Here is a 576716-nt window from a genome sequence, read left to right as displayed (position 1 = left end):
GTGGGGAAGAAACTGTGATCTAATTATGAATGACAGTACAAAATGGCTGTATTCTCAGAGCAGAGTTTTCATTTCTCCCTCCCTTAAAAAATTTTTTTCGACAGTTGAGGAAGATGGCGGAAGAGTAAGACACGGAGATCACCTTCCTCCCCACATATACACCGGAAATACATCTACACGTGGAACAACACCTACAGAACATCTACTGAACGCTGGCAGACCTCAGACCTCCCAAAGGCAAGAAACTCCCCACGTACCTGGGTAGGGCAAAAGAAAAAAGAATAAACAGAGACAAAAGGATAGGGACGGACCCGCACCAGTGGGAGGGAGCTGTGAAGGAGGAAAGGTTGCCACACACTAGAAGCCCCTTCGCGGGCAGAGACTGCGGGTGGCGGAGGCGGCAAGCTTCAGAGCCGCGGAGAAGAGCACAGCAACAGGGGTGGGGAGGGCAAAGTGGGGAGATTCCCGCACAGAGGATCGGTGCCAACCAGCACTCACCAGCCAGAGAGGCTTGTCTGCTCACCCGCCAGGGCGGGCGGGGCTGGGAGCTGAGGCTCGGGCTTCGGTCGAAGCGCAGGGAGAGGACAGGGGTTGGCGGGATGAACACAGCCTTAAGGGGTTAGTGCACCACGGCTGGCCGGGAGGGAGTCTCGGAAAAGTCTGGAGCTGCCGAAGAGGCAAGAGACTTTTTCTTCCCTTTTTCTTTCCTGATTCGCGAGGAGAGGGGATTAAGAGCGCTGCTTAAAGGATATCCAGAGACAGCGCGAGCCACGGATAACAGCGAGGACCCCAGAGACAGGCATGAGACCCTAAGGCTGCTGCTGCCGCCACCAAGAAGCCTGTGTGCAAGCACAGGTCACTATCCACACATCCCCTCCCGGGAGACTGTGCAGCCCGCCACTGCCAGAGTCCCGGGATCCAGGGACAGCTTCCCCGGGAGAACGCATGGACGCCTCAGGCTGGTGGATCACCCCTCACTCCATGCCCCTCCCTCCCCCCCGGCCTGAGTGAGCTGGAGTTCCCGAATCAGCTGCTCCTTTAACCGCGTCCTGTCTGAGAGAGGAACAGACGCCCTCAGGCGACCTACACACAGAGGCGGGGCCAAACCCAAAGCTGAGCCCCTGGGTGCTGTGAGAACAAAGAAGAGAAAGGGAAATCTCTCCCAGCAGCCTCAGGAACAGCGGATTAAAGCTCCACAATCGACTTGATTTACCCTGCATCTGTGGGATACCTGAATAGGCCACGAATTATCCCAAATTGAGAAGGTGGACTTTGAGAGCAAGATATATTATTTTTTCCCCATTTCCTCTTTTTGTGAGTGTGTATGTGTATGCTTCTGTGTGAGATTTTGTCTGTACAGCTTTGCTTTTTCACCATTTGTCCTAGGGTTCTGTCCGTCCTTTTTTTTGTTGTTTTTACTTTTTTAAAAAATTATTTCTTAATATTAATTTTTATTTTAATAACTTTATTTTATTATATCTTACTTTATTTTATTTTATCCTCCTTCCTTCTTTCTTTCTACTTTTTCTCCCTTTTATTCTGAGCTGTGTGGATGAAAGGTTCTTGGTGCTCCAGCCAGGAGTCAGTCCTGTGCCACTAGGTGGGAGAGCCAAGTTCAGGACACTGGTCCACAAGAAACCTCCCTGCTCCACGTAATATCAAACAGTGAAAATCTCCCAGAGATCTCCATCTCAACACCAAAACCCAGCTTCACTCAACAACCAGCAAGCTACAGTGCTGGACACCCTGTGCCAAAAAACTAGCAAGACAGGAACACAACCCTACCCATTATCAGAGACGCTGCCTAAAATCATAATAAGGCCACAGACACCCCAAAACACACCACCAGACGTGGACCTGCCCACCAGAAAGACAAGATCCAGCCTCATCCACCAGAACACAGGCACTAGTCCCCTCCACCAGGAAGCCTACACAACCCACTGAACCAACCTTAGCCACTGGGAGCAGACACCAAAAACAACAGGAACTACGAACCTGCAGCCTGCAAAAAGGAGATCCCAAACACAGTAAGATAAGCAAAATGAGAAGACAGAAAAACACACAGCAGATGAAGGAGCAAGGTAAAAACCCACCAGACCTAACAAATGAAGAGGAAATAGGCAGTCTACCTGAAAAAGAATTCAGAATAATTGATAGTAAAGGTGATCCAAAATCGTGGAAATAGAATAAAGAAAATGCAAAAATCATTTAACGAAGACCTAGAAGACCTAAAGAGGAAACAAGCAACAATGAACAACACAATAAATGAAATTAAAAATACTCTAGAAGGGAAAACTAGCAGAATAAATGAGGCAGAAGAACGGACAAGTGACCTGGAATATAAAATAGTGGAAATAACTACTACAGAGCAGAATAAATAAAAAAGAATGAAAAGAACTGAGGACAGACTCAGAGACCTCTGGGACAACATTAAATGCACCAACATTCGAATTATAGGGGTCCCTGCAGAAGAAGAGAAATAGAAAAGGACTGAGAAAATATTTGAATAGATTATAGCTGAAAACTTCTCTAATATGGGAAAGGAAATAGTTAATCAAGTCCAGGAAGCACAGAGAACCCCATACAGGATAAAACCAAGGAGAAACATGCCAAGACACATATTAATCAAACTATCAAAAATTAAATACAAAGAAAACATATTAAAAGCAGCAAGGGAAAAATAACAAATAACACACAAGGGATTCCCAATAAGGTTAACAGCTGATCTTTCAGCAGAAACTCTGCAAGCCAGAAGGGAGTGGCAGGACATATTTAAAGTGATGAAGGAGAAAAACCTACAACCAAGATTACTCTACCCAACAAGGATCTCATTCAGATTTGATGGAGAAATTAAAACCTTTACAGACAAGCAAAAGCTGAGAGAGTTCAGCACCACCAAACCAGCTTTAAACAAATGCTAAAGGAACTTCTCTAGGCAAGACACACAAGAGAAGGAAAAAACCTACAATAACAAAACCAAAACAATTAAGAAAATGGGAATAGGGACATATATATTGATAATTACCTTAAATGTAAATGGATTAAATGCTCCCACCAAAAGACACAGACTGGCTGAATGGATACAAAAACAAAACCCATATATATGCTGTCTACCAGAGACCCACTTCACTCCTAGGGACACATACAGACTGAAAGTGAGGTGACGGGAAAAGATATTCCATGCAAATGGAAATCAGAAGAGAGTTGGAGTAGCAATTCTCATATCAGACAAAATAGACTTTAAAATAAAGACTATTACAAGAGACAAAGAAGGACACTACATAATGATTGAGGGATCAATCCAAGAAGAAGATATAACAATTGTAAATATTTATGCACCCAACATAGGAGCACCTCAATACATAAGGCAAATACTAACAGCCATTAAAGGGGAAATTGACAGTAACACAATCATAGTAGGGGAATTTAACACCCCACTTTCACCCATGGACAGATCATCCAAAAGGCAAATAAGTAAGGAAACACAAGCTTTAAATGATACATTAAACAAGATGGACTTAATTGATATTTATAGGACATTCCATCCAAAAACAACAGAATGCACATTTTTCTCAAGTGCTCATGGAACATTCTCCAGGATAGATCATATCTTGGGTTACAAATCAAGCCTCGGTAAATTTAAGAAAATTGAAATCGTATCAAATATCTTTTCTGACCACAATGCTATGAGACTAGATATCAATTACAGGAAAAGGTCTGTAAAAAATTCAAACACATGGAGGCTAAAGAGTACACTACTTAAAAACGAAGTGATCACTGAAGATATCAAAGAGGAAATCAAAAAATACATAGAACAAATGAAAATGGAGACACTACGACCTAAAACCTATGAGATGCAGGAAAAGCAGTTCTAAGAGGGAAGTTTATAGCAATACAATCCTACCTTAAGAAACAGGAAACATCTCAAATAAACAACCTAACTTTGCATCTAAAGCAATTAGAGAAAGAAGAACAAAAAACCCCAAACTTAGCAGAAAGAAAGAAATCATAAAGATCAGATCAGAATGAAATGAAGGAAATGATAGCAGAGATCAATAAAACTAAAAGCTGGTTCTTTGAGAAGATAAACAAAATTGATAAACCATTAGTCAGACTCATCGAGAAAGAAAGGGAGAAGACTCAAATCAATAGAGTCTTCTCTAATGAAAAAGGAGAAGTAACAACTGACACTGCAGAAATACAAAAGATCATGAGAGATTACTACAAGCAACTCTATGCCAATAAAATGGACAACCTGGAAGAAATGGTCAAATTCTTAGAAATGCAAAACCTGCCAAGACTGAACCAGGAAGAAACAGAAAATATGAACAGACCAATCACAAGCACTGAAATTGAAACTGTGATTGAAAATCTTCCAACAAACAAAAGCCCAGGAGCAGATGGCTTCACAGGTGAATTCTATCAAACATTTAGAGAAGAGCTAACACCTATCCTTCTCAACCTCTTTCAAAAGATATTAGAGGGAGGAACACTCCCCAACTCATTGTATGAGGTCACCATCACCCTGATACCAAAACCATACAAAGATGTCACAAAGAAAGAAAACTACAGGCCAATATCACTGATGAACATAGATGCAAAAATCCTCAACAAAATACTAGCAAACGGAATCCAACAGCACATTAAAAGGAACATACACCATGATCAAGTGGATTTATTCCAGGAACGCATGGATTCTTCAATATTCGCAAATCAATCAACGTGATACACCATATTAACAAATTGAAGGAGAAAAACCATATGATCATCTTAATCGATGCAGAGAAAGCTTTCTACAAAATTCAACACCCATTTATGATAAAAGCCCTGCAGAAAGTAGGCATAGAGGGAACTTTCCTTAACATAATAAAGGCCATATATGACAAACTCACAGCCAACATCGACCTCAATGGTGAAAAACTGAAACCATTTCTACTAAGATCAGGAACAAGACAAGGTTGCCCACTCTCACCACTCTTATTCAACATAGTTTTGGAAGTTCTAGCCAGAGCAATCAGAGAAGAAAAAGAAATAAAAGGAATCCAATTCAGAAAAGAAGAAGTAAAGCTGTCACTGTTTGCAGATTACATGATACTATACATAGAGAATCCTAAAGATGCTACCAGAAAACCGCTAGAGCTAATCAATGAATTTGGTAAAGTAGCCAGATACAAAATTAATACCCAGAATTCTGTGGTATTTTTATACACTAATGATGAAAAATCTGAAAGTGAAATTAATAAAACACTCCCTTTTACCATTGCAACAAAAAGAATAAAATATCTAGGAATAAACCTACCTAAGGAGACAAAAGACCTGTATGCAGAAAATTATAAGACACTGATGAAAGAAATTAAAGATGATACAAATAGATGGAGAGATATTCCATGTTCTTGGATTGGAAGAATCAACATGTGAAAATGACTCTACTACTCAAAGCAATCTACAGATTCAGTGCAATCCTTATCAAACTACCACTGGCATTTTTCACAGAACTAGAACAAAAAAATTCACAATTTGTATGGAAACACCACAGACCCCAAATAGCCAAAGCAATCTTGAGAACGAAAAATGGAGCTGGAGGAATCAGGCTCCCTGACATCAGACTATATTACACAGTCTACAGTAATCAAGACAGTATGGTACTGGCACAAAAACAGAAATATAGATCAATGGGACAGGATAGAAAGCCCAGAGATAAACCCACGCACATATGGTCACCTTATCTTTGTTAAAGGAGGCAAGAATATACAGTGGAGAAAAGACAGCCACTTTAATAATTGGTGCTGGGAAAACTGGACAAGTACATGTAAAAGTATGAAATTAGAACACTCCCTAACACCATACACAAAAATAAGCTGAAAATGGATTAAAGACCTAAATGTAAGGCCAGAAACTATCAAACTCATAGAGGAAAACATAGGCAGAACACTCTATGACATAAATCACAGCAAGATCCTTTTTGACCCACCTCCTAGATAAATGGAAATAAAAACAAAAATAAACAAATGGGACCTAATGAAACTTAAAAGCTTTTGCACAGCAAAGGAAACCATAAACAAGATGAAAAGACAACCCTCAGAATGGGAGAAAATAGTTGCAAATGAAGCAACTGATGAAGTATTAATCTCCAAAATTTATAATCAGCTCATGCAGCTCAATAACAAAAAACAAACAACCCAATCCAAAAATGGGCAGAAGACCTAAATAGACATTTCTCCAAAGAAGATATACAGACTGCCAACAAACACGTGAAAGAATGCTTAACATCACTAATCATTAGAGAAATGCAAATCAAAACTACAATGAGATATCATCTCACACCAGTCAGAATGGCCATCATCAAAAAATCTAGAAACAATAAATGCTGGAGAGGGTGTGGAGAAAAGGGAACACTCTTGCACTGCTGGGTGGGAATGTGAATGGGTACAGCCACTATGGAGAACAGTATGGAGGTTCCCTATAAAACTACAAATAGAACTACCATATGACCCAGCAATTCCACTACTGGGCATATACCCTGAGAAAACCATAATTCAAAAAGAGTCATGTACCAAAATGTTCATTGCAGCTCTATTTACAATAGCCAGGAGATGGAAGCAACCTAAGTGTACATCATCAGATGAATGGATAAAGAAGATGTGGCACATATATACAATGGAATATTACTGAGCCATAAAAAGAAATGAAATTGAGTTATTTGTAGTGAGGTGGATGGACCTAGAGTCTGTCATACAGAGTGAAGTAAGTCAGAAAGAGAAAGACAAATACTGTATGCTAACACATATATATGGAATTTAAGAAAAAAAAAAACTGTCATGAAGAACCTAAGGGTAAGACAGGAGTAAAGACTGTGTCCTACTAGACCTACTAGAGAATGGACTTCAGGATATGGGGAGGGGGAAGGGCAAGGTGTGACAAAGCAAGAGAGAGGCATGGACATATATACACTACCAAACGTAAGGTAGATAGCTAGTGGGAAGCAACCGCATAGCACAGGGAGATCAGCTCGGTGCTTTGTGACCGCCTGGAAGGGTGGGATAAGGAGGGTGGGAGGGAGGGAGACACAAGAGGGAAGAGATATGGGAGCATATGTATATGTATAACTGATTCACTTTGTTATAAAGCAGAAACTAGCACACCATTGTAAAGCAATTATACTCCAATAAAGATGTTTAAAAAAAAAAAAAAAGAAGCCCAGTCGAATTCACTGGCAATGAAATGGAGTCAGATAGACCTGCAAGCAGAATCATGTCACTCTCTAAATTTCCCTTGCTTTTGTTTTTATTTATTTGTTACTGTTATTTAATTTTAGAATTGTTTTAAACATACAATTTTATTTGACAAATTATAGATGAGAATGTTTTTTAGAAAGCACAGCTTCAGAATAAAAATCAACTGATTACTTCTTTAAATGTAATTTTCCATTATAATAATTAAATGTAATGACTTGTTTGAAGACCTTCAGAGTGCATGATTTAATAAAAGCAGCTGACATCAGTGAGTCTTTACTCCATGCTAGGCAGTGTTTGGAATGTTCATTATTTCTATTTTATGGATGAAAAAACTCTGGCACAGGAGGTAACTGAAATGTGGAAGGCTACCACTTGGTGAGTGGCAGAGCTGAGTGGAAACTCAGGCAGCCTGACAAGTTTCTTTCTCTTCAGCTCCAAGATATCCCACCTACCACTTGGTTGTTTTAGTATCATATAAAGATAAAGCTCTCCAAATCAGTTTTTTTTTAAATTTCCCTAAATATCTAAATAAGGGGTTTAAAAAAATCTATTTAGTTAAGGTATTAAGACCTTGCATGAAAGGCAGAAATAGAGACACAGATGTAGAGAACAAACATATGGACATCAAGTGGGGAAAGTGGTGGTGGTGGGATGAATTGGGAGATTGGGATTGACATATACGCACTAATATGTATAAAATGGATAACTAATAAGAACCTGCTGTATAAAAAAATAAATAAAATTAAATTTAAAAAAAAGAACTCTTACAAGTCAATAATAAAAAAAAATAGAAAAAGACCCTTCATGATTCCCTTTATAGACTTGTCCAACTTGCCTCATCACTAACACCTGTGTGTTGCTTTGGACTCTGCAAACACTGCTGCTTTGTCAACCCAATATCCATCTCCTACTACCTTGTATCTTGTCTCTTGTAGCTATATATGTCACTTCGTAAGTATACTCACTTTTCCACCTTTTTGGCCAGGATTGGCTATGTGCCACCACTCTGGGAAAAGAGACACAGGCACAAGCCAGGTAGGGTAGCTCTGGAGAAGTTTCTGATTTCTTAATAAAAAGAATCAGAGCAGTGATACTGTCTCCTCCTTGCTTTGAATGGATATGGTGGCTAAAGCTGAAACAGCCGTCTTGAAATTGTGAGGATAACAGAATTTCAGATACGTTGGTGATAACATCATTGAACAACTGAACCAATGTCAGCAACCACTTACCTCCTAGCTTTTTCTTGAGACGAATAAAACTCTGTCAAGTAGTTGGATTTTCTGATTTGGTTTTGTTTTTACAAAAAAAGCAATCTTGTTGCAAACTGAACACCCAATCTTCCAATTCTCCTTACCACTCCATTGTAGAATTTTCAGGCAAGAATTTACTTTAGTCCTTTTTGATCTCTTTATTTTCTTTAACTTCAGGCCAAAACTCTTTGCTGAGTTTTAAAACCTAAAATGCAACAGGACCTTGGAGGTGTCCTCCTGAATCGGCATCTCACTGTAACAGGATAAAAGCTAAACTTGTCATCTTCCTCCTTCTGTCCCTCAAATCCAACCCTCCTGTATTCCTTCCTCATTAAATGGCATCACAATCTACCCAGTTGCCCAAGCCAAGATATAGGCATCACTCTTTTTTTTTAACGTCTTTATTAGAGTATAATTGCTTTACAATGGTGTGTTAGTTTCTGCTTTATAACAAAGTGAATCAGTTATACATATACATATACCCCCATATCCTTCCCTCTTGCGTCTCCCTCCCACCCTCCCTATCCCACCCCTCTAGGTGGTCACAAAGCACCAAGCTGATCTCCCTGTGCTATGTGGCTGCTTCCCACTAGCTATCTATTTTACATTTGGTAGTGTATATATGTCCATGCCACTCTCTCACTTTGTCACAGCTTACCCTTCCCCCTCCCCATATCCTCAAGTCCATTCTCTAGTAGGTCTGTGTCTTTATTCCTGTCCTGCCCCTAGGTTCTTCAGAGCCATTTTGTTTGTTTGTTTGTTTTTGTAGATTATATTCTGCCTTCTTGTGGATTGACTTCCTTGATCTCATTCAGTGCCATTTTATCCACACCCACTGCCACTCTCTTAAAAACTACCCTCACGATTCCTTGCCTAGCTTTCTGCAATAACCTCTTATCTAGTCTCCCAGTTTCTAATTTTGCTCACACCAAACCCCATACTTCTGTCAGAGTCATTTTTCCAAGTCACAAATCTAATTGTGTCACTCTCTGATTTAAAAAATGTCAAAGCCTCCTCCTTTCTGCCTTCAGGATAAGATCCAAACTCCTGAAATTGTACCCAAGGGCTTGGTTCCTTTCTCTCTCTCCAGCCTCATTACCTGCCATGATCCCACCTGTCCCAGCCAGAATGAAGACTGAAAATCAGAACGAATCAAGATTGAAATATACATACTGTAGCCCAAATGTTCAAAAACAAAACAAAAGAAGGGATTTTCATTTTTATAGCTGTGGATATGGAGTTTTGGCGCCCCTGCTGTCCGCAAGGGTATAGCCTGGGTCGGGTATTTGAATTTGCTGGTTAAGGTGACTCCAACCTCTTCTGCTTTAGAACACAAGTTTCTAAATAAAAGCTGTATCGTGTGAACAAGTATTTTTATTAAAAAATGATTTTCAACACTCCTCCTTTTTCTTCTCTTTTATTCAGGAGGCAGAAGGGAAAAGGGGAAAGATTTGTATTATACACCACTGGTGGGAGGAGGTTGTCTGGTCTGCATGTGATCTTACTTTACAGGCTCCACTGACCCCAGTCTGTGGTGTAGCTAGTTGCCCTGGGTCTTTGGGCATCAGCCATGCTGCCTACTACCTCTGCTGCTCCAGTAGCCCACATGCCTCCTCTCTTACTTGGGCTTACGTGGTGATTGCCCCAAGGAAGTCTGGTAATCACTCCTGGCTGAGTGACACCCCAACCTGGGCTCTCACCCGGATCCTTCAGTCAGTTCCTAGCTTTGGGCTGCCTGTCCTATGGGATTTGCTTGTCCCAGGAGTTGAAAACTCCCTGCAGACATGCTAATTAATTTTTTCTTATAAATTAATTCTATCATTTTAATGTACATACAGCAAAATGCACCCAGTTAGTAAGTATTGACAAATGTATACACCTGTGCAACAAGTATCCGAATCAAAATGTAGAACATATTCATCACCCCAGAAAGTTCCTTTATGTACCTTTTCAGTCAGTTTCAGTGCCCCCCAGAAGAAACTGCTGTTGTAGTTTCTATTGAGATAGATTAGCGTTGGCTGTTCTTGAACTTTATGTAAATGAAATACATATATACTCTATACTACAGTATGTGTACTTTGTGCCTGACAACTTTTGCTCTTCAAAATGTTTTTGAGATTTATCCACAATATATGTGTATCAGTTATTTGTTCTGTTTTGTATTTTGAGTAGTATTCTACTACACGAATAAACCGTTTATCCATTCTCCTTTGACGGACGTTTAGGGTATTTCTAGTTTGGGGTTACTACAAAGAAAATGGCTTTCTTGTACAAGTCTTCTATGAACATATATTTTAAAGTATTTCTCTTAGATAAACGTATCTAAGATAGAATTTCTGGTTGTAGTTTAGTCCTGAGAACGTTTAGTGTAAGCCCTCCAACTTTGTCTCATTTCTTCCAAAATTGATTGGATTATTTTAGAATCACTGCATTTCCATATGCACTTTGGAATCAGCTTGTCAATTTTGCAAAAAAAAAAAAAAGCCTGTTGGGCTTTTGTTTGGCATTGCATTGAAGTTATAGATGAATTTGGGGGCAAATAGTGATTGTAAGAATATTGAGTCTTTTATTAACACATAAACATTTATTTAGGATTTCAATTAATTTATCTCAACCACATTTTATAGCTTTTTTTTGTTGTTGTTGTTGTTTGCGGTACCCGGGCCTTTCACTGTTGTGGCCTCTCCCTTTGCGGAGCACAGGCTCCGGACGCGCAGGCTCAGCGGCCATGGCTCACGGGCCCAGCCGCTCCGCGGCATGCGGGATCTTCCCGGACCGGGGCACGAACCCGTGTCCCCTGCATCGGCAGGCGGACTCTCAACCACTGCGTCACCAGGGAAGCCCCCACATTTTATAGTTTTAAGTGTAGGGGTCCTTTATATATTTTGTTAAAGTCATTTCTATGTACTTTATACTTTCATGCTTTTGTAGGTGGTATATTTTAATTTAGCTTTTTTATTTGTTTATTGCTAGTATGTAGAAACATATTCATTTTTCTATGTAGCCCTTGTGTCCTGAGATGTGACTAAATCTCCTCGTTATTATCAAGGTTTTTGTTGTTATTATTGACCTGATGTTCTCTAATACATAATCAGGTATGTATCTATAAATAATGACTGTATTATTTCTTTCATTCTACTAAATTTGGGTTTAATTTTTCTCTTCTTTGTCTAGTTTTTTAAGGTAGAAGCTTAGATCATGAATTTTAAACCTTTATTCCTTTCAAATATAAGCACTTAAAACTATACATTTCCCTCTAAGTGTTGTTTTAACTACACAGCATATCATGACATATGTTTTCCTTATTATTCAACTCAAACTAGTTTATAATTTCCTTTGTGGTTTCTTCTTTGATCCATAAATGATTTAGAACTACGTGCTTAATATCAAAATGTTTGTAGGCATATAGATGTCTTATTGTTATTGATTTATAATTTAACTCACTGTGGTCAAGAAGATGCTGTGTATGATTTAAATCCACTGAAATTTGTTGGGATGATTTTATGGCCAAGAATACAGTCTTTCTTAGTGTATCAGTGATCTGTTGCTTCATAACGAGCCACCCCTAGCACTTAGTTGCTTAAAAACAATAAATTATTATTTTTCCTGATTCTGTTGGTTGTCTGGATGATTCTCATGCTAATTTCCCTTGATCTCACTCATGAGACTGCATTCAACTGGAGGGTTAGCTGGGGGCTGGGCCCAGCTGGGACACTGGTTTGGCTGGACCTCTCTTCATGTGATATTTCAGTCTCTTGGAGGTTAGTCTCTGCTTCCTTGCATAGTGGCAGCAACGTTGCAAAAGGGTGGAGATAAAGTGGCAAGGCCTCTGAGGCCTTGACTCATGAGTACTATAGCATCAATTCTACCATATGCCATTGGTCAAAGCAGGTCACAAGACCAGCTCAGATTAAGAAGGTGAGAAAGTAGATTCTACCATTTGACAGGAGGAGGGACAATTAATTGGTGGCCTTTTTTTTTTTAACATCTTTATTGGGGTATAATTGCTTTACAATGGTGTGTTAGTTTCTGCTTTATAACAAACTGAAGCAGTTATACATATACATATGTTCCCATATGTCTTCCCTCTTGCATCTCCCTCCCTCCCACCCTCCCTATCCCACCCCTCCAGGCTGTCACAAAGCACTGAGCCAATATCCCTGTGCCATGCGGCTGCTTCCCACAGCTATCTACCTTACTACGTTTGTTAGTGTGTATATGTCCATGACTCTCTCGCGCCCTGTCACAGCTCACCCTTCCCCCTCCCCATATCCTCAAGTCCGTTCTCCAGAAGGTCTGCATCTTTATTCCTGTCTTACCCCTAGGTTCTTCATGACATTTTTTTTTCTTAAATTCCATATATATGTGTTAGCATATGGTATTTGTCTTTTTCTTTCTGACTTACTTCACTCTGTATGACAGACTCTAGGTCTATCCACCTCATTACAAATAACTCAATTTCGTTTCCTTTTATGGCTGAGTAATATTCCATTGTATATATGTGCCACATCTTCTTTATCCATTCATCCGATGATGGGCACTTAGGTTGTTTCCATCTCCAGGCTATTGTAGATAGAGCTGCAATGAGCATTTTGGTACATGACTCTTTTGAATTATGGTTTTCTCAGGGTATATGCCCAGTAGTGGGATTGCTGGGTCATATGGTAGTTCTATTTGTAGGTTTTTAAGGAACCTCCATACTGTTCTCCATAGTGGCTGAACCACTATGGAGGCTTAAACCCCAGCAGCACCCAAGACTGAGCGGGTATAACTTGCCTTTGGGAATAAGGTTACTCTATTCAGCAAATATTTATCCATTCCCATCACGTGTCAGACACTGCGAACGAGGGTGTGGGGGAGAGGGCTTGGAGAGAAACAGCAAGTGGGAGGTGGAGTCACTACTGTCCTAGGACCTGAGAATAGGGGTCCCTGTCCTGTGTCCCTCATGGTGTATGTGCTGCTCTAGTCTCCTCTAGCTACACTGATTCACATGGCACAAGGGGACGGTAGGCCAAGGGTACCTGCCCACCAGAGTCCATCCAGAGCCCACTTCTACTTCTTTATTTGGACCATGTTCTAAGCATTAGGATCTCAGAATTTTCTACCTAAATGGCTCAAGTCTACTTCCTGAGTCTTCACGAGCCTCTTTCCTCGGTTATTCTCCTGGAACTGACCATCCACCAGGATGAACATCCCTATAGAACTTAGGGCTGTCCAAGAGGCAGCTGATGGGGCAAGAGGATCCATGAATGAAGCTTGGATGTATAGGATGGAGGTTGCACACATGTGACCAAAACCACTGCAGTGAGGTGAGGATCCAGGGGTAGAAAGAGAGAGGGCAGAGCCATGGAGTCCAAAAACTCAAACCTGGCCATTTAGACTTCATGAAGCTATTTGTACAGTTAAGAGGATAAAACGTATTTAACTGTTTTAAACTTCATTTTAAACTTTTAAATGTTAGACATCTTGGGATTTATTTGTACTCCTGCCTTGGACCCTGTAAATGTTAAGAGCTTGTCTGTAAGCATGGAGTTAAGAAATAAAACCAAATTATTGTGAATCATCAGCTGTTATATATGGCTTATCAGGGGCTTATAAAATGTTTTCAGGGACATAGTAATATAATTCTGAAGTCAGACTTCTGGGTTCAAAACCAGATTTTATCTTTTAATCCTTGTGTAATCTTGGAGAAGTTATAGGGGATGTTTACCTAACAGACCCATTAATTGACCTAAGTTCTCCATTCCCTCTGTGAAACATACCAGTGAAACCCAAAGCACTCACTGCAGTTATCCACTGCTGCATAACAAACGGCCCAAACTCTGGCTTAAAATGAATGACTATCTTTTATTTTGCTGACTAACCTGTACTTCGGAAGTGCTCAAAAGGAACAGTTCCTCCCTGCTGCCCATGGTAGAAGGCAGAGTGGTGTGACCGGGCCTGGAGGATCTGCTTTCCAGATCCTTCATTCACATCACTGGCAAGTGGTGCTGGTGTCAGCTGGGAGCTCAGTCAGGGCCGTGGGATAAGGGCCTTGGTTCCTCTCCACGGGGCATCTCTACAGTTTGCTTCGCTTCCTTGCAGCATGTGGCTGGGTTCTAAAAGGCAGTGTTGCAGAAGAACAAGGTGGAAATGTGTGGCATTTTTATGACTTAAGATTGGAAGCCATGGGCTTCCCTGGTGGCACAGTGGTTAAGAATCCACCTGCCAATGCAGGGGACACGGGTTTGAGCCCTGGTCTGGGAAGATCCCACATGCCGCGGAGCAACTAAGCCTGTGCGTCACCACTACTGAGCCTGCGCTCTAGAGCCCGGGAGCCACCACTACTGAGCCCGGGTACCACAACGACTGAAGCCCGTGCACCTAGGGCCCGTGCTCTGCAACAAGAGAAGCCACCGCAATGAAAAGCCCGCACACCGCAAGGAAGAGTAGCCCCCGCTCGCCACAACTAGAGAAAGCCCGTGCGCAGCAATGAAGACCCAACACAGCCAAAAATAAAAATTAATAAAATAACTCATTAAAATCTATTTAAAAAAAAAGATTGGAAGCCACAGAGCCTCATTTTCACCATACTCTGTCGAGGTGGTCACCAAGGCCCCTCCAGCTTCAAGGGGAGATGACGGAGATTCTAGCTGAACTTATGAAATGGTATACATAGTTACAACCACCTTAGAATGTAGAATCCTCTCTGAGTCCCCTACATTTCTGCTCTTACCAGATGAGTTGTCTAAAAGTTAGTTCTTAAATGTTTTAATGCCAGTTGTCATTAGATAATTTAATTAAATATGATAACTAATAATAAAATCTGAGTGTGAGAAAAAGATGCTTTTTTTCCCCCTGTGAAAACTAAGTGAATGCTTTGGAAGGACTGGATAAGAAAAACCATGCAAGTTGGTTGAAAAAATAACTATAAAAGGTTAGAAAAAATTTTAAAGTATCTAGAAGGTTTCCACATCAGATTGCCTCACGCATGCCGCCAGGTTTATTTTGCATCAAAGAAACTGAAACTAGAAATGCTGAGCATATGTCGTGTGTGTAGTTTCTGCCAGAAAAACAGGGCTGAATTCCAATTAGTGGTTTCTACTTAAAGAGAAGGCCTTGTCCAATTGATATACATTCATGTTTTAAAGAAAATGGAATGTTGAAGGTATGCATGAATCCATTTTTAATATTTTCTCATTTCAGTTGGCATTTTCAATTAACTGACTAGTTACTGATACTTAGTGCAATCAGTATGAAGGCTTCCACAGCACTAGACCCCCTTTTTCCTCAGTTAACTCATCTGTAATATGGGTATGGTAATTATGATACTTATTTCAGAGTGTTTTTGCAATAATTAAGTAAAACATTCTACTTAAACATTTAGCATATAGTAAGCATTTGATTATTAGAGTTATTATTATTATAATTACTTTGGGTCACAAGGAGGAGAGAGAGGCTTCAGATAACCTCAGGAGAGGGGAATCGAGCAAGGAACACTTGGGGAAGTGGGAGGGGTCAGGCAGTCTCGCCCATTCTCCCTGTGTCTTGTGACACAGGAGGTGTCACAAGAGATGAAGCATCATTCTGGATCCTCAGGGGCTCTAGTCCCTTCTTGTCCTCTCTGTCAACAGCACCTATTCTAGTGAGTTTGCCCTTTTCACCACCTAACCACTTTTCTAGCTGCTTCTCTCTTTACTCTTGGTTTCTCTCTATGGCTGCCTTGCCTATATTTCTTCCTTCTACTTCTTGTATCACTCTTTCAGTCCCTCCAGAGAAAGGCTCTTTCTGGGTGGGCTGGTCTTCATCCAAAAAGGAGCACACTTATCCAGCACTTGGTCACCTTATAAGCTACTGGGCTACCATATATGTCATGTGGCTTTTAGCTGAGGAGGCAATCTCTAGTTCAAACCATCATGGCCAAGATATCTATGTCTAGTGACCCAGAGCAAGAAAACCCATGTACTTTCACTCTGGCAGTAGGTGTAGCAAGGATGGGGAGTCCTTGGAATATCAGTTCATGGCTGGTGTTTTCTCAATGCATAGTTACAACCATGTTAAAAGTTTACAATGGATGTTAATTCTATTTGAGCAGAGCTGGGGCTGTGCCAGTTGTCTTGACTCTCACCTTTGCATGGTGATTATTTGATGAAAAGCCTTAGGAAACAGGAGCATTGTGCAGTAGGTCATGGGTGGGAATCCAACCCCAGTTTGGTTTTTTTTTTTGTTTGTTTTTTTGTTTTTTGCGGTACGCGGGCCTCTCACTGCTGTGGCCTCTCCCGTTGCGGAGCACAGGCTCCGGACGCGCAGGCTCAGCGGCCATGACTCACGGGCCCAGCCGCTCCGCGGCATGTGGGATCTTCCCGGACCGGGGCATGAACCCGTGTCCCCTGCATCGGCAGGCGGACTCTCAACCACTGCGCCACCAGGGAAGCCCCAACCCCAGTTTTAATCTTGGCTTCTGCACTGGAATTTCTCTCTCTCTCTCTCCCTGTCTTTTTCTATGTGTCTCTCCCTGTCCCTGTTTCCTCTCTTTCTCTCTCTCTCAAACACACACACACAAATACACTTGTCATTACAATTACCCTTAAAACTAATTTGAAATAAAAGTCATTTATTGTTATTGCAAAATATTCTCAAAGTATGCCACTGAGCAGAGATGTGGGCAATTCATCCTACAAATTCATTCTGTGGTCCCTAATTTGCCAGGGTTTCTGTCTCAGATACATCATAGGAACACCAAGAAATAAAGAACTGAAGCCATTTACACAAAGTGACACCTGGATACAGCAGGATTCGCCATCCTAGTTGCTTAATATTTCAGCATCCTTCAATATTTAGTGATTATGTACATTCTATCTTTAGAACTCATTTAGAGAAAACTATTTGAAAAATGATACAAAAAATCCATCTGGTATCAATTGTTTAAAACGTTCAGCAAAGCTCTCCTTCTCTTTGGAACACTCCAATCCCCTAAATAGAATTAAGATTAAAATAACTCTGCCATCTCACTTCTGGCCAGAAAGTTGGGGGAAAAAGATATTCCAACATTATAGAGTAAGAATTCCCACAAAAGATCCCTTTGTATTTTTAACCAGCACTATGTCTAGCTGGTTTCTTCGGGCCATACACCTCCCTACAGCCGCCCCTAGCTTGTATGAGCCTAGTAGTTCATTTCTTTTCTAAATAGATAAAAGGAAGAGTGAGCTCACCCTAAGAAAGAGAAGTTAGCACCAGGAGGTACAAACAAAATGATCAATAATCAAGAGGCCTATCTGGCCATCACATCAACCTCAGCTAACAGTACAGTATCCAGCGCCTTTCTCAACGGTGTGCATTTTATCACTTGAGGCAGAAGGAAAAATATCTTTCCAAACAAGCCAGGAACAGAAGATCCCTTCTTTAACAGGGAGCAAAACCCATTCACTCTTCCCAGCTTGGACCCTTAAAGCCCCTTCAAATTGGGTGTCCTGGAGTGTAGTTTGATCAGAAATATCTGTGGTTCTTACTACATGCAAATATCAGGGCATAAATAATGGACCAGACACTATGTGAAACGGTTTTCCAAAACACTAGGAAAAATTGGTTTCCGCCCATCAAGCGGCTTTTCCTACCCATAATTTCAAGCTTCACATCTCCCAGTGTCTCTTCTTATTCATTCTAATTAGCAATAAGGGAATCCAGTCATGTGCTGTGATCAGCCAACTTACAATTGGATTTTATGTGCACTTCAGACTCAGTGACCTACCGTTATCCAGCTCCAGGCACTGCTTCATCTAGGGTCAAGGGAAGTGTCTGCTTTTGATTTATTTCTACCAGCAATAAAAAGGTTGATTCTGTGTGCATACCCAACACTCTGCTCTTCCCTACTCTTCTTTTTTTTTTTTATAAATGAGAATCTCCTCTTTCCCCCTACTCTTTTTATATATTCTTCATTTTTGAGAAGTTTAAAATGTGACCACGCTGCTTTGCTGGATTTGCCGAGTGGCCATCAGGATTCATTCTGTAAAGAAGGTCTCAAGTAATGACGCAAACGCAAGTGGAATGTCAGGTAACAGAGAAGGACAAGGACGTTATTGACTCAGAATGTGCTTTCCGAGCAAGGATTCGAGCACAGTCTTCTTTGATATAAGCCCACCTTAATGGGACACTACTTGGGAATGTCCTCTGCATCCCTTTTGTCCTGTCCCCCTAACCCATCTTAGTGATTGGCACTTTGCAGTTAGGACACCAATGCTTTTATGAAGAGGAAATAATGATCTCTGCATGTATCATTCAATTCAGGACCAAAAAACCCTCTCAACATCAATGATTTGCTATCCAATTCTCATGGATCATTTTTTATGATATAATACAGACCTTGCTCCCTTTGGGAAACTCTTATTTGTCCTATTCTGGGCTCATGCTGGGCCCTCTGGGATTTCTTAGCTGCCTTCTAGAGTGAGAAGGGACTGCTTAAGAGCCCCAGCATCCCCCATGGGGCAGACCCAAGAGCTGCGAACAGAAAGCTCCGCCAGCCCCTCAGAATGCCACCTCCAGGCTCCCGTTAGCCAGTGTTATACCCATAATTACACGCTTCAAATTTTCCACTGTCTCTTTTTATTCATTCTAATTAGCAATGAGTGAATCCCACTTCGGGTCTCACTCTTGGAAGGAGTCTGGGAGGAGAAGTTTCCCTGTTAATTGGCTAAAATTCGACCTGAAGGTGCAAACTTCTGCTGCACAGCAGAGAGAGCAACCCAGGCAGCTTGAACCAAGTCCATCCGGTTCATCCTTCTGGTGGCCAGTGTGGTCCTCACAGCCCTGAGGAAGGTGTTTCTTACTCTGTCCTAGGTCGCACACGAAAGTCATGACCTGCAGCAGCCTCAGACCAGGACTGGCCAAAGACCCTGCCATCTCCACTGACAGTGTCAGTTAACGCTGACTACTGGTCCCCCACTGACCATGATGACTTACCATCCCCAAATAGCTGCTTTATCAGAGGTCCTGGAGAAGGGCTGCTGGAACCTACCTTGTGCCATACTTTTTATACTGGTCCCTCTAGGGGGAGCACTTTTACAATCCTTCTCTGAAATTTCCCCTGTCAAAAAACAGCGGGATTACCATCCATTACACAATCTAAACTAGTTGTTTCCAAACTCTCCTTACTTGCTAATACCCTCAGGGAGGCGCTAGACGCAGAACTACACATTCATTCACTACATTCACTCCAAAAATGTTTATTGAGCATCTGTTACGGGCAAGACTTGATGGGTCCATTAATTACAATACGTGTCCTCTGCACACTGGTAATGGCCGGTGACGATGACTTCACCTAAGACTCTTCCCTGTCAAGGTGTGTGAGAAGTGTGTGATTGTTCCAGGACATCTAGTCTCCATGGATTCTGCCCTCCCATGCTCTTTCTTCCAAGAACCTACCCCTTACAGACTCTACCCCTACTCACTAGGCAGGTTTCCTGGGTTCCACATAAACAATCATTTTAGTTACCTCCCAGCTACACAGTAAAAACTGAGGTCATGGGTGCATTTAGCAGGGGAGAGGAGGTGTGGGGCTGAGGTGGGGAGGCATTTATTGAAGTCATGATGGAGTTAGGGAGGTTGAAAATGTATAATCAGATTGGAGAAAATATATTCTCTTTGCTCTTCAATTATTATTTGAGCCCAGTTTTAGTATCTGAGTAGGTTTAAATTTGTTCTCTCTTTATTCATGACCTCCATTTTCCTGTGTGATGGCTCATTACTCAGTAACAAGAAAGAAGTATAAATAACCAGGACCTGCAGTGAAAGTTCCTAAGTCCAATCATTTGCAATTACTCAGGCTTTGGATTCAGAGCCATTAAATAGTGACATTTCATGGGGATGTGGGTGAGTCAAGAGCAATAAATACTTCAATTCTATATCTCTTTACCTTCCCATCTCTCTCTCTCTCTCCATCAGTGTATGTATGTATGTATATTTCTCTCTCCATGTCTCTCTACTCATTTGTTCATTTAGCTCTCATTTCTCTATCTATCTATCTATCTATCATCTATCTAGTAGTGTCAACAGACTGAAGAAATGATTACATATATGGAATAAAAAAAAATGGTTCTGATGAACATAGGGGCAGGACAGGAATAAAGACGCAGACGTAGAGAATGGACTTGAGGACGCAGGGAGGGGGAAGAGTAAGCTGGGATGAAGTGAGAGAGTGGCATGGACATATATACACTACCAAATGTAAAATAGGTAGCTAGTGGGAAGCAACTGCATAGCACAGGGAGATCAGCTCGGTGCTTTGTGACCACCTAGAGGGGTGGGATAGGGAGGGTGGAGGGAGACGCAAGAGGGAGGGGATATGGGAATATATGTATACATATAGCTGATTCACTTTGTTATACAGCAGAAACTAACACAACATTGTAAAGCAATTATACTCCAATAAAGATATTAAAAAATAAATTAAAAAAAAGAAATGATTACAAGAGTGTTTCCAAGAGATCTGGACTTTGGGGATCAAGACAGTCATTAGAAATGTATATATTTGGTATAAGTGATGGAAACACCTGAAAGTCCACCCAGACAATAAATTACTAAGCAACTACTCTTTGCCAAGTACTGTCCTGGATGCCTTACATAGATCACCTCATTTCATCCTCACAGCAGTGCTGTGTGGCAGGTCCAAGTCTCTCTAATTCACAAAAGTAGAAATATGAGGCTCAGAGAAATTAAAAACATTTTCCTGTCACGTAGCTAACAAGTAGTAAATTTGTCAATTTAACCTCCTGACACACAGGAAAATGGATTCAGAAGAAAATAATTTTAAAACAATTAAAAAATAAACTAAATAAAAAACAACGCCTAAATGCATGTTTTGGGGACCCAAGTAGTTCTTACAGATGCACATAGCAAATTGGTACCCTAATGTACCCAACAATTAGACATCCCTTAGCCCGTGTCTCTACTTCACTTGTCCTCCTTCTCCTGCTAAGCATCCTTTAACCCACCACTTCTTCCTTGACAAACTTCCTCATCTCTCAAAACAAATCACCTAGGCCTTCAGCCACTCACCTGGCCTGGGGGCCCCAGCCATGCTGACTGTGCAATTGTTCTCAGGCTGTTTGCAGGAATGGACCCTTTCCTGGGGCAGAAGACCCCTCCAAGCTCCTACAATACTCACATCTTATGCTACCTCCATCCCCCCCAAATCCTCACAAATGAATTTGTGAGGATTTTTGATGAGATTTCAGTGAGGTGGGATTTTTTAAAATACTAAATATCAGTATTTCAGGTAATTTTTGTTCATAACAAAAATGTGCCTCCACAAGTACTGCAAAGTCTCTGAGCTAAAAAACTACCAGAGTGCACTTTTAGAAGCTATGGTCAAGTTTATCAACATCCATTGTACTATATTAGAACTGCATCATTGGTGATAAGCCTTTGCCCTGAGGGCAGAAACAAGGTAAGCCAGCAATTTGAAGAAGAGATTGGTGATCCAGTAAAAGGAATATTGGGACATGCACCTGCCACTAACCAGCTTAACTAGCTATGTGACCTTTGTTAAGTCAACTTTATTTCCCATAAGATAAGACTCACGAGGTGCATCTTGCTGGCTCAAGAAGGTGCTGTGTCAATAAAATGAGATAGTGGCTGAGGAGAGTTTTTTTAAATGTATTTTATATAAATATATATATACATATATATATAATATATATGCAAACACATGTATAGTATCATATACACTATAAACACCACTTCCATTAAGCCAGGTGCTGAGTCACTCAGTCTGGTAATGAGCAAATAATGAAGGAGCAAGGTCAGGGGAGAAGCAAACATAATACTGAGCTGAGTCATTCTCCTTGGGCCCTCATTGCACTGTGGCAAGTCAATCAGTGGAGGGTGACACAGTGGAGGGCATGTCAGGTTAGCAGGAGGAAAGGGAAGGGAAGTGGGTCAGGTGCTGGAAGATGAGTGAAAAGGGAGGAAAGGTTTGGCAGCTGACGACACCCTATCAGTGAGCTATTATCTGCCCATTAATTCATTTAATCAGTTGGTCACTCCACTCACAACTATTGAGCACCTACTATGTGCAAGGCAGGGGGCTGGATGCCATAGGGGATTCAGGCTGCATGATACAGTTCTTGCCCCCAGTCATACAAGCAACAAAGTCTAGTGAAGGGCAAGGTGAAGTAAATGTAGTAGGTGAGATACAGTAATCCCTCCCCAGTCACGTCTTATTCTCTGTGAATTCTTTAGGAGCTCAAAACATGACTCCAAGAAAGTATGTAGGACCAGCCCTTCCTATGTGTGGAAGAGTTAGATATTTTCATTCAGGGGCTGGGCACGTGATGAGGGAGGTAGACCAGATGGCTGCCGTGGTAGAGGTTTGGTTGCTTTGAAAGAAACCTTTGAAGGACTTAGGATGCTGAAGAATATGGAATGGTCACCCAATATGGCACAAAATAGCCTTCAGTTTGGCCTAGTGGAAACGAGTCAAGGGACAGTTCTATTCATGCTTCCAGGGCACTGAACTACCTCAGTCCACTTAATCTACCCCTTTGGAGAGCTCTGACAATTAGTATGGTAATAGGTGTAAATCACCAACCAGAGTATTGGACAGATAGGCGTTCATTAGAACTCATGGCTCCTCACGCCAACTTTTCCCCAAGAGTAAATACGGCCTCAGTTATTGTCTTCTGGAGGTTAATGCTGATGAAATAAAAATTCACATTTTAAGGCAAGACAAGAAAAATTTAAATTTAAATTTAAATTTAAACATGCATTTTCTTTTCCTCTTCCTATTTGAGCCTCCTCCCTCCCCTCTAGTGTGCATTGCGCACCTGCATTATGCACTAACCAGACTTCCCCAATGGCAGAAGTACCTGCTCAACCATAAAGATCAATTATTTTCCTTCTGGCCCCAGTTACGTGACTCCTTAGAAGATAACGTCCCCTTATCAATCCTGTAAGGGGTTACAATGACCCACCATTCACCTTGTACGTGCAGATATCTTCGATGAATGTTATGGACAATGTCAATATATCTTTTCCCTTAAAGATGGCAACTGGTACAGAACAGAATGGGTCAGATGACTTGGAGATATACTGGGCTGCACCTAATGGAAGTTCTTAGCTTAAATATTGATACTTACTTATGATCTTCGGAGTCACGGAGGAGAGCGCAGCAACAGGGGTGCAGAGGGCAAAGCGGAGACATTCCCGCACAGAGGATCGGTGCCAAGCAGCACTCACTGGCCTGAGAGGCTTGTCTGCTCACCCACTGGGGCGGATCGGGTCTGGGAGCTGAGGCTTGGGCTTCGGAGATCAGACCCCAGGGAGCGGACTGGGGTTGGCTGCGGGAACAAAGCCTGAACGGGGCTAGTGCGTCACAGCTAGCCGGGAGGGAGTCCGGGAAAAACTCTGCAGCTGCCGAAGAGGCAAGAGGCCATTGTTTCGCGTGAGGAGAGGGGATTCAGGGCGCCACCTAAAGGAGCTCCAGAGACTAGTGCGAGCCGCGGCTATCAGCGCGGACCCCAGAGACGGGCATGAGACCCTAAGGCTGCTACTGCCACCACCAAGAAGCCTGTGTGCAAGCAGAGATCTCTATCCAACCTCCCTGCCTGGGAGCCTGTGCAACCCGCCACTACCAGGGTCCCGTGATCCAGGGACAACTTCCCCGGGGGGAACGCACGGCACGCCTCAGGCTGGTGCAATGTCATGCTGGCCTCTGCTGCCGCAGGCTTGCCCCGCATCCGTACCCCTCCCTCCCCCCGGCCTGAGTGAGCCAGAGCCCCCAAATCAGCTGCTCCTTTAACCCTGTCCTGTCTGAGCGAAGAACAGACGCCCTCAGGTGACCTACACGCAGAGGGGGGTCCAAATCCAAAGCTGAGCCCCGGGAGCTGTGCGAACACAGAAGAGAAAGGGAAATCCCTCCCAGCAGCCTCAGGAGCAGCGGATTAAATCTCCACAGTCAACTAGATGCACCCTGCATCTGTGGAATAAATGAATAGACAACGAATAGATGTGGGGTTGGGTATATGAGACTGACTGTTTTCTGGTTTTATGTTTATCTTAGTTTAGTATTTAGGGTTTATTATCATTGGTAGATTGGTTTATTGATTTGGGTGCTGTCTTCCTTTTTTTTTTTAATATATAGATATATTTTTTTTTCCTTTTTCTCTTTTTGTGAGTGCATATGGTATGCTTCTTTGTGTGATTTTGTCTCTATAGCTCTGCTTTTACCATTTACCCTAGGGTTCTGTCTGTCCAATTTTTGTTTTAATATAGTTTTTAGCACTTGTTATCATTGGTGAATTTGTTTTATGGTTTGGTTGCTCTCTTCTTTCTTTCTTCTTTTTTTTTTTTTTTTTGCGGTACGTGGGCCTCTCACTGTTGTGGCCTCTCCCATTGTGGAGCACAGGCTCCGGAGGTGCAGGCTCAGCGGCCATGGCTCACCAGCCCAGCCACTCCGCGGCATGTGGGATCTTCCTGGACCAGGGCACAAACCCGTGTCTCCTGCATTGGCAGGCGGACTTTCAACCACTGTGCCACCAGGGAAGCCCTTTTTCTTTTTTTAATTACTTTTTAAAATTTTCAATAATTAAAAAAATTTTTTCTTTTAATAACTTTATTTATTTTTATTTTCTTTCTTTCTTTTTTTCTCCCTTTTCTTCTGAGCCATGTAGCTGACAGGGTCTTGATGCTCCGGTCAGGTGTCAGGCCTCTGCCTCTGAGGTGGGAGAGCTGAGTTCAGGACATTGGTCCAACAGACACCTCCCGGCTCCATGTAATATCAAATGGCGAAAGCTCTCCCAGAGATCTCCATCTCAATGCTAAGACCCAGCTCCACTCAACAAGCAGCAAGCTACAGTGCTGGACACCCTATGCCAAACAACCAGCAAGATAGGAACATAACCCCACCCATTAGCAGAGAGGCTGCCTAAAATCATAATAAGGTCACATTCACCCCAAAACACACCACCGGATGTGGACCTGCCCACCAGAAACACAAGATCCAGCCTCATCTACCAGAACACAGGCACTAGTTCCCTCCACCAGGAAGCCTACACAACCCACTGAACAACCTTAGCCACTGGGGGCAGACACCAAAAACAATGGGAACTATGAACCTGCAGCCTGTGAAAAGGAGACCCCAAACACAGTAAGTGAAGCAAAATGAGAAGAGAGAGAAACACACAGCATATGAAGGAGAAAGGTAAAAACCCAGCAGACCAAACAGATGAAGAGGAAATAGGCAGTCTACCTGAAAAAGAATTCAGAGTAATGATAGTAAAGATGATCCAACATCTTGGAAATAGAATGGATAAAATACAAAAAATGTTTAGCAAGACCTAGCAGAACTACAAAGCAAACAAACAATGATGAACAACACAATAAATGAAATTAAAACTTCTCCAGAAGGAATCAATAGCAGAATAACTGAGGCAGAAGAATCGATAAGTAACCTGGAAGATAAAATAGTGGAAATAATGACTGCAGACCAGAATAAAGAGAAAAGAATGAAAAGAGTTGAGGACAGTCTTAGAGCCCTCTGGGACAACATTAAACACACCAACATTTGAATTATAGGGTTCCCAGAAGAAGAGAAAAAGAAAGGGACTGAGGAAATATTTGAAGAGATTATAGTTGAAAACTTCACTAATATGGGAGAGGAAATAGTCAATCAAGTCCAGGAAGTGCAGAGTCCCATACAGGATAAATCCAAGGAGAAACACGCCAAGACACATATTAATCAAACTATCAAAAATTAAATACAAAGAAAACATATTAAAAGCATCAAGGAAGAAACAGCAAATAACATACAAAGGAATCCCCATAAGATTAACAGCTGATCTTTCAGCAGAAACTTTGCAAGCCAGAAGGGAGTAGCAGGACATATTTAAAGTGATGAAAGGGAAAAACCTACAACCAAGATTACTCTACCCCACAAGGATGTCATTCAGATTTAACAGAGAAATCAAAACCTTTACAGACAAGCAGAAGCTAAGAGAACTCAGCACCACCAAACCAGCTTTACAACAAATTCTGAAGGAACTTCTCTAGGCAGGAAACACAAGAGAAGGAAAAGACCTACAATAACAAACCCAAAACAATTAAGAAAATGGTAATAGGAACATACATATTGATAATTACCTTAAATGTACATGGATTAAATGTTCCCACCGAAAGACATAGACTGGCTGAATGGACACAAAAGCAAGACCTGTATATATGCTGTCTACCAGAGACCTACTTCAGACCTAGGGACACATACAGAATGAAAGTGAGGGGATGGAAAAAGATATTCCATGCAAATGGAAATCAACAGAAAGCTGGAGTAGCAATTCTCTTATCAGATGAAATAGACTTTAAATCAAGATTATTACAAGAAACAAAGAAGGACACTACATAATGATTAAAGGATGAATCCAAGAAGAAGATATAACAATTGTAAATATTTATGGACCCAACATAGGAGCACCTCAATACATAAGGTAGATGACAAAAGCCTTTAAAGGGGAAATGGACAGTAACACATCATAGTAGGGGACTTTAACACTCCACTTTCCCTAATGGACAGATCATCGAAAATGAAAATAAATAAGGAAACACAAGCTTTAAAAGATACATTAGGGCTTCCCTGGTGGCGCAGTGGTTGAGAGGCCGCCTGCTGATGCAGGGGATGCAGGTTCGTGCCCCGGTCCAGGAAGATCCCACATGCCGCAGAGCGGCTGGGCCTGTGAGCCATGGCCACTGAGCCTGCGCATCTGGAGCCTGTGCTCCGCAACGGGAGAGGCCACAACAGTGAGAGGCCTGTGTACCGCAAAAAAAAAAAAAAAGATACATTAAACAAGACAGACTTAATTGATATTTATAGGACATTCCATCCAAAAACAACAGAATACACTTTCTTCTCAAGTGCTCATGGAACATTCTCCAGGATAGATCATATCCTGGGTCACAAATCAAGCCTTGGTAAATTTAAGAAAATTGAAATCATATCAAGCATCTTTTCTGACCACAATGCTATGAGACTAGATATCAAATACAGGAAAACAAGTGTAAAAAAATACAAATACATGGAGGTTAAACAATACACTACTTAAAAACCAAGAGATCACTGAAGATATCCAAGAGGAAATCAAAAAATACCTAGAAACCTATGACAATGACAACACGATGACCCAAAACCTATGGGATGCAGCAAAAGCAGTTCTAAGAGGGAAGTTGATAACAATACAATCGTCCCTCAAGAAACATCTCAAATAAACAACCTAACCTTACACTAAAGCAATTAGAGAAAGAAGAACAAAAAAAAAAAAAAACAACCCAGAGTTAACAGAAGGAAAGAAATCATAAAGATCAGATCAGAAATAATTGAAAAAGAAATGAAGGAAACGAGAGAAAAGATCAACAAAAATGAAAGCTGGTTCTTTGAGAAGATAAACAAAATTGATAAACCATTAGCCAGACTCATCAAGAAAAAAAGGGAGAAGACTCAAATCAACAGAATTAGAAATTAAAAAGGAGAAGTAGCAACTGACACTGCAGAAATACAAAGGATCATGAGAGATTAGTACAAGCAACTATATGCCAATAAAATGGACAACCTGGAAGAAATGGACAAATTCTTAGAAAAGCACAACCTGCCGGGACTGAACCAGGAAGAAATAGAAAATATAAACAGACCAATCACAAGCACTGAAATTGAAACTGTGATTAAAAATCTTCCAACAAACAAAAGCCCAGGACCAGATGGCTTCACAGGCGAATTCTATCAAACATTTAGGGAAGAACTAACACCTATCCTTCTCAAACTCTTCCAAAATACAGCAGAGGGAGGAACACTCCCAAACTCATTCTACAAGACCACCATCACCCTGATAACAAAACCAGACAAAGATGTCACAAAGAAAGAAAACTACAGGCCAGTATCACTGATGAACATAGATGCAAAAATCCTCAACAAAATACTAGCAAACAGAATCCAAAACCACATTAAAAGAATCAATCATACACCATGATCAAGTGGGGTTTATGCCAGGAATGCAAGGATTCTTCAATATACGCAAATCAATTAATGTGATACACCATATTAACAAATTTAAGGAGAAAAAACATATGATCATCTCAATAGATGCAGAAAAAGCTTTCAACAAAATTCAACACTGATTTATGATAAATACCCTCCAGAAAGTAGACATAGAGGGAGCTTACCTCAACATAATAAAGGCCATATATGACAAACCCACAGACAACATAGTTCTCAATGGTGAAAATGAAACCATTTCCTCTAAAATCAGGAATAAGACAAGGTTGCCCACTCTCACCACTATTATTCAACATAGTTTTGGAAGTTTTAGTCACAGCAATCAGAGAAGAAAAAGAAATAAAAGGAAACTAATTTGGAAAAGAAGAATTAAAACTATCACTGTTTGCAGATGACATGATACTCTACATAGAAAATCATAAAGATGCTACCAGAAAACTACTAAAGTTAATCAATGAATTTGGTAAAGTAGCAGGATAAAAAATTAATGCACAGAAATCTCTTGCATCCCTATACACTAATGATGAAAAGTGTGAAAGAGAAATTAAGGAAACACTCCTCTTTACCACTGCACCAAAAAGCATAAAATACCTAGGAATAAACCTACCTTAGGAGACAAAAGAGCTGTATGCAGAAAATTATAAAACATTGATCACAAAGATGCTGAATAGCCAAAGCAATCTTGAGAAAAAAAAATGGAGCTGTAGTAATCAGGCTCCCAGACTTCAGACTATACTACAAAGCTACAGTAATCAAGACAGTATGGTACTGGCACAAAAACAGAAATATAGATCAATGGAACGGATAGAAAGCCCAGAAATAAACGCATGCACATATCATAACCTAATTTTTGATAAAGCAGGCAAGAATAGACAATGGAGAAAAGACAGCCTCTTCAATAAGTGGTGCTGGGAAAACTGGACAGCTACATGTAAAAGAATGAAAATAGAACACTCCCTAACACCATACACAAAAAATAAACTCAAAATGGATTCAAGGGCTTCCCTGGTGGCGCAGTGGTTGAGAGTCCGCCTGCCGATGCAGGGGACATGGGTTCGTGCCCCGGTCCGGGAAGATCCCACATGCCACGGAGCGGCTAGGCCCGTGAGCCATGGCTGCTGAGCCTGCGCATCTGGAGCCTGTGCTCCGCAAAGGGAGAGGCCACAACAGTGAGAGGCCCGCGTACAGCAAAAAAAAAAAAAAAGTGGATTCAATACCTAAATGTAAGGCCAGACACTATCAAACTCTTAGAAGAAAACACAGGCAGAACACTCTATGACATAAATCACAGCAAGATCCTTTTTGACCCACCTTCTAGAGAAATGGAAATAAAAACAAAAATAAACAAATGGGACCTAATGAAACTTAAAAGCTTTTGCACAAAAAAGGAAACCATAAACAAGATGAAAAGACAACCCTCAGAGTGGGAGAAAAATATTTGCAAATGAAGCAACCGACAAAGGATTAATCTCCAAAATTTACAAGCAGCTTGTGCAGGTCAATATCAAAGAAGCAAACGACCCAACCCAAAAATGGGCAGAAGACTTAAATAGGCATTTCTCCAAAGAAGATATACAGATTGCCAAGAAACACATGAAAGGATGCTCAACATCACTAATCATTAGAGAAATGCAAATCAAAACTACAATGAGGTATCACCTGACACCATTCAGAATGGCCATCATCAAAAGATCTAAAAACAATAAATGCTGGAGCAGGTGTGGAGAAAAGGGAACCCTCTTGCACTGTTGGTGGGTATGTAAATTGATACAGTCACTATGGAGAACACTACGGAGGTTCCTTAAAAACCTACAAATAGAACTACCATACGACCCAGCATTCCCACTACTCTGCATATACCCTGAGAAAACCATAATTCAAAAAGAGTCATGTTCCACAATGTTCATTGCAGCTCTATTTACAATAGCCAGGACATGGAAGCAACCTAAGTGTCCATCGACAGATGAATGGATAAAGAAGATACTGCATATATATACAATGGAATATTACTATAAAAAGAAATGAAATTGAGTTATTTGTAGTGAGATGGTTGGACCTAGAGACTGTCATATAGAGTGAAGTAAGTCAGAAAGCGAAAAATAAATACCATATGCTAACACATATATATGGAATCAAAAAAAAAAGTGGTTCTGAAGAACCTAGGGGCAGGACAGGAATAAATATGCAGATGTGGAGAATGGACTTGAGGACATGGGGAAAAGGAAGGGAAAGGTGGGACAAAGTGAGAAAGCAGCATGGACATATATACACTATCAAATGTAAAATAGATAGCTAATGGGAAGCAGCCTCATAGCACAGGTAGATCAGCTTGGTGCCTTGTGACCACCTAGAGGGCTGGGATAGGGAGGGTGGGAGGGAGACATAAGAGGAAGGAGCTATGTGGATATATGTCTATGTATAGCTGATTCACTTTGTTATACAGCAGCAACTAACATACCATTGTAAAGAAATTATACTCCAATAAAGATGTTAAAAAAAAAATATATATATATATATATATATCCTTAACATCAAACTCCGCCTCCCCCAGCTTTTCAAATATTCTCCTTACATAGAAAGGACTCCTTCCATGTGATCAATTGTCATTCTTTATGTACATAAAGATGCATAGTAGGTTGCATAGTAGGATGCATAGTAGGTTGGGATGATGAACAGACGACTTGCGCCTTGTTGACTTTGCATTTGCCCAACGGTGGCCATGTTCTCTGGAAATACAATTTTCAAGGGTATTTTGTGACTCCTCACTCAGTCTGTTTTAGGCTGCAGTGGATGGAAATAATTTTACCTGCAATATTTAGAGCTGGAACTAATGAATCTTCATGTCTTTCCAAACTCACCTATTCTTATTTAAATGTGATGAATAGTGACAGTTTGGAAAGATGTACTTGTTCATTGGCGCAATAAAATGTAGATGCAATTGCAGCAAAAAAGTTCTTACTGTCCTTCCCCAAGGTGAAAAAAGATAACTGCTGCAAGAAATTAGAATTTAACTCCTTGCTCTTATTCCTTCAAAAATGTTCACTAACATTTTTACCTTTTCTTAAAACTTTTCCCCCCATAGTTTGCCCAATTCAAGTACATAACATTTTACATTTGCATCAATATTTTCTTATCTATATTTAGTATATTGACAACCAAAGGGATTTTAATTTTTGGATTTTTTTTAATAAAGAACTCAAAGGGCTTGAGAGACTTAAATTCAACATGCAGATTTCAGACTTTGGGAAAGTAGAAAGGGAGTGTCAGGATGTATTGATTCTGACTTTGGCATTTTTGCGAACTAATTATGTCATCTTGAGAATATCATTTAATGTTTTTGGAGCTCAGTTTCCTCATCCATAAGAAGAAAGTGTTCAATTTGGCAGAAAATACCTAGCATGTCTTTCTACCCCAAAGACACTCCCCAATCTTGTCCCAAAACAGACATCAATATCGATCCTGTTATTATTTCCTGTTGAGCCCACTCTTGACCTTGGGACATTTTCAACATCATGCTCTAGGTAGCCACAATTAATTGCTAAGGGTTAACTAAACCCTTTGCCACTCCTGGACTAGAAGATTTCAAAGGTACCATCTAAAATCCTAGGCTTCTCTTCCTTATACAGCCTGCCTAAATTTAATAACAATGATTTAAAACAACTGAACATTTGGAAAGCACCCATAACGCCCTTTGTTAGATGAAAGCCCCAGGGAACACAGCCCCAGACTAACGAAGTACTTAAAATGTCACATACATAGCCCGTGGCAGTGCTAACTGATGGGCTTTTGGAGTCTTGACTCAGGATATAGAGATATAATCTGATTTCTCCTAAACATAAGCTGCACTACGTGATTTTAAAACTATGCCGCAAGCAAAGGAGAAAGAGAACATTTAGCAGTAAGAAGATCCAGATACTGGCAGCAATACACTATTCGATCTCTGTGGAATTTTTGTTGTTGTTTTTGAGATGACATGGCAAAGGCAGATAGCTCTGAGCCCGTTTCTCTTGCCTTCTGGGCCTAACTGGAGAATGACATACATCAGCAGGCTGGGTCCATAGTAAGGAATTACGCATTTGCATACATTACCCAATGCAAGTGACTTACTGAGAGCGTATTGTTTAACGATTGCACTGATTAGGTCCCTATGAACTGATACTGATACATATTGTCCAGGCTTGTTTTTTTCACTCTGGACTCCAAGTTGTTTTGGCCTGGAGAAATCAAGGCATTCATAAAAGAAGCCAGACATGCTGAAATGCACTATTGATTTATATACTTGCAAATGGACAACAGCCTTGGGGAGAACGAGGGCTCCTTTTGTTTTGTGTGCTCTTTTTGGTACGATTTGAAGCTCAATCTCCTTCCAAAATGAGTCCATAAATTGATACCGATGAGGATGCTCTGCTTTCCTCTGTCTACAAGTAACTGTGATGCTTACCAGAGTTTCCTCACTGACTTAAGAAGACAATCTAATGGTACTGCTCTGTTGCCAGAAAGATGGAGCAGCCTGAGGTCCAGAGAGGTCAACTCAAGAGGGAAACTATAACCATGTCCATTCTTCTGTAGTGTCCTGGGTACACATTCATTCTCCCCTCTCTGCCCGTCTCATCTCTGTAAGAGCAAATGTATATTGAGCACTTACATTAGTTTGCTCTGTCTGTGACCACAAAGTATTACAGACTGGGGAGCTTAAACACCAGACATTTATTTTTTCATAGTTCTAGAGGTTGGAAGTGCAAGGAGCCAGTAGGGTTGGTCTCCTCTGATGGTCATAAGGAAAGGACCTGTCCCAGATTTTGCTCCTTGTCTTACAGATGGCCATCTGCTTGTGCACATGCACCCCTGGCATCTCTCTCTGTGTCATAATCTGTTCTCATAAGGACAGTAGTCAGATTGGATTACAGTCCATCCTAACAACCCCATTTTAACTTAATTACCTTTCTAAAGGCCCTGTTTCCAAATACAGTCACATTCTGAGGTATTGAGGTTTCAACCCTGTCCAACTCATAATTGTACTCATTACAATTCAGGTTCAGGCTCTCTCCATCTAAATTCTTTACTTATGTTATCTTACCCAATCCTCACAGCAACCCTAGGAATTAGGTGTGATTATTGCCCCCAATTTACAGGTAAGAAAACTGAGGTCCAAGATCCCAAATATATACAGATTATATTGTTTGACAAAAATTCACTTCATTCTTTGAAGAGTGCTCTAAATAAGCTTTATTATATTTGCTAATATAATAACAGTATCATGTACTTTCGTGTAAACTTTAAGCATTATCCTTTCTCGACATATGTCTACATCAGGATTCCTTATTGTATACAGTGCCTTGCATTCATTAGAGCTCCATATTTCATCATTTGATCTGAAAGTTTTTGAAGGCAGAAAAAGAATATAGAAACTCTTAGAAGAGGTCCGAGTAACAGGACTAACTGGATGGCAGTTTACAGTGATAAGCGCTACATAAACATCAGGACGTGGAAACTGTGATCAATACACAGTTTGACTATATTTTTGAAAGCTTGGTGAATATAAGGAGATGTTGTATTTTCCATATTATTATAGAAAGTATGGATTGGGCATATCAATGACTCTCAAAGAGGCTGAATATACAGTCATAATTTTATAACTTTTCCTAGTTATGTAACTAGCAGAAGAGATGAAGAACAGGGAGGAAAATTATTACTTTCCCAAGGTTATAAAGCAGGTGTGAGGTGGCAGTAGGGCTGACACCCAACAAAGCATAATAGGTAGATACACATTAAAGATTTTTCACTGTGGGGATATTTAGGCTCCAGTATCTCAATTTCTTATGCAGCAACTTTCCACCAATTAAAAAATCTGTCAGAGCAGACAATGTTTCCTGCCACTTGTCCATACATCACTTCTGCCAAAAGGCACATGATAAATCCAGAGAATATTGAATATTTATATAATCAATATGTAGTTGTTTCTTTGTTCAAATTTGAAGTATCCATCAGTTGCACTATCTATTCACACAAAATTCCACAGCAAAATGTTTTTCTCTCTTCATTACCACAGCCAGACAAAAGCCCTTAAGTCCATTTCAAAGATGGAATTTGCTTAGACATAATGGAAGGTTTCCCTTCGTTTCAAACCCACAACCCCTTGGACAGGGAACTCATGGAGTCATTCCTTGGATTTTCTTTGTAATGACCTTGTCTCCCTCTTAATTCCCACCAAGGCACAATGATGAAGACCACCATTACTTTTCATTCAGATTTCTCACCCTCCAGGTTCTTTCTTATTAGAAGAGCAATTCCATCAAAGCTAAAGGCTTAGAGAGTATGGTGGCCACCTCTAGATTTAGAGCTTACTGCAAGGGATAAGAATACAAAACCAAATTGGAGTCTCAAACCCTAGTTTCTGCTTTCAGAACTTCTGCCTGGAGAGATTCAAAGCGACTGGTAATCAAACAACCCAATACAAAGAACCAGATGAGAGAAGGCCCTTGGCATCACATGGGGTGTCTTGTGGCTGGAAGATTTGACATAACCCTGACATTACCCAAACTTTGGGATGTAAGTCAGGCCCTGACTCTATTCTAATGCGGTGTTTGAACCTGAGACTTATACTTACATATTGTATACAGCTGTAGCTACTTGCAAAAGCAAACCTCTGTGATGATTTTGTTTTGGAAAGAAATACTATACTTGTATTCTTCAACAAACCTCTAAACTTTTCCTCTCTATGAAACCAGCAGTTTTATCTGGCCTTTGGTTTCTAATGTACGTCTCTAATTTGGCTTTGATGTGAGAGATATGACTTCTTCAAATGTTATTTCCCTTGAAGTCATCATTTGCCTGATTCCACTGTAAAGAATTGGCTCTATCGGTGCCTATATTATGCTCCAAAATCTATTTGTGGGTCAAAAGCCTGAGTCTATCTGTCTTAAGAACAGGGAATCATGGGGTAACTATTACCAAAATACCTCCTTACGGCTGTGGATGCCCTGAGCTAAATGAGAATATTTCTCAGGGTAATAAGCAGAAAAAGGTGGCTTGTCTATACATCTATGTCACTTTAAGAAACCGAACTGAGAGGCAGGGCTGGGTCACAGTTTTCTTCCAAATATAGAACTTATCAGTCTTAAGGGGTAGCTCTGTCTCTGTTATGTTTCAAGAACCCAAGAGAAGCCAGCAAACAATTAGAACTATTACATTGAAAACTGTAAGTTAGCAGAAAGGGTTTGTAATATCCTTGTATTTCCCCTTTGGATAATTCAGGCTTTTTCCCATTAAGTCTAGGCCAAGAAACTGAGGCTTATTGCTCAGGAGAAAAGGGTGGCTAACCCTTAAAATAATCATGATAATAATAATAATAGCAGTTAATGCTTGTAAGGTGCATATTATTTGCCCTGTGTTGATCTATGCAGTTTGCAGTAGCTCTTTGAATCTAGTTGTATCCCTTACACAAAGCAGGGAAAATTTTTATTCTATAAAATGCCCATTTCTTCACAGAGTGAAGAGCTGGGTATAAATGTATTAGGAGGAAGTATGTGCTTCATGTTCATGTCAGGCCATAGGAAAAACAAAGAGTCCTTCACCCCAGGACTATATCCCTAGTCTGTGCCTTTGCTGCTTCCCAATGGGCAAATTATGTGACCGGCATGACTCAGTCTTGTTTTCCTCTCTACTTGTGTTAGGTCTATGTTCTAAGATACTCCTTTATTACAGGTACATACAAAAATATAATCTTATGGAATATGTATAGCTCAATATTTATATATGAAAATGCATAATTAGTATTATTAAAATTATATTCTGTATGTCTCCCCAGTAAAACAAGAAAAGTAAAGATATATTCACTAAAATTTGGAAGAAGACTCCTGAGAACTTCTAAGATGAGGCTGGGATGTACTATAGAAGTATATTTATTTATTCAAAAAATAAATATTATCTCAGGGGATTGCATAGTGCCAAAACATCTCATTAACTCAATAAAAATTTTCAACCTACTTCCCCCGAGCAAATTTTCCCAAAGCCCCTGTAGATAGTACTCTGGAGAGAGGTGGAGCATGCCCCTGAGTGAGGGTGACCCATGTGCCCTGGAGGTGAGGGTGAGGGTAAGGTGCACAGGTGTAGGTTGGGGTGAGTGCTAGCAACATCTCCAAAGAGCTCTGTCTTCTCTTATCTGTCTCTGTGTTGGAAGTGAGCACTTAACCTCCTGTCCCATCTCTGAGGACGTGTGGGGAGAAAATGGCCATACTGAGACCAGCAGGTGGGAACTAGAGATGGGGTCTCCTTGATATCCCTGTTTCTGTGGGTAGGAAGGGTCAGGGGCTCTGCACTTCCCACTGAGGGCAAACTGCTACTAGAAGCGTTGGAATCCAAATTCCCAGGTGTTAGAGACTTTGCAACTTGAAAGCAATCTTGAGAAGGAACAAAGCCAGAGGCATCACACTTACTGATTTCAAACTATATTACAAAGCTATAGTAACCAAAACAATATGATATTGGCATAAAAACAGACACACAGACCAATGGGACAGAATTAAGAGCCCAGAAAAAAACCTTGCCTACACGTCAACTAATATTTGACAAGGGAGCCAAGAATACTCAATGGGAAAAGGATAGTCTCTTCAATAAATGGTATGAGGAAAACTGAAAATTCACATTCAAAAGAATGAAATTGGACCTCTGTCTTACACTACTCATGAAAATTAACTCAAGATGGATTAAAGAATTAAATGTAAGACCTGAAACCATAAAAATCCTAGAAGAAAATATAAGGGAAAACTCTTTGCCATTGGTCTTGGCAATGACACCAAAAACACAAGCAGCAAAAGCAAAAAAATAATAATAATAATAAGGGACTACATCAAACTAAAAAGCTCTCTGCACCAAAAGAAACCATCAGCAAAATGAAAAGTGGCCTACAGAATGGGAGAAAATATTTGCAAACCACATATCTAATAAGGGGTTAATATCCACTATAGGTACTAATACAACTTAACAGAAAAAAACCTCAAATAATCCAATTAAAATTTAAAATGGACAAAGAGTCCAACCTAGAGATGGAGGAGTTTTCTTTATTTGTTGCTCTGTTTTAAGGAAAAGGAAAAGGATGCAGAGTAGGAAGTAGGTTTTTTTTAAGCCACATTTCATCTACGCTTATACAAAAATCATAATAATAAAAGCTAACTCATATTAGCTTATTATTAATATTATTAGATCCTTATTACTGCCCAGACTCTGTTTTAAGCACTTTACAGATATTAGCAGACTTAACTCTCACAACAGCCCTATGAAACGCTTTCTGGTTTGTTTGTTTTTGTTTTGTTTTGTTTTTTGTTTGCAGTATGTGGGCCTCTCACTGTTGTGGCCTCTCCCGTTGTGGAGCACAGGCTCCAGACGTGCAGGCTCAGAGGCCATGGGTCACGGGCCCAGCCGCTCCACGGCATGTGGGATCTTCCCGGACCAGGGCACGATCCCGTGTCCCCTGCATCGGCAGGCAGACTCTCAACCACTGCGCCACCAGGGAAGCCCTGAAGTGGTTTTTATAGATGAGAAAACTGAGGTACCAAGAGTTTAAGTCCAAGGTCACAGATTAGCAAGTGGCAGTGCCAGGATTTGAACCCAGGATGTGTGGGACCAAAGTTTATGCTTTTAATTTTCATGCTACCTGCCATAATGTAATAGACACGCATCATAATTTCATATGTATGTGTCATCATCAAGCAAAATTTGGAAAATACTTTAAATTTAACTAGTGATAATGATTTTTCTAATGTATGAAATCCATGCCTTCATGTAGGAGATGGTTGTAGGAGAAAACACAAGAAAATTTGCAGATGGTAGAATATGTTCAAACACCACAAACAAGCAGGGTGCCATAATCAAGGGAGAAAAACATTATTCCCTATTAAAAAGCTATAATTTGGGGGATTCTGTGAGAAAAGTACAGACCCCCAACCTCCCTTATAGGAATCACCCATCTTTGGATGTACCTGCAGAGTAGGGCCCCTTGGGCAGCTGGATCAAGCAAATTACGTCTGGAGAACAATGGCCAACATGTGTCAAAGCCACCTTCATATCCATCCAAATTATGACCCTCCACACTTGCCTTCTTTAAAAAGATTCTTGGATGAAGAAGAGAGAAGGGTAGTAAAGATCAGACAGAGAGGTGATCTTCTGCTAAGAAATTTGCCTCACCTATAGAGAACCTTTAAAGCCAAAGTCAGGTGAATTGTTCCAGCCTGGTCTGCAGGCAGTTTCCAGTGGATTCCGCTTCCATGTTTCTGGATTGGGAACCAATACTTGTATATTTAAGAGGCTTTCCCATTGATTTTTTGCTGAGGACATCTAAAGTCTAGGCCAGGAAAATGAGGCTTGGGCTCAAAAGGCTTGGGTTTCCCATTTGCTGTATACATCCAGGCTCAGACTCATGTACAGAACTCCAGGAAATTCAGTGCTTGTGTTCAGTACATTAAAACTCCTAACACATTAACTAAGGCAATGCTTCTATCGAGCGAGCATCTTGCCTAATTTTAACATAGAGATACACTATAGAGCTGACCATTTCCATAAACATACTTGAAAACCATGCAATGTCTCCTTGTCCCACCTCTGACCTTGAGCTCTGTTCATTGACCCTGATTTCTGGCTCTGCTTGTTGAGTGAAGGACCTCTCAGTTCCCACCCAGGGCAAAGGGCTCTGGAGACAAGACCAGAGCAGCAGAGGAGTGTTAATATTTCATTGGTCAATGGTGACTTCATGCTCTAAATATTTGACTCCGGGGTTAAACTAATTGAAACCATGCCTCCCTTCTCCAAACACCACATAACAATGATTGTCTCTTACATCTGTAAAATTTTTCTCCAAGTACAATTGTCAGTGTATCAATGTTTTCCCCAGCATAAGGTTTTATTCTATCCTGTTCATATGCCAGTGCAGCGTCCAGTAACTAAGTGATGTATTCCCATTTTACGCTCCCCAAATGTCCTTAATCTCTATCTGCTGGATATTTCAGGAAAACGTGTGCACAAGTATGAACATGAGCATGTATGTGTGTTACATGTGCATGTGTGCACAAGTTGATGAGTCTATTAGCATACATGTTTCTACTTAGCTACAGAATCAAGAATGAAATGTTGGTGGAACACTTTATTATCGTTCAAAACGATGTGTTATATCACCACATAGCCATTTTGGATTTCACAGGGACTCAGACTTGGAAGAAATATGAAAGATCCTCTAGTTCAAATCTTACACTATGTTTCATGTCACAAAATAAAAAGCAATTTTTACAAACCCCAGATCATAAGTTCACAATATCTTCTTTTGAAAAGAACCTGCACTTTCTTCTAGTACATTGTCTTTTGCTCTCTTTCAATTTTATTCAGCTTTTAAATGCTTATCTGTATGTGTTATATTTTGCATGTCCTTATTTCCTCTGCTTTGACTCTTACTATATCTGACTACAGTTTCTATTTTAAAGGCATCATTCTTCTTGTAGACTTTTATTTTCTACATTTTCTATGTTCTCTTTCCCTTTGGGATTAACATATGCACACTACTATTTATAAAATAGATAACTAATAAGGACCTACTATATAGCAGAGGGAACTCTATTCAATATTCTGTAATAACCTCTATGGGAAAAGAACCTAAAAAAAGAATGGATATATGCGTATGTATAACCGACTCACTTTGCTGTACACCTGAAACTAACACAACATTGTAAATCAACTATACTCCAATAAAAATTTTTAAAAATACTATACCTCCTAAGAGATCTGAATCAGAAGAAAAAAGAATGTGGATTCTGGCCCCCCTCATACCAACAGCTCATTGGTAGAATGTTGAATACCTCCATGACTATTGGAGGGTATAATTAGATAATTAAAATGTCATCTCGCCAGCGGATCATAATGACCACATCAGCTGCAGACACATCACTTTCCCCAAAAGGCTGCACTGTCAAAGGACAGTGGTTTACAAGTGGAAGATAAAATAACACTATAGTTGCTTAGAAGGTTGCCCCCAAACCCCAATGAGAAATGCTTTTAATCCACCTGAGCCATATGGAGAACTTCTAAGGGGGCCTCTTTATCGATAAAGCCCAAACCCAAATCTGTATTTCCAGCAGGTTGTAAGCAAAGGACTATCCAGCGAGCATGAACTAGGGGCCAAGAGGCGTGGACCCTAAATGCAGTCATGAGTGTCCTTGGAAAAGAGAGGTTTGACAGAGAAGAAAATAATGTGACCACTGAAGCAAGATGCTACTGCTGGCTTTGAAGATGGAGCAAGGGGCTGGGAGCCAAGCAATATAAGGGATGCAGCTCTAGAAGTTAGTAAAGTAAAGTTAGTAAATCTAGAGGGCACAGATTTTCCCCTCGAGCCTCTAGAGGGAGTGTGGCCCTGCTAACACCTTGACTTCAGCCCAGTGAAACTGATTTCAGACCTCTGACCTCCAGAATTGTGAGAGAATAAATGTATATTGTTTTAATTTTCAAGTTTGTTACAGTAGCAATGGGAAACTAATACTCTATGTGACCGAGTTTTAGCCAAAGGAAGGTGAGTAGATTGAGCATACTTTCAGGCATGGTCCGTAGTAACTGCCCACGTGGTCTCCTCAAAGCTCTTTTTGACTGGATGGAGCAAAACACGGCGACTATAGAAGCCCCATGTTGACAATGTCAGAGTTTCCTATGCCCTTGAAAAACCGTGTATAGAAGAATAAACCCTGATGATTTGTGACGACTCAGCAAGAAATAAACTTCTGTTGTGTGTAAGCTGTGAGTTCTTTTGGGGTTGATTTGTTACAGTGGTTGGTGTCATCCTAACTAGTGCTGCTGGTGCATGGTTTCGTTTACCCTCAATATCATTCTTTTATCAGTAGATTTATTCTTTTCCTTCCTGGGTAGAGCCAGTCGTGGCCCTTGCTGGATGAAGCTCTCGCAATGTCTGATCATACCAGGCATGCATACAAAATTATGCTTTGTGCTCTTTTCGCCTCTGCTGGTACCGCTTCTGAGAAAATACAAAGGGGACTGATGGTCTGAAGCAGCAGTAGGGTATTAGGGTACCTATAGTTGTCAGCTGAGTGTTTACCATCTGGATTTTCATATTCCTCTCAGAGGGAAAGAGCAAAAAGAGTAAGACTGTTTCCATCTATCTATCATCTATTTACTTATCTATCTATAGCTACTATATAGATACTCATTCAATACTCACAATGGGCAAAAAATAGGTAGCTAGACAAATGGAAAAATAGATAGATGATAGATACATGTATACATACATAGATATATAGGTATATATATATATATATATGTGTGTGTGTGTGTGTGTGTGTGTGTGTGTGTGTGTGTGTGGTGTGTGTGTGGGTATTTTTAGTACGGTACCTAGAACCTGTATAAGTAATTTCCATTATCATGATGAAGACAGAGGAAACATAAGATGCTATGAAATTGCATAGCTGGAGGATCTAATTTTATCCAGTGGATGAAAAATGCCTCACATAGCAAATTATGTTTCAAGCTGATATCTGAAGGCTGGAAGGACCATCAGCAATCAAAAGTGAGGGGAAACAGAACAGGCAACATCACTGAGACAGGAAGGCGGGCACAGTGTTTTAGAACAAAAAGAAGTTCCTTGCAGCTAAAGCAACGTGTGAAGGGAAGAATGAGAGGTGAGAGTTGCAGCTAGAGACGCAAGCAGAGGCCAAGGGTAGAATAAAAACCACATGGTGTTTACTCCTGCTGTTCACGATTGCTAACATTGATGTGCTGTCCAAATGGGATTTTTGTTTGTAAAATAACAGTCATTGATAAACCAATATTTTCAGAATCGTTCTATGGAACAATGTGTATATTATTTTAGAGAAACTTTGATGGGTTCAAATGAACTCAATTTGCCTTTCTGGTTTGTTTCCAACATTTGTGAATTAAACATAATAAACTGTAAGTTACTGAAAAAAAAGAGCAAAACCACCCCCGTCAGGATTTCTCTTCCCCACCACTGCCTGAGGCGAGTGTGAGACACAAGCCCTCCTTGTCTAGAAAGTGAGCTCAGTTGCTGAGGGACCAGCCTGGGCCAGGACACAACTGTGCATGATGTCAACCATGCAAAGAGGAAGCCTCAGCTCACACCAATTTACTGGTCCTCTGCCTTCCCTCTCTTCAGAGAGTCCTGAAGTATCCGTGTCATGGGACATATCTTCTTTCATTGACATGATCTGATCCAAGCTTAGGAACCCAATGCTGTAACGGGCAGAAGTCATTTCACGGCATTTCACTGGTTCTAAAACCCAACTGAGATGCTCTGTGACCTAAGAGGCGGTCTTGTTCAAGTGCTGCTTAGATACAGAAGTAGCAACCGACACCGGATCCCAGACCTTGACTGCTTCCACCCTGGCTTCATGTTTCACGCCAGAGACCCGAAGCATCACGTGTTCACTCAGTGTTGGGAGCACATGCTCTGCCTTAAAAAAAAAGTCAATGCTTTTGATTTTCATAGCAACCCCGTTTTGTCATGTTGTGTGTTCAGTCCCTCATTCTGGGTAGTTTGATTTCTATCAAACATACCTGGAGCTATTTTCCCCTTTTTACTTGGAGAACAGTTGCTGGACTTTTACTGAGACTGTAGAATTTTTTTTCTTTTAAAGAAAAATAATGCAACAAACATTATCAGCTTGGGGTTGGCATTTTGGCTGGATCACGCAACATGAAGGTGGGTTGGAAGATTTAGGTTATTTTTAATAGTTGATGTAAAAACATTTTGTAATTGTCAAAGCGTTTTGCAAGTAGTTGTTATTTCTGTTGCTTTCATTATGGCTATTCATCACTCTGTCCACAGACTGGGGAAGACGCAATTACTGAGATGGGAAATGATTTTAGCTCCTAGTAGCCAACCTTGACTGACCGATGTTGAAGGAAAGAAGGGGGAGGCCTGGCCCTTGAAATGACAGATGTCAGCGGTGAGTCCACAGCTTAAAGGAGTAGTTTTCAAAATCTGAAGGAGGAGAAGATAATTAAAAGTTGAGCTGCCCATTCTGGTTACAGGATAACACCACCCATAAACTTATTCACAGAGGGCCTTTTTGTATAATTACCATGTATCTGTATCGGAGTGACATAGAGAAAACACATCCCATTACTAAATATTAGTTGTCACTGGCGTGGATAGTACCGATCACCTCTGCTGATTTGAATTACTGATAATCAGGCGAATGAGGGAAGAGTTGCAGATGATCAATGAAGCTACCAGTGGATGACATTTTGGCTTTGACAGATGTTAAATAATCTCCTCCTTAGTACAGGGGATCTTTTATTTCTCTTGGGAGTTTTTGTGATATTGATTACAGAATAATTTTGATGATTTTCAAGAGGAACCGAGGCCAAGAGTCAAAATTCATCGTGCACTTAAAATTTGCAATGCAATTATTTCGTCTAATCAGTTATTAAGTTCAGCTGGAAAAGTTGAAGATGAAAGCCTCCATTTCCTGGCATTGCAGCATCTGGACCCTGTGTTTGCCATGTAGGCCCAGAGGCATAGATGTGCTACACATCCAGACACCACACAGAGAGAGGAATTTGTTTTTCGCCTTGGATTTATAACTTGACCTGAGAGCTGACACTGCCTCTCCAAAGTCATTCACCCACTGTTGGTGCCAGGAGGGTCAAAGCAGCACAGTCTCTGCTGCTTGAGCTCAGAGATCTCTGCTCTGCAGCCCTGACCCCCACCTCCCATGAGATCCACCCCCTATGAGATCCTTATCAAGCACGGCGTCTGCTCAAATATTTGGCAGTGGGTTGGTGCTATGGACTGAAGGTTTCTTTTCCCTCAAACTCATATGTTGAAGTTCTAACTCCCAGAGTGATGTTATTAGAAGGGGCCTTGGAGAGGTCATGAGGGTGGAGCCCCCATAATGAGGTGAATGTCCTCATAAGAAGAAGAAACTCGGTGAGACTAGAGTGCCCCCTGCAACTACCATGTGAGGACACAGCAAGAGGGTCCCATCTGCATACCAGGAAGCAGGCTTCCATCACACTCAGAATTGGCTGGTGCTTCAGTCTTGGTCCTCCCAGCCTCCAGGACTGTAAGAAGTAAGTTTGCTGTTTACGTTCCTCAGGATGGTATTGGTTATAGCAGTCTGAACTGATTAAGGTGAGGAAGAATTTTAGCAAGCTTCTGCATACGTCTTTGGAAAAAAAGGGGGCTGGTTAGTAAGCATTTTAGGCTCTGTCTACAGCAAGATATTGACTACAAACCCACCAGAAGGTAGACCCCTAGTGCTGAGGGTGGAGGAGAAATGAGAGGGAAGGAGCCTGGGTATCTAACTGCCCAGAGACTCAAACCTCCCCCCTGCACCACTGTATGTTAGAAAGAAATACACTTCTAGCTTACTTAAGCTGTCGATACTATGAGTTTTAGGCTGCTTGTTGCCAAATCTATTTCTCACTAATACAGGCACCTAAACTGTTACAATATTTTAAGTAAAACTGATCCTATATGCTTTCCTACTTTATTTTTTTCCTTCACACAAGATGGAGAAGAAAAGTAGAGTCAGAATGGTGTTTCTAGGAGAAGGTGGGGAATAGGGCTAGAAGTGACATTAGCACAATAAGAGCGAGATTGGTGCCTGTGTCAGTCACAAAGGGCTGGACGTTATAGGGCAGCAATCCCAGCTCTGCCCAAAGACCATATTGATTGCCTGTCCCCAGTGGGTCACAGTCAGGGTTCTTGGGTACGAGAAACTAAAAAGCAAAACAAAATCAACACAAGAAACAAAACCTCTGGCTACTTTAGGCAGATAAGTATTTTATTGAGAAGACAATGTGTAGCTCTCAGAACAACCAGCACGGCCATAAAAACAGGCTTGCTCAGGAACATGGATGCTGGCAGCAGCTAGGACCATGCCAAACCTTGGGACAAAACCAGCCAGGTGGGGACACCATTGCTGCTTGCAGAACCGAACAAGCATGCCATTCTTGCAGCATCCAGGATCGACTTGCTGAAAACGTTGTTACCACCACCCACGACCAGAATGGAATCTCTCTGCTTCGGTACACCTCAAGCTCCCAATTCAGAATTTGGGACAAGGACATCTGATGCCTATAACCTTGGTCACATGCCCATGCCTTAGCTGCAAGAGAGGCTGGAATGTAAAATCTGGGGTTTTCAGCAACTAGAGTGAGAGTCAAACTTTGCCTCCCATTGATGCACTTGAACTGAGGAACCATCCATTTGTAAAAGGGTTTCAAATGCCCAGTAGCCAGAGCCAGAGTCAGAGCCAGACAGAGACAGAGACAGACAGAGACAGAAAGACTAGACTGCCTACAACAGCCTTCCAGCTGCTCTTCTGCAAACAGAGCAGGTTAAATTAAATGATCTCTGACATTGTTTTAGCTTTTCGGATGTTCTGATTCTAGAGGAGTAATACCTAGATGCTTATGCATATCATAAATATGTTTATTGTCATTTTAAAATACGGGAGGGAGTAGCACATAAAGCATCTGCTTTCCGAGCTGCTTGGACCTGGCTAAGAGTCTTGATGACAAAGAGGTTTCATTTTGTATGCTAATTTCTACTGCTTGATGGTGGTTTCCAAAGCTGTAATTCAGAGAATGACCCTGCAGTCATCAGAGAAGAGAGTTGGGGTCAACTACCAGAAGCATGGAGGATGAAAGTGGGGAAGGGTAGCACCTGTGTGACCTATCTAACAATTCTAGCCTAACTCAGAAATATTAGGGGCCAGAACCTCTCCTTTGCATGCACGATGCCTTTCTCCTCAAAGAGGGAGAAAGGAGAGCTTCAGGTCATGGTTGAAAATAGCCAGGATGTGATGACTAGTTGTACGTGTCAGTTTGACTAGGCCACAGTGTGTCCAGACATTTGGCCAAACATCATTTTGTGTGTGTCTGTGAGGATGTTTTTGGATGAGGTAGCATTTGAATTGGTAGACTGAGTAAAGCAGATTGCCCTCCCTAATGTGTGTGGCCCTCATCCAATCAACTGAAGACCTGAATAAAATCAAAAGCTTGAGTCAGAGGGAACTTATCCTGCCTGACTGTTGAGCTAAGACATTGATCTTCTCTTACCCTTGGACTGGAACTTACAAACTTTGCTCTCCTGGTTCTCAGGCCTTTGGACTCAGACTGTACCTACACTACCTGCCCTCCTGGGTACCCAGCTTGCCAACTGCAGATCTTGGGGCATCTCAGCATACATAATTATGTGAGCCAACTTCCTATAATAAATATTATTTATATACATATATCTCCTATTGATTTTCTTTCTGTGAAGAACCTTAAGACACAGCACTAAGCTCAGTGAGGACAGAGGGCCAATGCTGGAACACTGATTACCCTACACTTCTGCAGCCCGTCTGATGACCAAGGGTCTCGAGATCATTAGTCACAAGTGTAGACACCTGTCTAGACCCTGGTTTGGTGGCCTCACTGTAAATGGTTTAGAAGACCTAGGTGTAATGGTCTAGGCCAGCTCTTCCTGCATATGGGAGTTTCTTTCCCTGGAGCACAGGTCCTGAGGCCTCTCCATGGTGGATTTCAGAACAAAAGTGACTGTGCTGGTGTGGAAGAGTGCTAGAAAAGCAGATCCAAGAAAAGGGCTGAAATTTTTGGCCCGGGAATATCTTCCACGCAAATTCTTTTCTGTTGGTGGATTCTATATTTTCTTTCAATTCATCTGCCTCATTCTCTCCTGTATTTGCCCCTCTTGACTATTACTAACTAGGTTCACCAGAATAGTAGGCACACGAAAGGTAAGGAGGACAGTTGCCTTCTTATTATTTGACACACAGATAGTTTATTCATATTTATCAAAATACCCAGTAGGAATGTGAGTTTGTCCTTTGGTATTTGCTTGCAGTTGGAAAGTGAGACTCTGACCACAGAGGGAGTGGAAGCTTCAACCATGTGCACTCCTCACTTTATGTGGCTGTCTGCTAATGAAGTGTGAGACTTAAATAGACACAGTCCATCTATTAAGGTAGATTAGAAATACTACTATTTGACAGAGTTAAATGAATTCTGTTCCTTTCTCTCTTTTTCCTTCTGGCATTCCTATTATGCACACATTACACCTTTTATAGTGGTCTCACAGTTCTTGGATATTCTGTTCTGTTTTTCTGCAGTCTTTGTTTTCTTTACTTTTCAGTTCTTGAGGATTCTATCGATAGATCTTCTAACTCAGAGAGTCTTTCCTCAGCCATGTCCAGTCTACTAATAAGCCCATCAAAGACATTATTCATTTTTGTCATCATGTCTTTTATCTGTAGCATGTCTCCTTTGTTCTTTCCTAGGACTTCCATCTCTCTGTTTACATTGCCCATCTGGTCTTGCATGCTGTCCACTTTCCCCATTAGAGCCCTTTAGGATCTTAAAGGTCGTTTTAAATTCTCAGTCTGATAATCCCAACGTCCCTTCCATGTCTGGTTCTGATTCTTGCTCTGTGTCTTCAAATTGTGGCAGAGTTTTTTGTTTGTTTTTTGCCTTTTGGTATGTCTTGTAATTTTTTCTTACAGAATTTTTTTCTTTTCTGATAGTTGGATATGTTGTACTAGATAAAAGGAATAGCTATAAATAGGCCTTTAGTAATGTGCTGGTGAGGTGTGGGGTGAGGGGAAGTGTTCTGTGGTCTATGATTGGGTCTCGGTATTTTAGTGAGCCTATGCCTGTGCCCCTGGACTGTGAACTTCACAAGTGTTTCTCAGGTTTTTTCTCCCCCTTTAGGTGAGACAGGATGACTAGAGCCAGTAGGAGTTGGGTATTTCCCTTCCTCACCTCACTGCAGCTCTGATAATACCTCAGCAGGGCAGGCTCTAGTTAACTAGCTTCCCCTGAAGGCAGGCCCTGTTCAGAGAACAAACTACTATGGCCTATTTCAAAATGGTTCTCCATCCCCTCCCCCTGCCAGAAGCCTGAGGGGATTTATTTAGTTTGAGAATCCGCTGAGCTCCTGGAGTTAAATCTCACAATGTTGTGAGGATCTCCTTATGACTTGGTCCCCTTGGAGTTTTTATACTTTCAGAGCTTGCTGCTGAGAACTGAGCCTCCAGCAGTTCTTCAATTATGGCTTAAGTGTTCCTTCCCTGGCACTGGTTCCCATCGTGGTCCACTGCCAAGTCTCTGCTCTGGTAAGCCTCAGCTCTTTATATTCACCTGTCTGTCCCTCCAATCTCAGAGCAGCAGTTTGCCCTGTGTCCTTCCCCCTTTTAAGGATCCAAGAAAAGTTGAACAAGTCTGTTCAGCTTGTTACTCATTGTTAGGACACAGTTGCAGCTTCCAAGGTCCTTATGTTGTCAAACTCAGTTCCGGCTGCTCACCACTCAAAAGCCAATATTTCAGAGGCAAGCGTGGTTAGAAAGGAAAGGTTGCTTTATTCAGCAGGCTGGCAACTGGGGGAGAAGGTGGATTGCTATCCAACAACCAACTCCGAACTGTCAATCAAGGGGCATAGAGCTTTTAAAGGGAAGTTTCAGAGGTGTAGGTGGAGGGAGGGGCTACATGAATAACAGCACAGTCATCTCTGACAATCATCTTGAAATTAGTCATTCAGTGGTCAGCATCATCAGCATCATCTTGATTGTTTTAAGTACAGTTAATCTTCAGTTCCAGGGTCAGTTTGTTCCCATTTCCTTGAGGCCAGTTCTTGGAGTTGTGCAAGATGGAGCAACTTATGTCATGCCTACTGTCTGGTAATTATGTAGTTACCTTCTTCCACCTGGTGGGGGTTTCAGTATCTACAAAACAGCTCAAAGGATGTGGCTCAGAATATGATCTATAGCCCTTGAGGAGGAACTAAATGTCCTTGACTTTGCATAATGACGAAATTTTTATTATTTTGTCCTGTTCGACTGCTTTTCTCTGTTTCTTCATTTCTTTCATTTCTCTGATTAAGTTTAATCTCTGGCTAAAGTTTTTCTACAGTCAAGAGGCAGGCAGAGGACATGCGGGTGGGTCTGTCCCATGAAGGCTCCACAGAGTCCTGCTTCGTTTCACTTACATTGGGAACTTGAAATTGGAAGACTCAAAAGAGACTTCTTTAGCCACTGCCTGTGACTAAATCATGAAATGATGAGGGAGTTAGGAAAACATATTGTGAGGCTCTGAGAAGAGCTGAGAAGAGGTGACTTTGGGGGAAGCTAGATTTCTCTATTTTTTTTAATTCTGAACTTAGTCTTTTTAAAAGAATTTTTATGATGAAATATTTCAGACTCATCACAAAGGACAAAGACCATGGTAAAAAATTGTGTTTCAGCCATCTAAGAAATAAAAGGCAATTTCCACTGCATCTATAACTAAAGCATTACCTATTAGGCCATAAGTAGTCATCTTCATTTCTAATCTATTCGTATGATCTAGAGTCCATGTATGCAAATGTCAGCATTTGAGCCCTATAAGATTCTCTTTCACTGTATAGCCACCTCTCTTCAGTGGCTCTGAATGACTTCTGGTTGTTTCTAAGTCACATCAGCCCTCTAAAGATGACAACTGTCCCTGATAAAGGGATGTCAAGGGAGTACATTACACACTCTGAAGGCTGTTATAGTGATGAAGTACAAAACAGCGTTTTCCCAAAAGCAATATCATCTGGATCAGTGTATAAATTCCCAGGGTGGTAACTCTGAGGTGATGACAGTCACTTGACTGTATAAATTCTTGAAGGTCCAGAGACATCCATCACATAATTTTATAGTCAGGATTATTTTCAAACGTCTTCATGGAAGGAGTTTCCATAAATTTTCACTGTAAGATTTGTAACTCTTTCTTCTGGGAAGCTCCTTTTTATGTCAACCTTAAACCTCTTCTCCTGCAATTCAGGAGATTACATTCTGTTTGACCTTGAGTCGTGTTAACAACAGCTACAGTTTGATCCTCAAAATGGCTCTCTGCCTGTGAGGTGGGTACTTTTATAGCCCTTGTTTACAGATTAATAACGTCAGGTTTAGTGGGATGAAGGACTTTATGCAAAGTCACATAGTTAGGATGGAGGAGAGCTGGGATTCATAGGTACTCAGAATCTGAAACCCTTATCCATTGCTGCCCCACACTAGAGAAAATGTTTTCTTAGATACAGGAGCTAATTTTTCCTAGAGGTAGAAATGGACACAGATTTCCCCAACACATAAAGAGAACACATCTTGGGATAGGTTGCTTTGTTCTGAATTCCCCCAGGTCTTGCAAACCCAATAAAAGTGGCCCAGCACAGAGTTGTATGTAGGATATCTGCCACATACCCATAGTGAACTGTTGTCTCCAAATGAGATTTCCCTAGAGAAGCATTATTAACTCCATTTCCTTGGAAGATGCAGGACCCGTATCCTTTGCATTGGTTGCTATGTGACTCACTGCCCCGGCCAGCCAGGATTATGGATGCAAAGCAGAAATAAGAAAAGGCCAAAAATAGTCCTCTCCTTAAAATCCCATTTTCTGCATGCCCCTGGGCCCTTGGGAGACACTATCACAATAATTTATGCCACTACCATCCAAGAGAAAGAGAAGATTCTCTTTTTTAAATCAGGGGACCATGGCCATGAACTTACATCCAGTTTCTGGGTTTTCTGCATTAGTATTTAGAACCCACCTAGTAAAATACAAACATACATTAATAAATTGCTGGGAAAATCTCAAGGGGCAAACTATATACAAAGGTGAATAACTGATGGAGCCTTGGTTGTTAAGGATCCCACCCACCCAGCATATTAATCTTACAGTATTAATTTCTATCCCCCACCACACCCTAAACGGTCCCTTGTTTCTTGAGAAAATGTAAAGGCCACTCCACACCAGTTTCAGGTCAAAACTACCTTTGCCAAACACCACTCAATGACTTCTCTGGTTTAACAACTTATTTAAATATCTCTTCTTTCTGGGCTGTTGTCCCTTGGGAAAGGTTTTTCTAATAGCCTCCCCACCTCCCAATTATTTTAACTAAACTTCCTCTAGACAACTGATGCTCATCTTCCACCTCAGTTCTACTGGAGAAGTTTAAAATATTGGCTCTAATTTTTCACTATCCTGTAGTATTACATTTAAGATTGGCCACAGCCAACTGATAGGCAGAATGGCCTTTTTGACCCTTGACTTTGGGCTTGGCCACATGACTTTCATCAGCTGTAATATTTTCTATCACTGTCATACCAAATCACAACAAAGATGTTGGCTTTAAAAAACTTCCATTTATTATCTCATAGTTTATGAAGGTCAGAAGTCCAGTGGGCTCAACTGAGTCCTCTGCTTAGGTTCTCACAAGGCCTAACTCAAGGTTACGGCAGGATTGGACTCTTAGATGGAAGTTCTAGGGATGAATTTACTTCCAACCACATCCAAATTGTTAGTCAAATTCAGTTCCTTGTGAATGTATGGCTGAAATCTACCTTTCCTTGTTGACTGTCAGCTGAGGGCCAGTCTTTGCTCCTATGGGCTGTCTGCATTGCTTCTCATGGTTTCCGTGTGATCATCTCCAGCAATGGTGGGTTGAGCTCCTCTCATGCTTCAAATCTCTCCAACTTCCCTTCTGTTGCATTTCTCTCACTCCAGCTGGAGGAAGCTCTCTGCTTTTAAGGACCCATGTGATTAGATTGAGCCCATCCAGATAATCTTGAACAATATCCTTATTTTAAGGTTCATAATCTTAATTACACTGTAAAGTCCCTTTTGCTATGCAACATAACATATTCAGAGGTTTCTGTTAAAAAAAAAAAAACTCCAGCCAAGGACAGAAAATTTGGTCTAGAATTCTGGCGCTACTTTTGACTTACGTGATTTTGGACAAGTCATTTGCTCTCTATATGAATTGAGTTCTTCATATATAAATGAAGAACATAAACCCAAATTCATAGGATTGTAGCAAAACTTAAATAAAATAGTGAATTCCTTCATTCAACCATTCTTTAGTATATTCATCAAGCTAATACATAGTGAATTCCTATTATCAGCCAGACATTAAGTTAAAGACTGAGAAATCAAAGATTAATTAAGACAAATTTCTTATTTTTAAGAAGTCTACATTCCAGTGAGAAAAGTATTTTGTAAATGCTAAAGCAGTCTGCATATCCAAGGCATTATTGTTCTATTTCTTCTTCTAATTTTTCTTATCCCTTCCCATTGGGTATGAACTAACTTTGCATATTTCCTGTCTTATTTTCCTCTAAACTGTCAGTCATTCGTGAGCTTATTATAAAAAGTAACATCCCTCAAATTCTACCTTCACATTCTTTACCTGAAATAAAAGGTGGTTACACTTACTCATTGGAAAGAAATATTCACTTCAGGGAGACCCAAATTTACTAAGCCCTGTAGGCAAACACAGGAGCTTTTCAGTTGAAAAGGATTAACCTTTCTTATATCTATTGAAAATCCTCTTATTTTCTTCACTCATAAAATGCACCTCAGTGTATATATGTCTCAGTACCAAATCCCAAGAACAACACAAATGAGTTACATGCAATTCCAAATAAAAGATTGCAATGGAAATGGACTGTATTTGTTGCTATAATCCTCCAAATTCCCATCTAACTATTCATCTTTTCTTCAGGATGGGAGCATTTCTATAAATGCTTATGGTCCTTAACTGTTCTCTTTTCCAGACATAGTCATTATTCAAAGTGTAACCCAATAGAATATTTTTGGAACGTTGCAGTACTGTCATTCGCTGAGCTATTTCAGTTGTTGGTCTGCTTCCCTGCTTCTCTCCATCTCCTCTTCCCGTTTTACTATGTCCCTGGACCAGAGCAAACGCTCCTTTTGTTGGGCTGCCCCTAACAGTCAAAAATGATGCTAAGTGTGCATAGCTTGTCCTGTTCTGGAACAATTCACCAACTGTCTAAATAACAGAATACTGGCATAGAAACTGGCCTTGGGGACGCATCAACACCCCACAAAAAACTGCCAGGAGGCCTGCTGCACTGTGATAACTTCCCCTTCCCTCCAAGGCCAGAACTGACAATGTCTCCACGGAGCCGTCTTAACTCAACGTTAAGAAGGGCCTCTGGTCCAGGCCCAAAGTTCATTCAAAAGACAATGGGATGCTCACTCATTAGGTTTTCTCACTGCTCTCAAAGATTTTCTTACCTTGAAGATATTTTCACACAGAGCGAATATATTAAATGGTAACAGGCACTCACAACCATCATGCTTTCAAAGGAGACAGCCAACAGGGTAGAATTTGCAGCCACGCCCAGCTAAGGGATAGGTCAGTCACAGTCAATTGCAGTGTGTTTTTGTCGTTCTGGTCATCACTTGTACCAGAATATGATATCAGACATTTGAGCATAAGAGCCAGAGATGGTATGACACATCCAGGGAATGAGGGGGACTGTCTACTAGTGCTCTCCTTGGGGACGAGGCGAGGTGTGTCGGAGAGGCAAATCCATGGAATCAGTGCTAAGGACCCTGAGTCAAGAAAAAGAGACACCCCTGTGTTGGGGGCTGTAGCTGGTGTATTAAATTAAGCACATGCAGATGTTGACTTGCTGAGTAGGGAGCCACAAGCCACCCACAGGGTGTCAGCAGGGAGTTCCCTCAGCATCTGAGCTCCCACTTTGGGGAAGTGAAAACCCTGGGGCCATTTTGACTGACCGTACAGTTTCAGTACACTCACACAAAAGAAGTCAAGTCACAAGATTTATTACTGATGGATCCCAGAAACAGGGCAATGAGCTGGCGGAAAGGCAGTCCTCTGTCCCAGGTCAGGAGGGAGAAGGAGATAGACAGCAGGGTAGCAAGCACCTGCTACTTTTAAGGTGGCTGGGACAGAGGTCCCTAACATTTCACTAGCTCAAATCTAAGTGGTTATTTTTAAAAGTGTCCTGGGAAAAAGCAAAGTGGGAACTTGGGGCAGGGATCCTAAACTCAGGTCCTTATCTAAATGTCCAGCAGGGTTGTCATACTATAAAATAAGCAGGCAGCAACTCGAAAAAGCCATTTCCTCATCACAAACCTATGTGCAAGGTAATGAAAACACAGAATGTCAGAATCTGGAGGGACAGGTAAACAAACAAAAAACCAAAAAGAACAGAAGACAGTGGAAGCCTGCAAGACGTCAGAGGTTAGGGGACAGACACAGGAGAAGCAGAGATGGAATGAGATGTGAGTGTAAAATAAGGTGCTTTAGGGAAACCCTGCGCTGCTACTGCTCCATCCTCCCTGAAGCTTAGTACAGGGTCCTCACTCGGTCAGAAGCAGAGGTCTTGAATTGGCAGGCTGTCAGCATAGTCCACGTCTTAATTCTATAACGTAAAGAAGTAGATTTCATAACAGTAAGTCTCCTTCAGCTACTTCCTCCCCCAAGAGCATGATAAAACTGCAGAGGACTGACTTGTCTGTCAATGCCTTACAGCATTATGGTTAAAAGAGACCTCAGAGGCCGTTTGGATAATTCTCTTGCCCTTAGACAGATTTCTCTAAACCATCCAAGTTACTTTTCATGTTAATATGAAGCTATTATTACACAAGTCAGACCAGAGGAGTTAAGGTCCCAACAGATATATGGTCAAGGGCTTATGTCTTCTTGAGAGGGTCTTGCCGGGAAACCCCTAGGTCTTGTCTATCCAGTTTAATCACATTGACCACATGATAGCCCTTCCATGATGGACAGCATCACGTTTTCTTACCTCTAACCTGCAATGGGTTTTCCAATGCTTGATATGCAGTAGGTGTTTCAGAAATATTTGTGACACGGATAAAAGACTCAGATCCAGATCCTTGGCACTCTCACAGCTGATGAAGTCTGTTAAGAACCATAATAGCTATGAAAATCTTCACCATGCAGGTTCCACTGCTGGAAAATGGAATCCAGTGTGACTCATTAGGAGGGAATGTGGTTTGCATTGCAAAAATATTGCATAGTTATAAGTTGTGATGAATAAGCAGGTGGGAAAGAAAGGACCAAAGGCTTCTGATCAAAGCAAACACATTCTAAAGAATATGACCTCAGAAAATTGTGTCTATGAAAATGTCATAAATAAAAATATTACATGACCATCTCGATGCTGCTCTAGGGCATATTGGAGACTGGCTTTAGGGACTGAGCTAGGTTTCAGATGTCAAGTGGCCTAAAGCTTCAGGTTGGGAGGCAGGAAGCTGTAAGCAGCTGAACTGAGGCTCTTAAAATTTTTAATTTAAAATTTTTTCCAGTTTAACTGAGATATAATTGACATGTAATATTGTATAAGTTTAAGATGTACAATGTAATGATTTGGTATATGTATATGTTGGAAACTGATCGCCACAATAAATTTACTTAACATCCATCACCTCATGTAATTACAAGTTTTTTCTTGTGATGAGAACATTTAAGATCTACTCTCTTGGCAATTTTCAAATACACCGTACAGTATTGATAACAATAGCCACTATGCTGTACATTATATCCCTAGAACTTAAACTGGAAGTTTGTATCTTTTGACCACCTTCACCCATTTGCCCTACCCCACTACCCCTTCCTTTGGCAATCATCAACCTGTTCTTTGTTTCTAGAAGTGCAGTTTTATTTTTAGACTCTACATATCAGTAAGATCATACAGTATTTATCTTTCTCTGTCTGACATTTCACTTAACACAATGTCCTCAAGATTCATCCATGTTGTCACAAATGGCAGGATTCCCTTCTCTTTTATGGCTGACTTTTTATGGCTGGTATATATATATTTCTTTATGTGTGTGTGTGTGTGTGTGTGTGTGTGTGTGTGTGTGTGTGTGTTACATACATATATATTTTTTCTTTTTCCATTTATCTGTTGAAGGTTGTTTCCATGTCTTGACTATTGTGAATTGTGCTATAATGAACGTGCTGGAGAGGGGGGTGGGTACAGGTACAGCCATCTCTTTGAAATAATGATTTTATTTCCTTCCGATGCATACTCAGATGTAGAATTGCTGGATCGTACAATAGTTCTATTTTTAAATTTTTGAGGAAACTCTATGCTGTTTTCCATAGTAGCTGCACCAATTTTCATTCCCACCAAAAGTATACAAGGGTTTTCTTTTCTCGCTAGGACTTCTCTCTTGTCTTTTTGATGGCAGCCATTCTAACAGGTGTGAGGTGATGGCTTATTGCAGTTTGCATTTCCCTGATGAGTAATGATGTTGAACACTTTTTCACACAACTGTTGGCCATTTGTATGTCTTCTTTGGAAAAATGTCTATTCAGGTCCTTTACTCATTTTTAATTAGACTATTTGTGGGGTTTTGCTATTGAGTTGTATGTGTTCCTTATATACTTTGGATATTAACCCTTATAAGGTATGGGGTTTGCAAATATTTTCTCCCATTCTGTAGGTTGCCATTTCATCTTGTTGATTGTTTCTCTTGCTGTGCAGAAGCTTTTTAATTGATGTAGTTCCACTTGTTTATTTCTGCTTTTGTTCCTTGTGCTTTAGGTGTCATATCCATAAAATCATTGCCAAGGCCAATGTCAAGGAGATTTTTTTCCTGTGTTTTCTTCCAGGAGTTTTATGGTACCAGGTTTTACATTTAAGTCTTTAATCCATTTTTGAGTTAATTTGTGAGTGTGTGTTAAAATATTTTTATTGAAATATAGCTGATTTACAGTGTTGCATTAGTTTCAGGTGTACAGCAAAGTGATTCAGTTATATTTGTGAGGAGCTTTTTGATGTTATGACTGGGGGAACTTTCTCCACAGTCAGGGCATTTCTGGTTGCCACGTAGTCCAGGGTGTAGGTGGTCATGTAGTACATTGGCTGGCCCATATACAAACAACTTTGTGCAAATTAGAAAAAGGTACTCACTCCTGGTGGATGCAGTCCTGTGCTAGGGTTTGTGGTCAGCAAGCAAGCCACAAACTGGTGTTCAATCTCCACTGGCCTCTTTGGCCAGCCACACTTGCTCAGGGCCCAGCCTGCATGCCCGAGTGTGGTGGCTGTGATGGTGGGGTTGGTGCTTCCCGAGGTTCATCCTGAGAAGCCAAGGAGGTGGAGAGAGAAGAGGATGCTTTCTGGGCCTCTCATTTCGGTTGCTTCCCTGGATACAAGAGAGGAATTTGGGCTTATTTTATTAAATTAGAAGTACTTAAAATGGGTTCCTTAAGTTCTTAAGACTCCACAGATGGGTTCTTTTAGGGCTTTTCTAAATCTTCCAAAATTTAGATAGGTTTTGTAAGCATGTGAATATAGGAATTTTTCTAGAAAAATATTTCATACCTTTCACCCATCCCAAAGGTATCCATAACCTCAAAACGTTAAAATTACTGATCTAAGTATCTATTGTAATTCAAGGATTAAACCAATAAACAAAAAAGAGAAGAAAAAAGAATCTGACAAGAAATTGTTCTTTATTTCACTTTAATTGTCATAGTCCAATGAGCATAACATGAACATATGATACAAAGTTGGTGAATAGCTACCCATTCGAGGAAACTTGCTCTTCTTACCTGCTTCACACAGCCTGCAGAATAAATCTTGGCCACTTTAATGACCAAGTTATTAATCAATACATCTGAAAATCTTCCAAACCCAGAACAAAACCCTTCAAGTATGCAATCCTTTAGAAAAGTTGGCAAATGACCATGTGGGTAGGCAAAAGGAAGTCCAACTCAGTGGCTAAAGGCTCCTGTTTTGGGGGTCAACTTCAATTCCTGCCCCTGCCATTAAATAACTGGGAGTTCGGGGGTGCTTAGGCAACTTATTTAATTTCTCAAATGCAAAATGGAGCTAAGTAAAGGATCTACCCACCTCACAGAATTGTTTTAAAGGAAAAATGCAATAACACATGGGAAAAATGCAATAACACCATATATTATATGGTACTTAACATATAATAAGAACTCTATAAATGTGCGCTGTTTAATATTTTTATTATTATTGGAAAAGTTGACCTATCAGAAGCAGATTGGGGGCTTTAAAGTTTTTGGTGGCATTTTCTTTTTTCTTTCTGTTGTTTTCCTCAGGGCTAGTCTCATTCAATGTAATTTCAGAAGCAAATCCCCAAATTTCTAACATAAGATATACATCCCCCTTATTATACTTTTGAGATCTGCTAAAATAAATTTAACTTTTAAATAATTTAACAGGTATTAACAATGGGTCAAAAGAATTAGGATGAGTTAGCAGAATATATCCATTTGGTGAAATGATGCACAAAGATTAAAATTTTATTTCCCTTGCATTTAAGTTTAGGGTCAATCTTGAACTCTGTGGGCTTCGGTGATCCTTTAGATTTTAGAAAGGAGCAGTCAGCACATCGAGGTCTAAATGTTCAGCGAACATGATGCCTGGCTCAGTCCTGAAACTTCCTTCAGCTTCCAGCTGACTCCTTTGTGTGGACAGAGTCCTTTCAATGTCCAGAATACACTTAAGCCTGTCTTCCCAGTCATATCCCTGGTGATAGTTAAGGGATTGTGCCTAGGTCCTGCGTACATTTATTTGGAAAGGTTTTAAGATATGATTCAGTTAAACACTGGGGGATAGTTCAGAATTTACAATAATAATTACCCATCTGGGACCAGCAGGCAGTAAGATAGTCTTTCCTAATTCTGGCTACACATCATAACCAATGGTTATATAACCATATTTACAAATAAACATTCATGGGCCTGAACCAACATGAGTCTGTGTAGTAAGTCTGGGGTAAGGCAAACTTTTGGAGAAAATCTCCAAAAGGAACAGAAAAAAATACATATTGCTTTACTAGGGTAATTTAATAAGGTGAAATTTCCATACCTTTCGAAGAATAACAAAATCAATGTGTAGTCACAGGTTTCAGTGGTAACATATGGCTGTTAGTAACAAACAGCATGAACTTGAGAGTACAGGGACATGATCACCTACACTCTGCTAGGACTCAAGATTGGAATAAGGTGATGGAAGGGACTATCTATTCAACAGAAACAGAGATACACAAAGGGAGGAAGAAGAGTATCAGGGTCCCATGGGTCTTCCCAGTGCAATTTCTGTCTATTCTTTTCACTTATTTTAGGAAATCATTTCTTTCTACTCCAACTCTTGAGATCCAAATGGGAGGTACCTCATTTTGTCTCACTGCACAAAGACATTGGTGTAAGCGTGGACACCTACCTCAGGGTGTGACGCCAGGCCATAGTGACTGGTCCAGAGCTTTATTGTCCTATATGGTAGCACTGGGCACCAAGGGCAGTCCAGGCCGTACAATTAGACAGTATTAAAGGTCAATGAGAGTCCTTTTCAGGATTTGTTAAAATAGAGGTGGCAAATAGAAGTCCCTTTCGTCAAAGATGGAAAGGTGGGAAGCTGTTGCAAGTTAGATTCTGAGACAGAGATTAGCTTGCTGTAGCTTTTTCAGGGAGTATTCTTGGGATCAAGAGTGGAAAAAAAAGAAAGGAAGCAGAATCGAGCAGCGGGAAATGTCGAGCTGAATGTACCCTCAGTGAAGGTCTTGGCTGGCCACGTGGAGAGCTCTGAAAGGAGGATTGATCTTCAAAGTTATCCTGAGGTAGGGTGAGAGATCAAGCCTTTATACTACCTCACAGACTAGTCATTGGATGTGGGTTGCCCTGAAAGGTGGGCATGAACTTGTGCTTGGTAACTCTTTCGTCAAGGTAATTCCTGAAGATGGCTGACAGTTAAGGGCAATTGAGGGGATAAGCATTTTAGTCCTGGAAGCAGCATGTCACAGAATTTACTACAGAATCCCAGCACTGCTGAAAGAGGGAGAGGTAAAACCCAAAGAGAGTTCTGATGGCATTTGAACTCATGATTCTATGCATCCTTGCACTTCCTGCGGTTTGTTTACAAACGCCAGTTGGGTTCTTTTTTATATCTAACCTAGTTCAAATTCTACTAAAACAATCATGTCTAAGACAACGAAGAATATATATAACCTGCTTGGAAATCTGTAATACCAAAAAATGGAAGCATGTCAGAAAATGCATGGGGGTGGCTAAAGGGAGAGAGTAATACAATTATTATTGTTTGAGCAAACCATAGGTATCTTGACTAGATGGAGGGAATGGAAGATGTTTCATAGACACAGGTCACTCAACTGGGGCCAGAGGAGGATTCTTTCTGAGAATTCAATCCCAGGACCATCTGCTGGCATATCATTGGGCTGAAAGTAGAATGTCTGATACATTCTTGAGCAACTTTCCTTACAAAAATCTTTGACTTTTCCAAAGAGATGAGAAGCAAATAGGAGAATTGCTCCTAAGGCCTCAACTCTGATGAACAAAGAGAATTTAATTGCAGAGGAAGAAGTCAGAAGAATCATTGAAGAACATGCCTATACTGCTTGGGAAATTTTTTGAACGTTTGGGAAGAAAAGGCTGGCAAGTGTGGGATCTAGATTTAAGGAAGTGGATAAATTCTTGTTATGAGAATTGGATGGGAAAGTGCTCTAGAGGGTTGAGCATCTCCTAAAACTCAAATTCTGAGTATACAGCCCCCAAACAGAAGGAAATGCAGAGCAAGCAAGGTTATATTCCCACAAATTAAGAATTGTGCCAATAAGACTAAAACACTTGCTATAGACTGTGCCTATAGAATGTGCCCCCCGCCCAAATTCCTATGTTGAAATCTAATCCTCGATATGACGGTATTTGGAGGTGGAGCCTTTGGGAGATGATTAGGTCATGAAGGCAGAGCCCTCATGAATGAGACTAATGCCGTTATAAAAGAGGCTCCAGAGAGCTCCCTTGCCCCTTCTGCCATGTGAGGACACAGAGAAAGATGGCTTCTATGAACCTGGAAGTGGGTTCTCACCAGACATCAGATCTGCTGGTATCTTGATCTTGGACTTCCTAGCCTCCAGAACTGTGAGAAATAGATTTCTGTTGTTTAGAAGTCACCCTGTCTATGATATTTTTGTTATACCAGCCTAAATGGGCTAAGTAACCGTGGCTTTCTTAATCGTCTTTAGAAGAGAATAATCATAGAAGGGATGGATTTATAGTTTGAGCATTCTTGGTATAATGGTATTATATTGCTGGGTGGCATAATATAAGTCACAACTCTCAATGGCTATTTTCTTTCCAGTTTACTTGTATTTTAAACATGGAGAACCCTCACTGGTAGGTGGGATTGAAATATAAGATGTATGAGTAAGTGAAAATGAAACTTTGGCTGTTCTGTTTTCTTGGCTTAGACGGCTTCCTTCCAGGGACCAGAAGTAATAATAGCTATGATTTATTGGATTCTTACAAAGTTCTAGGCATTGTGCTAAGTGTTTTATATGAATTATCTCATGTAATCTTTACAGAAGTTCTTTTGGAGTATGTATTCATTAATATCATCACTATACATACAATAGAGGTCAGATTTGAAAAGGTCAGATGACCTGTTCCAAGGGGCAAAAATTAAACTTAAGACAAAGCCAGTGTTCCAGACTGCTATACAGAAAGAGCTTACAAATAAAAATGCTAAATTGTTTTCTGTGATCTTTGCTATCTTTGAGGTATTGTGACGAAAAGGAATGGTGCTCCTTAGGGTGGGGGCAGAGCACAAGGGTAGCAGAAGGAGGGTGTCTAGCAAGGGGTGAAACATAACCAACTCTCTGCTAATGGGCAGGCCATCATTCCTGCAGTGGGACTGTGACAGCCCAGAGGAAGGGGTTCCTCTTTTCTACCTGGTCTACCATGGGGTGTCCATTTTGCAGTTCTTTCGTCTGGAAGTAGAAACATCCTAATTTACAGAGAAGTTGCCTTGTGCTCTAGAGGTCCAAGATTAAAAGTGAAATAAACCAATGATGAATGTGAGAAGATTAAAAAGAGAGAAAATGTTAATGTAATTTGCAACAAGATGAGTAAGGTAGATTTTGACAACTAGCAGCCAGTGAGATTGACTTTCTTCCTGGACAAGATTCCTGGAAAGGCTTATTAAGGGGATAATTTATCTTCTACTGCCCTGCTTGTCTAAAGAGTTTTTTGAGACGTCGAGAGCAGGAATTACATTAGCATATATACCCACCCCTGCAGAGGGAGTTTTATGTGGGCTTAGCATGTATGTTTAAAATATGTACCTGTGTATCTTTGTATTTATTTATTGTAAGGTAACAGGTGCTCAATAAATATGTTTTGAAGAATGAGTAAATGTTTAACATGAGAATATAAGGTCAAAAATGAGTCCACATGTTGATATAGCTGCTTTCAAAATTAATTTGGCTGTAGGATCTATTAATGATGACACATTACGACACAATGACAACAATGATCTCATTCACTTTTCTGGTCTCAGATTCAATGTCCCTTCTTTAGAGAAAATGTTCTTGACTTCAAAATCTAATCTAATCTTGTTATTCTTGTTTAAAGCACCTAATGTCTTTGTCTTCATTTCACTTATATAAAGTAGTAATTTATGTCTATTGGTGTGTATTCATCTAAAGCTGTCTCACTGTCGCAGAGGCTGTAACTTGTAGTTCATTGTTGTACCTCCTACACTCAGCATAGTGTCCAGTACCCAGCAGCTGCCCAGTAAAATTTTGTTGAATTAAAAATATGAATGGTCGGGCTTCCCTGGTGGTGCAGTGGTTGAGAGTCCCCCTGCCGATGCAGGGGACACGGGTTCGTGCCCGGTGCGGGAGGATCCCACGTGCTGCAGAGCGGCTGGGCCTGTGAGCCATGGCTGCTGAGCCTGCATGTCCGGAGCCTGTGCTCCACAATGGGAGAGGCCATAACACTGAGAGGTCCGCGTACTACAAAAAAAGAAAAAAAAAAAAAGAATGGTCATTTTTCACAACGTTGATTCTTCCAATTCAAGAACATGGTATACCTCTCCATCTATTTGTATCATCTTTAGTCTCTTTCATCAGTGTCTTATAGTTTTCTGTATACAGGTCTTTTATCTCCTTAGGTAGGTTTATTCCTAGATATTTTACTCTTTTTCCTGCAATGGTAAATGGGAGTGTTTCTTAATTTCACTTTCAGATTTTTCATCATTAGTGTATAGGAATGCAAGAGATTTCTGTGCATTAACTTTGTATCCTGCTACTTTATCAAATTCATTGATTAGCTCTAGTAGTTTTCTGGTAGCATCTTTAGGATTCTCTATGAACAGTATCATGTAATCTGCAAACAGTGACAGCTTTACTTCTTCTTTTCCAATTTGGATTCCTTTTATTTCTTTTTCTTCTCTGATTGCTGTGGCTAAAACTTCCAAAACTATGTTGAATAAGAGTGGACATCCTTGTCTTGCTCCTGATCTTAGTGGAAATGGTTTCAGTTTTTCACCATTGAGGATGATGTTGGCTGTGGGGTTTGTCATATATGGCCTTTATTATGTTGAGGAAAGTTCCCTCTATGCCTACTTTCTGCAGGGGTTTTATCATAAATGGGTGTTGAATTTTGTCGAAAGCTTTCTCTGCATCGATTAAGCTGATCATATGGTTTTTCTCCTTCAATTTTTTAATATGGTGTATCACATTGATTGATTTGCATATATTGAAGAATCCTTGCACTCCTGGGATAAACTCCACTTGATCACCATGTATGATCCTTTTAATATGCTATTGGATTCTTTTTGCTAGTATTTTGTTGAGGATTTTTGCATCTATGTTCATCAGTGATATTGGCCTGTAGTTTTCTTTCTCTGTGACATTTTGTCTGGTTTTGGTATCAGGGTGATGGTGGCCTCAAAGAATGAGTTTGGGAGAATCAACATTGTGAAATTGACTATACTACCCAAAGCAATCTACAGATTCAATGCAATACCTATCAAACTACCACTGGCATTTTTTCACAGAACTAGAACAAAAAATTTCACATTTTGTATGGAAACACAAAAGACCCCAAATAGCCAAAGCAATCTTGAGAAAGAAAAATGGAGCTGGTGAAATCAGGCTCCCTGACCTCAGTCTATACTACAAAGCTACAGTAATCAAAACAGTATGGTACTGGCACAAGAACAGACATATAGATCAATGGAACAGGAGAGAAAGCCCAGACATAAACCCATGCACATATGGTCACCTTATCTTTGATACAGGAGGCAAGAATATACAATGGAGAAAAGACAGCCTCTTCAATAAGTGGTGCTGGGAAAACTGGACAGCTACATGTAGAAGAATGAAGTTAGAACACTTCTAACACCACACACAAAAATAAGCTCAAAATGGATTCAAGACCTAAATGTAAGGCCAGACACTATCAAGCTCTTAGAGGAAAACATAGGCAGAACACTCTATGACATGAATCACAGCAAGATCCTTTTTGACCCACCTCCTAGAGAAATGGAAATAAAAACAAAAATAAACAAATGGGATCTAATGAAACTTAAAAGCTTTTGCACAGCAAAGGAAACCATAAACAAGACCAAAAGACAACCCTCAGATTGGGAGAAAATAGTTGCAAATGAAGCAACTGACAAAGGATTAATCTCCAAAATTTATAAGCAGCTCATGAGCTCAAAATCAAAAAAACAAACAACCCAATCCAAAAATGGGCAGAAGACCTAAATAGACATTTCTCCAAAGAAGATATACAGATTGCCAACAAACATGTGAAAGAATGCTCAACATGATTAATCATTAGAGAACTGCAAATCAAAACTACAATGAGGTATCATTTCATACTGGTCATCAAAAAATCTAAAAAACAATAAATGCTGGAGAGGGTGTGGAGAAAAGGGAACCTTCTTGCACTGCTTGTGGGAATGTAAATTGATACAGCCACTATGGAGAACAGTACGGAGGTTCCTTAAAAAACTAAAAATAGAACTACCATATGACCCAGCAATCCCACTATTGGGCATATACCCTGAGAAAACCATAATTCAAAAAGAGTCATGTACCAATATGTTCATTGCAGCTCTATTTACAATAGCCAGGACATGGAAGCAACCTAAGTGTCCATCAACAGATGAATGGATAAAGAAGATGTGGCACATATATACAATGGAATATTACTCAGCCATAAAAAGAATCGAAATTGAGTTATTTGTAATGAGGTGGATGGACCTAGAGACTGTCATACAGAGTCTAGTTAAGTCAGAAAGAGTAAAACAAATACCGTATGCTAACCCATATATATGGAATCTAAAAAAAAGAAAGCAGTCATGAAGAACCTAGGGGTCAGATGGGAATAAGGACTCAGACCTACTAGAGAATGGACTTGAGGATATGGGGAGGGGGAAGGGTAAGGTGTGACAAAGCGAGAGAGAGGTATGGACATATATACACTACCAAACTTAAGGTAGATAGCTAGTGGGAAGCAGCCGCATAACACAGGGAGATCATCTCGGTGCTTTGTGACCACCTAGAGGGGTGGCATAGGGAGGGTGGGAGGGAGGGAGACACAAGAGGGAAGAGATATGGAGACATATGTATATGTATAACTGATTCATTTTGTTATAAAGCAGAAACTAATACACCACTGTAAAGCAATTATACTCCAATAAAGATGGTTTTTAAAAAAATGAATGAAAGAAGAAGTAACATCTCTGCTTTGCTAGATCAGAAGCCTGCTGGGCTATTGCTGCTATTATGGATGTCAAACTTTAAATGCATATGGACAAAGACAAGTTATGCTGAGAACACAGGAACCAACGTGTTATCAAAGTTGATCCTAAGCTACAGAGGAGATTTGGTTCTAAGTTATATAAAGAAATGCTGTCACTTAGCCCATTGAAAAAAGTCTCAAGGTAAGGAGTGGGGACATGGACTATGACACTTGCCTATTGTCCAAAGATACTGCAAGGGTTGTCTCCAGAGCAGCGAGTGTTATCACACACACACACACACACGCACACACATGCACACACAAGACACACACACAAAAAACACACGCACACAGACACACACACACAAGACACACGCACGCAGACACACACACAGAGACATACGCACGCACACACATGTGCACACACATGCACACAGACACGCACACACACACAAGACACACACGCGCACGCACAGACACACACAGATACACACGCACACACACAAGACTCATGCACACGCACACACACACAGGCACACACACGCACACAGGCACACGCACGCACACAGACACACGCACACACACACACATGCACACAATTTTTAAATTTGGCCTTGGGGGTAGTCTAGGATCAATGTTGCCTATGAAAATTACTAGAATGTAAATATTTGAGATCAATGTAAAAAAAACAGTGCTTTTAATAGTTCAATCTGTCCCCAAATAGAATGAACAACTTTAGGAGGTCTTCAAATCTTCAGTTAGACAGACTCTTGTTGGATACATTAGAGTTAACATAATTAAGGCACAGCATGGAGTTTGGACCTGCAGAAAATGGTCAGCCCTGGAGACTCTGGCTCCTCATGGCTGCCTTGACCTTGTGAGGGCGGTCAGATGATCCTTGCCTTCTTCTAACCTCAGAGGTCTGCAGAAATGATTGTAAAGCCCATAGTTTCTTAGAACCTTGATCCATCCATGCTGCTATTGAAAGAGGCTGAGTAGAAAATCTGGTCTTCTGGGTTTGAAGTATGCAGGGTATGTCACTGAAACTGTAGTGCTTTATAAATTTGTAACAAATGGGTGATGATTTAATAACCTCCCTTTTCAAATGGAACGTGAGAAATCTAAGCAATTGCCCCAAACTGCCTAACTATTAACCTTGATTTATTGGTAACAAAAGCAATTACATATTCTTAGTAATATAAGCCCAATGTAGATATAATATTAATATTTTTTAAAACACATTTTTTCTGTACCGCAAAAAGAAGTGAACTTGCAAACCAAAATTTAGCAGCATTTGGACTAGCAAATAATATCATTACACACAAATCTGAGTATATAACTCAGACTTTTCATCTTTTGCAAACCCTATAATCCTAGATTTTTGAACTGCTGTATACTGATCTATTAGGAGTAGATGGAGTCCTGGCCAGCTGTTTTCTTCTATTTTGTTCACTATATTTAGATCCTAGAATGAGTGTCCAATATTCTGGAAAGTTTTTGTTCTTGGAACTAAGAAGCTAAAATGTTGCAATATTTTACTTTATTTACATACCACTTATGTTCATTTCCCCCATCATCCCACACTCCTCCAACCATCTCACCCAGTCCTACTTGGGAAGAGAACAACCCAGCACCTTTCACAGTTGATGCTGGCTAGATGTGGCATTATTATTTTCTCTACCTTATATTCTTACAATTACTGAGAATATCATTTTAATATTCACTACTCATCAGATCCATTTGACTAAAAGCAATGATCAGACATCAGATAGTTTGGGGAACATTTGTTTTATAAGTGCACATAGTATTGATATATAAAAGTGCCCTAAATTCGGCAGGGATGCTCTTTTTTCAATGACAATTAATACTGCATGAGCCCTGTTGCCAATTTTTCTCAACTCATTTTTTCCCTTCAAATTTCTGTTTAATCTTGTTTCTTTCCCACAAATTATGAGGCAAACTGGCTGCACCGTGGCAATCTTCATTACCAATAAATCGCATCCCATAACACTGTACAATTTCTTACTGATGGCACTTGAAGAAGAAAGTTATTAAATCATTACTCATTTAATATAAACTTTTAGGATGCGCTAATACTTCTCACTATATTCTTTGCTTAGTACAGTCACAGTGTAGAAATCTAGATATTGTGTAGAAAACCTGGGCAAAATCTTAGTGACTTCCAGGGTTTAATGCTTAGTCTGTTGTTGCTAATGACCAAATAGATGGACAGGTAACTTTCAAGGATGCCTGTTTTTCCTTGAACAGCAACATCCAGGGCCAGATGCCAAAATGGAAAAGTGTTCTGGAGTCAGGGAATGCAGGAACAACACCCTTGCTTGGACATCTCATTGAATGGGACGCTCTCATTTATCTCTGCATTCCCATGCTGTACACTGTAGGTGCTCATTGGTCGATGAGATGAATTTAATGCTGAGTCATTAGAGAGGGGAGGAGAGAGACAAACCCATGTAGATGAAGAGAGATGACTCATGTTTTTAGGCTCATGGGCTTATCCTTGCTTTTCTTGCAGGTAGCATGGCTAGATTAGGGTTCCCTGGAATAGGATAGGTAGGTTCTACAGGTGGTACAAAGATTCCTCTCTGTGGGGCAGGGGTGGGTCTCTCAAAGCACTTGAGGTTATGACAGTCCTGAAGCATGAGGCTTCAATGTTTTATTCATAGTCTGCAATGAGGAGTCCTCAGAGGACAGAAAAGTCTGGCCCAAGGCTGTATTTTTATAAAAATCTGCTCTATCATAAACTCTAGGGGTACATGTGCTTCTCTGTGGACAAACGGAAAATCTCTCAGAAGCTGACCTTTAGTATTTAGTTCTTCAAAACCCCACTTAGTAAACTGAACGGTGACCTGCTGAACAGCACGTGTTGAGTGGAGAATCCAAGAAAACTGAACTCTTTCTCAGCATTGTATTCATACCATGAGGACTTTTACAACTATAATGTCAACTACAGTGGTTTGAACACGAGGGGATAGAGTTTTATTTACTTAATCAGCCACAAGGATAGGTTGAACCCAAAGTATTGATCCCATTTAGGGAGCAGTCCCTAAAACTCTACTGTTACAGATTCATTTCTTTGCCTTGAGTATTGTCCTCTCCCTCTAGTTCCCTTTCTCAAATAGCCCAGATGCAGATTAATGAACCAAGCCATTAACACCTTAGGGTGAAAGAGTTTGACAAATCCATGGGCAATAACAAAAGGTGGGGACATGAGAAGCTTAAAGTAGTGGTAGGGAATATGAAAAGATTTCAATCAAAAATTAATATTTTGCCTGGGGAACCCATCTGTAAGCATAAATTTCACAAATTCTCTTGTTCTCAGGCAGAATTTCTCCACCTTGTTATTAGGGCGGGAAATGTTTTGTTATGGGGGGTGGGTATCCTGTGCATTGCAGAATGTTTAGCAGTATCCCTGCCCTCTAACCACTAGATGCCAGTTGCAACCCCAGTTATGACAACAAAAAATGTCTCCAGTCATTGCCAAAAAAGTCCCCTGGGGGGCAAAATCACCCCCACTTGAAAATCACTGGTCTAGTGTAAATAAATTATAATCTTGGTGATGTTAAGGGTACAATCAATACAACTGATTTCTCCCATAGATGGAGCTCTTGCTCAACAAAGGGTTTCATTAAAAGGGCAACAGGGAGGGAATCAAACCGGAAGGAAAAACACAGATCACAGGGTGCTTAATCAACTGCAGGTTGTCCTTGCTTTTGCCCCTCTTCTGAATCAGCAGGAAATGGACCACGTTGGAAAGTTCCGGTTCCTAATGGCTGACTTGACCCTCTAGGGCTGGCCAGATAGGCTGATTTTTTTTAATGCAAAAATTCACGTTTTATTTTTATTCTTACATTGGTGGGAGCTGATGTCAGGAACTGAAAGGCAAGCAATAACTTTTGTTTCTACCTCTTAGCTGAACGATAATACACACAATGTGGCATTCTCATTAGGCTTCTTTACATTGCTTCTTCCCATTTCACACTAGAATACAACATTACCCTTTTCTTGAATAAAATGACCCAGTTACTAAGGAAACCATCTTTGGAGGGAGTGTTTAATAAGCATATTTTATTCAAATGAATCGTCCAGTAGGAAATGGAGAATTCATTGCCTTTACTTAGACTGTGTAAGTAGTTAGTTATATGTCAAATTTATGTGCGCAGCTCACCAACATTTCCTTATTGGAAACATCAATATATCCACATCACAGCTCCCAAAAAGACTTTAAAATCTCAGAATTCTGTATCTCCTTTGGCTTGCTTCTCTCTTGATTCCACCCAGACTTTATTAATGGTTCGCTTCACATCATCACCTCCATCTTCATAAATTTTCTTTAGAACATTCATTAATCCCTCACTAGGATCTGTTTCAGTGTCGTAGGAGGGCTTTTCTTTCTCTTTGCATTCTTTTTCAACCTGAGTCAGGTAGACCTACGGTGTGTTTTCCGCCTTCTTCCTGCATAAGATAAGAACTGTATCTGTCTTGATCTTTTTTTGACTGCCTTCCACAGAGATGGGTTACAAGAGATTGTTCGTAATCATGGAGTAACTCTTCCCATTTAGATTCTTTACCAAAAGATCAAATGACCTCTCTGTGAAATGCACCTGCACATTCTCAGCGGGGACTTGATGAACTCCAGTTAAGGTCATGTAGATTTTCACAAACTTATCTGACTGATCCCATCCATAATTGCTGATTTTCACTGTCTCTCTGTCGTAATAGAAGCAACCACAGTGGCCGGCTTTTCACTTTCCAGAAGCTCTGCTTTCCTCTGTGACTTCTGCTGCCTCTTGGTCTTGATTTCTGTCTCAATCTTGGATTTTTCAGCTGTCAGGGCATCACGTACTCTTTTTCTAGTGGCTTTTTCCAGCAGCACCTTCACCTCTTCTAGATCTTTCTGTAGCTCCTCCACAGCTGAAGCCATGGTCGGGCTGCGTCAGGCAAGGCCCGAGCTGCAGCGGCGCAGGGGTGAGAACAGGAAACGCCGCACGGACCACGCTCACCCCGAGCGCAGACCACACCGGCACCAGTCAGAGTGGCCACGGTCTTCGGGCACCAGAAAGGCTGATTTTGAAGATGGAAGTTGCTAGCTGTCCAGGTCTCATGCAGAGAGTCTCCTGGACCAGGCTGGGAGAACACCAAGGTCTGCAGAGCATCACCCAAAGCAGCAGGCCACTCATATGCTTTTGATATTGCAAAATTGTTCCTAGTTACTCTGTACATTCTGCCTTTAAATTGCTTTCATTGTTTTGTGTGGTCTGTGGTACACACCTCATTTCTTTCAGCTGCAGTCATCATATTTCCAGCAGTTAGCTCATTCAACAGAAGTTCCTTGCATTTTTATCCAAGGAGTCAACATTATGTTAGGGAGAGGAGGCGAAGGGTTGGAATACATTGCCCTGAGGCGAGAGGCAACTAACCCCATAAAATGTGTTGTTACCCAAAGAGAGAATATTCTTTAATCACCAAAGTGATGCTGAGAAAGTCTCAAAACTCCCTTTGACATTTTGCCGAGATTACATGGGAACTGGTTATGCATTAGACAAATTGCAATTCTCATTTACCAGCTCAGGGCAAGGTCAGACTACCAAAAAGCAACAGTGATGCTTCTTCCCAGGGGAGGTTATGTTGCAACCTTAATCCTTTTCTCTTCCACTTGTGAGGTGAGTGGGTTGACAGGTACAGGATAGAGTTGACACTCAGAGCTGACATTCTCTTACTCTGTCACTAGCAGCAGAGTGTCCAATGTCAGGACCAAGATTCATCATAGCCGGGAGCTGTTGACTGGACTTGTTTATTACCGGTAAACTCTTCGGAACAAATTCCATAAGGACTCCTGTTGCTAGATGAACACCCGAGAGGCAGAGATTCAGGCTCATAGGGAACTTTCTTTAGATTCATTAATTCAACAAGTACTTTTGGAGGATCGACTATGTGTAGATATAAACTTGGTTCCACTGAAGGCAATGACGTCACTCCCAGACACCAGCGCTAAGCGTAGACCCACCAGGAAGCACAGAAGCCCGTCTAGGACACTCTCTTTGCCAAGTCAGCTTGTCAGCACTCCACAGTCTCCTTTTCAGAGCCTCTCTAGGGAGCTTTTTCCTTTGTCTGCAATAGTAGCAACTCCGTGTGATGGGGTGCTCCACCTTTAATGGGGTGTGAGGAGTTCAAGCAAGCAAGTCACACACGATCTGCTCCCATTCATTCTCTCCTCCGTCGCCAGCAGTGACAGAAGTGGAAGCTTTGCAAACCAAGGAACCTGATTTAGGCTGAGCGTGCTACTTGGATTTGTAGTCTTACAAATCTCCTTGCATGTTTCTTCTCTGTGTACTGGCCTAGAACCACTGCTTTGATGCAGAGATTCTTAACCCTGGCTACACATCGTGATCACGGGGGAGAAACTTAAAAAATACTGCTGCCTGGGCCCCTTCCCTTTGATTCTTTCATTAGTCGGGGGCGGGAGGCTGTGCATTTTCCCATGGAAAAGTAATAAAATTTACATCAGTGTTTCTCAGTTCTGGCTGTACATTAATATCAGCTGGAGGGGGAACTCTTTTAGTTTCTTGATATCTGAACCCCATCCCAGACCAATTAAAAATGATTCTCTAGGCTAGAGCCCCAGCATCTGTAGTTTTTAGTTCCCCAGTATATTCTAGTACATATGTCAATATGGGGCCACTGCTGCAAATTCTATTACTTTCATGTGGATTTAGTCTATACCAGCAATCCAAAAGGCAGAAAAGGTCACTAAAAGAAGGGTCAGATTGGGATGGTTCTCTGTGCATAAGGAATCAAAAGCCAAACATTTCTTCTGGAATCCATGAGACTCTGTGTGTGTGTGTGTGTGTGTGTGTGTGTGTGTGTGTGTGTGTTTGTGCATGTATGAACATAGGCAGGACAGGTTTGTAGAGCTGCATGAACAGGAGTAGAATGTTCAATTAATGTTAAAATAATGTATGGTAAAATATGTTAAAATAATGTAGAAAGTTAGAAATAAATCCCATCATGTATATAATGAAAGAAAATTCATACAAAAATTAGTTGAATTTGCTTCACTCAAATGTCATAAATTTTTTAAATTTAATTTAATTTTTTAAAATTGAAAGTATAGTTGATTTACAGTGTTGTGTTAGTTTCAGGTATACATCAAAGTGATTTAGTTTTGTGTGTATATATATTATATATGTCTATGTTCTTTTTCAGATTCTTTTCCCTTAGAGGGTATTACAAAATACTGAGTACAGTTCCCTGTGCTATACAGTAGGTCCCTGTTGGTTATTTATTATATATATATATATATATAGTAGTGTGTATATGTTAATCCCAAAGTCCAAGTGTCATACAATTTTAAATGACTGGCTCTTTGGGCATCTATAGCAAGACCTTCTACAATATAAAGGAAGCTTCCATGTTCATTGGGGCAAAAAATCAAGGTTGGCCAGGATGAGTTCTTGTCTGAAGGCTCCAGTTCTTGTCTGGAGGTCACTTTCAGTCTTATTCCTATTGATGGCCAAATTCAGTACCTGTGGTTGCAGGATTGAGGTCCCTGTTTCCTTGATGGCTATTGGCTGGAGACCACTCTGAGCTCCTAGAGGCTGCCACATTCCTTGCCATGTGGTCCCTTCCATTCCTGAACCAACAGTAGTATATCATATCCTTCTCATGCTTCAAATCACTGACTTCTTTGGCATCTAGACACAGATTTTAAGGACTCATGTGATTAGGTCGGGTGCACCTGGATAATTCATAAATTCAATTGTGCCATGTAAGATGACCTAACCATGGGAAAGAGATCCATCACATTCTCAAATCCTCATGATTATACAGGGTGTGTATGCCAGGAGTTGGGCATTTTGGGAGCCACCTTATATTTCTGCCTACCACAATACTCCTTCAAGAAGCTTGGCTAAGAACAGAAGAATCCTGAGAGGAAGTGGGATTAAATGATTCTTTTTAAAACCATGATCAAGAGCAAGCCTGGAACATATTTACATGCTGAAAAGAAAGGATAAAAAAAGGGATTAAAACTGCAAGAGGGTGAAAATAATCGTAAAGGGAATTGAGGATACGGCTCCTGAATATAAGATTTAACTTAAAGGAAGAACAAGCTCTTCTTGGAAAAGAGACCATGAGGGTGGATGCAGATGTGGGACATTGCATCCACCCTCATGGTCTCTTGAGGATGGATGTGAGACCATGAGGGTGGATGCACATGTGGACATTGTATGTGCAGGAGCAGGAATTTCATGGAATATCTTCACATCACCTCAAGGCGTTCCCTAAGAAGTAGGAGGCCAAGGTAGGCAGAGCTAGGGACCGGGTAGATAGCACTGGAGGATGCTGAGAGAGTGAGTATTAGAAATGGAACTTGAGATGGCTCACTCAGGGCATCCACAAGTGCTTGAAGAATTAATAAATCCATCCAATAAGCACAGAGGATGCCTGAGCTGTGGTGCCCATGTGTGCACCATGGGCATCTCTCCCCAACTCTGAGTTCAGTGACATAGTGTTAGTAGCTTGAAATTGGCCATAGTGGGGATATTTATACCTTGGAAATTTGCTAACACCGCAATTAGAGTTTTTAAACAGAGAGCTAGTTGTTAAATATTTACCAGCCCACAGTCCTGCAGGGATAGCCCTTTGGGTTCCAAAGGCATCAGCCTACATCAAATTGTTTCCGTTCATAAACTGCTAGTTCCACAAAGAGGTCATAGGAGCATCTGGATAAATGGCAAAGTGAGCATAGTTTACAAAAAGGTGCCTGAGGTTGCTAAAATATTTAGCTCTCGTACTAATTTTATGTACATCAATAATAAGGGGTAATACTGCTAAGGGAGGCTTAAGTAGCAGCTTATAAATCTCTTCTCTCCACAGAACAGTTTTTAGTCTCCAAATATGAGGATCAATTGGGATTCATGATACTAGGAGTGTTTTAGGCGTTGAAGTGAATATGGGTAGAAAATAGAAAAATTTCCTTCCTTCCTTCTTTCTTTCTTCCCACCCTCCCTTTCTTCCTTATTTTCTTCCTTTTTTTAAAAACAATATTTGAGTTTTTAAGAGAAACATGTTATTGTAACTTGCCTAAGAAAATTGGGAAAAGGCAAAAGAAAACAATTGAACTGAAATGGAGACGGATGAACAGAAAAGAGAAAAAAAAAGATAAGCAAAAAAGGTATAAAGGAACTATCAGAGATATTAATATAATATCCAAAGAAGAAACACTTTCAATGAGAAAGTTAATTAAACTCTATATTTCTTTTAATAATTTCTAAATTGTCAACAGTCTTACTAAAATCAATAAGGTGAATATACACTTTGCTTCTTTAGTTGAAAGTTATACTCTCAGTACCCCCAAATATTCACAAGGCAATCTGCAGTTTGAACTCTTTCTATTTCAGGAAAAGACATTGAAAAGATCTCTTGATGAGCATCAGGACACTCTTGCCATCCCACCATGTCTTCTGTAATTCATGTTATTATCTAGTTTAAACAGCCCTCAAAGGGGAGAATATTGAGTCCAGGGGAAGCCAAAGCAGGTAAAGCATTGCATAATTTTGACTTTTGTACATTACTTTAGCTCAATGTTATTTGTGATGAAAGAAGGCACTAGAAAGTAGATAAGAAAAATTTGGAATTATGATTAACACTTAAACTATTCAAAAGTTTCAGGGTCTTTATTGTCCTCTTACCTGAGATCATTTAGTGGTTCTTAAAGTCTTGTTGGAGAGGTCAATATGAGAAAAATTATTGTAACACTATAAGGATGGATTTTATGTTTTTATAAGTGTACTTCTTAGGACCAGCCCAAATGTCACTCTTAGTCCAAGCCACCCAGGAGAGTGAGAGGCTAAAGGAAAAGCCTAAATGGCAGCAGGGAAGCTAACTCTTGATTTTCCCCTGTGTCAAAGTAATTGACCTTGGCCTTTCTTGCTCAAGGGACTTTAGGACAGTAACTCAGAAGCACCATGAAGAATAAATTTGGATTCTGGACAGTTCCTTAACACTATCTTGTTGATGAACTATCTTCCTTTAGCTACTTCATCAAATGCTTCACCAGTGTTCTCAAAGGTCGCCATGATTTATCACAGCTCAACAAACGTATCCACATGGGATGTTCCAGTGGTTGTATAAATTAAAGTTAATTCAGGATTCTAGATAAATTAAAATAGACTAAGACTGCCTTTTCTGTAAGGCTGTGGCTCTAACAATGAGCTCTCCATGAGCAACTTATTATGCCAGGCTTATGACATTTTGAAGAAATTCATGTATCCCCAAGAAGGTATTCTACAATTCACTGATTCCTCAATTTGCTTTTCAAAAAATTTAAGTGACTCTCTGAGCCAGAAGATTATTTAACTTCTGACATTTTAAGGTATGAAACAAGTGGAATTTTAAAATTAAGTTTGAATAAACATTGATTAATATATGATACCAAAAGTTCCAAATCAAAACGATTTTAAGACAAGTGTGTGTATAAATACAAATATGTAACATAAATGTGAAAGCAATGTGCTTTACCTAAAGAAATGTTAAAAAGCCAAAACAAAGTAAAACACAATAGTTTTAAAGTCATTCAACAACTATAAAGAAGATAATAAAAATCATTCACAATTCTGCTACCCAGAGATTATTATCACTAAAGTCTTTCTTAAGGTATGTTGTATTAGTCAGTTGTTTCAGTAGTAATACTGCTTGACAAAGAACTACAAAATCTTAGGGGACTACAACAACATTTATTTTTTCTTCATCATGAATGTATAGATTAATAATTTGGCTGGAATTTATCTTTCTGGGCTGAGTCAATTTCACTTGACCTGTCTCTAGGCAAGTAGGTAAGTTCAGGTCTCGTTCTGGGCTCAATGAATACCCAATGCCTCTTCCTCTCTTGGTAATGGCAGAAGGAGAGAAGGTAAGCTAAACCATGCAAGCTTAGTTAAAACTGTCTGCTTGCATCACATCTGGTAGGAGTTCATTAAACTAAAGCTACTTACATGACCAATCAGAGTCAGTGGGGTCAAGGAACGCACTCCCAAGAAGGGGGAACTAGAGCAAGGCAAGGGAGGAAGAAAAAACTGTAAGCAAATCATACACACACACACACACACACACATACAGTTATATATGTACATGCACATATAATGTGTTTATATGTACAATATATATTTATGTATGTAAACATGTATATATATGTATATTTATGTGTGTATATAAGTATATATGCACATTTTCAACACATGCTCACAAATACTATCTACTTCATAGGGTGGTTTGGAGATTTAAATAAATTAATACATGTAAAATTCAAAAAATTATCTCACACCCACTAAATATCCAATAAATGTTCAACATTGTTATGCAATGTTTATGTTCCTTCAAAATTTATATGTTGAAGCCCTAACCCCCAGTGTGATGATATTTGGAGGTGGGATCTTGGGGGTTAGATAACTAGGTTTAGATGAGGTCATGAATGATGGGACTGGTGTCCTTATAAGAAGAGGAAGAGAGATCAGAGCTCTCTCTCTCTCTCTCTCTCACCTTTTCTCTCCATCATGTGAGGACATAGCAAGAAGGTGGCCAGTTGCAAGATTAGAAGAGGGGTCTCACCAGGAACCAAATCAGCCAGCACCTTTATCTTGGACTTCTTATCTCCAGAACTGTGAGAAATAAATGTCTATTGTTTAAGCCACACGGTTTATTGTATTTTCTTATAGCAGCTTGAGCTGACTAAGACAAACATTATCATATGTTTAAGAAAAGAGTATCCTAATCAATCCAGTTATTTGAATGATATTGTATTATGAGTATTTCCCAAATCATTAAAAAGTTACTATTTAATGTCATATATCAGTGTACAGATATGTCAACTTATTTAAGCATTTCCTGTGTTTGCACATTTACATTGTTACCTTTTTTTTTTTTACTAATATAAACAATGCTATGATGAACATCCTCATACTCTCCCACACAAGTCTTTTTTTGTTTGTTTGTTTGTTTGTTTGTTTGTTTTTGCAGTATGCGGGCCTCTCACTGTTGTGGCCTTTCCCATTGTGGAGCACAGGCTCCAGATGCTTAGGCTCAGTGGCCATGGCTCATGGGCCCAGCCGCTCCACGGCATGTGGGATCTTCCCAGACCGGGGCACGAACCCATGTTCCCTGCATTGGCAGGCACACTCTCAACCACTGCGCCACCAGGGAAACCCCCACACAAGTCTTTGAATATCAGATTATCCATTCCTAAAAGAAGTTCCTAATTCAAAGGTTTGAGAAAACTTACCTTGTATCCCAGCAACAACGTAAAATTTGTTTCTGAGATATTTCATTTTATTTTTTTCTGTACCATTCTAATTAATAATCTCTTCTTCTAGTTTCTTATTTTAAGAGTTACATGTGTCATTCTTAAGAAGGTCCCAGGCTGTGCAGGACATGAAGAACCAGGTGTCCTATTTACTGAGGATCTGCCACTGCTAGAGACTTTCCTCATTTGATTCTCAAACATCTGTGGACACCAAGGTTCAGACAGGTTGCAGAGATTGCCTGTATTCAGTAAAAGATGGAGCTGGACTGAGACTCTGGCAGTCTAGCTCCAGGTTCTATCCCTTTCCCACACCACGCAGCTTCCTCAGACATTATCTCTCAACCCTCCACCTTATAAAGTGAGGATATCAGCAGAACTATTTATTTCTCATTCTCTCTTCCCTCTTCTACCTTCCCATTTCTCTAAGCTGTACTTTACCAAGGTCAAGATTGATAAGATTTACATTCTGTTTTGTAAACATTAGTAAGCATTTCATGATTAATTCACAGGTTGTGTCTAAAAACTGAAAATCAATACTTACATTATTTGATGACATTAATATTGCTCACAGTATCATCAAGTCATAGAATTGAAGTTGTAATAATGCAATCTTCAGGGCAATGAAAGAAGCATGTCAAAACAGATTCTGTTTCTTACTCTTTGGAATTGCTCAAAATCATGCAACGTCTTGGTCTACTTTATATATGGTTCATTTCTTTCTTGTACAAGGTATTTGGTTTTGTTTTTAAAATTTTCCCAGGGTACTTTCTTTCTCTGGGAAATGAAAAATATATTCCCTCCTTACCATAGCCCTAGTATGTCCTACCTTTCTACTAAGTACATAAAATCTGTCATATGGAATACATTAAATTTTTTTGGAAAATTACTGACTTTCTATTCTAATCTGTATTTGTTCTACAACTATCTTCCTCCCTGGAGTTTCTCATTACCTTATGTGTTTTAATCTGAACTGATAGCTCTGCATCAGACTGAGACTAAGACTGTTATTCCCTGCTTTTCTGGGTTAGATGAATATTTTCATCCATGTTAACTTCTTCCTTGGTTTATACTGTTCTGCTTGAGTACATTCTGACCCAACTGCTAAGAAAAGTTGTATGGGAGGGAAACTCTGAGCCCATGTATGTCTGAAAATGTTTTATTAGACACTCTGGCAAAGAATTCTAGCTTAAACTTTTTCTTCAATTTTATTTTTATATTATGTATATTCTTATTTCTCTCAGGAAACTTAAGATAATTGTTTTACCCTTGTGGTACAAAGTGGACATTTGTCATTAATTTTTCCAGCACTTGGGAGACCTTTCCAAATGTAAGACACTTGTATCCCTTCATCTTTTGGAATTTAAAACTTTTTCTTTAAAAATCTCTCACCTCTGTTTTCTCCTTCCTCCTCACTTCCCTCTCCTTCCCACTTTACTCATTTTTTTCTATTAGTTGAATGTTGTATCAGATGACATTACTTAGATATTATCTGAATGTTATAAATGAATAATGTTATGTTATTAATGAATAATGAACGATACTATCTTAATGCTTTCTAATTCTATCAGTTAACATTATTTCTGTTTCCAGGTAAACAGAAACCTGCCGAAATGTTTCATTCAATGCTATAAAGACCCAGCGTCATTCTTTTTATTCCTTTTTCCTGGGTCATCATTTTTAGCATGTTCCCTTCACCCTCAACATCCCAAGGTGGCCTCTCCCTCTCCAGGTATCCTTCCTGTGGTCCAGTTGGAAAGTGGAAGGAAGAGTGAAAGGAAAGGGAAAGGCCATCAAGGCCCCACTTTAGACTAGATATTAATAAGAAAGAAATGGAGAATGGATGTTGAGTAGGCAGCTATCATTGTTTGCTAGAGACTTCCTGATGTAGTCTCTATGTCCCTCATCATATCTCCCATAATTATGGTCTTTATATTTTTTGCTCTTGCAGTGAATAACAGAATCCTTTAAATGTATTTTCCAACCATCCTATTAAATTTTTAAAAATCTGAGCAATCATGATTTTAATTTGTTGAAACTTCCCTATTCTTGTTTATGGAGGCAAAAATATTTTTGTAGTTCTCTCAGGGACTAGTGGAAGGATTTTAAAATGTGTCCTTTAGTTACTCGAATCATCTATGGGTCAGAATTTTGTATCTTGATCCTTCTCTTTCATGTTCCAGGTTTCCCCAAATGTCTAGTTATTTTGGTTGTCTCACAGTAAGAATAAGGTTGGGAGCTGTGCGTATAGCTGGGGAATTTCAATCAGCAGGCTACTGTAAATATAAAAAGATATCCCGGCAGTCCACTCCCTATTCCCCCAGCCCATGCGTCCAGCACACCCATTCTTATACACACACACCTGGAGTTCATTCTCTTTTCCTGTATTTGGCATTTACTTCAGTCCAGGGCCAGATGTAGGCAGGATTGGGGAGTGAAGAAAGAATAGATTTAGGAAACCTAATACTAATATATTTGAGATATACTATATTTGATTTCTCTTTCAGAACATAGATTCATATCCTCCTTGATTTTGGGGATCTCTCTTGATCAAACTCTTTCAGAACTAAATTAGAGGTAATTCAACTTAGGAAATCAGCAGCAAATTGAAAAAAAAGTAATAACATTTGCATCCTCCAGTGAAGGCATTTAGGATGACAGCCAAATTCTGGAAGTGCTTGAGCCCCACTTGAAGTTAATTTTGATATAAATTATGGGGTAGCTACCTCAGAGCACCTCTCATCTTCCTAATTTGTACCGTATCAGCACTCAATAGAATTTGTTTTTCTAAAGAAGTAGTAGTGATGGAAAAGCAAACGTAGCAGAATTCAATTAACTCTTTTTCGCAAGTAATACATACCATGCGTAAAATAGATAGCTAGCGGGAACATGCTATAAAGCACAGGAAGCTCAGCTCGGTGCTCTGTGACGACCTACTTGGGTGGGATGGGGCAGGCAGGTGGGACGGAGGTCCAAGAAGGGGGGGATATAGGTATACACATATCTGATTCACTTCATTTTACAGCAGAAACTAACACAACACTGTAAAGCAATTATACACCAATAAAAAAATAAAAAATCTATTTGACATTCAAAATAAAATTAGAGCTTTTCTATAAAAAAGGAAACATCATATTTTACAATTACTTATGATATTTTATCTGGCCATTTATATACTGTGTTCAGTTGCAGCATGCTTATAATAAGCAGGTGAAAACTGGGTTGATTTGTAGTGGTAAAGAATAAAATCTTTGTGTGCTTCTTTTGGTCTACTTGAAGTATCTCATAAAAAGATACTCTGACAACATCATTCTGAATGGACTTCTAAGCTTTTTGCTGGAGGCAGGAAAACATTTTCTATCAAGAGCCAATAACCTAGGGGCTTCCCTGGTGGCGCAGTGTTTGAGAGTCCGCCTGCCGATGTAGGGGACACGGGTTCGTGCTCCGGTCCAGGAAGATCCCACATGCTGTGGAGTGGCTGGGCCCGTGAGCCATGCCCACTGAGCCTGTGAGGAGCCTGTGCATCCAGAGCCTGTGCTCCATGACGAGAGAGGCCACAACAGTGAGAAGCCCGCATACCACAAAAAAAAAAAAAAAAAAAAGAAATTTCATAGTTGACATAAGGTTAGAATTTAAAAAAAGAGCCAATAACCTCACACATGCTATATCAATTTAAGGTTTACATGGAAGAACAATCACCTTAATACGGCTTTAGCTTTTTATTTTGAAAGAGAGAAACTTTTTAAAAGCTTAAGTAGGGAAGCTATAAAACTTGATAATATCAGTTACTTAAAAGTATACTTCACTTCTATACGATGTCTTAATGCAGAAGGCTGGGTGAAGGAAAGGGAAGAGGAAAAAAGCGAGACAGATGGGAAGAGGAGGGAGGGAACAACAGATTTAGAGACCAGTGAGAACAGAGAGGGAGGTCAATGGGTGATGATATGTGGAAGTATTTTGGTTACATGATGCTGTCTCTTTGGGCTGAGTGTGTATTAGCAGCACTTTCTGAAGTTTTCGTTTATTAGCATCTTTTCACACATCCTTATTTATTCTTTATTCCTAAATGCAGTGAATAGTCACTGTAGCCCACCATGGGGGCTATTTTTTAGGACTGCATTATGGTAAGTAGGGGAATTTTATTAAACAGCCAGCACCTGGGCCCTTGTTTTATTTCTTTTTTCTTTTTTTTTTAAACTAAACTAGAGACTTAATTGGATTTCAACAATCTCCCTGTTCATGCTCTTTTCTGGCCCATAACTCAATCCAGGATTCCAGTCTGTGAGGGTTCCTCTCTCTCTGTCTGCCAGGACCTTGGCACTGGTGAAGGATAATAGAGAGATATTTTGTAGAATATCTCACAATTTGGATTAGTTTAATGTTTTTTCATAAATAGGTTAAATTTGTGAATTTTTTGCAAGAGTAGGACAGAGAGGATGAGCCCTCCTTAATGTATTGTACCAGGGGGTACATGTTGTCAATATGTCTTCTTACTGGACGCTGACCTTGGTCACTGGCTAAGGTGTTATCTGCCAGGTTTTCCTGTTTTAAAATTACTATTTTTTCCTTCTGTAACTAATAAAGATTTGGGGGGAAATAATTTGAGACTAGGCAAATACTGTGTTTCTCCACAAAATTTTGCCCATTAATTTTAGCATTCATTGGTAGATCTTGCCTGCAACAGTTTTACTGTGATATATTTCTATTCTCATCATCTCTTCCATATTTCTTAATTGGAAGAGCTGTCCTCTCTCATTTATTTATTTATTCAATTATTGACTTAAGTTATTATGGACTTATGGATGCTTATTTTATTCTGTTGGTTATAATTCAATCCATCATTATTTATTTTGTTACTTAATTTGTCCCAGCTTTAGCTATTGTGAGCTCTTCTCGGTTGGCTCTTATGACCTCTTGACACGCTCCAGTCCTTTTTTGAGCACTTCTTTACTTCTGGACCACAAGATGCTTCACGTTCATCTTATATTTTCCTTGCCCCATCCTTGAAATCAACTACTTCTACAAGAAGTTCTGGTTTTCATCATTAAAAAGTGGCGTTTAGGGCTTCCCTGGTGGCGCAGTGGTGGAGAGTCTGCCTGCCAATGCAGGGGACGCAGGTTCGTGCCCCGGTCCGGGAAGATTCCACATGCCGCGAAGCGGCTGGGCCCGTGAGCCATGGCCGCTGAGCCTGCGTGTCCGGAACCTGTGCTCCGCAACGGCAGAGGTCACAACAGTGGGAGGCCCACGTACCGCAAAAAAAAAAAAAAAAAAAAAAAGTGGCGTTTAGAAACAAAGATCTGGGATCTAGGAGATTTCATTATTACTGGGATGTCATTGATTCTAGACTCCATTAGTGGTCCATGCTTTTACCAATACCATGCTGTCTTGATTAATGTGGCTTAATATTAAGTCTTGAAATTGTATATTGTGTGGGTTCTAACTCTGATCATTTTCAAATTGACTTTGGCTATTCTAGTTCCTTTTTCTTTACATGTAAGTTTTATTTTATTTTTATTTATTAACATCTTTATCGGAGTATAATTGCTTAACAATGGTTTGTTAGTTTCTGCTTTATAACAAAGTGAATCAGTTATACATATACATATGTTCCCATATCTCTTCCTTCTTGCGTCTCCCTCCCTCCCACCCACCCTATCCCACGCCTCGAGGTGGTCACAAAGCACCGAGCTGATCTCCCTGTGCCATGCGGCTGGTTCCCACTAGCTATCTATTTTACATTTGGTAGTGTATATATGTCCATGTCACTCTCTCACTTTGTCACAGCTTACTCTTCCCTCTCCCCACATCCTCAAGTCCATTCTCTAGAAGGTCTGTGCCTTTATTCCTGTCTTACCCCTAGGTTCTTCATGACCTTTTTTTTTTTTCCTTAGATACCATATATATGTGTTAGCATACGGTATTTGTTTTTCTCTTTCTGACTTACTTCACTCTGTAGGACAGGCTCTAAGTCCATCCACCTCACTACAAATAACTCAATTTCATTTCTTTTTATGGCTGAGTAATATTCCATTGTATATATGTGCCACATCTTCTTTATCCATTCATTCAATGATGAACACTTAGGTTTCTTCTATCTCCTGGCTATTGTAAATAGAGCTGTAATGAACATTTTGGTACATGACTCTTTTTGAATTATGGTTTTCTCAGGGTATATGCCCAGTAGTGGGATTGCTGGGTTGTATCGTAGTTCTATTTTTAGTTTTTAAAGGAACCTCCATACTGTTTTCCATAGTGGCTGTATCAATTTACATTCCCACAAGCAGGGCAAGAATGTTCCCTTTTTTCCACACCCTCTTCAGCATTTACTGATTCTAGATTTTTTGATGATGGCCATTCTGACCGGTGTGAGATGATATCTATTGTAGTTTTTATTTGCAGTTCTCTAATGATTAATGATGTTGAGCAATCTTTCATGTGTTTGTTGGCAATCTGTATATCTTCTTTGGAGAAATGTCTATTTAGGTCTTCTGCCCATTTTTGGATTGGGTTGTTTGTTTTTTTGTATTGAGCTGCATGGGCTGCTTGTAAATTTTGGAGATTAATCCTTTGTCAGTTGCTTCATTTGCAACTATTTTCTCCCATTCTGAGGGTTGTCTTTTGGTCTTGTTTATGGTTTCCTTTGCTGTGCAAAAGCTTTGAAGTTTCATTAGGTCCCATTTGATTATTTTTGTTTTTATTTCCATTTCTTTAGGAGGTGGATCAAAAAGGATCTTGCTGTGATTCATGTCATAGAGTGTTCTGCCTATGTTTTCCTCTAAGAGTTGGATAGTTTCTGGCCTTACATTTAGATTTTTTACCCATTTTGACGTTATTTTTGTGTATGGTGTTAGGGAGTGTTCTAATTTCATACTTTTACATGTACCTGTCTAGTTTTCCCAGCACGACTTATTGAAGAGGCTGTCTTTTCTCCACTGTATAGTCTTGCCTCCTTTATCAAAGATAAGGTGACCATATGTGTGTGGGTTTATCTCTAGGCTTTCTTTCCTGTTCCATTGATCTATATTTCTGTTTTTGTGCCAGTACCATACTGTCTTGATTACTGTAGCTTTGTAGTATAGTCTGAAGTCAGGGAGCCTGATTCCTCCAGCTCTGTTTTTCTTTCTCAATATTGCTTTGGCTCTTTGGGGTCTTTTGTGTTTCCATACAAATTGTGAAAGTTTTTGTTCTAGTTCTGTGAAAAATGCCAGTGGTAGTTTGATAGGGATTGCATTGAATCTGTAGATTGCTTTGGGTAGTAGAGTCATTTTCACAATGTTGATTCTTCCAATCCAAGAACATGGTATACCTCTCCATCTCTTTGTATCATCTTTAATTTCTTTCATTAGTGTCTTATAATTTTCTGCCATACAGGTCTTTTGTCTCCTTAGGTAGGTTTATTCCTAGATATTTTATTCTTTTTGTTGCAGTGGTAAATGGGAGTGTTTTCTTGATTTCACTTTCAGATTTTTCATCATGAGTGTATAGGAATGCCAGAGATTTCTGTGCATTAATTTTGTATCGTGCAACTTTACCAAATTCATTGATTAGCTCTAGTAGTTTTCTGGTAGCATCTTTGGGATTCTCCATGTATAGTATCATGTCATCTGCAAACAGTGACAGCTTTACTTCTTCTTTTCTGAATTGGATTCCTTTTATTTCTTTTTCTTCTCTGATTGCTGTGGCTGAAACTTCCAAAACTATGTTAAATAAGAGTGGTGAGAGTGGGCAACTTTGTCTTCTTCCTGATCTTAGTTGAAATGGTTTCGGCTTTTCACCATTGAGGATGATGTTGGCTGTGGGTTTGTCATATATGACCTTAATTATGTTGAGGAAAGTTCCCTCTATGTCTACTTTCTGCAGGGGTTTTTATCATAAATGGGTGTTGAATTTTGTTGAAAGCTTTCTCTGAATGTATTGAGATGATCATATAGTTTTTCTCCTTCAATTTGTTGATAAGGTGTATCATGTTGATTGATTTGCATATATTGAAGAATCCTTGCATTCCTGGGATAAACCTCACTTGATCATGCTATATGATTAATTCTTTTAATGTGTTGTTGGATTCTGTTTGCTAGTATTTTGCTGAGGATTTCTGCGTCTATGTTCATTAGTGATATTGGTCTGTAGTTTTCTTTCTTTTGACATCTTTGTCTGGTTTTGCTATCATGGTGATGGTGGCCTCGTAGAGTGAGTTTGGGAGTGTTCCTCCTGCTGCTGTATTTTGGAAGAGTTTGAGAAGGATAGGTATTAGCTCTTCTCTAAATGTTTGATAGAATTCGCCTGTGAAGCCATCTGGTCCTGGGCTTTTGTTGTTGGAAGATTTTAAATCACAGTCTCAATTTCAGTGCTTGTAATTGGTCTGTTCGTATTTTCTATTTCTTCCTGGTTCAGTCTTGGCAGGTTGTGCATTTCTAAGAATTTATCCATTTCTTCCAGGTTGTTCATTTTATTGGCATAGAGTTGCTTGTAGTAATCTCTCATGATCTTTTGTATTTCTGCAGTGTCAGTTGTTACTTCTCCTTTTTCATTTCTAATTCTATTGATTTGAGTCTTCTCCCTTTTTTTCTTGATGAGTCTGGCTAATGGTTTATCAATTTTGTTTATCTTCTCAAAGAACCAGCTTTTAGTTTTATTGATCTTTGCTATCGTTTCCTTCATTTCTTTTCCATTTATTTCTGATTCGATTTTTATGATTTCTTTCCTTCTGCTAACTTTGGGATATTTTGCTCTTCTTTCTCTAATTGCTTTAGGTGCAAGATTAGGTTGTTTATTTGAGATGTTTCCTGTTTCTTAAGGGAGAATTGTATTGCTGTAAACTTCCCTCTTATAACTGCTTTTCTTGCATCCCATAAGTTTTGGGTCGTCGTGTCTCCATTTTCATTTGTTTCTAGGTATTTTTTGATTTCCTCTTTGATTTCTTCAGTGATCACTTCGTTATTAAGTAGTGTATTGTTTAGCCTCCATGTGTTTGTATTATTTGCAGATCTTTTCCAGTAATTGATATCTAGTCTCGTAGCATTGTGGTTGGAAAAGATACTTGATATGATATTAATTTTCTTAAGTTTACCAAGGCTTGATTTGTGATGCAAGATATGATCTGTCCTGGAGAATATTCCATGAGTGCTTGAGAAAAATGTGTATTCTGTTGCTTTTGGATGGTATGTCCTATAAATATTAAGTCCATCTTGTTTAATGTATCATTTAAAGCTTGTGTTTCCTTATTTATTTTCATTTTGGATGATCTGCCCATTGGGGAAAGTGGGGTGTTAAAGTCCCCTACTATGAATGTGTTACTGTCGTTTTCCCCTTTTATGGCTGTTAGTATTTGCCTTATGTATTGAGGTGCTCCTATTTTGGGTGCATAAATATTTACAATTGTTATATCTTCTTCTTGGATTGATCCCTCAATCATTATGTAGTGTCCTTCTTTGTCTCTTGTCATAGTCTTTATTTTACAGTCTATTGTGTCTGGTATGAGAATTGGTACTCCAGCTTTCTTTTGATTTCCATTTGCATGGAATATCTTTTCCCATCCCCTCACTTTCAGTCTGTATGTGTCCTTAGTTCTGAAGTGGGTCTGTGGTAGACAGCATATATATGGGTCTTGTTTTTGTATCCATTCAGCCAGTCTGTGTCTTTTGGTGGGACCATTTAATCCATTTACATTTAAGGTAATTATCAATATGTACATTCCTATTACCATTTTCTTAATTGTGTTGTGTTTGTTATTGTAGGTCTTTTCCTCCTCTTGTGTTTCTTGCCTAGAGAAGTTCCTTTAGCATTTGTTGTAAAGCTGGTTTGGTGGTGCTGAACTCTCTCAGCTTTTGCTTGTTTGTAAAGGTTTTAATTTCTCCATCAAATCTGAATGAGATCCTTGTTGGGTAGAGTAATCTTGGTTGTAGGTTTTTCTCCTTCATCATTTTAAATATGTCCTGCCACTCCCTTCTGGCTTGCAGAGTTTCTGCTGAAAGATCAGCTGTTAACCTTATGGGAATTGCCTTGTGTGTTATTTGTTGTTTTTCCCTTTCTGCTTTTAATATGTTTTCTTTGTATTTAATTTTTGATAGTTTGATTAATATGTCTCTTGGCGTGTTTCTCCTTGGATTTATCCTGTATGAGACTCTCTGTGCTTCCTGGACTTGATTAACTATTTCCTTTCCCATATTAAGGAAGTTTTCAACTATAATCTATTCAAAGATTTTCTCAGTCCCTTTCTTTTTCTCTTCTTCTGCAGGGACCCCTATAATTCGAATGTTGGTGCATTTAATGTTGTCCCAGAGGTCTCTGAGACTGTCCTCAGTTCTTTTCATTCTTTTTTCTTTATTCTGCTCTGCAGTAGTTATTTCCACTGTTTTATCTTCCAGGTCACTTGTCCGTTCTTCTGCCTCAGTTATTCTGCTATTGATTCCTTCTAGAGAATTTTTAATTTCATTTATTGTGTTGTTCATCGTCACTTGTTTCCTCTTTAGTTCTCTTAGGCCCTTGTTACATGTTTCTTGCATTTTCTCTATTCTATTTCCAAGATTTTGGATCATCTTTACTATCATTATTTTGAATTCTTTTTCAGGTAGACTGCCTATTTCCTCTTTATTTGTTAGGTCTGGTGGGTTTTTATCTTGCTCCTTCAACTGCTGTGTATTTTTCTTTCTTCTCTTTGCTTATCTTACTGTGTTTGGGGTGTCCTTTTTGCAGGCTGCAAGTTCGTAGTTCCCATTGTTTTAGGTGTCTGTCCCCAGTGGCTAAAGTTGGTTCAGTGGGTTGTGTAGGCTTCCTGGTGGAGGGGACTAGTGCCTGTGTTCTGGTGGATGAGGCTGGATCTTGTGTTTCTGGTGGGCTGGTCCACGTGTGGTGATGTGTTTTGGGGTGTCTGTGGCCTTATTATGATTTTAGGCAGCCTCTCTGCTAATGGGTGGGGTTGTGTTTCTGTCTTGCTCGTTGTTTGGCATAGTGTATCCAGCACTGTAGTTTGCTGGTCGTTGAGTGAAGCTGGGTGTTGGTGTTGAGATGGAGATCTCTGGGAGATTGTCGCTGTTTGATATTACGTGGAGGTGGGAGGTGTCTTGTGAATCAGTGTCCTGAAGTTGGCTCTCCCACCTCAGAGGCACAACACTGACTCTTTGCCACAACACCAAGAGCCTTTCATCCACATGGCTGCTAGTGTTGGAGGGTCTCGTGAAGAGGTGGGGGTGGCTGTGGCTCACCATGAAGAAAAGGACTCTGGCAGCAGAAGTTCTGGGAAGTACTCCTTGGCATGAGCCCTCCCAGAGTCCGCCATTAGCTACATGTAAGTTTTAGAATCAGAATTGTCATTATCTGCAAAACAACTTGCTGAGATTTTTATTTGGTTTGCACGGATTAATTTGTAGTGAATTGACATCTTAACAATATTGAGCTTTCCAGATCCTTACTTTTTTAAAAGTCTTATTTCTATATAAGATTCAAGCCAATGCATGGAAACCTATTTAAGGAAGCTGAGGTTCAGAACTGAGTCTATGTACTAAAAATAGACCATAACATTAGGCAATCCAAAAGTTGGGTAGGAAAGAGTTTACAAAGTAATTTTTAATTGATTTTGTCCCTCCCAAGTCAATAATGCATAGTATAAAGGAAAAAAGAAAAAGATTTCCATATGGTAGCAGAGTAAGGGAACTGATAGCAGAATTTATCTGTTTGCTTCTAAAGCCCTTGATAACATCCACGCCAGATGTCCTGCCAAGCCTGAAACACTGTAAAAACATTCTTCATTTACAGAACCATAACATTTCTTTTTTGCTTTGTAAACATTGCAAGTATGCCTCCTGTTTCTTTTTTTTTATATACCCACCCCCATATATTTTTGGATGGAAAAAATCCTAGGCTAAGAAAACAAATGACTGAAATTATTTTTCCATCATAAATTCATCACTTGTGGAACCACCTTGGATTTCATTTGTCACAAGGACTTTGGAGTAATCATTCCCAGTGCATATATTGTGGTTTAGAAACTAAGGAAGACTAGCATATGGTCTTTTAAAGCCTGTTTATGTGTTTGAGATGTTTAAAAATTAATATGTTCACTGACATCTTTTAAATTCATCTCATTATACACAGGTTGGAAGGATGCTTGGTGGGGAGAAAATAAGTAGGGCTCTGTAGTGGTTTAGAAATTAGTCATGTAAGGGCAAAAATGAGTCAGAAAAGCTTTAACTATTAAACACTATTAAGGGATAAACTGATATATTCACTTCTAGAGGCCCATGTTTCCCATGATGGCTTTGTAGAAAAGTTTTTGATGAAGTAAATTATGTTGTTGTGTGGTAGATATGTCCTCATGGTTTCAGCTGCTAGACACTTTGGTCTAGAAAATAAGAGATAGGAATATATATATATATATATATATATATATATATATATATATATATATATAATTAAAGTATACTTGATTTACAATATTGTATTACTTTCTGGTATACAGCAAAGTTATATATATATATATGTGTATATAAATATATATGTGTATATATATATATATTCTTTTTCAGATTCATATATATTCTTTTCCAGATTCTTTCCCACTATAGTTTATTATAAGATATTGAATATAATTTCCTGTTCTTTACATACAGTAGGACCTTGTTATTAATGTATTTTATATATAGTAGTTTGTATCTGCTAATACTAAACTCCTTAATTTATCCCTCCCCCATCCCCTTTCCCCTTTGGTAACCATTAAGTTTGTTTTCTAGTCTGTGGGTCTATTTCTGTTTTGTAAATAAGTTCATTTGTATCATTTCTTTAGATTCCACATATAAGTGATATCATATGATATTTGTCTTTCTCTGACTTACTTCACTTAGTATGACTATCTCTAGGTCCACCCATATTGCTGTAAATGGCATTATTTCATTTGTTTTTATGGCTGAGAAATATTCCATAGTATATATATACCACATCTTCTTTATCCATTCGTCTATCAATGGACATTTAGGTTGCTTCCATGTCTTAGCTATTGTAAAAAGTGCTGCTATGAATATTGAGGTGCATGTATCTTTTTGAAGTAGAGTTTTCTTTGGATATATGACCAGGAGTGGGATTGCTGGATCATATGGTAACTCTATTTTTAGTCTTTTAAGGAACCTCCATACTGTTCTCCATAGTGGCTGCACAAATTTACATTCTCACCAACAATGTAGGAGATTTCCCTTTTCTCCACACCCTCTCCAGCATTTATTATTTGTAGACTTTTTGACGATGGCCATTCTGACTGGTGTGAGGTGATACCTCATTGTAGTTTTGATTTGCATTTCTCTAATAATTAGCAACGTTGAGCATCTTTTCATGTGCCTGTTGGCCATCTAAATGTCTTCTTTGGAGAAATGTCTATTTAGGTCTTCTGCCCATTTTTTAATTGGGTTGTTTGTTTTTGTTAATGAGTTGTATGAGATGTTTGTATACTTTGGAAATAAGCTATTGTTGGTCACATCATTTGCAAATATTTTTTCCCATTGCATAGGTTGTCTTTTCATTTTGGTTATGGTTTCCTTTGCTGTGCAAAAGCTTATAAATTTGATTAGGTGCCATTTATTTTTGCTTTTATTTCTATTGCCTTGGGAGACTGACCTAAGAAAACAGTGCTAAAATTTATGTCAGAGAATGTTTTGCCTATGTTCTTTTCTAAGAGTTTTATGGTATCATGTCTTATATTTAAGTCTTTAAGCCATTTTGTTTATCTTGTGTATGGTGGGAGGGTGTGTTCTAACTTATTGATTTACATGTGCTGTCCAACTTTCCCAACACTACTTGCTGAAGAGACTGTATTTTCTCCATTGTGTATTTTTGCCTCCTTTGTCAAAGATTAATTGTCTGTAGGTGTGTGGGTTTATTTCTGGGCTCTCTATTCTCTTCCATTGATCCATATGCCTATTTTTGTGCCAATACCATGCTGTTTTGATTACTGTAGCTTTGTAGTATTGTCTGAAATATGGGAGGGTTAAGCCTCCAGCTTTGTTCTTTTTTCTGCTTTGGCAATTCTGGGTCTTTTGCTGTTCCATATAAATTTTAGCAGTATTTGTTCTAGTTCTGTGAAAAATGTCATGGGTAATTTGATAGGGATTCCATTAAATCTGTAGACTGCTTTGGGTAGTATGGCCATTTTAACAATATTAATTCTTCCAAACTAAATATAGGATTATATTTTGAAGGAAAGACACTTTTTGATAGTGAACTTTACTATTGGTTCATATTTTGATGGTCTGTTATTAGCTGTGTAAATGTTTATAATTGTTATATCTTCTTCCTGTATTGAAACTTTTATTAATATACAGTGATTTTCTTTGTCTTTTATACATTTTTAAAATTAAAGTCTATTTTGTCTAATAGTATAATCATCTTTATTCTCTTTTGATTTACTACTTGTGTGGAATTTTTTCCCCATCCTTTCACTTTCAACTTATTTGTGTCTTTGAAACTAAAGTGAGTCTATTATAGACAATGTATAATTGGATCATTTTTAAATCCATTCTGCAAATCTCTGTTCTTAGATTGGAGAGTTTAATCTATTTACATTTAAAGTAATTAATGATAAAGTAGGACTTACTTCTGCTATTTTTCTATTTGTTTTCTATTTGTCTTACAGTTTTTTCGTCCCTCATTTCCTATATTACCATCTTCTTTTTATTAGTTGATTTTTTGCAGTGAAATATTTAAATTCCTTACTCATTTTCTTTTTAATATATTGTGTATCTATTTTCTTTGTGGATATCATGTGGGTTATATTTAACATTCTAAAGTTATTATATTCTAATTTGAATTTATACTGTCTTAACTTCAATAACATACAAAAATTCTGGTTCTTTACAGCTCCTTCCCCACTCCTTTAAGCTGTTGTCACAAAATTACCTCTTTATAGATTATGTGTCCAAAACCATAAACTAGTAATTTTTAAATGCATAACTATCTTCAGTTGTGCAGAAAACAAAATGTGGAGTTATAAACCATGGTTACAATAATAATAGTTTTATAGTTGCCCATGTATTTACCTTTATTGACATAATTATGTCTTCATACGCCTTCAAGTTATTGTCTAGTGTCCTTTCATTTCAACTTGCAGGACTACCTTTAGCATTTCTCAAAGAGGAGATCTAATGGTAACTAATTCCCTCAGCTTTTGTTTGTCTTAATTTCTGCCTCACTTTTGAAGGACAGTTTTGTCAGATATAGGACTCCTTGTTGACTGGCTTTTCTGTTTTAGAATTAAGAATATATCAGCCCACGATTTTCTGGCACCCAAAGTTTCTGGTAACAAATCTGCCGATAATCTTTGAGGACCCTTTTTATGTGATGAGTCACTTTTCTCTTGCTACTTTCAAGATTCTCTTTTTGTCTTTGTCTTTAGATGGTTCGATGGTAATGTTTGATGGTCTCTTTCAGTTCATCTTACACAGAGTACATTGAGCTTCTTGGATGTTTATATTCATGTCTTTATCAAATTTTGGAAGCTTTTAGACACTATTTCTTCAAATATTCTCCCTGCCCCTTTCTTTCTCTTCTTCTGGGGCTTCTACAATGTATGTTGGTCCACTTAATGGTGTCCCACAGGTCCCTTAGTCTCTGTTGACTTTTCTGCAATATTTTTCTTTCTATACCTCAGACTCAATAATTTCCAAAAGTCTTTGTCTAGTAGATTCACCAACAGGTCTTTTTCATGCACAGTTTCTCTTGTTGTTGTTTTTTTTTCCTCCCTTTGGATAGCCTTAATTTCCTGTATCTTTGTATATACGGTGATATTTTAATTTAAAATTGGATATTTGGATCTAATAATGTGGTAACTCTGGAAATCAGACAGTTCCCCTTCCCTAGAATTTGCTGGGTTTTGTTTGTCTTTTTTTTTTTTTTTAATTATTATAGACTGCCTCTGTCCTGAGGATCATCATGAGGTGTAAACTTAAAGTCATCTCAGGTGTTCTCAGGATCTGTGCCTTTCCCTGTGTATGCCCAGTGACCTTCTAATTTATCCTATATATTGCTTTTGAATGTTCTTGTCTTTAATGTCTAGCTCCCAAAGGGGAAAAGAGAAATATGAAGGTTAGGGAGAAGATTTTGGTACTTTAACTCCCCTGGAAGTCATTTCAGTGTGAGGGGGAGGGGCTTGAAACAATGGCTGCCCTCTTCTTTCTCTGCACCTGTGTGATTAGAAACAGCAATTGGCACTCAGACACAGATCCCTGATATTTAGAGGACACAGTCTTCTTCGCCCACCCTGGCTCCTGCAAGATGTGTGCAAACTGTTTCAGGAACACATGGGAAGTGGGAGATGGGTGGCTGCTGTGAAGCTAAGAGCTGAGATTGACTGAAATTAACCACAATGTACCATCCAAAACTTTCCCTTGAAATTGCAAACCTTCAATAGACTCCAGAGTTGCAAACAGTTACATCAGGAGACTATGCCAGGTCAATTGCTTTCTAGACAAGGAGACAGATTGCTGGTGTTTCCTACTCTGCCATCTTCCCAGAATCCTCTGGCTTATAGTTTTTGATGCAAAGATAGTATTTTTTAATGGGATATACTTTATATACCATAAAAATCAGCCTGTAGGTGTACAGATCTACAGATTTTCCAAATGCATACAGTCACAAACCACCACCATTAGGATGTGACAGTTCTACCATTCTCAAAGGTTCATTTTGTAATCGACTCCTGCCCATAGAATGGTCAAAGATATTTACAAAGCATACATCTTTTAAGGTCTTATGTCCAGAATATACAAACTCTCAAAATTCAAAAATAAGCTAAAAAATACAAATAAAAAATGGGCAAAAAAGTTTAAAAAACATTTCACCGAAGAAGATATATGGAAGGCAAACAAACATGCTAAATGTCATTTGTCATTAGAGTAATGCAAATTAAAACTATAATAAGAAACCACTACACACACGTTAAAATGGCTAAAATTAAATAGACTGACAATGTTAAGTGTTTGCTAGAATGAGGAGGATCTGGAACCTCTATGTACTGTTGGTGGGAATTTAAAATGCTACAACCACTGTGAAAACATGCACCTACCTTATGTTGCAGTCATTCTATTCCCCTGCATTTACACAAGAGAAAAGAAACTATATGTGCATACAAAGACTTGTACGTAAATGTTCATAGCAGATTTATTTGTTGCCTTTTGAGTTTGACATCTGTTTTTTGGATTCATACAGTGACAGTTTTTTAAGGTACTTTATATTCTATATTTTAATCTGTTTTCTTGCCATTTCTTCTTTATTTTATTTTATTTTTTAATTTTTACTGAGGTATAGTTGACTTACAATGTTGTGTTAGTTTCAGGTGTACAACAAAATGAATCAGTTATACATATACATATATCCACTCTTTCTTTTTTTTTCTTTTTAGATTCTTTTTCCATACAGGCCATCTTGTCATTTCTTTAACATGATCAATAAGTATTTTTGAAGAGTATGTCTTCTGTTCAGATTATGTCCTAAGCAGATGATATGATAGGTGAGATGATGGTTCCTGTCCTCAAAAGAGCTTACAGTCTAGCAGGTATGGGGCCAGTATGCAAATGTTATGACAGACACTAAGAAGTTCAGGTTTCAAGAGGGACCATAACTGGGAAATTAACTCTAATGCAGGATATAATGCTTCTCTGAAAATGAAGCATTTAAAAGTAAGTGTATGACTTTACAATGGTTTTCATATGCTTGTCCATGAATCAGTACTGCTCCATAATAAAGTTTCCCAAGATAAAATGAGGAAAATGTAAGGATGATATTGTGAAGTTATTAGATATATGAGATTTTCCATTTTGCTGAGATTGCATCCCTCCTAATTATTTTGTGTTAAAATTTTCCCTTTGTAGTGATAACTGTTCGCATTTGTGTATGTGTATATATATATAAATTATATATATAAATTATATATTGGTGAATATATATAAATTATATTATATAAATTATATATTGGTGAATATATATAAATTATATATATATAAATTATATATTGGTGAATATATATAAATTATATATATATAAATTATATATTGGTGAATATATATAAATTATATATATATATAAATTATATATTGGTGAATATATATAAATTATATATACATTATATATTGGTGAATATATATAAATTATATATACATATACATTATATATTGGTGAATATATATAAATTATATATTGGTGAATCTGGGTAAAGTATAAATGGGAGTTCCTTGACTTTCTTATAAGTTTTCTGTAAGTTTGATTTTTTCCAAACAAGAGGTTAAAAAGTCCTTTCATTAATGAAAATAAGGGTATAGTAGACGGTAATTATTTTTATTTAAAAAATTAGAAGTTAATAGCATTTTCCATCAATCTTAGAGTTTTGCAGCTGCACAAATTTCCAATGGTGGATATATTAGTTTCCTTCCTCTGTAACTTAAGAAATTACTACAAACTTGATGACTTTAAACATACAGATTTATTAACCTACAATTTTGGAGGTTGGACCTCCAAAATAGGTCTTACCGGGCTTGTTGAGAGAGAGTACCCTTGTTCCTTTGATCGTGGCCTCTTCCTCCATCTTCAAAGCCAGTCCTGCAGCATTTTCAAATCTCTCTAACTCTGACTCTGACTCTCATGCTTCCCCCATTCACTAATAAGAAAGCTTGTGATAGCACTGGACCCACCCAGATAATCCAGGATAATCACCTGCCTGCAGGTCAGCTGATTAGCAACCTTAATTCCATCAGCCACCTTAATTCCACCTTGCCATAGAACGTGACATACACTGAGGTCCTGGGGATTAGGATATGACATTTTTGGGAGATTATTATTTTGCCTACTAAGTAGGGAATATTGGCAGGACATTTCAGGCCACTGGGGAGCAATGAAAAGATAGTGTGTCATGTAGGGAAAGTGGAGGGGTGGGAAGAAGCCAGGTAGTGCAGAAGCTTTACCGGCATGTCAGAGATCTTGGACTCGACCTACTGGGAAACCACAGAAGGGTTTTAAGTCAGGCTGATGCGTTCATATTGTTCATATTTTTATCCTTGGACGTTTACCCTGTCTTCAGTGAAGAAAGTAGGTTGGATAAGAGTGGTTTGCTGAGTAGCAGATCATGAAGCTGTTCTAGTCATTCTGGTGAGAGCTGACAATATTCTGGACTTGGCTAGTGGCAGTGGAAAACACAGAAAAAAATTACCCTCCATTAGCACTGGGAGAAGTGAGAAATTGGAACTGGTTTCCCCAGGTGGCAGTGTCACCTTCAGTGATATTAAGGTACCACTTAGAAGGAAGAATTGCATTGACAGGACTTGGTGAATGCCTGGATGATGAGGATTAAGAGGGAGTATACCTGTCAGGGTTCAACCAGGGAAGCAGAACCAGTAGGATGTATGGTTTTTATATATGGATTGATTATTTGGAATTGCCTTCACAGTTGTGCAGCTGCATTAAGTGAGCCCAAGGACCACAGAAAAGGAAGTCAGGGAGGGAAACTCACTAGCTGGAAGGAACCCCCTGAGCATGGGTTAAAGCTTATTGCTCACAGACAGGCAGTTAAGAGGGAAGATCCAGGGGCTTCCCTGGTGGCGCAGTGGTTGAGAGTCCGCCTGCTGATGCAGGGGACACGGGTTCGTGCCCCGGTCCGGGAAGATCCCACATGCCGCGGAGCGGCTGGACCCGTGAGCCATGGCCGCTGAGCCTGCGTGTCCGGAGCCTGTGCTCCGCAATGGGAGAGGCCACAGCAGTGAGAGGCCCGCGTACCACAAAAAAAAAAAAAAAAAAAAAAAAAAAAGGGAAGATCCAGGAGGAAGGGGAATAATTAATTGCAAACTCTGCTGCTGTTTGGAGTCTCTGGGTTCAGAAAAGGCCTCCAACTGTTTCAGACCCACTCAAGATCATCTCCCTTTTGAGTAACATAAAATCAACCGACTAAGGATATAATTAATAGGTAAAAAATTCCTTCATAGCAGCACCCAGAACAGTGTTTGGTTGAACACCGCAGGGAAGGTGTGTGTATGCTACAGAACGGCTGCTGTCCTTCTTCCATCCTCCAACTCTTATGAGAGCTATCCCTTGAACTCATCCGAGCCACAAACATTCTAGAAAGGGAATTCCAGAGACTGCAGTTCAGCCTACCTAAGCTGATGCATCACAAAGTTATCACAGGAAGGAAGGGGTGAAGGATGATGTAAAGATTCCTCTACAAGCCAGTGGGAGGGGGCTTTGGGAAGACAGTCAACACCTGTGAGGAACAGCATGTCATATAGTAGAGAGATCCTTTTCTATTTTATATCCTTATTTGCTATCATGAGACACACAGAAAAGGTGGGGGTAGGGGAGGGTAAGAGCATAAAAAGTACAGCACTTCAAGGTCAATAAGCCTCTTTCTAGACCTCTCCTGTTTTCCACACTCTGCTGTGACTCAGCCCTATATTTGCAGGAACCCCAGGGAGCTGACAGATGACATGTGACCAATACCTTTAGCTTTCTTCTGGAATTTTACTACCTGGTAGCCATATTCACATCCCTTGAATTCGTGGCCTCCTGGACACTATAAAAATGGCATCTACTCTACTCATCTCTCTGAGGTGTGTTCACAGGAAGCTGGAGCATGCAGTTGAAGAGGGTGTGGGGGGGTGGGTGTCAGGCTGCCATCTTGGCTCCCTGTTGCATTGGAGAAGTCAGGTGGCCACTCCAAGGTGGCCATTGCTCGCTCTTGGCCACAAACATCCCTTGCATTGTGTGAGAGGGCACGGTTGTGCTCTTTGATGTCATCGTTAGAAAGTTAGAAATATACCTACGACAGGCATCCCTTGTTTTCTGGAACACATCCAACTTAATATCTTAGATCCCAGAGTAAAAAGTGCCCCATGATGCTTTTTAATGCACTTACTCCAAGTTATGGAGTTTTGTGATTTTAAAACTTACTTTATTGACTCTGAAATTTAGAAAAATTTCTAAAGCCACCATGCATTGAGCATGAACTGTGTGTGGTAAGGTTTTAACATGTATCTTATTTTTTCTCCACAGCCAGTCCAAAGGATGGGCATTATCATCCACACTTTGCAAATGAGGGTACAGTCCAGGGTCACACTATTAGCAAATGGCAGAGTGAAGTTTTGAAGCCATGTCTGTCTGACTCAGAGGCAATATTTTATCCTCCATGACAAATCCTGTGCATCTAAACCCTCACTGGCAACTCAAAGACTTTACCCCATAACCAGGTAATACTTCTTGACATCAACAGTGTTCTCTCGCAAATGAATAGGAAAGACTATCATCCTCAAGTACTCCATTATTGAAAATGGGCATTAAATATAAGAAAACCATAAACTAATAGGGAAAACATAACATAAATGCTAGAACAGTAATTAAATTGAATTTTGTTAAGCAATGTCAAGGTCCTAAAACCTATTGTTTGATTACTTAGGCATACTTAACCAGACACCTATGATAAATAAAAAGACAATTCTGATACAAATTCTGAGCTAAAGGAGTTTTATGTCTGAGTAGAGAGAGAAGATGTGATATAGATTATTATAACATATGAAAGCAAAGACTGGATACTATAAGGGAAGGACAGACAAGGTTTTTTGGTAAGACAGGGCAGAGATGTATAGAGTATGAACAAAGAGTCATGTTCTTGACACTGTCTCAGTCTACCTCCTACCTTGAATCTCTACATTTGGAAATACAGTCACCCCAAACTGGGCTCACCAAGTATGAGTCTGTTAACACAGTCAAACTGGCTGGCATACAGTGGCACAAGCAGACACAATATAGTAAATCAAAGTGTCATCAGTGGCCTTATAAAGGTAGAGCACTCTCAAATGGCTTTTGTAGGTTGCCAGCACGCAGATTGGCTAATTCCTGGTATGGTCTGTGTTTGTTGAATATCTTATTCTATTCTCAGACTTCTCATGCAAATGATTGCATGTGTCTGAGAGAGACAGAGACCGAGACAGAGAGACAAAAAGCAGAGAGGCAGGGACAGACATAATAGTAGGTCTTAAGGATGAAGGACAGTCAGTATCAACACAAAAGAAATCCAGACTGCTATGCCTCAACTGTAGCTCCTACACCTTATCTGAGTTCCAAATTATACCCATATTTTTAGCCTCTCCCTCTTTCTTTTTTTTTTTTTTTTTTGCGGTACGCAGGCCTCTCACTGTTGTGGCCTCTCCCGTCACGGAGCACAGGCTCTGGATGCGCAGGCTCAGCGGCCATGGCTCATGGGCCCAGCCGCTCCGCGGCATGTGGGATCTTCCCGGACCGAGACACGAACCGGTTTCCCCTGCATCGGCAGGTGGACTCTCAACCGCTGCGCCCCCAGGGAAGCCCCTCCCTCTTTCTTAATTGATCTTTGTAGTCTTCTTGCCTCTGTGATTCTGAGTATGAATTCATGGCCACACAGTCCTAATAATAAACTTGCCTATCAAATGGACATCAGTGCTGTGCTAGCTGGCTTTCACTCCCAAGCCTGCCTCCAGGTGTTACGTCTCTCCCACCAGTTCTAACTTGGTATCTGGCAGCTCAGCCAGGGAAGGATTGTGGACATTCTTCATGATCTGATACTCTGAAGCATGACATCTTCAACCAGGCCTGGGATCTTCCCTAAAAAGAAAATAGTTAAGTGCCTTGAGTTCACTTAGAAGTTCATTTTAAGAGTCAGGAATTCTTCTTCCTTCCTGTTGATAAAGGGAACATTATACAAGTGATTACACTTCCCCGCCTCCCACCCCCAGTAGAGCACATAGGAACAAAGAGAAGCCACAGTATAAGCATAATACTGACCCCACCATCATAAGTGGAAGATTTTTTTTTTCTTCCCCAGGAAAAATTTTGCTTTCCTAAGTTTCAGTCCTGTTCCCAATTCAGCCTTGTAAGGTAAAATATTAACAGTAATGAGCACACAGAGGACTCGAAGAAATATTCCTTCAATTCTTTTAGAGAAAAGCTCAGAATTGGGGCAAACCACCTTAGGCATTTCCTCCCAGGAACAAAATGCAGGATCATTTGAAAAGTCTGTAGGATACTGACAAAGGTTGGGAACCCTGCAGGTAAAAAGAAGAGCGTGTGTGTGTGGACAGAGGGGACAGAGGAAAAGCATGCTGGTTTGTGCGATGTCAACTTGGTTAGGCAAAAACCCATACTTTCCCAGATTTTCATACCCTGCATGGTCTTGAGTTGCACTTGGCCAAAGATGAATTGATGCGAGCTCTGGAGGGCAGTGGTGAAAGCCAGCCATTATGCTCTGAATGTTGTTGTGTCTCCTAAAGTCTTGCCGTGAGCTTCCCCTTTGCAGACCCACACTGGTGGCTAAACACACTTGACCTCACACAGATTCACTGGTTGGTGACTTGACTCACCATGCATCTCCCCTCCTGGACTTTTACTTCCCTGCTTCTCCCATGATTGTATAAGATCAAATTCCTGTAGTTCTGTAACTTGAGTGTTTCTAGCTCCCTGGGATGAGCCGTGACTGACACAAGTGACAAGGGGACTAGATGTGTCACTTCAACTCACCATCATGAGTACTCCCAAGGGAAAGGTCTTGCTTAGCACTTGGAAAAATGAGATATTGCAACTTGTGTTCCCAGGTGGTAGTGGTATTCATTCATTCATTTATTCATTCACCACATATACAGAAAATTCTCAAAATGTGCCAGCTATCCTTGGCAGTGAGGGTACAGTTAAACTAAAATAGGCTTATCACACAATTCATTGTCCAAATCAGATCCGTTTGAGAGTGAAAGGGGCACTGTTAATAAATATACCAGTAAAGCAGGCTTACATTGGTGCTGTGCTAAGCAAATCAGGACACAGATGAAATAGGCTCTGGTTATCTTAGTTATCATGGTACCAACAGTCAAGTCAGAAAGACATAACTTAAAGATAATCTCACAAATAAATGTAGGGGCTTCCCTGGTGGCGCAGTGGTTGAGAGTCCGCCTGCCGATGCAGGGGACACAGGTTCGTGCCCCGGTCCGGGAAGATCCCACATGCCGTGGAGTGGCTGGGCCCGTGAGCCATGGCTGCTGAGCCTGCACGTCCGGAGCCTGTGCTCCGCGACGGGAGAGGCCACAACAGTGAGAGCCCTGTGTACTGCCAAACAAACAAACAAATAAACCAAAAAACCCAAATAAATGTAAACTTACAAAGATGAGAAGGGCTAAGAAGAAGGGGTCCACTGATGGGGTTACACAAACACAGAGAGAAAAGGGGTCAGCTAGGGTCGCCGAGGATTCAGGTCATTCACATGTCCCCATGTGCATGGGTCAGTGTGCAGGTAAAGCCCATATGAAAGTACAATAAGTTAGGTGTTCATGAGTTGGGTTTTGTCTAGGCTGGAAGAGGGCCCTTGGTCTAGAATTTAATCTGTTATAAGTAAAGGATGCTGACCTGGGTAGGAGGGAACCTCTTCCATATATTCCATTTTCATCTTTATTCTTTTACTTTTAGGCCAGAGATTTTGGTCTAAGCGTAGACCTCACTCTTTGCTAGCTGTTGGACAAACTCCCTTTTCCTCCCCTTCAGTCTTAGTGTTCTCATCTGTAAAATGGTTATCATAGTAGCAATCTATCTCATAAGATTGTTTTAGACATAAAATAAGACAAAAAATGTAAATGCTTAGATAGTGCTTGACAATTAATAACATTCATATAAATATTACTTCTTTTTGCTATTATGAGTATGGTTTCTATTATTACTGGGTTACAGAACTCTTCAGGGAAACTCTTTCGTACAGTTATTCCCCAAAGAAAGATAAATCATTATTAAGTGCTTCTCTGTCTCTTTAATTTAATCCCTATGGATCTAAAACATGATTATTTTCAGAATGTCTAAAACATTACAAAAATGAAGAAAATAAATTTCCTTTATTTCTACATCTTAGAGATAAATATTGTTGACATTTTGATTTATTTCCTTTCTATCTTTTGCTGTGAATTTTTAGGTGATTGTGTTAAAGTATATAACATATTGTATATGCTGAATTTTTTGAGCTTATTTTTTCTGACTTAAAATTTATACATGTTTATGGTAGAAAACTTAGAAATGCTTACAGAATGCTGACTCGTAGCATTGAAAATATACAGCTGCTAGTTAATATTGTGGGTGTCTTTTCTTATAGCCTTTTTCTATGTTTTTAAAGACACATAGTTGAAACCATACCATGCACACTGATTTTAAGCACTAACAAGGGGACATTTATAGATCCTATAGGAGACCTTCGTAAAGAATTATTCACCAGCAGCTAATATCAATCCCTGAGTGGATTTATTAGGTTTTCCTAATTAAAAATCGCCAATCACTGCTGTCTTCAACGTGAATTTTAAAGGGGCCAGAAATCATTACTCAAGTACTTGCAATGCAATTGGGCATTATATTTTCTACGCATTTTTAATTTTATGAATAAAGGAAACAAATAAAACTTTAATACTCCTTCTAATTCAGTGTCCCCGATACTTAAGAGTTTAGCCACAGCTGACAAGGGAAGGTACAAGTAAAAACAGTTTTGATCTCAGGTGTCATTAATCATGGCTGTTACCAAGGGAGTTAAACCAAGGGAAGCATTCCAGGGTCAAGTTTCACCCCTGAGGTGCAGAATGGTCTGATAACGTGGGAAAATTCTCAATTCTAGGTCTGGGATGAATGCGAAGGAAGGGAAACCTTAACAGATCTTTTATGCCATTCTCAGTTGTGTAGAAAGGGTGAGGTAAAAAGATGAGTCAGACAGACGTGATCTGGGTGACTTTGTAGAAAGCAATATGGTTATGTTACGTTGTTAGTTATGTTAGCATAAGTTACGCTATGTAGACTATATATATACATATATATGTTAGAATTACATTCCGATTTATCTCTCATCCAACTGAAACTGTTCAAAATCCCAGGGTCATTTTCTGAGTGACTAAAGGTTTAAGTCTTTCTCTTGGCCATCTTGACAAGGTAAAATGCACCGACAACGTATTTTCCTCTGTGCACGTGACTCAGTTGTCTTCTTAGGGTGCAGTCTTCTCAACTGTACTTAGAGGTGCTGGACAACTGCTATTCAACCTATTCCAGTGGCTTATCAAATTTTTCTTTACTTTTGAAATTCAAAACTTCTGCCAGGATGTAGAGAATGATCTCATTCTCCAATGAATTTAAGCATAAAGGTACTATCACATTTTCAAAATCACATGTAGCGCCTCAGTTGGCATTTCCATGCATATGAGACACTGTGGTCCAATCCTCTGATTGGTACCATTCTTATCTTTCTGAGCCAGAAGCAGAAAGTATGCACATTTCCATCAATTTTATAGTCATTGGACATTCCCTCAAATTCTGGAAATAGTTGCCCATCCGTTCTTCTTTTCAGAGCTGTACGCATCATTATTAATTCATTGATTGATTGAAGATGCATGGATTTTTAGCCAGAAAAATCAGAAAGTGAAGCAAAATGTTAGAGGAAGCTGGGCGGGCTCTCTTCAAGGACTGTTAGCCAGATGTCTTTTTAGAATGTGAAGGCTGAACACATCCTGTGTGATAAGGGGATGAGATTCGATTCCATTTATATAAGTTACGTCTGCCTACTAAGTCAGGCCCTTGACTGCATCAAAGAGGGCTTTTGTTGGACGCGCTGGATAATTGCTTCAGTTCTCCAGTTAGGACATATATTTTGCCGAAATGGTGTTCACGGGAGTGGGGGATGGTTGGCCTCGTTGGCGAGTCTGTTTTTATAAGCCGGCTGTTTTCATCTTGCTCTTCTTTGGACATAATGAGGTTTGTAAAGTGATTTTAACTATATGTCTGAACATGTAACCCTCTTCACCTCTGTCTCCTCGTGATTTCATAAGCAGCTGGTGTTGCTGTGGCAGTTTAACAGAATAAACTTGTTCTTTGGGAGACATCTGTATCCAATAGAGACTATCTCTGGCATGTCTGTGTCCCTTCTCCGTGTGTAACATGATGGAAGGCAGGCTCAGAGTTTGGGGTCCTTGAGCTATGTATGTGCTTCTCTGTATCATGAAGTGAACAGCCACTTCCTCTCCAAGTCTCGTAAATGATACGGGGATTTTCATTTTCCATCAAGAGGATGAGATTTTCTTTCTCCCTGTGATCTCAGAAGACCTTGCAGCTTGCACTTTGCAGAAAGTGAAGAAAAGGTCTTTAGGCCCTTGATTGTACCATCTGATCCACAGCCTCATAAATTCCCAACATACAGTGAGACGCAGCTTTTCATTTTGGTTTTGTAAATAAAAACGGTAGACATAAAACAAGCCATAATTGATACTCAAAGTTGAACAAACTTGTGTGATGCCTGTAAATATCAAATTCATATCTGTGTCTTCACTTTGTTTCCTGAATTTCCCATTCAAAGAAAATAACTTATAAAATAGTCTTAGAAAATATAATTTTGCTTATAAATTCTTATAAGTTATGTGAAAAGAACCATAAATAGACTAATGTGCTTTCATCTGATCTTGTCCCAATTAGAATAAAGGAGTTTGCTTAACATAGAGAATATCTAACAAAGTTAATGGTCTATAACAATGGTTCTCACTGTGTGGTCCTCAAATGTGGTCCCCAAATTTCCCTTGAAATTTGTTAGAAATGCAAATTCTCAGGCTCCATCAAAATCAGAAGATCCAGGGATGGGCCTGTGTTCTAACAATCCCTCCAGGTGACTGTGATGCTTTCTAAAGTCCTCAAACCACTGGTCCTTAAAGGGTGATTGGTGAAATAGAGTTGCAAATAAAATTAATATCTCTACAGTGTGTTTATTTAGGTAGTCATGAAGTAACTTTGGGGCCGGGCTACTTTTTCTGTGAGGAATCACTTGAGTGATCTTCTGATCTACCCATATTAATTAATCCTCACAAGGATCCCATGTGGTAGATTCTTTTACTCTTACTTCAAGATGAGGAAACTAAGGTTAACTACTTTGCCCATGTCACCCAGCTTAATCACCAGTGGAGGCCCGATCTTACTTAGGAAATCCGGAACTTAGAAATGGTCACCTCTCCCTGGGTTTGCAGGGATCTGAGGAAGGGGCTGGAGCCTTTACACAGGAAACCCAGGAACCCTCGAGGGGGAGGGTCTGAGGCTGGACCTGCTCCCAGAAGTCCAAAGTTAAGGAAGCTTCTCAGGAAAAGTAGGATACAACTTAATATGGCAAAGAGCTTGTGCTCGCTGATGTCTAAGCATCTTTGTCCCTAGAATCACACTCAGATATAGCATAGAATTGAGTAGGTAAGTCTGTTTCTCAATGTCACACCTCACCCTAATAGAATGACTTCTCATATTTTACTCCTAATGGATACTTTTCACAGATTTCAATGTTCAAGTCCAGTGTTACTGACGCTAGAAAAGTTTGCTTCCCTGTGGAATGAAAATAAAGGTCCTGGTTGATTGGCTCTCCTGGGGATTATTTGAAATGTGCAGGCTAAACCCACTTGTGAGTTTTCAGAGGTGTCTGATTACACTCTTCAGAGTTTACTTTCCTTCTGCTCTGACTGAAACTTGTGTAAGATAGTAAAGTTTCATTTAGCTAGAACGAAAGCAGATGGAATGTTCAAATCTTAAAATTTCTCCTGGATTGTCACCATGAGGCATTACATTGCAATATCATTGGTAAGAGCATTTTGTGGTATTAGTTTGTGTACTAATGGTTTGAGAAAAAATGAATCAGGAAACGTTTAGTGTGGGAAAAGTGTGGAATTATGATATAACGAAGATTTACTCTTTGCTTCCTTCTATTGGTTTACATCCATTACTGGGACAGTTCCTTCTCGGTGCCTAACTCGGAGAGCCCGGGTCACGAATGTTCTTCTAGGCCTTTCAAGGATAGGTGAACAGAACCCACGAGCCCAGAGTCCCCTTTCTAACCGACATCCACGGAGAGAGTGAATGTTCCCCATCTCCCCCACAAGCCCTAGTCCGTTTTTGGTCACCTCTTCCACATCTGGCTGCGGTCTCCTGTGCTCACCTGCTCTCACAGCTGGGGCTGCTCAAGTGTCGGGTGCAGCCGGCTGAGCAGAGACCTTGGGTGTGCCTGGTGGGCCACCTCGCTCCTCATTGATGAACGTGGCCAGAGTCGTTGGCAGTGGTTAGAACCCCTGTCAGAGTTACCTAGACCTCTCAGTCACTGCCACTTCGCTTTCTCCTGGGTTTCCCTGTCACCACCATGGGCTAAGAATGCCACCTGCTGTATCAATAAGCAAAGGATGTTGTGACCATCAAGCCACCAGCAGCCACCCCCAGCAGTGCACCCTGAGGACACTCATGATGAGAAAGCACAGGACACTGGCCCCAGAGAGCTGAGGTGCACATCAAAGGAATGATTTCAGTGAGCCCAGAATTGGCATCTTCCCATACACAGAAAAGCACTAAACTCATTAACTTGAGATGTCTGGTTTTCCTTAATTAACAGTTACCTTTTGATGTTCTGTCTACCTGGTCTTTGTTGCAAAAACTCCTGTATATCCTGGCTCTTCCCTGACCTCTTCAGAGCGGTTTCTCAGAGCTCTCAGAGGTGCTGTGAACCAGGCTTAAATCCTCAGTTTTTTCTGCTGAATAAAACATAACTCTCAACTTATAGGCTGTGCATTTTCTTTTTTTTCAGATGACACCACTATGCCACTGCTGTCTTCCATGATTTTATTTTTGTTTTTGTCATAGGCCAAAACAGAACAGAATTGTTGGAACAGAAAAAGACTTGAGGTACAGTCTTCCAGGGATGAAAACACCAAGGTGCTTGGTGATCAGTCTTTCCATTCTCCCAGTAACATTACTGTGCCTGTTTAAGAGCCAGCTTCTTTGCATAGGAAAGTGATATGTAACCAAATTCAAGACAATTTGGTAGTGTCATAAAATCAATCCCAAAAGGCTAAGTTAACTCTTAAGTTTTCACAACTGCACCAAACCTAGCTAATTGCTTACATAGTAGATGACGAATTACCATTTACCAAACACACATTTAAGCGACAAAGCCCTTCTTGAGCCATAAACGTGTTAAAATTAAACTTAAGGATTTTTTAAAAGAGTACCATCTTGATATTAAGATACAGAACCTAGATTGCTTTAGAATGGGAAAGAAAATTGAAAAAATTCATATAAAATTTTCTAGTCTAATTCTTTTCCTTTGTAGAAGGCTCTCTTGAAAGCCAGAAGCATTATGCTTTTAGGATCTTTTCAGGGAATAGGCTACACTGAGGTTCAGTTTGGATCTTATAAATGAGTGTATTCATTAAGAACTTAATTGTGGTAAGAAAGTAAATAAGTCAATACTCAAATCAAACCTCACCGCTTTTGAATTATAATCAATGTTCTTGAGTTCAGGCATGGCATCTGAGGATAGCTTCAGCAATATTACATGATTAAGAAGCCAGAAATCTATGCAAATCAAAGAGACATGATCAGAGCCTTCCTGGAGATAACCATGAACAGCTTGGTGGAGCAAAGCATGAAAAGATGCAAGATTTTTTTTTACATTTGCACCCTGAAGATGTTGTTGGAAGTGCAAACAAGTTACTTATTACTTACCCTTTTATAGGGCTTCAAAGTTGACCAAGCACTTTCATCTATCATCTCTTACCCTATAACCTAGGGAAGAGGTCTGGGCCAAATTCCCAGATGTGAAAGATGAGGCCATTGGGGAAAGAAAGATTAAGCCACCTGCCAAGGGTCCTATAGCTAACATAGAACGGGTGCTTTTGATGTCAAGACTCTTGGTGTCTCCATGATTCAGGACATGGCAGTGAACCCCACACTGTGGCCATGGCTTCTTTGCTCTAATAAAATGATGAAGGATGCAGTTACAGAAAGCAGCAAGTCATGGTATAGGGGATGAGTGATGACGACAGTGATGGGATTCTCATAGCCACCATTCATACTACCTAGTCCCTCCAGCCAAGACATGGTAGCTGATGAACTACACTTATGAGTCCTGCTATCACCATAGCTGATACCGACAAAGGGACACACCATCCATCAATGCCTCAGATGTATATATGCCCGGCACCTATATACTTGAGTCAGCTGTTAAGCATTCTACTTTCTTCATTGAAAAGCATGTATCCTTCTTGGATAGGTTCAACTTATGTCTCGAAGAAAAATATCATGACGTACATTTAGCAGAGATCAGTAGAAAATGGATATAGGCCCTCATTTATCAAGGTTGACCATTGGCAGAAGAGCATGAAAATATTTGGAATAGCTCTGTCTGCACCACATTCTGAAGGTGATAATAGAATGTCACCAGCAACACCATGCATAAATATTTCTATCTCCTTTCTGAAAAGGAAATACTATAGATTTTTTTATAGATACTATAGATTTTTTTTAAAGGAAGTGGGAAAGAAAAGTAAATATTTGTGTGTCTTTTAGTTTATCTGCAGGGGACAACTTTTCCTGGTTCTGAATTTCCACCCATTACCTCTCCTCAACCTCTCCCTGGCAGTCCTCCCTTTACTAGATCATAAGATCAAATTGGATATGGGAAATGTTATCCACACATGATGTCAGCAGACCTGTACTACTGCAAACATCCTTTGGGACAAGAAGTGCTCCTCTGTCTCTCCTGGGGAAGCAAGAAAGATGTGTCAATGTGATCTTAACATGAATATTGACTTATCATGTCCACATTTCAAGGTCTCTCCCTCAGACCCCAGGAGAAGGTCATATACCCCTTACCATCTGTAGGTTTAAAAAAGCAATTTAATGCATGCAGTGATTTAAAGCAATTTCAAAAGATGAACAGAAGATGACAATTGGTGAGTTGGAGCCATAAAGGACATAGCCAACTAGGGTACTTCAGAGCTGATGGAGAAGTACAAGCTTTGGGTCTTACAGGACACAATCTTCCCTTTGATACCCCTCCCCCATGGTTAGCATTACCTTACCTCAGCAGAGTTCAGATGATGCTTTAGATACTTCCAGAAGTTTACCAGGGATGTAGCTGATAACTGTAAGCAGGATTTCTGCCATTCTATTCCCTGTACTCAGTCTGTACATGATTTCACATCTTCAAACCAAATTGTGGCCAATTATGGTTTGACCCTGATTATGAAAATATTGAAGGCTTCAGTTTTTACTCCTTTGTGGGAGGATATGAGTGTATTTGTTTGTTCTGGCTGCCATAACAAAGTACTACAGACCAGCTGGCTTAAACAACAGAAATTTATTTTCTCACAGTTCTGGAGATTAGAAATTCAAGATCCAGGTGTCCACATCATTGTTTCTTCTGAGAAACAATTTAATAAACTTATTTTAACTTTATTACTCTGTAAAGACCCTATCACCGGGACTTCCCTAGTGGTCCAGTGGTTAAGAATCTGCTTTCCAATGCAGGGGTCGTGGGTTTGATCCCTGGTTGGGGAACTAAGATTCCACATGCCACAGGGCAACTGAGCCTCACAATCTAGAGCCTGTGAGCCACAACTAGAGAGAAGCCCACACACTGCAACAAAGAGCCCGCACACCGCAATGAAAGATACCACATGTCACAGTGAAGACCCCACATGCTGCAACTAAGACCTGACGCAGCCAAAAAATAAATTTAAAATAAATAAATAATGCAATGCCTGAGAGAATACAGGAAAATAAAAAGACTCTATTACTAAATACAGTCACATTCTGAGTTACTGGGGATTAAGACTTCAACATATGAATTTTGCAAAGGGGAGGGACACAATTCAGGACATAACAAATAGTATCCAAGTTGACTCAGAGGAGAGACAAATCTGAATCACCTCCTGTTGGCTCCATGATTTTCAGAAAAGAACACACATAAAAGACAGCTTCTTCCTCAAGATACTGGCGATATCAGCTAAGAGTCCTGCATTTTCAGTGTTGCCACTAGAACTGAGTGACAGTCTTTTGTATATAGACCTCAATTTTGGACCTTGAGTCAAAGATCATTTTCTCTTGGCTGAAGCTGTCATAATTTACTATTTATTTAGACTATAAATCCTGTCTACTGTGAAAGGATTGGAGGTAGTATATAACTTTAAACATAATGAAAAAAAGAGAAAAAGAATAATCATATGAAATTTAGAAAAGGAATAGATGTTACTAATTGCCTAGAAAGAGCTATAGATTATAGTTTGGCCTTAATTATTTTCTAGATTTCCTGGAAATGAAGGAAGACAGAGAATTACACTGAGATATGTTATCTTCATGGACAGTTAAAGAAAGCAGGCAAGCTTGTCTGTAGAGTACACTTTTTTCCTGGAACTAAACCCAAGAAGAAATTTATTGCCTAAGACATTTTGCAGAGATTTGAGTGAATTAAGAGTGTCAGATGTTGAATAAGGGATAGTGGATTATAAAATAGACAGTGTCTTCAAATAGGTTTAATGAAAGTAATTATTTATAATGAAATCTGTCTTATAGCTAACATTTGTGTTATAAGGGGAACATTTGGCATACTTCACATCTTTGGGGAAATAATATCCTTAGAGAACTCCTTTCTCCTTGGAGTGATTACTAGTGGGAGAAAGAAATCTTGAGACACTGAGTAAGCTACCGCATTATAGCACAACCCAACAATGAGTCTTTGGACATGCAATGGCATGTTAGAGATGATCTGGGCTTAGGAGCTGGCAAAACAAAGATTTTTCAAAAGAAAATACAGAACCATACCACCCAGCAATCCCATTACTGGGCACATATCCTGAGAAAACCATAATTCAAAAAGAGTCATGTACCGCAATGTTCATTGCAGCTCTGTTTACAATAGCCAGGAGATGGAAACAACCTAAGTGTCCATCAACAGATGAATGGATAAAGAAGATGTGGCACATATATACAATGGAATATTACTCAGCCATAAAAAGAAACGAAATTGAGTTATTTGTAGTGAGGTGGATGGACCTAGAGTCTGTCATACAGAGTAAAGCAAAGCAGAAAGAGAAAAACAAATACCGTATTCTAACACATATATATGGAATTAAAAAAAAATGGTTATGAAGAGCTTAAAGGCAAGACAGGAATAAAGATGCAGAGATAGAGAATGGACCTGAGGACACAGGGAGGGGAAAGTGTAAGCTGGGACGAAATGAGAGAGTGGCATGGACATATATACACTACCAAATGTAAAACAGATAGCTAGTGGGAAGCAGCCACATAGCACAGGGAGATCAGATTGGTGCTCTGTGACACCTAGAGGGGTGGGATAGGGAGGGTGGGAGGGAGGGAGACGCGAGAGGCAGGAGATATGGGGATATATGTATATGTATAGCTGATTCACTTTATTATTAAGCAGAAACTAACACACCATTGTAAACCAATTATACTCCAATAAAGATGTTAAAAAAAAAGAGATGTGGCACATATATACAATAGAATAGTATTCATCCATAAAAAGAAGCGAAATTGAGTTATTTGTAGTGAGGTGGATGGACCTAGTCTGTCATACAGAGTGAAGTAAGTCAGAAAGAGAAAAACAAATACCGTATGCTAACACATATATATGGAATCTAAAAAAAAAAGAATGGTTATGAAGAACCTAAGGGCAAGACAGGAATAAAGATGCAGAGATAGAGAATGGACCTGAGGACACAGGGAGGGGAAAGTGTAAGCTGGGACGAAACGAGAGAGTGGCATGGACATATATACACTACAAAATGTAAAACCGATAGCTAGTGGGAAGAAGCTGCATAGCACAGGGAGGTCAGCTCGGTGCTTTGTGACCACCTAGAGGGGTGGGATAGGGAGGGTGGGAGGGAGACGCAAGAGGGAGGAGATATGAGGATGTATGTATATGTATAGCTGATTCATTTTGTTATAAAGCAGGAACTAACACACCATTGTAAACCAATTATACTCCAATAAAGATGTTAAAAAAAAAAAAGAAAAGCATGGGATGCTATATGTTTTATGTAGCCAGCTTCCAAGATAGTCCTCCAATGATCCCTGCCTCCTGGAATTCATGGCTTTTGTAGTTCTCTTCCACATTGTATCGGGGTCTGTCTGTGTGACCAATAGGATACAGCAGAAGTGACAGTATGTCATTCCAAGGCAAGGTCATTAAAGGCACGTGGTTTCCCGCTTGCTATCTCTCATCCTCATTCTTGGCTCACTCACTCTGGGGGAAACCAGCTGGCATGTCATGAGCAGCCCCATGGAGAGTCCTATACGGCAGGGCTTCCTGCCAGTAGCCATCAAGTGAGGTTGGAAGTGGATTCTTCAACCTGCCAAGGCTTCAGATGACTACAGCCAAGGATGATGTCGTAACTGAAAGGCCCTGAGGCAGAATCACCCAGTAAACTGCTCCCAAGTTCTGTGAGATACAGAACTTGTGATACAGTTGTAATACGGTTCTGTGACCCACAGAAACTGAGATAATAAATGTCTATTGCTTTAAATTGCCAAATTTGGGGGTATTTTGTAATCTATAATAGGAAACTAATAACAGCACTCAGTTGCAAAACGTTTGCATTGCTGCCATGCAAATGCATTTTCTCTCCTGCTGCAACATCATCTCCTCAGAGAAGCTTTCCCTAACCAAGTCAGCTGTGGATATCTGTCCTTCTGGTGTCACTGAGCTCATACAAACTCTGACCTGAGCAAATTATATATAACAGTCCTTTCCCTCTTCCTGTGCATTACTGCACATTCCCAGATATGCCACTTAAAAAATAAAGTAATAGTAGTGACATAAGACCTGCATAACCAAGTATTTCTTTGACATTTTTAGAATATTTCACGTCTTCAGCCCGACCTTCTATTATGTCTTTCCGTAGTCAGATCTAACTGCCCTGCCCCAAAGAAAACACTAAGAGGCAGCACATACAAAAATGTAGCTGTGTTCTTTGGAAATTGTTTCCCTAGAACGCTGGTTACTTCTGATTATCAATGGTATTCATTCTGCTATATTCTTCCAGAAAAAAATCTGGCTAGGGGATTTTAAAAGTCAGTACAAAAGACACATTTCACTACCACATTGGAAAAAATATTGTGTTTGGCAAAGGGGAGACTTCTGGATGCCATCAGCAAATACCCTCATCTTTAGTCCTAGTAACCAGAGCTGAGAAAAAAAAAATCTAAGCCATGAAGTCCTGTCTGCATCCTAATTCAGATGGGTTATTTATCCCCTTGGCTTTCTCCTATAGGGTTTCAATTTTGTTGGCTGAGTCAAACATCTTTCTTGTCCTTATTCCAGCATCAATAGAATATCTCTATTCTTTTACTCTTCTTAGTTGGACAGATTGGCAAGATTTAGAGTGATTTTGATAAAAATTGAGGGCAGACGCAACACTCAATATTTTTGATAGATGTGGCTCCATTGTTGTTTTGTTCTGAGTCTCAAAAAGCTAAATAAAATACTGAGCAAGTGAGAGTTTCACAAACACCAGAAACTTTTATGAGATGGCATCCGTGCTGGGTACTCCTCGACCAACTATATACATGTTTGTATATGTATACATTATCTATCTATCTATCATCTATCTATCTGTCACCTACCCAACCATCTTTTTACATGAAAACCAGTCTGTCATGTAAAATATGAACAATGGTGATACTTCCCAAAAATTTGACCCCTTAACTCTTGTTGTCATATCTTTTAATATAGAAATTAAACGATTCTTCCAAATATTAACAGAAAATCAGTGGCGGAACCAAGAAGCAAATTCTGGACTCTTAAATTCTAATCTGATAATTAATTAACTTGATCAGATCTGATCATGTTATAAAAAGTTAAAGGCAACTTTTTCTCTTTGTATTTGTAATATGTGCCAGGGGCAGAGTTGGTCAATTATCTCTGTGTTTGCTCTTTTGGAGTCTGTAGGAGGGACCTGATCTTAGCACAAGAGCATATTGAAGTTCTGCTACCACGGACTTCTAATGTCAAGAGGAATGCTGGTGGAGACATTAAGAAATTACTGTAGGGCTTCCCTGGTGGTGCAGTGGTTGAGAATCTGCCTGCTAATGCAGGGGTCACGGGTTCAAGCCCTGGTCTGGGAGGATCCCACATGCCGCGGAGCAACTAGGTCCGTGAGCCACAACTACTGAGCCTGCGCGTCTGGAGCCTGTGCTCCGCAACTAGAGGCCGCGATAGTGAGTGGCCCTCGCTTGCCGCAACTAGAGAAAGCCCTCACACAGAAACGAAGACCCAAGACAGCAAAAATATATAAATTAATTAATAAACTCCTACCCCCAACATCTTCAAAAAAAAAAAAAAAGAAATTACTGTAGAAAGCTTAGAGACATCCCAAATGCTAGACCAAGGTAAATTCAGGGACATTTGGAAATTGTTAATAAAGAAGTAGAGAATAAATGAGCTAAGTGCATTTGGTTTGAGCCCTTTGGCAAGACTCTCTGCTTTCAGATTAGTGGTGGGGAGAGGTTTTAGGAAGGTTGGAAAAAGGGCCTGTAAGAACTTCTACTCTTTGTTCGGATTCTGCTAAAGAAGGATGGTGGTTAAAAGTAGTTTTCTGAAGGATTAGGAGTTCAGATGTGCATAAATCCTACTGAGGCTAACTGCTTGATGCTAAGTTGAAGCAGACTTAAATTTATCTCTATGCTAATGATAACTTGGAATATAATCAATGACACCTAGAGCTCATCTGCTACACAATCCATGTCTATTGCACCTATTACAACCCAAACAAAAAGCAAAGGGTTTTTTTTAGTTACATAAAGGTGTGGGACCAGCAGGTCTTCCTATGACAAAGGTGAAGTGAAATGAGAAATTTCTAGTTGTAATCCTTTCAACAGAAGTTGGAACACATCTAAAATGAAACTTAATCTTTAAAAAGTTCAGTTATTTGTATTTCTAGTCCATTCCTGGACATATAGAAAGGATATGTTTGGGCATTCATTAAAAGCAAGACAAGAGACCTACAAACCATTCGTTCCTGTGATGTTCTACCAGAAACAAAATGTCATAAAGAACCTTGACACTTTTCTCTCAGTGGCTTTTTGAAATTTTTTCAAATTTTTAAGCCCACATCTATTGAGGGCTTACCTGTAGTTTTGTAGCCATTTTCAAGAGACTTGCTGATACTCACTAATCATTTACATGAGGGACCCTGGATTCTAACGGGAGCAAAATTTACCACTGTAAACACTGCACGAGCAGGACCATCCAGGGAAATGAATAGGAAATGATGAATGATGAGGGAACATCTACAAATAGATCATGAAGTTTTGAGTTTGGCAAAAAAAAAAAAAAAAAAAAACCCAAAACAAAAAACCTCCGAATTTGTTAAACTTATAGTTTATAGCTATGGGGTAATGAAGTCTCTGCATGCTGTATGGAATTCAACTTGGAGAAATGGAGTGGAATACCTCTGTGGTCTTCCAGATCAAGCCTCGTTATATTTCCAGGATCATCTCCAAAAATGCTCTGTGGCCTTGACAAATTGCTCCAGTGTCTGACAGTGGTATTTTCTGCTGAACGTTGGGCTACCCATGCTTAGCGGTGTTGTCTGAGAAGGTCTTTGAAATCACCAGAGAATGCACCTCACCCCACCGTCCAACCCAGGGACACATCTTCTGAAAACAGTTTACAACACAAGAGTAGCCAAACCCACCTAGCACAACTAAAAAAAATACAGAAGAATACAAAAGCAAAACAAAACAGGACTTAAACTTGAATTTGTATTTCATCAGTTGCCACAGAGAACTCTATGGGCAGTACTGTGAAAAAGGAGGTTAAGTACATAAAATTTATCTCACTCAAATCAAGACATAGTAACCTTTAAAAAAGTTTAAAAAGTTGCATTAGCTCAGTGTTTCTTAGTTTCAGCCAAATTCTCCCAAGGCCTTTCCTGGATTCCAGCTACTCCCAAGGTTTAACATTGGGTTCCCAAGCCCTGGAGAGGGACTTTGCTGTGGAGCTGCTGATATAATACTTTGCATTGAGTAGAAAATCAGATAAGAAAGGTCACTTTTCTCCGTGACCAGAGCAAGCTATTGACGGTGAAGAACTAGGCGTCGGGGCCCTGAAGCCACAAGGCCAACGAATTTCGGGTGAGGGAAGTTAAAGACACAGAGACAGTACCTGAGAACGTGTGGCTGTTCTTCTTGAAAAGCAAAAGGACTCGTTACATAACATGATCAGCTTTGAGGTTATTTTGCCACGTGCATGTGGGATTAAGCACACGTTTTAAAAGGAAAGGAGACTAATGCCCTCCCGTGGCGGTGTTTGTATTTCCCATCGCTTTCCCGTGTGCACTATTTTTAAAAGAAACATTACACACAGGAGCCCCAAGGTGAGGGTACCAGTGAAACAATGCCAGCTTGCAAATCCGGAGGAGATTTCGGTTTTCATTATGTGAGTTAGAGGTCATTATTTGAAGGGTTCTTTTTTTGTTGTTGTTGTTTTTCTCTCTCTTTTTTAAAAATCCATAGCCTCCTGGTCTCCAAACTTCCAGTGGTCATTATTCTTCGGGTGTTTAAAAATTATGAACATAAAAGAGAGCCAACTGGAGTCTCACAGTCCGAGTAGCTAATGGAAAGCTTGTGCTTCACGAACGTCATTCATACAGATCAACTATGTCATAAATCACATGCTGGCCTGCGTGGATGTAATGAGAACAAGAGATATGGTCTGAATTCTCCCTCTCTGGATCTTCTACTAAGACAAGGCTCTGTTCAGCAAAATGATCTCTTCAGGGGATTTACTAGGTGGCAAGGGAGCATGAAAAAACAATATTTCTCACATTTCTCCATTATTAGGCAGCAGGACTGCAAAATGAGAGACTGCACAGTTTAAAATCTAACGCAGTGCATTCCAGTTATACTGGATGTATAAAAATGTAAAATTATACAAAGGGAATCATGTCTATTTTGGTCTCCATCTCTAAAAGAAAGGCTTTGAGATAAAAATGAAGAAGGATATTTATCAGTTGTGACAGTTTTGTCCCTTTATCTACTTTCTCTTAAATGAAAAAGACCATGATAAGTTTGTTTAAATTCTTAATGTAAACACCCGTGAAGAATACATTCAGGATGTGAAACCCGGATTTTTTTTTTATTTTTTTATACAAGGTGGCTGTGTGTTCATTAGTGGTTGTTGGACGATTAGAGAAAGAGGAAGTACCAATTACTGGTTAATCTTTGTAATTAGAAATCGTCTCCCCTGTATCTTTGTGTGCTTATCTGGAAATGGGCTTAATAAGTCTACTACTCAGACTTTGGGAGACTTTTGGGGCTCTGAAAAACCAGGAGGATTATTGCCTGTGACTGCAGGGGAACAGGGATTAAAAGCTTTCCTATCACTCTTCCACTTTTTAATGGATTTCACTGTTTAGTTGATTATTACTGATAATTTCACATTTGCAACCCTGATAAAATTTGAGCTTTCAAAGAATCCAGCCTCAGTGAATTTACAAGTAAAATCCATTTCTTGGAAATTTTAACAGCTACTTAATCAATCTTACTTGGGCCATCCAGTACTTTTCAGATTATTGACACAGACCAGTTTTTAATAGAGACATGGTACACTGAGAAGCATCACTTATTCTCTCTGACCATTCCCATCATAAGTGCATAATGCTTAGGGTAAAACCAAAGAGCACAATGTTGGCTGAAGAACCCAAGGATTATTGAGGGGGGTACCTGCTATCTCCCTCTCCCCGAGCTAGATTCTGTGGAAATTATTATGGCAGTTTTGCTGGGCTATGGCTGTGTTCGGACTGTTTGTTGTTTCATATGCTGTTTGAAGGATAGTCAAGCTGCTTTGACGTTCTTAGAGTTTGTCCCAGAAATTATGTGTGAATGTTGTTTCTGCAAAATGTTCCCATACTTTAAAAACTATATTATGTGCGTATTGTATGTGTGTGAGAGAGAGCGTGTATGTGTATGTAGGAATTAATCTATGGGATGACCTTAGAATAAAAGAGAACTTTCTATTTCCATATGACTAACTCAAGGCGAAGGCAAGGTTAACCTAGAGTTAGAATAGCTAATATTATGATTATCTTAACCTACAGTAGAGAGAAATTGCTTCATCAACTTTATCAAATATTTTGTCCCTGAGTGAGCTCCACGTTTTGGATGTTCAAGTGCATCATGGCTGTGAAGCTCACCTTGTCTGAGTTATAAAATCCAGCTCAAGGATCTTCTCCCTGAGAGGAGTCCCTAAGCTTTAGCCTTCTCTCCATATAATGATGAAAATGATTTCTTTGGTGAACACCGTCAGGGCAAGACTCTCAGAGCTAGCATGGTGCCTGACACATACTGGGTTCTTAAAAAATACTTATTTGATGAATGAATGAAAAAATGTTGCCACTCTCCTTTGTATGTTCCCTTCTCCACCTTCCAGCTCCTTACATGATATTATTTGATCTGAGATCCTTTAGCGTAAGGATATTGTTTCTTATTCACCCGGAACCTATTACAGTACCTGGTCAATAAACTTCCGTTAAAGGAGTTAAGGGATGCTGAGTACCATCTACTCCTTCAGAAGAAAATGATTGGCACTCCCTGGGGATTCACTGTTCATGAAGAATGGATTGCATCATCCAGTTTCCATCATATGCTGAAAATCACATGGGCCAGGACAGAATTCAGACATACTGATCTCATCAGTATAAAATTCAGTAGCTGAGTGACCGGAGGGAGGAACATTCTACGATATAGAAAAGACCAGATTTGGAAATATTTAGGTCAGGGTTTTCAACTTTATTTTTTAATGATCTTTTAAAGCCATCCTTTGATACCTGGATGATGTTGACTGTTACTTCCTGAGCAACAATTTAGAGCTTAAATGTAGACTTCCTGGATGCTGCACGAGATCAGCATTCCAGCTGTACGTATTTCCTAGGATAGCTCTGCCAAAGATGTCACAGCTGTGCTGTTGACAGGCAGGGATGGTACCATAGCCAGCTCCCAAATGGCCATGTTCTTTCATCTCATGTGGTTTCAAACGCAAGTTGACCTGCTGACTTGAGAAGAAAAAAAAAAAAAAGACTCTACAAAATGGACCTGTGGCTTTAGGAGATAATGATGCACTCAAGGAAAGAAGGAGAAATAATCACTTCTTGAGTGCATTCTTGGTTGGTGTGTCCCCAGTCTGAGTGTCTATGAGGGTATTTCTTCCCTGGAGTGAACAACTTTGCCCACTTGATGGTCATCTTAATGAAACGTGCCTGAGTTGCTCTTTGGACAACTGGAGCTGTGTTTAGGCAAGTCTCAATGATGGCATGAGCATCCTCTGCAGACAGAGGGCGACAGGCACTCCCCTTGCCCTGCACCGCTCCTTCCTGCAACATTAAGAGCCCCTGTTGGTGTATGGAGCAGAAAGAAGGAACCATTTGACCAAGAGCGTGCAAGATGAAAACCAATTTTGTTTCACAGACTGTCTGTGTGAACGTTTTCACGCAATATTTACCCAGTCCCTAAAGAGTCTCTCTCCCTCTTCTACCGTCTATTAACTTCTCCCTGAACTAATCATGATTGCCGGCTATTGAACAAATGCACTACTTTTGGTGACTTTTCTGTGGAAATTTACACACAGTAGGCAATTTTACTGCATTATTTTTCCCTTAAAAATACTCGGTGTTTTTGGTTTCATGTTGCGTGCTCTTGGATGTCAAACTTCTTGAAGCCTTTTTTCTACTTCTCAACAAATGTCAATATAAGAAATCATGGACCACCAGGGCAAATGCATTTTATTGACTGCTAACCTTATTCTGAGATCTGGACAAGAATTGCATGGGTCTGTCTACCTTCGAGTTGAGGTTCCAAAGCAGTTAATAGTCCCATTGGTTTCCGTGAGAGTCATTAAGCAGCTCACATAGGGTGAGAAGAAGGTTGAAGACAACTACATTTAAAATCGATATCTCAAAACCGTTTTACTTGCTGAAGATGGAGTCTGTCATTCATCAATCAGTACTTACTTTCTGCCATGTTGATTTCTCAGATCTGAAGGTTTGGGTGAAGAGATATTTGGCATTCCTCTTTTTCCAACTGACTGATAATTTTTCCTTTTAGATCAAGTTGCCATATTCTTCTCCCAGGTCGTAACGCTCTAAGACTTTTTAAAAAATTTGTAACAACCAATGGTCAACGTAAGTTTGCAAATTTCTCCAGTGTTTGTAACCAGTGCCAGGGGAAGTATATTCAGGGCCACAGTTACTTATTTATAATTCTCAAATCTAGAAAGCTCTGCTAAAATAGCTTTCTTCATTATGCTTTTGCACAACTTAATTTGGTGACAAAACCTGACCTGAACGGATACAAGGCTATTTATAGCCTCTAATCATCTTATGTAGTTGACTATTTACATCCACTGCTGTAGAAATAGTAACACATTTATTAAGAGTGCTGGGCTTCCCTGGTGGCGCAGTGGTTGAGAGTCCGCCTGCCGATGCAGGTGAACGCGGGTTCGTGCCCCGGTCCGGGAAGATCCCACATGCCGCGGAGCGGCTGGGCCCGTGAACCATGGCCGCTGAGCCTGCGCGTCTGGAGCCTGTGCTCCGCAACGGGAGAGGCCACAACAGTGAGAGGCCCGCGTACCACAAAAAAAAAAAAAGAGTGCTGTCCAAGATTCTACCAGGGTGTTACAATATACTCCATAGATAACTTCCTAAAATGTGAAAAATTATAAATTCCGAAACACACCTGCCTCCAAAGGGTTGGTTAGGGAATTGAAGACCTAAATTAAACTGTGAAGGTAATGATTTTTCACTTACCTGCTAAGTTTCAGCGAAAGATAGTGAACTAAGGGGAATGACAGAACCATGGGTGCAACTTTAAAGGGACGACAAATTCAGTGACCCGACCTGCTCTCTACTTGGACATGAGGCAAGTCTCTCCCTCACTCTTGATTGTCACCATCTGAACACCAGGCTCCTTTGGCCAGGGTATTAAATGAGGCTTAACCCAATTACGAACATATTGCTTTATTTCTTGGTGGTAGTAAATTAAGGCTTTTTAGAGTCATACAGCACGCAGTGATTTGAACATTAGAATTAAAAAACAACAACAACAACGAGCATTCAATTTTGCAAAGGCAGGAAGGAAGCAATGTTTAAAAACAGATCAATTTCCTAGTGAGGCTTTTTGCTTGGTCTCTAAAAATCTGCTGAGCTGTTACCCCAGGAACCTGTGTCATAGGTACCTACAACAAGGGGAAGCAGAATGGGTGAAGAGAAGACGGGGGAAAAGGGAGAAACCGGGAAGGACAGTCCATGCTGGGCAATCGGTGTGAAAGTCGGCTTTGTCTCATGTTTGGAAGACGTTTAGGTGCTGTGGTCAGGTGGTGGGGATAAAGGTATTTGGAATGGGATGCCCCTTCTCTGGTTCTGGGAGCCATTTTGGACCTCTCCTCTCATTCCGGGAGAATTAAAGCAGCTCACTTGGAAGATGCCAGTGCCAAGGGTTAGGCACAATCCTTTGTGACTCTCAAATTCTGAAGCTTTAGACAGGGTCACAAGTCATACAGCAGGGAATGCTACCTTCAACCCCTTTCACGGTTCTAAACCTTGTGACCATCACTAGATACTATCCCCGGCCAAACAATTCCTTTTCCCCCATGGCACACAGCCTTGAGCGCACCTCTAAGCTGCTGGCGGTGTTGATTGGAGAGGAGGTCATATTTCATACCCTACCTCCTGCTTCTCAACGTAGGACAAAGCCACGCACGAGTGCAGCTGTCAAGTGGGGCGTAGGCTCGATCTGAAACCCATTCCACATGCTTGACTTGCAGACGCAGAGGTTCTGGGTTTGGGTGGTGGATCCTTTGAGAAAGAAATGGATGAACTGTTTGAACAGTGACGGAGGAGGGCTGTTGCCAAAGAATAATTTAAGAGAGGTCATGGGTTTATTAACAAAAAGCAATTAAATTTCATGAAAACAAGCAGTGGAATTTCTGGCATCCTGACTTCACATGAATGAGGATAGCAAATGGATTTCTATCCAAATAGGACCATTTAAAATGCATACTTGGCAATGACTTTAACGTTGTATTCCAAGGGTCTGGTTGGTGGACCAGCGCCTAAGTCTTACCATTCTGTTCCTTCTTCCGTTTGTGTGGCACTTTTGAGTGGACAGGATTTAAACTACCTGGAAGTCTGCTCTGCATCTTGGACGGAGGACATGCAAACAGTCACAGGGGAAGGCACACAAGGTGGCAATCTGCAAGATTAAACACTTATGACTTAACCCCAACAGGCTTCATGCGATGAAGTCTGGATGCACAAGGAAACAAATAGATGAGAAAAGTAGAAATGTGATCTGAATGACAAAGAACCGAGGCGTCTGTTCCTCCCAGCTGCAGGGCAGATGTGTGCATGCATGCCACGTGTGCAGTGAGAGGGATTTGAAAAACCCTAGAGGACATGTGTTCTCTTGGGCCTCCCTTGTTAATTAAAAATTATGAGTGCCTTTCCTCCTACTTGAAACCACTCAGAAAGATCAACCTGACTGGGGGATGTGGGTTTTGCTGTGATTAGGAATCCCATGGCCTCCATACAATGGTGTGGAGTGGAGTGATGCCGAAAGCATCTGTGTATGGAAACCATCCATCTAGCTGGGCAGGAGAAGATGACCAAGAGACTCGCTCACCAAAACAAACAGGCTGTGAGTGATACTTAGATCGGAGTGAAGGACATACAGGACGCCGGTGGTGGCGTGCCTCCTGAAAGCATTCACAGAATCAACACCCCTGGAAGAGGTAGAGGTCTCCTGTGCTCTATGCCAAGGAGCCTGTGTTTACTGCTGTCTCTATTCCCTCGGCTCTAAAATGGGCATGAAGCTAATCCTCGATCAGATCAGAGAATGTCCTCTCATTCGGTGCTGGAAGCCGAAGCCCAGAGAGGTCAAGTGCCTTGCCCAAGGTCACACAGCTCGTAAGTGGCAGAGCTGGGAGGTGGGGGAACAACGCAGGTCTCTTCCTCCACCGTGCTGCCTGCCACCAATGATTCTTTAAAAAGGTTTAGAAGCGCTTCATATATACCAGGTGCTGTGACGTTTATCTAACAAGAATTTGCTTGGGGGTGGGGCTGAAAAATGTGCTTTAGGCCAATCAAGAAGTTGAAAGAGGAGGCGGTCTGGAGAGCATTATTATTCTGATAATTTGCTGTCAGTGTAGGAGAGGGAGCAGTGGGGTAGGAGGGACCAGGGTGTAGACCTCGGGGCTGTGGCCAGGAGGAAGGAGACAGAGAGAAAAAGGCGCGTTCCTAAACACACTGCAATCCGCTTTCTGAGGTACATCCTTCTGAGACGAGAAACTGCCTACAAATGACCTGACCCCCCAAGAAACCATTGGCTGCGATAGAAATGTGCCCCCCAGCCTCCTTTCCTGGACCTCCGTTGCCCACGAGAAATAAGGAAAAAGAAAAGCCAGATTCCTAAGAACCTTCCTGGAAGAAAGAGCTGTTACGAGTGGGTGTCGGCGCTTACATACGCTGCTTTGAAAAAACATTTTGTTTCGTTCATGTCTGTATGAAGACAGCGACGGCTGGAAGCTGTCCCTTCAGAAGAAGGCAGGGTTGGTGTGCTCGATGACGCAGCGCTTGCAGTGGCGTTTCACGAAGCGCAGGGCCTCCACGGACACCTCGCAATCCTGCACGTTCAGCATCTGCAGGTCGAAGCAGTTGGCCGCCACGATCTGCAAGCCCTGGCCTGTGATGCTCTCGCAAGACTTGAGGCTGAGCCGCTTGAGATTGAAGCAGTTCAGGGCCAGGCACTCCAGGCCCGTGTCGGAGACCAGAGGGCATTTGCCGATGTCCAGAGACTTGAGTTTCGCGCAGTTCTTGGCGAGGTACTCCACGCCGTGGTCCGTGATGCCCTCGCAGCCCCTCGCGTTGAGGTAGCGCAGCTTGCCGCAGTACTTGGCCACGTAGCGGATGCCCACGTCGGTGACGCGGCCGCAGTGGGCGATGCTGAGGTACCGCAGGCGGGACTCCAGCTTGGCGATCTCTCGCAGGCCGAAGTCGCTGACGAAGCGGCAGTCGCTCACGCTCAGCTCCTTGATGGAAGCGCAGTAGATCATCAGGTAGCGGAGGCCCTCGTCCGTGAGGCGGACGCAGCGGCGCAGGTACAGGTGGGTCAGCTGCGTGCAATGCGCCGCGATGGTGTGCAGGCCTTCGTCCTCCAGCACGAAGCAGTCCGTCATGTCCAGGTAGCGGATGGAGATCTGTTTGCCATGCAAGGGGGACAGTTTAATGGAGGCCTCCCGGGTCAAGCTGATGCAGGTCACTTTGGAGCACCCTACACGAAGAGACAGAACACACGCTCAGAGCGACCTCCGAGAATTGGGGGGGGGGGGGCTGCGGGTGCAGTTGCGGGACTCCTTTACGGATTGCTAGCCCTCTCTGGATTCAGGTCCTGAGGTTACCCCTTCCCTTCCCAGCCCCTACGGAGGAGGAACGCCAAGAATGGGCTTTCCATGTTCATTTCATCCCTTAACGACTTTGGGTTTAAGAGGCTTTGGGGCTCTAGAATCAGAAAGATAATGGTTCCAATTCCAGATCCATCACTAGTTGCCTGACGTTGGGCAAATCAATCCTTCTCGGTACTTCCTTTGTCTTAAAATAAGGATGAGCACGTTCCCTGCAAGGTGGCTGTGAAGAGGCAATGAGACCATGTGTGTAAATATCCTGCCCTGGCCCTGGAAAGTTCGGGAAGCTCAGTAAAGGTTAGTTCTCACCCTACAATGGTCTGGTCCAAAGAAGTGAGATATGAGATAGAAGGGTTGGCCATGACCTGGGTGTGGCAGAAAGAGAGCATTGGCTTGGGAATCACAAACCAGTTCAGATCTACTTTTTATGGCCTGAGGCAGGAGGCTTAACTTTCCTGAGTCTCACGACTCTCCTCTGAAATGAGGATGAGTAGCTGGCGTGCCTCCACGGGGTATAATGAGGATGCAACGAGAGATAATGGATACGGACGTACTCTGAAAACTACGGCAAATGTATATACCAACAGTTATTAGTCTAACAAGGTGACCGTCTAGGGATTCAGTTCAACCCTCTTTGGTCAAGGAAGAACAATTGTGTCATCGGGATTATCCCTCTAGCCCCTCAACCAGTTTCCCTGCCCTGCCCTTACAATCTCTACGGTCTATTCTCCTCACAGCAGCCAGAGAGATTCTGGAAAACAGAATTCCATCTATCATGCTCAAAGCCTTCAGATGGTACCATCTCACACCACGTGTAAAATCGAAAGGGGCCTCCAAGGACCTGCACCCCTGTGCCCTTATCTCTTACCCCTCTTCCAACCCTACTGGCCTCCTTGCTGGTTCCCAGATGGCTCAGGTGCCCCCCTGCCTCAGCATGTGTGCACTGGACAGGGTTTCCCTGGATAGCGCCACGGGCCACCTCCACTTTCTTAGGTCTCTGAGCAAATGTCCCTTTACTGGACAATTCTTCCTTCTTCACCCTGTATGAAGTGGTATCCCCATTTATTTTCAGCGCTTGTTATCACCTTGAGGCACTATATATTTATTTATTCACTTACGTATTTGCTGTCCTCACTCTGGAATGTGAGCTCCTAAGAAAAGGGACTCTGCACTGTTCACTGCTGTATCCCTCATACCTGGTTCACAGCTGGTGCTCACTAAGCATCTGTTGAATGAATGAATGATTTATAGAGTGCGTACGGTCTTTTCTAAGAAGACCTGATGGGATAATCCAACTTCCAACATTTAAATGTCCTCGGGACGTTGACCGTGGCTGACGTATATCTACATCAAAAAACTAATTATCTGTTCTATAGTTAATTATAATGCCTCTTATTTATGTTGAATTATGAAGTTTACAAAGTGCTTTCATAAACATTTTCTCACTTGATTCTTAAAAAAATCCATTTTACAGATAAGGAAATTAGTGCTGAGGAAGATATCTTTAGATGCCTCTCGAAACATTGTTTCCAACCTCCCTTCCCCTAAGAATGTCTGTTTGCATATGCATTTTCTATGCATATATTTATACTATATATTATATAATAATATATTTTATATATAATGAATATTACATATATAATATATATATAATATATAATGAATATATAGTTATATATGAAGCCCTCATTTAATTGTGTATTTCAGTTCACTGGTTATTACTCTTTAAAATATGTACAGTATATTTTTCGTATATGATATAATTAATAGCCATAGCTGATACACATTATATACATAAATGCATATGTATACATATATTTCATTCTGCTACACAGACTGCACTGATACACATTATATACATAAATGCATATGTATACATATATTTCATTCTGCTACACAGACTGCATATATACTTTTCATTTTCTCTTTGCTTTCCCCAAATCCCTCTGGCAGCTCTAAAGACAGGTGCCTCAACCCTGGCAGCTCTGTGCCTTGGTTGATGACGTCATCTCCAAGGCTTCTAAACGACCACGCGACAGTGCTAACGGGGACTTTTCCTCCCACTCCTGGCAGGCTGCCCAGGAAACTCCTATAAAATTCAGGTCATGGGAATAATGAGGTTCAGAAGCCATGTGCTACCAAGTCAAAGAATTTCAGGAAGGAGCAAAGCATATACTCCAACACTGGAGAACAAAGCTGCAGCTTGGCGAGGCTGCCCACACTACTCCAGTGGGCTCCGTGGTTTTGCAGAACGTGGTTGGTACCCTTCAACTGTAACTTGGAAATCTCCTTTATTTTGAATTTCTTTTTTATACTGACTGTGATCCTGCTTATGCTGAATTTATATGTTCACAGTAGTGGTTGCCCATCTGTGATGTTTTTCAAGATGATATGACAACCTTTGTTCCTAAACTCTTAGTTCCAGTTTCCTATTAAAAAAAAAAAAACCTAGTAAAATCTGCTGCACTCCAGGGAGGATACTCTATTTGGTCCAGGGAGATACCAATATATGCTTGGTTTTTGAAACTAAGCCCCAAATTTCATGAAATACTAGCTGAGCTCAGTTTTGGTAAAGACACTATTTTGATATGCTTGTATCGTTTTAGATCAATAATTTAAAATTTAAGCTTTAGCCTTAATTCTTACAGATTTGCTAAGTTTGGGTTAAAAAGAAAATAAATTGGTTCATGGCTCAGTAGGTAATATCTGTGGCTAGTGGAGGCATTCATACATAAGAGACATGGAGAGAACCTGAGAAATCATTCAATTTAAACTTCAGTTTTTAAAGATGAGGCATCTCAGATTCAGTGAGATTATAGGACTTGTACAGTCAGACTAGGGAAAAGTTTCCTGATCCAAGGTTTCTAATATAGCAGGGATGGTATATATAGCATGCAACTGATGAATTGCATGAGGGATTTACAGTAGATGTGTCAGCATGAAGTGAATATTTAGACACTGGGGCATCAGAAGTCTTGGGAGTGGTGATACCTATATGGGGATTCTTGGAAGAGAGCAACAATTTTAATACACAGATATGGAGCCCAGGTAGTATAAGGTAATAGTATGAGCAAATTCGAGAGACAAGAAAGCATAGAGGCAGAGGGGGAGTGAGGAGTGTTGATAGGCTAGAACATAGGATTTAATGGCAACTAAGATGGGAATGGTCCATTGGGATCAGATCTTGGGGGCCTGCCTTAACATTCAGGGTAAGGAGTAGGGATATTACACAACAGAGAGTGAACAGTATGGGTTGAATAAATCTGGGGATATCTTCAATGAAATCCAGATTTGGTTCAGCTTTCACAAATATGCTCTTCATTACCACTTCCTCTCATTATTGGGGTAATAATATCTACTTCTCTGGGATACAAAAGGCCTGATGAAGACCAACTACTGTCACTGAAGACCAACCTCTGCCCTGCAAGCATCTTAATAACAATGACAATCCAAAAATGATGATAACAGTTATGATTTATTGAATGCTTACTACATAGTTTTCAGCAGAACACACATGTGAGGACTTATCATGAATTAACTCATTTAATCCTCCCAATGAACTCAATTTTACTGGTGAGGAAGTTTTATTTACTGCACACAGCTTCCTAAATGCTCGTTCAGAGTATTAACCAATGACAACTTTGTTTGAACGCTTCAGAGGTCAAGATGACTGTTTAGGGCTTTGACACCCCTCTGTTCACGTCATTACAATATCGTAAAGTGCAGAGATAAAATATGCCTCATTTTTGCCCATATAAAGCTTGTAATGAATTGAGAGAAAGGAATCTTGAAATATACAAGTATACAGTGGCAAAACCCCGTAACACTCTACCTGCTTATACTCAAAAGGTAGACACCTGGGAGGAAACCTTCAGCTTACCGGGCATCAGGCAGGGAAGGCTTTACTTAAGGGATGCTTGCGCTGGGGCTCCAACAATGAGAAATCTGTTAAGAGGGCTGTTGGGGAGAGGCAGGGGGCAGAGGAGGGAATGGCACGCAGGTCAGAGAGTGCCCATACATCACAGTGTGCACAGGCATGATGTGTTGGGAAATGCAACTGGTTCTATAGAAGGGAGCGCTGAGGTTACATAGGAAAGGCGTGAGGTTTGAACTTGAAAAGGGCAGCTCACAAAGGGCCATATATACTCTGCTGAGGAACTTTTTCCTGTATGTTGTGAGGAGGAATTGGAGATTTTATGTAGGAAAATGAATGGTGAGACTTGCAGTCTGAAGACATCCTTTTGGAGGCTGGCTGTGTGGAGGGCGGGTTGATGAGGTTGAGATGGGTGTAGGGACAATGATGGGGGAAGCACGCATACAGGCTGGCAGGTAGGGGAGAGGGGACGGACTCGAGATTCTGGGGAAGTAGAATCACAGGGACAGGATTCAACTGGTCTGATATAAAAGATTAGGAAGAATAGTAAGGAGGACTCCCAGATCTCCAATTACAGGGGACCCTTTTGAAGCCATTTCACTTGTAATAATCACAAGATTTTATACTTTAAAAATTGGTTAGGGGCTTCCCTGGTGGCGCAGTGGTTGGGAGTCCGCCTGCCGATGCAGGGGACACGGGTTCGTGCCCCGGTGCGGGAAGATCCCACATGCCGCGGAGCGGCTGGGCCCGTGAGCCATGGCCGCTGAGCCTGCGCGTCCGGAGCCTCTGCTCCGCAACGGGAGAGGCCGCGACAGTGGGAGGCCCTCGTACCGCAAAAAAAAAAAAAAAAAAATGGGTTAGTCTTAATATATTCCATTGATGTTTAAAGATGTCATTAATTGTGATATTTAATTTTATGTGTCAGCCTGACTAGGGGACAAAATGCCAAGATATTTGGCTAAACCTTATTTCTGGTGTGCCTGTGAGCGTGTTTCTGGTTAAGATTAACATTTGAACCGGGGAACTCAGTCAAGCAGTCTGCCCTTCTCAGTGCAGAGGGACACCATCCAATCTGTTGAGGGTCCGAATAGAACAAAAGGTGGAGGATGGAGAACTCTCCCTCTGCCTAAACGTTTGAGCTAACACAGTGGTCTCTTCCTGCCTTCGGACCGAGACTTACACCATCAGCAACCCTGGTTCTCAGACTTTTAGACTCAGACTAACTGCATCACTGGTTTTCCTGGGTCTCCAGCTTGCAGACGGCAAACTGTAGGACTTCTCAGATGCCGTTAATTGTGTGAGTCAATTCTTCTTCATAAATCTCTTTATATATATACTATTGGTTCTATTTCTCTGGAGAACCCTGACTAAACTTTAATAAAAGGTAATAAGTGATAATGAAAAAACACTAGAGCTAGTTATAGTAACTTTCAGTGACGTGAAAAGATGACTTTCAAGGTGGGCATGCTAGGGATGGGAGGGGCAGTCTCACGTCCTCTGGGGGAATTAGGCTCTAGACCAGCGATGAGTCTTCCAAAGTCAAGTTTATTGCCATTGAGGAGGTGGTCACTGTCAGAGGCCAGCTGTAAGACCCAAAGGGAATGAGGCATAGGTGAAATCACAATTTCTAGATTCCCTCAGAACTGGAGGGCACAGTTCAGAGGTGGTGATACAAATCCATCCCTATGGCTTGTTGGGTCCTTCAAGTTCATCTACCTGAAAATACCCATCACCACTCCTGCCAATATCTACAATTATGTGCTCTCGGTGAGTCAGAGCTTCCCCTGTGTACACAGTCTTTATATACCCAGATCACAGCGTGTCATCGGAAGACATGTGAAGAAGATACATAAATATTTTAGGTTCTGCAACGGGGCAGGTTGATAAAGACGAAGGGCATCAAGGCTTCCATGATGGTTAGCAAAGGGACCAAGCAGGATCGAAGCCCAGAAATTTCCATTCTCAAATAGCCAAAGTAGTTTCTGCATTTCTGAATTTCAAACGGACTCCAAGGACAGAATACAATTACTTGCAGCCTGTACTGAGGGTGCATGGGCTGCCCCTTTAACTAAGATGAGGATTCCAAAAATGAGTCATTTTCTAATCTGAGAAAATGAGGTGTTTATAAAAGAGGCCCACAAGCTTCAGAATCTTAGCCTGTTAAAGAATCCAATCCCTTAGCCCCCCGTCCCCCCCCTTTTTTTTTAAACGAAGAGGAAACACATCTAGAGAAAGCTGTGAATTGTCCCAAATCACAGAGTTCTGAAACTAGTTTCTACCACATCACAATGCTTTCTTTTTCCAGAAATCCTTGGGGGGAAAATGTAAGAAAACCTTTTAGTTTCCTGCTTCTTTATGCCAACAGCTGCTCATGACGAACTGAACATACAGTTTCTATGGCTTTGTCCTGGAGCCAGCTGAAGGAGGGGGGCAAAGAGCTGCTTTCCAGCAAGGGAAAGAATCTGCGAGAAATAATTGACTGTCATCTGAAATATTTTCAGATGTCGGTTTTCAAAAGAGAGAGCGAGCTCAGAGAGGCGATTTTTACCTCAGCTTTTGCCGGAGGGTATCATTTACCTCAGATGCTTGCAAATCCCCAATTCTGTTTATTCACCCGTCACAGTGGTTTTTACTTCTTGACCCTCTTCCCCAACAATCCCTGAGGTTGTAGCTCACGCTGTTCATTTCTTTAACTCCCTGATGCATCTTACACATTTCAGCCTCTCGAATGTTCGTCTTCTGACTGAGCAGTGGATGAGATAAAGAAAGGCTGTTAGTCCGGCTGGATCCACGTCTGTCTGGCGCCTAAGTATGAGTCTGGGTTTTAATTCTTCCTGCCTGAGAGAGCGTTTCAAGCAAAGCAGCCATGCTGGGATTTCCTTCATTTTTAAAAGGAACTAAAAAGGCTCTCCCTGGTGGGCCCTAACCTTGCACTACTAATTGAGAACTGTGCTTGAGAAAAGGTGCAAAATCAACCCAAGGGTGAGGAGAGTAGGGGTGAAATGTGAAGAGGTGCTTGGCCATGATGGATTTTCCCCAATGTCTGCAAAATGGTGAACAATCACAATCACAGGCCACAACACAGAATCAGCTTAGACACAGCACACAGGCTCCGTGAAACAGTAACCAGTGGACGTCAGGGCACTTTCTAAACTACCTCCGTTTGAGTTAGAGTTGGTTCCTATTTATCTGTGATTAGATGTTTAGTTCCCATTATCTACGGTTGCTCTGAAATTACTTTGAGAATGACGGGGAGGAAAGACACGCTTAAAAGTCACCCCAACTTGAACTGCCGGACAAAAGGTGCTTCTAGTTCCTCTAAGAAGTTGACATCATTTGATGAAAGGCATACCTCTGGCCCCCAGGGTCATGCTTCCGCAAAGACAGTCTTTCAGGAAGAAGAGTCAGCCTCCTGACCCCTGGCTATCACAAGGGGGACCCTTCCCAGGTGGCAGTGTCCTTTACGGGTTCGGGATGGTGCACTGGGAAGGGCCTGCCGATGGCAGGTCAGTGGCCACGTACCTGACACATCCAGATGCTCCAGATTGGGACAGAGGGACACCACATCGAAGACTGCCTCGTTGGAGATATTGTAGCAGCCCGAGACTTCCAGCCGCCGGAGCTCCGGGCAGCGCTGGGCAATGGTGTAAAGACCTCGGTCCGTGAGCCGCCTGCAGCCACTGACACTTACGGTTTCCAGCATGAGACAGACGTTGGGTGTGTCCTGACAGAGCCTGCGGGTCAGCACCTTGAGGGCGCGGTCCACGTTGACGGTCTCGCCCGTCAGGCGGATAGTCCTCCAGAGGCGCGGGTCCCAGGCCAGGTTGTACCAGCGGCGGCACACGCGGGCGCAGCGGCACAGCTGGTTGGTGGGCAGGAAGGAGAAGATCTGCACCATGGCGTGGTCCGGGAGCCGTTCGATGCTGGCCTGCTCCTTCGGGGGCCGGGAGGCGAGCCGGATGAGCGGGTGGGTGAGACGGGTCGGGGGCGGGGAGTGGACCATGGCCACCGTCTCCCCGGTGACGGAGGACGAGGAGGTGGACGAGCCCCTTCCATTCTGAAATCCCGGCAGGTTGGGTGGACATATCAGGGCTGGGCTGGGCGTGCTCAGTGTGCGCATGCTCAGGTCGGAGTCTGGCAAAGGACATAGATAGAGCAAAGGGTTAAGGATGGCCAGAGCGGAGCCCCGGGAAGGAGGCAAGGGAGGTGACACTCAGGCCACCGACATCCTTCCTGGGCCGACCCCTGCTGAATCCGTCACCGGAAGTGGAAGCACATGCACGTTTCACCCATTCCAGAAAAGGGCTAATCCTCCCATATCTACATCAGGGGTGGGCACACTATCTGTGAAAGGCCAGATAAGAAATAGTTGAGGCACTGCAGGCCACATGGGTTCTGTCTCTGTTGCAATTATCCAGCCCTGCTGTTCTAGTGCAAAAGCTGCCATAAACAATTCGTAAACAAGCAGTCGCGGCTATTTTTCCATAAAATTTGTCCTGTAAAAACAGGTCAGCTGATCTGGTCCAAGGGCTAGAGTCTGCTGACCTTTGATCTACGTTAATGGCGATTATCTAAAGGGCACAAGGGCTGTAGTGTGCTGACCTTTGATCCACGTTAATGGCGATTATCTAAAGGGCACAACTTCAAAGTTTCATTATTTCTATACTGGGAAGGAAGCTCATACGTTATGAACACAAACTGATTTACTTTTCTGATTATACTTCAGTTAGGCAGATGGTTACGCTTCACTTACGAATGAGGGGAATGTGTTTCCCAAGAGGGGAAGACTGGCCAGTGGGTATAGAGAACATTTGCTGTCTCTGCCCTCACCTGCCCCCTAGGGTTCAGTCCCCCATCTTTTGATAACCGTACCCCAAACTCTGCGGTCTGAGTTCTGGGGAGCCCCTGCTTCCTTCCTCCATTAGATCTAGCACTTCAGATGGTATTTCCAGGCCTTGAATATCTGTGGCAATACTTATTTTTCCTTCTTAGTAATCATTCCTCCCTTTGCATTTGAATACTGTGACTCATATTCTGTTCCTCAGAACCAGAAAGATCACTTGATGAAGATGCAAGTGGTTTTTGTTTATGAGGGATTGAGAGTTCTTTAGAATACTGCTTTAAGAAGTCTGCTCATTTCATAGCTGCCCCTCTCCCAACCTTGAGAGACATATATACATATATATGGAAGAATTTATTCTCGTGCTATATAAATATATTTATATAATAAATATTTTACATATTTAGATGGATAGATTTATTTAGGAAGACATTTATTCTCTTTGTAAATATGTTTATATATTTCATACAGATGTGTGAATATACATATATATATGTATATATACATACAGATATATATATATATATATAGAGAGAGAGAGAGAGAGAGAGAGAGAGAGAGAGGGAATGAATTTACCTCCAAAATACACATTTCTTTATCTGTGAAATAAGTGAGTTCATCTAGATAATTTCTAAGTCATTTCCAGCTCTAATTATAGCTCTAAAGACTTAAACAAAAATTCTATCCTCGTGTGCTTTTTCACATTTCGTACCTTCAGAATTTTCAAACACTTGTCTTTTCAAAGAACTTCCGGCAATAACGTATAACACAAGAACTTCTGACACAGGACATCTCTGCTGTCTACTTGTAGTTTTCCTATTGATATACTTTTTCTATTTCTATGTTTTCTTTTGAATTTACTTCTCTGTAACCTAACACTGAGACTGTCCTACACATGTCCACCATTATTGCTCCTGGAGCATCCTTAAATTATCTGTCCACCCCTCTCCCACCGACAGACCTATACATACACCTTGTCTGCCTTTTGAAATGCAAACACCTTTTGTGACTGAGTGCAAATGTCACCTCCACTAAGAATACTTCCTTAGTGTCTTTGAGATATAATTAATCCCTTCCCTTTGGAAATTCCCACCCTTTGTTATACAGGCATGTGTGAATTTATCTTTCCCTAATGTGGCTCATTGTATTATTTTTCTCACTTTTGCATTTCTCCCTATATCCCCGTATCCTTTGTCACGTATCTTTGCAGTCTTCCTAGGCAGAGTATATTTCTTCGGTCCAGTGATGTTGGCTTTGGCCTTGTGACTTGCTTTGGCTAGTGAATATCAGGGGATGTGATTTGTCCAAAGCCGGTTGTGTGGTTGGGCTTGCCCACCTGCTTCTGTCATCACCATGGGAAGAACATGGTTGACTGGTCCACTGATCTTAGGATGACGAGAGGCCCATCATCTCATCAGATGAGCAGACAGAACTGGCCCCAACCTGCAGCTCAGGGCCAAGCTCAACCAAGCCTGGCTGGAGTCAATGGATGCCCAGATGAACCACAGACGTGGGAGCTAGAATACTGAGTTTTGGGATGATTTGTACCACAGTATTGCTGCGGCAACAGATGACAGATATGTCTTCTATTACACTAAAAACTCCTTTGAGACAGGATTAAATCCTTTTCTTATTGTGTCCTGGCAGCCCCTGACGTAGGTTTATGGTACATAGTAGGTGCACATAAATGTCTTGAATGGAAAGGAAATATTTATATGTTTAAAAAGGATTAATACCTAGCTTGGCATGTACTTTTCTATCCCAGGTGGTATACATACTGCATTTTAAGTCATTCATAAGAAAAGAAATATGTACTTCTCTCTTTTGTAATCAGCTACAATAAACAGTAAATCTTTAAGGAAAAGCTTAAGTGTAAACCGATTAGGGATTTCAGAACTGCCATCCAAGCTACCACGGTACTAACCATCATGACATGAACTCCAAGAATTGCCTCTGAAGTTACCATTTTTCTTAGGCAGTTGAACAACTTCTTTTGGACCAGGAAGGAGGGGCAATCTTAGGCTTTCAGCTCTGACATTTTAGCAGCTGTGAGGGCTCTCAAGTCTCTCTCCTGCCTGCCTACATTCTGTTCGTCTTGAAAGAGAAGACACTTAATTGTTCTGTGGAGACCTGCACGGCTTGATTTAGGCCCCCGAGGAATGAACTATACTTACGGTGGAGGTGGAGTGGATTCCTAAAACCTGCATCTATAACGGGTTCACTTTTCGTCTCTCTTTCATACTCCCAGCACTGGATTATAGGAATGCATCCAGATTGCCTAGCACTGCTGTGCATTCAGTAACGCTTTTAGTTTTTTCTTTCTTTTCTTTGCCAATAATCATGCCCTGGTATTAAGGGAATTCACACTCAGAAAAAGATGGCAGTCTGGCACCTCCGTCGGGAAAATTCTGCCCTGGGAGACTCAGGAGCACGGTAATGGCTCTCCTCTCTAGTGCTTGGCAACAGGATTCTCATCAGTAATTCACGATGGCTCTGCACTGCTCCCCAAGGTGGGAGTAGAGTAGGGGAGTCTGGGGGATTTCAGCCAGGACACCTGGATGTGTCTTTTTCCAGAGCGTACACCAGGTTTCTCTGAGTTTTTCCTATTTATTCTACAGTAGGTCAAAAACCCTCTGAGAATTTTTGCAAGGATACAGTTTGTCATAATTGAATAAATAGCACCCGATAATTATAAAAATAATGAAGAATGATAAGTAATGCTATGGTCTGAACGTTTCTAGCCCTCTCAAAACCATGCTGAGTGAATCTTAACCCCCAAGTTGATGGTCCTAGGGGTGGGGCCTTTGGGAGGTGATTAAGTCATGAGAGTAGAACCCTCATGAATGGGATTAGTGCCTTTATAAAAGAGACCTCACAGAGCTAGCTCTTACTTCTGCCTCGTGAGGTGACAGTGAGAAGGCAGATGTCTACGAGGAAGTGGGCCCTCACCAAACACCGAGTCTGCCAGCAGCCTCTTGGACTTGCAGCCTCCAGAACTGTGAGAAATACATTTTTGTTGTTTATAAGTCACCCAGTGCCTTTCTGCAATAGTAGCCTGAACAGACTAACACAATAACACCTGGAGATATTTATATCTAGATGTTGTCACAAAGTATCTTTTCTTGATATTTTATATCCAGAAACGTATATATTTGGGGAAATAGAAATACGTAAATATATTTTTTTCGCAGAATACATGCACACACATACACGTAAGCACATATTTTTAATTTGGAAATAAGCGCTATTATGGAAAAAGTATGCATAGCTTGCCACACAGTTTCTTTTACCCTTTGATACTTGGAGCCATTTATTGCCACAAGCGATGACTTATATAAACAGGAAGTACTTTTTCCATATAGAACTATCAAGAGTCCTAGAGTATCAATGTCTATGTGCCAGGAAAAGGTAGTATGGCTTCAAATTCAAAACAAGGACCATTTCCGCTACCAAGTCATGTATTCCATGTGCCCATGGCACTGCAGAAGGACCTAGTGCTCTCTTTGTACATTGTTTTCTCTCCTATGTCCTTTTCAGAGGACTGGCAGCTAAATGGACATTGGCAACAGCTGCTAATTTTTCTGATAGAGCTTAGAAACAAGGATGCTGATGCCCTGATACCTGGACACACACACAGAGAGGAAAGGATCAAAGACAAATATTAAGACGATAGAGTTAGAAGAAACCTGGAACCCTCCTCCTGGCCTTGTGACATTGCAAGACAAACAGAAGCAGAAAGAAAGATGACTTTATATGAACTTAGAATATGACTTCAGAATATTTTGTAGGAATGAACATATTTTCATATCTGAATACCTATTCCAAGTGAATTTCTACCTATCTGATGTCTTGAGGGCAAACTCAACCTGTTTATCTTAGCAGTAGGGTGATACCCATTGGGAGATAACACAGTATAACAATAACTGAGAGGATATTATCACTACTTTTTTTTTTTTTTGCGGTATGCGGGCCTCTCACTGCCGCGGCCTCTCCCGCTGCGGAGCACAGGCTCCGGACGCGCAGGCTCAGCGGCCATGGCTCACGGGCGCAGCCACTCCGCGGCATGTGGGATCTTCCCAGACCGGGGCACGAACCCGCATCCCCTGCATCGGCAGGCGGACTCTCAACCACTGCGCCACCAGGGAAGCCCCCAGGCATTATTTTGAGCAGGGAAAATAGCACTGGCAGAAAGTACCAAGTGAAATATACATCTCCAAAAGCTTCTATGAAGAATCAAATCTACTGATGCTTGCATTAAGTGTCCTTAAATTCTGAGAAGTCCTTTTGATAACTGGAAATGGGGATCACGAAATGGCACAGAGTAGCTTGTTTAAAAGCCCTTCTTCGCTGCTGCTTCTGTGGTATCCACATGGCCATGAGGCGCAGATACCACCCACAGCGTTCTTGGCAAGAATCATTGGAAGGGGGGTATGCAAAAGCCGCTTGGATCACTCCTTTGAAGATCAAATGTCCCCTGAAATATCAGGACAAGGAATGCCCAAACTCTTAGGAGACAAATACATCTTCATCACATATGAAAAATTTCCGGAATGTACAAGGTAGGTGGCTTTTGAAATTTACCAAGACTGCTGTCTACTCTGCAGACAATCTATGAGCAAACCTTTTTCAAAAAGAAATACATGAATTGGTAACGGAATCAGTTAAAGGTACACTCAATGAATTACGTCGTTGTAGGATGGATCAGTGAATGGACGGATGGACAAACAGACAAAGCTATAAAAGGAAAAATGATAAAATCTGCAAAATAGGACATGTTTGGTTAATTTCACATATAAAAATGGAATTGGAGGGCTTCCCTGGTGGCGCAGTGGTTGAGAGTCCGCCTGCCGATGCAGGGGACGCGGATTCGTGCCCCGGTCTGGGAGGATCCCACATGCCGCGGAGCGGCTGGGCCCGTGAGCCATGGCCGCTGAGCCTGCGCGTCCGGAGCCTGTGCTCCGCAACGGGAGAGGCCACAACAGTGAGAGGCCCGCGTACCGGAAAAAAAAAAAAATGGAATTGGGAAAGAGGTTGTCAGTTATGAATGTGTAAGACTCTAAGAAAGATAGAGATGAACACATGTGAATGTCATGAAAGCAGAATGGGAGAATTTAAGGAGAAGTGAACAAACCGTTTTTTGCAATAGTACATGTATTTTGTGGCCTGTGTCTCTTAATGATATCGGGAAGCTGGATATATCCCCCAAACCGAAAAAGAACATAAAAACACACACCACTGATGTCTGCAGGAAAATATACAGAATAAACTGCAAGGAATACATACACAGGGATAGACACTGGGTATGAAAATTCAGTAGGCTGCGCTGCTGCAGATTCTTGGATTACAGATTTATAGGCAGAAAAGAAAGTGACGATTCATTTATTCACTGGATCATTTAACACACATGCTTACTGTTGCCTGAGTGCCCAGTGTGGTCTGGAAAGCAGGAGTTTTTGCACTTGAGTAGATTATAAAGCAAATGTTCCCGACCCACCTCCTTTCTGCACTGCAGCCCCATTCAAGTACATCCACAGCAAAGACTCTGCCCTTTCCAATTGCTTGTAGCCTTTAGGGAGAGAGAAAAAAAGACTCTCTGTTGAGAATGTGCCTGAATCACACAAAATCCAGGATGGAAAAGGATAGAAAAGTACGTCTAAGTCTGAAAACATAGTTTTCAGGAGTCCAAGGTAAGGACAGTGAATATAAAATCTCCTAGTAGTGGAAAACATTTGAATTAAAGAATATTTTTGGTAAACTTTTGGATTTCCTCAACATGAGGCTAATTTTTATTTCATACAATGGAGATTGTAAATCAAATGAATAGAATTATACTTTTTTATACTGATATTTTCATCTGTTTTCTAAAATAAGAGACAGTGGATACTTTAAAATTTAAGAACTCATGGCTCCATTAATAATTTCAAACATTTCCAAGTATGTGAATTATGTGCGAATGATGTGCTTTATGCTGTTAAATTAAATATGTAAAGAATACCAAAAAGTATAGCTGTCTTTTTCTGGAGGGAAAACCCTATGACCTTTTATTCTCATGGTTTCAAAAGTCCTGGAAATTTTACCTCTTCAGTAATTATACTACAGTATCAAAAATATTCAAGGCATCTCACACATACATGCTTATTAGACACATTTTCTTCTAACTAGATAGCTGCCCGTTTTGTACAAGTTTTTATTTTCAAGCCACTGCTGTTTACACTCTAGGAAGTCATATTTACATTGCACTGGCCTTTCAATGTCAAAATTTACAAAGCAACTCTGCATTTTCCCCCTCTGATTACCAAAACTTTTGTGCAAGATGCTTTCCATTGTAAGCTGCCTTTCTACTCAAGAACTCTTGCCATAAAAAGCAAAGTTTCTTTTCTTAGCTTAAACTCAAGCTTAAAAAAATAGATCCACAAAACCTAGCTAGTAAAAAAAAAAATACAATCTAAGAGATCTTTCTCTTCTTGTTTTATTTCAAAATATTTTCTTTTAATGTGGTTCACATCAAAGACACACCCTAGAACTTATTTGAGGTATTGGTTGCTATGAAGTGGAAATTTATACAGACAAGGTTAATCCTGCATTTTACCTGGGAGGGGTTACCTTTAGGACTCAAGGGTTCTTGTTGGGAATGTCCTTCAGAAGGTGGCACCCCCCAGGATCAGATTATGGCTAAGACTTCTGCCCAAGAATAAAAACCCTGCTTTGTCAGTCACCTGGATCAGTCCTATAAAGGTAGAGGTATGGTGATTGGTCCCTGAAATCTTGACGAGGGCGTGAGGGTCCTCTCATATCAGGGGATATAGTCTAGTCCAACGCCTGGCTCTATTTTTATGCTTAACACCAATTCCTCAATTTATCCAGTTTTTGACTCTAAACTGATTTGAGTGTGGAGTCTATTTTGTCCTTTAGCTCCTCTAAAAAAGAACAGTCACACTGCTAAGGAAGCTTTTAACCCACGTTGCCCTAAAAGCCGTAATATTATATAATCAATGAAATGTACAGAATGGCACCTTGGGAATCTATAGTGCAGGATCATTTTGTCTGCAACGCAGAGTATCTAGAAAGGATCTTTTAGACAATTTATTCCCGAGGAAGTATCAAGTGGCCTCAGAAACTATGTAAGAGTCCTGGATTATAATTCACAGCCTCCTTATGGCTTTACTTTGTGTTGAAATGATAACTTCCTAGTACTTTTTAAAAAGTCTGTAAAATGGCAAAGGGAGATGACCTTACACTATTTAGTCTTTAATGGAAAGCAGGATATTTTATCCCTGAGTACCACTGCTATTAGACGCAACCCTTTTCAAAAGGTGAGGAGATATTCTCCTTTGGGTAGAGCATGTTTTTAGAACCACTTTAACCATTTGTTCATCTTCCTTTGTAATAAAAAGAAAGGTTCAGATTCAAAGTCTTTGACAGGCAGCAGTTATTTAGCTAGCATTTAGTAACATTTTAATGTTTTGTAAAAATGATTCTTTATAATTTACTCTTATTTAAAATTCATTTAATTATGACAAACGATACTGGTCTTTCAAGTAAGGTTATGAATATCTGGCTTTTAAATAACTTAAGTTTACTTTTAAAAATATTAAGTGATAATATTTAATAGTACAGGTGTGAAGAGATATGGCAAAGATCATGATGGCATTTGTAAATGTCTCAAGTTTAGGAAACACTGTTAAGGTGAAAAGAACATTGAAGACGGATGAACTTGGATTCCTGCCTCTGTGTTACTATGTGCAACTTGCATCATGTGAGACAAGATGCTGAAACTCCAGGGGCCACCAACCTCCTCTTTCGTAAACTGGAAATAATTCCACCCACTTTACAGAGTAGTTAGGTGGAGTCCATGAAAGGTTAAGATATTGCTATCTGTAGAAGTGTTTGACAAAAATTATAAATCTCTACTGAGGACCTCATGGGAAAGAACTTCTGGGCTCTCCTGCTATGGGGCTGAGTTTTTAGGGGCATACTCTTCTGGATTTCCAGTGAGCAGTCTCTTGGCCATCTTCTCCTGCCCCACTAGATTTCATGTATAGTCCCACCTTCATAAATTTCTTATTGTTGCTGCCACAAACCTTTGAAATGTCTTTCACGTCAATGGGGGGTGATAGGGGGAGAATAAAGATAAATACAATATAGATAAAAATCCATGGTTAGAGCACAATGTACTTTTGGTGAACAAAATATGACCACTGCATTTACTGGCAAAAGAATACTGTAATGGTGAAAGTCTTTTCTCATAGTTTATTATATATTTTTTTTTTTATGTCACGGTGGACTGCTCTCTCCTTGAAATTTCTCTCCTGGTTTTGCAGCACCTTTCTCTCTTCTGCTTTTCCTTTCTCCTTCTCAGGAGCTGTTTTCTCACCCTCTTCCGTGGTGCACCACTTATACACCAGTGTTTCCACAGAGTTTCATCGTTAATTCTTCTGTTAGCAGCTGCCCCCCTCCTCACCGTGGGCTCATGCGCTCACAAGGCTTCAGCAAGTGCCTCTAAGCTAATGACTCCTGAAACTCAAGTTCCAGTCTAGACCATGCTCTTTCTGCATATCTCGCCCAAACATTAAATACATATAGCCAAATACCTGCTAGAACAGTGCTGCCTACTATGGTAGCCACTAGCCATCTAAGGCTACTAGAAATTCAATTTATTAAAATTAACCCAAAAATTCAGCTCCTTGTGTGCACATTTCAGGACTCACTAGCCACATGTAGCCAGCGGCTGTTGTACCAGACAGCACCGATACAGTACAATTCCATCACTGTAGAGAGTTCTACTGGACAGTGCTATCTATACTAACTCTTTCCCACAAGTGTATCTCCAATACAATATGTACAAGACTGAATGCATCAATACCCTTTGGGAAACAACCTTTTCCTGTTACTTTCTGTATTGGTGTTAAGGTATTACTGCTGGTCAAGTCTGCCTCCTAAGCTGGAAATCTGGGAATCACCTTGAATCCTACCTGTATCTAATAAGTTGTCAAGTCCCTCACTTTGATTAGTTTATGGAACTAGGATTCCCCTCCCTTTCTCTGTCTCCACTGCTATCTCCTCAGTTCAAGTTTTCATCATCTCTGTCTTCTCTCAACAACTCCTTGACTGATAGCCCTTACTCTGGCCTTCCTTCCAATTCTCCAGCACTCTAATATAGCCTTGGCACTGCATTTAGAGTCAATTTTCTAAAATATGGTCCAAGTCCCCTGCAACAAAACCTTGAATGGCTCATACCTTTCGTTGGGGTTTGAACTGGGTCCCCTACAAAATTATGCTGAAGTCCTAACCCCTGGTACCTGTGAATGTGGCCTTACTTGGAAAAAGAGTCTTTGAAGACGTAATCAAGTTAAGATGCAGTCATACTCAATTAAGGTGATTCCTAATCTGATATAACTGGTGTCCTTACAAGAAAAGAAAGCAGAGACACAGGGAGAGAAAACACAGAAACAGACACAGAGGTAAGATGGCAGTATAAAGATCGAGGCAGAAACTGGAGTTATGCTGCCATAAACCAAGGAACATCGGGCCACCAGGAGCTGAAAGAGGCAAGAAAGGATCCTTCTCCGTGTCCCTTCCAGCACCTTGATTTTGGACTTCTAGCCTCCAGAACTGTGAAACAAGAAATTCTGTTAAGTTACCTGGTTCGTGTACTTTGTAACGGTAGCCCCGAAAACGAGTACACTTCTTCCCATACTTTTTAACTGAATGATTATTATGTGCCGGACATTGCATTAGGCACTACCTAGGTAACAAAGTCTAATCTTTCTTACAGTGTGTAGGAGACGCTTCCCCCAAGTTCACATCTCAGAGCACGTGCTCATGTTGCTCTCCTGGCCTAGAAGTTCTTTTCCCCCAGACTAACTGGTTGATTCCCAGTCATTGCTCCAGTTCCCAGTAGGAGGTCAGCTTCTCTGTCAAGCCTTTCCAGATCCACCCAGGCTGAATTATTTAACTACTTTTACTGTTGCACAGAATTGTAGCTGTACCATGGCCCTTTTCACACAGTGTCTCTCCACCCACCAGACCGCAAGCACCTTGAGTCCAGGAGCTGTTCTCCTGCATCTCTAAGTCAATCAGGAGTCACAACTGGATTCGGCCACCAAGAAACTGTCTACCTAAAGAGCAAAAGGAAATGTTCTTTGCTTGGCCCTACAACAAACCCCTTTCAGTTTTCTTTTGTCTGGAGTTGGAAATATTTATAGGAAGTCCAGATTTTCTTCCCATTATGAAGGAATTACGTCTGCATAAACCCATCATAAGTTGAAAATATCTTAAGTTGAAAGTGCATTTAATACACCTACCCTACCGCACATCATAACTAGCCAAGCCTACCTTAAACATGCTCAGAACACTTACATGAGAACACAGTTGGGCAACATCATCTAACACAAAGCCTTTTTTTTTTTTTTTCTTTTCGGTACGCGGGCCTCTCACTGTTGTGGCCTCTCCCATTGTGGAGCACAGGCTCCGGACGTGCAGGCTCAGCAGCCATGGCTCACGGGCCCAGTCGCTCCGTGGCATGTGGGATCTTCCCGGACCGGGGCACGAACCCGTGTCCCCTGCATCGGCAGGCGGACTCTCGACCACTGTGCCACCAGGGAAGCCCACACAAAGCCTATTTTATAATAAAGTGTTGAATATCTCATGTAATGTATTGAATACTGTACTGACAGTGAAAAAGAGAATAGTGGTCTGGGTAGTGTTTACCCTCGTGATCATGTGGTTGACTGACAGCTGGCTCATTGCCACTAGCCAGCATCATGAGAGAGCGTGGCACCGCATCATGTCAGGCTGGGAAAAATCAAAGTTCAACATTTGCATATCACTTTTACACCATCATAATGCTGGAAAGTCATAAGTCGGGGACTGCCTGGTACTTGGAGCAACCAGATGGTTCAGACTGAACGAGCTGGAACATCTCTGTCCTTCATCAACATCTCACCTTTGGCCCTCCACTTAATTTAGGCTGAGGTAGCATACACACTTAGTTTAAAAATATTCGTTGGACTTCCCTGGTGGCACATTGGTTAAGAATCCACCTGGCAATGCAGGTGACACGGGTTTGAGCCCTGGTCCGGGAAGATCTCACATGCTGCAGAGCAACTAAGCCTGCAAGCCACAACTACTGAGCCTGTGCTCTAGAGCCCGCGAGCCACAACTACTGAAGCCTGCCTAGAGTCCGTGCTCTGCAACGAGAAGCAACAAGAGAAGCCACCGCAATGAGAAGCCCGCGCACCGCAACGAAGAGTAGCCCGCGCTCGCCGCAACTAAAGAAAGCCCACACGCAGCAATGAAGACCCAACGCAGCCAAAAATAAATAAATAAAATTTTTAAAAAATTCGTCTACTCGGAAAATATTTAAAAAGACACATGCACACACAAAAACAATCTGTTGCAGCTCACATCACCTGAAGTATCTGAGAGCCAAATTCTTAGTGCTTTGTTCACGGTACCTGCTGTTGTACATGAGTCACATCACTGCTCACTTCTAATAACAATGAAACATGAAAACTCACAATAAATGAAAAAAAGAATAACATTTCTACATTGGCCCACAATTTTAAAATGTATTCTGTTTAACTTTAGTTACCTAAAATGGAACAGGAAGTTTTGTATGTGTGTGTGTTTTGTTTTTCCCCCAAATTGATTCATCCATCAATTGTAATAATCGGAACTGGCTTTTCCTTGACAGTGTGGGAGAGACCATAATATTTATTTGTTTTTTCCCAGAGAGCTCATGGATAGCTTTTGCAAAGCTTGGGAAATGAGCCAGTTTTGTCTAGACAAGAAAACACATAGATTTCCATGAAAAGGCTTGCAATCCATAATTTTCCACTTCAAGTTGTACTTTATATGGCTGCCTTAATTGCTTTCTACCTTCAATTGTCAGATAATGCTTTTGCCTTATTTCTCCATGAATAGTTACGAAATTCCAACGTTTGCATCTTTCAAAGTGCAATAGATGGTATAGTATTGAATTTAGATTTTGGTAAAAAGAAACATAAATTTTCAGTTCATAGCAGAAAATAGGCCCTACAGGGAGAAATAGTCTAGCTCACACATTCAGCTCTCAAGTGAGAAAAAACAGAAATCACTAGTAAACTTATGAACATGTAAAATATCAATAATTAATTAGAATTGTTTCCAAAGCAAAGCAAGTTCCTGAATTTCCTTAACCATTTGAAAATATGATCCACCATTGTTTAAATTCTTTACAATTTCTTTTAATATAAAAAATGTATAAAGCATTTATTATATATAAGACCCTGTTCTAAGTACTATATAAATATTGGCTCAAATACAATGTTCCTATTATCATTTTTTTAGTGCTTGGGAAAACCAATGACCCAATGATATAGAGAAATATTTTATTCTCTCCATATTATCAAATAGAGAAGGGACCAATAAAGGAACTTCACACATTTAAATATTGTTTTATTTACCTACTGAGGGTCTCTTTGCAGCCTGGTGGGTGGATGGATACCTTAAGGTGACCTAGGATACACTTGCATGGCGAGTTCTTGCTGTAGCCCAAGTTCATAATCTCTGCTTGAAAAAGTGGGCATAGAGGGAACCTACCTCAAGAAAATAAAAGCCATATGTGACAAACTCACAGCCAACATCATTCTCAATGGTGAAAAACTGGAAGCATTTCTTCTAAGATCAGGAACAAGACAAGGGTACCCACTCTCACCACTATTATTCACTATTATTATTATAGTTTTGGGAGTTTTAGCCATGGCAATCAGAGAAGAAAAGGCAATAAAAGGAATTCAAATTGGAAAAGAAGAAGTAAAGCTGTCACTGTTTGAAGATGACATGATACTATACAGAGAAAATCCTAAAGATGCCACCAGAAAACTACTAGAGCAAATCAGTGAATTTGGTAAAGCTGCAGGATACAAAATTAATGCACAGAAATCTCTTGCACTCCTATACACTAACAACAAAAAATCAGAAAGAGAAATTAAGGAAACACTCCCATTCACCATTGCAACAAAAAGAATAAAATACCTAGGAATAAACCTACCTAAGGAGGCAAAAGACCTATATGCAGAAAACTATAAGACACTGATGAAAGAAATCAAAGACAATACAAACAGATGGAAAGATATACCATGTTCTTGGATTGGAAGAATCAACATTGTGAAAACGACTATACTCCCCAAAGCAATCTACAGATTCAATGCAATCCCTATCAAATTACCAATGGCATTTTTCACAGAACTAGAACAAAATTTTTTACAATTTGTATGGAAACACAAAAGACCCCGAATAGCCAAAGCAATCTTGAGAAAGAAAAACAGAGCTGAAGGAATCAGGCTCCCTGACTTCAGACTATACTATAAAGCTACAGTAATCAAAACAATATGGTATTGGCACAAAAACAGAAATAAGATCAATGGAACAGGATAGAAAGCCCAGAGATAAACCCTCACACATATGGTCACCTTATCTTTGACAAATGAGGCAAGAATATATAATGGAGAAAAGATAGCCTCTTCAATAAGTGGTGCTGGGAAAATTGGACAGCTACATGAAAAAGAATGAAATTAGAACACTTCCTTACACCATACACAAAAATAAACTCAGAATGGATTCAAGACCTAAATGTAAGGCCAGACACTATAAAACTCTTAGAGGAAAACATAGGCAGAACACTCTATGACATAAATCACAGCAAGATCCTTTTTGACCCACCTCCTAGAGGAATGGAAATAAAAAAAAAAATGAACAAATGGGACCTAATGAAACTTAAAAGCTTCTGCACAGCAAAGGAAGCCATAAACAAGACGAAAAGACAACACTCAGAATGGGAGAAAATATTTGCAAACAAAGCAACTGACAAAGGACTAATCTCCAAAATTTGCAAGCAGCTCATGCAGCTCAGTATCAAAAAAGCAAACAACCCAATCCAAAAATGGGCAGAATGGGACTTCCCTGATGGTGCAGTGGTTAAGAACCCGCCTGACAATGCAGGGGACACGGGTTGGAGCCCTGGTCCGGAAAGACCCCACATGCTGCTGAGCAACTAAGCCCATGTGCCATGACTACTGAGCCTGTGCTCTAGAGCCCACAAGCCACAACTACTGAAGCCCGTGCGCCTAGAGCCCGTGCCGGCAATAAAGAGAAACCACCGCAATGAGAAGCCCGTGGACCGTCACGAAGAGTAGCCCCCGCTCGCTGCAGCTAGAGAAAGCCTGTGCGCAGCAAGGAAGACCCAACACAGCCATAAATAAATAATAAATTAATTAATTTAAGAAAAAAGGGTGGAAGACCTAAGTAGACACTTCTCCAAAGTAGACATCCAGATTGCCAACAAACACATGAAAAGATGCTCAACATCACTAATCATTAGAGAAATGCAAATCAAAACAACAATGAGGTATCACCTCACACCGGTCAGAATGGCCATCATTAAAAAATCTACAAACAATAAATGTTGGAGACGGTATGGAGAAAAGGGAACCCTCCTGCACTGTTGGTGGGAATGTAAATTGATACAGCCACCATGGAGAACAGTATGGAGGTTCCTTAAAAAAACAAAAATAGAACTACCATATGACCCAGCAATCTCACTACTGGGCATATACCCTGAGAAAACCATAATTCAAAAAGATACATGTACCACAATGTTCATTGCAGCACTATTTACAATAGTCAGGACTTATTTGGAAGCAACCTAAATGTCCATCGACAGATGAATGGATAAATAAGATGTGGCACATATATACAATGGAATATTACTCAGTCATAAAAGGAACGAAATTGAGTTATTTGTAATGAGGTGGATGGACCTAGAGTCTGTCGTACAGAGTGAAGTAAGTCAGAAAGAGAAAAACAAATACCGGATGCTTACGCACATATATGGAATCTAAAAAAACGGTATTGATGAACCTAGTGGCAGGGTAGGAATAAAGATGCAGACGTAGAGAACGGACTTGAGGACACAGTGGAGTAAGGGGAAGCTGGGACGAAGTGAGAGAGTAGCATTGACATATATACACTAGCAAATGTAAAATGGATGGCTAGTGGGAAGCTGCTGCATAGCACAGGGAGATCAGCTTGGTGCTTTGTGACCATCTAGAGGGGTGGGATAGGGAGGGTGGGAGGGGAGGCTCAAGAGGGAGGGGATATGGGGATACATGTATATGTATAGCTGATTCACTTTATTATGCAGCAGAGACTAACACAACATTGTAAAGCAATTATACTCCAATAAAGATATATATATATATATATGTATAAATCTCTGCTTGAGAGCCTCCAGGGCCTCCCTACAAGGTAGGGTTATTTCAAGGAATAGACCCAATACTCAGTAGCACAAAGACTGGCTTTTCAATGGGCCCCTGGATTTTGGGGGCAGTACTGTACATGGCTGGCTCACATGGGCCCAATTCTGGACTACATTATTAATTCATGCTTGTTTTAGGAAGTCCTCATTTTAAAGGGAAATTAATAACAACCTTAAGGACATTCGGCTGCAGCATAGAACTCAAGCAAACTGAAATACTTCTGGGAAATCCTTCCACACCAACTGCATATTTTTCTGTAGAATTAGGACCTTTTATCAACTTTCCAATTCACCCATATTCCAACCAGTCCATAATTTCTGGGTCATTTTTCTCTTTAGAAAGATATCTAGAAGTGTATACTTATTGAGTATATCTCTTAGCAGCATTTGGGTGACGATTGAAAAAATAAATCTAAACGTAAGTTCCTAATTATAACATGCGGTTCAGCATAATCAGCGCTGAAAGCTCCCGCTTAATCCTGAGATCATTAAAACAAAAATGCTTGGGGTCAGGGCTGGGAACCAGGAGGGGAGGATGTATACATTTGATACGTCGGAGATGATCTCTATTTACAATAGCTTTTTTGGACAACGTGTTCCTTTATTTCTCTTTCAACCAAAATTCAAGATTTAGTCATAGCAAACAAAATGGTAGATTCTGGTTCAACATGTATAATATATGGATATTTCGTATTCTAGGATGTTTCATATTTAGTAGGAAACTTCTAGTTTCCCCAGGAGGCCATGGTTTGACCTTGGAACATGGGTCAGGGTGTAGGTGGTGGCCCATGAGTAGACTGGGAGGTAACTCAGGATTTACCCCCTCTCTCCTGCCCCTGCATTTTTCCCTTTGCCTCCCCTAACCCAAGATATCCAGATGGTTCTCGTGGGTGGACCACTCTGCTTACTTTCATTACTTTAGATCTGAACTTAAAATACTTTATTTTTTACCAGCAAATGGTAACACTTTGACATTTGCCAGGCTGGTGGCTTGGGTTTTCCTCCAGATTTGTTGCTGTTACACTTATTCACTTGGTTTTAAAATCTCTCTCTATTAAATTAATAGGAGCAAAGATTACTTCCAAAGATGATAAAAACATCTTCAGATTTATGCTTCAGAGGTTGAGCAGATAGAAGCCTTGAGGTAGGAATTGTTTCGGCTCATTCAAAGTGAACACCCTTAAAAAAATTCCTCATTCTGGGTCAGATGGTGTGCAGGTTGGCCTCTAAGCATTAAGTTAGTACTTTTTGGTTAAGGAGAAGATCAAATCTCTTAAAACAGTTCAAAACCAGAAAATAAGTTGAAAATGGCAGCTTAATTTTAGATTTTAAGAAATTTCAATGTTTTATTGTTTAAGAGTTAATTTCAGGTTATTCTGAATAACAAAAAAATTCACGGTTGAAAGCTAAAAGATTGGCTCCATGGATCAAGAAAATAAAAAGATGGTTTTTGCATTTTGCAAAATGGTCCATTTGGTTCTTCTAGCCATGTCAAGAACCTTATGAAACAGTACAGTTAAATATTCAGTGATTGACTATTATGATACTTAATTACATCACAGAATGGCACAAGCCACAAAGAAATGGTCAGGTATTTGTACTTTTAATAATCATCTTTGGCCAGTCATGTAATGTAAAGGACACACTTTTCTTCATTATAAAAAAAATAACCTACATAAATACAGTCAAACAGTTATGAAACAGAGATTTCATTTTCTTAGGGAAACATTTAGGACCAAGATTAATGTGCAAGATATCAAGTGTGTGGTTTGTTATTAACATAATTCTTTCTTTTTTTGTATCTTACAGACCTGGAACTCATTTTGAGCTTTGAACAGAGCTGTCCTTTATCCCTGGAAATAGTTTTTCTTCTTATGATTTGAATTCTGTAACGATCACAATAAAATTAGGAGTAACCCATCACAACCATAATTTATCGAATACTTAATCATTGCAAGGAACCTCTGTTTTTGCCACAAAAGCCACAAAGCGTTTATAATTTACCCCTCTTTAGAGTTTGGCATTGTTACCTACTCAAAATAGGGAACAAAGAGCATTGTGTACTCACATCAGGGTTATGAGTTTTGTATGTTTTCGTTGTAAATAAGTACACAAAATGTCAGAAAGGGTCCGTTGCAATTTACATTCGACTAAACAGATAACCTAGTATGAACAAATCTGGCTCAAAACTTAGAAGTCTATCAAAATACAAGAATACATCTTTAAATTAGAGTAAATAATTTTTTACTTTAAATAATGCTTGAAGTAGTCCTATGACTTTAGTGATAAAAATTATAAACACAATAGAAAGCTGTACCTATGAAGATTCAGAGATAATAATATATTGTACCATGAAATGTAGCAACTACCATGGGATGTTCTAAGGGTGCTGTATTTCACAATGTCAACCTTAAGCTTAGGTCCCTAAAATAACCATTATTTCTCCAATTCTTTCCTTCTCTTTCCAGGGGCTATAAAAATGTAGTTTCCAAAAGTTACATAAAGAGAAAGTCAGTGTCCAAGGTTTCGATCCCTAGATTGTGAAAGCGTGGACGACAATACAAGTATTGATATATATTCTATTGCCCCATGTGCTGGACTTTTTTGAAATGAATTAGTGGCACTCTGACCTCTAATCTGTTTTGAAAATTTTGAGTTGCATGAGAAATAGAAAAAAACAAAACAAAACATTAAGGCAGTTACTACGTTGCAAAGTTGTATAATCGCCTTTAAAGGAGATTCCACAAAAATATCTCTTCATGGTTCTATCTTTCAAAATTGAGAACTAAAACCATGTTTAAAAAAAAAAAGTCAAATGTCTGAATAAATTCTGGGTTTTCCTACTTCCTCCCTATTTTTGCACAAAGAAAGGAAAAATTGTTGCTGGTCAAAAAGAGTTTGTTTTCATGTGCATGCAGAGACCAGAGGCCATAAAAAGATAAAGCTATGGCAACTAAGAAGGTGTTGATCTTTCTGGAGAGAAGTGTGACAATACCAAAGGGTGAGGAGAGCCTTCATCAGATTTCGTGATGTTTACATCTAAACCCCCTCCTCCCAACTCCTGTATTTAATAGTCTGCACCCAGTGGGCACAATACTGGAAAGGGCATGGTAAGGGATGGGAATTGACCTCTAGATAGGCACCATTTGTCAGAATCCTTCAACTAAAGAACTGAGAGTCCGATCTTTTAAGAAACTTTTCCTTTCCTAGGTGGGTCCCATTTTCCACTCTTTTATTTCTGAAATGTTGCGCATGGAGTTTAATATATCCTTTTAAATGGACTTTTCTCCTCAGTATACTCATTTGGCTTGCCTGGCCTTCAACCTGCTGAATTTTCTGCAAGTAGCACAGAGGTCATCAGCATGGTGACTGCTGTCTTCCTCTCCCAGCCCTTTTGTGGAAATGCCCTTGGCCTAGACATTTGGCAGGCAAGTTACCAGTCAGTCCTTCAGGGCTTGCTCTGATCTGCTTGCCTAGACCTACCACTTGAAAATGTCACCATCAATATCATCGCACTTCTGTTGAGAGCCTACACCGTGCTCACCAGAGATCAGAGAGGCAGGAACTGAACTGGCCTGGAAGGACTGACAGTGACAACATGGTGTTGGATTTCTGAGGACAGCTCCGTGACTTCTCTCAGTCTAGGGGACTTGGTGAAAGAATTGTACTGAGCCGCTGACTCTTGAGCTGTACAAGCCAACTGGAGACCTATGTGGGACCCCACAAAGAAACCTAGCAAGTTCTCTCCTAAAGAGTAAGCCCTCCACTCAATCATGGGCAAACTGTGAATACCAGCATTACTACTTAAGCCAAAGTACCTCTCATACGGGGAACTGACCAGCTTCCTCAAGTCATCTGGACACTTTTTTCTTTTAATCAAAGCACTGAATTCTTCCTTGTATATTGTTCAGTTGTCTTCAATCAACATAATGGCTGCAAAGAGCGAAAATGTGCTGGCTCAAAACATTCGACCATTTAGACAATCATAATTGTGTAAACAGAGATGCAAAGTTGGGCACTTTGTGCTATGAGGATGTTAAGAGTTCCAGGACTTCGCATACTGGGGCATCTGTGCCTTCTAAGGAAAACAAACTGATAACGCCACAACTTTAAACATTCTGTCTCATCTTAAATATTAAACATATGCTGTAAGGGGAAAAAAAGCACAGCCATGTGAAAGCAAGACAACCAATATAAAACTGTCACTGCGTACTCTGCGGTCACAAAGAGAAGGCCAGGAGCGACAAGATGAGAGGCAGCTGCATGGACGTTCCCCATTTGGAAGACTGGACAGGAAAAGAGAAGCAGGGTTACTGGGAGTAGAAGGCTTTTGGGTCCTAATGAAGTGCAGGTTTCTGGTCATCCTATAATCACATTCCCTTTGACAGTCTGCACAAAGCAAGTTAACTGTTGAAGAATGCAGTTAAATTCCCTTCACACATGCGTTCTAAAATGAACGATATTAACCTGAAAAAATAAACCTGTACAATATAGAGCAAGACACGGCCATCACACCTGCCTAAAAGTCATTAAGAATGCAAAGCCAGCCCATCATCAGATGAATGGATAAAGAAGATGTGGCGCATATATACAATGGAATATTACTCAGCCATAAAAAGAAACGAAACTGAGTTATTTGTAGTGAGGTGGATGGACCTAGAGTCTGTCATACAGAGTGAAGTCAGTCAGAAAGAGAAAAATAAATACTGTATGCTAACACATATATATGGAATTTAAGAAGAAAAAAAAATGTCATGAAGAACCTAGGGGTAAGACAGGAATAAAGACACAGACCTACTGGAGAACGGACCTGAGGATGTGGGGAGGGGGAAGGGTGAACTGTGACAGGGCGAGAGAGAGTCATGGACATATACACACTAACAAACGTAAGGTAGATAGCTAGTGGGAAGCTGCCGCATGGCACAGGGATATTGGCTCAGTGCTTTGTGACCGCCTGGAGGGGTGGGATAGGGAGGGTGGGAGTGAGGGAGACGCAAGAGGGAAGAGATATGGGAACATATGTATATGTATAACTGATTCACTTTGTTATAAAGCAGAAACTAACACACCATTGTAAAGCAATTATACCCCAATAAAGATGTGAAAAAAAAAAAAAAAGGAATGCAAAGCCAATCATTCACGTTCATGGCTGAGTATTTAGTACACTGTGCTGAGTATGATTAAAAAATCCTTCTAGGGCTTCCCTGGGGGCGCAGTGGTTGAGAGTCCGCCTGACCATGCAGGGGACACGGGTTCGTGCCCCGGTCCGGGAAGATCCCACATGCCGCGGAGTGGCTGGGCCCGTGAGCCATGGCCGCTGAGCCTGCGCGTCTGGAGCCTGTGCTCCGCAGCGGGAGAGGCCATAACAGTGAGAGGCCCGCGTACCGCAAAAAAAATAAACAAAAATAAAATAAGAGACAAAGTGCTCGTAGAGTCCACATGGTCCTACGTTTTCTGCCCCTACTTACCTCAGTGACCCAGTTTCCTACAATGTTTCCATTTGCTCACTGAGATCATGTCCTGGAGCCCCTTCCTGTTTCTAGGGTGTGTCAAGCACACCTCCCCCTCCTCAGGACCTTCCTGCTCATCGTGAGGCAGGAGATAGATGGGCCCCAGGCTAAACAGCTAGAGTCTGTCCACTGTGGACAGATACTCCAAGCTGAAGAGGAGAAGAGCTGAGCAACTGCCCAGATAAGAGACCACATATTTCTCATTCTCGAGGTCAAGGAGACCTTCCCGTCTATACATGCACAGAAAAGCTCCTTGGAGGTCAAAAGGGGAGTGATGTCAACCTACCCATAGTCCTCTTTGCTGGAATCCATCTTGGCTAAGAGATGTGCACGCACACATGGGAGGATCCTGAGATATACCAAACACAGACTCAGAACCAGGCAAAGCAAGATGAATGGTCACAGGAAACCCGGAAGAAATGCCCCATATAGGTGATTTAAACTACCACGAGGGTGCGACTCTCTCCCTGAGCCCGCCCGTGTGTCTATGCACGTGTGTGTCTATCCACGCGTACTCTCTCTCGTCCTAATAAACAGTATCCTTGTTTCACTGCTTTCCGTTTCTCTGTGGAAATGCACTTTCTGCAAAGCTGTATGGGCCAGGGCCTTGTCACTGGCCACTGGTCTAGTGTCTAGGATTCGGCGCTCTCACTGCTGCAGCCTGACTTCAATCTCTGGCCAGGGAACCAAAATCCTGCTTCAAGCCGCTGCAGGCTGAGGCCACCCGGGATCCGTTGGAGTGCTGTCCCCAGAACGTGGGATAGCTCACACCATCTGCCCCCTTCCCTTGGTGCTTTCCCTGAGCTCTGCTCCTTGGGCGGCAGGGGCCTGGCCTCTATGCATCGCTTTACCAGGCTCCTTGTTCTGTGGGATGTAGGAAGGGGCGGGGAGAGTCAGTCTTCCACACCCCTCTGTCCCCTTCCTGCTGGGGGCTTGGGCAGTGGCTGCATTCCTTCCCCTCCAGCCCCCTCTGCTGACAAGCAGCCCCTCTCCCTTGGCTACGGTTCTTGCCAAGTTCCAATATCACCACACCTTTCCTCTGCCCCTTCAGGACTGTGCATGGTAACGGCTTCCCTCTGTAGCTAGTCCCTGGGTACTCACCATCCCTTCCCCTTAATCCTACCTGTATCTGTGTAAATAGTATTTTTATTCAACTCCTTCAATTACTCCTTGTGCCATCTGTCGCTGCTCATAGCTTACCTCCTGGGTGAAGTCTTCCACAAGAAGCTCTTTAAAACATAAGTCAGGGGCTTCCCTGGTGGCACAGTGGTTAAGAATCTGCCTGCCAGGGCTTCCCTGGTGGTGCAGTGGTTGAGAGTCTGCCTGCCAATGCAGGGGACACGGGTTCGAGCCCTGATCCAGGAAGATCCCACATGCCGCGGAGCAGCTGGACCCGTGCACCACAACTACTGAGCCCGTGTGCCACAGCTACTGAAGCCCGCATGCCTGGAGCCTGTGCTCTGCACCAAGAGAGGCCACCATAGTGAGAAGCCCGCACACTGCAACGAGGAGTGGCCCCCGCTCGCTGCAACCAGAGAAAGACCGCATGCAGCAACGAAGACCCAACACAGCCAAAAATAAATAATAAATTAAAAAAAAAAAAGAATCTGCCTGCCAATGCAGGGGACATGGGTTCGAGTCCTGGTCTGCGAAGATCCCACATGCCGTGGAGCAGCTAAGCCTGTACACCACAACTACTGAGCCTGTATGCCACAACTACTGAAGCCTGCGCACCTAAAGCCCATGCTCGGCAACAAGAGAAGCCACTGCAGTGAGAAGCCCACGCACCGCAACAAAGAGTAGCCCCTGCTCGCTGCAACTAGAGAAAGCCCGCGTGCAGCAACAAAGACCCAATGCAGCCATAAATAAATAAATTAAAAAACCAAAAACATAAGTCACACTTTATCTCCATGGTACTTACTACCACCTCATATATAATACATTAATTTTTAAAAATTGTGTGCCTCCCTGTATAGATTGTAAGCTCAAACGACTTTGTGTTTGGTTTCCTGATGTGTCTCCAGCTTGCACAAAATATGTGGTTAATAAATACTTGTTTCCTAATTCTAAAATATAGGAAATTATATTTGGGGTTTCTTTTTCCTTCCAAGATTTTAAATGGTAAAGGCAGTGACTTAATGTCAACAGAAACCACTCTGCTCTGGAGAATAGAACTTAAGGAGAGGATGGAATATAAAAATCACAGGAAATCTACTGACCCTAGGTTAGGCTTATAGTAAAAGTAATTAGTATATCCCTGACCTGAGCAAGAACTTGAAGACCCTTAAGAGTCTACTTCCCTACCCTCCTGCACTGCTGGTGCGAATGTAAATTGATACAGCCACTATGGAGAACAGTATGGAGGTTCCTTCAAAAACTAAAAATAGAACTACCATATGACCCAGCAATTCCACTACTGGGCATATACCCTGAGAAAACCATAATTCAAAAAGACACATGCACCCCAATGTTCATTGCAGCTCTATTTACAATATCCAGGACATGAAAGCCACCTAAGTGTCCATTGACAGATGAATAAAGAAGATGTGGCACATATATACAATGGAATATTACTCAGCCGTAAAAAAGAATGAAATTGAGCTATTTGTAATGACGTGGATGGACCTAGAGTCTGTCATACAGAGTGAAGTAAGTCAGAAAGAGAAAATACCCTATGCTAATGCACATATGTGGAATCTAAAAAAATGGTACTCATGAGCCTAGTGGCAGGGCAGGAAAAAAGACTCAGACATAGAGAACAGACTTGACACGGAGGGACGGGGAAACTGGGATGAAGTGAGAGAGTGGTGTGGACATATATACACTACCCAATGTAAAATAGATAGCTAGTGGGAAACAGCCACATAGCACAGGGAGATCAACTCGGTGGTTTGTGACCACCTAGAGGGGTGGGATAGGGAGGGTGGGAGGGAGATGCAAGATGGAGGAGATATGGGGATATATGTATATGTATAGCTTATTCACTTTGCTATACAACAGAAACTAACACACCATTGTAAAGCAATTATACTCCAATAAAGTTATATATATAAAAAAACGATTCTACTTCCCTGACATATGTGAGGGCATACGGTAGAATTAGGAAGTGATGAATTAGGCAGTGTTAATGTTACCTTTTTTTTTTTTTTTTTGCCATACATGGGCCTCTCACTGCTGTGGCCTCTCCTGTTGCGGAGCACAGCCTCTGGACACGCAGGCTCAGCGGCCATGGCTTACGGCACGAACCCGTGCCCCCTGCCTCGGCAGGCAGACTCTCAACCACTGTGCCACCAGGGAAGCCCTAATGTTACCTTTTAAAACTACTTCAACTTAGGGGCTTCCCTGGTGGTGCAGTGGTGAGGAATCCGCCTGCCAATGCAGGGGACACAGGTTCAAGCCCTGGTCTGGGAAGATCCCACATGCCGTGGAGCAACTAAGCCCGTGAGCCACAACTACTGAGACTGCGCTCTAGAGCCCGTGAGCCACAACTACTGAAGCCCATGCGCCTAGAGCCCGTGCTCTGCAACAAGAGAAGCCACCGCAATGAGAAGCCCGCGCACCCCAATTAAGAGTAGCCCCCGCTTGCCACAACTAGAGAAAGCCGCGTGCAGCAACAAAGACCCAATGCAGCCAAAAAGAAATAATAAATAAATAAATAAATAATAAATACTACTTCAACTTAGTTGAAGAATCCAAATGGTAATAAATTATAGCAACAACAGTACAACAATACCAGAGAGAAGTGTAAATGATGTGGCGAAAATACTAAGAATAAGCTGGCTAAAATTAAGCTTGAATTCTCTCTGCACAGATGATAGATTTTAGCATTTTTTTTTAGATTCTTCTAATTGTGTAGATTATTCTGCTTAGTATATCATTATTCAAGTAATTTTAATTCATCTAAAATATCACCAAATTGATCACCAGAAATTAGTTAATAAAGTAATCTTGATCTCCTTCTGGATTTGTTTATAGTATATAGAGTTCACATATTGAAAAGTAAGGCTAGAAAATCAAACTTCTTGTTGGAGTCTCCTATGGATTTCTATTTTCAGACCGTCTTTAGAGGATACCAAGGTTGAGTTCTGTCAGTGTTCTGCTCGTTACTTGAAAAGAGAGCATGAAGCTTGCTATTCCCAAGAATTTTTGTCCCTTATAAAGTCAGCACTATGAGAAACATATCTCAGGTTATGAACGGTCCACTGCTTCCCACCTTGCTTCTTAAATTGGCCTGGGTTATGGCACCTGGCTGATTTTTTGTTTGTTGTTTGATTTCACAAGTCTTTGCCTTGTTTTTTATTCGGGAGTGGCTGCTGAATAATCACATGTTTGTGGAAGGAAAGGATAAATGGACCCTAGAGATAGAAATGCTCCAAGCACAGAGCCCCACTTGCAGACACTCGAAGTGTTCAGTTTAGTGTACTGATTCTCAGCCTTTGCTGAAATTACATGAGGATTTTTAAAGCAGCACTGATGCCTGGATCCAACCTCCTGAGATGCTGATTTAATTAGTATGGGGTACATCATGGGCACTGGAGGTTTTCAAAGCTTCTGTGTGTTCTAACATGGGAGAGAGTTGGAGGACCACTGATTTAGGGAAAATGAATGCCACTGGCATATCTTTATTCACCTGATTCTAGTCACATATAGCTTCTGCTGCTTTAACTCTAAAAACACCGTAGGTGCTCCCGCGTTCCCTCGCTTTGGTTCATTAGGAACAATCTCTGTTGCTCACTGTTTTTCTAAGAAACATGAGCTTTTGCTTTTCGGTGAGGAAGTTCATCAGAAGTCATGTGCAAGCTTCCTGATAAATCACACGAGGAGGGATCTTATCTTCATCTTAGGTAGGGCTGTTTGGGGGAACATCAAGAAGGAAGGATGCTGCTCCTTGAAGAGAAGAAGAAACTCTCGGCTTCTTAATCTGCAACCACTGAACCCCAAAGTGGAGTGTTTTCATTGGCTTGTAGCCGGCTGTTAGTAAATTTCACAGTGCTGAATACCATCCATTTTCTCTGGGAGGGCATTAATATCCTCTTTCCCCACTTTTCTGCTTGTTTGTCCCACTGGCTTTGTCATGGATATCCAAGATACAGAGGGACCAGGCATAAACAAAGAAGAAACTAAATGGGGAAAGGAGCTTTAGCATTGCCTGAACACTGCTATAGGCTTTAGGAAGGTAAAGACCAAATCTGCCATTTTTCATGAAATGGAAATGCACGCACAGGTGGCAGAATGGAGTCAGGCGCAGAAGGTTATTATTTGTCTTGGACTTCATCTCCTTATAAGATTCTTTTCCAAACCTGACCAAGTGATTCTCTTAAGAACTTAATAGCTTTAACAGTCTAAATGTCCATCGACTGAGGAGTGGATAAAGAAGATGTGGTACATATGTATAATGGAATATTACTCAGCCATAAAAAATAACGAAATAATGCCACTTGCAGCAACATGGATGGACCTAGAGATAGTCATACTGAGTGAACTAAGTCAAACAGAGAAAGATAAGTATCATATGATATCACTTATATGTGAAATCCAGAAAAAAGGGTACAAATGAACTTATTTACAAAACAGAAATAGAGTCACAGATGTAGAAAACAAACTTATGGTTACCAGGCGGGGAAGGGGGGAGGGATAAATTGGGAGATTGGGATTGACATATACACACTACTATATATAAAATAGAAAACTAATAAGGACCTACTGTATAGCACAGGGAACTCTACTCAATACTCTGTAATGACCTATATGGGAAAGAATCTAAGAAAGAGTGGATAGGACTTCCCGGGTGGCGCAGTGGTTAAAGAATCCACCTGCCAATGCAGGTTTGAGCCCTGGTCCAGGAAGATCCCATATGCCACGGAGCAACTAAGCCCGTGTGCCACAACTACTGAGCCCACTCACCATAACTACTGAAGCCTGTGCGCATAGAGCCCGTGCTCCGCAACAAGAGAAGCCATCGCAACGAGAAGCCCGTGCACCACAACGAAGAGTAGCCACCCCCCCACCGCAACTAGAGAAAGCCCGGGCGCAGCAACAAAGACCCAACGCAGCCAAAAATAAAATAAATAAATTAAAAAAAAAAAGAGTCGATATATGTATATGTATAACTGATTCATTTTGCTATACACCTGAAACTAATACACTGTAAATCAACTATACTCCAATAAAAATTAAAAAAAAGAACTTAATAGCTTTAAAATGTCACCACACAAAGATAAAAATCATGGGGGAAAAAATTCAGTGGCTTCTGGAAGGCATCTGTATTAACATTTTATGTGGAATTTTCAGGGGGGGGTCACAAGAACCACTTCATCAAGTAAATTAAGAGCTCTTAAGTTCCTGGATGATAATGCAAGATAACTTAGTTTTAGTTGCTAGGGATGCACTTTACAAAATCTCCTTACATTGGCCTCTCAGGTTGTCCGCCCATGGGATTTTCACTGAGGAAAAGAGATCAGGGACCTCTAGAGCCTTTGGCACTGTTATGATGTCAACCGTAAAGAGGCTCAACCCTAGAGCTGGTGTCCAAGGGCTTGGAAGGGCAGGTGGATGGGAGCGGGGGCACTGGGAGACAAAGAATTCCTGAATGAGTTAACTCTGGCATTTTAACATTGGTATTTCCTCCTCTTTCCACTGAAGAAGCACCTATGTATTTAAAATAGTTTCACAGACACTAACACAGAGTTACTCCTCTTGAGTTTACCAAAATAACCACACGCGAGACTTTCTAACTCCTACAAAAGAGCTATTGCATGCATGAAACCGTCATGGGTAGCAGTTAATACCATAATGTGTGTTTAGTGAGCTTATTAGCTCACTCTTTTCAGGGACAACCCTAAACAAAGCCTAGAAGTGCACATGGTCAATATTTATATTCGCTAGACACATTGGGATGGTTTGGAGCCTTTTCCAACAACAGCTGTGCAAATGGTTGATGCTGGGGTCCTTTCTCAGACTTAAATCTCCATTTAGCAATTCCTGCATACGTCCAAACACTGAAAATATTTTCGCCTTTGATATGTAGGAGAATCCAATTTGGTATTTAAATGTCAAGCCAAGAGGGATCACCCATTCTCCTGCCTTCCCTCCCACATGTGGCTTTGTTTCCCTCCCTCGCTCTCTTTCTCCTGTGACAATGCACACTGCCCTGACTTCCCCTTGAGAAATTCCCAGAGCTTGCTCTTCTGTGCTGTCATAAACATAAAGGGTGAAACACTGGCTGGAAATGTAAACTTGGATCAAACTTCCAAAACACAACAGAACAATTGGTGGTCTTGTCAGGTCCAGTCCTTTCATTGGACAAAACCATAGCCTTGACTAGGTTGTACTGTTTATAAGGCCCATCCCCACATATAAACGATTTTTTTAAATTATGGGAGAGCCACGTTTATAAACGCCATGAGTCTGTTTAGAAAAAGCAATTTATCTGTCTCTTGAATGGTTAAGCTTTTTCTCTTTCCTCTTTCCAGCTCCAATGCAAAACAAAGCACAGTGTGGCCTTTTAATTGAACAATGAACTTGTTCCATGCAACAAAATCTTCACGACCCTTTAAATCATTGTGGAGAGAGTGTAACTGTTAGATCAGCCATGTTGCTTTATGAACCACGACTCTTGGAAAATATGTGCTTTGGAGACTTTGGGTCACACAGGCACGTGTACACGCACACACAAAGGCAGACCCACATGCAGCTTCCAAAGTTTTGTCAGATTTTATTAGAAAAGGACCTTCTCCTTGGCTCTGCGTACACTATTGTACCCTGCTAATTAATGAAGTGGAAGATCCTTGGTTTATGGGGTGAAAAGCCTTCCTGGCAGGATGGCCATCCATAAACCAGCATAATAAAGGGGAATGTGGGGATTACTGAAATTTGCCTCCATTTAAAGACAGAATATAACTCGGGAGATGTACTAAGTCATATCCACTGAGATTGCTGTTTGGAGAAAAAAGAAAATAGCATACGTCAGAGAAATGCCTTTTGGAGACAAGGCTAATTAAGGCGGTGGCTAATAACTTGAGAAGTCCCTCTGTCCAGTTTTACCGCCACAGTGAGAAAGGAGCAAGGGAAATATACAAGGCCACCCACTGGGACACGGATCCTTTCCCCTGTGCGTGTTCTCATTGTAAAACTATGTATGCCTACATGCATATGCACACATAGGAACTCACGCATAAGTGCACACACACTCACACAGAGCTCACGATTACTTCCTGATAGTTCTTTCAGCTGATTCGAAGAAACAGAAAGGGGGACACAACATCCAGTCTGCATTTAGTACGGACTGTTCCAGCCCCCCTTCTCCCTTTTTTTTTTTTTTTTTTTTTTTTTGCGGTACGCGGGCCTCTCACTGTTGTGGCCTCTCCTGTTGCGGAGCACAGGCTCCGGACGCGCAGGCTCAGCGGCCATGGCTCACGGGCCCAGCCGCTCCGCGGCATGTGGGATCTTCCCGGACTGGGGCACGAACCCGTGTTCCCTGCATCGGCAGGCGGACTCTCAACCACTGCGCCACCAGGGAAGCCACTCCCTTCTTCTTGCTCTCCTTCTGTAATTTACTCACACACATTTTAAACAAGAAAATGTCATTTTAAAAAGTGAGACTAAATGATAATAGGGATTGCTAACTTGCCCGGTTCTGGCTATACATACGGTCATAGAAACTGAATCAGGTCCTAGAAAGACAATGACTTATAAATTTTTAATATTTTGGAGGGTAGTCATGGTGGGAACTTAGCCATTTCTTTGATCTTCCTCCTTTCATTTCGCAACCATTGAAGCAGAAATCAATATTTGCTTGTGGTAGGTGCTCTCTGACATGGGTCTCAGTGATCTCCCTTGCTGGTATTTACTTCTGTGTGTCATCACCTCCCCTTGAGGGTGGACTGGACCTAGTTACACGCTTCTAAAAAATAAAATTTTTTAGATCAGTTTATAAAGGACTGTGACTTACCTGTCACTTGCCTTCTCTCCTCCTCTCTCTCTTACTTATTCTGATGAAGCCAGATGCCATGTGTGAGCTGCCCTAAGGAGAGGCCCAGGTGGCAAGAAAATAAGGGAGGTCTCTAGCTAACAGCTGGTGAGGAACTGTAGCCCTCAGTTCTGCCAACAACCTGTAAGGGAGCGTGGAGTGGGGTGCTTCCCCAGCAAGACTTGGGACAGCCACAGGTGATACCCAATTGCGATTTATCTGTCTCTACGAAGTGCCAGAGGGCACAGCTAAGCTGTGCCTGATTCCTAACCCACAGATTCTGTGTAATAATAAATGGTGCTGTTCTTAGCCACCAAATTTGGGGTAATTTGTTACCCAGCAATAGGTAGCCAATACACCATTCTAAAAACATTCTCCATCATTAGCTGGTAGACTCTGAATATTTTTCACAATGGTAAACATCCACAATTTATTAAAAGTTCCCTTCTAGTTTTCTGGGGAGGGAGAATGTTTTATTTTGAATCCCACCACTCTTCCATTTCTGAAAGAATCTGTTAGGTTCACTGGAATTCAAACAGTAAAAAATGTTCCCAATAAAATAAGCCTGTTTTTACCTACTGAATTCCTTACTCAGAAAACTGTCTTTTCTCCACTAACATCTTGTATTTGATATTTTTAATTATCTACATTGAATTCATTTGTAAGTAAATTGTGTTTGTCCCTCTTAGCCCAGTTTTGTTTGTTCATTTCAGCATCAAAATAATAGATGATCAAGATAAATGCAGTTAGTTGGCTGTGTGATTACCATTAGTATTATTATTTTTTTGGTAAAAAACTGATTCTATAAGCATTTATTAGGTAGTTAATTATGCTTGAACCTGTACTATACATTTGGGCAGATAGTTTGATATTTATAAACAAATTATCTTTACATGAAATAGTTTCTCAAAAAAAGGTGGATTTTAGGATTTAATTAGATTTAAGGTCCCAGCTACATATTCTTGTCCTCTGCCACCACTGAAATATCATCTCCAGATGTTCAAGGAAACTGAATGACCAACAGAAGTGGTAATTTGGTCAACATTGATCTAAGACTTAAGGGAATAAACCCAAGACCACATCTTGGACTTGCTGACAAAGTCTTTCCAACAAAAAAGATGCTGGTCTTACCACCTGTAAAGTGGTAAGTGAGTTCACAATGCCCAATTGGGGATTATAAAACCCTTTTCTTACAACACTTAAAATTGTTATGCATACAACTTGCTGTGATGAGAAACCAATGTGTGGGAAACCTTGTTTGGTGAAAAATAGCTTTTCTATACAGGGGTTTAGAAACCATTGAGTATCTCATGATGTATTTTCAATAAGAGTGGGGTAAATTGGTAGTACTTTCTCTTCTGGGAAAAACCAAAAAAACAAACAAACAAAACAAAACAAAACAAAAAAGGAAACAAATGAAACCTTAAAACTGCCCTGTCAGGGATAAAGTGCTTGGGAATGTGTATTCTTCTGAATTTCCTGCCCTGTCACAATGCTCTTAGCCAGCATCTATACCCAACACTAAAAATGTAGATAAAAATATCCTCATGTTTCCTATCTTATGGCAAATGTTTGCGCTTTTACAGCCTAACATATGAATGATAAATATGGAAAGGGTAGTTTTAATTACATGGAAGAATTTTTCAACTGTTGTGAGTTGGCCGCCATCTTGAAGATGAGATAATTTATGGTAACGTGTCTGAGACTAGGAGAGAGAAGGCTAGGACTTAGCTTGATTTCTGAAAATGACTGGACTGACATGAGAAAATACACTTAGTTAATAATACATATTTTAATAAAATATGCTGTATCATTTTTTCTACATGAATTTCAGAGATCGAAGCTCTATTTGGCTTCAGAAGAACTGCCTTGCCTGATGATTCCACACTTGAGTTATTTCTACTCTGCAAACTCAGGCATTTCACCTCAGCTTAGCCTTAGGGTTTTGGCCAAGGAGAAGGAACTAGTTCTGTGCCCATACAGCAAGCTTTTCTTCTAAGGGGAATCGACTGAGAAGAGACTGTGCTTATGCAGTAGAGGTCATCTGACTTCATTGCTAATATCCCCTTCCTGGGAGCATTAATGTATTTCCAGTTCTGTCTAGTGACTTCTGCCAGGTCTGAAATGTGGGTTTTATAGCAGTCTTGGCTGTTTATGAAGAACGGGGGTGCTGGTTTCATTCATGGTCCTGGACAGCAGACATTTCCTAAGACCACACCTTAGACAAGTCAGATGCACATAGAAAGCTCTGCACTCTGACGCCAGCCTGGATCAGGTCCTACAAGAGCTCCTTGTGTGTCTCCCGGCCCGGACCCTTCAGGTGCTGGGATCCTTGTCTCTGATAGGTCATGACACCAGAAGCATTAGATGACCTGGAGTGAGTGCTTTCTGTCAGCCTCCTATGGGATCTTATGCTTAGTGGCTCCACTTTCTCTCTCTTTGACGCTGCAAAACACAGACATCCCAGGGATTTGAGTTTCAGCAAAGAGTTACCTGTAATTTGGTAGAGAGTGATACATGGTCACTGTAGAAAAGTGAAAAGATTTTAAAAAATGAACTTGCTCAAATCTGGAAACAAAAGCAACAAATCCAGCAAAACAGTGAAATCATCTATCTCGGGAGTCATTGTTTTTTAAAAATGGTTTTTAGCTTACTCAGAAGAATAGTGAATCTGACCAAAGAATCTGTGCTTTAAAGGCGACTTCTGACAGTAAAGAATACTATTAAGTTACCTCCGGGCTGCCATTATGTAGGGGCTTCCATGCAAGAAGGTAGTGTGGTTTGGTGGGTAAGAGGGAAATTTCTGGAAACAAAATGCTTGGGAAAGTTAATCTCTGTTGATTAGTTTTCTCACCTGCAGAGTGGGAACAGAAATAGTACCAGCCTCACAGGGTGGTAAAGCTTAAATGGGCAGATAGTAGAGATAGGCAGAACGATATGATAAGCATTCAATATATGATTTTTTATTATTAAATGAAAATATAAAACTTTCCCTGGCCTACGTGATTCAGAATTTATTTTACTAAGCATATATTACAAACCACATTATTTATATGGTAAGGCATAGTGCTTCTCAAACTCCCTGTGTTAAGGGACCAACTTTTTGTCTCCAATGTGTCCTTGACCAATACAAAATTAATAAAAATAAATTACTAGAAAAATAAAAATGGAATAAAGATACACAAAACTTAAGCCTAAACTGCTGTATAAAATACTTCTGAAAGCTTCGTTTCATTCCTGTGTTTGTCTCCTTGCCATCTGGTCATGCAATTCACAGATGGGTACGTGTCTGTAGACCCCACCTAGAGCAATACAGTGGCAGAAGACAGTAGCTTTTAGTTAGGACTGTAGTGCACGGGCACATTTTCCTGTGTTGGGCAATTCACCTTCCTCTGAGGTGGCATGCCCACCCCGCTAACCACAGGCACTGAAAAAAAAACTTAGGGCCAGCTAGCTCATGATCTTGGCTTGACCATCAGATACAGTGACGTGGAATGGAAGTTAGGTATGAGAAGAAGCAGAGAGAACAGAGTCATTCCAGTAAACAGTGGAGAAAGCAACAGAGGCACACGCCACCTCCAATAATAACCAGGATTCTAGAAGCAGCCTGGGAGGGGTCTGTGCCCACGTGGGCGTGGTCCTTCACCAGGCCAGTATCCTGCCATGATTATGGCCCAACACCTTTGGAGGGGAGCTCCTGGGCCTCAATTTCAGACTCTCTTGGAAAGTTAACCTACTTGACATTATTTTAATGAGTTCTCTCTTAGCTGGTAGATTTGTATTGCTTGAAATTAAGAATCATTAGTAATTGATATGAATTTAAAAGACAAAAATCAAGAAGATGGGCTGTCCTGGCGTTTGGCATCTCATTGACTCTGGCCAACCTATGGCTGTCTACAAACACTCTGGTATTCCTATGTGTATTATTATCCCATTACTAACCCAGCTCTAACTTCTTTTCCGTCTTGCTCCCTACAGTACCATCATATGTGTAAAGACACTCCAGTTTAGTTCCAGAATCAAGCTGAAAATGGACGAACATTTTGTACTACGTTCTGACAAGTTTAAGTGACATGGGCCAGTTGGCAGGCCGTATGTCACAGTTATGAAGGAAACTGGTCTCCCACGTTGTGCTTTTTTACACTGAGGGGAATTTATCCTGGAATTTATTCATGCTTTTGTGATCTTCAGCAAGAATTTAGCCCCGCAAAGCTGATTTCCCATGTAGGAGGCTGCTCTAGTGAAAGCCTCCTGCCATGTAATGGGTGACAGAGGCAGTTTCCTGCTCAGCCGACAAAGAAAGGTGCACAGTGGTGTGAGCTCACCGCGGGAAGTGTGCCTTCCCCCTCATGCTACAGTGTCTGCAGGGGCTATCCAAGTGTCTTTTAGGAAAGTTTTAGCTTTAGAAAATAAGGGAACTAGGCTTGAGGATTTCTTTCCCCTTCCAAACTCTGAGAACCTGGTTGCTGTCCTTCAAGTTTCTTCTGGCCGTTATAATATGATCTGAACTTACTGTTTGATCAGCTGGCACATTTTGTGTCAAAAGGCAAATATCATATGATATCATTTATATCTGATAAAAAAGACACAAATGAACTTATTTACAAAACAGAAAATAAAAGGCATTTTGTTAAATTAGACCCTCGAATGTGGTGCATATATACAACGGAATATTACTCAGCCATAAAAAAGAAGGAAATAATGCCATGTGCAGCAACATGGATGGACCTAGAGATGATCATACTAAGTGAAGTAAGTCAGACAGAGAAAGACAAATATCATATGGTATCGCTTACATGTGGAATCTAAAAAAAAAAAGATACAAATGAACTTATATACAAAAAAGAAATGGACAGGCAGGCATAGAAAACAAACTTATGGTTACCAAAGGGGAAAGGGAGGTGGGGAGGGATAAATTAGGAGTTTGGATTAACATATACATACTACTGTATATAAAATAGATAATCAACTAGGACCTACTGTATAGCACAGGGAACTCTACTCAATATTTTGTAATAACCTATTAGGGAAAAAATCTGAAAAAGTATATATATAAATATGTATGACCGAATCACTGTGCTCTACATCTGAAACTGACAAAACGTTGTAAATAAACTGCATTTCAATAAAAAAATTAAGTAATGGGGAAAATAAACAGAATAATACAAAGTCAAAAATATTAAAAAAAAAAATTCCTCATGTATGATCTCTGCAAGGAGGTAAAAGGATGAAAAAACCCAAACTACCTGAAATTACAAATCATGAAGATAGGGCTTTGCTGGTTGTATAGGTTCCCTATCATGATGCAAATAATTATTGAGAAAAGAAACAATGAAATCATCACCTATTACTGCTGAATTAGTAGGGATCCGTGTGCCTACTCACTTTGGTCTGAATAGCCAGATAGCTGACAGCAAGTTTGCTTGGGAATGAGAGAGTTCAGGGCAACAGTTTTTGACCTTGGCTACATATGAAAAGCACCCAAGGAGCTAGAAAAATGATCCATGTCTGGTCCTACTTCTAGAGAGTCTGATATTCCAGAGAGTCTCCAGCAGAAGATACCTGAAACGTAAAACTCCATCAATTTCTACACATGAACCTCAAGGTAGGAAACTTCCTTTACTTCTTAAAATAGTAAACTATTACCCTATGTCTGTTTTTGAAAACTTCTGCTTTATAGTCAAGCATATTTTTAGTCTAAATTCCACTTATTTCTGATAAATGGGAGCTTTTATTTCAGTTTCCTTAAAATAAATAATTACAAAATCAAACTCAGGTAACACTTCTTGGAAAACATTTTTCATGACGTGATGCGTCATGCTTTGCCAGAAGCAAACTCATTTATTAGTGTGGGACTCAGAACTCCATCCATAGGAGAGCGTTAATAATTAGTTTGGGAACATTCGAAACCTAAGTTCATCTGGTAAACTTTCATGTCAAAGAGCAAAGATTTTAAGTATTTAATATCTCTGTGCATTTGCTTCTCTAGAGATCAGTTCAACTTCTAAGTTAACTGCATATTTCAACTACCTTTTTTTTACCAGTTCATAAAGGCCAATTGGTTTGTCTCTGATCACATAGTTAGTACCAAAGCCACGTCCAACCCCAGATTATAGCATCTATTCCTACTGAAAAGCTGTCATTGGATTCACATGACACCTGCAACCGTTAACATTTGTAGCGGTTTCTCTTTAGTAACATGTAGACATTTTGCCAAGTAACCAAAAGGTCCCCCACTTACTCCATGATTATATTTTGGTTATGAAAAGAGAATGCAGCCCGTGTAAGGACTTGAATGGGAGACTTTAGCTCAGTCACTTTGCATAGTCTCTACTGACTTTATTATATGATATTCAAAGACAAGTTAGACTCATATGAATAGCAACAGAGAGATTAATTTCCTTTGTGTTGGTTGTTAATTTATGTGAAGGGTTCATTTAATCATATTTAAATTCCATAGAGATGAAAGAGATGCAATTAGCAAAATATGAACAATCTATCTTTGTCATTCTAGTTCCTCACTGTTTAGATCTGTGTACTTGGCAAGGTAAATAACAATGAATAATGAAGTAACTTCAAAATATTACTTGGAGCCATCTCTCAGTACCTAGGAACAGACAGATCCTATAATAGAGGAAATTAACAAGCCAAACAGAGAAAATTAGTAAAACATTAATTTCTAGACTACTATTATTTCTGCATTGCTGAGCCCATCTGCAGCACTGATTTTTCCCTTTAAAATAATTTGTAATTCTTTCTAAACTCCTGCTGGTTTAATCACATGGCTGCAAAAGAAATTGCCGGGGTTTTTTTGTTTTTTGTTTTTAACATCTCTGCAAAAGAGAAGCATTACCCTTATGATGAGTAAACTCTTGGAAGGAATACACTCTTCTACTGCTGTTGCAGTTCATCTTTAATGCTGCATCCTGCTTCATGTCTCTTCACATAGTTTCTTGCATGACCTTTTAGCCTTGCCAGACTTTCAGGCCTGTTCCTTAAAAGACACTGGGTTTCAGCCTTATGTGAGTGTAGCTTGATTCCACAGATGCAGACCAGATCACAGCCCATGGGCTCCCAAAAGTGCTTGATCATGAGGACATGAGTGTGAAAGGACCACACAAATCCTTTAGCTGTCTTCGCAGACAACTCATAGAATACCTCACCATCAATATCAGCCACATCCTTTTGAATAAAATCTGCACAGAAGGTCCAAGGAGCTGGTTTTTAAACAAATGATGGGGGACTTAAGTCACCCACACAATAACCATAATGGAACCTGTTTATGTACATGCCATTACTTCTGTTAATAAAATCCCTATACATTTCTCTAATAATTAGCAATGTTGAGTATCTTTTCATGTGCCTTTTGGCCATCTGTATGTCTTCATAATTCAAAGAGATACATGCACCGCAATATTCATTGCAGAATTATTTACAATAGTCAAGACATGGAAGCAACCTAAACGTCCATCAACAGATGAATGGATAAAGAAGATGTGGTACATATATACAATGGAATATTACTCAGCCATATAAAAGAAGGAAATGATGCCATTTGCAGCAACATGGATGGACCCAGAGATTATTATACTAAGTGAAGTAAGCCAGACAAAGACAAATACCATACAATATCACTTATGAGTGGAATATAAAAAAAAGGATGCAAATGAACTTATATACAAAACAGAAATAGACCCACAGACAGAGAAAACAAACTTATGGTTACCAAAGGGGAAAGGGAGGTGGGGAGGGATAAATTAGGAGTTTGGAATTAACATATAAACATGACTATATATAAAATAACCAACAAGGACCTACTGTAGGGCACAGGGAACTCTACTCAATGTTTTGTAATAACCTATAGGTGAAAGGAGTCTGAAAATTAATGGAGTAAAATAGATAGCTAGTGGGAAGCAGCCACATAGCACAGGGAGATCAGCTCGGTGCTTTGTGACCAGCTAGAAGGGTGGGATAGGGAGGGTGGGAGGGAGGGAGACGCAAGAGGGAGGGGATATGGGTATATATGTATATGTACAGTTGATTCACTTTGTTATAAAGCAGAAACTAACACACCATTGTAAAGCAATTATACTCCAATAAAGATGTTAAAAAAAAAGGAATGGATATACATATAGTGTGTGTGTGTATGTATATATATATATATATATATATATATATATATATATATATATATGTATATGTATATAACTGAATCACTTTGCTGTACACCTGAAACTAACATTGTAAATCAACTATACTTCAATAAAAAGGTAGTTATGCTTAAAATTTTTAAAAATCCCTATACATATAAATATAGCCATATCATAAACTCAAAGTGACATCTTACCAAAAATGTCTATTTGAGTGCCTAACCTACTGCCCACGGATGGCTCCTTTCCTCCCGAATCACCCTCCATGCTCCCCAGCAACTCTGCCTGAAGATGGAAGATTCAACAACCCCATGGGACAGTTTTGGCTCAAAATTTAATCTCCAACCCTGACAACCTGGGAATAACCTTCAAATTATTTATAATTCACTCTCAGATCACGAGCTAGTTTCCACATCTCCAAGTCCTTGAGGAATTCCCTAGAGCTTAGACCACTCATTTCCTGCAGAAAACTCTCTTTCTTCTGGTTGTCTTTGTATCATACTACATGGCCTTCCATCCACCCAAAGTGCAACCCATGCAGCCAACTGAGAGTGTGAGGAAGGGAAGAGAAACTGGAGGGAAGCCAGGCTGAGTTCTTCTGTCCCTCTGTTAAATTTTGGAGGAGGTGAAGTGTGCCTCTCTTTTCATAGATTCCTTTAAGCCAGTGGTGCTCCTATCCATCTCCTCCCTTTGCAAAATGCCCTAGGTACCCTTGATGTCTCCTGGCTGACCAGACCTTGGGCTACACCAATCCCCCAAAGTGAAAGCAGAACCCAGGATCTCCACCAGAAACCAGAAAGCATCAATATTTATAAAAGCTCCCCAGGTGATTCTAATGGGAAGCCAAGACATGGGTTCTGAAGACCCCTGCTTCCTGGTATTGACACCCTTCTGTAATCACCTCCTCTTAAGTATGGGAGATACATAGTGACGGCGTTCTAGAAATAGAATATAGGGAAAGGGATGGGATCATGTCTAAGATTAGGTTATAAAAGGATGTGGCTTCTATCTTGTCAATCTCTCTTGCCTTCTAGGTTTGCTTGCTTTGATGAGAAGTCCATGTGGCATGCAGCTGAGGTCAGCCTCCAGCCGATAGCCAGTGAGGAATGGAGACTCTCAGTCCAACAACCCACAGTGATCTGACTATGGACACCAATCACCTACATCTTCAGCTGAGCCTTTAGATGACCCCAGCCCCAGCTGACACTCTGCAGCCTTGTGAGAGTCCCTGAAGCTTTGAGAACACAGCTAACCTGTGCCCGCACCCCTCACCCAGAGACAGTGAAAAAATAAATGTGTATTGTTTGCTTTCTCCATTTTTATTGAGGTATATTTGATAAGTAAAAACCATATATGCATACTTAAGTGTATAAAATGGTGTTTTGATATATACCCACATTGTGATATATACCCACATTACCACAATCAAGTTAATTAACACATCCATCCCCATGTGTGTGGAAGGAACACTTAAGATCAAATCAATATGGACTGCTTTAAGTCACTACGTTTTGGGATCATTTGTCACATAGCAACAGATAACTGATACACATGGTTACTCTAGTGATAAACGTTATAGGAAAAATAAAGCATGAAATAGTACTAGAAAGTGATGGGACTAGGGGTGAAGGAAGAAGTTGAAATTTTGAATAGTGTCACAAAGGAAGGCCTCATTGAGAAGGTTCCACTGAACAGAAACTTGAGGGAGGTGAGGGAGGGAGTCATGCAGATGCCTGCAGGGACATCCTTCTAGGCTGAGGGTTCACAGATATGCAATGGGGTAGAAGGAAAAATTCTCATGGGCCCACCATATGTTGAGTGCTTTATTTGTATTTTCTCAGGCTCTCCGCACAGAGGCCTAAGAGATGGGCTGAGATTTTATCCATGTACAGATGAGGACCCTCAGGCTCAGCACCCAAGATGACACTACCATAAGCACTGGGGCACCAAACACAGGCCTTCTGAGTCCAAGTCCATGCCAGAGAGCATGTATTAGTTTTCCATTGCTGCTGTAACTAATTACCACAGACTTTGGGGCTTAAATAATGCAAATGTATTATCTTACAGCTTTGTAGGTCAGAAACCTGACATGCTTCCTACTGGGAGAAGATCAAGGTGTCAGTAGGTGTTCACTCCTTTTTGGAGGTTCTAGGGGAAATCCATTTCCTCGCTTATTCAGGTTGTTGGCAGAATTCAGTCCTTCAGGGTTGTAGGACTTTGTAGGTTGGAGGTCCTGGTTGCATTGCTGATTGTCAGCCAGGGCTGTTCCCAGATTCTAAAGGATCCCACATTCCTTGGCTCGTAGCCCCCTTCCTCCATTTTTAAAGCCAACAATAGCAGGTTTGAGTTCCTCTCAGGCTTCAAATCTCTGCTGCCTCTTCTTCTGTGGTTGCACCTCTTCTGTCTCGCTCTTCCACTTTTAAGGACCCATGTGACAAGAATGGTTCTAACTTGATTGTCTAGGTTAACCTCCATATATTAAGTTCCACAACCTTCATTCCATCTGCAAAGTCCCTTTTGCCATGTAATGTAACATATTCACAGGTTCCAAGAATTGGCCTGTGGACATTTTGGGGCAATTTTTCTGCCCATCGCAGAGGGACACTTTAGGGAAATTAACCTCAGAATTACTTAAGATACACAGATGCTCTACTGTAGTTGAACAGCAAGTAAACCAATCACTACTCTGATTGGTTTATGTGATCAGTCTATGTGATAAATGTTATCCATGGGACTAGCCACCATTTTCCTTAGACTGGGGAACTGTCAAGAAAGGCTTTCAGTAGGAAGTGTGCTTGAGTTAAGTCTTGCAGGATATTCAGGAGAAGGGCAGAGTTGATGGGCAGGGTCTTCCAGAAAGAGGCAGCTCTGAACAGTCACTGAGTTGATAAACAGTATGCTGAGTTCAAAGAGCTCCCTGCTAATATCTCACACACATGCTTTTGGGGAAGGGGAGGGAGGGAGTGATTGCAGGGCTGAGAGAGGTAGCTTCAGTGCAAAGTTAGTGTTGAACTTTATCCTGAAATGTATGGATTTGAATTTATGAGTTCTTCAAATTAAGAAAGATTTAAATATTGCAACTTAATGTAAATTGGAAAATTCATACATCTTTATGTCTTACCCACTCCAAATATATTTTCCTACCATTATGCATCTTTCTAATGTTTCTAACATTAGAAACATGTTTCTAAACTTTCAGGTTAGGTATGGGCAAAAATGGCTCGTTCTACCTCATTTCATATAAGTGATGGGCACTAGTCACCAAACAAATTGAAGTTATAAATATAGGAACCGTTTCTCATTGAAATGGCATCCAGAAATTCCTGATCCCATGCTGCTATGTGCATGGATATATGCACGTATGTGTAGACTAGTGTATCAATAAATATGCATTTATAACCTGTAAATGTTTTGTTGAGTCTCATATATTAATGAAATCAGCCCTTTAATTCTACCTGGGGTTGAGGGCGCATCTCGTCTCAGTAGCATTTATTAACTTCACTCACCTAATAATTACTGTTTGGTGGTTCATTGTTGTGACTGCAGAGAACAAATAGAGAATTGAAGCCATTCTCTGCATAATCGAAAGCAAAATCTACATCTGTCCCATTTGTGTGCCACTTCTGTGGAGAGATGACCTTTTCTTCGGTAATGAATTTGGTGTTGTAGATTTTGTCTTAGGAAAAAGAAATCGCACAATTGTTTGTGAGACTTGGCTGGCACTGTGGGCCTTCTGGGCTAAGGGGTCCCATTGTTGGTGTCTTTGCAGATAATGAGACGGGGTAGGAGATCTATTCTTCTGGGAAAACTAGAGAATTACATGTTGTGGTGTCAGGAAGGGAGCAGTCCCTTTATGTGGGCATTTTCCCTGCAGCTGGTATTTATGGGATTGTTTTCTCTGACCCCTGAGGCACTTTTAATTTTCTCAACATGGAAAGGTCAGTATTTCATCTGAGCAACAATTATGGTGAAAACAGCTCTAAGCAAAAGTGGATGGAAAGCAATTGTCCTCCCCAAATGGTACTATTGTATATTGTTTTCAAAGAGCTATTTTAAAGAGAAAGAAGAGGCGGAGGGAGGGAGGGATGGGAGGAGGAAGAGTGAGAGATCCAGAGACGGAGAACAGAGAACAAAATGCTGAGTGAGGCTGTGAAGGGATTAGGGGAGAGGATGTTTGCAGAGTTAGAGACCTGTCATCAATTTTCAGCTCCCTCCATAGACGCGGGCAGTGCTGATGGAGAGGTCAGCTTTGTGCAGTGTAGGAGTGAAGTGGTAGAGTCATCTTTGCTTCTGGATCCTCCTGACAAGTCTAATCCCAATTCAAATATTTCTCCCTTTGGTTTTCTGAGAGCCTGCCCAGCAGTGAATGCCCTCTTCCTACACTCAGGTAAGCTCCCATTTGCTTTCTAAGCCATTTCTCCCCCTGTGGCATCGGGATCTCCTGCAGGTCTGGAGTGGAGAGCTATGGTTCCTATTTGCCTTCCTTTGGGATCTGCCCCTCCTCAACCTCATGGGATTATGATGGAGCTGTCAGTCAAGGGGCTCCATCTCTCCCACAGAAGCTGGACAAATGACGCCTGCTCACCTATTAGGGACATTTGGGATACTGGAATGGATGCTTAGGGCCAAAAATTGCTTCTTTCCTTATGAAATTTTAAGTTTTTAGGACCATCTATGTTTAAAATAGTAATTCTTCCCATTTTGTAAAGAGAATCACTCACTGAATGAAAGCGATACCGCAGAAATCAGAGCTAAGGCTTGGAAGAAGAGTCAGTTCTCTGAGACCATTCATGGAACGCCTGAATTTAGCTAGCCGAAAGCAAGACAATACCAGAACTTTTCAGCTGCACCAGACGATAGATTCTATTTTAGCTTAAGGTTAGATTAAAGTGGGCTCTATTTCTTGTAGTGGGAAAATATCTTAGACAATATAATATTTTCTTTAATACTTTTGAAGTCTGATTGTGATAGAAATCAAAATCTACTGATTCTGCTGAATTTACTGATTTGATTCTACTGAAACCTAAATCATGAGTCTTGGCTACATTTCCACATGAACAGAAATCTGCACTGCTTTTTCGGCTTCTCTCATTAAGTTTCTCCACTTGCTCTGTGAGGCTTGTGTTAAACGATTTCTGCCAAGATTTATTCCTTCCCTCTGGGAGACCTGAGAGCTAATCCTGTATTTTCATTCATTCTCAGCACTTCTTAGTCCTCATCACCCTCTCTCACTCTAGCCAGGAGAGCAGCAGTGATGCACCACCTACCCCAACTCTAGCCTGGGAAGATCAGTGATGGGGCTTCCAGAAACGCAGAAACAGTAAGTTGGACAGTAGAGAGACAATAAGGAAAATTTTGTCATCAAAGTGAGGTCACATCCACCACTCTCTGAGGTTCCCATGTAGATATTTTAAAAACATAGTCCATGTGGATCAAATTCACCTGGTACCTGTCGAATTTCTGCCTTGAATTTTTCTATACTCTCTGGTACAAGAAAAGGCATCAACACTTCTTCTTCTTAAATAAAAATGGGCTCTTAAAAATCAAATGATGACTGCAAAGCACATGGGCCAAGTGGAAAAGATTAATACTGGAAATCCTTAATTATTAAGGATTTTCTCAATCCTTTCACGGCTTCTCTTTCTGGCTTTCCACTCTTGGGTTTTTAACTACAGTACTTATTGGCACTGGTTCCAGAGAGCAGATAAAATAAGAGCTAATTTAGAGTGGATAATCTGTCACCTGGCAGTGCCTTTGAGAAATTTTAGTAGAAAAGGTCATTGTTTAAACTTTTTGCTGTATATAACACGTGGGGATTACCGTTAACCTAGATATCTATGTGCAGAGTGTACACATGCCCATACAGAAGCAAATGCTCCCAACAAACACTGACACGAACATACACGAAAATGCCTGAGTCCCCCAGGGACTTCCTTAGACGAAACGAGCAGCCAGCCTCACATTTTGGATGTGGCAGAGGGTGGAGAGTAGCGGGGAAGATCCTCTTTCTCCCAGGTTAGTCCTTCCCACCATCTAGACTCTGAGGTTCCTTTCTGCTTCCTACCTTGTGTTCCAGCTCAGGGTTGCTCACCTTCTCCTTGCCCATTCCCATCCCATCCAGATGCTATAGAGACACATTCCTGTTCAGCGTGGCAGCTTTTTCCTCCATTGAAGTCACTTAAAGTACAGAAAAGAGTAACATCCAGCTCCCTTCCTGGCTCTCTACTCACTGGCTTTGAGACCTGGGCATGCTGTAGAGCATATCTGAGCCCATTTCTTAATTCAGAAATTGGTAATAATAATGACTAATAACAGGAGTCTTGTGAGGACTCAGGGCCATAAGACACATAAAGTGCCTGGGTTTTGTAGATGTTCTGTAAACATTACCTCTCCATTCTCGTCCTTCCACTCCCAAAGAGAGTCAGTGTTAACTCTATCCATAAGTTTAGTTCGCCATGTTATCTCATGCCAGCTACTACACCTGGCCTGTAGCAGGTGCTCCATAAACATTGTTTAATTAATAAATGAAGTCTGGCAGATCACATATTATCAATTTGTGTTTGTAGAAGGTGAATGCAACCTGGCTTCTTATACAAAGGGCATTGGAACACAGCAGATAATGATAGGGTGGGCATGTGCCGCAGTCTCCAGAAGGGGACACCAAGAATGTGCCACACTGCAGAGGGCAACTCCTACAGAGGGTGGCTGATTTTCCGTGGTCAGCAATCCACCACTTGAGAATGCCAGCAGGGCGAGCAAGGTTAAAAGGACCACAGTACCAGCTCTTTCTCTTCTGTTGACAGCCTTGCCGCTGTGTTCTAGAAAAACATGTGCTTCCCCTTCTGCTTGGTCTTAAAGCAGAGGTTGGAAGGTGTGGGAAATGAGGCTTACTTCCACCCAATCCTCCATGCTCAAGGGCTCCGAGAATCACCAAGTGTTGTGCATTTTCCCACTGAGTCAGGACAGATGAGCTTTGTCTGAGCGTCCGTATGACTGTCACTAACGTGTGGTCCAACACCCAGTACACAAAGACGTACCTTCAAATCTGCAGGTGGTTGAGCAAAAGGCTTTGGTTTGTCAGGAGAACACAGGATTTGCTTTCCTTCTTTAGTCTGAGGGATTGCTGTGGCTCTTTTAAAAGACAACAGAAGTATGGACAAAGCAAACATCTGTCATTCTGGTAAAATTCTTGCATATGTGGTCTGTGAGGCAGCCTACCTTGGGAGCCAGTGACTGTGCCTCATCTATAAGAAGTCTGTGACAGCCAAGGCACTCCCTGCTCAAGTGCTGGAGCAATGGCTCGGTCTCAGTATCACCATGTCACACCAGAACCTAAGAAACGGGGCGTTATCTTGGCAAGGCCGGTGAATAAGCCACAAAAATATGTTAAATATGTTAAAGAACACACAGTGAGCAGAAGTATGCCACTTTGGAATCTACAGTATATTCTGTGGAGTAGAATTCACTACCACCTAGCAAATATTATCTTGAAACACATTCCAGCGAACTCTGTTATTGGAAAGAATTTTGTCAAAAAGTGTAGTGCAGAGAGCCTGGATATGAGAATCAGCAGATAAAGACTGTGGTCTCACTGAGACTGCTAATGGGCTATTCGACCTTGGCCAAGACACTCAATGTTGTTGGATCTTATCGTCTCTAACTATACAAAATAGGAATATGGACTAGACAATGTCTAAGGCTTCTATCAGGGCTAACACCCTATGGGTCATTTGGGTCCAGAGTCTGGTCATTTTCCAAGAGGAGTCCAATGTCAAGAATTGACACTATCCCTAAGTATTTAACTAGTTAAGGAGGGCTTGGATTTGTTGATAGTGACTATGGAAGTAAGAAGCCAGGTTAAGGGAAATTAATATGCTGATGGACCAATATGAGAAGATGAGGGAGGATGGAATAAAATTTTCAAAGATAGGCTCCAAGGACCTACATTTGAATAAAATCATCAGAAAGCGAAATAAACCCAACTTCCCAAAGTGTGAAATGCTGTCACTAAAACTAGGCTCTATCGATATCATATGCAAGGCTCCGTCAAGATCCCTCATTGGTACCCTGGCCACAGGGGACTTCTTTGATGAGAGATAACAAGAAGAAAATGAAGCAAGCCGGATGGCCAGAGATGATATCTCTTGATATTTGTCAAGTAAAAGTGAAAATGTATAAAATAAAATGTTTGATTTGATTTTGATCAAAGTTTGCTACTCTTAATAAATTTTGGCAACTCTAGGCTGTCAAGAAGGAGAATATGTGTCTATGTAAACAGGAGAGCATAAGGAGTGAAATTTCATGACTAATAAATTGGTTGAAAATAGGAATTTACGTGTTGTGGTGTTATTTCCCCAAGTCATTCTAATTGAGCTTTTTTTTTTTTATTATTTCTGATTCCTCAAGAAGAAATGAATTCTAGTGATAAAGAACGTCAGGCCTGAGTTTATGGACCTTTTAGATCCTCAGTTTCCTTATCTGTAAAAAATGGACAGCGTTTCTCAGCCTGATGCTATTGGCATTTTGGGTATGATAATCAGGCAGCAACCCTGGACTCTACCCACCAGATACTGATAGCACCCTTGGAGTTGTGACGATCAGAAATATTTTCAGACACTCCCCAGTATCCCCCTTGGGCAACATCACTCTAGGCTAAGGATCTCTGAATTGGGTACTCATGGTTATCTCATGTGTTACTGGGAGAATGGAATGGAAGAAAGATAAGAAGCTCATGGTGCAGTCTGGGCCCAGCAGTTGTCTGGTGCCTTTTCTCTTGACTCCAGTCTTGGTGGAAATTCTGGGGACCTTCAAAGCCTCCACCTATCAGCTCCTTGAGTCATGTGCCATCTACTCAATTGGTTTCTCTGATCTCTGTTCATCACCTGATCATGATGGCTGGCTTTGAAAACCTAATTGACATAGGTTTAATGTCATTTAAATGACATAGTTGAGGAAGAGGAGAGAGAAGATCCAGGTATGTTTTTTAAATCCCAGTATATTAAAAACATACATTATATATGCAATATTTATTGAGCATGGTAGTAGAAATTTTTCCAGACCGAATTGTCTATTAATCACATTCTAGTTCATAGCTATGAAACTATATTTTATTACATTAAATTTCTGGTGATCCACTGTGTCCCATAAGTACAGTAAAGATGGGTCTATAAAACAATCAACCAGAACTTTAAAAGCAAAAAAAATGGTAAAATCTGAAAAATGGTTCTATGTTGACTTTAACCAAAGAAGCAGAGGCAAACAACTTAAATCAGGTTATAGAATCAAAATAATTTGGCTCTTTTAAAAAGAAAGAGGGGCTTCCCTGGTGGCGCAGTGGTTGAGAATCCACCTGCCAATGCAGGGGACATGGATTCGATCCCTGGTCCAGGAAGATCCCACATGCCACGGAGCAATTAAGCCTGTGCGCCATAACTACTGAGCCTGCGCTCTAGAGACCGCAGGCCACAACTACTGAGCCTGAGTGCCGCAACTACTGAAGCCCACGTGCCTAGAGCCCATGCTCCGCACCAAGAGAAGCCACGGCAATGAGAAGCCCGCGCACCGCAATGAAGAGTAGCCCCCCGCTCACAGCAACTATAGAAAGCCCACGTGCAGCAACGAAGATCCAATGCAGCCAAAACATAAATAAATAAATAAATAAAATATTAAAAAATATTAAAAAATGAAAAGAAAAGCTAAAGCAAAAACGAACATCTGGTCAAGGCAGCTTGCTCCCTTATGAATTCACAGTTGGAAGTTGCTGAAAACAAAGTCTTACAAATGTATACATTAGATAATTCCCACCAAAACACCTCTCTGCAAATGAAGTTACTGTTCATATAAGGGTATTGCCTGTCCTGTATAACCACAGTACTTAACAAATGCCATCAGAGAATTCTACAGTTCTTAGATCCCTTGGAGCTAACTGCCATGGGGCTTAAGCTGCAAAACCACTGCCTTCCTCCTAAAAACCCTACTTTCATCCAGTGAATACCAGAAAGAACACCTTTCCTGACTCAAATACTGGCTGAAGAGTTTAGTGTAGAACAGTCCTTTATCTTTGCTGTCAATGACAATGTGTTATTTATGGTAATTTCTCATAGGATGAATTGTTTGAGTGTTTGACACATCTTAAATAAGTTATATGTGTGTGTGTGTGTGTGTGTGTGTGTGTGTGTGTGTGTGTATGTATACATATATATATTTCCCTCCATTTTTCCATTCTCTAATAGCTGAGAGGTTGAAATTCGCTATGATTCTCTTGGAGTGTTGTAGAATTTTAATGTGAAAAAAGAAATGGAATAAGACTGGAATATGAAGCCATGAACTTGGAAAGAAATCCCAGTTGCCACATTGATGAACACTGCATTTTCTTGAGCCAGTGTGCCTGCTTGGAACAATTGTTTAACTTGTCTGTTTCCATTTCCTCAATTTATGGCTGTTAGGTCCTTGAAACAGAAACATTTCTAACACATGTATCAAATAATTATACACATATACACCCATGTATCAGAAACTGTACTTTATATATTGAAAATCACCCTTTGTAAGTCATCTTTGCGCATATCTGTTAGTAGTTAAAAAGATTCAGGACTTTGTTGTGGGAGAAAGGAAATGTCTATTTCTGCATAATAAATGTGTTTTCTGATCACAATCCAATCTTGTTGGTTTCTCACTTTGCCTAGAATCACAAGAAAACGTTCATTACCTTTACCAACTCACTCCCTTACTAATAAATTTGAATAGTTCCTCTTTCTAGAACAGTGGTTTTCAAACTGTGTTCCTGAGGGCTCCAGGGTTCCACAGATGTGTACCAGGTGTAACAAGGGAGAACAGAGCTGTTTACAGGACTCTTCTCTGCCCTCACGCTTGAGAGCACAGCTTCCATTCAATGTAAATAACATATGGAATATATCTATTCTTAGACTTTCATTTCATGGATGGACCTGCCACTAGAACCAGATGGTACCATAGCTTTCCAAAGATTTGTGGAATGGCAGCCTGGAGAAGAGACTCTGAATTCATTTCACTAAAATCTTCTTCTGCAACCTGGGCCCATATTAGGGCTGCTTTTAGGAAAGGAGGAGAGAAGAGGAAAGGGGGAGGAAGAAAAGAGAAGAGGGGGCAGTTTTAAAGAACAGAACTTGCAATACGTGAGTAGGACGTAGACTTCCTGTGTCATCAGGTTCTGTGGCAAATGACAAGTGAAACCTGGTGGCCCTTTCCCTGGCTAAGGTTTGCAGAGCGTTGGGACTGACAGACACGCCAGGACGCCATGGAATGTTGGAGGAAAATGGTCCTCAGGTGGCAGAGCAGTGGAGATGCCCAGTGTTATTCAGGCAGAGGAAAGGATCCCTGAAGGACTGGGGGCCTGGCTATGGAGTTGAGGAGGGTAGATGGAAGTGAGTTCCGAAGGATGTGCATTTTGCTTAACATCTGGGGGCAGGTATGATGCCCCTTACAGAAGGCAGGCAGATAACGTCTATCCAAGCTCTCAGGCGCCCACTAACCCTAGGTGGGCTTCGAAGGAATGAGATCCCTGTGTGCCCAGAAGAAACAAACACTGAGCTGTGTAACTATTTGAGTGGGAAGTTTCAACTCACTGAGGTATAAACTTGGAACAGATTTCCCTGGTAACTTACTAATTGTGTTCTCTTTACTGAATCATAGGAAACACCTTACTGGATGCCTCATTTTTCAGTCACTTTCAATTGTGAAGGTTTTTCTGGTCCAGGTTATACCCCAGGCTCATATTCAATTCAAAGCCCTCCCTTACCTGCTAGATCTATGGCTCAAGTGGCGAGCAGACAGCAGGGGCTATGGAACTCCCAAGAAGTTCCAGCTACAGTTCTCTTCAGTCAGAACCGATGGCATGTGCTCCTTCACTTGCCCAGAGCTCCATGATCTCCTCTACACACACACACACACACACACACACACACACACACACACACACTCGTGCATGCTTGACTTGCGTTCTTTTTAACTCAAAATCCTTCATCCTGCACTTTCTCTGTATTTGACGCTACATATGGATTTCTTATAACTTCTTAATGGACTTGCTGGGCAACTTGATTCCAGCAACTCTTGGGAACAACTTAATTAGTAGAAAATAAGTATAAAACAGATATACAGTATGCAGGTAAAGAACATGGACTTTTGGACCACATTGCTCAATTCTAACTGTGTTGATCTGGGAAAATGTCACTTAGCCTCTCAGTGCTTCAGTCTCTATATCTGCAATCTCAGGATAGTAATTGCTCCCAGCTGGTAGGGTTTTTGGGAGGATTAGGGGATTTTAACAGTGTTTAGAACAGTGGTTGGCACTCTGAAGTGAAGCTATCATTATTATTCTATTTTATGTATTTGATGCTATAATCTTGGCTGGGTTTGAAGCCACGTCTTACTGTACGTATGATGTAATAGGAAAACCATGAGCATCCCTCAGGCTCAGTGTTTGGTTAGTAAAATGAAAGGGATGAACCGTCTCCTGTACTCCCTTCCTTTGGTTAGGGTGTACAAAGGATGGCTGGGGCAGGAGGACAGGGACGTACTTACATGATGCCACGGGACTAAAAACTGGTAAAATCTTTTTGGAAAGCAACGTTGCAATATTGTTTATAATTTAATGTGTGCATACTTTTAATCTCAGCAACTTTTATTTTTTGTGGCTTATCTTACAAAAGTACTTGCATACATGCCAAAAGATAAATGTATAAGAACATGTATTGAAACATTGTTTATAATGACCCTAAATATGCATTTATTAGGAACTGATTACTTATCATAAATAATGCTACTTTAGTTTATAGCCATTAAAAAGGAGTTTGAGGGCTTCCCTGGTGGCGCAGTAGTTGAGAGTCCGCCTGCCGATGCAGGGGACGCGGGTTCGTGCCCCGGTCCGGGAAGATCCCACATGCCGCGGAGAGGCTGGGCCCGTGAGCCGTGGCCGCTGAGCCTGAGCGTCCGGAGCCTGTGCTCCGCAACGGGAGAGGCCACAGCACTGAGAGGCCCGCGTACCGCAAAAAAAAAAAAAAAAAGGAGTTTGATAGTCATGGAAGTAAACAGCCAAGTGGAAAGAGCACAAGTTGTAAACAGTGTGTATAGCATAATCTCATCAAAAAAAGAAAGAAAAGAAAGAGGGAAAAGGAGAAAATGAATGAAACCAATAACAAATACATGTGTATTTTTGCAGGTACATAAAACACAAATGCAGAAAATATATGCCCGACAATTATCAGTAGTTATTCTGGGGTCGGAATTATGGATATTTTTATTTTTCTATGTTACATATTTCTTTATTCTCTAAGTATTTTAAAGTCTAAGTAAGCACTACTTTGGTAGCTAGGAAACAAAGCTATTCAATTTTTTTTTTAAAGAACAATCATAGACTTTGAATCAAACAAGCTTGAGTTCAAACTGTAACTTTATAACTTTTTAGCAGTGTGACCATGGGAAAACTATTGAAAGCTTCTAAATCTTAGTTCCTTTCGTTGTCAAATGGATAATACTGAATTCTCATTATTGCAAGGTGATTTAAATTCCCTAACGCAAAGCCGTAAATGTTTCATAAATGTTAGTTTTCTTCCCTCTACTTCATGCTAATTACAAAATATCTATATACTATGCTGTTTAACTTAAAAAATAGGAATAATATTTCTTGACAAAGATTTTAATTTAGCTCTAGGAGTGACACAAATTTAATAGACCAAATTTGTGATATCCTTATTTTAACTGTATCATGTTTCCTAAGATCGTTTTTATTTTAGAGGGACCAAGAAACTATGTAACTTAAGTGTGAAAGAAATGGTTAAACCCCTGCAATTTTACAGTAGGTCTATCAGGACAAATATATATGTAATTTTCGTGTCCCAACCCATCTGTAATCCAGTAAATCACTGCAGAGTGAAGTAACAGTTATTTCACTATAAATGTTTATAAATATATGTATTTATGCACATTTATATAAACATGCATATGCAGAAAAAGCTCTTCCGCATGTTAACAGATCTTTAAAACTACAGAAAAATTTCTTTCTTTTGAACTCATTCTACACCTTTAAAACGTTGTAAATGTATATTTCTTTTGAAATAAAAACTACACAGTAAATGTTGCAACATTTTATTTACTTACATCTAAAAATATATAGAAGTAAGCAACAGTGAAAAATAACCAAGGTCTTTGATAATTATTTTGTTTTTATTTTCTGTCAAAATTACCAGGGCAAACCTTCAAGCTACGTGTTTTCCTAATTTGGATGAGGTCAACTAGTAACTCCGTGCAGGAAGTGAGAACAATGGATTTTGACTTGTTTCTAACGTTAGGAAATACACTGGTCTTATCATCACAACAGTGGACTGGTACCCTGGTTTCATTGTAAACAATTAAGCAAAACATTAGTCAAGAAGTTGATCAGTATTATTTAGGGAATAGTATCTGCTTTTTGAGGCTTGCCTGCAACTGTTATAATCAAGTAGTGTAACTTTTCTGTGTGAGTGTTTTTTAACAGAAAGGAGTCAACTGTCACACTGCCCACTCCAAATAGAACTTGACTGAAAAATTCAGGTAAGTTCATGCGGTAGGAAATTGTTGTTAAGTGGCGAGGGCTGTTTGTGGCCAGTTTCAGCCAGAATGACCTACTCCATGTTGAAAGCAAAATAGGAAGCATGCTGGGAGAGCATGTGACAAAAAAATGAAGTCTCACACTCTCGGCATGTGCATATTCAGAGAGGATGAAAAAGAGAGCACCTGATCTGAACCTGAACTTGAACCAGATATCTCACCACAAAGTCTTCCTTATTTCCTTTCCCCCAAGGTGTGCTAATGTAATTAACATTCAGGTAAGCTCACAGGGCAAACAGGCCTAAGATTACTTTGACGGATTCCAAACTCTATGGAAAAATAGGATAGTTCACATGATGGGTAGCAGGATGTGTATAAAAAATGTGTGTGGAATTTGATTCTTTCACGTTTAGGCTGACCTATTAATTACAGTCAATTATTAAACGTACACACTTAGGAGGACAAACGTTTGTTAATGTGGCACGTCCAAATGAACCTAGCATGCTCGGGCCCTCTATAAATATTTGTCAGATCAATTGTTAACAGATGCTTATTTACTACATGGATTCATAACTCCTCTGCCTCTCTCTCTTATTTCTGCTTCATATTCTGGTGCCAGAACCATTTCTCTCTGAAGGCAGAAAGATGAAATCAGAGTAGGGAAACTCTCAAGTGGTCTACTTTATTCTATTGAATGTTTTGGTCCAATGGCTTGGCAGAGAGGCACTTTCTAAACGCTGATGAAAACAACCTGTTACATCTCTGTCACCGTTCCTTAAGGGAGTCGAAAGGATCAAATATCTGTATGTCATTCAAGAAGACAGCCAATGTCCTAGATGTGAAATTTTGAGTCGTATCCGTAACATATTCAAGATCCGTACAGTTGCCACATGTTTTCTAAAACTATCAGTGTAGGGGAAATTTCAAGTCCTGATCGTAAATATCAATAGGAAATCCTTGCAATCGAGCCCCTCGCCATACCCTTAACTTCAAGCCCTGCTCCTTCCTGCCCTGTGCTTAATAATCCAGGGCTCTGAAAGACTTTACTCTCAAGTCAAAGCATCAATGTACCTGAGCATCAGTACGCCTGAATGCGCAGGGCAGGAACGGCTTAAACTTCAGAAAGGCAGTGATGTCCACAAAGTCTCCTCCCAGATCCTACTCCATGTGAAACGTCTGTATCACCATCCTGATTGGTCAGAATTGCGTTTAGGCACTCAGATCCCAGAAATAGACACACGTCTTCCACCTCTCACCACCCTTCCCATCAGGTGAAGTACCACTTCTCAATTCAGGGTCTTTGCTGAGCTATGACCTCTCCTTGGAGGCTCCTCACGTCTCTTCCTTCAACTAGCAACCACTTAATCATCCTTGAAATCTCTGTTCAAGACGGAGCCTCCTTGAAAAAAGACCAGACGCACAGCCGGAGATTCTGCCTTGAGTTCGACCTCCCCAGCCCGCCACGTGCCTGGCCAGGTGGTCCTCCTCTGTGCTCCACGGTACACAGTGGTTCCGTGTTTAACCACTGCATTTGTATCACAGCCTAGTGTTTCTGAACACAGACTTGGGAGCCAGTGCACCTGGGGTTCAAATCCGGGCTCCTTCGCTCGCCAGCAGGGTCAGCTTCCTCATTTGCAAAGTGGACATAATACTAAAATCTACCCTACAGAAAGGAGGGTTCAATAAACCGATATATCTAAAACTTAAAACAGTAATCCTCAACAAGTGTGAGCCACTGACAGCGATTATCGTGTTTGCTCTTCACCCTGGATATCTGGTTTATTTTTTTCAGGAAGAGATGTCTCAGGTATCTGTATACCCCTCACCCCTTACATAGTGCTTGACAACCAGTAAGCGCAATGCACAGACTGAACTTGTAAGAATAATCTCAGAGTCATAGAATCCTAGAACTGGAAGTGTCTAAAAATCAACATTTAGTTCCAAGTTCACAGAGCAAAGAAGCACTCTATGTAGGCACAGAGAGCCATTTTTTTCCCAGGGAGGAAACAACTGAACATTTCAGATTTTACCCTTGACTGTAAACACGGCCTCCTTAAATGGCACAGTCCTCATACAGCTTCTGACAAATACCCAAAGGCTTCGTGTCCATGCAGGGTATCCAATTATAGTTTTCAACAGAAAGTGTAAATTACAGGATGCCTGATAAATTCATCCAGAAATGCTAAGAAAAACAGATGGTATTTTCCAAATCTTATCAAATGATTCCCTTTCTCCTCACTCACCAGCGTAGTTTTGTGCCAAATATGATGGAAAAGTAATTTGCCTGTCCCTGATCATTTACACACTCCAGAGGCAGGGGTTGTCGGACTAAGTAAGATATATTGATTTCCCACACAGTATTCTCTTCCTTCTCTGGGTGGTTAAAACAAAACAAAGTATTTGATTTCCCCCATTTTTCTGCTGATGAAAGATGACAGATCCAATAGTTGAGCTCACAAATAGAAATCTTTATTTTGCATGATTAGAATCTTTCTGTTTCCACTGTAACCAATCCAATAGCAGAGAAAGATATTCCAAAGTCTGCAAGGCCAGTGCTAAGGGAACTACAATCTAGCATGGACTGATGGACTTTTTTTCACCATGGTATCATCTCCCTACACACTCATAGACCTAGACAGTTTGGACCTTGATGAAACTGACAGGGCATGCAGAGGAGAGAGGATGGGTTGTTTGTGCTTAGTGGTTTGTATTCTGGGTTTCTCTTTAGTACCCTTTAGACATACCCTTCACCAATAAAAAGTGAATTCGTTATGTCTTTTCATGAATCGAGAACCTGCCTTAGAAGGAGGCCACTGGAGAACTGCATGTAGGAAACATCTCTGGTTTCTAAGATTATTTATACATTTATTATAGTTTATAGACTCATTTTTTCCATTTTGCTATTTATTTCTATGAATATCTCAATGAACAAGCTCGCATTTACCCTTAGATATGCTTAGCTCCCCCAAACTACATTAACTACCTTGACTATTAGAAAGAATTAGGAGAGAATTGAAACTATAAGTCAACAGACACAGCAGACAAGATTTACGCAATTCCTATGGACTTAGCCTTGAGAATTACTGTACACGAAGAGACTCATGGTGACTAAAACTCTCACTCTCAGGCATAACAAGAGGACAAAAGTGTCCTTATGCTACAGAGTACATATGAAATGATTGGAACAATCCATTAGTTCATTAATTCAAAAGGGGTCTGTTGCTGAGAAAATGAGTTCTAGCCTCTTGGAGGACAGGGAAAGAAGGTCAAGCTCCCGATAGGCTGCTTTCCTAAGCTCAGGTGCTATAGTGACCTCAGCACGTGCTACTGTGTGAGTGATTCTCAGAGAACGTCTGCTTTCCACTTGGACTCCATTTTGCATACAGACTAAAACAGGAAAAGAGGTCATTTATGCATCATTTTCAAATGGAAAGTACTCGACAGATGAAAAATTCTTTGAACCGCGGTAAGACTCTGCAAACAGACAAGGGAATGCCAAAAAAAGGAGTGACTGAACTGGCCTGGCAACATGTGCTTCAGGAAGTGGCTGGGCGTGTGTGTCCTTGCTGATTACACACATAATAGCTCCAATGCCATGTTCTGTACCAAGAAGGGCTGCATTGCAGAGCTATGTTTTCAAAAGAAAAAAGAAACAGCGCTCTAATCGAGCCCTGTTGGAAAGAGGTAGAGCAGCTACAGGGGCAGAGAGATTAGGAGGCCTGTGTGCTGGGGACAGAGGCAAATCGCACAGGAGGAAAAGATGAGTGGGGCTCACAGCACAGTCAGAGGGAAGATCCAGCATTGACAATGCTCCAGGATTTTCTAGAAAAGGATTCAGGAAAACAAAAACTCAAAAGCATGGCTCATATCTCTTTTTTTCATTTTGTGGATGAGAGCCCTGGAGAGGAAATGGTGGGTACAGGTAAGAAGCAAATGGTATATTCAGATTTTAGGTTGTAACTAGAATTATCTGAAGCCTGATGATAAAGGAAATTAGCTGGGTGTAACCCCCAGTTGACTGGGGAGGAAGGTGTGAGAATTGATGAGATAATGCTTGAAAGCACTTGCTACAATGCCCAGCACATAAGTTCTATGAAAAAGTTATAATTCCAAATGATAATATCAATAATTATAACAAATGTCCGTATTTTAAGAGGCCCTTCTATCTCTGTCATCCTGGAGATGACGTGGAGGTGATCTCAGCTTATATGGCTGTGAAAGTGGTTTCCCTGTGAACCCTCCCACCTGAAAATCCAGGACTGATTTACCTGATCTGGGGTGCTTTCAAAGACATGTCCCTGTCTCTACAGAAGCTGTGGTCCAAAGACATCATCGGATAGAAGCTACACTGCAAGGAAGGATATAAGAGAAACTAGAACAAGGGGCTTCACACTTAGAGCCCAACTGAGGAAGAATATTGTACCATTTCTCTTCAAAATTATTGCTTTTCAACCTGGAATCACATGTGTGCATCTCTTGGAATTCATCAATTCAAAGGTTTCAAATACTTTCTTATCATTGCCCATGTTGCTTTAGCTTTTTTTCATACTTTCACTAACCCTCGACATTTCTAAGTTTTCCCATATTAAAAAGTAATCATTACTAATTTAATTTAAAATTGTGTCACAGCTTTAATTGTGATGACACTTTTCCATGATGTTATGGTATGTGGATACCTAGGATATCTAAGCTCTGATGTCCACAGGCAGAATTGCTGATGCTTATGAAGGGAGGTCCTGGAACCAGACTGCTGGGATTCAAATCCTCAGCCCACCTCTACCTAACTAGCTTGTCAGGCAAGATGACTGACCACTCAATACCTCAGTTTTCTCATCTCTATAATGGAGACAGTAACAGTACTTCACTCATGGGAGAACTGAATGAGTTAATACCTATTAAGTTCTGAGAACGGGTAAGGCAGAGCAGAAATATTTTAGTGGACTTCAAGCTTTTATAGGTAAATAGAATTCAGACAATCTGTCTTAATAGTATTAATAGTCTCATTTCAAGAGATTAAAAACAAAATTAACATGTAAAAAGTTTGCATTTTGAATTAGTAGTGATTCGTTTCTTTGAATTCATTCATTCATCTATTCATTTATTCACCAAATATTTACTAGACTTCTAGATGGTCTCTTTAAGATACAATGAAAAGAAGAAAAATTGACACTCAATTTTAATACGCAGGTCAAGAGCGGGATCACACACTGAATTCATTTTACATTTAGGTGGCTTTTTTCCAATACTTAAAGCACAAACCAAAGGATAAAATTTAGGAGTTGGTCAAAGCTATAAAGGGTTTTTAATGCATGGAAGAATTGCCTGCATAAACCATATTTCAGTAGAGTTCATTAAACTGCACATAACTAGAGCAATAATTTATATATTCAGCTTTAAGAATACCCCCCAAAACATACTCAATCTTGGCAACTGCCATCTTGGATTTACTTTTCCAGAACAGAAAATAATTCCAGGCAATAGCATTTGAAAACATTAACCCCTGGTTTTATTTCCTTTTGAATAGCCAGGGAGTCAGTGCTCCCGAAAAATACAGTTTGAAATAACAATAAAACCCCTAGAGTTTCTGGAGAAGCAATAGGGACTCCTTTGTCACAAAACAAATTTTGGGCTCTCAGTCATTACAAAATCCTGCAGTTACTTTCATTGCCTTCGAAAGTTTTACTTTTGACTTAAGGTTCTTTCTCAGTTAAACAATTCCATTAAAACATACATCTGTGCACACACACAAAACCTTCTTGGTTTCAAAGAGTATTGTGCCTTTAAGAATGGAAAAAGGCATTAAGTTTCCTTTAAGAATGGAAAAATGAATTAACTGAGGTGGTCTGATAACATAAAGAGCTGGATAAGACTTCTAAATTTTCAAGAAAGATTAGACTATTATAGATAATTCAAGGATAATTATAGATAATTGTACATACAACACCATAGACTCATCAGAGATTTGTGTCAGATATATCTCTAGAAGCACAATTGCTAGGTGTACTTGTCACCTATTGCTGTGTAACAAATAATCACAAACTTAGCGGCTTTAAACAACACCATTCATGATTTCACAGTTTTAGTGGATCAGGAGTCTGGGTTGGGTGTTTGGCTCAGAGTCTTCCAAGGCTGCGATCAAGGTGTTGGCTAGGCTGTGTCCTTTCTGGAGCTCAGGATTCCCTTCCAAACTGACATGGTTGTTAGAAGAATTCAGTTCCTCGTGGTGGTAGAACCTGTTTTCTTGCTGGCTGCTCACTGGGGGCCACTCTCAGCTCCTACAGGTCACCTGCAGTTCCTTGCCATGTGGCCCCTTACAATATGACAGTTTACTTCTTCAAGGCCATCAAGAATCCCTCTCTTTAGGAAGGTGCCAGTCTCTCCTTTAAGGGCTTTCACCTAATTAGGTCAGGCCCACCTAGGATGAACATTTCAGATTCTACCCTTGACTGTAATTCCCTTTTGATTGAATTAAAAATGAATGATTTAGGATCTTAATTACCTCTGCAAAATCTCTTCATCTTTATTATATGCTGCAACCTAATCAAGAGAGTGAAATCCCATCCTATACATGGGTCCTGCTCACAGTCAGGGAAGGGACATATGCAGAGCTTGTACACAGAGGGCAGGGATCTTGCAGATAGATGATCTTAGAATTCTGCCTAGTGCCCTGGGCTAGAGTACTTACTTTGCCAAGGTATGGAAGCAACCTAAGTGTCCATCAGCATATGAATGAATAAAGAAGATATGATATATAGATATAGATATATATGTACAAAATGGAATCCTACTCAGCCATAAAAAAGAATGAAATAATGTCATTTGCAGCAACATGGATGGACTTGGAGGGCGTTATGCTTAGTGAAATAAGTCAGACAGAGAAAGACAAATACTGTATGTTATCACTTAAACGTGGAATCTGGTAAACAAAACAAAACAAAACAAAACAAAGAAAACTCCCAAATAATAATCTGGTAAATAAAACAAACAAAAATCAAAAACAAAAAAGAAGCGGACTCACATATATAAAAAAAAAACTAGTGGTTACCAGTGGGGAGAGGTAAATGGGGAAGGGCAATATAGGGGTAGAGGGAGAAAAGGGTTATTATGGGATTATATGAAATCATGTGTGTGAAACTTTTGAAAATTGTAATGCACTATAGAATTTAAAGAATCTTTCACTCAATAAAAAAATTAATAAAGTTCTAATTAACAAAACAAAAATATAAATAAATAAATGAAAACAAATAAAAATTTTAAAAAATAAATAAAAAGAGTACATACTTTAAAATTTTGGATCCATACTGCCAAATTGTTCTGCAAAGAGGTCGGGACAATTACAAGTCCACCAGCAGTGTATCAAACTTGCTTGTTCACATTTTAATCAATATTCAAGATGATCAAATCCTTTAATTTTTTTCCAATCTGGCAGGAGAAAAATGTTTTATTGTAGTTTTTTTTTTTTTTTTTTTTTTTTTTTTTTGCGGTACGCGGGCCTCTCACTGCTGTGGCCTCTCCCGCTGCGGAACACAGGCTCCAGACGCGCAGGCCCAGCGGCCATGGCCCACGGGCCCAGCCGCTCCGCTGCATGCGGGACCCTCCCGGACCGGGGCACGAACCGGCTTGCCCTGCATCGGCAGGCGGACTCCCAACCACTGCGCCACCAGGGAAGCCCTATTGTAGTTTTAATTTCTATTTCTTTCAGAAAGAAACTGAGCATAATTTTATGTGCTCACACATCTTCTGTGAATTACCTTTTTCATATCCTTTGCTTTCTTTTTAGATTGGATTGTTTTTAATTTTTCATATTGACTTATAAGAGCTATTTTTGTTTTATGGAACAGAACTTTCTCTATTTTTATGCTTTGCAACTATTTTTTTTCTCTCTCTCTTTTAGCCTTTGAACTTTTTGTTTTTGCCCGTCTTTAGTCATGAAGAAGTTTTTTTTTTTTTTTTTTTTTTTTGCGGTACGCGGGCCTCTCACTGCTGTGGCCTCTCCCGTTGCGGAGCACAGGCTCCGGATGCACAGGCTCAGCGGCTATGGCTCACAGGCCCAGCTGCTCCGCGGCATGTGGGATCTTCCCGGACCGGGACACGAACCCGTGTCCCCTGCATAGGCAGGCGGACTCTCAACCACTGCGCCACCAGGGAAGCCCATGAAGAAGTTTTTAAAACAAATATATAATAGTGGAAAATGAAAATCAAAAACTGTGTCCATCAACTTGTTGGATAAATTGAATAAATTGATGGAATATTCTTAAAACATTAAAAAATGAGTTTGATATTGATGGTTGATATTTATTGAGAGAATTTTTTTTTTTTTTTTTTTTGCGGTACGCAGGCCTCTCACTGTTGTGGCCTCTCCCGTTGCGGAGCACAGGCTCCGGACGCGCAGGCTCAGCGGCCATGGCTCACGGGCCCAGCCGCTCCGCGGCATGTGGGATCTTCCCGGACCGGGGCACGAACCCGTGTCCCCTGAATCGGCAGGCGGACTCTCAACCACTGCGCCACCAGGGAAGCCCGATGGTTGATATTTATCAGATATGGACACAGAAAGGAGACTTCAATATTTCAATGAGTAGGAAAGCAGGTTAGAGAATATAATTGTGATCCCATGCTTGATAAAAAAAATTGTTATATGCCTATTTGAATAATTGTATATTCATAGAAAAATGTCTAGAATAGCACACATCAAGATAATAGCAACACGCCACAGTGGATGTATCTGGAGAATTGGATGAGGCAGTTGCCTGTGGCTTTTTACATTATTCACTTCTATTTATATACTTCCATTTAACATTACAATAAGCAATCTTTGATTTTATATTTGAAAAGAGGGTAAGTAATGAGGTAATAATATTTAATCCACTTTAAATATACATGATGCATTTTACTGTGTTATTGGAATATTCTTAATCATATTTTCCATTTGAGGGATATTCATTTAGCAATATGAGCTTTTTCATTTCTTTACACCTGGTGGGTTAGTCCTAATTTTCCCAGTTGACAAGAGGAGCTAACTGGGTCTCAGTGAGTCTGCTACTTGACTGGTGATCAGAGGGCTGGTTGGTTAGTTGGAAAAGTGAAAACTGTAACCTAGATGCTCAAAATCCTACCAGAATATTGATTCTACACTATCACCCACAAAGTGGAGTTTATTGTGTGCACCTCACATTGGACTGGGCTGGTGTGTGCAGAAAAACCAACTAGAGACTGGATTAATTTACCACATCAGGAGGGCACACAGAAACATCTGCTAAGAACAAAATCATCCAAATATTTTCCGCCCTATTTGAAAGAACCCATTTCTCAGAAGGACTTATTTTCCCATAGTAGGTAAGTCAGAGGAATCAGCACGATTAGCTACCAAGTTGCACAGAAGAGGACGTAGGAAGTGGTCCAGCCAGCCGGTCGGCTTGGTGTCTAGGGGCACAGCACGAGAGCTGGGGGGTAAACTGGAGGTCTGTGTGTCAACCCGAGGGAAGGAGGGAACAAGTTGGATCCTGAGACCAAGGTGGCTTAAGAAAATGGATCTTTTCCTACAGGGTCCCTAGCTATTTGGATTTTCTTGTATTTGTGACTCTTAGTTACTTCCAAAGTCTTTTTTTTTATTTTTTGAGTTAGGGTGGCTCTATGAGTGACTACGGTTTATCCCTTGTGACAAAAATAATGCCTTTTAACTCTGACCAGTGCCAAGCACTGGTCCCCTCTGTGGCACACCCTCTTCTGCTCTCTCCATCTCTCCACATGCCCTGATGTAGGCATCCCTTCCTGGTGCTTGGTTTCTCTCATGCCCGCAGCATCCTGCCCTGGGGTCTGAGTGATGCTGTCTGGAAGGTGGGGACCCTGATGGAGATGGAGGAACCGTTCTTCTTCCCTAGCCCTGCCCATTCCTCCTCATTCAGCTCATTCCTCCTGTACCCTGTGCCCCCAGCTCTCCTCCAGCACGAAGATGGCCTGGACACCCCGCCTGGCTTTCTCTCACTGCTCAAGGGGATCGGTCCCTGGCAGTGCTGGAAGCCGGCCTGACTCCAGAAATGTCCCTGCCTTACTTGGAGTCACTTCAACTCCTCTCACAGTGAACTTTCAGGCCCTAGAAAGAAGGCAAGACTTGCTTCGCAAGTGACAGCTGCTAAGTGAAAGCAGACCTCTGATGTAAATAGTGGAGGTAATACTTCCCATTCCCTGGCACTTGAACGGAAAGGACTGAAGCAAAATTAAAAGGCCAATCTGTACATAATTCAAAGCATCTACTGACAATTACCTTCCCCACCCCCCCACCCCCCGGCGGTTAAAACAATAGAAATTCAAATTTTCCACCTTCTCAGGCTCTCCCCCCTCCAATACTAAACTGTCATAGGTGGGAGTGGTGTCTTTAGCCTTGCTGGCAAGGTTATAACCATCAAAGGAAGGAAGGAGTTTTTAAATGAAAAAAAAATTCTAACGTATGGCATTTCTCCAGAGCAGTAGTTACTATAATTTTTAGCCTAATTTTTGGAAAGTATATATATTTTTACTGTCACTGTGCATTGATTCTTCTTTAAAGATTATTCATATGACACCTTCTTGAGATATCTGATTAACTTTAAGATTTTAAAACTCAGACAAAAGAAGACAATTATTCAGCAATTTGCAATCTTCTGGAATTCTTAGAAAATCTAGAGAGCTCTATAGTTCTCTTTTAACCTTTCATTCATTAGATACAGGAATTTGAGGAGAGCAACGTAAGGATATTCACTTGTCTTCTGAAAACTGTTGTTCTTTGCATTCTTAGGCTACGGGACTTTCTCATATTTTTAACTCTATGACCAATCAACCACATAAAAGGAAATATTCATATGCTTTTATTCATTTATATATTTTCTGAATTCCTACTATGTGGGAAGAATACAGCAGAGGAAAAAAGAGGCAAAATCTCTGACTTTAGGGAAATTTCATTCCAATAAAGACAGACAATCAATAAGCCAATAAACACATAAACGTATGTGCATGAAATGTGTTATGAAGTAAAAAGGAGAGTAATAAGGGCAGATAAAAATGAGAACCTTTATTTTAAATCGTGTATCTTAGAAGAAGAGGGGAATATATTTTTTAACAGAAGCAAAGGCTTATGTGAATCATCATTTTATATGAGAACACACACATTTCTTAGCATTATACAGATGTAGAAAATTTGAGGAAAGTGGGCATAAAAGATGTTTCCTGAAAATTATAAGAAGAATCACCTATAAGAATGAGGTCAAAATAAGGATGTTTCAAAACATATCCTTTTATTCGCAGAGGTACTTTCATAGTCTCTTTTCTCTTTTCAAATCATGGTTAGCAAAATATGGTCCAGCTTAAAGAAGCTGTAGTTGTTTTCTCACTTGTTTCAGTGAAAAGCAATTGTTCATAAAACGCATTTTTCTTTGTCATGATTAAATCATCAATAGATGATATATTTTCCATAAAACGTTTGAAAGAGTTACGGCAACAAAAGCTATTCTCACTGGCTTTCTGAAGCCCCTAGTTAACCCGCACTGTCTGCTCCACTGTAGAAGCTTCCCCTTTCATTCAAACTCCATCTAAACCTCCGTTTGGCAAATTCTTATGATTTCAGCAGGACTAGGACTTCCAGAGAACACTAGCTCCCTGAGATGAAGATAACAACAGATATTTAAAAAAGGATCTGTAATGCATTAGGCTTGGAAATAGAACTTAAGGAACTCTGAGCCTTCACGTATCAATGTGTATCATACATACAGAATTGATGAATATCATGTGATGTATATCATATCACGCATGCATACCATGCAGAATTAATATGCAGAGTTTTTCAAAATTGTTTAAAAACAATCATTTTTTGATACATAATTTAAGAGATGCATAGTCTAACCAATTGAGAAATCATGAATTAACATTAGCCCCACTGAAGATTTCTGACACTTGATTCTTTGGGGGTTTTGTATCCCCCAGAAAAGAGGGCTGGCTTCCTTAAGGAATGTCTGATTGGGAAAAATTTTTGAAATAATTCATTTTTAATCAGGAGGGTTTTCAAATACTTTGTACTTATTCTGAAGTATCTCCTCAAGTTTCAGTTCAGTAAACACTGGGAGACAATAAAAAAACCCCAGAAGCAGAGGACCTAATAGAAAACTGGGTAAAGTATAGGACTAGGCGATTCACAGCAGAGAAAACCTAAGCAGCACAGAAATGCATAAAAAGCTCTTGACCTGCAGAGTACTCAGGGAAAACAAGATTTTTTTTTTAAAAATGAGAAAAATCACAGTGAAGGAAAAACAAAGCAAAAAGAATACATATTAGAAAGTTATGGGTAAAAGCAGTTCATAAAGGGCATGTTGGAAATACAATTATATGGTTCGTAGGGTCTATTTAGCATTTCAAATGTGCAGTCAAGGGAGAAGAGACGCCAGTAAAAGAAGAGGGTTTTGGTTCTGGGAGGAGAGAAAGACCAGGAAACCAAGGGTGAAAAAAGCTTTTCTAGAAGGCGCTGGGGTTATCAGCCAAATGTAGCAGACAAATGTACTGAGATAAAGATACAAATATTTGTAGATTTAAAAAGTTTTAGCATTGAAGATAGTCTCAGTGGATCCACCCACGGTGTGCTTGTCTAATTCCCTAAGGTGGGGACCGAGTGGCCTGGGTGAGTCTGGAGCCATAGCAGGCGAAGCCCACCATATGCCTTTCCCAAACTCCAACACACTGGACTAAACGGTTGTCTTTCTTCACGGCCTTAGACATGCCAAGAGGAATGAGTATATCTGTTTTGTTCCCAAACAAAACTTACTTATCCATTTATCCTCCTTTTACTTTATGCCGAGTGATTAAGTTTCAAAACTTTCTCTTAAAAAAAACTACTGAGGATCTGAGAGCAATGCAAATAACCACTGAGGACAGAGTCTGCGTCCAGGAATCCACAGCCCTGAGAACTGCAGCTGTCAGATGTTGACCTCCGATTCCTGACTCCCTACCAAGTTAGTTTCAAGGAAGATGCACTGTATTCTGGGTCTTTGACCAACCTGACTTCTAGCCATCCTTAGCTCTTATAATATCATTTTTTTTTGTTGTTGTTCATAGTATCTTTATTCATTACAGGTAAAAACTGGAAACAACACAAATGTCCATCAACAAGTGAACGGATACGTGAGTTGTGGTCTGTGTATACAGTGACACGACTCAGCAACAAAATGGTAAAAACTACTCATAGGTGCCCAGCATGACGGAATCTCAAAAACATTATGCTGCAAAGGACTACGTATTGCGGGATCCCATTTATGCGTTCAAGATCAGGCAACACTAACCTATGGTGATAGATTTCAGAGCAGTGGTTACCCGGGAGAGAGAAAAGGAGATGAGACTGGGCACTGTATTTGATACCGACCAGGGTTCTTGGCCTTCCCCAATCAATAGAAATTGACTAGATCTTAACGCTAATCTTTATCATAATAATAACCAAGAAAGGAAGTGATTAGGTAACAGATTATCTACAGAGGGTGGTCTGGCTCTATCTAGAATCTGGCTCACTTTTCCTTTGCTGGATTCAGTCTAAGCATGCTTGTTTTAAATGTCCATTGTAACCAAACATAAATGTCTTGTTAAAACAAGTTTATCTTCACTAAACTTAACTGTAGTCTTTGATTAGCTGTTTCGAACTGAAAGGAAGCATATTTATGGTTGTTTTTCCTTTTGATGGATGTCAGCTACATACAGGCAGAACTGTGTGTCTCAGATCCTTTAAAATGTCCTAGAATTTCTTCTGTGAAGTCTGAAAAGACCAGTATCACACTTAATTTTATCCAACATATGCAGTTAAAAATAAATTGAGGGTTTACTGCTTTATGAAAGGATTCCTTATTAAAGGATTAGCAATAAATTTTAATAAGAAGCAACTGCCTAATTTTATCAAATAATATTATTTGCAGGATTTCAATTCATGTTAAATTTTAAAATTTGAATGTTATGATGGCTTCGGTCCAAGTTGGGCAATAGACTGGATGTTTGTGTCCTCTCCAAATTCATGTACTGAAACCTATTCCCCAATGTGAGGATATTAGAAGGTGATTAGCTTTGGGGAGGTGATTAGGTCATGACGGTGGAGCCCTCATGAATGGGATTAGTGCCCTTATAAAAGAGGTCCTAGAGAGCACCCCAACCCCTTCCTCCATGTGAGGTTACAACAAGAAGACCACCATCTGGGAACCAGGAAGCAGGCTCTCACCAGCAGCTGAATTTGCCAGAGCCTTTATCTTGGAGTTCACAGCCTCCAGAACTGCGAGAAGTAAATTCCTCTGTTAATAAGCCACCCAGTCTATGAATATTTGTTATAGCAGCCCAAACTGACAAAGACAACATGTCAGCAGAATATCAGGGATCTTAGTGTCATAGATTAATGAGTGACAGAATGTTTTGGCTCTAGGCTATCTAATTCTATGTAATTCTGGGTATTTGTCTGCCAGATGTAAGGGAGAGATCTAAAGCTGCAAAGTCTGGATGCCTCAGTGTTTTCTTATAAGTGAAGTAGCAAAAGAAGACAAAACCTCTCAAGATGTCTAACAGAAGGTCCTGCCTGGACAAAGGGTGAAGATACAGTTGACAGCTGACTTACCCCAATTCTCCTGATAAGGTTCCTCTCAAAGTTTCCATCGTAGTGTACAATGAGGATGGTTATGGTGCTTGAATGACAGAAGGCTCAAAGCTGACAGAGGCTAGGTCACATTGTCCTCTGCTCCAAAACGTGCAGGGTGTCTTGGACTAACCGCTGTATGACATGTCACATGATCTGGCCTCTCATTCCTCTCAAACTCAGTTCTCACAATTCTTCCTCTTTTCCATTTAGCTCCAGCACACTGCTCCTCACTGTTCCTTGAACACACGAGGCTTATTCCCACTTACAAGCTTGGCACTGCCTGTTGCCTTTGTTGGAATGCTCTCATCATAAATATCTACATAGCTCATTCCTTGTCTTAGTTCGTTTCAACTGCTATAAGAAAACACCATAGATCAGCTGGCTTATAAAGAATAGAAATTTATTCCTCCCAGTTCTAGAAGTTGGAAGTCCAAGATCAAGGTGCCAGCAGGTTCCATGTCTGGTGAGGACCCACTTCCTGTTTCATAGATGGCCATCGTCTCACTGTAATTCATAGGGAGGAAGAAGCTAGGGAGCTCTCTGGAGTCTGTTTTATAAGGGCACTAACCTTATTCATGAGGGCTCCACCTTCATGACCTAATCACCTCCCAAAGGCCTCCTTCCTAATACCATAATATTGAGGGTGAGGATTTCAACATATGAATTTGGGGGGATATAAACATTCAATCTACAGCACTCCCCACCTCATGCAGGTCTTTGCTCAAATGTCACCTTCTCGATGAGGCTGACCTAGAACATCTTATTTAAAATTGCAACCCACTTGCCTCCCACCTTGATCTTCGCAATCTCTTCATATGATCTGTTTTTTTTTTTTTTTTTTTTTTTTTTTTTTTTTTTTGCGGTACATGGGCCTCTCACTGTTGTGGCCTCTCCCGCTGCGGAGCACAGGCTCCGGACGCGCAGGCTCAGTGGCCATGGCTCATGGGCCCAGCCACTCCGTGGCATGTGGGATCTTCCCGGACCTGGACACGAACCCATGTCCCCTGCATCGGCAGGTGGACTCTCAACCACTGCACCACCAGGGAAGCCCCATACGATCTGTTTTTTCATTTTTCTCCCTTTTCTCTATAGCACTTATCACCTTCCAAAGTACTATATAATATTTCTCATTTATCACGTCCATTGAGTACTGTCTGCCTTCCTTTATTTAAATGCATGTTCCAGAAGAACAGGGATCATTATTTTGTTCACTGGTGCATCTCAAAGCTCTGAAAACAGTTCCTGGCACATAGTAAGTGTGCAATAAATATTTGATAAATGAATAAATGAATGAATGAAGTTGGCAGAATATTGTGCAATGATAAGATATAAGGACCATGAGGGTCAAGATCATCTGGAGTTTTGTCACCACGATATCCTTAGCGCCTAGGACAGTCCCCAGCAGACAGTATTTATTGAATGAGTGAATGAATGTTATTGGGGTGGGGGGAAGAGTTCGTAAAACCCAAATAAGCATAAGTGAAAATGAATACCTTTGGACCAGGACTGGGGTATTTTTGTGTACCAAATCCTGTCCAGAGTTCTTTAGCCGCATGCAGTTCATAAAATTACCCAGAGTGTTGCAAAAAAAAGATTATTCTTTTCAGTTACCTGAGAATTCAAAAGGGCTACAACTACTTAAAAGAAAGTCCTGAAAAAGATGACAGCATCTGATAGACAAAAAGCAAAGTACATGAAGATGGTTTGTCCTGTGACATAACTCTACTGCAGTATGAAACTCTCTTTTCAGTGCTGTTTTCCTGTGCTGTAATCAGAGATCATGGGTTTTGGAGTCAGACAGACTTAACATCAAATATCCTCCCCATCCTGTCCTAGACTGTGTGGCTCTCAAAAACTCATTCACTTTTTCTGGGCCTCCATTTCTTGTATTTTAAAGGGTTTTCTAGCAAAATTCTATGGTGATTACCTCTGGGCAGCAGAATTATGGGTGGTTTTATTTGGGTCTTTGTACTTTTCTCACTTCCTCAATTTTCTCCAGTAAACATGCTTTTAATAAATGTTTTTATTTTAAAAGCCAATAAATAAAATAAAATAAAATAAAATAATACCCCCTCTTTAGGACTCTTGCAAAGCTAAAAAGGATGTGTCAAGTAAAATGCCTAGACGTTCCCCTCAAAATCACAGTGCCCTCTATGTCTTTTCTATGCATGATTCTAATATTTCTATTGCATAATTATGCATAATAATACATTATTACAAATTATAATTCTAAATAAGATTTTGTTTTCTCATCCAAGGTCTAGCCATTAGATCACTTTATTCTTTTATTTCCTTCTTGTATTTTACGCCATAACTGTACAGTAGGAAATGTCACAAGAAAATGGAATTAAAATACAGGCCATTTCATTTCTTTCCTCAGGGCAAATCTAGCCATGAGTGTTTATTAATGCTGGGTTCCTTAAAAATTATAGCATTACATCAGAATATTTACTAAAAGGGCAGATCAATGATTCATATGTTACCCACTATTTACATCTGAAAGAAGCTAATGATGTATATCCCTGATAAGTCATGACTTGATTACCAAGCAAAAGTGACCATTAAAAGATGAAACTGTAGTTTACAATGACTAGCCCAGCTCCGTTACTTGGAAATATTTCTTTTTGAAGTATGATTAACATTTAGCTTCTGAAATTAAAGAATAAGCACATCAGTAGCCAATGAATTTGCTGATTTTTCTATTGCCTACTTAAGTCTTCATAGATGCCACTTGCATAATGTAAATCTTATTGAGAAAGGAGCACTTCTGTAATCTGCATACTTCCAGAAGGCCAAGTTTTCAGCTCCAAGGCTATAAAACACACGCTGTAGAAGAAGACATGGGAACCTTGAAGGATTAAGAACTTTGATAGGTTTGCACAGCTTCTAAGTGGCAGAGCTATGATTTGAACTTCTTGAAAGAGAAGCCAGTTAAAGCCATAGAATTTATAATCAGAGAGCCGTACATTTAAGGTTGTCTGGAGTGCTTTCAGCCATCAGATTCAGAGCAGCAATACTTTTATCAGTTTTATGTATGTGTCTTTTACAGAAGACAAAGATCCTATTAAAAAATCTATATACTACCTGTGTCAGAGTATAATTTTCAAAACCTTAAAAACATGACTTTCATATAAATGCAAAATGAATAAATGTAAACTTTTTTTAAAAACTCTTTAATGAGGGAGCCAGCAACAAGGATTCAAAAGAGAATAAGAATATATAGTCAGAGGAAAAATAAATTTTTAATAAGATTTCTGGATCTGATGCACAACTGATTCCCTACAGGGAAGATATCTTTTCTGCAGACAGAAATAATTTGAACGCTACTGGCTAAAAATCTACATGTTAACATATATAACTTCATAGAATTTAGTCTTTAGTAAATAGTACTCAGCGAGTCAAACACAATTACCTAAACTTGTTCCCTAAAACAAGAATACGATCCTTGGGTGAACATGTTAAGCAATGTTTCTGTATGGCATCAAAATGACATGCTCCCCTAGCTTTGCCTTATTTCCAAGTTTTAGTTAACTTTTCTTAACTCCCAGTAAGTGTCTTCCTGGAAATTGAAAACAGATTAGTAAGTACAATGAAGACAATAATGCTTTATTTACAGGTAGCTCTATAGTTTACCCTTTGATAATTATAAAATTACCTAGAGAGTGAAGATGGCGTCAGGATATTTCTGATGCAAGAGAGCATGGCTATTATTTTCTAAGAGTAGAAACCAGATCTTCCCTATAAATATATGTTACCAAAATATATATTTCGAATGAAAATGATTACTTGTGTCAAAGCAGTTAATAACATCATGAAACTCTTAGACTGTTCATGCACTTCCTCTCAGACAGCACTAAGAAGCAGATGCAAGGGGGGAAAAGTGATGGATTGAAGGTGACATTCCTGACCTGGGATGGGAAGATAAACAAATCTCCTTTCAGTACAACCTCTTCTAGCTTGAGTACGGGTTTCTGTGCATCACAGGGACAGATGACAAAACCTGGCCCAACACAGCTGACAACAAAGCCAAGGGTGGGATTGGAAAGACTTGCCTTGTGTGGCTATTGCTTTGGACAGGGAGTCTGGCTCCATGTTTGCCCAAATTAAATTCAGAGGGGAGATGACAGAGCTGGTCGATTACAGCAAAGCAGACTGGCTAACCCGCACAGGGACTCTCTGAAGTTTTGACTCGATCATCCCAATTTACCAGACACAGGTCTCTGAGGTTTTTTATTGCCTTGGTTCTTCTCTGCATTCGGACCAAGAGAATTCCTACTAACTCAGTGTTGTTATGTCTCGCAAGTGTCTGTATTCTCCTGCCTTGTTCTACTTGCAAAAACATCCTTAATTGAACTAGCGGTTCTGAAGATGGTTAATCTAAAGTGTCCTGTATGAAAAAGGATCATCTGACCCAACGTGGAATCAAATCATGATGTGTTTTCACCATATTTCTGAGAAGTATTCAAAATTCTGTCACTTTTGAATATATAAATTCACATTGAGGAATAACACTGATATTTATTAAGGAACAAATGATTTTTCTTGCTTGATTTATCCCCTAGGAAGTGCTACTTCTAGCATTTGTAAAAACAATCTTTAAACAGATGTAATGAAATCATATTTTATGATATTATAGGACTGCTATTCTCCAAGGTTGCTAGCTCCCATGATCCTTTTCTCCACTATTGAGGTAGCAGAGATAACCTCCTCTAGGAACTGCCCTGAGGGAAAGAGGGAGAGCTCAAAACAGTCTTTTGAAATTCACAGCAGAGGCAACAGTATTCTTGAAAGTAAAAATAATTTAAAGTCACAAGAAAGGCCTGGGCCTTTCCAGTGAGAAAAAGATGTGTGGTTTCCATTAACCAAAGGCTGGAGTACTTAGAGCACAGAGTTCACACCATAAATCTTGAAGCAGGGAGGCCTGCGTTAAGACCGATAGCAGCTTACTTCTTCTGAAGGTCAGGGATTGGGGTGAAAAGAACAGCAGAGGTCCTGCAGAGTGGGAGCTAGAAGAGCAAGGACCATGGGCCACCTCTTTATAGAGAGTGAGTCACAACTTGGGGTTTCCACGTGTACAGACAAATGTCCATTACCTTCTTTCCTAATGAAAGATGTTATGCAGGTCTCTGCATGCCCGCTCCCAGCCCCACATATCCTACCACATCCCCCCTTTCCCCATCCTCAAACAGACGTCTAGACTCAGCCTGCAGATCAGCCTATTAGAGCTTTGACAAGAGTTCTGTGTGGGACAGGAGAACCTCTTGGTGTTTCCCTAGAGTGTCTGCCCATAAAAAGTCCATTAAAACACAGATATCCCTTTCCCTGGAATGCTGACGTCCAGTGAGGCTGTTGTTCCTTGAATCACATTGTGGGGAACACTGGCTCAGCTCCCTGGTTGTAGGATCAGTGTGTCCTAGGGTTGTCTCCTGTTCTAGGTTTTCCCACAATAGGAATAATACCATTTAGTATCATTGACAGTAACAGATGAGTCTGTGTCGTACAAAACCTGCAGAATCTGGACTATGGTAAGGTGCCCTGTGCCTTGTCTTTCCTCCTTTTCCTCATACCCCCCTCCTGAGAACGTTCTGGCTCACATCCCCCCCCCCTCCCATCTACATCCTCCTCAGCATTCAGCTTGAAAAGCCACTATCGCCAGGAAGGGTTCAGATATGCCACCGGCACGCAATCTCCCTTGAGCTTCCAAAGCTTATTATTCACTTGAAGTTAGACGAATCTTAAGGATCTTTAGCAAAACTAGCTACTCTTTTGATTGCATTCTGTCCTAAGTTATTATCTGAGTATTTCTCTCCTCCATAGACAGACGTTTCCTTGAAGACTGAGACTTTAGATGTTTTTCTGAATTTTATGCTTCTAGAAAGAACCTTGACTAGAGTAGGCACCCATTTGATATCTGATGGGTTCAGCAGGTTGCTGGGAGAGAGAAGTGGAGAGCAAAGGGGAACCTTAAACAGTTAAACAGTGTGTCAGTCAAGATGAGCTAGGCTGCACTGCAGTAACAAGTAGCCCAGCATCTAAGTGGTTCATACAGTAAAGATGTATTCCTTATTCATCTACATGAGGGTGAACATCTACGTGGGCATGGTTTTATGCCCATTATTCTCCCTCTGAGATTCAGGATGCTACTTGGAATATGGCTTGTTGATGTGGCAGAGAAAGAGAGAACTCTGGAGGGTATCTCCAACAAAACATCCCACAAATCCCATAGCACCCAGTTAGCCAGTCAGACCAGGGCTGGGCCTGAGCCCAAGGCACCATGTCAGGGTCAGCAGTTCGTGATGGATTCCGGTGATGACTGTGATCACAGTATTTTTATTAGCGGTTTGCAGGCTAAGGTTGTCATTGTGCTTCACGTTCTGTCCTCGGCTCCTGAGAAACAGCCAGAGGCCAAGATGGAGAACTTCCTGTCTGAGTTTCTCCAGTTATAAACGTTGCAGGAAAGTTGGCCCTAAAAGCACAAGGGAAGAGGGGAGAGGAGAGAGGAGACCCAGCCCCAGAAGGGGCCATGCTGGGCTCCAGGGGAGGCTTCTTCTCACCATCCTACTCTCCCTTGGGGAGAGTTGACAGCGACCAAAGCTGGCTCCAAGGCCAACATGTAACAAATAGGCATAACTTAAAAAAATGCTCAACCTCACTTATAATCCTGAATATGTAATTAAAACAATAAGCTCTATCTTGGGAACAGGGCTGGATCCCAGTTTCATGGGCCTGAGGTTTGTGCAATTTGGAGGGAGTCCTCTTTAAACTTGAAGAGGAAAGAGATTGGACTCCTGCCTGATTGCGGCGAAATATCTTCCTTCTGCACAATTTTCTGAAGTCTAAGTGAATCCATTTCTAGATCTTTCCCAGGACCTTGGAAAGACCCAGGCAAGTGTGGATGCTGAAGTGTAAGCCTCACTGGCTTCAGGATTAATCCAGCTTTGCAGGGGAGGGTTTTAAGCAGGGAGAGATGTGGCCAACCCCACATGTCATTCTCTGGGCACATTTCAAGATGCCAATGATTTGAATCTCAGTTTTAATTTAAATTACTGAAATAATCACATTACTAGAAGACGGAAAACCCGCAGAGAACCCCTTTGCAGGATCCTCATACAGGAAATACCCAAGTGCCACATATTATTATTGTGCTAATAAAACAATATTTCAAAAGCAAATCTTGATGTTCAAGTTTTCAATGTTACGGTCCGACAGTAGAATAACATTTCACGTTCATACTTTCAAGAGCAATTCTAGGAAAATACAGATTGAGTGTGGATTGCAAACTTATATGCCGACTGGTGAATTTTAAAGCAAAGAGAGTCAATGTTATTAAGATGAAAATAATTGTATATGATTCAGAATCCTAAATCATTACCATATGTTACTTGGGTGACTCCGAACATTAGGAAAAAATATAAAAGTGAAAAAAAACCCCATGTTTCATTTTAACCATTCATTTCTTGAGATGGTTTTGAAACATGGATTTTAGATATATTTGAATGGCAGCTGCTAGCTTTCCAAAAGTATAAGAAAACTTTTTAAAAAAAGTCTATAAATTTAGTATTTTTGTAGTTACAACTTTCCAGAGATAAATGGCTTAGAAAGCAGAAAAACAAAAAAATTGTAACCAATGAACTGCATTAAAAATCAAAGATGGGACTTCCCTGGTGGGCCAGTGGTTAAGACTTCGCCTTCCAGTGCAGGGGGTGCAGGTTCTGTCCTTGGTCAGTGAGCTAAGATCCCACATGCCTCATGGCCAAAAAGCCAAAGCATTTAAAAAAAAAAAAAAAAGAAGCAATATTGTAACAAATTCAATAAAGACTTTAAAAATGGTCCACATTAAAAAAAAATCAAAGATAATTACTATAGATAACAAGGGTAGAAAGAAAGGCTTAAGATGTCTCTGAAGTTTCAAGGGTTAATTTTGGGTCATTATTAAATAATGATATGAAAATTCACTGTTATTTAATTAGCTGTTTAACACAACTTTATAAAGAAAGCTATATTAAAAACCTAATAATCCAAGGCAGTGGTCCAGGCTTCTGAAGGTCATGAATCACCATTCAAATTAACAGTAAATTACTGGGCCTTCCCTGGTGGTGCAGTGGTTGAGAATCTGCCTGCCAATGTAGGAGACACGGGTTCAAGCCCTGGTCCAGGAAGACCAAATGCCGCAGAGCACCTAAGCCCGCAAGCCACAACTACTGAGCCCGCGTGCCACAACTACTGAAGCCCACGTACCTAGAGCCCATGCTCCACAACAAAAGAGGCCACCACAATGAGAAGCCTGCACACTGCAATGAAGAGCAGCCCCTGCTCACCGCAACCAGGAAAGCCCACATGCAGCAACGAAGACCCAATGCAGCCAAAAATAAAAAAATAAAATAAAAAAATGTTTAAAAAGGGTATATTACTACTATTGATTTTTTCTCACACTTCACCTTTGCTATTTCATTAAAAATTCTAGGAGGAGACCTTCAAGATGGCGGAGGAGTAAGACATGGAGATCACCTTCCTCCCCACAAATACATCAGAAATACATCTACACGTAGAACAACTCCTACAGAACACCTACTGAACGCTGGCAGAAGACGTCAGACTTCTCAAAAGGCAAGACACTCCCCCCGTACCTGGGTAGGGCGAAAGGAATAAGGAAAAACAGAGACAAAAGAATAGGGACGGGACCTGCACCTCTGGGAGGGAGCTGTGAAGGAGGAAAGGCTTCCACACACTAGAAGCCCCTTCGCAGGCGGGGACAGGGGGTGGGCGGTGGGGGGGAAGCTTCGGAGCCACGGAGGAGAGCGCAGCCACAGGGGTGCAGAGGGCAAAGCGGAGAGATCCCCGCACAGAGGATCGGTGCCAACCAGCACTCACCGGCCTGAGAGGATTGTCTGCTCACCCGCCTGGGCAGCTGGGGGCTGGGAGCTGAGGCTCGGGCTTCGGAGTTCAGACCCCAGGGAGAGGACTGGGGTCGGCTGCATGAACGAAACCTGAAGGGGGCTAGTGCACCACAGCTAGCTGGGAGGGAATCCGGGAAAATGTCTGGACCTGCCTAAGAGGCAAGAGACCACTGTTTCGGATGCGCGAGGAGAGGGGATTCAGAGCACTGCCTAAGCAAGCTCCAGAGACAGGCACGAGCCGCGGCTACCAGCGTGGACCCCAGAGACGGGCATGAGACGCTAAGGCTGCTGCTGCCGCCACCAAGAAGCCTGTGTGTGAGCACAGGTCACTATCCACACCTCTCTTCCCAGGAACCTGTGCAGCCCGCCACTGCCAGGGTCCCATGATCCAGGGACACTTCCCCAGGAGAACACATGGTGCACCTCAGGCTGTTGCAAAGTTATGGTGGCCTCTGCTGCCGCAGGCTTGCCCCACATTCCGTACCCCTCCCTCCTCCCGGCCTGAATGAGCCAGAGCCCCCGAATCAGCTGCTCCTTTAACCCTGTCCTCTCTGAGTGAAGAACAGAGGCCCTCAGGCGACCTACACGCAGAGACGAGGCCAAATCCAAAGCTGAACCCCAGGAGCTGTGTGAACAAAGAAGAGAAAGGGAAATCTCTCCTAGCAGTGTTAGGAGCAGCAGATTAAATCTCCACAATCAACTTGATGTACCCTGCGTCTTTGGAATACCTGAATAGACAACAAATCATCCCCAAATCGAGGTGGTGGACTTTGGGAGCAACTGTAGACTTCCGCTTTGCTTTCTGCATCTAATTTGTTTCTAGATTTATGTTTATCTTAGTATAGTATTTAGAGTTGATTATCATTAGGAGATTAGTTTATTGATTTTGTTGCTCTCTTCCTCCTTCTTTAAAAAAAAATAAAAATATATATATATATATATATATATATATATATATATATATATATATATATATATACTTTTTTCCTTTTTCTCTTTTTGTGAGTGTGTAGGTTTATGCTTCTTTGTGTGATTTGTCTATATAGCTTTTCTTTTACCATTTGCCCTAGGGTTCTGTCGGTCTGTTTTTTCTTCTTTCTTTTTTTTTAGCATAGTTTTTAGTGCTTATTATCATTGGTGAATTTGGTTTTTTTTTCTTTTTTGCAGTACGCGGGCCTCTCACTGCCGTGGCCTCTCCTGCTGCAGAGCACAGGCTCCGGACGCACAGGCTCAGCGGCCATGGCTCACGGGCCTAGCCACTCCACAGCATGTGAGATCTTCCCAGACTGGAGCACAAACCCGTGTCCCCTGCATCGACAGGCAGACTCTCAACCACTGCGCCACCAGGGAAGCCATGGATTTGTTTTTTAGTTTGGTTGCTCTCTTCTTTCCTTCTTTCTTTTCTCTTTTATTACTTTAAAATTTCCTTTTTATTTTTAATATTTTTTTTTATTTTAATAATTTCATTTTATCTTATTTTTTTCTTTCTTTTTTTCCCTCCCTTTTCTTCTGAGCTGTGTGGCTGAAAGGATCTTGGTGCTCTGGCCGGGTGTCAGGCCTGTGCCTCTGAGGTGGGAGAGCCGAGTTCAGGACATTGGTCCACTAGAGACCTCCTGGGTCCAGGTAATATCAAACAGCGAAAGCTCTCCCAGAGATCTCCATCTCAACGCTAAGACCCAGCTCCACTCAATGACCAGCAAGCTAAAATGCTGGACACCCTATGCCAAACAACTAGCAAGACAGGAACACAACCCCACCCATTAGCAGAGAGGATGTCTAAAATCATAATAAGGTCACATTCACCCCAAAACACACCACTGGATGCGCTCCTGCCCACCAGAAAGACAAGATCCAGCCTCATCCACCAGAACACAGGCACTAGTCCCCTCCAAGAGGAAGCCTACACAATCCACTGAAGCAACCTTAGCCACTGGGGGTAGACACCAAAAACAACGGGAACTATGAACCTGCAGCCTGCAAAAAGGAGACCCTAAACTCAGCAAGTGAAGCAAAATGAGAAGACAGAGAAACACACAGCAGATGAAGGAGCAAGGTAAAAACCCACCAGAACAAACAAATGAAGAGGAAATAGGTAGTCTACCTGAGAAAGAATTCAGAATAAGGACAGTAAAGATGATCCAAAATCTTGGAAATAGAAGGGAGAAAACACATGAAACTTTTAACAAGGACCTAGAAGAACTAAAGAGCAAACTAACAATGATGAATAACGCAATAAATGAAATTAAAAATTCTCTAGAAGGAATCAATAGCAGAATAACTGAGGCAGAAAAATGGATAAGTGACTTGGAAGATAAAATAGCAGAAATAACAACTGCAGAGCAGAATAAAAAAAAAAGAATGAAAAGAATTGAGGACACTCTCAGAAACCTCTGGGACAACATTAAACGCACCAACATTCAAATTATAGGGGTCTCTGCAGAAGAAGAGAAAAAGAAAGGGACTGAGAAAATATTTGAAGAGATTATAGTTGAAAACTTCCCTAATACGGGAAAGGAAATAATCAAGCCCAGGAAGCGCAGAGAGTCCCATACAGGATAAATCCAAAGAAAAACACACCAAGAAACATATTAATCAAACTATCAAAAATTAAATACAAAGAAAACATATTAAAAGCAGCAAGGGAAAAACAACAAATAACACACAAGGGAATCCTTATAAGGTTAACAGCTGATCTTTCAGCAGAAACTCTGCAAGCCAGAAGGGAGTGGCAGGACATATTTAAAGTGATGAAAGGGAAGAACCTACAATGAAGATCACTCTACCCAGCAACGATCTCATTCAGATTCTATAGAGAAATCAAAACATTTATAGACAAGCAAAATCAAGAAAAAAAGGGAGGAGACTCAAATCATAGAATTAAAAATGAAAAAGGAGAAGTAACAACTGACAATGCAGAAATACAAAGGATCATGAAAGATTACTACAAGCAACTATATGCCAATAAAATGGACAACCTGGAAGAAGTGGACAAATTCTTAGAAAAGCACAACGTAGTGACACTGAACCAGGAAAAAATAGAAAATATATACAGACCAATCAGAAGCACTGAAATTGAAAAACTGCGATTAAAAATTTTCCAACAAACAAAAGGCCAGGACCAAATGGCCTCACATGCAAATTCTATCAAACATATAGAGAAGAGCTAACACCTATCCTTCTCAAACTCTTCCAAAATATAGCAGAGGGAGGAACACTCCCAAACTCAGTCTACGAAGCCACCATCACCCTGATACCAAAACCAGACAAAGGTGTCACAAAAAAAGAAAACTACAGGCCAATATCACTGATGAGCATAGATGCAAAAATCCTCAACAAAATACTAGCAAACAGAATCCAACAGCACATTAAAAGGATCATACACCATGATCAAGTGGGGTTTATTCCAAGAATGCAAAGATTCTTCAATATACGCAAATCAATCAATATGATAAACCATATTAACAAACTGAATGAGAAAAACCATATGATCATCTCAATAGATGCAGAAAAAGCTTTTGACAAAATTCAACACCGATTTATGATAACCCTCTAGAAAGTAGGCATAGAGGGACTTACCTCAACATAATAAAGGCCATGTATAACAAACCCACAGCCAACATCGTTCTCAATGTTGAAAAGCTGCTACCATTTCCACTAAGATCAGGAACAAGACACGGTTGTCCACTCTCAGTACTATTATTCAACATAGTTTGTCAGTTTTTGCCACAGCAATCAGAAAAAAAAAATAAATAAAAGGAATCCAAATCGGAAAAGAAGAAGTAAAGCTGTCACTGTTTGCAGATTGACATACTATACACAGAGAATCCTAAAGATGCTACCAGAAAACTACTAGAGCTAATCAATGAATCTGGTAAAGTAGCAGGATACAAAAGTAATGCACAGAAATCTCTTGCATTCCTATACACCAATGATGAAAAATCTGAAAGAGAAATTAAGGAAACACTCCCATTTACCACTGCAACAAAAAGAATAAAATACCTAGGAATAAACCTACCTAAGGAGAAAAAAGACCTTTATGTAGAAAACTATAAGACACTGATGAAAGAAATTAAAGATGATGCACACAGGTGGAGAGATAAACCATGTTCTTGGATTGGAAGAATCAACATTGTGAAAATAACTATACTCCCCAAAACAATCTACAGATCCAATGCAATCCCTATCAAACTACCAATGGCATTTTTCACAGAACTAGAATAAAACATTTCAGAATTTGTATGGAAACACAAAATACCTCGAATAGCAAAAGCAATCTTAAGAAAGAAAAGCGGAGCTGGAGGAATCTGGCTCCCTGACTTCAGTCTATACTACAAAGCTACAGTAATCAAGACAGTATGGTACTGGCACAAGAACAGACATATAGATCAACGGAACAGGACAGAAAGCCCAGAGATAAACCCACACACATAAGTTCACCTTATTTTTGATAAAGGAGGCAAGAATATACAGTGGAGAAAAGACAGCCGCTTCAATATGTGGTGCTAGGAAAACTGGACAGCTCCATGTAAAAGAATGAAATTAGAACACTTCCTAATGCCATACACAAAAGTAAACTCAAAATGGATCAAAGACCTAAATGTAAGGCCAGACACTATCAAACTTTTAGAGGAAAACATAGGTAGAACACTCTGTGACATAAATCACAGCAAGATGCTTTTTGACCCACCTCCTAGAGAAATGGAAATAAAAACAAAAGCAAACAAATGGGACCTTATGAAACTTAAAAGCTTTTGCACAGCAAAGGAAACCATAAACAAGACGAAAAGACAGCCCTCAGAATGGGAGAAAATATTTGCAAATGAAACAACGGACAAAGGATTAATCTCCAAAATTTACAAGCTGTTCATGCAGCTCAATAACAAAAAGACAAACAACCCAATCCAAAAATGGGCAGAAGACCTAAATAGACATTTCTCCAAAGAAGATATAAAGATTGCCAGCAAACACATGAAAGAATGCTCACCATCACTAATCATTAGAGAAATGCAAATGAAAACTACAATGAGGTATCACCTCACACCAGTCAGAATGGCCATCATCAAAAAATGTACAAACTATAAATGCTGGAAAGGGTGTGGAGAAAAGGGAATCCTCTTGCACTGTTGGTGGGAATGTAAATTGATACAGCCACTATGGATAACAGTATGGAGGTTCCTTAAAAAACTAAAAATAGAACTACCATACGACCCAGCAATCCCACTACTGGGCATATACCCTGAGAAAACCATAATTCACAAAGAGTCATGTACTACAAGGTTCACTGCAGCTCTATTTACAATAGCCAGGACATGGAAGCAACCTAAGTGTCCATTGACAGACGAATGGATAAAGAAGATGTGGCACATATATACAATGGAATATTACTGAGCCATAGAAAGAGACGAAATTGAGTTATTTGTAGTGAGGTGGATGGACCTAGAGTCTGTTATAGAGTGAAGTAAGTCAGAAAGATAAAATCAAATACTGTATGGTAACACATATATATGGACTCCAAAAAAAAAAAAAAGGTTCTGAAGAACCTAGGGGTAGGACAGGAATAAAGACGCAGACGTAGAAAATGGACTCGAGGACATGGGGAGGGGGAAGGCTAAGCTGGGACAAAGTGAGAGAGTGGCAAGGACATATATACACTACCAAATGTAAAATAGATAGCTAGTGGGAAACAGCTGCATAGCAGAGGGAGATCATCTCAGCTCGGTGCTTTGTGACCACCTAGAGGGGTGCGAAAGGGGGGGGTGGGAGGGAGACGCAAGAGGGAGGGGATATGGGAATATATGTATATGTATAGATTCACTCTGTTATAAAGCAGAAACTAACACACCATTAAATCAAGCTGTTAAAAAAATTCTAATAACTCAAAGGCCAGATAACTTCTAAGAAATTGAAAAGTACTCAGCAAGGTAGGAAACCTTACATGGACAGGCTCTGTACGGCATCGGGTGCATTGTCTCCAATCCTTTCTCAGATTCAGAGAAGTTTTTTCCTAGTCAATTGACAAATGATTGGCAACAAATGAATGGCAACATTCTGGATATCACTCTAAGATTTCTGCTACAAATTCTGTTTGGCCTTTCCAAACAGAAATACCACTGCAAGTCAGGGAGAGACCAAATCTAAACTTAAACTTTGGCACTGAAAACCCACAGGGTTCCCCAGAATTTTGAATCTTTGTTTCAACTCACTTTCAGGTGCTTCCTACCTCCTTACCTGAGCTTACAGTGTGACAGATCAAGAAACCATCTCAGAAGGTGTTCCATTATTTACTGAAGGTCCCTGCTGGAGTGGATTTGTACATACTATTCCGCTGATTAAAAACAACCCTTTCAAGCTACATTCCTAAACTCCAGCTAAGGTTTATTCATTCATTCAGCCTATGGTTGCCAGATTAAATACAGGACACCCAGTTTAGACTGAATTTCAGATAGCCCGTGATTTTTTAGCGTGGGTATATCCCAAGTATTGCATGGGACACACTTGTAATAAACAAATTATGTGTTGTTTTAACTGGGTATCCCATATTTTTATTTGGTAAATCTGGCAACCCTAATGCAATCTTACATTAATTACAACCAGCAACACCTACACAGCACTGACTATGCCAGTCACTTAACATGTTTTTATGTGTTTTTAATTCCAGCAATAACCTCATGAGGTAGTTATTATCCCCATTTTACAGGTGTGAAAATGGAAGCACAGAGAATTAAAGTAAACGTTCTCTTATGAAATCAAGTATTTTAAACCTGGACCCTCAAGCTTTAGATGGCTTTCCATCTTGTGGGGATGGAAAGCGCCAAGGTTTTCCAGAGAAAACATTTTCGAGCTGCTTGAGCACAAGGACAAGTGCTTGATCCAGGTCCCTAACACTCTTTGGCATGGAGTATGATATATACTTTTAGTTTGGAAAATATCCACAGCAGGTGTTACCAATTGCCCACTGAAGCCATTAAGACACTCACAGAGTATTGAATTTTAAGCAATGAAATTCTGGGTGAGCTTTCCAAGATAAACTGGCTACAATGCATGCCCCTTAATCTCCAAACGATCTGACCTGCTATTTGTTTGATATAGCTATTTAAAGAGCACCTACAACTGCCAAAATGAAGATTTCTGTTTTAACATAATTCCATTTATTATGTACCTCGTATGTGTCAGATCTAGGAGAAAGACACATACAAAATTTAAATGCAACATGCTGAATGTTAGGGTGGAGATATACACAGTAGCTCTATAAGTGCAGAGCAGAGAAGAGCTATCCAGCTCAAGATTAGGGACTACAAGAAGGTCTTCACGGAAGAGATGTGACTTGAACTAAATCTTAAGGACCAAGGAAGCATTCATAGGGTAGGAAGTTGGGAAGGCTGTTGTAGGTGAAGCTGACGGTGAAATGGAGAGAACCTTGCTTCCCATCATCATCGGGGAGCCAGATCCATCACTGCTTGAGCACATTCTTAGTATGAAAAAATGAAGCAGCCCAGAGGAGAATGCCTGGTTCTCTACAATGTCAAGAGACGAGTATAAGGAACACAGGTACACTCTCTTATTTCAGGCCTCTCTGCTTTTTTTTTAAAATTAATTAATTTATTTTTGGCTGTGTTGGGTCTTCGTTTCTGTGCGAGGGCTTTCTCTAGTTGCGGCAAGCGGGGGCCACTCTTCATCGCCATGCGCGGGCCTCTCACGATCACGGCCTCTCTTGTTGCGGAGCACAGGCTCTAGAGCGCAGGCTCAGTAGTTGTGGCTCACGGGCCTAGCTGCTCCGCGGCATGTGGGATCTTCCCAGACCGGGGCTCGAACCCGTGTCTCCTGCACTGGCAGGAGGATTCTCAACCACTGCGCCACCAGAGAAGCCCCCTCTCTGCTTTTTAATATTATTTTTTTCTTTTGCTGAAACAGACTAGGCATGATATTAGATCTTAGTGTATGATGGACAGAACAAAAAGATCACAGAAAATGTTGGTGCTTTCCTTACTCTGTACTTAAAAGCCTGAATTTTATACCCTCTAATGACTATTTTCTCAAAGTACTAACGTCTTAAAAGCTCATCTACATTTTCTGAGAGTTTGTCAACATTAGACATTTAGTATTAAATGAAGAGTCTTTAAAATATTTTGAAATGTGATTTTTCTCTAATATTTTCAAGTATATTAGTTTATACCTAAGGAGTGGGAAATAGACTTTGCCAAAGAATGAACTGATGCGGATGTTGGTCAGTCATACCCAAAATATCACAAAGCATTGGCTTCAGTACATTTAATTTTGCTCTCGAGAGAAGTCTTACTTTCAACCTGGCCCGTTAACCAGGGAAGAAATGTCAACCGCGTCCTCAAGTTTCCATAATATGTTTCTTGTGATTTTCAGTTCACTAGAAGCTCCATAAGGAGGCTTAGATGATGTACTTTAGGCAGAGTGCAATGAGCACCGGCCTGGGAATCACTGGAACCTAAGTTTGCTCTTGGCTTTGGTTCTTACTTGGTCAAGTCATCCAACTGCTGAGTTTTTCCTTTTCTTCATCTCTCAAGGGATAACTGAGGTTGACAATGGCTCCAGTCCCCTCTGGCTCTAAAGAATTCTGCTTCTATAACTTAAGTTGTTTGATGGAATTACTTTTACCCATTTGCATTTCAAATTTTTTGAATAATAGATTTAGCAAAATTGCAAGAGACCTGGGATAGTATCCAGAAAAAAAAAAAAAAAAAAAAAGGTAATGTCTTCCACTGACCCGAATGCATACAAATTTGGAAATTAGGAAACATCTAAAATAAAATTCTCAGGGCTTTATTTTACAATAGGAATTGGAATAATTTCTACTTCTGATAGAAATATGACAGGTCTACTTCTTTCAAATGCATGTGTGATCTTTTCTTCTTTTGGCTCGAAGCCAGTGAAAACCTCAAACAATCCTAAATAAGTAAATTGCAAAGTTACTTTAGTTAGGAGTTGTAAGCTCTATTCAGTATTTTACAGCAACATATGTAGTGTTTTATTGGATTGAGAACTTATATTCCATATAAAGTCATTTTTTTTCCAAATAAAGATGATTTTACTGGATTCAATTCAGATAATATTAACATTTATGGACCAATTCCAAACTTTCTTTGGTTTCTAGTAATCATATACGAATGAGAATGGCTACAGCAATTCTATTAATATATTTACTTCTGTCAGAAGCTGCATTAGCAAGCATAACAAGAAAACATAAGAAAATAAATGTTGAAAATTGGACTTTTAAGGGACTCTTCATAGCTTATGGATTTTATTAAATAAATGCCAAAATAATTAAATTACTACGAAATTTTAACTAAATGTTTATTATTTATTTTGGCTTAAAATAAAAAACCCAGAAAGTTTATAGTATCTGATGTTCCAAAATTAATATATTTGATTTACTAAAATAAAAACATATCACAATGAATTAGGTTCACATCTGAAACGTGCAGAATGGCTTTGACACTGCTTATGCCTTTTGGAAACTCTTTTAACTCCTCAGAACCTCGGTTTTGCATCTGTAGAAAGACTGGTTGGTAATTTTAAAAGTGCCTTTGAGCTCTGAGAATTTATGATTCCAGATAACAGCTTTCAAAAAGTACTTAGAAGCCCCTGAAACTGTTTCGTTAGATCAATTCCAAAGATCTAATATAAAAAATATATATATCCTGTGTTTCCAACATCAGCCAGTGGTGAAACTGGGTTATTTAGACCAAGCAACACTGGTAAAGGGGGCTTACAGTATTTGTCTACCATGAAGAAGAAAATTATCATTGTTTTAAATCAACAGATGTTATGTTCTCCTTTGAATTGCACTTAGCTTTTTCTTGGAAAATGCAAACATTAAGGACTATGAAGACCAGCAGAGGGCGCCACAATCACAACCAAAACAAACAAAAGAAAAACCTTGTCATCACATCCAGTGCCAGGAAGTCCCGAGCCTGGAATCAGAAAATGAGCCACAGCCAGGTGGGAACAAAGATTTTCAGAATGTATTTGGGAAACTGCCAATGAAAATGGTTTACATTTAATCTCAGCATCCACTTCCAGATCAAGGGCTATGATTCTCTTCTTGGGTATCTTCTGGAATATTTCATTCTCTTTGGGACACCATATAGGAGAGAGAGGACAGTGCCAGGTTAGAGCACGCCCAGGGCAGGCAGGGCAGGAGACAGGAAGACAAGTTTGGTGTATGGGGAGTCACTGATGAGAGGGCAGGCATAGTCTGAAGACTAGAATCCTTGGGTAGAGTCTTTGCACACTTGAGACGGTCTCATGTGAAGCATAAAAAGGACTAGTGTATCGCCAGAGGTCTAGGACAGATGGAGCTCACAGGTGCTCAGGGTTGGGGTAACTGTGGGGAAGAGTTTCTAAACAAGTGGAGCTGCCCACAACTGAGTCAAAGAGCTCGGGAAGTCTCCAAGCCACGGCTGCCCACGCTTCATTCACAGACCTGAGAGATTTATGAATCTGGTGAGAGGCTCGAGTTGATGACTAAGAAACTAGAATTCGAATGCATTAATTACACTTGTCATTATGTCAAATTGTATAGAGTCTGATTTACTTCTAGGAAATAAGTATGAGATTACACATGCTTTTGAAACACAAGCTCATTATTTCCAAATAACAGGTCATAATGACTGTGATGAGCTCAGAGATCTGTTATTAAAACAAACTAATGATTATAATTATTAAAGTAAGTATAAGAATGATTAAAGAATTTGCTAATGGTTATTCTCTGTTGATACAGAATTGGACTCAGTAGAGTGTCTGGTTATTATGTACACGCGTATATTCCTCCACACGTATGCAGACACCCACACAAACGTGCATATTTCTATGCAGAAAAGTGGAAAATGGTTATATGGAAACAGGCATTCTTCTTACAAAGGCATGAGAGTCCTGTCCGGTTATTATGCAAGGTAATGCAAAGGCTTCTGAGACCTGAGTGCCGGCATTCGAATCCAGTCTCTAGTACTTACTGGCTGTGTGGTCCTGGGCAAGTTCCCGCATCTCACTGGCTCTCACGTGGTCCCCGGAATGGCAGCATCAGCATCAGTGTGCCCTGGGAACTTTCTAGAAATGCAAATTCTCAGACCACACCCCAGCCCTCCTGAATCAGAAACTCTGGGGGTAGGGTCCAGCAACCTATTTTAACAAGCCCTCTAGGTGATTTTTGATGCACACTAACATCTGAAAACCCTCGGTCCATGTGCCTCAGTTTCCTAATCTATAAAATGGGAGCAAATAGGGTTATTATGAAAAATAAATGAGTTAATATACACTTATAGTGTTTAGAACAGTATGTGGTACATGCAGTATGCAATATGTACGTGTTTTTAATATTACTATACAAATCTTGATAGCCATTAGAAGAAAAAAATATCATCAACTGGAATGTTAACGTTACGTGGAAGTAGAATCAATGGGAAAACGGTGATTTTGCTGAGTGTAATAATTTAAAAAATGAACCCCACTGAAATATGGGATGGAGAAATATCCAGGCTTCATAAACCAGGATTGACAGGAATTCCTCCAGAGGAAAGGACAGCCAACCTTGCTCATCGGAGAGCAGTCCCATCACCCTTGTTGCTGGGGTCTGCACACTCACCCCGGCGGGCTTTCAGAGGGACATCATTTGGGTTCAGGCTGGCCCACCTCAAACCCCACATAGGATGATTCTCACTGAGGCAGACACGGGAGCTCCATCTAAACTATTATGCCTTCACGTCCATCCCCAAGATCGAGTTAATCGGGGTGCTGAGATTCTTCTTAACTGAGAAATTAGGGATGAGGTCACCCAGGTGCTATGAGGGCAACATGACGACTTTCTCAGGCACTTTCAGTTCACCCCCCCTGAAATCTCAGAAAAGCCACTCCTGACTTTTTGGTGGTTATTAAGTGAGGGCTCTGGAATTTCTCTAATCCTTTAAAGTGTATAAAGTCTTTAATCTTCCATTTCCAAATATGTAAAACAGGGATGGTGGTGGTGATGATGATGTGATGATATTACTTTCCTCATAGGGCTCTGAGGGTCAGTTAAGAGAAAGGGTAAAATGGGACCCACCTAGCAAGTGTCCCATACACATTCCCCATTGCTGAGTTATTCATTTTCATGGCTAAGTAAAATGACGTTCCGAGATCTTAAGTAAATCGCTCACCATCCCACAGCCAGTAAGTGGCAGAGTTGGAATTCCAAGCCCGGTACATTGGACAGGAGGATGAATGGGCTCCTCCCTGTACAACACTTTCCTGAGAGCTGTCATTTTACAGGAACTTTGAGATTGGTCTCCCTCAGGAATTATAGGAGATATTGATTCACACACAACTAAGACATTAGCAAAAAAAAATCTTCACAAGATGAAGACTGATGCTAATAATCTAAAAAACTTTTTTAGGTAAAGACATATCTAGTTGATAATATAAGTAAAATTATGGTTCTAATTAATGAAATTGCCAACGATTTCTTTAGAAATTAATTCACAACAAAGCTATCTAATTTAGAAACGATTTACTGAGGACATACCATGTGTCATGTCCTATTCAGTGGATAGGACAGGGAAGTTGAATAAGAGGTACTCTTGCCATCAGGAAGAAGGCATCCAATAGGACAGTAGCTCACTTCTATTAGAGCACTTACTACTCCAGACAAATTACTTGGGGGTTTCAAGGCAGGAGGGTGGTGGTGGTGTAGGAATCAGTATGTTCTAAAGTCTCTTTAGATAAACATTGAGGTGCAGCCAGGTTTGAGACCATAGGGGAAGGGAGCCGATTTTTTTTGGACCATTGCAACTCCTGGGATTCATTTTTTCTTCACTGGCCCGTGTGGGCTCAGGTGCCCCTTCCTGACCAATCATCATTTCTGATGGGGAAAAATCCATAACTACCACTAGATACTAGGGTGTGGTCAAGTCTTCAAAAAAAAAAGGCCTAAGACTGAGAAAAGAGAATTCAGTTGATAGGAAATGAAATGGGGGACTTCTCTAGTGGTCTAGAGGTTAAGACTCCATGCTTCTACTGCAAGGGGGCACGGGTTCGGTCCTTGGTCGGGGAACTAAGATCCCACATGCCATGCAGTGCGGCCAAAAAAAAGAAAAAAAAAAAAAATGAACTGGGCAAATTGAAATTGGATGCTTATAGAGGAAACCCACAAATGTCCAGGAGACCAGGAGGTCTGAGATCTGGGAGAGGTTTCTCAGGTGGAACTTGGCTCTGAAGGCACGGAGGACAAAATATAGCACTTGAATTGCAGGAGGGAAAGTGGAGGAAGGAAGGGACAGGGATGAGAGAGAAAGAGGGAGGATATAAGATGAGAGAGGTCTGGCTAACTTTTTGTGATTAAATAAAAAACAGGAAAATATAAGCTGAAGGGAAGATAAGGCAAGAGATAACCAATGGAGTCCTCTAAGAGCAGAGAGGAAGGGGTATGATCCAGAATCAGATGCCAAGAGGAGCTTCCCTGGGTGGAAAGATGTCTCTCCTAATGAGGGTACCTGAGAGGAGGTGTGGATGGGTCCACACAAGGACAGGACCAGTGCCTGGGCAGCTCAGTGTGAGTGCAGCCAGGTAAGGTACAGTGCTGGTACCAGCAAGAGACCTGTGCAGTCACTCATCTTTGCTATACTGTAAAATAATAATAAAGGCTCTTCTAACATGAAGTGTGAAGGGCCTCCCAGATGTAGGCTGGAGTTCATTCCACAAACACACCAACAATGACTTCGTGATCTAGCATTTGCAAGGAATACACAACAATCCCAATATTTATTTTTACTAGACTCTGAATAAACAGAGCTGGTCTATTTTCATTCTAGAATTCAATATGGGGCCCAGCTTTGCCTTCCAATAATATTTTGAAAAGGAGAAGCAATCACAAGACTTTTGCATAGGACATATTTCCTCATTCTATCATTTAAGATTACCAGCTCCAACAAAACCCAGGTGGGCATAACCCCGCATCATCCCTTTTCCCGAAGTAACGACCCTCTTGGAAGGTTCTCTTTCCAGCATTAGAACCCAGATAGGGATCAAGTTGGGAAGGATGTGGAGGGTGGTTCCGTGTGTGTTATCCTGGGGTTGGTTATGTCTCCTAACAAAGAATCTTTAATTTGCAAACTGGTTGATATCAAACAAACTCAGTGCTATTGTGGCTTTAATTATGATGGTTTTAAGAGAGTATCTGATATTAAAAAATATACACTGTCTTTTACTGGAAACATTTTTTCCCCTCCATTGGTGTTTGTTTTAAAATATCAAAGTGAAAAGAAAAAAGGTACAATTTCACTCTGTTTCCAGCTCTTTAAAGATGTTGAGATCACTCTTGGAATGAAGTACACAAAGCTTAGTAATAATCATAATGATAACATAATAGGTGTTTTTTAAACTTTGGATTTCCAAACATCCAGATGTTTGGACTTTGCTGAAGGTATCCAGATGACTGATTACATTTTTTCAGTTTTCATACAGCCCCAGGACTTCATGGAGCCACAAACCTTTTACTTGCAACAACGCAATTAGAAATTACAATTATTCTCCTATCATGTAGGACCCCTGTGAACAAACTAAGGTCTGCAGGCCAAACCCAGCCCCCGCCATTTCTTTACGTGTTGTCTCTTGGCGGCTCTCAAGCTACAAGGCAGAGTCTAGTAGTTAGGATGGCCGGCAATGCTGAAAATATTTACTCCTGGCCCTTTGCAGACAAAGTCTGCCAATTCTTTATGGAGATCATCATCTTCTTTCTGTAGCTAACTGGCTTTCTCTGATTGGCTTTAGGAAGTTATCTAAATCAGTAAACTTATTGGCACATGAGTAATAAGCACTTTGAGAAGATGCACTAATGACTTTGGCCCTTGTTCAGTTGTTCAGAGGTGAACTTAATGGAATTGAATGTTTAAGAGGCCACTGGGTTAACTGCTCTTCACCTTGGAAATCATTATGCATTTGGTTAAGAAAAACGCTAACTTCAGATGCATGGGTAAATGAATAGACAGTATGTTCTCAGTTTCCATTTTTATAATTTATCCCACGGGGATTTTAAATGATATAAATTACAAGAAATGATGGAGCACTCAAATTCACCTCAATATAAAGATTTAAGTTTCACCAAATTTTATTATGTAATAATTTCTTCGAATATGCTTATTTAATGATCAGTATTAAATTGACATTTAGACATAGAAAGTTAAGGAATAATGAAAACATTAAAAAATGATAAATTAGGTCACTATTTTTTCTGTATCATTTAAAACTTAAAGTTTTGTAAAATTTACTTTTTAGCCTATTCCTTCATGATTTTCTAAAAGAAAGGGTTAATTTAGCCACCTTAGTACGCAAAAGTCTTAATAAATAAATTCGAATTAATAAATATTTACTGAATAGCTTAGAGATGAGCTTTTCCTGAAGATATATTGGATGAGAAGGAATAATACAATGTTTTCCTTTCTATATCAACGTCTAGCTATGAAAAAATAAATTTAAAACGATCTTTTTCACTGGTTTGAAAAACTGGAAGAAAAGGCCACAGTCTATCTACTGTCTACAGATATTTAGGTTCTCATTTGAACATGATCTGGGACTCTCTCCTAGTATAGCTAGTGCTTTGTCAGATTTTTATCTCTTCATAAATACTACACACATGCTATTTACTATAATAATATATACTACTAGCATTGTATTTATGTGTATATATGTATGCACTGTATTTATGTGTATATATGTATTTATGTGTATATGTGTATTATTATATATGTATATATAATAATGTATACTGTTAGCGTTGTATTTATGTGTATATATTGGTGATGAAGAAGACAGAACGCCTGCCATAGTACCAGCTACTGTCACACAGACCCTCTCTATGTTTCCTGGGTTCCAGTTGGTTCTACGTTGTACAGAATCTCTATAAAGGAAGCACAAACACTTGAAGCTGGATCACAGAGAAACATGCCTTCTTTTGCCATTATTTCCAAGTGGAATCTGCTGGTATCCAGTCTTGAAATGCCAGTCTCTAAATTTTCTCACCCATTTAATCCTCAGTCTTATATGCTAACCCTAAACTTGCCTTATCTATTACAACTTTACCAGCTGACCAGGGATTGCGATCCAGACAAAAATGAAAAAAAAAATTTTTTTAAGTTGGTAAACATCATGCACTCAGGAAAGGAAGTCTCTAATAGCCTCATTTATCAAGAAAAAGCAAACCTGTCTGCTCCCTATGACTGATGTATTCGTCACTGGCAAAGCCTCAGGCACTTCCTCCCACCACCTTTTGACTTGTTATAAGGGATGTCCTTCCCATTTTACAGGTGAGAAAACTGAGGTGCAGTCAGAGTAAGTGACCTGCCCAATGCTTACAGCAGAATCTGGGACCTGATCCCAGGTCTTTGGACTCAAAGCCCAGCAAACTTACCATTACCTCACATTCAACCACAAGCCTCTCATGGACTTAAGGAACAAGAACAACCTACACAGAAATTAGGAGGAGTTTTGTGGTTTAAACTTTGGTTTTTGACAAAGGTTGATTTGTTAGGGAATTGCATTTTATTTTTGGACAAAACCGCCAATGCAATTATTTTGTATGAAAAAAACAAAATAAATACATTTCATAACACCCAGTTTTGAATAGATGATCACCTTTGTGGCCTTCACAATAAAAAAAAAATTAAGTAGCTGCAGCGCAAGATCTTTAAATCAACTTTGAGTTTAAAGGTGACACCTAAAATATATCAAACATCTGAGCCACGATGGTGTGAACAACTGAATGTTTGTTTTTAAAATTTGGGTGTGGATGTGCAAAACAGGGAAGAAAATGAGGGCAGCACTAAGGCAAGGTCTTGGATAATTCCTCATTTTGTAGATGAGGAAAATGTGGTCAGGAAGGGTTAGAACTTCACTCACGGCCCGTTAATATCACATCCAATAGTCTTACTAAATTATGATGCTTTATTGTCATGTTTACATCCAGGTTTGGGTATCAAATTAATTGTGTGTTCAGTGAATTTGAAAAGGCATGACCTTTACGGGTACATAAAACTGAAAAACACTGCCAACATGAGAAGGGCCATCCATCTCCAGAAAGAAAAGAAATCCTGATGGATTTTACCAAACCCACCTACCAGCACGCACTCACGGCTTTCTTCAATTTATAGACAAAAAACTAAGAAATTAAACACCTTTTATTTGCATACCCAGGAACAGAACAGAGTAGTAGATGAGCTAAAAGGGAAGCAAGTTATTTCGGCAATATATTTCTACCAGTTAATTCCTGAATACTTTGTATCAGAGTGATAAGATCAAGTCTAAAGAAATAATACTAATAGTTTTCATTATGATAATTTCTTTTTGAATGTCCAAACATTTCCAAGTACCTAAAAACATTTTAATTATGTGTCTAAATCTTGAGGTAGATGTGGATAATTTGCATCACATTGGTGAGAATCCAAGAGCACTTTTCACATACAAACGTCTTTTCATAGCTCTGTCCATACAGTTTGAAATGAAACATATATTACAAATTAATCTAAAATAAATTACGTTTTCTCAATTGCAGCCATTGGCTGTCACCTTACTAAAAACACCCTTCAGCCAAAACTCAATATATAGCCATTTGATTTAGTGCAGGATACTGAGGTCTGATGAAAGCAAGAAAGTGTGAAAATTTAAAACCCTTAAAGCAAACACAGCCCATTTTATAGGTGATGAAAATAACTGAGTATAAATTCTATATTTTATTTCAATCTCTCACAAAACTGTCCTGCCCTAAATAGTCAAGTGTCTTGACTGAGTAGACTTTAACGTTCCAAAAATAATCTATCAAGGCAGAGTTTTCCCATCCGCAGCATGTGACTCTCATCACCTTCAAATATTTCTCATTAAATAGGGATTAATTCACAAGGCCCCCTACTCCGCTAAGGACCCACTATAAATATGCAATAGTTCAGGGAAAGTTGCTAACATCCTTATCAAAGGCACTAATGTCCTAAAGAGCTTAGCAAGTTTGCTTGTATAATGAGTCCTTAAAGAATTCTGTCTCCATGGAGGCTGGACAGCTATTCTGCATTGAAACCCTATTCAAAGTTGTAAATTTATGTTTCTTTCTCTCCAAGAGGCATTACACTGCATTTGTTCTTTTCTTCATTCCTTTCAAACAATCAGATAATTAGCCGCAAAAATGTTATCGAATGCCAATGCCTATAGAGAAAGATGTCAACAGTACCTTCACTTGGAGCGAGGAAGTATGTGGAAAAATTGGTACCAGTTGGTAGAATGCAAAAACGCAAAGTCATAACTTAAGAAAGAATTATTAAATGTATAAAGAAAAGTCCCGTGTCAAATTCATAATCTGTTGTGGAGACGGTACAGAGTTGGAAACAATTGCTCATGCGACTGGACTCATCACGGGGTTGCTTGGGGTCAGACAGATCAGCAGCCCTCGGTAACAGCACCACTCAGAGGCAGGGCTGCCAACACAGCGCCGGGCCACCACTGTGATTTGCCAAGCAGGTGTTCCAAGGGAAGATCTGGAGTGTTGACAGTGTATGTTATTGGAGTGAGGGAGGGCTTGTTTTTTCCCTGGGCAAAACTAGCATCCTGTAGTTTTCTCTTGGAGGTTCCTAGAGCACGGCAGCATATTAAAAGGATCTGTTAAATCTGGTCTCACCAAAGCATTTCTCAAACCAATCTGATCATGGAAGATTTTCAGGACCACATTGTTATGGTGTGAACTGCATTCCCCCCAAATCCATATGTTGAAGTCCTAACCCTCAGTACAGTACAGTAACTCAGAATGTGACAGCGTTAGGAGATAAGGTCTTTAAAGAGGTGATTGAGTTAGAATGAATTCTTAGTGTGGCCTCTAATCCCATATGACTAGTGTCCTTATAAGAAGATGAGATTAGGACACAGACACACAAAGAGGCAAGACCACTGTGAAGATACAAGGAGAAGGAGGCATTTGCAAGCCAAGGAGAGATGCCTCAAATGGAAACTAGCTCTGCTGACACCTTGATCTTAGACTTCCAGCCTCCAGAACTGTGAGAAAATACATGTCTGTTATTTAAGCTCCCGAGTTTATGGTACTTTTGATGGCAACCAGAGCAAATTAATACACACAACAGAAAGATTTATTGGAGCAGAACACTATCTCACAGCAAAAATATCTCTATAATTAGTGTACAGTGGAGAGCACAAAGCCCGCGGCCTATCCGACCTCTGCATCCCACCATATGAGCAACTACTACTAATAGTGTGGTTAATAATTGTGAGGATCATAGTTTCTTATTTGCCTGAGTTGTAAATTTAGAGATACTTCTACAATTTCTTTTAATTTTGTCCAAGGACCAATTTTTGTGTTTTCTTTTGTTAGGAAAGATGGAAAGGGTAAAAATGCAAGAGTAGCATTTTCGTATCTACATCTTGTTTGATCATTTACTTAAGAGGTATCTGTTAAATGCCTACTATGTACCAAGAACTGTGCTAAATAGTAGACACACACAAAAAGCAAGATAGATCTGCTTCTTGGATTTTAGAGTTGGGAGGAGAGAGAGAAGTATTAAATATCAATACCATTTATTATTTCATTTCAGTTTTAAGTGAAACAAAATTGCTTTTATGTAAGTGATGTAAAAGAAAAATAGTGGCAACTGAACCATAACTAACAATATTACAGCTTTCACTGAACAAATCTAAGGCAGATAAAATAATGATGCAAATAAAATTTGCAGTCATGGTATTCATAGTAATATGGTCAAATCTGTGTCCCATGTTTTACTCTTTTCAATATTAAATAAGGTACGTGATTATTCACCTTCTTAATATCTCTTGTGGTGAGAGAAATCTAGAAAACATTAAGCAATAAGAAATACATTTCAATTTAAAGTATTTCCCCTATTATTTTTTGCATAAAATGAAAACCATGGATCATTATTGTCTGAGCTCTTTACTGATATGTATTTAAATTTTTTAAAATATATTACCCCCAAAAAGACTAGAGTGTTATTTGCTAAACAATCCAACAAAATATTTTGTGTTTCTAAAGAAATTCTGGGAATCCATATTCAATGCTGTACATTCAAATGACGTGTGTCATGTATGACACTAGGGGAAAGTGGAGAATTGCAGCTTTGGCTGTTAAAAGACTGTAACGCTCAGATACTGTGTTTCAAATGGGCATGTCAACATGTCTTCAGTTATGCAAAAGAAACGCCTTTCAAGTCATCTGTTTTCATGTTTTGCCCTTCCATTTCAGCTTCATGCCTCAGCTCTGTTTACTGATTAGTTGAAAAATCCTAGCGTCTCTCCTCTTTTGTTGTATTAGCTCTGTTCTTCTATCAAAAAGTTTAAAGCTATTTTTTCTTTTAAATCATTTGATCTTTCTAGGTGTATCAAGCATTTATAGGCATAAATGATTATTTTAATATAATTAGTTCTTTGAGATTCTAGAGATATTAATATACATGGCTAATAATGACTGAGTGTCCACTCTGTATTAGGCCCTGTGCTAAAATTATTACATACCCTATCAAATTGCATCCACCTAATAGCCCTACGAAGTCGATTCAATTAGTGGTCATCTTCTTTTTTTTTTTCTCAGGGGGAAGTGAATTTTAAGGAAGGGTTAGCAATTAGGATTCTGACCCAGATCAAGCTCTTAGCCACCACAATGATTGCCTGATAAAGTGAGTCAAAAGGTACCCATTGGGCTCCCCTGCTGGCGCAGTGGTTGACAGTCTGCCTGCCAATGCAGGGGACACAGGTTCGTGCCCCGGTCCGGGAAGATCCCACATGCCGCGGAGCGGCTGGGCCCATGAGCCATGGCCACTGAGCCTGCGCGTCCGGAGCCTGTGCTCCGCAATGGGAGAGGCCACAACAGTGAGAGGCCCGCGTACCGTGGAAAAAAAAAAAAAAAAGGTACCCATTGTGGTAGTCCAAGAGCACCGAAGGATGAGCAGTTCCCACAGGAAATTCTGAAGTTCAACATTCAAGTAACCATCTGCATAAACCATCCCCGAAATATGCATACACCATCTGCTTCAGAATATGCAATTACACAGATGTTTGTGATACGGACACACTGATACACATTATCGTTAAATATAGCAACTTCACATGGTGACGATCATGGGTTGCCCACTAGCAAGAAAATATTTCTGCACAGTTACATCCACGATGGCTGTTTAATATTAAGGTAGAGCAATTCCTTCTGCGAGTTCCACTGAAAGAAAATGGCTGGGGTTTGGATGGTTTATTGGGTGAAAATGATAGCCAGCTGTCTTCAGAGATCGAGGATGGGCGAAATAATATAGTCAACGGAGGCAGACTCTCTAAGTTACCCACGTGAATTCTGAAAGGCAGTGGTTAGCAGAACAAAATATCCCTGCACAAACTCACAAATTGTGCTGTATATTAATTCCACACCTTGAGTCCCTACTGTGTGTCAGGAGCTGTGCAAGTGCTGGCAACAGCAGAGTGTAAGAGCACCCAAGTCCTTGCTTGTGTGGGGCATCCAAACTTTCACTTACGAAGGAAACTCAGACAAAGGGGATCACCACTGGGTCACTTGGGACAAATCTCTCTTATATCATAATTTATCAAGCTGTTATTATTTCTTCATGTGTTGAGTCTGACTAGGGAAAGAGAAGGGCCCAAGGCTATGTCATGTCCATCATTATTCTCAGGGCCCAACCTGCCATCTTTCACTCTAATAGTTACTGAAGGTCTGACTACCATATACCAGGGTTATCCTGTGCGAGATGTGCAGCCATGCCCACAGCATCCATTGAATATGGGGGAGGGGCAAGTCCAGGCTGAGCTTCAGGAAGGGGCTCTGGGGAAACTATCACTGACCATCAGAAGTACATGGCTCGATACAGAAGGATTTACAACTGGAAATACATTTTAAATAAATTCAGGAGTTCCCTTTATTCCCCTTACATATAAAGACTTGGTAAACGGAACACTTGACCTGGAGGGTATCTTCAGAATTTGATAGGACACTGAGAAAGACAACGAAGAAAATCTAAAGAAAAATGCCCACTGCGGACTCCACAGGAAGCAGGCGAGGGACTAGATCACTTCCACACACGTATTTCAGCTAATCTGGGGCAAAGGAAAATGATAAATTATCCGGTCCTCGGGACTGTGTGAGTAATTTCCAGCACAGATGTGCCCTCTGCTGCTGACAGACCTGGAACAGCTGTCTTTTCTCAACTGCCAAGTCCTGGGTTGTGGTCACAGGGAGACCTAGCAGATAGTCAGAGCTCCCACAGCAGATACCTCGTCTTCGCTTTCACCCAGACGAGGAGCCCGACAATTTCCAGCTCTGGAGAGCTGTGAATTCAGAGTGGAGTGCGCTGTACCGTGGATTTGCCCAGTCAGGCTCAGGGGTTACTTCCGACCACTGGCAAAGATACCGCCCTGAAGTGCTTTTGGGGGGTGCCTTGCGGCTAGACATCTGTGTATACTGTGATTCAAAGACACAAGTGGGAGTTAGTTCTGGAAGGGATCTTGAGCATTTGGAAGCTCAATTTATGACACCTTCTTGAGAGATGTAAGAGGAAAGCAGGGGTTAGAGGCAAAAGTAAGTCCCTGTCGTGAGGGGAAATTTGATTAAAACCAGTTTGCAATTTAACTCTCTTCCTCAGGAATGGTGACTATTCCGGATTGTCAGAAAACTGCACTGAAATACTCCGACCTACGTTGCATCAGAATGTGCTGAATTGTGCCCACTGGTGACTGCAGCGCTTTTCTCCTCTCCAGACAGTGAGGCTACTTCCTTCCCCTAGCCAGCTCTCCGGGGTGTCTGGGGCACAGTTCTTCTCCCTCTACGGCCCTCTCCTTCCCAGCACACACAGGACCACGCATCTGCTGAAGTGTGTGTTTGGAGGACGTCTAAAGGCAGGGTGGCAGGGTGACCTAACTCCATGTGCCAGAATGTTCACTTTTGTTTCTCAGTATAATACATACATATATTATAATGAGAATATATATTTATTATATATTATATATTTATAAAAATATATATAACATATAATGATAAAAATATATATATATATATATATTTACTGTTTAGAAATGCAATCATGTCATAGCATAGACTTAGAAATGGAAACAGCCTCACAGGACAGGACACATTGGACAACTGAGCAGCTTTGGTCCAGACAGCTGGACTGGGGAAGTCACATAGTAAATCTCTGTCCCCTTGCTTTAGGCTGCTTCTGTCACTTGTCCCAGGAGAGAGCTGTTTCTGGACACAGGTAAGCCTCCACTCTGTTTAGCTGGTGTATTTGTGAGACATACTTACCAATCCACGATTGATCCCATCTGTCTCATAGATCTGGGCAGGGCTAATCTTCCTAAAGAATAGGGTGGCCATGTCTCCAGGGTGCTGGGCAAAGCCCTGTTTTATGCCTGATGTCTCAACCTGATAATTATCAAAACATCTGCCCTCTCAAATGAGCCCCAGTGTGGAAGAGAAATCTGTGGTGTTGTCCTGATGTCACTTCTCCGCTCAAAATCTTAAAACTCCTTCCCATCCGTTGCTAACTCCCTCGTTTCCACACTGTTTTTAAACAATAATTTATTTTTTAAGTTATTCACTCTAATTTTTTCAGGCTATGCCAGAGATTTTATTTTGGTTTTCGTGTTTACATTTGTCAAAGCTAGTTTAAGCTGATACACGGGAAGGTACTTTTGAGATGAATCATCCACAAATCAACACATGAAGTGTGAGCAGGAAGTGAATTTTTCCGCTTTGGCTGAGGAAACAACACCAAAAGCACCAAAGTGACAGACTTTATGTTATTTTAGAGAATAAAAGCAACTCACTTATGTAGCCTATAAACAAGCAAACTGGAGAATGATTGGGACAAATTAAACAAGTTTATTTTTAAGCTTTAAATGTTTCTGTTAAATTATTCAATCTGTAGTTAAGTCCTTTTGGCTTTCCTGGGTCTAGCTACTAAGCCTTTAGGTTATAGGATTAGATCAGATGATCTCGAAGAACTCCATCACTTGTAAAGTTTGATTCTGTGATTGAGATTTTTTTAAAGCAACTTGAGAAATGAACATAAAGGCTGTAGGATAAAAATCCATCTTCACTTTTCTCTTCCTGTTTATTCACAGCCTGAAAAAGGAAGGTGAGTCATTCATGTCCATATTTCATACCCAAATAACTGTCCAATTTAAAATAAATTAATAAAGGCTAAGATATCTATTTTTAATCAATCTCAGAAGCTGAATGATTAAGTAAATCCCATCAAATATTTAAGTTATCATAAAGAACTTAGCTTTCTTTTTAAAATCCTATGATTTAATAACCATTATTTTCCCCCAATGGATTCTTCTCTCCTGGAATTGATTATGGTTGATAGTCAGTAACCTTAAGGGTCAAATAGGGCCTTTGGGGCCCTGCATTGACTATTTAGAAAACTTCTCAATGGCTACGGTGATACAGTTTCACAAAGACCTTTGTAATTAGATGTCATTATATGAATCCCCAGTGAAGACCTGGCCTGTAGATAGATCTTAAGCTAAATCCATAAAAAAACTAAAATCCATAAAAATTAAAAAGTTGTATCTTAATATAATCTTCTACTATATTTAATATGATAGTTTACTATAAATTCAGTGTGTGGAGTATTTATAGTTATCAAATTCAGAGAGCTTTCTATTTGGGAAGAGTGAAATTTCAGGATCTAAAAGAGATATCATCCCTCCTCACTCCTTATAGCTATTAAGTCATGCTAAGGAATTCAGAACAATATCCTTCTCTATGCTAGTGTCTCTATAGTTGTGACCCCACCCCCAGATTCATATACTGAAGTCCTAACCCCCAATACCTCACAATGTGACTGTATTTGGAGATAGAGTCTTTAAAGAGGAAATTATGTAAAAATGAGGTCTTAGGGTGGGCCCTGTAATATGACTGGTGTCCATATGGGGAGAGGAGATTAGGACACAGACACACACACAGGAAAGGCTATGCGAAGGCACAGGAGAAGGTGGTCATCTTTAAGCCAAGGAGAGAGGCCTCAGAAGAAATCAACCCTGTTGTTATCTTGATCTTGGACTTCCAGCCTCCAGAGCTGTGAGAAAGTATATTCTTGTTGGTTAAGTCACCCAGTCTGTGGTACTTTGTTATGGCAGTCTAACAAACTAATACAATAATCAACTTTTACAATTTTATTGTAAATATAGAAAAGTAGAATAAGAATGCTGTAGTACAAATAAGTTGCAAAAATATATTCTGGTGTTAACAAACAATATGGAAGTGTAAAATCAATTATTTTAATATTTGGGTTAGAAGAAACAGTCACAAATAACTACAAGTGATGGTAAGAATCTTGTGATACTTGTTTCAGAAAGAAGAGCTATCACCATTCCACTGAAGTGTCTGATTGTTTCTCTTTTGCGTGACACAAAGATATGTATGGAATGTTCTGGCGGGCTGCTACGGAATGTCCAAGTCCTGTCTCTTAAACATGGGACTCCCATTTGTGTGATTCCCCCCTGCGCAAAGGCTGGAGTGACTGACTTCCCCTTCACACAGGGTCTTTGCACTGGTCGAGGGACGAGTCTGTGGATGCAGATAGTAAGGTGAGATGCAGCAGCAGGTGAAAGAGATGCTATTAAAATTCATCCTCCTTATCTATTTCTAAAGAAAATAAGAAAGCTTTTGGAGAGAGGTAGAGATCATCTAATGAATTTTCCCATTGGGGTTGCATGGAATGGGACAAATTCTGAAACACTGATGGAATTACAGAAAGAAAAAGAAGGCGAAAGAGGGGGAGGGAAAAGAGGGAGGGAGCAAGAGAGAGAGAAGTATGAGAAGCAAAGAATATTTAATTGAGCATAATATGCAATTTCAATTCCCAAATTCAGTATGAAATGTATGGCAAGATAATCTATGCTTGGATTCATGCAAATTGACTCACTTTCCTTCAACCATGCATTTGCTACAGTTTTTCTCTTTTCCTCCTACTACTTCTCCTTCTCCTTCATCTCCTTCTTCTTTTTTTAATGCATGATCAAGATAGTGTTGTATTCAAGAACAGGACAAAGTGATGACGGGAAATGCCAAAGTTGGTTTTATCTGACTCAAACCCATTGTTACACAGATAAGTATCTAAGATATTAGGAGATCAAGGTTATACTTGTGGTATATTTCACGATAGAATGTTGATCAAATATTTTTAAGTGGCTAATTTCCTAAGTCTGAGTATAAAACTGCTAGAAGTCAGCCAGTGCACAGATATTCATCAAAGGTCTACTCTGGCTATAATACAGGTCAAAGCTCTGAGGATACAGTAAGAACCAGATGATGTTTGCATCTTCAAGGGTCTCACTTTCTCCCAAGGAGTGACAGACAGACATGAAATCCACCAACAGATTAACAATATGACTGCAGACATAGGTAATTGCTAATAAGAAAACATAAAGTAATTTGGTGAAGGATGACTTGGCAGTGCTGACAGCAGTGCTGGTTTATCTAGGAGGGCTGAGGAAGCCACTTTGAGGGGCTATTTAAGCCACTTTGAGGGGCTGTTTAAGCCAAAACTGCAAGGAGGGAGCCCAGTAAAACTCTGGAGTAAAAGCATTCAAGAAAAAGCAAGAACCAGTGCAAAATGTCACGTGTGGGAGGCCAAGCTTAGCATGACCAAGGGAGAGAGAGATGAATGACTGGATGGCAGTGAATGAGGGTAACAGTCAGACCTAAGAGTATAGATCTGGACTTAGAAGTGGGTGAGATCGTACAGATCCCCCTGCCTTGTGGAGGAGCATGGATTTTACCTTAATTGCATTCAGTTTTAAGCAGAGACCGACGTGATCTTGCCATTAATGCTTCTAAAACATCACTATGGCTACTGGGTTGAAAGTGGACTGTTTGGGGTCAGAATAAAGGAGGTGAGATCCAAAGAAGGGGTGAGATGAAGGCCTTTTGGAGTGGTTACCATAGAGGAGACGGTGAGAAGTACTCAGATTCAAGGTAGATTCTGGAGGTACATCCAAGTGGACCTGTGGATGAGCACAATGGGAGGAGAAGGTGGGAATTGGGGGAACTTAATCACATGCGTGTGACCTTCAGTCATCTTTGCTCTCTTTTTTTCTGCTGAGGTGAAGAATACTCCATCAGACTAAGCCTTTTAACTTAAAGTCCCTAACATCTCTGAATTTCATGGATAGAATGAAGATAACTATACCTCTCTCAAAAAGTTCAACAAATGCTTCAAATGCATCAACTGTATTAGTAATCAGCTGGCAGACTAGATTCCTGCACAAGTATGGAATGAAGTTATTATGTTCACCATTTTGGCTTCGAATCTTCTGCACGCCCGTCTCTCAATGAATATTTCTTTTTTTTTTTTTTTGCTGTACGCGGGCCTCTCACTGTTGTGGCCTCTCCCGTTGCGGAGCACAGGCTCCAGACGCGCAGGCCCAGGGGCCATGGCTCCCGGGCCCAGCCGCTCCGTGGCACACGGGATCCTCCTGGACCGGGGCACGAACCCGCGTCCCCTGCATCGGCAGGCGGACTCCCAACCACTGCGCCACCAGGGAAGCCCCTCAATGAATATTTCTAATGCCAGGAAAGAATATTTCAAAACCCTGGCGTGGGGGATCCTTTACCTGTTGATAAAAATCTACAGTGAAGAAAATTCTTTACGCTGTTCTAGAAAGGACATGACTTATCTTTTCTTGTCAAAATGAAAGCACCATTTTTTTTGACACTACTTGATTTCAAATGCTGGGAGTGATATTTGGAAAGAGACACTCTGCCCTGGTTAGAGTTGGTCCACTTCCTCATGACGTACCAATGGAACTCCTAGACAGTGTGTTTTGCAGGGAGAATGCAATAGGCATTCTAAGGATATGATGTTAATCTGTGCATTGAACATTTTCCCTCAGCCTTTGAGACACAACACTGTGACCTATTTTTTTCCCCAAGAGGGTATGGGGAGGCGCCTAAAAGACCTTTTACTGCACTTCCAAAGGGAATGAGCCTGGCACAGCCCTTCCTTGATCTGTCTTAGGCGAGGATAGTCTCTCCTTCTCCTGTCCTCACATATAACTCTACCGTTAGTCGTCTCCTGTTCTGTACATTTCACCCATGACAGTGCACTGACGCGGTGTATGTAAATGGCCATCTCCTCAATTACACTGGCTGTACCGGGCACAGTGAAGGTAGAGCTGCCCGGCCAGGGCTCAGCTCGGGTCACTGCTTGTCTTATGAGTGAGTCCCAACTACACTCGATTGTCAGTAAGTAGGAAAATGTATGATTACCTCAATAAACTCTGGCAAAGGGACTGCCTCAAGGCACCATATTGTATCCCAAAAGCGGGTACATTATTACACTTAATTTTCAATCCAGATCAGAATCCTCACTTGCAGACAGGAAATTTCATCTCCCCCAAGATGGACCAGGCAAAGTTACAGATACAAATTTATGTAGAGCTCTGACATAACCGTGTCAACCGCACGCTCTCAGAAGAGTGAATGTCTGCTAGACCTTCAAAATTCTCCTGTGGGAGAGTGCTGATGAAGGATTTGTTCAAGTTGCTGCTATCTTTTGTTTTTGTTTTGATTTTAAAAAAATATTTTAACTTAGCTTTTAAAAATGGGTAATAAATTCACATAGGCCATAAGTGAAAAAAATCCAAGATACACAAAGTCTTCTTCTAACGCCATCTGCAGTCTGTTCAGCAAACTCTTCCTAATGTTACTACCGTTACTAGTTTTAGTGAATCCTAAAGACTTATTTTACATCTGCAAATATTCATTCTTATTCTCCCTTTTTTCACAAAATGATCATTACAAAAAAGTTAATTTATCAGTGCTAAAGGAAGCTCAAAACAATGTGGGGAAACTATCAGGTTCACAAATGGAAGAAATTAAGTTAACCCAAAGAAAAAGGGGAACTGGCAGAAAAGAAAAACATAAAGGGCCAAAGTGGGTTTTATTTGCTGCTCCATCAGCCTTGAGCAAAGGAGAGAGAGTCTTCACTCAGCTGAGTGTGAAGGGTCTTGGCAAGCCTGTGGGTGTCTATGTGCTTCAAGGCAGACTTGTTTGGTCATCAGTCTTTCCAAATAAAAAGCTTAGGTTCTGTCAGGAACACGGAGACAATAGCAGACCAACCGGTCTGTGGTCAGAAGAATTAGATGAAATGGCACCGATGCTCTTAATGAGAAGTCCATCTTGTTTTATTCCTCTATCTCAAAGCTCCCATTTTTCTTTGCTACCTCTTTTCTGTCATCTGGGGTGTATTAATAGAGAAATGGGGAGGAACCATAGCAATTAACTGGAAAATTAAGTGGAAAAAATCCAAAGTACTTTGCCCCAAAAGGTCTGGGCAAACCTAAAAGCCAGTATTTCCTGTGATATAGATGACTCCAAGTTTCAGAATATATAATTTCTTTCAGGAGCTTAAAGTTACATTTTTAAAAACACAGACATCACACATTTCTTGTCTAAATTGTAAGCTGTCATTAAGATCTGTCTTAATTTGTTTTAATACAATTTAATCTTTTCTGTCTATCCAAAATGTAACAGTTCAGGTAGTACTGATTTTAGATCAAGGCTGAAATGCTGCAAGTATTGAACAAGATTCATCCCCATGAACCTAGTTTTACTACCATTACCACTCCGGTGTTGAGCAGGACAGCCACATATGGTTGTGCCCTGTCAGATATTTGGCCAGGGGGGTCTGAGATTTAATCTGCCCCTCAACTAGTTATGCCCTATGGAGGAGGGCTGCACCTATCCAGAGGAAGGGGAGCCTATCTCTAGCGGGCCACAGAAAGCAGTGACTTCTTGTAATTCTCACACAGGCACTGCAAGTTCCAGCTCAGCCCTGAAGCCAAGCACTTTGAAACCACTGGCAGTAACAGGTGCCACCATGATTATGTTTATATGGGAGACCACACATCAGGTTCATATGGGATAGTCCTGCATTATACCTGTTGACCAGCTTAATTATTATTAATGCCACTTCCACTCTTAAGAGTGTTTGGGACTAGATGGCCTTTTATATTGGTCATCCTAGTCTTGTATATTTTGTGCTACCTTTGTAGAACAAAACATACAGGGATATTAATTTACAGGGCTTAACTGAATCCCTTTCAAAGCTACACTCATGAGAATAGCCAAGATGATCTCTTAGCTGTGTTGTATCTCTTTTTGAAATCCACTTTGTAGTGTAGATTCCTCAAATAACTGAATCTTTAAAAATCAGCCCAAAATGTGTACTGTTTCATGCTAATTAGGATAGTTGTGCTCTTTCTTCAACTGTCCCTTATATGCATGAAAAAAAAAGGTGGTAAGGGTAAAACAAGCATTCTGCAGTAACTCTGAGTCTCCCACTGAGGAGTTCCTGATCTTATTATGCACATTCTCAAATCCTTTCTCGGCCACCTTGTCTGTGCCTAATTTTGGCATTGACTTGGGCAACATGATAGCACCTCAGGCAGCTGAGGGAATTCCATAATCCTCACTGGCCTGGCACAGTGAATCCTAGTGAAGTCTGGATCGTGCCAGTTGGAGAAAAAAATATTTACTGCTGAGTTGCTAAAAGCTCTGGATGCTTCCCTCATCTGCAAATCATATAAGAAGTGGATGTCACAGCAGGGTATAAAATCCAACTGCTTTGATGCTTTTTTTCTCATGCAATTACCTGTGTCATTATGTCATTATTTAGGACTCTGTTTCCATTTGAAAGTTTGGGTCAGTAATCAGTGCAGATTCTAAATAGACAAGCTAGCAGAGCAGGGGTTGGCAACTTTTTTTCTGTAAAGAAACAGATATTAAACATTTTATACTTTGCATGCTGAACAGTCTTTGTTATAACTACTCAATTCTGCCTTATAGCACAAAAGCAGCTGTAGGCAATGGGTAATCAAATAAGCATTGCTGTGTTCCAGTAAAACTTTATTTACAAAAGGAGCTGGCAGTCTGGATTTGGCCTGTGGGCCATAGTTTGCTGACCCCTACAGTTAGAGGACTCCCCTCCCCTCTGGTCTTCCCCATTGGCTATCTATTGGAAAATGTGCTCTTATCATCGTCATGATTCATAGCAAAGTCCCCATGTCTCTTTCCTTATCTAACGAGACATTATTGGTTTTTATGGCAGAAAACCATTCAAAGATTTTCAGAGTTGATTTTGAGAATCCTATTACATCTCAAGATTTATTCATGAGTTGACTTATTCTTTGGGCAATCTTCTGGATGGAGAATTAATGGCACTGAAACATTACAATGGATACAATGGATCCATACAATGGCTTGGCTTCAAATGGGATATCACTTTAGTAAGAAAATCTGCCCACTGAATAGGAAAAATACCTGTAATGTCATAAACTAGAAAATTAGATTATAAATTATGACAAAAGCTTTTGAGAGTAAGAAATTTGATAGTTTGGGGCCTGCTGTTATTCTAGTTTTAAAAGGTGCCTCTCTTTTCTTCTCCTCTGTTACACTTACGGTAGTAATTTGATGAGTGTGCCTTTGAAATCAATGAGATGCTCACGCTTACTTGGATCTCTGCATAGGTAAAAACATTAAGATGTGTGCTTACTTCCTTCTAACTTAAAATAAAAATATTATATTCACCCATCCTCTCCACTTAGCCTCCAAAATAAAGAACAATGGAGTTATCCATATTCATCTCTTGAAAAAACTCATGGAGCAAAAACTTGAGCTGATTTTATTGATCAAACACACCATTTGTTTGCAGATAATTTTTGTGACTGAGTCCTCAAGGAAAGTACGTTTTGTTCAAATTAGCAACACTTAAAAGGGCATGGATTTTAAAGTTTCCACCACAGAAAAGGTATTGCGATGATAATGTTAATGTCTGGCCCTTAGGCACATCTTCATTAGAATTCTATACAGTTTAAGGCTTGCAAACTGCATCAAATCTTGATAATTACCTTAGGCTTCCAAAATCGATACACATTTAAAACCCTGGTATGAAAAACTTAACCATCTTTTGACTATATCCCTCTGAACTGCAAACAGTGACATATTTAGAAAAATGTTAGTCAAATTATCATATAAGAAGAAAGGCTTTCTAATTCTGTGTTACTACCTCTTCACCCACAGTCCCCACTCCCATCATTTCTCAGAGGTTTTTTTATCCACTCTTGTCAGAGCCACGGATTCTCCAGTCCCTGAACTGGAGATGGATGGATCCCTGGAGGAAGAGAAGGCTGTAGAAAAACAAAACACACAAACACAAACCAGATTGGGCATGGGGTATAACGAGAGATGAAGAGCCACAGAATCAAATGTAAGGCTTCCTCTGGCAAAGCTGTTAGCCAACAGCCTCAGTCTTAAAATGTCTTTTAAAGTTTCAAGAGCAATTCATGCTAAGGCATCATACTAAGAAACGAAGCTAAAAAAAAGTTGGAAAGTATTTCCCACAGGAAATGCACCCTGCTTGCTCTCTCCGGCCTGTATTGAAGCCAAATTTCTATCTAGAGGAAGGACCTTTGTTTCTCTCCCCCCCCCTCCTCTTACAATATTATTAGGTTGCAAACAATAGCTTTTTTGTTGCAAAGCAGGAATAAAGGAGCCTAAAATCAGCACACAATTGTGTGATCACTGGTTAGCCTTGTATCCCAAAATTGTTAAGGAAAAAAAAAAAAAAAGAGTATTCACAAAGCCAGTCACCCTACTCACACCAAAAGATAAGGGAAGGCCCTGGAATCTGTGAGCAAAAATCCTCACTATGCATTTATAGGGCCCTGGCAATATTTCCCACAAGGGCTTGCCAATTTTAAAGCACTTTTTCTTGCTTTATTTACCCATCTTTAGTCAAGGGAGATATTATTAGTTCTGAGCTTTCCAAGTTTGGTATTCATGGTGCTGAACATGGGGGTAATGAGAATATGAACATATAAACTGCTGATGGCTTTAAAGCAAAACATTTGGTAAAAATCTTTTATTTTGTTTAGATCTTGTCATTTTCTATCACCTCGGAAGAAGTTTATCAGTTAGCTCTCATCTTGGCCAGGAGATGTCGCTGTAGTTGGATTAAATAATTTACAGAGCAATTTGGAATACGCTGGAAACAGTCTGAGTGTTAAAAACTTTCCGTGGGACTGTCACGAATGCATAGAGAGGCATTCTGTAATAAAAGTGGACTCTGTGTACCCAACTCTGCTTTTAGCCAATAGATACATTTATGTTATGCTCCAGATTAAAAGGAAATGCTTATTCCCTCCCACCTTGCTAAAAGTCAAATATACTAGAATAAGATAGCATCATAAACTTAGTGATTTATCCATCTGGGTGAGTAAAGGTTTTAGTGGACATAAGCATGAGGGAGTTTTGTTTCCACTTTTCACAGAAACAGAAAAAACAATCCTAAAATTTGTATAGAACCACTGAAGACTCTAATAGCCAAAGCAATTCTAAGAAAGAAGCACAAAGCTAGAGGCAACAGACTTCCTGATTTTAAACTATACTACACAGCTATAGTAACCAAAACAGTATGGTACTGGCATAAATACAGACACACAGACCAATGGAACAGAATAAAGAGTCCAGCAATAAACCCTTGTATGTATGATCAACTAATATTTGACAAGAGTAAAGGTATACTCAGTGGGGAAAGGATAGTCTCTCCAATAAATGGCATTGGGAAAACTGAATATCCACGTGCAGAAGAATGAATACACGCTAAATCAAACTGAATGGAAAAAGTACAGTGAAAATGCCATAATTACTGCTTTCTCTCATCCCCCACTTCCCCTCCAAGGTGCTTTATGAGCATCATTTATTCGTGGGGTTAAGGACAGCTTGCTTGAACATAAAATGCCTGAGAGCTAAGCCAGCATACGCTGTAATTGCATTTCTCTGTTATTTTACCTAACTTTATGACTATATCAGGTAGGATCTTGCCACTTATTATTATAATATTATAGTTAGCGATTGATAAAGCTCCAGATGACAAAATGATTCTCTCTTTAGGCATTAACCAAAATTACCAATTGTTCTTGCAAAGTAGGTACTAACTGGAGTTTTTTCATGGGACGCTCTTTGGAGTCAGTGTTCTGCATTTGCTCCACCAGATTCACTCTGGAACCTTCCGTACCCTCCTCAGTGACCAGGAGCCAGGCTTCTGAGGGTTACATCTACACAACAAGGATCCTCTGCTGTCCGGCTCCTAGTTGGAATTGACCAGTGGGAAGCCCAGCAAAAACAGAGAGGGCAAAGGAAGGGAGAGGTCATAGCATTCATTATGCAACGTCCTCCCCACTCAGCCTTTTCTTCTCTACCAAAGGCTTCTCCTTGAGACATACCTACAGTTCTCTCCCAGTCCTGGCAAAACCCCCAGGGGTTTGCCTGCCTTTGCCCTCCAAGGCCCAAGAGCTAGCCCAGGGTACTACCCATCTTTTGCAGGTCCCTTTTAACCCTGCCCTCAACTTTGTAAAGTCCTCTCTAGGAAAATCTCTCCAGTTGCCTTCTTTGAGTGTTCTACATACACACATCATTTCTGGATCCTGGCTGGCACCTGAAGCATGAAATAAGCTTTAGTGGAATGTGTACTGTCTACTATTTAAATACATGATTAGGCATACATCCCTTGTAGGTGTCCTAATTTGAGAATAAAATAGTTTTTATTGGACTTACCCAAACCAAGTTTTGGAGAGAAATTCATGGAGAGAAGAAAATGTATAAAGACCACAGAATATTTGAAACAAAGAACCACAGAACTAAACTTGTTAGACCCAGTCATAGGTTTATTTTAAATCCTGATTCCAAGTTATAGTATTAAGTTTAGCGACTGTTTATTGAGAGCCTACTAACAGCTCGACACTGCGCTCAGCATTTTAACATAAGTCATCTGTCATCGGTCTGATAAACTTGCAAGGCAGGTATTATCACCATTTTACAGTTGAGGGTAATGAGACTCAGATAAGTGCAATAACCGACCCTCACATACATGGCTAGTTACGGACTAGCAAGGAATCCAAACACAGCCGCACTCTGTCTACTGGACAGACCACCCCGTCCAGAGGGACACTGGGACCTCATGGACTCCACACGGCTAAAAGGACTTCAAGGAGTCCAGAGCCTTAACATAAGCCTGTTTCATTTTACTTAATCTAATCTTCCCAACAGATGTCCTCACAGAACCATTATCAGAGAAAACTCATTAACATCATGTGTCCATGGATCACAGTTTGGAAAATGGGGGCTGTACCTCTATTTCCTGATTTTCCTCTCTTAGAGCTGAGTCTGATGCCTCTTATTTCTTCTGGGACCAGTGATTACATTTAGGAAAGCCTGCTCCAAAACATCAGATGTACTGGAGTTTCTCAAACACTACCTTGTTATCAAAAGGATGTAGCGTATTTGTGAGACTTTCAAAGCATGTCACAATTTGATCATGATAAGGAAGAGGGAAGAGGAATCTTCGTAACAGGAAGTTTTCTTCAGCACTTAATGATTTGGGCAGAGACCAGGCTAGCAGTCATCTGATAAAATGATTTGCTAAGGAAAATGCCGGTGTGGGTGATTTGAATAATAGCTAACACGTACTTAACACTAAGAATGCGCCAGCCACGACTCTTCAGCCCTTGACAAGAGTTACCTCATTTAAAACTCATGGTACCCCTTTGAGGTAGATATTAGTAGTCTCTAATTTTACAGTTGAGAAACTGAGGCACAGACAGGTCGAAGAGGTTGAAGAAGTTTCAGTGTCAGACAGCCAGTGTAGAGAAAGTGGCATTGAGCTCTAGGTAGTCGGATTCCAGAATCTGCTCAGAGGAAGGGCTTTTCTGCTTAAGAGATGCGAGCTTCCTCCTGTTATGGACCAGCCAGATTTTAATTAAAAAAAAAATCCTGTACAGTGATCTCCACTAAATGCAAGGATGAATCGACTTCCACACATGAAATGTGGTAGGAATAATTTTTAAAATCAAGTCTGATATTAAAAAAATAGTTTCACGAGTTCAAGGAGAATTGTAATTTAGCCTCAGTGGGGAGACGATCTGGAGATTTTAGTTAACGGTAATCTAAATAGGAACAAGCAGTGTTAGAGGGCTGAAAATGGGGTCTTATGCAGCATCAGAGCAAGTTCAAGGCCCCTCACGAATACTCCCAGGCCTGCCGCGTGCACAACAAAAGCATTATTTTATTTTGAGTGCTACCCTTTGGCAGATTCAGAGGCAAGTCATCAGCACAGTGAAACGATTCACAGCCTGGTCTGACGGTCTTCCTGTAGCAGCCCTGGTCTACCCTGCCTGCTATCCCATCTTCCCCAGAGCTGGCCACGAGCCACGGAACCAGAGCCAGGGAGCTGGCTTCAAGCTGAAGCGAAGAGAGGCAGGAGCCACAGAGCTGGGTGATGCTGGGGTCCAGAGAGGGTGGGAGAGACCCACACAGCCAACCCTTTTGTATAGAGCACACAGCAGGGCACCAGGTAGGCTGTGATGCCAAAGCTCATTGGTGACGGAATCAGCACAGACAGCCTGCACACCTGCCAGGGCAGTGGTGGCTAACGGCCTTGAACATCACTCTGTTGTGCTTCACCTTTGTGCTCAGCAGGTACAGGGCAGAGGTGAGCATCAGGTTGCCTTCAAGGACAGGGTATGTTCACTTAAGGACATAGGTGGTCCACTCAGGTGGAAGAAGCCTTAGGGTAGTCATGGTGATAGTCTGACCATATCTGAAGAGCTGTCATGTAGAAGGACCTGAAACACACCCGAGATGCTGGGGATACTTCCTTGAGCGTGTTAGGTAAGCTCTTGTCTCCATGGAGCTCCTGGTCTGATGGAGACGGAGACATTAAACAAATGATTGTATTATTAAAAATATTGTTCCAAACTCTGAGAGCTGCCAATAAAGGAAAGATACCAAGTCGTACAGAGGATCTGGGGAGACGCCACCTTTTTGAAGAAGCGTCATTTAAGCTGAAGAGCTAAGGATAAGGAGTTAGTTGAGTGGAGAGTGGAGAGAGGGATGTTTCGGGTGAAGGGTACAGGACCTGAAGAATCTGGAAGAAGGGTGGTCCAGCACGGAGGAGGAAGGCCAGGGTCAGATCTTAAGAGACCTCATAGACCCTGTACAGATTTTGGATTTACACTTCCAGGCAACACTTGGAAAGCTTCTCTTCTCCCTTCCAATTCCCCTTCTCTTCTCTTGTTTTATAGTCTATGTTTTATTTTCTCGCAATTTCCCATAATTAATGGACATTACAGGTCTACTTCCTTTGTCAGCAAAATATTAATGGTTACCAATTTTACATTCAACACTGGACTAGGCCCTATGGCTTAAAACGTAAATAGGATGTGTACTGGGTTGAAGTATGTTCCCCCCAAAATTTACATCTACTTAGAACCTCAGGATGTGACCTTATTTGGAAATAGGGGCTTTTGTAAGTGTCATTAGTTAAGATGTAATACTGGATTAGGCTGGGCCTTTATAAGAAGAGGAGAGAACTCAGAGGCACAAAGGCGGCCATGTGCAGAGCGAGGCAAAGATTGGAGTGATGTGTCGAATAGTCAAGGAACTCCAAGGGAGTGCCAGGGATCTCCTGCGGCTGGAAGAGACATGGACGGATTCTCTCCTAGAGCCTTCAGAGGCAGCGTGGCCCTGCTGACACCTTGATTTCAGACTTCTGCCTCTAGAGCTGTGAGCCGACACACCCCACTGTTGTAAGCTACACAGTTTGTGGTAATTTGTTACAGCAGCCTAGGAAGCTAATACAGCATGCATCTCCCTACTCAGGCCACAGGGTATGAAGCAATGGTGTAAAAAGAAATTAGTGTAAGTTAAAATACTATAATAAGTGCACATCCAAGGCATTATAGAGCTTTCAGAACATCCCTGAAATTATTTCTTTCCTCTCTGAATTTAATTTTTACCATGCTTCTTCAGAAATCTATGTTTTAAAGTCAATTTAATTTCGATAGAAGGTGGGACGTGTAGGTTTCTCTATAATCTAAGCCAGGCAACAAAGGACCTCTCTGTTTGACCAAATTGAGGCTTTCTGCATTTCTGAACACAAATTCTCATGGCATTAGAAGTTTGGACTACATCATTTCCTTTCTCAGGACCCAACTACGGTACCACGTTTACTCAGATATTTTATCTTCTGAATCCCCCTCTGTCTTAGCTCTGCTTATGTCCTGAAATTTCCTGTCCGCTGATCGAGGCACACCTCTTTCAAAAGGCCTTTCCAGCTGTCTTTATTTGAAATAAGTTCCCTTCTCTCCTATACTGTAATGCCTTTAACATTGCACAGGTATCATATATTACATGTTATAAACTCTTCATTGGGGATTGATTTCTGCTTGTTTTATTAGCCTTCTAGGGCTGCCCTAACAAATTACCACAACCTTCGTGCCTTAAAACAACAGAAATGTATTCTCTCACAGTTCTAGAGACCAGAAGTCTGAAATCAGGGGGTCGGCAGGGCTGCACGCGGTTGGAAAGCTCTAGGGGAGAATCCTTCTGCCCCTTCCAGTTCCTGGTGGCTCCAGGTGTTCCGTGGCTTGTGGCTGCATCACTCCAGTCTCTGCCTCCACTTTCACACGGACTTCTGCTCCGTATCTTTCTCCGCTGTGGGTTTCTTATAAGGATAGATATCATTGGGTTGACGGCCCGCCCAAATAATCCAGGATGATCTCATCTTGAGATTCTTTACTTAATCACATTTGCCACAATCCTTTTTCCAAATAAGGTCATCTTTATAGGATCCGGTGGTTAGCACATCGATGTACCTTTTGGGGGGCTACCACTATACTTCGCATCCACTTGCACCTATAAGTTCTTTATGCGTAATATGCATTTAGTAATCAATTGTTTGATTAAACTGAATCCAATTAAACTTTTGAATCTACAAACTATCCTAATTCACTTTTTACCAAACATATTAAACTCACGCCAAGCCACAAATTCCATTCTGGTGTAAGGTTACATGGCTGCCAGCTGACGTTATTAGATATTGAATGACCCTCCCAGGACGAAAGAGACAGTGGGAGTCGTCACTGTCTATATATTATGCACTGACAGAGTTTTGAATACTGTCAGGACATTTAAAGAACATAATAATCTGACAGGAAACAGAGGGCAATTTAAGAAAATAGGAAATATCAAAAAATATAACCAACAATTATACTTAAAAACTTTGTAAGGGAAATCTAGGCAGTGATAGACCTACTCTGAATTCCAGTTCTACTTACTGGTTGTCCAGTCATGGCGAATTCTATAATATTACACTTCTGTTTTATTCTAAAGGTAAGGAAGAGAAGGAGAGAGAGGAAACAAGAAACCCCAAAACCCTCTAGTACTATCTACCATTAATTTCAGTATTGCTATAGTTATTGAGAATTCTCCTGTGAGAATTCACCTATGGAAAAGTCTAGAACTTGTGAGGACTTTACTTAGTAGCACTTGCACTAGGAGAAGACAAGTTTTAGAAAATCAGGACACAACAGAAGCTATTTCTGCGTGTTGCTTTTTCTGTTCCAGGACTCATTTCATGAAGACAGTCTAGCCCAATTAGTTAGATGAATGGAGTCATTCCAATATTGAATATTGTTTTTATCAAGTATTTTCTGTTTACTGTAAAAACATAGAAGTGTCATTGCTTTACAGATGCCACCCAGAGCCACATGCTACCACAGCCAAAGTTGGGGACTTCGCACTGTTGCAAAGCTAGAGCAAACAGGCCACGATATACACCAGATGCAGCTGAACTGCAATGCCACTTAAAAAGGTTCAATTGAAAATGTCCTGAATCTACTTTGCCCAAGAGTTATCAGTGGGACAGTGTGCTCTTTGACATGATAATACAACAAGCTGCTAGTTCATCTGCTTCCAACGGGGTATTCCACACTGCTCTTCATCTTCTTTCCATCAGTCATGTGACTTTTAATATTAGGAGGGCTCTAGAGTCCATGTATGAGGCTGGTTTGTTTTCCTTTAATTGGGGTAGGGAAGCGGTGATTGGCTTAGACTCCTAGAGGCATGAAGTCACCTTCACCATTCCCATCTACTACTTCTCTTCCTCTGTGTATGACACACTTCAAAGTAACTTGTCTAAGTTTATAACCAACTGGATGCAAAGGTGACCAGGGAGCCTGCCTCGCACTCTGAGACGTTTATAGTGGGCTGTGTGTGTGCTGTATGTGTAAATGAGGACCGTGGTGGAATTCACCTCTGCTGCAGAAGAAGGCTCCACAGCTGGCCTCTACCCCTTCTTCCCATGGTGTTCTGGTGACAGCAGTGCAGAGCGCCCAAATGTCTATATACACGCGGGGATGGGAGGTTAAGAAGTCCAAGCAGTGATTCTTTTTAACCTCATAATTATAAGCTGTTTTTCTGAAATGCCGGTAATTGCATAAATCTCGTGCTGGTGAGACAGAAGCTTCCTTCATCACATCCAAGGCTGTGTTACAGACATGGAAATAGGTACACCCACCCTCAGATGAATGAAAGAAGAAACGAAAAGGAATATAAAAAAACAAAAACAAAATTACAGTGATGACACACACACGTATCATATACATATATATGTGAATATATATTCTTATATATCCTGTCAATCTCTCAGTCACAAACGGCAGCAGAGTACATATGTTAAAAATGGTAGCCCACCAAGGGTGCTTCTTTCTAAGTCTAATATCCTTGAGCATTTCTGTTTGATGATATGGGCCCAAATCTTCAATTTTGAAGTGCTACAGGGACTTCCCTGGCGGTCCGGCGGTTAAGACTCCACGCTCCCAAGGTAGGGGGCCCAGGTTCGATCCCTGGTCAGGGAACTAGATCCGACAGGCCGCAACTAAAGATCCCGCATGTCGCAACTAAGACCCAGTGCAGCCAAATAAATAAATAAATATTTTAAAAAAATAAAGCGCTACAAACATATCTTAATGTATTTCATGCTATAATCACAAAAGTTTAGCCTGAGGAGGGGCTAAACTCATTTTCTTCTTTAACAGGGAATCTGAGACTCACAGAAGTTACATGATTTGCCCAGGTTACCAGGGGAAGTGGTAACAAAGTCACGACTGCCGCTCTCGGTTCTTCCTCTCATGTCCACATAGCATCACACCGTTACATTCTTTAAAGGAAGCTTCCCCAAAGCAATGACAATGACGATTATGGGAGGTGGCGAATTCAGCCACCCAGAACTGCTGTAACAACGTAGGCTGTGGGAGGGACAGTCACTACTGTGCTACCAAGGTAAGAGTTTGGGTCACCATGTTAGAACCGAGCGCCCACTTGCTGAGAAGAAATTCTCCAAACTGATTCACTGTGGCCCACATCCCTGTTTACCTTCGCCCCTGTCCAAAGTTCAAGCTTCCTGTGAAATCTGATAACTCTCATTCCCATTCACACACATCCGGTCACATGACCCCAAACTTCACTCTTCTTTTTCTGGCTAAGCCTTCCCATTGTGACTGCTGGTGCTCTCAATCAATAATCCAGCACAGGGCTTCCCTGGTGGTGCAGTGGTTGAGAGTCCGCCTGCCAATGCAGGGGACACGGGTTCGTGTCCCGGTCCTGGAAGATCCCACATGGCCGCTGAGCCTGCGTGTCCGGAGCCTGTGCTCCGCAACGGGAGAGGCCACAGCAGTGAGAGGCCCGCGTACCGAAGAAAACAAAAAATCCAGCACACATCCTTAACTTCCTAACTTACCTCCTTAACTACTCTGAATGCTCCCTACACCTCTGTATGTTAACTGATACTCGGACGACTCCTTCCTCTGCATCTCTGTCCAGTGAATGATGTCTTTTCTCCAGTATCCCCTGAACCTCAGGGCTTAGAGCTGGGGTAGGTACCCTCCTATTCTCCTTGCTACTCCTTTCAACCAGTTATCATTCTTGTTCTCACAATGTCATGCCCCTCTGAGACTCGTACCAACCAGTCCCACCACCCTTGGACCTCACTGCTTTCATGTTGCTTATCTCATTCTTGGGTGGCTCACAGTGATCATTCTTGGACACTTCAGCATCCAGGATCCTGACTTTTCAGTTCCTTGACCTCTCCTCCAATGGCCTCTTCTTGCAGCCACCTTAGTCACCTACTCCCAACATCATATCCAGGACCTGCTCATCTCTGGGAGCTCTGTCACCTCGTAGTTCTCTACCGCCCCTCATAACCTTCCAGCTCACTTACTGGAAATGATGACAGTCCATGACTCCAATTTCTCATCCTTACTGACCCTCGAATTTACTAACGCTACCACTATTCCTCAGCCATCTTTTGTTTTCACTTCCTCCTTTGCCCAGCCTGGATTCCCTGGCCCATCACCATTGTCACACTCATGTAAAAACTGTCACTCTCTTGCTTCTCTGTGCTGCTGTTGTAATCCCCCGTCAAAATCCCAAATCTAATTGCTCTAACTTTCCACCCTCTCTCTGCCTGCACATTAGCTGATTTATGTTGCTGAGGAATATCATACAGCTATTTGGTTTCACTTTAAATTTATGACTGCAAATGTCAAATAAAGTCTCAGTATTGCCTGGTAACCCTACTACATTTCCTTCCTAAATTCACTTTTCTGCTTTAAGTATCCTTTTTTTCTCAAATATCTCCCAACCCTTGGCCACAACCCCAACCTCTGTCTTAGAATGGAGGAAACACCCCTTATCTTTTCATAGGCAAATGTCTTCATTTTGGCTGTAGGTCTGAGTTATACTTCTTTGATCTTGCTTTGTTTCTCCCGTGTTATCAATCTCTCCATTCCTACTCTTCAATCCTATCAACAAGAAATGCACACTCTAGGGCTTCCCTGGTGGCGCAGTGGTTGAGAGTCCGCCTGCCGATGCAGGGGACACGGGTTTGTGCCCCGGTCCGGGAAGATCCCACATGCCGCGGAGCAGCTGGGCCCATGAGCCATGGCCGCTGAGCCTGCGCGTCCGGAGCCTGTGCTCCGCAACGGGAGAGGCCACAACAGTGAGAGGCCCGCGTACCGCAAAAACAAAAACAAAAACAAACAACAAAAAAAGAAATGCACACTCCAATCTTTCCCCTTAAAGAAAAGGTCATCCCTCAACTCTTCAGATGTCTTTAGCATCTGCCCCATCTCTATGTTCTCCTTTTCAGAAACACTTGTCAGGAGATGTCTACATATATGGTCTCCACTTCCTGGTTTCTCATTTACATTTTAAAAATTTTATTTTTAAAAATCAAAAAATATATATATAGTTTAAAATATACTTGTATATTTAAAATTTTCTCCCCTTAGGCAGTCACTTAAAACTCTCTTAAGTGAATCTCCTGTGATTCACTTTAAAGAACACGTTCACAAAGCACTTCTCTATTTCTCAATTGTGGACACTTATATTGGCTCCCTATTACTGAATATGGCAGTTTATTCTTTTACACAACACCCTACACACACACACACACACACACACACACACACACCACACTTCTCCTTTCCCTATCCTCCCAATGTAGTTATGTCATACTTTTTGGTTAAATCAGTATTCAGTGGTATGGAAATACCATTCATAAACATGATTGTGGTGTACCGTGACTGTATTTTATTTTTTGAACAACTTTTAAATTTTTCTAAAGTTATCAGTTGCTTCAATTTTCTGATTATTCTTCTATTTATCACAAACTCAATCTCCACTAGGGCTGCAGAATTTGTCTTAATATAGTCAAACATAACAGGCATACTATCAGTTCCATTTCTATTGGACAAATCCTTCCTGAAGTCCCCTATCCTCTGACTCAAATTAGACCATGGTGACAAAGGGGGAGAGATATAATAAAAGAGACCCTTGGGAGTCATTGTTATAACTGCATATGCAGCATGTTTTAGAAATAGAGCCTGGCCAAGAAGTTTAAGGAGGGGATAATGAGATCATGAATAGCAACAGTTTCAGGATAAACAGAATCAGAGCACTACTTTTTACAGCCAAAAGGAGCTTTTGCACCAGAGAGAAAGTTGAGAATTTTCCGAACTTTTTGGAGCAGCATGGCAGAGGCAAACTCAGCTTCTGGTGGTGCTCAAAAATCTGACTAATTGACTGCGCTTGTTCATTCATTTGTATACTAAATTTCCAGTTCATCCATTCCTAAATTCTTCAGAATATTAAAACTATATTAATATAGATTCATTGAAGGGCAAAGTTTTATGAAAAATCATTTTCATCTTTCGTGTAATAATTCCAATCACAATTCCTCAAATCTCTACTCCGTCTGCTTTAATAAAACGCATAGAACTCACTGACCTCCTATCTTGGAGGTGCTTATTGAAGAAACAATATGGCCATGTCAACCTTCTAAAACCCATTCCTATTTCTTAGTAACTCTGAAATTGGTTTATGGGGCTAACGGACTTAATTTTTTTTCCTAGAAAATAAAGCAGGTAGGGCTTCCCTGGTGGTGCCGTGGTTGAGAAGCTGCCTGATAATGCAGGGGACACGGGCTCGAGTCCTGGTCCGGGAGGATCCCACATGCCGCGGAGCAACTAGGCCCATGAGCCACAACTACTGAGCCTGTGCGTCTGGAGCCTGTGCTCCACAACAAGAGAGGCGGCGATAGTGAGAGGCCCACGCACAGCGATGACGAGTGACACCCCTTGCCACAACTAGAGAAAGCCCTCGCACAGAAACGAAGACCCAACACAACAAAAATAAAGAAATTAATAAACTCCTACCCCCAATATTTCTTTAAAAAAAATAAAAATAAAAATAAACCAGGTAATCTTTGGGCAATTCCAATTCAAATTATGGTACATTCTGAATTAGTGGCGTTCAAATGATTTGAAATGTTAAAATATATATAAAATAAAATAAATAAAAAATATAAACATATTTTATATCTATCTATCTATATTTTTTCCCTTCACCCCTGGATTCTACCTAAGATTCTTTCCAGTAACACAAATATGGCTTCCTTCAGTTCAGTCAATGTAAACAGGTTACCACAGCTAACCTTTAGCTTTTTACTTTGAATGAGTGATTATACATTGAATATTAACCATTAATCTTGCTGCTTATTTAGTGAAATCAACGATAATTTGATTTATTTTCAACAAAGAAATATAGACACAGCAATGGAGAGTGGAAGCCAGTTACCCCCCAACCCCAAGCTCCTTGGCAAATCCAGGCTTCCTTTGCCCCTCATGTTCCAAAAGACAACTAGCCAGAGAGAAATCATTTATTTAATTTGATACCCACGTGATGTGACAATTAGTTTTCAAATACATTTTTGACAAACACAAGTAGGACATCTGGAATGAGGTAGGGATGATTAGGTTTGGGGAGAGAAGACTAATACATGGAAATTTCAGAAATCTTTACTGAAGAAACAAGTATTCCAAAAGTAAGTGGTTCTGTCTTTAAAATAAAATTGCTTTTTGAAATAAGAAAAATGCTTACTGAGTTCTGCTACAGAATAAATCAATTTTTCATGATGATGCTTACGTAAAAGCCATAAATCAAGTCTTAAGCACTTTTGAAAAAGGCCATGCAGATGTCTATTGTGTAATTTATTATATTGCTATTAATTTGCTGACTGTACCTAAAAGACTTCAAAATGCTCAAAAATACATACTCAAATTTATTTTGTATGAATTATTATTAAAATACTCAAAATCATTTTAATCCATGTAAAATTTTATCTCAGTGCTATAAAGCAGTTTTTTAATGGGCCATGGATAATTTTCCTTAGAACTCAGAATGGCAGAAAACCAACAATTGGAAACCACATTTCCTGAAAAGGCACTTATTGTGACAGACAAGAAGATAATTGCTCTCAAACCACTCTTTTCCATTTTTAATGACACGGCTTTTCTACTCTGTTCTAGATGCAGTAATAAGACCCGCCATAAGTGTACATGTTGTCAACTGCATTGACAATTCTGAATAAATAAGGATTTTACCCACTAGCTAAGAGAAAAACAAAAAGTCCATTGAAAGTAAGCTCTCAGCGTGAACTTCATATCATATATTTAGTAGGAAATAACAAGCATTTGATCTTGAGAAGAAAAGCGCTGCAATTGTAAGACATTATCGTTAGTGAGATCATCCCTTCCTTTCTATCTTAGGGCATGATTAATGTTTATTTCTAGCTAAAATCTCTTCTAGATTCTTGGTCTTTTGGAAGCATGACTTTCTGAAGCTATTTCAGCTGTATTAGAAAGCTGACTGGAGCGTCTGCAGCTATCCCTACATTCTGTGGAGGGGGATGGGGACTCAGGAATTCACACTACCTACAAAGACTCTTGGACTAATCTGGGGAGACATAAAGAACAGAACTGCTTAGCAGGATCAGGAAAGTGAACCACTGGAAAAGAAGACTGATGAAGACGAGAAAGAGAGGTGGTTCAGGGAGCAGTACTCTTGAGAAGGCACCACAGGTGGAGACCTGGTTTTAATAAAGAAGTTTCTTCTCAGTAGAAAAGATTAGGTCAGTGGTTCTCAGTCCAGATTCTTAACTCAATCAGTCTAGAGTCGGTACACAGAAAAGCTCTCCAGGTGATTTTACTGTGCACCCAGGGTAGAGAACCACTGAAAACTGAAGAGAAAGAAAGGCCAAAATACAGCGAGGTGTTGAGAAGGAGAGTAGCTGAGATGGAAAGGGCAGAGACTATTCTCTCAGTAAAGTGACAGATGGAGTTATCTCTTGATACAGGAACTGGGTTGGAGGTTTGAAGAGAATGGGAGTTATATGAAGGGAGGGGAGTAAAAATGCAATAGGACTTTAACCAAAAATATCCTTTGAATGACCTAAAATATATTAGAGTGTGTGAAAGTTATATAATGATCCCTTATTGTTGAGAAAGGATAACTAAATTTGCTAAGCATCTTAGATACTCATACATTTGTCCCATGATTTCTTCATATTAATTAGGTAGAAAATATAGGAAATATTTAAGTTCATTGTTGATTGCACTTACAAATTTTGACTCATCTTGAATATAGTCAAAATACTACAACTTTCTCAAAATATTTTAATGCAGGTTGATTTTGTTTGGTTACTTGTTGGTATGTGTAGGGGGGAGTGAGTTATGTGACTTATTTCCCACACTTCTCCAGCATGGCTGCAGAGAAGATAATTAGCGTTGTTCTAGACTAAATAGTGCTTCTTGCACAGTTGAGCGCTAGGCCGATATAAGAAAAAAGTTACTCAACCTTGTAATTCAACTTTTTCTTTCCTATCTTTTTTCTTTTTCTTTTCTTTTTTTTTTTTTTTTTTTTTTAACGAGAATAGAGGTTTGTACCCTATATATATCCCATTTCCTTAAAAGGGAAATTCTCTTGTGTCTCCTAGGACCCACACTTTCTATGTATCAAGCTTTTAAATTCGGATTCAACTTCTTTCACTGTTCAGAACTGTGCCATGTGTATTGTCATTTTGTGAGTCTCACAATCTCATAATAAGAGGATTTGAACCCAGCAGCTGTTTACTATTTCAGGCTAACTGAATGTGATTCCCATCATCGTTAATTTTACTCTTTTGCCTTCCAATTGACTACCAATAAGAGAAAGACACAGGTAGAATACAGGGAATACATTATCTGTATGTTACTCATTGATGAGTCTCAACTATAAACACTTTTTGGAGGGAAGATTTAAGAACTACATTATTTGATTTACTCAAGGTTGATATCCAAGTGCATTAATTTTAAGTTAGCAGGGAGCCACACTGCAGTGGGAAAATAATGCTAGGTCTTGGGATACAAGGTTGGCATTTGCCCCTAGGTCCACTACTAACTACAAACTGTAATTTGAAGTAAGTCTCTGAAACTTTTATGTGTCACTTTCTTTCCATGCAAAATGGAAATGAAAACATTCTCCCTCACTAGGCTGTTAATAGGATGAATGGAATAATGTGTGTGAAAAATATTTTAATGTGAATTAACTTTGCTTTAATTCTCTATTTTGAGAATGTGTTATATTTACATATTGAGCTTCCAGAAAACAAAGCACAATATTCTACAGAGTGATAAGGAAGCAGAAATTAAGATACATATGTAAATGGAGTGCCATAGGCAAAGAGGGTTAAACGCCAAACGTTCAAATTGGTGGCTTACGTATTTCATTTAAGTTCTATAATGATTACCTTCGTAAACATTAGCATTATACGTAACAAGGTATAATGTTCTGTATAACGTAGGAGTATTTAAAATAGAACTTATGAATACACTTCTGAACTTGGAAAGGAGCTAGCCCACTTACAGGTCTTTTCTTTCTCTCGTGCTGATGTCGGTGCCATGAAGTTGTAAGAAACATATGAGAGAAATTATACTAAAAAATGTGAGAATTTTTTCCTGCCTCGCCATCACATATATTGAGCCCAAGACACAATTAACCTTTTAGAATATATTACAGATGCAGTACTTAGCGAATGGGTGGAAGATGTTTGTTGAGATAGAAACTTGCCGGCCAACGCTAGGGGAAGCTGGCAAAAGCTTTAAGCTTTGCCATGTTTCTCATAGGTTGCCAACCCACATGACTTTTTCCCTGAGAGTACTGGCAGCTGTCTTCCTTCTCTTCAGGGTGCACTTCTAATTGGCTGTTTCCATGGCGACATGGACTTCCTACCACAGTCTTCTTTATTAACTAGCTATAAAATGGAGGTGTGCCCTAAGCAAAATGTGACTTGGGGTGTAACAGCAATTAGGATAAAACCTACCACACTTTTCTGGAAGATGCTAATTATGCAACCAAGAGTCGTGCACGCACAATTTATTAACCCAAGTGTTGGCAGGTACCTACCCTGATTTCTTCCTGTAATGCTTCACTTAACAAAAGGCTCTGGAGGGGCTTCCCTGGTGGTGCAGTGGTTGAGAGTCCGCCTGCCGATGCAGGGGACACGGGTTCGTGCCCCGGTCCGGGAAGATCCCACATGCCGCGGAGCGGCTGGGCCCGTGAGCCACGGCCGCTGAGCCTGCGTGTCCGGAGCCTGTGCTCCGCAACGGGAGAGGCCACAACAGTGAGAGGCCCGCGTACCGCAAAAAAAAAAAAAAAGGCTCTGGAATCAGATTTTTTTTTATTGCCATTAGTATTATTATTATCATTCTTATTATTATTAAATACAAGAACAAAAAACGGTGGCTCACATTTTGCATTAAGGAAACTCACAATATGTTGCAGGTGTCTATGTTAATCCTGAGAAATAATAAAAACTGAAATCTGTTTTAAGCTTTACTCTTTAAAAACCTAGTAGTTTCAGGTGGAAAGTTACATAATCAGAGTATTGTTGCACCTGCATGTCCAGAATCTCTGGTATGTCCAAGTAAATGTCTATGATGAATGGAGTGTGGAAGAACAGTCAGGATGTTTTGATAATGTAGTTGCAATGGGGTTGCTTTGGCCTTATCAACATGTTTAAGACTGCTATTGTTGTTCTTAATCACCACAAATTGTGTGCAGCTGACGTGCCTGAGCCAATTTCCCTTCAGTGCCTCACCGAAGTTCTGAATTAGATGAAGCAAATGTGTAAGCACTGGTTTTGTGAAATCCATAGTTTTTTCCTACAAAATAATGTGAATCACAGACATTCAGCACCCAAAATCTGTTCCTGATTCCCATTCCATCCCAGCCTTAAAGAATGGAGGTTTGAAAGACGGGGAGCCAATGCATAATGAATATCACAGATGAGGTAAAGGGGTCAAAGATATAGTTTGTGTTTGATGGGGGAGGGGTGGAGAGTGAAAGAAATTCATGGAATGACACTGTCCCCTCCACGGTGAGTGATAATGAGTGGGGGAGATGCAGAGTAAATTCCAGAAACATAATAGAGCTGTCAAAATACATGGCATAAAAAATACATTATAGATACGCATTACTATATATGAAATAGATAAGCAACAAAGACCTACTGTATAGCACACAGAACTATATTCAATATCTTGTAATAACCTAAAATGGAAAGAATCTGAAAAAATATATATATGTAACTGAATCACTTTGCTGTACACCTGAAACACTGTAAATCAACTACACTAAAAAGTATGGGTTATAAATTACACAGGGTACTGTTTTCCACCAAATTACAACAAAAAATTTTTTTGAACTTTTTTTTGGCAAATAATCACTACATTTTTACCTTTTTTTTCTTTTTTTGGCCCAAAGGTTGACACGTGCACCCTTTACATTGTTTGAAGCACAAATGTCCTACTCCCCTTTAGTTATTTGATACTTATGTAATGTTTAGTTGTGATATCTTTTCTAGTTGCAATTATTTGAAAATTATCTCAGAAAATGTTTCTCTATTTTCTACCTGGCAACCTGTCAAGGGGTATGCTCTGTCCCTCTTATACTCTCTCTCTAAGCCCCCTTCACAACCCTAACTACTTCTTTCCTCACCTATTTGGAATTTCTGGGAGAAGGAGAGAAACTGGACAGGAGTCCCTCACGTCCCAAGGGTCAAGAGGAAGAACTGAACCCTAGCATGGGGGGTGGTTCAGGACCATGGATAGCAACCGCAGAGGCACCTGCCTTCACCTCCAAACTCAATAGCCAAGACCAGAGAAGGCAAGGAAAAACTGTTGCTTATATTACTTTGTAATTAGTCAGGGATTTATGTTAAATTGTTATTTTTTAATTTTTAGGCTGTCAAAATTCTTCCTACGGCCGGATTTAATGGTTTCATTAAAGTGTCGTCCCCTTAGAAAAATAATGGTCTGGAAAAAGGTATCAGGACAGGCCAGAAATCTGGACTCCCTATTATGGCAGGGGCATGCCAAGCTCAGGGGTCAAATTTACAAAGATGAGAACAGATTTTTAAGTCCAGGGCCGTAGCTAGATAAATTGGGAAAGAGAAACTCACAGAGAAACAGTAAAATCTGAAATAAAAACCTCATCTAGGTCAATATATATGGTAGGCTGAGTGATGGTGCACACAGAAATGTCCAAGTCCCAATATCTGGAACACGGTAAATGGAATGTCCAGATTAAATTAAGGCTATTGAAATGAGGACACTCTCCTGGATTAACTGGGTGAGCCAATATAATGACAAGGGTCCTTATAAGAGGGAGGCAGGAGGGAAGGCGTTAGTTGCAGGAGACGTGATGAAAGAGCAAGGAAGCAAGAATAAGTCAAGAAATGCAGGTGGTATCTAGAAGCTGAAAAAAAATCAAGGAAACACATTCTCCCCTCCAAGCCTCAGGAAGAACGCAGCCCTGCCAACACCTTTATTTAGACTTCTGACCTCCAGATCTGTAAGAGACTAAACTTGCATTTTTAAAAGCCATTAAGTTCATGGTAATTTGCTACAGCGGCAACAAAAAATTAATACAAGATCCACAAGAAGAACCCAAGTGTAAAGAGAAATGAAGGGAATCAAGCAACATGGGAGTATTTATGAGTGGAAGGACTTCCATATCATCACTTTCCTCTGTCCATTTCCTTAAAACGACTGAAACATCCAATAAATGTTTCCATTACTCATCCCCTTTTCCCAAGTAGAATAGATTATATAGAAGCATATAAACCACACACTTCATTTAATGCCCTAACTCTGCTGTATAATAAGCAATGGCAATCAGTATGGAACTCAGCAGACTGTCCTCTAGACCACTGGTAATTTCTTTCATTATTTAAAAATTCTCTAAGTTTTGGAAAACAATGTGCTTAAAGTAAAATATTTAAATTGAGGCCCAGTTCAATAAAGTTGGGTGGAACCAAGTGAATGCAATGCAAATAAAGGAACGTTTTTCATTAATCTGGACTTGCTTTTCTGTTTAAATGTCAGGCATTTTAGACCTTGAAAAAAAAAGGGTCACATGATTTTCATAGGTCCTGGTCGCTACTGAGGTCTTCAGAGAATTGAAGAGGTGCTAAAAGACTATATGTCAAGCTACAGATAGAAAGAACCAATGTGGAAACAAGAAGGGGAATAATGAAGGGTATTTGAGGTGGGAGGGGAGTGGTGAACAGAAGATTGATACAACCTAGCTCTTTCTTCCACTAATTCCAATCATTTATTTTGTCTGGCTAGGTCCTGTCCTAGAATCTATGCCAATATTTTTAAAATTCATACAATCACATCAAGAAGAGGGTATTATTATTCTCATTTTAATACACTTAGAGGTCTAAGTAACTGATCCAAGTTGACATAGCTTGAGTGTCTGAGGAAGGGGGCCTAATTTTAAAATACCTGACGCCAAAGCCATGCTTTTTCAGTCACGCCTTTCAGTGATTCGAGACAGTACAGAAAACTTTTTAGTTTAACTAATTGTTTTTAGTTTGTCTTCCATGTCCTGGAAAGACAGGGTTTCGCTTGTCCCCTTGCCAAGGGAACAGAATTTTCATTGAAATTGAACAGTGATTCAGAAGCCCCCTTTCTCGCTGATACACCAAGTATTCTTCAGCTCAGTTTCCGGAAATACGAAGGATGCTACCACCTGTAAACCTGTGTACATAACATGTTCTTTAGGTTTAACTATCTTGTACCATGAAGTGGAGCAGAAGAGGAAGTGGAAGCTGCTAGAAAAATAGGAGTAAAGTATATGTGCTAATATCACTCTTGTAATTTTCATGCCTAATGCATCAATTTATGAGACTTTTAGTTCATTTATGGATAGTTTCTTTTCTTAATTTAATTTTGATGATCACCTCTCGAATTTCCTATACATATCCTCAGTGTAGCACAGGCTCAGTAAGTATGTACCCAATAAAGTAACATCATACAGGAAGATGCGCTGGACATTAATTTTCTAGTTAAAAAGAAAATGAACTGAAGTCCAACTAAAAATATTCAGAACTGTGTTCCCCCACTGTTTTTTTTTTTTTTTGCGGTACGCGGGCCTCTCACTGTTGTAGCCTCTCCCGTTGCGGAGCACAGGCTCCAGACGTGCAGGCTCAGCGGCCATGGCTCACGGGCCCAGCCGCTCCGTGGCATGTGGTATCTTCCTGGACCGGGGCACGAACCCGTGTCCCCTGCATCGGCAGGCGGACTCTCAACCACTGCGCCACCAGGGAAGCCCTCCTCCACTGTTTTGAGTCACCTGATCTCCATTTCAGGGCAGGCAGGGCTACATTTCGCAGCACAGTGAAGAATGAAAGTGCCGATAAGATGTATTGTTTAGGGAAAAGCTCACAGTGATTAAAGGTGAAAGCAAATGTCATGCATTAGAGCAGACTAGCAAGGTGCCAAGAAGCCAATATCCCTCTCAGGTCCACTGATGACCCTCTATGTGACCTTGGACTGGTCACACCACTTTTGTTGCAGAGAAGACTAAACTATAAATCACAGGGAAGAAAGCTAGTTCTAACTGTCCCACAGGAGTGTGGGATGATAAAATTGTATCAGAGATGTGGAAATTCCTTTGTAAGCCTTACTTGCTTTTGCTGAGCTATACAGAAAGCCAGGCTTTAAGAAGATCTGAAGACTTGCCTTAATACAACCTTCACTACTTGGGTATCTCTGGGCAAGTTTCATAATCTAGAATTTTCACTGCCCCACAGTGTGTACAAATAACCATGGAGAGGCAGTGTGTTGCAGCAGAAAAGGAAGGAGGCTTAGGGCTAGGTACACTTAGAGTCTAATTACTTCCATAAGCCCCAGTTTCTCAATCTGTATAATGGGTAGGATGACAATGCCTATATCAAAGGAATGTTTGTACAGATGAAATGAAATAGTTCATGTAAAACTTTTGGATAAATTAGACATATTTTTCATTTCAAATAACAAAACCCACAATATTGGCTTAAACTAGTAAGTGTTTATTTTCTTCTCATATCAAAAAGTCTAGAGGTAGGGAGGTAGCTGCTGGTTGGTTTATCACCTTGGTGGTGGCATCTCTGTAGTTTTCTTGGGCTCTGCCTCTTGGTCACAAGTTGGCTGCCAGAATTCCATACATCATAGTTGTATTCAAGGTAGGTAAAAACGAGGAGGAAGGGAGGAATCAGATGTGTTTGCTCCTTTTGTCAGCAAAACAGTTTTCCTCAAAGCATTTCCTGCATCCTCTCATTTTATCCTATTGGCCAGAACTGCCTCACATGGTCACCCTAGCTGCAAGGGAGACTGGGAACCCAGAGACGAGGATGACCTATCACCCAGACTGGGCACACGTGGCTCTGAATAAAATCAGGGTTTGGGTGACAAGAAAGAATAGGTCAGAGAATACTAGGAGACAATTAACTGAGTTGGCGACAACCTAGCACCTAGTAACTAATGGTTAAATACTGCTTTTTTCATCCTTCCCCCACCAATAAACTGAATAATCCATCCAGGTTTAATAGCCTGTGATTCCATATGGCCTATTAAATTGCAATTAGAGATCAGTACTGTATAAAAGTTCTCTAAACTGACTTATTTGAAGATGAATAGGACAGTGACAAACCTGATTCATGACTCTTTAGTTTGAGATGATTTTAGATTTACCAAAACAGTTGCAAAAATAGCACAGTAGGGTCTCATACACGCTTCTCACCACTTCCCCAAATGTTAACATATTATATGACCATAGTAAGATCATCAAAACCAGGACAATAACACTGATACCGTGTTATAAACTAACCTGCAAGCCTTTATTCACATTTCATCAACTGCCCTGTCCAGGATCCAATCCAGGATCCCACTGCATTTATTTGTCATGTCTCCTTAGCCTCTTCCAATCTGGATGTGGAATATTTTCACAACTAGAAATTTTTACTATTTTGATGTAGTGACAACAACAGAGCCATTTGTTTTGAAGTCTTTGGAATGTGCTGTATTGAATATGAAAGTTCCATTACCATGTGGTGCCTGGAGGGTTAAAAAGTTGATTTGCTAAATATTCTTTTACATCAAGAATACATGTACATTTCAGAACAAAAAGTACAGATGATCAAGCTACAGATGCGTACAGTATGGATTAATGAGGGAATTTTGCATCGCGTCTGGGTAATGTTAAATTTCTCCTTTGGACCATTTTCTTGCCCATGACATAAGCATCCGTCATATCCACAGAGGGTCGACTTTGAAGGTTCCAGATGGATACATTAAAGATATATGCTCGAATGGTGACAATTAGCTAAATAGGGACAGTATCATTCATTAGAGAATTCCAACACGGAGTGCTGGGCTGTCTCAGGAAGTGCAGCGTCCTTACATTTCCCTGTCAGGAGGCAGCTGGCGGCAGAGGGAGTCGCATGCCAGAGGTCATGTGGCAAAGCAGCAGAGAGTGCGGCCGGGGCTCCCCACGCAGCCTCCTCACCTGGATGCCCTGCTGCCTGCCTGGTCATGGAATTAGAATGATTTATGATCTTGGCAAATGAACTTGAATATTATGCCAATCTTTTGGATCAATACCCGGGAGCGTTTCCCTAAACGAGGCATCTTGACTCTGATCTTTTGATAAACTGAGACTTGACTGCCCTGAGATGGGAGTCGAATGCATCAAAATGTCCACAGTTCTGGGCTTTGATGTATGGTTACGTCTCCATGTCTAGCGCAGATCAGCGTCCTCCAGTTGCTGTCTCATGCACCACTGCAGCCGCGGTGCCCAAGGATGCAGCTCGGAGTGGAGCCTCGCCTGGCACAGCGCGAATGGAGAAACTCCGCACACTCTGAGTACAGCACGATGCCTGTGCTATCACTACTGATGGCACGATCTCAGAAGAGGACAGTTTACCAAGGTCCAAAATTCTAAATGTAGGTGTTCTTCTTTGCTTTCCACTGGTGCTCCACGTTATGTTTCTCTTCTGGGGATTGAGAATGAGCAAACCTGTGACAATGTTACTCCTTAAGCAAATGATGGGTACTTGCTTTTAGAGTTCACACTATCCTTAGAATAAAAGGGTATCAAAGCACATGGAAAAAGGATAACATAATTTAAAGGTATTCATTTCCCTCTACACCAGTAGAAAAACACAACAACAGATTTCTAATTCTGATACTGGTTAAATCGTGTACTTGTTAACCAAAGTAAAGGGACGTATTGCATCTTTGAATATTGTTATTATGATGTTGAAGAGGTCAAAGGGGGATAATTGTTCTTAAGGAAACTTGACAAAAAGTAGTAAAAACGTATGAATGTGACAATTTCTTGCCATATGTACATATATTATTCCTTTCTTAGATTAAAAAATAGTCATGTTATGAACGATCGTACAGTTTAAGTACAATCTGTGTGTATGCTTTCCTAGTGGCATCTGCCTTTGTCATCAAATATTTATCTCTTTGTGCTAGATAATATTGATGCCTCATCATATACATTTAACTAACAGAATAATGTTGAAAATAATGGTGAATTAGCAATGACGAGCAGTAAGAAACGAGAACAGGGCTTCCCTGACGCGGGTTTGTGTCCCGGTCCGGGAAGATTCCACCTGCCGCGGAGCGGCTGGGCCCGTGAGCCATGGCCGCTGAGCCTGCGTGTCCGGAGCCTCTGCTACGAAACGAGAGAGGCCACAACAGTGAGAGGCCCGCGTACCGCAAAAAAAAAAAAAAAAAAAGAAAGAAACGAGAATAGGTCTCCGCGAAATTGGTTGCATTTATTGTATTGTAATGAACCTTCTGCAAACGTTCTTTATATATATGCTTGCTGGGTTTGGTGTCCCAGTTTTTGCTTATTCCTAGAGTAGCTCTATACATTCACAACCAAGTTGTAGGGAAACATATGCTAAACATCCATTGTGGTTCTGCGGTTTAGAAAAACAGTTCCATGTAGCCTTCTGCACACTGAGAAGGCTGCAATTCCTGCGGAAGACACAAACCCCACATCAGCAAATCAGAGCCCAGCCTTAATTTTGGCCTGTGGCATGCTATGGATATCATCCTTAGAGTAAAACAGTGTTAAACTGTTTCCTAGTAGTTTAAGACATTTTTAAATGAAAACTGTAGATTTTGAAAACAGAATTATTTATCATTGGCGTGAGAGAGAAAAGCAAGGATGCTTAGAGGAAAACTGTCCTCTTTTCAGGTTGCCCTGTCCGACACGGTAGACTGTAGCAGGTGCATTTACAGTGGACTGAGTTTCTTCGTTAACATCTGACAATTAGAAAACTTCGGTTTTCTTCCTCCATTTACTTGGTTTGATGAAGGTGGAGAAAAACACAAAAATCAAATATGGGACAGAATAACTTGATAGGAAAGTTATTAATCCCTGTTTTATTTGGGAAGAGGAAATATACTCTAATGAGAGTCAATTTTAAAATAAGAACAGTTTTATTCCAATACAATCATGGATTTATACATAATAATGGAAGTGGAAACTTGAAGGCAGACTTTTAAATATTAGGTTCCTGAATCCTCACTTATATTTGTTTCTTGTTTTTTTTTTGCGGTACGCGGGCCTCTCACTGCTGTGGCCTCTCCCGTTGCGGAGTACAGGCTATGGACGTGCAGGCTCAGCGGCCACGGCTCACAGGCCCAGCCGCTCCACGGCATGTGGGATCCTCCCGGACCGGGGCACGAACCCGCGTCCCCTGCATCGGCAGGCGGACTCTCAACCACTGCGCCACCAGGGAAGCCCTCCTCACTTATATTTGTCCCTCCACTCTGCGGTGATGAAGACAAGATAAAGCCAGTGGCAACAAGCCAGTTCCATATAGCTTAACTAAATGGTAAACGTTCATGGATGCCTACTTCATATAAGACTCCTGTCCAGGGACATGAAAATGAAGACATAGTTGTAGTTCTCAAGCACCTCCGTAAGCAGTGAGGGAGACCGACATATCAAAAGACTATTATAATTCAGTGTAGAAGGGTGCACACATGTTTAAGACCGTGCCTGGAATTTTCGCCATAAGCTTCTTCTGCCATAACCATGTTTGCTGCAAACATTTTTTCTGCATAACTAATTGGCTGTAAGACAATTTCGCCATGAAAAATAAAATAACCGATTGACGGTTTTTTGGTTTGACAGTCTGTCTGAACTGGTTGAAATGTGTTAGCATTTCTTCCAGTTAGCAACATTAGTGATGATGGCTTTATCCAGCTGACAGGTGATGATGATTTGCCCCAAGAGTGGCTCCTTATTTTGAAACACACCACACTGGAGGAAAAATGAGGCCGAGGGCCCCGAAGGTGCGGAGTTGAATCTACGTTTCCCACAGAACTTTGTAACGTCTATCAAGAGCCATGTAATATGAACAGCGGTGCAGAGGCTTCCACAATGCAATACAAAGCTCTGTTACAAACATGCAGCCCAGTGTTTGGAAACTGATACCTCTCTTAATGAAGGAAGAAATTTTAGTGAAAAAGAAAAGGTGTGATGCTGAGTGAGAGGACAAATCAACAAGGAAAAAAAAAAAGTATAAAATACTATGAACGAAAGACTTGGAAGACAAGTGCTTAGGTACAACCAACAAAATAAAATCAATTATTTGTGCAGTGCTGCCATGAATCTACACGCATTTTTATGTATTTAAATATTTTGTATTTCACAATAGAGTCTTTCAAATTTTGTTATTTATTTCTTGTGTTTCACTATGTCCTTTTTAATGGTCCTCTTTTGTTTTTCATTAGTTTGTCTTTTACAGCAAAATTCCTTTACAGCCAATTAGCAATGTGGCAAAAATGTTTGCCGCAAAGATGCTTACGGGAAAAGTACCTAGAACTGCCTTAGTGATTGTTGGGAATACAGGTGTCCCCTGCTTTTCAAAAGTTCACTTTACACCACTTCATTTTTACCAAAGGCCAACATTAGTACCTGTTTTCGATAACCAAAGAAATCCTAAGAGGATTTTTGCTTTTACAATGAAGGTAACTGCTTCTTTGCTTTATGCCATTTCAACTTACAAAAGGCTCCACGGACACCTTTTATTGTGGATCCTCCCCCTCCCCGCCCCCAAGTGTGCTTCTAACCAATAGAATCAGGCAAAGGTGAAGCGACATCACTTCCGTCTTTAGGTTATAAAAGAGTGTGACTTCCGTTTTGTGAGCAGACTCTCCCTCTTGCTGGCTTTGAGGAAGCAAGCTACCATACTGCAGAGGCCCCCCACAGGCAATGAACCCATGACCACATCTGACTAACAGGCAGAGAGGAACTGAGACACTCAGCCCAACAACTTGCGAGAAACTCAATCCTGCCGACAATGACATGAGTTCAGAAGCGACTCTTTCCTGGCCAATCCTTGAGGTGACCACAGCCCCAGACAACACCTCAAGACCTTGAAGCTAAAAGCCCAATTAAACTGTGCCTGGATTCTTTATCCACGGGAACTGTGAGATAGTAAATGTGCATTGCATTAAGCTATTAAGTTTGGGGGTAATTTGTTATGTGGTAATTGATAACACAGTGACGTATTCATGTTGGGAGCCCACATTTGTTAAAGAAAGTTGGAGAACTTTTATTTTAAAAAGTGATTCAAACATATTTTAAGATAATTTCCAACTAGGGTTTGCTTTTAAATGATTTCTAGGAAAAGAAATAAATAATGGTGCTGTTGCAGAAATGAATTCAATGGAATGAGATGAATAAATGAATAAATAAATAAATAAATAAATCTTTTGTTTACAAACTTCACCAAGTTCAAGGTTGTGAAGAACCAGGAATCCCTGTGCCTTAGGCAGATCTCTCTGCAGACCCAGAAGAGCAAAGATGTACAGCCATGAAGCCCTAGGCCCTCCTGATGCACATGAACACCTCTGGGAGCACGCCGTCCCTGTTTAAGGCATTCTCCTACCCGAAAGCTAACTGTGATATTTTTGGCACCAAGTCAGCCATAAACAATTATTTTTAAAGACAGGGAAAAGGAAATTACCTACTTAGAAAATTAATGCTGTAAATTACTCAGAAAGTAACACTGAAGCAATGGAAAGGAAATGGAAGAAACAAATTGCTTCCAATGTCAACATAATTCTACTTCTCAAATACTCCTTCTGTTCGCATGCACGAACACTGTACCTAACCAAGACAATGGACAAAACAGCCAGGAGAGGGAAGTGGTTGTCCAGAAGAAAGATGAATGATATTCACAATTCTTGCCTCTTTCATTTTCCATTCATGTAAGATTCTTGTAACTGTCCATGGTCACTTTGAAACACAAATGTCTGCTTATTTTTCTGCTTTCTTCTCTAGCTGTTTCTAGTTGCTAAAATATTTCTCATTTGACACTTTGCTATGTGGGAGTTAATTTTTTTTTTTTTTTACGGTATGCAGGCCTCTCACTGTTGTGGCCTCTCCCGTTGCGGAGCACAAGCTCTGGACGCGCAGGCTCAGCAGCCATGGCTAACAGGCCCAGCCACTCCACAGCATGTGGGATCTTCCCGGACCGGGGCACGAACCCGTGTCCCCTGCCTTGGCAGGCGGACTCTCAACCACTGCGCCACCAGGGAAGCCCAAGGAGTTAATTATTTTGTTCAATAAACTCATCGATCCAGACAATCTATGACTTAAAAGTAGGTGCAGACCTTGTCAATGTATGTAACTTGGTGTACAACTGTCCAGACGATAAGGAGAGCAGTGACCCCTGCCCCAGCAGGAGGCTAAAGGTGATTCCACTCCTGCCCTACATCTGCTTTGTGACTTTCTTGATCCTAGTTTTTTCTTCATCTTTAAAAAAACAAATGATCGAGGCAAATAATCGCACAGATCTCTCTGGCTCTGCAGTGATGTACGTCTGTGGCAGTCATTGGCTCATTACTGATACTACTTAGTTATGTGCTGAGGACCTTGCTTTACTCACATTCCATTTCCAAGAGACAGGTCTATTCTTCTTGGGCAGTGCATGCCACTGTTGATGCCAAGCTCTACCCTTGGCACTTGTTCCCATAATCTTCCCCATGGGAAATGCCTACATTTCCATCTATGTGATCATGTCCACTACGCAGTCTTCACTCAGGTTTGCTTGCCTTTAGCTGGGTTAGATCTCTCACTGCTGAGCTCTGACAGCACCCTGTACAAACCTCAGTTACAGCTGTTACTAAATTGTACTGAGATATTTTCTTTCATACCTGTCTCCTCCATAACTAGACACAGAACTCCTCATGACCAGACACCACTCTTCAATAGATTTAATCCCCATGAGGGCAGGGATATTGTCTGTTTTGTTCCTTGTCATATTTCCAATGCCATGGCATGTACTAGTGGCTAAATAAATATTTAATGAACAGGAGAATGAGTGAATATATGAATTAATATCTACTGACATCAATGTCACTAGCACCTCCAGGGAATAGCATATTAAACATTCAACAGATGATCAGGGTCATAACAAACCATTTACATTTCCAGGACATATACTACTGAGCTCAGAATGAAAAAAAAAAATATATATATATATATTGATTTCACAAAGCATAATGTCAAAGCATAATTATTATTAGTTTTTTAAAGCATAATTATTTTTTAATAAGTACATGTAAAATGTTCTTTCAAATTTAGAAGCTTGTCAACATCATGTACTAAGTTATTTCAGAGATGGTCAGTGGAAGTCTGGGAAAGATCATACCTAAGAAAAATGAAAAGTAACTTCATTATCACAGCTTCCTTTCAAGTCCATGGTTCAGTTTTAATAAAATCAGTGAGAAAAGTTATTATGAAATCATTTGGTAAGATTGGATTCCATGTTAGTTGTGGATTCCATACTGATTACACTTTATGTTTTCATTTTTAACAGGTTTAAAAATATGGCCTGAAAAAAAAAAAAAAGGGCTTCCCTGGTGGCGCAGTGGTTGAGAGTCCGCCTGCCAATGCAGGGCACACGGGTTCGTGCCCTGGTCCGGGAAGATCCCACATGTCACGGAGCGGCTGGGCCTGTGAGCCATGGCCGCTGAACCTGTGCGTCCAGAGCCTGTGCTCTGCAACGGGAGAGGCCACAACAATGAGAGGCCCACGTACCGCAAAAAAAGAAAAAAAAAAAAAAGGGCCTGCCATTAATACAATTATACTAACATAGGATGATAATAATAGCTTCAGCATTCTGACACAATCTTATTTCAATTCCCTAGGTAGGAAAAGCCTAAGAAAGTAACTATTAGTGTATAAACTGTAAACACCTTTGTAAACACCTTATGGGATGATCAACGATTCATAATGTCTACCTCAAACTTATACGGGGGCTGCAATTATTTTAACAAATGCAAGAAACGATAGTAACTTGTTGGCTAATACATTAGCATATTTCAAATGCATGTACTGTCTATTCTGATAATAAACATACATTTTAAAGATTTAATAAAATTATAGTGGCTGCTTATCATGGGTGCCTTCTCAATCAAGATATACTAAAATGTTAACTCATGTAAAAATCCATCATAGGATTTTATTTTAAAATTTATCAGGGTTTGTTTTATTAATTCTTTTCTTAATATAAAGGCAATTCAAGTTAACCAGGCTAAAGAGATAAGTAAAAAGAACACCTGTGATCAAACCCAACTACATGGAGCCAACCCCTGTAAACACTTGGCTACAGGTATATTTAATTATATTTAATTAAGTCTATGTTTTTAATCAAAGATGGGATCATGCTGCTTTGGGACCGGCTTTAAAAATGTAATATGTTGTGAAAAGGTTTCTATATTAATAGATATATTTCTGTAACATTTTAATTGTTGTGAAACAGTCTGTTACACAGAAACACCATGATATATTTAGCCAGCCCTTTGTTTTGGGGTGTTTTTCACTTTATTAAACATCCATGTACACCAGGATTTTTCACCGTCAACCCTATGAACACTTTAGGCTGGATAATTCTTAGTTTTGTGCTGGTCTGTCCTGCTCATTGCAGGATGTGCCTCTACCCACTGGCTGCAGCAGCAACTGTCCCAAGTTGGGACAACCCAAAATTTCTCCAGACACAGCCAAATATTCCCTGGGGGACAAAATCATTCCCAGTTGGAACCACTCCCATAGACAAATAACTGCATACAAAATGGGTTATCTGCACTGAATGTTTTCCCTGAAGTAGAACTGCTGGACCAAAGGGCGTGACCTATGGAAGGTTTGAACGTGTGTGGCCAAATGGCTGCTGTTGAAGAGAGTCCCTGTCAACTCGCCACCCCAAGAGTACAACTGTGAGATAGTCTGTTTCTCTTTTACTCACCAGCATTGCACAGAACCCTGTTTCTTCTCTTGTTTTAAAAAGTCAACACCGACTTGAGAGTACCTCATTGCTGTTTAAAATGCATTTTTTTAAACAACTGGTGAAGAGAAACATTGTACAGTAGGTTTTTGCAACATTTGTATTTCCCCTTTCTTTGGTGAATAGTCTTTTTTTGACCTCTCCTGTTAAAGGATTTTCTTTCTTTGGTTTTCTGAGCGTTCTTTATAAATTAAGATACTGCCACTATCTTATGTTGCAAATACTTTTTTCCATTTTCTTAGCTACCTTTATTTTCATTTAGTTATCTTTTATGCGCAAGCTTCATAATGTTATATCTATAGCTATGTATTATATAGATATGAAACTATGTATATTATAGTTGCTTTTGTAACCTCTGATCTTGGCAGCATGTTTACAAAGTCCTTTCTCTCCTCAAAACTATATAAATATTAAACTATATTTTCTTATAGTATTTTTATCTTTGTTTCCCCGGAGTTTTTAAATATTTTAAGTAGTTGACGTTTATTTGATTTTGGAGTAATACATAAGGTGATTTTCAAGATATTTTCATGTTAAAGAGAGGGGTCCCTGATACCTGGAGGAATGGGAACCCCACCCTGGCTTATCATATGTTTCACTCTGCCAGCTTTACTTGGCTCTTAGATCCCCTAATTCTTTCCTGCTATTTCTCCCATCATTATCATAATTTGACCATGAAATAGGTGTCAACAAAGCCAAACAGAATGTAAAGGGAAAAGAAAGGAAGAAAAGGAAACCATTTTGACTAATCTGTTAACTTGAAAACAAGAATCAACTAGTTGTGAGTAGAAAATGAATATGTACTATAAAGGGGTTGGTTGAGATGAGTTCATGTTGGCTGAATGAAGTGTTGTCCCCATTTAGCTCAGTCCTTCAGCCCTTTGAGATTCATGGGATGCCTTAAGTGCATGAGGCACGTCCACATATGTAACCTCCTTACATCCTCAAAAGAGCTTTAGTAGAAATTCTAGTCATTCTTAGTTTACTAATGAGAGAACAGCAGTTCAAGGGCTTACCACCATCATGCAGCTACTGGAATAAGGGGAAAATCTTGATTCTTTTGTCTATTACCTCTACATGTATTATAATGTAACAACACAAAGCCTCTGGTCAGGAAGGTTTGTTGTTGTTGAGAAAATAAATCGACATAGGGTTTTGCCAGGAATGCCCTTCAGCTTTCTGTTTGTCACAGTGAATTGATGTCTTCCGGACTCTGTGACTCTACTTGGGATTAGCGTCTGAAGTCTGAGAGCCTCCTAGGAGTATAGGAAGAATTTGAAGCATTCTGCAAAAAATGTAAAGGAATGTAAGCGGCCAGGTCTCAGAGCTGCACAGCTTTAGTCAATTTCCTCCTAATGGCCTCCTTGAACCAAGGCAAAGGCTTCTCTGGTTTTGCGTTATTTCACCATCTCTTCGATAACTTTTCTTAACCACAAAACTTGCCTTTAAAGAAAAAAACACACACTCTTCTAGGAAAGGATTCTGAAGCAGGAGTCAGACTCAGAATTTGAAATGACAAGTCAGCTATTGTTCATTTATTCCTGATTCCTGAACCCTCACCCCGATTTACTTTGTGAGGTTCACAGAAATACCATTTAATCTATTCTCTGCAGGCACTACTGCCATATAAAGGAACACTTCCCACCTCTAACACTCCCCCAGCAAAAGATACCTAGAAACCTTCGTATTTACTCTTCTGCTCAGACTACTGACCCTAATTCTTTGTAAAGAAATAAAAAATTAGGCTGGCAAATATTTTAAGTTTGGTAGATCTTAAAAACATTTTTTTCCCTTTCTTATTATTTGTCCATCAAAGCTATTTCTCATATTAGATAATGCTCAAGAATACACTGAGTTCATTAACACACTTGAGAATTAGGGAAAGATCAGACTGGAAACTGATCTCTTAACGACTTCAACTGCACATTTTACAAGGGGCTGTTGGCAAGTCATTAAAAATGACCCACTCATACAAATGGACACCCTTGTATTGCTGTGGGGACTTGATCTTTGAAGCCCTTCTTTTTCCTGGTTAAGGACAGCATAGCTAGTAAAACTAGGGTCATATGGCTTTAAAGTATCTGCATCCAACGTTGATACCCTAAGAATGATCCATTTGTCTCAACACTTAGTGACTTCATGACTTTTCTTGTGATTTACACTGCACGTCCCTGGCATAAGTCAGAGCAAGACAGAGCTATTTGGATTGAACACTTCAACTCAAATCCATCTTTTTCTTGGGGAGAGGATGGACTGAGAACAATTTGGTTCAATGAATATAAGAAGTAATATCAAGATGCCCTTTTCTTATTTATTTATTTATTTTTTCGGTACGCGGGCCTCTCACTGTTGTGGCCTCTCCCGTTGCGGAGCACAGGCTCCAGACGCGCAGGCTCAGCGGCCATGGCTCACAGGCCCAGCCGCTCCGCGGCATGTGGGATCTTCCCGGACCGGGGCACGAACCCGCGTCCCCTGCATCGGCAGGCGGACTCTCAACCACTGTGCCACCAGGGAAGCCCCTTTTCATTATTTTTAACTCTTTGCTATTGATATTTTTGTCACCTGGAAGCATCATTATTGATTAGACCAAATGTTTCCAAATGGATAGTAACAGATTATGAAACTGAGAAAAAAAATAGAAAGGAGGTAATCTGCTTTCAGCTAACACTGAAATTCTTACAAGGAGGGGAGGAAATAAGATTGAAAATGTATAGGTATGCTATCATAAAACTAAATAAAGTATTTCCCTTTACACGAAGGCAGAAAGAAATACAGAAAATCGAAACATGGAGATGATTTCTCTTTTTTTGCTTCCTCTTGATGTAAGAAATTATTAAATGGTATGTGTGAAGCTTACATTTTTCAAGTGAAATACAGTGGAGTGAAATATTTGAAAACACCATCTAGATTTAATGGAAAAGAATCTGAGCCAGGTCTTGGGAGAATCCTTTAAGATTTCAGAAACATGCAAATCAGTGACTAGATTGGACTGCTTCACAAATAACTCTGGAACTGTGAAAGTTCTCAGTATACTGGAAGTACCAATTTACTTATGCTACGCCAAATTCTCATTAACTAGATGCTTTGAATGCAACCAGTCAGCGGGGGAGTCTGGAAGCCGATCACCTCTTCTCCCCCTGCCCCGACTCCCCCCTCCACTATTACGGAAAATTCTGGAAAACCAGAATGCAGTTGATTCAACAGAAGCAACAAGTATTTTCTGGCCCAGGCATTGGAATGCAACAGATTTCTTCTGTGCCAGCCTTTCTCAGTTTACTCCAGCTGTTGTCTTCAAAACAACCTGTGAACTAGTCGCCATGTTTTATACACTGGTTGATAACATATGTCTGGCTAGTTCTTACTGGCTAGGAATCTGTGTGGGTCGGCTACTGTTGTTGGTTATTTCCAGATATCATGGAGAGTGTTCACCCTGATGGAGGAAGGAAGGCAAGGGGCCAAGGAGATTTCTCCTGGATGCCCTTTGAAAAATTGTCTTTGGTTAAGTCACAAACTGAGGTCACAAACTGAGGTTTCCTAAGCCTGGTTGCCCAGGCAAAGTATAACTATTTGCTGAAAGCTTTATGCTTCTTGGTGTGCAGAAATTGCCCTCCCATGTGATGGGTAGATGATGTAAGTATTTTCTACACAGTAGATCCAGCCAGCCCCTTGGATATCCATCTTTTATGCCTGCCTGATCATTCATATTTTCAATGCCTCCATCCTATTTTTCATTTAGAGATGTTCTTGGATGGGATCTATTGATATTTCTCAATCACATTCTTTTTGCCAGTGCACACAGGACCACTTTTATCTACTAAATTACAAAACTTTCTTCTAAGCTGAGGCTTCCCTAAGATGTACAGAGTTTATATTTACAAACTTGTTTTCAGCCAATAGTCTGGTATGAAAATCTGAGCAACATTATGGGGTTTTGGAAACTGTTTCAGCAAATCAGAAATCTTGAACAACTGGGGCAGATGAAATTTCCTAAATATTCAGAAATAAATTCCAGCCATGCCCCTTTATCTTCCCAAAACAAATTACAGCTATAAATTGTGTTAATCAGTCCCTCTCTCATTTCCTAGTCTGCATCTAAAAGTCAAGTACTTTGGTCCTTGGAGTAAGCAAGAATTTTCCTAATAGCAGGAAGTGAGATGTACTTGAAAACAACTTAATACTATTGTGGGCAAGGTTCGAAAAAGCCAAGGATTTAATGCTTTCCAGAATCACGAATAGAGCCAGTTAGAGTCTAGACAACAAAGAAAAAAGCCAATACTGTTCTTAGTTACTGTTGTTCATGTTTGTGCACATGGATTTATTTCACAGTTGCTGAAGGATAGTGGGGATACAGATATGACCACAGCTTGCTTAATTTAATTTTATTTGCAGAATAGCACACTTTTCTCATTGATAGTAAAAGTTACATTAATGTTAGAAATACGAAGAGTACTGGCAGGGCAGTGACTGTCTTGTGAAATCATATTATTCTTTTCTTCTGTATCCAATGTCCCTAAACTGGCTGAAATACGTCACAACATTTATACGAAACTCATCACCCCAAGTAAATGCCCAGTTCCCTCTAGCCACCGCCACTGTGGTCTTCCTGCTGTGAAACTCCTGTACACCAACTTTTTGGAATCTTTTCACCACTAGTTCAGGGTTACTGTTAATATCTGGGGCCTTCCCACCACTGAATAGGCCCAAATTTCTGTTCTTATTAAGGTCTACTGGTAACACTTCCCCAACTGCACCTTCCACAGCCAATGCATTCAGAAGCTCCAAATAGGCTATTACAGCCACTGGGCATGAAGCCGTCACCCAAAGTTAACGCCGGAAGTAGTCAGAGAAATCAGAAGTAGTCAGAGCACTACCTGGGACCTTGCTAAAAAGGCAAATTCTCAGGCCACCCCCGCTCCACCAAATCGGGAGGTGAGGTCCAGTGATTTCAATGTAACAAGCCCCCTAGTTGGTCCTGTTACACACTCAAGTTTGAGAACCACTGATCTCACCCAACCTATTCATTCAGATAAGAATGCTGAGACTATAGAAGTTAAGTGAGTTTTCCATGGCTTCCCACTTAAGTTCGTGGTGAAGTCGAGGCTAAAACCCACGTCTGATAATCCAGGGCTTTCCGTGTTCCAGAACTGCATTATTATTCATTATGCCATAGTTTGCTGACCCTGTCCCAGACTAATAAACCCAAGCCAGTAAATATAAAGCTTTTATAAATATAAATCTTGGAGGTAGTGAGAATGGAAGGCTGTTGCTCTAAAGCCACGTGCCATTGCTTGATCCCACTCTTTTCACCCTCCCTGCAAACATCTAAATATTCTAGGAAACAGTAAACATATCTATTAGGACAACGAGATCCTTTGACTACGTCTGATTAACAGTGGTCAATAACAACACAAGTAATGAATTTGTACTAATTAAAGTTCTGAAGGGGGAAAAGCAATACAACATAGATTTATGGGTTCCGTCTTTAGAACAAAGGGCCATGAGAATCTCCTGTCCACACCTCCTTATCTGCAGATTTTTAAAAATCACATAGGATTTTGACAGTAACGAGGGCTTTTACAACTTGATTTCTGAGTGCACTTTAGAGCTTTTGATGTACTCTCACAGACTGGGAAGAAAGCAAGCCGGTTGGGATCAACTGCTCTGCCAAGTCACAGATACTAACATTAAAAATGTGGATCATCTAAAGTTGAGGTCAATTACTCCCCTTGATCGTCCTTGAGCTTGTTCAGAGAGCTGATTATTCACTTGCCAAAATGAGCTCTCAATAGCAAAGTGTCTGCTGAAAGAATAAAGTAGCAGATATCCCAGTGCTTAGTGAATTCATCAGTCACAAACACTAGAAGAAATAAAAAAGAGTGTGTCCTAGGGAGCGTGTGTCTGGCGGGCTGTCCAGCCCACGCCTGCTCCCGAGATTCCAGCCCTCTGTGCCGGCAGCGTCGCAGCCCCCGAGTCCACTGCTCAACAGCCAAGTCCTACTTGAATTGAGGTGACAGAAATGTACAAAGGCTTATCACAATAGAAACAACATTGCCCTAAAGCCAACATTTTGCTGAAGAAAAAGATTGATTAAACCGAGGACAAATCCCTGGACACATCACTCTGAAACAAGAATGAAGGACGGTAGTGAAAGTACAGTCGTCCCTGGAGTAGTGTACAGTTCCCCCAGAACTTTCTAGAAGGATAATTCATGGTTGATGAATTTAAGACGTGACTGTAAAAGAAAGACTGGGGGACTGAGGTTGGGGTTGAATTTATACACGTCTCTATGAATAGACATATATTTCCTAAAATGGAGCAATAAAAAGTACAGTCAGTAAACAATACGCTATGAATTTTGATACATCATAAATTAGCAACCATGACACAATCCTATCGAATCCCATTTATCATTCTTTGACTGCATATATTCTTTAAGATCTTCCCCTACAGATTCAGTGAGATGTTTACAAAGTCTTTGGTTGCATATTAAGATGCATATTGTGTCCAGGGTTTTTTTTTTAACATCCAAAAATCTTAGTATTTTGAAATTCTCAATTTTCACATCCTGTTACTTGCCTTGGTACTGGTGGGTTGGAGCAATCCAAGATTTTGAGATTAAAATAAAATGCTTTGGGAAGCTCAGCTCTGTTGATTATTTCTCACACTAGGTCTCCTTTACCTGACACTTTCTGTCCGTGAAAACTTGCTGACAAAGCACAGGCTAGCAGCGCACTCATCCATCTGAGCTCCTTCTGTTGCAACACATGCCTCCGGAGAACACATCTGAGGCACATGCTTCTTTTCATTTTTTTCACAAGATTTTATTTTAGGTTCACTCTCCATGTGGAGTTACTCGCAAACTGTGAGCACTAGAAGCTAAATTCTGAAGATGGATGAGAAATAAAATATTAAAATTTTTGCAAGAGGAGTTTACTCTTTTACTACAAACCTTGTCATTACTTAGCAAGGTAAAACACTTTATTTCCCCATTCCGTGAAGTGCTATTGCATGAGAATGACATTGGGGATTTGCAGCTCTGCCTTATTTTTACTGACTCTGTGGATTATCCAGTTTCCCAACTGCTGAGCAGCTAACTCCTGGGTTGCCCTCCTGCTGCTGCGTAATCGTTATGCATCCAGGGAACACATTCTTAACTTACATATTAATCTGAGAAAAAAAATATTACTTTATATCTAAACCCACTACAAAAGTAATGGGAGCAAATACTCCAAACAGTAGACAAGAATGCATTTTTAAGATGAGCCATTGTCACAGGCCATGCCCACTGCATTCCTCTCTTTGATACATATTGTTAAAAACTGACATTGAGCCCTGAATCTCACCGACTTCTACTTATTGTAATACTGACTCTCTAAAATGATAGGAAAGGCATGCGATTCCATTCAATTTATATAGGAATCCTATGGTCTCAAATACTCTCGAGCTTTACAAATGAGTCTAAACTCATGTAGAAGATATCAAAAATTCTTAGTAGTTTCCAAAATGATCATAGCCAAGGGTTTTCGGAACCAACCCATACCTAGACATGCCTCCCTGTGCAACAGGAAGTCTGGCCTGGCTTCCAAGTCAGAGTTCTAATCCGAACATCAAAGTTCACGTGAGAACCCTCCTTCCAAACTCTATCATGTTACATACATCTTTCCATCTCCTGATGGCCCCCTTTATCACCACCCAAATTCTAGCTACCACCTGGCAATGGACCAAAGAAAAGGTCAAAAGAAAAGTTGTACTGTAGGTAAAAAGAAAAGTTGACCAAAGAAAAGGTCAAAAGAAAAGTTGTACCACAAGGCCAGAGCCTTACGGAAACAAAAGGTAAGTTTTCAAAAACAATGAAGAAACTAGCAGTTGAGCTTGACTGAATATCACGCCAATATCTCCCTGAAAGGACACAATCCCCAGAAGTGACAGTATCTTAGAATCAAAACACAGAAAGAGGAATATGTTTGAATGATGACAAATGACTTCTGTCCTTTGGAAAAAATTAATTCATCTTTCTCTTTCAATGTAATAGACATAATTTGACAAATTTTAGAACAGGAATGACCGAGCTTAGTCATTTATATCATGTCGGTTTGGGCATTGTTTCCTTCCAGATATTAAAGGAAAGACTGAGGGTAACTCACACCCCAGCAAATACACTTCAGGGCTGCATTCCACTCACGTGAGCTGCTCACTGCTGCCTGCTTTATCAGCTGTATTTTTGCTTTTCTGTCCCTTACATGCTTTGCTCTAAGACTACAGTTAAAAGGATGGTGACAGCGACATATAAAACCTGGAGCAAAGCAGCCACTCATGACATTGCCCAACGGCAACCCCCAAACCCCCAGACAGAAAAAACACACAGGAAGGCTTCTGACCAATATGGCCCAAGACAGGTTTTGGGTACCCAAGGGCAAAAGACGCAAAACAAAACCAAAAAGGCAGGAAACGGCTCATAAATTTAGAATGGAGCCCTGAAGTCAAATGTTCAATCAGAGACTTGCCAGGATCCGCAGGTGGGGCTGTTCCGAGTGGTAAGAGCCAGGCAGGGGGTAAAATGCTTTCTTCTTCACCAAGCCAGGCCAGAGCACAGGCTTGAGGGCAGAGAATAGCGTTACAGCAAGTAATGCAAGAAGGAAGCTGCGTTAGACCTCAGGATGAGGTCAGCTGAACATCCTGCTGCAGGAAGAAAGCCCAGTCCAGGGCGCTGGTAAGATTGAAACCAGGCCACTACTCTCTGCATCTAATGATGAAAATCTTCAGCAGTTTATTATCTTTCACCCACAGTATACAGTCATTACTAACTTTACACCACAAACTTAAAACACAAGCTCCATTCGACTGTAAACCGCACCAGAATGTAAGTTCTTCGAGAGTGGGGACCTTTACCTAATTTACCAGCCCACTCAAGTGCCTACAATGGACACACAGCAGGTACTTCACACATATCTGCGCAGTCAATAAAAACCAGAAAGGATCCTCGTCATAAAGACAGTGCTCCGGCAGGGCTGTTGTATAGGTCTGTGCAGGTTGGGTCCCGTACAAAAGCACCTGGCGCCCTGCAAAATGAGGCTGGAAGCCAGCCAGCGTGTACCCATCAAAACCTGACCCTGGCTGGAGAGTGCAAAGCTCAGAAAAGGGTGCCTTTTTGCAATTCATCCATCCATACAGGAAGAGGAGTCCCCAGGGCTTTGCCAAGGCGAGCTTCCTCAGGGAGGTTACTTCGGTGAGTTGGGAAGGTCAAGGCTGGGGGCATTCAGATGTAATGCAATGCATTTCACCAAAACCATTCTACAATTCAGACATTTTGTCAGTTCATTTCATTACTGAGGTTTTCCTCCGTGAATAAGGCTTTGCAGGAAACATAACTGCAAAAAACGACTGAGGACACCCCTTTACCAAATTTGTCACCAAGTTCTTACAGATTTAACTCACAAGCAGAATTGGAAGTTTTGAAATTACGAAGACATGTTAGCCCTACTCCTTATGTAGCTATTAACTAGCCAACATGATGCTCTGAGCATTTGGGTCATCATTTTTTCTTTTGTTATTTCTTAAATATAATTAGTCACTGAAAGTATCTAAGATATTTAAGTGGAGAGAAACATTAGCACGGAGGGTAAATAATGAATGAATCAGTGTCCAGGTACAGGTTGAGGTTCCTTCACTTTGGTTCTATTGGTATTTGAAGCCAGATCATTCTTTGTTGTCACGGGCTGTCCTGTGCATTGTAGGATGTTTAGCAGTGTCTCTGGACTCCACCCACTAAATGCCAGTAGCACTCCACCTCCCGGATGAGTCAAACAAAATGTCTCCAGATGTTTCCAAATGTTCCCTTGGGAGGAAAATCACCCCCAGTTGAGAACCAATGACATAGGTGAAGCTGCCGTACTGGGACTGAAGTAGAGCCAGAAGAGACTCAGATATTCATGGGTAATTAAAAAGAATTACCGCAAAGTACTAGAACGGGTCGAAGCCTTAACATCAAGCTGGAAAACGGTCCAAGTTCAGCTGCCCCAGTTGGGGAACAGAGGATGGTAGGAGAGTGGAGGGATGGGCAGAGAGACAGGCACCAGGCTAAGCAAAAAATATGGGGCAATATTTTTATGTCAGTGAATGAAGTCACAGATGGAAAATCTAGATTGTGCAATTCCCTCTGGGCTCCACATAAGGTAGTAATCTTAGGTTGGATCCACATGTGTGCATTTGAACCAACTAACCATTGTCCATAGATTTTTTTTTTCCCCTTTGCCTGAAAAAACAATCTTTGCTGAGAAATCAAGAGTACCATTACACTGCTGGCCTGATGCAGTGAATGTGTTGGCTGAAATAATACCTACGGCTAGTAGTAAAGAGGGACAACCAAATAAATAGAAATGGTTGGTTTGGTGATGACTTCAATGGCCACGTTGAACCCCTAGGGCCTCCAATTTAAAAGTTAGGTCACTTGGCTTGTGCTTTTAGGGAGGAAGATGGTTAAAACTCTGATCTCACCCTAACCTGGGCGACGGATCCTATTGCTCATTTTCTGAGCGTCTTCATTCGGGCTTGTCCCCAAAGCATCTTAGAACCCTGCAGAGACAAGGCTGAAGCTTGGTAGAACTGCATCGTCTTGAAAGCTTATGGGGAAAGGAACGGGTGAAAGCAAAAGCACATCTTTGCATTCATTCTGGCCTATATGATCATTCTAGTTGATGCCTGGGAACGTCTACTTTGCATACGCTATACATTTGCCTCATTTTTCTTGAAACGCTTTCTTCGTCTGAATTCTAGGAACTATAGTCTCGTGACTTCCCACCTTCCTCCCCATCTTGCTGAGGGCCAACACGGGAGGCCCAAAGCTCCTTCTCTCTCTGCACTCATTCCTGGCTTGTTTGGACACTTCGTTATCAGTTCATGGCAAGGTAAGTAAAAAAACTCAGAGTAAATGTTTAGAAACTTTGACAGCAATTTGACGAAACAATTTCATGTCCGTTAAATGCAATAGCAAAAATAAAATAAAAGTTGGTACTTGCATTTTGTGTTTCTTTCTTTCACTTTTAATTTCATTTTCCCTTTAATTTATTTTTACTGTATTTGACAAAGTATTCATCCACAGTAACTGAGAAAAAAACAAAGGTTCTTTAGCGGAGATCAGAGATACTTTGAGAAGAGCCACCTTCAGATGATCTCATCTAATTCCGTGGTTTTAAATCACCATCTCTATGTCGCTGGCATTCAATTTTACGTCTCCAGCCAGATTCATCAGCCAACTGCCTACTCACCTCTCCACCTGGAAGTCTAAAAACCATCTCAAAGTGACGTATCAGAAATGAAGTCTTGTTTTACGCTAGCCAGTCGTGCTCCGCCCAAGTCTTCCTCAGCTCATTAAACGGCACTATCACCCACCCAATTTTTCAGGCCAAACACTTAGGGATCATTGTTGACTAGTATCTTTCTACCACCCCATACATCCTATGCAGTAGTAATTCCTGGAGGCTCTGGCACTAACAGATATTTCAAATTGGACCACTTCTCACCATCTCACCAAGATATCAGTTCAAACCATCATCTTCTCTCATCTGGAAAAATGAAACAGCCTTCTGCTATTTCTCCCTGCTTCTATACTTGCCCATTATATAGTGTATTATCCCTGGCAGTTACATTGTTTGTTTTAAAGTATAAACCTGATCCAGTTCTCCATGTCCCCAATTCTCCAGTAGATTCCCATCACACTTAGAACAAAGTCCAGAGTATTACCATGGTCTAGGAGACCCTATGCAATCTACCCCACCACCATCCTTACCTCACTTGTGACCATCGTCCTGCTGGCAACTCCTTAGGCACCTTCTTATCTTAGGAGCTTTTGCATCTTGCTTCCCTCTGCCTAAAACACTTTTTTCCCTAGACATTTGCAAGTCTAACTCCCGTGCTTCCCCAAGAACCCATTTCATGTAGCAATACTACGATGCCTCATCACGATCACTCTTACGTCAATGCATCATAACTAAATATTGTAATACGATTTAATTATTTCGAAATTTGTTAAATGCCTCTCCCTGCCCCCAAAATGTAAGCTCCAGGAGGGCAAGTGTTTAGACTTGTTGACTGATATCTCTCCTGTGTCTAGAGAATGCCTGACACAAAACAGAGACCCAAAAATGTGTTCGAATGAATTATTTTATTTGAAACATGTCTATGAATATAGAAAATAGTAAAAACAGTGATTAGCTAACACAAGGGTTTTGCTACTTAGGCTTATTCATTATTCATTCATATTATTCCTTTGACATTTTTGTTGAAAAACTATACACCCTCACAGCCATGGTTGCCAAATAATTAAATATCTATAACTAATATTTAGACTGTTCAGTAATGAGCCACAGAAATGTCAACTGGAGAGAAATACATCAATGCAGACTCATTTTATTCTCATCTTGTGATAACAGTTTGCGTTTTGTTCGGCAAATAATGGAAAGTTCAATGTAATTGTGTATATAAGATTGAAAGGAAAATGCTTTAAAATTTTTCGGAACGCCAACTCTCTAATACCACGGAAGAAGCCATAAAAGTACAAATGATTTCAATGCTAATTACAACGTAGTTTCATCCATTCATCAGCACAGGTTACCCATGGCTCTACTAGACAGCCCTCATTCATTCATTCATTTTGCTACTTAGGCTTATCACTCATTCACTCATGTTACAGATATTTATCAAATATCTACTATGTGTTGGACTCTGTTCCAGAGGGTGGGGAGGGAAGGACACAGTCATCGACAGAGCACACAGAAGACTTTCCCTCACCAAGCTGCCTTTCCAGGACAGTTTTATTAGTTCCGACACCTGTTTGTGACAACAGTGAAACTACTTTTCATCGGCCAAATTCTGTAATTCATTGGTTTGAATGAGTTTAGAGTCCTCTTTTTAGAGATGGGTTTGCTCTTTTCTCCAGTCTCCGTATTTTCAAATGTCTGAATGGCTTCAAAATTAAGATATATTACTCTCCTCCACCACCACAGGGGAAAACATTTAGGAAATGCTTTTCAGATTTTGATTTATTAAAGACAAAACCACTTGTATTTCTCACCAGGGAGTATTTATATATATACCCCCTATACGTAATCTCATCAAGTAGTTTTGGACGAAAAAACCTCTGAAAACAGCAAGTGTCCATGAAGCAGAAATGGACTTAAGAAATCTATGTGCACAATTAATAATTCACTCATTTTCTAAGCTTTGAGTTCGTGCCAGCATGCTGCTCATTTTGGCCTCAGTAAAATCGTTATCTCTGATTTTTATTCAATCCTAACTGCCCAGACCAGGGACTTAGCGTATCTGTCCCCTGACTGTGGCGCCCTAGTGCACTCAATGGATTTGCTTTATATTTGTCAGGTCATCTTATTCCAGCTGGGCTGTTGGTTTGCTCAGGGGCAAAAAGGTTCTTTTTTTCAACCTCTTAAGAATGGTTTCATTTTCTTTATAGAACTTAATTGGACTATACGATATCTTCCTTCTTTCTTTGCCTCCCATCTTGCTTTTTTCATTAAGGCAGCCTCTGAGAACACACACATTAATATTCACTGCACAGAGCCAGATGTTTTTTAAAAATTTGTAATCTCTGACTCTTTTTTACACCCAAGAGTAGCCTTTTCCAGGAAAAGAAGAAAAACAAAGAACAAGGAAGGAGCATTAAATCTCCCACAAAATGAATTCAATGCCAAAGAATGACTTCCTAAATATACAATTTCACCCTGACTGCCAATCCACAACTTTTGGAAAGAAAAATTCTTTTTTTAAGTTGGAAATTCATGTGAGAACTATATGGGAAAGAAGTTGCAAGTATACACACAAACACTCATATCTATCCAATGGGTAAATCACCAACAAAAGTGGGTATTATTACGTTTGACATTAGGCATAACTGTCACCGAAGTTAAAAGTATATATCAAGAGACTCAAAGTGTGTCTGTGTAACTGTGAAGGCCCAATACTAGGCTTGTCTAAAGGAAGACTACCACTTGGCATCATGTTTCTATCTATAAGAATATTTTCTAAATAACTAAGAGTCTTTGGCTTTCTGTTTGCATTGAGGAATGTTACAAGAACGAGCGTGAGGGTTGTGCTCTTTTGTGGGTGATACTGACTTTTAGTCCACCCCCTTGTATAGTATCCCCACCACGGGAACACAGAGGAGACATTCCTCTCTTAGGAAAAATATCTGATTATCTTGAGCAACTACATTCTTCACGTCTTATAAATATATTGAATTGTGAAATTGATTGCCTTTCCCTCTTTGTACAACTAAGGAATTCAGCCAAAATTTGTGACCACCTCTGACAAAATGCACAATGCCAAGCATTTGTGAATATTACCTATTCCCCAGTTGTGTTTTATTCTTCTATCTTTGCTTTCCCTTTGCCCAATTTCCTCTCTGTTGATTTTATTTCCTTCTCTGGGTTAGCCATCTCGAGTCCATCTTATCCAAAAAGTAGGGATGTAAGGAGACAGGGAAACATACAAACGTTTGCCAGCAAACATAATTTCTCATTAGATATATAAACACTCTCACTTGTGACTATTTGCAATAGTCTTTTTTCTCCTGCCGCATCTTCAGAAGCTAGTTGTATCAAACACAGGTCCTTTTAAAGGTGAAATGAAGATGGCAACACATTCAAGTAAAGCCTGAGGAAGTCTGTGCCCAAATAGGGAGCTCTGGCTAGATAGTAAATGGAAGACCCGTGTTTCTGAAGAAATTCGTTCGTAACATGATGTTAAATGGACATTTCAGCTGAGGTCTGATGAAGTGGGGACCCAGCATGTTAGAGTGAAGGGACTGCACCGTGCAGAACTGGTGGAAAAGGAAGTGGGGGAAACCAGAGGAAGAGTCAGTGTTGAATATCTGCTGAGTCCAGACAATGGGGACGGCGATGCCACCCCAACACCCGTCAGCGAGAACCCTCCTGTCCCCTTGCCTTTGCCCCCTCCCCACGCCCATCCTGAAGGTCTCAAAATCCCAGGTTAGAAAACGGGAAGTTGATGGGAGAAGAAACCAAGAACTTCTGCTTCCTGTACCTGTAGCCACGCAGTGGGGGAAGGAGTAACCCAGCTTCCATCAGGTCGGAGCCTTCATTATTATAAGGGCCCCAGACAACTGAGTTACTGAGATAAGGTTGTCTTTGCATCTTATCTAAGAGCGACTGAGAAGTCTGGGTCCCTGTGACCGCTCATCCAGGGAGAGAGAGGCTGGCCCCTGCTGAGTAACGAAGAGACCATGGAAGACAAAAGGACTTTGCTTAACAAGTATATGCCATGAGCCATGCTTGTTGGACATAACGTTTACACATTTTGCCAAGGGTTACATATTTATTTGTCATGGTTAATTTTATGGGTCAACTGACTGGATCTCAGGGGGTCAGATATTTGGCTAAACATTATATCTCGGGGTATCTGTGAAGACGCTTCTGGATGAAAATAGCATTTGCTTTGGTGTATTCAGTAAAGCAGTTTGCCCTCCTCAATGCAGGTGGGCCATCATTTCATCCACTGAGGACCTGAATACAACAAAAAGGCAGAAGAAAGCAGAATTCAGCCCTTCCTGCCTAATTTTTTGAGCTGGGATACGGCCAGCTGCACTACTCGTTCCCAGGGCTTTGGACTTGTACTGACTCGCACCACCAGCTTTCCTGGACGCCAGCTTACAGATGGTAGATGGTGGGACTTCTCAGCCTCCATAACTGAGTCAATTCCTCATAATAAATCTCTTCATATCCCATTGGTTCTGTTTCTCTGGAGCACTCTAATACATTATCATTTCATCCACATCGTGAAGCTGAACATGTCCTAACATGTAAATGACACCCCTTTTCTACGGACCATATCCCAGGTGCTGGTGACTCTGTCATACTGTTTTCGAACATCTGCGGACAAACATCAGCTCTACATGGGGGCCCAGGCGCCCAGTCACACATTAGCTTTCCTTGAGGGAAATCACAGATCTGAAAAGGGCTTTGTTATTTGTCTTATTTCTCTACAGACTATTTGATTCAGACAGTTGTCAAAGTATTAGATAATGACAATGTCATTTATGGAGAAATACACAAAGGGACAATGGAAAATCTCCTTCCTTACCAGATCCGGCGAGGGGTTTCTCAGCTCTATGATGACACTGCACAAAGTAGTCATTAGGCAAAGTGACAACCCTCTTTCCGGAGTAAAAAAGTCACTTTTCTACCTATTCTATTTACTCCTTTTTAAATGTCAAGGAATATCCTCTAAGGTTGGCACTCTGAGGCTCTTAAAGTAAGTCCACTTAAGTGACATTTGAAATGTTATAGATCTCAGGTCATTTGCTCGTTGAAGTATTTGTTGAACATCTATGAGAAGACAGGTTCTGTGGCTGGGTGTGGGGTATAAAGGATGCACATGGCCAAGGAACATATAGACCAATAGGGGAGATGACTAAAAACCACTAGCAGTCACAGTATGTCATAAATGTTGCAGAATAGAGCCAACAAAGAGCGTCAGGTGCCCAGCAGAGGAAGGACCAGGGAGAGGAAGGACTATGGGGGAGGGGTGAAGATGACTCTGGAACTAGGGTGCTGGGGCTCAAACCTGAACTTTGCCCAATTACTAGCTGTGTGACTCTGGACACGTTAGTAACCTCTCTGTGTTGCCACTTCCTCCTCTATGAAAAGAAATGATCGTTGTATCTACCTCGTGGAGTTGTTATGGATATTACAGTTAAACCACAGAAAGCGGATACAATGGTTTTGGGAACACAGTGTGGGTCATATAAGTTTCAGATATGATAATTACTAGGTGCCATTATCTGTGGTAACAAGCAAATATTTGGTGCCTTTTTATCCATAAATAGACAGGAACTCTTGTGTGTATTCCATTGGACAGAAGTGTGTCAAGCGGGCCCCTGTGGCCGTAAGAGAAACTCAGAGTTTGAATATTTCACTTTCTAGCTCTTAAGTTAGAGGAAGGCAAAGGGAATTGTTGCTGAGAAGACCAGACCTTGGGTCGCAGGACTGTCTCCTTAGTGTATAAATTTTCTTAAAACCAGTCAAGTTTAGAGTAAGGGACAAAGATGACAAAGCAAAAACAATCATTAAAAACAAAAAACAAGCAAAAAACAAGCATTAATACATTTGTGCTTAGGAATAATTTGTGTACATGTGCTGTGTTATGTACTTATCAAATTTAAGACTGGGTGATTTATTTAGGTTTGCTCTTTTAATTATAAACTTATAAAAAACGTATAAGAGGGCTTCCCCGGTGGCACAGTGGTTTAGAGTCCGCCTGCCGATGCAGGGGACGCGGGTTCGTGCCCCGGTCCGGGAAGATCCCACATGCCGCAGAGCGGCTGGGCCCGTGAGCCATGGCCGCTGAGCTTGCGCGTCCGGAGCCTGTGCTCTGCAACGGGAGAGGCCACAACAGTGAGAGGTCCGCGTACCACCAAAAAAAAAAAAAAAAAAGTATAAGAAAAAGTCACTACTTTATAAAATAATATTGTAATGTTTATGAGAACTGAAGGGTCAGCATGCTTATAAATTTAATTTACTATATTTATGTAAATTTCTCCAGAACTTGGGACTCTTTGCTATGTTAGACCTTTGAAAAGCTTAAAAAATAGAAATGAATATGTTAAATTTATGAATGCTATTTAAATATTCAGTGAAACTTAACTAAGTTGTGAAGGTCCCCTTGAAAGTGACTGCTGAACTGTACCAGATTTATATACAGAATAATGATGGTTTGAGTTAACTTTAAGAGCTTCAGAAAAACTACGTTTTGGAATTTGCAATTTTAATAGTTTGAATGTTAATTTGAGAAAACAAGAATAGTTACAAATTATTTTTTCTTTGGATGAAACACCTAGAAAGACACCAAATCTTACAGTGAAAACAACTAGTAGGAAACACGTCTTGCTTCAAACCATCAAATCAAATTCTAGGGCTGACTATGAACCACTGTGCTGTACTTTGTTCTACACTGGGTTTGCAAAATATTACCCTATAAAACTGTTTCTTAAAAGTCTCCAGTGACCTCTTGTTAATAAACCCAACAGCTTTTAATCTCCCACCTTCCTGAAAGTCGGTGTATCACCGTATTGGAAACAACCAAGCACACCTTTCTTCTTCTTCTTTTTTTTTTTTTAATCTTTATTGGAGTATAATTGCTTTACAATGGTGTGTTAGTTTCTGCTTTATAACAAAGTGAATCTTTCTTCTTTGAGCACGATCCCGTCCTTCTGAACAGCTCAGTTTCCTGTTCTGATGCCTCTGGATCATCTCTCACCTTTCAAAAACTAGATCTCACTATCCCTAAGATCATCTCATCTCAGACCCTTTCTAGAAGATTCTGACATTTATTAACCTTGGACATTTCTGACAGTCATTTAACCTCTATTCCAAAAGCCATGCAAGTCGCTCTTACACAGCTGTGGAATGTAAGGCTTTTATTTCCCACAACTTTCTAAAGACAACATCCCAAATTTTTAGCGGACACCTCAAGCTTCCTTTGCAAACATGTTTCTCTCCATGTATTTCCTCTCCCTGATCATGTCACTTTTATCCCTCTAGTCACTAAGCTTAAAACCTCAAATATTTTTGCTTCCACCATATGCTTTACTCCTTACATGCAATTAGCTGTGAGTCCTACTGAGAACGCAATTGATTCCTCAACAGCCCTTTCTATTTCGCTTGTCATCATCCTGATTCAGACCCGCTGAAACGGTCTCCCTCACCCACACCCCATTCAGTGAATCAAGAATGCCATTTTCAACATCAACCCCGCTAAAGTATACCTAGGACATGATGAAGAAGAAAAAAAAAAAAAAAAAAAATTTCAAAGGCTCTATACTGCCTACTAGAGTACAAACACTTTAACTAGGATACAAGGTCTCCATGATGGTTCTGGCTTTCTATTCAAAGTCTAGGTGTTCTTTCTTTCCTTTCTACATATTAAGGTCTACTAACTTCAAGACCTACATTAAAGGCTCTCCCCAAATACTTCTCTCATGCCTCCAACTGTCAAATCTCTTTTCTGAACTCCCAGAATACAACATGGTCCCTCTCTTTTGTGGTTCTTATATCTCAAAAATAATGATAATAATAAAGGAAAGGAGGAAGAAAAAGAAGTGGAGCAGAAGACGGACAGCAGACAACAAACAGATAAAGAAAATTGGAAGGAAGGAAGGGAAGGATGCAGAGGTGAGGCTTCCCTGAGACTGGGGTTCTGCTCTGGGACAGGCTCTGCGAGGGTCCTTCTCACTTGTTACCCACTTGACATGGACAACACCAGTCCTACAAAAGCTTATAATAATTTGTAGTTTTCAGAAAAGGATGCAGATCAGAGAAATTAAATGCCTCGCCTGAAGTCTAGCCAGCCAGTAACATCTAGAGCGGGAATTTAAATCCATGACGTGACTGCCAGCCCCAGAGGAGGGGTAGTGTGTGATGAGAGGGGGCTGAGTCAGGAGGGAGTGCATGTCCCACGGAGGTCCCAGGGAGAGGAGACAACGCATAGCATCACGAGCTTTGGGACCACAGCCACGAGGACACCCGAACTGCCACGGCCACGCACTCTCCGTTCAGCGTAGTTGGGGGAAGCTGACAGTCAGCCCAGCCCAAGCGGCAGCAGCCTTTTGGGTGGCAAGAGGAAGGGGCTCGTGTAGCAGGCGGCTGCAGAAAAGGGTGCTCAGCCTCGCTGTGGGCAGCGGGACGAGGGCCTGAGCAGCAGCAAGGACATGCATACACTACTTTATAGGGGAAAAAACCTTATTAAAATAACAAATAATATGCTTGAAAAACACTAACCTGCTACTTACCGCTAAAGCTTTTTTTCTTAATTTGGTAATTGTCTGCTCTTGGAGAGACATGCGGCCTCCACTGCACCCCGCTACCCAGCAAACACTTTAGTTACATCAGATTCACGCCAAACTCCAGTTTCTAGCCTCTGCCCGTTCTATAGACAGATAGGTCATGTCACGACTGCTACGTTGGAATCATCTTTGCAGCACTGACTCTTCCCAGTACAACACTCTTCACGCAGCAAATACTCATCAAACGTTTTGCTAGATTCATGAGTGTGATTTGGAATCCATTAATCTTTTTTTTTTTTTTTTTTTGCGGTACGGGGGCCTCTCACTGCTGTGGCCTCTCCCGTTGCGGAGCACAGGCTCCGGACGCGCAGGCTCAGCGGCCATGGCTCACAGGCCCAGCCACTCTGCAGCATGTGGGATCTTCCCGGACCGGGGCACGAACCCGTGTCCCCTGCATTGGCAGGCGGACTCTCAACCACTGCGCCACCAGGGAAGCCCTCCATTAATCATTTTAGAAAAAAAATGATAATACACTAATTTCACTTTCCTATAATTGTATGCATGTTAAATATAAGTTCTAATGTTTACACTTGGTCCAAGTCAATGAGCACTATCTCAGCACTCACTATCGTGCCTGTCACAACGTGATTATTATTTCTGTAATGTTTGGATAGTTTTACCTCTTTTAAGTATACAGGCAGACCTCATTTTACTGTGCTGTGCCTTATTGTACCTCGCAGATAGTGTGGGTTTTGGTTTTTTTTTTTTACAAATTGAAAATTTGTGGCAAACTTGCATTACCATACTGCGTTATTATGACGGTTAGCATTTTTTAAGCAATAAAGTATTTTTAATTAAGGCATGTACATTTTTCAGACATAATGCTATTGTACTCTTAATGGACTATAATATAGTATAAACATAACTTTTATATACACTGGAAAATAAAAAAAATTTGACTCGCTTTATTGCTGTGGTCTGAAACTGAACTGGCAGTATCTCCTAGGTCTGCCTGTAATTGTTCTGTATGAAACCATTTTACAATACTAAATAGAACAGTCAATCTGAAATCACTTAAGCCCCAAAGAGAGGGAATTCCTGAAGGTGCAAAGCTCCTTTGTCTTTCTGCGTTAAAGTCCAAGGGCAACATCATTACTCTTCTTTTTTTTTATTGCTATTTTTTTTAACATCTTTATTGGAGTATAATTGCTTTACAATGGTGTGTTAGTTTCTGCTGTATAACAAAGTGAATCAGCTGTATGTATACATACATCCCCATATCCCCTCCCTCCTGTGCCTCCCTCCCACCCTCCCTACACTAACATCATTACTCTTGATGGCATTTTGTCTTCTGTATTTGACACTAGGAAGTTGAAGGAGGAAATTGCACCCGAGAGGGACTCCCTTTTTTGGCATTAAGTTGTGGTTCAGAATATGCACGTATTGCAGTTTAGACCGAGTGGAGTTTCCATAGATTGTGATCTTAAAATTTACAAACCACTCGCCTTAATTCTGACCTTAAGCCCCACTTTAAAATGGAGCTCAAAGGGACCTCACACGTGCCTCTGCAAATTAATAAATACAGAAGTCCTGCATCTGACATGTGGGGATTTCTTATTTTACCTAAAAATTAAAACACTGTAGAGTAAATGAAAATATAAATAAAGGAGACAAATAAGAATAAACATTAAAGGCTTCATTTTAATTACTACGAATAGTTTCATTGCTATTGGGTTATTTAGTGCATCAATTAATAAAAATGATAAAACCCCAATACTCCTTGTGTATGAATCTGGCTTCTCCTTCTCTTGCTTTTATTTTGTTGGTTGGTTGGTTGGTTTTAACAAACAAAGTGACCCTTAAATCCTGAAAGAAATGCTAACTCTTGATATGCCCTGTAATTTGAGGAAAGAAAGTATTTCAGACGTGAATAAATAAACACATCTGTGGAATTAACCTAAGAATTACTTGGTCAACTTTGCCAGAACCAACTTTCAAATATTGAATTTTATATCGGGGAAAAAATGTTCAAGTATGGAAAACAAACATACCACGGGCAAAAGAGCTCATAAGATTCACCAGAGGGACATGGAAGAAGCAAATCCGTCCATCTGTTCATACCTTATTTTTGCATCGTATTTGGAAACGTGCTGGACAGAGATAACTTTGTTCAGTCCTGAAGTGCGACTTGACGTGACTGTTGTTTCTGGCGCCTGACGCACCACACAGGACCCTTGAAGTGCGAGGAGCTGGCCAAGAGAAAGGCAGCTGCCAGTGGCTGCGAGGGGATCAGAGCCCCGGATGAGCCTCCCTCTCCCTCTGTGCTCTAAGCACACGCAGGAGTTCAATCTGTCGAGCAAATTCATCATCTCGCCTCACCAACAGGAAACTCTCAGAATGAACAGGGGACCATGTGTTCTGTGACCCACCCCACGTCACAGAGATGATTCAAGAGGGCTGTGGGAAGGCTGATGCTCTGCATTGACTTATCTCGGTCATCTGTGTCCTATGCTCATTAATTTTTTCATCCAGAAGCAGTATTTTCTTTTTCCTTTTTTCCGCTTAAAATCCTTCCTCTTCTCCCCTCCCTGGGATACTGTGGTGTAATTTTCTTTTTTTTCTTTCAACCACTTTCCCTCTTGCAAAGAAGAATGGACTTACCAGGTTGTATCTCAAGGGTCAGTGGTGCCTAGAAAAACCATTCCCTCCTGGCCACACTGATAGAGATGCTCCCCGGCATGACTACCAAGAGAGCTGGGCAACCTCGCTTCAAATACAACCTCTTAACCTCATCTGAACAATCAACATGGGGTTTCTACCTCCAAAGTGTTAGAATAATCAATTCTGATGTCAGTAAAAAGTTATGGGGGTGGGCTTCCCTGGTGGCGCAGTGGTTCAGCATCTGCCTGCCAATGCAGAGGACACGGGTTTGAGCCCTCGTCTGGGAAGATCCCACATGCCCCGGAGCAACTAAGCCCGTGTGCCACAACTACTGAGCCTGCGCATCTGGAGCCTGTGCTCCGCAAGGGGAGAGGCCGCGACAGTGAGAGGCCCGTGCACCGCGATGAAGAGTGGCCCCCACTCGCCGCAACTGGAGAAAGCCCTCGCACAGAAACGAAGACCCAACACAGTCAAAAATAAATAAATAAATAAATTTATTTATTTTTTAAAAAATGCTAACTAGGCTGTACATAGGATTTAAAAAAAAAAAGTTATTGGGGTTAGGTTTGTTACTAGGTCATCCAAGATGACACTATTTTATAAGCAATGAAGTCGTCTGGACAAATTCAAATTTAACATTCATTATCAGGCACCAGAATACTATCTAGTTGGGTCACACACCTAACTGTGAATGGAAAAATGAACTCTAGAAATAGCTTTTCCAAAATAGAACAAAACATTTTTACAGTAGGAACATGAACAAGGTTTCATGTAATAATGTGACTACATCTGCACTCTGTTCCTAAAAGCAAACCAAACCAAACTAACCGTCTCTTGTCATTTAACAGTTAGAAAATCTCAGTGGTCCTGTTTATGACAATTCTATGACTTTAAATAAAACAACATGTTTTTTGAATTTTTATCTTGCATATTTTTGATGTATTTAGTAAACACCTCCATAAGATCTTGAGGTGCCTTGAAGGAATTTTTACAATTCAACAAAATGAAAAGCAAACAGCTCAAGAAAACGGGACCCATGAAAAATGTGGCAGAAAATAATAAAAAGCCAAGATATGATTAATACCGGGAAATCCTTTAATCCTATACAATTTTTACAAGTAGGCTGTACATCTGGTTCTGAACTTCCTAGTAGCCAAAGAAACTAGGCAAACACAACTGGTTAGAAGACTCACAGCACCTATGCAAAAGAAAAATAGACGAAAGTTCAGGAGAAATTTCTTCCAAATTTCTCTGTTGTCAGAAAGTGCAGGCTATGTGAAACAGGAAAAATGTCTTTAAAATGTATTCTATTTCTACATCTTATGTTTCAAGAGAATTCTAAATACAAATATCTTCCTGGCCTCTTAACTTGTTAACATGATAATATGGGACATTAGCAGTTGGGATGCTTTGCAGTTGTTTTGTGAGGCATGTGTTTGTTTGTCATGGAAACTCTGCTTCCCATCCCCTCTCATCATGCATCATACAGCATCACTGCACATGGTTAAGAATGTGGCATCTAGAGCCAGTTTGTTTATTAGTGTGAACTGGCTGAACTGCATCACTTCTTTGGGCATCATTTTTCTCATTTGCAAAATGGTGATAACACTAGTACCAACCTTTTAGGTTTGTTGTGGGAATCAAATTAAATCCCTTATGATACTGCCTGGAGCAGAGTAAGCACTAAAAATGTTAGTTATGACTAAAATTGTCATTAGTATTTAGTAATATTTAAGTCTGTGTGCCACATGTAACTATTTATTACTACTTAACTATTAATGTTTATGTTTATGTATAACATACACCAGTGTACAATCATAATATCAATTCTGCCTTAAAGAAAAGATACATATCATTACTAATAGATTATGCCAACGTATTTTTCCCAAATAAATTTTGTGTGTGAACTTCTATTAAATCAATTTAGTGCTGGTTTGGAATCATGGTATTTTTTTCTTTCTTCCTTATAAGGTAGTCATATTCAAGGAAAGAGGCTAATAACATATTTTACATATCATTATTTGGAACATCAGTCATTTCAAAAAGCCATCATCAAGTGGATGGGCCTCTGGGAAAGAGCACCAGTGAAAGGCCCCTGGAAGTTATTCATGTACAAGTTCTCTGTTGGTGTTAAAAGAAAAAGGGAACACTAAATTATCCAGAACAATGAATTCAGAAACCTAAGAATAAACTTTCAAAAACTGACACCACGTATCTACAGCCCTGGTTGATGTGGAAATAGCCTACTGAAGGAATTGACGCAAACATTTTTGTCATCCTTCCTGGCTTGTTATGTCCAGTGGAGAAACAGATTCTTTAATTATATATGTTCAAGTTCTCATTTAAGTGCATTTCTATCATGCATTAACTCTACAGAGGTTACTTTGTTCATTTCACTAAATTAGATCCATACACACATCATATATTGCAGTCCTCTGTGACACTAATAAATCAGTCATCATCCAATCCTTAATTCTACAACACTGAGCAAATCAGATGATGTAAGAGTCAAATCATTTGGCTGTTTCAGACAGGATTCATGAATGCCTGATCCATGCTGTATTGGAAAAGATTCCAACATGGAAAGTCAGAAAACCTTTGTTTACATCTGAGCTTCACCACCCATGAGCTTGTGACTTTGACCTAGATACTTAAATCTCTTAGGCTCAATGCACTTAACTCTAAAATAGGAAAAATAATTATCACTAATTCAAAGATATATTGTGAGGATAACATGAGATATTTGTAAAAGCCTTTGAAAGTTATAAAATATTATACAGAAGTAAAACCACAGTTCATGATCTGACCCTTACTTAGTTACATTCAGATATATGATCCTAGTGGTTTAAACCAGGATCGAACTCACAGGAGAGTGATTACAAGCTAGAATCTCATTTTTAAAACTTAAATTGCAGGACATAATTGGTCTAGACTTTCTTCGCAGAGTACTGCTTTCTAATGGCCATGTCTTTTTTTTTTGCGGTACGCGGGTCTCTCACTGTTGCAGCCTCTCCCGTTGCAGAGCACAGGCTCCAGACGCGCAGGCTCAGCGGCCATGGCTCACGGTCCCAGCCGCTCTGCGGCATGTGGGATCCTCCCGGACCGGGGCACGAACCCGTGTCCCCTGCATCGGCAGGCGGACTCTCAACCACTGCGCCACCAGGGAAGCCCCCAGCCATGTCTTCTTAAGATACTAAAGTATGCAGCAAAAGTTTGGGATCCTGATCCACCATTATTTCTTTATGCCCGTTAGTTTCTCCAAGCCTGTTTCTTTACATGCAAAGATGAAGGTAATGGTAAAATTTAGTAGAATAGCTGTGAAGGTAGGTGAGATAATCTGTGTCAAGCGCTTAGTGGAGTGCCTGGCATACACTGAGTGCTCAAAGAATACTTGCTCTGATTACCTATTAACAGAGGTCCAATATCCTGTATTATTTAATGAAGAATGATCTTCCATGTGAGAAATATCTACACCTTCATTTAAGTATGTAGTTTAAGAAAGGATACAACATAGAGTGGAGATGGACAAACCAGGTGGAGGAATGATCTACCATCTATAGATCAGTCAACGTATTTATAGGTTAAGTGGAAGAAAAGCATGAGGTCACCATTTCCTTGGCTGTGCTTAAAGTTTTGTTAAAAGTCATCAATAAAACAAACATTCCAAAACTGATCAAGGTGAAAGGCAGAAGTCTCAAACAAAAACATATTGTAAGAAAAAGAGTGATGAAATAAAACAAAGGAGAACTACAAATAAAATAGGTGTAAAATAAATGTTAAAACTTAGATGAAATAGAAAAAAATACCAGAAAATGTAACAACAAAACTGACTCAAGAAGACACAGAAAGTATAAAAAGTCCTAGCATCATAAAAGGTTTTGAATCTGTTTTACTGACAGGAGTCAGCAGACTACAGTCAACAGGCTGGCTGCCTATATTTGTAAATAAAGTTTTATTGAAACACAGCCATGTCTATTTTAATGTTTACACATTATCTATGGCTGCTTTCATACTACAATAGCAGAGTTGAGTAGTTGTGATAGAAATTGTATGGCCCACAAGCTGAAAATGTTTATCATCTGACGCTTTAGGAAAAAGTTTGCCATACCCTGCTTTTTGAAGTCAAGCTCACTTATGAATATAGATGCAAAAAGGATGTTAAAAGACAAAATGTTTATTAATAGTTACAGTAAAAAGCATTCAATAAAATCCAATACCCATAATGATTTTTCAAAACCTTGGCAAACGTAGAATGGAAAGATGTTTCGTAAGCCTAACAAAACCTGTTTATATTACACCCACAGCAATCATTAAACTTAATGGTGAAATATGGAAGAGCATTCCATTTAAGAATAAGAAAAACATGATGAGGCTTACTATTATAACTTCAGTTTAACATTGGATACTCTGGCTAGCATAATAAGACAAGAAAAATAAATAAACAGTATAAGGGCTGGAAAGGAAGAAATCAAAATGTCATCATCTCCAAGTTCTATTATTATTCATATTAAAAAAAACCCAAAATAATCTCGGATAAATTATTGGGTGTAACAAAAGGGTTTAGTAAAATAACTGTAAGATGAATTTTCACAAAACATAGATTTCATTTCCATAAATCAGCAAGTTTATAAACGTTTGGAAAAGAACATTAGACCCAGCAAAAAGAGCCAGACCCCAAAAATGTACATATATACTGTATGATTCCATTTATATGAAATTCAAGAACAGGCAAAGCTAATCTATAGTGACAGAAAATGAATCAGTGGTTTCCTGGGGCTTGGAAGGAAAGGGGGATTTGACTGAAATGAGGCAATAAGGAATATTGTGGGATGACAGGAATGTTTTACATCCTGATTGTGGAGGTGGTTACATGAGTTATACATTTGTCAAAATTCATCAAACTGTGTGTATATGATTTTTCATATGGTTTCACATACTTGGTGCATTTCATCATATGTAAATTATACCTCAATTAAATTGACTTTAAAGGAAAAAAGGAAGATAAAAAAATCTCTGTACCACCAACCAAAAATATAAGGTACTTAAGAATAAATTGTAAAAAAAGTTTTAAACATTTTAAGATTATTTTAAAAACATGAAGAGACCGACAATGGAGAGCTATAAAATATCAGTGAATAAAAAACTCAACATCATAGAAATGTCTGTTCTTACCAAACTGACCTAAGATTCAATGCAATTTCACTCCAAATTCCAAATTTTTGTGAAATTCACAAAATAATTATAAAGTATACATAGCAAGGAAAGTGCCAAGGTAGCCCCCAACAAAAACAGCCAAGATATTCCTGAAGAAAAAAACTGTGAAAGGACTGCCCTTCCAGATACCAGGTTGAATTTTAAACATGAATTAATACAGTGTTTTATCAGAGCAGAAATACACAAACAGGACAATAAAATAGAATGTAAACCCAGAAATGACTGACATAGCCTATTCAGTCAATGGTGTTGGGCAATACTGTACTGGAGCTGGTTTGAACCAATAGCTGATTGTTAAGTTTTAAAAAATTTTTGCAAGCTATTTGTTAATATAACCATTAAAAAGTGAATTGCATAAACTTACAATTAAGTAAATCTTATTAACAACAAAAGAAATAAATACTCAAAATTCATCACTTCTTAATGATCTTACTACATTTTACTAAACACCATGTTCCTGAGGTCATTTATGTCCTTTGATCTGTGTGGTGGAAACACGATGTAATGTGGACCACAGCATGCCCTTTCCCAGTTCTGTGTTCAGCAATGTCATGTCAGTAGCGTGAAATGGGCAATTGTGGAAGTATTTATACCAAGGAAATTTTCAACACTACAAATCAGGGCTTCATTTATTGTTTTGTGTATTGTCTATCCTTAAGAGTGTAATAGAAAAAACTGTTAATTATGCAGATTAGACTTAAAAAGTGTGTCATGCCTATAGTCATTACTTTGTGAATAGCACAAAAAATAAGAAATAGTCCTCTAGTATTCAAATGTTATTATTTGATTTCAAAGAAGTCACTAATGTCACTGACAAATGGTGAATTTCCAAAACACATTTTATTTCACTTTTGTATTACTTGTTAACATAAGCAAAGAAATCACCCAGTAGTCAGTACTATAATCATTCATCAATTGCAACCATAGGTTGGCTACAGATACAATAAAATCAGTAAAAGCATTCTGTGATAATGAGCTGGTTATATAAAATTCACCCATAAATGATATTGTATAAAATATTTATAATATTTGCATACATATGTTCACTGCATTATAGCATTCCATTATGTAACATAAGTTTCCAATGACCTGTCAACCAGTAACTGAGTTGTTTTCAGATTTTTTTTAGCAATGCTATTATGAACATTTCTATGGAAATCTTCTGAGGGCATATATCCAAGAAGTCAGTCAGCCAAGAGAATGTGTCCACCTGATGCCTGCACCTTGTTCTAGCCACACTCAGATATCCTGGACCCTGGAATGCACTGCCCAAGTGGCCACAGCCCAATTCCAGGGACTGTGTCAATCTATTCCCTGGGTCTATCCCTGCAGTAGCAGACTGTGCCATTACTGTGTGTACCCCTAACCTTGATGGAGAGCCAAGGGCAACTCTGTGTGTGGGTTGGGCATGGAGCCCAGACACGCAGGCTGTGCTGTCTAAGTGTATATGTGCAAGCTTCCTGTTGGGAGGATAAAGCAGGGAGCAGGGCAGGGGTGGTGGGGCGGTGATATGAGTATGAATGAGGCACCAAGATCAAATTCAAACCTGGCCTTCCAGGTTGTTATGAAGAAATAATGAATGAAGATTGGGGGATAGTCGACATAAGCCTGACATATATCTGTTAAATATTCATCGGATGGTAGGTAGGCCTCCACTATACTCTTTCAATTGGCTCTGAAAGCCTGCTATTGGAAGTATTGAAATATTTCATAATAAAATATTTCTTAAGAATGAAGAAATATGCTAGGTGCACAATTATGCGCATTCTTAGGCAATACTTGTGATTTTTATAATAGCAAAAATGGTCTGGGTAGCCAAAACATAGTGTTTAACACGATCGTACTTAAAAAGTGTCCTTATCTGGGCTGAAAATATGCCTGGGAAAATATCACTACAATGCTAACACCTAAAAAAAAAAAAGATTTAAAAAACGGGAAGTGGGGAAAAAAGGCAATATGAAAAGAAAATATTTTGAAAAGTTTAACTACAAAGGAGAGCTGAGAATTGGCATAGTTGGGTCTGAGAGTCAAAAAAACGGTTTTCTCTCTCTTTTTTAAGTTGGGGAATATTTATTTTTGTATTATCATGGAAATAAACAGAGAGAGAAGAACTGAAGATAGTGCAGAGGAGAAAGGAGAAGGGAGAAAAAGAGGGAAAAGAGGATATAAATAATTTTATTTGAAATGCAAATAAAAAGGTAGGACCTAAAATGACTAATTTTTCCCGTATGTTCCGATCTTTGTTCGCTATGATTTTAGGCAGAGTATTTGTAGATTTTGTGAGTGACCTTTACTTACAGATCCTGCAGCTCCACAAGCTTTGGAACTCCTATCACTTTAAATATTCACAGGTCTCTTAAAGTCACATGCCTAAAGGAATTTAGAAAGAGACTGTTCTGCTTAACAGTGTAGACTTCACACTACAAAACAGTTCTTTGAAAATCCAAGACATACCTAGTCTCCAAGCAGAAAATGAAATGAAAATTTACCTAGTCCTTATAATAAAATAAAATATTGAGCTTCAAAGATGTGTGTGCCTGAGCATTATACAAACCTCCCTTACCAAACAGTTACAACTTTCATAAGTATTCTATCATAAAAGCAAAATAAATTATACATCTGAAATTTAAGAGGGGATCTTTTTAAACAATAAAATACTCCAGAATTAAAAACAGATATTACTGTTCTGCAGAGAAAGTTGCACCATGAATAAAATTTAACAGAGGAAGAAAAAATACTGTATATAAAATTATTACTTTCAAACATATTTCTCACTTGAGTCATCACTGCCTTTATTTAACAAGCATTCTGCACTGTAAAAACATACAGCTTGTCCCAGAATAAGCTCATTCTCTGAGGCTATTATGTAAGTTTTTAGAATGTTGGCATTTTTCTCCCAGGGGTGTGTGTGTGTGTGTGTGTGTGTGTGTGTGTGTGTGTTTCAGAGAAGCAGGGGTAACTACCAATTTAGGTGGAAAATCTCACATTAAGCTGTGATAAGCACTGCATAATTATATAATATTATACTCTTTCCAATAAATCAGTTTGAAAGGAAACAGCTAAAAACAGATGATAGCTGATGATGCCACTGTTGCCAAAGCTGGTGGCTTAATGTACAAAATGATTTGCCATATTAGAAAAAGTAATTGTTGACCGACATTTCAGATAGTGAGGATTGCTGAATTTACTAAATGGGAGAGAAAAAATAAGCTAGGTACGAAAGCAAAATCAGACTTACAATTTAAAACATGAATTTTTAATGAATTATTAAATGTTTTCCCAATATTAACAACCTACATGCATGCTTGACAGGGTTCACAACAGAGGTGGACCATGTAATCAGGCACAATGTGGTTTTATAACACCATTTTAAGTCTGGAGAAAAGTCAAGTAATTTACTCAGCCACCCAAGGTAAATATAATCAAAGCTTAAAGTTTACAACATGAAAGTTTCTAACTGGATGTCTTCCATATGATTCTTGAAGGTTTTCAGGAAAACTTCCAAAGGAAGTCTTCAAGGAAAATGTCCTGGGGGCATCCACAATGTGGGCTCTTCATTACTAGCATAACTTGGAAGATGATGCTAATTAATAGTCATAATTGCTAATAAATGACTGGTTTAGTACAGGTATTATGCTTTATTGCTAACATCTCACTTTATGCATGGCAATTCAACAGAGATTGAAATTTAGACTTGTAGACAACTGGGTGACTCTTGAATGAGTTCAGTACACAGCCCGATGCCTGGCACAGAACTGGTGATAATGTTTGTTGAACAAACGAGAAGCAGTAGCTACTGATTTTGAATACGCACTCAACTTCTCACCTGCCAAGTACTTCTGAGTCAGTGAGTGGATATCAGTTGATAAGCCTATTACTTCAGATTCTCTCACTGCTGTTCTCTCTCTTTTCCAAAGAGGATTCTGGAGAACTCAGCTGAATTCTCCCATGATCTCTGGCCTCAATCAAGGCAAGCTACCTTGACATTAATCATTCCTGCAGAATGTCTGTTATTTCCTTTAGTTCGTGCTACAGATTTTAATCGACAAATAAATGTCTATCCGCGTTAAGACTCTAGAAAGATAATCACGTTCATAAAAGACCTAACTGACCAGCTGGTGGAGAAAAGAAATAAAATTGCCACCTTAAAAGGATTTGTTTCCATTCATTTGATTGTGTTAAGTGTGCTGTCACAATTTCTAAGTGGATAATGGAATAAAAGAAAATAAATATCCTCCATTTGCAGGAAGCAGTATATTGTAGTGGTAACAGCAAGATTATTACCAGACCAATCACTACCTACTAACTTAGCCGTAAAATTTTCCTTCTCTGTAAAATAATAGTACCTGTCCTACAGGGCTCTTGTGGTGTTGGTATCTCATAACTGTAGGTAATTCAACTAGTGTGGTGTCAGAAAAATCATGGCTACTCAAATAATGATATTCACTATAGTTCTGGATATTTTTTCAGTTAAAGAAAAACATCTTCTTGCTGAAAGATTTATCATGTCAGATTGAGGGAACAAAGACGAAACTTGTTACTATTTTCTCATAAGACAAAAAGTGAGGATGTGAAATCTCACCAAAAAGATGTGTTCAAGTCTTTGGCTGTTCCCTGGAGATATGTGTAAACCCTTTTAGGATACCACACTGTTCAGAACAACACTGGTTTGAGTCAACTCCTAGGAAGTAAGTAATGGCATCGTCTGAGCTTACAGTTCCATCCTGAATTGTATTCAACGGTCAAAATGCAGATTTCAGTAGGAACATAAAGCCAACTTGCTTGGACAAAACTCTGAGCTTCTCCTTGTGTGAAGGCCACAAACAAAAGGGCTTTGGAGCTGTTCAAAATGATGGTGAAGCCCTCTTGTAACTAGTCTTTTTATCACCTCTTAGTCAGTTGAAATTCTGTCTCCCCCAATACACATTCATGAGACTTTTTTGGGTGATCTGAATGTTTAAAGAAAAAAAGGTCATTTATGTTTTCTCAACAGTGCAAAACTGTACTGATGATATTTATTTTAAACATCACATATTTTTCCCTTAGAGGAAAAGCCCGTTATTATTACAGCTGAAAGCAATAACTCTCAAACTGGGAAACATTTCCAAATCAAAAACTTGTGATTATCACAGTGCCTGGATGCTTGGCTGTTATTTTATTTGTTTGTTTATTTAAAGTCATCCCTTAAAGGGTCAAATATATAAAGATATTTATTTAGCTAGTCTTCAACTGGCCTTGTCTGTAAGTACTAAAATATCCAAATATTGCAAAAGATAAGAACGGATTATTTATTTGGGTAGCTTCAGGATTTTCCACTTTCGTTTACCTGAACCTTAACTAATGTCCAAACAAAAGCCTGGGGAAAAGACCCTTTGGGATTCGTTGTCTACTTATCCCCCAATTTTTGTTTTGAAAAATGTCAAACTTATGGAAAAACTTGGAAGAATAGTACAACAAACACCTATATGCCAAGATTTACCAATTGTTAATGTTTACACATTCTCTCTCTCTCTTATATTTACAGATATGAATAATACACAAGTATATGTGTACATATGTGTGTACGTATGTATAGGTGTACACACATAGAAACACTCTCTTTCTCAGAATTACTTGAGAGTTAGTTGCAAATCTTGTGACTCTAAATCTCAAAAATACTTCGGCATATACCCTCTTATGAAATATCCCACATCACATCAATACAATCATCATACACAGAAAATTTAACAATGATTCATATACCCTTATCAATAGAAACTCTATATTTAAATTTTTTCCATTGGCTCAATAATGTCCTGTAAAGCTGGGAAATTTTATTTTATTTTATATTTGAATCTAGGATCTGATCAAGGATCCTTTAATCTAGAACATTCCCCCAGACTTTTCTTTTTTAACATCTTTATTGGAGTATAATTGCTTTACAATGGTGTGTTAGTTTCTGCTGTATAACAAAGTAAATCAGCTATACATATACATATATCCCCATATCTCCTTCCTGTTGCCTCTCACTCCCACCCTCCCTATCCCACCCCTCTAGGTGGTCACAAAGCACCGAGCTGATCTCCCTGTGCTATGCAGCTGCTTCCCACTAGATATGTTTTACATCTGGTAGTGTATATATGTCCATGCCACTCTCTCACTTCATCGTAGCTTCCCCTTTCCCCTCCCCGTGTCCTCAAGCCCATTTTCTATGTCTGCATCTTTATTCCTGTCCTGCCCCTAGGTTCTTCAGAACCTTTTTTTTTTTTTAGATTGCATATATATGTGTTAGCATACGGTATTTGTTTTTCTCTTTCTGACTTCCTTCACTCTGTATGACAGACTCTAGGTCCATCTACCTCACTACAAATAACTCAATTTCATTTCCTTTTATGGCTGAGTAATATTCCATTGTATATATGTGCCACATCTTCTTTATCCATTCATCTGTCGATGGACACTTAGGTTGCTTCCATGTCCTGGCTACTGTAAACAGAGCTGCAATGAACATTGTGGTACATGACTCTTTTTCAATTATGGTTTTCTTAGGGTATATGCCCAGTAGTGGGATTGCTGGATCGTACGGTAGTTCTATTTTTAGTTTTTTAAGGAACCTCCATACTGTTCTCCATAATGGCTGCATCAATATACATTCCCACCAACAGTGCAAAAGGGTTCCCTTTTCTCCACACCCTCTCCAGCATTTACTGTTTGTAGCTTTTTTTGATGATGTCCATTCTGACTGGTGTGAGGTGATACCTCATTGTAGGTTTTTTTTTTTAATTTAATTGTATTTATTTTTGGCTGCATTGGGTCTTTGCTGCTGCACACAGGCCCTCTCCAGTTACAGTGAGTGGGGGCCACTCTTTGCTGTGGCACAAAGGCTTCTCATTGCATGGCCTCCCCCACTGCGGAGCACAGGCTCTAGGTGTGCGGGCTTCAGCAGTTGTGGCTCGCGGGCTCCAGAGCACAGGCTCAGTAGCTGTGGTGCACGGGCTCAGTTGCTCCACGGCATGTGGGATCCTCCCAGACCAGGGCTTGAGCCCGTGTCCCCTGCCATCGGCAGGCAGACTCTTAACCACTGAGCCACCCGGGAAGCCCCGTTGTAGTTTTGATTTGCATTTCTCTTATGATTAGTGATGTTGAGCATCCTTTCATGTATTTGTTGGCAATCTGTGTATCTTCTTTGGAGAAATGTCTATTAGGTCTTCTGCCCATTTTTGGATTGGGTTGTTCGTTTTTTTGATATTGAGCTGCATGTGCTTGTAAATTTTGGAGATGAATCCTTTGTCAGTTGCTTCATTTGCAAATATTTTCTCCCATTCTGAGGGCTGTCTTTTCGTCTTGTTTATGGTTTCCTTTGCTGTGCAAAAGCTTTGAAGTTTCATTAGGTCCCATGTGTTTATCTTTGTTTTTATTTCCATTTCTCTAAGAGGTGGGTCAAAAAGCATCTTGCTGTGATTTATGTCATACAGTGTTCTGCGTATGTTTTCCTCTAAGAGTTTTATAGTGTCTGGCCTTACATTTAGGTCTTTAACCCATTTTGAGTTTATTTTTGTGTACGGTATTAGGGAGTGTTCTAATTTCATTCTTTTACATGTAGCTGCCCAGTTTTCCCAGCACCACTTATTGAAGAGGCTGTCTTTTCTCCATTGTATTCTCTTGCCTCCTTTATCAATGATAAAGTGACCATACGTGCGTGGGTTTATCTCTGGGCTTTCTATCCTGTTCCATTGATCTATATTTCTGTTTTTGTGCCAGTATCATACTGTCTTGATTACTGTAGCTTTGTAGTATAACCCCCAGACTCTTTTGACTTACATGACATTGGCATTTTTTAGAGCCCAGATCAATTATTTTGCATAACATTCCTCCATTTGGAAATGTCTGTTTTCTCACACTTAGATTAAGGTTTCATATCCTGGACGGGTGTATATCAGAAGTGATATTGTGGAGCAATGTCTCATATCTATTTTTATGTAATTATTTGCAGTCAACTTTTCACTCACCTTTTCTCACTCATTCCAAGAGTACAATATGAAAGATGGCAAGCAAGCACTTTTAGTGTAGTTTCTTATTATGTCCTGACCACTGGTCTGCAATACCTCTGGGCATCAGAATGTCTACTTCACTAACAAATCATGATAACTTTTTTCAGTGGAGTAGGTGGTGAGAGAATTTTTTTAAAAAAAAGGATGGTTTCAGTGCTCAGCACTTACGCATTTTAAATGAACATCCTTAGAACAGTCTGTAAAGGAATCTCAGTAGAATTCTACTTTTTATATCTGCTGGGTGGCTTAAAGTATACACTAGGAAACTAGACCAACAACATGGTCATCATCCCTATGAGACAGCAGAATACAAAGACCAGGTGTTGCTGGGAACTGGAAAGAAAATAGAAATGCACTACCAAACATAGCTCTGCATACCAAGTGGCATATTCACTGAGGCCTGGCAAATGTATAGGGCCTTACATGGCAGAATATTTAAACTAAAATCAGTCCATGTCAGGAGACTCTGGACTTTTCTCTCTGTAAGTTTTTGAAGATAATAAAATTTCTTAATTTTCTGGAATAGTTTAGGTAAAGCCATATGCAAATCAAAAATGTTCCTCATTATTCTTTGCTTCCAAGATATTAATTAAATGTTATCATCCAATATGATTTTTAATATAAATGACAGCCACTAAGCAAATCTGGAAATCAGAGTAGACTGCTTTCTCTAAAATATTAAGTGAACACTAGCTGTAACTGAAAAGGTAAAATAAAAATAAAAATTCTGTTGTAAATCACTAGCATATTTCTCAATATAATCCAAAGAAAACCCCTTTCTCGGAAATGAGCAAATATAGTAGGCAGAAAATCAGTAAAGACATAGCTGAACTCAATAACACCATCACTCAACTAGATATAATTAACATCTACAGGCTACTTCATTCAACAGTAGCAGAATACACATTTTTCTCAAGCTCACAGGGAACACTCACCATGATAGACCACATTCTGGGCCATAAAACACACCCTAACAAATGTAAAAGAATAGAAATTATACAATGCCTGCTCTCAGACCACATGGGATTAAACTAGGATTCAAAAACAGAAGTTAACTGGAAAACCACAAAATACATGGAGATTAAACAGCAAACTTCTGAAAAATACATGGGTCAAGGAAGAAATCTCAAGGTGAGTTTAAAAATATTTTGAACTACCTGAAAATGAAAACACAACATATCAAATCTGTGGAATGTAGCAAAAACAGTGTTTAGAGGGAAAATTATGGTATGGAATGCATAGATTAGAAAAGAATAAAGATCTAAAATCAACAATTTAAGTTACCACCTTAGGAAACTAGAAAAAGAAAAGCAAAGTAAATCCAAAGTAAGCAGAAGAAATATTAAGAATTAGGGTAGAAATCAATGAAACAAAAAAGAGGAAATCAATAGAGAAAATCAATGAAGCTAAAAACTGGTTCTTCAAAAAGATCAATAAAATCAATAAGGCTTGGGACTTCCCTGGTGGCTCAGTGGTTAAGAATCCGCCTGCCAATTCAGGGGACACGGGTTCGAGCCCTGGTCTGGGAAGATCCCACATGGCGCGGAACAACTAAGCCTGTGCACCACAACTACTGAGCCTGTGCTCTAGAGCTCATGAGTCGTAAATACTGAGCCTGTGTGCCACAACTACTGAAGCCCACATGCCTAGAGCCCATGCTCCACAACAAGAGAAGCCACCACAATGAGAAGCCTATGCACCACAATGAAGAGTAGCCCGTTTGCCGCAACTAGAGAAAGCCCACACACAGCAATGAAGACACAACACAGCCAATAAATAAATAAATAAATAAATAAATAAATAAATAAATAAATAAAATAAGTCTCTACCCAAGGTAACAAAAAAAAAAAAAAAGAGAGAGAGAGAGGGAGGACATAAATTAGTAACATTGGAAATGAAAGAAGGGACCTCACTACAGATCTTATTGAAAATTAAATGAATAATAAAAGAATACTACGAACAACTCTATGCCCACAATTTGATAAAGTAGATGAAATGGACCAATTTCTTCAAAGACACAATCTGCCAAAACTCACACAAGAAGAAATAAATAATCTGAATAGGCCTATACCATAAGATGTTAAGCAAAAACCTGAACAAACTTTTTGGCCAACCCAATATAAAAGAAATTGAATCAATAATTAATAATCTTCCAAAGAAGAAAGGATTGGACCCACATGGGTTCACTGATGAATTCTACCAAATATTTAAAGAAGAAATTACATCAATTCTACAATCTCTATCAAAGGATAGAAACAAAGGGAATATTTTCTGTGAAGCCAGTATTATCCCAATACCCAAACTAAACAAAGATATTAGTAGAAAAGGAAACTACAGACGAATATCTCTCATGAACATTGATGCAAACATCCTCAACAAAATATTAGCAAATCATATCCAAAAATGCATTAAAAAGAAGTATACACCATGACAAGGTGGAATTTATCCCAGGTATGCAAGGCTGGTTCAGCATTTGAAAATCAATTGATGTAATCTATCACAGACTAAAAAAGGAAAAACAAGTCACAGCAATAGATGCAGAAAAAGTATCTGACAAAATCCAACACCCATTCATAATAAAAACTCTCAGTAAATTAAGAATAAAGCAGAGTTTTCTCAACTTGATAAAGACTATCTACAGGAAACCTATAGCTATCATCATACTTACTGGTGAGAAACTCAAAGCTTTCCCATTAAGATCAAGTACAAAGCAGGGATGTCCTTTCTCACCAGTCCTTTTCAACATCATGGTGGAAGTACTTGCTAATGCAATAACGTAAGAAAAAGAAATAAAAGGTATACAGATTGGGAAGGAAGGTTTAAAACTGTCTTTGCAGATGACATGATCCTCTACGTAGAAAATTTGAAATAATAAACAAAAAACTCCTGGAATTAATAAGTAATTATAGCAAGGTTGAAGGATACAGGTATAACAAAGTCAATTGCTTTCTTATACACCAACAATGTTCAAAGGAAAGTTAAAATTAATAATGCAATGCTATTTACATTAGCACCCCCCCAAAATGAAATACTTAAGCCTAAGTCTACAAAATGTACAAGCTCTGTGTAAGGAAAACTACAAAACTCTGATCAACAAAATTAAAGGAGAACTAAATAAATGGAAAGATATTCTGTATTCACAGATAGAGAAATTCAATATTGCCGAGATGTCAGTTCTTCCCTACTTGATCTGCAGATTCAATGCAATCATGATAAAAAATCCAACAAGCTATTGTATGATATCAACAAACTGATTCTAGAGTTTATATGAAAGGCAAAAGATACAGACCAGCCAACACAATACTGAAGAAGAACAAAGTTGGAACAATGATGCTACCTAACTTCAAGACTTAACATAAAGCTACAGTAATCAAGACACTGTGGTATTGTTGAAAGAATAGACAAATAGATCAATGGAACAGAATAAAGAGCCCAGGAACAGGCCCCCATAAATAGAGTCAACTGATCTTTGACAAAGGAGAAAAGGCAATACAATGGAGCAAAGATAAGTCTCCTCAACAGAAGGTGCAGGAACAACTGGACATCTACATGCAAAAAAAAAGAAATGAATCTAGATACAGACCTTACATGCCTCACAAAAATTAACTCTAAATGGATCACAGACCTAAATCTAAACACAGAAGTATAAAACTCCTAGATGGTAACACTGGAGAAAACCTAGATGACCTTGTATATCAGGGGTCCCCAACCCCCTTTTAGGAACTGGCTGCACAGCAGGAGGCGAGCAGTGGGCAAGCAAAGCTTCATCTCCCACTTCCCATCACTCGCATTACTGCCTGAACCATCCCCCCACCCCATGTTCGTGGAAAAATTGTCTTCCACGAAACCGGTCCCTGGTGCCACAAAGATTGGGGGCCGCTGTTATATATGACAGTGACTTTAAATACAACAGCAAAGACACAATCCAAGAAAGAAATAATTGATAACTAGACCTTGTTAAAATTTTAAACTTCTGCTCTGAAAAAGACATCAAGAAAATGAGAAGACAAGCCACTGACTTAGAGAAAATATTTGCAAAAGGCACATCTGACAAAGGGCTGTTATCCAAAATATACAAAGCACACTTAAAACTCAGTAATAAGAAAATAAACAACCCAATTAAAAATAGACCAAAGACCTTAACAGACACCTCACCAAAAAGATATACAGATGGTTAAAAAGTTATGAAAAGATGCTCCCCATTATATGTCATCAGGGAAACACAAATTAAAATAAAGAGATAGCACTACATGCCAATTAGGATGGCTAAAATCCAGTAAACTGACAACACCAAATGCTGACAAGGATGAGGAGCAACAGGAACTCTCACACACTGCTGGTGGAATGCAAAATGGTACAGCCACTTTGGAAAACAATTCGGCAGTTTCTGCAAAAACTAAACCTACTTTTTTCATATGATCCAGTAATTGTGCTCCTTGGTTATTTCCCCAAAGGAGCTGAAAACTTATGTCCACACGGATGTTTATAGCAGCTTTATCTATAATTGCCCAAACTTGGAAGCAACCAAGATGTCCTTCAATAGGTGAATGGATAAACTGTGGTACACCCAGACAATGGAATATTATTCCATGCTAAAAATAAATGAGCTATCAAGCCATGAAAAGACATGAAGGAATCTTAAATGCATATTACTAAGTGAAAGAAGTCAATCTAACAAGTTACCTGTTATGATTCTAACTATATGACATTCTAGAAAAAGCAAAACTATAGAGACAATTTAAAAAAAAAAAAGAAAACAGTGGCTTCCAGGAGTGTATGTGTGTTAGTGCATGGGTGGAGATGAATAGACAGAGCACAAAGAATTTTTAGGGCAATGAAAATACTCTGTATGATATTATAATGATGGATATATGTCATTATATATTTGTCCACCCACAGAATGCACATACCCAGAGTGAGCCCTAAAGTGAACTATGGACCTTGGGGGATTATGATGTGTCAATGTAGGTTCATCCTTGGTAAAAAAGGTACCATTTTGGTGAGTGGTGTTGATAACAGAGGAGGCTATGCATGTGTAGGGGTAGGAGGTGTATGGGAATTATCTTTCCTTTCAATTTTGTTGTGAACCTAAAAGTATTCTAAAAAATATTTTTTAAAAACCCAAAGAATCAAATTAAGTAAAAAATCTAGCAATCAATAAGCCAGATAATATTTATTTAATATTATACGAAGTATTATGAACTATAAAAAATTATGTTAGTTTCTGAATATGAGCATCTGTAATTTAGTAGCGTGCATGCAAAAATCATGCCAACAGTAAAGCTTCATGTGACATGAATTAACTAATCCACATATAGACCAGAAGAATGTTAGGAGAAGTTGCAAAGGAAGTAGTGATGATGCAGGTCTGACCGTGGAGGGGGTAGGATGGAGTATGAGCCGTTAAGGTTGGAGGTCAGCACGATGAACAAGGAAGAAAGGAGAAGGAAGCCAGCAGGCACGGGAGGTGGGCCAATGTCATGTAATCCTGATATAAACATGATGAAAACAGAACTGTATTTGGCAAGCCAGGTATAAGCAAGCTGTTTTAACTTGCCACATTTACACAGATGTTTGGGGTCAGGTTCACAAAGCAAAGAGAAGTACAACACAAGTCTAATAAGAATCCCCACGTGCAGCAATTTTTTTGGCTAAAAATCACACTGTCTGTACAGTACCTCCTCTGCTGAGGGAACATTTGCCTCAGGAGAGATGTCCCAGGGAGAAATTATAAACAAAAGAGCATTAGCAATCGTGACGTCTGTACACAAAAAACATGGTTTTACAGTTTAGTTTAATCCTCTGTAGACAGTGCTTGATGAAATACATTTTCATGAGATGTGCATATTCTTAGCATTAGAAATTCTAGAGGCTTTGTGAAAATACAGTATGGTCTTCTCACTTGAGCAAATCAAGCCAGAATCATTTAGCACTGCTATTTACACCTCTAGGATACAATCCTTGCAATATGCAAGTACCGAGGAATTAAAGATGACTGTAGAATGTTAATAATAAGCTGCATCTTCACTTAAAAATCTTAATGTTTCTGGTTGGAGAACCAATTTCAGACCATTGTTGAATGTTCTGTTCAGTGGGTCATGTGGCATACATAAACAGGACTGAGATTCCAGAATAAGATGAAGTATAAATTAAAACAATAAACAATTATGAGGCATTGGTTTACACCATGTATCAGCAAGCTACAGCCCATGGGCGAAATCCAGTCTATTGCCTATTTTTGTAAATAAAGTTTTATTGGAACACAGCCACAGCCATTTATTTACATCTTGTCTCTGGCTGCTTTCATGCTATATGGCAGAGCTGAGTAATTGTAACAGAGACCAGATGGCCCACAAAGCCTAAAATATTTACTATATGGTCCTTTACAGCAAAGATTGCCAAACCCTGGTCTCTGCTTTTAATTGTCAGCGCCTTAAAATATGTGTTAGTTTTCTATTGCCACTGTAATAAATTACTGCAAAACTAAGTCACTCAAAACAACACAAATTTATTATCTTATAATTCTGGAGGACAGAAGTCCTAAAATCAAGGTGTCAGCAGGTCTGTATTCTGTCTGGAAGTTCTAAGGGAGAATTCCATTCCTAGCATCTAGAGGCCAACTGCATTCTTTGGCTTATGGCCCCATCCTCCACCTTCAAAGCCAGCATTTCAGTCTCTCTCTGCTTCTGTTGTCATGAAGCCTTCTTTTCTTCTCTGCTTTTGCCATTACATCTTCTTCTTAGAGACTGACTGTCTTGCTTCTGTCTTATAAAGATCCTTGTTATTACACTGGATCCAGCCAGACTAATCCAGAATAATCTCCCCATCTTAAGATCCTGAACTTAATCATACCCGCAAAGTCCCTTTTGCCGCGTAACTTAGCATATCATAGGTTCCAGGAATTATGACGGGGCCATCTTCCAGAGGACATTATTTGGCATACCACAATATGTAAAATAATTCATTTTCCAAAGAGAGTGTAGGTGCTTGAAAAGAGACCCAAAGGTGGCTACATGCAATTTAATATAGACTTTTTTTAAAGATTTTTTTGATGTGGACCATTTTTAGTCTTTTATTGAATCTGTTACAATATTGCTTTTGTTTTATGTTTTTGGTTGCAAGGCATGTGGGATCCTAGCTCCCCCACCAGGGATCAAACCCGCACCCTCTGCCTTGGAAGGCAAAGTCTCAACCACTGCACCGACAGGGAAGTCCCTAACACAGACTTCTTAACATCCACCCAACTTCCTCCACATTTCTTAATTCTTCTTTCTCAAACCCTTCCCTCTGAATCTTGACCTCATTTCATCACTGTGTATTGCTATCTCAGAAAACAACTGAGGAAAGACATGTTCTTACATCTGAAACCTCGCATTCTTTGATTCAGAACAACAAAAGCTTTATTAAAATTTAAATGTACAATCTTCTCACAAGTTTTATCAACCAAAAAATCACGCTACTGGTATGTTTATCATCCTAATTTAGAGGAGACAAAAGCTTCATTCACATATACCTAAAAGACAGGATAGGAAATAATGAATGCCCTCAAAAAGGTAGGGGTAATCTTGCATGCATGCTTTGAAGATGGAGATGTTGGACTTAGGAAGGAAGATGGCAGGAAAGTCTTTATGTAATGGTTTCACTAAAGAAGGGTTGAAAGAAAAGCATAAGACGAGACATGTGTGGGGATGCCCCAAAGGGTACCTATGGGGAGAAGCAAATCCTACAAGTTAGATAGGTCACAGGTTATGTGATAGTGGATGGCAAACAGAATGTGGAAAACCTCAAATTCTAGACTAGAGAATTCAGACAACTTATAGATGCTGAAGGTTTCTGGTCTGAGTAGATGCTGGACCAGAGCTGTATTGATGGGATATTAGTCTGGTCAAATTTTAGAGGAAAAAGGGAGGTGAGATGACATAAAAGGGAATAGTTTTCCTTCCACCTCAAATGAGGAGAGAATGTCATGTGACAACGGGGGTAGGGATTGAAGTGCTGCAGCTGAAGTTGACACCTGAGGCTGCCAGAAGCTGGCAGAGGCAAGTCAAGATTCTCCTCTACAGATTTTAGAGGAAGCATGGCTCTGCAGACACCTTGATTTCAGATTTCTATCCTCCAGAGCTGTGAGACAATAAATGTCTGTGCTTTAAGCAACCTAGTTCGTGATACTTTGTTACAGCAGCCCAAAGAAACTAATACAACACCTCATGCTCAAAATAACAATAATCATTCAATAAATATTTATTGGCCACCTACTGTGTGTCAGGCACCATTCTAGGTGCTAAAGATACGGCAAACAAAACTGGAAAAAAAAAAAAAAAACTAGCTTAGCTCCTACTGGGGAAAAGACAGATAACACACAAACTATTAGGGTTTCATATGGTGGTATCTATATGGAAAAAAGTTAAAGCAAGCAAGAGAGTGTGTGTGGTGCTCACTTTGGTAGCACATATACTAAAATGGGAACACAGAAAATTAGCATGGCCTCTGTGCAAGGATGATGCGCAAATTCAGGAAGCGTTCCGTATTTTTTATAGTATATTAACCCATATATATGGAATCTAGAAAAATGGTATAGGTGATCTTATTTGCAAAGCAGAAACAGAGACACAGACATAGGGAAGAAACGTATGGATACCAAGGGGGAAAGGGATAGTGGTGGGATGAATTGGGAGATTGGGATTGGCATATATACACTACTATGTATAAAACAGGTAACTAACGAGAACCTACTGTATAGCACAGGGAACTCTACTTGGTGCTCCGTGGTGACCTAAATGGGAAGGAAATCCAAAAAAAGAGGGAACATATGTATACGAATGGCTGATTCACTTTGCTGTACAGCAGAAACTGACACAGCAGAGTAAAGCAACTATACTCCAATTAAAAAAAAAAGTGTGTGTGTGGGCACGTGCGCAAATGGGTGCATATGAGAGCCCAGTTTAAGATAACGGGGTCTAAAAAGTCCTCACTGTGAATGAACACCTGAGCATGTGAGGGGTGAATAGTCATCAGGGTATAGAGGATTGCTGGCAGAGGGGTCAGCAAGTGCAAAGGCCCTGAGGTCGCAACATTCCTGGTGTAGTCCAGGAAAAGCAAGGGGGTGAGAGCATGGATGGAGCAGAACATGCAAGAGGAAAACTGGTAAAAGTTGAGAGCAGAGAGTCAAAGAAGGTGTGGGTGGCTGGACTGTGTGTAGACCCTTGTATACTGCAAGAACACTTGTATACTGCAAGAACACTGGCTCTACTCTGAGTGGGTCCAGGAGCTTCGAAGGGCTTTCGACAGAGGACTGACATGATCCAACTCACTCTTTAACTGGATCACCTTGATTGTTTTGTTGAGTGTAGGTTAAACGGGGCCACAGTGGAAGCACAGAGATACCACTTGGGAGATTACAGCAATAATCGGGATGAGAGATGATGGTGGCTTAGAGCAGGGTGGCAGCAATGGACATGATAAGAAATGCCCTGACTCTGTATATTTTGAAGGTAGACGCGAGAATGTTTGCATCTTTAATGATGTCTTTGGGACCACGATGTAATGTCTTAACTTCCCAACTAGATTGTTAAGTTCATTGTGGGCAGGACCCAGGTCTTATGTGTCTCCAGGGACTTCTCCAGTCTTGGCCCTGGCATCTTACAGACAGCAGGTGCTGCATTTAACACACATTCTTGATCTTTCAATAAGAAGGAACTAACTTCTTACTTCCAGAGACCCACCAATGTCACGTGAGTATGATTCCAGAACACTTGCCATTTGAGTCAATGACCAACTATGTGAGAAAATGTTTCCTGGGACAACTCCAACCTTTGTCCTTTGCCAACAACCCTCCAACACATAACTTTACTGCTGTAAATTCAGCTATATTCAAATATTCCAACAGTGTGTTATTAAGCCTTGGGCATTTTTAAATTCCATAAATTTTACTTAAAGTGCTCTTCTGGTCTGAAAACAAAGAAAACCCGAAAGAAAAAGATATAAGTTGGAGGATTCATGTGAATAGAACTGAGAATAAAAGCACATTTGATTATTGGCACAAGTTTCTTGAAGCGAAAGAGGAAAAAAAAGGGACTATTTCCTTCTGAAGATATTGTCTCAGAGATTTATACAAGTGTTCAGGGGATCTGATAACTGGTGGTTCATTCCCTAAAGCAAAAATTAACTGGTAAAGAGAACTCTTCAGCATCGAGATGTCAGGCAATGTGATATTTGGCATCAGAAGCTAAGTGTGGCACTCCCGTTCAGCTCCTTGCAGAGAGCGGTTGTAATTTCTAGCTACAGTAACTGAAAGTTTATTTGGATTGCTACTTTTTCAGGTAAAGGAATGCTGGGGTTGATTAGTAGTGAAAATTAGGTAAGGGCACCCTTCCGCACCTGCTAAGACACGTGACAGAGAGTGGACCCAGTACTCCGGTGGGATTCAGCACATCTGGTTTTCATTGGAAACAAACCTACTTGTTTTACAGGTTTGTGCCTCCGTCCCATTAGCTGAGAAATGGGAACCAGGTGACAGGCTGAACTCTTCCCCATCTCTAGAGATGGGGCCACTTGTATAAGCACCTCGGTAAGCAGACGACACTGGGAAAGGATGGGTATAGCTCTGTGATTTGTCTTCAGATGTCAAACTGATGTTCTGATTCGAAACCAGGGCAGACAGGTATCATTCCTAATCAGACACCTACTCAGCCCCTGGGCATGAAGAAATTTAGAATGGAGAGAGAAACTGCAAGTAGAAAAGCATTTTAGGTCTTTCGGGAAATACATATCCAAAGCTTGGCAGAGAAATAAAAATAGTTGTCGGCCAGTTTAGGAAGACAGCAAGATACAGCAGAAAAACAAAAAGAGAGGAGGTGTTGATACAGAGGTGGGACAGGAAATAAAGGTAAAGGGAGAGAGCTGAAAGAAGAGGAAAGACACAGGGTGGAGAGAGGGAACTTGCGTTGGAGACACATAGAGAAGAATTTCCTGACACCACTCCTGGCTACTTACACAATCCCACAGTGGCTAAAGCAAGCTCTCCCATGAAGACGGAAGGGCATGTAGGTGCTTCAAGAAACTGAAGTGATTTTGGGCACAGGAACTCGCCTGACTCATCCAGCTCAGATGGAAAAACATCCCTGTGGTCTGTAATTTACACTTTTGTCCTCTGTAGAACTTTCAAAGTAGGTGCTCAACAATTATTTGTTGAAGGTGATTGAACAGTAAATACTCCAACACAGTACTTCAAGAGCAAGAGAGACCCCTGGTTTCTCCTTTGGAAATTCTGTACTGGCGGGAAAAGTAGTATAGCCCTTTGAGGAAGGGCAACGCACTGAGGTGAAAATAGTATGAGAAGAAGTCAATATCCAATGGTGGGAATGGTCAGGAAAAATATTTGGGCTAAGAAAGGCTGCATGATCACAGCACTGGATGGTGGATAGGTTGACATATTCTACACCCCTTCCACAAACACACTTTATATGGTTTATAGGCGGATCTAGCAAACAAACAATAAAACCCATTTCTGTAACTGGTTTCTGTCTAACCTTCTGACTCCTACTGCATTATATTCCTGGGGAAAATTTCCTAACAGATCCAACCAGTAGATTTTAACGTTGAAGGTTCTAGAAAGTCACAGGTCAACCCTTCCTTCTCACAACTGCTTAGTCCTTCTTTGTGACAACATTCTTGGAACTCCATTGTCACACGGCAGCCTTCTGGGGCTCTGGGGCTCTTCTGATTCCAAAGTGTTTGGGGAATCACAAAGAGCCTTCCTAATTCCTCATGAAGCTCCTGGCTTCAACCTGGCAAATGCAAAGAGCTGGTCAACCTTCTTTTGCCTTGGATCCCTTTGTACAGAAATAGAGCCAAATGACAACATCCCTGCACAGAGTACGTGTCACGAACAAGCATGTCGTGTGTTCATCCCGAGTACATACAGTTTAAAAACATTAGATTTTTATTCTTTAGATTTTTTTCAAACTGTATAGATTCTTTACTAAAAATGAAAGCTACTTATAGTGAGGTATGCACACAGAGAAACGTTGTTATCCAGGTAGTCTAGAAAGACTATCGTGGTATTACTTTTTTTTAATCTAGCAAAATGTTAACAGATGAAATCCCTGTCCCCATGCTAAATGGATACCTTAAAGTGGAATTCACTCTGAAATTTTACGTGTAGTAAAGAATATTGAAAATCCTTGTACAATTTGCATACACTGGTCTTTTCTGGACCTGAGAGTATGGAAAATATTTGAATAAGATGATTCGCTGATTTTCCTTTCAGGAATGAACACCAGAAGATCTGTAATCAATAATTCAACATGCCTCCAGGAGATGCAAATTATTACTATAAAGTGAGTTCTTTAAAAAACTGCTCATCAACTTTGTATAGTGACACATGGTAACTAGACTTATCACAGTGATCATTTTGTAACGTATAGAAGTATTGAATCACTATGTTGTACACCTGGAACTAACATAGTGTTGTAGGTCAATTATACTTCTATTTAAAACAACTGCTCATCAGATTGGCATGGTAATTTTGGGGGAAAAGTTACAATCTTGGAACCTCTGACGTCAAGGCCCAGTAAAGGGGGGGATGCAGATAAATGGGCAACAGAGATATAGGATTGAGGGTGTAAACAGTTAGAGTGAGTGGTGGCATAAGGTATCGCAGAGTGATACTTCTCAAAACCTTTGGATATATTTACAGAACAAATTGCATTTAATCAGTAACTATTAAGAACTTAAAATATATCAAATACTGTACTACTATGGATATTCATGGTGTTGAGAGGGAATTCAAATGGTAATAGTGAAGCCAGATCCGGTCTCTGTACCCAACCCAACACCGAATTAATTCTTGGAGACAGAGTTTTGGGTGAAGGAGAAGCAAAGGGGGCCACAGCGGGCGAATGCCCTCAAGACTGTGTGTCCCAACTTGGAGCGGGTAGTGAGGAGTTTTATAGTAAAACTATAAAGGAGGGCGTGATCTATAAACTATAAACTAAAAAACTATCAAAGAGGGCGTGATCAGCTCATGGACAATCTTCTGATTGGTTGGTGGGGAGGTAAGTGGGAGTCGGCATCATCAACCTTCTGGTTCCAACCCCTCTGGGGTGTACCTGCTTGTGGGCACCATACCTTTTCAACTTCTCCCACCTGGCAGGGGTTTCAGTATCTGCAAAACAGCTCAAAGATATGTATGTCCCTTGTTGGGGAACCAGGACCCTGGCCCAAGGCTGTACTATTGTTTCTTTTGACTGTTCCTCCCTTATCTCCTGCATCCCCTCCATTCCCTAATTAGCAAGTGTCTGAACCTGCCCACAGGAACTCAGGGAAGGTCACGGAGGCTGAATTAAGCCTATTTCCTATAATCAAGAAATGGGGGACACAAAGGCTTTTGTGCCCAGGAGCCCTACAGGGTCCTGCTCGGTAGTAACAGGAATCTTGATCATCTAGCATCTTATCTTCCTAGTAAAAAAAAATGTTTCTATCTCATGACATTACTTGAAAATTTGAGGGAGATGTCTCATGAAAACAAATTCTATTGCCTGATTCACGTGGAGATTGGAACCTGATCTACAAATGCCCTATAACCAATAATCGCCCCCCATTCCTTTCTTCTTCCTCCTCCTTCTTGTAGGAATGCAGACTCATTTTTACTGATGTACTGATAGATATATAATAATATTGGAAAGGAAGCCACACCTTCAGAGATTTGTAGGACTTAGAATATGGTATGTAGCAGACAGTGAGAGTCTGAAGGTTGAAAAGCAGCTGATGAGAGCGACCAGGTTAGGAGACGGAAAGGAGGGTGGGCTGGAGCAGAAAGGTGGGAGATGGCAGGATAAACTAGGGCAGGTGAGAGAGATAACTAAAGAACTGAGTCAAGGTCAGGAAGAGTGAATGCATGTGGACAGGGGTCCTAGGGCAAGTAGAGAAAGTATAAGCCCAGGTGAAGAGTGAAAGACTGGGTAAAGTAGCGGGGCATGAGAAAAGCGCTTTCCTGGGTTCACTGCCCCAGGTAGATGTTCTGTAAACTAAAGGTTTGAATTTTAATATGCCCAGCTGGTCCTCCATCGCTGTGCCCTCAACATGTCAGAGATTCCCACGTCTATATCATCAGCTCAGAGGCCTCCTCTGAGATCCTCATTCACAATCTAGTTCCATGCTCTGCCCTGACATCTCTGAGTTTATCTGGCAGACGTCTCCAGCTTAACTTGTCCACCACTGAATCCATGCTTCCCCACCCCAGATCTGTCTCCTTGCGCCAGTATTTTCCACCTCAGTAAAGAGCACTATTATCTCCCATGAATTCAACCAGGAGCCCGGGAGAATTCCTCCTTCCTTACTTCTCCCTTAACCCTCTTCTACTTTCTTCCAACAGTAAATTCTTTAATCCTACCTCAAACCTTTCCGTACCTCGTGTTCATCACTGTTGCTACCTGATGAATGGAATACTGCCTGTCATATCAGTAAACAAAAAATGTCACAGTCATCACAGCACAGCCACTGCCAACAGTGAGCTGGTGAGTTCTGTGGGGACTCAGGAAAGAAAAGAACACCTGCCATCTAGCAGCCACCAGACTGCAGCCACTCCCCACAGAGAGCCCTGAGGAAACGCAGAATGTGAAAACAGAACACTGGCCCCAGAGAGCTAAGGTGCATATCAAAGGAACAGTTTCAGGGAGCCCAGACTCTTGCATCTTCCCCTACAGAGAAAAGCGCCAAGTTCCTTAACTTGAGATACCTAGTTTTCCTTAATTAACAATAATCCTTTGATGTTCAGACTAACTGCCCTTTGCTGCAAAACTATATATCCTGGCTCTCCCCCTCACCTCCTTGGAGCAGTTCTCCCAGGGTTACCTGAGATGCTGCCTCCCTGGCTTGAAGTCCTAAAAATTCTCACCAAATAAAACATAACTCTCAACTTTTAGGTTGTGCATATACTGTTTAGTCAACATACCTTAATCAAGTTCACCATCATTCCTTGGATGAACTATTAAACACCCACTTCCAATCTTCTGCACCAGAATCCATTCTCCACTTTTGAGCAAGGGTGAATGTCTTAAAATGTCATTGTATCATGTTCATCGTGGTACATTCATTGACCATGTCCTCCTGTTCAAAATCATTCAGTACCTGCCTCTTTCTTTATTCCCATAGAGAACAGCTCTCTTGGTGACTGAATTCCATGCTGCCTCAGTGCCTTTGCACACATACTTCTGCCTGGGATGTTTTCACAGAACTGACTCCTTCTCACCCTTTAAGTTCAGCTTAAAGGTTCCATTCTTAGAGTTTATCCTTTCTGGAGCAGCTATTCTCTGTTATTCTCTATCACAACGTCCCATTTTTCCCTTCAAAAATTAACATTTTATTTATTACTTTTTTCCCCATTAGATTATGAGTTCAATTTGGGCAAGACCTACAACTCTTTTCTTCACTATTGACTCACCAGCACCGGATATACTGCCTGGAACATAGAGGCACTCAAAGATTTATTCAGTACATAAAGAAATAAAAATAATCCAACAATGTCAAAGTCTTTTGGGGGTAATGCATGTTATATATTATTTTCCGACTTTGAATCTCTAGAACAATTTTTATGTTACCATTTGGACAATTAAAATATGAGTGTCCAGTGATTATTTACCATTGTGGTACCTAATTAGTACCTGCTCTTTAATATTTTGCCAAGCTGCCTCCCAAACAAGACTTGAATGACAAGGACCAAATCCCTAAGTCCATTCATTCACTCAACAAATGAGACACAGACACCGTTCTAGGGGCTGTAGCTACAGAGCCGTACAAAACAGGCATGGTTCTCACCCTCCAGTGGACATGGGCTATCCTCATATTCGTTAATTTAATCTATTAAATTAAATTAAATCGATTAAATTCGTTAATTTAATCTATTAAACAGAGCATCAAGCTCTGTTGACAACAAAAGGTAGATAACAATAAACAAACAGGAATTCCTGCCTTCCTGAGTTCACATTCTTGTGTACATGAGCTTAAATGTGTACATTACAGTACTTAGCCTCTAACGCTGAGATTGTTAATATGTATTTAAGGATTTCATGTCAAAACATGTTAAGTTGGGAAGGAGTTAGATAATTACGTGTTTATGAAAATTCAATGCACTTCTTCAATCACAGAGAAGGCAGCCAAATAAATAAATAAATAAATAAATATTAAATAAATAAATAATTAAAAGAAAATACAAAATCAGAGGTGGGGCAGCCCTGAAGCTCTGATTACCATGATTCTTTTTAACCCATTTAAACCAGGTAAAAATTGCCCACATCATTTTTTTTTTTAACCCAATCCACCCTACCAATCTGAATGAACTGTCTATGCATAGAAATCTGCCTTAAGAGAGAGAGAAAGAATGTCCGGGGCTGAGAAACTAGGTAAGACAAAGGAGACGGACTAAACCCAAGCCTGCCCTTCAAGAGCTCTGGTAACGGACACCACATTTCAGACATGTGATTTCATTCACAAAGCATTTTAAGTAGTTTAATATGGTGCACTGTCAGATGACAAAGAGCATTCTGGATTTAAAAAATAAATAAAAACATGCAGTGTAGTCTCCAGCAGAATTTAACTCCAACGTAAGGGATGAAACAGAAGAAATGCTGTTATGTCTTGACTTGGACATGACTGATGGAGATGGAAAACTGTCAGAGGATTTGAATCTAATTCTTGGATTTGATATCACCACAAGGAGTTCTGCATTATAGCTGTTTTCTGTAATTGTCTTTCAGAATCCCTATGTTGAATGCAAAGATTCTACCTGAATAATCTCAGAAGAAAACTTTTTTACCTCAAAGAATTGTCTTACATTCAAAGGTCAAAATAAATGTTACTGTTTTATAGTTTCTGTAACTAACATACAGAGAAAGAAAGAAAGAAAGAGAGAGAGAGAGAGAGAGAGAGAGAGAGAGAGAGAGAGAGAGAAAGGAAGGAAGAAAGAAAGAAAGAAGGAAGGGAGGAAGGAAAAAAAGAGTTCTGCCATTGAATTACAGAACTTAGAGTCTTTGTTGTTTTTATTTTTAAAGAGATGTGCAACTTATTTATTTTTAAAAAAAAATTATTTATTTTTAATTTTTCGGCCATACCCCAAGGCACGTGGGCTCTTAGTTCCCCAACCAGGGGTCCAACCTCCGACCCCTGCTTTGAAAGGTGGAGTCTTTTTTTTTTTTTTTTTTTGCGCCACGCGGGCCTCTCACTGTTGTGGCCTCTCCCGTTGCGGAGCACAGGCTCCAGATGCGCAGGCTCAGCGGCCATGGCTCACGTGCCCAGCCGCTCTGCGGCATGTGGGATCCTCCCGGACCGGGGCACGAACCCGAGTCCCCTGCATCGGCAGGTGGACTCTCAACCACTGTGCCACCAGGGAAGCCCTGAAAGGTGGAGTCTTAACCACTGGACCACCGAAGAAGTCCTAGAACTTGGGAGTCTTTTCATATCAAAGTTAGAGAAGTCATCATGCCAATTCCTCATTTTATAAATAAGGGAACTGAGATCCCGAGAGACTGAAGGATTTCCCTAAGTCACCAAGTTCATGAACAGCACAAGCAAGATTTAAGTCGGATGACCTGAAGGGTAAATTCTTCACCCTTCCAGAAAGAGCGGCTATCTTCCTCCTCTTCCTCCTCTAGGTTAACCCTTCTCAGTGGACTCCCAGCACATTTTGCCCCTCCACCCTGAAGCAGCAGGAGCAGCAGAAAGAGCAGGAACCCAGGCCACCGAAGGATGAAGAACACAGAGGAGTCAAGTGGCACTGAGATGCCAGCCTACTCCTCAGGGCTGACACTTAGGACCTGCCACGGCCTGAGTGTGACCTTGTTTATCTGCTCTGCTCAATATTAGCTGGTTGTATCCTTGTGTTCTGGGGGAAAATATAATTGCATTTGTTCCTGTGTATCTTTAGTCTATGAATGCTATATACTTTTTGAGTTACAGTGAGGTCACTGACACTTAGGAGACTGAAATGCACATTAAATTTTATTATTTAAAAAATTATATTATTGGGACTTCCCTGGTGGCACAGTGGTTAAGAATCTGCCTGCCAACGCAGGGGACACAGGTTCGACCCCTAGTCCAGGAAGATCCCACATGCCGCAGAGCAACTAAGCCCGTGCGCCACAACTACTGAGCCTGCGCTCTAGAGCCCATGCTCCACAACAAAGAGAAGCCACCGCAAAGAGAAGCCTGCGTACCACAACAAAGAGTAGCCCCCCGCTCGCTGCAACTAGAGAAAAGCCCACCTGCAGCAGTGAAGACCCAACATAGCCAAAAATAAATAAATAAAAGAAATAAATTTTTTTAAAGAAATAAAATATTATATTATTAAAAATAAAATTCCAACACTCCACTTTTGAATCAAATGGGTCACATCCTTCAAAATCAGCACCTATTTTTATCATCTAGTTTCTGGCCTCAGCACTCTACCAAAACTTTTTTGACCTTATGAAATCCATAAGACACACGATCTATTGAAGAAGCATTATAACTGCTATGAAAAGTTAGAAGTTATTTTAGGAAGACTGTGCCTAAAATTGACAAGTTAACATGTGTGGCTGTGCAAGGTGTATCACATTCGTCCATGAACCCTGACTTTTCATTTAGACCATTCAATGCTTTGTTGAATTACTTTTGCTTATTTTCAGTTCCAAGTTGTTTCATGCATATACAAAAAGTGAAGCAATAACTGTCCATATGTTGGATCCATGAGCAGAGGAGAACTTCTCAAAAGTTAAACCATGCAAATTTTGTCAATATCATTTGATACTTCAAATGCAAAATACAGCTAATTCCAATAATAACTTTGTTTTCTTCATCCAGTTCATAGAATCAAAAGTAAATTTTTGGAAATTCATTCTGTTAAAGGTGAAACATCTGACATTACTGTGAATGACCCCTGTAAACTCAATTTAAAAATTCAACACTGTAGGTGAGGGGAAGGGGGAGGGGGAGGGGGCTGGGTGAAATTGGTGAAGGGAATTAAGAGGTAGAAACTTCCAGTTATAAAATACGTAAATCTCGGAGATATAATTTCAGCATAGGGAATATGATCAATAATACTGTAATACCTTTGTATGGTGACAGATGGTTACTGGACTTACTGTGGTGATCATAATGTATGTAAATGTCAAACCACTATGATGGACACCTGAAACTAATATAGTATTGTATGTCGACTACACCGCAATTAAAAAATTTTAATAAAAAAATGTCTATGGGGTTTCCCTGGTGGCGCAATGGTCGGGAGTCCGCCTGCCGATGCGGGGGACGCGGGTTTGTGCCCCGGTCCGGGAGGATCCCGCATGCCGCAGAGCGGCTGGACCCCTGAGCCATGGCCACTGGGCCTGCGCATCCAGAGCCTATGCTCTGCGGCGGGAGAGGCCGCAGTGGTGAGGGGCCCGCGTACCGCAAAAAAAAAAAAAAAAAAAAGTCTATGAAAAAATTAACATTGTAAATAAAATGTGAAAACATTCAGTCTGAAATAGTTATGTATTTAAATACTAAACATTAGAATTAAGAATAAACTCTATTTAGCAGAATTTGCTCCAAACTTAGCAGGTACCTAAGAAACTGTAAAGAGTATTTTCTTGTTTATAAATATTTTGATCTACAGAGAAGACTGAACTGGAAATGTCAATAATTTCCAATTTCTTAATTTGTTAAGCATAAAATGCAACCTTGAAGATGACTGCAGGCAACTTTATTTAAAACAAAAGAAGAAAAAAGACCCTATTGAGAAAAGTATGTTGTTCTATAAAATACCAGTGACTTGGTATTGGAGAAAGTACATGTAGAAAGAAGCAGAATGAGACCACTTAGAGATGGAGAGAGCCAGATGTGGAGTGGCTACTCTTGAGACCAGACACCCTCTGCATTTTGTTTCTCTGAAAATCCCTCATGTCATTCAATGACCCCATTTTTATTTGAGCTCATCTGAGTGGACCTGGTCTTTGCAAACCAAAGACCTGACTTTCTTTACTTCTCAAGAACGACTGCCTCTGTGCTCCACGGCACAGCCCTCCTTTCTCTAAGGTCATATTTTCACAATGCTGTGATTCTTAATCTACTTCACTAACTTCCTTCCAACCTGTGAGTCTTTAAAGCGAAAACCACATTCCATTCATCGTCAGAACAATGTCCGATACATAGAAATCTTCAGTAAATACATGGTGAACGAATAAATATTCTAAAGACCAAGATTATCTTCATTGTAATCGTCCATTTCACGAGGAGTGTCTTACAGCCCATGGATTTCTTCTTTTCTTCCTTATGCATTAATTTTTGCATTTTGCTCTTTTATTGCATTATACTATTTATCATATTTGAAAAATATTTTTACGTTAATTAATTAGTACACCAGTGAAACAACTGAAGCATGACGATGAAGATGAAACCAACACAACATTGTATATCAAATATACTTCAATTTAAAAAATAAATTAATTTTTTAAAATACAGTTTCTAAAGTTAAAAAAAAAAGATGAGCTGCAGCCAAAAGGAAACCATTACAACAAAGTGAGAAAACCCAATGACTCGATGATGAACAGCCGGTTAACTCTGAGACTGAACTATAATATATATGCTACTCTTTGCCTGAAGCTGCTGTTTTCCAGTGAAGGTCTAAATATTTACGTGGAATACCATAGCTGGTCTTTGGACTATTTGGCGTGCGCGTGTTATTCAGCTTAGATTCTCCTGCTTCTCTTTGAGGACTATTGATGCAGAGACACGAAGAATAGTGGGTCTTTCTAGAAAATATGCAACCCTTCTCTAAGACTCTGGAAATCAAGGTTTCAGCCTCAGTGGAGGATAGAACCAAAAAGATACTACGAATAGGAATAGTTTTCCCATTCTATCGCCAACCTGACCCTGAGGAAAGTTCACAGACTCATCTGCATCCTCTCGCACTCTTCCTAAATCTAGATCTATGCATACCGTATACAAACCTGTTTAAAATTTGCTAATTCATACTAAACATGCTTTCTATGAGATAATGATTTAGGCAAAATACTTTATGCACCAGACATGCCAAGAATCATCAAAAATCTGTACCTCACTTTATATGCCACGTCACCAGAGAGGCAAATAGACATACTGGATGGAATTTTGCAAACTAAATACAGATCAGCAACAATAACACTGTTACTGAAAAAAGTCCCTTTGGACCACAAGTATAAGTAAAAAAAAATGAAAGGAAACTATGAACTGAGTACAAATGATTCACATATCAACCACATTTGCTTTTTCAAAATGTGTTATTTGAAACAGCCGACATAATAAAAATTATAAATTCCACTCAACATGCAACTCAGTGATCCTGAGACACACTTGTTAATACTTAAATTGGTGTGACTTCACTTGCCAAAGAAAGGACTAAATACAAAACTCTAGATTGCAAGACACACACATTCACATCCAATTGGTTATACAAGCAACCACTGGCAGACTCCACGTATTATCATACTTAAAGACATGCAATTTGAATTATCTTAGTCTCCAAAACAGAAAATTGGTTCCATGAAGAAGCCTACAATTACTTGGAAATGATCAGGGATTAACAATGTATATATTATTGAGTGTGTCTGCAGCAAAGAGCGCTTTTACCTTCAGTCCATCTATATTCTATCTGTATTCTATCCTGAAAGGAGGATTTTTAAACATGCAATTTTGATCAAATGCATGGCCTCCTGAAATCCTTAAAAGGCCTGGGGGAGCTCATATTTGCATTTTGGTTCCACTTCAAGAAGAGCTTTTGCCACTATTAATGAAAAGAAAACAGTCATCATGGGAGTGAATGACCCAATTTTCCTCATTCCTTTGATAGTTAAAATAGTGGAAAAACAAAAACATCGAAACTTTGCTTAATTTTATAAACAATTGCTGTTAAGAGGAGTCTTAATTTTCTTTAAAAGCATGGGGTGATCAGTTCAGCAAGCATAATCTGTGAACACCACTTACCTGCCTCTGCCGGAATAGAGGAACACATGGTGGCCGTGCACTGTGAAGATATTACACGTGGCTACATGTGCTTATTGCATAAGCTTTATGTGGTCATAACTTATCATTTACCCAGTGCATTCGTCAAACATCAATTTAGTGAATGCTTCTGGTAGGGCTCCTCCACGTGGGTATTTCCTGCAGAGGGGTAATTAATACAGATTCTAAGGCACAATCTCATACTTCCAAAGTCAGACTCTGGAGGTCAGGTTAAAGAAACCTGTAATTTTAGCTTGTTTCTCAAGAGACCTTTAGAGAGTCATGCTGGACCAGTTACTGACTCTGATTTCAGAATCCCTGACCTATTCTAGCCACATCCCCTTCCCCACTCTGTTGTGGGTTAAACTGAGTCTTCCAAAAAGATATACTGAAGTCCTAACTTCCAGCACCTTAGAATGTGACCTGTATTTGGAAAGAGGATTTTTGCAGAGGTAATTAGTTTAGTAAAGATGAGGTCATACTGGAGTAGAAAGGTTCCTTAATCTAATATGACTGGTGTCTTTTAGCAAGAGGAAAGAGACACACAGTGGCAGTGTCATGGGTGACAGAAGCAGAGAATGGGGTGACTGCAGCTACAATCCAAGGATCACCAAGGATTGATGGCCACCACCAGAAGCCAGGAAGGGACAACGATGTTTATTCTCTCCCGGGTGGACTACTACAGTTACCTTTTCATCCAACGATGATCAGAGTGTGCTTTGAGGACACCTACCTTAGAACCAACTTGGGAGTGCTTTATGAAAGAAAAAAACCCATGTTCCTGAGTTCCTCTGACCTAGAGTCTCAGAGCCTCCTGAAGGCAGAGTACAAGAATACACATTGTCTTCAAGTACACACACTACATTCTCCAGGAGAGATCACATGCTGGACCGCAAAGCAAGACTCTGTAAATTTAAGAAAACTGAAATCATATCAAGCATCTTTTCAGACCACAGTGCTATGAGGCTAGAAATCAACTACAAGAAAAAAACTGCAAAAAACACAAACACATGAAACCTAAACAATAAGCTACTAAACAACCATGGATCACTGAAGAAATCAAAGAGGAAATCAAAAAGTACCTAGAGATGAATGAAAGTGAAAACACAATGATCCAAAACCTAAGGGATGCAGCAAAAGCAATTCTAAGAGGGACGTTTATAGTGATTCAATCTTACCTCAGGAAACAAGAAAAAAAATCTCAAATAAACAACCTAACCTTACACCTAAAGCAACTGGAGAAAAGAACAAACAAAACCCAAAGTTAGTAAAAGGAAAGAAATCATAAAGATCAGAGCAGAAAAAAATGAAATAGAGACTATAAAAATAATACAAAAGATCAATGAAACTAAAAGCTGGTTCTTTGAAAAGACAAATGAAATTGACAAACCTTTTGGCCAAACTCATCAAGAAAAAAAAGGAAGAGGGCCCAAATCAATAAAAACAGAGAAAAAAGAGAAGTTAAAACCAACACCACAGAAACGCAAAGGGTCATAAGAGACTACTATGAACAGCTATACACCAATAAAATAGACAACTTAGAAGAAATGGACAAATTCTTAGAAAGGTAAAATCTCCTGACTGAACCAGGAAGAAATAGAAAATATGAGCGAACCAATTACAAGTACTGAAATTGAATCAGTAGTTTAAAAACTCCCCAAAAGCAAAAGTCCAGGACCAGATGGCTTCACTGGTCAATTCTACCAAACATTTCGAGAAGAGTTAACACCAAACCTCTGAAAATATTTCAAAAACTTGCAGAGGAAGGAACACTTCCAATGTCATTCTATGAGATTACCATCACCCTGATACCAAAACCAAACAAGGATATCACAAAAAAAGAAAATTATAGTCCAATATCACTGACGAACACAGATGCAAAAATCCTCAACAAAATACTACCAAACCGAATGCAACAATACATTAAAATGATCATACACCATGATCAAATGGGTTATCCCAGGGATGCAAAGATTTTTCAATATCTGCAAATCAATCGATGTCACATACCACAAGAACAAACTGAAGAATAAAAACCACATGATCATCTCAAAAGATGCAGAAATATCTTTTGATAAAATTCAACATCCATTTATGATAAAAACTCTTCAGAAAGTGGGTATAGAGGGAAGCTACCTCAACATAATAAAGGCCATATATGACAGACCCACAGCTAACATCATACTCAATGGTTAAAAGCTGAAAGCATTTCCTCTAAGATCAGGAACAACACAAGGATGCCCACTCTCACCACTTTTATTCAATATAGTTTTGGAAGTACTAGACACATCAATTAGAGAAGAAAAAAATAAATAAAAGGAATCCAAATTGGAAAAGAAGAAGTAAAACTGTCACTGTTTACAGGTGACATGATACTATACATAGAAAATCCTGAAGACTACCAGAAAACTACTAGAGCTCATCAATGAATTTGGCAAAGTTGCTGGATATGAAATTAATATACAGAAATCTGTTGCATTTCTATACACTGACAACAAAATATCAGAAAGAGAAATTAAGGAAACAATCCCATTTACCACTGCATCAAAAAGAATAAAATACCTAGGAATAAACCTACCTAAGGAGGCAACAGACCTGTACTCTGAAAACTATCAAATGCTGATGAAAGAAATTGAAGACAACACAAGCAGATAGAAAGATATACTGTGTTTTTGGATTGGAAGAATCAATATTTTTAAAATGACCATACTACCCAAGGCAATCTACAGATCCAATGAAATCACTATCAAACTACCAATGACATTTTTCACAGAACTAGAACAAAAAAAATTTTTAATTTTTATGACCCCAACTAGACAAAACAATCTTGAGAAAGAAGAATGGAGCTGGAAGAATCACTTTCCCTGACTTCAGACTATACTACAAAGATACAGTCATCAAAACAGTATGGTGCTGGCACAAAAACAGACCTATAGATCAATGGAATAGATAGAAAGCCTCAAAATAAGCACATGCCCTTATGGTCAACTAATCTACAACAAAGCAAGCAAGAATATACAATGGAGAAAAGACAGTCTCTTCAACAAGTGGTGCTGGGAAAACTGACAGCTACATGTAAAAGAATAAAATTAGAACATTCTCTAACACCATAGACAAAAATAAACTCAAAGTGGATTAAAGACCTAAATGTAAAACTGGATACTACAAAACTCCCAGAGGAAAACATAGGGAGAAGACCCTTTGACATAAATTGTCACAATATTTTTTGGTTTTGTCTCCTAGAGTAAAGGAAATAAAAACAAAAATAAACAAATGGGACCTAATAAATTTAAAAGCTTTCGCACAGCAAAGGAAACCATAAACAAAACTAAAAGACAACCTATGGACTGGGAGAAAATATTTGCAAATGATGCTAGCAACAAGGGATTAATTTCCAAAATATACAAACAGCTCATAAAGCTTAATATCAAAAAACAAAAAAACAACCTAATCAAAAAATGGGCAGAAGACCTTAATAGACATTTCTCCAAAGAAGACATACAGATGGCCAGTAGGCACATGAAAAGATGCTCAATATGGTTAATTATTAGACAAATGCAAATCAAAGCTACCATGAGGTATCACCTCACACCAGTCAGAATGGCCATCATTAAAAGTCTACAAATAATAAATGCTGGAGAGGGTGTGGAGAAAAAGGAACCCTCCTATAAAGTTGGTGAGAATGTAAATTGGTGCAGCTACCATAGAGAACAGTATGGAGATTCTTTAAAAAACTACAGATAGCTACCATATGATCCTGCAATCACAATCCAGGGCATATATATGGAGAAAACTCTAATTTGAAAAGATACATGTATCCCAACGCTCACAGCAGCACTATTTACAATAGCTAAGACATGGAAGCAACCTAAAAGTCCATCAGCAGATGAATGATTAAAGAAGATGTGGTGTGTATATATATATATATATATATATATATATATATATATATATATACACACAATAGAATATTACTCAGCCATAAAAATGAATGAAGTAATGCCATTTGCAGCAACATGAATGGACCTAGAGATTATCACATTTAGTGAAGTAAGTCAGACAGAGAAAGACAAGTATCATGATATCACTTATATGTGGAATCTAAAAAAAATGATACAAATGAACTTATTTACAAAACAGAAATAGAAGGATTTCCCTGGTGGCACAGTGTTAAGAATCTGCCTGCCAAAGCAGAGGACACGGGTTCAAGCCCTGGTCCGGGAAGATCCCACATGCCACGGAACAACTAAGCCCGTGCACCACAACTATTGAGACTGCGCTCTAGAGTCCACGCTCTAGAGCCTGCAAGACACAACTACTGAAGCCTGTGTGCCTAGAGCCCGTGCTCTGCAACAAGAGAAGCCACCGCAATGAGAAGCCTGTGCACCGCAACAAACAGTAGACCCCGCTCGCCGCAACTAAAGAAAGCCTGCGCACAGCAACGAAGACGCAACACAAATAAATAAATAAATAAATAAATAAATAGAAATAGACTCACAGATGTAGAAAATAAACTATGGTTACCAAAGGGGATGGGGGGGAGAGACAAACTAGGAGTTTGAGATTAACATATACACACTACCATATATATAAACTAGGTAAACAACAAAGACCTACTGTATAGCACAGGGAACTATACTCCATATCTTGTAATAGCCTATAATGGAAAAAGGTCTGAAAAAGAAAATGTGTGTGTGTGTCACTGAATCACTTTGCTATACGCTGGGAACTAAACATTGTAAATTAACTATACTTCAATTAAAAAAAAAAGAATCTGAATACTTCAAAGAGAAGTCTGGGCTACTCCAGCAATTATAATTAGTCTTCCTACCCTGTCTAAAAGAATAGAGTTTCCTGATTAACTTGATTTAGAGTTAATCGAGCATTATTCAGCAATCCTTTGACGTCAACATTTGTTTTGGAAAAGTGTTGTACGCTTTCAGTCCAAATTCTTTCTTAAGTAACTGAACTCAGTAATGCTCATTGTGAGTCACTGTAGAGCAAACACATTTGGGCCCCGTGGATCTTAGAGGGAGACTAAGAGAAAAAGAGAATCCTTTCTTAATTAAAGACAACTTAATACTGTCGACTAGAATTTATCGTCACGACTTCACATAAAATCAGGAGTAAAATAGTCTTCTATATTTACAAAAAAATACAGCACACCATCTTTATTTTGCTCATTTCACTTTTGACAAGTAAGGATAAAAGAGATTTTCTTGAGAATCACTACTCAAGCTCTGAAGTTCTTAACTAGCCATTATGACTCCTTGGATAAACTCATAAAATGTCAACATGCTCCCCAAGTGCACATGTGCATATGCAAAATTTGTATGCAACCTGGAAATCAAGGTTGAAGACAGGACTTAAATTTAGGTGGCTACTGGGTTGGAACGTGAATTGACTCTGCCATGTTCTAGAAGTTATCATGTTTTATAATACTCCTTGATAACCATTTGAAGAATAGCCATCAGTTATTTTTTTTTTTCATCAGTTATTTTTTAAGAGATTATAGATGATCTGTTTCTCGGTGTTTATTAAAACACTCCCCCTTCTAGTGCTTTCTGTTTGGCTTCTACTTACACTCCCTGTGTCTCAACTTCTGGAAGACATATTAAAAATCAGGAAGAAACATTTTGATTTCACATTGCAACTTCCCATGTTATTATAAGGGTTCTGAATCATCACCAAATTTCCATCTAAAATATAAATGAGAAGGTAGGTCTCAAGAGAATAGTGCTATTTTACCCGAAAAACAAGTTTGAAGTAATTGGTTAATTTGGGGAAATAGCATTTCTTCATTAGTTCTTTGCTTTAGGGTGCTGGTTAGTTTTAATAAAATCCAAAACCACATTGGCTTTAAAATAGAAAGTTGATTTCTTTGCTCATTTTTAAACACACTATAGGGAAAAGAAAAAGAATTTCACAATTCTGTTTTTCAGGCAAGTTTTTAAGACATATGAGAGAGAGGAAAATGAGTTCCTTTGCTAGCTTAATTAAGCCTTGTACGTACACACGGCGTGCCAACTCTAAGAAAAATGTCTTTGTCACCTCCAGCATCTCTCCCCACTCCCCCCACTCCCAATCTATGTCTCCTTACCTCAAACCTAGAATGTAGAAATAGACTGTTAGGAGACTTCTCTACCCATTCAACTTCTTATTATCCCTGGATAATAGCACTTTTCGAATCTTACCATGGGTTGGCTCAAAAACTTATATTTGCTCTCCGATTGCCTTCAAAATTAAATATAACTCCTTGGTTCAGACATTTAAGACACTTTAAATGTGTCACCAAAATATATCATTCTCTTGCTCTTCCTAGATGAGTTTTTCTCTTTTACTCACCTTCTATTCTTGACTTTGAATTGTGCTTTTAGACTTTCTAGACCTTTCAATTTTGTCATTCCTTGCCCCTGGCATGATTTCTCTGCCAGTCTTCACAACCAGAGAGGATCTATTCCTTATGGCCCAACAAAAATACCAGTTGCTCTAGAAGTCACTCAGGTCCCCATGAGGACAGTATCTCACACTTACATGGACCTTGCTAACATGTACCTACAACTCAGACCTTCCTATAAGGTGTCTGGTGTTGAGTTACAAGCAAACTTCTCTTAAAGGTCCTGCTTTTTTTGTAAAAGCATATGCATTCATTCACTCACTCAACCCATATTTATTCATAACCTACTATGTGCTAGACAATGGGGATATAAAACTTAAGCAAAACTTTCCATGTAAAGGCAAAACTGTCGTGATAAAGGCACACAGGTGCTATGGAAAAGGGGAAGGTGAGGCACTGAAGCCATGTAGGATGTGAGAAACGACCTCCAGAGAAGGGACCCCTAACTAAAATTGGCATTCGTCCCATGAATAACTGTGGGAGAGGATGAGATTCCAGGAAGACAGGATGGTTCCACAGGTTCTCAAGGCCCACATTAGAATTCAGATTGATCTTATTCTGATAGAAATCAGCACTGAAGCCATTTTGAAAAGGGAAAGTCTGCTCTAGTTATACAACCATGTTAAAAAGGTAGACTGGGCATTCGTTTAGTAGAAGGCCCCCTTTAAAACTCCAATAGTGGTAAAACCTGACCACAGGCAGTATCCTGACGAAGCCGGAGCCGGCTGCATGGAGTGGTGATAATATAAAATTAAGTTTGTAAAGCATGGCACACACAGGATTAAGTCCTGATCAGTGATTTAGGTGGAGACTCAACTTATAAGACAAGGAGTAATTGAAAACGAAACCAGGTCATATCATGGTTTTATCTATTTTAAATTCTAGAATGTGTCTGTAAACCCTCCTAATTTGAAATAATCCCTTTCCTCCCTTTCGAGCCCAATGTATAAGGCTATGGAGAGAAAACTGACATTTAGAAAGACAACTACAACTTTAAAGCATGACAATGATCATTTCACATTTAAAAAGTATTAAATTATGTATTCTAGGGCAGTAAAATGTACTAGTGCTTTTTGGAATGATGGAAGAACCTGAAATTACAGTTAACCACACCACAGCATACGTATTCCAATAAAGCAGTGTTTCACTCCCAGACAGCAAGAGCTTGGGGCCAAATACACTCAGGAGAACGAGGATTAGCAAGAGGCACGAAGGACAAGGGGTGGCAAAAAGAAGAAAGGGAACCTCGCGTTTGGCCTGGGGATGCGGTAGGCATGTCTCTCATGCAACGAAACAAACCTTTCAAAGGTTTCTGCCCTGAAATTGCATCAGACTTAAGCAAAGAATGGAAGCAGACCTGGTATTTGCAGGACACAGAAAGCAACTGCAGCTGGAGTTCTACTCTCCAACCCTGGGCCAGTCATTAGCACCATCGCTTTTTTGGAACACAGGTTAGGAGCTTGATTTCCGGATTCAGACAGGCTGGGTTGATCCCAATTCCAACGTTTATAGGCTGTGTAATAATCTCTCTGAATATGACTTCCCCATCTGTAAAATGGAGATAATAAAACCTACTTCAGAGTGTTTGTTGGGAGATACAGAGATTATCCACGTAAAGCACTCTGCATGCTAACACACAGTGAGAAATCCACAGGTCACAGTTGTTGTGACCTAAGAAATCACCCTGGTGCTTGAACTAGATGTGCAAATATTTTAACTAAATATTCATACTCATATTCAGTCAGTGGACCTCTTCAGACTAACTTAGGAGGGCCTCTCGTTCTCAAAAGGACCATCATTTGGAACCAATTTGGCCGCTGGCCAACGACCTTCACAGCAGTGTAGGGCTGCATTGCAGACTTGCTACAGAGCAAATGCAGACAGGCTACAATGAGCACAGGGGCTGAGAGCCTTGCAGATTTAAACACTCTCCCCTCCTGAGGCCCTGAATGCTCCCACCGACTTCTATTTCCTCCCAGCCTGGGCATCCAGAGAGGGTCTAAAATGGGGAGTTGTTCTTTGAGAGGACTCCTATTCATGCCTTAGGACTACGCACACCTCAAATGCCAGAAATGCAGACAAAAGGCAGATTGAAGTCATTTGCAAAGTTCAAGGTCATCTTTCCTTTTTCTTTCCTTTGAATCTAAAAGTTAAGTCATTAATTATACCACAAGTCTAAAAAAGGAATTCTCCCAATCCTGGTCTTTATCGAGTTGGGTTAGACAAGAAGGCAGTAATTTCTGTTTTTGTTTATTTTTGAGTAGGTCTGTTGCCTATGCTTAAATTTCTTGTTAAGTCTCTCTGTTTTATAGCTAATCACATTTTTATAGCAGGCATGAAGCTCTCTACAAGGCCCTTGCTGAGCTGTTCCTGTAAATCAAAACCTTACTCGGCTGTTCTTGTAGCTGGCAGTGGAACAGGGTTAGTTTTACCATTTATGGTTGCAAAGTCCATCCAGATTTTTTTTTTAGTTCCCCTTAGCTTTTTGTTTTTTCTCCACTCAAACCCCCCCTACTCCTGCCTTAAAAATGTATATTCCAGGCTTAGCTAAAACATGTCTGAATAGATTACTTCATTCCTTACCACAGTACATTAATAAAGGTGTCAAAATGACAGAGGATGCTTGGCTTACCTCCCTGTGTCCCAGATCCATTCCTCAAGGGCAGGCTATAGCTATTTGGGAACAGTCGATCTGATCTTTGGGGCTCCTGGAAGCTGACCTCCAAAGTCTATTTAAAGTATTAAACACTTTCTAGTAAAATATAAAGTGGACTGGGCACTTAAACACATCCTGTCTTGTTAGGCTACTCACACCTCAGCCTTGTCTTTGCCGTCATGCCTGTGTCCAGCTGGGGACAGAGGGAGCCCAGGCATTTAACCCTAGATTGCTTCACTACAGGAGCGTCAGTATCTCATCTGTGTTCACACTAGTGTTCCAAATTGTCCCACTATTTTGCTAGTTATGGTGAGATTAAGATAAAAGAAAGGTGTGAAGATGTATGAAAAATAAAAAGATTTTTATTTTTATTTTCTAGTGTATGCAAGGGGGAGATATTTTTAAAGAGCAAGTGAAAGAGCTAGGGAATAAGGGAATGTGGATCCCACCCAAAATTTCCAAAACAAAAGACCCCCACAGGCACCACGGTGGAACCTGTGCCTGTGGGAGTTAAGAGCAGGGGGCAATGACCAGATGGCTTTGGGCTCTCAGCAAATCCCACACCTGGTGGCATCCACTGTCACCTGTTCCAGGTGAATATCCCAGGTGGCTCTACTCACAGGAGACAAGAATTTGCTCTCTGGTCCCAGTAACTGACCAAAGTAAGACCCCAGGAGAAGGGAGTCTCAGCTCTGACATTGGGAGTTCTCCTTCTCCTAGGGACCCAGGCAGTTCCTCTGCCCAAGTCACGTGCTAGGCGAAACCCTGGCATCAAAATGATGAGTAAAACATTGTCACTGCCCTGATGGAGCCCCTGGGCCCTTTTTCTGAGCTCTAGTCTCTAACTGGTTCACAGAACCAAGAGGCAACTTAAGCATGATTAAGCAGGAGGGGATGTATTGACTCCAGGAAGGAAGGGTGGTAGTGACAGAATAGGAGAAGCTGGAGGAAGCAGTGGCTTCCGGGCAGGAGCTGAGCGCTAGCATAGTCAGCTCTCTCTCCCTTTCTTCTTCACCTCTTCCTAAGTCTGCTTCCATTGCTCTTCCTGGTAACAAGAAAGTTGATGCTGGTACCACCAGCTTAGTAACCCCAGCAGAAAGACGGAATCTGTTCAGTCCAGTGTGTGTATAGCAACCACTAGAAGGGCTCTGACCACCGGATATCACGGGCACAACCCTCGAAACATCTTTTTTTGTAGCAGATGAGGCCTCTTGGTCACACCTGGATCAGGTCCCCAATTCTAAGGCCGGGGTAAAAGGGTCTATCATCAGAAGAAAGGGGACTGGAGAGTTAACTCGCTGCCTCTGTTAACTCCAAGGCCAGAAGAAGACAAGGGTCAACAGTACCAGGATATTTACCCAAGAGAGAGGCACCGGGAGGCAAGGAAATATATTAAATGGATGGCTCTTAAATTGGGATTGACATGTACACACAACTACATGTAAAATAGATAACTAATAAGGACCTCCTGTATAGCACAGGAAACTCTACTCAATACTCTGTAATGGCCTATATGGAAAAGAATATAAAAAAAGAGTGGATATATGTATATGTATAACAGACTCACTTTGCTGTACACTTGAAACTAACACAACATTGTAAATCAACTATACCCCAATACAAATTTAAAAAAGAAAAACGGCAGAGAGAAATAAAGGATGGAATAAGGTCCTTTGTAGGTGTTAGTATTTAAGTGAGGAGAAAGGCAGTGGACTTCAGAAAGGCACTCCTTATAACCTGGCCATTTCTTGTCCATAACAAGAGGTAACACTTCTTATTATTAGGCACCAAGCACTCTTCCAAGTACTTTATTTTTTTTTACTTTTTATTTTATTATAGTAGTGTTTTGTTTTGCTTTGGCCGTACCACACGGCTTGTGGGGTCTTAGTTCCCCAACCAGGGATTGAACCCATGCCCCCTGCAGTGGACGCTCAGAGTCCTAACCACTGGACCACCAGGAAGTCCCTTAATTTCTATTTTATATTGGAGTATAGTTGAGCTACAATATTGTGTTAGTTGCAAGTGCACAGCAAAGTGATTCAGCTACATGTATACACACATAATATTCTTTTTCAGATTCTTTACAATTACTTTCAATGTATTAACTCAGTCAATTCTCATCCCTACGGAGTCGGTACTCTTATTATCCCCATTTGACAGATGAGGAAACAGAGACACAGATGTTTAGCTGTTTGGAGGACGTCACACCTATGAAAGGGAAGAAAACCTAGATTCCAGTTCGAGCAGCCTAACCTGAGGGCCCACGCGCTCACTTACACTCTCCTGCCCTGGCCCTTTCCCCACGTGGTCAGCACCATTTCTGCCCACAGCAGTGCAGACACGCCCAGATCACAAGTCCTCCATAATCTCACATCAACCATACCTGATCACGGATGTTCGTCAGAAACCTAAACCCCCCCTCTTTCACTGATCTTTCATTATAATCCAGTCTCAACGGTACGGAGAGTCCCTCTGGATTTACTTCCTCCTCGAGTGACACTGACTCCCAGACTTCCCTCTTCCCAGTCGGTTTCATCCCAGATGAGGATGGAGTGATAAGGTGATGAGGAATGTGTTAGGTTTCCCTGGATCATTCTAAGAGAATTAGGCCAAGCAAACGCCTTTCAGAGACCTTAAAACTAAGGCATAAATCATAACACAGCTAGCCTCAAAGAGCCCATTTCTGCTGCCTGACGGCGACTGAAACTTAAACGTGCTCAAGGGAAGAAAGTGAACAAAAGGAAACCATCATCAGAGGGACACTTTCCCCACTGAATCACAGTCTGAGGCACCTGGGGCTTTGGGGGATGAAGCAACCTCCAAAAGAACAGGAAAATCCACCAGAGGAGACTGAACTCCATCGGCTGCCTACAGCAGGAACAGGACGGCAGAAGGAACAAAACACCAGCAGGCTCACACTTTATAGGAAAGCCTTAGAGAAGCACCTGTAACAAGCACGTTTAGAGCTTTAGGGGTAAAGGTCAGAATATGGAGATTAGTCAGTCCTCACTGTTGGTCCCATTACGTAAAACATCAAGTGGGTGTATGACTTGCCCTTAGAAGCAAATAACGCCACTCGATGATGCTTCTAGGGCATCATCTGCTGTGTGATGTTCTGAAGAAAGGCAGGGGGGAAACCTGACCCGAAAGGGTGATGTGAATTCCCGTGGCTTCAGACAGACACCAGCAGAGGCCAACTGTCTCCCAGACACTGTCCTGGGTGCCCAGTGCAAAATAAGGGTGACGTGATTGGCTAGGAAATCTTGGTGAGAAGGATGAGATGGATGTATCTCCCAGGAAATGTCCCACTTTTAAAAATTAAAATCAAGTATTTTAAATAAACATGAGGAAGTATCCTTTCCCTTAAGTTACAAAAGAGGTGCTCTGATAACACTATGCACAGAAATCCCACTCATTCTCCTCCAAACCTTCATCTCTTCCTACAGTTATAACAGCCTCTAGAGCCCCTGCAGCCTGCATGTTAGAAGACTCCAGTATCTCCTCAAGACTGCCTTCACACTCCCATGGCGTTAACCAGAGAATCTGGAAGAACAAAGTATATTTATTCTACTCACTGACCAGAGGGACAGTGTTCTAGCTGCATATGATTATTTATTTTAGTTGAATTGGGTTTTGATTATACCCGCCAAGCTGATTATTTAAAGTAATGACATAGTTTGAAAGCTTTTGAAAGCAAAAGCTTCTTTTCTAAAGTGAAGAAATGCCTCATCACTTAGCTCATCTGTTTAAAAAAATATAAAAAAGGATTTTCCTTCATGATGCGGAGAGTGAAAAAGGCAGAATACTGCCTTCCACCAGCAGTTCTTAACCAGAGGCAATCTGGTACACAACCGTCATCTACGGGGGTATTTGGCAACATCTGAATACGTTTTTGGTTGTCACAACTTGAGGTATGTAACCAGCATCTAGAGGGTAGAGACCGGGGATCCTGCAAAATGTCCTGCAATGCACAGAACCCTACGAGAAAGAATTATGTAGACCAAAAGGTCAGCAGTGCCACGGTCGACAGACGCTGATTTAGATAACCTGGATTCTAGCCATTATTAGCTGAATGGCTCTTCACGGGCCAGTCACTTAAATTCTGCAAAACTGTGGAAGACAGTTGTGAGCAACTATGACTACTCTTCTTTTACAACCACTTCTATTACCACTAGATCGATTCATTGAGCACTTACTCTGTGTTAGGTATTGTTCTCAGTGTTCTTATTTCGGTGAATCAATACAACTACCTTATGAGGCACTGTTATTTCTCCATTTTACAGATGAGAAACTGAGGCACAAAGGGGGCGAGGATCTTGCCCAAGGCAAGAGCTGGCAGAGGAATGCAGAGCCTAGAAGATACTGTGCACATTATCAGAGGCTGTGTCATGGCTCTTGATCTTAGCTGCTAAATGAAATACTGAGCAGACGATCAAGACGTGCTGATCAAAGGAATCCGTCATCAAGCTCTTTCTATCACACTGGAAAATACTGCCTATGAGTTTTTCTAAGAAATATAATAACTGAAGCATATCAACCTGAAGAGAAGCAATAGTAATTATATTTAGGAGAACAGAGAAAGGAGTAAGAACAATGAAGGAGAGAGAACTGCTGGGCATCAGTGACACACAAGCCAGTCCAGCTCGTAGCAACAGCACTGGGCACGGTGGATGTCAGAGTTCCCTGCAGGAGGCTTGGGAGAGGCAGTGATGGAAGCGATGTCCTCCACGTGAACAACCTTGCTACTCTGGGCGATGGAGGATGAGGCCCAATTCACTAGCTCTGTCCTTGGCAGTTGGGTGTGAAGAGGACCATCCTTTCTGGACCAATTACCCAACGTGGGTTATTCTGGGATGTTCCCCTAGCATCTCTCTGTGTGGTGGTCTTTCTGAGCCTCACCAGCTCCACTTTTACTTCACCAAACAAAACTCCCTGGTGGTCCCTCCATACATAAACATACTCAGTTACAGAAGAAGCCCCACTGTCATCAACTTTGAATGGTATTCATAACGCACACCGAGTGGTCAGGAACCTTTAGCCTCAGGGACACTACTCTGTTCCCCAAGTTCACTGTGCGTTTCCTCAAGTGGGACATTTATGGGGAGGTGCTGGCTGATCTACATAGAGAGCCCTCAGGTACAGACTGGGACGTCTTTATGGGGGACGAGAACGTGGCCTTGCTTTTGGGTGATGACAAGGCAGCAGTAGAGCCTCTGACTGACAGCAAACTGTGGCGTGGTTGTGAGCGTGGTCTGACTTACTGGAGCTACACGAGTTTGTATGCCTGCTCGCAACTACGAGCATGTTAATGACTTTCACTCAGCAAGCCTCAGTCTTCTGATTTGTAAACTAGTAATACTGCCGATAAAGGATAATCGTAGTACCAGAGACATGATAGGCACTAAATCAGTGGTTGCCATGGCCAACACAACCCAACACTCCTGTAATAAATGTTTGATTGTGTCCCCTTTGCTATCCTAAAATGAGATTCATAGATATTGACCTTCATACATAATTTCAAAAGAAATAATATAATGCCCTAACTATATAAACATAGGAGAAATAGAAGAAAAGTAAATACTGATAAAATGCCACGCCTTAAGTATGTAATCTGTCGTGTTCTTCTACCTTCATTGCAACAGCTACAAATGCAGACACAAGTGTGAGGTGCTGGTGCCTGTGGCGCCACAGCAGCACGGCAGCTGTGACGGATGGGACTGTCTGAAAGCATCAGCAACTCCTGGGGAAATTCCGACTCCAAGTCCTACCATCCCTCAAGATACATGGTAGTTTCATTCCTGGAAAATTCAATATATATTCACTCTGCGCAAAAAAACCCAAAAAACAAAAAACTTCACATTTACATAGACATGGGTGTTAAATCCTACACCCAAATAATTATTAACAACATTTTTTAACCTACTTGAATGTCCAGTAAGCTCACAAACATTTCTTCATTGTCTTTGTTATGAAAAACTCTTCTATGCATTGCATTGCAGGCCACTAGCATCCCTTGTCCTTCCCTGAATTCCAGCAGCTCTCCTCCAGTCACTGTGATAACCAAGGGCATACTCACAAGGTTGACCCCCACACTGCTTTCAGAGCAGTGCCGTACCAGCTAAGAACCATCACACCAGACCAGTGGTATCACTATTACAACAAAAACGGGAGGTCCTACAGTTCTACGAAATGATTATCCATTTCTCTTCCCACACTGCATTAAACGCATTTAGAATTGGTACTAATCAGTAAAAACAAGCTCATGCAGGCCTCTCTGATGGAGCGTGGCAGAATGAGAATGAGGGGGGCAGCTTTAAGTGGGAAAGGAGCACAGGCTGCTCACATCGGGGCTTCTGGTCTCTGAATGTCTTTTTCCGCTGCCACAATTTGGATCCACTAAGGTGACACAGGATAGCAAGAGTTAAGCTCAGAAGTCTGAAAAGGAAAAGGCAGTAGTTATAATTAGGGCTTTTGAATTCTAATCAGCCATATGGATTTATTTCTAATGATTTTCCAAATACAGGATTTCCTGTAAAGGGGTTTTGTTATTACTACAGCCACCGATTCTAATCCGGGGTGGCGTTGGATTGTGATTCTCTCTAATGATTTCACTTAGTATGCCTTTAAGGGGGGCAAGAGAGAATTTTACTATGGAAGCAGACAGTATGGTATCCTAATTCATTCAACAAACACGTAAGAGCCACAACCTGCCAGGCCTTGAGTTCAGAGATGAGGACAGCCTCCCCTGGAACACTACATAGAAGCTAAACCCACGTGACTGGTTCTAGAATTTCTCTGTCCCAGATAGAGATTATCTTCGCTTAATTATAACTAGCCTAGGCTTCGAGTCTGACAATCATAACACCATGTCTGAAGCCCCCCAGAGGGTGGTCACCATGCCTCTTGGCTCAACGGTCCAATCCACTAAAAGTTAAGTGGGTCACAATTTCCGAAACTTCTTCCTTCCAAAACTTTACATTTTCAGGCATCACTGCACTTCCAAGCTATTAAAACTCCAGTAACTAAAGATATAGGTCCAAAAAAGTCCATTTTTCCTTCTAAATTATACTGAATCTTATATAATTTGAGGTTTCTTTAATTCTGTGTGTTTAAGTCTTAGATAAAATGCAATGATTAAAATAATATCCCTAGAGGCCAGTATACTTTGCTCATTGCTACACAGGGAGTAGTTGGGAGAGGGAAAAAAAAAAAAAAAAAACAAGCAAATGCAAGTTGAGTAGGAACAAGGCCCCTGCTCAGATAATATGGCTTCTAAACAAGATGGGGGAGTTTAGACAGAGGGACCACAGAGGGGTGCTTGGTTTGATACTAAGTCTATTTACTGCACTGCTAGTAGAGAATTTAAATACTGTCAGATTTATCTAACACAGTTAATTATGTAAATGCATTGGCTCTGTCAGCTAGGGGGCTTTCTAAACCTGAGTGTAATGGACAACATAAGAGAAAGATAAACTTAGTTCTTTATGATCTTAAAGGACCTCAGTGAAGAATCCATCTCACCTGCACATCAAGGGCATGACAGCAAGTGTGAAACTGAGACAGGCTGGGGCCTGGGGCCTGGGACCCTTTGCTGCAATGCTGCAATGCTTGCACCTGGACAAATGTCTCCTCCAGCAACAGCATACAAAGAAACTATAAGGGACTGAAAATAGCTGTGTACATGTGCGGTTGGGGCCAATTCTGGACAATCAGCCAGAAGACCAAAAGGAACCCAACTGTCACTTCTGAAGAGCCGAGAGCAAAAACACAGTGTAGGGATCGAAAGCAGGGGACCGCTCATGCCCCCTGCACTCAAGACAACCAGAGGGGTGGGCAAAACACCTGAGCCACCCCTCCAGCTTGACCCCTGGACGCAGCCCTGCCCTCACCCCATAGAAGGAGCGAGCTCGCTCCCCTCCTCTGGGAGTGAGCAAGGGAAACTCTTACCTGTTCTGGCTCCCCTCTGCTGCCCCAGGGGCCCCAGTAAAGCCTTGCCTGAATTTCCTGTCTGGCCTCTTATCAATTTCCATTGATTGAGGAAGGCCAAGAACTCTGGTCTGTGACAAAATTGCTTACATTCTAAAGTACTTGGAGTGAACAGATAGCCCAGTGAAAAGCCATTCAGAGAGCTAAACTGGATGCATTTGGAACTCGTGTCCAATACCAGTTTTCGTATACAGAGTCCACATGCCCCTTGTAAGGGCATTCCTGAAAAACCACATCTGGTCATTGTTCTGTGACAAAGAGACCAACAGGGACATTGTTCAAAACTTTTTTTTTTTTTCCAGGTATGGTTTTTGTGCATTTGCACATCTGCTCTGCTTTCAGCTGCCTACCTTGACTACCAGGCTGGTGACTGCAGATCTGAGATTAGGTCATAATAACACATAGCAAGGTCAAATGCAGAACACACCATAATAATAACTACATTTATTGAGTGTTTCTTATGTGCCAGGCACAGTGCTAAATTCCCTCCCTATATATTCTTTCATTGAATCCTGGCAACAGCACTGCGAATAAGGTACTTCATCCCGTTTTATAGATGAGGACGCTGAAGCACACAACAGTTAAAAGAAGTGGCCAAGGTCATACATATGGTAAGTAGCAGAGTTGGGATTTGAACTCAGGTAGGACTGTATTAAAAGCCTGCACTTTGTAGCCTTCCAAAACATCCAGTCTACTTTGTCAGCACTGAAGAAATAGATGGAATAGTCTACTATCCCCCGCACGCATTTCTTTCTGACGTGTGCACTATACCAGATACCATCCCTTTCACCTGAAACAGTCATCGCAGCCTTTCAGGTAAAGTTATTCCCGATGTGTGCTTTGAGATGCTGTCTATGATTACCTTCTTCATATCATCTTGAGACCCGCCCCCCTCCATTCAGCTGCAGTACCTCCACTTGCTTCCAAATCCTTTTGTACCTTCCCTGTATGCAAACGCAGAAAGCACATGCGAGATGCATTTGTACCTTTTAGGTACTTAATGTCATGTTCATAGACTTATATTCACACTATGAACATAATTAAGAATTTGAAAAATCATTTCCCCAAATGCATTCATGAATTTTATTATTTGGTTATACTCAAGAGGAAGGCTTTGTTGTTGTTGAAGATACACTTCTGTCTACAACGACACTGCTATCATGTAGTGGTGGGTTAAGGTGTGATCTAAACCACCTACCTCTTCTTTATACTACTTTGCATATATCTTTCTCATAGTATGCATCACTTTATAATATCATTTGCCTCCCTCCCGCACCAGACCAGACCGTAAATTCCCTGGGAGCAGGTACTTAGACTTAGCAGGTACTTATACACCCCCATAAGTTAGCACAGGGACTTTACGAGAACCACATCAGCAATGACTATTTGGGAAATAAATGGATGGATGAAAAGAGAGATGAGTCAGGGGTGGATAGCATGAACTAACGGTAGCATATTACGATTAAAATGTAAACTATATCATATACATATACTGAACCACTATGCTGTACACCTGAAGCTAATATAATGTTATACGTCAATTATATCTCAATTAAAAAAATTAAACTGTATTGAAAATTGTCTACATTATCTCAACCAATGTGGGAAAATTGTTAAAATATTTCATCACTTCAACTTTTAAAAAGGCTTGTGTTCTTAAATTTTACTCTGCACAGAGCCCTTGGGAGGCCCTGTGGGTTCTTCATTTTCCATACAAGAAAACTGCAGTTTAAGGAAGTTAAGTGATCCAAACATGTAGGAGGAAGGTGAAAGAAGTGATGGACTTCAACTTCGTATCCTTAAACTACAAAATAAAATCATTAGGGTGAGGATTTTGGTAAAATCATGTGCTGAACAATTTTTCCTCTAACTTGCATTATTCAAGAGAAGGATCATTCTTCTAGGTCTAAAACAACTTAATTCTTTTAAAAGCCATGCCTCTCACCGCCTGTGCTTTTATGAGGAGAACATTACATTATTACGGCTGCCTTTTTACAGCCATGCTTCCAGGAGGACCTCTGCTCTGCTGTGAAACAAATTTCTTTCATTCTCAGACACATTAAACTTTCCACCCTCTTTATGGTGTCCCAGCATGCATAGTTTATACCTCCTTAAAGAAGGGACTCAACCGTGGGACCTGGGGGTCAGATGCAGTATATCAGAAAGCTTTAGGTGGAAATTCTTGCAGAGTCCCGTCTTGGGGTAACAGGGCATGGCCTAGCAGGGCTACATGGTTCCCAGAAGTTGTTCACCTCTGGTGCTGCCCAGCCTCACTTTCACACACAATTCCTTTTTTTTATTTTATTTTTTTTTTTACAGCAGGTTCTTACTAGTTATCTATTTTATACATATTAGTGGATATATGTCAATCCCAATCTCCTAATTCATCCCACCAAGACCACCCCGCCCCTTTGCCCCTTTGGTGTCCATACGTTTGTTCTCTACACCTGTGTCCCTATTTCTGCCTTGCAAACCGGTTCATCTGTACCATTTTTCTAGATTCCATATACATGTGCTAATATATGATTATTTGGTTTTCTCTTTCTGACTTACTTCACTCTGTGTGACAGTCTCTAGGTCCTTCCATGTCTCTACAAATGACCCAATTTCGTTCCTTTTTACGGCTGAGTAATATTCCATTATATATGTACCACATCTTCTTTATCCATTTGTCTGCTGATGGGCATCTAGGTTGCTTCCGTGACCTGGTTATTGTAAACAGTGCTGCAACGAACACTGTGGTGCATGTGTCATTTCTTTTCTTTTTTTATAATATCGTTATTGGAGTACAACTGCTTTACAATGGTGTGTTAGTTTCTCCTTTATAACAAAGTGAATCAGCTATATATATACATATATCCCCTCTTGCGTCTCCCTCCCACCCCCCCATCTCACGCCTCTAGGTGGTCACAAAGCACCGAGCTGATCTCCCTGTGCTATGCGGCTACTTCCCAATAGCTATCTATTTTACATTTGGTAGTGTGTATATGTCCATGCCACTCCCTCACTTCATCCCAGCTTACCCTTCCCCGCCCCCCATGTCTTCAAGTACATTCTCTATGTCGGCATCTTTATTCCTGTCCTGCCCCTAGGTTCTTAAGAACCCATTTTTTTTTCTTTTTTAGATTGCATATATATGTGTTAGCATATGGTATTTGTTTTTCTCTTTCTGACTTACTTGACTCTGTATGACAGACTTTAGGTCCATCCACCTCACTACAAATAACTCAATTTTGTTTCTTTTTATGTCTGCATAATATTCCATTGTATATATGGGCCACATCTTATTTATCCATTCATCTGTCAATGGACACTTAGGTTACTTCCATGTCCTGGCTATTGTAAATAGAGCTGCAATGAATATTGTGGTACATGACCCTTGAATTATGGTTTTCTCACGGTATATGCCCAGTAGTGGGATTGCTGGGTCATATGGTAATTCTATTTTTAGTTTTTTAAGGAACCTCCATACTGTTCTCCATAGTGGCTGTATCAGTTTACATTCCCACCAACAGTGTAAGAGGGTTCCCTTTTCTCCACACCCTCTCCAGCATTTGTTGTTTGTAGATTTTCTGATGATGCCCATTCTACCTGGTGTGAGGTGATTACATCACTGTAGTCTTAATTAGTGATGTTGAGCAGCTTTTCATGTGCTTCTTGGCCATCTGTATGTCTCCTATGGAGAAATGTATATTTAGGTCTTCTGCCCATTTTTGGATTGGGTTGTTTGTTTTTTTAATATTGAGCTGCATGAGCTGTTTATATATTTTGGAGATTAATCCTCTGTCTGTTGATTCATTTGCAAATATTTCCTCCCATTCTGAGGGTTGTCATTCATCTTGTATATAGTTTCCTTTGTTGTGCAAAAGCTTTTAAGTGTCATTAGGTCCCATTTGTTTATTTTTGTTTTTATTTCCATTACTATAGGAGGTGGATCAAAAAGGATCTTGCTCTGATTTATGTCATAGAGTGTTCTATGTTTTCCTCTATGAGTTTTATAGTGTCTGGCCTTACATTTAGGTCTGTAATCCATTTTCAGTTTATTTTTGTGTATGGTGTTAGGGAGTGTTCTAATTTCATTCTTTTACATATAGCTGTCCAGTTTTCCCAGTATCACTTATTGAAGAGACTGTCTTTTCTCCACTGTATATCCTTGCCTCCTTTGTCATAAATTACCTGACCATAGGTGCATGGATTTATCTCTAGGCTTTCTATCCTGTTCCATTGATCTACATTTCTGTTTTTGTGCCAGTGCCATATTGTCTTGATTACTGTAGCTTTGTAGTAGATTCTGATGTCAGGGAGTCTGATTGCTCCAGCTCTGCTTTTTTCCACAAGGTTGCTTTGGCTATTCGGGGTCTTTCTGTCTCCATACAAATTTTAAGATTTTTTTGTTCTATTTCTGTAAAAAACGCCATTGGTAATTTGATAGGGATTGCAATGAATCTGTAGATTGCTTTGGGTACTATAGTCATTTTCACAATATTGATTCTTCCAATCCATGAACGTGATATATCTCTCCATCTGTTTGTGTCATCTTTGACTTCTTTCACCAGTGTCTTATACTTTACTGAGTACAGGTCTTTTACTTCTTTAGGTAGGTTTATTCCTAGGTATTTCATTCTTTTTGTTGCAATGGTGAATGGGATTGTTTCCTTAATTTCTATTTCTGATCTTTCATTGTTAGTGTCTGGGAATGCAAGATATTTCTGTGCATTAATTTTGTATCCTGCAACTATACCAAATTCACTGATTAGCTCTAGTAGTTTTCCGGTGGAACTTTAGGATTATCTATGTATAGTATCATGTCATGTGCAAACAGTGACAGCTTTACTTCTTTTCCAATTTGTATTCCTTTTATTTCTTTTTCGTCTCTGATTGCCATGGCTAGGACTTCCAAAACTATGTTGAATAATAGTGGTGAGAGTGGGCAACCTTGTCTTGTTCCTCTTCCTGAGGAAATGATTTCAGTTTTTCACCATTGAAAATGATGTTTGCTGTGGGTTTATTGTATATGGCCTTTACTATGTTGAGGTAGGTTCCCTCTAGGCCCACTTTCTGGAGAGTTTTTATCATAAGTGGGTGTTGAATTTTGTCAAAAGCTTTTTCTGCATCTATTGAGAGGATCATATGGTTTTTATTCTTCAATTTGTTAATATGGAGTATCACATTGGTTGACTTGCATATATTGAAGGACCCTTGTATCCCTGGGATAAATCCCTCTTGATCATGGTGTATGTTCCTTTTAATGTGTTGTTGAATTCTGTTTGCTAGAATTTTGTTGAGGAATTTTGCAGCTATATTCATCAGTGATATTGGTCTGTAATTTTCTTTTTCTGTAGTAGCTTTGGTTTTGGTATCAGGGTGATGGTGGCCTCATAGAATTAGTTTGGGAGTGTTCCTTCCTCTACAGTATTTTGGAAGAGTTTGAGGAGGATAGGTGCTAGCTCTTCTCTAAATGTTTGATAAAATTCACCTGTGAAGCCATCTGGTCCTCGACTTTTGTTTGCTGGAAGATTTTCAATCACAGTTTCAATTTCATTACTTGTGATTGGTCTGTTCATATTTTCTATTTCTTCCTGGTGCAGTCTTGGAAGGTTATACCTTTCTAAGAATTTGTCCATTTCTTCCAGCTTGTCCATTTTATTGGCATAGAGCTGCTTGTAGCAGTCTCTCAGGATGCTTTGTATTCCTGAGGTGTCCGCTGTAACTTCTCATTTTTCATTTCTAATTTTATTTATTTTAGTCCTCTCCCTTTTTTTCTTAATGAGTCTGGCTAAAGGTTTATCAATTTTGTTAATCTTCTCAAAGAACCAGCTTTTAGTTTTATTGATTTTGCTATCGTTTTGTTTCTATTTATTTCTGCTCTGATCTTTATGATTTCTTTCCTTCTACTAACTTTGGGTTTTATTTGTTCTTCTTTCTCTAGTTTCTTTAGGTGAAAGGTTAGATTGTTTATTTGAGATTCTTCTTATTTCTTGAGGTAGGATTGTATTGCTATAAACTTCCCTCTTAGAACTGCTTTTGCTGCAGCGCATAAGTTTTGGATCGTCATGTTTTCATTGTTATTTGTCTCTAGGTATTTCTTGATTTCCGCTTTGATTTCTTCACTGACATCTTGGTTATTTAGTAACATATTGTTTAGTCTCCATGTGTTTTGTTTTTTTACGTTTTTTTCCCCTGTAATTTATTTCTAATCTAATAGCATTGTGGTGGGAAAAGATGCTTGATATGATTTCAATTTTCTTAAATTTACTGAGGTTTGCTTTGTGACCCAAGATGTGATCTATCCTGGAGAATGTTCCGTGTGCACTTGAGAAGAAAGTGTAATCATCTGTTTTCAAATGAAATGTCCTATAAACATCAATGAAATCTATCTACTCTACTGTGTCATTTAAAGTTTGTGTTTCCTTATTAATTTTCTGTCTGTATGATCTGGCCATTGGTGTAAGGGAGGTGTTAAAGTCTCCCACTATTACTGTGTTGCTGTCAGTGTCCTCTTTTATAGCTGTTAACATTTGCCTTATGTATTGAGGTACTCCTATGTTGGGTGCATATATATTTATAATTGCTATATCTTCTTCTTGGATTGATCCCTTGACCATTATGTAGTGTCCTTCCTTGTCTCTTGTGACATTCGTTATTTTAAAGTCTATTTTATCAGATATAAGTATCAATACTCCAGCTTTCTTTTGATTTCCATTTGCATGGAATATCTTTTTCTACCCCCTCACTTGCAGTCTGTATGTGTCCCTAGGTCTGAAGTGGGTCTCTTGTAGACAGCATATATATGGGTCTGTGTCTGTTGTTTGGAGCACTTAATCCATTCACATTTAAGGTAATTATCAATATGTATGTTCCTATGACCATTTTCTTAATTGTTTTGGGTTTGTTTTTGTAGGTCCTTTCCTTCTCTTGTGTTTCCCACTTAGAGAAGTTCCTTTAGCATTTGTTGTAGAGCTGGTTTGGTGGTGCTGAATTCTCTTAGCTTTAGCTTGTCTTTAAAGCTTTTGATTTCTCCATCGAATCTGAATGAGACTCTTGCCAGCAAGAGTAATCTTGATTGTAGCTTCTTCCTTTTTGTCACTTTAAATATATCATGCCACTCCCTTCTGGCCTGTAAAGTTTCTGCTGAGAAATCAGCAGTTAACCTTATGGGAGTTCCCTTGTTTGTTATTTGTCATTTTTCCCTTATTGCTTTTAATAATTTTTCTTTATCTTTAATTTTTGTCAGTTAGATTTACTATGTGTCTTAGCATGTTTCTCCTTGGGTTTATCCAGCCTGGGACTCTCTGTGCTTCCTGGACTTGGGTTGCTATTTCCTTTCCATTGTTAGGGAAGTTTTCGACTATAATCTCTTCAAGTATTTTCTTGGGTCCTTTCTCTCTCTCTTCTCCTTCTGAGACCCCTATAAAGTGAATGTTGTTGCATTTAATGTTGTCACAGAGGTCTCTTAGGCTGTCTTCATTTCTTTTCATTCTTTTTTCTTTATTCTGTTCCTCAGCAGTGAATTCCACCATTCTGTCTTGCAGGTCACTTATCCGTTCTTCTGCCTCAGTTATTCCGCTATTGATTCCCTGTAGTATATTTTTCATTTCAGTTATTGTATTGTTTATCTCTGTTTGTTTGCTCCTTAATTCTTCTAGGTGTTTGTTCTTTAATTCTTCTAGGTCTTTGTTAAACATTTCTTGCATCTTCTCAATCTTTGCCTCCATTGTTTTTTCCAAGGTCCTGGATCATCTTCACTATCATTATTCTGAATTCTTTTCCTGGAAGGCTGCTTATCTCCACTTCATTTAATTGTTTTCTGAGGTTTCATCTTGTTCTGTCATCTGGTACATAATCCTTTGCCTTTTCATTTTCTCTGTCTTTCTGTGAATGTGGTTTTCGCTCCACAGGCTGCAGGATTGTAGTTTTTCTTGCTTCTGCTGTCTGCCCTCTGGTGGATGAGGCTATCTAAGAGGATTGTGCAAGCTTACTGATGGGAGGGACTGGTGCTGGGTAGAGCTGGTTGTTGCTCTGGTGGGCAGAGTTCAGTAAAACTTTAATCCACTTGTCTGCTGATAGGTGGGGCTTAGTTCCCTCCCTGTTGGTTGTTTGGCCTGAGGCAACGCAGCACTGGGCTACAGGCTCTTTGGTGGGGCTAATGCTGGACTCCAGGAGGGCTCACTCCAAGAAGTACTTCCCAGAACTTCTGCTGCCAGTGTCCTTGTCCCCATGGTGAGCCACAGCCACTCCTTGTCTCAGCAGGGCACCCACCAACACTAGCAGGTAGGTCTGGTTCAGTCTCCTATGGGGTCACTGCTCCTTCCCCTGGGTCCCGATGCGCACACTACTTTGTGTGTGCCCTCCAAGAGTGGAGCCTCTGTTTCCCCCAGTACTGTCAAAGTCCTGCAATCAAATCCTGCTAGCCTTCAAAGTCTGATTCTCTGGGAATTCCTCCTCCCATTGCCCAACCCCTGGGTTGGGAAGCCTGCCGTGAGGCTCGGAACCTTCACTCCAGTGGGTGGACTTGTGTGGTATAATTTTTCTCCCATCTGTGAGTCACATACCCAGAGGTTATGGGATTTTATTTTATTGCGATTGCACCCCTCCTACCCTCTCATTGCGGCTTTTCCTTTGTCTTTGGATGTGGGGTGTCTTCTTTGGTGAGTTCCAGTGTCTTCCTCTTCAATGACTGTTCAGCAGTTAGTTGTGATTCCAGTGGTCTCACAAGAGGGAGTGAGCACATGTCCTTCTACTCTGCCACGTTGAACCAGTGTATCTCACACACAATTCCTGGTATAAATCTACATGACCCAAAAGTGCCTTGGTATGGTAACAGCATTTGAAAAGACACATTTATAGCTGATTAATTTAAAACAACAATAAACCATTCTTTGTCAATTGAGAGCTTCACGAAAAACAAAAGACAAATTTTAGGTCTCCAATAACTAACTCTCGATGCTCCTGAAGCAGTGGTTTAATTCTACATTTGAAATGGAAACTTCCTATGTTTCAAAAGAATAAGCAATATCAGCAATAATACCTTCACCTTTTACTGTGCTCTCTAATTCTATTTACAGCCTGCCCTTGGTTTCTGTAAACATTACTAAAAGGATAATTAAAGCTACATTTTACTTATTATGACCAGACATCGCCTAAAGCTCTAGATCTGAAATATGGAACCAGGTAATTCCATATGTTCAAAATTTCTTTTACTGCCATCTTCAACAAATAGAATATCTCAGACAGTAAAGTGTTTTTCCAGCATCTGACACAAGCTGAAGAGTTTCCAATCAGACATAAACACTTTGGAAGCCAGCGGTAACAGACTGTATCCATCCGTTAAGTTGTAGCCTGCACAAACATTTCCTCTTAACCAAGTGCCGTTTGGGAGTTCTGTCAGGGGAAATATGTTATCATGTTTTGGGCACCAATGACTCCCTGATAAATAGTTTGGTTTTTTCTCAGCTGGATATAAAAGTTTTAGAACAATGTACTGTAAAAAAAAAAACAAAAAATGGTTTTAGGCAAGTTACTTAGAATAAAATTTAAAAGCAATATTTTACTTATATGCCAAAGTAAAATAGGGTATTGAAATACCATTCTCTATAATTAAAGACAAAATATCCTTTTTATCTGGGTACGATGATATATTAGGTGGATGAGGTAGTGACATGTGTTATATATTCATCCAACCTGTTTTGTTTTACTCCTGGAAACACAGTAAGACTGTAATAGGGAAGAACAAATCTGACTCCATATTAGATCTGTTATTATTTTACTTTAACCTTTGTACTCTGTTGCCTGTGCTTAGTTATGCTGGCTCTGCACCTTCTGTAAGAGAATGTTGCCTATAGCCTGAAATATACAAGATAGCTTATTCTCAGGGCTCTGACCTTTAAGAGGCCATTCATATAAAGATAAAAAGTTGAAGAACAGAGAATAACATTTGTTTTATTAAAGGTTTATATGAACATCGTGACCTGACCTACGTGGACAGCTACAAGAACAAATGATTCCAACACCAAGAAGTTTTTCAACAACTAATCACGATCCTCCCTCACCTTGCCTTTAAAAGTTCTTTGCTGAAACCCTTCAAGGAGTTCAGGATTTTGTGGGCACGAGCCACCCCATCTCCTTGCATGGCCCTGCAATAAACCTTTCTCTGCTCCAGACTCAGACGTTTCAGTATTATTTGGCCTCACTGTGTGTCAGGCACACGAACTTGTGTTCAGTAACAAGGCTACATTTCCCAGCCTCCTTTGCAGTTAAATTTAACTACGGTCATGTGATTGAGTTCTGGCCAATGGGATGTGAACAGAGGTGACTGAGGCCACCTCATGCCTGGCAATAAACTCACTTGCAGGAGCCTGAGATTACCTCTTATTTTGTGGCAACTTTGGCAGCCACATGTTGACCAGGAAGGACAAAGCCTGGGTTCCCAAATGTCTAAATGACACCGGAACAGAGTTTCCCTCCCCCTTCCCTGACTCTGACCATAATGGTCTACGAAGTAATTAAGCAATTAACTTTTATTATATTAAATCACTAATATTTTAGGTGTTGTTTGTTACAATAGTTAGCATATTCTGACTAATGCAGACCTGAGTCATCTGGGTGACTGACACAATGTGTTTACATAAACCTAGTCTGAATGAAACTACATAAACCTAGTCTGAATGAAACAAAGCAGAGATTTCTTATTTCTTGAGAGAAATCATCCTGCTTAGGCAGCATCAGTTATGTTCTACCTTCAGAAAAGTAAAATGCTTTTTTCCTTCTGTTCTTATTCTAGTTATCCCTGTATTTCCTAACAAAGGCAAAAAGAAAATGTAAAACTGAGGTAAACACGAAAAAAAAACCAACATTAACCCATCTTTATATTTGGTTCAAATGTAATCATAGGATAAATGACTATATTAAATCCATATTTTTGAACCATCTTTTTCTGATTATAAAAGCAATATAGTTTATTATAGAAAATAGAAAAAAATCCACAAAAGCAGAAAAAATAAACATCACCCATTATTGCACCACCCATTGGTAACTACTATTCACAGGTTTGCATAAACCATTTTAGTCTTTTCCCTGTGTATGTGTGTGCGTGTACAAATACATATTTAATTTTATAAATTTGTAATCATACATTTTCAATAATGCCCTTTAAATATTTTTCAATATGTGTAGAACATTTTCAAAAGAATCTTTCTTCTACAACATCATTTTTAAAGCTGCATATAAATGCACTTTACAAAATCTCCTATTGATGAATATATTATTTCAGTTGTTAGCAGAACCAATGCTAAAGTGGATCAATCTGTAGAGAATCCTTTGCTACCTCTCTAATTACATCTTTTGGATAAATCCTCACATTGAAGTTGATTATTTTGAGAGTATGCTTTTTTATAAAAGCTTTTGACACAAACTGTAAAATTATCCTCCAGAAAGGTTGTACCAATTTATGTTCCTACCAAGTTAGTAATATTCTTCACATTGATCTCTTGACAGATCTATTCTTAAATGCTATGCATACCCATCTGCCTGTATCTTTTAATAATTACATTTTCCCACCTGATTCTTGCTGGCATATAAAAAAGCTATTAATCTTTTTTTTTTTTTTTCATTTACCTTCTCAGGAATGGCATGGACTTTGGGTTCCACATAGGGTATATCTTTAAGTTTAGATGATGGGAATAACTAAAAGTAAATCCTCATGGAATTATTACAGCCATTCACTAAGATAATATATAGAAAGCATTCAGCACAATAACAAAGTACCTAATAAGCAATTAATAAAATTCAGAAAAATGATGCACTGAGAGAGCATCCTAACACATTTTCAGAAATCCACACGTTTGGATCAATGTCACTGACATAGATTAAAGCTTGCTCACACTCATGATGGCAATGGGCTTGAGCAAACATGTATTCAGCACAAATTACCTGCCTAATTATTTCTGGCTGACATCTCATCTTTACAGCTGTTTTCCTCTATTTTGGATATATTAATCAGAAGTCTACTGAAATCCAAACACAACCAATAAAAGACCATGTGATCTATCTAAGCCTGGTTCTTTCCTCTCTATTTGACTATAGGTTAGGAAGATGAAACTACGAGATTTCTGATTCCTATAGTATTTATCACCTAGAATAGCTAACTGGTACAGTTGTTCAGGTTGTGTATTGCACAAGAGCACCAAATCTAAGGAGTTATGATTCACATCTAAGCCATCTGTTTTTTATTATAACTTCATCACCTCCAGAGATGAGTGTTTATTTATTAAAAAATTTTCCCCCAAAATGGCAGTGACATTTCTTTCTTCTGATGAACTTAATACTTAGAATAATTTTCTGACAACTAGAAATAAAATGTCTCAGGAAGAGTTACCTTCTTAAAACACACATAAAGTCATCATGTAGCAGTAGCCTTGTCCTCAGTTGCTTCTGTAGTTTGCAGAAGTGAATATCCAAAGCATTGGACAAAATTGCATGTAGTTGTGAATGAGGACACTTGTTCCAAAGAGAACAATGTTCAATTAAAACTTGTTTCTATCACCAGCGATATATATATATATTATCTACCCTTCTGCTTCTCCAAGCAATTAATGAGGAGTTTTGACCATATCTTTATTGCACAAAAATAACCTTCTTCCTTTGTCTCTCAATTCCATAAATGGTGCAAATGTATTTTATTCTATTTTCAGTTTTATCACCATCTCATTTTTTTCTCATGATTGAATTGTTATATGTGGTTGATGGACTCTCATTCTATGCAATAGTACACAGTCCTCAAGACTTCATAAAAAAAACAGAAGGCTGTAAGCCGTTACCAACTAAAAATTCATTCAATGCTCATGTTTCCAAGAGATATTGGCACTGCAGTATATATTGTTACTTTTAAGGAAAAAATATAATTTTCTACAACTATATTCAGGAAATATGCTTTAGCTTTCATATTTGAGTGTGAGAGGAACAAAATTCTGAAAAAAAAATATGAAATCAGTGCAGTACCTTATGGGTGCTTTTATTTTCCAAGCTTTTTTTTTTTTTCAGCCACACCGTGTGGCTTGTGGGATCTTAGTTCCCCAACTAGGGATTGAACCCGGGCCACCACAGTGAAAGCGCCGAGTCCTAACCACTGTACCTCAAGGGAATTCCTGTATTTTCCAATCTTAATTAATAGAGAGACAGTCTCCTAGCAAAGTAACCAGAATAATGTGTAACTTATTCAAAAAACAAAGTGGAAAACCATAATTAAAACTGTAATCACATCTAAAATAGAGATGGTAAGAAGCTTTGCCCTGGGCTGGCTAAAGTACAGTCCATAGCCATCCAGTCACTGTTGACTTCGGTTTCAACTCAGAGGGTATTTTATTAGCATTTAGTAAAACAAAATGAAGTTTTTCTTTAATCATGCCTTTCAGTGAGGATCAGTGAAAAAACCACCAAGATTTTCAATTAAGCTGATTCCAAATAACTCAACTTCCATAAACACGTTAGTAGGTAGCTATATTTTTTTCTGTAGCTGCCTGTAAGATGTTGGTCAGAAAACTAAGAGTCCAGAAATTGGTCAAAATTATTTCAGATGGTCAGCTGTATGGTAATAAAGAATCCAAAGAAAAGAAAATTAGAGGGCCCTGCCCCGCACCAATTTTCTCAATTCATAAAAATGAGGACTTAGAACAACTCTAAGTGGAGTATAATCCGTAAAAATATTGAATCACTATGTTGTACACCTGAAGCTAATATAATATTATAAATCAACTATATTTCAATAAAAAATAGAAAAATAGTTCGGGTAGAAGAATTTTTTTTTTTTAAATCTCAGGTTGAAAAGAAATGAGGAGTTAGAAATTCAAGCCATTTGTATCTGCCTGAAATTATGTGATATCCAAATGCCCTTTTGTTCTTTGACATTAATATGCTCAAAGAAAGAGTTTGATTCTTCTCCTCTCAAAACAGAGGCTGGTTTCGCAGGATGACTAACTCACATACCTCATCTTGAAGATGTCTATAAATATCAACTGTTGAGCCATATTTCCTTACATCTATAGACATTAGTAGGGAACCTAGATTTTCTTGGTCTAGTTATATATATCCTTTTTTTCTGGGTTGAAGAATCAGGAATCTGAACACCAGTATCATTAAAAACCAAGCAAAGTCTTTCTGATTTCCAACCTATAAACTCAAGATCAATGCATCCATGCTTTATTTATCCTTGGAGAGGATTAATTTAATTTTTATTTTCTCTCCCTGTGTTTGCTTTGGAGCTTTTCACATATGTTGCTGAAACTGACTAGAATTTGGCAGTGAGAGGCTGTAATGAGATGTATATCCCTTCAGTCTCCCTCGGCCAACTTGGCAAGGCTGTCAGTGCAGGCAGGAGGACAGCTCCATCTCCCATGCAGGAGGTAGAAGATGGATGAGAAACAAAGTCACAGGACCATCTCTGACCAAAGCACTGAAGAGAGGTCGGCACACTTAATGTTCCAGGTGAATGGTGTTCTTCACACTATCATCTTTCTGAGGACGTGAAGCTAAAGAGAAAGGGAGGTTAAGGCAAGAGACCTGGAAGAGGAATAAAAATTCAGGATTTGCTAATGTCCTTTTCTTTCCCCCCTATAAAAAAAAATGGTTGGTCAGAGTGGTAGTTCAGAAACGAAATCCACATGGTGGTCTGAGATATACATGCTGAAACATGCTGTTAAAAACTTTGTTTCTCCCTTTGATGACAGATGACTTTTTTAATAAAGTTCTCCCCAAACTACGTTGTTTCCATATCTTGGCCATCGTGAATGTTACAATGAACATGGGAATGTAAATATCTCCTCAAGATCCTGATTTCAATTCTTTTGGATCAATATTCGAAGTGGGATTGCTGGTATTTCATATGGTAATTCTATGTTAAAATTTTTGAGGGACTTCCATACCGTCTTCCATAGTGGCTGCAACATTTTACATTCTCACCAACAGTGGACAAGGGTTCTAATTTCTCCACATCTTCACCAATACTTTTCTTTTCTAAAATTCTAAAAGGTGCAAAGTGATATCTCATCATGGTTTTAATCTGCCTTTCCTAGATAGATAAAGAAAATGTGCTATATATATATATATATATATATATATATATATATATATATATATATATATACACACACACACACACACACACTATATATACACTGGAATATTATTTAGCCTTAAAAAAGAAGGAAACCCTGTCATATGTGTTAACATGGATGAACCTTAGGACATTATGCTAAATAAAATAAGCCAGCCACAAAAAGATAAATACTATATGATTACACTTAAATGAGGTATTTGTAAGAGTCAAACACATAGAAGGGGAGAGTAGAACGATGGTTACCAAGAGGGGAGGGGAGGGGGAAATGGGGACTTTCTTTTCAAAGGGTATAAAGTTTCAGTTACGTGAGATGGTTAAGTGCTAAAGATCTGCTGTACACCACAGTATCTATAGTTAACAATACTGTCTAGCACACTTCAAAGTTTGTTAAGAGGGTAGATCTCATGTTAAGTATTCTTACCAGAATGAAAAAGAAGTCTCCCCAAACTTAAAAAAGAATTCATTGAGAAACAGACTAGAATTAAAGCTCACATCTTTTAAAATATCTATTACACATTCCGTATCTCTCCTTTCCAGAAATTTCTTGAGGACAGTAATTATATTTCATAATCATTCATCTACCTCGAAAACAATCACATGGTACTGATGAGCTATAAATTTTACTTACTGCTCTGTTGATGATGATAGGGAAATGACGATGATCTAGCCAACATGAGAGAGGTATTTTATATTTTCATTTTCACCACAAGAACTTAATATGGGCATTAAAAAGTGCTGCTTTTAAAGTTAAGGACCATATTTAATGTGTGGCTTTGCAATAGAAGAATATAAAATGGCAGGTGTGGAGTGCTAGACCCGAGACTGCCCAGCTAGTGCACTTAATGACAAGCTGCTTCCACTGCAGTCAGGATTTATCATGTGGAACACTGGCTCGGAGGCCAGTTCGTGAGCCTTCTCCTAGCTGAAAAGCATTCATTTCATCTTCTGTTTCAAATGCTTAAACAAGCGTTGTCCTTGTCCAACCCCTCGTGAAGAGCAGTGCCCTGCAGTGTGGTGACCTATGGTTCTACTTCTGTAACTGGAGTTTAAGCAAGGAGTCTTCTCAACACGCAAATGAGCTCTTTCAGGGCAAACTGCTGAAGATGAAACATGTCACTGAGCAGGAGTGTTTTCACCTTCATAAGAAATACTTTCAGTCAAACTGTCTGAGACAGACGCTAAACACCAGAAAAATCATTGTTTCAAAAACCTTGAGTAAGATTTTACAAAAATACAATAACAAAACCCTTTGCCATATTATTTTCAACACATAACCATATTTTGTGTTTCTCAAATTACAAAGTCTAGTGAAAACACTGGCATCAATATCACGCTGCATTTTATGGATCAAAAAAATGGGGTCAAGAAAGGATTTAGTCCCATCAGATATGAGAGGAGAGAAGTGAGGGAGAAAAATATCTGTCTTCCCCCAGTTCGCTTGCAAACCAACTCATTACTTAAAGAACACCTGCAAAGCTGATTTAGTGTTACAGAAATTGAGAGCTGTGAAGTACCCCCAAGATTGTTTCGGTCTTATATTAAGGATAGGCAACCTTGAGGCTCAATAAAGTTAGACTCCATATTCAAGATTAAGTAGAGAAATGAACGATCTCAGATCTCCTGACTTACTGCCCTCTACACAGTATCAGGTAAAAATACTGACACAGTTAAAAACATAACCTCAACGATCACAGCATAACACACAGACATTCAAGGGCTGTGAATACAGCCATTGCACACTGATTTCCTACTCTGTGCAGGCCACTCTGGTAGGCAGGAGGAAAGCAAATATGAAGAAGAGTTAAGACTGTGACAAGGAAGGGGACCAAGGAAGTAAAGAATGACTAAGCCATGGAAAAAGAACCTGAGAACAGGACTCAAAACTCAAAAATGTTCAGTGAGTGAATACTCCATGCATCAAAGAAGCCCTGAAAATAGTCTGCTGGGTGCTGTTTGGGATTGTCAGAGAAGACTTCTCGGAGGTAGGGATGGATATTCTAGGAAGATGGGAAAATCATGTAGTCGGTCAGCAGGGCGGTATCTTGGGGAAAGGTTAAGTCGGTTGGTATGGCTAATATGTCTTGTCCAAAGGATGAGAATGGTAGAAGGTGAATTTCCTCAGCCAGGCAGTAGCCTTGTATGACATGCAAAGGAATTGCAGCTTTATCTTAGCTCACTGTTTCTCAAAGTGTGTGTCATGAGGTATGTCTGAGAAGTTGCTCTTGTAAAACAAAACAAAACAGAAAACTATCACACACCCCCGAGAAGTCACAGCTCCTACTATTGTATTTATAGTTTCATATATCCAGCCAAAAGAACCATTCTCAACTTTGATTCTGCCCAATATTGAGACAAAGAACTATTTTTGAGTAATATTTACATGCTGAATACGGCTACATGGGACACATTTTGGGAAAGGTTGTTACATGTGATAAGTCAGTGAAGGGTTTTAAGAATCACTGGATAGAATGTGCAGCAAAGAACACGAGATGCATTAAGACTTAAGAATGAGGCCTATGTGGACTCATTTAATTCCAGATGGGAAGGGCAGACCTAGGAAGCCAGAGCAATAGAACATATAGATAATCAATCATATGGAGTATACGATTTATGGAGAAAACGAACAGCCAGCTGGAAACAGTGACAATTTTTACAACGACCCTGTCTCAGTTAGTGTTCCCTCGTGTTCTTTGTCATATGATGCTGCTACCATTCTAGACCCCATTCTAGTGGCCAAGTTCTAGCACCTGAAAGGCATGAAAAATAATAAAGGAATAAATCAGCCGTACACTTCTTCTGTTTGAGGCCAAAAATTTTATCCCAAGGCAGGGAGTGAACATTCACATGATAAAATGAATGGTCATTCAAAGCAATCAAAACACATGCAGGATCTTTCCAGTACTGTCCTTAGTAAGATGACAGACGGCTCAGAACCTACAGAATGAGAATTTTACGGACCTCACGTTAGTAGGTATTTAATCCAGCAAATCTATGAGCAAGAGTGGAAAGGTAAGCCCACTGAGCAGCAGCAGAGTGTACCACAGGCCTAAGCAACTGGCCTATTTCCTCCAAACAGATCGCCTACACAAAACAAGACCTTACGTTTCAGCTCGGTAAGTAAATACGTTTTTTGGAGCACTTACGTGAGCTAACTGAAATGGTGAATGGAAGCAATGACATAAACTTCTCAGGCCTCTACAGGCCAACACTTCGATGCAAAATATCCAGAAAACTGAGATATGAGATCGCTTTCTTTGTTAAAGTTTCCCAGCTAATGAGTTAGACTCTATCTCCCTTTATTTATTTCAGGTGATGCCTAAATTCAGGAGGAAACCTTGCATATATCAATATAACATTTTTTAACAATCAGTGGTTACAAATACGTATCATAAAAAATTCTGGTTCTTAAACTTCAACTGCATCAAAAATGCCTTCAATTAACACGTAAATAATATAAAACTTAACATTTTGAATATAAGGTATATTTTGACTCCATTGTTTTTTCAGGGAGTTAACCTCCCATTCCAGACACTGCAACTGATGCATTATTCATCTGATTGCTAATTTACTGTGTTCCACAATAAATGCAGATAATCTATCTGACCCAGTCTGTTGCCGTTCAAGGGAAAGTCTGCTGATATCAGCTTCATTCACAGAGCAAAGACTGAAAACTGACATGGATGCAGTAATGTGAATTCAAGGGGTCCTTCTAGAGGTCAGTCCTGGAATCGTAATGATCTATCTGAAAGAAATGTGATACTGTCAGAGAAAATGAAAACCTTCCAGTTAGCTAAGGAAACTTAACTCTTTCTGATAATATAGGGCAACACTAAAATCTCCCATACGTGGCAAAACATCAGAATTACCTAATGTAATTATCAAGTGCATTTTTGTGGTCAAGAGAGATTGGGCTAAACTCTAACTTAAAAGTAGGGGAGGGGGAGTTCTTTTATAGCTCTGAGATCTAATAATCGCCCCTTCCTTTTCTTTTTCAGGTAAAACCAACAAACTCTTAAGGTAAACTCAGATTCCGAACTATGTGAGTTGTTGTGGATTGGAGTTCTTCCCTCAAGTGAAGGGACAGTTCATAGTGTGAGTTTCCTTTCCAAACAGAAACCTCAGACCCAGTCTGGTTGGACTTTATACATACAACACAACAATCTCTAAAGATCTTTTCACAAATGGATCATTATTTTAATGTTTTTCCTTCAAAACCTTGATTTCTTTGCAACAGACTTCTAAGAAGTCGACAGCTGGATCTGGTCCTTCTTAAAAACTTGACAAGAAACTTCATCACGTATCTATTTGTTTCATAATGTAACGGTTGATAGCCAATAACACAGCTACACTAACAAGAAGCTACATAAAGCATTCTACGAGCTATGTACAAACATTCCGATAACCCCAACCTCATTTCTGGTACCACTATTGATCCTGGAGTGATCCCAGGCATTGAAGTGGCTCACCGCCAGTGCTTACCCTAAAATATAAGGTTGCTTCTCGCAATGCCACTTCAAAACTGAGGAAATGGTAGTTCAGAAAGACACCTGATAATCACACAGTTAGCAAGTAGTGGAGCTCTTTTTGACTAACCTGCAGGACTCTTTAAAGCCTGTACTTAGCTTTCCCCCTCTGTAACATTATAGTGCAAATGCAATGAGACTGATTTCCCCAACGCACCAGACGTATATCCAAATGCATGTTCTTCCTTGCAAGGTAATTTGCTCAGGGAATTACATGCCTTTTCCAGTATGCTGCCATTGATTCACATAGTTTTTGGACTTCTTCCTTTTGGAATTTCATAGTTTAAAACATTTAGAACACAAATGGCAACGAACCTCTGTTCTTTAGAGATGTGTTTGCTGACTACTACAAAATAAATGAGGAGCCAAGACACAAATAAAATGGCTGATCAGGCTCGGGGTACAATTTGGGGTCAAAAGTGAAATGCGCCTAAAATACAAGGTTCATTTCTTTCTGTGGCGCAGAGACTCTGAAGACAATTCCAAGGATACCCCAAAATTGTTTGAGCAGCGGTAACATGTTGGAATCACTGCACATTCTTACCATGTGACCACTCCAAAGGACAAAACTCAACCTAAAGAATAATGTCTGCTTAAAAATTTGTTTCTATGTTTCATGATCAATGTTTACCATAGGTATAGTCACTAAGATTCATTCCAAAACATTATTCCTGTAACTAAATGAGTAACAGACGAATATACTTCTAAAGTATTGTGAGTTCTGAATGAGAACGAGAGTATTACTTTCAGTCAGATTATTTAGGCTTTTTCTCTAACTTTAATGAATTTTAAAAGTCCAAGGAAACTCTGTTCAATATCCTATCCACATCTCTCTTAAATTGTATTTGGGTCACCTGGAAAATCTGGTAGAACATTCAAAGGAGCCTAAAAATAGCAATCAAATACATTTTCCAAGACAGAAAGAAAAAGGACAGGTGGACAACCGGCAAGAATTAAATTTAAGAAAACAAATTACAAAATCAGTTTTGAATTTACAATTTCAGATTTTAAAGGACCTCCTAGAACATTATTTCCAGCATAAAATCTCTCTATGAAAACAGAATTAGTTTTAGAAACTGAATGAAAACACTGTTAATATATCTAATTTTAAACAGGAGGAAAAAGAAATGTAATACTGGCCAAAAGTGTTTCAACCACATAAAATAAATTCTAAGGATATTTCAAAGAGTTAAAGCTCTTTAAAATAATACCCCCTTTCAAGTAGTTTAAAGGCATTACTTCCTAATGTTCCTGGAAGAAATCCATTTAGAAACATTAAGATGTCTTGAAATATCCCTCTTTGCTGTATTTTTATATGGCCAAGAAATATATATATAAAGATATAGGGACTAAATACTATGGTTTTCTCCTTCCCTAAAAAGTAGGGAAAATAGAGGTCCCTGTCATAGACACAACCCAAAGTTTAGTCATGGCATGAATTCAGGTTTTTTTTTTTCTAAATTCAAGATAATTTGTATAGCAGCTAATACTATTAGCATTAGTAGCTCCCACCAACAGTGATAGTTTCAAACCTCCTATAAACGCTTATGACAAAAGTGACTTTTGTTAATAAGATACCTTGTCGACCCAAAGCACTCAAAAATGCTTTAAAAGGGTTCTATATTTCTCTCTGTGCGTATCACCATTAATAGAGCAGACCAAGCCTTAAATTTGGCACTAGAAATCAAAGTTGGATCTTCATAGTGTTCAATGAACCAAATCATCTAAATAATTTTTTGGTCCCAATTCAACATTAAGCTCTAAAGTGTACCACTGTTGACATAACTCTGGAACTCTTGGCCTTTGCTACACCTGTGGTTGCCACAGGTCACTGAACCTAAAAATGAATCATCCAAGAGCAGAGAAGAGTCAGTTTCATCTCAAACCCAAAGTCAGAGTTAGGAAACTTTTAATCATGAGTCCTAAAAATTAAAAAAAATTCATAAACCCAAGCTGATATTTATTTTTTAAAAAAAGAAAAAAAAACAATTTCTGATGTTACATGGTACTTCTAATACGGCAGAGGATTGACTGAAAAAATATGGGCAAAACTTTCAGAAAAAATCCTTACTGCGGAGTGTGGCATTATTGATTTAATTGGAATTGATTATATCGGAGAAGATGGGATCAGGGTTAGTGGAAATTAAAGAGATTTAGTTAAGGACTTTAGGAAAGAGTGTATGGCTCTAGGAGACCACAGAACCATAGTGAAAAGCAGACCAAAAAAATATAGAGCAGGGAACTATAGAAACTTTACATTCTTTCCACCACAAAAGTGGGGGGAGCAGAGAACACACTTGAAACTGTTGAAATGGAGCAAAGATACAGCTGAAATTGAATAAAACATGCACCACTCTGAGTTACCTTGGCTCTTGGAGGCCCCCCTTATCATGATAATACAGTAATGAAAGAAGATCTATGCAAATGAAGTAGAACAGTAATTAAAGGAGAATGCAAAGTACCACTTTCCACTTAGCTCCACCTTGGAGTAAGGTCAGAGGATGAGTTTGGGGAGCATTACACAGCAGATAAAGGACAAGATAAAAAGGAACAGGGCTGTAAGTGTACAAGGGTGAGGAACTTTTGGGGAACTACAAATGAGTTGTTTATTCCACTGACTTCGACTGTGGTCAGGGTACATAATAAACTAAGGATCTGGACTGTGCACTGAGTCGCCTGACCAGTGGGATGGCTCTGTTCCACTGAAGAAAATCTTAGAAGAAGTAGTCAGGTGATCTAACACCTAGTACAAAAACAAATGTGAGAATATGGAGAAAGACATCTTCATTTTAAGTGAAAGAGATGTACCTCAGACCCATTCATAGAATCAATAATAAAATCAGAAATGTTATCAGTTACTTTTCCTTTCACAGGAAACTTCAACATAAGTTCTTGCCCTGATTCAGATGGAAGGGTCCTGCTTTTAGCTCTTAATGTAGACTCTTCCTGTTATAGCTGACTGCTCTACTAAGTTAAATTCAGCGTATGTATCAGTCTACCTAGGGAAGGTTATGCTGCAGTAACAAACAGTCTCTCAGACAACACAAATAATACAAGCTTACCCCTCACTCATGCTATATGTCCAATGTAGATCACACCCTCATGGCACAGTTTCTATCTGCATGCATTGTGAACTTTGTGGCAGAAGGAGAGTAGAACAAGGCAAACCAAATGATGTCTCTTAAAGGTTCCACCTGGAAGAAACATCACTTCTACTCAAATTTCATTAGCAGGAGAAATGACGTGGCCAAGGGAATTAATGAAAAGGGATGCACAGTCCTTCAACAAGGGGCAACAAATATTTTGAAACAGTAATACAATTTACTACAATATTTAAGTTCATATAAAGAAGCCTCCTTTCTTAATCTAAATGGACACTAATAATGACCATTGTATATGTTAGTTCGGGTCCTCTAAGAAACATACTGTGACAGAATTAGATGTGCAAGTGATTTACTGGGAAAATACCTGTGAGGACGAATGTGTCAGGAGCAGGACGATACAGGGACAGCTGCCAGAACAACATGCCTGATGCTTGTGAAGGAGAGATGGGAAGAAGGAAGGTAGAAAGAGTCTTAAACTGCAGTGTAGTTCTACGAAAGTTCTGGCAAAGCCAAGAGGGAAGAGTTGGAGAGCCAAAGACAAAACAGTCCTGTGTCTCACCCTGTATCCCTGCCATGGTCAGTCATTGGCTGGGAACAGCCATGGGAGGCAAAGCCCTGGGGTAAATGCAGTGATGGATCAGAGCACAGCACTTGGGGCCATCAGTCTATCATGCTTCCCTCAGTAAAACGTCTGAGAATTGCATTTTCCTGGCTAGCAAGTTGTGCTTTAAAATTCTACACTTCAACGCTTCTGACAAGTTTCATTCATTTGTTTTTTTAAACTCATTGATAGAAGGCACTTAGCTAACATCTGCTTACTATGTCAAACCCTGAGCTGGACCATTGGGAGAACACAGACCCGGATTTTGAAGAGGTCATTGCTAATGTATGATACAGAAATGGTAGTGACAGAAAAAGCAGCAACAACAATAAAGCCTATATATTTATCAATCACTCATTCTAAGTAAGATAAGGTCCTAATAAGCATTTTATATGTACTGTCTCACTTGTGGTGACAACCCTCAGACGGAGGCTCTTACTTTCATCCTTCTTTTTTTTTTTTCTTTTTTTTTTCATTCTTCTTTTCCAGATAAGAGAACTGAATGAAGCATAGATATGTCATTTGATAAAAAATATAATTGCAGGATACACAAAAGGTGTTGAGGGCATAGATGAAGAATGACTCTTGACTTTAATCTCTTAGAAATAAGTTCTTCTGCAAATAGCAGAAGTCCCAAAATAACAGTATGATACATTGTTGGGTTTTTAATCTACCAAAAGTCATACTCGTAGGCCAGTACAGATGAGGTTCCAAGTTGCTTCTATCTTTCTGTACTGTCACCTTTCAAATATGACTTTCTACCTCTTGGTCCAAGATGGCTGCTCAGGTTCCAGCCATCAGTCAACATTAAGAAGGAAAGAAGGGAGAAATGGGCATGCTCCTTCCCTTTAATGACATTTTCCGGAAGGCACATACACAATATCCACTTACCTAACACTAGGCGCAGATTAATCACATGGTCATATCTAGCTTCTGGGATATGTATTCTTTATTACAGGAAAACAGGTTCCCCATCAAAACATGGTAAAATTTAGAAGTTCTACCACCAAGGAAGCAGGGGAAATGGATATGGAGAAGCAGCTGAAGATCTTTGACACAATCTTGAGGAAAAACTGTAGGAGTTGGTCAGGTAGAGAAGGTGAATATGGGCTCTTTCAGTTAGCACGGAGAAAGACAGGGACATAAAGAACAGATTATCATATTCAGGGATGTGGCTTTAAAGAGAGTCAAGATTGAGAGGGGCATTTATGGCTCATTCAGAAGTTAGAATTGGCTTTTGTAGCTGATGAGAGCCCCTGCCAGATTTGAAGTAGAGAGAAGACTGGTCAGATTGGATTTGCAGTATTGGTGGGGTCGGGGAGCGGGGGTTGATAATGGCAGGGGCAGTGGTAAGGATACAAATAATGAACATTCATTACTAGACTGGTTACTGTGTTCACTTTGCACTTCCAGCTACCTATGAAATAGGTATTATTACTGTCAACGTTTTTAAGAGGAGGAAACAGAGGCTCAAAGAGGTGATTTATCCCAAGTTACACAAGTTCAGGGCACAGATTTGAACCCAGGTGAAAGGCTCCTACAGGCAAGAGGGACTGAGGGCCCAAACTGAAGGTCTAGTGATTGGAATGAAGGGAAGAAACAGCAGATTGCAGGGCTCTTTGTGAGACTCAACAGGCCTAGATATCATCTGAAGACTGGCACACAGGAAGGAGGAATCAAGACTAAGTGAGATTTTTAAGCTTGAAAGATGGTTTGAATGAAGGTGACTTAACTGGAGAGATGAAATACAGAAGGAAGAAGGCTTAGAGAAGAAAATAATAGATGTGTGTGATGTCAAACCTCAATCAGCAACTACACTGCTGAGACCACCAAAGAGCCATGGTCAACAGAGAACAAACCGGCCAGATGAACGAGGTGGGTGCCCAAATGAAATGCACACTCAACAATTCAATCTCACTCTAACTTCCAGGAAACACGGCTGAAGGTAGCAAGTATAGTCCTCTTTTCTAGGAATAAGAGGTTCAAGTTTTAGTAACTAGTGCCCTGCAGGTAGTACACTAGCCTTTAACGGTGTTTTCTTTCCGGCCATTGTCTACTTACCTCAGACAAAGAAACTTGATTGCATCAGACGGAATTGGTCCAAAGCAAATGGGTTTAAATTAAGTTGGACTGATCAACATTCTGGCAGTTATTGTAACTACAGAAAGGAAAAAAAGAACACACTCCAAATGAGACTGCCTGCTACATCCAGTCTGTATGTGTACTATTAGCCTATGATTGGTGTTTGTATATATTTACTATCCTTTATAGCTAAGCTTCCAATATTATGAACCAGTGACTAGAATTTACTATAGACCATCAATATATCCCCGTAAACTTTCTCTTTTATTTGTTAAAAAATTAGAACGAAGTACCGGAAGTTTCCAATTTTCACCACAGAGTAATCCTACAAACAAAGTCATAATGTAACTTGTGAAAGAGTACTGAGGTTAAAATGAAACACTTGATGTCAAATTAATAAATGATCAACTAAGACCACGGCAGGACTAAAAGCTGTGCTGGGAGCCAAGAGATAATAAGAAATGACAAAGAGAGAGCTCCTACATTATTTTTGTTTTCCCCAACAATGCACGTGAACTACCATTTAAAAATGGTGAACATAAATAGGTAAATATATATGAATCCAAAAAAGAAAAAAGAAACACACAGAGAATAGCTGCTATGTGATGCAAGTGAGTTCTAGTTTTCTGCCTCAGCTTAAAAATGTCCCAGACTACCAACAGAACGTGCACCTAAAATCATTGAACGTGATGTTGGAATAACTGCAGAAAATGATGTCAGAAGAATAAGACAATAAATGGGCAAATGTTATGATTTCAAAAAATGAGCAAGTGCACTCTCCAAACTGTAGCTATTACTATGGATTATTAAGGGATGGTGTGAAACTGGCTATAAGCTGAAGCAGTAATCACTAATAACTAGCATGGCTTTGCCATGTACAACTAACTTCATTTTATTCTTAGACAGGGTTATTACACAAGTAAATATAGTTTGCAAATATAGTGAATAATATATGTGGACTTCTGAGAAAGCCATTCAGAGCTATCATGTAATCAATCATATGACCAAGAACAATAAAGGATAAAAATAAGATTAAGTGGGTTTTATCAAGTTGAATGTAGCAATTCATGAATGGATATCAAATTTGGGAAGAGGTTTCTCTGGCAGATCTCTCTTTGGACGCAGCTGTGACCTATTCAATAGTTTCATTCGTGATTACTGAAGGAACAGCAACTCTGTTGAACGAAAGATCAGGATCTCCCAAATCTGGGCAATCTGAAGAGATTATATGAAATCTCAAACTACAATTTAAAATGACAATTTGTAAAACTTCACTCAAGGGATCAAAAAACCAGTTTAAAGAGCAGGATTGGGAAGAAATGGCTTAGCAATGGCAGGATATATGAAGAAGACTTGGAAGATATTTTGACAGTAAACACATTATGATCCAATGATAGTCATGATGCAGTAAAAGTTGAACTGACACTGACAAGTACACAGCTATGGATATGCCCTACTGTACTCTGTTCACCTGAAGCATTATTTTTATTTTGGGGTAATTTAAGTGGGCTATAAACAAATTGTAATCTGCCCAGAAAAGAGCATCGAGGATGATGAACTGCTTCAAAACTATAGTGAATTAGGGTGCAGAAAGTTGCAAAATAATGTTGTTCCCCCTGTAGCAATGAAAATCAGAAAACGGTGATCCTCATCTGAGAGTTAAGCTCATAAAGCAAACGAAACTGATTCCAAGAAGAGACAGGAGACAGCCTTTGGCAGAGCATGGGAGGAAGAGATGGCCACCATGCAAAGAGCTAAAAAGAAATCAGCTACAAGTGTAATGGATTCTTACAGACCACAGTTGGACTGGGGTGGGGGTGAGGGTGGCCAGTCTACAATAGCTGCAAAGTCCAAGAGAGGGGTAGAGTTTCACTCATTAATCTGCTTTGTCACTGGCTTCCCCCGCCCCACCCCGGTGCTCATGGCAAAAATTGGGGGCAGATTGGGAGAATAGAGAGAGCTGTACTCAGCAACTGCTGGGGGCAGGCATGAAACATTCCCCATCGTCCTGGATCTTACTTTTATTGAAAGTATAATCCTTAAGCCACAGAGGGGAGAAAAGTACCTTAACAAAATGAGAATTAAAGGTAGGAATGACAGCAAACTCCCTGTCAGATGCCACACAAGACAGAAGGAAATAAAGTAACATTCTTAATGTACTAAAGAAAAACAGTCAACCCAGAATCCTATACCCTGTGAAAACATCTTTCAAAATTGAAATCACAGTAAACACTTTATCAGACAAACAAAAGCTGAAAGAATTTATTATCAAAGAGCAAACCAACAACAACAACAAAACATGTTAAAGAAAGTTCTTCAGAAAGAAGACATGGTATCGGATGAAAATTTGAATCTTTAATGTTGAAATCCAGAAAAAATAAAGTGAAGGTGAATATTAAAGACATTTTTCTTATTTTTAATCACTTCCAAAGATAATTGAATGTCTAAGCAACAGAGTTACATCGGTTGGGTTTATAACATATGTAGAGGTAAAATACATGGTCACAATAGCACAAAGGAGGGAGAGAGGAAAGAGATGTAAGGTTCTGTTGTAAGATTCTTACACTATATATAAAATTCTATAGTATTATTTGAATGTAGATGGCAATGAGTTAATTATACATATTGTAAAGCCTAGAGACGTCCCCCAATAAAGAATTAATAAAGAAAGAAAACTAAAAAACAAGAGTAGAGACACGATGGAATCATAACAACACAAAACAATCCAAAAGAAGGCAAGAAAAGAGGAAGAAAGGAAAATAAAACAAAAAGAATGAAAATAAAATGACTAGGAAGATGATAGCTATGAAAGCCAATCACATCAATAATTACATTAAATATAAATAGTATGAACACCCAAATTGGAAAAAAGTAGATTGAAGGGACAATAAATGGACTTTTAAAAGCAAGATCCAACTATATAATATATGTAAGAAATCCACTTAAGTAAAAAGACATAGACAGGTTAAAGAAAATGGATGAAAATACTAATCAAAAGAAAGTTTGAATGGCTATATTATCAGGCAAAGTAGATTTCAGATAAAGAAATATTACCTGAAATAGAGAAGGACGTTTTATAATTATAAAGGGCCAATTCACTAAGAAGGCACCATAATCCTAAGTGTGTATGCATGTAACAACAGAGGTTCAAAATATATGAAGCAAAAGCTAACAGAACAGCAAAGAGAAATAAAGAAATCCATAGTTTAGAGAGACTTCAACACTCCTCGCTCAATAATTGATAAAACAAGTACATAGTAAAACGAGTAAGGATACAGAAGATCTGAACAATACTATTTACCAAGTTGGCCTAATTGACATTTAAAGAACACTCAAACCCAAAATAGCTAAATATATACATTGAAGAGCACAAAAATTTTTGCCAACATAAAACTAGAACATACTCTGTGTCATAAAACAAATCACAACAAATTTAAAATGACTGAAATCATACAAAGTATGTTTCCTAATAACACTGGAATTAAGCCTGAAGTCAATAACTGAAAGAAATCTGGAAAATCCTAATATATTTATAAACAGAAAAAAATTAAGGAAATATTTAGAAATAATAACACATGAGAAGTCACAGCGAAATCAAAAACTATTTGGAATGAATTGAAAATAAAAATACACATATCAAAACTTGTGAGATGCAGCTAAAGCAGTAATTAGGGTTTGTTTATACCATCAAATGCTTATATCAGAAAAGAAGGTCTTAAATCAGTAATCTAAGTATCTACCCTAAGTTACTAGAAAAATAAAAGCAAATTAAACCCCAAGTAAGTAGAAAGAAAAATAATGATGATAAGAGCTGAAGTCAATACAACTGTAGCAGAAAAATAATAAAGTGACAAAATCTGGTCCTTTAAAAAAGATCAAGAAAATTGCTAAACCTTTAGCCAGACTGATATGCAGAGAGGGCGAGAGTAAGAGAAAGAGAAGAAGAAAGAGAAACTCTGAAAGAATTACCAATCTCAGTAATGAAAGAGGACACATCATTACAGATCTTACAGATGTGAAAGAATAGTAAGATAATATTTTGAAAATCTTTGGGCCAATAATTTTGATTAAATGGATGAAACAGAAAAATTCCTTAAGAGACATGAATTACCAAATTTCATTGAAAAAAAAAGAACCTTAATAGCCATTTACCCATTAAACTAAATGTATAGTTAAAAGACATCTCCACAAAGAAAACTTCAGGTCCTGAATGCTTCACCAGTGAAGCCTACCAAACATTTTTTAAAAAGAAGTAATACCAACTCCCCACAAGCTTTCTCAGAAGATATAGGATAAAAGAATACTTCTCAAGACATGTTAGGAGATCAGCAATACCAAAACCAAAGATATTTCAAGATAAGAAGACTGACAGACCAATATCCCTTACAAACACGGATAAAAAATTCTTAACAAAATAGCAAATTAAATCCAGCAATATGTAAAAGGATAACATTATGAGCAAGTGGGTTTTTCCCCCCCAGGAATGGAAAGTTGGTTCAGTATTCAAAAAGTGCTTAATTTAATTCGAAGACTGAAAAATAAAAACCATATGATCATCTCAATAGATGATCAACAGTGACAAAAAAGGCATTTGACAAAATCAAAACATCCATTCACAATAAAAACTCTCAGAAAACTAAGATTAAAAGAAAACTTCTTCAACCTGACAAAGGATGTCTATAAAAAACCTACAACTAACAATATAGTTAATGGTGAAAGACTGAGTGTTTTTTCCCCCTAAGATTGGCAAGAATGTATGTTATCATCACTTCCATTCAGTATTGTACTAGAGTCCCAGCTAATGCAGTAAGTCAAGGCAAACAAAATACACACAAATTAAAAAGAAAGAACTATAATTGCATTTATTGACATATGACACAATCACAATCATCTACATGAAAAATCCCAAAGAACTGAGAAAAAAGGTACTAGAATTAATAAGTAACCTTAGTAAGGTTACAGGATACAAACAATTAATACAAATCAATTGTATTTCTATATACTAGCAATGAATATTTGTAATTTGAAATTACATTTGTGTCATCCTAAGACCAATAGTTAAAAGTGGAAAGAAATGAATGACTTTCTCAACATAAAAGATTGCTTCCTAACAGTCAGATGTAGAAAATTACACAAACTGTCTAGAAACTTCAAGAAACTATAGCTATTCCATCCTGGAATGGCAAATTGCTTGAAAGGAGTTTGAAGTGAGACAAGCAAGATTCTCAGTCTTAGACGGAGCCACACTATGTCATAGGAAATACTGCAAAAATAAAAGAAAATGGAAGCAGAAGCATTTAAAAATTGTTGGGTCACACTCCAAGGTCTACAAAATGGGCATAAATGTGAAGGGCCTTCATGCACTATGAAGTGTACACATAATCCCTAAAACCCAACTAGGCTGTGTCATAAATTTGATCTCAAGCTAATGTGAGGACAGTAATAAACAATAAACTAATAATAACTGTTTGCCTTCTTATAATTTAATGGGAGTTTAGAGAGATGAGCTGAATGGCCGCACATCCCTAAGGAAATCTACAAGGAAGTTTGAGCAGGTGCCTTTTTTTCTCCCAATAAATTCATCAAGACCCAGCATCCAAGTCCTTTCCACTGAACTTTGATCTGTTTCAATGATTGGTAGTCATGGCAATCGTTCAGTTCCTTTGCGAAAACCGAGAAAGCGAAAGAATGAAGAAGTAGAAAATGTGCTCTTCAGAGGGGATGAGATGCATGGAATCAAAGTGTTTCTATGAGAGCTTGGCGTAGGATTGAGAAACCCTGCCTGATGGGGACACTCTTGCTGAGGGCATTGTGGCTCATGGCTCAGGGAGTTAGAGCAGGGAAAGTACAGTGGATGACTGACTACACCTCTCCATTTGACAAACAATGTGCTGTTGGGTGAAACTGTGATGATGGTATAGGGTATTCACTACCGAGCATTTTTCACAATCATTTTGATTATAATAGCAATAGTGGCAAATGCAAACCACACAGAAACATCTAAAGCTTATCGTTTCTCCTTCCCACATCCAACATCTCCTCCACTGTAGTAACAATTTGGTATGTATCTTCTACAATATTAATTTTTTATGAAATATATTTACACATATAATCTTTTATATTGGGATAAGATTGTAATTTGATATGTTCATTTTAAAATATGTCAAGCACAGTCTTCAGGTTGATACAGATAGACCCACTTAAACAGTGCTGAAGAATTCTAGGCTACAGAAATATAACTGTCCTTATACCATCATTCTGATGATCATTTCAGTTGTTTCCTATTCCAAGGAAAGCTGTGATAAACATTCCTGTGTTTGGATTTATGCGTGTTTGTGTTTGCCTATCTTAGAAATTGAATGCTTTTGTTTTTGAATAAATCTCTGTGAATGAAACTACAGACCAATGAGTACCCACATTTTCACTGTATAAAGTATTACCAGGTCACAAGGCCTCAGGCCCATACATTCCTACCAACGGGGTATAAGAGAGTAGTTATTTTCCTACATTCTTACAAGCCCTTAATTCTAACCATATTTTGAGTTTAAACAAATGCGATGGTTGAAACTTGTGATTTTATTGTTGTTTCCCAAATTATCTAGGAGGTTATGCAGCTTTTCATTTGCATTTTTTCTCTAGTGGATTGCCTGTTTATATCATTTGCATATTTTTTCCTCTTTAGTTGTTTTGACCCTTTGTTATTTGGATTGTAATCTTCTTCTCCCGGACTGTCATTTGTTTTTTATCCTTTTAAGGAAGGGACTCTGTCATAATTCTTGGTTGCAAACACAATTCACTCCTACTAGTGTAAGCAGAAAAATAATTTATTGAAGAATATTACAGAGGTCACAGAACTTCCAAGAAGAAACAAACAGTTGATCTCTGAGGCTACAAAGCTAGGGGAAGTGTCCAAATTAAGCTGATGCATTGTTACACCAGATACACTGCTCTCTTCCAACTTCCAATGTGCAGGATGTCACTGCAAACAGCTGGACGTTTCTCTGTCAGTTTCAATATAATTAATTCCATGAGGCACCTTCTTCTTCATTTCACTTTTTCTGAATCAGAAATTACAATGGGCCCATGTGAATCATGAGACCAGTCTCAATACTAGCTGCAAGGGAGCCTGGGAAAGTGGATTTCTGGCTTCTGTTTTAGGAAGGCAGAATTTATAAAGGAGGTAATTCCCCAAACATCTGAATGACATTCAAAAGTTGGTAGCCAGTGAGGAAACATTTAAAATGTCCACTACATGGAGACTTTCCCTCACATATGTTCTTAAATTTCATGAAATCAAGTATGTCGTTTTTTTCTTCATATTCTTATGGTTTTGGTCTTGCTTAAAAAAAAAAAAACCCATCACCACAGGATGATTATATAAATGTTCTCTTATAGTGTCTTCCAAGACTGTTGTGGTCTATTTTGTAGCATTCAGATTTTTTCACTCATCTGTAATTTGTTGTTATGTAATGAAGTATGAAGTTGTAATTTCTCCAAAAGTATGGGCAGTTCTTTCTATTGCATTAATTGAATAATATATAATGTATTCACTGACTTATAATGCCTTCTTTAATTATATGTTAAATGATCTCTAATTGTTCTATAAAACTGTTTATCGCAGGCCAGTACCGCACTGTTTTATTTAAAGCAGCTTTATATTAGGTTTTCATGCCTAGTAGGGCAAGCTTCTTTGCTCTTGTTCCGTTTCAAAATTTCTTGGCAATTTTCACTCATTTATTCTTCTAAACACTTTATTTTTTTAATATCTTTATTGGCGTATCATTGCTTTACAATGGTGTGTTAGTTTCTGCTGTACAACAAAGTGAATCAGCCACATGTATACATATATCCCTATTTAGAATCACTTACGTGTTCCAACAGAGAAAAAAATTCTGATTGAGACTGCATTAAATTTATATGTTAATTTCAAAAGAAGTGACATTTTTATGATATTGACTTTTTATGCAGAACACGGTCTGTCTTTCCACTGATTTGGGTTTTGTTTTATGTCTTTCAATATAATTTTATAGTTCTCTTCATAGTCTTCCTCATTAAATTCATTCCTAGGTATTTCATAGCTTTTTCCCCACATTATTACAAATGGGATCTTTCTCACTTCCACTTTTATAATGTCACTTTAGCCTCTTTTTCTAAATGCATCTAATTCTACAACATATATACTGCATAGTCTACCCTTCATGTAAGTAATTCCCAGAGTGCTCAATATTGATAATTTTATATAAAATGAGTTTGAGGGAATATACGACCACTTCCTAATTAAAACTGATTATCACATACAGTAGACTAATTATTTTCTTCAAATTGACACATCTATTAGATAATCATTGTCTAGACTTCGTAGTTCCATATTTTCTTTACTGTAATAATAACTATACGTGTTATAGTTACATCCTTACTGCTTACCAATGTTATTCTGCAATTTGACATGTGATTCACATAAATCTATGCATTCACAACTTCTCAAAGTTTATATCTAACTAGACCTAAAAATGTAAGTCTTTAGCAAACATTGTGAAATTATCTGTTTCTCTATGTAGAACCTGTAGTTCCAGTTTCTACTGCAAACCAAGAGAAAAATTTCCAAATGATTGTAACTTAGGGATAGGCACATAAACAAAAGACTAATTGTTTCTGTAAAATCTTCATAGTATTTTGAACAAGGTAAGGATTACAAACACACCTTTACACAAAAATGATTCTCAACCATCAAATTTAGGGGCTCCAACAGCACCAAGGTTCTGGTGATGGGAACATGCTTTGTATAGAGCAGAGCACCCAAGATACAGTAATCGTATCACTGGCTGCAGCAATGAACTGGGTCAAATGATCTGAGTTTTCATCAAGGCTTTGTGAGATGCCAGGTTTGTAAGTCATTTACTTTCTCCTCATATCATTCCGACATCTATGAGTGAGTTAGTATAATAGGCATTTAGGTCTCTCTCCGTTATCATGTTCCGAGACTCCAAGTTTCAAAAGTGGGCCCTGTGGCTCCCCCAAGACCATGGGGAATGGTGGACATGTCTGGATCCATGGACACAACTATTTCAGGCACACTGAAACCACAAGTTTCAAGCAAACTGATCAACCATAGTTTGCTAATAAAGAAATTTTACTGTAGCCTGGATCTTTGCTGATGATACTACCACACGTATGGAAGTGCTGATTAACTTAGTCAAAAGGTATATTTCTGTATCAATTCTGATACCACAGAAAGAAATATAGCCTCTGCTTATTTCCACACCTTGGATTGGTTGGCACAGCATGTTCAAATGTAACTTGGACTAAAGTGTGTGCTGACATCAGTAACCATCATAATGTGGTCACACCAGGAACGTGGGTGTTTTCTACACATATGATTGCAAATTAGCCATATACCATCTACCAGCTTATAGTAAGATCCACTTGAGCCACATTCTGAGAAATTATCTGGCATGTAAATAGCATGCAAACATAAAGGTGAATACAAACAATTTTTAATATGTTGTTTATCTTCTAGAGACATAATTACAGAACCCACATGTGTGTGTCTAAATAAAGTAAGGCTTATGGAAGAATCCTATTACATGATTTTTTAAAATCTAAAGTGAAATTTTAAGCCCTAATCTTCTAAAATTTATCTAATACACACAGAGAAAAGCCACAAAAAATCTTGGGCAATATCTCTCATAGTGTTTCAAGGAGCCAAAGCAGGTGTCTGTTTTTCTAATCAGACAGTTTTCTGTCTCAGAGGTTACAGCTTTGGGGAATAGTTGGAGGTTTTGAATCCTTTAAATAACTTTGAATCCTTCAGGTATTAAATTCAAGATAAAAATGAGCCATAAGTAATAGACATGAAGAACATTTCAATAGAGAGATGGCTACCGAATATGCATCAGGCATTCAAACTACAGGAAAGACAGTTTACGGCTAGTAAGTAGACTGCTAAGAACCGTTTTAAGGTTTGTTGCTGTTGTTTTATAAATTTCCCTCATATACAGAATGAAGAGGCAGATGACTCTCTTTTAATTTCATCCTTGCACATATGGATTCCAAGGCTCCTTTCTCAATGATGTACATGAGCCTAATTAAAGACCCTACCATTTACACATCAAGGTAACTATCTCTGAATTGCCAATTTCATCTGGCCTGATTTGGAGAACCGTTCAGGGGTATTACAGGAGTTACAGAACCTTGCCCTGGAGTAAAACTAAACCCTTCCCTAAGAAATAACTGGTTCCACTGTCTGCAGGAATGAAAGCCAGCTTACTTAAGTCTAATTAGTTCACTGCTTGGTGTGTTTCACTCACGTGAAGTACGATGGCCATTTGCATGACCTCATTCCCAGGTGTTGACACGTTCAGTGCGGCTAAATGACGTTTATTGCTTCTTTGCTTCTCCAAGTTTGAGTCAAAGCCATTCATGTTTCAGTAAACGGGCAAGTTTCTGTAAATAAACACCATGCTGAGGAAAAGAAAACTCAGTTTGGTGATGCAAAGTCGGGAGAACTGAAGGTACATGTCATTTCTGGTAGCTTCTGTACAGAACCCCCCAAAGGGAAATGATATCACTGTAGATAAATGCAGTGAGAACAAATGGATAAAACAAGCTTTTTTTATTCCATTAACCTTTTCTACTAAAGGCGATATTCTTGAGAAGTGGAAATTGCTTCATATTTCACCTTTTTTTTTTAATTGGCCAATCGCTTATATAGCACACCTTCTTTAAATTTAATTCTGTTCCTCAATCGCCTAAGTAGTCTTACAATACACTGTACCAGATGGATGAAAAGCAAAGTTACTTGGAAAATTTTTGATAACCTTTCCATCCAGAAATATAATTCCTATAGGGAAATCAGCCCCATGGGTCAGAAGTCCTTTGACAATGGAATCTGAATAAAGGCTATCAGCAATTCCAGATAAACTCGAGTTTGAATGAAATCTTAAGGCATTTCTTTACTGTGGGTAATCGCACAAACTTCCAAATTCAGAATGAGACAGGCTTATAAAATTGTTTATGAATCAGGAGCTGAGATGTTGGCCCAAGACTTGAGTAACATTCTTTATACTCAAGGAAGTATGACAGAAAGGAGGAGAAAAGATGAGCCCAAAGGGAACGTAGAAGCTACTGGAGAGACTTTTGCGTAGACATGGTGTCCAAGTACAGCAGTGTTTATATGACTGGAAAACAGCTGATCAGAGAGTGGAAAAATTCCTTAACTGTCAAGGCAACCACTGCTTCATAGAAACAGTCCTACATTTAGATCATGTAGAAAAATTTGCTAACCTTGAAGTGCATGAGGCAACACTTTTTATCCAGCCATTTGGTGATGCAGGAGCTGCTTCTATCTTAATCAAAGAAATCAGAGAAAATCAGAAGTGAATCAGAGAGAAGAGAGACTCATGAACAAGGAATGAACAAGTGAAAACCGAAACACAGGCACAAGCATGAGTACTGAGGTGGACAGAGCAAGATGTTAAAAGAAAAGAAAGATTTGCAGATAAGTCAGATACGAAAAGAAGATACGTTGGCATTCATATTTCAGATTGATGTAAGAGAAAGAAGAAATGCACACAGATGAGGGAAAATGGAGGCAAACAGAGCTTCTAAATAACAAAGGGAAATAAAGCAAATGCAAAATTTCATTCCCAAGGACGTGTAAAACAAAAATCCAGGTCTGTGTTCGGTCTTGAGCATCAAATATAAAAGAAAATTTAAGCTGTAGAGACTTTAATCTTTCCCTACTTAAAGATTTGCATGGATCTATAACATGCCAGCACAGATTAGCAAAATGGTGCATCATTGCAACATGCTCTGAAAATTTGACCACGCCATGTCATAGACAAGAACTAGTCAGACTTTAGGGGCCAGTATCAGGAAAAGATTTAACAACTGATGAAGGTCAAGTTTGGGGATGGAACACGACGAGGAATTAGAGCATTTTAAGTTCAGCGAGTGAAATAAAATGTGGTACACATTCATGTAGAGAGCGAGGCAAAAGTACACTGTTATTCAGGTGTCATAGCTGATGAGGGCAAGATATGAAACAACCACATAGCCCAAAGGGGAGAGAAAGCACAGCCACAGCAGGGGAGAATCCAGGAGTAGGCAACACTCAAAAATAGGAACAGACAGGTAAGAGCAAAATTGGTAAGAATGTACACATTGCTGTATTTAAAATAGAGAACCAACAAGGACCTACTGGATAGCACACGGAACTCTGCTCAGTATTCTAAGCAGCATCCTAACCTAAATGGGAAAAGAATTTGAAAAACAAAATAGATACATGTACCTGTATAACTGAATCACTTTGCTGTACACCTGAAACTAACACAACATTGTTAATCGGCTATGCTCCAGTATAAAGTAAAATAAAAATTTTTTAGAAAGCATGTATAGACCGTTAAACTGGGGGAGAGGGTGAAGCAGGTCCTGTAGTTACCAGGGGCCAGGCACAATGCTGAGATAGGAGCTTATTAAGTCTTGGCAAACCAATGTCACTACGATTTTCTCCTATGGGCTCTTTTTGTTTGGTCTGTTTGTTGTTGTTAGTCTTAACTCTTACATTTTGGTCTACAATCCATTTTGAGTTATTTTCTGTATATAGTGTGAAGGAAGGATCGGGATTAATTTTGTTGCATATGACTGTCCAATTGTTCCAGCATCATTTGTCATGAAGATTATCCTTTCCCCATTGAATTAACTGGCTTGGCACATTTGTCAAAAATCAATTGTATAAGTCTATTTCTAAACTTCTTTCTGTTCTACTGGTCTATTTGTCTGTATCTGCATTGATACCTTCTGTCTTACTTCCTGTAGCTTTAGAATCTTGGAATCAGGCAGCAGTCCACTTCTAAGGACTGGCTACAAGGTCAGAACCAGATAAAAACAGGTGTCATTGGTAAAGATGAGAATTCTGTTGGAGCTCCTTAAATCTCTCCAGCCAAGGTCAAGATTGGCCATGGAGATCAAGTAAAGCTAACGTTACTGGGAGAGTTACAGCAGTCCCAGCCACAAAGGGGAAGCGCTCAGAAAGGTTACAGAGGGCTACGTAGAGCCCATAACTATCTGACCTCAGACTCCCACACATAGACCGATGTGATATTGGAATAACAAACTAACATCTTTTTTCATGTAGTCCTGCCTAGGTGACACCCCAGCAGTCTGCTGCAGTCATACCTTCGTAAGATAAATATCTAAAAAGCCAAGCTGTGAGAACATCTTTGGATGTCTTCACACTACCAGAAACAAATATACTTACCTAAGGGTATGAACAAGAGAGTTGATACAAGTTTAACCGGTTAACTTACAGTTATCCTGCCAAAATGTGATAGCCTCTTCTCTTCTGTTTTATTCTCGGAACGGACCTCATAACATGAATTTTCCTTTGCTATTTGATTGTTCCCTAGGTACACATAGGTTTTATAACCGTAAGACTTGTCCACCTCAATAACTTGAACCAGTAGTATACTAACTGAGCAACCAATAAGAAAGGCTTGTTAGATTTCCAGTTGCAAGGTATACATGCACTGCAATAAAAAGAAAATAAGTATGTCAAGAAAGGAAATGAAAATATGGCCATTTTCCTAAAAGCATAAGAACAAATCTGGCTCCAAAAAAAGTTGAAATTGACTTGGCTGGGAGTCTGATGAGCACAGTCTGAGACAATAAAACAGTTACAGAGTCTGAGTTCAAGTGGTCATTCCTCCATAGTTTCCAGGGAAGATCATTTCAGCTGGTGTTCATCGTTCAACAGAAGTCTTCAACAGGGTATAAGGCTAAAGGATGGGAGATGTGGAAAATTACTGTGGCTAAGAGAGCCCGAATGGAAAAATAACCTTCACATGAATGCATGTGGAAGTTGGTAACAGAGACCTTATCCTGCAGGAATGTGGGCCCTTCAACTGGCCAGGTTCGAGCCATCTTGGGGCCTGATTCACTTGGCTCTGTGAATACTGAACAGTTAAAACTAGGCTTTAGTTCAGACAGGATAAAAATAATCACCACAGGAATGTTCCAGAAATTTTAAAATGTAGAAGAGAAAACCCTTCATGGAAAGCCCAAAGCCAGAGTCTGGTGCCCTTTCATGTATGTCTAGTTACAGATATCTTCATTTTCTGCATCTCAGAAGGTTTTATACACATCCTTTCACCGGACTTAAAAAACGTAGACTTAGGGCTTCCCTGGTGGTGCCGTGGTTAAGAATCCGCCTGCCAATGCAGGGGACACGGGTTCGAGTCCTAGTCCAGGAAGATCCCACATGCCGCGGAGCAACTAAGCCCGTGCGCCACAGCTATAGAGCCTGCACTCTAGAGCCCGCAAGCCACAACTACTGAGCCCACGAGCCACAACTACTGAGCCCAGGTGCCACAACTACTGAAGCCCACGTGCCTAGAGCCCGTGCTCTGCAACAAGAGAAGCCACCGCAATGAGAAGCCAGCACACCGCGACGAAGAGTAGCCCCCGCTCGCCACAAATAGAGAAAGCCCGCATGCAGTAACGAAGACCCACACAGCCAAAAATAAATAAATAAATAAATTTATTTTTTTTTAATGTACACTTAGTGGCAAGCAGGTGCCTTCATCCCCAATTCAGATATAAAAACAAACAAAAAACAAACAAAAACAAGAACAAGGCACAATGTTTAAGAAGACACCAGACAGGATTCTATAAAACCCATCTCAGTTCTTGGCTGACCTAAATATTAGTGAAAATACAGTTCAATGTATATTACAGTCACATCAGTGGTCGATGTGGTCAAGACAAACTAAATTCAGTAGCAGGTAACAGCAGGAAAAGGAAGTATGCATTCAAAAAGCGGTGATTCACTCTATGCACTTCATGTTCTCCTTTCCTGTATAAAAATTTTCATTAAGAATGTATGCCGGGGCTTCTCTGGTGGTGCAGTGGTTGAGAGTCCGCCTGCCGATGCAGGGGATGCGGGTTCGTGTTCCGGTCCGGGAAGATCCCACATGCCGCGGAGCGGCTGGGCCCGTGAGCCATGGCCGCTGAGCTTGCGCGTCCGGAGCCTGTGCTCCGCAACGGGAGAGGCCACAACAGTGAGAGGCCCGCATACCGCAAAAAAAAAAAAAAAAAAAAAGTATGCTGGTGGCAAGTGTTTATAACATATTTTTGCAGACTGGTGTTTTCAGCACTTACTCTATCCTCCAGGCTGTAGAGAGGCAGCCTTCTGGTTTCAAATTCTGGCACAGAAAGTCTAAGTTGCATGAGCTCAGGCAAAGTACTTCCACCTCTTACTCTAAATTTATTCATCTAAATTTATTCATCATTCACCATTGCCTACTTGGGTTGTGGTAAAGATGAAGAAATGCAACGTTTAGATAGCATTCAGCGAGGTTGCAAAATACTCCAATAAATGGTAATGCTCCTCTATTCCCTCTGACTCTATCATTGGAACAAATTAAATTTGATGAAAAATTCTTTCTGGGACTCTTATTGTTGCCTACTATTTAGTGCTGAGAAAGAATAAGCATGGAAGGGCAAACTATGTAATGAATTCACTACACCCACCGCCAGCTCCACCCATAATACTCCCTTTCAGCACTCCATTTTTCCAGCACTTAGCCTCTTTGCTTTCTGGATTTTAGAATGTTGTGGTCTACCATTTGGATTTGGGAGTAACATATTATATGAGACAGTATGGAAAACTGACAGTTGCCTCTAAGCATTGAGCGATAACAAGAGATAAGAGAGACACTGCATAAGGCAGTAAGAAGGCTTGGTGTCTAAGTCTTGTGTTTAAGTCCCCAGTGGAACACTTACTGGTTTGATAATTTTGCGTCTTACTTCTCACATTGGAAATGTGGCTAATCATGCTTGTCCGATGGAAGTCATAAGAATTTAGGAGGATTAAATACAATTATTTGTGAAATTTCTTTGTAAGTGCTAAATACATCAACGACTGACACTTTTCTTATCATTATAAGGTCAAATCGATAGATTGGAATGCTTTTCTTCACATTGCCTTCATACTCCCATCTTGAAGTTGGTCCAATCAAATTTAGTGTAGGACTTCACAGACACTGAGCTTATCAGAAGCGGCATCAGCTTATCAGAAGCGGCATCAGAGAACTTTAACTGGAATCACTTAAGACCTGAAGACCAGACTAAATCAGGCGTTCTTTTGTGATTTGAGAGGCAGCATTCAATAAACATAGTGAGCGCACACTGCCCAGTGCAGTTCCTCAAAATCTGATCTGAATCTTCAGTGAATTCCAGAATGAACCAGGGCACTCCAGGCTCCTGAGTTTTCTGGGGATCTCACTTGGTCATATACTCCCCAGAGGACGGTCTGCTGGGCTCATCATAACACGATCTACATCTCTGAGACTTTGCATCCATAACATCCGTAAGCCTCAACGTGTGAGGGCAACAGTCCTCCATTTAGTATCACATAGTGACACACCATTAACACAGAAGGAGAATTTTAGGGGACTGCAAAACAACAAATAAGTTAAATTAATAACGTGGTGTTTAAACCTTTCCAGCAATGCCAAGGCTCTGTAACAGCTGAAAATGATTTGAGGAATAAGATTAGCCAAGGAGAATGTTTAATTTCCATTAACGTAGGAGTATCTATTCAGTCCTGCCGTAGCCATAGAGGCAGTACTCGAGACAGTTTTCAATTCTGGTTGCAGCTAAACTTGGTGAAAGTTATTTCTTGGCATTGTTTCAAGTTCTGCATTCTGGAGCCAGACTGCCTGGGTTCAATTCGTAAGGTGACCACTTACTAGCGGTATAAACTTAGGCAAGAACCTTAACCTCTGTCTCAGTTTCTTCATCTGTAAAATGGGGTAATAATAAAGCTACCTCACTCAAGTATTGTAAGAATTAAATTGGAAATAACTAGAATAATTCTAGACACAAAGTAGTTACTTACTATTTATTATTATTACTACCATAATTCAGATGCAAATGCTCAAAAATAGCTTTATACTTGATATTTATAGTGTACCAAAGTGATGCCTTCAATCTGTACGAGATGTGAGGCATTCACTATTATCCTCACTTTATAAATGAAGAGAATGAGTGTCAGACAGATTGAATTCACAATATTACCCAACACCTTGGTGGGTTAATCACGATTTCTAAAACGCTGCCCCTCCTCCCACCTCTATCCACCTGCCTCCAGGAGTTTTAAAGTTTCTTAGAAACACAAATGAATGAAGTAATTGCTGTGAGTGAGTGTTAGAATGGAGAAGAAGCTCTAAGCAAGCCAAAATTCCATGTTTGAAAGGAAGGTGAGGCAATTACATTGTCATTTTCAAGTGAACAATGCAGCCAAGATATTTTGTTACTGGACAGAACTTTCAAACTGTAAAGTCTCATATAGAATTGAAACAAATAAGCCCATTGCAAAGAGTACAAAGAGTTATAAAGAGACCTTTTTTTTTAACATCTTTCTTGGAGTATAATTGCTTTACAATGCTGTATTAGTTTCTGCTGTATAACAAAGTGAATCAGTTATTTGTATACATATATCCCCATATCCCCTCCCTCTTGCATCTCCCTCTCACCCTCCCTATCCCACCCCTCTAGGTGGTCACAAAGCACCGAGCTGACCTCCCTGTGTTGTGTGGCTGCTTCCCACTAGCTATCTATTTTACATTTGATAGTGTATATATGTCAATGCCATTCTCTCACTACGTCCAAGCTTACCCTTTCCCCTCCCCATGTCCTCAAGTCCATTCTCTACATCTGCATCTTTATTCCTGTCCTGCCCCTAGGTTCTTCAGAACCATTTTTTCTTTTTAAGATTACATATATATGTGTTAGCATATGGTATTTGTTTTTCTCTTTCTGACTTACTTGACTCTATATGACAGCCTCTAGGTCCATCCACCCCACTACAAATAACTCAATTTTGTTTCTTTTTATGGCTGAGTAATATTCCATTGTATATATGCGCCAAATCTTCCTTATCCATTCATCTGTCGATGGACACTTAGGTTGCTTCCATGTCCTGGCTACTGTAAATAGTTCTGCAGTGAACATTGTGGTACATGACTCTTTTTGAATTATGGTTTTCTCAGGGTATATGCCCAGTAGTGGGATTGCTGGGTCATATGGTAGTTCTATTTTTAGTTTTTTAGGGAACCTCCATACTGTTCTCCATAGTGGCTGTATCAATTTACATTCCCACCAACAGTGCAAGAGGGTTCCCTTCTCTCCACACCCTCTCCAGCATTTATTGTTTGCAGATTTTTTGACGATGGCCATACTGACCAGTATGAGGTGACACCTCATGGCAGTTTTAATTTGCATTTCTCTAATGATTAGTGATGTTGAGCATCCTTTCATGTGTTTGTTGGCAGTCTGTATATCTTCTTTGGAAAAATGTCTATTTAGGTCTTCTGCCCATTTTTGGATTGGGTTGTTTCTTTTTTTGATATTGAGCTGCATGAGCTGCTTATAAATTTTGGAGATTAATCCTTTGTCAGTTGCTTCATTTGCAGATATTTTCTCCCATTCTGAGGGTTGTCTTTTCATCTTGTTTATGGTCTCCTTTGCTGTGTAAAAGCTTTTAAGTTTCATTAGGTCCCATTTGTTCATTTTTGTTTTTATTCCCATTTCTCTAGGAAGTGGGTCAAAAAGGACCTTGCTGTGATGTATGTCATAGAGTGTTCTGCCTATGTTTTCCTTGAAGAGTTTTATAGTGTCTGGCCTTACATGTACGTCTTTAATCCATTTTGAGTTTATTTTTGTGCATGGTGTTAGAGAGTGTTCTAATTTCATTCTTTCACATGTAGCTGTCCAATAAGCACCATTTATTGAAGAGGCTGTCCTTTCTCCATTGTATATTCTTGCCTCCTTTATCAAAGATAACGTGACCACATGTGCATGGATTTATCTCTGGGCTTTCTATCCTGTTCCATATTTCGGTTTTTGTGCCAGTACCATACTGTCCTTATTACTGTAGCTTTGTAGTATAGTCTGAAGTCAGGGAGCCTGATTCCTCCAGCTCTGTTTTTCTTTCTCAAGAAAAACTTTTTTTTGGTTTTGTTTGTTTCTTTTTAGGGAGCAAAAGCAAACTCTGATGAGGCTCAAATGGAGCCATGAAAGTGGGGATGGAGAGAAAGTCTTTCTTTTTTTAATTTATTTTGTTTTTATTTATTTATTTTTGGCTGTGTTGGGTCTTTGTTGCTGTGCATGGGCTTTCTCTAGTTGCATTGAGCGCGGGCTACTCTTTGTTGCAGATTGTGGGCTTCTCATTGCAGTGGCTTCTCTTGTTGCAGACCATGGGCTCTAGGTGCATGGGCTTCAATAGTAATGGCACCTGGGCTCAGTAGTTGTGGCTCATGGGCTCTAGAGCACAGGCTCAGTAGTTGGGGCACATGGGTTTAGTTGCTCCGCAGCATGTGGGATCTTCCCGTAGCAGGGATCGAACCTGTGTCCCCTGCATTGGCAGGCAGATTCTTAACCACTGTGTCACCAGGGAAGTTTTCAGTTGCTCTCTTCCTTCCAGTGTAGTGAGGGAGGGGTTTTACTTCCTCCCGAGTACACTAGATTCCCTATATTAGAAAAACATTGACTCAGGAGCATCTCAAAGATGCCATTAATTCTGTTATGACAGCATGTCTCATTAAGGCATCAAACTTCTTGCACATTTCTGATGAGCTAAAATGCAGCCTCCTAAAGCAAACCTCAAACCAAAGTCATCTGGAAACTGAGGGTGTGTTTCCTTAAAAATGAAGCATTGCTCGAGTAGCCAAAAGTAATGAATAAGTGCATTCTCTCTCCTCTCTTATTGTTCATTTTCTAATCTTAATATGTTTATCTTTAATCCATGCTCAATAGTGACTTTATATTGTTAATCTATTAGTAAAAATGGATGAACCTATGTTTAGCATATATACAAATCCTGTAGGTATTGCTGCAAGCCCTTAAAGTTTTAGATGTATTTTAGCATAAGAAAAAGAACTGTGGCTACGCTAAATCAGTCCTTTTGGTAGAATAAACTTAATATTTTCTTTTCCCCTAAAAATCTGCAGCTTATATTCCTTTTATATCAATATTTATTTTCTCAAAGCACTTCACGTAAAATCTTGCCTTGTAAAATTCAGCGTATTTTATTTTATTTTTATAAATTTATTTATTTTATTTTTGGCTGCGTTGGGTCCTCGTTGCTGCACGTGGGCTTTCTCTAGTTGTGGTGAGCGGGGGCTACTCTTCGTTGCAGTGTGCAGGCTTCTGATTGCGGTGGCTTCTCTTGTTGCGGAGCACGGGCTCTAGGTGCACAGGCTTCAGCAGTTGTGGCACACATGCTCAGTAGTTGTGGCATGTGGGCTCTAGAGTGCAGGCTCAGTAGTTGTGGCACACAGGCTTAGTTGCTCCTCAGCATGTGGGATCTTCCCGGGCCGTGTCCCCTCCATTGGCAGGCAGACTCTCAACCACTGCACCACCAGGGAAGCACCATAGTTGGCTTAAAAGCAGCCACCAATTAAGAAAGTGTTCAAGCTCAACAATAAGTGTACCTTAATTCCAATATTAAATAAATCAGCTCCTAGTCTTACTACTGGACTAATCTATAAAATTATAGAAGCAATACCGTTAATATGAGTAACAAGAAATATTTCTCCTTGCACAAGTTTACATCAGCAACTAATAAGATACTGATAATTAACAGTAAATAAATATAACGCAACACTAAACTATTTATTAAATACACTGTTAGTCCAACACAGGTGTGCAGCCAAAGAAAGATTAAAATAAGTGAAAGGAACTCGGCAAACACAAACCCCGCCTGTTTACCAAAAACATCACCTCTAGCATTACCAGTATTAGAGGCAACCCCCTGCCCAGTGACAATCGTTAAACGGCCGCAGTATCCTGACCGTGCAAAGGTAGCATAATCATCTGTTCTCATTTAAGGACTTGTATGAATGGCTACACGAGGGTTTTACTGTCTCTTACTTTTAATCAGTGAAAGTGACCTCCCCATGAAGAGGCGGGGAAAACAAAATAAGACCAGAAGACCCTATGGAGCTTCAATTAATCAACCCCAAAAGCCATAATGAAACCACCAAGGGACAATAGAACTTCACGAGTTGACGATTTCCGTTGGGGTGACCTCGGAGCACAAAAAAAACCTGAGTGATTAAAGCCTAGGCCCCCTAGCCAAAGCATGATATCACTTATTGATCCAAAAATTGATCAATGGAATCAGTTACCCTAGGGATCACAGCACAATCCTATTCTAGAGTCCATATCGACAATAGGGTTTATGACCTCGATGTTGGATCAGGACACCCCAATGGCGTAACCGCTATTAAAGGTTCGTTTGTTCAACGATTAAAGTCCTACGTGATCTGAGTTCAGACTGGAGCAATCCAGGTCAGTTTCTAACTGTTATGTATTTCCCCCAGTACGAAAAGACAAGAGAAATGGCCCCCTTTAAACAAGCGCCTTCAAAACAATGAATGACATAATCTCAACTTAATAAGCAAACACAAAATAACCACCCGAGACCAGGGTTTAGTGAGGGTGGCAGAGCCCGGTAACTGTGTAAAACTTAAGCCTTTATACTCCGCGGTTCAAACCCTCTCCCTAACAAAATGTTTATAATCAACATCTTAATGCTTGTTATTCCTGTTCTTTTAGCCGTAGCATTCTTAACATCAGGAGAACGAAAAATCCTAGGCTACACACAACTCTGAAAAGGGCCCAACACTGTAGGACCACACGGCCTACTTCAACCCACTGCCGACACAATCAAACGATTCCCTAAAGAACCACCATGACCAGCTACACCTCCACCTCCATGTTCATCATCTCACCAATTTTAGCTCTAACTCTAGCATTAACAATATGAATCCCCCTACCCATGCCATACGCCCTCATTAATATAAACTTAGGAGTATTATTCATAGTAGAAATATCAAGTCTAGCCGTATGCTCTATCTTATGATCTGGATGAGCCTCCAACCCAAAATATGCACTAACTGGGGCCCTACGAGCAGTAGCACAAACGATCTCATACAAAGTAACACTAGCAATTATTCTCTCATCTGTTCTCCTAATAAACAGGTCTTTGACCCTATCAAACCTCACCACAACACAGGAACAACTATGATTGATCTTCCCATCATGACCCCTAGCCATGATATGATTTATTTCCACCCTAGCAGAAACTAACTGAGCCCCATTCAACTTAACAGAAGGAGAATCCGAACTTGTTTCCGGCTTTAATATAGTATACACAGCAGGCCCCTTCGCCATATTTTTCCTAGCAGAATACGCCCACATCATTAAACTACGGATGAATCGTTCGATACACGCATGCAAACAGAGCTTTCACGTTCTTCATCTGCCTTTACATTCACACAGGACGTGGCCTAGATTATGGATCCTATGCCTTTCAAGAAACACGAAACATCGGGATTATTCTACTGCTTACAGTCACAGCCACTGCATTCATAGGCTATGCACTACCAAGAGGAAAACAGTTTTCACAAACCTCCTCTCAGCAACCCCAAACACCGGCACCACTCTTGTCGAACGGACCTGAGGCGGCTTTTCTGTAGACAAAGCAACACTCACACGATTCTTCGCTTTTCATTTCAGTCTCCGCTTCATCATTACAGCACTAGCAGCCGTCCACCTACTATTCCTCCACGAAACAGTATCCAACAACCCCACGGGAATCCCATCCGACACAGACAGAATCCCATTCCCCCTCTATTACACAATCCAAGATATCCTAGGCGCTCTACTACTAATCCTAGCCTCATCCTAGCCTCACTAATACTAGTCCTTTTCTCACCCGATTTGCTAGGCGACCCCGACAACTACACCCCAGCAAACCCACTCAACACACCACCACACATCAAACCAGAGAGATACTTTCTATTCGCATATGCAATTTTACGATCAATCCCCAACACACTAGGAGGAGTCTTAGTCCTATTACTCTCAGTCCTGATTCTAGCATTCATCCCAATACTCCACACACCCAAACAGCAAAGCATAATATTCCGACCTCTCAGCCAGTTCTTACTTTGAGGGCTAGTGGCAGATCTACTAACACTACCATGGATTGGAGGACAACCAACCCGTGGAACACCCCTTCATCGTTATCAGACAACTCGCATCTATCTTATACTTTTTTTTAATTTTAGTGCCAATGCCAGTAACTAGCGTCATTGAAAACAATTTCCTGAAATGAAGAGTCTTTGTGGTATATCACGTTACCCTGGTCTTGTAAACCAGTAAAGGAGAACGACACACCTCACTAAGACTCAAGGAAGAAGCCCTAAACTTCACCACCAGTACCCAAAGCTGAAATTCTACCTTAAACTATTTCCTGAAATTGTATTATAAGACATTTACAAAATTATTAAGTACTATGTCAGGATCAAAACAGTCCATTTTATCACATACTACCATGTACATCGTGCATATCTGTACTACCACGTTAATAAGTACATATATCTCATACGTACATATTACATTATATGTATAATCGTACATGACACTATTTACCCCATGCTTATAAGCATGTACATCATATTATTAGCATTACATAGTACATACAAATTATTAATCGTACATAGCGCATTGAGTCAAATCAATTCCAGTCAATATGCAAATGCCGTCCATTAGACCGCGAGCTTAATCACCAGGCCGCGTGAAACCATCAACCCGCTCGGCCGGTGTGCCTCTTCTCGCTCTGGGCCCATAACTTGTCGGGTTTTCTATTGATGAACTTTATCAGACATCTGGTTCTTACTTCAAGGCCATCTCACCTAAAATCGCCCACTCTTTCCCCTTAAATAAGACATCTCGATGGACTAATGAGGCCATGCTCACACATAACTGTGATTTCATGCATTGGGTATTTTTTAATTTTTAAGGGAGATGCTTGGACTCAGCTATGACCTTAAAAGGTCTTAACACAGTCAAGCAAATTGTAGCTGGACTTTAATTGAATACTATTTACCAACATCAACAATCCATGGTGTGCAATTCAGTCAGTGGTTACAAGACATAACTATATTATATGTGTACATATGCGCAGTAGACAGAGCATTCCACTCGCCCTCCCCTGTCTAAAATAATATACCCATCAAAACAAATCAGCCTCAGAACACCCCCGTCATACCAATAAACTACTTAAATGCTCACCACCCATACAGACAGACATCCCCCTAGATTCATCAGCTCTTTTATCAAAAATTTAATACTAAATCTGATACAAACCACACAACACAGCCATATAGACATCATCTGTGCACAGCCAAGTTGATGTAGCTTAAACAACCCCTAAAGCAAGGCACTGAAAATGCCTGGATGGGCCTACTAGCCCCATAAACACACAGGTTTGGTCCCAGCCTTGCTGTTAGTTTTTAATAGAATTACACATGCAAGCATCTGCACTGCGGTGAGAATGCCCTCTGAATCACTAAGATTAAAAGGAGCCCGTATCAAGCACACTGCACCAGGAGCTCACAACGCCCTGCTCAACCACTCCCCCAGGGGAGACAGCAGCGATAAGAACTAAGCCATAAACGAAAGTTCGACTCAGCCATATTAATCAGGGTTGGTAAATTTCGTGCCAGCCACCGCGATCATACGATTGACCCAAATGAATAGCAATACGGCATAAAGCGTGATAAAGAATAATACAAAATAAAGTTAAACCTTGATTAAGCTGTAAAGAGCCCTAACCAAAGTAAAAATAGACTACGAAAGTGACTTTAACATACCCTGATTACATGATGGCTAAGACCCAAACTGGGATTAGATACCCCACTATGCTTAGCCCTAAACCCAAATAATCAGAGGAACCAGATTACTCGCCAGAGTACTACCAGCAAGAGCTTAAAACTCAAAGGATTGGTGGTGCTTCACACCCCTCTAGAAGGGCGTGTTCTATAATTGATAAACCCCGATAAACCTCACCAGCCCTGGCTAATTCAGTCTATATACCGCCATCTTCAGCAAACCCTGAAAAGGAGCAAAAGTAAGCACAACTACAACACATAAAAACGTTAGGTCAAGGTGTAAGCCATGGGGTGGGAAGAAATGCGCTACATCTTCTGCACCAAGAATACCCTTTCATCTGTACGAAAGTCTTTATGAAACCTAAAAACCAAAGGAGGATTTAGTAGTAAATCAAGAATAGAGCGCTTAATTGAATAAGGCGATGAAGCATGCGCACACCGCCCCTCACCCTCCTCAAGTACTGACAAAACCACAACTTATTAACATATACTAGTCAATTATAGGAGAGGAGATAAGTCGTAACAAGGTGAGCATACTGGAAGGTGTGCTTGGATAAACCAAAGCATAGCTTAAATAAAGCACCTCATTTACACCTAGAAGATTTCATAGCCTATGAATGCCTTGAACTAAATCTAGCCCACACCCCTCCCATCACACTAGCACGAACCCATCAAATAAAACATTCACCTAACGTCTAAAGTATAGGAGATAGAAATTTAAACACTAATGGCACCATAGAAAAAAACACCTTAAGGGAATGAGGAAAGGAACATTAAAAGTAACAAAAAGCAAAGCTTAGCCCTTGTACCTTTTGCATAATGATTTAATTAGCAATATTTTAACAAAGAGACTTAAGTTAAACTACCCGAAACCAGACGAGCTACTTATGAACAACAGTTACTAGAACAAACTCATCCATGTGGCAAAACAGTGAGAAGATTTATAAAGAAGAGGTGACAGCTGGTTGTCCAGGGAAAGAATTTCAGTTCAACGTTAACTACTGAAAGCCCTTAATATTGAGAGAGAGTAGTTGTGCGCTCTCTCTCTCTGCCTCATATTGAGAGAGTAGTTGCTCTCTCTCTCTCTCTCTCTATCTCTGTTGATGTGTCTGGAAAGCACTCGTTACCATTCTAACATCACTGTTATATCATTTCCCACATAAGGGCAATAATACAACCATTTTTAACTCCCTGCTCCAAATTATCCGTATAAGTAGCAAAATATCAATGAGAATGGATTTGACAAGGACAATTCCAGGAGGGATATTGTGGCCTGACAAGCTCACCATCCCTGTTAATGAATGAAAGTATAAACTGTCAAAATAATGTTTAATTCAAAAATCACTTATTTGGGGGTTTTTTGGGGTTGTTTTTTTTTTGTTTGTTTTTGTTTTGCGTTATGCGGGCCTCTCACTGTTGTGGCCTCTCCCATTGCGGAGCACAGGCTCCGGACGCGCAGGCTCAGCGGCCATGGCTCACGGGCCCAGCCGCTCCGCGGCATGTGGGGTCCTCCCGGACTGGGGGCACAAACCCATATCCCCTGCATCGGCAGGCGGACTCTCAACCACTGTGCCACCAGGTAAGCCCTTATTTTGGTTTTATAATAAAGGAAAACATTGAATCATACACACATCCAAGCGTTCATTTGGACTAAATTCCTCTCATTTGCTAGGTCTTGACATGGCCTCAGATCAAGCCCAAGTAGCCACCTCTACAGGTGAGAAACAGATTATCCTTCCAGAGACAATCACTGCTTCCAATCAAGAGACACGTGAAGCACATCATGTCAACTGAGCATGTGGGGACCACTTCCTCTTCCTCAACCAAACCAGTCTTCATCTCCATCAGCTTTATATTGTGGAGAAGCAAATGCTTCCTTCAAACTCTCTGAGCTCAGCCTTCAATTCTTGCTTGACCCGGGAAGATAAAGCATGGTTCAAGGTTCCATACTTAATTCTTCAAAGAAGTTAGACCCTGCATCCACCCACCTTTCCAACCCTGGCCACAACGCAAGAGATAAAGAAAGTAAAAAGGAGGACAACAAGGGCTTCCCACGTGGTTCCACCCAAGATCAGCTGTTCCACCCAAGATCTTTCTATACATCTGCCTTTCACATGAGGAAGCCAGGGTGAGTTGTTGTTGCGTTTTTTTTTTTGTTTGTTTTTAACAGGCATTACATAGAAGTTCTGACCTACGATTACAAATATGGTACACAGGACAACGTGATTCTTGGCTAAATCTGTTGGCTCCCCAAACTCAAAATTCATGCAAATCTCTAGCTAGATTTAGCTGGTTCCTCTCTCCTAAAATTCTGCAGCAAAGGAAAAAGATGAGATTGGCCAGATCAATCATTCAAACGTATAAAAAGAGAAGCAGCTCCATGAGGAAGCTTGAGGATTGGGACACTTGTCGCTAGAGAGTTCATTTAGGTTTATAAAACTTGAGCTGTTTTTGCATGGTTCGTAAAAAATTACTACATGAAAACTTTGCGTGCTCGCTGCATTATTCATTGCAGACCCTCTTAAACAAATACCTGTTAAACACATAAAAGGGTTTGTGCATGAGGTGGGGAAAAGCAAATGAAATCTGTTAAATAAATTATAACTGAGATGAGTAAAATGGTGCTCTGGTCACAAGAAGACAGGTAGGAAGTCCTCAGAGTTTTGCACTTCATTTATGAAAGAGAGATGCAACGGTTCTCTTTTTCTTTTAAGTAAAATCGCAAAATCAGTTGAATGGGTGGGCAAGTGCACGCCGTGAGACAGAAGAACATTCGAGAATGGGACATGTTAGATGAGCACGAGGGGAAGCTCTGAGAGGGACCCCAGCTCTCCTAAGACTTTCTCGGCCTCTGCTCCCCACACAGAATCCTCTCGAGGTCTGTCTTGTTCTAGGAGCACAAAGGCTCACCCGGTTTGCTCCGTGGCAGTAACTGGGTCTAGAGCCAACCAGATTTCCCTTCACGTAGAAAGGCTGAGAGGTTTTCACCTGAAGGGCTTCGTTAGCTCCCCCACCACTTGAGGGTTTGGGTTTAGGTAAGGAAGAGAAGGTTTCAGAGACCATAAATTGTTACTTTCTAAATAGCCCCAAATTCCTGGTCACGCCAGCCACGCCAAGCTCTTCTGAGTCAGACATCAAGGGCTAGGCAGGACTGTCTGTCTCTAGTTTTGAGCTGAACAGGTGCACGAGCCCTGATATCTGTGACCCTCAGAGGCCAGTCAGCACCAAAACTGGCTGCGTGTCGTACTCTTGAAGGATTACACATCCCTGTCACTTGCAACACGGATTTGAGTGATTTTCTTTTTCTTTTTGCAACAAACAGGAAGCACTGGAGAAACGTAAAAACTCACCCTCATGTTAATTTTTCCATTCACCAGAAGATAAAAGCAGCCTGGAGAAAAGGGAAGCGATCATTGGGCTAGGGTTGGGGTAGAAGGTCTCTAAGTCTCTTCTAAGCTATAAAACGCCCATCGTTTTAACTGCTAAGCTTGTTGAAATCGTGTCAGAATCAATACTCTTTCAAAGTCTCATTGAATCTTCAAACATACGGGAGGTCACATTTACTAATGTATTCAGTCAGGGTTCTCCAGAGAAACACACCCAATAGGAGATTATAAATGTAAACAGATTCATTACGAGGAATTAGCTCAAGTGGTTTTAGAGGCTGTGAGATCCCAAGATCTGCAGTCAGTGAGCTGGGGCCCAGGAGGGCAGATGGTATAGCTCCAGTCTGAGACCGAAGGCCTGAGAACCAAGAGAGCTGATGCTTTAAGTTCTGCTGCAAGTCCGAGTCCGTGTCCAAAGTCAGGAGAAGACTGACATCCCAGCTCCAAGATACTCGGGCAGAGAGAGAAAATCCTTTATTCTCAGGCTTTCTTTCTATTCAGGCCTTTAATGGGTGGGGTGAGGCCCACCCCCATATTGGGGAGGGCAATCTGCTTTACTGAGTCCACCGATTCATATGTTCACCTCATCCAGGAATACCGTCACAGACGCACCCAGAATAACATTTAACCAAACGTCTGGGCCCTCTGTGGCCCAGTCAAGTTGATGTGTGAAGCAAACCATCACATCACTGTTGGAGACCCTTACTCCCCATTCCCCCCGTTCCCCTGGGAAGGAAGGTCCACGCAAGCAAAACCCCCTGCTTCCCTCTGCTGCCTCCCTAATCACACCCAGGGGAGAAGGAGAAGTGAACTAAAGGACTGTAGAGTCTGGGAGAAGGACTCCGGTGTGCAGGACTCCGCCCCCTCTGGGCCTCTGCCTTGAACGCACCTCACAGCAGAGTGAGCATGCGCCATCCTCACGCGCAGCCCCCTGGGACGGTTCTGGAGGGACTGGCTCAATTAAAGGGGTCCTTAAAACATTAATATTTGGTGCATTTTCTGGGAACCTAGAGAAAAAGATTATGGATTTCTGGAAGTAAAATAATCCCTGGAGAGTGTGGAGAATCTTGGGGGGCAGGGGGGTTGCCTTAAGCGGGCTTGAACTCTGGGGGTGTGTTCTCAGGCTCAGGCCACAGGGCCTCAGCAAGTACCAGCTGTGGGAGCCTTTGCAATCCGCCCTGGAACGTTCCAGCTCCAGCGTGTGAGATGCTGCAGCTCCATCGTAAATGGCACAGGCTCCACTTGCCCTGGTGGTCACACTGGGTACAGGGAAGAGAGCAGACTAGCCCCCCTAGACTCTGTTATGGGTTAAATTGTGCCCCCTCAAAAGATCTGTGGAAGTCCTAGGCCCGTTACCTCAGAGTGTGGCCTTATTTGGAGCTGGGGGTCAATGAAGACACAATTAGTTAGGATGAAGTCGTGCTGAAGCACATGGGTGCCTGATTCATACAGAAGAGGAGAAAGAACGCGGAGACACACACGCGGGAAGCAGGCGGGGTGATGACAGAGGCAGAGACTGAGAGCCTGCAGCTGCTGCCCAAGGAACACCCGGCACTGCAAGGAAGGCTTCTTCCCTACAGGCTCCAGAGGGACCATGGCCCGGCCACCACCCTGATTTCAGACGTCGAGCCTCCTGAACTGTGAGACAATATACTTCTGTTGTTTTCAGCCGTTCAGTTTATGGTACTTTGTTCTGGCGGCCCCGGGAAACTACAGAGACTAGTGTAATATCACTCCGACACCAAATCCCAACCTCTAGACAAACACTAAGACATGCACCAAAGTTCCTTATGATGCCCTAAGATGCAATCCAAGGAAACCAGCCTTTTTGTAAATAGCCTAGGTTAATGCCCCTGCCCCAATTAGGGGCAAGGTGTTTCTCTGGTCCTCAGCATTGTAGGTGCAGCAGCAGGGCAGGGCTGGTCAGAGGCAGCAGCAACATCCGAATTCACCAACACAGCACTCACTGTCTCCCCTCCACACCCAGCTCTGGATTGCTACTATTCACTGAGTTAGTCTACTTCAACAGACACGAAATCTGTAAACTATTAAGAATAATGACAATTGTTCATTAAGCATTCTCCTATGCCAGGCAGTCACTTAGCAGTCTTTACATAGAATATATCCTGATGCTTGTAATAACTTGAGAGATGAACATTTTTATCTGCAGTTTCTGGAATGAGAGACTGAGCTTCGTAGGTCCAATAAATCATGGAGCCTGATTTTGAAGCCAGGCCTGTCTGAAATGCCAGCTCAGTCTTCGAGATATTTCTGGACATGAAGAACCAGATGGATTCTGCAATTTGGAAATTTAAGAATAAATCACAGTGCCAGAGAGGAACAAAAAATACAAGTCTTCCTCAATAATTATTCATCAGATTGTTTCTCGAAACATGAGAGGTCCTCAATGATCAAAACACAAAATAGCACTCCTTACTGGGAACTGCCACTAAAGGATCATTTTCTGATTCTGCCTGGGAAACCAGCCTGGGTAGGGAGTCAAACTTTGGTTTCTATGGCTCTGACTGTACGTTAAGGTTCAGAGAAGTGAGAAGGAGAGTGCCAGAGGATTGTTTTTATTCTAAATCTATTTTCTAGTACCACAGATATAATATTACTTTCTACAAACACAGTTGAAACACCGCTTCTGGAACCTATAAACAGGTCAATCAGCAGACTGATGACTGGTAAGGAGCAAGTGTGCAAACTGCTTGCTGAGCTGAGCTGGGATTTTACAACAGGTCGTCATTGCCCTTGAAACACGGTCTGCAGTCAGCCTGACTGGTGAGACAGGCTGTCCATCCCCCCTCAGCACCACCAACACCTACTGTGTGCACTCGATGCTAGAATTACACACTCACTCTACAGCAGTGCTTTCTCGAACTTTAATGTGCGTATCAGTCACCCAGACAGCTTGTTAACATGAAGATGTGGCAGGTGTGGCGGAAGTCTGAACTCTCTGACAAGCCCCCAGGATGCGATGTTGCTGGTTCTGGGTCCCACTTTGAGTAGCCCAGGGCTAGATGACCGATGTTCACAAGCCCCCTGGCAGCTTCACACTTAGCTATCCTCATGGGTGAGTACCATTCATTCTTCCAGTACGCACTGGAGGACCCTTCCTCATCATGCAAGCTTGTATCAAACATCAGGTCCTCTGAAGCTTCTGAAGATCGGCAGGCATGGCCTCTCCCTCCTCTAGGTCCGTTGTGGTTTCTGAGTAACACATTAAAAAGAACTAGAGTTCTACTTAATTTGTTTGTCTTTGTGACAGATTGTGCTTCTGGAGGGCAAGGATGATATCTACTGTGTCTTCTCGTCCTTAATGCTCTGAACAGGGTCTGCAACAGGGTAGCTGGTAAACTGGGTTAGCCAAATAAATACAGCAGACTTAATGGGCTGTGGTTTCAAGAGTTTACACTTTCCTTAATTTTCAAAATCAGATAATTAGTTTTATCTCCAGTTCTTTCAGTCCCTTGTGCTGTGATTTGTTCAGACTTGTTGACTGGTACTCATTTTAAAGATTCTTTTTAAAACATGTCATCACTTTTTGTGAGCTGCAGTTTTAAATCACAGAGGCCTACAACAGAGAATCGAGTCCAGAAAAGGATGCCTTAGTGCAAGGCATTGAGTAGCTGTATCACCCTGAATCCTCTCACTTCTAAAATGGTTTTAATAATGAACAAAGCAGGACCCTCTGGGGCATTCCCCGCTACAGACCGTGTCCCCGCTCCATGTCTCCACCTCTTGTTTGTAAAACAGCTTTAGCCTCTTAGGCCCTCCCTGAGTTTCAAAGAGCAAATTTAATCAGAGAAGTGAGAAAATACAGAAACAAAGGAAAGCAGTCAAGAAAGACAAAGTGATAATATTTAGCCATTAAACAAAGTCAAGGACTTTTAGTTCCTCCTCAAGGGCTGTTGATAATATCTTGAGCCATATTCTTGAGTTGTTTTGCAGGTACTAAACCCCCCCACCAGGTGGAAGAAGTTAACTGCTAACCACCAGCATGTAGACCCCAGACTGGTTGGAACCAGAAGGTTAATGATGTTGACTCCCAAAATACCACCTGGTTACCTCACCTCCAACCAATCAGAAGAATGTTCAGGAGCTGATCAGGCAACCTGAGACACTCTCCTTCACTTTGCCTTTAGAAACCCTTTGCCAAAAGTCACTGGGGAGTTTGGGTCTTTTGACCACGAGCTGCCCGTTCTCCTTGCTTGGCCCTGCAATAAATGCTGTGCTTTCCTTCATCACAACCCAGTGTCAGTAGACTGCCTTTGCTGTGAGTCAGGCGAGTGGACCCAGGCTTGGTTCGGTAACAATAATAGCACCTGCCTCATTGATTCTGGGGGTTAAATAAGATAATATATGTAACACATTTAGAACCATGGTTGGCACAGAGTAAGCACTGTTGGAAAGATTAGCTGTTGCTATCATGTATGCTTTTCAGCGTTTATGAAAACATGCTCCTTGCTACTGAAAGAATTGAAGACCAGCATCTGTGGCTCTGCTTTCCCTCTGTTGCCTGTTAAATGATACTATCTTCTGTCATTGCCTTATGCTTTCTTTGACATGTTTCCCACTTCACCTTCTTACAAACTTCAAACAACATACCATTGTGTAGTTTTCTGCTTTTTCATTCTTGTCTGTCTCAGCTCATTTGGGATGCTCCTCCCACTGACACCATTTCTGAAGCTTTGGTACTACTTTTCCCTTGATTCTGCACCTGTCTTTATCCCTTTTATACGGGCTTTAAAATCTAAGCTCATATGAGATCCATTCACACTGCCTCCAAATTCTGCTCATTGGAAAGGGTTGCAATTATCAGAATTTCATTCTTTACTTTTTTTATTTTATAATCTTCACCATCATTACTTTTCCTAACTTCTGAGGGATAAAACTATCAGCAGAGTGCCTAAATTTATCAGATGCTCTTTATTAGCAGAATGAGAATAAAGCATTTGAGGAGCTCGGTGACCCATCACACCTATCTTTTCTGTCTGCCGAGACAGAAGACTGTGTCATTTATGCATTCAATACGTGCAAAAATGAAACATTTCTGCTTCGTTCTCCTTCTATCATAACTAAAATCCACCATCTCTAGTTTTAAATATGTGGATTTATTATTAATTATATAACATATTTTTAAATTGTACTCCTCCCAAGTCTCTCTATTGGATCCATTACTTTTGAAAAAACAAAAGTATATTTCATCCTACCAAGTTTAAAGACATCAAAACTGAAAATCATAAAGGATATGCTGCTAAATAATCTACGCAAGGAAAAACACTGCAGAAATCCAATCAGCAGTCACATATCCAAAGAGAAGGTTTTGACCTAACTTCAAAAGACTGGAAAACAAATGAATATGTTTTGAGTTAAAAGAAAACATTTCTAGCCTACATATTAATTTTTAAATGATTTCCTGTTTTAATCTATTTTTTTCTAATATTTGCCAACCACAAATTCGCCCCGTCACCATGAGCAAAAAGTCTTGCATGCTTAATGCAACCAGAGAACACTTAATTCTAAAATGCAAATACTAGACATATGACAAATAAATACTGACAAGATTTTATGAAAGAGCACAATATCAGGGGTTTTAACAGACTGTTATATGTGTTAAAGTAAGAGACTGTGTCTTGCGGAGATGCTTCTCAATCTAAGCGTTAGAAAGGACCTTTTTTTCCCACGTTTCCAATTCATAGGAATACTTTGTAAAATGCAACAAAAATGAAGAGAAACACAAAAGTTTTTTTTTTTTTAAAGGCAGATGTACAAATTACAAGCCCATGAGCATCCCTTTGGATGTTGCAGCATATTAAGTCGTTACAAAGGATTCTAATCATTCTTAATTTCTACATCTACTTTGATAGAAGCAAATGTTTCACAGATTATCACTGAGCACACTTGATTATCACTCCTCTGTCATAAGCTACTAGGAAAAAATGTGACTGAAAATGGGTCAGAGCCAGACTAGTCCCAAGTACTGTTATTTCTTACCTGGCCCACAACTGACATCTAATGGGCTTTCCTTACTGCCCACTCCCAGGGTCACACAGCAGCCAGAGCAGGTCTGTCTCTGTTCATGGTCCTCAGGGGCTCCTCCTTGCTCTTAGAATAAATCCATAATCTACACATGGCCTAGAAGGTCCTACAAGAACTGGCCGTGCCCACTTGTCTGATGTCATCCCTTCTCCCCTCTGTCACTGTCTTGCAAATACACATGGGCCATTGCTCAGGGAAGCCCTCAGCTTCCTCTAGGTCCAGGGTCTTTCTACAGGTCGGTCCCTCTTCATGGAATCATGCATCACCACCCATCCATCCTAAAGACTAAAAATGACTGCAGGGACTTCCCTGGTGGCACAGTGGTTAAGAATCCACCTGCCAATGCAGGGGTCACCGGTCCAAGCCCTGGTCTGGGAAGATCCCACATGCTGTGGAGCAACCAAGCCCATGAGCCACAACTACTGAGCCTGTGTGCCACAACTACTGAAGCCTGTGCACCTAGAGCCTGTGCTCTGCAACAAGAGAAACCACCGCAATGAGAAGTCCGCACACCGCAACAAAGAGTAGTCCCCACTCACTGCAACTAGAGAAACCCCGCGTGCAGAAATGAAGACCCAACACAGCCAAAAATAAATAAATAAATAAATTTATATTTTAAAAATACATATATAAATATATATAAATATATATATATATATATATATATATATATATATATATATAAAATGACTGCAAATACATCAACATTCATCCCATGTAGTGGTAGAGTCAATGCCCCTACCTTCAAATCCAGATGACTCTGTGACCACTGTGACTAACAGAATATGGCAGAATAAATGCTGTGTTATTTCTGAGCCCAGAACTTAAACTGGCAGCTTCCACTCCTGTCTCTTGAAAGACTCTGGAACCCTGAACAGCCACATAAGGAGTCTGGTTACCCTGAAACCATCCTGCTAGAGAGGTCAGCTGTAGGCTCTCCAACTGACAGTCTAGCCATCCTAGGCAAAGTTTGGGCACACATTGTTTACCGTCTAGACTAGCCTATTCACCAGCTGAATACCACCAGTGACCTCAGTCCATGCCACATGGAGCAAAACAATTACAGTCGAGCCCTGTCCAAATGTCTGATTGGGGAAAAGAAACCCTGTGAAATAGGGCTTCCCTGGTGGCATAGTGGTTAAGAATCCACCTACCAATGCAGGGGACACAGGTTCGAGCCCTGGTCCAGGAAGATCCCACATGCTGCAGAACAACTACGCTCGTGCACCACAACTACTGAGCCTGCGCTCTAGAGCCCACGAGCCACAACTACTGAAGCCCACGTGCCTAGAGACCCGTGTTCCACAGCAAGAGAAGCCACCACAATGAGAAGCCCGTGCACCGCAACGAAGAGTAGCCCCCGCTCACTGCAACTAGAGAAAGCCTGCACACAGCAACGAAGACCCAACACAGCCAAAAATAAATAAATAAAATAAATAATTTTTTTAAAAACCTCTATATAAAACTGTGAAATACATGACAATGGCTGTTGTTTGAAGTAACTAAATGTAAAAGCAGAGCAATGACTTCCCCAGAGATGTCCACATCCTAATGCCCAGAACCTTGAACATGTTACTTTACATGGTAAAAAGGACTTTGCAGACGTGATTAAGATCTAGAGATGGTACGATTATCCTGGTTTATCCAGGTGGATCCAAAGTCATCACAAAGGTCCTCATAAGAGAGAAGCTGAAGGATCAGAGTCAGAGGGACAGAGAGAGACAGAGGGAAATTTGAAGATGTTATGATGCTGGCTTTGAAGATGAAGGAAGAGGCTATGAACGAAGCTGGAAAAAACATGGAGTGGATTCTCCCCTAGAGATTCTGGAAGAAACACCTCCCTGCCAACACCTTGATTTTAGTCCTCTTGAGACCCAAGTAGGGCTTCTGACCTCCACGACTGTAAGATAATAGGTTTAGTGGTGATTTGTTACAATAGCAACAGGAAATAAATACAGTCAGTGTTAGGGTAGTTTGTTACACGATAATAGACAACCAGAACAACACAACTCTCCCTGCCATCACACCTCCCCGCATACCTATGTTCAAACAAATCTTTACCTTGCTAGTTCCTGTTCATCATTCAGACCCTCAGCTTAAATTTTTACTTATAGGCATGTACTGAAGAATATATTCTCAGCATGTAGCATGTAATTTATTTCTGAGATTATATAATATCTGAGTCCCTACAAGATGAAAAGTTCCAGAAGGTGAGGTCTATTTGGCTCACCAAAGAATCCCCATTTCTGCATGTGCAATACCTGGCATTCTGTAAATATTCGATGTAAATGAATACAGAATGAATTAGAATATAAAAAATGTATTGGAGCAAAGGAAACTATAAGCAAGACAAAAAGACAACCCTCAGAATGGGAGAAAATATTTGCAAATGAATCAATGGACAAAGGATTAATCTCCAAAATAATATATAAACAGCTCATGCAGCTCAATATTAAAAAAACAAACAACCCAATCCAAAAATGGGCAGGAGACCTAGATAGACATTTCTCTAAAGAAGACATACAGATGGCCAAGAAGCACATGAAAAGCTGCTTAACATCACTAATTAATAGAGAAATGCAAATCAAACTACAATGAGGTATCACCTCACACCGGTTAGAATGGGCATCATCAGAAAATCTATAAACAACAAATGCTGGAGAGGGTGTGGAGAAAGGGAAACTTCTTGCACTGCTGGTGGGAATGTAAATTGATACAGCCACTATGGAGAACAGTATGGAGGTTCCTTAAAAAACTAAAAATAGAATTACCATATGACCCAGCAATCCCACTACCAGGCGTATACCCTGAGAAAACCATAATTCAAAAAGACACATGCACCCCAATGTTCATTGCAGCACTGTTTACAATAGCCAGGTCATGGAAGCAACCTAAATGCCCATTGACAGATGAATGGATAAAGAAGATGTGGTACATATATACAATGGAATATTACTCAGCCATAAAAAGGAACGAAATTGGGTCATTTGTAGAGATGTGGATGTACCTAGAGGCTGTCATACAGAGTGAAGTAAATCAGAATGAGAAAAACAAATATCGTATATTAATGCATATATGTGGAATCTAGAGAAATGGTACAGAAGAACCAGTTTGCAGGGCAGAAATAGAGACACAGATGCAGAGAACAAACATATGGACACCAACGGGGGAAAGCGGGGGGGTCGGGGAGGGTGATGAGATGAACTGGGAGATTGGGATTGACATGTATACACGAATATGTTTAAAATAGATAACTAATAAGAACCTGCTGTATAAATAATAAAATAAAATTCAAAACAAACCCTACATTCACACATCATCAAAAAAAATAATGTATTGGAGCCTTAGTTTGTAAATGTAAATAAAGAAGAAAAACTGTTAGAAGTGTGTTCAACTAATGGAAAGAAGTTTTAAGAATAGAAAATTCTTTTAAAACTTATTACAAAATGTCCATGAAAGCAAGTGATGGCTGCCTAGATGGGGGCTGAATGCATATTTGAGCATCAGGGAGGAAAAAAATAGCAAGGTTGACCTTTACCCAAAAATATTAACCAACAGTGAAAAAAATCAAAGAACTGAATTTTTGATCATATTACATTCAGCAAAATTCCAAAACAAGAAAAAACTGACCAAAGCGACATTCACACCCTTACAGAAAAAGAATCAAATTGAATTTTCTATAAATTGCCTCTTTAACGTGGAAAAGTTGGACAATACTGGAAAACACAAAAAAGAAATCTACAGTTGTCCCTCAGTATCTGCAGGAGATTGGTTCCAGGAGTCCCCACATATACCAAAATTTACGGATGCTCAAGTCCCTTACATAAAACGGTATAGTATGTAATCTCTGATTCTCAGTGATAACCCTTGATGGTACCTTGAAATATGTCCCCTCACTCGTTTTCCTTTAAGAATATGATCCTAAGGACAATTGGGATCACATAAGAAATGATGCTTCATAATCTGCATTCTTCATAAATGTTTTCTTACATCATTAAACATTGTTTGCTAACATGTTTTTAATAGCTTAACAGGACTTTTACATACAAATGTCTCAATAAAATATTTTACCAACATGTTTATATTATAAAAGTTAAGAAACTAGAACTACAAATAACACTCAGACTTGTAAGGTAATTTCCTAGTGTGAAATTCCTAGATCAAAGTACGTATACATTTTTTAAGGCTCTCGATTCACGTGTATCAGTGTTTTCTGATTGTGAGGTATAATAAAAGAAGTTCGAGAAATAAAATATGCTACGTGAAGATTAACAACATAGACTAACACATCAAAAGCTCTGAGAAGTCCAGCAATAAAAAAGAAACCTGCGATGAACTTAGCTTAATAGAAAGATAAATATTTTGAACAATATCAAGATATTTTCTACCCCATACGGCATGAACTACCCCATGAATGTGCTGGTGGTCTCCTTTAGCTTTATGACAACTTCTGTTTTTATGCTTTGAAAGGTTCTTCTACCCCAAGATCATAAAAGAAGTCATCTATATATAATTTGAACATTTAAATCTTTCATCCATCAAGAATTTATTTTGGCATCAGGAACAACTTAGGTTCTCCATGTTCCTTTTTTTAAAATGAGAAGCTGATTTTCCTGTTAGGAATACTGACAAGGCTTATCTCTCTTATCCAACTATAATGCCATCTTTATCATATCCTAAATGGCCATAGATAACTCAATCTACCTTAAGCTCTCTGTTCCATTACACCAAGCTCCACCATACCACACTTCGTAAATATCTGTAAATGCAGAATATATTTTCGTGACACTAAGGAAATGGTACTTTCATTACGCGTTTCCAAAATTTTTCTTGGATATTCTCACATGCACATGTATTAATTCAACGAATGAGTTCCACATATAAGTAATTCAACATCCATACTGTGATACATATGTAATTGAACTGAATTCATCATGCACATATGGTTAGGTACGTATAGATGTTGCATTTTTTCTTCTAGGTTAAGAAAGTAGAATTTGGTCAAGTTTCAAAATTAAAATCATATTGGGGGACTTCCCTGGTGGTCCAGTGGTTCCGAACGCAGAGGACGTCGGTTCGATCCCCGGTGGGGCAACTAGGATCCCACATGCCGCGAGGCAACTAAGCCCACGTGCCACAACTAATAAGCTTGCATGTCACAACTGGAGAGAAGCCCGCACACTGAAACAAAGGGCCCGCACACCGCAACGAAAGAGCCCGCATGCCACAACTAAGACCTGATGCAGCCAAAAAATAAATATATATATTTTTTAAATCGTATGGGGATTTTCATAATAATTATGCTGAATTCATTTAGGGGAGACTTTTCCATACTAAGTCCTCCTGTCCCAGAACAAGGTTGGATATGGAACTTACGTAAAGTGACTGTGATTAAGCTGATGAAGCGAAACCAGCTAATATGCAGAGGGACTCACACTGAAAATATTTTTTTTTTTTTTTTTTTTGCAGTACGCGGGCCTCTCACTGTTGTGGCCTCTCCCGTTGTGGAGCACAGGCTCCGGACGCGCAGGCTTAGTGGCCATGGCTCACGGGCCCAGCCGCTCCGCGGCATGCGCGATCTTCCCGGACCGGGGCACGAACCCGTGTCCCCTGCACCGGCAGGCAGACTCTCAACCACTGCGCCACCAGGGAAGCTCATGAATATAATTTTTAAATTCAATCCGCATGACCAACACATGAAGTAGATAATATTATTATTCCTGGTTCACAGAGAAGAAAATTAAAGCTACGTAACTTGGGTCACATATATATGGGGAGTTACAAAATCACAAAATTTTTGTTGTACAGGTTTTTTTCCCCCTCTCATTCAGATTAAATGAAGAGTTCAATCTCCAACTTCATTTTCCACATACATCCATTAACCAGAATTTAGCTCTGTAAATCTCTGCGATTGGATGAATTCACTTCCCAATCTCCATCCTGACCAGTTCCAATCCAGCAAGACAAAACATCTGAACTTTATAGTTTCCTAGTTTCTAGGAAATAGAACATAGCTGGCAAAAGATAATCTGAGGTCAAGGCTGGTTCTAGGATAATTCTTTTAAAAAAAGTAAAGAATAATATTGTTTTCTTTTTTAGGAATGGTTTTTCTAACATTTTCTTCATAACAAGTCAGTGAACCCAGAGAATAAGAGCACGTTTGTTAACTGGCCAATTCAGCCATATTTTGTGCCAATAAAATGAAACTTACTTCTCCAATTTCATCAGTTAAAGAACCACAGCCTCTAATTTGGTACTTTGAGATGTCAGTAAATGAAGAATTGAAACAATTCAATGTACTGAGGTTAAAAGAGATTAAAAAGGGATTTAATAAAATTAAGGTGGTGAGGGGAAAGAACATATTTTCCCCGTCCCTTAAAATTGAGGTTGCAGGGAGGAGTGCTGAATAGCCCTAGAATTCTTAGATTTCTAAGTTTATTTCATTTGCTGATCTAAAATGTTAAAAAACTTTCTGTGAGAAACTGGTTGTTTATAGAGCTTTTGGTTTAAAACAGTAAAGCATATGAAAACATAGAAACTGGACATATTTTCTGTTCTATCTTCCTTTCAACATGCCCATTCTGCTCTAAAAAGTTGTTCGTCGCTTTAACACAAAAGGCAGCTGAAAACACATTGATAGCAAATACTCCCAGGATGTGCCTCAAGTTTCCCTAAGCAATAGCATTACTCTTTTTTCTAAGAAGTAACTATGCTTCTCACATATTACTTTGGTTCTGCACAGCTTTTGTCGCTACGGTCTTTATGACTATAGTTGGAAAGTTAATCAAGAGGTCTACTCCTCCTTAAAATCTTGACTAACAACCCAGTCATTCATTCAATAAACATGTATTAAATGTTTATTACATGTCAAATACTGTGGTAGCCGCAGGGTGTATACAAAGCTGGATAAAACACAGGTCTTTCCTCAAAGAAGTTCAAGCTAGTGCAGGAAGGACACCGTGGAGGTATGAATTGAAGCAATACAAAATTCTTATGCAGTTGACATCTCGATTGAGCTGTAGTTTATTACTCGTCACTGCTACAGTGCATGCATATCTGAGCATATCTGGAGATCTGATGGGGCAGCCCAACAAAGGTGATAGCCTTGGTTGCTGAGTAGTAGAAAAATCTTAGTAGCAAATGAAATTTCATACTATAAGAACATATGTATAGAGCAATGATTTATAATATAAAATACTATAAATTGGTAAAATCAGTGTGTACTGTGATTTTAAGACATACTTTTACCCCTGCTCTAACTTTCCTCAAAGTAAGCCCACAGCAGCAGGAACCCTTTGCTTGATTCCCAGATTTCTGTCTTGAATATATTTCTCCAATAAAAGGCCCCAGACTCGTTGGGGCATGACTTATTCTGTGTCTTGGGCAGAAGAAAAGAAAATAGGATGGACATTCTTTTGTGGCCAGAAAGCAAGGATGGTTTTATAGCCTGAAGGACAGGGCTGCAAGGGCAAAGGAGATGCTTAAAGGTTTTTCACAGAAGTTGTGAAAAGCCAAAGATCAAAAAGAGAATAATACTTATTAATAATCAGAACAAAGTGAGTTTGTAATTAGAGTCAAAAGAGAAAAGGTAATATAAGTTGCATAAGTCACTGTAAGTTATATAAAATACTGTTATATACAACAGAAGATAAACATAATAGAATACTTAAATTTGGACTAATGTTAATGGTAAGGGAGTGTTCGCTGATGGATTCTTTAGAAGTTGGCTTTAGCTGTATCTGTGTAAGGCGAGTGACTACAAAGAAGGCAAGAGAACAGTCTCAAAAGTGAGTCCATCACTGATTTCTATAGGAAATTCCCTCCCTCCAAGAATTTTGTGAGTTTAGTAAAGACTGACTAGCGATTTTCAGGGATTCAGGACAGCGTCACTTTGGGCACCACTAACCCACAAGTTGTTGGAGTATCTCCCCAGTTCCACTATTTCTTCTTCTTCCCATCATCTCCCTCTTCCCTCCCCTGGATTCCCCCTGTGTCTCCTTCCTCTGAAGCTCAGAATCTCTACTGTGCAGAGGAATCTAGCTTTCTAAAGCCCACATCGGGAAACTCACTCAAACACATGCAGTTATTTGGAAGAACAAATGTCCTCACCCCACCCTGGAAGGCAGTAGCGGTTCTAAACAGCTGAAAACTCCCCTGTTATATTTATAATTTTTGACTGTATTACTATCTGCTTCCCGCAGACTGCATCCTTATAACAATTCTTCAATCGCCTCTTAATGATCACAAAGAATTTCTAAATTACTTGTATATTATTCCCTCCATAATGTGAGTTTTCTATATTTTTTTGGAATACATAGAATGTAAAGGAATGTCCTTTACAACTCAAGTGCTTTTCTCTCATTTATTAATCAGCCTAACAGCCTTGGGAAGTCAGGGACTTCCTGAGGAAGTTAGTTTATCCTCAGGAAGTTATTTCCTGGTCAAAGAGGAAGTAAACAGACATGTTAACCCGAGTTTTAAGGTCAGATTCTGTCCATGACTGTAAAGGGCAAATATTTCCAACATCAGGATATTTGTCCTAAAACGTTGGTTCCCAACTTCCTCCATATTCTTTCTTTGCCTGAGATGAGCTCAGAAGTTGGTTACTGAGTGTAAAACCTTCCAAAGAACCCAAAGAAAGATGGTGGGTGTACAGTGTCACAGAACGATAGCCTATTTGTCACTGACAACCCCAATTATATGGGATCCACGGAAAACCTAATACAAAGAATGTGCAGCCACTCCACAACTAAACGTTTTAGTGAAAGAGTGGTGCTCAACGCACTTTTTGACCTTATTCAATGCTGCCCTTCCCCCCATGTAAGCCCAAATGGATTTTTCGTCACAATCTAACATGCCATGCTGTATCACCCTCTCCATCCTCCACCTTCTACCCACACAGCAAAAGCCAAGTCCCGGGCTCCCAGGATGCCTTTCCCAACTCCTCCAGCTATAGCACTTCTTCAGATCACTTGTTGGGACACAATCCCATACTACCCCAAACTACTATTTAACTGTTTCATAGGTGTTTATTTCCCCCAGTAATTGTGAAAGTTCTGGAAGCAGTGGATCTTGTCATAAAATCAAATTCCTCAGGGAACCAAAACAGCGACTAGCAATATTGTGAAGGATGATGGTTTATGGCGTTAGAGGATGACGGAGACTCAAGAGCTGCAGGTTGGATGCCTCACTTAAATCCATTAAACCCAGAGTTAGTTTTGAAACTCCTTCAGGTAGAAGAAGGGTAGGGATCATTCTCTGTGCTACCAGTTGGTGACTAACATACATTTTGTAGCCCCCAATCAGTGCCTAAACAAATGTATTTGAACCTAGATTACATCCTTTTATAAATTTCCATCTAGTGAAATTACTGATATCTTAAGAATGATCCAAGCTTTTATTACAAACACACTTAGCTGTACTTAGATGAATCAGAATGTCTATATTTGAAATATATTGATTATTTGAGTGCTTTTTTACAAGTTACAAGATGTAGGTGAAGGAAATAAACATAGAATTTTGCACATGAGATTAGAATACTGAAGATCTGAGAAACTCTGGCTGTCTCAAGTATTACTTTAAAATGTCCTTAAACACACACACACACACATACACACACACACACCACATATACACACTCACAGAGAAACGTAATTTCCTTCTGAGACTCTTAAATGACATTTTTGCCATTCTGGATAATTCATTTGGGAAGATAACTCCCTCAAGAAATTAAACTTATTTCTTGAGTCTGAGATGGTATTTATCATTTCAATGTACATTTCTAGGCTCACATAACCACTTTCTGGATATTGAGTTGATGAGGTTGCCTCTGCTTAAACTAACCCTCAGAGGCAAATGTGACTTCCTTATTAAATTGGGCACATTGAATCTATAAAATGTTCAAATCGCCAGATGTAATGGGCGCAGCTTTTCAAAAGTCACCTAAGTTACAATTAAGCAGTCGCTTCAACCATAAAGGAAATTTGATCAGGAGGCAGTAAGGTGCTAATTTAATTACCAAAACACATTAAGCTTCAAAGCTAAAGCCTTGCAAAGCATTCCTAAATGATCCTGAAATTTTAGAGATAGTTAAGTTTAAAATTTAATTTTTAAAGGCAAAACAAAGCTCTATAATAATCGGTCATCACCTTCCTCATATACTGAATAAAAGTTCCTAAACACCAGTTTTTGATTTTGGAATCTCTTCCTCCCCATAATGTCCTACACCCTACCTTCCAATTTGGATAAATGTCATTTTATAACTATTTTATTTATTTATTTATTTATTTATTTATTTATCTGTGCCTCACAGCATGTAGATCTTAGTTCCATGTCCAAGGGGCGAACACGCGCCCCCTGCAGTGAAAGCGCGGAGTCAACCATTGGACCACCAGGGAAGTCGTCCCTTTATAACTATTTCAAAAGAGATTTCTTCAGCATCATTTTCTTTCTCCAGTTCTTTATATTCCTCTTCCTATGTTATCTATTTGCTCTTGTGTCATAGATAGAATTTCATTCAACTGTAATAGACTGCTTCAAGGTACATTTCCAGTCTTCCAAGGCACATGGTCTGAGATTGGTATCTACCACTTGTGTGCATTTCCAATTTAAGAATAATTCCATCGCTCAGTTTTAAAGGGAAAACAAGCAAAACAACTATTCAGTACTTTTATATTACATACACTATAGACCCCATATCATGATTAACTGACATATCAGCTTCAAACCCTAACTCTGTCCGGTGCAGTCTGTTAAGGGCACAGTTCTGGTAACCAGAAAACTAAGCCTTCAACAGTGCCGTATAAAAGCAACTTGGAATCTTGACTTTTGCTTTCTATAACTAAGGATTTGAAGTCATTTTCTAGACTATACATGGACACAAAAGTGTTTCCATGCAGAATGTCAGCCATCTAGACATGATTATGAGTTGGCTTTTGAAAAGGTACTTCTCATAAGTACTTTCAAAATATACTTTTTTTTTTTTTTGGCGGTACACGGGCCTCTCACTGTTGTGGCCTCTCCCCTTGCGGAGCACAGGCTCCGGACGCGCAGGCTCAGCGGCCATGGCTCACTGGCCCAGCCGCTCCGTGGCATGTGGGATCTTCCCGGACCGGGGCACGAATCCGCGTCCCCTGCATCGGCAGGCAGACTCTCAACCACTGCGCCACCAGGGAAGCCCTCAAAATATACTTTGATATAAACTTATAACAATGACTAGTGTGAAATTCTCATTATTTTTTGCATGACAATTACAAAACAAGCATTAAGAATAAATCTTAGCATTCAGCACTCAAAGCCTATCTTTGCTACCCAGCAGTTTTACATGACTTTGGGCCACCCTGATTCTTCCCAGTCTCCCTGTTTTCATCTGCCAAATGGAAACATTTATGCCTACGTCACAAGAGAAGTATGACGATGAAACAAAGATGAATGCAATAATGCTCATGAAAGTACTAGCAAGAGCCTGAAATAAGTGTCCGAGAAATGTCTGTTGAATTTGTTGGATAGTCAAAAAGGCTTTTTGGGAAACAGAATCTACCTTGAGTTAAAAGCATCATCTTTCTCTTCCTGAGTGATTCATGTGAATTTTGTCTGAGGAGTACATTCAAGAAGTAAAAAGATAACATAAGACAAAGAGAATAAAAGCAAAGCCAAATGCCTGGACATTTTCAAAATAACTCCATTTGGAATTGGTCGCATTTGGGCACCGAAAACATGAGAACCCAGGACTGTATAAATAAACTGGTGATTGTAGGTTCACGGAAAGAACATCACCGCAAATTCTTCCTAAATAACTCATTTCAGATGAAACATTTTAAAATGAACTTCTTTCAGGGAGTTAACTAAATGGGCGATTTCACAAAGCAACGTTAGGCAAATCTACTAAAAGGCTATTTTATAATCCTGAGCTGACAACGGTAGTGTCTCCATCTCTGGAAGCGAATCTACTCAAGTAGGTTGAGATCCTTTTGCCATTTGAAGCAGCTCCCCTCCTCCCACCGGAAGGACTGATCTATTGGGGCTCAACAATCTTTCTCAAACTCTTCCAAACAGCCTGCTTCAGCTTTGCAACCAGCTCAAAATAGGCAGCAAGAGATCAGGTGCACAAATGAGAGATAAATAGCTTCACGCTCCAAAGGCAAAAGCTTTTTTGAAAGGTTATGCTTTTTTCTTGGGCTTCCCTGGTGGCGCAGTGGTTGAGAGTCCGCGTGCCGATGCAGGGGACACGGGTTCATGCCCCGGTCCGGGAAGATCCCACATGCTGCGGAGCGGCTGGGCCCGTGAGCCATGGCCGCAGGGCCTGCATGTCCGGAGCTTTTTTCTAATTGGACCATCTTTCACCAAAACATTACTGTGTCAGACTCCTGCTTGACAATGTACTAGGTGTGTAATCTTGAGCAAATCTCTTCAGTTCTCTGTGCCACAGGAATTTCTTTGTAGAATGACTGCAGTAGATCAGAAGATTGCCAAGAATTTTTGTAGCTCTAAAAACTCTCGGATTCCACGGCTGTCCGGCTTGATAACCAACATGTATAAACAGCCATCACACCTATAAATTGTGTTGTCCATGAGTTCAGTATCTAAACTTGAATGTGATTAAAGAGCAGCTGAGTGAAGCTGACTCTTCATCAGCCAACTGCATTTGGCCTTTGAACTAACCACTTCATTTTCCCCCAGCTCAAGAGAAGGCTGAGTTGTTGAGATGCCACCCTTAAAGCCACACCCTCATGCCTCACCTCGCCCATTCCACGAAAGAAGCCCAAGCTCAGCTTCTTATTTCTAGGAAGCTTCGTCATGATCTAACCTAATCCAGCCGATTCTGCTCACAGCTGGACATGACTTTCAGAGAGCTGAAGGTCAAAGGCCATTCTTGCCAGTACAAGAGAAAACACCCTGTGGGTGAGAAAGACAGAAAAAAATGGAAGAGAAAGAATAGTAATACAACTGGAAAGAATGAAGCTATGGTGTATGATGTTGGAATGCAGATTTTGTTGGGAGAAAACGGAAAATTCTCCAGCTTTCTACACTTGAACCCAAACCCCCTACAGTATCAGGAAACCAGGAACTTCAACTGTCACAAGAAATATAATGGATCTTAAAGAAAGCCTATATCGTATCAGAGAGAAAGCACTGCAGGCTGCCAATTCCTTGAAAGGGGTGTGGCTTTAGAGTCACAAATTAAGACTCATGAAAGTTTTGCATGAGATTTTGGAACAGAACACTACCATCAGGTAAAAAATGCCATTCTCTTTTGGATTAAAATCAAATTGTATCATCATCTGGGCCCACCATCCTAGGGGAATAGCCTTATGACCCAAAGTGGATCATGGGTGGATCCGCTGCAATTGGGATCGCTGCAATTTGAGATAGACAGCAAAGACATAAGCCCTTAGCAAAGAATCCGACTTGGAGTGATGCTAACATGTTTAAAACCTGAGCTGAGGTTAACAACTATCCAAGAAAAGCTAAAAACTTAATTAATTAATTAAAAGGTTGGGAAATCTGTGGGTCTATAATCTCTCCCGCCTTCCAGAGCTTCATGGGCGAATATGTACATACAATAGGTCAACTCTGACAGGGTACCACACGCTGGGCTATGAACCCTCCTGGTCCAGGGATTTGTAATCATGGCTTTCAGGCCAGTTCTGGCCCCAAGGCCAGAGCATCTCAGGAGAAGCTTCCAGCCTCCAGCCCTGCACTTTGTACTGGCCAAGACTCAGCCTCTCACCTCTCAGAGTTGGGAGGCAGCATATTAAAAGATTGGTTTGTGATGGTTTAGATATAAGTCTGAAGGTCAGGCAGCGGCCCCCCAAAACCCTTTTTCATGTGTAAAATTCAATGAGTTTTAGTAAATTTACTGAGCTGTGTAACTATCACCACAATCCAATTTTAGAACATTGTCATCTCCCCCATAAGACAGCTCATCACCGTTCCTGCTGCCAGCCCCAGGCCAGTGCATGTTGTATGTCCTTCCCTTCCCTCCACTCCCAGGTCCTCAGTTTATTTCCCAGCATACGTTGCATAGAGTGGTTACCCACATGTTTCCCAGTTATAGATGGTGCCTGGGCCATCAGCTACCCTGTGGAGGTTGGACACAAATGCACACATGTGCACACACACAGGCACACACACACACCACCCAGGGAGCTGATACAACACCTCCTCATCCAGCCCATCAGGGAGAAGTCCAACACTGCTCCAAATGCTTCCATCCCAGCTGTTACAGGCATGGTCACGGTTTTCAAAAGCTGCAGGAAAACTGAATATTACCCTCCACAAAAGATACCATGTTTAGAACTCAGTATCACACAGACCCTTAAACTGAGGATCCTCCCTGTGCTTCTTGAAGGCAATACCCAGGAATTCAGAGGCAAAAAATCATAAGAAGATCAAAGAACTGAAGAAAATAACCATAATCATACAGCTTCCAGAAAGTCAGGCACACAACTTACCCAATACGCTTTTTAATAGCAAAGGTTAAATACAGTCCTAGAAAACAGTGGAAAGAGAATCAAAGAAGCATTTTTAAATGTGCTCTTGTTTAGCGTGTGTAAGAAATCTGTGTCCACCTTCTGTTTTCTTTTCTTTTGTCAGTGTGTTGCATACAGTGGTTACCTAGGTGTTTTCCAGTAGGAGGAACCATTAATGTCATCAGGTAAATCCACCTTGTAGAGGTAAGAATATGTGATGTCCTGACTGCTCGTCCTGAGAGGTGGACCTGGGCTCTGTCACCTGTGCACTGAGAAACTGAGCACTGTTTATTAGGCTTCTATCTGGAAAAAACTAGACCCATAATATGAGACCATTCTGTGGCAAACAACCCTGAAACACATTTTAATGTAACTAATACCCACATCAAATTCATTTTTTAATATTTTAAAATTTTCACTGATTGAAAAACAGTGGCAAAATGGATTCATGCAATTAAATAGCCAAACAACACATTCTTTAAAAAATTTTTTAGATAAGCAAAAAATAGATAGCATCTTTCATAACGACGAGATTCTTCCACTTAGGAGTTCGGAAAAAACTCCGCCATCAATTTAGCCCAGTTGCTAAAAATTCTGTTTCATATGAACATCACACATTTTCCCATTTTCCTCTCCTGAAAATGCACTGTGACCAAAATGTATGAAACATTGACAGGGCCTACACCAAAAGGATCTTCCTAAGAAAATGGCAAAACAAAAATGAAAAATTTTTTCATAGTTATATAGTTTTTTTTTGAAGCATAAAAGCAGACTTTTTTTTTTTTTTTTTTTTTTTTTTTTTGCGGTACGTGGGCCTCTCACTGTTCTGGCCTCTCCCGTTGCGGAGCACAGGCTCCAGACGCGCAGGCTCAGAGGCCGTGGCTCAGGGGTCCAGCCGCTCCGTGGCACGTGGGATCTTCCCGGACCGGGGCACGAAGCCGTTTCCCCTGTATCGGCAGGCAGGCTCTCAACCACTGCGCCACCAGGGAAGCCCCAGACATTTTTAAAATGCATGAAATCCCATGGCCCCTTCCCCCAACCTTTGCAACAGAGCTCATATATTTTTGTATCTTCTATTTTTGAAAAGGAGAAAAAATATTAAGAGAACTTAAATCCGGATAGGGAAACCCGGAAGAATTATTTCACATACTTTTAACTTTCTATTTTCACAGCCACTCAAATTAGACAAATTACTGTGACAAGTGTGACTGTAAAATAATGATGGAAAGAAGTGATAATTTTACAAAACATAGACTTCTGATTAGAGCAGATCATAAATCAATTAAATTGAAGTGATTTCCACTCTGGCTTTTAAGAATCAAAGCAAAGGTCTAAAAATCAATTTACCCGATTTGCACATTACCTTAACTGAATTTCAAGAATGATCTAATCCCCATATTTGAATGAACAGGCACAAACTTGACAAAGCTGGATTGCTACCTGATTCTTCACTCCATTAAGGAGAACACCCCCATCTGTTTGCCACAGAATGCCGGTAAAAACAACGCTAAGGCACAAAACACAAGGGAATACAATCCAGTTGTAAAAGCTATTTATCTGTCAGTCTGGGGATAATTAACCCAGAGGAGATAATTCTTATTTGAAACACACCAAGTCAAAGAATACCCAAAGAGAAGATACATACAACAGAAGTAAAGCATCATCATTAATGCATACCCTGTAGTGCAGATCAAGAGCAATCAAACAACTGACATGACCAACACCAGGCTCTGAGTGCGTTTCCCGATATTACAAGCAGCAGAAATTAAGCCTCTGAAACAAAGACTGGAAACGGTGTTTCCACAACACCCTGCACACTAGGAAAGTAGGCTCTATACAGTGTCGTGAGAAAATCGGCTGACACCTCACAAGTCTTTCATGATAAACGGCATTCGCGTCTTCCATGGACCTTCATTCAACAATGCGTTTAGAAAGAACTCTTCTTCAGAAAAGAAGTCATTTAAATGTGTTTCACCTTAAAATAAAAGGAGCCGATTCCATAATTGGGTCAACTTTCCACTAAATAACTACAATAGAAACAATGATTTCCACACTCAAACGAGTAAGTAATAACTGAAAAGCTTCTCAACTATTGGGAAGCAATTAAATTCCAACATGTGCTACTACATATAGTCAAATTCTTTATCAAGAATATCAGTGCAACCAATCTTTGTTCTGACAAGCAGGACTTTTCACTTACTCTTGAAAGAATCAAACAAACCTCTTTTCCTACTCCCCAGGTAGTGGGAATAGTTCAAGTTCTACAAATCCCATGACTATGACCTTCCCGTTATCAAAATCCTGAATTCCAGGTGTGCCTATTTTGAAAGTTCTTGCAGGAACTTTCAACTGCAGCATAAATATTTTACAATCATAATGTTTTTCATACTGAAAAACAAGATATGTCATTCATAAACACTTCCCAAAAGTCAGCCTGTTATATTTTCACAAAATAACAGCATTTACCTTAAACCACATCAAAACAACTTTAGTAGATGGTGACAGCAATGCAACAAAAAAGAAACCTGGGAAAACCTTGGCCTTCTCATATTTAAGAATCTCATATGCTTCCACTCAGTAGAACAAAACTGAAACTCACACCTTTTACGTGTCTTCCAAACACAGCCAGCACTGTGACCAGAGGGCAAGAGATAATGAAGAGCAGATGCCTACCTTCACTGGTAGCCACATTCTTCTGGGCTTGGGTCGGCGTGTGATCTGTACTTGAACTCACGTCGGATGAGATGCTTGAGCTGCCTTTGCCTAGAGAAAACAGGAACGAGCAGCTTTTGAGTTTTGTAATTTCAGCACTGGACCGTGCCTTCCACTCCATCCCTTACCAAGCCATATCACTTGTTTCCAAGAAAGAAGCCATAATACCAAGAAAGGAGTTCATTAGGTTCCTTGCCTTAGGCATTAAATATCTTTTGGGAAATATCTGACCCATGTCATAGTAGAACTAAAGCCCTATTATAATATGGCTTGACTATAAATTCAGACAAGATTATAAAACATAGTCAAATATGATAACGTAATCTTGTTTTGGCATACATGTGGATAAGAAAGTCCATGTGGGAAACACATCTACAGTATTAAGTTTTTCTTTGCAACTATAAACTATACGTTTCCTAATAAAGGCTAAAGACAAATCTAAGAATGAGGCATTAGCCAAGGAGCGAGAGCCTGCTGGCTCCAAACAGCTGCATCACCTTAAAAAACAAATTCCCTGCTTTAATGGGTTCTTCATTAAAACAAACAAAACCAAAAAAAACCCACTTTGTTTTTCTAATGCAGGACTTCTCAAATGGGGGTGCCTCTCCCTCAAGTGGACATCTGGTAATGACTGGTGGTATTTTTAATTGTCACAACTGGGGAAGGTGTGCTACTGGGTTCCAGTGGGTAGAGGCCAGGGATGCTGCTCCACATCTTACAGCATATACAACGGCACCTCACAAGAAAGAATTATGCAGCCCAGAACATCAATTTGCTGAAGTTGAGAAACCCTGGTCTAAATAACCTCACCTCAGCTCACAACTGAGTTTCTACTCTTCTAAATTTTAATTTGAACATATACATTAATATTGCAGACATTCTGCAAATGCACATGAAAGTCTACAAATATGAACCACACTCACTGCCTCAGGAGGGAAGTGCCAATGACCATGGTGGACAGCATTCTAAGATGATCCCCATGGTACCTGCTACAGGCTGAATGTTTATGTTCCCTAAAACTCATATCTTAAAACCTAATCCCCAATGCCATGGTATTAGGAGGTGATTAGCCTTTGGAGGTGATTAGGTCATAAGGGTGGAGCCCTCATCAATGGGATTAGTGCCCTTATTGAAGAGACCCCAGAGAGCTCCCTTGCCCCTTCTACCATGAGGACACAGGGAAAATATGGCCGTCTACGAACCAGGAAGCAGGTCCTCACCAGACACCTTGATCTCAAACTTTTCAGCCTCCAAAACTGTGAGAATGAAATATCTGTTGTTATAAGCCACCTAGTCTATGGTATTTTGTTGTAGCAACCTGGACAGGCTAAGCCAGTGTCCATGCCCTTGGTAACCTGCTCCCCTTGAGTATGGATAGAACTTGCAATTTGCCACTAAGCAACAGGACATGGCAATGGTGAGAGGATTTTGCCAATGTAATTAAGTTTCCTATAGCATTAACTTTAATCAAAAGGGTGATTATCCTGGGTGGGCCTGACCTAAATACATAAGTAAACCCTTTTAAAGAGCCTAGAGGAGAGAGATCCTTCCTACTGGTCTTGAAGAAGCAAACCACCATGAGTTCCACAACTGCAAGGAAATGAATTCTACCAATCCCACATGAGCAGGGAAGAAGACCCCAACCTCACATGAGAAAGCAGCTCTGGTCAACACCTTGCCTGCAGCTTCGCAAGATCCTGAACAAAAGACCCAGCTGATCCAAGCCCAGAATCGCGACCCAAGGAAACAGTGAAATAATAGACATCTTGCGGTAAGCTGCTGCTAAATTCATGGTAATTTGTTACGCAGCAATAGAAAACTAAAACAGTCACCAACCAATTACATTCCAGATGAACTCTTTTCACACCACAAGTTATGATCTAAACTCTTCCATTAAGCTGAGAAACACTATTTTCCAATAGTCTTCCCGGCATAGTGTACACACCCCAGTTAGGTAGAGTGAGTTTATAGTCTATAAAAAGGACAAAGTAGAAAAGCACAAATGGGCTTCAATTGAAAGAGCTTCAGGATTTTGTTTGCTAATGTTGAGAGTAATGGAACAATCCAAGTTCATGGGTGATATCACCAGAGCTGTGAAGTTCAATGGCTGTTGCTTCTCACCACTGCTCATTATAACTTATGGCTCTGAAACAATTCTGTTATTCCCATCATTTCTGCCTATTTCACATCCTCCTCTCTCAGAGTTAGCAGACAGTGCAGAAACTCTCCATCAGTATGTCAGGCCTTCGTGGCGGCATTTATATGAGTCAGGCAGCACCATTTATCTGCCATGGTTCACCCTCGGTGGGGGCTGACATGTTGGACCTGGTACCTAGTTAGAAGTATGTCAACCTGGTCTCTGACCTCAGTCTGCTGCTCCCTTGTTCTCTGACCCTGGACATTCACTTCTCAGTGTCGACATCTGATAGGGGAGATGGCTGGACTAAGGGATTCCCAGCAGCTCAAATAGTCTATGATTCTATGAGTCCATGGTCGTTCCTCAAACCTGAGTCATGCAAATACTACTGTAATGTGGAAAAAAAAAATTATTGTGCACCACTAACTTATAGGAATTATTTTTATTATATTGTTACTTGTGATGCACAAATGGAAAACTAGAAATGACCTCCATCTGCCTTAGATCTGATTCAACAATAAGACAAAAACAAACTAACGAATTGGACATGAAAACAACAAAACCCATAAAATTCAAATGAACAGCATTAATTTAACCTGGCAGATGATGTTATTTTGCTGAGATTACATTGCCCTTGAAAACGTAAATACAGCACTGGCTCCTGAAGCCAATGGGCTCTTGGTTTGGGCATGTCCACACTACCCTGGCCCTCTGGGGACTCGCCCTGCCCACCACTTCCACCCACTTGAACTTGGGGAGTCCTTCCTGCTACAACAGGGTGCACGTCAGTTGGCCCTCACTTGCTCTGACTGTATCATTCACATGCTTTCAGTCTGCTCTTCTTTTATCCCTTACTGGCCTATAACCACTGAAGGAGAGCTCCCTCCTTAAAAGCCAGGTGCAACTTGGGCAATGAAGTCTTGTGGGAGGACTCTGCTACAAAGAGGACCGGTATGCAAGCATCATCTTTAAGATCATCATAAAAATTAAAGCACAAAAGAAAACAACAAATTTCAGGAGAAATTTTCAGACAGATCTGAAAATGTGTGGGCAGATCCCTCAGAAGACCATGATCTGCAGTATAGGAAATGCTGGCCTATGAAGAAAGGGAAGAAGATTGGGGAAACAAATACTATTATTAATGATTTTTCTAATAAATAGCTAACACTGAGCGCATATGCTGTGCTGCATAGTCTAGTAAATACTTTAGATGCTTCATCATATCATTCACTGTGCCCTACAACTGTGTGTCTCAACCTTTGTTTCATGATTGCCCTGCCTCCAAGGAAACTTTTTTAGACATTTTTCCTTATCACCCTCCAACTGAAATTGTAATACCACAGATGTACCGCAGATTTGTCATGTACTGTGTGTGTGTGTGTATATATATATATATATATATATATATATATATATATATATATGCTTTTTATATAAAAAGAATAAGATTTTCACTCCCCTCCACCGCAAGAACCAACTTTTGTCCCCTTGGGGGTGATATCACCTCCATTAAGAATGTATGCCTTTTGATAAGTAAAGCATTCTTAAATGTCTGAGTATTTAATGAATTAACTAATTAAGGAAAGCAAGGTAACAGAGAGATCGATACAGTCCATTCTTGTTAAGTTCCATGAAGTCTCTGTAAACACTGAATTAACGACAGGGAATCCTTGCTCTGAGGGGAAACACAGGATTAGGTGTCTGTGAGCCTCTGATCACATTTTTGTCAACCCATCAATACGTAAACTTGTTTTATGCGTGGTTTTAAACACACCCTGGAGTCTGGGATTGACATGTACACACTGCTATATTTAAATTAGATAACCAACAAGGACCTACTGTATAGCACACGGAACTCTGCTCAGTATTCTGTAATAACCTAAATGGGAAAAGAATGTGAAAAAGAATAGATACATGTATATGTATAACTGAATCAATTTGCTGTACACCTGAAACTAACACAACATTGTTAATCAGCTATGCTCCAATATAAGATAAAAACATTTTAAAAAAAGAAAAGAAAATACAGACACCTTACTTAATATATATTGTTCATACATTAACATTGAACTCAAGGCCGACAGCACTGCGACTCAAGCCTAAAGGAAGCTGACCTAACACAGGTAAAGCCTATCACAGCCTTCCTGCACTTAGGAACTCTAGACACCTAGCTCTTCAGCACTACACATTTCAAATGGTGAATTCACCAATAAAAACATAAAAATGTGAAACACGTGGCGCTGCAGAGACTATAAGGACCATTACTTGCAGCATGAGAGCTGAAACAAGAAGTCAGCCTGGCTCAACCTCAGCTGGGATCCTGCACGCCCGGCCACTCAAATTCTTCACCCTCTGTGCACATCCGAGGATGACCATGAAAGCATCGTGAGTCCCCTTCTGGGGTTACAAATAAATTTCAGCTAGTAGGCAAATCTGCAAATATGGGATCCACAAATAGTGAGGATCAACTACATATAATCTTGTATTAAATCTGGCTTCACAGCTTGTAACCAGCTTTCACGTACACTTAAGTGGGTAGGGTGTAGGATCTAGAGTCAGGAGGCCGGGGTTTATACCTGGATTTGCCACTTACTAGTATTGAGCAAACGATAAAACCCCTCGATGCTTTAGTGTTTTCAGCTATAAACAGGGTGGAGTGAGATTACATAAAATCATGCAGATATATCACTTAGGAGAGTGCATTCAGAAAATACTCAATAAATCTTAGTGTAGTGGGTTTCATATTTTGGATACTATTAATATGCTCGTCTCTTCTGCCTTGCTTCTGGAAGCATAACCATCTCCCCAGTGAGTTCAAGTGGAAAGGGAAAAGGTGTGTGTGTTGTGGGCAGGAGGAGAGGGGGCACTTACAGAAGAACTGTCACAGGAGGACCTCAGAAGGAAAGAACAAGGGGATACTTGGTTTCTAATAGTCAAAAACACATCTGTCGAGTGACAATGTTTCTGTGAGCTAAGTTATTGTCTTAGGAAGGGACTGCCAACATATCTCACCTCCTTTAGCAAACCAAGGGCCAGACCTGTCAGATTCGATCCTGGAGTTTTATATAAGGGAAATCCAGACCAGAGGGAGGTGGTGGGAAGATGGGGCAGGAGGCCCAGCCTAGGGAAATAACTGGAAAGGACCAGGCAAAAGGGAAGCACAGGTAAGACATACCCAGATTGCATCCTGTTTCTCTCTCTGGGCTTCCTCTGAGAGAGGGGGCGGTGTGTTAGATAAAGAGAAGCTCTGGGCACAGAGGGGTGCTGTCACCTCGCTCCCTATAATTAGCACACCGGAGATCATCGCCCTTAGACACCCCAGCACCAACCAGACGCGTGGCCACGTCAGGCTGCAGGGTAATCTGGCTGGACTCAGGGAGCTCCGGAGGTGCGACTTCCTGGAGTCGCCTGGGATCCCTTGTGGCAGCGACAGGACCCCAAGCAGAGGAGCGTCTGCTGGGGACCCGCCTAGGGGAGTCCGCTTAGCGGATGTGATGCTTCCACAGCCAGAACAAGAGCTGATCACCACGGAGGGCTGCAGGGGAAGCACAGCCAGACCTGAGAAAACACTAATACCAGCAAGAACTGAGGTGCGCTGGTTTCAAAATATATCTACAGATTCTGTGACGGCTCCACTACAAACGGCAGAGCTTCATCTCCCCTGCCCTTAAATGGGAAGCGGGGCGGGGGTGGGGGAGGGCCCAGCCACCTGTGTTTCCACATGCCCTCCAGGTGATTCAGACCTGCCATACGGTCTGAGAAGCAGCCAGGAGCTTCTCCTTCTGACCGATGCCTTGACCTCCACAGGAAGCTGTACCAAGAACCCAGGAGGACCAGGCAAAGTGCTCAGCGCGGCGACCGTCACACATACAAGTGATTAACAGACATCAGCCGCCCTGCCCTGTATCCATCACAGCTGCCCACTTCTCATGCAGTTGGAGTGATTTGGGTTCGAGTGTTTCGAGCACTATCTCTGGAGTCTCTGGCCTCAAACCTGAGCTCTACCATCTCCAAGCCACATGCGTATCTATGAGCACGCCTCTCAAACTCTGAATCTTGTTTCATCTCCTGTAATGTGGAGATGGAAACCTCTTTCACTTTTTGCAAATGGGTGTCATGGTGCCCAGGCTTTGATGTCCTTCTCCAGAGAAACAGAACTGATAGGAGATGTGTAAATATCTCCTATCAGGATACATGTAATGACCAGGGAAAATTATGGCATTATTTCTATAAATATATATACATAGGGTTATTCATATATGCATATATGTAAGATATATATATATTATCAACACATATAATATATATAGATACAGAGTCAGAGAGGGATTTAAAGGAATTGGCTCACAGGATAGTTGAAACTGACAAGTTGGAAATCTGTAGGGTAGGCAGGCCAGCAGGATGGAAACTCAGGAAGGAGTTAATGCTGCAGCCTCGAGGCAGAACTCCTTCTTTTCCAGTAAATCTCACATTTTGCTTTTAAGACCTTCAAGTGATTGGATTGAAGGCCCACGGTCCAGTCGACAGTAACCATCAACAGTAGTCTCCTTAATGTCAACTATTGCAGGTGTTCACCACATTCACAAAACACCTTCCCAGCAACACCTAGATTAGCGTCTGAGTCCACAGCTGGGTACTACAGCCTGGCCAAGCTGACACGTACAACTGTCCATCACGACGTCAGACCCACAGGAGTTCAAAATCCATGTTTACCACTTCCATGCACCATGCCCGGGAGAAGATCTCTCAAACTCTCTAAGCTTCACTGCCTTCATCCATAAAACATGGATAAAAACAAACAAACAAACAAAACCAACTACCTATTTTCTCTACTAAGAATAGGGGAACTGTACCGCCACCTTTCAGCGTGGGAGAGGTTGCTCTGAGCTAGAGGCTGTAAAGCATTCAATCACATCCGGTCCCGGCCAGAGTCCACCACGAGTGTTTACTATTGACACATTTATCACAGTTCAATTTGTATCAGGAAACAAGAAATGAAATTTGAAACACTAATTATTATTTTACTATTATATAATAGTAAGTAAATATTACATACGCATATAAATTCTACATGCCTTATAGATCCAGTAAAAAATCCCTCAAGCATAAACAGAGTTGGCAATTCTGCTTTCTATCCAACTGCTACATGAAAGTTTGTTTATTTGACCAATGGCCAAAACCCTCATTAGGAGTTGTTAGCATATCCAAACCGTGCCTGCTGGATTTGGTACAGTAAAATTTGGCTTTTTATTGAATTTCCTCCCAAGTGGAGGCTAGAGGCCCAAATGAGGGCAATTGAACAAACAATTAGGTATCAAATATACAAATACCAAAGCAAGCAAAGACTAATAACGCACTGAAGTTGGTAAGCATTGTCTGTGAACAGGTGAACATACACACGTGTAAACGTGAACCACTGTATGGACAAATTAGTTGGTGGGTCAATCATTTCGGTCACTTGGGGCACACTGTTAACCTGGGAATGTTGGCAGAAGAATGTGATTCCAATCATTGATTCCTTCAGGCTTTCTGTTAGAGGGTGACAGGTTTTCCCAATGTCTGAAGAGGAGAATGTTCATTAAATGGGGACCCTATTAGAATAGGATTTTAAGTCTCTTCTAATATAAAAATCCTCATATATAAAATTGCAACACTAAGTTTCTTCTCTCTTCTCTTTCCCAGTGCCCAGGCTGACTGTGCAAATGCAGACGTTTAAAACAAGACAGTCAGACATTCCGTTGTTATTTATTGATAACATGAGGAAGGTAAAGGGGAAAACAGAAAAGATCAATCAAGACGTAACAAAAAAATGAATCAGTGGGGTCCTATGATTTCTAACACTCTTAAAGAGTCCAAGAAATCCGCTGCAAAATTGATGCCCTTTATCAACTCCAGACTATATGCACTGAACTCATTCCTGCAGATTTCAGCCACAGACCTCGGACAGGAAATCTACAAAGGAGCACGTGGACCCACGTGGTGAGGGCCTTAGCCCCTTATTTCCTGTTTCTCTCCCGCACCTTGTTTCCAAGTGGCTGCCGTGCACCATAATAGTCTGCTTTAATATTAAATGTCCACACCAAAGGAAAGAGAGTTTCTCTTTTTTTTTTTCTGTATCTCAGAATTAGATCACGGGAGCAGTGGGTCATGTTTGTGTGTTGAATTCACTGTTATTTGCCTGATTGTTACCTTGAGATAGTTTCTTATCTTCTTTGATACACAGTTCAAATGTCTGTATATACAGAATAATAATATTAGTTACCTCAAAAAATGATCTGGATTAATCCCTGGCCCAGGTGCATATTAGTTTTTGGAAAGAAACTCAACACATACTGTGAACACGTATTAGCTCTTGCAGGCCAGCGGGGATTTAATAGATGAGTTCTCCAGAGTTGGAGACGCTGAACTAGAGTGAAACGAGGAGGAATCAAGTCCTGAGCCCCTGCCTCACTTTATTGTGAGTGAAGAATAGTAGATGATGTCCTTTGCTTTGCTTCTCCATTTTTTGTTCTTTCCTGGTAAAGATTGGAAATACAGTCTCAGGAGGACAAGAAGAAGAAAGGAAAGGAAAGGAAATAGAGAACTTTCAGTCATGTTTTGTTTTTGTTTTTTTTCCCTTTCAAGCCATTTAATGTCTTAACTGGAACTTTCTTTACTCCAGTTTCCAAAGCACCTAACAAGTGACCTCAGGGCCACTGAGCAGGCCACACATGCTGTAACTGGGGGGCAGTCCAGGCAGAAACAGGAAACAAGACCCGTTAACTGAGCACCTCCTTCACCCTGCCCGTGTGCTGGGCCCTTCCCCTACAAGGCCACAGTTCTCACAGGTTTATGTCCAGCCTGAGAAAAGCCAAGGATGGTTTTCAACATTTAGCTCATTGCTGAGAGATGCAAGATCTGGTTCAGGGTGCTGCATTTTTTTCATTATTTTAAAAACACATATAACATAAAATTTGCCATCTTAACTATTTTTTACGTGTACAATTCAGGGGCATCCATTACATTCAGACTGTTGTACACCCACCACTACTGTTTACAAACTTTTCCATGACCTGACCCAGAAATTCTGTACAATTACCCAGTAACTCCCCATTCCTCTGTCCTCCAGCCCTTGGTAACCTCTAACCTGCTTTCCATCTCTACAAATAAGCTTATTCTAGATATTTCATATAAACGGAATCATACAATCTTCATCCTTTTGTGTCTGGCTTTTTGTACGTATCACGTTTTCAAAGGTTCATCCAGATTGTAGCCTGTATCAGTACTTCATTCCTTTTTATGGGTGAATAGTATTCCATTGTGTGTATGTACCACTTTGGGGGGCATACTGATGGCCATTTGGGGTGTTTCCACCTTGTAGCTACTGGGAATGATGCTGCCATGACAGAGTGCTGGATTCAATACTTGTGGTTTTTAACTTTGAAACTTCTAGAGCTGCTTGTTTCCAGCTGAAATCAGATCCTGAGGGCTGCGGCTGGAGCAGGCGAACAAAGTACACAGAGTTCTTCCAGGAGAGGAACAGGGACAACCCCACGGCTGAGTCAGCAGCTCCTCTGGAGCCATTTACTTACAAGCCTGCAGCAGCTTCCAGGATGGGCTGCCAACCAGCCCACATCACAGACGCTAATGGAGCAGCACAGGGCTCTGAGACCCGAACACACACCTGCTGCACAAAGCTTGGCTCTTCCAAAGCCCGTGGGGCTTTGATTGGAGCTGGACAGCCAGGAGAGGCCTGGGGACGTCCCCTTTGCCCTCTTCCTGGGGATGGTCCACATTCTCTCTAGGAAAGGCAAGAGTTTCGGCCTCAAGGCAGACAGCACGGGAGCGGAATTCCCCGCTCCAACACCACACAAGTGAAACCATGACGTGAAATGCAAGGCTGGGCTTAACCACACACGACCCTGCAGGGTATCTAGTCATTAAGTGACATTAGCTTATAAGCCAAAGGCTAAAGAGAGAAAGAATTAAATAGAAATGATGTAAGTGATCAGCAATCATTCCACATTCTAGTGTCACGCTCTTTTTACCTTGGTGAGGAAAGAAGATTTTCTTAGACAAAAATGTGAATTAAAGCCAATCTTTTCTGCATTACTCCCGGAGTCTGTGATTAGTAAAAAGAAAAAGAAGGAAGGCACATGATTCCGACACAGTCCTCTTAAACGAATCCATGGAAGGCAGCAGGATGCCTGCAAGTGTTTCTAAAGCCGGAGGTGAGGCCCAGGGCGTGGAGCCTGACTGCCCACTGCTTGGACCCACATCTTGGCTTTGCCGCTAACTAGCTGGTTGAGGTGGAGGAAGTTTTTTTACTTTCTGAGACCCTCAGTCTCTCCATCTGTAAAGTGGTGTACTGGGAAATAGAAACTCATAGAAACACCTATGAGAATAAAATGAGGTCAACTCTAGGGCTTCCCTGGTGACGCAGTGGTTGAGAGTCCGCCTGCCGATACAGGGGACACAAGTTCGGGCCCTGGTCCGGGAAGATCCCACATGCCGCGGAGCGGCTGGGCCCGTGAGCCATGGCTGCTGAGCCTGCGCGTCTGGAGCCTGCGCTCCGCAACGGGAGAGGCCACAGCAGGGAGAGACCCACATACTGCAAAAAAAAAAAAAAAAAAAAAAAAGAGGTCAATTCTATAAGGCATATATATAATAGATACTTAATAGATGTTAGCTATTATTAACCATCCTCCCTACTTTTATTCTTAATCAATAATTCAATTTAATTCAGCAACTACATGCTAAACCTACTGCATGTGAAGGATTATGATTAGCAGTAGAAAAACAAGACCGTCTATACTGGGTGAGGATATAAAACACAGACACAGAAATAGAATTGAACATAAATGCAGTAGGTTTAAGTTTTTAAATAGGATCATTAAGTGATATTCCCAAATAATAAATGATTCACAAAATCTCATCGCTTTTTAGCGTGACTTTTTTCTTTTATAATGATGTTAAAAAATATGTAGGTTGATTATGAACAAACTCCTGTCTTTCTCCTCCACTGGATTCTCAACTTCACAAGGGTAGATCCCAAAACTATTTTGTTCACTGCTCTACTCTTCAGAGCAAGCACTGTGCTTGGCATATTATGGTCAATCAGTACATGTGTGTTGAATGAACTGGCATAAGACTGAAGGACTGACTGAGTGAGTAACCTGGAAATTTACTCCTAATGAAATAGCCCTGTTCTCGTACTATTTCCTAAAAAGCACTATCCCTTCCTTACGGGTACCAGTTGTATCTATGTTACTCCCAAAGTTAGTCTTTACATAATGGCCATGTGTTGAGCATGCAAACTGAGCTTAACAAAATTCATACAGATTCCCAGTGGCGACACACTGTATAGTACTCTGTATTAGCTTCCTAGGGCTGCTGTAACAAATTACCACTACCTGGATGGCTTAAAACAAGAGAAGTGTATTGTCTCACAGTCTTGGAAGCTGGAAGTCTGAAATCGAGGTGCCAGCAGGGCCGTGCTCCCTCCGAGGGCTCTAGAGAGAATCTCCTCCATGCCAAGAATCTCTCTCTTGGCTTCTGGCAGTTGTCAGCAATCCTTGGCACTCCTTGGTTTGTGGCAGCGTACCTCCAACCTCTGCCTGTCATCAAATGGCCATCTTCCTTCCATGTGACTCTGTATCCCTTCTTGGAAGGACGCCAGCCTTATGGAATTAAGGGCCCACCCTACTCCAGTGTGCCCTCATCTTAATAATTACACCTGCAACGACCCTATTTCTAAATAACGTCACATTCTGATGTTTCAGGAAGGGAGGGGGAGGACCCAGTAGATTCAACCCAGTAGATTCCCCAACGCCATTTTCTGCAGAATGAAGCAGAAAGCAGAAAATCCTACCCTGAGTCTATCATCTGAGCATTTACTCAAGTCTCACTGCATGGCAGTATTATGAGAGGAGAAGGAAGATTAGCCATAAGGTTTAATGTATCATGGAATGCAGAAGTCCTAAAAGAGTCTTCCAGCACGCGAAAAAGCAAGCACTTGGCACTCCATCACGGGTGGTTTTAAGTTGAAAAGGCCAGGCAGTATTTCACAAAAGGCACCAAGGCGGAGCCTGCTCCCCGCGAGCGTCACACCCACCTAAAACGGCCTTCAGGCAATTCCTCCAGAGTTAACACAGATGTCAGCTGACACTAAGACGGATGCTGCTGCCGCTGCTGACAGATGGTGCTTCACAGCTGGGTTTCTGAGCAGAGTAATGAGAGGATCAGACCATGGACAGGCTAAAGGGTAGTGCGTCAGCACAAGAATTTCCATCATACTGTAAGTCATTCACAAGACAGTTTCATGCTAGTAACACCCTCACTACAATTTGAACCAATGATTTTCCTCCAAAGTTCTGAAGGACTACTATGTCCCAAAGATCATGAGAAGACCGTGTTTGGCTTAATCCAGGTGGGCAAGGAAAGACATGGTTCTTTCTGAAGTTCAAGGCTGTTTCAGCAGGATCTGAGGGCGAATTCAAAGACACATGCTTGTTTCCTGGCATCAGGAGGCTCAAGTGACAAAGTCGTAGGTGCCTCCTCTCGATCCACGCACTCATTCATTCAACATCCCGTGTGCCGGACACCATGTCCAACACAATTCCATCATCAAGCCATCTCGGTGACAGAGGTTACGTTACTGCAGGACATGGAGGACAGGGAAAGAGTGGAGAAAATACCAACTTCACCTTTCAACAGAAAGTGTTGTAAAGGGACAGGCAGCAATATTTTGTGGCTTTAGGTGACCCAAACCCAGACAATTACGGACCTTTGCACCCTATGGCCACTCACTGATTTTAGGGATTTTATACAAAGCATGTTTATTTATGTTTACCTTAATTGTCTGTGATGATCTATCCAAATTTGTGGAAATTCTGAATAATAAATCTTAAAAGGCATTGACTCTCCTCCTTTCACACATAAGCAGTAAGTCTACCAACGGTGAAAGGGGAAAAAAAGGGCTATACATTTCAGATCTTAATCTTATTTAATACAAGACAATCTTAGGATCTTATTATGTTTCCCATCCCACACGGCCCATTTATTAGAAAGTCATGAGCAGAAGTCTATTGTCAAAATTCTGTGAAGGGAATTAAGAGAGATCCAAACAGCCCTGCTTGGCAAAGAAGATTACAACAGCAGGTTTTCCTGCCACAGAGAAGACACAAGGCACTAAATACCGTTAAGAAATCACTTAAGTGAAGAAACCAGAATTCATAGCTCGGATCCACACTTACTCCCTGACTAGCTGGGTGGTCCTGAAGCTACTCAAGACTTTTCAGCAACAATCAGTGCAGCGTATCAGACCGGGGAGAGGAATATCGGAGGAGGTCATCTTCAAGACCCCTTTCGACTCCCACATTCTCTATTCCTCCCTGACTCAAAAAGTTACCAACCCTTAGGGCTTCCCTGATGGCACAGTGGTTGAGAGTCCGCCTGCCGATGCAGGGGATGCGGGTTCGTGCCCCGGTCCGGGAGGATCCCACATGCCGCGGAGCGGCTGGGCCCGTGAGCCATGGCCACTGGGCCTGCGCGTCCGGAGCCTGTGCTCCGCAACGGGAGAGGCCACAACAGTGAGAGGCCAGCGTACAGGAGAAAAAAAAAAAAAAAAAAGTTACCAGCCCTCTAGCAAAACTAAAAACCACTTTACAACCACAAACCAGGACCCTAAAAGTTAAAGGTCAAATGGAAGAGCTAGAGTTGTTAATCAACTTCCTCTTTCCTCAACTGAAAAGAAATTATATATATATATAAAACATATATAAAAATTTCCTGGGTTATTTCACTGCCATGTCTTCCCTTTGGGTGTGCGACTTTTGACCTTGCATGTCCAGTGTGATCTTTCTTTGTGCCCAAATGAAAGACCCAATTTTATTACCTGCCATGCTCCCTAGGAGTGTCATTATTCTCCTCCTACATCTCTTCCACCTTCCTTGGGTTGGGAGAGAAGGTTCCCTTGGAACCACAGTGGGAAGCCACCATTCTATTTGATAGGAGGAGAGGTAACCATTCCTGCCAAGAGGCATCTCTGAGCACAAAGCAACTGAGAAAATATGAATGGCAGCAACAGAGTACTTCACAGATAGCCAGAATCCTTCTAAATCAGAACTGGAAGGGAGGAGAGGCCAAAGCAGTACACTGAGTGCAGTGACTGCCCCCACCCTGAATCCATTCCATCCGCCTGCCTCTGTGTAGCTCTCTCATGATTGGGTGACAGTGAATTCACCTCTGTCTCCAGCAGGGAGCTCTGCCTGTCCTAAGCCAATCAACATGAACCCATCCTCACTGACCAGTGATTGACTAGGCAGATAGAGAGGGGCAGTTAAATGGCCAAAGTTGTCAATGGTGGGGAAATGGTGCTCTCTCTCTCTGGATTATAACCCTAGGAGTTGTTACCAACCATAGTGTATCAAAAAGGAGCATGCACCTTACCATGAAGATGCATGCAGCAAAGCAGAAAGACAGAAAGAAATCAGGTAAGAACATCCCCAAGACATAAACCAGTTCGAATAGGTCCTGACACTCACCCTGCTACTGGATTTCTGTTATGTGAACCAATAAGGAACAAAGGAAGAGTCTGTCTGCTGCACCTGGTGATCAATGTTGGAACTGCAGAAATGTATGCTTACCAAAGATAAAACTTAGAATTCAAGAAAAAAAATTGGGAATTCCCTGCCAGTCCAGTGGTTAGGACTCTGCGTTTTCAGTGCAAGGGCCTGGTTTCTATCCCTGGTCCGGGAACTAGGATCCTGCAGGCCACTTAGTGCAGCCAAAAAAAAAAGAAAGAGTCCTAAAGGTATTTTTTCTACGTGAAAAGACTGACTCTGTGAAAGGTGTAATAGGCATAAAGTAATTTTTTACTGAAGGTATTTTTTCTACGTGAAAAGACTGACTCTGTGAAAGGTGTAATAGGCATAAAGTAATTATTTTAACAGTGATGAACTGTAACTTTTAAAAAAGCACAACCAAGTAAAAATAAGAAGCTGTATATATAGCCACATGATAAATTTGATAAGGCTTCCAGATCCTGTGAAATAGTTTAATTTGCTCTGGGCAATGAACAGATGACTTGGTAGGTCTTTCTTCTTTTAAAAAGTTTAATTCAGCTTCCACCTACAATCTGTGTTGTATTTTTCAAAGCTTTATGCGTTAAAAAAAAATCGCTCTCCCTAAATTCTGCATTTATAGCCCTTTTATCATACAAATTGCGGTCATAACCTTACTTAAGGTTTGCAGGGGCCAGTGAAGGGAAAGGTCTGGCTTCTATAAAATGAGAAACGTTAAGCAAAATAAATCTTGCCTGAAACTGGAATAGTTCTTGAATATAGCAACTTAGGATCTAATCTCTCCTCTCTTTTGAAAATATAACAGCTTTGCCTTTTAGCCAAAGTAGATCAAATACTCCACCAATAGCTGTTGTTCCTTTACTTCATTCTCTTTCTGGATGTACAGATACTTGATTAATAACTGTAAAATTCCCTAGAATTCTCGTCTCAAATTCTTCTAGAACAAAGGCATCGCCTCATCCGTGAAGCTGACAGGGACATTCTGACTCTCCCATTTTGTCTGAAGGAAGGACAGGTGACGGGGATCGGACATTTCAAGCTGTGCGTCAATGTCTTCCGCTACTCCAGGCCCTTCTTCATTCACCTTCTTGTAAAATTATTATACTCATCCTAAAAATCGAATACATTTTGTGGAACCCCAATGGAAATTCTAGGGCATGTTTATGATAGCAGTACGTTCATAAAGACTTTGTTGGAATGCAACTTGCAGGGCCTTCACTTATTTAAATAAAACGTAAACATTTCAGGCATTTGTGATGGTATTGTTTTTCTCAGTGTGATGATAGCTAAGGAAATGTTTTCGGATGTATGGTGTGAGACAGGCAGAATAATCTTGCTTGCCTCCAGATTTCTATCTTTTACAGTCAAGAGATGGAATTAAATATTTTGCCCTGTCTTCCCCCAGCCCTTTTGACCCCTCCTTCCCGATCTTCTTGAGGTGTCATAGACAATGATACGCACATCACCAGATCGTATCACCAGCCCAGTTTAAACCCCTTAGCAGTTTCCCATTGGGTCCTGGCTTAAGCCCAAACTCTCTACTACGGCCCATGAGACTCTGTATGACCGGAGCAACTGCCCTCCTCCCAGAATGTGCCCCGAGGGTTCCCCAGAGAAGGACTCTGTCTGTGGAGATCACTGCTACCCACAGTGCCAGCTGCTTGTAGACCCTCGATACAGACAAGGTATCTTGTCTGTTGAATGAACAAGGTAATAGCTATCAGGTAAACACAGACTTTGCCTTTTTAGTTTATCCAAATTATAAAACTAGCAAGTTTTCAAACTACAAAGAATCAAGTCCAGAAAAATAAATTTAACATAGATCAATATGAGACAATGATTTAGTAAAGAGTCTGAATGTTGAACATTTAAAAGAAATGCCACTTGTACACTTTAAATCCATAGGAAAACTACTTAAATCTGACAGTGGTTAAGAGAAAAACAGACACCTGAGAACAGACCAGAAAATAAAATTATTTGGAGGTAGAGAAAGAGGATGCTTTTTTTTTCTTTTTGAAAAGTCCCCATTTTACTCTTTCCTTTTTATTTTTTTCTTTTTTCTTTCTTTTTTTTTTTATTTTTTTGCGGTACGCGGGCCTCTCACTGTTGTGGCCTCTCCCGTTGCGGGGCACGGGTTCCGGACGCGCAGTCTCAGCCGCCATGGCTCACGGGCCCAGCCGCTCCGCGGCACGCGGGATCCTCCCGGACCGGGGCACGAACCCGCGTCCCCTGCATCGGCAGGCGGACTCTCAACCACTGCGCCACCAGGGAAGCCCTACTCTTTCTTTTGAAGGCTGGCAAGTGTCTGAAGACCACAGAACTTAATCTGAATTCATTAGTCTGTGCTTTGATTGACCACAGTATTTGCCATTAAAAGAAGGTTTCATTTATTTACAGTATTTGACAGGAAGGAAACAATGCTGATTTTTTAAAAATGTTGCTTTGTATATTGCAATATTTTTGAAGGCAAGTTTATTATGCTTTTATTTTACCGTTTGGAAATGGTGAAATATCCAATCATATCCATAAATGGTGTAATAATTAAATGTGTGCAAAATTTGCAAGGATTTTGAAATGGACCAGTCCTATACCATTTATGGCATATAAAGGTACACCAATTAAATCAGAAATACCAGTTGAACAGAATGGAGAGCCCAGAGATAAATTCGTATATAAACAGTGAAGACAGGAAAGTAACCCTGAAAATCTGTGAAGAAGGAAGAAATAATAACTGGTCCTGGGACAACTAGATATCTATTTTTTTAAAAATCATATCCTCATCTTACTCAAAAAAACAAAGTATAAAACTCACAAGATATAAATTCAAAAGAAAACAGAACTAAATATTTATCAAATTTCTAGAAGGTTATAAGTCTATTAACCTAAAACCAACAGAAGAAAGTACAAAGAAAATTATCAGGACATTCAACCACAGAAAAATTTCGAACTTCGTATAAGAAAAATAAACAAATAGCAACAAATGTAATTGAAGCCAAACAACCCTTTGGGGGAAAAAAATCACAAGGGGCAAATGTCTTTATTCTCCAAAGAACTCATAGGAATCACTTGAAAGACACTAAGACTAGCATATAAGCTGGGAAAAGATGACAACAGGCTATTCACCAAAGAAACACAAATGGTGTAACAGAATTTGAAACATAGTCTAACTTGCTCGTAAAGAGACAAAACAAAACAAGAAGATACCACTTATACTCCATGCATTTGCAAAATGGTTTGAGTGAGAATATCCATTGCATGGCTGCAAGAATAAATAGATACAAGTACTTTAAAGTATCTGGCAACATGCACATCAAAAAGCCTTGATACGATTTAAACCTTTTTATCCCAGCAAGTCCACTTCTCCTTAAATTAACAGAAGCAGGCTGCTCCTTTCTTACCTACTGTATCCTTGAACTTGTCTTTGAAAGTAAATATACGAAAGTCAAGGAGCATGTTAGGGGGCAGGACTGGCTGGCTACATAGTCTGTGGGCCCCGGAGCAAACCGAAAATGTAGGGCCCTTATTAAGAAGTGATTGGGAGCTTCCCTGGTGGCGCGGTGGTTGAGAGTCCGCCTGCCGATGCAGGGGACACGGATTCGTGCCCCGGTCCAGGAAGATCCCACATGCCGCGGAGCGGCTGGGCCCGTGAGCCATGGCTGCTGAGCCTGCGCGTCCGGAGCCTGTGCTCCGCAACGGGAGAGGCCACAACAGTGAGAAGCCCGCGTACCGCCAAGAAAAAAAAAAAAAAGAAATGATTGGGACTTCCCTGGCGGTCCAGTGGTTAAGACTCGGAGCTTCCACTGCAGGGGGCGCGGGTTCAATCCCTGGTGGGGAACTAAGATCCCAAAGGCTGTGCGGTGCAGCCAAAAAAAAAAGGATTAGGAATTTCAAGAGGGCAACAGCAGAACAACAAACCAAGCATGGGGCCCTTTTGAACACAGGGCAGAAAACTCAAGGAGCTGGTCCTGTTAGGGGGAAATCTGCACCCACGTTGCTGGGATGGGGGTAGGGGAAGGTCCATGCATGCACTGCCCTTCTGATTCTGCTTAGTGGATGAGAGCCTTGGGATGCAGTAGGAAGAGAGGGTGGGTGCTGAGAGGAAGTGACCCTTTTCTCCCTGAGGAGAGAGTGAGAGTGAGATCCTAGAGAGATGATGCACCTGAGTAGACACTGGTACCAAGGCCTGGGCATTTATCAGGGCAGCCCTTGACCTTCTCATCTCTGCGTGGCACTTAGTCAGCATCTAGAATGGGAGTCTGGTCACTCTCCCTTGCTCCTGTGCTGCAAGGGAAGTCAGATAGCCTCAGCAGCTTTGCCCACCTCCAGCCCAACCCTCTCTTGCCCCTGGATGGGGAGGGTCGCCAGGCCAGCAGAGGGGCTGGCCTTGCCCCTGGAGCCTGATTTCTTGGTGTCTCTGAAATCAAGGAGGGCCATCAAAAAGGGATTTTGAGATAACGGATAATCATCAAGACTGTTTGTATGTTGTTGAATAAATTCAGCATACAAAAGTCGTTTAGGAATAGCAATATATCGTATACACAATGTTGTGAGTATTTGAAAGTTCAATCCATCTTTATTTTAATGTAGGGAAACACATATTTAAAAATACAGAAGTAAAGAATTAGTGACTACTTCTGAATAATTAGTTGCCTATTTAGAAACAAAAAAAACAAGCACTCTGTACACACAAACACACACGTATCTTCCTATTGCACAAAATTAAATGATTTGTTCATCCACAAGCATCAGAATTGACCTTAAAATGTCTTTTTCTTATTATTTCAAAAGCAATCCTCAGCCATTTTGGCCTGACCACACATCCTGATTTAGCAGGGGTTGAGACAAGACCCCTTGTTCTTACAGACAAGAGGGCTCCATTCTAATCCCAACTTTGTACTTGAACAAACAGTTCATATTTGTGAGCTTCCATTGCTCCTTCTATCCTGCAGGAAGATTAGGGCTGAGCACTCCCCACTCTCTCACGGCAGCCAGCCCCTACCGAGCATGTTCTGACATCTCGTTATTCTACTGAATCCTCACGGCCACCCTGTGAGATAGGACCTGTGTCACTATCCCCATAGTCCACACAAGAAAACTAAGGCATAGATTGTGTAACCTTCCCAAAGCTTGCAAATGAAAGCATCAGGCATTAGTGACCTTGGCCACCACACTATATTCCCTTCGATTTTTATTACAGGCTCTTGGGGAAAAGCCCAAAGGCAGGAATCAGTGCACTTGGATAGGAATCCCTTGTCATTTATCACCTCCTTGACTTTGAAAAGATACTTAACTCTGTCTCAGTGGCCTTATTTACCAAATGAGGTCCCAGAGTGGTGAATCAATACCTTCAAAGCACCTAGTTCTATGTTTGGCCCATAGTAAGCGCTCAGTAAATGCTACCCATTAATAATGTTCCAGGAGTGTAAATTGATACTTCAAAATTAAGGTCCTAGATCAGCACTTTGTCCAATTTATTTTGCGGTAATAATCTGTATAAAGAATTCAGACTAGGTCTCTCTAAGTGGTTCTTTTGTCCCTGTATTGGCCAATTCGATCTGCCTGTGACTCCCCAAACTCACTTCATGCCTTGTTTTCATGCTTTTGCTAGCCTAGAATGGTGTCTCTTCCCTTCCGAAACATGACCCTTATCTATTATCAACTCTTCCACAGCAGCCTTCTCCAGGTGTTGGGGACCCCTCCGCACTTGGTACCATTTACAGTCATTTGGCACTTAAAATATAATAATCACAACAGATACTTACAGCCATCACGGGAATATACCAATTTGTTTTTATGTAGACTTTCTCACCGCACTGGAGTTCCTATCTTCTTAACACACCCTGGGATCATAGCCTCTCAGACACTGCAGCTGGCAAAAAGACTACACCCTCAGGAAACGTTTACTGCTTTAGTCTACTTTCTAGGCAATGCTCTAGAAAATGGGAGATGAAAACAAGGAGGTCACAGTGGACTGCTTTGTCACGTGCAGGTTTATTTTTTAAACGTAAAGATTCACCAAGACTCTACATTCGTGTGGGCACATTGGTGCAGGAGAATAACCAAGTAACTAAAGTTAGCGATGCAGATGGACACAGAGAATTAGAGGAGAGACACAGCAGTTCTGTTGCAATCGAGACCTTTTGTAATATGCAAAGAAGAGTCTGGCATTTCTGTCAGCAGCAGCTGGAATACAGTGTGCCACAGTACAGATTATTACGGTTGGTCTAAAATTCTGAAAACCGGAATTCTGGAACATGTCCACGGCCACCCGTGAGTCTCTATTTTGGACCTGCCCCTTCTCAAGCATCAGTCTCTTTGGGTCCCTTAAGCCCATCCTCAGCTTCTTTATCCAAGGCAGAGCCCACAGATGCACTGCACCGTTCCTCTCCATCCCCAGTGTGAGCTGGGAATGGCAATCCACGCTCCTGTTCCTGTCTCTGAATCATATGCATTAGGAATATAGACTGTCTGGTGATGGCCTATGAGCAGTGCCATCCTTCGTGCAAAATCTACCTCCTTCAATGCCAAGGAAGGACTAGAAACACCATTTCAAAGAGTGGATGTTAAGTTTACTGGCTTGACCTCCCAAGATCAGAACCGATACACTTTTAACCTTTTCAACTGTTTACTTTTCAAATGCCTTACGAAATTCTTCACCTCCTTGACCCATAATATGTCCTCCCTTTATATACAACCAAGACACTAAACCTCCAGCTCAGCCTCATGATGTTTTTTTTTCTTTTTTTGTTTTTTCTGTTTTTTTGTTTTTATGTTTTTTGTTTTTTTTTTGCTGTACGCAGGCCTCTCACTGTTGTGGCCTCTCCCGTTGCGGAGCACAGGCTCCGGACACGCAGGCTCAGCGGCCATGGCTCACGGGCCCAGCCGCTCCCCGGCATGTGGGATCTTCCCGGACCGGAGCACGAAGCCACATCCCCTGCATCAGCAGGCGGACTCTCAACCACTGCGCCACCAGGGAAGCCCCCAGCCTCATGATGTTTTATGCTCATTGCATGGTGTAGAGGTGGACGCAAATGCCTTACAACCTACCTAACCAGTCTCACTAAATCAACTCCAGGCCCACTATCCCATCAACAATTAAATATTAAGTGTCTTATGTATATAGAACATATTATGGCATCAGACAACATAATTTAGCTCAAGAAAAAAAAATGAGTAGACTGGATCTTTAATATTGTATAAGTTACAAAAAATCCCACCATTTTTGTAGGGGAAAAAAGAGTCAAAAATCAACCATTTGACATGGTTCGACCTAATTATAAACATTCTTGGGGATTACACTAAAACGTTGGTGATCAGCATGAAGTAACTACATTTCATTGGATGGTGCCCAAGATAGAGTCCCACATACTGAATTCTTCTCTACAGCATATGGTGTCACAGTGAGCTACCAACGAACATGTTTAGAGAAATAACATATATTTAGCCTAAAGAGAGAAAATTCCCAAACCTCCAATAAGCATAAAGCTATTTGTTATACTAATTAAATAAATAACACCAAAAGCTGTACATCTTTATGTCCATCTCCTATGCTATTTAACTTCTTACATAACTCTTGGGAAAATCAGCTTATTAATTTCTAATCTAAATCTTTGTGTCAGAAAACTTAATGAGAATTCCACGCAGAGCACAGAAAGACTAAGGTCTGATTATTTCCAAAGAAGAGGCAAGTGACAGAAGTATTTGGAGGAAGGGGGAGAGAGGAAGGGCCACCACATAAGGGAACACAATGGTAAGCAAATGTTCACCAGCTAGATTCTAGTGCAGCTAACTAGTCTTCAGTCAGTCATTTTTCATTTGAAAGGCTCTAAAATGTCAAATGTTTGCTTGTATTGTTGTCCTATAAGGAGAATGGTTTGCTTATCCTTGAATACTTCCCAGCATTCAAGAAAATTATACTCATGCAGCAGCATAATGTGGAAGACACTTCCCTTGGGTTTGAATATGCGTATTTTATCCTGGAGTCTGTCATTCATCAGCATTTTTTCTTTTTCGTTTTCAAGTACAAAAGAAACTTTTAGCTCTAGGCTGAAATGTGAAGTAAGTACAGCATTCGTTGTAAATTTCTCCAAAAAATAAAATAATCTCTCACTGATAATTTTTTTTCCTTCTATGTGGTTAAGCTGAGCTAAATGTTAGGAGTAGAATTTCAGTTTTTTTTTTAATTATAGTTAATTTACAGTGTGTTAGTTTCAAGTGTACAGCAAAGTGATTCAGTTATACATATATATATATATATATTACTCATATTCCCATATTTTATATATATATATATATATATCCATATTCTTTTCTTTTTCAGGTTCTTTTCCATTATAGGTTATTACACGATACTGAGTATAGGTCCCTGTGCTATACAACAGGTCCTTGTTGTTTATCTATTTTATATACAGTAGCGTATATATTTTAATCCCAAACTCCTAAATTATCCCTTCCCCCCACCTTCCCCTTTGGTAACCATAAGTTTGTTTTCTATGTCTGTGGGTCTGTTTCTGTTGTGTAAATAAGTTCATTTGTATCTTTTTTTTAGATTCCACATATAAGCGATATCATACAATATTTGTCTTTGACTTTCTTCACTTAATAGAATTTCAGTTTTTTAACCTATGTAGAAAGCAAAAATACAAAGACTAAGGGCTTGGACTAGATGGGTAGACAGATGTTCTCTTCCCTCTGATGACTGAGGTCTCCAAATTAGTTACTATAAAACATATGCAGGGGCGAATAATACACCATGACCACAAAGCTTTCAGGGGTAGCCATATTTACATGAGAAGCCTGAAATTAAATGGCTAAATAGTGTGGATTTTAGGCATTCTAAACATAGGAGGAGAGAATATCTGTGATGGTTTCAGGCAGTGTACTAGGGATTTTATATACAAAATCTAATTTAATCTTCACAACAAGCTTATGAACCAAGCCGTATTGTCGTCATTCCCAAGGTAAGAGAATCAGAGCAGAGAAGTTTAGCTTTCCCAGGGTCACAGTGCAATGCCATCCCAGAGCAGAACCAGGTCCACCTTTTCTCTGTAATCCTGTGCCACCATAAATTAAAAGGATAACGATGAAGTTTGGAGGGTGGACTATATCAAATTGGAGGAGAGGACGAACAGAAAGAAGACCTAGAGTCTAGTCCAAGTTCTAGAATTTTCTAGCTAAGCAATTTAGGTTCTCTGAGCCCCAATTTCCTCTGAGCATGGACACAGTAGGCAGTCAATGAGCACCTATTGAGTCCAAATATTTCTATGAATCTCTGAGATGCCTCCAGTGCAGTGGCCTTCAGAGGGCCCTCCTTCCACAGTAGGCAGATGGCTAATTATGGGGCCAATCTCATTTCTCACAAATCTCAAGACTCACATTACAAGGTCTGGGGCAAAGGGGACTGATGTCTTTGAGCTCCTGGACCTGCCAAGTGGAGAGAGAAATGGAAGCTGACACTTCCAGAGTCAACTCTGGTCTACTCCTAAGGCTTCCACTACTCTGAGCTTCCCCCTTTGTCTTAGTCCTAAACAAGGAAATTATTTCCATTTTTTAAGGTGAAACTTGCACTTTAATGGCTTGCCCCATGACCTGTAAAAGTCTCCAGTCTTTTTGTTTGTTTGTCTGTATGTTTGTTTTTTGGCTGTGCCGGGTCTTAGTTGCAGCATGCGGGATCTAGCTCCCTGACCAGGGATCGAACCCACACCCCCTGCATTGGGAGCACACAGTCTTAACCACTGGACTACCAGGGAAGTACCAATTCTCCAGTCTTAACCAAGAGCCATCACAACCTGCTTCTACTTGTGGAAAAAATGGTGTCTCAATCATTGAGGTCAGGGGAGACACTGAGCCTCAGGAAAACCAGATTTGAGTCTTTGACATACTAAGGGAATAAAAAGGGCAAGCTGTGGTCAACGTGGTCCAAAACTTGCTCACACAATTAAAAATCTGCCTTCTTTACAGAATTCTTCATGCTGTAAAGACAAATGGGAAAAAAGGCAGGAAGTAAAACAACAATACAACTGTTAACTAGAAGCATTTCCCCAAACAAAGCTATCTGACTCATTACTTTATACAACAGATATTGACTTGGTCCCTGCTTTAACGACCAGACATTAGGAGCTGGGAACCTAAGAGCAAAAGCCTCTCTGCTCTCAAGACATTTACAGGTCATGAAGGACTAACCCAATAAACATAATCATCTCTACAAATGCCAGGAATAAAGACAAGGTGCTCCGAAGTTCACCGTATGTCCACCTAGTTCAGACTTGGCTGGGGGAATAAGGTGATCTGGAAATTTAGATAATGGTGAGTGCACATCCCAAGCAGAGTGAAGGATCCAGATGCAAAAGAGAACACTGAGCATTCAGGAACCACAGATAATCTAGCGGGGGCCAGAGGAGGTGAAGGAAAGGAAGGAGGTGGGAGATGGTCATCTTGAAATCTCACAGATTCTGGCGGGGAAACTGAACTACATCCAGGGAGCAGTGACGCCCCTTTGAAGGGTTCGAACAAGCAGAGGGGCATATCAGGTGTAGAAAGGTAGACTGAGCTGCCATGTGGAGAATGGACCAAAGAGGGTACAACTGGAGGCAGTGAGACTGCTTAGAGAGATGCTACTGAAAGTAGCAGTGGTGGGTGCAGAGAGATGAATGGATTTGAGGGATGTGAGTCCAGTAGAAACCCCAGGAATTTGTGATTGGACAGTCAGGGTGAGGCAGGTGGAACAGTCACAGATGACACCCCCAGATGATCTTCTCAAGTGCTCAGAAGGGTAAACGCTGCCTAGCCTGCATGTCTCAGCAGTTGAAGACGGAAGGTCCTCTGAATCGTGCCTGCACCAAGAAGCAACCAGAAAGCAGACTCCCGTCCCTGCCATACATATCTGTCTCCCTCTTGGTGCTCTCCCCATGCCTGTGCGATTCTCAAACGCTCTTATTTTTCCTCTTCACCCTAGAGATCAGGTCCATCTGGGACTCAATGGCTTCCCTCCCCTCCACTTGCCTCTTCCATACATGACTATATCCCACTGTTGTCTCTCAAGGTCAAAGACAACTTAAAACGTGTTGTAAAGGAAGATCAATCCTTTAAGAAAAAAACATGGCATGGCCTCAGGATGGTGAATGAAGAACCAATCTTGGTTCCTTTTTTAAACGCAGAGGATCCAGTTTTAGCCAATTCTTCACATTAGCTGTAGAGCAGATGAAGAAGCCACTTGAACACGTGGCTGCAGGGTCCACAGCTGCCATCTGAATCTCTTTAGCGCATCACCACCTCTGAGGACAGCACTGAGGACTCGCTGGCTGCCCTACAGGGATGTTCAGAAAACAAAAACAGCTACTCGGGCCACATGTTGGCCGGACTCTACTACCAGCAGAAGGTACCCTGTCTTCCAGGTTTCTTTAAGGACAGCTTCCAAAGCCATTCCTTCTGATTTAAAGAATTAATAGGGAAATAATGCAACTCATCAAGGCTTTTTAAGTGCAAATACTCAGCATCATGCTCCCCACATGACACGTACTGTGTCCACCAGGAACACAGGTGCAAATGGGCTGCTTACTGATACCCAAGGCTACTGGGTGTCTGCGTCAAGAACATGGGGTTTCCTGCTATTCTTCTGCTTATATATTCATCCTTCTTTCACTGAATATATTTTATAAGTAATTCCATTACTTACAACAAGAAACCTTTTGAAATTTCCGTTAGGAAAGGGGTTTTTGTGATCCACAGTAGTTCAATGATTTCCATATGAAGAATAAAGAGGCAACAGATTAACAATATCAAAAGAAAGAGGAAAAAGGAGCTAATTGAGTTTTAAAAGGAAAGAAATTGAACTAAAATCTTCAAAGTTTAAACAAAGGGAGGTTCTGATGGCACTGGCCTTCAAAAACTCATATTTAAGTAATTATTCCATGGTTTGCATGGAAACATAACAGGGATAGAGGTCAGAGACACATTTTACAACTGGGAGCAAAATCGTATATATATAACTTTATGTGTATATATATATATCCATCTTCGTGCACATAAACCATTACCGAGTTGAGATTATAACACCACTTTTGTCTTGTGCCACAGTTTTTCTGTAATGCCCAGAGTCACAGATTTACACATCAATACTATAAAATGTGTACTAAAATCAGCCTAAAATCTTTTTTAAACTGATAACTTATTTGGGGAATAATAGCATTCACTTGCAAAACTTGACCATGTAGTTCTGACAGTAAATAACTCACATGATAGTCTCTCCACAGCCTATCAACATTGAATAATAAATCTTTGAATTCAGCATTACACCAGACATAACGCTGTAAAGCAGGAGTCTAGTTTTAACTCAGTGACCTCAGTTTTGCCTCTGCTGGACAGTAAATCTGATGCAAAATGAGCAAATATGGGTGACTGAGTTTCAACCTGGCATAACAGTGAGGCTTTGTCAAGGATCCCAGAATTCAGAGAGTTTTTAGGAACCAAAAAAAAGTTTGCAAAACAAAAACATATGCTAAACAGCTGGGGATGAGGGAATGAAAGGATGAGAAAAGCTTTCACCTTAGCTAAGGAAACATGCTATTTAATGACTTTTTCTTTTAGCTGACCCATTCTCAGATTTTCTTTTTTAATCTCTAAAACTATTATCTCTAGAAGGCACATGTTAGATGAATAAAGATACATTCATTCATTCATTCATTCAATTAATGTTCAACAAATTGTGTTTTTATCTCCTACTAGCTCTGGGACTCAGAAGAAATTATTTAACTTCACTGTACCTCAGTTTCGTCATCTGTAAAATGGGACAATGCCTGTACCTAATTTACAAGACACTTAAACCATGGCCATGCATCCTCTGTACCAGACACCATGCCAAAGCTGATATTTACAACAGTGAATAAAACAAACCAGATCCCCACCTCCAGGGAAAAAGAGGACATAATTAGGAAATTAAAAAAAAATACACACAGAATTTGAAAACCAACCAAGTACCTGGAGAAAATGCATAGGGTACTAATGAATAAAAAGGAAGGGGAGCTTCTTAGATAGAGGGATCATAGAAGGCTTTGCTGAGTTGGGAATCTTTGATCTGAAATCTAAAGGTCCCTGGAGTGGGCCATGCAAAGAGAAGAGACTAGCCCACTTCAGGCCAAGTATCTGGGATCCACAAAGAACCTGACCTTGGAATTGGCCAGCTGTGTTCCATGAACTGGGGAAAGATAGGGAAGGGGCAAACCATGCAGTATCCAGAGGCAATAATAAAGAATTTGGCTTTAGTGAGTCTATCTATGTGAATTAGGAAATCACTGGATAGTTTTCCAGTGGGAAAATGACAGATCTTTGTTCTGAAAGATGATTCTAGCTGCTGGATAGTGAATGAACTAGGGAGGTTCAGAATGAAAGCACTGGGGGTCTAGTGAAATTCTAGTGGGAGAAGGTGATCGCTTTGCTTAGGCAGTGACAGGGAAGATGGAGAGAAACAGACAGAACTTATGACACCTCCTGAAATCTCACCAAATGTCTGCCCTGGTATTCTCTTCTCTGGTGCAAACATGCATAAGAGAAATGGCAAAAAAAGAAAACTTAAATAGTCCCTATTTTACTGAAGTTCTTCAGATGGCTCTCTTTGTGAAAGCCAGTGGCCAGAGAAGTTTACAAACTACCAGGAGAGTTTATAGCCATGAATGGATTCGACAGTTCAGGCTGACTGCTTGGTGTGGTTTAGACTGAGAGCCGAAGGACCCCATTACTTAGAAAGTAAAATCAAGATGTATGATGATGCTAAATCTGGGTTGCAGAAAATTCTTTATTGTTTTCACTTTGAATGAAATGGTAAATTGTCTTTTGGAACATGAGCTAGAGGTCTGATGCCAGCCAAGACTAGGAAGGAGAGGTTTCCCCACCATAGCTTCCTGGTAAAGGGCACAAAAGCAATAACTTTGTTTTCAGTTTTCCATCCAAAGGTTAACATAGGGAACGCTTCGTGAAAATTATGGGCTTCCATTCCAACCTATCATGTTGTGCTTTGGGAAAGGAAAGAGAAGAGGAAGAGAGAGATGAAGAAAGAGGGAGGGAGGGAGGCAGGGAGAGAGAGAGAGGATCAATATAATAAAGGAAGGGAACTAAGGCGTGATTTGCCATCGCTCAGAAGTGCGATTGGCTCCAAAGCTCAAGCTCTGGTTCCTTCATCAGTCTTAATACCCCCCAGATTCTGCAGAGAGCAAACGCAGAAAAAGAAAAGTTCTTAGCTAGACTCTAACATGAGACTCTAGCTTGCAAAAATGAGCTTTGCAATGACAGCACATATCTGTAAGGGCTTATTGGGATCTAACTTAGGAGACTGGCTCCCGGCCTCGTAGTTTCACATATTTTCTTGGTTCTTCAGTTAATCCTTTTTACATCATCCACGTTAAAACAAGCCAAAGGGGAGCTTCCTCCAGAACCGCCACTCCTTGGCATTTCACAGTTAAAAACAAGATCACGTTTGGGTGACCAGCCTGGAGCAAGAACTGGATTTAGATTTAATAAGATACACGCTCACGTGTAATGCGTACCACTGAGTCTGACAAGAAATGCTTAACGGGATACAACTCTAGCACAAAACTCCATCAGTTTTAACAGTTCACCAGGATTTATAAGGCACAGCTTAGACACCTCGATGGAGGTATAACGAATGCTATCTGAACCTTCGATGGAAGAAAAGTGAGCGCAAATTTTCCCTCTTCTTATCAACATATCTTAGGCACACGATCCACAGTCTTCTCCACCAATAACACCCAAAGGTCAACGAGGCTTAGAAGTCTAACTTCCTCAGTTATGCTTATAGGATGGTAAATTCGCTAACAAAAACGGTTGATAGTTTTGAAGGGTAACTTTTAAGTGTGAACACTTATCTTCTTTGCTCTGAAAAATATCTCAGAGGGCAAATTGTCCATGTAAACAGGTGGCTTCTATATGCCTGGGGAAATCCCATGAAATAACAATAACCTGGGCTTCTCCAACTTTTCATCATTTCTAAATCTTATCATTTCTATAATTCACTTAACTGGTCTCATCGTCTCCCTCTCTCTCTCTCTCTCTTTCTCTCTCTCTCTCTCTCTCTCTCTCCACGCAAAGACAATGAGTTACCATGTGGTACAAAGAGGTTCATGGTTTGGTCTCATTATACTTTTCAGTCTTTTCATTTATCTAGTAAAAATGACAGACACACTCCCTTCCTTTTGGTATGTTAGAAGTTGTTAAACCTCACAAAGGGCAACCCTTCAACTCCTCAACCCCACTACTAAACACAGATACACATTTTAAATTAAGAAGAAGACGGAGGAATCATAATCTAATTAAGTATAAAACACAGAATCTTTTTAAAGAAATGTATCTGATTGTTTTGGTACCCTACAGTGGTGTGGCTGAAAGGGATTCCACTTGGAAGCTTGGCTACACCTGTGTTCATGAGTGCACAGAACCAACTGGTTTAATAGCATATGACTGTGGGCAAAAGAGGGAGGGAATATGGGGATATCCACATGTATACATATAGCTGATTCACTTTGTTGTACAGCAGAAGCTAACACGACATGGTAAAGCATGTATACTCCGATAAAGATGTGAAAAAAAAAAAAGAAAAGAAAAGAAAAATTTTTCTCATAGGCATTAAACATCCTCCCAGGAGCCTGGATTTTTCAATCAACTGGTTTCAGTGTGTTGCAGTTTGGTCCCAGGATAAAGACAGAATTCTTTGATGATCATTCTTTCTCCCCCAACCCCCAGGAAAACCAGGAGACCAGGAAGTTCACTACTTCTGGCTGAACTCCAGCATCAGCAACCAGTGCATCTATCACGGGATTCATAAGCCTGGACAGAGACCTCAAGAACCAGGCAATCCCAGAGCATCCTGGACCCCAAGAAACCCCATTACCACATCCGGTCCAAGAGGCAGAAAAAGGGCAGGAATTATCTGCCTCTGACTCAGGCTTGAAAATCAAAGGAGACTCAAGACCCAGGCAGACCTGACCACAAATCCCTTTTTCAAAGGTATCCCAGAGATCGACTTTAGCCCAGAACTTCTCATTATGTCTTATATATATACTCGGGCAATAACATCTAATACCCATAGAAGAGTTGCAGAAAGAATGTCTATCCATCCATTCATCTACTCATTTGGCATCCAAGAAATCTCTATTAAATGCAACCATGTGGCTGGCAATGAGGATATAAGTATAAGCAAAATCAGGCAGGGTCCTGACACAGTGAAGTTTCCAGCCCACTGAGGGATGGAGGTACTAATCAAAGCATCACACTTACAGATGTATAGTTTATAACTGAAGACTCTAAAGGAAATGAATATAGTTCTGTGAAAGTGAAATAAAAGACAGAAAAAAACTCAACCTAAGATTGGAAATCAAGGAAGGCCTCCCTTGATAATTAAGAGGTAACTGAAGGTGAAAGAGGAATCTGGGTCCAGAAAATCTCAGACAGAGGGAACAGCCTGTGCAGAGGCCCCAAGAAAAAAGGAGCATAATGTGTTTAGGAGTTTAAAAGGCTCACATGCTAGGACACGTAGCAGGCAGTGACAAGGTGTGGGCAGAAAGAAGACCATGCAAGACTTTCAAAACCCATTAAGGACAGAAGTCTTTGTCCCAAAAGCAATGAGAAATACCCAAGTGTTTCAAAATAAACTCAAAGTTGCGTGGACATTCAGTCCATCGTAAGGGTGGCATTTCAAATCAATAGGAGGAAAGGTGAATGTGTTCTCCAATGCAAGTCCATGTGCCCAACGCACAGTGAGGCCAAACAATACCCAAACGTTGGAGTATGGAACAGAGAAAGGTTTATCGCAGGGCCATGCAAGGAGATGGGTAGCTCACGCCTTAAAAACCCCAAACTCCCCGAGAGCTTTCAGCAACGCTCTTTTATAGGAAAGGTGAGGGAGGGGTGTGATTAGCGGTTGCAGACTTCTTGGAGTCAGATCCTCTGTTCTTGAGGTCAGGTCTCGGTCAGGTCACCATGTTCCCATAAACCTCCACCAAAACAAATGTTACTCTCTGTTCTGACAAGTAAACTGGAGAGAATCATTTGCACAGGATCAATAGGAATACATGTGGTAGCAAATACCCATCAGGTGAATTCCCAGCTCACAGCAATTGCCCTTCTTTGAGAACAGCCCCATCGCAGAGGTGGACCTGAAGTAACGATGTGCAGTGTGCTTGCAACTTAACCCTGACCTCTGGACACCTCCTAGGGATAGACAACTGATGGAAGCTGGACCAATTTTTGAAACTCGAATGGAGAGACTGAAGCTGGTTAAAGCTGTTACCTTAATGGCAGTGTCCATATACTCCAGCTGCTGAGGCCTCCATGGACTCATAGAGACTGCCACTGCCGTTAGGTCGCAGTGGTGAGGATGGGGGAGAGGTTCGCTGCTGCTTCAAGGCCTGGGCTGGTCAGTGGGTGGCCTGGCGAGGGCTCAGAGGCTCTGCAGGACACAGCCCTCAGCCTGTCCCTGGGTCCCCCCAGCTCACCCGCCGGCCCTGATCCACCTCCCACCGCACTCCCTGCCACCACGCGGACCACTGCGAGCTGACTGTTGGCAAAGAGGGACCCCTAGCTGCTGCGCTCAGGGTCTCACAGTAATGGTCTTGCGACAACAGTCACGTGAATGGCTGCACGCACACCCACCCCGTCCCTATTACAAATGCTTCAACAAATATTTTGGGACTACTATTGAACAATTTAGAAAAAAATAATAAGACTAGATCTGACCTCACTCCTTTCACTAAAATATATTTCAGACAAATGAATCATTAAAATGCATAAACTGAAAACTGAAGAGGTGCTTAAAAGAACACAAGTGTAAAGCTTTTCTGCTCTGGATTAGAGAAATCCTAACAGAAATGAGGCATAAGGGAGACCTAATAATAAGGCAGAACTTCTATGTAGCAAAAAGAGGAGAGAGAGAAAATCTCAGAATAAGGCACATGCAAGAAGAAATGAAATAGGAAAAGAAAAAAGAAACAAAAATAAGAAACTCACCCTAAAAATACCATATAGAAAGTTGAAAGACTTTTAAGAAAACTACAAAAAATATGAATAACACATTTTATGGACAAAGAACAGTTACCATGTAATACTAGGGAACAAAAGCTCCAACATAATGATGAGCAAGGGACAAGATTAGGCTATTTAGCAAAGAAAACATACAAGTGGTTAGTGAACATATGAAAATGTTCCATCTCAGTGGTGATAATAAAAATGAAAATGAAAATAAGAAGAAATTGCGTGTGCGTTAGTGAGACCATAAAAGATTTGAAAAGATTGACCAAACCACATGTGTGGAATGAGGCAACAAGGACTCTGCAGCACTCAGTAAGAGGGGAAGCTGGTCACCATGTGTGAGGCCAGTTTGACAACATGTATCAAAATTTAACAGGAGCACAGCCTTTAACCCAAGAAGACTTCTCAGAATTTAGCCTAAGAACTGCACAAATTGAAAACGTTTATTCCTAAGGCTGTGCATCGAATCTTTTCTAACAAAAAGAGAACAATACAGAAATGGTTAAGTAAACCATCACTTACATCCAAAGGAAGATTATACCAACATTAAAATGTGATGTATTTATTGGCATGGAAATCTGTCAATGACACTACTGAATGAAATTAGGTTACAGAATAGCATGTGTGGCATAATTTCACATGTGGGGAGTGATACCCATGTAAGTTACCTTTGTATGAACATAGATTTCTCCTTCCTCTTTTCCTACACAGAAGAACACAGATGGTCAAATTTATTCATCATTTCCTATATGCTTTCAGTATATCCTAATATCATTCAATTAGATTTCAGAGTAGAAAACAATTCATGCTGACATTGTTCTAATACCTCTTCAATTTTCAGTGTATGCATTTCGATCTCTCATCTAGCTGGAATATATTTTAGTGTAAGTGAGACAGGCTGGGACCTGGGACCCTTCACTACAGTGCTGCAGTTCTTGCACCTGAACAAACCTCTCCTTGAGCAACAAAATACAAAGGAACTCTAAGGGACTAAAAATAACAGGCATGCACAGTTGGGGCAATTCTGGACCAAAAAAGACCAACTACCACTTTTTTTTTTTTTTTTTTGCGGTACTTGGGCCTCTCACCGCTGTGGCCTCTCCCGTTGCGGAGCACAGGCTCCGGATGCGCAGGCTCAGCAGCCATGGCTCACGGGCCTAGCCGCTCCGCGGCACGTGGGATCTTCCCGGACCGGGGCACGAACCCGTGTCCCCTGCATCGGCAGGCAGACTCTCAACCACTGTGCCACCAGGGAAGCCCCCAACTGCCGCTTCTGAAGAGCCCCGGAGCAAAAACAGGACACTGTACACACTCCCTGCACACACCACCACCTAAGGGGTGGGCAGACCACCTAAGCCTCACCTAAGCCACCCCTGCAGCGTGACCCCTGGACACATCCCCACCCTCACCCCATGTAAGGAACAAGCTCTTCTTCCCCTCAGGGAGCAAGCAAGCAGTGGAACCTGTTGTTTGTTCTCCCTCCCCCTTGCTGCAGCATGGGCTCCAATAAAGCTTTGCCTGAATTTCTTGTCCGGCCTCTTACCAGTTTCTATTGATTGGGGAAGGCCAGGAACCCCAGTTAGTAACATAAGGAGTGAGCAAGCCTGTGTTAAGAGCGATTATGTCAGCATTGTGAGACGTGGGCTTCAGGGAGGGAGCTGGGTATCTTTCAGAAACAATCTTGTTTTCCCACCCTTCATGCCTTCTTCCCACCCCATAAATTCACACACGGGCGTACTACACCCATAAATGCTCACACAAGCACATAAACAGACACAAGGAGGGAGGGAGGGAAGGAGGAAAGAAGGCAAACAGGCAAAAGAGATTCTATTTATAACACCGAAGTCTGAGAGTCTTCCAGCTGAAAAGGGACAGACTGTTGAGGAGTCTTAAGTGTTTTAATCTGGGAGAAATTTCCACAACAGGGAGATCGGGTCCCATAAAGCTGGTAAAAATGGCTACATTGGTTCCAGACAAGCCCTAGAGGCTGCTTTCTCTAGGTTAATTTGAAATAATAACCAATAGCCAGTGAATGTTTCAGGAGGGAAACTGCTGTGCTGATCATTACGCATGATACTTGATATGCCCAATGTTATACCCAGTATGCATCAAGGTAAAACTGGTCAGTATGTTGAAGTGGGCTCTACTATGACTTTTGAGGATTTTTCAGATATGGTGCCCATTAAAGTGTGCCCTTGGTTACATGCGAGGACACAAGAATGCTGTGCCCATCAGCTAGTGGCATGTGTCCCTGGATGCTGGAACTTTTCAACCATGATTAGGGGTTGGCATAACTTGTAATCTTGAAGAGACCTTTGCTGTGTCACCTTGCCAGCTCAAAGTAGGACTACCACAGGATTCCACCCTGCTGTCTGCCATTTCTCCTTCTAGCCATGTATTTAAATACACTGCTGCATCTGTAAGTGTCGCTGAGACATTCTCGCAGACTCCTGACTGCTCACCTGGACACCCGAGATAGACCATGTGCAGTCAAGAGACTCATCGTGGGCTCGAGACACACACAGGAAGGGCAATTTGTGAGAGTCTTAGGACCATCATTAGCTCCCTTCCCTATTCTGGCACCTCTGACACCCACTGACCCTGAGGTTTATGTTCATGTTGCCTTCAGTATTTTCCCCCAAGTAGGCACGGCCTGGTACTTGCCTATTACAAAAGAAAAGGAGTTAAATATTCCAAGACTTGTTCAAAGATTGTAAAAGCATGGCTTCTCCGTTTGCTTATCCAGGAACAGAGACTAAAACTCTGTTTTTAAGTAATTATAAAGAAAAGTATGGTAGACTGTATTTTTCCAAAAAGGATGACCCATTATATCCACATGCCCTCTAGACCCTATCAAGGGATGGAGTCTAATTCCCCTCCTCTTCAATCCTGGTGGGAAGTGACACTGCATGACCACTGAGAGTAGGTTGTGAAAGGTAACACTGCTTCCACCTCGTTCACTGGAATAAACCACTCTTGAGAACTTTTTCTACCATGTAAGCAGACTGATCGCCCTGAGACTGCCCATGTGGAGATACCACAAGGAGAGGCCCTGACCCTAGGGAGAGACAGACAGAGAGACAGAGAGAAAGAGAGAGGCCAGCCCCATCCAGAACTGCTCTAGCCCTAATGGTCCAGCTTCAGCCACCACTTGGCCCCAGAACCAATCTGCCTAAGCCTTCCCAAATTTCTGACCCACAAAAACTAAAAGAGATCATGAAACGATGTCTGTTGTTTTAAGCCACTAAGTTTTAAGGTGATTTGTTATGCAGCAGCAGTAACTAGAACACACTGTGACATGATAATAAAGAGACTAGAAATGCTTTATTGTGAAATATGATTTCTTGCCCTTTTGTTAAGCAATTTTGGTTAGCTTAGGGAAGCATCTGTGCTTTATAACTTTCATTATTTCCCTTCAGACATGTTGTTTTTCTGGATAAGGAATTACAGGCTATATTCTAAAGCCACATGTTAATGGACAAATTATAGCCTGTGGGAGAAGCAGCATCCTGGAGTCCTACATCCCCCTAGGATACCAGTTATTCACAGAGCCCAACAGTAATATATTCAAATTCCCCTGAAGAAGTCTACTTCCCATACTGCTTATGGCCAAATACTGCTGGCGGGGTTGGGCGGCAGGGAGGAGTCTTAACTTGAATGTGGTTACACATAAGTAATGAGGTATAAAACCTCTTCTGATATCTTTTCATGAAATGAGGAATATCACTGCTTTCCTGTCTCATACTGTAACCCTCCCACATGCAGGTAGGAACCTAGAAGCCTAAAGACATTAAGACCCAGAATCTGAAAAGATGAAGACGCCAAAGAATGTGACACTGTTCAATCTCACCAAACTAATCCACTGCACTTTTTGGCAACAGCTGTATATCTATATGTATCTATTTGATGACAAACATGTAACTCACTTGGAAACAGTGAATGCCTGAAGCAGCTGAGTCATTTATTTTTCCTCAAGATGTTCTATGTCATGGATGACAAAATCATACATAAACATTTAGCCAATTTCAAAACATTCCAAGTTAATTCAACCACCAAACTTAAAAAAGAATTTCAGAGGGGAGTATGATGGGACAAGAAAAGTTGAACATGTTTGTTCTGCAGAATGAGTACACCTGTGTTTGCTTCATATTGGATTGGAATTGTATCAATTTTCCTTCTAAACATATGGTGATTGTGCTACTTCCTGCTTAAATTATGAAAGTACTTTGGATCTCTTGCAGCATCATGAAGGGCATGAAAATCTCATGAGGGGTCTGATGCTGAAAGTACTGTATGATGCATTCAGAGTATTTAGTGCACTCCAGACTTTCCAGAGTTACATCTGAGACCACCGCTATGAGGGTTGGTTTGTTTAGACTTTTCCTAAGAAGATACAGAAGTTCCAAATCCACTGGGCTTTCACAAAACCACCGGAAAGGCTGACCAGTCAGACCAACTGATGTCCTTTTGATATCTGGAATCAGTCTAGAAACAACACTGTTTTTCTTAAGAGATCAAGTCTCTGCCTACTGGAAACCACATCCTAATTATTGCCCAAAGGGGATCTTTTTCAATTCATTGTTGTGTCTTGTCTCAAGAAATTCATTAGTTATTTCAAAACATGACCCATATGCTGTTCTCCACCCCTCTGTTTTATATAACGATTTTCTCTGTTTCTGGCAGAAAGTTCCAGAAATTTCTCTATTCTCACAAGAGTAGTTCTAGGCACTTTCCCAGTATAATAAAGAAGCTTTTATGTTATGGGTGACGGCCAGTGAACATTTGTATATCTTCAGACAAAGTACAGCATTCCTATCAGCCAAGGGAAACACCTGTACAGCCCAAATTACAACCAGGATCACTCATCCCATAAACAGCTTACAGAAATCAAAGGACAAAAGCCACAGGTGCTGCTGAAAAACAGCTCCATAAGCACCAATTCCTTCAAAACAAGATTATAAGGGTATAATTATAGCTAGGAAACATGGACATCAACCCCAATAACCTACCATTATTTTTATAATATATGGGGTTTGGACTAAACATGACCACAGATTAAAGCACTAAGGCAGAGTTCCTTGGAGACACATGGTGGCTGACAAAGACCACACGTTGTGTTTGTAAAATAATTAGCCAGACCTTCCAGCGTCTTTTTTCTTAACAATTTTAAAACAAATTTGAACAAAGGGTATATTTAGACCTCAAGTCCTCTAAACTGTCACATCTTTAAGCCTATAAACACACACACACACACACACACACACACACACACAATGTTTTACATATTAATAATGTTTCATTATTAGAATCAGAGCAAAAACAAAAACAGCTAGAAACCATTTTAATTTATTTGAAAATCATGATGTCGCCCAGAACACATCTTTTTCAGAAGTCTTACAGAACGAAGATGCAATGCAGCTAGCTAATGGAGAGCCAATTACGCTTTATCGTGTAGCAAATAGATATTTTCCATATTGTCTGACTTTCCTTAGAAGATAAGTGATGCCCACGGGAAGCTCACATACTCCAGGGAAAGAAAAGAAATGCCCTCATGCCAGTGAGGACGATGGAAGCCAGTCTTCTGAAGAACCCACATATTATGATATGGAGAATGAATGCCTTGTGAGATGACATCATCAGAAACCACACGAAGCCAGAGCATCTGGGAATGAGAAGAAGCTACTTACTGGAGGGTGAGGCATGAGCGAGTGGGTCACGCTTGTCACAAGTGGCTTCACGGTGGGCAGATTAAAATGAAGCAAGTCTTTTACGGGACACTGTCAACAAGGTGCTTCTCAAAATATTTTACATAAAATCTCATAACTTTGGAGGGTTTGTTTCACAAAGGCTTTATGGCAATAGAATGGATACTGTTTCCTTTCAATTCAATTCAACTTTTTAAAAAATGTTTTAATGTTTGCTGATATGCACACCACTGTGTTAGGAAATGCCCAGGACAGAAAGATGATCAGAAAAAGTCTCCTGCCCTCAAAGTAGTTACAAAATAATAGGAAAGTCAGACAATAGATAATCAGAGTGTCAAAAGTGTAGTGATGACCTACTGTGCTGAGATGCATCCACGCTTGGGAATGATTTTTCTAACTGATGGACCAAACTTCAGACAGCCAACTACCTCATCTAAACTTTATGGTTCCAACAAGTGATTAAGGACAAAAAAAAAAACCAACCTTTTTAAAGGCATGTATCTTAAATGCCAGTGAGCCACACCAGCTGTTAAGTTAAGCAAGGGCTCTACACCAACTTTGCCTGGTGAATGTTGCCATTCACTAAGCACTAACAACATAAATATTATTCTTAATTCCAAAGATATAGCTTCTTGCTTATTTATAAAGTCTAGCTACTGAAATGTTATCATCCTACTATGAAACTTTAACCATGAGATTCCAAAGTCATCATCTTTCATGTTGCTACAAAAGTAGTGAGCTCTAAACCCATTTTAATGCCTAAAAGAAAATATGATATTAAGAATTTCTCTGACAAACATTATTTTTGACATTATTTAATAAACCACTAAACCCAGTTCCCAATTTAAAATATAAATGAAACACAAAACCTTATGGTACAAACTAAAGCAGGGAATTGAGAATGTATCGTCAAAGACCAGGGATGTGAGTTGCCAATAATTTATAGGTTTATAGGTCTCTTGTTGTTCTTTTGTAGAAAACTGCAGCTCTTTGCTCCCTAAACTGGCATGCGATGAGACAGGCATATTGGACGTGCTAAAACAGAAACAAAATAAGTAGCCTGAGATTACACCATATTTCCCAATAGACATAAACAATATTTAATATATTTCATTCAACTTATGTTATTGCATGCCAGCTTGAAAACAACTGAAGTGCAAGACATAAGAAAACGATAGCTATAGTTACCAGCCATTCTTCATAGGAGATGAAATGTTCAGCTAAGCGGTCCAAATACTACGGACAAAGAAACAAAAACTGTATTTTAAAGTACAGCAATACTCAGTTATTATCACAGGCTTAAAATATGAAGCCACCAAGAAAGAAACAGCTAACCTAAAAGAATGAGGCTAACCATAGGTTCCTCTAATGCAAAAGCATATGTCTTTTCTGATCATTCACAACAGAAAGCTGTTATAACTGAAAAGAACCAAGAAAACTCCAAGAAGATAACTGTCTTTCATGTGATGTTTAATCCTCTTGTGGGGATGATCCAAGAATCAAACTCTAGATGTATTTCATATTTCACAGAAAAGGCAAAGTACACACACACAAACGAAAAAAACACATAAATAAGTGCACAACGGGAGGAAATTTATGTGAAAACACATCTCCACGTCCGAATGAGTTAGCCGCAAGCCTGGAATGCTCCATAACTCAGGTTGGAAGAAAGCAGACAAGAGACTTTTTTGAGCCGGCTTTTGCGAATCCAGGGTTTCTCAATCCTGGCACTCAAACATTTTGATTTAAGCCAAATAATTCTTTGTTTTGAGAGCCTGTCCTCTGCATTTAGACAGCCTCCATGGCTTCTACCAACTGGAGGCCAGGAGCACCCTCTCCAAGTTGTGACAACCAAAAATGTCTCCAGAGAGTCGAACGTCACCTAGGGAGCAAAACTGTCCCCACTGAGAACCACTAATCTAACCCAATGACAACAAGGTAAAGCCAAATAGCTTTCAGTGCTGCATGGTCATATAGATGCAATTAGCCTATCTCTGTCCAAGGTGCTCAAATGAGCCCACTGTGTTCTCTGCTCAAGAGGCAGTATTGTCTAGGCCAATGCAAAGGGGGGGAAACTTCAAACCTCACACTGTCCCAAAATGCTTCCAGAGCATTTCCTCTTCTGAGAGTGACATTTTCCATTTATACACTGGGACTTTAGCAGAGCTACCTATATAAGCAAAGTCTATTTAACTTGTCTAGATGATGTAGAAATTTTAGAAACCAACAGAAAGGAAAGGAGAGGGAAAACACTGAACAGTCACCAAAAATAATCAAGAAACTAAAATATATAAGAAATACTGGAAGGTTTACAAGATGCCTCAGATATTGTAAATGATAAATCATCAATTCATTTGATCAATACGCATTGCACACCTATCAGGATTCAAGGCATGAGATAAAAAGATAAGAGAGAACTGGGTCCTGCCATGTTAGGGAGTTTAGGGACCCATTAAGATCTGAGACATATAGACTAGACCTTCTCAAACCTGGCTGTATATTCAAGTCATCTGGCAGAGCTTCTTCAAATTACCAACGGACAGGCTTACATCCAGGTCAGTTACATAAGCATCTGGATCCCTGGAGTTCTTAAAAGCCTTTGAGCTAGACCATGAAGGTTGGTGGGGACTTGGACATAGACAGTGGGCGAGTTGAAATTTCTAGTTGAAATTACAAGAGAAAAAAACCACCATGATGGAAAATCAAGGGCATATAACAACAGAGAATAAAAACAAGTGGCTCAATTCCCTCCGTTCACAGGGTCTGACTAGGGCAGTAAAGGAGAATAAGGTGGATGGAAACCAGACCTTGGAGGGTGTTAAACTGTGTACAAAATGGAGAACCTCTGAACATTTCTGAGAAAAGAGTAAAACTGTAATTCAAAAAATTAATCTTTCAAAAGTTCTTAAAATAAAGGATCCAGGGAAGAGACAAAGGAGGAAGTCGAGTTTCATGTCTAAAGCAAGAAGCCCAAAATAAAACACCAGCTTCCCTTGGTTGCCATAGGAACACTCCTGATTGACTCCCTTTCAGGCTCATCCAGCGCAGGTCGGATTCCCCCAGGGGGCGGGGCACCCTGTAGTCATTTCTTCCATTTATTCTCCCTGGATGTTCTCACGGTGCTCTTTCAGTTCTCATCCGTATGCACGTGGTTTGGAAATTCTCCTCCTGGACGTCGCCTCACACTCAGAGTGGCAGCAGTAACTGCCTAGTTTTTAACCTCCCCCCCTTGGACATGTTGAAGTCGCCTCAAACTCACCACGGCCCGAACTGAACTCACGATATTCCCCACACAGCCTAGTGCTCTCTATGTCCCTTCTCTCTGGAAACGGTACCATGTCCTATCCAGTCACACAGGCCAGATATTTGCATGTCACACTTTCATCCCCCGACCCAACCTACCAGCAGGTCCTGTGGATATGACCTTGCACGCATCTCTCAGATCCCTCCTGTTCTCTGCCCTCTATCTGCACCTCCTTAGCCCAACCTGCCACGTTCCCTTGCTTGACTGTTTCCATAACAGTCTTGACTTAACTGACCCAAATTCATTCTTGCTTCCCTATTGCCAACACCAAGTCATTAGGTCAAATTCCAAACCTAACCACAACACCACTTCACTTAAACTTCTTCAATGGCTTCCCAGTGACCTTATGATATGTACAAAATGCCTCAGCAAGGCCTGACCATCATCAGAAACCAGCCACCAATGACTCAGTCCCGCAAGTTTGCCACGCTCACCCCGCCACGGGGCCACTGTATACACAGTTCCATCCGCCAAGAGCTTGGTCTCCTTATTTGGACTGTTAAACTCTAAGCCACCCTTCAGATCCCAGCAAAGTCATCACTTCCCCCAGGCAGCCTCCCTCATCTCCCTGCCTTATAACAGGCTCTTACAGCACATCTTTCCTTTGAAAGCTCCTGACCTGCATGCAATTCTGCATTTGGTTGACTTACACTTGATGCAAGTATTTGAGTCATACTTGTTCTCCCACCAGTCTTACCACTAAATCATCCCACCATGGGGCTGCAGGGAACAAAAAATATATCGGAAAGACCATTAACGGAGACAGGGAAGAGATTCAAGAGATCTTCCAATTTAGATGTGCTAAATTTAAAGGGAAAAGTTAGAATCAAGGATGACTACACAGATTTCAAGTCTGGATAACTAAGAAATATGAGCAACTAGTTTAGTACTTATCCTGATTCTAGTTGATTTGTTTCATTTTTATGTTGTTTTCCTTTTTTTTAACTTTCCACCATCCCAACTCCTACACCAAAAAGCCCTAGTTTTATTTAAAGCAAATGACCTAAGGCTGGCTGCTACCAGAACATTCCAGCCGAAAGCCCAAGCGCCGTAATTAGTGCAGGCTTAAGAAAAGCCCACCATCAGGCCCGCGCTCTCACTCTCTCCAGCATTAAATATTAAACACCAACAGAGAGTGAAACTTTACCTTAGGGCAAACAGAACTTTCTTCACATGGAAACTTCCAGGGCATGCATGAGTAATGAAGTTACTGGATTACTTCAATCCTTCATCGTTTATGTTTAGTCTTAATCTAATTTCAATAGTCCAGAAATATTAACACATCACAAAACATTTCTTCATAAAATAATGAAAGACATATCCAAAGGCTGCTAAGATTTGAATTTATTTTACCCTAAAAAACACTCTTCTCTTACACTGGTGAATATTGGGTTGAACCTGAATTATTTTATGGACTCTGGTAAGTTCCTGCTCAGTAAGTACTTCTGTTGTTAAACCATATTTTCTCCCTTTGTACTTTTACGCTGGAGGCATTAAAGTTTATTTTTTAAGCCAAAGCTGTTATATAACAAACCACTCTGGAGATGGCACAGTTTCTGCATTCATAAAATATTTCTGAATTTTAAAAGATGTATATTATTACAGAGTTATTGCACCTACAAGACTTGCCAAATATTTGCAATATTTTTGAAATAATAATAAGGACAGGTATAGACAATAAAAAGCTACCAAAGGATTTCTGGGAAAAATAAATTGCCCTCAGAAGTCTTAAAAGAGTTTCCTAGAAGTAAAGAAATTATGGGCTTCATTCTGCCTCAGCAAGATATCCAATGCAGGGGAACACTCAATTCTATATTATCAGCTTTAGGACATGTCTATATGACTCAAAATTTTCCCGCTATATTATTTTTCTTTGGTGGGGGAGTTGATGTAAATGGGACAAATGTTTCTTAATGCTTATCTATATTTATGATAGTACAAATCAAGGACCACATAGTAAACTATCAATTTGAATGGATGACCTTATATTCACGGTCTACAGAGATGTGAGGCATATTGACATTACTCATTAGTGCCGACCAGCCGAAGAAGGGCATCCGATGAGGGGAACAGGGCATCGTCTAGCATCAGAAAGTATCTAGTTTACGTTGACAGAAGCCACTGCTTGCACAAGACCATCTTGATTCTGGGGGAAACAAAGAAAATCCCACAGTGCATCAGTAACACTGCCCTTCTTTGCAGTACTGAGGGATCCCCACTGCAGGATTCTCCCTTCAGCCAACATCACCTTCACTAAAAAAGCCATCACAGCTGCCCTCTTCCCCCTTCTACTAAGAAAATTAAAACTACCATCTCACCGTGACTTTATATAAAAAGGAAGAAAAAATATTTTTCTAGCTAGCCTGATCATCTTATTGGCAGGGCAGTTTCAAGCCTTCCTTGAAACTTTCTGCTGTAGTATTATTCCTTGCCACTCATTCCTGTTCCCTCTCTATTTAGAGTGAATGAGAATGCTTTTCCTTTTGTAAACACATTCTCCAGAGACTTGAAGACATGGTGGGCTCAGAGTCACTCAATGCAATTGAGCAAACATTTATTGAGCTGCTGTATTGCTCATTGGGCCTTAGAGTTAAAAATAAATCACCTTTGAGCAGTGTCCCTTGACAGATTTCACAGTCTATTATAGAAGACAAACATCTGCTATAAACAAAAAAGTGCAATAACAGAGGCGTACCCAGGTTCTATGGGACACAAGCTGGAGGAGGGGAAATGGTCAGTTTTGCCTGATGAACAAAACTGGATCCTGCAGGCTTTTTGCAAGACCTACAGTCAGACAATATTCTCTAGGTCTCTTACTGATCCTTCCGTAACAAACAAAAATTCTATGTTTACCTGGGTTAACTTGAGTTAATATAAATCAAGAGAGTCTGCCTCAAAAATGGAAAAGTATAAAAAGGGGAAAGGGCTATACAAGGGTGGGTCAGGGGGCATAGGGTACACAATGCTTGGCATGGGCATGAAGGGAGAGGTAGAGTGCAGGTTTCCAGAACCTATGCCCCCACCTCACCCTGGCTTTAAGCCATCTACTTTCTGAGTTAAGGTGCAGCCATACCAGCCCGCATGACAGGGGCTCATTTCCAGCCCCTCAAAGCCCCTAACTGCGGCCATCAATTCAAATTCCCGCCCCCAAGGGACATATCTGTCTTTAAGTCAGTTGTCCACAATCTAAATACCATCTTCTTCAAAGTCAAAGAGGACACCATAAACAGAGCTGCTGGTCATTGGCCTCTGTTTGGTATTTCAGCAAAAGAGCTAGGCTGGTTCCTCCTCGTTTCAGCCCCGTTCACCGTTTAGCTAGTGGGATACAGCTGTGAAGCAGCTGCCACAAGCCAGGGCCACTACCGGTGGTTCTGCTGAAGCTATTTGGAACGTTACCACATTTTGTCCTTGCACGTAATAGTCAAAGCCTCTAAAAGACTTTGCAATTACGAAGTGTTTCCATTTTCCCTCTCTGATTTCATCCTCATCATTTTCTAAAGCAAGCATCATTACTTCAACTTTAAAAAGTAAAAACTACACCCCAGAAAGGTTAAATTACGATGGCAAGTTTCTTCCAGTAGTAAATGTTAAAAACATGTGGACAGACCTGGGAACCTGACACCCAGAATCACAAACCAGGGAATCAGAGACATCTTTGATTTGGTCCACGTGGTGTTTTTTTTTTTTTAATTAAAAATTTTTAAATTGGATATTTCACATAAAAATACAGATTTTTTTTTTTTTTTTTAGAATCCCTTGAAAAAATGGGATTCTGAGAAAATGCAACCTGGAAGCTCTGACAATTCTGGGCTAAATCTCTGTGCTAAGACCAGGGTGAAAGACCCCTCCCCCCTCCCTCCCTGCCCCGACCAAATGAAGTAGTCATTCATCTGATCTGCCCAGCCATAAAGGCACCTGCTAAACCCCGTCACAATGGAAGAAAACATTAATGATCAAGAGACAGAGATCTACAGGTGCCAGAGGGAATCTCACCCAAAAGCCTTATTCTCCTTTATGTCACCCAGGTGGTTCCAGGGTGATTCCATGCCCACTCACACGAACTCCATCCAAATGTCATCAGCTCAAAATGCCAAGCTACCACCTCATATGTACGTAAACAGGAACAGGAAAAAAAAAAAGGAAAATACTTCCTCTGAAAAAGTATGTCTATACCGTGGTCAAACAATTTTATTATTATAAACTATTTACATATTTGTAGAGGGGAAAAGTCACTAGACTCAAATCACTGTCTCAAGCCCTATTCCACCTCTCTATTTTAAAGCAAAAACTTTAATCTTCTGGCATGCCACACCTGTTCATTTTCCAATTACTGTGGGGTAGGTCACAGTTTAGAGGTCTTAGAAGATTCCCCAGAAGTCACTTCAATTGCTGCCAGTATAATTTTAAAGAAATGATGGCCAAGCTACAACATTTCTCAGTTTCTACTTTGCTAGTTAAAAGGCATCGTTTGGAAACAGAGAAAAAATGTTAAGCCGCTGCTGATTTAAATAGTAGAATGAAACTCTTGGTTAGGTTTTATGATTTCAGTTCTGTTTTGGGATTTGAATCGCCTGTGGAAAAAAGATGTTTAGCTGCTGGAACAATGACATTTTAAAGTTGTATTTAAAATGTCATTAATAAATGACACTAAATGAAAGCACAGCTATAAACCAGAAGCAGAAGGAACCAGCCCACACAGTTACAGTCAGATGAGGGGCAACTGTCTTCCAAGTTTCAGCTGAGGGGTGTGTGGACAGCAGAAAACACACACACTACAACCTGACACTGGAAGGCATTTTTTGAGAGCTGGCAAGTGCGCAGGGGCTGCCTGGAGTGAGAGGTGGACCATCTCTGGCCTTCCGTAGAGCTGGACAGCCACAGACCCTGGTCACCTCCTTTACCTTGGACGTGCACACTCTGACTCCAGCAGAATAGCATAATTCTGATGACAAGAAAGAAACAGCCTTACGGAAAAGGAAAGGAGCTCTTAATGAAGACCATCTAGACTCCCAAGTAATGGGCGCTGAAGCTGATCTGCAAGCAGGGACAGGCTTACGGAAAAGGAAAGGAGCTCTTAATGAAGACCATCTAGACCCCCAAGTAATGGGCGCTGAAGCTGATCTGCAAGCAGAGACAGGCTTACGGAAAAGGAAAGGAGCTCTTAATGAAGACCATCTAGACCCCCAAGTAATGGGCGCTGAAGCTGATCTGCAAGCAGACACTCACATTTTCTAAATAATTCAATTCAACCAGTATAGTTTTATTGGGAAGAAAAATAAACTTTGGAGATATCTTTTCCTACAAACCAGGAAACATTTTTAGACATATTTCACTTATAGTTGGGCAAACACCTTCATTTTTCATGGCCTCCGTTTCCTGATGTATAAGATGAAAGAATTCAATTCAGTATTCACTAACTTTCCCTCCAATCCAGTTCTGTGACTCTATACATTTCTATTTAGTTCATACATTTTCGCAATACAAAAAATGTTTTTTTTCTTTCTAACTGTAGAGTAGAATATGAAAATTTGGAAATATTTAATATTCTCCTCTATAGTCTGGATGAAAAAGAAGTGAATATTTTTTTTGTATTGACGAAATGTATGAACTAAGTAGAGATCTAAAAGTACAGTAGTCATTAATTATCCATAGAAAAAAAAAAGGTCCCCTAAGTTAGGGGGCAGGAAAGCATGAACAGGTGGAGCACAGAGGATTGTCAGGGCAGCGAAACTACTTTGTATGATACTGTAATTGTGGGTGGATACATGTCATTACACAAACTCACAGAATGTACAACATCTGTGTGAACCCTAATGTCACCTTCGACTCTGGGTGATAATGATGTATCAGTGTGCGCTCATCAATTGGAACTAATGTCCCACTCTGGTGGGGAATGTTGAGAATGGGAAGGCTACGCAGGTATAGGGTCAAAAGATATATGGAAAATTTCTGTACTTGCCATGCAATTTTGATGTGAACTTGAAACCGTTCTAAAAAATAAAGTCTAAAAAAAAAGAAACAAGGGGGAAAAAGTCTTGAAAAGTGATGCTGAGGAGCTGCTGGTGCCCACAGGATGCTACAGGTTTAAAATTTTTGAAAGTGTGGCAGTACAGTAGGAACCAGATCAGCAGTAAACACACATCACTTTGACAAAAATGACTGTTTTCTCAGCTCCGCCACTGGAAGGAGCCTGTGAGACTCAACGTCTATAATTGGGGAGAAAAAGTGGTCCTGCCATAAACTTTTTCTGACAACCTTTCTCTGGTATACATACCACATCTATTTCAGAACTGCCAGTTTCCTGGAGAAAGGACAGTCACTACGGATAGGTCAGGAAAGAGGGAAATACAAAGCAGGACACTGCATTTCACACACCAGTGCTAAGAAGCCCCTGGCATTCAAAACTCTTTCAGAGACTGCAGAAAAGTAGCCATTTGTTTTTTCAAATGCTCGCAATATCTACTCATTTGCAGTAAAATATGTTTCTCAGAAGCCTGCTTCTTGTACAAAACACAGTTTCCAGGGCTGGAACTAGCATCTAGTTCCCGAAGGTCATGTTCACATTTAGAAAGCCAAGGTCCTTTCTGTCCTTGAGTGTTTGCTCCGAGTCACGTCCCAGATAATCACACCCAGCTCAGTGCCGTGCACACGGTGCTTACTCAAGTTCACCAAACTGAATTAAATACTTTATAGGCATCCTTGGGGGAAATTACTCAACTATTGTTTGGTATTCCTAAGTCTGCCGGCCTAAATAAAACAAGAGAAGCCAGTGCTTCTTTGCCAAATGCACTTATAATTGAAATGCTAGCTGTTTATTTTTACTGCTTATGCTCCAAAGTTTTAAAAAGGTCCTGGAGCACAGGTTTTGGGAAACCTGCTCAATCTGAGTCTTATTCCTACCCAAATTCTCTCTCAATGTAACAGTGACCTTGGACCCCACACTCTTCTCTTGCTAAAACATTAAAATGTCTACAGCCTGAAGCATTTTACATCATCGTCAATCTATTTTCAACACAGGACACAGAGGAGATGTGAATTTTCCAGGACAGATTCCTGTAACTGCCTTATTCTCCCATCCTCTGTGATTTTCTCCTCCTATCCTTCAAAAATAACATCTTTTTTTTTTTTTGATGTGGATAATGGTTAATTTTATGTCACTCTGACTGAATGACACAGTGCCCAGGTATTTGGTCTAACATTATTCTTCATGTGTCTGTGACAGTGTGTTGGATGAGGTTAACGTTTGACTGTAAACTGAGAAAAGCAGATTGCCCTCTCTAGTGTAGGTGGGCCTCGTCCAATCAGTTGAAGACGAGAAGAGACCAAAAAGGCCACCCTCCCAGTGAGTAAGAGGGAACTCCTCCTTGCCTGACTGCCTTGAGCAGGGACTTCAGTTTTCTTACTGACTTCAGACCTGAACAGAAAACACTGGCTCTTTCTGGGTGCTGAACCCGCAGGCATTCACTAGAACTGTACGATTGGTTCTCCTGGTTCCAAGGCCTTCAAACTCAGGCTGGAACCACACCACCTGCCCTCCTGGGTCTTCAGCTTACCAACTGAGATCTTGGGACTGTCAGCCTCCGTAATTGTGTGAGCCAATTCCTATGCGTGTGGGCGTGTGGACACACACACACACACACACACACACACACACACACCCTGTTGGTTCTGTTTCTCTAGAGAACCTTGCCTTACACAACACGACATGGAGGGTCTCTAACAAAGACCGCATTTTTCCCTTTTCTACTTTCACAAGTATAATCAAACTGTTTCGTTGAATGAAAATGAAGGTTTCCTTCAGCGTGACTATTACCCTTCCTCAGCTTCACATTTTTGTTGTAAAAATATGGTGTCATGTTAGAAACAGTCTAGGTTTCAATAGATATTTTCTCCATGGAAACTTGACAAATTTTTCTTAAGCACAAGCTAATCATACTTTTATGGCATGGAAAAATCATATCAGAAAGATAGGGAAATGCATCCAACTGCCATTCACTTTAATGGGAAAGATCATGTGCCTCTTCCTCTCTAAAAATAGGGAAATGTACTATTTTTATTACTGTTATTTTAATAGTGACATACTAGAAACATCCATAAATGCTTAGTTTTATTTACTTTTCCAAAGTTGTATCTTTATTTCAAAAGGAAGCCACACACAAATACAATGTAACATCTTTCTTATGTGCTGAAAGACTTGAAATGTTTACTTTTTTTAATAAAGACTACATAACTGTTACCAGGCCTTTTAATATCAGTGCTGTGCACATCAGTACAGGAACCAAAAGAGCAAACCTTATAACTTTTGAATGTATTTCGGGCATATGGTGACTAATACTTTTTTCTATACTGAACGGCAATTCAGGCTTTTTTTAATGCCTTTTTTCATTTCTTGCTCTAACTGATATTGAGAGTGTGTGTCTCTTTTTTATGTATTTATTCAATAAATCTCACAAACACTGGCGTTTACTTTTAACATCTTCTTTGAGAGTAAATTTCACCAAATATGTCATATGCATACACACATACACATGCACACATATACACACACACACACACACACACACACACACACATATCATTGACATCATAACTGACCTATCCACCAGACTGAAGATGAAAATTACTGTTAAAAGCTAGAGCCAGGGGCTTCCCTGGTGGCGCAGTGGTTGAGAGTCCGCCTGCCGATGCAGGGGACATGGGTTCGTGCCCTGGTCCGGGAAGATCCCACATGCCACGGAGCGGCTGGGCCCGTGGGCCATGGCGGCTGAGCCTGCGCGTCCGGAGCCTGTGCTCCGCAACGGGAGAGGCCACAACAGTGAGAGGCCCACGTACTGAAAAAAAAAGCTAGAGTCAAAATTTAAGAATGATCAATTACACTAAAATGAGAAAAAAAGGCCCAACTGTTCTGTTATTTTGCATTAATATGACAAAAATGCACTTTACGACTTTTATTATGATGGAGCAGAGAGAAGTACATAGGAATCTTATAACATATATGCCAAGAACCCTTTGGCAGAAAGAATATTTTACCCCAACTTTTAATAAAGAAAAGTTAGCTGGTAACTAAAGGGTTCAATATATACCGGAAAGAATGAGGACTGTTAAAAAAAAAAAGCACTCCTAATTCATCTGTTAAATATGCTAACCAGGACGAACAGTTTCCAATGATCACGTCTCAAAAGGGCTTCATAAGAAATGAATTTGTTTATATTAAATGCTGAGACTGGACATTTTTTAACATGATGAGACACTCATACACAGAGTGACTGGATATAACCACCCATTTTTATTTTAAATATTTAGAAAGTAAAGACACAACTCTGGGGCTTGACATATTTCAAGGGTATTTCAGTCCAGAACCTCATTTTATGAGGCATCAAGCCTTCCCAAGCCCAAATAATTCCCCAAGTACCTTAGATTTATTTTCCACAAGCAAGCAAAGATCAATTTTAAAGTGTAACATTCTGTTTGCCAAAACATCAGCCAGACAGGAATGTACAAAGGGGAAAGTTCAAGTGGAGACTTGTGATTCCGTACAAGAAGCTAGAGCACTGTCCCCTCAGGCTTCAGAAGCCAGGAGCACAGAGGAAGGGCGGGGAGGGCGTCCCATAAAGAGGACTTGGCTTCTTCAAGGGTTGTTTCAAACAGGAGAGTGAGAGATACTTGCAGTAAACAGCTAGAATCTACTTGCAGTGTTCCCTCATTATTAAAGAGGCTTTAGCAACTCCAACTGTCACAGCCAACATGAACTTGGCAAATGTCGGAAGGCATTCCCTAAGAATAATTGAGCACAGAAGACAAATGGAAGGCCAATTTCTGCTTTCCACTCAAGGTCCAACACCTTGACAGCAGAGCACAATCAACACGGTGAAGGAGATTTTGAATATCAACCCCTGTTGCTCCTGCTCCTGCAATGAAGTTCCACTTAGTCAAGCAAATATTAGCCCAACTCTGTGCCATGCACTATGCTAGCTTCTAAAGATGCAAAGACGAATAAATCATTATCAATGAAAAACCATTTGGCACTTTTAGAAAAGTCAGCAGGCCCACCCCTAGGAATATACACCTGGGAGATAACTCTGTACCTCTGCAGCTGAAGACACACAAAGCAGTGTTCATAATGGCCTCAAAATGAAACAACCGAATGCCATCCGCAGGAAAACAGTTAAATGAGTTGGGCCATATGCCCTAACCATCCCTTTCAATGATTTTCCCTTGAAAATCATCCCTGCATACCAGGCTCCCTAACCTCTGTCATGCTTTAGCTTTCTGTATAACAATGATAAACGTCTAATATACAAATATGGTAACAATTAATTTTGTTTAGTATCTGTGTCCCCACCTGGAATTGAAGCTCCACGAGGGCAAGAATTCTGAGATTGCTTTCTTTACTGCTGTGTCTCTCCACAGAGCCTAGAACAGTGTCTGCCATACGAAAAGAATTCAATAAATCTACGTGGACGAAAGGGAGGGAGGGAAGGAGGGAGAGAGACGGGCAAGAAATTGCTAAAAACAGTGAAAATGGAAGAACTATAGCTACAGGTCCAACATGAGCAAGTCTCATGGTTATAATGCTGATTGAAAAAAACAAGATATAAAAGAATACATATAGTATGTTTCCATTTACAGTAGATTCCAAACATGCAAAATTACTATTATGATACGTACATAAGTAGAAAAACTGGAAAGAGAATAAAAAAGGTGTGGTAAGCACAAAATCGGGGTTGATGACGTGCAGAGGGCAATGGAATTGCAGAAAGCACAGAGAGGACCTGAATGTGCTGGTAACATTCTATTCCTTAAGATGGGCTGTGGGTTTACGTTTCAGTAGTATTCCCATATTTCATACAAGTAGTAAACACGATTATGACTTTCGTAATTAATACAAAAACATCAAGTCACCTAAGGAGCCTACCATCTGGCGAGAAGGTCAAACCTGACAAGAGATGAATCAGCAGACGGGGATGAGGTCTTGGACAAAGGAGCAAGTGTGGGCTATGCAGTGCCCAGTCAGCTGGTCAGACCGGAACCATTTACAGTTTTAAATGTTTCTTTTGACAGTAGTTGAGGGAACTGGTCTCCAACTGTCACTTGATTTCTATATTTTTAAACCTGTAGTTCATTGGCTACTGTCAGTTATCAAGAGAAATGGTTTAAATAATTGTTAACAATGTTGTAAGGAAGAAATCTTACCCAGCTTAAGCAGAATTTGGATGGTTGAAGAAGGAACCAAAGAAAAGATTTTATTAGTATTACTAAGGTCATTTGGGTAGGTGCTATTATGAATCTATTGTCTATACATATAGAAGGCCAAGAGACACATGAAAAGATGCTCAACATTGCTAATTATTAGGGAAATGCAAAGCAAAAATACAATGAGAGGGCTTCCCTGGTGGCGCAGTGGTTGAGAGTCCGCCTGCCGATGTGGGGGACACGGGTTCGTGCCCCGGTCTGGGAGGATCCCACGTGCCGCGGAGCGGCTGGGCCCGTGAGCCATGGCCGCTGAGCCTGCACGTCCGGAGCCTGTGCTCCGCAACGGGAGAGGCCGCAGCAGTGAGAGGCCCGAGTACCGCCAAAAAAAAAAAAAAAAATACAATGATATAACCTCACACTGGTCATGGCCATCACCAAAAAACCTACAAACAATAAATGCTGGAGAGGGTGTGGAGAAAAGGTAACCCTCCTACACTGTTGGTGGAAATGTATTGATAAATAGGTAGAGCCACTATGAAGAACAGTGTGGAAGTTCCTTAAGAAACTAAAACTAGAGCTACTGTATGATCCTACAATCCCACTCCTGGGCATATATCCAGAGAAGACCATGGTTCAAAAGGATACATGCACCCCAATGTTCACTGTAGCACTGTTTACAATAGCCAAGACACGGAAGCAACCTAAATGTCCATCGACAGACGAATGGATAAAGAAGATGTGGTACATATATACAATGGAATATTACTCAGCCATAAAAAGAATGAAATAATGCCATGTGCAGCAACATGGATGGACCTGGAGATTATCATACCAAGTGAACCAAAAGTCAGACAGAGAAAGACAAATATCATATGATATCACTTATATGTGGAAACTAAAAAAAATGATACAAATGAACTTATTTACAAAACAGAAACAGACTCACAGACTTAGAGAACAAACTTATGGTTACCGGGGGGGAAAGGGTAGGGGCGAGAGATAGATTGGGAGTTTGGGATTGACATGTACACACTGCTATATTTAAAATAGATAACCAACAAGGACCTACTGTAGAGCACATGGAACTCTGCTCAATATTCTGTAATAACCTAAATGGGAAAAGAACTTAAAAAAGAATAGATATATGTAAAATTGAATCACTTTGCTGTACACCTGAAACTAACACAACATTGTTAATCAACTATACTCCGATACAAAATAAAAATTAAAAAGAATCTATTGTCTATAATGGCATGAACTACTTGTTCTACTGTATATTCATCCATTATTCATTCAGAAATAATTACTGAGTAGCAGCAAAATGAAAGATATTTGCTAGATAGACAGGAAGGTACAAACATCCGAATGATGTTCTCAATGAGCTTATATGCTAGTGTTACGGCTTACACATAACAATCGTCACCATAGGCACAGGTACCAGGGTTACCCTTGAACAACGAAAGTGACTGTGCATGTCAGGGTCGGTTTCTGCATGAAGTCACAGGAGGGGATGAGCAATTTGTTCTCATGCAAGGAAAAAACCCCACAATGTTCACTGCTGAATGCTGCCTTGCCTTACATTATTCAGTATCGGTTCTAACTCTTAACATCAATGTAAACGGTTATCATTCATACCTCCAGGTGTTTTATTGCCAAAGCAATTACATATATGCTGTAAATCTTTCAAACCTCTGCCCTAACTCCACTAATCTTCCTCTTTTTTTTGGTCAAATACTAGGTACATTCTGACGAATTAGGAACTTGGCAAAATAACCTTTTCATCCCTTGTTCACAAGATGTGTGGAAAACTGTCCATAGAATAATGAAAAGGGCCTTCAATGAGAAATTTCCAGATCACTTTTAAAGTGAATATTACTTAGGGTGAGTCACTTAAGTTCTCAGATGCCATTTTTTATTTACAAATTCAGGAAGTTCAACTACCTAGCCAGGGACCTTTTATTGAACACACACACCCTTTGTATGCGTACAGATGAGAGTTTCTACCACACTGATACTTTCCATTGTTAGCTCCACAACTGCAGTCTTCAAATGGTTATGTTATTCACGACCGTAGCCCTTCTACAATCTCTCTATCTATTCATGTTTACTGAAGTACAGTTGATTTACAATGTTGTGTTAGTTTCAGGTGTACAGCAAAGTGATTCAGATATACATATATATATATATATATTCTTTTTCAGATTCTTTTCCATTATAGGTTATTACAAGGTATTGAATATAGTTCCCTGTGCTATACAGTAGGTCCTCGTTGTTTATCTATTTTGTTTATTTATTTATTTATTTTTGGCTGTGCTGGGTCTTCATTGCTGTGCACGGGCTTTCTCTAGTTGCCGCGAGCGGAGGCTACTCTTCCTTGCGGTATGCATTACCTATTTTATATATAGTAGTTTGTACCTGCTAATCCCAAACTCCTAATGTATCCCTCCCCCGCTTTCCCCTTTGGTAACCATAAGCTGGTTTCTATGTCTGTGAGTCTATTAATGCCACTTGCAGCAACACGGATGGACCTAGAGATCATCATACTAAGTGAAGTAAGTCAGACAAAGACAAATATCATACGATATCATTTATATGTGGAATCTAAAAAATGACAAAAATAAATTTATTTACAAATCTCACCTTAGATTAAACTAAATGGCAACAGGTTGAAGGGTTTCCAGTTGTTTCAGACACATGTCACCTCTCAGCACTTCATGTCTTCCTAACGTGTCCATTTCCACCTGTTATGTTATCTTCCTATGCACTCTCTTTCCCCAAACACCACTTGCTTCTTACATAGCATCCAAAAAAAAACAAACACACGGGGGCTTCCCTGGTGGCGCAGTGGTTGAGAGTCCGCCTGCCGATGCAGGGGACGCGGGTTCGTGCCCCGGTCCGGGAAGATCCCACATGCCGCGGAGCGGCTGGGCCCGTGAGCCATGGCCGCTGAGCCTGCGCGTCCGGAGCCTGTGCTCCGCAACGGGAGACACCACAGCAGTGAGAGGCCCGCGAACCAAAAAAAAAAAAAAAAAAACACACTAGTACTCAGACCACCACTATGACTGCTAATAATAATGGCTCACATCCATTGAGTACTTACTATGGGCCAGGCACCGTCCTGAGCACTTCATCTGTATTAATTCATTTAATTCCTATAACAACCCCCGGGGAGTTAAGTCCCTTGTGGAGATGACACGGCTCCTGCAAGGAGGACCCAGGATTTGAATCTGGACAATCCGGCTCTAGGGTACCTGCTCCTAACCCGCCGTTACAAATGCCAGAACTGTGGATGCTTTCTTACCCGCACTCGCGCGAACACACGCACACGCACACAAACGCACATGCACGCAGACACACACACACACACACGCACAATTTATGTCTAAGACTCTAAAGAATAAAAGAGCAACCTCAGTATAAGAGGAGAAAATAATTCTCTATAAAACGAGTCTGACTTGGAGACCATTCAATGTGGGTTTAATTCCAAGTCCCCAAAAGGCCTCATATGTGGCCTCACCTACAGGGAGGTGCCGTTGCTTGGAACTTGATGAGGGACTCCAGTTTATTTAGGAGTCTTGGGGTTATTTTTGGAATCCAGCTGCAGGAAACGAGCTATTTCCATATTCAGTCCCTTGGGCATAGCACGCTGGGTCCTCAGAAACCACATACGCCAGTTAGAGTCAAACCCAGTCTGGCACCTGTGTGATGCCCTTGGTTGGCTCCCCTTGGCCTGGCAGCAATAAATAACAGGGCAGGAGCCAGAATCTGTGCTCCGCGTTCTGAAGGGACGGGAAGATTCACCCCCTTGGAGAGCCAAGGAAAAACAAGCCCAACCTCGTCAGGATCCTGGAGGGAGTAGCCGAGGCCCTGCGACCTGCCACTGATGCCCTTGCTGAGATCTGCACTGTGCAAAACATCCCACTGCAGGTTCTTTCTTTTCTTTTTTCACTCTTTCAAATATTTTAAATAAAAACTTGCCATTTTAAACATAAGTGGCATTAATGGCATACACAGTGTTGCACCACCGTCACCACTATTTCCTAAATTTGTCATCACCCCAAACAGAAGCTCTGTCCCCATAAAGCAAAAACTCCCCAGGACCCCTTCACCCAGCACCTCTAATCACCAGTCGCCTCTCATCTACTTCCTGTCTCTAGGAAATTACCTGTTCTAGAGGTTTCGTAGAAGTGGAATCATATAACATTTGTCCTTTTGTGTCACCTTATTTTAAGGTTTTATGTTTATCTCTTCATAGCACGACTAACTACAGGCACTAGACACTGGATGGCAGGAGAGTGGGGAGACCTGCGTCCTCCTTAGAGCTCTCCCACTGCTCGTCTCCAAGAAGCCATCTCACCCCCCGAGGTTCCACAGAATTCCAGCGATCCAATGGGAACAGCAGACCCAGATGCCTTCTCCACTTGGCTGAATACAAGACTCTCATGCATCTTTCCTTCAATTACCTCTACGGCTTTCAGGCCCCATAACTTCAGATAAAGCATGCCTGACTCTTGCATCCAAGACACCGACAGAGAAGCTAACACAAAGTAAGGTTCTTTTTTATAAAAGGTGTAAGTGGGGTCATTTTAAGCCTGTCATATGCCTTACGCCTTACTTCTAGAAGGCTTATCCTATAGGATATCAGTTTAAAATGACCCACAGCTCACTTTAAATATAATTATGGATAACTCTGAATCAAACTGCATTATGCTGTTGCTATGATACATTTCAGAGACTCCTAATACGACCTTTACTCATTATAACGTTACGGTCTCATTTCTGTATTTAACGTGTTAGTAGGGCCAATAAATCCTAATAAATGAAAAGTCCCTTACATGAATGACAGAATGGTATATTTCAGGCAGAGTTAAGAATATGTATTCTTTAATGACTTCTCATTTTGGTTACTGGTTATTGCTCTAAAGCGCCACTTCGAAGTTGAGAAGAGATGAGCTCCATGTAACTCAAGCTCCAAACAAAAGAGATGTTGGCAGTTCCTTAATATCATCAAGATTGGGAAAATCCTAAAACTAAGTTTACATATAGACCTTACTTCCTTTCTGATTTGCCACAGTAAAAGAGGTATCAATATCAATATTCTTAGCTCTTAACTTAGCAGGGATTTTTTTTCCATTTGTAAAGCAGAAGATTTCGAGTGCCACATTTTTCATCAAATCACCTACCTTCTCCTGTTCTCAGTTTCCTCATCCAACAAAAGGGGGATAAAAACAGGCTATTATGAAGTTTAATGAGAGGAAGTATAAGCACATTTAAGATACCTGGCAGATACGGAGCACCCACCATTGGTAGATATAATGGTCATACATCAAAGCACACATTTTACTGAGAATTTCAAAGTTCACAAATGAATTTGACAGAGACCGGCTTACTCTGGGGGAACATACAGGAAGCAGGATGCAAAGACCACAGAGTTCGCATTTCCACTCTGCCATCTTTGTGATGGAAGATGCTTTGGACGATGGCTGCTGTCTCCACACATCACCTCTTCCAACCTATTCTGAGGACTGGCACCAGGTGGCCCACCCAGAGGACACTGGATAGGGAGTGGGTCTGGGATGGACACCTAATAGGCAGAAATGATTCGGAAGCAAGACCCAGGCAATCTGATCTCTCTCCCAGGAATTTAATTGGAACATGACAACTTTCCCATGGTTTTCCCTGTGAGTCAGTTGTTCAGTGCCCCCAGACCTTGAACGTGGACGATAATAGGAGCTGTATGGCCATTGCAACCGAGCAGGACAGAGATGAACAGAGAGAAGCAAGGATGAGAACCCCACATGCTGAGGGAGAGAAAGAGCCCGTGAACAGGGGCAGAGGGAAAGGACAGACAGAGACACTGTACCACCCTCCTGGTTGCTGACAGAGTTCTCTTCTTGCTTCAAGTCCTGCACTTGTGTTCTTCAATAATTACCCTGTGTTCTTTTTTCCCCTTTTCTCTGGCTAATTTGTGGGGAATTCTAGAACTTACAACTAAACAGTGCATGTCTAAGAAACTTGAGTAAGCTTTCAATTAACCACTTTAAGCCTCGGTTTCCTCATCTGTAAAATGGGACTCATTTGTTCAATAAATACTTATTTAGTGCCTACTATTTGCCAAACACTAGCTAAGTAGTGGGGAAACAATGGTTAGATATTCCAGAAAGTATCCCCAACTTTGTGGAGTTCACAGTAAAGTAGACGACATAAGCTTGTAAGCCAGTCACGGTACGTGGGTATCACAGAAACAATACAAGCGTCCAATATGGTGATACAGAGTACATCGACATGGAAAGATGTCTCTGACATATCACTGAACAGAACAAGCAGTCTGGCAAACACCACAGAGGATCCCATTTCTCTAAACGTGGACACAATCATTTATATAAACATACGTATGTTTATGTACGTGCAGACTGACTTCTGGAAAGCCACACCAAAACGTTACTATGGGTTATCTCAGGGCAATGAAATACGAGGGGAAACAGTTTTTAGTTCTTTGCTTACTTCTGTATTTAATTTTTTCCAGTACGCCTTTGGTTTTTAAACAAAATCATAACAGTGTTTAAAATAAACGTCCTTCACATATAGATCACCCAAAAGAGAAAAAAAAAAAAAAAGATACAAGCTTTAGTGGATAAATCAATCATAAGAATAAACATAAAATTACAACTGGGGTGAGTGTTACAACTGCAGAAGTACCTGATATGATAAAAATATATTCAAAAGGGGCTGACTTAAGAGGAATTTTGAGAGGGAATCTAAGTAGAGGTTACCAAGGCAAAGAGGGAAGAGAAAAGCATTCTAGGCAAAAGGAGCATCATTTGCAAAGATTCCTAGGAGAGAAGAAGCATGGTAATATGATGGCTGCAAAAAAAAAACAAGTGGGGGGCTTCCCTGGCGGTGCAGTGGTTGAGAGTCCGCCTGCCGATGCAGGGGACATGGGTTCGTGCCCCAGTCCGGGAGGATCCCACATGCCGCGGAGTGCCTGGGCCCGTGAGCCATGGCTGCTGAGCCTGCGCGTCCGGAGCCTGTGCTCCGCAATGGGAGAGGCCACAGCAGTGAGAGGCCCGCATACCGCAAAAAAAAAAAAAAAAAAAAAAAAAAAAACGTGGGAAAGGGGCACTGTAGAAAAAAGAAGGGAAACTGTAATATGAAATGAAGCTGGACAAGAGGGCTGGGGTCAAAATGTCAAGGGCTGCGGGGGCCGTGATGAGTATTTTGATCTTTATTCTACGATACGTATTCCAAGATTAATGAATAGTTTTAGATAAAAAGATGTTAAGTCGGATCTGCCTTTGAAAAGATCACACTGGCCACATCGTGGAGAATGTACTGGATGAGACAGGAGTGGATGTGGGTGGACCAGGTAAGAGGCTGCTTCAAAGGTCCAGGGCAGAGGACCAGAGACAGGGGCAAAAGTCATGAGTTTGACTAAGGATGTGTTGAGTCAAGGTGTCTTTGAAATAACCAAGATGAGACTGACTTTTCATCTCAGAAGGCTACTGTGCCTATGAGTGTAGGACCTGCTGAGAAGGTCTAGACCAGAGATATACATTTGTGAGTCAAGGAGACCAACCGGTAGACCTAACGGAAGACCCGGGCATAGGGGAGTCTGCCAAGGGAGAGACGATGGTGTGAGGAGAGGAGAGGTAGAGGGTGACCAGTGGGTAGTGCCTGGCACAGGGCAGGACGATCCACAGGGGAAGCAGCGGCAAGACCAGGAGACTGATGTGTCATGAGCCAGGGATAAAGGTGTTTCCACGAGGACAGGAGGAAGTGGCCAATAGCGTCCATCAAATGACAGGATGGCTAATGGAATTAAACTGGATAACACACAAAACCTCCAGGACAGTACAGGGCACAGTGAAGTGAGCTCTGAAAATAAAAAGGCAACTACCATCATGAATGGCTCACAGATTTTGTGAGCATCAAACTAGACAATTCATATGTCAGAGCACCTCACAAGCGGAAGGAAGGCTTTCAAAAGATGGAGGTAGCAACCCATTGTCCCCTTTTGAAGATCGGATGAGTTATTTTATGTCTACAAATTCCTCCAAGACTAAGGGGTACCATGACATAGGCAAGATGATATGAAAATGAGATGAACACTGAAGAAACAGGAAGAGATGAGACTCTCTGGCACAAAAGAAACCAGGACTTACAATGGATGTATAAGCCAAGAGTGAAATTGATTTTCAAGTTTCTCCCAGTGCCAGCCGATGAAGGAAGCAGACGTCAGAAGTACTGCATTTCCACACACGTACATAAACACACGTACACAAAACACCACCACCTTTGAATCCAGAAAAATAATGAACAGGCATAAAATAAATTTCTCTGGAAAGATCCTTAAGATGTATTTTTTTTTGGAAATTGCTAAAGACTTACCCCATATCAAAAAAAGTTAAAATTATTTTCATAACCAGATAAAGATCAATAGGAAGCCCAGCCTGGAACACCAGTCACCCTTCTGCCGCTACTTCACACTGTGAGGCTGGGCGATCATTTAACCACGCAGGCAACGGATTACTCTTGCGCTCGCGAAAATCTCCTTCCAAGGCTGAAGGAGTAGAATTCTTGCTCTTGGTCATATGCCACATAACGCATACAGCACAGACCCCTAGCGTGACTACCAGTTGGATAATTATGCAGCAATAAGGCACGGTTCTCGTCCTCTGTAGAGAGAAGCCCGCAGACCACAAAGGCTTTCTGCCTTGAGAGGGAAACTATTCAAATGTTGGTGCCTAACAGCTAAAGACACAGGATTCCATGGTAACACAGATGCTCCCGGGTCAAGTACATGTTCTGAGAAAGCAAGGGACATGCAAATGAACACAAACTAATGGACCAGGGCTTAGCTTACTCTGGTGGGGTTTTCTTTAATCAGGTCCTTGTGCCATGAAGTGACAATTCTGCAGCAGTGCCCAGGACAACAAACATCTAGAGATGAAAGGCAGGGGTTTCCCAATAAGACGTTTTCTGCCTCATTCTCCCAATCTAAAAAAAGTGGATGTTCATTTTACTCAAAATTGGCAGAAAATAAAAACTCCCACCCTGTTTTGTATGGCCCAAAGCCCAGATTTCAATTTTAACATTTGCTCGTAGGCTACTGTTTAAGTCAAGTCTTGAACTGTTTCAGCTGCTCGAAAGCAGAGGGCAGAAATGGTGGATAGACGAGCTCAAGGCCAGGTGGGCGCCCTTAGTCAGGATCCAGGTGAGGTGCAAGGTGACGGCGGTCTCATTACCTGTGGGCAGTCTCTGGAACAGAGGGTGAGGCATTTTTGGTGAAGGGTTCAGAAGAACTGGGGTCCTCACAAAGAGATCTCGACTTGTTTTAAATGTTAAACAAATTTCAGAAACAAAAAGGTTTGAAGCACTTCAGCGACAAAGTGAAGGAGGAGGTTGGCAAGAAGCCTTGCGTCTACCTCGGGGCCACTCACCAGCTTGGACAAGAGGTCATTTGAGATCTCTGAGTCCCCATTTTCACACCTGTGACATGAAAGGGCTGACACAGCCTGAACATCTTCAGGGCTCCTTTCAAGCCTCATACCCTCCAGAATTCCCTCTTTGTTTTTTTTTTTTTTTTTTAATTGGAGTATAGTTGATTTACAATGTTATGTTAGTCTCAGGTGTACAGCAAAGTAAATCACTTATACATATACATATATCCACTCTTTTTTAGATTCTTTTCCCATATAGGCCATTACAGAGTACTGAGTAGAGTTCCCTGTGCTATACAGTAGGTTCTTATCAGTTGTCTATTTTATAAATAGTAGTGTATATATGTCAATCCCAATCTCCCAATTTATTCCTCCCCCTTTTTCCCCCCTGGTAACCATAAGATTGTTTTCTACATCTGTATCTCTATTTCTGTTTTGTAAATAAGTTCATTTGTACCCTTTTTTTTAGATTCCACATACTTTGGTCTATTTTCATTTCATAAAATCAAAATCACTGTGGGCTCCTTGTCACTACATCATACCATCTCCGCTACCAGAGCCCATTAACCATGCCCCAGAAGCCATTTGTTACGCAATTTTTATTCCAGGCACCAGTTATCTCCCAATAGCTCAGTGGTGGAAATGAGTTTTCCAAGCCTCCTTCAAGGGAAAATAAAAATATTAAAGTTGCTTTTGAAAAGTCCTGCCAAGCTTCTAGCCTTACATCTTTAGAGGACCTGTTTTATTTAGAGCACTCCTGAGAGGTGGAAAGAAAAGTGTAATCTGGGAGAATGTTCCTATTTCTACAAATTTAGCCGATGTTCCCTAGCAGAAGCGATCTTCAGAAACATACCCCCCCGAGGCCTTTGCACAGAAGCGCCTGCTGGGCACAGGTTCCGGCCAAAATCTCGGTAGGTACGTCACATGCAACAGCAAGGTGGCCACTCACAGCCCTACTTCTACAAGCACCCTCCTCCCCCCCTCCCCGCCCCAATACCCAGTTTCAGTCCCCTGCACCCTATCTGTAATGACCAGGTCTCCGGTTTTCCAAACGTTCTCCTACAGTGAGCACCCTCGTAGCTAGCAGAAACGAAGGCAGTACGAGAGGTTTGGGTGGCACCCAGCAAACCTTTTCTAGAAAGGGCCAGCAAGGAGTCTTTTAGGCTTTGCAGGTCTAGTGTCAAAATCAAGGTTACTACGCAGATACTTACAAAAGAGAAAACACATTTCCACGTCTTTTATTCATGAAATCCAAAATACAATAATAATGATTGAGTACAATCACTTGTAGAACACAAGTCTACTAATGAGAGATTGTAATTATTTGGGAGGGAGTGGGGATAACGGTTCCCTTAATTTGGGTTCAAAGGTAGTGTTTCCTATGATTAACTCAATTGCAGTGTTCATCCCTGAAAACCATTCTCAGCTTCAGGGCCTTACAGAGGCAGGCAGCAGGGCACGATTGGCCCACATGCTGTAGTTTACTGATTCAAGGAGGTCTACTGTACAGCATGGGGAACTATATTCAATACCCTGAGATAAACCAAAATGGAAAAGAATACAAAAAAGAACACATATGTATGGATAACTGAATCACTTTGCTGTACCACAGAAATTAACACAACATTGTAAATGAACTACATATACTTCAATTAAAATTTTCTTTTTTAGTTTTTTAAAAAGGAGGTTTAGGGAAGAAGCTTGAGATTCTGCCTAGGCTTGGGTTGAATACTGGTTCCACAACTTACTTGCCAGCTTCTGTCTTGACTTCTCCAACACAGAATTTTCTCCACTTTATCTTAGAGGCCAAGAAGATAAGTGTAAGCATTCAGTGCACTAACAGCTAACGTTTGTCAAACTCCTACGTCTCGGAAATTATTCTGTGTGCTCTACGTCCCTTACATGTTAACTCATTTGGTCATCAAAACATTCCTAGAAGGTAGATACAATTCTTACACCCATTTTTTGGGTGAGGAGACTGTGGAACAGAGAGGGTAAGCAAAATGCCCCTGGTTACCCAGCCAGAGAGGGAGGCACTCTTCACCTCCCAGTGCCTGCGAGCTGTGTTTGATGGATGGGAGCTCTTACCACTTTCATTCTTGCTAATGAGGTATGTCAGTGAAGTAATTAGGATGAAGTTGTAACGTACATTCCAGAACACAGGCATCGAAATGAGCTTTATCCTTCAAAGGAGTTCACCTTTGGAGGTTTTCAGTGTTCCGAATAAAGCATCACTCTTCAAACTGTTCTTGGTTTTACCTTTCAAAACCACAGTTTACTAACTTCAAGGGAGCATTCAGACTCACTCCTCCCTTGTAAGCTAACTATCAATTAAAAATATTAGACTGCCTCATCACATGGTCTATTGTTGACTTAGGAAAAGAACTCCCAGCGTCCTTTCTTGGTTAAACAGGAAAGTAAAATGCTAGGCCAGGATGTTTCCCACTTTGTCAGTGTCTGTCATCCTGGTCCCTTTACCAGGATCCCCCCGGATCCCCTAGGAGTCCGGGCCAGGGAACCAGCCCGCAGGGCTTGACAGCACACCCCCTTTACTGCCCATGGGTCCTTCACTCAGCTCTCATGGGTCCCCGGTCTCCCCAGCCTTTGCACAAAGCTGCCAGACCTTCCTCGCCAAGCATCCGTGTAGTCCCCTGCCGGTCCCTAGAAACTAAACTGAAGGGGAACATTTCCCAAGAGCTAGTCAGTTTTCTTCATTTGCTTTAAACATGCATTCCCAGAGGCAAACATCAGAAGCAGAAGAGGAGGCACAGGGCAGCAGATGCAAACCTCCTGGAAGGAGCTCATAAACCGAGCCCCAGAGGTCCACCCCAAGGCCCCCCTCTCCTGTGAAAACCTCAGGTACCTTCCGGAATTTTAAGTGCAAAATCAAGTCTCCAAATCCCTATCTCTGACCCAAATCTCTCCTCCCAGTCAAAAACACATCTAATCTGCCACACCACGCCCAAGGGTAACGTCAACCTGGGCTGCCCACTCTCCCAACAGTGTGTCAACTACAGTGTGCGCAAAAGCTTCTTTCTTCCAGCTCTCAACTCGATCCGTGATCACATCCTCACACCAGAGGACTAGGTCCACCTGCCTCCCCCTTCCCTGACCCTCCACGTCATTCAATTTTCAAAGCCCCTTCCTCTCTATAGATGAATCTATCCAAGATGATGCAAGCCAAGCTGCCAGCCTTCCATGTTATTTTAAATATTCTAAAAGCTGTATTTAAATAGCGAAAAAAGGCAAAACTAATTTTAATACATTTAATGCAATATAGTCATAAGGCTATGACTTCCATATGTAATCAATACAAAATATTAAGGGTATATTTTAAATGTGTTTTCATACTAAGTTTTCAAAATCCAGTGTGCATTTTCCTCTTACAGCAGGTCTTTACTCCAGTTAGCCATACTTCCAGTGCTCAGGAACCACATGTGGCCAGTAGCTACCATCACGGACACTGCAGGGCGAAATTCTACCCAGCACTCAGGACCAGCTGAACTCCTTCCTCCTGCAAGATTCCTCTAGTTCCTGCAGCCCTTTTTCGCTTCTTCTTTGCACTGCCATTATAATGATAACCAACACACGCTGTTGGACACTTTTTTCCACGTACTTTATGACTCTAAGTTCTATCTTCACAACCAAGCTCCAAACATACTAAACATCTGTTTTATCCATAGAGTATCTACCATGATGCCAGACATAGCCATTCAATAAATATGTATTAATTTGTTGACAAGGAACCAACAAATTGTGTGTCTAGTAAATGGAGAAATTGAGGACAGAATCATTAGAAAATTGAAAGCAGCAAAGACACAGTGACATTTGGTTGAAGAAAATGACAATCCTATGAAAATATATTTTTACCCTTGCATAGAGCTATTATTCAATTTAATCTGTATTTTTGTGTAAGTTTCAAATGCTGGCATACTGATACCATGCCTGCAATTCTCACAGAACATGAGGGAACAGCGCCAGAGAAAAACTAGAGATGATAAATTAAAAAGACACATAGCACAGAAGCTCTTTATCACACTGTTTTGGTGGGGAGGGGGTCCCTGATTAGCTGCTAACACCATCAGCAGACTCTAGTGTACAGGACGGGCTGCCTGTCTGTTCATGTTGAATCCCCAGTCCAGGGGCAGTAAGTTCCATTACTCCACTGTTCCTGATGTCCATTTCTAAATTATAAACTATTATACCTGCTAATAAAACATTAGACACCTCATAAGGTAAATCTATTGTAAACGTAGGGTAAAGGAGCCGGTGAAGTGTCTGTTCATGGTACTCAGTAAAGGTTTATTGACTGAACGAGTAACAGATCCGATTGGTACCTGAACCATGATGATGAAAATAAGGATAACGTGCGTGATGGGAAATATGGAACCAGTGTAAGCAGAGAGGACAGCACGCGAGAAATAAACTTGTCTTCCTGATCGTTCTAAGGATGTTCCCGTGTATCACAAACAGTAAAGTGGGGAGATATCACCTCTCTTTACAAAGGCTGTGCAGAATGTGGAGGCTATGTCTCCAGGAAGACCCTTCTCTTTCCTCCTCGGGATGGAGATCATCTCAATAATCCTTCTTAGGGCTTCCCTGGTGGCACAGTGGTTGAGAGTCCGCCTGCCGATGCAGGGGACACGGCTTCGTGCCCCGGTCTGGGAGGATCCCACATGCCGCGGAGCGGCTGGGCCCGTGAGCCATGGCCGCTGAGCCTGCGCGTCCGGAGCCTGTGCTCCGCAACGGGAGAGGCCACAACAGTGAGAGGCCCACGTACAGCAAAAAAAAAAAAAAAAAAAAAGGAATAATCCTTCTTAGTCAAGTGTCGGCAGATCTTACTCGGCACACTAGATACATAATGACCCCCTGAATCAAAAACTGAACAAGTAAGAAATAAGATGGGCTAAAACAAATGAGGTCAGATGAAGGTGAAGTTCACATGCTTCATGTAGGAAGGCATACTGTGCTGAGTAGTTAACAGGACACTCCGCTGTGCTCTGAAGCCATAAAGAGTTTCAAGGCTAGAAGTGACCTCCGGTGGGCTGTTTAATTGCCCCACTCACGAGCAAATTCTGTACCTACACTCTACTCTGAAAGTAAGCATGAACATAAGCCTAGACCCAATCCTTAAAGTAAATTTATCTTTCCTTCTTTGCTACTTATTTTTCGTAGCACTTAAACATGTATGGAAGGATGCGGTGTGTGTGTGTGTCTGTGTGTGTGTGTGTGTGTGTGTGTGTGTGTGTGAGCGCTGCAGACATTGCACCAAAAAATGGGTGAGCTGGCATTATCATGTCTAAATGACAAATTAGATAAGAAACACCTACAAAATCAAACCATACAATGAAAAGAGTAATTGTCAAAAATGGGCTTAGGGAACAATTAATTTTTGCAAGGACGCTCTCTCACATATACCGACTTAAGTGTATTTCCAGTGGGTGCTCATTTGATGTTCCCTTGACCTACTGAAACAGATGAGAAGCATGGATGAATAAGCAAGGGCAGTCTAACTGCTGACAGATGACAGAGCAAATGCAAATCTGGCAGGCCAAGTACATTTCTTTCCTGGGCCTATTTCGTCCTGAGAACCCTTTCAAAACATTTGGAAGACTTTAAAAGAAACAGATATCCCATCTATGGCTCGATAGCCCGATAACCATCACTACCCAACAGCCTTCCCACTGGGCTTGACCCTTCACTTTTCTCCCTTCTGTGCCTGTGACTGATAACCAGACCCTGGCTTGTGAAATCCCCACTGACCACCAGCAGTTCCTCCCTGCATGTTTCCAAAGTCATAAAGTTCCAAATCTGAGAAAAACATTTAGCCCTTGCTAGACCAGTCTTCAGAGTAGGGAGTGTGCTTTATTCATCAGTTTATCCCCAGTGCCTAGCTTGAAGCCTGCTAGATATTAAAAACAGTATAAATAATTGTTGGACGAAACTGGGTTTGCTGATTGTCTTTTGGAAACACTGGATGAAAAAGTCTCTCTTCCAAGGCCAGCTCTCTTCTGTATTACTCACAAACGGTCATCCATTAAACCTATGTTTAGATTTTCACTGCTCAGGAACTTCAAATTTCCCTTCTGCATGGAAAGGGCATCTGGTAGATCACCCCATTCACTGCACTGATCCCCAACCTGTCTCTACTTCAGGAAACCAGTTCTTCTCTATTCTGAAAGCACATCACCTTCCCTGTTTGCATAAAGGGGCATAAAAATCATGGGGACATTAACAGAAAACAGAGTAACCTTGTTCGTGCTTTAGTGTACCTAAATCTATGATTTAAAAAGCAGAAGAGGAATTTGCAGTTTGGAACACTTCAGATTTGTCTCAATCAAAATACGGAAACGGTCTTATGGATTCTGAAGTTGATCTCTCCGCCCCATGTCTGCTAACATCACAAAGGGTCACATGATTTAGGCAATAAAAAATTAGAAGTTTGACATTTCTGGCTCTTCACAAATGTGGAAACCATGCCAAAGGAATAATAATAGTTATAGGTCTAAGTGTATGAAATACATGATCATATGCCCCATGGTAGATAGTTACAGTAATTACATTGGGAAAAAAATTATGGAATGTGCTAAAATTGTGACTAAAAATAGTTTGTCATTGCAGGGTTGTAGAATGTTCATAGGAAGATCTGATGCGTGATGGCAGAAAAGTCTCCTATACCCTCTGGACCTGCATTTATTAGTCAGCTAAATGGGATAACCAATGGGAAAATGCAGATGCATTCACGCACTCTCACTTAATGCCCACAGTTACATGAAAGCAAATAAAAAAATCTACATGAAAGTTATTTGGAAACAGTTAAAGAACCATACTGTTTGGTTATTAACTACAGATAAATATTTAAGAGAATTGCTATTTTTTTTCTTTTAAAAATTTAAATAAAGCAAGGTCACTGGTATAAAGTATAATGACGCATCAATCCTGATGTGTAATTCAATTATATGATGTCTTAAAAGAGTATTACCTTTCAACTAACAAGTCCTCATTTAGAGAAAGATCTCTAGGAACATATAGGGGGTGATATCCAGGAGTATTAAGTTAAAAAAAAAAAAGCTCCATGTAAAATCATGCTGTCTTTTGTGTAAGTAAGAAAGAAGAAAGGACCTCCATGCTCACACACTTATTTGGACAAAAAGAAACAGGAAGGGTAAACTAGAAAGCAATGAAAATGGCTTCCTACAGGGATGAGTGGCAGCAGGGAGAGGGGGTAAGGGATGGAGATGGGAGGAATGCTTCTCCCACTACACCTTTTTATATACATAGAGTTTTGACTTTTGAACCTTTTAACTGTTTCCCATATTAAAAAATATAATTAAATCCCCCCAAATGAAAAGAAAAATAAACTCTACATTTGAATACAAATAGAAAGGGTGGGATATTGGCATTGTGATTATGTAAGAGAAAGGCTTTATTCTTTTCTTATACATATATAAATTTATTTATTTATTTATTTATTTTTGGCTGCGTTGGGTCTTCGTTGCTGTGCGTGGGCTTTCTCTAGTTGCAGCGAGCAGGGGCTACTCTTCGTTGCGGTGCGCGGGCTTCTCATCGCGGTGACTTCTCTTGCTGCGGAGCACGGGCTCTAGGCACGTGGGCTTCACTAGTTGTGGCTCGCGGGCTCTAGAGCGCAGTCTCAGTAGTTGTGGCACACGGGCTTAGTTGCTCTTCAGCATGTGGGATCTTCCCAGACCAGGGCTCGAACCTGCGTCCCCTGCACTGGCAGGTGGATTCTTAACCACTGCACCACCAGGGAAGCCCAATGGCTTTATTCTTAAGAGATTCATGCTGGAGTATTTGGGAGTGAGGTGTTATTACATCTGTATTATATTTGCAAATAGTTCAGACAAATGAAAATGTATATGCAAGTGCATCCTCACATATGAGAACACACACACAGAAAGAGAGAGAGAGAGAGAGAGAGAGAGAGGGAAGGTAGAGAAAGAGAGAGAGATACAGTGAGACAGAATCTTACAACTGGATGAGCCCAGGGGAAGGTTACCAGAAAACATTTTACCTTCATTCTTTTTCTCCTAGCACTGAACAGGATTTTACCCAGAGCCTTCGAACACTGCCAAGGGCTGACTGGCCTCACTGGTAGGGGTTGGAGGGCCAGGGGCTCAGAGAGGCAGGCAGGAGATTACCCCTTGGGAGATGAGATTGGGTCATGGAGACTTTAAACCTACGAAGAAACATCTTAGTCCTATGTGGCTGAAAAGAAACAACGTGGAACAAGTCTTCCTGCAGGTCAGATTCCTTGAGGCAAAATGGCTCAGTAAAAGGTATGCAAATCTATTTCGGTAACCAGAAGTTTGTTTTTGAAATCTGTGAGTCACCAAAGGGGAAACTTGGGGGGGAGGGATAAATTAGGAGTTTGGGATTAACATACACACACTACTATTTATAAAATAGATAACCAACAAGGACCTACTGTAGAGCACAGGGAACTCTGCTCAGTATTCTGTAATAACCTATATGGGAAAAGAATCTGAAAAAGAATGAATATATGTACATGTATAACTGAATTGCTATGCTGTATACCTGAAACTAACACAACACTGTCAATCAAATATACTCTAATAAAATTAATTTTTTAAAAAGATATGCAAATCTAGAATTTTAAGCTACAATAACAAGACGCCCTACAAAAGGACCATATAACCAATCAGTGAAATCTACTTTGGGCATTTTATTTTCTTAAAAAGGTTCCCTTAAGTTAAACAAATACTTGATTAGAAGGGCAAGAAAAGAAAGTTAACATTGATGATGACTCATGACCTTTTTAATGACATCGTCCCTGTCAATTAAGGCAAAGTGCTCCTTTCAGGGCTTTCCATCTCCCTCAAACTGGTTCCTCCATAGTCTACTCCAGTGACCACGGCTAAATCAAGCAGAATGCTTAATTTGCATCTTTACCTGGGAAACATGGATAATAAAGTCATTCTGAAAAAGCTATTATTGTGAAACAATGATAAAGACAACCAAGAAATCAGATTTTCACCCAACTTTGTACTTCCTGAAAACCCATAAACAGAGTAAAATGAAGGATCCTTATTAGGAGTTGTATTAAATATTTTTATTTAAAAAAATTTTTTTATTGAAGTAGAATTGATTTACAACATTATATTAGTTTCAGATGCACAACATAGAGATTTTCTAAAAGATACAACAAACTAGTGAATATAACAAAAAGAAGCAGACTCACAAATATACAGAAAAAAGTAGTGGCTACCAGTGGCCGAAGCGGGGGTGGGGACAATATAGGGGTGGGGGGCGTGAGAGGTACAAACTACTGGGTGTAAGATAGGCCCAAGGATGTACTGTACCACACGGGGAACATAGCTAATCTTTGGTAGTAACTGGAAAGTAATCTTTAAAATTGTATAAAAATAAAAAAAATTTAAACTACTTTTATAGATTATACTCCATTTAAAGTTATTACAAAGCAATGGCTATATTTCCCTGTACAATATATCCTTGTTGCTTTTTTTCTTTTTTTGCAGTACGCAGGCCTCTCACTGTTGTGGCCTCTCCCGTTGCGGAGCACAGGCTCCGGACGCACAGGCTCAGTGGCCATGGCTCACGGGCCCAGCTGCTCTGCGGCACATGGGATCCTCCCGGACCGGGGCACGAACCCATGTCCCCTGCATCAGCAGGCAGTCTCCCAATCACTGCGCCACCAGGGAAGCCCGCTTATTTTTTTTATATATAGTACTTTGTACCTCTTAATCCCCTGCCCCTAAATGTCCCTCCCCACTTCCCTCTCCCCACTGGTAACCACTAGTTTGTTCTCAATATCTGTGAGTCTGTTTCTACTTTGATATATACATTCATTTGCTTTATTTTTTAATATTCCACATATAAGTGATAACATAGAGTATTTGTCTTTCTCTGTCCACCATATTTTATTGAGCATAATACTCTCTAGGTCTATACACATTGTTGCAAATGGCAGGATTCCATTCTTTTTAATGGCTGAGTAATATTCCATTTTATACACATACACACACACACACACACACACACACACACACACACACACACACACATCTTCTTCATCCATTCATCTATTGATGGACACTTAGGTTGCTTCCATATCTTGGCTACTGTAAATAATGCTGCTGCTATGAACAGTGGGGTGCATGTATCTTTTTGGATTAGCGTTTTCGTTTTCTTCGGATATATACCCAGGAGTAGAATTGGTGGATCATATGGTAGTTCTAAGTGTTAACTATTTTTTTAATGAATTTAAAAGAATAATTTGAGTTATATGCAGAATGCCATTATTTTATAAAATAATCAAAATATTATTTACATAGTATTCTTCAATTTGCAAAAGAAAGCCTAAGAGCTGTCTGTTGGAAAAATGGGAAAAATGGCCTCCTTACGAAATTGAGTTATTTGTAGTGAGGTAGATGGACCTAGAGTCTGTCATACAGAGTGAAGTAAGTCAAAAAAAAGAAAAACAAATACCGTATGCTAATGCATATATATGGAATCTAAAAACATGGTACTGATGAACCTAGTGGCAGGGCAGGAATAAAGACGCAGATGTAGAGAATGGACATGAGGACACGGTGTGGGAGGGGAAGCCAGGACAAAGTGAGAGAGTAGCAGTGACATATATACACAACCAAATGTAAAATAGATAGCTAGTGGGAAGCAGCCGCATAGCACAGGGAGATCAGCTCGGTGCTTTGTGACCACCTAGAGGGGTGGGATAGGGAGGGTGGGAGGGAGGCTCAAGAGGGAGGGGATATGGGGATATATGTATACATATAGCTGATTCCCTTTGTTGTACAGCAGAAACTAACACAGCATTGTAAAGCAAATATACTCCAATAAAGATGAAAAAATAAATAAAAAACTGCTACCACTAAAAAAAGAAAAGAAAAATGGCTCCTGTCATGAATGCACCAAGGCAGGGGGACGAACTACAGGAGAGGCATCTGCCCACACCCTCAAAAACATAAATGTACACTGTCCAATAAAATCCCTCTTCTAGGACACCCAGAGTCCCTTGGACACGCCTCATCAACAGAAGCTTTTACTGAAGATACAAAGCATCACAGCCCAACTGGTACATGCACAGATGCCTCACAGTCAACTTAAAAATGGTGGCAAGTAAACAAAGTACCGTGCAGACCAGCAAGAATGACTCTGCTTACAAAAGCTCTTCGGCAAACTCCAAAAAGATTTCCCAACATCCTTGTTCTGAACTTGACGTTTGTGTGTAGGTGAGGAGAAACTTGAAAGCGGAGTACCACTTTAAGAGCTGAGCTATTTTCCTATGGTTCCTTACTTAACAAAGTCACTCATCCAAGTGCCTGGTTAGCCGGGATTGCCATCAGTCTTCAGAGTTCAACCCTACAAAGCAAGCTAAGACGCCGCATAAGTCATTTGCTATTGGGCATAATGAGGTTGTGCTGCTGCATTTTTATTGCCACTAGAATAAATTGTTCACAAAAGAAAGATGCTTCAGCTATTAAAATAACCGAGGGGGAAAAAAGCCCAGGTATATAAGTATGTTTTATGTGAAACGCTCAGCCGAACATCTGCAAATCATTTGCGTTCTGTACGCTAATAAAAAGTGTATGTGCTTTTTCCTCCGAGTTATCCACTAGAATTTTTCCTCTGTCTACCACTCATAAGAATACATTTTTATTTTCTCTTCCATCAACATTTTTTACTGGCTCCTCTAATATACGCTGTCTCTAAATCTGTACAGAAGAATTACCCAAACATGCTTTCTGAGTTTGTGTAAACCCACAAGTAAGCAAACAAACTGATTCCCCCATTTCAGCTGGAATCGAACCAACACAATGTCACTGACCCACCAGCTCCCCACCAGCCCCTCCAAGTGCACACTGGCCTGTGTGGGCCCTTTCATAATCAGAGTCGATGCATTTAAACAGATTTAAAGAGTGGCTCTGCCAGGATACAGGGAAGAGAGAGTATCAGGTTCCCTGAGCACATTTGCCATTAATATTCTGAACTTATGAATGCCAGTAATTTCTTCAAAACTTGACTTTCAATGTCAACTTGAATCTGTTGGTTTCTGTCCTATGATTTAGCAAAAACCAATTATTCTCCCTCCTCCAATCCTATCAATGCAATTATGTTATGTATAAGACACGGGAGGGGTGGCTGCCGTCTTCAGTTTACCCCCTGAAGATACTTTGCCTTCGCTTGAATTTTCTAAGCATAACAAACCCACGGAAAAGCATCATTTGGGGTATTTCCACTCTCTATTAGCAGATGAAGAAGAGCAGGATATTAGTGACTTGCTTCTAAAAGAAAATCACGTTTTCAGAAATTACGAGGATCAAGAACTTTTTCCGAAAGTTAGTTACAACCTTCAAACTGTTTTTCTCATCGTGCTACCCCTTCAGTATGTAACTGCACACTGAGGAAGCAAGACTCACAAGGGATGAATTTCCATTGGTCCCTCCACGACTCCTTTAGAATGTATTCAATAAAGGACAAAAACTTCCCATTGCTCCTGGATAAAAACACAGGGAACGGAGTCCTACAAGGAGGAGAAACAAGGTGAACAGAAGATCTCATTTTACTGGCGCTGAAAAGAACCTGGGTCCGGCTAATGTTTAACACACTTTTCCAGATTCTGGGGGCCACCTCTCCCCACCAGAGCTCAGTGTCTCTCACAGCAGTGCCCCTCCCATGGAAGAAAACTTTCTCTAGCTGGCCGCTTACTCCTTCTACAGCCCGAGGTCTAAGCTCCAGCCTCCCTCTGCTGAGAGCTAGTCAGCCCCAGGGCTGCCTATCTGACAGCATCTAAGTCCTTAGCTCTGGCGCATGTGAGCCTCACCTCCTTGGGAAATACTCCAAGCATCCTTTTCCCTATAAACTCACTTTAGGCACTCAAGCAGCTAGCCAGGAAGATTCTGCAAGTAGAAGAAAGACCCTGGTATCTCTGTCACTCCGCCTACGCTTCAGAGAACACTGCAAGTTGTCTGGTTGAAGCTTTTCAAATGGCCTTGAAGGGAAGGGGAGGCACCCTTCCTGTCCCCTATGGGTTAGGGGAGGAGGCCCACGTAACACTGATAGCTCTCTCTAAAGATATTTGCTTTCATAGCTTCTCTTTTCATCTTCAGTAACCCAACTCTTTTAGACCCTATGCAGTGAGTGATTCAAGCATTACAAAATGCTTTTTGAAATGTCATTAAAAACATTTGTACTTGCTCTGGAGTCTTTGGTGTGTCATATCTACTGTGTTTTCATGCCTCAGTCAAAACCTGCAACTTAACATTTTGTTAAAAATGTTGCTCTCGGGCTTCCCTGGTGGCGCAGTGGTTGAGGGTCCACCTGTCGATGCAGGGGACACGGGTTCGTGCCCCGGTCCGGGAGGATCCCACATGCCGCGGAGCAGCTGTACCCGTGAGCCATGGCCACTGAGTCTGCGTGTCCGGAGACTGTGCTCCGCAACAGGAGAGGCCACTACAGTGAGAGGCCCGCGTACCAAAAAAAAAAAAAATGTTGCTCTCCAAAGAAGATACACAGATGGAAAATAAGGACATAAAAAGATGCTACACATCATATGTCACTAGAGAAACGCAAATTAAAACAACAGTAAGATAGCACTACACAGGTATTAGGATAGCCAAAATCCAGGGCACTGAAAACGCCAAATGCTGGCGAGGGTGCAGAGCAACGGGAAGTCTTATTCACTGCTGGTGGGATGCAAAACGGTACGGCCAGTTGGGAAGACAGTTTAGCAGTTTCTTACAAAACTAAACATACTCTTACCATATGATCCAGCAATCACACTCCTTGGGATTCACCCAAATGAGCTGAAAACTTATGTCCACACAAAAACCCACACATGGATGTTTATAGCAGCTTTATTCCTAACTGTCAAAACTTGGAAGCAACCAAGACGTCCTTCGGTAGATGAATGGATGCACTGTGGTACATCCAGACGACGGAATATTATTCAGTGTTCAAAAGCAATAAGCTATCAATCCATGAAAACACACGGAAGACACTTAAACGCATACTACTAAGTGACAGAAGATGGTCTATTCCTTTCTGATCATACAGTATGATCTTTCAAATCATACTGTGTGATTTCAACCGCTGTATCTCACAGTCTGGAAAAGACAAGACTATGGAGACAGTCAGAAGATCAGCAGTTGCCAGGGGTTAGAGGGGAGCGAGGGACGAACATGGGTGAAGCACAGAGGAGTTTTTAGGGCAATGAAACTATTCTGTAGGATACTGTAATTGTGGGTACATGTCATTATATATTTGCCAAAACCCCTAGAATGTCCAACACCAAGAGTGAACGCTAAAGTTAAGTAAGGACTCCGAGTGATAACGATGTGTCAGTGTAGGCTCACCAACTGTAACAACGCACGTCTCTGGTGGGGATGCCGATAATGAGGGAGGCTGGGAGTGTAGCGGGGCAGGAGGTACATGAGATATCTCTGGACCATCCTCTCAGTTTTGCAGTGAACCTAAAGCTGCTTTAAAACATGCAACCTATTTAAGAGGAAACAGAAAGGGTGGCGGTGGGGCGGGGTTACATTAAGTAGTGATACTTGAATATTCTCAAAAGTACCTTCCTTGTCTCATCTATAGTAAACAAGAGAGTGATATGCTGGCTAAAGAAGTAGACAGATTTTGAAAATGACCCCTAATCCTCCCTACATTCCTTATCCTTCCAAATTATCCACATCTAGAATTAATCATATTTTGGCCTTTGATTCTGCCAAGCCACACAATGAAAACTCCTGGCCCAAATTCCTCCAATATTGTACAATACCAGCACAGGACACAAAAGCAGAGCCCAGAGGAAATGGGATCCCTCGTTGTTTAGGTGATTTTTCTGGTTTTCTGAGTTATTCCGACGTGACCTTTGTTCCCTTTATTTGCCTCCAGGATAACAGGTATTTATTCAACCACTTTCACGACGTTTTGAGAATCGGATAAAAATTATGTCTCCTTTACCCATTTCTGTATATAATTTCCTGTCTCTGTGGGCTTTCTGAAACTCATTCATAAATTCCCTCAGCTCCCTGCACGTAAACAATGCTTAATATCACTCATAACCACACGCCATGCCCCCTTTATCCTACCACAAAAATGTTTTGTCATTTCTTTGGAGCCAAAACGAGAAAACAATTTATCCCCATGAGCCAATGAGTTTTTCATCATTTTCACCAAATGTTTATAGAGCAGCCCCAGTATGCAGAGCATTAAAACAAGAGCACGGCTTGCACTGGACGTACAGTGGGATTCTCTAAGAAATGCTCTCCTTGGCCAACTTCATCCACTCAAGTGATTTCGACGCCAGGATCGTGCTCCAAAATCTCTCTGACCCAGATTCCTTCCCAAGCTTCGAACTTGAAAGTCCACTGGACATGCCCATTTGGGCACCCCATAGTCACCCCAAACTCAACAAATCGAGAAAACACTGTATTGCCCCCAAATCGTGCTCTTCTTGCTGCAATTCCCCTGTCAGTGAATGGCACACCCACGTAACCTTCATCCAAGTCAGAAACGTGGGACACTCTTTCACTCTTCCTCTTCATTCAGATATCCAAACAATCAACGAAGTTCTGCCAATGTTAAGTCCTAAGTGGTTCTTGAATCCACCACTCACCCCATAACCACCGTTCTGGTTGCATCTAATTGATAATGTTGATGTGAAGTGAGTTCTTCTTGAACTCTGACTTTCCCCCTCTAAAGGCATAAGAGCATTAGTTCTCTGGGTAGAGATCTAGAAGATACAACCAAAGGAAATAGAGCCCCATGAGAAAGGACACTGGTCACTGAGATTTTATTTCTGGCAATCAGGCAGTTTTGGTCCCAGGCGGTCAGTAAGATTTTTGAAAGGATGATTTTTATTCACCCTTAATTAAATCCTTTAATTTTCAACTTATCCAAGGAAATATCTGACTGATATAAAGAATAATTTGGACTTCAGAATACATCTTCAAGGAATTATCTTAGAAATATGGCCATTCCTGTGCCTCTGAGGTGGGCGAGCTGAGTTCAGGACATCGGTCCACTAGAGACCTCCCAGCTCCATGAAATATAAAATGGCGAAAGCACTCCTAGAGATCTCCATCTCAATGTTAAGACCCAGCTCCACTCAACGACCAGCAACCTACAGTGCTGGACACCCTACACCAAACAACAAGCAAGACAGGAACAAAACCCCACCCATTAGCACAGAGGCTGCCTAAAATCATAATAAGGTCACAAACACCCCAAAACACACCACAGGATGCGGTCCTGCCCACCAGAAAGAAAAGATCCAGCCTCATCCACCAGAACACAGGCACCAGTACCCTCTACCAAGAAGCCTACACAACCCACTGAACCAACCTTAGCCACTGGGGACAGACACCAAAAACAAAGTGAACTACGAACCTGAAGCCTGCGGAAAGGAAACCCCAAACACAGTAAGTTAAACAAAATGAGAAGACAGAGAAACGCACAGCAGATGAAGGAGAAAGGTAAAAACCAATCAGACTACACAAATGAAGAGGAAATAGGCAGTCTACCTGAAAAAGAATTCACAGTAATGATAGTAAAGATGATCCATAATCTTGGAAAAAGAATAGAGAAAATACAAGAAATGTTTAACAAGGACCTAGAAGAACTAAAGAAGAAACAAACAGTGATGAACAGCACAATAAATGAAATTAAAAATTCTCTAGAAGGAATCAATAGCAGAATAATTGAGGCAAAAGATTGGATAAGTAACCTGGAAGATAAAATAGTGGAAATAACTACTGCTGAGCAGAATAAAGAAAAAAGAATGAAGAGAATTGAGGACAGTCTCAGAGACCTCTGGGACAACATTAAATGCAACAACATTCGAATTATAGGGGCCCCAGAAGAAGAAGAGAAAAAGATAGGGACTGAGGAAATATTTGAAGAGATTATAGTTGAAAACTTCCCTAATATGGGAAAGGAAATAGTCAATCAAGTCCAGGAAGCACAGAGAGTCCAACGAATACAGGATAAATCCAAGGAGAAACACGTGAAGACACATACTAATCAAACTATCAAAAATTAAATACAAAGAAAAAATATTAAAAGCACCAAGGGAAAAACAACAAATAACACACAAGGGAACCCCCATAGGTTAACAGCTGATCTTTCAACAGAAACTCTGCAAACCAGAAGGGAGTGGCAGGACATATTTAAAGTGGTGAAAGGGAAAAACCTACAACCAAGATTACTCTACCCATCAAGGAGCTCATTCAGACCCAACGGAGAAATTTAAACCTTTACAAACGAGCAAGAGCTAAGAGAATTCAGCACCACCAAACCAGCTTTACAATAAATGCTAAAGGAACTTCTCTAGGCAGGAAACACAAGAGAAGGAAAAGACCTACAATAACAAACCCAAAACAATTAACAAAATGGTCATAGGAACATACATATCGATAACTACCTTAAATGTAAAAGGATTAAATGCTCCAACCAAAAGACACAGACTGGCTGAATGGGTACAAAAACAAGACCCATATATATGCTGTCTACAAGAGACTGACTTCAGACCTAGGGACACATACAGACTGAAAATGAGGGGATGGAAAAAGATATTCCATACAAATGGAAATCAAACAAAAGCTGAAGTAGCAACTCTCATATCAGACAAAATAGACTTTAAAATAAAGACTATTACAAGAGACAAAGAAGGATACTACATAATGATCAAGGGATCAATCCAAGAAGAAGATATAACAATTGTAAATATTTACGCACCCAAAAAAGGAGCATCCCAATACATAAGGCAAATGCTAACAGCCATAAAAGGGGAAATCGACAGCAACACAATCATAGTAGGGGACTTTAACACCCTACCTTCACCAATGGACAGATCATGTAGAATGGAAGTAAAGAAAGAAATACAAGCTTTAAATGATACATTAAACAAGATGGACTTAATTGATATTTATAGGACATTCCATCCAAAAACAACAGAATACACTTTCTTCTCAAGTGTTCATGGAACATTCTCCAGGATAGATCATACCCTGGGTCACAAATCAAGCCTTGGTAAATTTAAGAAAATTGAAATCATATCAAGTATCTTTTCCAACCACAACACTATGAGACTAGATACCAATTACAGGAAAAAATCTGTAAAAAATATAAACACATAGAGGCTAAACAATACACTACTAAATAACCAAGAGATCACTGAATAACTCAAAGAGGAAATCAAAAAATACCTAGAAACAAATGCCAATGAAAACATAACGACCCAAAACCTATGGGATACAGCAAAAGCAGTTCTAAGAGGGAAGTTTATAGCAATACAATCCTACCTCAAGAAACATCTCAAGTACACAACCTAACCTTATACCTAAAGCAAATAAAGAAAGAAGAACAAAAAAACCCCAAAGTTAGCAGAAGGAAAGAAATCATTAAGACCAGATCAGAAATAATTGAAAAAGAAATAAAGGAAACAATGGGAAAGATCAATAAAACTAAAAGCTGGTTCTTTGGGAAGATAAACAAAATTGATAAACCATAAGCCAGACTCATCAAGAATAAAAGGGAGGCCTTCCCTGGTAGTGCAGTGGTTGGGAGTCCGCCTGCCAATGCAGGGGACGCGGGTTCGTGCCCCGGTCCGGGAGGATCCCGCGTGCCATGGAGCGGCTGAGCCCGTGAGCCATGGCCGCTGGGCCTGTGCGTCCAGAGCCTGTGCTCCACAGCAGGAGAGGCCACAGCAGTGAGAGGCCCGCGTACTGCAAAAAAATTAAATTAAAGTAAAAAAAATAAATAAAAGGGAGAAGACTCAAATCAACCGAATTAGAAAGGAAAAAGGAGAAGTAACAACTGACACTGCAGAAATACAAAGGATCATGAGAGATTACTACAAGCAACTATATGCCAATAAAATGGACAACCTGAAAGAAATGGACAAATTCTTAGAAAAGCACAACCTTCTGAGATTGAACCAGGAAGAAATAGAAAACATAAACAGACCAATCACAAGCACTGAAAATGAGACTGTGATTAAAAATCTTCCAACAAACAAAAGCCCAGGATCAGATGGCTTCACAGGCGAATTCTATCAAACATTTAGAGAAGAGCTAACACCTATCCTTCTCAAACTCTTCCAAAATATAGCAGAGGGAGGAACACTCCCAAACTCATTCTACGAGGCCACCATCACCCTGATACCAAAACCAGACAAAGATGTCACAAAGAAAGAAAACTACAGGCAAGGATCACTGATGAACATACAGGCAAAAATCCTCAACAAATTACTAGCAAACAGAATCCAACAGCATATTAAAAGGATCATACACCATGATCAAGTGGGGTTTATCTCAGGAATGCAAGGATTTTTCAATATATGCAAATCAATCAATGTGATAAACCGTATTAACAAAATGAAGGAGGAAAACCATAAGATCATCTCAATAGATGCAGAAAAAGCTTTAGACACAACTCAACACCCATTTATGATAAAACCTTCCAGAAAGTAGGCATAGAGGGAACTTACCTCAACATAATAAAGGCTATATATGACAAACACACAGCCAACATCATTCTCAATGGTGAAAAACTGAAACCATTTCCTCTACGATCAGGGAAAAGACAAGGTTGTCTGCTCTCACCACTATTATTTAACACAGTTTTGGAAGTTTTAGCCACAGCAATTAGAGAAGAAAAAGAAATAAAAGGACTCCAAATCGGAAAAGAAGAAGTAAAACTGTCACTGTTTGCAGATGACATGATACTATACATAGAGAATTCTAAAGATGCTACCAGAAAACTACTAGAGCTAATCAATGAATTTGGTAAAGTAGCAGGATACAAAATTAAGTCAGAAAGAGAAAGACAAATACCGTATGCTAACACATATATATGGAATTTAAGAAAAAAAAATGTCATGAAGAACCTAGGGGTAAGACAGGAATAAAGACACAGACCTACTGAAGAACGGACTTGAGGATATGGGGAGGGGGAAGGGTGAGCTGTGACAAAGCGAGAGAAAGGCATGGACATATATACACTACCAAAGGTAAGGTAGATAGCTTATGGGAAGCAGTCACATAGCACAGGGATAGCAGCTCAGTGCTTTGTGACCGCCTGGAGGGGTGGGATAGGGAGGGTGGGAGGGAGGGAGACACAAGAGGGAAGAGATATGGGAACATATGTATATGTATAACTGATTCACTTTGTTATAAAGCAGAAACTAACACGCCATTGTAAAGCAATTATACCCCAATAAAGATGTTAAAAAAAATTAATGCACAAAAGTCTCTTGCATTCCTATACACTAATGATGAAAAATCTGAAAGAGAAGTTAAGGAAACACTCCCCTTCCCCACTGCAGCAAAAAGAATAAAATACCTAGGAATAAACCTACCTAAGGAAACAAAAGACCTGTATGCAGAAAACTATAAGACACTGATGAAAGAAATTAAAGATGATACAAACAGATGGAGAGATATACCATGTTCTTGGATTGGAAGAATCAACATTGTGAAAATGACTCTACTACCCAAAGCAATCGACAGATTCAATGCAATCCCTATCAAACTACCAATGGCATTTCTCACAGAACTAGAACAAAACATTTCACAATTTGTATGGAAACACAAAAGACTCCGAATAGCCAAAGCAATCTTGAGAAAGAAAAACAGAGCTGATGAAATCAGGCTCCCAGGCTTCAGACTATACTACAAACCTACAGTAATCAAGACAGTGTGGTACTGTCAAAAACCCAAAAATACAGATCAGTGGAACAGGATAGAAACCCCAGAGATAAACCCACACACACATGGTCATCTTACCTTTGATAAAGGAGACAAGAATATACAGTGGAGAAAAGACACCTTCTTTAATAAATGGTGCTGGGAAAACTGGAGAGCTGCATGTAAAAGAATGAAATTAGAACACTCCCTAACACCATACACAAAAATAAACTCAAAATGGATTAAAGACCTAAATGGAAGGCCAGACACTATAAAACTCTTAGAGGAAAACATAGGCAGAACACTCTATGACATACATCACAGCAAGATCCTTATGGACACACCTCCTAGAGAAATGGAAATAAAACAAAAATAAACAAATGGGACCTAATGAAACTTAAAAGCTTTTGCACAGCAAAGGAACCATAAACAAGAAGAAAAGACAACCCTCAGAATGGGAGAAAATATCTGCAAATGAAGCAACTGACAAAGGATTAATCTCCAAAATATATAAGCAGCTCATGCAGCTCAATATCAAAAAACCAACAACCCAAACCAAAAATGGGCAGAAGTTCTAAATAGACATTTCACCAAAGAAGATATACAGATTGCCAACAAACACATGAAAGGATGTTCAACATCATTAATCATTAGAGAAATGCAAATCAAAATTACAATGAGGTATCACCTCACACAGGTCAGAATGGCCAGCATTAAAAAGTCTACAAACAGTAAATGCTGGAGAGGGTGTGGAGAAAAGGGAACCCACTTGCACTGTTAGTGGAAATGTACATTGATACAGCCACTATGGAGAACAGTATAGAAGTTCCTTAAAAAACTAAAAACAGAACTACCATATGACCCAGCAATCCCACTACTGGGCATATACCCTGAGAAAACCATAATTCAAAGAGTCATGTACCACAATGTTCATTGCATCTCTATTTACAATAGCCAGGACATGGAAGCAACCTAAGTGTCCATTGACAGATGAATAGATAAAGAAGATGTGGCACATATATACAATAGAATATTACTCAGCCATAAAAAGAAACGAAATTGAGTTATGTGTAGTGAGGCGAATGGACTTAAGAGTCTGTCATGCAGAGTGAAGTAAGTCACAAAGAGAAAAACAAATACCGTATGCTAACACATATATATGGAATCTAAAAAAAAAAAAGTGGTTCTGAAGAACCTAGGGGTAGGACAGGAATAAAGACGCAGACATAGAGAATGGACTTGAGGACACGGGGAGGGGGAAGGGTAAGCTGGGACGAAGTGAGAGAGTGGCATGGACATATATACACTACCAAATGTAAAATAGATAGCTAGTGGGAAGCAGCTGCATAGCACAGGGAGATTAGCTCAGTGCTTTGTGACCACCTAGAGGGGTGGGATAGGGAGGGTGGGAGGGAGACACAGGAGGGAGGAGATATGGGGATATATGTATATGTATAGCTGATTCACTCTGTTATAAAGCAGAAACTAACACGCCACTGTAAAGCATTTATACCCCAATAAAGTTGTTAAAAAAAAAAAAAGGAATATGGCCTTTATCCAAGTACTAAATCCAGAAAAATAGAGGCTGTTGAAGAAGCATCAGTCACAGCTTTTTCTTATCAACAAACTAAAACAATGTCTTGGTCAGATTATTCAAGAAATGTTCACTCTCACTTCAAAATATTTTTTAAACAGTGGAAGGCAATATTAGTAATATTAAAACGGGGAACTGAAATAGAGTCACAGATGCAGAAAACAAACTTCCGGGTACCAGGGGGGAAAAGTGGGGAGGGATAAATTGGGAGATTGGGATTGTCAGGTACACACTACTATATATAAAATAGATAACTAATAAGGACTTACTGTATAGCACAGGGAACTGTAGTCAATATTCTGTAATGGCCTATATGGGAAAAGAATCTGAAAAAAAAAGGAGTGGATATATGTATGTGTATAACTGATTCACTGTGCTGTACACCTGAAACTAACACAACATTGTAAGTCAACTATACTCCAATAAAAACTATTATAAATAAATAAATAAAATGGGGAACTCTATGAACATGCTAAGAACTTTCAGGAAACCAAAGCTCTTCATTCTAGTGTCTACTAGAAGCAGACACTGCAAGAAGACATATCAGACTACACAGTACTGAGCACGTATTCACCAAGTACCTTCAGGCACATTGGCTTAGTTTTAACAACAACCAGGAATAACTTTTACCTAGCTCTCCCTATATACCAATCAATATGTTAACATTTTTTACAGAACATGTCAGCTCACAGAAGCTATGCTATTCTTATTAAAAGCGCCTCCATTTTATGACTGGAAACACCAAGGTCTAGGGAGGTTGGTAATTTACCAGAGATCAAACACTGCTGACCCTAAGCCACACGAGACCAACAAAGGGTTTCTCTGAGTATGACTCCATGTTGTAGAGCAATGGCAAGAAGGGCACGCGTGTAAATTCAATTTGATATAGTTCACGTCCTAAAAACGGTGGGGGGAAGAGACAGCAGGGGGAGAAAAATGGTAGTGTACAAAGATCAATTTAGTGTGAGGTACATAGTAGGCTTCAATAAACTATGACTGGGCTTCCCTGGTGGCGCAGTGGTTGGGAGTCTGCCTCCCGATGCAGGGGACGCAGGTTCGTGTCCCGGTCCGGCAGGATCCCACATGCCGCGGAGCAGCTGGGCCCGTGAGCCTGGCCGCTGAGCCTGCGCGTTCGGAGCCTGTGCTCTGCAACGGCAGAGGCCACAGCAGTGAGAGGCCCGCGTACCGCCAAAATAAATAAATAAATAAATAAATAAATAAATAAACTATGACTGATAAAGCTGAACGTGCAAGTAATTACGGAAAATTGGGTTAGACGGGGTAACATCTTGAGCAGAACTTTGAAAACTGAAATGAAAATTACATTATAACGAACATGCAGAGTAAAGAGCATTTCTGGATACGTGACCACTTGGGCCTCCCACAAGCCCTCATTTGACCCCAGTCAACTTGCCTCCATCCTAGAGCCCGTCCCATGTAACCATCCCAAACCACCAGTACATCCTGAAAATACTCAGTTTGCTCTCCAATAGCAGTTCTATTAGCAAACCTTGACATTACATTTTTAGAGCTGCATTTCATGTTGTCATAAAGTCACCATATCACCCTACATTACATTTAATATTTTTGATTGTAATAATCCTTTATTCTAATGAGAAATTTTGGAAAATTATTAAAAGTATGATTAGGAAAGAATAAATCATGTATCTCACAACTCAGAGATCATAATACTTTCATGCCCTTGCTTTAGGTTCTTTTTCATGTATACTATATATGTTTTATACATTTCCTACTTATCTGTGTCTGCCCCTTGGTTGGCTCCTAGTAGATAAGCTCTGAGCCCTTAGAATATTCTGCCTGATAAGAATGTTTTTGTATGCTGAGACCTTGAGCCATTCCAGACTAAAGTGACCAGATAAATTTATTCTAACAAAGGGATTTATGGTGCATGCCTGTTTTTGCTCCAGGGGGACTGGTATCTGAGCAGCTGACATCAGTCATGGGGGTGCTGTATGCCTACATGACTGAACTCCAATAAAGACCCAGGTTCAGGTGAGCTTTCCCGGTTGGTACCAAGGCTAGAGTCACTTTCCCTGGTTGTCAACACTTTGCATGTGATGTCACACATCACTGCTGGGAGAATTAGGCACCCTATGTGACTCCGCTGCGAGAGGACACTTAGAAGCTTGTGCCTTGCCTCTGGACTTTGCCGCATAAGCCTTTTCTCTTTGTTGATTTTAATCTGTATCCTTTCACTGTGAGAAACCGTAACCATGAGTATAATAGCTTTTCTGGGTCCTGTGAATCATCAAGCCTGAAGGTGGCCTTAGGGGCCGCTGACACAATTTGCTTAGCTGAGAAATCTGTACACTTTAGTTGAACCAAACTCTAATATAACCCAACCAGGTACCTGACTCATTTTAAAAATTCAAAGAGCACACTCTTAGGATCTATTAATGGACACATAAGGTTTATTTAGTAACTCACTCAACAAATATGTATTAAGTCCCATTATGCACCAGACAATAGGAGGTGGTAGTTTTATGATGGTGTCTTATTCTGTGTCTATATTCTAAGAGGGACATCAACAGTGTGGTGTTTGGACGGAGAAGGGTAATCAGGATGGTTGATAGTTTTGTAAAACCATCTGTATCAGTTAGAATACAAGGAAAAACCTCACTAAAAATGGCTTAAACTAGTAAGAGCTCGTTTTTCCTCACATAACACAAAGTATGGTCAGGAATAGCAGCATTAATTCAACTACTCATTGTTTCAATCAGGGAACCAAACTGTTTCTGTCATTCTGTTCTATCTTCCTCAGCACATTGGATCTCATCACCATGAGTATTACCTAAGAGTTGCAAGATAGTTGCCACAGCTCCAGACACTGCAATTTCAGCCAAGCTTTCCCAGAACTCCCAGAGATATCGATTTACATTTCACTGACTACAGCAGCCATAAAGCTACTCCAATCATGAAGGAGTCTAGGGAAACTACTTTATTTGACACACCACCACCCCAGTTTGGGTTTCTACTAGCAAGATGGCTGGGGACATGGATATAGTGTCTATAACACTATCGATGAAAGGGATAATTTATATGCTGGTGCAAATAAGAAAAAGAGAAAACTGAGCATTAAGAAGACAGCTAAGGTGCCTATCAAAGGAATGATTTCAATGAGCCCAGACTCTTGCATCTTCCCACACACAGAAAAGCACTAAATTCATTAACTTGAGTTGTCTGGTTTCCTGTAATTAACAATAATCTTTTGCTGTTCCAACCACCTGGTTTTTTGTTGCAAAAACTCCTATGCATCCTGGCTCCACCCTTACCTCTTCAGACCTTCTTTCAGAGCAATACCAGAGGCCATCTTCCAGGCTTCTTAAGTCCTCAGAAAGTCCACTGAATAAAATATAATTCTCAGCTTCTGGGTTGTGGGTTTTTTTTTCAGTCGACACCCTGCAAGTCTAAGATTCTATGATGTTCTGTTTTAAAATATCCCCAAAACCCTTTTCTGAATAAAGTTTATGAAGTATATAACTGGAAGGAAATGGATTAAAATGTTAACAGTGGTTATCTCTGGGTAGTGAGATTATGGTAATTGTAATTTTATGCTTTTTGCTCAGCTATATCCTCTAAATGTTTTGTAGTAAATATCTGAGAACATTTTAGAGAAACTCCTTTAAGGTAAAAGGAGATATTCTGTCTACATATACTTGGCCAGTTGGCAACAGATAACCACACTAGCTTTCATTTCTTATGAATCGAATTTAAACATCTTCACGGCAGAGTAACATCTGAAGGTAATTTTTGGAAACTGTTAAGTCACAGAGATAAATATTTTATACTTTCTCAAGCTGATAATAAGAAAAAATAGCCATCAGTGATATTTCATTTTCTTCCTCAATGGATTCTTTCAGCTATTGTAAATTAAATTTAGACACTGTGATACTAGAATATAATCACTAAAGGCAGGAAAGCATATAGACCTAAGTTTTATTATACCTTACATTACTGATGAATGCTCATTTTCCAAGAATCTCATCTCACTTTTGAGTTACTTTAAGCTCAAGGCAGTTTAAAGGCAAAAAAGAAAAAAAAAAAACCCTGAAAATGAAAAAATGCAAAACTGTGTATTGTTTTCTATTCTAAGTGTACCCAGTCTGAAAGGGCAATCAGTACTGTAAAGGCCAATAAACCAACTGAAGGCCTGCGATGTGAATGGTAAGCAAGATTTAGCAGGACTCCACCCAACCTTGAGAGAATGGAGATTCTTTCTGAAGTAAACCCAGGAATGAGATTGAGAGCCCCGAGCATTGTCAGCCCTCCAGGAAGCTTACAATAGCTTCAAGTACTTTCTAGGAAGGCTACAATCCTTTCTTGGCATAGACAATCCTCACAGGCACCAGAAAGCAAGTGGTCCAGGACAGTCTAAGTGGAGTATACCCTTTTTTACACCCCTTAACTCTCTTAGTCTAGATTTGATTATGAGCTTTCCCATTCCCTATGATGACATGCTCATATTCTCTTCATTTGCTTATAATCTGATTTTATGCAGGAATGTTCCTCTTCTATTTGTGGATGCAGTGCTTTTTAAGCAGGCTTCCCTCTACTGGAACAGCAAGCTCTTGCCCTGTTCCTTGGAGCGCCCCAGGTCTGTTTTGAATCAAAAGGCTCTAATTGTTTTGAGATTCTGACATGAGATACTCATTGTTTTACACTGATTAAATGGCTTCTTGATCATTCCTCCCAGGACTGGATGTCAACCAAAACTTTAAGGGCAACCAAAAGATGCCTTTGGAATTCTTGTTCCCACAAACAGACATTCTGCTTTTCTCCCTAGACAAGGTGTGAGCGAATGGTCTAGTATAACACAGAAATCGCAGGAGAGATTTTACTAATAAGTAAATTGGGTGATCTATGTGGACTCTTCTTGGGTAACCCTTACCCAGGGTCTCTGCTCCATCCCACTAACCCAGCCTGCCATTCCCTACATGGAACTTACTCCCAAATGCCACCCCCATCACACATTCCGTCCCACCTGTCCTCTCTGCCAAGCCAAAGTCCCTTTGACTTTACACAGCAACTCCAAATCCAGGCACCCCAGCAGGAGTCCCTCCTTCGCCCCGCCCACCGCAGATGATCTCATTCACCTCCCCAGTTTCCTTCATCACTTCCACTTCATTGCCATCAAGCACACAGAACAGTACTTTACTTTTTGATGGGTGACTTCACGCTCAGAACTGATCACCGTGTTTGTGCAAGTGTGGGTGTCCTCTACGAAACCCCAAACCTAAGAATTCCGGCTTCTAAACAGCAGGAGGCATATATGTTCTAATGGTTTTCTTACATTTTAAATGACCTTGTGCAACGCTGTGCGGGGAGGACACTGTTTCCAGAGTTGAGTCAGGGAGCTGCTGACTGGCTAGAATCTTTAATGTGGGATCCAGGTCGGCAAAACTCAAATTGTTCTAAAATCCCTTCTCATCACATTCTGTGGACTCCTCTTATATTGCATGTCATGAATTCTGTCCCCTGTGCCTTCTCTTACACAACAGATCCCTCAGCTACAGATGTATATGTATTTGGATATATGTAGGTATGTAAATACACACACACACACAGACACACACACACACAGACACACACACACACACACAGAGCAATGCAGAGAGGAGAAAGCATTCTTCTATCCAGGAAGCCAGATAACTGGGCTAAGGGACAACTCAACAGCTTAACTCTGTCCGTGTGCACAGGTGACTGCACTTAACCAGCTTCAATGATCCCACTTGCAAAATGGAAAAATATGACTGGAACATTCTAGAGATGGTGGGGTCGCATTCTAAAAGTACCATGATGAAAGGAAGGCAAATGGGGCTTCCCTGGTGGCGCAGTGGTTCAGAGTCTGCCTGCCATTGCAGGGAACACGTGTTCATGCCCCGGTCCGGGAAGATCCCACATGCCGCAGAGCGGCTGGGCCCGTGAGCCATGGCCGCTGAGCCTGCGCGTCCGGAGCCTGTGCTCTGCAACGGGAGTGGCCACAGCAGTGAGAGGCCCGCGTACCGCAAAAAAAAAAAAAAAAAAGGAAGGCATTGCTATGGATTTTTTAAAATGAATCAGGTCAGACTCATTCATTAGTAACTATATGAAAAATAATTTAAAAGTTTGAAGACAGGTACCTTTTCAAGTGTTCCTTTTCCAAGAGAGACAGTTTCGCTACTTTTCTACATAAAGATGTACCGAAGCTGAGTAAATACAGAGAAGAGCCGCCACTTACAGTGGGCTTACAACGTGCCAGGAACTTTCAATTCACTTAGGACTTTTTAACTCATTTAAAAATCTCACAATTGCCCTCTAAGCTAGGTACTGCTATTCTCATTTTAAAGACGGGGAAACTGAGGAACGGGGAGGTTATTTCTCTGGCTGACGGTCATATAGCTCATGAAGTGACAGAGCCAGGATCCAAACTATGAGATGATAAACATATATGCTATAGAAAGAGGCTTCTGCAGAGAGCTAAACAATATCAGAAATTTGAGAAAACACTCTCGAATTCTAAACCCAGTGGAACAGATGATAAACATAACAGGCTCTGGGAAGAGGGGGTCCACCAAACATCTCACCGAGGCATCTTCCCTTTCCACAGGCCTAAGCCACTCCTGTCCCTTCCTCATGGGTTGGGACATAAGTTACAACGTACAATTAGCTGCAGAAAGATTAAAGTAGGCAAGTTCAAGGCTACCTATATTATAACTTAATCTCCTATGATAAATGGATAAAGTAGAATCCAACACACCACCTGAGAAGAGATAAAATTCAACGTTTGGTTATAATAAGAAAAAGAGGAGATTTACTGACCTGCCAAAATTAATGAAAGTGCATGAGTTATTCTTCCAAGCCATAACTGATAATAACACCAATGTTCCAAAGTACATTCTAATAACTTCATAATCCTACCACGTCAGGGTTAAAAGAGAGGAGGGTCACCGGCAGCAAGGAGGAGAGAAATCACATGCAGAGACATACAAATAATTTCCCATTTTCATTCTAAAATAGAAAAGGGAAAGTAAAATATAATTCCACTAATTTGAAAAGAATGTCTCCAGCCTCTCTACAAGAGGCTTATCAGTTCATTATAGACACAAGCCCTTCCATCTCCCACGAAGGAAGCACCATTTACTCACACTAATGGACCATAAAATCCATTCCTTCAAAGTGTACTTCACTGCCTTAGTCAAGCCTTTTGCTTAGAGCAGCAAGAGTGTGCATGTCTTCCAAATCCCCAAATCCACTGAGCACTGAAAGCACACGGGGAGTCACAGGTCTGTGGTTCTTAATGAGAATCCAGACGGAGCCACTCCACACACCAGGTTACGTACTGGACAGTGGAACAAAACCAGCTGGGTAAAACCTTCTGGTTTAGTTTACTGGAATTCTATGCCCATATCTGCTTAAATGACAACATAGTAAACGCTGAGAGCCAGGCACCATCTAAATTAAATCCACATATCGTCTCTCCCAACACCCAAATTAACGATGGCAAATGAACCGTCACCTTAAACGTCATCTCTTTGCGTTGAGCATTAGCTTGTAGGGTAAAAACTGCTGATTCTGTCCCAAAATCCATTCTCTCTTCCACAGCAATAATTTAAAGGCCACAGTTCCGAGCCTCACGGGCAGCAAGGTGTCAATGTGCAGCTGTGCCTGGGTCAACAGGACGCGAACAAAAGTGATGCTACAATGTCTGGTTCCTTTTCTACCTATAAGAAAGCCACTTGCCCTGGAGTTCATTTTGATCTTCCCGTAAATTGGGACACACAGGTGCAGACAATGTCACGAGACTGATGGGTCAAAAAGATGGAAGGAACCATATCCCGGTACGACTTACCATGTGCCATCTTGACTGCTCACGTCTTGAATATTACATAATTTTTAAAAATTCTTTCATTTACTGTATTTTTGTAGTCTCTTATCACAACAGCTTAGTTTTACCCTAACTAATAAACCCAGTGAACTCGATCCGTTAGTCCCACTTACCCTAACTGAAATCCTCTGTAACAGCACAGTCCCATAAGACTTTCTCAATGAATTGTTCTGTATCTGCAAGGCCCAATATGGTAGCCGCATGGGGAGACCAGGCCCTTGTGACGTGGCTAGTGTGCCTCAAGAACTGAATCTATGATTTTATTTAATTGTAGTTAATTAAAAATTTAAAAGCCACATGAGGCCAGTGGCCAGTTACTACTTTATTGGACAATGTAGTATCTGGAACGTGTAAAGTTGTGAAGGCACAACAATTAGGAAGACCCATTATCATCATAGAAAGACCCATATTTTAAAGCTTAGAGCTTTTGCTAGAATGTTACAGAGAACAGAAGGCCTCAAACCACAATTTTCTCAAAGTAGAAGTAGACGCTGGGCTGAGCCTAAAGTATGCAGTGTGTAGGGTTGTCATTTTAAAGCTGACACTGGCTTCTATTTCAACATGAAGAACACTTGGGATTCTTGTACACTACCATCAATACATTTATCTTCCATAAAACTAAACTCAGCAGAAGATTTTTTTGTGGGAGAGACACATGCAAAGCAGTTAGCAACAAGCAAGCTGACCAATAAGTTACTATCTTTATTCCATTACACTGAGACCTGGGATGGTGAAACTTAATTGAGAGATTAAGATTTGGAACGTCTTCTGATTCATTTGGGTACTCATTTTGTAAAACTCCACTTTGGAGAGGTCAAGTTTGCATTTATATTGTCAAACGCTACAAAACTCCCAGAAAATACCTGTGTTAGAAAGGAGACAAATGCCATGGGAAACGTCCATCTGAAACTTGTAGCTGAGGCTCTGAATACAATTATGAGAAACAAATAAACCAAACTGGGCACATTGCCCAGAGACAACAGTCAAATATAAACTTTGGAGAGAGACAGAAATGAAGCGAGGATGCTGAGACAAGAAGGGGGTGGCAGGGGGGGTAAGGGCAAGAGAGAGAAGGGGGAACCACGGGTGAGGGAGAGGGGGGGCAGGGAGGGAGGGGGAGGAAAGATAAGTCGCCTACAGCAGGACAGATAATCAACTAGCAATGAAGGGGCAAAGAGAAGTGACTGGCCCAAAGTCTTAAAGGTATTCACAACAGCCCTCATTTAAAGCACTTTTGAGGAGGATTCACATAGACAAGTATAAAATGGACATGGTTTTTGCCCCCGAGTCAGTTTAGTAGTAACCTGAACGGGACACTCCAGCCTCCATTGTTGGATGAACTTGACCAGGAATGAAAACAGTATTTCTAACTACTGTGAAAAGCTGAATCTGAACCTTCACTCAGTAGGAAGAAATTTATAACTGTTTAAAGATTTAACCTATCCAAATACAAAGCAATAACAAACAGAGAAAGATACACGCAGCTCCATCACCCCTGAGCCTGCAAGCACGTGCAGAGAGAGGACACTCATTCTTACACGGGAATTTGGGTGTTTCTTTACCCTGCTTCTTCTAATAAGTTAGGAGAATCGCACCCAGTTGTCCTTAGGACTTGGAACTACAAAACTTCAGTGCTGCAATAGTTTTAAATCAAATGATATTACCCAAAGTGGAGTAGACTCTGTGTGCTCAGAATAAACAGCTAAAATTTTTATTTCCCAAAGTGGAAGTGTCTAAAACTCTAGTTTATAAACATTGCCCAGACATACAATGTATTGTAGAACAATGGACTAAGGGCTGCACCAGGACATGTAGCTTCCCATTCCAAGTCAGTTAAATAATAATAATGATAATAATAGCAACCTATTTAATTGACTCTAAGTACCTTTTCCCCAACCCTCCCACCACCCATTTAACACCTTCATCTTACAACCAATATTTTCTTCAATCACTTTGGCAAATCATACTGTAATTTCGTGAAAGCTTCCAGTCATATGTTCTGAGTTCGAGAAAGCAGCAGCCTCAAATCATCTTAGATTTGATGAAATGCAGATTAGGATAAATCAGAAAGTAGCATTTGTTACATGCCAAGTACTATCACTTTATATCTACCAATTCAATCCACTCTCTGACAACTCTTGGGAGAGAAGAACTGCTACTAACTCCATTTTCCAGATGCAGAAATTGAGGCACAGAGAGGTTAAGTAACTTGCACAAGATCACACGACTAGTAATTGGCTGAGCCAACTGACACCCAGGAAGTCTGGCACCCAGGTCTGTGCTCTTAGCCACCACGCTCACTGTTGTGCCTCATACAGGACTTCGCCTGTCTTTTCAAGCATTTGGTACCCAAGCTTCTTGTTAATCTCCAAAGGAGTGCACTGGACTAATCATCTCTAGGGTCTAATCCGTCTTTAAAACTCAGGGTGCCCTGACATGAAAGAGAGTACATCACTTCCCTTTGTAGGGCTGATACCATATTATTAAAGAAACAAACGTTACTTTATAATTGATTTCTTAAATTCCTTACAGAAGGATACTGGTTTTCTCTTCACTGACAGAAAACAGAAAATGAAAAAAAGCTTACAGGACAAAACTGAGGCATTTTTGTTCTTGGTTAAATATCAGTAATTTTAAATAAAGCAAATATTACTCTTTAGGAAACCCGACCACTACTTTTGTGCCATCTTCTGTCTAATTCAGCCTTTTCGATTTCTGTAGGATTGGACATTGGTGGACAAACTAAATCATAGCAAATAAATGTGCAAGAATCTGGCACGTAGCATATCATTCAATCTTGTGACTTTTAAAATAGAAACAATAAAGTGCACATATATATACACACCACACACGCACGCGCACATGCACACACACACACACCAACAAATTTGTGTGTGTGAATGGTATTTCACATTGATTGAGGACTCTTGAAACAATGGGATTTTTCCCCCAGGTTTAGAACCATGAAAATGTCCATCACTGTATGAAACAGCATAGAAAACTACAAATCAGAGTGTTACTCCCTGAACTTATTTACAAAACAGAAATAGACTCCCAGACATAGAAAACAAACTTACAGTTACCAAAGGAGACAGCAGGGGTGGGGGAGATAATTAGCAGTTTGGGATTAACATACACCACTACATACAAGATAGGCAAACAACAATGACCTACTGTATAGCACAGGGAACCATATTCAATATCCTGTAATAACCTATAATGGAAAAGAATCTGAATCACTTTGCTGTACACCTGAAACTAACACAACATTGTAAATTAACCATACTTGCATTAAAAAAAAGAATATTACCCCCTATTAATACCAGGTCTACCTTCAAATCACACAAACACTGGGTCGCTCTACTTCACAGCAGTATCCAGCTTTGCCATAATAAAAAAATAGCTCAACTCTTTTTCAAATCCTTCATGCAGTTAGAACTCAAAAATGAAAACTTTACCAAAAAATAAACCACATGCTAGCTTCCCTCCATCAAGTGCTGATCTAAAGGGATCGTCCAAAAGAGGGATAAATAGAGCATAGCTTATGCTGCTCCTGTGACAACTTCTTCCAGATTTAGACAGGAATTTCCTGTTTTAAAAAATGAATTCCAAAAGCAATTTTTTTTTTCAATTTTCTAAGTTTCTGGAAGAATTTATTCAAAGCCAATCCACCAGTTTACTGGGCCAAATGAGAAGTTACAAATAGTGTGAAGTAGCTGTTTGAGGGAGACACCAACTTAGCTCCCTTAAAAATGAGGTCCTGGGCTTCCCTGGTGGCGCAGTGGTTGAGAGTCCGCCTGCCGATGCAGGGGACGCGGGTTCGTGCCCCGGTCCGGGATGATCCCACGTGCTGCGGAGCGGCTGGGCCCGTGAGCCATGGCCGCTGAGCCTGCGCGTCCGGAGCCTGTGCTCCGCAACGGGAGAGGCCGCAACAGTGAGAGGCCGCGTACCGCAAAAAAAAAAAAAAAAAAAATGAGGTCCTAATGAGGTCGCCTGTCTTGCAAGTAGTGGGATCCAGATTCTAACTCGGGCTGTTTGCCTCCAAAGCCGCTTAACCAGTAACCCCCTACTGTATGCGCCGACTTCCTCACCAGACCCCGAGTCTGCAGAGAACAAGCGAATGTTTTATTCACCGCTATATCTCATGGGCAGGCCATGCCCGGGCCTGACAGATGGAGATTAATAAATATCTGCTGGCTAAATGAATTAATAAAGGAACTGAACAATTTAGATGAGCAAATGCCCAAGTGTATCAGTCCCTGAAAAATTCCTTCAGATCCTGGGTGGTGATGACGAGAGGAGAGATCAAAGACCAAATTAACTGTCCTGGCCTCCAGAACCAATTCGGGGAAACTCAGGTCAATCAGAACATAAGGTCTGTGAGCTAATGTGGCCCCCAAGCACCCAAACAGAAGGCGGAGTCTTTCTAGAACCTTCCATCTCATTCATCCCCTTCGGCCAATGAGTCCCCAAGTCCTTCTACCTTCTTTCCACTGCTGAAACCCACACCTTCTTCCTCAGTCATTATGTCCCCGCTATAATTCAAGCTTTCACCTCCCCTCACTTAGCCGTTCTTCCTCCCCGCTACGTATACTACTGTTGGGGTCTGGATGGGGCTCCAGGAATAGCACCCTTCTCTCCGAGTCAGATTCAAAACAAACTGAGGAAATCAGAAAAGAGGAGTGGCAGCGAGAGGAAAATGTCTCCTTTATTTCCAGGAACTCTAGTTCAGAGGTTGTATATAGTTTTAGGTCTACAGCCAAGTGGCTAATACTGAATCCAAGTGTTAGCAAGCATGAGACCAAAGCCGGTCTACTTCTGGGCAGAAGAGCTTCCCCCAAGAGGAAAACAGAATGGAGCTCAGATGTCGACTTTATTCCTTCCAAATTTACCAACCAGGTAAATACTCCAGGCCAGAAATTATATTAATGGCACTCCCTTCACAAGGAGTAGAGAAGAGGAATCTATGTGCCTGGCCAGCGATCTCTCTAAACCTGTCCCAAGCCGGCTGCCTTTGCTAAGCACTGATGCGCCCTCCTGCCATTCACAGGGCTTCACGCTGCCTTCACAGCCACGTGCACCGGCCTACTGCTCCAGGTATGGGGCTGAACTCAGATCATCCTCTCCTCCCCTCGTAGTTGACCCACTGGTTCCCGCCTCCTTGCCTGACCTTCTCTCATTCCCTCCTTAACAGCCTTGCCTGGCAAGCCCTGACTCATTTTTCCAGACCCAGTTCAAGGTCATCTCAGATAAGAAGTCCTTGTGAATATCCCCAGCTAAAGCTCACCACAGCCAGGTCTGTCCCCCATCGCATGCTTTAGTTTCGCCATCCATGGCTCTTTCAGTACTTTATTCCATCTACTAGACTGCAGGCCCCTAAATCAAGAACAATTTCTTATATTTTTTACCCCTCAAAACCGAGCACAGATTCTGGTACATGGATACCTACAAAGATTTACTGGATTAGAGATGCAAGTAGCTAAATGCAAAGTAGGACATAAAAATTCCAGACAAATAAAATGCCACAGTGGATCAGAGGGAAGAAAAAGCAAATCCAGCTGAGAGCACCTGACATAGTCCCTCAAAGTAAGGGGTTAATAAGCATTATGAACAAAGATATGTCTAAGGGAAATCAAAGAAAATTTTATTTTAAGAAGTTAACATTGAATTGGGCCTGAACTGAGCAGGACTTGATTGGTAATCAAATAGAAAGAACAGTCCAAGAAAAACAAAACCCGTGACAAAAGACACAAATCTAGGAAAATAAAAGACATATTTGGGGAACACTGAGGTTTCTAGTTTAGCCAGGGTACGGAGTACATATAGAAGAGCATGCTGAGAGAAAGCCAGAGAGGGAATCTGTCTAAGCACACACAGGGCCTTGAGTACCAAATAAAATAAATTTCTACTTAATTTACAGACGACAGGAGTCGAAGAATATTTTCTAAGAGAGTAGCTGCTTAATTATGCCAAGGAAACTATATAAAATCTGGATCCTTGTAGTAGTGATAATAAAAACTAATAATTTGTTTTTCAATTCCCTCCAAATTTCTCAGGACCACAGTGACTCTGAGCTTACAGTCATTTGATAATCTCAACGGAACATTATTTGAGCATAATAAAAGGACTAATAAACTATTTAGGATGATCAACAGACTAAATATTAATTTGTCATCATTTTTCATTTTGCTTACAATTCTTTCAACCCACCCCTGCATGTTTCATCCACCTAATGAATCCGTACTTGCCACTGGCCTATCATGTAATAAGCCTTGCCAATTTCCCAATTCTCTTAATAGCCAGTATCACAAAACGCTGATTTCAGGCAGTAATAACTATGACCATCTGTTTCTACTTCGCCATTTCTTCTTCACTATTCAATTACCAACTGTGGTGAGCTTCAGAGATCACTCTTCAAAAATAGAACCACGGAGAAATTATTGAGATGTCTGACTTCAGTGCCAGAGTTGAACAAACGGATCAGACAGATAACTGGTCTCTAGACCCATCTGCAGTCAATTCTGAGTTACAGCAGCAAAACAACGCTGAACAAATTCCAATACGGCTCTTCAAAAACAGCACCTGGAACTGTAAGCCTGTTTTTGCTCTTTTGCCAACTAGCTATGTACTTTTGGTCAAGTTACTTTAGTGCATGGGGCTTTATTTCCTAAATCTATACAATGAAAGGATTAGACTAGGTCCCCAAGCAAAAATCCATTCATGTCTCTTAACTGTCAGATGAAGGCTCCCTTTTAAGAACAGCCAGGATTCCCAGAAAGATGATTTTCCCAGCAGTGGCATCCTGCCCTTGACCACTGCCAGAACAGCATCGTATTCAGCTTCTCCGTTGTCTTATACTGGTTTCCCCAGTAAATAGTCTCTGATATGATTTGAAGTACAGGTGCTTTGTTGGGAAGTACCCTTGGCATCACACTTAGGAAAGGCAAGGGAGAAGGCAGGCAGAGACAGAATTTGGTCTGTGATGCAGATGCAATATAGGACTCAGCCAACTGGAGTTCCAGACCAAAGATGGCTCTTCAGAGTGGTCCCAAACTGTACTCCCGCCTCAAAAAGTCATTCGATGGGGGCTGCTCCCTTGCCCTGAGTGACAGTAATTTCCGAGAAGCCCTGAGCCATGCTGGGGGTATGACACAGTCAGTCCCGGAGGGGCTAACTGCACAGAGAAGGAAAACAGCCACTACATTCACCTCAAATCTTCTGAAAGTAAGAAAAAAGGGCATGAAGCATGGTGAGTAAGAAAGAAATGGATTTAAAAGAAACACCTGGACTCTGTATGACCTTAACCAAACTCTCTGATTTCTTTGTGCCTCAGTCTCTTTCACTGTCAGCTGATCTGTGGTCAATTTCACCATGAACACATCCAAGATTCTATTACATGTTTCATTCTTGGTCTACCCTCAAAGCCCTTTTATCACCTACCTCAAGGCTTACAAAGATTGTGAAGGTAAAAACCCCACACATATCCAACCTCTCCAGAAGCATTTTGAGATTCAACTCCATTAACTGTGAAGAGTCGACCAACAGCAGCAAATTCAAATCTACACACCACGGTGGACACACAGCAAACCCACGATTAAATTAGATTTGCAGGCAGCAGCTTGGAGATTTTGATGTTAGACTGAATACATTACTCAGTTAGTTGTAACTTTATTACCCATGCTCCCCCTTGTGAGGCAATTTTCCTTATTGGAAGTAAAGCAACCCCAACCAAAGCATTTAAAAATGATCCTTTTCCTGTTTTTATTAGCCTGTATCAAAGAAAAGACTATTTGAAGCACAACCAAGGGGAGGGAATTGGCTTTTTATTGCTCAGTTCATGTTGTGGCTTCAGGAATGGAAAAAGACTCCCCAAGGAAATACTGTCTCTCAAAACAAGCTCACAGGGTGATCAACAAGAGAGGTCTTTGGGAGAGATGGAAAATAGAGAAAATTATTAAAATATAATTAAGTAGGCAAAGTGGATGCAAGATGAGATGTGAAAAGTAAGCTGTTCAGGACAGAAATGTCATGTCTTGAAATTTATTTTCATAGTAGTCTCCGCAATATACTCTGTCCAAATGGGGCTACATAAATCTTTCCAACCAACGGAGCAACTGTTGATCTTTAAAATCAAAAACCAAAAGACAAAAAAAAACCCAAAAAGACAAAAATGAGGGTATGAATGCTGCCTGTGAATCTGAATTTACGCTCTGGTACTTCAGAACAAACGTCAACCAGGCTCAGTGCCATGCAGAGTACAGTTCTCACCAACAGAGATTATAGCCACTCCTCTGAGCTGAACACATAGTCAGGGAAACCAACAAACTACAACGTACAGTTCCAAGTGGATATCATGTCACAGAACCATTTCAAGTCTGTTCATAAACTACAGACACCTCTATCCCAAGTTCCATCTCAGAAAGCTCGTGTGTTGGACTATTTGATTCTTCTGTAGTTTGATTCTTACGGTGACCCTTTGTCTAAAGCTGTTCCTCTAACAGAAAACATACTATTAAAAAAAAAAAACGGGGCTTCTCTGGTGGCGCAGTGGTTGGGAGTCCGCCTGCCGATGCAGGGGACGCGGGTTCGTGCCCCGGTCCGGGAGGATCCCACATGCCGCGGAGCGGCTGGGCCCGTGAGCCATGGCCACTGGGCCTGCGCGTCCGGAGCCTGTGCTCCGCGGCGGGAGAGGCCACAGCGGTGAGAGGCCCGCGTACCATAAAAAAAAAAAAAAAAAAAAGGCACTTTAATTTTAATTGTATTTTTTAATTCCTTATAGGTTACATATTTCTCTTCATTTACAGAAAAAAACAGATGTGAGGAATAATGGATTTTGCTGAATTTATAGAAAAGGGTTATTTAAATAATGTGTGTATACACATATACACACACTACAGCTCAATAATTTTTTTTTTCCGAAATTGATGATTTCACTTCTGATTTTAGTAAGGAGGGAAGCCAGGAACAGAAGACCTACTAGAAACCATTCCAATCATACCAGACACATCTAATAACTTTTATAGTTTGCATAATAAAAAGGAGAAAAATAAAGATGCAGAGCCCCCAGCATGAAGTAGATGAATATATAAATTTAAAAGGATTCATAAAGCTATAACCTTTTAATCCAGAGAAGAGAACAGAGCCAAAGGAGTAATTTATTAGAGATCAATTTTTAAATGCTTTCTAGATTGATTTACTTAAATTGTCACGTAAGCTCAATTTCCAAAGCAGCTGAAACAAATATTACCAAACAATACAATCTGCAATAAAAAATAGACAGCAGCATTCTACTCAATACCCATTGAAAATAGTTAAGTCCACAATACTGTAAATCAGTGAAGTTGAAATGTCTTCTGCAATTGTTTTCAGCAATGCTGAAAAATACATATTTCATTTTCCTCATTGAAAAGAATTAAGTCCACAATACTGTAAATCAGTGAAGTTGAAACGTCTTCTGCAATTGTTTTCAGCAATGCTAAAAACTACATATTTCATTTTTCCTTAAGTACACAAGCTATTTTCATCCATAAGATAGATCCACATTGTTCAAAATAAAAGTCCAAGTTAGAATATCCTCAGAAGAAAACATGCCCAGAAAAACTTTCTTTTAAGAGTAAAATGTCCAAGTCTAAGAAAAGTTCACTGAAAATATGATAGGGTTTTCATAGGCTTTTTTAGATCCAATAAAGATCATGGCTACAGATTCATCCTCATGTATTTGTTTAACAAAAATATATTAAGGACCTAACACGTGAACAGGGTTAGAGTCACGTCGCGTAAGCATGTGGTCGGATGAGCAATAAATAAATACAAAGGAACAAGAAACAGAAAAAAACAAAAAAGCAGACAGTAAACCAGAGGACAATGAATGGAAAGTAAAGCAGTTAAAGGCTAAATGACAGTGTGGATTTCCATCACAACAACATCAGAACCTCAGTGACCTCTGATAGCAACTCATCCTAAAGGGCTTGTCCAGGACCTAAACACTTCCAAAGACCTCTGAACAATGCGGTTCTTCAACAGCAAAGGAAACCAGAAGACTGAAAACAATGACTCCAGCGATGCTGATTGGCCCCAGTTTTAGAGTTGATTCTCTGATGCTCCCAAAAGTAAAGCAACTTTCTCTACGCATCTAGAGCAGAAGCTTTCAGAAGGAAACACCCCTCACAGCCCCAGCTGAGTTTTATCAGCTAGCAAGTGACACCCTAACAAACAAGGCCATCTTGTCCTGAATATTTATCTAACAATTCACTCTGCATTCTCATTATCATAATCTTACCACTGCAAGGCTGCTCCCCTGAGCAGTGGCACAGCTCTGTGGCCTGAGACGACCAAGGGGGAGCAGGCTTCTCTACTTCTATCAATACTAGAGCTCCAAAAGCAATTAAAGGACAGGATGGATGCTTGCAGACCCCCACTTTCATCCTTGGGTGCAAGCAATTTAAAATACTGTCACAGATGCCTGGTGATAATACCCTAGCATGATTATATTATTTTATCTTGTGGCATTTTAAGGGAAGCCATATTATGATAGAAAGTGTACTAAATTTAGAATCGGAATGACCCCATCTAGTCTCAACTGTAAAATCAAGGCAAATCATTTCACCTGCCAAGGCCTCAGTTTCCTCATCTACAAACTGGGGATCATGGCAGACACCCCTCCCACAGTCCCTGTGATGATAAATGAAGATTAATTTCTGAAACGCTTTATAGTTTCCAAAGCAATTTCCTAGACATACGCATGGAGAAGTCTCCCAGGGGCTAGCAAAGATAAAGGCAAATACAAATACCTATTGGAATAATTCCCCACATTAATAGCTGTTTCAAATCCATACTTTTGAAACCAGAGGAAAATACAAGATATAACTTATAAACTACTTAGGAAGGAAAATGTGAACACCTCTTTCAGTCCTCCGTTAGCTTTTGTTTGTGAGCAGGTGGCCGTCCCAGGTCAAAAGCTATCCCGGCACCAAGATAATTTGCTAACACTCTGGGGCGAAGTGGGACAGCCTCCCAGCTCTACTAGGCGCTCTGAAGACTCTAGAATATGCTAATTATTTTACAGGCTGCCATTCTCAGAGACACTAGTCAGCCTGCCAATTTGTCAGCAGATTGGTGCCTAATGAGTAGTTAATTGGCCCTTGGGAGAGCCAGGTAAAGTGAGTTGAAAGTCTCCTTCCAAAGATGTCTTTCATTTTTGCTCACCTCATCCACACATAAAACTGTCACTTTCATTTTTAAGGGGCTACTTCGCAGTCACTGAAATCCTTTGAAACACACAAACAAAACAAAGATCAGGAAAGACGCTGGCTGCCACTGACATGCCCAGGCAGGAGGGGGTCAGGGGCACAGCGGAGAGGGGCACAAAAGCTAGCACAGCCACAGGGATTTCAGACCGGACTGGACCACTCACCAGCTCTGTGCCCTGGGCAGTCAGTCCGCCTTGCCTCGAAGCTCCTGTGTTGGCAACTGCAAAATGGGATGATCTGTGCCCGCATCCCTGGCTGTCTTGAACTACAGGAATGAGTGTGTGTAACATGCTCGGAGAGGGAAGTAGCATCTACTAAGTGCTCAGTAATTGTTACTATTACTGAAATGACCGAAAATACAGTAAACTTGGCAACATCCAAGCCTACCGAGTAACTATTAGTAATTGTTTTTGTTCCTTGAGCTAAGATTTTTGTTTTTGTTTTTTTTTGCGGTACGCGGGCCTCTCACTGTTGTGGCCTCTCCCGTTGCGGAGCACAGGCTCCGGACGCGCAGGCTCAGCGGCCATGGCTCACGGGCGCAGCCGCTCCGCGGCATGTGGTATCTTCCCGGACCGGGGCACGAACCCGTGTTCCCTGCATCGGCAGGCGGACTCTCAACCACTGCGTCACCAGGGAAGCCCGAGCTAAGATATTTGTAAGAAAAGAGCACTGAGTAGAACAGTGATTCCATTCTTTACGGTAGAGGGCAATCAGTGCCCTAACACCAGTTCTCTCTGAATTTCTCCTCTTCTTCCCTCTCCTCTTATTTATGTTTCTTCCGCTCCACCCTCAGTCTCATACATGTTCTTCCTCTCCCTGGGGTCTGAGCCACCTCCGACAGCTGCACCGTGGAAGACCTGGCCTTAGACTTGGACCTAACCCAGAGGCTCCTGAGATTCAATTCGAGTACTCCATCGGGTCAAAGGTTCAACTGCACATACAAGGAGCCTTTTCCTGACTTCTCCGCCTTGCCAAAAAGTGGGTGACTCGCAGCCAGAAGGTCAATCTGTGAGCAGAAGAAAAATTCCTGAAATTTTTCTCTAGAAATTCTGATTCTCTTTCCACTGCTACATCTGCTTGGAAAATGCAGCACAGGAATTTACCACAGAAAGGGTAGCAAACAAAAAAAAAGTTTTAATAACATTTCTACACGTTGCTCAAGGCTTCTAAAGTTACAATTATGAGTTTGTGCGGTGTTAACAACTGTTTTTCATTTTGTTACTGGTTTAGAAGTTAAATAGGGATTGATAGAGTGGGCATATCTACTGCACAACCGAATAAAGATTTACGGCTCCAGACAAAGTTGACACTCCTTCACCCAGGGAATGGGGAGAATGGTGACCACGTGTTTAGATTTCATTACTCAGGAAAATTCAGAGATGGTTCATAATCAGTCATGTCAGAAGTCTGAAAGTTGTACGTCTCTGGGGTATGAACTAGCACGCTTAAGAAGCATCTGCCTGCAGGCTCCCATTCCCCTTGGTTACAGGGTACAGGTGTGGCGAGGACCTAGGCTGGTCAGGTCCTGCCCCTCCAGTGAAGCCTTCCAAGGTCCTCGCTTACAGGTCCCACAAGAACCACTTCCCATGGAATAAACGATATCCGAAATGGAACATGAAGATTTTCGGGAACAATTAGGGAAAGACTCCTAACAAAAGATTTAGTTTCTCCCAAGAGTGTAAGCGACTCCCCCTCCAATTTACCTGTTTTCTTTTTTTAATTGAAGTATAGCTGATGTATAATATCGTGTTAGTTTCAGGCATACAGCACTGTGATTCAGTTATTTATATATATATATATATATAATTTATATGCATATAATTATATAATGTATATATATATATATATATTCTTCTTCAGATTCTCTTCCCTTATAGGTTATTACAAAATATTGAGTATAGTTCCCTGTGCTATATATAGGAGGTCCTTGTTGGTTATCTATTTTATGTATAGTGGTGTGTATATGTTGTTATTGTTGTCATTGTTTTAGAAAATATGTGCATCCTTTAGATGTTTGGGGTGTTGCAGATATGGTCCAGTGCTGTCATTATTTAGAGCTGCTCTAGTCTTATGCCCACTTCCCACTTATCACTTACATTCACACTTAGCACATCGGAAAAGTAGGGTCCCTCTGTGAATCAGCATTTATCATCTTGTTCTGAAATCACTGGCCTCCCTGCCTAGCTTTTCAGTTAGATACTGAACTTCCTTAAAGCAAAAGTCTTATTCTATCTAGAGATTTAACGCAGTGAGTAGATGGAAGAAGAGGTCTAAATTTCTGTAACCAAAACCCAAAAAAAGCTACATTCTGGGAAAGTTCAGCAGATATGGACTTTATCACCCCGTGGCAGAACTGCCTGTCTAGCTCATGCACCAAAGACATGGTGCTGAACAAAAAGGAGTCAGGGCTCCTTGAGAAAGATGCTGTCTTTGTGAGGTTCTAGTCAATTTGTAGCTTCTGATCAGATGTCACTAACCAATGATGCCAATTAAGTCTTATCAACAAAGTTAAAACATTAATTCAAGATAGTCAACACGAGCACAATTCAGGGTCTTGCTTCAACTTCAGGAGATCTACATGTTTTAGGGTCATAATAAAAGGCACAGTAGGTAGAGTCCGTATCCATTACTGCACTGAAAATAGGACATGTCATTTATCAAACCCCATTTTTGGTTCAGGAGATTACGTACCACCGAAGGCAGGGAAACAAATTAAATCAGTTGATTTTCCAATTAATATCTAAATATATCTAAAAAGACATAAACACATACATGTAACAGAGAGAGAAAATTAACCTAGAGGAAGTGGGGATAGTACTTTTCAACAACCACAAGGATAGAAACGTATTAAGGGGGGGAAGTAGCAATATGAGTTCAAATCAAACAATAACACTTCATCAAACATAACTGCAACCCACAGACACAGAAAACAAATTTATGGTCACCAAATGGGAAAGGGGGGAGGGATAAATTAGGAATTGGGGATTAACATATACACACTACTCTATATAAAATAGATAACCAACAAGGACCTACCGCAGAGCACAGGGAACTGTTTTGTAGAGCACAGGGAACTATTCTGTAATAACCTATAATGGAAAAGAATCTGAAAAAAATAGATATGTATATATGTATAACTGAATCACTTTTCTGTACACCTGAAACTAACACAACATTGTAAATCAATCATACTTCAATTAAAAAAATAAATAAATAACTGCACATGGCAAATTGTTTGCTAGGGATCTTGCTGTAGGATCCTATAGTAGACCCCTTAGCTGATGCAGAAATCTCGAGCACAACAATCTTTCCTGTGATCCCCCTTCCCATGTGCGAGGACTCACTTCCTCATTAGGCAGCCAGTCTCAGATGTGGGCAGCTCTCATCATTAGCTCTTCCTCAGACTGAGTCAAATCTACCTACGTGCTAGTAACTTACATATCTTGGTCTTTGCTCAGCACTCTGAAATTTAACCTTCATCATGACAGCTCTTCAAATATTAGTTTTTAAGGTATTAAGTTTCTAAACTTCATTTATCCCCTTCTTCATTATTCAGAGAATTAATTCACTCTAGATTTTACTCAAGATACTGTCACGTGCTTTACTACATTCCAAATGCCATGGTGCGTGATATCTAGGAGTTTCCCTCAATCAAAGAGCTAAGCCAAGTAGTCTAATCAACTTCCAGACACACCACTCAATAAGGGCTAAGGGTAAAAGTGATTAGCAATTACTCAATCTACCCAGAATTCATTCTGTTTCAAAGGGCAGAGAGAGCTGACACAAAGTTGAGGTGAGTTGATTCTTAAGGAGAACTAAAAGTTACCTCTCTTCTCTTTCTCTGTTTTAAATATGCAAAAAGATTCCTCAAATCTCTGAAAACACTGTCAGACCAAAAATGGTACTGATAGCTTCACTAATGCTTTGATTTGTGCCAAACAGTGGAATCACTATCATATATCTTCTGATTTTCATCAGAATGAATTTATTTACTGGAGGCAAAAGATAAAGAGCTACATCCATCTAAGAATTACAGAGACCTTTGGAGAGATCTTCGGGTGAGCAGTCACACATCCAGGAAGTCAGGCAACATCTACTGGTTGCAGAATGAAGGGCATTTCCTAGGCTCCCCCTCCCCTCCCTGCAAAAGCAGTCACAAACCATCTGCTAAAATACCATTGGATAAAACACATTTGTAAAGACTCTAGGCAAAAAATATGCCCAGTAGCCAGACTGACTCTGTTCCACTCTAGCTGACTACTTACAGAGGACTGATGATGTTACACTTTTACACTTGCATAAAATGATGATGCAAGCCCTCCAGCATAAAGAGTATTCACTTTGGTAGAACACAGCGGTTGAAAGGAACAGTCAACATGCTACATGGATCCTCAGGGCTTAGTCCCTCACTTCTTTTAAGTTTCAGTCTAAATGCCAATTTTTCCGTAAGGCCCACAGTGACTACTCTAATTAAAATTGCCACACCCTTCTCTTCCCAACTCCCATCAGTCTTTCTTTTTTTTTAAGTTTTTTTAGATGTGGACCATTTTTTTAAAGTCTTTATTGAACTTGTTACAATATTGCTTCTGTTTTTTATGTTTTAGTTTTTTGGGCCAGGAGGCATATGGGATCTTAGCTCCCCAACAAGGAATGAAACCGGCACCCCCTGCGTTGGAAGGCAAAGTCTTAACCACTGGACCACCAGGGAAGTCCCCCCATCAGTCTTAATTTGACAATTTTCTTTATGCAGAGCCTTGGCCCCTTAGAACTTACCATGTGGTTTACTAAATGACTGTGCCTGTGTGCACACGTGTTAACTGTTCCATTTCACCTCCCTCCCAACACACATGGGCACATGCACACAGATGAAGGTAAGATTGACCAGGACAGGATCTTTATCTGTTTACTGTTGTATTCCAAGAATCTAGAGGAGTTCCTGGTACATGGTAGGAAATAAGAAGTCAACGTATATTGGTTGAATGAAAGAATGAATAAGTAACTCTGGGCTTAGACAGACTTGGCCCTGAGTCCCAATTCCACCTACGCTACCTGTAGGATCTTGGGAAAATGATCATCCTCTCTGCACCTCTGTTTCCTCATCAGTAAAATGGAGACATAGGAACACCTGCCCCATAGGATCAGGATTGTCATGAGAATGACATTGTAACAGGGAAGAACAAAATCTGACACCATGTTGGATCTGTTTCTTTTACTTTAACCTTTGCTCTCCAGTTGCTTTTTGTTACTATAATCACTAAAGAGATGTTGTCTATAGCTATTGGCATACCTAATGGCCTCCCTCAGGGAAGCCTGCCCCTCTGCCTAAATGTTAAACTAAAGTGCCTTTTTTCAGTTCCCAGGGAAACATTCTGCCCACCTGTGGATTGCTGCAAGAAAGAAGAAAGTAACACATCCCCTCCCTGAGGCTGGCCACACCAGGAGGTGGTTTGCAAGACTTACGGCCTTTTTATTTTACTTCCTCACCTCCTCCCCTTCTCTGTTCTATAAAAGAAACTAGCACACAGACCCCATAAGATGGTACTCTGGGACCCTAGTCTGCCATCTTCTTGGACGCCCGGCTTTCCGAATAACGTTGCCATTCCTTGCCTCAATACCTCGTCTCCCGATTTACTGGCCTGTCGTGCAGCGAGCAGAGTGAGCTTGGACTCAGTAACAACAAGAGTCAGCGTCCAGGAAGGGCTCAGGATCAGGCTTGGACAAAGTAAGCATTCAATAAATGTAACTTGCCATCGTTATTATTCTTTCAAGATACGCTTCCCGAAGTGGTGATGGATTGGTGATGATTTATGCTCCCAGGCAACGTATCTGAGAAGCACAGATCTGAGATGGTGAAAAGGGACTCGGGGCGTTGATAGAGCAGCAGAGCTACCAAGGTCAAGCCCCATCACAAGGCCTCAGCAGCTCCAATTCAACGACAGGCAGGATTTTACAAAGGAGCTGTTAACAGTGTAAGGACGACAGACTCAGCCCTGCTGGAGTAGAATAAACATAACAACGAAACCACTGAGTAAGTGAGGGTGAGGCTGGAAACCTTAAAAGGCAGGAAAAGCAGCTCCTCTCTCACTACTTGAACAGAGAGATTTGTTTATTTAGTTTAACTGGAGTCAAAGCTAATGGTTCTAATGGCTTTGAATCACCTCAGCTTATTCTCCAGATTTCTACACATGGGCTGTAACTTAAATTTTATGAAAGAAGACAAAGAGAAAAAATCAGTCCTCCATAATAAGAGTTTACCGGAACATACTAATCATACAGACATGCTTATATTTCTAGAAAGCTGAACATGGGCAGTGGTGTGGCAACTTTTTCCTGGAGCAAAATCCAAATCTGCCTAAAGGCTGAGAACTAAACCATTAACCTGAACGTTCACTAAGTATTTAGGAAAACAAAACACTGGAAACACCCAATATTGATAAACACACAACTTTAATCTCAGCAGAGACTGATTGAGTTAAGAGAGGAAGTGGGAATAAGTAAGGAAGATAGAGATGAGGCTAAAGGGGATAACAAAGGGATTGGGGCATCTACTGATTTCAGGGCAGTAATAGCCTTAACTTCCCTATTTATTATAACATGTCTTCCCAAGGCGAATCTCTGTTAAGTGGTCCATTCAGGCATTATAAGAGCAAACTAAAATGAAGGACTGCATGCACAAGGATGGGCATGACAAATAAAGCCAATAAAAAAAAAATTCTCTCCTCACTCTATAGAAGAAAGACCTTAAGATTTGGGGACAACTGAGCAAGGTCACAGTAGCTAAGTTGAAGCTGGAATCAAATTTCTAGACTCTCAAATCAGTGCTTTGCATCCCATATCAGAACTGCCTGGAGCTTTTAACACGCATGTGATAAGTAGTTCAGATTCAGTTTCTGACAAGCTCCCAGGTGATACTGCTGCTGCGGGGCCTGGAATGATGCAGAAGTAGGAAGCCTCTGTCCCATTGCACCTGCTAAGGTAAGTCTTGGGAATTTTTTTTTTTAATAAAAAAGATATTTTCCAGGAGCAGGAGAAGTGAGATTACAGATGAAATACTGAAGTTTTGAAAGTTCTAATAATTTATAACAATATCTGTAAAATTTCAGGGCCATTTACATGGTGTCAGCTCCACTAGTAAGTAAAATATACTGAAGTTACAGTTTTTTTAAGCATACACAAACACCAGTGTTTTATAGTTGGGGGATCTCTCACTGAGCCATTCTGTGGCTATGCATTTGTTGATAATTTGAAATACACCACACCTAAGTTGCTCTAAATCTATGAAACTCTCTTAATTCTCAGTCTGCTTTGATAATAGAAATACGATGTCTAGGGGTTGCTTTCACTTTCTTTGAAAGTTGACATCTTAGATAAGAAAGATTTAGATAAGGATTTGGTGTGGCACTAACACACCAAATTCCAAAAGGCTTATCTGCATAGATTTTACCATCCAATAGCACCATGTAATAAGGCTGACCATACGCAACTACATATATTATAACCATATAATACATTACATATATTATAATGACATATATTAGGAGAGGCCCGGTGTAACTGGGGGGAGAAAAGATTTTTGAAAAGCTCTTGTTATTCGATTTCTCTATTTTCCCCCACACCTATCACAGAGGAATGGCGATGCACTTGAAGAGAGTTGATGAACGCTGAACACGACGTGTCCCTCCAGCCAAAACTCAGTTACCTCCCAAAGCTTCCTTTTGGTCCCCTTGAATCAGCTGAGCCCAAGAGATTTTTCCTATAAAAAGTCCACAGTGTATCTAAGTCAGATCCCAATAAAATTTCACTTCAGCTGAAGTGAAAATGCAGAGGTAGCATTTACGGATAACAGCTGGAGAACATTAGTTCTCTGTCTCTCCTTTTCTCTCCCAAGGGTTGAAAACTCCACTGTTCAGACAGGAAGTAGTCATACACCACACACTGTACAATGCAAGAACGCTGGGATCTAAGAACGAGTTGCATAGGAATACGAAGAGTGTGAGGGGTTTTGTTGAAGAACACAGAGCAGTGACCCTGTGTTCCTCTTGGGGTGTCCATTCCCCCCACCAGTGTTCAAATCGCATAACGTATGCACACCCAGAACTGACAGGCACACACTTCACTCCCCGAAAGCTTCTTTAATAACTCAGAGTAAGGAGGTTTAATCTTTCATTTTTCCAAAATTTTTTAAAACATTAACTTCAAGAAGTTTTGGGGGGTGGCCAAGATTCTCCATTAATCTTTTTTGGCATAATTTCACGGTTGCTCTCTAAAAAGACCACCTTTTAACTTTTTAAAAAAGAAACTGTCAGGAAAAAAAATCTCTTTCACATAACTGCCCAGAATAAGGAAATATATATATTTCATATATATATGTGGAATTCAAAACATTATGCTCTGGAAAAGAATGATTTAAACAAAAGGTTCTTGTGGATACGGTTTTTTAGGGTCGGTTTCTGCTGTAATTCCACAAAGCTGCTGAGAAGGAACACAGACGCAAACATGGGGAGAGGCATCCACATTCTGTGGCCACAGCTCAAAGTTTTGAAGAGGATGATAGGAGTTTCCCTAACACCGCAGGCTGAAGAGCCATTCTGCATTCCTACCAGTCTTCAGGCGCTGGACCCCGTTTCTAACCGCCGGTCCTCTGGGGGCGGGCTGTAAAACCGACCCTGTCTCTTCCACTCCCCTCCAGCCAAGTTCACGAAAAGACAAACCTTCCCAACTACTGAACTGCGGGAAATGCCTTTGCCGTAAGCATATGAGGGGCATGCAGTTAATCAACCGGGTTACAACACTACGGTTCTATGCAAAGGGCGGGGAGGGGCGAGGGAGAAGCCAACCCACATATCCATCATCCTTTTAGGAGTAGGTGGAGTTTAAAGTTTCCCCAACTTCCAAGTTCCCACTTGACAGGCAATATTTCTGTGCAATTTCCAGCCCCACGTAACAGATGGTCCTCTGCCCGTCTCGAGCCCCGAGAGAGCCCACACAAAGCCCCCCGCCACTCCTCGCCTCACACGGCCCCTAGGTGGTCAGTTTTACGAAGCTGTCAGCTCGGAGGCAGTGAGCAGAGAATGGAAACTTAACTTCTTCCAGAAGTTTTTCCTGCTACAGGAGACTCCCGGGGAATGGTGCACAAAGGCCTGGGAAATTTTTCACTGCGTTGTTTTTCAAAAACGTCTTCCGCCCTCTGCCAAACCATCATCCGAAACCCCAGATGCCCAGGGAAGGGAAACTGAGGCACGTGGTTTCAGAAACAGACAGAAATGCAACTCGAGCCGTCCCAAAGGCAACCTGGGAAGTTGCTTAGAGAGACCCCCGCGGTGGGAAAGCATCCTCGGGGCGCCGAAGTACTCAGAGCCAAAAGAGAAGGTGACGGCCCAGACAGGGTGCCAAATGGGGATGCGCCCCGGCAGCGTGCGAGAATCTTCCTTCCCAGATGGGAGGGCGAGGGGAAGGGAGGGGGGCGCGACTGGGGAGTTGTGAGGACTGGCGGCCCACTCACCCTCACTGCCGTACTGTTTGCCATTGTTCGCGCCCATCCTGCCGCCGTCATGCCCGCCGTCTCCCTGGACACTCCATAGGTGGGGCGCACCGCCTGCGCGCTCCGCCAGAGGAAAGCCCGCCCGACGGGACCTTTAGCTGCGCATACCCCACGCTCCGGGGCCGATCTCCGGACGGGGGCGGCCCCCGCACTCCGGTGGGAGGGGGCGCTCCGTCCCCTCCTGGCACCCCCGACTGCGCCGGGTGGGGCCGGGGGGCGGCCGCCGCCCTTAAAATCCGCGTTCGGGGCCGGCGGGCGCAGCGCCGCGGAGAGCCCGCGCCCCGGGGCCGCCCAGAGGCTCGCCGCGCCGCCGCCGCCGGGTCCCCATCCGCCCGCCCCGATCCCCCTGCGGTGGACGCTGAGCCGCGCGGGCTGCCGGGGCTCCCGGGCTCCGCCGCTTCCTCCGGGCGCCCCTGCGCACCCGCGGCTTCCCCAGGGAGGGCGCGGCGGCCACTTGTTGCGGGTGCCCGGAGCGAGCAGAGACTCGCGGCCCGGCGCCGCTCGCCCAAGGGCCGGACTTTTGTTAGCGCCAGGCGCCTCCTCTCGCCGCCCAGCGTCAATCACAGCTGGAGCCCCGGGGAGGAAGGCCGGCCCGGAGATGCGCGGCCTTTTAAAGGGGCAGCGCGCCTTTTCGGGGCTCCGGCTTCCAGCCTCAGGCTCCGCGCAGGCCCTGCGCGCCACCAGCGAATCGCTTCGAGCGAAGGAACACGCTCTTGGCTGTATTTTACTATTGTTCTTTTACCGGTTGGGCCCCTAGTTAGTAAGATGAGCTTCCGGGCGTCGTTTGAAATCCCTTGGGTTTGCCTGCAGATATGGCCTATTTTAGGTGTGGTGGCATTTAAAATCAACACGCATCAGAGGCTGATGCTGTCTGACAACTCCAGGTAGGCGTGCTGGTATCCTCCTGCGGCTCCCACGTTTGGGACTGAGGCGGGGAATGGGGACGCGAGGGAGGGAAAACTTGAGGGGAGCTTAGCAGGGAGTCACTGCAGAGCCAAAGAGATTCCCCGCCCCGGTGCGGAAGGTTTCCTGGCTCAGAAGTTTTAAGAGCTTCCGAGCCAGGAAGTGTATTTTCTCCCCGTTTCTATGTTTTTTTCTTCTTCTTCTTCTTCTTGTGGTTGGTGTTAACCTTTGTTTAATACATTACAACTTCTTCTGGAGATTTTATATGGCACTTGTAGAGTCTTAAAATGGCCCTTTGGTGTTCCCTCCTTTAAATGGAAAAAGGAAATTCTTCTTAATGTTTTATTCCCTTTCCATGTAAATACCTAGATTTTTGTAACATTGCATCTTAGTGAAGACCGGGGCATTCACTGCACAAATTACTTTGTACGGAAGCAAGCACACAGCGCGATTTCTCCTTATACGTGTTAGATGTTTTAAGTTAAACTTATATAGTGATACATATATGTATGTATGTATGTATATATATATATAAGCATTTATGGTACCTGAATGGAGATCCAGGAATTTTGTAATTACCTTCTTCTTAAAAGACGTGCGACCACATGCAGAAATCGTCAGTGACGACCTTCTGTAGATTCTATTTAGGTAATTTCCTTTAACTTAATACACTCTTCTTTCTTAAAGATAAGCTAAAATATCATGTTTCCAAATTTAGCAATCTAGATTTATTGTTCCGGAGAGATCATATATTGAAAGAAAAATAATGAATTCATCTATTTTCAAGCACAGGATTAAATAGTTTTGTGTTGTACCGATAACACTTCAACTGTCCCAGTTCAAAGAGATTAAGAGCTGTATTTCAATTCATCTTTTCATATATATAATCTAGCCCACTGCCTGGCCAATAATATGTTTCCCATATCTGTTGGGTTAAATTAAAAACTTGTGTTACGGGCCCTGTATAGGAAGTAAGGGTGTCAAAAACGTGGAAGAGTTAAATGGGTTTTCAGAGACTCCACCTGAAAATATAAACTCAAGCTAGAAATGAACAGATGTCTATATTCTCTTCATCCAAAGTGGGTCCCGGGTCACCTGGTCCTTGTGATTTTCCATCACCATGTAGGGACTTGCCCTGGATCTAACCCTGGATCAGATCATTCTTTGGAGACTTAGTTGAAGATTAACCCACTGTAAAGTAGTGGAACGATGGACGCTCATCTTGATATTCGGTATTGAGTTGACAACTTGCTTCTTTATAGGCTTTTATCTCCCTGATCCTCTCAATCGCTCTTTTGACGTCTACAGATCAGGAAAGTGATCAGAGAAGAAACTGAAGCTCCAACAGTTCAAATGTCTAATGTCACCTACGTGGTAAGTGCCACATGGCTTCAGGTTCTCAGGCCCTCTCCTCCCCACTCCCCTACTTCTCTTGACCTGGCCATTATTCAACTTGGAGTCACTGTCTCCCCTTTTGGTTGAGTCACCTTCCAGGACCTTTAACATCAAAGCAAAGGTAACAGTGAAAAGTAAATTGTAGACACTAACCACATATATCTCCTCTGAAATTAAAGTCTCTAAAGATTTTCAAGGTTCTATTGCCTGCCGTAAAAGGGAACAGAGACAATCCAGTTTAAGAAATTCCAGTATAAAACAAAAATATAAAAAAATAACTTGATTTTTAACATCCTTCTGATTATAAACTATAAATACATGTTGTCATAGTCACTGTAAAATCTTGGGGAAGAAAAGAAAGAAAAGCACTACTTCTGCTTAAAATAAAGGTGCATTCACATGTATATATGTTTTGCATTTCAAAAGTAAGATATTGTACACATATATGATTTTAGCAAGAAATTCCAATCTTTTTACCTAGCTGCCAAACTGAAACCCCACCTTTTAAGCCTCTTGAGAAAAGGATGGTGGGTTTTTCACCAATGGGTTCTGAATAACTAGCATAGTTCCTAACACAATGTACGCACTCAGTAAAAACCTGCAGAAGGAATGATTGTTGAACGAAGAGATACAATGATTTAAATATTGTTCCACTCTCTCTCCCTGCCTTTTTCAAGAAGCCACAATCACTGAAAATATTTAGAAACTCAGTTCTGAAATAGATTTGTGTTGAAATGCCTGTATTATCCAAAAGCGGAAGTACTGTTTTTTAATTAATATAAATTTATTACCAAAATATAAAGTTGGATTCTTGGCAAGACAAATATTTGTTTCAGATAGAAAATGAGGGTAAAAGTGATTATTATGCCCACCCCAGAACATTTAATATATTATTACATAATCTGTAATATTAGAAAAGAAAAACAAAGAACACGCATTATTTTTATTTTATTATTGCAACTGTGCTGTTTTGAATTAAGTGTTTTGCATGTTTCGCTTAATGTTCATAACTTAATCAGGCAGTGCTTCTAGTAAATCTTATAATGATGACAGCAAGATTGGAACTGAGATCTATTTGCAAAGCCTATGATATTTCTCACTGCTTTCTGCCACCAATTTTGTGCCATCACTTGCCACCCTAGTTTTGGACGAAGTCTGGTTTTCAGGGGAGACACTATGTATTTAACTTAAAAAGAGTGAAGCATCTTTTGAAATCTGCTATTAGATTTCAAGACAAGTATTTATTTATGCCACATGAATCTTCATCATAGCCATGACGATTAATGGCTGGATATTTTAGATAAATAATTTAGATAGTTTAATCATTATAAAGTAAACAGATAGCTTAATAGGATGGGCACTTTATATAGGACTCTCAAAACTCTCTCTGCTCACAGAAATTCCCTTAACAGCTCTGGGAAACAAAGTAGCTCTAATTCCAGTATATTGAATTGGCTCTAATTCAAAATACTACAATATTCACATACTCCACTGAACCATTGCACTTCACCCTTGACTGTACAGTTAGCATGCAACTTCATATTGCTTTGTCCTTTATCAGGCAACCATCCTATATATCAGGAAGTAAGTCACACGAGACCCCACAGTGGCCCAAACCAGCATCACAAAGTTCATGTGCTTAGCTCAGAGTATTATAGCAGTCGTTCAGAGTCCTAACATATTTAATTATCTGATTTCTTAGAACACAGCAAAATAGAAGCAAGGCATTAGAAAGAATATTGCTCAACATACTTGAGAAACTACAAAAAGTTACGGCTCCTTAAAAGTAGGGTAATGAGAAAAATCTCTAAATGGAAGATGGAAAAACTGAATAAGGAAAACAGAAACAAGAAACCAATGAAAAATCCAGGGTGATATAATCATAGGTTATTGTCTTAAATAAGGTAACATTAGCACCTGTAGTAAATAAACCTCCAAATTTTAGTGACTTGGCTTAATACCATAGAAATGTATTTCTCACTCATAAAGCAATCTAAGCACATGTAACTAGTCCACTGGAGATTATGCTCCACATGGTGATTCAGGTATCCAGGCTTCTGCTCTTATAGCCCCACCAACCCCAACATGGTCCACATGCAGCTGGCTTAAGGCACAAAAGGTAAGTGGAAAGTCATATCCCATCACATCTGCTCACATTCCACTGATGAGAACAAGTTCAGTGGCTTCATCTGGCCACAAAGGAGTCTAGAAAATGTAGTCTCTGACTGGCCTGCTGTCCCTAGCAACACCCCACACTGGGGGAGGGGAAGCAGTGATATTGGTGAACATGCATGTAGCTTAACATTCTTGAATAGCCCCGAAGATAACACTTTATTGTTACTAATACACATAACCACTACATGTCATACACTTTGGGGGGCTCACCCAACCCACATCTGCCCTTCTCCCTCGCCTTCCTCTTCTCTTTAGGTCAAAAGTTAAATACTTGTTTTCCCAAAAGCCTCCGTAGTTAAGAATGGCCATATGGCCCTGTCTTGGCCAAGGAAGTGTAAGCAAAATTCACTAGGAGCACCTGGAATAGATTTTTGCTATTGCAATAAAATCCAGAGATAGGTCTGCCACTATTTCTTCTCTCTTCTTCCTACCTTCAACTCCACTGTTTTTTGAAACTGTGGCAGCATCTTGTGAACTTCAGGGAAATGCCAGGAGAATTGTAAGGATGGTGACCTGGAGTCCTGAAGATACAGAGCCCCTGAGGCAACGCCAGCAACTTCCTACTTCCAAAGTCCCTGTAATGGAAGGATAAAAACTGTTACTTAAAGCCAACTGCATACCTAAAAGATAACACATTTTGTTCATTTAAGAAGGAAGAAAAAATAGATAATATAATAATATTTCCATCCTTAATAGTTAAAAATAGTATTAAAATACATTGATGCTTAAATGAGAAATTTTAAATTATGCAGAAAATATACATACACACAAAAAAATTTTCCATACTACTTGCCCCTGAAAATGTCACTCTATTCACTTTCCATCATATCTAAATACACTATTGTATATATGAATAATATACATTTACTCAACATGAAGAAATAGTATTTTCAATGTCTTTATCAAAACTCAGTCTGTATTTAAAGCCAAAATCTTATGTCATGTAGAAAAGATGCAAAATAAAAAAGGAATATTTCTCTCTCAACTATGGATAATATATAAAACTTTCCTGGAATTCAGCGTGACTTTCTTGAAAAAAAAAAGTTTTAATAGAGTTTATAATTTGTTTAAAGTGGAAACGTGTGCATTTATTCTCTGGCAGCAATAAATTAATTCCCTGATATAAGCAGTTTTCACATATGTTTCACCTTTCTCTACAAAACTCCAAGGGCTTTCACTATTGGACAAACTCTCCCCATTTCCCAGCTGTAAGTGGGCACTTAGGGTGTGATTGGAAAAGTCTCCGTGACTTCAGCCTTGCGGTCTTGAGGGTTGTGAAAACTAGGATAATAGCCAATGGTCTTATAACTGGTAGTTGCAGCCCAGCTGCACAGATTTCCAGGATGGTCCAGCACTCACATCAGCAGGAATTCAACACTGTTCCAAGCCATAGAACTACTACAGTGAATAAAGTACCAAGTCTCTGCTTTTACGGAGGTGGAATCATTCATGAGTAGAGACAGACAACAAGCACATTCACGTATAAATAAATAAGTTCAAATAGTGAAAAAATGCTATGTAGAAGATAAAGCAAGATAATGGTGTATAGGAGGTGATTTCTGTGACTGGCTGCTATGGCTGGAGAGATCGGAGAAGGTGTTTCTGTGGATGCAACATTTGTGCTGAGATTTGAACTCTCAAGAGATGTAGCCATGTGAGAATTGATGGAAAGAATATCCCAGACAGAGGAAAGAGCAAATCTAAAGTCCCTAAGACTGGAATGAGCTTGGCATATTCCAAGGCCAGGAAGGGGGCCAGTGTAGCAGTCAGCTATTGCTCTGATAATGCTATGTAACAGATTATCCCAAACTCTGTTTTGCTCACAAGTCTGCAGGTCTGTAAGGGCCACTTTAATTTAGGCTTGTGAGTGAGCTGAGCTTGGTGCCAGAATTCAGGTCAAGTTTCAAAGTCCCTCTGGAGCCCAGGCCAAGGAGGCTGAGGGTCCCTAGTGCATGCCCTCCTCATGGTGGGTCTTAGGACTCAGAAAGCCCAGGCCAAAATTTGCAAGCACATTTTAAACTTTCACAAGCATCAAAACCAAAGTCACATGGCCAAGTCCAAATCCAATGGATGAAGGAGATGCTTGACCCATTTCTGTGCATTGCAAGGTCACTTGACAGAAGGAGGGAGTGAGGAATTAAGAAAAACATTCTCATCTACTGCAGCCAATATGGACAGAATGTTGTGAATAAATGTAAACTTTACAGGTTTGCTGGAAAAGGAGCAAAAGTCAGATTATATAGGATTTTGTAAGCATGATAATCATGTTGAACTTTGTTCTAATTATAAGGAAAACAGAGGGATGATTAGTAGAGAACTACTTTGATCTGACTGATACTTTTCAAATCATCAGGGTTTATTCTGAAAAACTGGCAGATCTTAGAAGCCCAGAGATGTGTTAAAAGGCTTCTGCTATAGAAGAGATGAGAGAAATTTGACTTCTGTTAGCACAATAGTGAAGAAGGTAAAAAATGGCTAGATTCAAGATATATTTTGGAGGTAGAGTCAACAAAACTCACCTGATTGTGTGTTTTATGAAAAAAGAGGAAAATGAAAGATGGCGTCTTTGCTTGGGCAAGAGGGTGGAGGGTCGTTAGCGCAGATGGTCGAGAAGCACTTTAGAACTGGTTGTCTGGAGGGGGATTTTGGTACCCAGAAATTTGTTTTGGACACATTAAACTTGAGAGCACAACTAGAACAACTAGAAAATGAGATTTTAGGCAACAGTTCAGTTAATGAGTCAAGTCTTGTGGGGAGAACATCGCTGGATATATCTGTTTGGAAGGCTTCAGCATATAGAAAGTGAGGTTTTTCCCCAAATTTTGCCCTCACTTTGGCAGGCTGGAAGTGCCTGGCAATCCCTCCCACCCCCGGCAGCCCTCAAGCAGCAACAGATGAGAAACAGTGTGTAGATAGCCCTGCTCCCATGTCGTTGGGTGGGATGGTTCAGAAACTTGTGTTTTACGCTGTCTCCCAGCATTTGCCCCTGGGATTAAGCTCCAGGCACCCACAGTGGTAGCTGGCTTGATAAGGCGCCTTTCCCTTTCCCTGCCCCACTTTCCTCTGGGGTTTCCTACACTTACCAAATAAGTTACTTGCACTCAGAACCTTGTTTCAGGGTCCAATTCTGGAGAATCCTAAATTAAGACATCGATTTCTCCTACTTTACTCGATCATCGTATGATCTTTTAAACAAGCTGCATAATTTGCCTTGCATCCTTTGACCCCAGAAGCCTGTCATTAAAGACTTTTCTTGCATTGCTGTTGTACTTTTCCCTCTGCCCATTCCTTCTTGACCTCTCTCAGCTGGGTTCTCCCCTCCACTGCTCCACCAAGCCTCTCTTGTCAGCATCCTCATTGCTTCCTAATGGTTGAGTTTCAGTTCTTCTCTTGCTCGACTTGTCAGTTCCATTCAACTCAGTTGATCCGCCCCTTCTTCTTGAGGCTGTTTCTTCTCTTGGCATCGAGAAGCTACACGTCCCTCATTTTCCATCTGCCTTAATGTCAGCCCCTTCTCCGTCACCTTAATATGTTCCTACGTATCTCCCAGCCTCTAGATTTCAGAGTAATTAGTACAAGGCTCAGTCTTGGTCTTTTTTTCTTCATCTGCATTCATTTTCTTAGTGACCTCACCCAGTGTCCTGGCTTTAGAAGGATTATTTCCTATTTAAAAGGATCTTCAAAAGGATTATTTCCAAATTCTCTAGCCCAGGTCTCCCTTGAATTCCAGATCAGTATATCTAACTGTGACTCTGGCATTCCCCACTTGAAAGTCTAATAAATATCCCAAACTCAACATATCCAAAACCAGACTTGTTTCTTCTATTGTATTCTCAGTAAATGGCAACTCCAACTTCATATTTGCTCAGGCGAAAACTCTTGGTATCATCCTTAGCCCCTCTCTTTTTCTCACAACCTATCAGAATATTATGCCTGCTCTACCTTCAGAAATGTTCAGACTGCAGCCTCTCATGTCTCTACCCTCATTCTGAAGTCCAGGACACTACCATCTTGCCCCAGAAACATTACCATAGTCTCCTTACTAGACTCTCTGATTCTCCTTTCAATATATAATTTTCAGCATATATTCCCTGAAAAAGTCAGTTAGAATGACCCTTTTTGAACAAATGAAGCCATGTCCCTCCACTGTTCTAAGCTTTCCTCTGTCTTCCCATCTCATTTAGAAAAATAGCCAAAGTTCTTACAATCGCCACATCTAGGACTTCCCTGGTGGTGCAGTGGTTAAGAATCCGCCTGCCAACGCAGGGGACACGGGTTCAAGCCCTGGTCTGGGAAGATCCCACATGCTGCAGAGCAACTAAGCCCATGAGCCACAACTACTGAGCCCGGGTACCACAACTACTGAAGCCCACGAGCCTAGAGCCCGTGCTCCACAACAAGAGAAGCCACCGCAATGAGAAGCCTGTGCACTGCAACGAAGAGTAGCCCCCACTTGCTGCAACTAGAGAAAGCCCGCGCGCAGCAGCAAAGACCCAACGCAGCCAAAAAATAATCAATAAAAGAAAAAAAAAAGGGCTTCCCTGGTGGCGCAGTGGTTGAGAGTCTGCCTGCCGATATAGGGGACAGGGGTTCGTGCCCCGGTCCAGGAAGATCCCACATGCCACGGAGCGGATAGGCCCGTGAGCCATGGCCGCTGAGCCTGCGCGTCTGGAGCCTGTGCTCCGCAACGGGAGAGGCCACAGCAGTGAGAGGCCCGCATACCGCAAAAAAAAAAAAAAAGAAAAAAAAATTTGCCACATCTGTATTTACCCACTCTTTCTTTTTGTTTAATTTTTATGGGCGTGACATTTACCATGTTGTCTTAGTTTCAGGTGTACAACAAAGTGAATCAGTTATATATATACATATATCCACTCTTACCCACTCTTTCTGTTATTGATATGAACTCGTTACCTGCTTTGCTCCCAGATTCTCAACCTGGATTCTTGACTTTCGCTCTTCAAACTCATGGTCCATGCCTTCCTTACCCCCCCAGACCTGGGGTACCAATGACTCCCCCCAGCACCGCATCTTCTATGACTCCGTCCTTTTCTTGTCTGGAGCCAGCCTCCTGCTTTGTGTGTTTTCTGACTTTTCCAACTTTTACCAGTGATTATTTTTAGCCTCTGTGTTTGGGTAAGGGGGACTGCTAGGCCCAATCCTATCTAACTCTTCTCTTGAGTCTGTCTTGACATCCAGCTGCCAAAGTTACTAATTTGGTTTTTACTCCGAGATAACTGTGGTTATACTCGGGGTAGGAAGATCTGTATTCACAGGGACTAACAACCAAATTGTAGGGTGCTTTTCTAACAGCATGGCCTGTCACATCTTCCCACAGACTTGTAAACCTCAGGGGGAGAATGCCTCATGGATCTTCATCACAATCTACAAGTTTAAAGGGGGTAAGAAATTTCTCAGGAACCCCTTCCATTGTAAAGTGTTTGGGGTTCCAAAGAGTTGGCAATTACTGCCTTCTCCTCCAGTCCTCCACAGAGTTATTCCCAGGCACTTGGCTTCATTGCTCTGCCCAATCACTCATGCATCCCTGGGACTGTCCTTGTCAATTCCCAAATCAGATACTTGGAATACATGTGATAATTCACAAAGCCACTTGCTGAACCTCATAGTTTAATGGTTGTGTTTGGCCCCTCTGCAGACGTTCCTAAGCTTTGGCAGTTTGCCTGTATGAATTCTTTAGTTAAGTATTTTTGATAATGTATACATGGCAAGTTTGATTGAATATCTCTTAATGCCTTCAAATATTCACAAGTCCTGGAAAGTGGGTAAAGCCACTGTTTTTAGACTGCAAAAGCATTCCCGTTTTCACATCAGTCCTGTTCCCATCCATCCATCCCACCAACATTTGTTGTTGTCTTCTAATACACGATACACTAAACATTTGCATTCTCTAAACAAAATTTTAAAGCTCCAGTAAGTGTTTCAGTTTAGCCTGGCTCCAGTGTAGCAGTGGGCTTTTCAATTTAGCAAAACTGTAAAATGACAACAGGGTAATTCTGGTGAACTGACCAGCTTGTTAAAAAGAGATACTACTTGCACTTTCTTTGGGAAATGGTAGCTTCTAGTTTTATCAAAACACTATTTTACGTGATGTAAAGGGGTTTTTCTTTTATTTCCTCCTATCTTTTCTCATGAACTCATAAAAAACACGTATCAGGCACTTCAGAGGGATTTGGGGGTAAAGAAGAGTTTGTATATGAGGGAACATGTGCTTCTGAGTTTCATTTTTCTCTATTAGTACTGTTTAGATTAGAAGCAGTATGGATCACAACGAGAGAACAACTCTCTCCCTCTTTTCCCCGGCCTCATTTCTACCCCTTAAATACATACCTTTCTTTACGTGAAGAATTTCTACTTGTCTTTCAAGGAACAGTTCTAATAATTTCTTCATGTTGAGGATGTCAGTAACTTCCTTTCATGTCTCTCCTACCCAGTCACTTATTTTTCTGTTCACACTATATTTTCTATATATTACTACTTACCATTTTTGTTAGCTGTTTACATATATTTCTTCTGGATTCTGAGATTCTCGAGGGCAAAGACCATGGTTTTTTTTTTAATGTTCAGTACATTATATTCAGCATACAATAAATGAATAAATTGGTGACAAACTGAGTAAATGAGTAGGAGTTTGTTGCTTAATGAACAGGAAAAGCAATAGAGTTGACAAAAGGGTCTCTGTGGTAAAAATATTCTTGGGTAAACGTTGGGTTAAAGAGGATTCTGCCCTGCAGGGTGCTTTAATGTGCACTGCCATTCTCCAATGCCATCATCATCCCCCTCAACACTGCCCTTGACTTTTATTTGTTCCAACCAAGCAGCAACTAAATGAAAGAGTAAAACAGACATCTCTCACACGTCATCTGTAAGGCAGGGCCCCAAAGATCTCACTCATTCAGTTCATCAGAAATCCAGTGAAGAACACCCAAGATGGAAACTCATCATCCACTAGCAAAGTACAGCCCACCTAAGGCTGAGCCCAGCCCCTACTGCTGGGGATGGAAAATGGGAAACAGTTTTAACATAGTTAACCCATCATGGAAAATGTTTTCTGAGCTACCAGTCACCTTTTCCCATTTAAAGGCCAGCAGCGGGATTTCTGCTGGAGACATGGCCATTTTCCCCATAAAACATTAGAAAGTTGCCAAGTCATAACAGTTTTGAAACCAAAGTTCTTGGGAATCCAGTTGTTCTTGGACCCCTGGCTTATTTCCTATCAGTCAAGCTAAGGATCCAGAATGTTTGGTTCTCTTGATCAAAGACCAGCAGCACTTCTTATGCCTTAATTCTCTTTGTTTCTTTAATACTTTCCCCCCAAATCTTGCAGGTCTTGAGAAGAATTTGGACCAGCTCATACAGCTGTTCTACTAATTAATTCACAGGACATTACCATTAGAGAAATTTAAAGGACCCTTGGCTATAAACACTTTTGAAAATCACTGTACTGACTAATGCGTCTTGAAGGAAAAAATATGTAATATCTCAATAAATATAAATAAATAAATCTCGAGGAAACAGATTGGTCTACTTTCATTTTGTAAGGTAAGTTATATTCTGAACAGGAAATTTAAATACAAATAGCTAATTTAAAAAGTCAATAATAGTCCCTAATATAAAATTATCTTTGGCTTGACAGGTATTTTACATTTGTGTATTTTTATTTTTTAAAAATAATATTCTAAGTAGGGAACTGAGATTATTAATGTTAAGCCTCATAAAATGGTTAAAATGTACACAAAAGGTGAAATTCCCTCCCAGAATTATCAAAATCTGAAGTTCTAACTTCTTGAGAGACAGCGTTGTAGTCGGAATGGACATTGGCTCTATGGTGTGATTTTATCAGCTGAAAAGGACAATATGAGCTTGGTCCTATTATCTCCCCAATAGTTGCTGAAACCAGAGGTTTCTCTCCATTTAATCCATTCCGTTGAGTCATGAAAAAAGGAGATGGATCATTGAGTCCAGAATGTCACCATTGTGTCCTCCTCTCACCCACCAACCAGTCTGTGCTCCTCTCTTCTTTATATTTTTCTGTCTTCCAATCAGTGTTGAGCTCCTGGAGACCAAGAACCAAGAACTATGCTTGGTATATAGAAGAAAATCTACCATTAATTGTTAAAGGGATAAGGGGAGTAAGGGTACGTAAATCATAATATAGTCCCTCTATGTGATAGACACAATGCAGCCATTGAAAATATCATTTCCAAAGAGGCCCATGTTGTTGAAAAAAGATCAAAATATTCCTTAAAAAAAAAAAAACGGTGGGTATAGATCCAAGTTTAGAGAAATAAGACTGTTAATTAACAAGGATAGATTCATAGGGTGGTGATGACATGGCTACAGTAAAACCCCAGTTTTTACTGTAAAACTTAAAGCTTCACATGGCATTTGTGGTTGGGTAAGTTTATATGAGTGTGTTTCATATTTTATTTACATTAACTATTTAGTAAAGTATACATATTTCTTATTCTATTGTAGGTGTCTGGGCATTCTCATACTTTTCCTTGTCTTTATGCAGGCTGAAGTTAAAAAAAAAACAAACCATTTCTTCTGCCACTGTAAAGGCACATAGGGGATTCAGGTGAACCTCAAACAATAGTTTCACCGAACGCTGTGGTGCCCAGAGCAGACATGACAGGTAGGCAGCAGCCCTTTTAGAACATTAGTCTCAATAATGCTGTAACTCTTGGTTGGATGAGTGACACGTTACAAGGGACCACTTTTGATCCACCTAAAATTAGGTCTTAGGAGTTCAAAGGAGGGAGAAGGAAATATCTATTAACGAGCATTAAATATTACTTTTCCCTTTCCAGTCTCTCACCAGAAAGCCTAAGAACATCTGATTTTCTGTTATAAAGGAAAACCTCTGAGTGATATAGCCCACACATAATCTCATACTTAGCACCATGTTCTGACAGAAATACAAAAACTAAGTGATTGAATATTTCCAAATAGCTTCCTTCTTTTTTCTCCCAGAAACGACTCAAAAACACCGTTTGCGTGGAAAATACTGACCATGCCCAATGACGGTCCCTGGAATGTAAGAGTTCAGTAGGATTCCAGAGCATTCTAGATTTCAAGCAACAGAACCTGCTAATATTGTTCTCTTTCCCCTTTGTCTAATTCTCACTCGACTTTGCCACTCATGGAATTTTCTTTCGTTGTTTATAAAATCGCTCTGTCCTTGCTGAAGTGTAGAATTAGAGATTTTGCTGTAGAGGGTAGCACTGTAACTGTGTGTCGTGGATAATGATCTTTTATCTGAGAACGGCTTGGTCATTTTTAGGGACTATAGACTTTTACAGTTAGTTGAGTGTAACTCTTTTTGCAGCTTAAATACACATAGAGAAAGAATCCCCTGCAGTTCCTTCCCTTCTTCCATGCTTCCTCCTTTCTTTTCTTTCCAGGATGTTCCTTTTGGCTCAACAGTCACTATTAGCAGAGAGATATAGACATCTAGACCTTGGATTTCATGACTGTATTCTCTCTCCAGCGCTGCCTTAGATGCCTTCTGGCAGCAGCTGATGTACTTAGAATAGAAGGCTCTCTAGGCAAAAGCATATTCAGCTAGTTGTAACGTTCTTCTTAAAAGGGGAAAATAAGAAAATATGATTTTTGAGACTTAGAGTGAGAATTTTATCTGGCATCATTTTGTTTATAAACCATTCTTATTCTCAATTAGTCTCAATTTTAATGGTGCTTGTTCACCTTTATTTGCTTCTAGAGGGCAGTTGGTCCTTTTACTTATATTAAAGCTATACTGACTTTCAGATCTTCTGCTTGAGTCGATAGCCTCTCAATTAGATGGAACTATCCCCGAACAAAGCACGACAAATTCGGCTTCTTACTTTGAAATCCTTCTCTTTTATCATCATCAATGCCTAAATTATAGCCTCTAACTGTACCTACTCAGACTCCAATTATATTACATAAATGCCTACATAGTGTCATATCTTTCACGACGTTATTTCTGTAATAATGTCCATCTCTTCAGCTCTTAGCCATAGTGAAAGGGCAATATAATCCAAAAGAGAGTGTCTGGTGTGTTAATCATTAATAAATCTGAAAAACATGTGTTTGATCAAGGCCATCTTTTCCCTTTGAGTAATTCTTTTCTTTTTTTTTTTTAACATCAGCAAGTTCTTCTGAAATTCATGATCGTCTCTCTGAAAGCTCTAAATAACCGGTGTTGATTTCAAAACAGCCACTGGCCAATACTTTGTTACTTATGGTAAACCCCTAGTTGGCCTTTGCGTTGATAATCAATCTTTGTTGCTTAAACCATTCAAAATTCCTCCGATATTTACGATTTCATTAAGTAGAAGATGCTGCATGCAAATAAGTACACTTCAGTTACAGAAAGCAGCTGTCAGAACACATTTATATTCCAGCAGCAGAGAAGAAATTAATCTCACAGTGGCTTCAATTCAAATTGGTATGATATTCCAGTAATAAATTCCCTGCCCAGATGGAAACATTTTCTTTATCATAAATATTTTAAAACACTTGATCTGTGTTAAAGTTGTACAGGACTGAAACTGATTTTAGATATTTTAAATATTTTAAATCAAGCCCCAAATAGAAAAAACATTTTGGTTTTGTAGAATCCATTTAAAAATATTTTCAAATTTTATATAGGTTCATCCTATCATATATATTATGTAATCAAAGAGAAAAGCTCATCAAATGCTAATCTTGTCTGATTTGGAGCACCCAAAGAAAGCTCACATTTCTAGCTTGTATTAATTATATTTCTGTCATATGTTTTAATGACACTAGTCATTCCTTTAATATTGAAATAAATTCTGAAAATAGCTCTTACTCTTTTCCTTCACTTATAGGATGATTTGTGGAAGAAGAGGAGGGAGCAATGATCACAGAATGTAAATGCTAAGAAACTGAGGTCCAGAGCCACAGAGTGTCTTCTGCAAAGTAAGCAAAGCAGTTAATGGGGCTGGGACAGTAACACCCAATACTCGATGCAGGGAATAGTGTGCTTTCCAATACTTTTTGCAGTTTTAAGCAGCAGGTTCTGGTATAGTTATTTGTGTGTGTGAGTGTGACAGTTCCCAATTCCTCCAACCTAACTGTTACGTTTTGAGTCACTCCAGCCGCAAGTCTCCCAAGAGGATCGTGAGACAGTAGAGGACATGCAGGTCCATAGAAATGACTTTATACTCTTCAGCTTCCCTAGAATATGAATCGAGAGTTAGGCATTTTGAGAGACTCTGCTTCTAACTCTAGCCATCACTGGAGTAGCTCTTCTTCTCATCTAGACTGCTTAGAGATTAGTGGCCCCTCATAAATCACCACAGTTCCATCTTTCTTCTGAACCAATACTCTGAAATCCTCCAGGTGGTAGGTAGCCCAGAGGAGAAACACAACCCCTAAGGGTGGGTTTGTATCTTTGGAATCCTCTCTGGACCTTGACTCTCAAGCCGAGGGGACATGTAGGTCTGGACTTCACAGTCCACTTTAACATTCAGATGTCTGAATTTAGAAGAGTTGATGGGTTCACCATAGCCACGTTGGTCAAATAGTGACCTTCTTGAAGCTGGATGTTACTAACTTCCCAATCACGACTGCTCTCCTCCAACTGAAATACAGCAAGTTTTATCACTGAAGAACACACCAAAAGCCAAACAGTAGAGTTCAAACTCTGAATTCAATCTTGAAACATCAGCTCCAAAATAAGATCCTTGCTGAATACCACACAAAAGGAGAAATGAACTGAGCGTAGATTAACACAATGAGAAATGGACAGGAATTTACCGAACAACTCTTCCTTACCATGGATTAAAAACAAATTGATATTTCACTTGCTGATTCAGACTACATCTAGCCCACATCTCATATTACAGGATATTCATTGGCAAAACTGAAGACTGGAAAATGCAGCCAAATTTGGAAAATGATACCAGATTCCTTAAAGAGCTGAGTCAAAGTTCTATGTTTTTCAGATTATAAACTACTAGGAAGGACAGGCTCTATCAGATAAACCCACTTGTATAAGACCTACACCAGTTTATATTTATTGATGTTTAAAGACTTTTAGACAGTTGGAGACTGGGTGGCAGGATTTCTGGATCTTAGTCTTTGCTCTGATTTGGCTGGGTGTACCATTGGCCAAGTTACTTTGCCTCTCAGTGATTTGATTACTTCATCCGGAAAAACAAAGGTCTGTAATGAATTCATTTGTCCAATGCCTATCTCAGAGCACTGATTACCTGTCTGGCTATTCACACACTGCAGAATTGTGTGAGGAAGAAAAGACATGATATGCAGGAAAGCCTTTTAAGAAGCAGGAATCATTGAATGAAAAAAATATGTTATCAAAATTATCTATCCTCTGCTAAAAAGATCCCCAGAGGAAAGAAGGCCTAAATGTTGGGTAGGCCATATAGGAACCAAAAAGGCATTCCCCAAATAATGGACTTATAGATAAATACAGACATTTACAGAAACCTGGATAAATGTTTGTTCTTCAAATTCAAAGTTCAGACTGAAATTTGTGCTGATTCTCCAAATGTGTAATGATACATGTTATCATTTCTCGATAGTCTATTGTGTGTCAGGTAAAGGACAAGTTCTTTATGTATGTTCTCACATCGAATTTTCATTTTTAGCCCAGTCCTATTAAGTAGATATTAGTATTTTCAATTACAGATGAGGATATTGAGGCACAGAGAAACTAGCTGGTTGCTTGGAGTCCCACCCCTAGAAAGTAGCAGAACCGGGATTTAAACCCCCAACAGTTAGACTATAAAACCACAGTCTTATCTTCTATACTGCATGGCACTGAGCTGAAAAGAGACAACTATAATGGAATTACTATAATTTCAAGGGTCAATAGGGGACCCCTAGTCAAAAGGCTTTGTTATTGAGAGGTCAACAGTTGACCAAAAAAAGGTCTTTCTACTTCACTCCTATTCCCTTTGTTCATCTGCGGGATAATAGGAGAACATTGAAATCCATGTTTTGCTCAGAAATTGAGTATTATCCACGTGAGTACTGTCAAGGAGAACCCTACTTTAAACTTTCTGCCGCTTTGCTCAAGAATAAAGGTTTTCAAGGACAAATATTGTTGCAGATTGTAACTTGACAGTGAATGTCTTGAAACTCTGCATAGTCATATTTGAAAGGAAGCCAAATTTATGAAAAAAAAATGTCCACTTCAAAAGCCTAATGAAGGCAATTCGTCAACAATTTCACACATCATTTGCCCACAACCTCTGAATAAAAGGTTTCCCAATTTACCTTTTTCCCATGTGAACTTCAGATCATATGCATTTAATGATTCATCAATCATCATCTTTCCCAGAAACTGAGATGCAAGCAGAATACAATCGAAGAGGTCTGTTAAAATATATTGTATGTGATACGCTTATTGTTTACATTTCTTTTTTTACCTAATGTCAGAGAATTGTACATGGAATGACATGAGTCTTTAAGATCAGAGTCTGGTTTAAGACTTAGGGTGAATTTGCTATATAACAGATTAAAACAACTTAACTTACCTTAGAACGTCTATATCTCAGACTTCTAAATATTCTGTAGAGAATTAGAGAGAGGAAAGGAGAAAAAAAGCTATAGATGAATGAATATGACTTACAAGAGAACAAGCAAAGTCTCCCCATGGCACTGATTCTTTAAATAATTAACAAGAAACTCTTTGCAAAGGGACCTACTTGTCAAATAACTAACTTAAAACCTGTTACTGTTGATTGTCAGCATGCTTTTGTAACCAAAATGCCTGAGGGATAAGTTGATGGAAAGTAATTAATAAGACCAAGAATAAGGTTTACTGCATGTAACTGATACTGTTTGTAAATCTGGGACTCATAAAGTATTGTTCTGATTGAGGAAGGAGATGCAGATGTTTCCGCTATTTTAGTAAAGGGAAGAAGTGTAAAACACTCCAACCAACAGAAAAGGGGGTGCAAAACATTTAGAGCTGCAATACTTACCATGACAACTATTTTCTGTTACATTTTTAATGTAAGGTAAAACTTCCCTATTACGTACTTGGGCAGCCCATATATGGGACTCAAGTGTGACATCAACAATGGCAAATAAAGGTAGTTTTATGAGACAAGGTGAAATGTACGGTTGACCCAGATATCTAGATATTTTGGCGAAAAGAATTTTAATTGGAAAAACTGGTGGAGGATTTGAGAAAATGTTGGAATAAATTATTCGGATAAATTTTGGCCTTCAATATACTTTTTCAGCATAAAGAAGTATTCTGTTTGCTAAACTCTTTGGGCCATGATGATTCATAGTACTGGTGGTGGAATTTGGTATGTATTTGTGTGTGTGTCTCTGTGCACACATATTTATGTTTATGCTTGCAAGTACTTTGTCAGAATGAAGTGTTTGGGCTACACTTACTACCCACCTGATTTTAATTAGTGTTACCAGATATTTACTGAAATCATCGAAGTTTTTAATTTAGAGATAATTTGGCAAAGGGCAATTTGCTGCTATTTACATTTAAATAGATGTGAAAAAAATGCACTGATGTTTTCTCAGACAGACCCCAGGGCAGTTTCATGTTCAAGCTCTGGAAGACCTGCTCCCCTTGAATGTGGGAGGGACCTGTTACTTGCTTCCAACCAATAATATAGCAAAAGTGGTGAAATGTCACTCCATGCTTATATTAAGATACATACACACACACACACACACACACACACACACACACACACATGGCATTGCCCTGGCACATCTGCATGTAAGGGTTTGTATCACAGAAATTCTCATCACAGAGTTACAAAAATCTACCTCTTTCCGGTGCTTTGGTTTTAAGCAGACCAACCATTGGGTCAAAATGAGATACACAAAACAAGCTTTAAAAAGAAGAACAAAGTAGGAGGACCCACACTTCCCAATTTCAAAACTTATACTAAAGCAATGGTAATGAAGATGGTGTGGTACTCGCACCAGGATATACATGTAGATTAATGGAACTGAGATTTCAGAAACGAGCCCACCTATCTATGGTGAACCGATTTTCAACAAGAATGCCAAGACCATCCAATTGGGAAAGAGTAATCTTTTCAACAAATGGCACTGGATCAACTGAATAGTCACATGCGGAAGAGTAAAGTTGTGCCCCTACCTCACACCATATTAAAAACTCAAAATGTGTCAAAGATTTAACTTTAAGAACTAAAACTATAAATCTTTTAGAAGAAATGGATAAATCTTCATGATGTTGGATTTGACCATTCTTGGATTCTTGGAGAATTCCTGGATATGATACCAAAAGCACAAGCAACAAAAGAAAAAAGAGATAAATTGGACTTCATCAAAATTAAAAACCTTTGTGTTTCAGAAGACATCATCAGAAAGTGAAACAACAATCCACAGAATGAAAGAAATTATTTACAAATCATATCTTTGATAAAGGACTTGTATACAGAATATGTAAAGAACACTTAAAACTTAATAATGAAAAGACCTCCCAATTTAAAAATAGGCAAAAGATCTAAATAGACATTTCTCCAAGGAAAATACACACATGACCAATAACCACATAAGATGCTTGACATCATTAGTCACGAGGAAAATGCAAATCAGAATCACACATGAGATGCAACTTCACATCTTCTAGAGTGGCAAGATAAAAAAGGCAGACAGGAACAAGCATTGGCGATGATGTGGAAAAATCAGAACCCCCATACGTTGTTGGCAGGAGCATAAAATGGCTCCATCACCTTGGGAAAAAGTCTGGCAGTTGCTCAAAAGTTTAAACTAGATGACCCACCAATTCCCCTCCTTAGGTATATATCCAAGAGAAATGATAATGTATGCCCACACAAAATCTTGTACAGAAATACTTAGAGCAGCATTATTCACAATAGCCAAAAGGTGGAAACAATCTAAATCTCAACAGACATAGATAAAATATGGTATATCCATACACTGGAATGTTATTGAGCCATAATAAGGAATGAAGTACTGATACATGTTATAACATGGAAGAAACTTGAACAGATTAAGCTAAGTGAAAGAAGCCAGTCACAAAAGACCACATATGACTTCATTCGTACAAAATGTCCAGGACAGGGAAATCTGTACACAGTTGGACCTCCATACCATGGGTTCCACATCTGTGGATTCAATCAATCTTGGATTGAAAATATTCAAACAAACAAAAATATTTTCGGGAAGTTCCGAAAAGCAAAACTTGAACTTGCCATGAGTTGGCAATCATTTACATAGCGTTTTCATTGTATTAGGTATTATAAGTAATCTAGAGATGATTTAAACATATGGGAGGATGTGCATAGGTTATATGCAAATGGTATGCCTTTTACACGCGCCTCTCACTGTTGTGGCCTCTCCCATTGCGGAGCACAGGCTCCGGACGCGCAGGCTCAGCGGCCACGGCTCACGGGCCTAGCCGCTCCGCGGCATGTGGGATCTTCCCGGACCGGGGCACGAACCCGTGTCCCCTGCATCGGCAGGCGGACTCTCAACCACTGCGCCACCAGGGAAGCCCTGGTATGCCATTTTAATATGAGACTTGAGTGTCTATGGATTTTGGTTTCTGCGGGGGTCCTGGAACCAATTCCCTGTGGATACTGAGGGACAACAGTATAGAGAAAGTAGTTGCCCAGGGCTGGGAGAAGTGATGGGGTGATAGGGGAGTGACAGATAAAAGGTGTCTTTTCCAGGTAATAAAAATGTTTTAAAAGTGACTCTGGTGATTCTTGCACATATCTGTGAATATACTAAAAACCATTCAATTGTACACTTCAGATGAGTGAATGTATGGTATGTGAATTACATCTCGATAAAACTGTTTAAAATGAGATTCAGTGGACAAAATATACACATCATTTATACCAAAAGTATACGTGAAGACAGTCAAGACACATCTTGAGACACTGTTTCAGCACAACTGACTTCTGTTATTATACAAAGAGTTATATTGAGCAAAGGAAAGAAATTTGATTTGCTCATCACCAGCTGTAGGGCACTTAACTTGACTTAAGGGTAATGAAATAAGATAGTGAGTGATATATCACCTAAGGTCCTTGTCAGAAAATTCCTCAAACCTAGCTCATGGAGTTGGTGAACATATTCAGAACAGATAGGGTGACACAATCCCTGAGTTATACAGAATTGGCAGAGAGACGTGGTCATCAAGACTTGAGATGGAGCTGTGGTTATTTGAGCTATTGTGAGTAGCTATAGTGCAAGCCCTGACAGTTGGCTTTTCTTTTTGTAATGCAAGTGCCTAACTTAAGCTTTGACTACTTAGGCATCCACTTCAAATGTGGCTATCTCAAATAAACACATTGCCAGCTACTTTACTAGGTAAAGAGCCTGGCTGCCCCCTCACCCCATTCTTTGTTTGAGAGATCTCAGTTGATTTTGATAACTGACTGTTTGGGCCATTTGCTTTCTTCTCTTCCTGTGCTTTAAATTCCCACTCTTATATTTTAAAATCACCAATAAAGAATGAGCCCTAGAAACCCTAGGCCTTCACCCTGGACCCTGGACCCCAATAAAAGCAGACCCCAGGCCCCACTCACTCTCTGTCCCTCTCTCTCCCTCTCTTTCCCCTGCCCACCCATGAATTCAATGCATGGCCCCAGACATGCCAAGTAATTTCCAGAACCTGTGGGTAGTAAACCTTTTTTGTCAAAGTTTCTTAGTGGTTATTGTTAAGGGCATCTTGCAGTCATAAGAATCTCAAGGGGCTGGTCCAGCCACAAAATTAGTTATTGAAAGGCTGAGACCAGTACACAACAGTAATCGTTCATAGTCAAGAAATCCGCCCCCCAGCCCCCATGATGTACACGTACATTCAATACAGTGTCTTGACCAAAACTTTTCATATGTTCCCAAGACAAATGTGGATTGTGTTAACGTTTACTATTGTTTTCCCAGTCTTTGGGGAAAAAAACATGCAAACCTAAGAAATGAGAAAAAGGAAGTAGCATGGCCTACGTAGTGACATAATTAAGGTGTGTTTCTACTCTAATAAAATCGTTTCCAAAGAATATTATGATCAGTACTAAAAAATCCAGATGTAGAGGAAAATTTGAAAGATTTTTATTCCTATGGTTATCTTCGCACTTTGTGTGAGGTCGGTTCATTGATGGGATCACTCAAAGCTGGTAATATATTGATACAGCTCTATGGCATTCTACCATTCTCATAGCTATTTGATATTGTACGGCTAAACGTTACTCTAACGTCATGAAGAGTCAGTGATTAAGAAACAAGAAATTTTTTTACAGGAGCGTTCCCCTGCTTGGAAGTCAATACTATTTGACAGTCCAAATAGTACCACCAACTAGACAAGTCCAGTGCCACAGTCTGGCTTTCTAGCAGGTCTGAAGAGGCTCAGGAATGATCATCTTTGTGGGGAAAACAACAGCATATGGAAAATCTAGGGTAGTTTGAAGGTATTTTTGTTTTTGTTGTTGTTTTGAGCATTTATTTATTTATTTTTTATTTTTTTTTTTGCGGTACGCGGGCCTCTCAATGTTGTGGCCTCTCCCGTTGCAGAGCACAGGCTCTGGACACACAGGCTCAGCAGCCGTGGCTCACGGGCCCAGCCGCTCCGCAGCATGTGGGATCTTCCTGGACCGGGGCACGAACCCGTGTCCCCTGCATCGGCAGGCGGACTCTCAACCACTGCGCCACCAGGGAAGCCCTATGTTATGTTTTTGACACATCTTTATTGAGTGAACACCTGTAGTGTCATGCTAAAGTTTTGTGGGTATTCCTAAATCTTTCTGTGACTTAATTACAGCTCCTTCAGAGGTTAAACATTTCCCCCCTTTTTGGAAGCTCTTATTTTTTTTTCCCCCATTATTTTGGGCTTTCAAATTACTATAGTGTGTTGAGGTGTGGATGTTATTTCATTCAAACTCTTAGACAGTCAAATGGTTCTTTCCATCTGAAAACTCATGGAAAATATTCTTCTATTAATTTGAGTAATTCTTCCTCTCCATTTGCATTTATTCTTTTTTTTCTTTTTTAACCAGAACTCCTATTAGACAGATAATGGAATTTCTGGATCTATTTTCTAGATTTCTTATTTTTTTCTTTTATTTCTTCTATTTCTGTGCTATTTAACACTATATTCTGTGAACACTCACAACTTGAGGTTTTAGCTTCTGAATTCAGTCTTTATTAACTAATCTGTATTTTTAGTCAGCTCCATCTTCTTAGTTATTTTTTTATTTCAATGACCATAATTTTTCATCTCCGAGATCTCTAACAGATTATTTACATAGCAACCTGCTCCTGATTTATCCTGTCCTATCTTTCTCAGGTTAATAATGACACCTTATTTTTTTAAATTTTTATTGAAAAACTGATTTATGCTCATGGTAAGAGCAAAAAAAAAAAAAAAAAAAACATAGCTTCAATGAGCAAATAATGAAAATTGTCTTCCTCTTATCTAGGACCAGCAGAGGCCTGTGGTCAACAGTTTCTTTTTTGTGGGTATATAATTCCAGAAATTTTCTATGCATATAAAAGCATATATTTTTCTGTGGGTATATAAAAATTTGTAAACAAAAAAGTTGACATACTGTATGTACTTCTGAATTATGCCGATTTTTGTTATTTCTTTTCATTATTTCACATAAAATTTGGGGGTTAACTTCATATTCATATATACAGAATTATCCTTTTAAACTACACTTTCTCATAATTCACCATATAGATCAGCATGAATCATTCATTTACTATCCTATTGATAAATATTTAGACTGTTTTTTGCCATTACAAACAATGCTGTAGTAAACATTTCTACACATCTGTTTTTACACTCATCATGTGAATATAAGTTGTAGGATGAATTTCTAGAAGTATAATTGCCAAGTCTAAACGTATACACATTTGAAACATTGACAAAGATTACCTAATTGCCCTCCAAAAGCTTGTACTAAGAATTTGCCTATTTCCTTGTAACCTTAACAAAACTGTGTATTATAAACTTTCTGATCTTTATAAATTTGATTGTTAGAGATGGTGTCATTGTTTATTTTGCTTTTCTGTAATTATGAGTGAGAGCTTTAAATTTTATGGATGATCTTTTCATACATTGTAAGTCATTTGGATTTTTTCCTATTAATTAAATTAATTAATGACATAGCCTTTGCTTATTTGTCTGTTGGATTATTGGTAATTTCTCATTGATTTGTAAGAGCTCTTTATAATGTAAAGTGATTAGCTCTTTTTCTGCCAGGTAGGTTGCAAATTTTTCCACTTTTTCACTTTGTTTTTAGTTTTATTGCAATACAGTTATTTAATACTTTTCTTCATTGCTTGTAAGATCTTTGTCATTCTTAGAAAGGTCTTTCTCATGCCAAAACTGGAAAAACATTCAGCCATGTTTTCTCCTATTACTATTATTTCACATGAAATTTATTTCTGTTGTAAATAATGAAGAAGCAAGTCAAATAATGTTTTCCTCTTTATTGAGTATTCCATCTATTTGTCACAAATTGCCTAGCACTTTTATCAGATGCTAAATTATCATATGATTATATTTCTTTCATGTCCTCTTCTATTTGCTAGTAACTCTGCTTCCTTGGGTGTTAGTTCTTTTCTTTGCTGAATTTGATGACTGATCATATTGATATACTGAAATATTTGGTAATTCTTGGTTATGTGCTTTATAGTTGAGATTCTCTGTGCCCCTAACTGTGAATTTGCTTGGGAACTGCTGCTAGCATTTGTTATGGAAGGAGCAGAATCTTATTCTTCTAGGGAATGCCAGTACCTTATTGTCTGGTGCTGGCACCCCCTCTACTCACAGGTATCCTCAGACATATTGGGCACTTCTCTGCTTCTCTAGATCTAGTGCCCACACTCACTGTTCTAGGTTGGAAATAAAGAGCCCTGCTGTGCCTATGTGTCACTAGGTATAAGTTAGCAATTGGTGGAGAGGCATGAACATTCTTAGCTGTTCCTGTGGTTTACCAAAGCAATCACCCAAGCAGTTGCTACGGGTCCTCTTCCTACTCCCTGTGCCCATTACCTCTGGGCTAGAGCTTCTGTGAAAGTGGCTCTACCTTCTGCAGAAGTCCTGTCTGCATGTGCCATTGGCCGTTGTGCTATCAAACTTGTCTGCCTTCTGTTAATCGAGGATTCCTCCAAAATTTTGATCCTTTGATGGCATTTCCTTGTTTTCTAGCACTGTTATAAATAATCTCTTTTGTGTCATTGCTAATTTGGGGTGGGAATGGCAAGTAGGCATGGACAGGCAGTTGGTGTGCCATTTTGACCCAAGCTATGGCTCTCTTCCTTCTTAATAGGATCGTACACTATTTCCATTGATGGAATCTAGAATATTCTTCATAAACTAAGGCCTAGGACTATCCATTTATCATGCAACTTTTGGCATCATTAACTGTATGGTCCTTGCAATTTCAAAGAGTATTGTCTTATCATTAGTTCCCGTACAGCAGAGCCTGATACGAGGACTTATATGCGATAGTTTATTTGGAAGGAAATCCTGGGAATCATGAGAGAGCAGGGGAAGAGAATGATGCAGAGAAGGAGAAAAACTTGACAAAATGGTACATTATCAAGATTATCACTACAGGCAGTGGAGGTTCAATTCCACTGGTAATTGAAGATATACGTATAAAATACATCTTGGAATTGCCCACCTGAAGGAGGGGCAGCATGCCCATTGTGTTGGGGGTCCATTGCTGGTGTATTAAAGTAAGTATATGCAGATGTTGACCTGATGAATGAGGAGGCTCAAGCCACCCCCACACGGGGTCAGCAAGTAGGTCCCTCAGCATCTGTACTCCCACTTTGAGGAAGGGAAAACCCCAGGGTCATTTTGATTAAAGACAGAGTTTTAGTACATTCACACAAAAGAAGTCAAGTCACAGGATTTATTGCTTACAGATCCCAGGAATGGGGCAATGAGCTTGGGGAAGGGCAGTCCTCTATTCCAGGTCAGGAGGGAGCAGGAGATAGAGAGCAGGGTAGCAAGCAAGCGCCTGCTACTCATAAGGTGGCTGGGACAGAGGTCACTCACTCAGTGTTCATGGGCTGGAAAAGGTGTCTCAGCAAAAGCAAAGCAGGAACTTGGGGCAGGGATCCTGCTCAGGTCCTTATCTAAATGTCCAGACTCTGGGTGTGAGCAGGGTTGTCATACTGTAAAATGCCCAGGCAGTAACTCAAATAACGGTTTGCTCATCACACCCATTTACCAGCTGGCTCCTGTCCCCTGTTGGTTGAGGAATTTCCCTCGGGGACTTTACCTCTGCTTTTCACGTGTGTGTGCCAGCTGGCTGAGCAGGTCCCTGCAGAGTCAGAGAAGAAATGATGCCCCAAAGAAAAGATGACCAGGCTCCCGGAGGAGAAAAGATGCCCTGAACATGCTTGAGGTAAAGAACTGTCAGCATGAGGTGATTCTAAATTTAAACTATCCATTGCATCTGCAGCTGAAATCAGATATCAGTCAAGGTGACTGATGTCAGCTTCTGATGCATCTGAGAAAAGTACGCACTGGTCTTGGCAAAGAGTCTTATGAGAAAAAGATCATAGAACCTATTTTGAAAGGTCATTGCCATATTACAAGTACTTTAAGAGTTCCTGGGCTGAATGCAATTAGAGTTTATTTGTGATCCTCCATCAATGCGTACAAGATACTTTTCTCAGTCTCTGCAGCCTGAGCAGGGTTTGCTATACCTGAAGACACATGAATATAGTGTGAATCCCACCAGAACTCTCTACCTGTGTTTTTCTTTAAATTTTTTATTTTTTGGCCGTGCCACGTGACATGTGGGATCTTAGTTCCCCGAACAGGGATCAAATCCCCGCCCCCTACAGTGGAAGCGCAGGGTCTCAACCACTGGACCACCAGGGAAGTCCCTCTATCTGTGTTTTATAAACAGCATTTATGTTAGAAGCTGATTTAACGTTAATATAATATGTAATATAGTCTTCCTTATACAAGAATGGCAAATATGTGACATATGTTTCCCACTGTTGATAGACTATATAGCCTCTCAGTTACATACACTTCCCCATGGGATCCACATGGGACCTCAGAATGCTTCTCAGCACAGTGCTCCAAGTTGGCATTTTAATTCTAGTTTAGTCGCCATTTAGAGTATAATAAATTTTCTTGTTTTATTATCATCATCAAATTTACTCAGTCCCAAAGTGTTTCATCACAAGCATCACAGGCACTATAACATCCAAGAAATTGACAAAGCTCATATGTTAAGATAGATAGCAGGACTTGGCAATAAAGCTAAGATGACCCTCACCACGTTGTTAGTCCTGTTTGCTGATTTTAGATCTCTGAACAGAACCGTGACTAATAATGTTGGTAAATCTTGTGTATATACCGCAAGTTCATAAGGATGCAATAAAGTGTCCGGATTGTAGTACAGGCAATTCTCACTATGCATGGTGCCATGTTATCTAAAACATGTGCACATGAGCTGCGTCCTTGCTTTGCACAATTCTTTGGTAACCCAGATTTAATCTGCATTGTCAATGCACCGTGCCAAGCGAAGGCATGGTTCTGATATGTAATACCTGTGTATAATGTAACTCACAAATGGTCAGAATTACAGAATAATAACCTGGTTCGGTATCTTCCATGCTTTCTGCTCCAGTGTAGAAAGTCATGAAGCACATGAAATTTAAGACCAGGTTTACTGACGGAAGCTGTGCTCTAGAATATGTCTGTGATCCATGTATCTAAGCATACGTTCTCCTTAAATTGCTGGGGAGAGGAAATACTCTGTGGCTTGAAAAAGCACTTGAAGATTTCTACCAACTGTTATTTTCATCCTTTAAAAATAAGATCTCATGCTTACTGCCAGAATACCTTGGTTCAAAGTAGTAGCAAAAGCAGACTAAAGATAAGTGTGTCTTCAACAACAGGCCAGTATAGAGACAACAGCTACTTTGGTCCAGCTCTGCTAATTACTGAATATTTGTGTACTGCCCCGATTCATATATTGAAATCCTAACTCCCAATGTGAGGATATTAAGAGAGTTGGTGCCTTTGGGAGGTACTTAGGTTGTGAGGGTGGAACCCTCATGAATGGGATTAGTGCCCTTGTAAGAAGAGACTTGAGAGCTGGCTTCCTCTCTCTGCTCTCTGCCATGGGGGGTACACCGGGAGAAGGCTTTCTGAAAACTAGGAAGAGGCTTTTACCAGATGCTGGATCTGCCAGCACCTTGATCTTGGACTTTCCAGCTTCCAGAACTGTGAGAAATAAATGTTTGTTGTTTAAGCCACCCAGTCTATGATATTTTTGTTTGTTAAAGCAGCCCAAATTGACTAAGACAAGCACCATTCCAAGTTGCATAGCATGCAACCACAAAATGGTAAAAGGAGGAGCATCATTCGTTGATTTTTAATGATGTTAATATAATATTTCTGTGGTTAATGACCAAAGTTGCCATTGTCCCTATACTGCACTCTTGTTGGAGCTATACTTATCTCTAGCCTGCCTTCAGGACAAAAGGCTAAGTTACAGTTAGAAAAACTTTGTCTTGCAAACAAGTTTGGGGAATTCTAGAATTAGAACAAAACAAGCAGTTATTTTAAAGTATGTTTATTGAAAGGTTACTCTCAAGTTTCAGTTTCTGCTCCTGTCTATTGTTTGTGGTGTTGCTAATTGCCATTTTTACTTGCCAGTACCATCCTCTCAGCTTTTAAAAATGTCCAGCTCCCCAAACATGATGCTTCAAAGTAGACTCATTCTGTTGCAAGGATTGAAATACGAATAATTTTAAAACTAGAAGGATCCATGATAAAATCCACTAGTCCAGTTTTTTCATTTTAAATATGAAAAACTGATACCCAAGATTTTAAGTGATGTGGCCAATGTCTCACAACTTTGTAGAAGCAGAGCTCTATCTTTCTCTAGATCTTCCATTCTGGGAAGTAGCATAGAACTGTTTTGCCAGCATATAGATAATTCCTGGGAGGAAACACAGAAAATATAAAAGAATTGCTTTCGTAGGCAGATTTCTGGGTAATTTCCCTCATTTTTAACTTCTTTTATTGTTATTACAATATGTTGTTACAATGAATAAAAATGGGGCAAAATAAGAAAGAAGCAAATTGCAAACAATTAGATTTACTAGGTCTTTGTGAAAATAACATATTTAACATATGTTTCTCGAGAATATAGCAGCCTGGAGGAAAAACAGTTTTGAAATAACAGCATCGAGAAGTATTTTTCTGACTCAGGCCTTGCCCACAGGATTGCAAGAAATTTAGCCTCCCTTAAATTCTTCCCAACTAGTTCAGAAAGTGATTATCTGGGGGCATTTCATACAAACACATATTCTCATTCTTCTAGCTCCACGTGAAGCCTACCAATTCTTTTTTTTTTTTTTTAATTTATGTATTTATTTATTTTTGACTGCATTGTGTCTTCATTACTGTGCACGGGCTTTCTCTAGTTGCAGCGAGCGGGGGCTACTCTTCATTGCGGTGCGCGGGCTTCTCATCGCAGTGGCGTCTCTTGTTGTGGAGCACGGGCTCTAGGCTCGTGGGCTTCAGTAGTTGTGGTACCTGGGCTCAGTAGTTGTGGCTCACGGGCTTAGTTGCTCCGCGGCATGTGGGATCCTCCCGGACCAGGGCTCAAACCCGTGTCCCCTGCACTGTCAGGCAGATTCTTAACCACTGCGCCACCAGGGAAGTCCAAGCCTACCAATTCTTATTCACTATGCTCTGCTGCTTCTTCTCTGGGTCACTTACCGAGACACCCCCTGCCTTCTATCCAGAGAGAAGTTTGGGAATCAGAAGAAGCCTATGGAGATGGTGCCACGTATCCCGGATAGCTGTGTCTGGATTATTCTCTGCTAACCAGGCCTCTTGATAGTGAAAGCAGCCATGGCAAAGAGCTCCTGACTCCTTGGCCCAGCACACTTTTGTGATACTTACCTGAGAAACGGGGTCCAAGTGCTGTCTGGGAAAAGACCTTGCCCCACATGATTTCAGACTGAGGGCTTCTTAGGGAAAAAACAAATGTGGGCCAAGGTATGTTTGCTGGGAAGTCATTTGGGAGCCAACTGGCCTCATTCTGTGACACCAAAGTGAATACAGAGCATCTGCTTTCACTTCCGTTTTGGGGTCCAGAGCCTGTGCTGTATTCTCTTGGAGAGATAAAGAACCAGTCCAAGGAAAGCATCCAGCTACCACCTGAAGGGTTAGAGTTTGCAAATCCCACACTGGGGCAGTGGACCAGGGCTCCTTTGCAGGTAGGTCTAGTGGCGTTTTTGAGGAAGTGGGTTGGGTCATCAGATTGAAAGGGACAATGGGTTTGAAGTGGAAATGTAGAAAGAAAAGAGGACCAAAGGGATAGAGGGACATTGAGAGGAAGAGAGGGTTCCCTTGAAACTCTCTGCAGACCCACTGTGAGACACTTCCCATCCTCAGAGGAAATGAGTGTCTCTCCTGGCTCTTCAATAAAACAACAGCTTTACCTCCATCTGGGTCAGTGTGTGTAGAGGTTGGGAAGATGGGGTGGTGGTACCCAGGAAGGACCCAACACCTGTTTCCTGATTGCCCAGGTGGGAACAAGGGCCTCAGGAGGGTGGAGATGAGGGTGGAGAGTAAAATAATAGATGGAAGGAGGATGTGACTCCCAAGAGCATACAACTCGAGTCCTTGAGTCACTCAGCACAACGGTTTCCTTGCCCTTTCCCCTGCCATGTGGCTAGAGAGACAACCATGCTGCCTAGTTCCCAGAAGCAGCATTCAGATCAGCGTGCATGCGGATGGTGGCCCCTGGGGGCATGACACGTGGATTTGTTTGTATCGCTGTATAACTGTACCACAATTTAGTGGATCAAACAATACCAATTTATTTTCTTACAGTTCTGTAGGTCAGAAGTCCAAAATCATTTTCACGAGGCTGAAATCAAGGTGTCAGCGAGCCCGTGCTCCTTTTGAAGGCTCTAGGGGAAAATCTGTCTCCTCGTCTTCTCCAGCTTCTAGGAGCTGCCTGCATCATTGACTCGTGGCTGCTTCCTTCATCTTCAAAGCCAGCATCGTAGCATCTTCTCTCTGACCTCTGCTTTCTTCCTTGCTTCTTCTTATTCTGACTCTGATCTTCCTGCTTCCCTCTTAAAATGACCTTTGTGATTCCATTGGCCTCAACCAGATAATCCGGGATAATCACACCAAGTTTAACGACTTTCACAAAGTCCCTTTTACCATGTACGGTGACATACTCACAAAACAGGGCATCTGGATATAGGCATATCTGGCGGGGACATTATTCAGCCTACCATAAGGTGCATAGTCTGTGCAGATGCCTGTGGAGGCCCTGGGAAGGGACTTCTCCGCCCTTGTCGGTGAGGCTGGCTTTGGACTTGGGCCATATAGCCCTGCTTCCTAGGCACGGGCTTCCCAGGTTCCTCTTCCCAGCCTCCACACCCACTGAACTGAAGGTTTTGTTCCCTAATCAATTGTTAGGAACAAATTTCATACTCCTTTACTCAATCTTTCCCAAGGATGACTCTCTCTCCTGGAGGCTCTTGTGCAGAGAGGTCCCGCTCACATCAGCCCTCTGATGTTTCGATATCCTATGTTTTGATATGTTACAAAACATATCAGAAAGCCCATGTGTGTCTGGATCCTTAGGGTGGATACACATTAGAACCCTTGAGCTAGGATCCTTCTGCCGTCATGACTCAAGATAACATTTTCTCAGGCTGAAAATATACACCAGTAAAGCAACCTGTTGATCTGTTTATTTTCAATAAAGTAGCTAATAATTTTGAGGGGGCAAGATTTAAGCAAAACCTACATGATATCAATTGTAATAAATTATTATCGTAACTATGCAGTTTGGAAAACTTATGTTTGGCATTATGTAAATGCAGCCTTTTCCAATAATATAAAGTGTTTATTCTATTAAACATTTATTACTTTAAGGTAAATAGCAGATTTGTCAAAACCAAATCGGTATTAATACAGATACTACTATTAATACGGATAACAATGATAATAAGATCCTCACATAAATAATGAATGTTATGCTCTAGTCTCACGGCCCTGTTGGCTCATGCACAAACCAGGAATGCTAAGTGGCAGCCACATCTATCCTGCTTCATGTTCCAACACCTGATTATCTAGGGTTAGGATAAAGTGGCTGAATAGATATCACCTTCTGGTGCTCTTTTTGAAAACAATATAATACAAAGAACTGTCATGGGGATGCACAATTGGGACATCATTTTCAAGTCCAGACTCCCAGTAGAAAGAGGTTCTTTCTGCCAGTGCAGCATCCCAACACACACACACACACACACACACACACACACACACACACACACACACACAGAGTCATTGCAGGGCTCAGGGAACACTGGTCTCACAAAAGAGGATGAATCTAACAGAGATTAGAGGTACACAAAAAGAGGAGAGAAACAGATGGCCGCAGCCCCTCCTTCTGAGGTTAGAATGAGAAGACTAGGAAATATCTCTAATTAGTAGCAAGTAAGAACTCAAATTAAGAAAAGGACCTCTCCATGAAAGCCATACTTTGAAGGACAAAAAGAACCTGAATCACCCAGAAGAAAATGGAAACTAGACCAGAGCTATTATCCTTTCATCTTTCACATGAGGAAACTGATGCTGATATCAGGAACCTCACTACAACCTTTAATGTCACCCTTCTGTAACCAGTTTTCATTCTAAAGCAGAGTCCAATTATTCATCATGTAAGGACTACAAGTAGCTACACAATCTTCAAAGGTCAACAAGGGCCAGTATTTTTCATTTCATATTCTTAGTTCATGAGCTCTGAGCTCTATTCACAAAGGTCAGCAAAATGCCAGTCTGAAATCTTTAGTCAATTTCATAACATCCTAATGTATAAAGCCTCCTCTGGGTATTATTCTGTAAGGATGACTGGATCAGGTTAACTGTGCTCATCTACTAGAACCTTGGATCTTGTGCCCGAAGTAGGAAAAGACAAGGAAGTAGCATCTATCATGGAATTCTGCCTTAGGGCGATTTATAGTTCTCTTTAGGTAGCATTAGATACCTCCTGTCTAGATACACAGGACATGAGCTAATTAGGGGCCCATGAGCTGCACTAGTTTGCTTAGTAGAATGAAGGGAGAAGAGTTTCCTGGAGTCCTTTAAAGGTTGGGATCTAGGGAAATGAAGAGAAGAGGAAAATGTGAGGGGAATTTGGAGTAAGAGGATAATACGAAAGTTTTCCATTTGCAGGATCTGCTACATATTTAAATGCTAGGTGTGAGTGTTTTTATTGGAGTGAGGGGGCTCACAGAAAATTAGTAACATTCCACACTTCAGCCAGTATGGAGCAGAGAAATGAGAGAAATTCTGGGAGGTGAGAACAAGAGTTCGGTAGGAGCCAGAAGTGACCAGGAGAGCATGAGCCCTCCGGGAAGTAACAAATTTAGGGAGGCTTTGGACTTCCCACCACGTGTGGGTTACAGCCAGATTGCATTTCCTCCACTTCAAGAGACTGCGTGGCCTCAGTGGACATCTGAATTACACTCATTTCATGAAAGTCAGCCTCAGCTTTTTAAAGAAAGTATGTTTTACAAACCTCATGCAGCAAAGGTGAGTTACAAATCCATGGTGCCATGTTATCATGACCTGGGCAAGAAGAGGGGGGTCCAGATGCTGTGGTTGAAGCTTGGAAAGAACATGGACAGGGCAGCAGGGAGGGAAATAGACTAGAACTGAGGGAAAGTGGGAGAAACGTAAGGGAACGCCGTAAGCGAAAGTGGAGACAAGTGATACCACGATGGTGGTAACAGCATGAGGATTCATTCTGGGGAGTGATGGCGTGGTGGAAAAGCAGGCAGAGTTGCTGTGGATTCTCTGATCATCAGGTTGAAAAATTTTGAAGGGGGGAAGCTCTAAGATTGAACTATCATTTTTGGAAACTCAGCTTAGTTTTGGCCATCATTTGAGTCAATCGTGGTGATTCAAGTTTGTTAATCTTTCTAAATATTACAATCTGTGGCAAAGTGAAAGAGTTTTCTGACAGATTGAGTTACTTTTTTACTGAGTAACATGGGAAATCTGTCAGTGAAGCCAGTTAAGTTTCAGACTTCTGAATGAAAGGCAATTAATAATGTATCTAGCAGATGAACAAAGCCAGCCAATGTAATTACTGTAGACCTTGAGAAATTGGCTGAAAACATTCAGGCACACTATTTGAAGAAAGAAAATCTCCCCTACTCCAAGCCACACTAAATCAACAACAAAAAAGTCATTTTAGAATCTCTCTTTCTGAAGGGAAGTAAACTTGTGTCAGGAAGATCTATTTTAACAGCCATAAAAATAACTGGGTAGGCAGTCAAGTAAACCTTAAGATGTTCTCTTGATGAATGAATCCTTTAATATTATGAAATGTGCCTCTTTATTGCTAATAATATTCCTTGTTTGGAAATCTGATATTAATACAGTCACTTCAACTATCTTTGGATTAGTGTTCACTTGGGATATTTTTTCCATCCGTTTGCTTTGAAAAGAATCAGCTTTATTGAAGTACCATTTACATACAAAATATTCACTAATTTTAGGAATATTACTTGAAGAGTTTTGATCAATGAATACAGCCATTAACCACTATCATGGTTATGATATAGAATATTTCCTTCAGCCCATCAAGTCCCATCTTGCCCTTTAATGTCACTTTCCTCCCCGTATCCCTGAACCCTGTCAACCACTGATCTGCTCTCTATTCCTACGGTTTTGCCGTTTTAGAGTTCCATGCAAATGGAATCGTACAGCATGTAGTCTTTTGCATCGTGCATGTGTAAGATTCCACCTGTTCCACATCCTCACCAACACACTAATTCCTTTCAATTTTAGCTGTTACTCCTTTTGGTTTTAGCTAACCTAGTGGGTCTGTATTAGTACCTCATTGTGGTTTTAATGGACGTCCTCCTAACACTAATGATGTTGAGGACCTCTTTATGTGCTTATTTACTCCTTACTGTTTGCTTATATTAATTTTAAGTGTATTCAAATCTTTTTTCCCTTTTTAATTGGGTTATAAGACTTTTTTATATATCTCGATTACAAGTCCAGATAAATGCTTTGCAAATATTTTTTCCGAATCTGTGACTCGACTTCATTTTGTTTACAGTTTTTGGAGAACAAATGTTTTTAATTTTAACAAAGTCCAATTAAATTTTTTTCTTTTGCAGTTTGTACTGTTTTGTCCTACTTAAAAATTTTTACCTAATTTGAGTCTCTAAACTTTCTCTTAGGTTTTCTTATGGAATTTTAATAGTTTTGACTCCTACCTTTAGGTCCATGATTCATTTGAAATAAAATACATGGTATGTGTTAAGATTTGAGGTTTTTATAATATATAGATAGCTGATGTTTCCAGTATCATTTGTTGAAAAGACTATCCTTGTTGGATTACCTTGGCAGCTTTGTCAAAAATCAATTAAATATATCATATATATTCTGTTCCATTGAACTAGGTATCTATCTTACACCAGTACGACACTGCTTTCATTACTGTAGTTTATAATAAGGCTTGAATTCAGGTTGTACAAACCCTCCAACTTTCTTCTTCTTTATCAAAATTGTTCTGGCAATTCTAGGTTCTGTGAATTTCCATAAAGATAAGAGTTTCCTTGTCTACGAAAGAGTATTTTAAATGTCAGCAAAAAGTCTGTGGGGATTTTATCTGGGATTATATTGAAAATGTGGTTCAATTTGGGGAAAATTGAAATCTTAATGACAGTCTTCTGAGCCAGGAACATGATATATCTCTCCATTTATTTTTAGTCTTATTTAAGTTCTCTCAGAAATGTTTTATTGTTTTCAGCACATAGTCTTGCATAAATTTTGTTAGACTTATAGCTGAATACTTCATATTTTTAATTCTCTTGAGAGTGACATTTTAAAAAATTTCAGTTGCTTGTTGTTTGTTTCCTAGTGTATAGAAATACAATTAATTTTTGTATATTGATTTTGGATTCTATGAGTTTCCTAAATTTATTTATTAGCTCTAGTTTGCTATTTTAGATTCCATAGAATTTGCTACAGAGATGGTCATGTTGTCTGTGAATAAGTACAGTTTTATTTCAGTTTTCCAATTTGTATGTCTTTTATTTCTTTTTCTTGCCTCATTTCACTGAACAGAACCTCTAACATGAAGTTGAATAGGAGGGGTGAGCAACTGCCTTGTTCTCAGTTATAAGAGGAAAACATGCAGTCTCTCACAACTATACTGATGTTAGCTGTTGAAAGCTGTCCTTTATCGAGATGATCAAGTCTATTCTTAGGTTACTGAAATGTTTTTATCATGAATAGATGCTGATTTTTTTTTCAGTAATTTTTCTGCATCTATTAAGAGAATTTTTCAATGTTAAACCAATCTTGCAATTTGGGGGTAAAGTCCACTTAGTCATAGCTTATAGTTACATAAATATGTATATATTCCTTGACTAACTTTTTTATGTTTTGTTAAGGATTTTTGCATGTATGCTCATCTGAATATTTGTCTATTGTTTTCATCTCTTATAACTGTTTGGCTGATTGTGATGCTAGTGTAAAGCTTGCTTCATAAAGTGAGTTGGAAAGTATAGCTTCCTCTTCTATTTTCCGGAAGAATTTATGCAGACTCACTTTTGTTCCTTAAACGTTTGCTAGAATTCGCTAGTGAAGCCATCTACTCTGGGAATGTTTCTCTGCTGGAAGGTTTTTACTATGGTGAGGCTATTCAGCTTATTTCTCCTTGGGTGACCTTTAGTAGTTTGTGTCTTTTAAAGGATGTGTCCGTTTTGTTAAAATTGTCATATTTATTGGTTTATAGACTTGTTGGTAATATTCCCTTATGAGTCTTGCAGTGTCTGTAGCATCTGTGGTGATGTCCTTCTTTTATTTCTGATATTGATAATTTAGCTCTTTTCCCCCTATTTTTGGATCAATCTGGCTAGAATTTTATGCATTTTATTGATGTTTGTCACAGGACCAGGTTTAGATTCCATTGATTTTCTCTATTATATTCTGCTTTCTATTTCATTGATTTCTGCCCAAATCTCTATTATTTCCCTGTCGTTACTTTGAGTTTAATGACTTTTCTTTTCCTGGTTTCTTTAAAGTGAGATATAAGAACACTGGCTTAAGAACTTCTTTGTTTTCAATTCTGTATATTTCCCTCAAAGTAACTGTAAATTTTGATGAGTTATGTTTTCATTTTCTGTCAATTCATAATTTTTTCTAATCACTAATCACTCGTTTCATTGTTTTTTTGACCCATGAATTATCTAGAAGTGTGTTTTTCAATTTCCAAATATTTTGACATTTTCCACATATCCATTAGCTGTTGATTTCTAGTCATTATGGTGAAAGAACATGTTTAGCATGATTACAATCCTTCTAAATTTGATGAGCTTTTTTTTATGGCCCATCTTTGTGAATGTTTTGTGGGTACATAAAAATAGTGTGTATTCTACTTTTATTTCTGGTGGTATGTTTTATAAACCTCAACTAGGGCAAGTTAAAGTCATATACATACATATTCATTTTCTGCCTACTTTCTATTAATTATCGAGAAGAATGTTGAAGGCTGCAACTATAACTTTGGATTTTTCAAATTTTTCCTTTTACTTCTATTAGTTTTTGTTTCATGCATTTTGAAGCTCTGTTATAAAGTCCATTTACATTTAAGATTATTATGTCCTCTTGATATAGTGATCCTTTTTTTACTACAAAATCTCTCTTTGTCCCTGATCATATTTCTTGTTCTTAAATTTACTTTGATACTAATAAAACATCTCCAGAATTTTTTATTAGGATTTTCATGATATACATTTTTTATCCTTTTAATTTTGGCCCATCTGTGTCTTTAGATATATGGATAGTATTTTTTAAATCTACCTAAAAATCTTTCCCTTGTAATTGGAATGTTTGGATCATGTGCAAATAATGGGATAATTGATAGGATTGTGATTAAATCTATCACCTTGATATTCATTTTCTATTTGTCCTATCTCTTGTTCATTCCTTTTTCCTCAATTTTCTGATTTATTTTAATTAATTATATATATTTAATGATTAGATTTGATCTCTACAACTAGCTTTTTATGTATAATTCATTGCTTTTATTTTTTGTGGGTACCCTCAGGTTTACAACACACATCTTTAACATACCACATTCTGCCTTCCAGTACTGTTACATCATTCTTTATACATCGAATGAATCTTGAAACAGACTTCTTCCATTTCCCCTCTGATCTTTTATGCTATTTTTATTGTGCGTTTCATTTCTTCATATGTTTTGAACCGTACAA

At 40.4% G+C, this 576716-nt stretch overlaps 1 protein-coding gene, 1 long non-coding RNA gene, 1 other non-coding gene and 1 pseudogene across 5 annotated transcripts; 2 read left to right on the top strand and 2 right to left on the bottom strand.

Moving 5' to 3' along the window:
* Positions 1-70100: 70100 nt before the first annotated feature.
* On the bottom strand, positions 70101-70831 carry LOC101334706 (calcyclin-binding protein pseudogene; annotated as a pseudogene).
* A 51133-nt stretch (positions 70832-121964) lies between these two features.
* Positions 121965-538480, bottom strand: FBXL7 (F-box and leucine rich repeat protein 7). Of its 3 annotated transcripts, none has more exons than XM_073802027.1 (4): positions 537906-538480; positions 424551-424640; positions 132817-133428; positions 121965-125216 (listed from the first exon to the last, which is right to left on the bottom strand). In XM_073802027.1, exons 1-4 carry the CDS (start codon positions 537940-537942, stop codon positions 124513-124515), a joined length of 1443 nt encoding a protein of 480 aa, XP_073658128.1. In that variant the 5' UTR covers positions 537943-538480; the 3' UTR covers positions 121965-124512. The 3 variants fall into 3 exon arrangements, with proteins under 3 accessions (XP_073658128.1, XP_019806691.1, XP_073658129.1); XM_019951132.3 differs by having other exon boundaries at positions 121965-125290; positions 537906-538478; XM_073802028.1 differs by lacking the exons at positions 424551-424640; positions 537906-538480 and adding an exon at positions 383543-383685 and having other exon boundaries at positions 121965-125290.
* On the top strand, positions 317218-317319 carry LOC117311985 (U6 spliceosomal RNA). Its single transcript, XR_004526173.1, has one exon. It is a non-coding gene; the product is annotated as a U6 spliceosomal RNA (small nuclear RNA).
* LOC141278170 (uncharacterized) lies at positions 320547-324234 on the top strand. Its single transcript, XR_012330508.1, has 3 exons — positions 320547-320661; positions 321056-321125; positions 324175-324234. It is a non-coding gene; the product is annotated as an uncharacterized lncRNA (long non-coding RNA).
* Positions 538481-576716: the final 38236 nt, after the last annotated feature.

The sequence above is a fragment of the Tursiops truncatus genome, chromosome 3 (genome assembly GCF_011762595.2).
Source record: "Tursiops truncatus isolate mTurTru1 chromosome 3, mTurTru1.mat.Y, whole genome shotgun sequence".
NCBI classification, from domain to species: Eukaryota; Metazoa; Chordata; class Mammalia; order Artiodactyla; family Delphinidae; genus Tursiops; species Tursiops truncatus.
Note: the sequence above shows the minus strand (reverse complement) of the source record. Positions and strands in the feature narration are given on the sequence as shown.

Coding starts and splice junctions, on each gene's coding strand:
- FBXL7 (XM_019951132.3), bottom strand. CDS start 537,942: ATGGGCGCGAACAATGGCAAACAGTACGGCAGTGAGG. Junction 424,641..537,905: donor CAAACAGTACGGCAGTGAGG/GTGAGTGGGCCG, acceptor TGTTTTCTCTAG/GCAAAGGCAGCTCAAGCATC. Junction 133,429..424,550: donor GAATGTGGCTACCAGTGAAG/GTAGGCATCTGC, acceptor GTCCTTTGCCAG/ACTCCGACCTGAGCATGCGC.